Below are 576,716 nucleotides of genomic sequence, written 5' to 3' on the forward strand. Positions count from 1 at the left end.
GTCACTGTCCTACTCGATGATGTTGACTGCCGTAGCTGAGGTCTCGAACTGGGACCAAGCTCTTGCTACCTCGACACTATATTGACCTCAGTGTGAGGGTGCTGCAGTGCTGAGAGGGGGGTGTGGTCTTCAGGAGCACCTCACATACGTCGTTGCGGATTGCGGAGACACATCTTCAGCATCTGTGATATCGATTGTGATGTGTCGGCAGCTGGGCCGACACCTTGTAGTTCGAGATGGCTGAAAATGCACGCTAGACTAACGCAGACGGGCGTGAAGTACTGGAACAGGCTACGTAATTAATGCTATGAAGAAAAGTACGTAGCTGGATTAATACTTATCTTTAATCAATCATTGTGGTACATCGCTCGTGACGATACACAGGAGACTTTAATTACAATCACTGTAAGGCTAATGGCGCCTTGCTAGTTCGTAGCCATTAACTTAGCTGAAGGCTATTCGGTCTCTCGGCTAATGAGAGAGAAAGGCTTCGTACATCTAGTCGCTAGCTAGGTCGTCCGTCCAACTGGGGCGAGTGCTTGTTCGTATCACGAGACCTGCCTTGTGGTGGCGCTAGGTCTGCGATTACACAGTGGCGACACGTGGGTCCGGCATGTACTAAATGGACCGCGGCCGATTTAATCTACCACCTAGCAAGTGTGGTGTCTGGCAGTGACACCACATTCCTCCCCCGCAAATCGGCGAACGGTCGTGAGATAAGGCTTCCGCCCGCCGTGGGGAGGACCCCATGTTGACGTATGCGATGAGGTGGGGAGCCTAACAACAGGCGAGGCTGTGCCACCCGCACCCGGCCATTCGGTCCGAGGGGAGCTAGGAAACGCCTGAAAACCTAGTCCAGGGTGCACGTCAACATGCGGTGTATGCGCCCGTAAAGAAACAGGAGGGGCCGAAGGGTCGACCTCCATTGCGTCGGAGTAGCCGACGCGCGATGACGTCATGTGGTCCGGAGCGGGCGGGAGTTCCATGGCGGAGGATAGCTGGTCACGGGAAGCGATCGGCGGCGCGTGACCCAGGGAGGCGCTTGGCGGCTGCAGCGAAGCGTCGAATGCGGGCGGCGCCGGCGGGAGTACCGGCGGCTGCGGCGGCGGCGGCGGCTGCTGCGGCGGCGCGTCGCCATGGGGCAAAATGGAAGGCATCGTCGGTAACACCTGGGGATGAGGCGAGCCAGTAGATGGGTCCCCAGGGCGCTGACCGGACGGCACCGGCGCTGAAAGCAGACGGGGAGCGGCAGATCCCGTGCAACGACAGAGGCGCAGCTGATTGAGATGCCGACACACATCACCAGAGGCCCCCAAAACCAGATACATAGCGCCGCCGAGGCAGCGAAGAATGCGCCCTTCAAGCCAACGCCGTGAACCTCGATAGTGGCGACAACGTCGCCTGGAGCAAAAGCAGGTGTCTGCCGCTGCACAGGAACCTGATGCGGCGGATGTAGCAAAGGCATCAAGGTTCGATGATGACGACCGTGGAGCAACTCAGCCGGCGAGCGACCATCTCGGGGCTGAGAGCGATACGAAGACAAAAAGAGCAACAATGCGTCCTCCCGAGAATGCGACTCTTTCAATTTCAACATCTGTGACTTGAAAGTCCGGACCAATCGTTCAGCGGCACCGTTTGACTGAGGCGAAAACGGCGCGGATGTCAGATGTTGAATACCATTGGCCTGGCAGAATGACTGAAATTCTGCGGACATGAATTGTGGGCCATTGTCGGAAACAATAGTCTGCGGAAGACCTTCAATACAAAAGATAGCAGACAACGCTTGGATGGTGGCGGAGGACGTCGTGGAAGACATCCGGACAACAAAAGGAAAATTACTGAAGGCGTCGACCAGAACCAACCATCGAGCATTCCAGAAAGGACCAGCAAAATCAATGTGCAAGCGTTGCCAAGGGGAAGTGGCTTTTGGCCATGCAAAGACTTTCCGCGGCGGTGCGGATTGTTGTTCGGCACACGCCATGCAAGAAGAACACATATTCGTAATCGCAGCATCGATTCCGAACCAAGTACAGTGCTGACGAGCAAGTTGTTTCGTTCGCACTATACCCCAATGTCCTTGGTGAAGAAGCCGTAAGACAGAGGACTGTAACGAACGTGGGACCACGACTCTGGACTGATCATTATCAGAACGCAACAACAAAACACCACGTCGAACAAAAAGTCTCTCCTTGTGAGCAAAAAATCGGCGAACCAACGGATCCGCAATCCGAGACTTTGACAAAGGCCATTGCGTAGCAACAAAACGCAAAACAGTAGCAAGGACAGGGTCAGCAGCGGTGGCTGTAGCTACACGACGAAAATCAATCGGAAACGATTCGACCACTTCATCGGTTTCCGAATCAATGAACAGGCAAGCAAGTTCGGAAGAATCGAATGCTTTATCCTCAGCAACCGGCAAACGGGACAACGCATCGGCGTTTCCGTGCTTAGCAGTGGACCGATACAAGATATCGTAGCGGTACTGCGAGAGGAAAATAGACCAGCGAATGAATTTCTGCGCTGTACGCGGAGGTACAGGCTTGTTCGGATGAAAAAGCGATGTCAAAGGTTTGTGGTCTGTGATGATGGTGAAATGACGACCATACAAGAAATCATGGAACTTAGTAACACCAAACACGAGAGCCAAAGCTTCTTTCTCTATCTGCGAGTAATTTCTTTGCGCAGACGAGAGCAATTTGGACGCAAAGGCAATAGGGCGATCATGGGAGCCAACTTTGTGCGCAAGCACAACACCGATCCCGAAATCCGATGCATCTACCATCAACAAAAGGGGTTTCTGGGGATCGCAAGGCGTGAGGCAAGTATTTGAAAGCAACGCCGATTTCAACTGGCGAAAGGCGCGTACGCATTCCGTCGTCCAGAGAAACGGAACACCTGTACGGCGCAAGCGATTGAGCGGAGCTGAAAGGGAAGAGGCATTGCGCACATTCACTTACACCTTGTGATGCTATATCCTTTAACGGTCGTGCGACCGCATCACGCAATGCGTGGGGAACATTGCGCGCTGTGAAAAATTTCGGTTGCGCGTTTACTTTCAGTTCCAAATGTGCTTCATTGTTTGTAGCGCAACCTAAGCCCGGTGCAAAAATGTCTGCAAATTCGTCACATAAGCGAGAAACACTGTCCGAAGGCACAGTTTGATTCACAGATAGCACCTGATTTACAATAGACATGTTAAACAACTGAAATAAACCTAAGCCAAACAAGTTCACTGCAGAAGAAGAACGAAGAACGTAAAACGACACAAGTTTTGATTGTCCCCTATATGTTGCAAGAAGAGTGCACTGTCCTAACACAGGTATTGTCTGTCCGGAATAACTTTTTAACTGAACATTTGCGGCACGCAACGGAGGGGCGCCCAGTTGTTTGTACGTGTCGTGATTGAGCAATGAAACTGCAGCTCCGGTATCGAGCTGGAATGGTATCACTTTGCCCTCAAAGTCTAAGTCTACAAAAAGTTTATTGTCCTGCTGACGACAAGAGCGACTGATTTGTGCAATAGGAATAGACACTGGTACAGAATCACTTGCTAATTGACGTGATTTCCGGCGACGTCGACGCACAGTTTTTGTGGGACGAACACAGTCACTGTTAGAGAAAGTGGCACTGGACGAATCGGAATTAACTACATGAATGTCCATGGGCGAAGGTCCACGATCCTGAGTGTCCTTGGTTCGATTCCGGCGCGAAGCAAAGGGCCTGGAATGATTGTGATTGTCTGATCAGAGCTTTTTCTGGCAAACACTTTGAACATGTCCTTTCCTATTGCAGAAAAAGCAAATAGCTTGGCGTGACGGGCAATGTTCACGCGAATGTCTAGTAGCACACCGCGGGCACGATTTCACTGCAGTTGTGGGCTGGCGCGGCACACGTGGCTTAGAGCGCGGCGGCAGCTGCGTTTGTTTGCGCGAGGGCAGTTGACCGCCGCGCAGCTCGCCCGGCGGGCCGGTTAATGTGACACACTGCTGGCGAAGGTTCAAAAGATTCCTGAGCACAGTCAAGTGTGTCTTGTCTATCTAATATGTCGATCACTTGTTGAAGGGAGGGATTAACTAGTTTCAATATTTGCTCCCGTATGCGAACATCAGAAACGTTCTGTGCAATTGCATCACGTACCATTGTATCTGAATAAGAAAGACCACAGTCACAGTCAAAAGAACACTCCCTAGTAAGGCCTTGCAATGTTGCTACCCACTCCCTATTAGTTTGACCGGCCGTACGTTTCGTACGAAAGAACGTATACCGTTTTGCAACCACATTAACTGTTTCTTTGAAATAGGCATCTAAAGCAGACAAAATTTCCTCGTAAGACAGAGTTGCTACGTCGCGTCGGGGAAACAATTTCACTATCACACGGTAGGTGAACACACCGACACAAGAAAGCAAAAACGGCTGCCGCTCATTACCGTGAATTCTGTAGGCGGCGAGGTGGAAGGCGAATTGACGGGACCACTCTTGCCAGGACTCGTGGGTTGCATCAAAGGGTCGGAATTGAGGTGCAACAGCATGTTGTGGCTGCGGTAGCGAGGAAGCGGCGGCGGCCGCATCGGTTTGAATGGCACGTTGACCCTGGACGAGCTGTCCAAGGGCATCCAATAACGCCTGCGTCTGCTGATTCTGCAAGCGATAAAATTCGGACAGTACATCTGGAGAATGTGGAGAAGCCATGACACAAATAAATTAGGGCAAAGTAAAACACAAGATCCTTTGTAGACTCGTCGCCATGTGATGTGTCGGCAGCTGGGCCGACACCTTGTAGTTCGAGATGGCTGAAAATGCACGCTAGACTAACGCAGACGGGCGTGAAGTACTGGAACAGGCTACGTAATTAATGCTATGAAGAAAAGTACGTAGCTGGATTAATACTTATCTTTAATCAATCATTGTGGTACATCGCTCGTGACGATACACAGGAGACTTTAATTACAATCACTGTAAGGCTAATGGTGCCTTGCTAGTTCGTAGCCATTAACTTAGCTGAAGGCTATTCGGTCTCTCGGCTAATGAGAGAGAAAGGCTTCGTACATCTAGTCGCTAGCTAGGTCGTCCGTCCAACTGGGGCGAGTGCTTGTTCGTATCACGAGACCTGCCTTGTGGTGGCGCTCGGTCTGCGATCACACAGTGGCGACACGCGGGTCCGACATGTACTAAATGGACCGCGGCCGATTTAATCTACCACCTAGCAAGTGTGGTGTCTGGCGGTGACACCACAGATTCGGCTTGTGAATTTCGGCGTGGCAATTCAATCTATGCACGATAACGCAACCAGTATCTTTTGTCGGCATAAAGGAACTACTATTATCTCTTTGTGACACGGAAACGTTGTCAAGGAGCGCAGCACGCGTGGCGAGGTCATGATGGATGTCCAGGGCAGTCCCTGCCACAAAGAAAGAGAGACAAAAAAATTTATTTCGTAATTTAAATCATAGGCTGCAGTTGTTTGCAAAATTCTAAGTTCACTGATAGATATCTCAGAGTGGGCTGTTAATTAGTTAAAAAGTATTAAACTAAATCGGGGAGGCAGGAGATTAGAGTTTGCGTCCTGTCAACAACGAGGTAATTAGAGACGGAGCACCAGCTAGGATTAGGGAAAGATGTGGTAGGAAATCGGCCATGCCCTTTCAAAGGAATCACGTTGGCATTTGCCTGAAGGATTTAGGGAAATCACGGAAAACCTAAGTCAGGATGGCCAGATGCGGGTTTGAACCGTCGTCCTCTCGAATGCGAGTCCATTGTTAGATTAAATCAATCATTTTATTGTAGGAAGGTTAATTTTCTTCAATTTGCGGACACCACCGATGTCTTGCCTGCATGAAAGAATATCGTTTGGACGGAGCAATATAAATTTCACGTGCACCACTTAATTAATTTAGAAAGTACGCAAAATGGCGAAAATCTGCGAAGTTCCGGGGTCGTTACGTTTGGATTTAAGTGGACGTCGCGCCGTCGCAGAGGAACACTGGTTCCTTCGTCGTTCGGTGAAGTGCTGTCCAGACAGGCGTGCCAACGTGAGTGCTTGCCGACCCCATCGGCCCAAGGCAGCAGCAAAGGTTCCGTCCCCCCTACACGTTGACCGCAGTCACACGTTGCAGTTTGGCTCCCTAGTTTACGAGTAACAAAACAGCATGGGAGAGCCGCTGTCCACTTTCGTTCTGTTGCAGATGCTAATCATCTTCACACCAAGGATAGTAGGACTGCGGAAGATACCTCCTTTTTGCTATGCAAGCACTGTCTTCCACCATCTAGGGAGATGCTTTGTCGGAAGTCCGTCGCGTCCAGCGACAGAAAACTCTGCAACATCTAAAATGGTTGCTTTCATGCAGTCGCGCCGATCGCACGCGATTTTCCTTTATCGCGACTCCCCGAATCGTGATGCAGTATGGTTTGTCGTTCGGCAGCTGTCTCTGTGATCGTATTAATGGCGGACATCTCTCGTTATCTTGGTTCATCCCGGTTAAACAATTCTCGATTTCTCTAAGGATTGGACGTATTCTTGTTTAGTTTCCACTGCGACTCGATGAATTTCTACTTTCATTACTTGTCCCATTAGCAAGATGGCAGCTGCCAATGTGCTCAAAACTGTGAGTGGACATACAACACTGCAACGCAATTACTTCACATTTATATCTTCTTTTGCGTCATATTCAAAGTTAATCTATTTACTGGCCGTTACCGATCTATAGCGTTCCCACTAACCCTTTCTCATTAATTGCAATATCAATTTCGGCGACAGAATACTTGCAGCAAGTGAAGAATACCGACGCCCTCATGGCCCGGGCACAGATGTTTAACAGGTAAGTGCAACTTCCTGTCTGACAGAGAAGCAGTGGTAGACAGAACGTTCCACAGTCATGCAAGCACTGTGATGACAGGCAAGATGCAATACCTATCTGTTATCTCTCTCCCAGTCATCACATCTTGCCGACATCCAGCGGCCCAATGCCAGCGCGTGAATCGGTTAAGACCGGTAGGATGGCCATTCTATAGGAAAATGTTTGTCATACTGTGACATTTTGCTTGATGCACTGTACATTGCTACATCTTTGTTGAATTAATGGACAGAAGTGACTCATACAGGGTGACGAACGGGTGCTGGAACACCCGGCCACAGTCTTCCACGTATGGTCCTAATGGACTGTAACGTTTCCCCGCCAAGCACCACTGAAAGTATCATGATTTCTGCATCGGCGTTTCCACGCTGACTAGAACAGTAGTACAAATGGCGTTGTATGCAAAGAGAAGTACCACACGCAGCGACAGGCCTGAGGACACACCAAGTGGCAAAATACACACATACACTGGAACATACCATTGTATTTACAATTTATATTGAGTAGTTACCTAATTTTCAGCTACAAATTTACGTATGTTGTAAACTTCCACAGTCTCTCGCTGTATTTTGACTGTCGCCAGCAGCCGCAAATGAAATTAAAGACAATTATTTAGGAGGGTGAGGGGTGGAGAGCTAACATGCAGGTAAAGAAGTGACCGAGCGCCTAGTGTCAGTGACATGTCATTTATATCTTTCACCACAGTTCAACAAAGTGTTCACTGTACCGTACTTCCGCGAATCTAATGCTCCATCGAATGTAATGCGTACACCAATTTTAAAAATTAAATTAATAAAAAAAAGTAATTTTGCCACACCGCTATTAGGGTATTTTTGTTTTGTTGAAAATTATTTTGCAATGCAAACTTTATTTCAAACAATAGTGAATGTATACATGAACTATAAAAAACAACAATGATTTATATTTGGTGACACTTTCATTATTATAAACGAACGCCTAACTTGGTTACCTACCCGACATACAAAGAAACATACTGTCAGTTACAGGTGTTACTCATCATTATTCACTAACGTCATCATTACTTGTGGCCGAGCGGTTCTAGGCGCTACAGTCTGGAACCCCGCGACCGCTACGGTCGCAGGTTCGAATCCTGCCTCGGGCATGGATGTGTGTGATGTCCTTAGTTAGGTTTAAGTAGTTCTAAGTTCTAGGGGACTGATGACCTCAGAAGTTAAGTCCCATAGTGCTCAGAGCCATTTGAGCCATCATTACTGGAATCCTCGGAAGAGTACATCAGAAATAGATTCATCTCCTCCTTTCCCGCCACCCTCGGTGTCGTTCCAGAGCACACCGTCTTCACTGCCATTCAAAGTATTTGAAATACAGCATCTCTTGAATGATTTTACGATCACTAGTGCTTCTATGCGTTTCCAGGCAGCCGAAACCTAGTGCACAAAAATGTAGGATGCAACACGTTTAAGTTTTGGTTCGCAAAATCATTTCCTGAATGTAACCCTTGAAAGGTTTACTTGTACTAACGTTCAGGGGTTGTAACACAGAAGTCATTCCCCTAGGAATAATAACAAGGTCACTGGGTAGGCGTGGAACTTTTATTTTACGTCGCCACTGATATGACCATGAAATACATCAAGACAAATCATTGATGGTTGCTTGAAAAACCCACCAGGACGGAGTTCTCACACGTTTCGGAGCCAGTCAACCATCAAAGTTTTATTTAGTCAACCATCCGTTCTCTTGATTACGAACAGGGAATAGCTTTTCATTTTTGGAGTCTTGGAGCTTGTGTTTCGCTTGAAGATTAAAAAAGGAGGAAGTTTGTTCCCATCTGCTTTGATTGCCAGCATCATTGTTACACCCTGTTTTTCACACTCAGATGATTTGACTGTAACTTCTTTTGTGCCCTTCTCGTCAATCGTGTAATTAAGTGGCATATCAAACCAAATTGGAGTATCATCAGCTTTGCCTATTTTGCCCATCGAAAAATTCTTCTCTTTCCGAAGTGTGATAACATACCGCTAAAATTCTTGAAGTTTCTCCTCAAAATCCTGTGGAAGCTTTTGGCAAGTATTGTACTGCGTCGCAGAAATAAGCCCGCTCGTTTCATAAAGCGATCAACCCATCCTCGGCTAGCCTTTAACTCTTGCTTCAGTACAGTAAGAGCTGCAGCCACCTATTCTGGTCTTTTTATTATGGCGTCACTGTGAAACGTCCCCTTTGAACAATTTTACACGACTGTGCTTAAACTGACACACAATATTTTTAGCGCAACGCAATCTGACTTTCAAAATTCCCTACAAAAGAATGGCCCTGACTAACATTAAACTATACCTTTCACAAATCACTTACCTCACAAAAACCTTCGCTGCTCAAGCTACTGCAATACAGCAAGCGCCACTACTGCCAGCTAAATAAAAGATTCAAACTACTAAAGGCACTAACTACTGATAGGGATAGTTAGCAAATGAAAGATATTAATAGAGAACGAACAATGTATTTACCTTGACATCATCACAAGTCATAATATATATATCAGTTCATGACAAATTACAAATCTCCGCCATCTCTCTCCCCACATCCACCACTGCTGGCGGCTCACCTCCAACTGCGCAACGCTACGCGCTGTTCACAGCCAGCTGCCTAACACTACAATGGCGAGTATTACAACAATGCAAAGCAGCCACAGACTGCACACAGCACAGCCAGTGATTGTCATACAGAGGTGGCGTTACCAATAAAAAACCTAAACAGCCTACTTACATAGAGAAAACATAAACAGCCTACTTACATAGAGAAAACATAAACAGCCTACTTACATAGAGAAAACATAAACAGCCTACTTACATAGCCCCCATGCTCCCCACAAAAATTTTTACAAATGGTGTTGGGCACTGGCCAATACAGATTTGACAAAAATTTTTCACAATTACAGTAACAAAGATATAAAATGCACACACTTATTAATATTATGTTGGTCAAAAGATCAAAATTTCTAACAGTCCATAAAGACAGTCCACATTGTTCATCACAGTAAAAATGCAGAGCTTTTCTCAAAGTCCAAGCAGTAAAAGAAAATGCACATAGAAGTAGTGGATTTCCATGCAGTCTTGAAGAAGTAGTGTTGACCTTCCAACGGAAAGACAGTGCTGACTCTCGACATGCAGACAGGTAATGGGCCACAACAGAGCAAACCCACAGCAGAGTCATTCGAAGTTTGGAAGAATATTGGTAGGTAGGTCATCACAGAGCAGACCCACTGGAGTCCTGGTAGAGATTGTGGTATTGGTGAGCCACCAGAGGTGCAGACCCACTGTAGTCCTTGCAGAGATAATGGTATTGGTGGGCCACCAGAGGTGCAGACCCACTGTAGTCCTTGTAGAGGTAATGGTATTGGTGGGCCACCAGAGATGCAGACCCACTGTAGTCCTTGTAGAGATGGCCAGCAGCCATCTGTTGCGATTGTGCAGGTGCACATTCACCATCAAAGAGTCTTGCAGAGAATATAGCAAGTCCATAAACCACCACTTGTGCACTCACAACGTTTTTGGAATTGTCCTTAGAACCAGCAATGCTGTTATCCAGTCCCTTGCAGAATTATTAACACACGTGCAAACACTAACAGTCCCTACTTCTCACATATTGTCCATATACTATGACCAACAGAAACGTGTGCAGTGAAATGTAACTAACAAGTTAATAATGTCATGAACTGGTGACAATTACAATTTTATAACATAAGAATACAATTACAAAGGTACAAAATACATCATTAAAAACATAATAATACAGATAATCTTTGTAGTACAGGCTTTACAAAAGAATAGAAATAAACATATACATCAGTGTTACAAAAATAGTGACATAAGTACATACATAAAATAATGAGAATAGTTTTCGAAACATTAATTTCACACATGAACATTGAAACAGAACAGAATTGTAAACAACTTTACAAAGAAAATAACATATTATTAATGCAACTTATATTTGAGGATAACAGTATTCCTCCTCATAGTGAATGTAGCTTAATATTAAAAGAAAAAAAATTCTATGAAACTACACAGAGACAGGAAGAAAACAAATACACAAGGGTACACAAACACATAGTGGGATAACACCAATAGGAAAGGACAGGGTTCGTTTTCAGTGTAACATTTGGTACTGCAGTCCATCCCAAAACTTCATTCTATAGATCTTTCGTCTTATTTCAACCTTTGCTTCCACCAAAAAAAACTTATCCAAGCATGCTTTCTGTATTCTGTTCATATTTCTTTCAAAATAATTATTTCTGATTGTACAATACTCATTTGGGCCCAAATCCTTTTTATAAAACTTCGCAATGCATTCTTTACCTGTTCTCCATAGTCAGTTTCTCATATAGTCTACCCCCTCTTAAGCTAACTTAAATCTACTGAGCTCAGATGCTAAACTAAGGGACGAGGCAATGCAGCAGCACGTAAAACAATTATTATAAACAGCAATAAAAACAATGGAAAATTGCAAAGCAAGCTACAGTATAAATTAGCAAAAGTCAAATTCAATAACACTATGCCTGGCAAACAGCAGCAACTTATACCTAAACATGACATAGCACAAGCAGAAAAAATATTACACTAAAATGGCCATGTCTAATACCTATGTCACATCTTAACATTAGAGTGATGCATCACAATTTATTCTACAAAAGAAATTACCAAGTACTTGAAAAGAAAATTATGAATGCAGTTACTGGTATTAGTCCCTTCTTATTGTTCTCTCCAGTCCAAGAGCTCCTTTTTCGAAGAATGTGGATCAGAAAATAATTATTTAATAAATCTGTTGACAGAAAGTGTTCACATTAGCAAATGCATTTAATTTTATTTTATGAAACCAATGCTGCAACACAGCTGGAAAACAGATGTCAAATGAAATAAGCAATTACGCAAACCAAAGCATAAAAATATCATTCAATAGCTATGTGGCATTTCGTAAGTTAGTAGAAATTCTCTCAACTCTCTTAGAAAGACGCTTGTCATAATCAGGTGTGCAGATGTACGAATATTTCCCATCAATTCATAAGCATTTCAGCAATTAGCACAAAGTGCGAGTAATCATATATTTTCAAGTAACGAGGGTGTCGCATTAGCGATGAAAGGCACACCCTAATGGCTTGTTCTCCAGGTGTTTTCCTGTGCTCTGAAAGGCACGCGCTAATGGCTTTTTCTCCAGGCGTCTGACACAGCTGGGTGCCCACGACGCATTATGTGTAGGTGGTCCGTTAACTTTCTTACGGAAATATTTACGACAGCAGTTTCCGCTACAGAGACAGTCGCATATAAAAATATTTCACAGGTCAAGAATTTGCGTTACAAATCTGTAGAAACAAAATCCTATAAATATAAGTGTCCAAAAAAAATTTTCGTCTGCATTGTAATACATTCACGAATATACACACACATTTCATAACTCTTAAAGTACGTTTCTTGGTTTCCAACATCCTTTTCATAAATCAGAGTCCCTAAACACTACTCATTATTCCTTACCTCATTATACATATACATATTCGTCGACACTTCTTCAATATTTCATCATGAGAAATACGTAGCATAATAAACATTCCTCAACAACATAATACACATTGTCGTCGTAATAATAACATCATAACACCTCAGTCAAATCTCAAAATCGTCGTAACTTCCTCCAATAATTTCTAAGCCTAAAAAAATTCTCTGCTCATGTCAAAAGTATCATCTGCCTCAAACGTACTTTAAAAATCATGAATCCATACCAAATACATCATTCAAAGCTCTCATAGTATCACAATGGTTCCGAAAAATATGAACAGTTTACAAAGTACAGACAAAATACAGTTTCATAAGTGTGAAGTTATCCAACTGTATAATTGCGTAAACATGTGTCACTGATGTAGTAAAATAAATGTTTGTCTCTCTCAGTTAAATAATCAGATAGCTGTGTAATTCTGTGTTTTAGAGAAATATGGTACCGATGTGTAAAGTTGTATAAGCAAAATACCATATTAGCTAGGGTTCCTTGTGGTTGCCACACACATGGTACACAAAGTAGACGTGTACCCCCCTGAGGATTAATGTAATTATACCCTCAGGTGTTACAGATTACAGCAATGAAATGAAATATATCACGGAAAACTTTCTTTGTAATTCAAAAATCTTTAAAAATAAATGTTTTAAGTATAAAATTGATCACTGAAATGCGTGTCCTGTAGCGCTAAATGTGCATCTTGTTGTAAGATAATCTCTGTGGAAGTGTCGTGGTTATTTTCCTCCGAAAGCTAAGTTCTGCAGAAGCCAATGTACTTACCTCATGATAAATAAAAGTGAAATGCTTTGCGTATAGATATCGTAGTTATTATACTTATTGGCGTGATGAAGAAAGTACTGTACAGTAAAGTATTGTTATGCCACGAAAAAGGCTGTCTCATTGTTGCTATACCACAAAAGTTACTACTAAAACATGTTTTTCTTCCTAGAAGAATTCAGAAAACTGTGCAGATATAAAAGAGATACACTGCAAAAGCAACATTGTGAATTGTCACTCATTAGTAGCGTCGTGATAACATCGTGTAGCTGTCACATAAACTAACCACTGTGTCCTCTGGTATCTCACAGAAAGTACTTTAAACCCAGAATGTATTTTCAAGTAAACGAAAAGTTGCATTAAAATCTCATTAGCAGTACTGGTAACTGTTCTAAGTATGTAATCCTTATAGTCGTTCCATAATCGTGCAACTAACAAGCAAGAATGTACAACTAACAACACTGTGTCGTCTGTTCATTATAACAATGCATTCGTAATTTCTGTTTAAATAAGTTCTCTTGGTTCTTGACTGGATATTTCACTTCAAACATTGTTACATGTTAACAGATTCTAAATCTGACAAAGCATACTAGAAATGTGAAGTGAAAAGTTTTATGGCAAAGACAAAGTTAAAAAGCATATTATCTTTCAATAAACGGTTTTACATGTGAAATGTGGTGTAAACCTTTACTCTTCCTAGTACTCAGAGTTTGAACTTGAATGCAATTGTCATGCGGTATACGTCGGCAAAGAATACTGGAATTTTTCTCAAGGTTAGCGTCTATGTTATTTTTCTCTGAGCCAGCCGGCGCACGTGGGTGCCTGCGGCGCGAGTCATTGTCTGTCTCTTTGTTGGCGCGCGTTGTTATTGGGATTAGGAGACCTAACTCTTACAAATTCGCCTTGCCGAGAGGGCCCAGCTCTGTTAGAATCCCGCCAGTTCTGATGAAATTCACGTCTGTCGTTTTGTCGGTAGTTTACATAGTTTCTTGTTTGTCGGTCATGTGGTGGAGAATTTCTCCCTGAATCGTAACTCTGCGCCGAACTGTTGCGTCTGAAGTTATTCTGCCTCCCTTGATAATGCTTGTTTTGGTTCCCATATTGTCTGTTTCTCTGATTGTCTCTGTGATAGTCATTACTACGGAAATGCGATCTTTCTCTGTAATTATTACTACTCTGCCAATGGTTGTCATACGGGTGGTGTCTGTTTTGGTCACGATTTGTGTTGTGAGAATAGCCTTGTCGCGTCCAGTTATTATCGAGGAATTGTGACGGATGTGACCTGTAATTGTTGTGTTCCTGTTTCCGCATTCCGCGATTGTCAGTGTCAATTTCCAATTCTTGTAACAGTCCCTGAAAAGCTTCAATGTCGTCTTTGCAACGTCCTGCCAAAATAATGTATCGTAAATGTTCAGGCAATTTGATTAAGCAAATGCGGATAAGTTCTGAGGGGCTGTATGGGTTTGACAGGTACTGATTCTTGTGCAACATGTCTTCAAAATATTTCATAAGACTGGAAAATTCAGATTGTTCGAAACGTTTCATCATTATGATGCTTTGTTTTACTCGGTCTTGTGTGGCCTGAGACCAATATGCTGAGAGGAAGGCATGGTAAAACTCTCCTTCACTGTGGCAATCGTGAATGACCGACCGCATTCTTACAGCTGGTTCATTCTCCAAGTAGCCACACATAAATTCTAATCTGTGTTCTAACGACCAGTTGGGAGGAAAACAATGAGAGAATTGATGGAGCCATGCTTGTGGATGAATGTCGTTGCCAGAATTCTTAAATGTTTTGAATTTACGTGTAGTAATGAACAGCTTATAGTCAAAATCGTCATGTCGGCGAGTCGCATATCGGTCATTGTTAGGTCGTGTCGGCCGTTCCATCTCAAAATTCGGTGCACATTGCCAATTTCTTTCATAATTTTCGAAATGCCCTGTGTTATTATTTTGCGGCTTTTCCGTGTTTCTAAGTCCCTCTTCCCGTGTTGGAGCGCGAGTGTCCTCTGAAATACGTAATTCTTGTATTACCTGTGTCAGCTGATCTTGTACTTCCCGGTTTTCTCTTTGGTGTTGTGTATTAATTTGATTCTGATTTTGTTTGAATTTTCTTATTTGTTCATACTCTTCTGTGTCAGTGAAGGCTACGGGTCTTGTGTCATTCAGATCATCATCTACCTTTGTAGATAAGTTAGTGACCTGATCCGAAAGTTCGGCTACTTTCTCCGATAGTGTACTTATTTCTTCAGTGTGTTTTTCTGAACCAAGTTTCAGAGTATCTACTGTGTTCTTAAAGTTTTCCTGAGTTTTTGCAAGTTGCGTAACCGAATCGGTAGATGCAACTGAGTCAAATTTAGCTTGCAAGGTCTCATGATTTTCATGAACAATAATTTGCAGTTCTTTTATGGCTGCTTCGTGATTCTGTAATGCATTTTCATGCCGCGAAAAAATAGGTTGAAAATGCTCACAAATTTGTGTTTTTACGTCATTACAGACTTTTTGACATTTCGATTCAATGTTATGTAACTCAGTAGTTAAATCTTCACGTGTTTGTTCAAGAGTTTGCTCCAATGAGTCTAACTTTTTAAGATTTTGTTCCACTGTGTCTAACTTTTGAAGCTTTTGCTGTGTTTGTCTCTGATTTTGTTCCACTGTGTCTAACTGTTGCTGTGTTTGTCTCTGATTTTGTTCCATTTGTTGCATTAATTGCAATAATAATGTATTAGTGTCTGGAATCTGTTTCTCTACGCTGTTCGGCAGTGCATTTGCACCGGCAACATTCACATTTTGACAAGCAGAAAATGTGTCTTGACTTATTTGAGAAAACGGTGAGGATCCAAAACCTGAATCTACAGTATTTGCGAGATTGTTTCCTGTCATTTCGGATTCCTGAGGCGAGCTGTTGCCGACCGATCGATCGATAATGCTTCCCTGTTCTCTACATGTTTCAATGTCTACACCATTATTTGACGCCCGCTCCATTTCCCTATGCACAGTTACCAAATTACTACTTTGAATATTTGTTAATTCATTACATGGTGGCGTTAACACACTGCTTTCGTCTTCACTGTCATTTCTCAGTTTACTTTGGAGCCTAGTATTACGTTTTTCACACGCCATTATTGTCAGAGTATTTCACACGATAACAAAGAAAAGCACAATTTGAAGATCAAAAATAAGAGAACACATTAACATAGCACTGAAAATAATATCTAGTTAATTACCAGCGCAGCTGCGAAATACTTGGTGCAAATCTACATGCATGCCACAACTGTTTTAAAGTACAACAATGAAAGACTGCAACTACAAAGGAGATTCTCTCTACAATTACGCGCTAGCAATAAACAAAAGCTACACTAAATACACAAACTACAAGAAAAAAATCAGAAGATTCCAGTGAGGTATCCTAGGCTAAGGGTCGACATATGAAACGTCCCCTTTGAACAATTTTACACGACTGTGCTTAAACTGACACACAATATTTTTAGCGCAACGCAATCTGACTTTCAAAATTCCCTACAAAAGAATGGCCCTGACTAACATTAAACTATACCTTTCACAAATCACTTACCTCACAAAAACCTTCGCTGCTCAAGCTACTGCAATACAGCAAGCGCCACTACTGCCAGCTAAATAAAAGATTCAAACTACTAAAGGCACTAACTACTGATAGGGATAGTTAGCAAATGAAAGATATTAATAGAGAACGAACAATGTATTTACCTTGACATCATCACAAGTCATAATATATATATCAGTTCATGACAAATTACAAATCTCCGCCATCTCTCTCCCCACATCCACCACTGCTGGCGGCTCACCTCCAACTGCGCAACGCTACGCGCTGTTCACAGCCAGCTGCCTAACACTACAATGGCGAGTATTACAACAATGCAAAGCAGCCACAGACTGCACACAGCACAGCCAGTGATTGTCATACAGAGGTGGCGTTACCAATAAAAAACCTAAACAGCCTACTTACATAGAGAAAACATAAACAGCCTACTTACATAGAGAAAACATAAACAGCCTACTTACATAGAGAAAACATAAACAGCCTACTTACAACTGGTCACAGGTTGCCCATTCTTCCTCCCCTCTCGAACGAATTCCAGAACACTTACTTCAACGTCAGGATATCTTCCTTTGCGAGGTCCAGTGAATGTCTTTCTAGTAGCGGTAGCTGCAAATAATCCCAACTTCTGTTTCTTCCATTAGCGAACGTTACTCTCAGCTACATTGAACTCTCTTCCTGCCCTTCTGTTACAATATTTTTCGGCATAAAGAATTGCTTAACACTTGCAACTAGTTTCACACGATATTCTTCTCTGCTTGCCTTCCATTTCGTGGCTACCTAATGCAAACACAATACGAAGTACTGCAGTAGGCCATCAACAATGAAAGGAGGTTGAGAAGTACACCAATGCGTTGTATTGTGCGAGATGGTACCTAAATTTCAATGATAAAAAACAAAAACAAACCGACACGTTGTATTTGAACCGACGACTAAAGAAAATTTCCTCTCGTGGCAGTAATGGATTTTGTTCTGATGCTTGCGAACAGCATTCAGAAATGGAAATACACTCCTGCAAATTGAAATAAGAACACCGTGAATTCATTGTCCCAGGAAGGGGAAACTTTATTGACACATTCCTGGGGTCAGATACATCACATGATCACACTGACAGAACCACAGGCACATAGACACAGGCAACAGAGCATGCACAATGTCGGCACTAGTACAGTGTATATCCACCTTTCGCAGCAATGCAGGCTGCTATTCTCCCATGGAGACGATCGTAGAGATGCTAGATGTAGTCCTGTGGAACGGCTTGCCATGCCATTTCCACCTGGCGCCTCAGTTGGACCAGCGTTCGTGCTGGACGTGCAGACCGCGTGAGACGACGCTTCATCCAGTCCCAAACATGCTCAATGGGGGACAGATCCGGAGATCTTGCTGGCCAGGGTAGTTGGCTTACACCTTCTAGAGCACGTTGGGTGGCACGGGATACATGCGGACGTGCATTGTCCTGTTGGAACAGCAAGTTCCCTTGCCGGTCTAGGAATGGTAGAACGATGGGTTCGATGACGGTTTGGATGTACCGTGCACTATTCAGTGTCCCCTCGACGATCACCAGTGGTGTACGGCCAGTGTAGGAGATCGCTCCCCACACCATGATGCCGGGTGTTGGCCCTGTGTGCCTCGGTCGTATGCAGTCCTGATTGTGGCGCTCACCTACACGGCGCCAAACACGCATACGACCATCATTGGCACCAAGGCAGAAGCGACTCTCATCGCTGAAGACGACACGTCTCCATTCGTCCCTCCATCCACGCCTGTCGCGACACCACTGGAGGCGGGCTGCACGATGTTGGGGCGTGAGCGGAAGACGGCCTAACGGTGTGCGGGACCGTAGCCCAGCTTCATGGAGACGGTTGCGAATGGTCCTCGCCGATACCCCAGGAGCAACAGTGTCCCTAATTTGCTGGGAAGTGGCGGTGCGGTCCCCTACGGCACTGCGTAGGATCCTACGGTCTTGGCGTGCATCCGTGCGTCGCTGCGGTCCGGTCCCAGGTCGACGGGCACGTGCACCTTCCGCCGACCACTGGCGACAACATCGATGTACTGTGGAGACCTCACGCCCCACGTGTTGAGCAATTCGGCGGTACGTCCACCCGGCCTCCCGAATGCCCACTATACGCCCTCGCTCAAAGTCCGTCAACTGCACATACGGTTCACGTCCACGCTGTCGCGGCATGCTACCAGTGTTAAAGACTGCGATGGAGCTCCGTATGCCACGGCAAACTGGCTGACACTGACGGCGGCGGTGCACAAATGCTGCGCAGCTAGCGCCATTCGACGGCCAACACCGCGGTTCCTGGTGTGTCCGCTGTGCCGTGCGTGTGATCATTGCTTGTACAGCCCTCTCGCAGTGTCCGGAGCAAGTATGGTGGGTCTGACACACCGGTGTCAATGTGTTCTTTTTTCCATTTCCAGGAGTGTATATACCAGTCCTTTTACCTAAATTTCAACGAGCAAATAAAAAACAAAGAAAGACATGTTCTATTTGAACCGACGTCTAAAGAAAATTTCCTCTCGTGGCAGCAATGGATTTTGTTCTGCCGCTTCTGAACAGAATTCAGAACTGGAAATATATACCAGTTCTTTTAACTCGGTAACATCTTACCCGATTTACGTTTTACTTTCTTTAATTCACAGATATCGTACCTATATTTTCTTGCTAGAGTTCAATAAATGTTTTGCTACTTCAGATCTCATAGGGTAAAAAATACCGGTGAACGATTCAAGTTTGTACTCGAATGTAATGCGCCATCGAATCTTATGTAACCCCAATTTTGAGTACTTCGTATGGCAAAGAAATGTATACACTAGATTCGCGTAAATAATGTGTATTCAGTAATCAAGAAGGAACACTTGTAATTACAGAGGGCGTCAATTAGATAAAATGTTCGATCCTAGCAAGTTTATGTTTTTGTAAGTGTTTTTCTTTACAATACTATCTTTACTCTGGATAGTGCATTTCTGAAAATTTCCCCATGAAAATGACTAAAGTTTAGACTGAAACCTCCTATAATACAATTATGCACACCTGATTGTTAACCTTCAACATTTAACCCACTAAAACAAGGGAGCACCTTCTTCAGGACGTCTCTTAAAGGGCAGTAAAGGAAGTTGGACAGACAAATGTCGGTACAAGGAAGCCAACTGTGAAGAAATCTTAGGTAGCAAAAGAAATACTGCAGTTGATCGACGAAATAAGAAAGTGTAGAAAAACTCAGTGGGAATGTAGCAATACAAGCCACTTAGGAATGAAATAAACAGTGAATGCGGGGAAGGCAAGGCGAATCGGCTGCAAGAAAAACGCGAAGTAATAAAACAAAATGATAGTCGGAAGGACTGATTCAGCATATAGAAAAATGAAAACGCCCTTCGATGAAACCAAAGTAAGGGCGCCAACATTAAGAATGGAAGAGTAATTTCACTGTTAAACGCAAGGGGGAGAGCAGATGGTTGGACAAAGCACACTGAAGGCACGTAGGAGAGAGAAGAGCAGTCTGAAGACACGCTAGAAGACGAAAAGAGATCGTTATAGTAGACATAAGGAGTCCCGTATTAGAGTCAGGATTCAAAAGAGCTCTGGAAGACATGAGATAAAATAAGGCAGGAGGGATGGATAAAATTTCTACCGGAATTTCTAAACTCGTTGGGTGATGTAGCAACCAAATGACTATTCAAGATGGCTTGTAGAATGAATGATTCTGGGGACAATCCATCAGACTTTCAGAAAAACATCATCCATAAAATCCCGAAGATAGCAAGGGCAGATTTACGCGAGAATTATCGCACAATCGTCTTAACAAAAAATTGCTCTGAGCACTATGGGACTCAACGTCTGTGGTCATCACTCCCCTAGAACTTAGAACTACTTAAACCTAACTAAGGACATCACACACATCCAAGCCCGAGGCAGGATTCGAACCTGCGACCGTAGCGGTCTCGTCTTAACAGCTCAGTAACATACAGATGAAGAAAAAAGGCAACTGAAGATCTGTTAGGTCGCGATCACTTTGGTTTTGACGTCGCACTTGATAATGCAGGCAAGACCTAAGAGAAACCAAGACACTATATAGAATTCATCGATCTAGAAAAACCCTTCGACGATGTAAAATCTATATTCTTAGAAAACTATTTGTAAGCTATAGGGAAAGACGGTTAATATGGAGTATGTACAAGAACCAAGTGGGAATAATAAGACGGGAAGATTACGAATGAAGTGTTCGGATTAGAAACATTTTAACACAGAGATCCAGTCTCTCTGCCCTACGGCCAAACAATGACGGAAATAAAAGAAAGGTCCAGTAGTGGCATTAAAATTCGGGCAGAAAGGATCTCAGTGATAAGATTCGCTGATGACATTTCTGCCCTCAGTGAAAGTGAGGAAGAATTACAGGATTCATTGAATGGAGAGAGCATTCTAATGAGTACAGAATATGAACTAGGAGAGTAAACCGAAGAAAGAGGGAAGAAAAGAAGAGAAGCAGCGATAAACCTACGTCAGAAATCGGGACCACGAAGCAGACGATGTGAAGCGATTTTCAGGGATTTTAAAGGTGAATTCGGATTTGTAAACTAATTTTTTTAGTCTGGTTTTGCACTCTAATAATAAAACTTGTGAAAATATTAGTTTTTAAAAAATTGCTTATAAAATAAGCTGTGTCTTATAGTCCATAAACTACGGTACTTGTGAATGATGGCAGATTTTTTTTCCCCGTACCTTCTGCATATGCATGTACTATGCCATTTCCACCTGTTGTTATTGGTGAAACTAGGCGCGACTACTTATCTGGCCTAAGTTCTCGATGTCACGGTGTAGCCTTCCACAGCATGTGCCCGTTCCAGAGAGTACGGCCGGGCGTAACGCCCGCGGCCAGCCCAGCCTGTGCCGTGTCGTTACGGGCAGTCTTCACGGGTGAAATACGCGCCCGCTTTCTGTTATTACGGGCGCACGCGGCGCGCACGGCCCGCCTGATCGATGCAGTCCGGGACACATATTATCCCAGTGTCTCGTATTGTTTCCCCGGCTGCTCCATTGCATGCTTCAATACAGGCGCAGCGCCGAGCGGCGCTGTGGCCCAGCGAACCGATGAATTGGGATCTGCCCGAGCCGCGCCGGCTGCAGCAGAATGGGGTCCTGAGCCGGCTAGCTGTGTACCCGCTCGGTTCCCGGTGCTCCTAATACTGCTAATGGGCTCTGTCAGTTGCTGCTACCGATCCCATCAGGCAGACCTCGTCTCGGCAAAGCTTGTTTACCAGGCCAACTGCGACGCTAACACCTTTTTACACACACACACACACACACACATTCACTCACTCACCACAGGTAATCAACTGCGACGTGTCGCTTTATTTCAGTAACTTTGTCCACTCGGATACAGCCGGCGTGCTGTTTCGAGAACTGTCCATCAGATAACTACTTGGGTTGAACGTGAAATAGTGCCTTCAAGCGCTGCAAGGGGGTTAGTTGTGGAGTTTTGAATATCAGCGCACCTCTGGACCGTGATCTAGAGTTTTGGTTCACATAACGTGGCTGAGACCGTGTAGTTCTCCACGATGACGTCACGACCCACGTCCCTTATCAATGACGTCACCAAGTCACACCCCCTTTCCCTCTTCCCCCCCCCCCCCCCCCCCCCCCCGATAACTGGGTGTTGTGTGTTGTCCTTAGGTTAGTTAGGTTTAAGTAGTTCTGAGTTCTAGGGGACTGATGACCATAGATGTTAAGTCCCATAGTGCTCAGAGCCATTTGAACCTCTTCCCCCTCCTCTCCACTTCCAATCACAATGTGGTAATAAAATAAAGCAAACAATCTAAACATAAGGCCGGAAGGTGGCATCGCATATTTTTAGGGTTCCGTACTTCACTAGATAAGAACGGAAACAGCACAGGGTCACATTGTTGTCCGTCTGTCTGTTGTCTGTCTGTGTGATTGTTAAGATCATTCTCTCACGATCGGGATTTATGGCACATACTAAAGCTATGATCCGTTGACGGTGTAAAATATTTGTTGTGGACTGGCAAGACAGCCAATCCACAATGACGGGTAGCCGAAAGGCACGCGTTTAAGCTCACGCAGGATGGCGTGAGGTCTGGAACAGGTCAGGGATATGAGACTAGCAAAAATAGTACGTATCTGTTGGAATACTTAACTTTAATCCATAATTGGTGAACATCGGTCTGACGGTACATGCATCACAAGATAAATAGCAATTGATAATGGCGCCTTGCTAGGTCGTAGCAAATGACGTAGCTGAAGGCTATGCTAACTGTCGTCTCGGCAAATGAGAGCGTAATTTGTCAGTGAACCATCTCTAGCAAAGTCGGCTGTACAACTGGGGGCAGTGCTAGGACGTCTCTCTAGACCTGCCGTGTGGCGGCGCTCGGTCTGCAATCACTGACAGTGGCGACACGCGGGTCCGACGTATACTAACGGACCGCGGCCGATTTAAAGGCTACCACCTAGCAAGTGTGGTGTCTGGCGGTGACACCACAATATTTAAGTTTTTAAGTCAATGCAAATGAAGCCATGGCCATTTTTGATACTCGTAAACTCACTCATTAAAACCTTTATGGACTTCCTGTTGACCTACAATCATTAAATTTGGGAAGAAGCAAGCCTTCACGCTGAAAGTAAAGAAAAAAATCCGAAAATTGTTCATCTGTAATTATATCATGTAAACAATATTTTTGCCACTAGAAACTTACACTGCATTCGTTATCCGTCAAAAATCTGAAGAAACACTGTAGGGATTTTGATCTGCTTATCAGTAAGAGACAGAGTGATTCAGAAGTAAGATTTTTGTATACAGTTTACAAATATTTCGTGGTAACAGACTGATCTACGATGAAGTGAAGTACCTTGCTGCTGTGGAAACGGCGCCTTTGCCATCTAGCAGTGTCAGGCGTAAGGTCGTCCCACTACGAGATACGCCGGTCCTTCACGAACTGTTCATTCTACATACAAACGTTCCCTAACAGTCTATGCATACCACACTTATAGCATCTGTAATGTTTTAAAGTAATACTGCTAATTGATACAGGATTGTACTTCCATTGTTTGCGATGAGGTTTCGATATCCCAAAAAATATCGTTGAAGCATTCCACAGAAGGAGTCAGCATTTGCGTAAGAACAGTAGTCCTATGGCCGGCCGTACCGTTTTCTTAGCTACAGTTTTCTGCCAAAACGTCTCATTAATCTCAAAAACGACGATAGCTCACGAAGTCAATGCATCTGCAATTTCCACTTAGCATAGCATGTTAATATAAATACAAAATGAAAAAAAATAAAGGAAGAATTTCAGTAGCGAATACAGAAGTACACATACTTAAAATTAAAACATTCTCGAACGTCTTGGAATTCCTGGGGCCGACATCTTGAAAGGGAATCCATTGAGCATCACTCTCCAGACTAAATCGGAACTCAGGATTACGGCTCACAGGACCTCGCAACAACGGCAAATGAGGTCCCACAATCTCGTCACGATACCTGACGGCAGTTAAACCTTGCCGATTCACCCATACAGTTCCATGACGAGTGGTTCGAGTGGTAAATGTAATCACTGCCCATCCCATTAGGGATCCTCCTCGATAACAGTCTCTTTCCACAATGTTTTGGCGCCGAAATCGTGTTCCACTTTCCCTCCAGATGCGAATCCATTGAAATCGCTCTCCAGATTAAATTGGGAGTCATATGTGAAAACAACTTTGTTCCACTGTTCGACCGTCCAGACGGCATGTTGATGATTGCAATGTAGACGTTCCCTTCTGTGAAGACGCATGTCTCCGACAGTGAATGCCAGTCTGCCGATACCTTCTGCAGACACTTCTCCTCGATACAACACGTCCAGTGGCTGCTGCGAGCCCTCATGCCAGTTGCTGTACAGTACTAAGGCGGTACTGTCGTGCCCTTACGCTAAAGAACACGTGGTCGGGCCTTTCTTGGTCTTCGGCATACAGTTTCTGTCTCTAAAGACTGTTTCCACATCCGACGAACAACAGAACGATTCAACAACAGAACGATTCACATTAAGCCATCGAGACAAATCAATTTTGCAACTGTCCTGCTTCCTTTCTTTCTGTGGATTTCCACTACAGAGAGTCTGGTAGGCATCTTCTGTTTGGCCATACAGCACAACGCTCCGGCGTCATAGTTGGAATGGTTGTCCATTGACCGAAATGCCATCTTCCGTGCAGAACACAATCGTACGGACATATGATACACAGTTTGTTTGATTATATCGTAAATTAGACACAGGATGCAGAAATATTGGTTTGTTGCTTTAATTTTGGAAACCAGTGTTACGTAATTAAGTTTCTACGGAGCTCTTGAAGGACGAATCCTACTCGCATCTGTCCTTTATTAATTTTTTTCTAAATTTTCGTAATAGCATAGGCAAAGGCCTTGCCGCAGTGGATACACCGGTTCCCGTGCCATCACCGAAGTTAAGCTCTGTCGGGTGTGGTCGGCACTTGGATGGGTGACCATCCAGGCCGCCTTGCGCTGTTGCCATTTTTCGGGGTGCACTCAGCCTCGTGATGCCAACTGAGGAGCTACTCGACCGAATAGTAGCGGCTTCGGTCAAGAATACCATCATAACGGCCGGGAGAGCGGTGTGCTGACCCTACGTCCCTGCTATCCGCATCCTCCACTGAGGATGACACAGCGGTCGGATGGTCCCGGTAGGCCCCTCGTAGCCTGACGACGGAGTGCATAATAGCAGAAATGGATAATTTCCACTATCTTGGATTTTGATTGGTTGTTTCATTTTATTTGCTAAACTGTAATCGGGAGAGGCGGGGTAGGGGGTGGGTGGGGGGTGTGGGGGGTTTAGGGAAGGTAAGGTTAGGGAAAGGGGAAAGTTGGGCTTGACCTCATCATAGACAAGGGGGCGTGGCTCGTTGTGAAATAATGGATAGATCAGTGAGATGAGTCACGTGATGGAAGCAAAACGCGTCAGAATTAGACACAGCATGCAAAGGAGTCATTGTTATTGACCTAGGTCACAAATAGGTAGGTGACATGGAAAGACGAACATGTCCAGCAAAAGTAGTTTTTCGCAAGAAACGTAAAACTTATTTCAGCCATAAATATGAATGAAAGCAACGTATTTCAATGCAAAAGGCAGTTCATATCTGTAAATCAAAGCTACAACGAAAACATTTCTTTAAAACGTACATTTAAATATGGATATACCCTCATTTGCATGAGTCATTTGGACTTGTTCGGCTTCGAATGATTTTCAAAAATAAGTGACCTTTTTCCCTAAGTACCTTACATCTTATTGTCAATGCTTGCAAACATGTTTGTTACAAAAAATGTTCAAATGTGTGTGAAATCTTATGGGACTTGGTTTGCATGATGCCTCAGTTCCGATACTCAATGGAACCTCCACGCCACAGTACCGTAACACGCTGCTAGAGGAGCCAAAATCAAATGGCTCAGCCCATTGATGACGTGGAGTATCGTCTGATGGTTCGTTTTGTACTTTTGAAGGGTAAGAACGCTGCAACAATCGAATCTGGATTGGTGTAAGTGTACGGTAACAATGCAACATCATATGACACTGTCTCTAGGTGACGGACACGTGTCCAGTCTGGTCAAAAAAGCCTGAATGACGAAGAACGAAGTGGCAGACCTACTCCCTGCGAAGAACCAGGAATCCCAAGACGAGTACAGTCCCAGTTATTGGATGCCGGTGTATCAGAATCAAGGCGATACCGGGAAGTGTGAAACTCAGTCATGGGTCAGTCTTCAGCATCCTGCACGTTTTGATCATGACAAACAAACATGGCCGCCCGCTGGTTTCCGCGACTGCTTACACCCATTCAAAAAGCCCGGTGAACAGTGGCAGCGGCGTAATTTGCAGCTGTGTCACGGTAATCCAGATGACTCCTTCAGGTACCTAATCCCAATGGACGAGTGCTGAGTGTGTCACCATATCTACGAGAGATAGCAGCCAAACGAGCAGTGGAAACATGAGAATTCACCACCGCCGCTCATTGTAGCTCTCAAGTCCACCCAAAGGACTCTCACCTCCTCTTAATATAGCTATTGTCAACCAAGAATTACCACTCACAACCTCTGTAGTGGTACAAGAAAAATTAACTTTACATCCAACAAAAGTAATTGGCCCTCCGAGTAGTTGTTGCTGGGCTGTTGGCTTTGGTGTCATATCAAAAGTGTCTCCATTCTTGTAAACTGGTAGTCGATTCCTCCTTGAATATCTTCTGCGACGGTAAGGCATGGCTGTGTGTACGGTGCGGCTGCCTCGAGTCGAATGAACATGCTGTTGCCTCACGAGCGAGACTGGGCCCCTTCCAGCGGATGTGGCTGCTGATAAGAGCGCCCCAACCAATCAGCGGCGACCGGAAGGGCGTCGCCGCACCGGAAACATGTTTTTAGCAGTGGATCGCGCTCTGTTAGAACTAGAGCGCGATCTGGCCAGGCTCTAGCGGCACCGAGTGGAACTCGTTTCAAGGTCACGCAACTTGCGTAGCGTTGCGCAATACCAACACACAGCCATGAGAAGATCATCGGGCAAAATGTTCAAATGTGCATGAAATCTTATGGGACTTAACTGCTAAGGTCGTCAGTCCCTAAGCTTACACACTTCTTAACCTAAATTATTCTAAGGACAAACACACACACTCATGCCCGAGGGAGGACTCCGCCGTGATCAGCCACACTCATCGGGCAAGGTGATGATGAGTGTTTATGGAATTGGTAGCGTGTGGTGCTGGTACATTATATTCGTAAAAGACAAACCATCACAGGTTCATACTATGCGCTATGACCAGACAAAACTGCAACTGTCTGGCCATAACTATGGGGTCTTTGATAGCTCTGGGAGATGGCTCATCTTAGCTACAACAAATGAAATTTTAGTTCGCTTTACTACATGAATGCCAACGGCCCTGTGGCAGCGGTAACACCGCTGTACTCATTAGATCACCAAAGTCAAATGCTGTCTAGCTTGGCTAGCATTATTACGGATGACATCCAGTGATGTTGGCAAGTGATGTGCACTCAGCCATTGTGAGGCCAATTGAGGAGCTACTTGACTGAGGAGTACTGGCTCAGTTCGTGACAACTGACAACGGACGGGAGAGCGGTGTGTTGACCACACGCCCCTGCTGTCAGCTGAGGATGACACAGCGGACGGTCGGAACCGTTGGGCGTTCCTATCCTGTTCCGACGTAGTTTTTTGTTCCAAGAATTGCGAAAAATATTTACTTAACTTGATACAATCCTTTGCCACAAAAGTGATGATATATTACAATTGTCATCACTTAATGCACTAATTAACAATGTCTTCTCCTGAAGTATAATTTAATCGTTTAGAAAAGTACATTCCCATCTGAGACTTCAATAACTCTTTAGTCCTACTCGATGATGTTGATTGCTTCAGATGAGGTCACGAACTCGGCTGAGTGGTTCCAAGCTCGAGTCTACATTGATATCTGTATGATGGCGCTGCAGAGCTGTCCCATTCGTCCTTGCGGTTTGCAGTGATACATCGCTAATATCTGTAGTATCTCTGTGAGTTGGCGCTCCGAGCTTTGGATGAATCTCCTTATAATGTTACGGTGGGCAGACAGGGCAAAGCACTGTGGCGAATTGTTAGGGATGTTTCACTCTATGAGAACGCTCCAGCTCATTCTTCTACACAAGATGGAGTCTCAAATAGTGCTTCTTCTGACTATCATATTTCACCTCCACCTTCCAACCTCCTCTCTCTTCATATTCTCCTGGCATGTCACACAGTGACTTCTCTCTATTACCTCAGACGGAGAAACCACCACGTGGCAGGCATTCCAAGACTACGAGCTGACTTTCAAGGGGGAACGTTTCCTGAACAGCCAAAATGAAGACTTCTAAAGGTCACAGCCCGTAATCCATCCCTCCCAAAAAGTGTGTCATACTTGAGGATGAATTACTGACACCATAGCAAGTTTCATGGGTGCCACTTGATTTATTTGGGGTAATAATTAAAGCCTTTTGACTATCCCTCGGACTCCCTAACGCACTGCAGCAATGGAGCGTAATTTGGCAGTTGCTATGAGTGTCTGCTAAGGGCTTAACCGAAAACTGTTATTGCGGTTAATTGCTTATTTTGGCCGAAATGGAAGCGTGTAAGGGGGTCTCATTACTGCAACAGAATCAGTGTGCCAGTGTAGGGTTTTTAACAGCTGAAGCTGGTGCCCCACATTCAATCTATAGAACGAGGAAAGCAGTGTTTATTAGACTGTGTTGACGGTAGCACTGTGTGGCACTGGGTAAACGGATCTGCAGCTGCCGCACACAGAAATATAAATCGTGTGACAAACAAAGAAATGCACATTATATTATTTTACATGTTAATTTCCTGCAACCGAACACTTGTATTACCTCGAAGTAGTAGGTAGATTCTTTGAGCTTTAAAAAAGTGCGTCAGTGCAATTCGACTGGAGGAAGAGAATGTTTTCTTGCGATAACATTCCTCGTGCTACCATGGAGGAGCTAGGGACATGAAATTGATTAAATCCGCTATTTGATCAAAAATATCCGAATATTCCTACGTATTCCGGAATTCACCAGTGGATGTTACGAGAGGTGGGCCAACCAGCATGAAAGAAAACAGGAAGTAGTCCTCAGGGAAGTAGTGGCAACATAGTGGGTTGGTCGGGAGAGCTCGGTGACTTCGAACAAGATGTCACCCGAGAAACAGTCCGCCCCGATAGCTGAATGGTCAGCGAGACGGACTGCCGCCTAAGCGGCCCGGGTTCGATTCCCGGCTGAGTCGGGGATTTTCTCCGCTCAGGGACTGGGTGTTGTGTTGCCCTCATCATCATTTCATCCCCATCCGGCGCGCAGGTCGCCCAGTGTGCCGTCGAATGTAGTGCACCAAGGTGGCTGGACCTGTCCCGTAAGGGGTCTCCCGGCCAATTACTCCAAACGCTCCTTTCCATTACCTGAGTAACAAATCCATTAGGGACATTTCGACCCACCTAAAACTGCCCAAGTTGAGTGCTGATGATGTGACTGTGAAGAGGAATAGTGAAGGTACAGCTAAACCATGCTCAGGCAGACCACAACGGAGTGTCGATGTCAAGCATCGCATGAAATCATTGGAAGAAATCGCTCGTGTGAGTTCCAGATTTTACTATTAGTCGAGTTAGCCCAATGACTGTGCTTAGGGAGGTAAACAGAACGGGTGCAACGGTCGAGCAACTCCGCATAAGCCACACATTTCTGTTGATAGTGCTAAGCGACGCTTCAGATGGTGTAAAGAATGACGTCGGTGGTCAATTAGTGACTGTAAACGACTTTTTTTTTTTTTAGTGATGAATCACTTTATACCCTGTGCCATCACGTGTACTGCCAACGGTGAAGTATACAGTCGATTTTCATGCCTAGAGTATGCTTGAGAAAACGCTAAATCAGGAAGGATACGTACACAACGCTGTTTACTGCGCACAGCAGAGGAACAGTTTGGAGATGATGGCCGTCAGAAGGCAGCATCTGTGAGGCAATAATTTGTCTGCATAAGATTCTTGAAATGGAGTGGTTTGCCCAGAATTTCGAACTCAATCTAATGGAACACCTTTGGTATGACTTAGAACGTCAAATTCGCTCCAGACCCCCAGCAGTAGAGCAATTTGTAGTGCGGCTCCGGGCTGTCCCGGATGCTCTTGGTCGCCACACTGGGCATCGTTCGTAACTTGGAACGTAAAAACGATACGCAATTAACAAATGTTACCCTCCCATGTGGAAATTAATTGCGTTTCTTTCATTGGCTTACCTGTTATTTGTCTTCCGCATGTTCTTACAAATGTTTCCACAATCTTTCAATGTCCTACAATCATTCGCTTTTCATGGGGTTCCTCTCAAGTAGCGCATGTTTAACTATAACCTCCATGTACAACATAACACTGAAAAAGTCCTTGTGCCCACACTCTGACAAAATGAACGTGAATGAAATCGGTATTTTGTAAGACCCATCGGTACTTTGTAAGACCCATACCTCTGTTACATTCAGTACTGATGAAATATAACATATTATTTAAAGAGTGCGGAGGTGCACGACATCCGCACTCTGAAAAGAAATTTGAAGGGAAGGCCGCAACGACACAGCCGCTGGTTCGAATGCATTGGTGTATGAGTTATAGATTCCCAGAGCAGGTAACTGTGCTTTATACTTCCACAGCAACGCCTTGGTTAGGCAGCTGCTAAGGTGAGACACAGGCGTACTGATATCACTGCGCGGCTGGTTCGTGCGGAGGTTCGAGTCTTCCCTCGGGCTTGGGTGTGTGTGTTTGTCTTTAGGATAATTTAGGTTAAGTAGTGTGTAAGCTTAGGGACTGATGACCTTAGCAGTTAAGTCCCATAAGATTTCACACATATTTGAACATTTTTTGATATCACTGCGGACGTGTGCAGTGCCTTGAGAAATTCTTAGAAAGCGGAATCTTACACCTCTTGAATACATCGCTACTTAATGCGTAGCAGAGAGGCAGAACAAAAAACATCCTCTCTTTATCTCACAACAATGTATTGCGATGTTTTCTCAGAGCGTTACTTCCACGTCTGGCGAAATATCTTCTTGCTACAACATCACGAAAGCTTTTGCACGCGTTATCAAAAATCGACATCATAGATTACCTAATTAGCAACGGCAGTTCATTGGGCCATCGGGCGCTGATGGTGCACTGCACTGATTTTAAGCAGATGCACGCATTGTTTTATTCTTTTTGCATCCGTTTTTTTCCAAGATTTTTTGTGCTATTTTTCTTCCATGTTTGTCGATATTTTGTGTAAAAATTTAGTGCTCTGTATAAACTGGTCAAAAAGGTTTTGCTCCATGATCGTGAGCCACATACACTATGTGATCAAAAGTATCTGGACACCTGGCTCAAGATGACTTACAAGTTCGTGGCGCCCTCCATCCGTAATTCTGGAATTCAGTACGGTGTTGGCCCATCCTTAGCCTTGATGACCACTTTCGCAGGCATAGGTTCAGTCAGGTGCTGGTAGGTATTTTTGGGAATCGCAGCCCATTCTCCACGGAGTGCTCCACTCAGGAGAGGTATCAATGTCGGCCGGTGCGGCCTGTCACGATGTCGACGTTCCAAAACATCCAAAAGGTGTTCTATAGGATTCAACTCAGGACTCTGTGTAGGCCAGTCCATTACAGCCATGTTATTGTCGTGTAACCACTCCGCCACAGGCTGTGCATTATGAACAGGTGCTCGATCGTGCTGAAAGATGCAATCGCTATCCCCGAATTCCTCTTCAACAATGGGAAGCAAGAAGGTGCTTGAAACATCAATGTAGGCCTATGCTGTGATAGTGCAACGCAAAACAACAAGGGTTGTAAGCCCCCTCCATGAAAAACACGACCACGCCATAACACCACCGCCTGTTGGCAATACACACGCTATCATATGACGTTCACCGGACATTCACCATACCCACATCCTGCCATCGGATCGCCATATTGTGTACCGTGATTCATCATTCCACACAACGTTTTTCCACTGTTCAATCCTCCATTGTTTACGCTTCTTACAGCAAGCGAGGCGTCGCTTGGCATTTACCGGCGTGATGTATGGCTTATGAGCAGCTGCTCGACAGTGAAATTCAAGCTTTTTCACCTCCCGCCTAACTGTCCTAGTACTTGCAGTGGATCCTGATACAATTTGGAATCCTGTGTGATGGTCTGGATAGATGTCTGGCTATTACACATCACGACCCTCTTCAACTGTCGGCGGTCTCTGTTAGTCAACAGACGTGGTCGGCCTGTACGCTTTTGTGCTGCACGCGTTTCTGTTTCCACTTCACTATCACATCGTAAACAGGGGACCTAGGTATGTTTAGGAGTGTGGAAATCTCGTGTACAGACATATGACGCAAGTGACAGCCAATCACCTGACAACGTTCGAAGTCCGGGATTTCCGCGGAGAGCCCCATTCTGCTTTCCCACGATGTCTAATGACTACTGAGGTCGCTGATATTGAGAACTTGGCAGTAGGTGGCAGCACAATGCGTCTAATATGGAAAACGTATGGTTTTGGTGGTATCCGGATACTTTTGATCACATAGTGTATTTTAGGCTATATCCTTTTTTTATCATTGATCTGGTTGTGAGTATTCTTTTGGCTATAGGAAATCACTATATACAGTTATCAACCTCGGCAGCCGTCTGTGCAGTGGCGCTCGACTCGGAGGTGCGCCAGTTAAAATCCTGGTTCTGGATAAAATTTTCACTTCCAGTATTTGGGCGGCAAGTGGAGGAGAGATGGTGGCGTAAAGTTCCCGATCACCAGTCTTTGAGCCAATGTCCTAGTTTAAATACCAAACCTTTCCACAGTGTCTGATCAAGTGAGGGCATCCGTCGGATGGGGACGTTTTAACCTCGGCCGCCCGCTTAGCGCTATTCGAGAGGAGTAGGCTGCGTGGCAGCACCGGGTTTCACCCTTTCCATACACTAATAATCATCACACATTGCAAATATAACACTGTACTGTAAACGCATCCATTATACTCGCCAACGCTCAACAAATACGCATACAACATTACTCTTACATACCCGCAAAGAAAGGGGACTATGGTAGTGGAGGGAGAACATCCTTTCCGACAGGCGGCTGAACCCACCTTGTGCGGTTTCCTAGCCAAAAAAATGTGTGTCAAATCTTATGGGACTTAACTGCTAAGGTCATCAATCCCGCCGGCCGCGGTGGCCAAGCGGTTCTAGGCGTTTCTGTCGGGAACCGCGCGACTGCTACGGTCGCAGGTTCGAATCCTGCCTCGGGCATGGATGTGTGTGATGTCCTTAGGTTAGTTAGGTTTAAGTAGTTCTACGTTCTAGGGGACTGATGACCTCAGAAGTTAAGTCCCATAGTGCACAGAGCCATTTTTTTCATCAGTCCCTAAGCTTACACACTACTTAACCTAAATTATCCTAAGGACAAACACACACACCCATGCCCAAGGGAGGACTCGAACCTCCGCCGGGATCAGCCGCACAGTCCATGACTGCAGCCCCCAAGACCGCTCGGCTAGTCCCGCGCGGCTTTCCTAGCCAACAACACGTACCACATTTACGTTTACTATATGCAACCGCTTCCATTCTCAGTCTGTCGACATGCCGCGATAGGTTATTTTAACCTTAGACCATGTGCACACTGTCACTTTACGACAGTAAAGGACGGCAAATCACGTGCTTGCTGAATTGGACATTATTCGAACACTCAATCACTACCGTGAGAAACAAGAATTGAAGACCTGTGTAGTGGTAGTCGCCCGTGATAAAGTACTGCCCCAAATACCACCCAGCACATCTTATGTGGAGTAAATGTACGAGGGGTCTCCTGGAATGGAAACTTCTTCAACGGCGTCGGGTTATGCAGGATTGGTCTGCCACCTTATGAGCAATGTATTATAGTGTGCAGTAGAAGTCTCGCGATCGCAGTGTCACAGGAGATGGGTCACCCATGTTTGGGGCTGATATGAGGTATGGACGTCGGATGCCTGCTAGCGCTATCGAAGGTGATTTGACAGCTCCACAGTATAGGGACAGAACCCTCGGACCTATCGTCCAGCCCTCGTCAACAAATCAGCCATGGGTTCATATTTCAATAGGATAATGCACGGGACACCAGCCCACATCAAGTACACTTCCCTCCAAGGGGGAATAGAACGTGGTATAACTTGTTGCATGTTCTCACTGAACCTGACTGGCAAGGAGACCACAAGGCAGTAGTATCTTTTATATTCATATTGCGTTGTAAATATCAGTCAACCCAAGCAGTTCGACACGTCTCTCAAAAACTCTAAAGAAAATCTACTTTGTAGTTTTCCGTGTATCTTTAATGCTCTAAAGTTAGGTCGATTTTTCGACTGGTAGTGTCCCTTTGTGGTAGAATGCTCACCAGCCACATGACTGGGGCCCGACTTCTAGGGTTCGATTTCTGGCCGATGCAAATTTTTCAAACAAAGGTGCGTCTTCTATGAACACTTCCGCGAAATACGAGTACATGATGATAACAAAAAGAATCGGCAGTGCTCGAGACTGGAAGTCTCTGGTGAGAGTTCCTTTTCATTTTTTTTATTCAGCTCGAATACTTACATCATTAAAAATAAAATTCATCGAATACATCCTAATTAACATATATCTAATCCTCGCTTTTGTGAAAAACGCATGTCTTCTTTATTCTTGTCGCATATTGCACACAAAACTATACTTTTCCTTGTAAATATGAATTCTTAGTTACTGATATTTTATAAAAGATTCTTACTGACGATTGTTTAAATTTAAAAAAACATTGTAAATTTAAGTTTTTGTTCTTTACATTTCGCTTCACAAATATGCTCGTAGAAGACGCACCTTTTTAAAAAAATTTGCATCGACCAGGGATAGAATCCAAGCCGCCCACGTAGCAGGTGAGAATTATACCGCAGACCCACACTGCCTGCCGAAAAATCGAGAGTCATGAACTTCACGCACCATAAATATAAAGAAAAGATACAAAACTGAGATGTCGTGTGGTCTTCTCGTGAACGTGTTTGAGACTGTTGTGAGAAACTAAAACGCCTAATAGTCGTCCTTATGATTTTATTTATTTTGTTGCAACCAGTTTCGGCGCTTTAATGTGGCATCTTTAGGCTATAGTTGATGTGGAAGGGGTTGACACGGTCCCTATATATATCGCATCAGTGGCCAGCATAATTGGTTACGCTGAATATCTGAAAACTTATGTGTCAGCACTCTATAACCTTCAACTGCCCAACAGACTGGTTGAAACTTAAAGTGCGACATTGCAGGAACTTTGCTTACACTGTTGATACCGTGAGGCCTCTATCGAAGAGCTGTACACGCTTGAGCAATAACGTCTCGGTTAAATGACAAGGATGAGGTGACAAAGCACCAGATGGAGCAACATGATATCGAGTATTCCCGAAGAGCTGGTTTTGATATCAAGGATTTCGAAAAGACGTCTTTCATTTTGGTGATTGTTTTGGCTTTGTGTCATAGTAACGCTTTCGCTCACATGTAGGTGGTGCATCCCTCTTTTGGCAGTTTATACAGTGCCGGAAAAAGAATTAGCACACCTGGAAAGACGACGTCGATTTTGTTCCGACGACGGCATATGCCACATGGGGAATAGTTGATGTACTGATAATGATTTGGACGTCGTCCGCCAACAGATAGCGTAGCGGCATAGCTTCCATCTGTGTCTATCCTTTAATAAGAAATGCTTACAGCCAGAAGGGTGATGAACAAGGTGGAAACCGCGCCACAGGAAAGCACTCGTGCTTCCTACAGCCAACTGAACGAGTTCGAAAGGGGCAAATTGTGGATCATTCTGCCTCTCGAATGATCCTTCCCAAGAACTGCCACAAAAGTTGGATGTACTGAGTCAGTTGTGCAACGTTGCTGGAATCAGTCGTCACGTGAACATTCTCACACCTGTAGACGAGGTTCTGGACTTCCACACAGCACAGACGCATCCTAGGATCGTCGCATTCTGAGGGCAGCGGTGCTAGATGGAGAGCTACTGCAGCAGAGATAAGAGAGCTTTTGAGGCAAGACAGTAAGAACTGTTTCTAACTGGTTATTAGCAGTGGGACTACAGCCACGCACACCTACAGCCCGTCTTCCACTCACGTTACACCATGGACATGCACGGTTCAACTGCTGCTGTCAGAGGATCACTTGGAATGGTGCGGCGTGGTCTTCAACGATGAAAGAAGATTCTGCCCCCATCAAGTAATGGCCACTCATGCATACGACGTAGACGTGGGAAGCACTGTCTTGTAGAGAGCATTTGTCCAAGACAAATTAACCCCATCCCACGCCTAATGGTCTGGGGTGCGATAAGCTACAACTCTTGTTCATCTTTGGTGTTTCAGGGAGGGATGCTAACCACTGCTCAGTATGTGGAGACTGTTGTTAGACCTGTCCTTTCGCCTTTCTTACAACAGGAAGGCCATGTGTTTTCCAGGAGGATAATGTACATCCACACACAGCACGTGAAACTCAGTGTTTTCTGCAAGACATGCAACAACTTCTGTGGCCAGCACGATCTCCAGACTTGTCCCCAATCTACGAGGGTCACTCCAAAAGAAGAGCACACTATTTTTTTTTAAATCCATCTTTTATTCTACATGTTTGAAAGTTTTACAGTGTGTAGATACTTCCTTTAGGAACAATATTTTCATTTCTCCACATAATTTCCATGCCTTGCAACTGCCTTACGCCATCTTGGAACCAGCGCCTGTATACCCGCACGGTAAAATTATGGAGCAACCTGTTGGAGCCACTGTTTGGCAGCATACACAAGGGAGTCAGCATCTTCAAACCTTGTTCCACGAAGAGAGTCTTTCTGTGGTGTCACCGCCAGACACCACACTTGCTAGGTGGTAGCCTTTAAATCGGCCGCAGTCCGTTAGTATACGTCGGACCCGCGTGTCGCCACTATCAGTGATTGCAGACCGAGCGCCGCCACACGGCAGGTCTAGTCTGGAGAGACTCCCTAGCACTCGCCCCAGTTGTACAGCCGACTTTTCTAGCGATGGTTCACTGTCTACATGCTCTCTCATTTGCAGAGACGACAGTTTAGTATAGCCTTCAGCTACGTCATTTGCTACGACCTAGCAAGGCGCCGTATTCAGTTACTATAATTACTTCAAGGATGTATTCTGAACAGATAATACTGTGAATCATGTACCGTCAAGAGCGACGTTCATCATTAATGGATTAGAGTTAAGTATCAAACTAATTACGTCCGCTTTCTGAATTCTCATTCCTTGTCATGTTCCAGACCTCACGTCAGTATATTTCTTCCCTCCACACGCCAGCCTGCGTGAGCTAAAACGCGTGCATTTCGGCCTCCACTCGTAACACGGTGTTGGCTCTTCTGCTAACACAAAGAGATGATAGTCATATGGAGCCAGGTCAGGACTGTAAGACGGGTTTTTCAGTGTTGTCCATCCGAGTTTTGTGATCGCTTCCATGGTTTTTTGAATGACATGTGGCCGTTCTTTGTCGTGCAGCAGCAAAACATCCTGCTTTTGCCGATGTGGTCGAACACGGCTCAGTCGAGCTTGATGTTTCTTCAGTGTCGTCACATATGCATCAGAATTTATGGTGGTTCCACTTGGCATGAAGTCCACAAGCAAGAGTCCTTCGGAATCGAAAAACACCGTAGCCATAACTTTTCCAGCAGAAGGTGTGGTTTTGAATTTTTTTTTCTTGGGTGAATTTGCATGATGCCACTCCATTGATTGCCTCTTCGTTTCTGGTGAAAAATGATGGAGCCCCTTTTCATCACCTGTCACAATTCTTCCAAGAAATTCATCTCCACCATTCTCGTACTGTTCGAAAAGTTCGTTGCATACCGTTTTTCTTGTTTCTTTGCGAGCCACTGTCAACATTCTGGGAACCCACCTGGAACAAACCTTTTTTAACGCCAACACTTTCAGTATTCTGCAAACACTTCCTTCCCCTATCCCAATTAGCATGACAATTCATTCACTCTGATGCGTCTGTGAGCAGTCACCAATTCGTTAACTCTCTGCACATTGTCTGGAGTGTGTGCAGTACGAGCCTGCTGCTGCGAGGACAATCCTCAATATTGCCGTGCCCGCTTTCATCATGTAACCTGCTTGCCCACCGACTAACTGTACTGCGATCGACAGGAGCATATCTATACACCTTTTTCAACCTCTTGTGGATGTTTCCCACTGTCTCGTTTTCACAGCACAGGAATTTTATGACAGCACGTTGCTTCTGACGAACGTCAAGTGTAGCAGCCATCTTGAAGACATGCTGTGACGGCGCCACTCACTGGAACAGGTTAACCTAAGTTTGCAAACAAGCGGGAGGAGGATGTATCTACACACTGTAAAACTTTCACACGTGCAGAATGAAAACTGTATTTTTACAAAAACAGTGTGCATTTCTTTTGGAGTGACCCTCGTAGTACATGTGGTATGTGATGGGATGAGAAGTGACTCACAGAAAAAAGTAACTATCAGAACTACAGAACTACAACATCTATAAATGACCTAGTAGATAGTGTCGGAAGTTCCATGCGGCTTTTCGCGAATGACGTAGTATACAGAGAAGTTGCAGCATTAGAAAATCGCAGCGAAATGCAGGAAGATCTGCAGCGGATAGGCACTTGGTGCAGGGAGTGGCAACTGACCCTTAACATAGACAAATGTAATGTACTGCGAATACATAGAAAGAAGGACCCTTTATTGTATGATTATATGATAGCGGAACAAACACTGGTAGCAGTTACTTTGTAAAATATCTGGGAGTATGCGTACGGAACGATATGAAGTAGAATGATCATATAAAATTAATCGTTGGTAAGGCGGGTGCCAGGTTGAGATACATTGGGAGAGTCCTTAGAAAATGTAGTCCATCAACAAAGGAGGTGGCTTACAAAACGCTCGTTCGGCCTATACTAGAGCATTGCTCATCAGTGTGGGATCCGTACCAGGTCGGGTTAACAGAGGAGATAGAGAAGATCCAAAGAAGTGCAGCGCGTTTCGTCACAGGGTTATTTGGTAAGCGTGATAGCGTTACGGAGATGTTTAGCAAACTCAAGTGGCACACTCTTGAAGAGAGGCGCTCTGCATCGCGGTGTAGCTTGCTGTCCAGGTTTCGAGAGGGTGTGTTTCTGGTTGAGGTATCGAATATATTGCTTCCCCCTACTTATACCTCTCGATGAGGTCACGAATGTAAAATTAGAGAGATTCGAGCGCGCACGGAGGCTTTCCGGCAGTCGTTCTTCCCGCGAACCATGCTCGAGTGGAAAAGGAAAGGGAGGCAATGACAGTGGCACGTAAAGTGCCCTACGCCACACACCGTTGGCTGGCTTGCGGAGTATAATTGTTGATGTAGATGTAGATGAACTAGTCGAGTAGGCATTGCGACGTATCGCTCCCAACGTATCCAGCCTGTGGAGCCTACCCCACGTCGCAGTACCGGTGCTGCAACATGGGTCGATACGTGGCATCTCAGAACCGCTTTTGCTACTCATCTGTAAATGTAATCAAGTCATGCACTCCATTAGCACAGTTGCAACAATAAATCTTGAGTCAACTGGAAACCTCTAAAAAGGTGTACTTTTTTACTTGCAGTGTGTTTATAAAAGAAGTTCTATGTGATCTATCGGTGACGGAAGATGTAGCGGCACGACTGGTGCAATGTCGGCTGCTGGGAAAGAAGCCCGGAACGGAGGGCGGAGCGGCACCTGGGAAACAAAGAGCGCAGCACGCCGCTGGAAGGGGTGGTCGGTGGGTTGGGGCTGGCGCTCGCTCATCAGGCGACTGGAGGGCCTCGGATGGCAGATGGCTGAGCGGGGTCGTCTGACTAACCTTTGTTCCCGGCACTCTGTGCCACAAAGAAGTGCGAAACAATGGCGGCCGCGAGCAGTTTGCAGGCGCCACGAGAGGTCGCGCCTATCGATTCCCGGGGCAGCTCCTCTCCTCGAGATAGCCCGCTAAAGCGTGCCGCGGATGTCGGCTGACAAGGGCCGCCCAAGTGCGTCATCACCACCTCCACGAGTCACGGGGTCGATATTCTCCGGTACGGCTCGCACGTATGTCATTAACGGGCGAAGTAGTACTTACAACTCATCTTTTTTCCGTACTTATACTTCCGGATCCTCTGCTTTCCACACCATTGACTCTGAAAGTCACAATTTAATTTTTAAACAAATACAATGAAGATGGCATTCCAGTCAACAGACAACCATTACAATGATGATTTCAGGGCACCTATAAGACGAGGCAGTGTTTGCTGGGTAGCCCAAATCCACAATCGCTATTTAGATGACCACAGATGGTGCAGTATAGCACAGAAAAGAAGCCTGCCAGATCCTCTGCAGTGGAAGGCCATAGAAAGACAGGATGCAGGACAGTTGCCAACTGATGCGGCCCAGTGGCTTAGGGTGAATTGTTCTGTCGTTTGACGGATATGGAGACAGTGAACACAGACTGGAAAGGTGTCCCGAAGACCAGGCCAGAGCTGACCACGTGTGACTGAGAGGACCGTTCTTTGACTGTAACGGCACGACAGTACTGCTTTTGTACAGCACGACAAATGGCATATGAGCTTGCAGCATCTGCTGGACATGTTGTATCGAAGCAAACAGTGGCAGAAGGCATCAGCAAAGTAGCCTTTGTTGTCAGAGACCTGCTGTGTCTACCTCTGACGCGTCTTCACAGAAAGGAACGTCTAGACTGGAGTCATCAACGTGTCACTTAGACAGTGGGCTATTATTTTTTTCACAGATGAGTACCAATTTAGTCTGGAGAGTGATTCTCAATTGATTCACATTTGGAGGGAACGTGGAAGACGATTTCAGGATCCAAACATTATGGAAAAAGACCGATACCGAGGAGAGACCCTAATGGTGTGGTCAGGGATTACGTTGAACACTAGAATCCCACTTCATGACATTGTACAGCCCAATTGGAAGGGTTTAACTGCTGTCAGGTATCGTGACGAGATTTTGGACCTCTTTTGCTGTGGGCCCAGACTTCGTGTCGATGGACTTATGGTACAGCTCGACCTCATAGAGCGCAGGTAGCTGGTGGTTTCTTGGAAACGGAAGACACCGCACAAGTGGCGCGGCCTGCTCGCTGTCCTGATTTGAATCCCATAGAGTACATCAGTAGCATGGCAACAAGGACATGGCCCCACACTGCATTGTTGCAAATTTTATTCAAAATGGCGTATCCCAGATAGCAACCACAGATTTGGCAATGTCACAATGACATCATGGCGAGAAGTTCAAATTTTGGTGGGAAAACAGGTCAATTGCTCTACCTCCACTAATGTAACCCCTTCCCCTCCCAACTCCCATCCCCTGTCCCCTCCCCACCTTTCCTCAAGAAAATGGCGGGAAAATTTTGGCGGGAAAAATTGGCGGGAGAAAAGGTAACTTGGGCTACCTCCACTAACCTAACAAAATGGTGGAAAAAGTTTGGCGGGAAATTCAAGTTTTAACAGAAAAATGGGTTAGTTGCGCAACCTCCACTAACCAAAGTCATCCAACCACCACCTCTTCCTTGGAACTGGGGGAATTGGTCTCTGTCCAGCGGCTGGAGAGGAAGGTGTGTACTGTATTTATTTTCAGTGGGCAGCTGGAACGATTTATTTCGGGAGTGGATTTCATATAGTTCATGTATTACACTGATACAAAATATTCGCCCTGACGTGTTTGGGGTCACAGCAAATAGCCTACAGACCTGCAGACTACTCTTAATTATCGAAATAATGCGGTACACTGATGTACAGACACGCAAACAACTCGTAAACGGTCAAAATAAGGACTATAAAACGCTCTGCAAACATGCTCACAACACTTAAACAGCCGAAATAATGCAGTGCAAGAACACTTATTGCATGTAAAAACGCTTTCGAACTAATGTTAAGAAATACAACCGTAACGCATCAGCGACCTGATCCATATTGACGTCCGAGGCCTGGACGCCTGGGTGTCGCGCGCACTCCTGGAGAGGGTAGTAAGGTGTTTACCTGGCCACCCTGGCAGTTGCTCTGACACATCGCCTTTGTACCTGCGGGTCCAGCCCCGGCCTAGCAGCTAGCGAGATGTTTTCCTAGCGACCCACCCTCGCAGGTGCGGCTAAGAAGTTTCAGTGTTATACTGACGTCTCATGTCTATGTAAATGACAGCCAAGTCTTACTTTGGACACGCTATAGAAATCTTTTGCACTGCTTCCATAAACTGTTTATGAATATATCCCAGAATAACACCAAATGCACTCTTCCTGATGGTCCTAACGAGGCACTCGAAACATCATGTGTTACCCTTCCCAGAAATCGTGACGTCTTGCTTTCAACAAATGTCCCAGAAACAGTAAATGTTCACTCTTATTCTCACCGCAAAATCCTTCATCATTACTATGCTTCCTTGCGAAAACACCATTAATCATAAAGCATTTTTTTTTTTTTTTTTTTTTTTTTTTTTTTTTTTTTTTTTTTGGAGGGACAGCATCCCACCAGAAACGGATGGCCTGCTTGTACAGATACTCGTACATATACCGCGAAAACAGACAGCATAAGCACATGCACCATATATAGTCCTCGCAGCACTACTACTTCCTGCGAGCTTGGTAGGTCATCCACCACAGTCAGAGGTCACAAGTCATCTGCTCACAGGAGCCATTCCAATGGGAAAGCTGGCTGGGGTACAGGAATGCACCCCAAACATCATGTGTTACCCTCCCCAGAAATCATGATGTCCTGCTTTCAACAAACGTTCCAGAAACAGTAAATGTTCACTCTTATTCTCACCGCTAAATCCTTCATCGTGACTATGCTTCCTTGCGAAAACACCGTTAATCATAAAGCATTTTTTTTGGAGGAACAGCATCCCACCACAGCAGATGGATGGCCTGGTTGTACAGATCGAAAAAACATACAGCAACCACACTGCACTGAAAGTTAAACGGTGCAAAAGTGGTCTATAGATGGTGAAATATGGAAAGACACTTCCTCAGTTACAGTGCTCCGGTATTGTCGAACAAAGTTTGAATTTTTTTTCTTTTTTTTTGTCTGCAGCCCGCCAAACTACTGATGCTGCCAGTGTGGGAGCACACTCTGCCATTTTCTGCAGTTGAGACTTCGAGGGCAAAACTATTTAGTATAGATTGCCATATTGCACTGATTAGATTAGATTAGATTTACTTTCATTCCAATTGATCTACAGTGAGGAGGTCCTCCAGGATGTAGAACATGTCAGAAATACACCAATACATGACAAATATTTGCAACTAATAGAAATAAGCTAATGTACCATTCCACAGGTTCCAAGTGGAATGATCGTCATTTTTTAGTGAACACTATATGAAAGAGTCATTTTACAAATACTAATGCACTGAATTTAAAATAAAAAAGTTTATTTATAAGGTAATAAACATGTAATACAACTACTACAATACTTATTTACAATGAACACATTACTGTGCTGAAATGGTTCAAAAGTTAGATTGTACTTATATATATATGTATATACAAATCAGTTGGTTTTACTGAGAAATTCATCAGTGGATTAGAAGGAGTTGGCCACCAATAAATCCTGACAGTTAAACCCTGCCAAAATGATATACAGATCATGAAATATGGAAAGAAACTTCCTCAGTTACACTGCTCTGCCACTGACGAAGAAAGCTTGAATATTTCAGTGTGAGACTGATCTCCGACTCGGTTACATGTCACCACATACAATATCGACATAGTAAACACACAGTTCATATCCTGCACCATTCAAAATCACCACTTCTGCATCCTGCATACAGATATCGACCATCAGTCACTCGTACATATACCGCAAAGACAGACAGCATAAGTACATGCACCATATGTAGTCCTCACAGCAATAGATGTTTCCCGTGAGCTCAGTAGGTCATCCATTGCAGCTGATGGCCACAAGTCATCTGCCCTCACACACACACACTGACCTGACGTGTGAGCAGAGCGCCCTCAGCAGACTAGGCTCACTCTCTGGACTGTTATGTAAAGGCATCAGCACAAAGTCGTTACTGTTTCTGGCCCCGACCTGCTTGCTTGCTTTCTACACCCATCTCCAGACACTGGGATTACAAGAACATAAGTATTTTCACATTGTTTACCAGAATATCATACCATTTACGCGATACTTCTAGATCTCAAGCACATAACAACGTCGCTTGCATACCAATATCGTTTGCACAGTATAATTCTGAAGATACAGTTCGCTGTTGAGCTATTTAGAGGGTGGCACGATTAGGTCAACTACATTCCTGTACCCCAGCCAGCTTTCCTATTCGAACGGCTCCTGTGGACAGATGACTTGTGACCGCTGACTGTGGTGGATGACCTACCAAGCTCGCAGGAAACAGGTAGTGCTGCGAGGACTATATATGGTGCATGTGCTTATGCTGTCTGTTTTCGCGGTATATGTACGAGTATCTGATGGGCGATAGCTATATGCAGGATGCAGGAGTGATGATTTTGTATGGTGCAGGATACGAATTGTGTGTTTACTTTGTCGATATGGTCTGTCGTGACATGTAGCCGGGTTGGAGACCAGTTGCGCAACTTCCACTAACCAAAGTCATCCAACCACCACCTCTTTCTTGGAACTGGGGGAACTGGAGAGGAAGGAGTGTACTGTATTTATTTTCAGTGGGAAGCTGGAACGATTTATTTCGGGAGTGGATTTCACGTAGTTCATATATTACGCTGATACAAAATATTCGCCCTGACGTGCTTGGGGTCACAACAAATAGCCTACAGACAGTTTCACGCTAAAATATTCAAGCTTTCGTCGTCGGTGGTAGAGCAATGTAATTGAGGAAATGTCTTTTTTTGCGTATATCATGATCTGTAGAACACTTTTGCGGGGTTTAACTGTCAGTGAAATATGGCTGCTGCATGGTTTTTTTTCGACCTGTACAAAATAGTTTTGCTGCTGTAAGTCTCGTAATTTGTCTGTCTGCATAAAAGAATGGCGGACATTGCTCCCAAACCGACATCAGCAATATTTTGGCGGCTAAATTCAGTAAGAGCCAATCAGAATGCTCCATTAATTCACAAGACATCCTTTGTGTGGGGCATGGGGGCCCCTACAGCCTGATTCAAACAAGGTGGGTGGATCGAGTTTTCAGAGACATGTTCAGGCAGGCCCTCCATCTCTGGTGGGATGCTGTCCCTCCAAACAACAAGAACGCTTTTAGGATTAACAGTGTTATCGCAAGTATGCACAGACATGATGATGGCTTTTAGCGGTGAGAATAAGAACGAATGTTTACCATTTTTGAGACCTTTGTTGAAAGCAGGACATCACAATTTCCAGGAATGGTAACACATGATGGGTGGGATCCCTCGTTAGGAGCATCATGAAGAATGCATTTGGTGTTATTCTGGGATATTTTTGTAAACAGTTTCTGAAAGCAGTGCAAAAGATTTCTACAGTATGCATCTGTGCAGAGGGAGATTTGATTGTCAGTAACATCGACATGAGACGTCTGTATAACATTGACAACCTGTTAGTTCTGCCTTGGCTTTGTTCTTCGAAGGCAGGTTTCCACAGACATTAATGAAGTGTGCTGACCCATATTTTGAACAGGCTGTCCTGTTAGGACAATAATTTCCATGCAGACACATGACGAAAGCTCCTACAAAAACAGCGATCATTAACTATTTGTGTGGCACTTTACGATTTCTGGAAAGGGGCTGATATCTAATAGATGAGCTGTCTAGTTAGGATCGCTAGGAAGAATGCATTCTGTGTTATTCTGGGATATTTTCGTAAACAGTTACTGAAAGCAGTGCAAAAAATTGCTACAGTGTGTCCAAAGTAAGACTTGGCTGTCATTTACATTGACATGAGACGTCAGTATAACACTGAAACTTCTTAGCTGCGCCTACGAGGGTGGGCCGCTAGGAAAACATCTCGCTAGCAATGAGGTCGGCATTGGACCCGCAGGTACAAAGGCGATGCGTCGGCGCAAAAGCCAAGGTGTCCAGGTAAACACCTTACTATCCCCTCTAGATGTGCGCGCGCCACCCAGATGTGCAGACCTTGGACCTCCATAAGGAACACATCGCTGATGCGTTACGGTTGTATTTCTTAACAATAGTTCGAAAGCGATTTTACATGCAATGAGTGCTTGTGCACTGCATTATGTCGGCTGTTGAAGCATTGTGAGCGTGTTTGCAGAGCATTTTATATGCCGTTTGCGAGTTGTTTGCGTGTCTGTACATCAGTGTACTGCATTATTTCGGTAATTTAAGAGTAGTCTGCAGGTCTGTACGGTATGTGCTGTGATCCCAAGCACGTCAGGGCGAATGTTTTGTATCAACGTAATATGAAGGGCTTATTTCAATAATGGTACAAGTCCATTTTTGTTCATTGTGAGATACAAAGTCCTAAAGTTACATGAGCACTGAAAAATCTGCAGTTGAGATACCAGAAATATTCAAACGTATGGCTTCTTACTAGAGATAGACCTTTCTTTCTGTTTGTTTCAACCATTAATTTCAGAAGCATTACAGACAGAAAAGTGGAGGTAATGGACTTGTACCACTATTGAAATAAGCCCTTCATATATGAGCTACATGAAATCCACTACCTAAATAAATCGTTCCAGCTTCCCACTGAAAATAAATACAGTACACTCCTTCCTCTCCAGCTGCTGGATGGAGACAATTTCCTGCCAACTGCAAGGAAGAGGTGGTGGTTGGATGACTTAGATAGTGGAGGTTGCCCAGTTGACCTATTTTCCCGTCAAAATTTGAACTTCCAGCCAAAATTTGTATTTAGCTCTTGCCAGGAATACAACAATTTGTGTTTCAGAATTTTTGCAAATTCAGCCCCTAAGTGGGTGAACTGTCTGAGGAAAATTATCATGGAAATCATTCTGAAAGCATTTTCAGAGCTAAAACTATGAAAATTTGTGTTTCGCTTCTTGGTTAGAAATTAAAAAATATGTATTTTACGTTTCTTTTTTTAATTCAACCGATAAGGGGATGTAATAGGGGACAAAATATTTTATGTAAATATTTAGTTATATTAAATCATTTTTGAAGTTAAATCTATGAAAACAGGTGTTTGACTTCTCGGTTAGAAACAAAGAAAGATGTGTTAGGGAATGAAAGTTTGTGTAGAACTATCGCCGGCCGCGGTGGTCTTGCGGTTCTAGGCGCTGTAGTCCGGAACCGCAGGACTGCTACGGTCGCAGGTTCGAATCCTGCCTCGGGCATGGATGTCTGTGATGTCCTTAGGTTAGTTAGGTTTAAATAGTTCTAAGTTCTAGGGGACTGATGACCTAAGATGTTAAGTCCCATAGTGCTCAGAGCCATTTTTTTGGAGAACTATCATCACAAGAACTCAAAGGGAGGATGAATGAAAACCTCCGTCTCTAGCTTCCAGAATCGCGTTTAAGTCAAAAGTAAAATCGGGAAAGACCATGTTTATGTCGCCTTAACTATCATGAAATGTTTAGAAGGTGTCACAATTTGTGAACTAATTGAAATAAAGTTATTTATCGGTCATCACGACAAATCGGCTTTGTCAGAATTGCACAGAAAAAGAAACGACTCTTTAATACAGCAGTTTTTCAGCTGGCCTCATATATTATGTTTGTTGTAATTGCTACACAAACGCGAGCAAAGCAGCAGTTAGTAAAGAATAAACAAACGAAAAATGTTGTCCAGAAATCTTATCATCGCACAGGGGAAACCTCTTTCCCAACACTCTTTTTTTCCACAGGTAAGGCTGGGTAGGGCCACTTGTGTGATGGAGTGCAATTCTCTAGAGAGCTGTCTCTCTTGTTGTGAATGGGCAATGGAGCTTGTATGCAGTATCTGATCGAAAGTATCCGGACACCTCAGTGTAATGGGAATCGACAAGTAGAACTCACGAGAGTCGGATCCGGCAGTATGAAAGGCGGCGGGGAGTATTGTGTCGTTAGCCATGAAGGTGTAGTAGCAGAATGCGTGATTCAGCAGAGCTCATCGCCTGGGAGCTTGGACTACTCACTGGATTTCACCTGTGTAACAAATAAATCATCGACTTTTGAACTCTTATAAAGCTGCCCGAATCGACTGTTGGTGATGTTAAATCGAAACGAGAAGGAGCTACAACAGCTAAACAAAGACCAGGCAGACAGCATACACTGATGGGAGGGGGGGGGGGGGGGGGACCTTGAAGCATTGCAGAGAGTGGTTGCAAAATGCATGAAATCAGCTGAAGTAGTCACTTGTGAGTTCGAAGGTGCTTAAGCAGCTAAAAATAGTGAGGTACTTCAGTCGAACAGATCCTCATAAGCCAAACATTTCTGTACTCAATATTAGGCGACGCTTTGGGTGGTATAAAGAGCAATGCTACTGGACAATGGATCACTGGAAACGAGGAATTTGGAGTGTTGAGTCACTGTATACCTCATGGCAAGCCGATGGAATTGTTTGGGTTTGATGAACGCATGGAGAAGGTTAGCGGCCAGCATGTGTAGACCAACAGTGAAATGTGGAGGAGGTGGAGTTACTGTATGAGGATGTTCCCGTTTTTAGTCTGTGGTCTTATTGTGATAACGGAATGCTAATTAAGGGAGGATTGAACACTTTTACGGCATAGCATACTACGTTCACTCGAGGAAGAGATCGGAGATGATGATTGTATCGGCATGACAATACACTCTGTCATGAAGCAGCAGCTGTGACGCTATTGTCTGTGGACAATAACATTTCTGATGTGGACTGTCCTGTCCAGAGCCCTGACGTGTACCCAATGGAACATCTTTGGGATGAGCTAGCATGTCGATTCGCTCCCAACTGCAGCATCCGACACCACTACCTGGTCGCTCTTGAGGAAGAATGGGCTGACATTCCTCCACTGACATTCAGACACCTTCTTGAAAGTGTCGCCAGCGGATATCAAGCCATCATATAAGGGAAGGATGCACACATACCATATTAATGCCCATTAAGAGGTGCCTGGATGCATTTGATCAGACGTGGTACATAATTTAATCCGTCAGAATCCTTCAAATGGTCACTCAAAACTTAAACAGTGCATACATAATCACTTTATGGCAATAAACGATGTCAGAACTGAAAATTCTCTCCGGATTCGGGTACACCACAGTGACATCACTCGAACATTTACCCACTGTTGACAGACACAAAGCAATGAAGGTTTTCCTTTCAGTCAACATGACCGCTAAGTACAAAACGTGGCTCGTTGGTTCCCCAGAAAGAATAGAGGCTGCATTTCTGAAAGGAAAAAGAAGGATTATGTTGACTCAGGTAGAAAGCAAACGTGTCCACACGATCTATGTAGCTTCTAGGTGTCCAGTAAGAACGGTAGTACAAACCTCCTAGCATCATGATGGGCAAAGAAAGAAAGGGAACATCTGAAACGGAACCTGGATGGTTGGCATCCGGTTCTCTGCATTGAAAAGTGCAGGCTTCATCTGACAACTGCAGGCTGTCGTAGGAAAGTGTACGGTTACACATCTCAGGCATGCAGTACATGTGTTCATCTGGGCGGTGGGTCAGCCATATTTTGGGCTGGTCTGACGTCTGTTGTCGATGTCGAGAGTAACTTAAGCTCTGTACAGAAATGAGTCAAGATTTTCCAGCCATACTATGGGCATTCCGACAGTGGGTTCGTATTTTTACGTGATAATGCATTCGAATACCATGCCCGCCTTGTGGACGCCTTCCTCCATCAAGCAGGAATGAATCGAAAGGAATTTGCGGTATCTGTTGTATGAATTCGACTGGGCATACTTGAGACCACTTGAAACTTGTAGTGTGTCAACACGGGAAACCTCGCCACATGCTCATTGGCTTCATGGCCTCAGAAGGGGCACCACAAAAGAGTGGAATGTACTTGAGCGACATTGTCTCAATACATTATGGACAACATGCCGCCCAGCATTCAAACATGTTACTATGCATGATCGCGAACGACATGCTATTGAATGTTGCCAAGTGCCAGATTCTGATTTCGTAAATATTCAAATACATTTGCCTTAATTTTCGTTACTGTTTTGTTTTTATTTCATACTAATGTTATTTTCTAATTTCATATGGTCTAATCTTTCATTCCTTGCTTCCCTTGTACCTACATCCATACCCATTAGTGGATCCGCAGGTAGTGCAAAGTGTGTACAGAGCAGTTTATACTGGGTGATTATAACTAAAGGGCAGCTATGCAAGCAGGTCTAGTGTAGGCTGTAGTTATCGTATGGCAGCGAAATTGGGTAGATATGCTAATGGGTTGATATGGAACCAATTTACACTGGAATAAAATTAACATTATGTCTTTCTCAATTGTTTGACTATTTCTGCTCACATTACGTTCCTAAAGCATTACATACGGAAATATTTCTATACATATTTCTTGCATAAACAGCCCCAGATTTGTATCTGTATTGCTGCTACTCGCTTGTTCACCGTTATCAACGATGAACCACCAACTAGACACCCAATAGGACGAAAAAAATGTAAGTACAGAAACGCACATAACCTCTACCCACGAAACAGTTCTTGGTAAATACTCATCAATTTTCTTCATGGCTAGTTTGCGGATGACATGCTGTCAAAAAAACGACAAAAGAGGGCACAAAAGCTGGTGTATAATAATGCAATTCATTTAGCGATGCAATTTTAAGGTGAGCGTCTAATCAAATCAAAGCAAATAACACATATTGCAATTCTTAGGCCTACAACAGTTAAGCTGTCATAAATTTCATATTGTACTTTATAGAAATAAAAATTTTACCCACATAAGATTACACGTAAGTGTCGAAACATGTCTGGATAAATAAAAAAGTAAACAAATTGTGTTTGCTTAAGGCTGCTTTCAAAACAACCCAATTTTAAATTGCAAACACGGAAGAATATTAAGAGGAGCTTCAAACCTTAGCAAAATGTGCACCTTAAATTATTTTTTCTTGTCCTTAGTCCCTGAGGGCGAAGTATTAACTATATCATCATTACAGGACGCATGTTTGTTCTAAGTGGCTTGTAAAGAACTAATTCCCGGGAAAATATGCCAATTTTATTCTCTCATTTCCAGAATCAAGTTTTTAAGTTGTTTCTATATTTAAGGGTTCTTATGAAACGACGATTATCCGCTAGACAATGACTATTCACATCTGCAACCATTGGAACTCTGATACGTGCTGGAGTGAAACTGCCCACAAGAACTTTCTACACCTAATCCGAAAGATATTTGTGTGAGTGAAGGAGCCATCTGGAAAAGAAAGGGCAATGAAATACGACAGATTCACTTGGCCATGTAACGTAAGTGGAAAGAGACGACTATGAATTTTAATTCATTTATAGAGGCTCGTCTGCGTGAATCGGAGAACTCAACGCAGCTTTAACTAGCTGTTGGATGCACACAAGCTAAGAGCCAGCTTAGCGCCTTTGTATGCCTGAGAAGCGAGCACTCAGCAACAACTCAGCCACGCGACACACCACAGTATCATTGTGGATCACAAAGGGTGACATTAGGAGTCTGATAAACTTTAGCAGCAACCCTCAAGCACGAATCAGAGGCGAGCACTGAGTTCTAGCTGCTATTTTAATATCAGAGGCTGTTGGGAATGTGCAAAACAGGTCTGAGTTGAGACCAACATTCTGACTGATACACCAGAGACACATAAAAACAATTGCAATTGCCAGGAAATAGTAAAGCGTCGCGAGGTTCAACGCCATTTTGTGAACAGATGTGACGTTTGTTCTGACTGTGCGTTAGTGTATTTGAATGGTGAGATCTACTGAATAGAGATGTCTGAGGACATGAGCTCTATTTACATTTTGTTGAACGTTTTGTTATTCACCCCTTTGGAAAAACGGAGGTGGTACAATAGAGTCCTGTTGGTGTTTGTTCTGCGTATTTCAGGTATGTAAAGCATTTTTTTTAGTTTATGTTGGAAGGTGGGAAGCCTTTCGCGTGCTGGTTCGAATAATAGTTTGAATGTACACTACTGGCCATTAAAATTGCTACACCACGAAGATGACATGCTACAGACGCGAAATTTAACCGACAGGAAGAAGATGCTGTGATATACAAATGATTAGCTTTTCAGAGCATTCACACAAGGTTGGCGCCGGTGGCGACATTTACAACGTGCTAACACGAGGAAAGTTTCCAACCGATTTCTCATACACAAACAGCAGTTAACCGGCGTTGCCTGATGAAACTTTGTTGTGATGCCTCGTGTAAGGAGGAGAAGTGCGTAGCATCACGTTTCCGACTTTGATAAAGATCAGATTGTAGGGCTATCGCGATTGCGGTTTATCGTATCGCGACATTGCTGCTCGCGTTGGTCGAGATCCAATGACTGTTAGCACAATATGGAATCGGTGGGTTCAGAAGGGTAATACGGAACGCCGTGCTGGATCCCAACGGCCTCGTATCACTAGCAGTCGAGATGACAGGCATCTTATCCGCATGGCTGTAACGGATCGTGCAGCGACGTCTCGATCCCTGAGTCAACAAATGGGGACGTTTGCAAGACAACAACCATCTGCACGAACAGTTCGACGACGTTTGCAGCAGCATGGACCATCAGCTCGGAGACCATGGCCTGGGTTGCCGCTGCATCACAGACGCCATACTGGCGTATCACCCGGCATGATGGTATGGGGTGCCATTGGTTACATGTCTCGGTCGTCTCTTGTTTACATTGACGGCACTTTGAACAGTGGAAGTTACATTTCAGATATGTTACGACCCGTGGCTCTACCCTTCATTCGATCCCTGCGAAACCCTACATATCAGAAGGATAATTCACGATCGCATGTGGCAGTTCCTGTACGGGGCATTCTAAATACAGAAAACGTTCGACTGCTGCCCTGGCCAGCACGTTCTCCAGATCTCTCACCAATTGAAAACGTCTGGTCAATGGTGGCCGAGCAACTAGCTCGTCACTATACGCCAGTCACTACTCTTGATGAACTGTGGTATCGTGTTGAAGCTGCATGGGCAGCTGTACCTGTACACGCCATCCAAGCTCAATGCCCAGGCGTATCAAGGCCGTTATTACGGCCAGAGGTGGTTGTTTTGGGTAGTGATTTCTCAGGATCTATGCACCCAAATTGCGTGAAAATGTAATCACATGTCAGTTCAAGTGTAATATATTTGTCCCGTTTATCATCTGCATTTCTTCTTGGTGTAGCAATTTTAATGGCCAGTAGTGTATTACAGCAATGAGATAGCAGTAGTGAGGGTGCAATATTTGTTTTGGAAATTCCTCACTTTAAGAACTATGTCTAGGGCCATAATTTGCAAGTTATCCATTTACCTTTGTTCACAAGAATTTAGAGGTTAATTTTGGAGAATTAAGGAAATTCGTCACTGAAGAGTTTTGCAGTGTGATGTATTCACCTAATAATGAGAATTTCAATAAGGTGGATTTCAACCACAACACAGATGAAGAACCGTGGTCAAATCGTTGGTTTTATCCAGTAGTGTTTTAGCCTGACTAGATTTTTATTGCCTTGTTTGGGCTCTATCTAAATTTTTTTGGTGTCACCACAATCACTTTACACATCCACTTACTTGAATTTTTCTGGATCTCGTCGGTGTGCACAGTCCAGGCAATCAGTCTTCTCCATCTACACTGAGTATGCCAGAAGTCCATTACAACTTATTTAAACGAATGTCTTTTCATAGTTAACTATCTGTAACGCGCTGGGTGTTTCAAAGTCTTTGCATCATATGTGTAGAAGTGATAGATCACATAATGGGGATCACCTTTCGTTAGAAGTAAAATTTTCGCTATCACTTCACCGGCTCTGGCTCGACGAGATGTCTACTAACCAGTTGTGTTGGTTCCGCACACTACCAACTCCTGTAAATTAGCAGAGTGATTTTCAACAAGAAAATCTAAAAAAACTGAATGTCTCGAAGCACAGAAAGATATTTTAGCAGCGAATCAGGAACTTTACTTTTCCATTCACCCAGAGCAGATGACTGGCTTGTAGGCAACACTCATTGCATACTCCTTCTGCAGAATGCCTACGCCATGTCGCTTATCAGGGGCATAACCAGTAATAACAGATGCCTAGTGTCACAGGGAAGCGTCAATGAAAATTTTAGTTCTGACAGAAGTCTTTCCCCATGACAGGATCTGTCATTTCTAGACGTTTGATACAAATAGTTTGAAACGTCCTGAACTTTCTTCTCCTTCTTTGTACAAATAGCACACAGAGGTTGATACTATGTAATACAATCTGAACCTTAGCACAACTCATACTCAACTATCCTAACTTCAGAAAAAGTTCTTACACTGTTATTGGAATATTTCTTACGGGAAGATCAGTGCTCCTGGAGATGTTTTACCCCCATTTACATTAAGCGTAAAAAATATGACACACATTACACTAATCTCCCTCCCTCTCTCTCTCTCTCTCTCTCAGAATGAAAAAAGTTCCTATCATAAGACAAGAAAGGCGAAGATATCCTGGGCGGAGTAAGAGATGTAGACGAAGGGATCTTCCTTTTCGACCTATCTGGCAGCTTCAAAGACTTTTAAATCAAAACATCTTGATATATTATCGCTTTTTTACTTGTTAATGTCCTGTAATAGAACTCGTCGTGTCAAGTAAAGTAACATGATGTCATTCCGCCAGGAACAAATCCACGCCTAGAAATTTTATAACCTCAGAAAATTTTTTTTATCTATTAAATGTACGATCTTCAGTTACATATTATAGTAGGCGAATCTCCTGGATTTTGGGCACGGGATCAGAGACTCTAGCTTGTAGATTGTAAGGCGAATGCGTGCCAACACTTTATAGATAAGAGAGTTCACTGGGATGGGGAAGTAGGGTTTAATGTCAGCATCTGAAGCTTCCAAATAAGCCAAAAAGCTAGTTCCCATCTTATTCACCCCCAACTCTGCCCAGGATCTATTCACTTTCTTGTGCTATGATAGAAGAATACTTCAGTCTGGTCCCCAACTTTTAGTCTACCGTAATTTGGACATTAAAATGCCACACCCTGGCAACAGATGTACATTTTTGTTGACTCGGGCGCCGATTGATCCAGTATAGGTTTTTTTTATTGTCTTTCGAAGCATGTTGCTTATGTCGTGGCAACGGACAAAGGTTTCACAAAACAACAGTACGACCATTAATTATATCTTTTTGTCTACCTTCTTTCAAATTTGAACCGATTCGCACTAGTTCGAAACATTTAAGAGGCACTAGAACAAAAAAAATTCATTTACACGAAAATCCGAATCAAGCTAGATTTTTGAAACCAAATTTTTAATTTTATGATAAGAATGCAGTTTTTACAGATAAGTGGATGACATTATTTGTCTGGCAAGTGAAAAAAAAAGATGAACTCCATCTGAAAATAAACAAAGCTCATCAGAACATAAAATTCACACTTGAAAAAGAAAATCAAATAAATTTTCTTGACATTACAATAAAAAAGAAAATGGCAAACATACATTTAACATCTTTAGAAAACCAACAGCCACAGACACAATAATACATTCCACATCCAACCACCCCCACAGCCAGAAACTTACAGCACTAAGACACATGTTACATACATTAAACAGAAATCCACTCAGCAAGAGAAACTATGAACAAGAAATGAGTACAATCATACAAATAGCTAGGAACAACGGATATGACACACATGTGGTACACAGGCTCAATCAAAAAATAAAAACACAAATACAAAACAAACACAATATTTCTAGAATACAAGAGAACTCACAAGCTGAAAACTTACAAACACACTCAACAAACACACACAATGACAACACCACACAGAAAAGAACCAGATGGTACACCATGATCCACACACACAAACTAACACACAGAGTTGCAAACATCCTAAAGAGACAGGGCTTCAAAATAGCATATTAGCCTGGGCAAACCCTCCAATCACACCTAAGCCAGCCAGCTGCCAAGAGGGACAAATTCCAACAATCAGGAAAATATAAACTTGATTGTCAAAGTTGTGATGCAGTATACATATGCATGACATGCAGGAATTTTGAAACACGATGCAAACATATTAGATGTTGGAAGTATGAAACAAATCATTCCACTTTTGCAGAGCAGTTAAACACCATAACCATCATCCTACAAACATGGAACAAGAAATGAAAATAACGAGAATGAGCAACCATGACAAACATCTTATACAGACACAAGAAAACTTCCACATCCAGAAAGCCATAGCAAAAAACAAACATGTGATAAATGAACAAACACACATCAGCACAGGCTCCCTACTACACTTAATAAAGGAAAAAACTCTTCCCCACACCATCTGGACTCACACACACACACACACACACACACACACACACACACACGCACACACAGCCCCCTCCCCAACCACACCAAAATACACACACACACACACACACACACACACACACACACACACACACACACAGTGCTGTGGAATGTGGAAAAATAACCGCAAATTGACATTCCTAAGAAGAAGAACAACACCGAAAATGCAACAGGAGCGTAATATGTAAGAAACTATCCACGCAACCTGTAAGTACAGTTCAAAACATTACTACTTAATAGGAAATACCAACCACCAGAACTGTTTATAACCATAAGGACAGTGACAAAAATGTAAATTAAATAGCTAACATATGTACATATTCCAGGCCACTGATGATGCCTTGCAGAAAATAAAGGCGAAACGCGTATGGCACTAAAATTGTGTTTTATTCAGTTGCTGTCAGACGGTCCATAAGTAAAAATTATCAATATACCGTAATATTACACGCAGCTGAGGAAGACAGGACTACAGAAGTTGAAAATGCATTTTTGGTTTATCTGAATCACTTTAAACCGTTTCTACGCATTCGGCTTACTTAAGAATGATTTTTATGTGCCACAGGTACCTCGACTTTAGGCCATCGTATTTCGGCAACGGCTAAAGTTTATTGTACAACAAAATTTCGTTTTGACGTTATTCATTTATCTACCCTATTGTAAAGTTTGAACTGATTCGTAGAAGTTTGAAGTAAAGAAGTGGCGCACTTCAAAAACCTCCCAGAGAAACGTGTTTATTTGCACACAATTTGAAGCATAGAAGTGGCGCGCGTAATAATTACTGAAAAAAAAACATATTTTTTGCACGGATGAAGCGAGACCTTTGAAAGAGAGTTTTCAGAACTATTATGAGAGTGCACTTTTTATTTATTTGAATCACTTTAAACCGTTTCGGCGCATTCGATTCACGTGAGAATGAATTTTACGTGCTAAGTCTAGCCCGACTTTAAACAATCTTATCTCACCAACTGATAAAGATTAGAAAATTTAATTTTCATTTTATTCATTTATTTACCTTAGAGCAAAATTTGAACCGATTCGTACAAGTTTAAAGTGTTGAATAGCGCTTCAAAAAGCTCCCAGAAGAACGTGTCTTTTGCACCTATTTGCATATAAAATCCGAACGGTGCACATAAGGTGGTGCCATTGGCTGAGCATTCATTTCAGCTCTATTAACATCTTTCGCAAAAGGAATTAAACGATTCACACAATTTATCTTGGAGCCAGCTCCAGTCCGTCGTTGAGACCTTACTTAATTTACTGTGACACAACTACAGTAAGACAGATGTTCGAATGGCACCGCTGGTCCGAGGTGAACTAAAAACTTTTTGCCCCATTTACTAGCCCAAACAGGAATCGAGTACCAAGACATACCCAAACAACGACTCTGCGCGCGGTCTTCTATAAACATTAATAAAGGAGACAAACAGCAGGGACGGATTCCTGAAGGGAAATGGACGAAAAAAACGCTACGGTAGATGGCGCTGTCGAATGAAAGTTCCTTCGACCACGTGCCGCGTCTGTAGCCCACAGATGACTATTACGCAGATTGATGATGCCAGTTCTGGTAAAGCTTGCTTCGCCAGTAAAGGGGACTGATGATAGAACTCCCATAATTGTAATAGGCTGGTGCTAAAACCATCGACAAAATCGTTCCCGTAGAAGGAAATCCGCTGCTGGTAATCCTTGCTCTCGTTGCAGGTGATATGCATAATAGTAGTTGTCACGCAGGAAACACATCCCATCACTACACAGGACATCAGCTTCACACTCCATACTAAATGCAACACTGCTCCCAGCCACGACCGCGTTACCTACCGCCACCTCAAACACTGTCCTCCCTCCTTCCTTTCAGTCCTTGCCACCCTCTACAATGTCATCCTTGCCACAGGCTTCTACCCCGACCTGTGGAAAACCTACTGTATCCTGATGTTCTCCAAACCCAACAAGTCTCCATCTGATGCCCCTTCCTATCATTCTATCTCTCTCACATTGGTGTTCAGCAAGTTCTTGGAATCCATCCGTATCCAGTGCATCCATCACCACCTCCAGCAAAATCACCTCCTCCCTGACACCCAATGTGGCTTTCGACCTTCCTTCTCTGCCGGTGACCAACTCCTATGCCTCACTCATCTCCTCTCCCTCCAGCTTAACTCCCGTCACTCCGCCATTTTTGTCTCCCTCGACCTCGAAAAGGCCTACGACCGTGTCTGGCATCGCGGTCTCCTGTCTAAACTCCAAACCTATGCCATCCCTGTCAACTACATCCGTCTGATGGCCTCCTTCCTCTCCCACCGCCCCTCCTATGTTACCATTCATAATGCCCACATCTTCTACCCCTCTGCAGGTGTGCCCCAGGGCTCTGTCCTCTCCCCTCTCCTCTACCTCCTGTACACGGCAGATATGCCCCAACCCCCCCCCCCTCCAGTACACCTCTTGCAGTATGCCAATGATACCGCATTCCTCACCCTCGCTCCTACCCTCCAACTGTCCCAACGCCTTCTCCAGAATCACCTTGACCTCTTTGCCACATGGTGTAACCACTGGCTCCTGAAAATCAATCCTTCCGAGACCCAGGCAATCATCGTCAGTCATACCACTCCCTCCTTGCAGCTGCTGGATTTTTCCTTTGCCGTCTGCACCCGGCCTGTCCGCCTCTCCCCCACCCGCACCTGCCTTGGCCTCACCATTGATTGTCACCTCACTTGGATCCCTCATCTCTGCTCCGTCCAATCCAAAGCCCACAACTCCTCAAACTCCTCTCTGGGGGTTGCACCCCTCTACCATCCTCCACACCTAAAAATCCTTAATCTGTCCCATCCTCTGTTATGCCAGTCCTGCCTGGATCTCAGCCCCCCCCCCCCCAATTCTATATGTCCCTCCAGATCCTTGAGCGTCATGCACTCCGCCTTACCTTCCGTATACACCTCCCGTCCCCCACTCGGATCCTCTATGTCCTCATTCCTTTCCCCCATCTACTCCTATTCCTCGAACATCTCCGCATACTCTACACCTCCCACTACCTTGATCCCCCTCACCCCCTGGTTGCTCCTCTCCTCTCCCGTCCCTGTCCCCTGCCACGCCTTCACCGTTGTGTCCCCCCTACCCTCCATCTCTACACCCTTCATCTCCTTTCCCAAGGTGGCTTCCATCAACTCCCCCTCCCAGATGATGCCCTCTCTCCCTCCATCTACCCCTCCTATCAACCCTGATCCCCACCCCTCCTCCTTTCCTCTGTCCTTTCCCTGGACTCCTTCTTCCCCCCCTTCCATCCTGATTTCTCCCCACCAAACCTCTCCCAAACTCCCTTCTCCCCCCCCCCCCCCGAGTCCTTTTGTATTCCCCTCCTCTGCTTTCCCCACTCCCTGTTGTGTCTGCCCAGCACCCCTCACCCCTCTTATGGGTCCTCATCCTCCATTGGATCATTCCCCCCCTCCCCCCTTCCCTTTTTCCTCTCCCTCCACCCTTTTTTTATTTTCCCATCATCTGTCCAGTTTCCCCCCACCTACTCTCGGCTGTGGTATGTCATATTTGCCAACCTTTTAGTGCAGTGTTCCAGTGAATGTTCATTGTTGTTTCGTCTTTCCAAATGTTGCAAACAGAAACCATGCTGTCGCTGGGTGTGAATTTTATGTCTTTTTCCAACAGAAACCAGACTGTCGCCATGTTTTTTAATTGTCTGTCTATTATTTTACCTGTCTGCTTCATATGTACTTTATTAGCATCATCATCCCTTTGTTTTATGCTTTAAGTTCCACGATTTTTTCGCCATGTTACCATTTAAGTCTCCGATTTTATCGCCTGTTTTTATTATACATTATCTTCACATTTTTAAAACGAAGTCTATAGGCTGAAGAGCGGCATACTAAGCTGCTGCCAGCCCTCCCCCTTCGGAGGGAATCGAAATTCAATAAAGAAAAAAAAAAGCAGGAAACACATAACTGTACTTGGTTTACACCATTTGGAGGGCCACTTGTATGAAGCTTGTACTAGCTTTTTTCCGACATGAATACTGGACCCTTCTGCTGCTTACAGTACGATGGGTGAATCACACAACCCGCAACACACAAGCAACACACAGCACGTGGTCAGGGGAAATCTCACTCGTCAGTGCCATCTACCGTGGCAACGCTGCATTTCCGGACGTATGTTGCACCACAAATATTGTGGTAAGTGCTATTGATGCGTGGTTTTTACAGAATGGATTGGTAGTTAGAGGCTCGTATCGTTAGCCAAACAACAGATTGTAATATTTCTTAGAAATGGTGTTTCCCTTGCAAACTACGCTTTTTATACGGAACAATGCCTATTGACGGTAATAAATTAAAAGTAGGGTTAATTAGAATGTCAGTGGTATTTGTTGCAGGATTCTAGTGCGAGTTGTTTGCGAGATGTCGTGTTTTAAAAAGTTCCCACACCAACACTTTTAAAATACATGCTGTAGCACTAAAGAGCAACACAAGTGCATAGTCTAATTTTGAGGATTCAGAACAGTAACGAGACAACTGACCATCAGAAACTGTGTTCAAACTGACCACAGGCGGCGACAATACACGCTTCCAGTCTGGTATGCAACGACTGCTCCAAACTAGCTAGCATTCCAGTGGAGATGTCCGAGCAGGTTACAGTAAAACGCCGTTGCATATCATCGAGGTAACTGGTACGTCCTTGTAGACAGGGTCTTTAAGCTTTCTCCACAAAAAAATAGTCTACAGGCGCCACATCCGACGAACAGGCCGGTCGAAGTTCAGGTCCTCTGTGTCCATCCGACGATTTGGATACAATTCGTAAAGACATGCCGCAGCACTTGGTGCTCTATGGGCTGGACAGCCGTCATGTTGGTACTACAGGTTCTTCCTAGCCTGCAGATGGAAGTCTTCTAGCATCCGTGGAAGATCGTCTGTTAGAATGCAGCGATAATTGTGTGCGTTCAGTGTTCCGTTTGTGAAGAACGGGCTTATGAGCTGATGGCTCACTATCCCAAAAATACACTTCTACACTTCATGGGTGCTGGCGTTTCACCTGACGATGTCAAAGGCGATTGTCAAAAGCCCAGCAGTGCATGTTTCGGCGGTTTACCTCGGCATGCTTCGTGAATGTAGTTTCATCACTAAACAAGATATATGGAGTATCCTGACGTAATGCCCATGTCTAAAAGCTACTATATTTCTCTTCATAGTTTCAATGCAGCTCTTGATGGAGAGAGTTGTGATAGGGATCGAGCCTATGTCGACGGAGAATGCGTAGGACACTTGGCTGACTCATGCTTCCTCGTGCGATCGCTGGGGAGCTAACATATGGATCGTCTGCAACAGCATCAACAACTTCAATTTCCTCCACTTCTGTCATCATTTGTTTCCTTCTGTTATGTTGTCTAGATACTACACTACCACTTTAACGTGAGTAGTTTTAGATGTTGGTAAATAGTTGCCGGGATGGTTGATGTTACGGCCTAAAGTTAAGCGCCGACACGCCAGTCGGGAACGATAGAGAGGAGATGGCGATGAGAAGACGGCAGCCATTTGCACTCTGACCGACCTCTCTCCAGGACGACAACGCGACAGCAGCGGCCCCTATGTGAAGAGGGCATAAGAGCGGTGCCCGACTGGTCGCGGGCCAGCTCCATAGTATCTTCGAGATTGGGCAATTGTATAGCAGCGACTTAGGATTGTTTATAGTGAAGAACAGCTTATTTTGCATGTCGCCCTTTGCTTGTGACACATCTGTGTAACCTTTTCGTTTTGTAATAAAACTCATTAATGCAGTTTGAATGTTGTCTAGTCATCCGAGAAAGCAGGTTTCTTAAACACCCCATATTTGACGACTAGGCTGGATTTAACATTTGGCGACGAGGCGTAAGAAGAACCCAGTGCCTGACTGCCACAAATTTTTCTTTTTCTTTTCTACCTCTCTTTTCTACCTTGTCTTTCCTTTGCAGGGGTGTGTTTACATGTTTTCATAGTATCTCTTATAGCGTTTTTGGTAATTAGTGTTTTCAGGAGGGCGTTGCAGAAATTTTCTTTGCTTGTGTGCTTCTTTTTGTTGCTTGCATTGTCTGTTTGTTGCATTTGCCTCTTCCTACATCAGCCACCCATCTCTCCCACCTCCTTCTCAGGCGCCTCAGCTGCAAGCGATAGATACAACACATCTAACACAGATGTTTCAGTTTCAGGCCCAGCAGATTTCCATGCTGCTAAACATGGAACAGCAACTCCTCACCAGTGAGGTCACCAATACAGTGCAACAGACAACAGCCATAGCTCCGAGTGCCATACCGCTTTTTCGCCAGTTTAAAAGACGAGGACTGGCTCGAGTGGTTGCAACAGTATGAACCCACGTAATTGCTCTCAGCGTACCAGGTAGTGTCAAACCACATTCTTTTTTGTCAACGAAAGGAAGTGCTGGTTTTCGCCACTCTCAGTGAACTTTCCTATGTTCAGGATGGAGATTCGCTAACTATTGCGACTAACAAGTGAATCTGGTGGCAGCAAGATACCAATTCGTTCGTTGCAAGAAAAGCTAAGAACAAAATTATCGCGAGTGGGTAACAGATTTACACGGTATGACGAGGAAATGCCAATTCATATGTGCTTGTGGTGCTTTATATTCCGATGTTATGTTGCGTGATGTGACCGCGTACAATGTAACTGATGTCAAACTTAGATAACAGTTTTTGACAGTCAGATTCATCATTTCATAATGTCATACAAATTCTAGATCAGTACGATTCAGGTGCCATGTCGGCCGATAAATTTGAGCATCCAACAATTTGCTGAGTTGAGTCATCTGGTATTTGCGACTGGCCCACTAGGCAGCAGCAACGCGTGTGCACCGCACCGCGTAAAGAGTTCTCTAACCAGGCAAACAGAATTAAGTCATGCTCTTGGTGCTATTCACAGCACAGACGCCGTGATTACCCCTCCAGACAAGCACAGTGTCACCCTTGTCTCAAGAAAGGTCACATGCAATCCGTATGTTTGCAAAGGAACAAACAAGAATTCTGCCCACTCACATAAATCTAGTCGCAAGGCCCATGTAATACGAGATACAGTGTATTCCAAGCACGATGCAGGAATTTGCAAAACTAGCAGGAAAACAGTTTCTTCAGTGCTACACCAGTCCAGAAAACTTTTTGTTCATTTCCTTCTTAGTGGAAAACATGTGAAATTTCAGTTGGACACAGGTGTCTCTGTTACATTGCTGAATTGTAACACGTGTAAACTTTTAGGTTCCCCACACCTGCTTAAAACTAGCACGCACGTGACGACTTATACTGGACAAGACATTCCTGCTCTCGGAAAATGCACTTTGCCTGCCATGTATAACTCGCATACGCGAACTATGACTTTCACTGTGCTAGAATCACGCGCTTATGAGAACATATTTGGCCTTGATTCGTTTGATTTTTTTGGCTTTCAAATTCAGGACAATATGTTGTCAATGACCGCATTCAACGTTGAAGACAGTGTAGCTAGCTTGCTGAAAGACTTCCCTGAACTCTTTTTCTGAAGGTTTAGGCAAGACTAACAATTTTGTTGCATATCTTACTATGAAAGATACCGCTCAGGCGAAATTTTGCCGGGCGAGAACTGTTCCTATTGCATTACGGAACAACGTCGCTGCTGAACTCAAAGAACTGCTAAATAGCGTGGCCATACCAGCAAGTCAATGGGCAAGTCCACAGGTTTTGTTCCCCAAACCTTCAGTCGCATTCGCCTCTGTGTTGACTTTAAGTCTACACTCAATCCACAAACTGTCATTGATACTTATCCATTGCCACATCAAGGCCGCGCTGGGTAGCCGCGTTGTCCTGAACGGCTTGCCACGGTTCGTGCGGCTCCCCCCATCGGAGATTCGAGTCCTTCCTAGGGCATGGGTGTATGTGTTGTCCTTAGCGTAAGTTAGTTAGATTAAATAGTGTGTAAGCCCAGGGATCGATGACCTTCGCAGTTTGGTCCCACAGGAACTTACCACCATTACCACTACTACCACAGCCACAACCAGAAGATCTCATGGACAGAATAGGCGGTGGTTGCTACTTCTCAAAAATTGATTTGCGCGACGCGTATCTTCAAATACTACTAGATAATGAACTCTGGCGTGCACCGATACTTTGCACGTCGGCATAGCCACGCTATACGGCAAGGTGCCATTCTTGTTCAAAATGACAGTGGACAGTCACATGTGTTGATCTTTAAAGCTCTACACTAAGGACACTTCACTAAGGACACTGGGGTATTGTTCGTACAAACAGTTAGCGCGTCGACCCTGTACTTGGCAGGGTATGGACGCCCAAATAGAACAGATGACGTCACAGTATCACGCCTGTGCGGTAAATCAATCCGCTGGGCCGCAAATATTGTCTGCTTGGCCTAAGTCGCAATCACCATGGAAAAGTATGCACACACACTTTGCGGGTCCTTTTTGGAACATTCGTTGGTTGATTGTGGTAGACTCTTGAAGCAAGTTTCCTTTTTGTGTTCCAATGAACTCAACAACGTCACGTAGCACAGTTCAGGCGTTATCCTCCATTTTTTACCTCGAAGGCTTGCCTGAAGTCATACTGTTAGACAACGGTCCTCCACGTCAAATGAATTTATGAACGAAATAGCAGGCAGCATCTAAGTAGTGCACCGTTTCATCCACAGTCCAACTGCGAAGCCGAACGTTTTCTCAGAACCTTCAAGCAGCAGACGGCCGAACGCCACACAGCTCACACCCGGGATTAAGCAGTGCAACTGTTTCTCGCCTCCTAACCTTCGCACCCGCGAGATGGATCATCGCCGGCGGAACTGCTTCACGGCCGCCGCCATCGGATACTGCTCCACCTGCTCCACCCTACTTAGCATCCGTCGCCGAAGGAAGGCCGCAAGTATCGCTTCGCGCCGTATGATATCATGTCTTTCAGTTTTTTTTAGCCCAGACGGATTGCAGCGCCGACTTCACAATCGAATTCGCCACTGTCATGTGCGTGGTATTTCTTCTGTGTCAGTTCCCCCAGATTCACGGATCCCGAGGACAGCACGGTCACAGCCACCACCAGAGGGCGTCATCACAACACCGCGGACGACCCCATGGAGACGGAGCCTCCGCCTCCTCTCGTCCTAACGATGGAGCTGGACCCGCCCACGCTGCAGCAGCCGACGCCTTCGAAACCATGATATGGGCCCCAGGAGGTGGACGCGTATCCTTCTGGTCGTCTTTCTGGGGACGTTTCCAACAGAGCGAAGGCCAGGTGGCGGGGTACGTCCACGCTCCTGCCTCCCCCGCTGTTATGCTCCCTATACGACGACGATCCGTCGCTTTGGGATGAGGGAGGAATGTTACGGCGTAAAGTCAAGCGCCGGCTCGCCAGTCGGGTACGATAGAGAAGAGATGGCTGTGGGAAGACGTCAGCCAATCGCACGCTGACCGACCCCTCCTAAGGACGACAACGAGACAGCAGCGGCCCCTAGGTGATGAGGACATAAGCGCCGCGCTCGACTGGTCTCTGCCCAGTTCAATAGCAGCTTCAAAATTAAGCACTTGTGTAGCAGCGACAGGATTGTTCATATTGAAGAGCGTTGCTTGTTTTGTATGTCGTCCTTTGCTTGCGACACGTCTGTGTAATTGACAAAGTTAAGTATTATAATCTTTTCCTTTTGTAATAAAACTCGTTAATAAGATTTGTTTGAATGTTGTCTTGCGATCCGAGAAAGCAGGTTTCCTAGACATCCCATATTTCACGACTAGGCTGGATTTAACAGTTGACGTCTATTGGGATATCTTGCCGCATACATCGTACGTGAAAGAAATACACCAAGTGATCAAAAGTATCCAGACACCCCCAAAATATACGTTTTTCATATTAGGTGCATTGTTTTGCCACCTGTTGTCAGATACTCCATATCGGCGACCTCAGTAGTCATTGGACAGCGTGAGAGAGCAGAAGGGGGCGCTCCACATAACTCACGGACTTCGAACATTGTCAGGTGACTGGGTGTCACTTGTGTCATACGTCTGTACGGGAGATTTCCACACTCCTAAACATCTCTAGGTGCACTGTTTCCGATGTGACAGTGAAATGGAAACGTGAAGGGGCACGTACAGCACAAAAGCGTACATGCCGGCTTCGTCTGTTGACTGACAGAGACCGCCGACAATTGATGAGCATCGTAATGTGTAATAGGCCGACATCTATTCACACCATCACACAGGAATTTCAAGCTGCATCAGGGTCCACTGCAAGCACTATGACAGTTAGGTGGGAGCCGGCCGCGGTGGTCTCGCGGTTCTAGGCGCTCAGTCCGGAACCGCGGGACTGCTACGCTCGCAGGTTCGAATCCTGCCTCGGGCATGGATGTGTGTGATGTCCTTAGGTTAGTTAGGTTTAAGTAATTCTAAGTTCTAGGGGACTGATGACCACAGATGTTAAGTCCCTTAGTACTCAGAGCCATTTGAGCCAGTTAGGTGGGATGTGAAAAAACTTGGATTTCATGGTCGAGCAGCTGCTCATAAGCCAAACATCACGCCGGTAAATGCCAAACGACACCTCGCTTGGTGTAAGGAGCGTAAACTTCGGACGATTGAACAGTGGAAAAACGTTGTGTGGAGCGACGAATCACTGTAAACAATGTGGCGCTCCGATGGCAGGGTGCGGGTATGGCGAATGCCCGGTGAACGTCATGTTCTAACGTGTGTAGTGCCAACCTCAGTGCAGCGCTCCGTGAAGAATGGGCTGCCATTCCCCAAGAAACGTTCCAGCACCTTCCTATAAGGCCGACCTGATTTACATTTTTCAGTGTTTCACTAAATCCGCCAAAATGGTTCCTCTGAAAATTATTTCTGCGATTTCTTTCCCTCTCCTTCTGACAGTCTGAGATTGTGCTCCTCATCTGGTGCTCTTGTCGTCGACATAACGTCACCCAATTAACTTTCTTCTTTCCGAACTACCAGAAGTGTCCTTTTCATTTTGCGTTCTTCGTTTTTTTTTCTTCTGAATCATCAGACTTCTTACTGACACGACCTGCCACGAGTTTCTCTTCCGTGGCAATCTTTTCATCTCAGAATAGCAATTGCCACATTTGTTGTCAGTTATTTGCCGAATGTATTCCAGTTTCTATCTTTCTATACAGGTTTTAACGTCTACAGCTGCCTCTAGTACCACCTGATGTCTTAACTGATGTCCTATCATCCTGTCCCTTCTTCCATATAATCCTTTCCTTGTCGATTCCATGGAGAACCTCCTCATTATTTACCTTATCAGTCAACCTAATTTTCAACATTCCTCTGTAGCACCATATCTCAGATACCTCTATTCTCTTCTGTTCCGGTTTTCCCACAGTCCATGTCTCACTACCGTACAATGCTGTGCTTCAAACGTACATTCTCAGAAATTTATTCCTCAAATTAAGGCCTATGTTTGATACTAGTATACCTCTTGCCATTGCTTTTGTGTTTTTTGTGTCCTCCTTTTTCCATCGATCGTGGGTAATTTTACTGCCCATGTAGCAGAATTCCTTAGCTTCATCTACTTCGCGATCACCAATTCTGATGTTAAGTTTGTCGCTGGTTTCATTTCTACTGCTTCTCGTTTCTGTCGTCTTCTTTTGATTTACTCTCATTCCATATTCTATACTCATTAGACTGTTCATTCGTTTTAGCAGGTCACGTAATCCTTCTTCACTCTCCCTGGGGACGCCAATGTCATCAGCAAATCTTATCATTGATATCCTTTGACCTTGATTTTTAATTTCACTCTTGAACCTTTCTTTTATATCCGTCATTTATTGTTCGATGTATACGTTGAACAATAGGGCCTAAGAACACGGCCCTGTCTTGCACCCTTTTTGATGCGACAATTTCGTTCTTGCTCTTCCAGTCTTATTTTTCCCTCTCGGTTCTTGTACATACTGTATGTTACCCGTCTATCTCTTCAACTTACCCATATTTTCTCAGAATATCGAACATTTTGCACTAGTTTACATTTTCGAAGATTTTTCCAGATTGACAAATCCAATATCTTTCCTTCTATACACATGCTCCGCATGACTGAAGTAACATAGTTTAGAAATAAATTTCTCCAATGCTGAGCCCCCGTCAATACATTGGCGCCCGATTACTTTCATTGCCATCCTTGCCAGCTATAAAAGGAGAGAAGTTACTACAAGGCTATGTCGGGGACCATCCACCCAACTGATTCCGCTTACCACGTTATTATTATTATTATTATTATTATTATTATTCATTCTTTCTTTACTTTCTCAGACGTTAAGTCTGGTTAAAAATGGAAAGTGACGCGGACCTTGATCAAGCGTCACTTCCTTTTAACTGTATGGTATGTGTTATAATGCATTTAGGAACTTTCGGGTAATTGAACATGTATCAATAATTACAGATTTCTGTAGTTGTATATATAAGTTTGGATGTAGCGGTATTGCACTGATGTACTGGTGGATATTGTGTGGTATGACTCCTGTAGTTGATAGTATAATTGGTATAATGTCAACTTTATCCTGATGCCACATGTCCTTGACTTCCTCAGCCAGTTGGATGTATTTTTCAATTTTTTCTCCTGTTTTCTTTTGTATATTTGTTGTATTGGGTATGGATATTTCGATTAGTTGTGTCAATTTCTTCTTTTTATTGGTGAGTATGATGTCAGGTTTGTTATGTGGTGTTGTTTTATCTGTTATAATGGTTCTGTTCCAGTATAATTTGTATTCATCGTTCTCCAGTACATTTTGTGGTGCATACTTGTATATGGGAACATGTTGTTTTATAAGTTTATGTTGTAAGGCAAGCTGTTGATGTATTATTTTTGCTACATTGTCATGTCTTCTGGGGTATTCTGTATTTGCTAGTATTGTGCATCCACTTGTGATGTGATCTACTGTTTCTATTTGTTGTTTGCAAAGTCTGCATTTATCTGTTGTGGTATTGGGATCTTTAATAATATGCTTGCTGTAATATCTGGTGTTTATTGTTTGATCCTGTATTGCAATCATGAATCCTTCCGTCTCACTGTATATATTGCCTTTTCTTAGCCATTGTTGGATGCGTCTTGATCGATGTGTGGCTGTGTTAGATGGTACGGGTGCTTGCCATGTAGTGTTTTCTTTTTCCAATTTACTTTCTTCGTATCTGTTGATGTTATGTGATCTAAAGGGTTGTAGAAGTGGTTATGAAATTGCAGTGGTGTAGCCGATGTATTTATATGAGTGATTGCTTTGTGTATTTTGCTAGTTTCTGCTTGTTCTATAAAGAATTTTCTTAAATTGTCTACCTGTCCATAATGTAGGTTTTTTATGTCGATAAATCCCCTTCCTCCTTCCTTTCTGCTTAATGTGAATCTTTCAGTTGTTGAATGTATGTGATGTATTCTATATTTGTGGCATTGTGATCGTGTAAGTGTATTGAGTGCTTCTAGGTCTGTGTTACTCCATTTCACTACTCCAAATGAGTAGGTCAATATTGGTATAGCATAAGTATTTATAGCTTTTGTCTTGTTTCTTGCTGTCAATTCTGTTTTCAGTATTTTTGTTAGTCTTTGTCTATATTTTTCTTTTAGTTCTTCTTTAATATTTGTATTATCTATTCCTATTTTTTGTCTGTATCCTAGATATTTATAGGCATCTGTTTTTTCCATCGCTTCTATGCAGTTGCTGTGGTTATCCAATATGTAATCTTCTTGTTTAGTGTGTTTTCCCTTGACTATGCTATTTTTCTTACATTTGTCTGTTCCAAAAGCCATATTTATATCATTGCTGAATACTTCTGTTATCTTTAGTAATTGGTTGAGTTGTTGGTTTGTTGCTGCCAGTAGTTTTAGATCATCCATGTGTAGCAGATGTGTGATTTTGTGTGGGTATGTTCCAGTAATATTGTATCCATAATTTTTATTATTTAGCATGTTGGATAGTGGGTTCAGAGCAAGGCAGAACCAGAAAGGACTTAATGAGTCTCCTTGATATATTCCACACTTAATCTGTATTGGCTGTGATGTGATATTATTTGAATTTGTTTGGATATTAAGTGTGGTTTTCCAATTTTTCATTACTATGTTTAGGAACTGTATCAATTTAGGATCTACTTTGTATATTTCCAATATTTGTAGTAACCATGAGTGGGGTACACTATCAAAAGCTTTTTGGTAATCAATGTATGCATAGTGTAGCGACCTTTGTTTAGTTTTAGCTTCATATGTCACCTCTGCATCTATTATCAGTTGCTCTTTACATCCTCGTGCTCCTTTGCAACAGCCTTTTTGTTCTTCATTTATAATTTTGTTCTGTGTTGTATGTGTCATTAATTTCTGTGTAATGACTGAAGTTAATATTTTGTATATTGTTGGTAGGCATGTTATGGGGCGATATTTAGCTGGGTTTTCTGTGTCTCCTTGATCTTTAGGTTTCAGATAAGTTATTCCATGTGTAAGTGTATCAGGGAATGTGTATGGGTCTGCAATGTAACTGTTAAATAATTTAGTTAGATGTGAATGTGTTGAGGTGAATTTATTTAGCCAGAAATTTGCTATTTTATCTTTTCCAGGGGCTTTCCAATTGTAAGTAGAATTAATTGCTTGGGTGACTTCATGTTGCAAAATTATCACTTCAGGCATTTGTGGTATCATCTTGTATGTGTCTGTTTCTGCTTGTATCCACTGTGCATGCCTGTTATGTTGTACCAGGTTTGACCATATGTTGCTCCAGAAGTGTTCCATGTCTTCTATGTTTGGTGGATTGTCTATTTCAATGTGTGTGTTATCTATTGTCTGGTAAAATTTCTTTTGGTTTGTGTTGAATGTTTGGTTTTGTTTCCTTCTATTTTCACTTTTTTTGTACCTTCTAAGTCGTTTGGCCAATGCTTGTAATTTCTGCTTCTTTTCATCTAATTGCTCTATCACTTCTTGTTGTGAGATTTTACCTAACCTTTTTGGTTTTTTTTCTTCTCATGAGGATTAGCATCCCCAAAACGAAAGTAATGTCAGTGGGAAAGAGATATAAACGGATTGAGTGCCAGATAGGAGGAACAAAGTTAGAACAGGTGGACGGTTTCAAGTACTTAGGATGCATATTCTCACAGGATGGCAACATAGTAAAAGAACTGGAAGAGAAGTGTAGTAAAGCTAATGCAGTGAGCTCTCAGCTACGATGTACTCTCTTCTGCAACAAGGAAGTCAGTACTAAGACTAAGTTACCTGTGCACCGTTCAATCTTTCGACCAACTTTGTTGTATGGGAGCGAAATCTGGGTGGATACAGGTTACCTTATCAATAAGGTTGAGGTTACGGATATGAAAGTAGCTAGGATGATTGCAGGTACTAGTAGATGGGAACAATGGCAGGAGGGTGTCTGCAATGAGGAAGTCAAAGAAAAACTGGGAATGAACTCTATAGATGTAGCAGTCAGGGCGAACAGGCTTAGATGGTGGGGTCATGTTACACGCATGGGAGAAGCAAGGTTACCCAAGAGACTCATGGGTTCAGCAGTAGAGGGTAGGTGGAGTCGGGGTGGACCAAGGAGAAGGTACCTGGATTCGGTTAAGAGTGATTTTGAAGTAATAGGTTTAACATCAGAAGAGGCACCAATGTTAGCACTAAATAGGGGATCATGGAGGAATTTTATAAGGTGGACTATGCTCCAGACTGAACGCTGAAAGGCATAATCAGTCTTAAATGATGATGATGATGATGATGATGATGATGAGTCTTCTCATTCCTTTGATGTGGCCTGCCACGGATTGCTCTTCTGCGCCAACGTCTTCGTTTCGGAGTACCACTTGCAACCTACGTCCTCAATTATCTGCTGAATGTATTCCAATCTCTGTCTTCCTCTCCTGTTTTCGTCCTCTGCAGCTCCCTCTAGCATGGAAGTCGTTTCGTGATATCTAACATACGTCCTACCATCCTGACAATTCACCTTGCCAGTGTTTTCCACATATTCCTTTCCTCTCCGATTCTACGCAGAAACACCTCATTCCTTACCTTTTCAGTTCATCTAATTTTCAACATTCGGCTGTAGCAGCACATCTAAAATGCTTTGATTCTCTTCTGTTCCATGTCTCACTACAGTACAATGCTGATCTGCAAACGTACATTCTCAGAAATTTCTTACTCAAATTAAGGACGATGTTTTGTACTAGTGGACTTCTCTTGGCCAGGAATGCCCTTTTTGCCAGTGCCAGTCTGCTTTTGATGGCCTCCTTACTCCGTCCGTCATTCGTCATTTTGCTGCCTAGGTAGCAGAATTTCTTAACTTCGTAACCATCTCTCATGACGTTAAGTTTCTCGCAGTTCTCATTTCGGCTACTTCTCATTACTTTCGTCTTTGTTCGATTTACTCTCAGTCCATATTCTGTACTCATTACACTGTTCATTCCATTTAGCAGATCATTTAATTCTTCTTCACTTTCACTCAGGATATCAATGGTATCACCGAATCATATCATTGATACCATTTCACCTTGAATTTTAATTCCAATCCTTAAATTTTCTTTTATTTCTACCATTGATTCTTCGATGTATAGATTGAACAACATGGGCGAAAGATTACATACCTGTCTTCCACTCTTATTAATCCCAGCACTTCGTTTATGGTCGACCACTCTTATTATTCCCTCTGGCTCTTATTCACATTGTGTATTATCCGTGTCTCCCTATAACTTAGCCTTGTTCTTCTCTGAATTTCGAACATCTTGAACCAATTTATGTTACCTAACGCTTTTTCCAGGTCGAGTAATCCTACGAACGAGTCTAGAGTTTTCTTTATCTTTGGTTTCCTTATCAACCGCCACGTCAGAACTGCCTCTCTGGTATCTTCACCTTCCCTGATCATATAACACATCCTCAATTTTCTTTTCCATGCTTCTGTATATTATTTTTGTCAGCAATTTGGATGCAAGAGGTGTTAAGATGATTGTGCGATAATTCTCGCACTTGTCAGCTCTTGAAATCTTCGAAAGTGAGTGGATGATATTTTTCCGAAAGTCAGACGGTATATCGCCGTACTTATACATTCTACACACCAACGTGAGTATCCTTTCGTTGACACTTCCCCCATTGATTTTTAGAAATTCTAATTGAATCTTATTTATCTCTTCTGCCTTATTTGATCTCAAGTCCTCCAAACTCTCTTAAATTCTGATTGTAATAGTGGATCCCCATCTCTTCTAAATCGACTCTTGTTTCTTATTCTATCACATCAGACAAATCTCCCCCCTCATGGAGGCCTTCAGTGTGCTCTTCCCACCTATCGGCTCACTCGTCTGCATTTAACTGTGGAATGTCTGTTGCATTCTTAATTTTAGAATCCTTCCTTTCAGTTTCACCAAAGCTAGTTTTGACTTTCCTGTATTCTGAGTCGTTCCGACAATCATTTCTTTTTCGATTCTTAACATTTTTCATGCAGCCATTTCCTCTTAACTTTTCTGCACTTCCTATTTGTTTCATTCCATAGCGACTTATTTTTATCTGTTCCTGAATTTAGCTGAACATTTTTTGTACTTTCTTCTTTCATGGATCTTTCTTCTGTTACCCATGGTTTCTTCACAGTTACCTCCTTTGTATTTGCTATACCTGGTATCAAGGGTATCTCGTCATTCCTTAGTACTTCCGTATCCCACTTCTTTGCATATTGATTCTTCCTGCCTGATCCCTTAAACTTCAGCGTACTCTTCAACACTATTATATTGTGATCCGGGTCTATATCTGCTCTTGTGTATGCCTTAAAATCCAGTAACTGATTTCGGAATCTCTGTCGGACCATAGTATAATCTTGTAACACCCCACCTGTCATTTAGCTGGTTTTGGTGTGTTCACCCCAACTAATTGACAAACAGATCAACAGAGAGTGCAAAAACTGCCGCAATATCGGATAATGCAAAAAAGTAATATGGCCCTGTGACTCCTGATTGAACTGCGGTGGCAGTGTTGACATTAATCGTTTCAGAATTGATCCCTTTTAATTAAAAAGGGGTGCACATTGATGTTATATTCAGCTATTGAACACCAGATGCAAATGTTGAACCTAAAATTAATTAAGAAGGTGACTTGGGATTTCAACTACTTGATTGAGAACAGATGCAGTCGCTTAGCACAAATTTATTTTAACTCCCGACCTTCAATCATCACATTACAAGACTCCTATAAGGCAGTGGTAATAAATTGCGTTTGCGTGTAGTAAAGTGTGATAACTCAAAAGTAATTCCTATCGACTGACCCAGGCGTAATTCGAATTGCGAGAAGAATTCTACAATACACAGCCCTTGAAACCCTCATGGAAACTTTACCGACAGGATCCAACAAATTAATCAGTGGCCGGAGATGGCGTGATATCACCGAATACAGCGTGGCGGAGTGGCGTCGTCGTGCAGACATCGGCCGACCTCGTGGTGCTGCAAGGCTGCGTATGTCTATTCATCCTAGCTATCTTTCTCAGTATATAGATGAACCAAAACTTCGTATCTCAAAGCTCAATCGTTCCATTTGATAGGTCCTAAACTGCAGAAATGCTCACTCTTTCCCAGGCAAGCTGAGTAAAGAATGCCACGTCCGCACTCTAGGCAAGCTGGGAACGGAAAACCTCTACGGAGACTTCTCACAGTCCGCTCTTCGCCTCGGTTTCCCTCCAGCAAAATCACTTACGCCAATTGCAGCGCAAGTCACGTTAATTATGCGTCGCTTCCCAGCGCCGACCAACGCCTGCTCTGGGAAGTGAACAAATTCCCACAAAATTTCCCTTCCTCTCAACTTCTGCTATTTTGCTCCTCCCAGGCCACCCATCAAGGTTAGCGTCTGCACAAACACCAATTTTTCCGGAATTCTGACTCCCAGGAGAGTACTCCAAATTCCTTGGTCCTACGTTCCCATCGGAGGCCGGCGTATTTCATGCTGTCGCTCTTCACTTGATTTACTTCAGGCTCTGTGGACCGTGAATTCAGCGTGAAGTTGCTATAGTCACGAACATGCATATTTTGACCTCTGTTGACTGCTCCACCGTAGCTTTGCGTGGCTTTCTCGCATGTTTCACAGAAAACAGGACGACGGACATTTATCAACAGGCGTACAAGTTCTCTGTCTGTTTCCTGGTACACCAGCGTGGAGTCGAGGTAAACCACCCAATCACTGTCACTCATCTTAAGGCAGCTGGAGGCCGCGCCGCATTACCGCTTTCTCAGAGCTTGAGCCGCCCTAAGCTGCCTATTGTCGCTTCCCTTCGCCATTCCCCAGCTGGCCACGGTCGACTCTAAATGCTTCCCTGGGGTAAACTAGAGTCCAGTAAATCGACTCGTTTCCACAAAGTTTTCATGTCGTGTGAATTACTTTGAAACCATCACCTGACATTAATTATTCCAATACATCCATACTATACCCTCTACAAGATGCATTGTGCCTTGTCAGTCATTTTTTGTTCAGCCCTCCTGTTCGCTCAATGTGAGTTAGATGATCTTTTATGACTTCATGTAAGGGGCATAGTTCTTGCCATCTTACAATCTAAGTGAAATCTTCCCGTATCACCCAGCCTTTTCCCAGTATACGTCCTCCTCTTGTGATTCTTGAACAGAGTGTTCACTATTACTAGCTGAAATGTATTACAGAAGTCAATAAGTCTTTCTCTCGTTGCTTGTGCCAAGCCCACATTCTCCTGTAACGTTTTCTTCTACTCCTTCCTCTACAACAACATTCCAGCCCCCATGAATATTATATTTTCAGCTCCCTTTATGCACTGTATTACCCTTTCAATATCCTCATACACTTTCTCCATCTCTTCATCCTCAACTAGCTGCATTGGCATGTATGCCTGACCTATCGTTATCGGTGGTGGTTTTCTGTCGATTCTGATAAGAATAATCATATTACTGAACTGTACAGAGTAACACACTCTCTGCCGTATCTTCCTATTCATAACGAATCCTACTCCTGTTCTACCATTGTCTTCTCCTGTTACCCTACACTCATCTGACCAGGAATCCTTGTCTTCTTTCCATTTCACTTCTTTGACCAGTACCGTATCTAGATTCAGCCTTTGCATTTTATTTTTCAGATTTTATAGCATCCCTGCCACATTTAAGCTTTTGACATTCCAATTCCCGACTCGTAGAACGTTATCCTTCCGTTGATTATTCAATATTTTTCTCATGGTCACCTCCCCTTTAACAGTCGCCTCCCAGAGATCCGAATGGGGACTATTCTGGAATGACTACGAAGTCTTTCGCGATGGAGTCCTTGCATAAAAAAAATTCTGGAATGTTTTACCAATGGAGATATCATTATGACAGTTTTTCAATTATTGGCCACATATCCTATTGATAAGAGTTATGTCTCTTTAATGCAGTGGTTTCCAATGCGTTCTGCATCCTCATGCCGTTGATCATCGCTGATTCTTCTGCCTCTAGGGGCAATTTCCCACCGCAAGGACAAGAGAGTGCCCTGAACATCTGTCCGCCCTTCCGTCCTCTTTGACAAGGCCGTTGGCAGAATGTGACTTCGTATGCCAGAAGTCTTCGGCAGCCAATGCCGATTATTGATGAGGCCACCTTCTGCAGCACGGGCCGCAGCGAGAGGTGGAGGAAGAGAGTCAGTGAGGTTCTGGAAGATACTGACAGGGATGTGGGGCCTTACCGACTCCAGTGCCGTGGCCATCTGCTCTAGGTTTCTCTATTGAGGACTGAAGGTCCAAACAGCCCGGTCGAGGTGATCCCATAGATTCTCGAGGATCTTAAAATCCGGGAAATCTGGTGGCCAGGAGAGCACTGTAAACTCACCCTGGTGCTCTCAGAACCACGGACATGCACTGTGAGCTGAAAGGTCGTCAAGGAGACACTGTTGGTAGCCCTTGGTTCATCGGGGCGGTCAGCTGCTCAATAGCTGCACGTATATTCGCCTGTGCACATCTCCGCATGTGTCGCTCACCCAGTTATCCATAGCCCGTGATGCAGCACAGCTGCTTCGACGATGGTTTTGGATGGCGCTCTTTGCCATGCATAGTATTCTTTAAACGCGGTGGCACGCGAACATTTTAAGAACTTATTCATTTCGGAAATAATTCCACCTTTGGCCGAAAGCCAATGACCACTCTCTTTTTGACCTCAGATGAGTCCCTCCGTTCCCGCATTACGACACGACTGCACCCTGTTCCGCGTCCCCCGACACATTTTATGTACCTCCACCGCTAATTGCTGCCACTGCCGCCTATGAGTGGGTACTGGACGTTCACTGAATATAGGCTGTGGTCACATTACTGTGACTGGGCCGTATACATGTCGATAGAAATGCATCGAAAGTTTTCACAGTGAGCTTCAAAACCACAAACCTTTGAGTATTCATTATGACCTTTGTCAGTCACACAATTAATTTCGGCTTGTATGGTCATTTTTCATATGTTTCTATATTCTGCTGTTGCCCGCATCTCGTGGTCGTGCGGTAGCGTTCTCGCTTCCCACGCCCGGGTTCCCGGGTTCGATTCCCGGCGGGGTCAGGGATTTTCTCTGCCTCGTGATGGCTGGGTGTTGTGTGATGTCCTTAGGTTAGTTAGGTTTAAGTAGTTCTAAGTTCTAGGGGACTGATGACCATAGATGTTAAGTCCCATAGTGCTCAGAGCCATTTGAACCATTTGAACCATTCTGCTGTTAATATCGACGTCAAAAATAGAAAGCCCAATTACGCTTGCCTACTACAGTATTAATGAGATCATAGTCATGAAAAAAATTAGCGAACTCACACGATTTGGTATCGTTTGTGGTAGTTTACAAACGACCATCATAATGGATGAGGCTTTTTGCGGATGATGCTGTGGTATGTCGAGAGGTTGTAACAATAGAAAATTGTACCGAAATGCAGGAGGATCTGCAACGTACTGACGCATGGTGCAGGGAATGGCAAATGAATCTCAATGTAGACAAGTGTAATGTGCTGCGAATACATAGAAAGAAAGGTCCTTTATCATTTAGCTACAATATAGCAGGTCAGCAAAGGAGTGATTTGAAATGGAATGGCCATATAAAATTAATCGTCAGTAAAGCAGATGCCAGACTGAGATTCACTGGAAGAATCCTAAGGAAATGCAGTCCAAAAACAAAGGTAGTAGGTTACAGTACACTTGTTCGCCCACTGCTTGATAGAAGTGATAGAGAAGATCCAACGGAGAGCAGCGCGCTTCGTTACAGGATCATTTAGTAATCGCGAAAGCGTTACGGAGATGATAGATAAATTCCAGTGGAAGACTCTGCAAGAGAGACGCTCATTAGCTCGATACAGGCTTTTGTCGAAATTTCGAGAACATACCTTGACCCAGGAGTCAAGCAGTATATTGCTCCCTCCTACGTATATCTCGCGAAGAGACCATGAGGATAAAATCAGAGAGACTAGAGCTCACACAGAGGCATACTGACAATCTTTCTTTCCACGAACAATACGAGAGTGGACTAGAAATGAGAACCGATAGAGGTACTCAAGGTACCCTACGCCACACACCGTCAGGTGGCTTGCGGAGTATGGATGTAGATGTAGATATAGATAAATGTTTTCGAGAAGTTCCAACAAGTCATAAATAAAATACTGCTTTAAACTATTACGTTTTTATCCTTTCACGTGACTTTTCTTGCGTTATTGTAGGTGGCAGTGTATTTTGCGGCAGACGCGGCTTCACCGATGATACATCTTTTGTAACGCGAACTGTTCGCTTCCCTGGAAGCACGAACAGGCCGCAACTCCTCGAGCCACGAAAGATTCGTAATCTCTAAGGGGTATGCTAGCTCGTTACAATCTATTATTATCGTGCTCAGGAAATAGCTTTTCGCTGTGTGTAAGCGGAAGGACAACTCTGCCGCGAGCAAATATTGGTCCACGGCGCCGAGGAAAGCTCTTTAAGCTCCGGCAGACTTTGCAGGTGGGAGCGCCGAGCCCGAGCGACCGATGATGGCGGCGGGGACGCGCCGAGTGACGGTCCCCACTGCCAACTTTCCCCACTGCACCCCGCCGACATATTCCTCGGACCGTTTATTCGTACTAACTTTCTGAAAAGTTACTGGAACAGCTTTCCTATACGACAACAAAAACTTTCGAGGAGAGATAGCTTTTGTAACGTAGCGATGATGGTATCACCAGCTGCCAGCAACGTATAGAAAAAGGCATTGCTAGGCAATGACTGCCAAAGTAAATGAGATTTACGTGTACGAACCATTACCAACGTGTTTCACTGCTGATACTAATAATGCGTGTTAGCTTAACGACGATGCAATTTGCCCAGTGTAGCATACTGCGGGCTTTCAAACAATAAATGAAATGAAATGATGTGTAGCCCTCAACCATACACCCTCAGACTCAGCGTTAAAATATCAAAAGTTCTTGCTGGTTTCGTTGTCTAGGGGCTGGGATATGTAGTTGCCGCATTACAGGCCAAATACTGCTGAGTCTACATTACACAATATGAGTATACACATGAATCGAATGATCGAAGGTTCCTATCACTCAGAAATTGTGAATTTTTAATGCAACATAGTAGTTTATAAAAGAAAGATTGCAATTAAATAAAATCTGCAGGTACTATCTTAACGAGTTTAATGATGAGTACGATAGTAGAGGTACTTTTGAGAATTCGGTATAGTTCTGCAAAACACTTATTGGTGTCGATGGTCAAGCAATTAAATAAAATATAAGTTGAATAACCGGGAAACAATAGATTCCTACAGCACGTAATTAGTTATGAACAACAACGCAGCTCGCGAGATATTCACTTCTAAACACACACTACGTCTTGACTATAAAAGCCACGGAAATCTCACAAGTGCGCAAGTCGGCGCTCCAAAGTACACTACTGGTCATTAAAATTGCTACACCACAAAGATAACGTGCTACAGACGCGAAATTTAACCGACAGGAAGAAGATGTAGTGATATGCAAATGATTAGCTTTTCAGAGCATTCACAGATGGTTGGCGCCGGTGGTGACACCAACAACGTGCTGAAATGGGGAAAGTTTGCAACCGATTTCTCATACACAAACAGCAGTTGACCGGCGTTGCCTGGTGAAACGTTGTTGTGACGTTTCCGAATTTGATAAAGGTCGGATTGAAGCCTATCGCGATTGCGGTTTATCGTATTGCGACATTGCTGCTCGCGTTGGTCGAGATCCAATGACTGTTAGCAGAATATGGAATCGGTGGGTTCAGGAGGGTAATACGGAACGCCGTGCTGGATCCCAACGGCCTCGTATCACTAGCAGTCGAGATGACAGGCATTCTATGCGCATGGCTGTAACGCATCGTGCAGCCACGTCTCGATCCCTGAGTCAACAGATGGGGACGTTTGCAAGACACCTCCCATCTGCACGAGCAGTTCGACCGCAGCAGCATGGACTATCAGCTCGGAGATCATGGCTGCGGTTACCCTTGACAATGCGTCACAGACAGGAGCGCCTGCGATGGTGTACTCAACGACGAACCTGGGTGCACGAATGGCAAAACGTCGTTTTTTTCGGATGAATCCAGGTTCTGTTTACAGCATCATGATGGTCGCAGCCGTGTTTGGCGACATCGCGGTGAACGCACGTCGGAAGCGTGTATTCGTCATCGCCATACTGGCATATCACCCGGCGTGATGGTATGGGGTGCCATTGGTTACACGTCTCGGTCACCTATTGTTCGCATTGACAGCACGTTGAACAGTGGACGTTATATTCCAGATGTGTTACGACCTGTGGCTCTACCCTTTATTCGATCCCTGCGAAACCCTACATTTCAGCAGGATGATGCACGATCGCATGTTGCACGTACTGTACGGGCCTTTCTGGATACAGAAAATGTTGGACTGCACCTCATTCTCCAGATCTCTCATCTATTGAAAACGTCTGGTCAATCGTGGCCGAGCAACTGACTCGTCACAACACGCTAGTCACTTGATGAACTGTGGTGTCGTGTCGAAGCTACATGGGCAGCTGTACCTGTACACGCCATCCAAGCTCTGTTTGACTCAATGCCCAAGTGTATCAAGGCCATTATTACGGCCAGGGGTGGTTGTTCTGGGTACTGATTTCTCAGGATCTATGCACCCAAATTGCGTGAAAAAGTAATCACATGTCAGTTCTAGTAATATATGTTTGTCCAATGAATACCTGTTTATCATCTGCATTTCTTCTTGGTGTAGCAATTTTAATGGCTGGGAGTGTATTTCGTTCTGCCGCGACCACGCGCAAAACCGCTTCACACTCTCCTAGTCTCTCTCCCGCGACTGGGCGACCTTCGCGCTATACTGTCCGCGTGCAGCACTCACTCCCGCCCTGTCCTGTGCCGTCCTGTCCAGAACTGCCCTTCCATCCAGTCTCCCCATTCACGAGCGCTGTGACTGGCTAGAGCGCTCCCGCCATGTCTCCAAGCGAACGTACACTCACAAACATATTTAAGCACACACTAAATACTGGATTTACGTTTAAATACTTGAAATTAAATAAATATTCCTACGGCTGGACCATAAACACACTCTAACACACATTATTAAATACATAAACTATTAAATAAACAGATATCAAAAGAAAAGAAGGTAGGTTCTAAGACACAGCAAATAATTGACCAGTTTCTTCAGGAATAGCACACATCGCATATAAACAAAGACATAGGTGAAAAAATATATTTATAAGCATGATGCTACTGTTTTTTTTTTTTTTTTCGTGTAACTGTGGAGTACTTATGGCCTGACGCGATCGATAGTAATCGGCCAATTTTGACCTCCAATAACTCTTGTACTATTCAAGTTACATGCCTGTAATTCATACCAATTTAGGTTTACACTAATAGCTTTCTAAAGACTCGGCGATCGACAAAATCGGATGAAGCGTTTATATTCTGAAAATTCGTTGCTTGTGTAATTTACTCCCAGATATTAAACTTTAAACTAATAAATATATTGAAAATCTGATTACACCATCGCAATCGTCGTGCAAATAATGGTAATGTACATGTTTCTTTTTGAAGTGTCATGATTCATCTGGCTACTATTAATTTCTATAGGAACTGTGAAATGTCCGCCATTAAGGTTTCACAGAGTCCGCCATCTTTGGCACTCCCGGCATAGACATCTCCTTCATCGACCCAAAGCACCGTCCTCGTCACAGCGGAATTCCGAGCCACGCGGCTGGACCATGCACTGTGGCCACCCCTCTCGTCAGGCTAACGTTCGCCACCACATGTCTGCTAACGAGCTAGGCCCAGCCGCGCGGCCCGACCGGTGGCCGCAAACTCTGAACTTAGAATATTTCCAGGGCGCCGCAACTCACCCGTTACCTCACAATACTTACCTCACAATACCTACCTCCATAAGACCATTTTTATAAAAGATGGTTGCGGAACCTCGGTTGTTCAATATAAAATGTCAAATTAAAACAAATTCAGCAGTCTAAATTTCCTGTTTTATTTTGTTTGTCCTACCAGTTACATGAAAATTCGGAGTAGGAATTAAAATCCATGGAGAAGAAATAAAAACTTTGAGGTTCGCCGATGACATTGTAATTCTATCAGAGACCTCAAAGGACCTGGAAGAACAGCTGAACGGAATGGACAGTGTCTTGAAAGGAGTATATAAGATGAACACCAACAAAAGTAAAACGAGGATAATGGAGTGTAGTCGAATTAAATCGGGTGGTGCTGAGGGAATTAGATTAGGAAATGAGAAACTTAAAGTAGTAGATGAGTTTTGCTATTTGGGGAGCAAAATAACTCATATGGTCGAAGTAGAGAGGATATAAAATGTAGACTGGCAATGGAGAGGAATGGCCGAAAGACGCTGTCGACAAGGACATACCAACTATACCCGGTGATACGCAACGACAAACTGCTGTAGCCTGCTCGGACACCTCCCCTGAAATGCTAGCACGTGTTCAGCAGTCGGACGATACCCGACTGGAAATGTTTAGTGCCTCGGTCGGTGATAATTTTGAACACAACATGTGACGATCTCGTTGCCGGTTAGAATCCACGTAACTAGTCTGTGCACTTGTGCTGTTCTTTAGTGTGCTACAACAGGTATTGCACAAGTGTCGCTGTGGGAACTTCTCAAAATACGATATCCCGCAAACGACTTGCACTAGAAGCCTGCAGCAAACACCACTAGCATTCTAATTTAACCTACTTTTACTGTGTCAATGGGCATTGTTCCATTTAAAAAGGTGTATGTTTCCACAAGAAATACGTTTTCTAAGTATTATTACAATCTTATTACAATCTGTTGATTGGCTAACAACAAGAGCGCCTGACTACCGAACCATTTTGTGAAAGCCGCAGAGCAACAGGATTTTCCATTCTCGCAATATTTGAGGTGCGAGTTTTAGGTGATTCACCCTGTATACTACCGAAAAATGCTGATTGATTTTAAGTGGTGTAAAACCTGAAAAAATGTAAACAGCCGTGCTATTGACATATAATATCTTGAATATAGAAATGATTGGAGTCTCATTACAACCCAGTAAAGTAAATAGCAGTAACGCTGTCGCCGTTCTGTTTATAAGGAAAGGTTACCTAGCAGGTTTACATGTCTAGAAATCGAATTTCAGTTATGATTGACAGTGAGGTGATCGTGTTATGCCCCCTGCAAGGAGAACACAAGTCTATTAGTATGTGTGAAAATTCGACTGTGGCAGGATCGTGGGTTAATGATACTGAAGTTTATTGTACCGCGATATTGCTGCTCGTCTTGGGAGGAATGCTGTGACTATCATGCGAATATCGAATCGATGGGTTCAGGCTGGCCATTCTAAACGCCTTGCAGGATCTCAACGGCACCATGCGTCTAGCGCCCGAGAGGAAAGACATATTGTTCACTGGGCGATGCAGGATCGTAGAGCAACATCATGTGCCTTGAAACAGGACTTGGTCCTATTTACGGCAAGTCGAGTATATAGACGGACAGTGCGACGTCTGGAGCTCAACAGCGGCCATTATTGCGACTTTCCTTACGACGGCAGCATAGAAAGACAGCTACGACCAGTGGCAACATTGGACACAGGTCAGGCACCACGTCGTCTTTTTAGACGGGCTGTGGTTCCGCATGCAGCGTCCCGACGGGTAAATCCGTGTGTGGATTCTACCAGGAGAATGAATGTGCCCAGTTTGCATTCGTCGTAGTTGTAAGGGTTTAGGACCTGGCGTGATGGTATTAGAGGCCACTGGGTATACAAAACAACCCCCTCTGGTTCGCATAGACTTGCTACAATCCAGCTATTAGTGTGACTGCATCAAATCATTTATAAGTTATTTTAAATTTTCTGCTTTGACGTTCCCCAGAAAACTATTCGAAACTTCATTAAAGTATTGCCAGGTCTTTTTTTCCTTGTATTTAAGCACTAATTTTTACTGGAGGTAAACAGATCTGTGATCTGCGGACTGATAAACAAACATGCTTTCACTTTTTTACAAACTGACATTGGGTAATTTTAACGTAATCAACTGTATGTAAAGCTATTAAATTTAAAGCTTTAATAACCAGCCATATTGGGTTCAACTTTATATGTAGCGCTGGAAGCAGAAATTCGCCCGGCTCTATCAGTGGTTCATGTGTAACAGTTTTTATTCCACAAGTTAATGACTGTATTTTGTTCAAAACTTCTGGGAATTATATCTGTTCGTAGCGCTGCTATCCAATTCATTCAAGAAGTAACAGTGAGCCACAAAGCCAAATTGAGTCCAAAAAACTTCAAAAGTCTCTCAAACTTTTTACTCACATCTCGCCTAGTCTACTGTTATCAACATGGTTTTCTTGTTTGAATATATAGAGTGATTTTTTTTGCACCATGTAGAAACTCTAGGGACTGATCGATGAGAGGATACGGAAAAAAGAGATCTAATGAACTGATGTCCGGAAATGTACGGTTTCCGTGCTGGAAACCGTTTATTTAATCATACTTTGTACGAAGCCTACGGTGTAATACGCGCAGCCGCAGTTACAATACGCATGGTTAACTCCTGGAGGGCGTTACTGTTTCTCACACGTCATGCGCTAGCTCCTTCTCCTGCCATAGTAACTGGCAATTTTGTGTCCGATTCACTTCACTTTCTGACTCACCTTGTAGGCAAATGACAACGAGCGTCGGGCAGCAAGCATCAGGAGACCTCTTCCCGCCGACAATAACCGCAGCATTCAATGTTTACAACAGTGTTTCGCCGTTTCTGTTTGTCTGAGACGGTGTTGTTTCAGGTAGCAGGAAATCATGCAGGACACCAGACTTGGAGGAAGATGTGATTAACACTGTGGAAGGAGACTGCCGTGTCCGTACCAGGCAGTTGACCCACCAGTACAGGTTAAGCCAGGCGACCGTATGGAACATTCTCCTTGAGAATTGTTACTACCTTTATCACTTACAGCGTGTGCAGGGCGTACTTACTACAGACTTTCCATATCGGGAGCAGTTTTGTCACTGATTTCTTCACCAGGAAACAACGATTCCGGGTTATGTGTCACCCATCCTATGCACTGATGAGACCGTCTTTGTGCGCAGCGGCATCTTCAACTTCCATATCAATCATCTGTGGGATAGTATGCAGAACCCCAATCGTACGGTGACATCGAATCATCAGCATCGGTTCAGCCGGAATGTGTGGGTCGGGATAACTGGCGACCGTATTTTGAGATCAGTCTTCCTTCCACGTCACCTAGCACGCCGAAACTATCGGCGTCTCTTGCGGATAACTTTGCCTCCCCTGCCAGATGAAGTTCCATTGATGATTCGAAGGGTTATGTGACTGCTACATGATGATGCTCCAGTCCACGTCGCCGTTAATGTCCGGACGCATCTCAGTTGTGTCTTCCCTGGTCGATGGATGGGACGAGGGGGTCCAGTTGCATGGCCTGCTCGTTCACCGGATCTCAACCCGTGCAATTTCTGGCTGTGGGGCCATCTCAAAAGTATCGCTTATGCAGAGCCCTTTCCAGATGTGGAGACACTGGAGCAGCGTATTCATGCCGCCTTTGACACCGTTCGGATGAACATCTGAGACAGAAGACGCTACGGCGCGTACATGCATGCGTTGAGGCACATGGAAACCATTTGCAACACACACTATAACTACGCCTGTATGGTACAGCACATATTAGAGCTCAGTCTCCTTAACAATGTGTGACTGAATAAATGGCTCAAATCGCTCTCAGCACTATGGGACTTAACATCTGAGGTCATCAGTTCTCTAGAACTTACAAGGGAACCTCCCCATCGCACCCCCCTCAGATTTACTTATAAGTTGGCACAGTGGATAGGCCTTGATAACCCTGAACACAGATCAATCGAGAAAACAAGAAGAAGTTGTGTGGAACTGTGAAAAAATAAGCAAAATATACAAACTGAGTAGTCCACGGGTCGCATAGGTAACATCATGGACAAAGTGAGCTGAGGAGCGTCGTGGTCTCGTGGTAGCGTGAGCAGCTGCCGACCGACAGGACCTTGGTTCAAGTCTTCCTTCGAGTGAAAATTTTACTTTCTTTATTTTTGCATAGTTATTATCTGTCCGTTCGTTCATTGACGTCTTTGTTCACTGTAATAAGTTTAGTGTCTGTGTTTTGCGACCGCATCGCAAAACCGTGCGATTAGTAGACGAAAGGTCATAGGTCAACCGATTCCTCCACAGGAAAACACATCTGATATATTCTATACGACACAGGTGACGGCATGAACGTCACATGACAGGAATATGTTGTCGACCCACCTAACTTGTATACTTGGCGAAGGCGTAAAAAGTTTCTTCTACCTTGCCCGATTTAGGTTTTCTTGTGGATGTGTTAACCACTCCCAAAAAAGTGATGAAAACATAAGAGTTTGTCACATAAACTGAAAATAAAAGAGTAAACTTTTCACTCGATGGAAGATTTGAACCAAGGACCTTTCGTGCCGCAGCTGCTCACGTTACCACGAGACCACGGCTCTCCTGCGTTCCCGTTGCCCTTGACGTTGCGTATCTTCGCATGAACTACTCAGTTTGTATATTTTGCTTATTTTTTTCACAGTTCCACACAACTTCTTCCTGTTTTTTCAATTGATCTGTTTTCAGTTTTTCAAGGCCTATCCACTGTGCCAACTTATAACTAAATCTGAGGGGGGGTGCGATGGGAAGGTTCCCTTGTTAGAACTACTTCGAACCTGCGACCGTAGCAGCACCGCGGTTCCGGACTGAAGCGCCTAGAATCGGTCGGCCACAGCGGCCGAATGTAATCGTTTCATGTACTCAATATGCACTATTGCAACAATAAATTCTGAGTGATTTGGAGGTCTCTAAAATATACTTTTTTTTCCCGGCGGTGTATATTAACGGCGTGCGCGTCGCCCGCAGCGGTAGTTGGGCGGCTGCCACGCCACGCCGAGCCGGCCCCTCCCACCCGTGCTGCGACCTTCGGCCCCGCCCGTGTCCCACAAGTCACGGCCTCAGCAGGAGAACCTTGCCGTCGCGACATCCGACAAGCAACCTGAATTCAAATGCGCCTCTTCATCACCCCAGACCGGCCCACGCGCTCCAGTTAACGCCTAAAAGGGAAGCAACCGAACTAACACCGACGTGGACAGTCGCTGACAGGCCTGTTAATATTAGTCAGACACACAGAATGCTGAGAACATAAATTTATACCGCAATGAGTATCAGAGGACGACTAGACGCAGGAAACAACTGCTTTGTTTGAAAGCGACCTCCGTCACGAAAATGTTACGAGACAGAAAGTTGTGTCTGAGAAATTATTTCCTCCGTGAGGAACCTGTTGAGCTACCTCGAATTTATTTTGGCAGCTCTAATCCTTTTTAACTACCGTTATGTGTCTCAGTTTTTTTTCCAATAAACAATTTTCAAGCAGACCACAGAGAAGGAAAGAATGGCAAGTCTTATTGTGGTGTGTGTACTGTAAGACCTTCGGTACACACACCATCAGATTATTTGACTTGTCGCTTTAACGAAGTAGGCGAGTGTCAGCAATATGTCTCGTGGTCTTATCGTGGCGTGTTTATCTGCTGCCGTTAGGTCAGACGGTAGAAATGCCACTTGCACGCTTAGAGTAGCAGATTGACGGTGACCAACTTTAAATAGGACTTGATTAATTTTCACACACATTTATTAAAATAATAACAACATAAAATTACTTAACTTGATTCTGAATGCTATTTACAATTGACAATCTGAAGTTCTTTTGGTCTTGGTATGTTAATCTTATTGTCACATATCTCTGATACTTGACAAAGTGTCTATACATTTATCTTCATGGCTATGTACAGGAATATGGTAATCTTATTAGGTGCAGACAAACTCGACGGCAGACTGATGCAGACTAATGCCGACCAATGCAGACTGAGGCAGACTGACTAATCGGAAGTCTGTACACTCGTTATAATACCTCGAGCGTTCAGGTATCACTGCGCGAGTGTGATCTGCGAGGAGAAAAGGTTCTACGTTAGCAGCAATCTCATTGGCTGCGTGACATATTAATACGCGGATCGGCGGAAGCAGAATTTGGTCCGTCTCTAAGACAGCGCCATGTCGTAGTGCGGAGACGGACGAGCGCTGCGCCTGCGCTATTGTGTTTAGCGGTGCGCTCTATTGGGAGAGTTGTGTACACGCTGACTACGCGTAACTATGTGCACAACACTTATCTTCTTAAGGTGTCATCAAGTGGAGTTTAGGCCACGCTGGATTAGCCGAGCGATCTAGGGCGCTGCAGTCATGGACTGTGCGGCTGGTTCCGGCGGAGGTTCGAGTCCTCCCTCGGGCATGTGTGTTTGTCCTTACGATAATTTAGGTTAAGTAGTGTGTAAGCTTAGGGACTGATGATCTGAGCAGTTAAGTCGCATAAGATTTCGCACACATTTGAACTTTTTTTTTGAGTTTTAATTGAGTTTAAGAGTACGCGTCCTGTGCGTTACTGCTCTATTTAGATCTGATGATGGCTGTGAAGTCGAAACCACTTATCTGCTCAAGCACATCAAAATGTGAACAAGTGTATTAATTTTCAGTTTATTTATTTTTTGTATAACATTTATAAAACGTGACAAAGTGAAATCAACTTCTCAGTTTCAAGTTGTCGGTTGGTATTTAGTTATAGTAATGTTCGCGAAAACTGTAGCACTAAGAAGAATACACCTGAGTGAAATAAACCTTGTAAGCCGGATTAGATACGTGAAATACGTGTGTTGGAAAAAACTTCCTGTGCTGTAAATATAATGTTGCAAATATAACTTCAAAAGGTCGTGGAACCAATATGGGCTTTAGGCGTCTACAGACCTTTAACAGTGGTTGCTTGTGACGAACAAGCTACCGACGTGTTCGATGGCTGACGTATCAGGTGAATATGCAGACCGAGCAAACAGCTGTACTGGGTTCATGAAAGTATGCTTGCCGCTGGAGACGGCTTCGGGTCATTCGTAGTGCATTGCTTTCAGTAATAGTGTTCTTCATCAGTCTCATGATTAACATTTAAGTTTGTTACTGTTTCTTTCATGTTTGTCCCGCACTTGCCGTAATGTCCACGTCTGAGTCCTCTGGAGTCTTCCATATGTCCCATATCTCACTGAACTGTAAAGCCAATTATTTTATTTCTGTAGTCCATATCTGAAATGTTACACATTCATACCGTTTCCTATCACTTTATGTGCTGCTTCTAATGCAGCACTGGAAACTGTATCCTACTGGTTAGTGTTAACTATAATTGCTGTTTATGGGTCTTTCTGACTGGCCTACAGTTCTCCATAACGGTTTATCTATTCTTCAGTTGTAATAGGCTGGAGCCCTTCTTTATCTCTCAGCTCGAAGCTTAGGTTTTGGAGCCCCGTAAAACTACATCTTAGTGAAACCTTTGGTCTCACTTCATTCTTTGGACGAAGGCCTCCGAGCAGTTTCTGTAGTTTTTTATTGGTATATTATCACTATTGCACGTTTCCTTTTGCCACAGTGTGATTTTCACAGCCTTTTCTATTTAGTCATCTTAGGTAAGCATCTTCATTATTAGTTTTATTAGATCCTCATTTCCCAATTTCATTTTATGCCACGTTCTCCTTCTTGCGTCTCCAAAGCCTCTCTTGATTTATTGTTTAAACCAGTATCTTTAATACTTGGGTGTTGTAATAGTTGTATTTTCCACCTCAGTTTTTCAGGTTCGTTATTTTTTTCCAGATTTTTTTGTGATCTTATTTTGCAGCGTGATAAGTGTATCCTAGTATCCACTGTGCAAGACCAGAGTGTATCACTGACTATGAAACATTCTATTATAAATTTCTCTCTACTTTCTCGCCGAGAAGCTATTAATTCTTCGACAACTTCTCATTGCCACATGACACTAATAATTTCAGGATTGTTGTACTACCAATGCCAGATTTAGGTCACCTGTTATCGCTAAACCAGTTACACCCAACTCTGATCCTTTAAAGAATCTAACTGCCCTCGAATAAAACAGCTTTGTTATCAAACACTGGATGCTTATAACTGTGGCAGTTTGTGCGTCGTGAGTTGTACTTCCTCAAGTTTCTAATTTGATACTTGAAATCTTGTGTTAATTTTTTAACGTAAGAGCATACCTCTTAATGAGTAGACTATGACAGCATTTTACATTTTTAAATACGGTCCATGATTACATGAACTGCTGAAAATGGAATGTTGGTTGCCGCTGGAAGCCTATAGACAGGCAACCTGCAACTGGCAGCAGGTGGCTGGGTAACCATTTTAGCCGTTTAGTAATAAAGATAATCTTTTTATGCTACTCTGTTAACAAATTCTTGACAGGGTGAGTAGAAGCCGTTTCACGAGTTGGTCTTTCGACAGGCGCACAGATGCAAATTATACAGTAGTGAGATCTACCAGACTTCAACCTTAGAGCAATGGGACATTCATTATACCACACGTAACTAGTTACTCTCATTTCCTTTGTTGTTGATACACCAAGTCCTGTTGAGGCTCTCACACTTGTTTTTAATCTGGAGTGCAAAAATATATTGTAAGGTGGCAACATTTTGCACCTCACAATGCTTTAGAACCACACTATGACATCGTAATAGATTGGATTTTTGGTATCATTTGACAGGAGCAGAGCCGTTTTTTATGAATATACGGTGGGAAGACAAAAAGCAAAGCGACTTTTGCAATTTCTTGCCATCGGGTTTGGTAACACTTTTAGTAGCCAGGGCTGAAGTATTGTCGTCCGCAACAATTCTACACAACGGGTCACTCTTATGTCGCCCTAGTCATTGTACTGTAGCAGACCGTGAAACATGGCATCTTCATTGTCGATCTGCACCAGTGAGGAAATCAGGATAGTGATTTGCTTTTCGTTTGTGGAGGGTGTTAAACCTGTGGAAATTATTCGCCAAACGCAAGCGCAGTGTGGTGACAACTGTTTATCGTGAAGCAAGATCTACAAATAGACAGAGCGCTTCAGACAGCGTAGAACTTCTCTGTTTGACGAAGCCATCGACGTCAACAACTAAGAACAATTTGAAAGTCCTTAAAGGTATGGTGATGGAAAACAGACGAATCACACTGAATGAACTCGTTAGTACTTTACGTATCAGTTACGATTCAGCGTACACCATCTTACACGACGGGCTAAATTTTCGGAAAGTGCGTACAAGGTGGGAACCGAAAGAATTGTCATAGTAGCATAAAGCGCAAAGGATAGACATCTCTTGCCCGTTATCATAGCAAGGGAGATGGATTTTTACAGCAAATCGTTACTGTAGACGAAACGTGGGTGCATCATCACTAACCGGAAAATAAGGCTGCGAGCATAGTTTTGGAAACATCCATAATCACCAACCATCAGCTGCTAACGCTATTCTAGGACATGGAAGGTGGAGCAGCCGTTAATTTCACCTCAAGATGCGAAACTGTGAACATTAAGAACTACAGGGTTATTACAAATGATTGAAGCGATTTCACAGCTCTACAATAACTTTATTTGAGATATTTTCACAATGCTTTGCACACACATACAAAAACTCAAAAAGTTTTTTTAGGCATTCACAAATGTTCGATATGTGCCCCTTTAGTGATTCGGCAGACATGAAGCCGATAATCAAGTTCCTCCCACACTCGGCGCAGCATGTCCTCATCAATGAGTTCGAAAGCATCGTTGATGCGAGCTCGCAGTTCTGGCACGTTTCTTGGTAGAGGAGGTTTAAACACTGAACCTTTCACATAACCCCACAGAAAGAAATCGCATGGGGTTAAGTCGGGAGAGCGTGGAGGCCATGACATGAACTGCTGATCATGATCTCCACCACGACCGATCCATCGGTTTTCCAATCTCCTGTTTAAGAAATGCCGAACATCATGATGGAAGTGCGGTGGAGCACCATCCTGTTGAAAGATGGCGGAAGTCGGCGCTGTCGGTCTCCAGTTGTGGCATGAGCCAATTTTCCAGCATGTCCAGATAGACGTGTCCTGTAACGTTTTTTTCGCAGAAGAAAAGGGGCCGTAAACTTTAAACCGTGAGATTGCACAAAATACGTTAACTTTTGGTGAATTGCGAATTTGCTGCACAAATGCGTGAGGATTCTCTACCGCCCAGACTCGCACATTATGCCTGTTCACTTCACCATTAAGAGAAAATGTTGCTTCATCACTGAAAACAAGTTTTGCACTGAACGCATCGTCTTCCATGAGCTGTTGCAACCGCGCCGAAAATTCAAAGCGTTTGACTTTGTCATCGGGTGTCAGGGCTTGTAGCAATTGTAAACGGTAAGGCTTCTGCTTTAGCCTTTTCCGTAAGATTTTCCAAACCGTCGGCTGTGGTACGTTTAGCTCCCTGCTTGCTTTATTCGTCGACTTCCGCGGGCTACGCTTGAAACTTCCCGCACGCGTTCAACCGTTTCTTCGCTCACTGCAGGCCGACCCGTTGATTTCCTCTTACAGAGGCATCCAGAAGCTTTAAACTGCGCATACCATCGCCGAATGGAGTTAGCAGTTGGTGGATCTTTGTTGAACTTCGTTCTGAAGTGTTGTTGCACTGTTATGACCGACTGATGTGAGTGCATTTCAAGCACGACATACGCTTTCTCGGCTCCTGTCGCCATTTTGTCTCACTGCGCTCTCGAGCGCTCTGGCGGCAGAAACCTGAAGTGCGGCTTCAGCCGAACAAATCTTTATGAGTTTTTCTACGTATCTGTAGTGTGTCGTGACCATATGTCAATGAATGGAGCTACAGTGAATTTATGAAGTCGCTTCAATCATTTGTAATAGCCCTGTATTGTGATGTGTTGAGAACTAAACTGGAACCTTGAATCGGATCGAAACGTCGCGGAAAACTGCGAAAATGCGTCATCCTTCAGCAAGATAAAGCTCGGCCACATTCTGCCAAACGGACGGCTGAAACAATAAAAGAGTTGGGATTCGAATTGCTGGAACACCCGCCAGACAATCCACACCTGGCTCCAAACGACTTCCATATGTTTGTACCATTGAAGCAAGCACTCAGGGGAAGAAGATTTGCTGTCGATACAGAACTCATTGATGTCGTGCAAAGTTGGTTACAGGTTCACAGAGGTTACTTGGAAAAATAACGTATGTTTCCGTTTTCTATCATTGTAATAAATAATTCCTTTTGTCAAAAGTCTCTTTACTTTTTGGCTTCCCTTCGTATAATACGACTGACATCGACAAGTACAGTTTGGCACTAATAACTGAATCTCACTAGCGTGTTGGGTGATCGGTCTTAAATGTAGTGTTGCTGTGAAATGCTTGGTGGAGTAACGGTACAATAGCACCACGGCCAGAGTGCAGTCAGATGCGGGCGAACAGGAAACACAGCGGGGAGACAGCCGACGGCTGGGATCACAAAGATCCCTTCTACAGCGGCACGCCACGCTAGGGCTCTCTAGGGATGCAACACCGGCACGACTATTGTAAGCGAGTGGTCGTTGATCCCAGAGATGCCGATGGCGGCAGCTCCCACGAGGATGTGGCCGGAACGGAATGCGAGGGCAGGCGGCGTACAATGATGGGCGGCAAATTTTTTAGGCAGTGCAGAAGCCGCCTGGAATGTGTCGGCAGCGGTCCTGCGCCACCAGCCGTCGTTAGTGGAGAGTCACGTCCGCCAGCCTGCTTTCCGCGATTTTTAACGAGGAGGTTTCCAACTGGTAAACTTATACGAAGCGACGGGAGAGAAAATTTCCTTCTAGAAGATTCGACAACAGAAACCAAGCCTGAATTTGTGGTTGGTTGGAGCGTCCTTAGAGTGAGGTGGCTGGAGGTATTAACAAAGCGTGCTTTGATTCTCCCGCTCCCACTTATGGGAGAGGTAACCAGAGGTGAGCTGAAGAGCCAGTAGTTTTTGGAATAAGAGACCTGTCTGAGCCACCGAGCAGAACAGGTTTCTGTCAGAGTCCTTGGACTGGATAGGACTGTTACAGGCGGTAGTTTGCATAGAGAACTTTGGTATTCATTTAAGACGATTCTGAACTTCACGTCTTGTCTGGAGTCCTCATCTAGCGTCTCGCATTCGGTTTTCTGGAGAGCTCTATCTCTGTTATACACTTCCAATTAAGACTTTTCTGAATTTCACCTCTTTGGCTGGGAGTTCACGACTTACGTTGGTTGTTGGCAATGAAACTATGTTAATAGATCTTGGGCTTGGCATTTTCTCGCTAGTACTCTGCTGTCTGAGGATTCAGGTTTCAGCACTGAAAGCACTGCAGGGCCGCAGCCTTGCTCGTAGCTCACAATACTTCAAGAGTCGTCACTGCATGCCACGCTTTCTGAGACGGTGAAATAGATACTCGCTCCGGCAATCAGGGAAGATAGTTTAAAATTTTAGAAAACATTCTGTAATTAGAGCTGAGCAGCTATCGGTATGAAATGCTAAAAATCAAATAAAAATAGTCTCGATCACGTTTACAGATTTTTTTTCGTTAGCAAGCGATTCCACCCTGGAAGGGACGAAACCGTTTGACACTGAAAAAAAAATCCAAAAAGCGATTGAGACTTTTTCTTTTGATTTTTAGCAGATAGTTTCGATTTCTGGCACCACTTGTAAAGGTTTCTCCACTGACGTTTCACTTCCACTTTTTCAGCACGGAAGCGAAGTCACTCATTCCATGTAGAAAGTCTCGCATCGCCTTATTCACAACTGGGCAGACTTAAGCAGAAGATAGCTATATTAGTTTATTGTAGACACTTCAAGTTTTATGTGTCTTCTGCATGTTCTTTAACTTACTGAGTGTTTATGTACAATATATGCGTTTCACTCCAAACAAAACGTTATGACAAGACTAGAATTTATCCTTTAGTAGAAGTGTTGCTTGCCCTCCATCATTTAATTTGTTCGTATGTGGGTTATTTACTAAATATCAATCAGAGGAATATTTTAGCTGTGTCAGCAGAGTAGGAGATTGAATATTTGTTTAATGTCACTTTTCTTGGGGCAATCCGTTGCATAAGTTTACGATGCAGGATACTCTTATTGGGTAGTAGTTAATATTTCGTATAATTCATGCTTTAAGGATCTCCTCCAGGGATGGATTTATGAGTGACAGGGCCATCTTTTCAGACACCGATTTAAAAAAATTTCCAGTGCGTAATAAATGGAATGATAGACACCATTAGTACATATATCTCAAAATTTTACAGGGGAGATGTATAAAATCAAAATACACAAATAAATAAGATGACGAACGACTGGGGGAGTGTTAGAATATATTCCTCCCTGTTATCCGATCCTTAGCATTTCAGTTTCAGTGGTGTTTATATGAGGACATCACTCTTCCTGTTCTTTACTTCTTGTATAATTTCGTATACCCTTAGATTTATTCCCCTCAAGTTTCAAGTCGTCCATTTTTCGTTTGGAGGTTCAGAGCCTGCTGTGTCCTACAGAAGATACGGGAGCGCCGAGATGCCTACGACTCAGGCATAATTTCGTTAAAGTGAGGCTCTGACGTAAGTCCAAGTGGCTACTCATCGGACGGACATGAACGTAAGTAGACACACGGCTCAACTCAGCCGATAGTACCTCAAGAAAACCGTTGGAAAATAGTCAGACATATTGAGGTCAGTCCTCAGAGTGTGGCTCATGACTCGTATACAGCCGACGCCAAGAAAAGCCAACGGACATTATACAAGTAATTTGGTGATCATTCACTGGGTTCAGGACTACAACAGTGTTTAAAGACAGATCAGTGCAAAAGAACATTTAACTGTGCTGCCACGCACAACCTTTCATAATCCAGGTAAGTATTGTGCAGGATGTCCATAATTAAAGTTCCAGTTTGAAAACGCTGTAGAAAGAGAACCGCTTCTCAGAATGACGTCAAATTTGAACAGTATATTACTGACGCAGGTGAAACCCCGTGAAACAAAAAGGTTTTACCAAAATTTGACCAATAGATGGCGATGTAAGCGTCAGAATATGCACAACATCAGACGCGTGGTGAGAGGCTGTTCCTCAGTTTGCTTCCGACACGCCCAGCAGGACTGCTGAAGTGAAGCTCTGAAGAAGACACACACGGGAAGGACTATGTTGCGCAACTGACGTAAGTTCAAGTGCCTATTCATCGGACGTACTACCTGTATGAAAGCAGACACGCTGCGGATAAAACTCTTTCACAAGAACGATGACTATGAGCCTGTGGCCCTGCAGAAGTTCCGGACACTCAAGGGTATGGTCCGATGTGTACTAAGCGTCTGGAGAAAACGATTACAAAATTCGATAAGACAGATTCTTCTGAAGTGGAGTACAGCAAACGGAGGAAAGCAGTTGATCCAATATCTGTCGAATATATGGCCAGAGCACTGCAGAAGGGGTCGAGTGGTTGTGACAGACATGCAGTGCACGTGGAACAGCCCGAGCGCTGGACATGCCTGTGAGCACGCTGCATAAAATCTTGTGAAACGTCTTGCTTGCTGAAACTTCCCGGCAGACTAAATCTGTGTGTCGGACCGAGACTCGAACTCGGGACCTTTGCCTTTCGCGGGCAAGTGCTCTACCATCTTTGCTACCCAAGCACGACTCACGAGCCGCCCTCACAGCTTAACTTCTGCCATTACCTCCTCTCCTACCTTCCAAACTTCACAGTGCCTCCCCTGTGAACCTTGCAGAACTAGCACACCTGGAAGAAAGGATATTGCGGAGACATGGCTTAGCCACAGCCTGGGTGATATTTCCAGAATGAGAATTTCACTCTGCAGCGGAGTGTGCGCTCATTCTGGAAATATCCTGCTTGCTATCCATACAACATCACTCCTATTTAGCAATTGGTTCTTGCTGACCTCACAGAAAGACAGAAGATCGCTCTGGAATTGCTTGCTTGCCTGGAAATGGATAATGAATGGCCGTGAAACATTCTTTGCACAGATGAAGCCCATTTCCATCTTCAACGGGACATGTCAGTGCGCAGTACTGCAGAATATGCGCACCGAAAAATTCGCACACACATCAACCGGTATCACTTCTTTCTGCAGAGGTGACTTGTGCAGCTTGATTGCATCGTGCCGGCCGCTGTGGCGGAGCGGTTCTAGGCGCTTCAGTCCGGAACCGCTTGACTCCTACGGTCGCAGGTTCGAATCCTCCCTCGGGCATGGATGTTTGTGATGTCCTTATGTTAGTTAGGTTTAAGTAGTTCTAAGTTCTAGGGGACTGATGACCTCAGATGTTGAGTCCCTTAGTGCTCAGAGCCATTTGAACAATTTTTGACGGCATCGTTTATCGTAGGGCCGTATTTTCTCGAAGGGATGAGTCCTGAGGGTCCTGTTGCGTGTGCTGCCACTGGTAAACGCTATGAGAGTCTTTGGTGCGCCAACGTTATTCTAACCCATCAACAGCGCGGATGTATGGGTAGGAGCATTTTTATCCCAGATGGCGCTGTTCTGCACGTTGCACAGCCAGTTATACGACTGCTGCAGAGGCATTTCGGAAATGTTGGAATTATCAGCCGTCATTTCCCTACAGCTTGGCCGTCCAGATCAACTGATCTCAACCCGTGTGACTTCTGGCTGCGGGACTATCTGAAAACTGTTACGTCCAGTGCTCCGACCACGAATGCAGCTCAGTTGGAGTCACACATTCCACAACGCATTCTGTGACAATCGAGACAACAAAAATACGGAATGAGGGATAGTGTCCGGCAGACATGTTGTAGAAATATGCCCTATCAGTCATTATTTTTGAACACTTTATTTAGGCTACTGGTTTCAACTACTAAGTGGCGTCTTCTTCAGGCCCCGATACATCTAACGTCCGCAGTATTCCCATCCCATGTATGAGTAATACAAGAACCATTGTAGTAACTGGATTCCGTAGAAATCTTTCGAACAGTGTGTGCTCTCCACACCTGCGACATCAGCTGTTGCCTGTTTAGACAACACACAGTGTTCGTCAGAGTTCTACAGACTACGGTTACTATAGTGGTTCCTGTGGTATTCACATTGCGACTGGAATACTTCGGACATTAGATGTGTTGGAGCCTGAAGAAGACGCTACTGAGGCGTTGAAAGTAGTAGCCTAATTAAAGCAAAAATGATGGATAATGGTGTGTATTTCCACAACACTCTGATCTGTAGTGGTAAACGGTGGCAAAAAACAGTGGACAGGATATTGAATATGTCCGCACCAGTCTCATGACAGTTAGATACCGATGTAATTTTACTTTTTATGCGGTCTTTGGCCCCAGGAGAATTAAAAACCGATTTTTCCTTTCCGATATGGTACGACCCTGGCGTGATGGATGGGGTTACATAACTAAAAGTGTCACAACTGTTGACTGTCGAACTTGTACAGTCATGCGCATTGAACGGTGCGGATGGTATAATGTGCCTATAGGTGTCGTATTACAATTCATCTGTCATTTGTAGCCCCAGTTAAGTTAAGATGCTGTCAGCGCCATGTGTTATTAAAATGTTCGTTACATCTCTTTTTGTTCCATGACGTTTCCCCCTGTGTCAATAACATACTGTTCAAATCTGACGTCATTACAACAGCGTTTTGAAACTGGAACTTTAATTATCTGCACCCTTTAAATCTTCTATCGATAAATCACTGTAAATTGTTGATAATGTTTGTTGCAATCTATTTTTGCCGCTGCTGCTGCCTAACTCTGTTTGGCTCTGTGACGAATCTGTATAGTTGCTCAATGCAAGCAAGTCACTTCACAATAGTAACTCTTCCTTTCACATTTAAATGTTTTCCTCCAAGTGCATTTGCTGTATACAGCATGGCGTATGGTGTTAGTACAGATATTTCCGTAAGTGTTCTAAATTTGTTTCGGAATATCCAGGCTCTTGTGAGTAATCTTACCACAGTGTGCCTTCTGATTTGCCCGATATTCTGTCAGGGTTATCTCACTTAAGCCCTGTCCCTCTACCTCACAAGGGCGTGGTTAGGAAAGCTGCTGCGTCATATCCACTGCACCGAAGCCAATTTTCTACTCTGCCGCCGCCGACGAAGTCTGTACAGGATCCCGTTCGGCCCACATTTCAGGGTCTTTGTATAAACATATAGCGATTCTGCAGAACTGATACGTAAGTTTTTATCTTTGACAGGCGACAATCGATGGGCTGATAATATGTCTAAGTACTTGTTTATGTTGATTTGGAAACACTTCACTGCCTTCTAAATCTCACTTGCTAGTCAATGAGTATGTGTGTATTATTTGGTGACAGCTGAAAATTTGCTTTGGAGAGGCCGTACTTGTTTTGTTTACTGTCGTACGACCGTTAGCAATTTTTATGTATACTAGCATAGATATGATTAAAGCAGGTCCTATTTTCATCTTGTGCACCTCTTTTGTTAAGCCTGTAGTTTTTATATACGAAATAAACCGAAAACTGTGTGTACTTCAGAATATCGTTTGGCCGTATTTTGATTTTCCGTGTATCAATACACAAGCTTGGTTTGTAGGTTTCGTTGAAATTTTTCACTATATGTGTCGATCTGCAGAAGCGTCATGTTTCTGTTAGTGTTAACACTGCTTTCGTTAGTGTAAACATTGTTTTACAGATAAGTGTCATATTTTGGGCTTTGCCAGTGCTGACAGATGACGGAATTTTTTCAGCTCTTCTAAAAGATTTGACAGATGCTAACGATGTTATGTAGGGGATGATGAAGGCAATGAAACTGGTGGAAATGATGCTAATGATCATTCAGGTTTCGGTTTTGATCAGAATTTCGGAAAAGTTTTAGGTTTTGATGCAATTTTTCAAAGAGTTTTGATAGAACGTTCACCAGTGTACTTTGAACTCGGTTTATCTGAAATTGTAGAGAAATGTGTAAAACAAGTGATAGATGATGGCTTACATAAAATACCTCGGAAAGGTAAAGAGATGTCTTAAACTGAAGTTGACTGGAGGAGATAGGAACGTAGGTAAGTCAGATACTTTCTTCAAAGAAAGGGACTCGGTCAACAACTCATCGCAATGAATCCTTTACAACGTATTTAGAAACTGTAGCGTACTGTACATCTGAAAGACTACGCTGTTGCCTTTGGTTTTCGTCAAGGGAGAAATAAAACTTTGGAGAGGGAATTTAAAAATTGTGCATTATGGTAGTTTTAGGTTTCTCAAAGACGTTTGCGGGGAAAAACAGGATACCTGAATTTGATAACTTTTTTACTTCTTTTTCCAGCTTGACACGTAAAAGTAGAGAAAATTCTGTTTTAAGCATAATAAGGACAAATAGGAAAGTTTCCCATCAGCTCTCAGTCAACTGTAAAGCGTTCACAATAAATTTCTGTGATGCTTACCATCAACATCAATGGACTATTGTACGTTCACGTGAACATGTCTTGCTACGATCATTTATGAGTGTGGTAGGATGTGACCTAGCAGCTTATCAGGTGTGTCTATCTCTCTTATGCACTCTTCTGTCTTCCCACAGTCCCCTAAACGAAAATCTAATGGAGTGTCTGGAGAATGTGTCGGCCAAATAATGATATTACCGCGAGCAAACCACTGATTCGGGGAAAGTGTAAGTGAGATTTTGTCTCATACCAATGTTAGAATATATGTCTGTATTGCGAAGGAGGCAATACTGACCCTACGACTAATCTTAGAAAATAGATTAAGGAAAGGCTAACCTACGTTTCTAGCATTTGTAGACTTAGAGAAAGCTTTTGACAATGTTGACCGGAATATTCTCTTTCAAATTCTGAATTTGGCAGGGGTAAAATACAGGGAGCGAAAGGCTATTTACAATTTGTACAGAAACCAGAAGGCAATAAGAATCGAGGAACATGAAAGGGAAGCAGTCATTGGGAAGAGAGTGAGACTGGGTTGTAGCCTATCCCCGATGTTATTCAATCTGTATATTGAGCAAGCAGTAAAGGAAACAAAAGACAAATTCGGAGTAGGAATTAAAATACATGGAGAAGAAATAAAAACTTTGAGGTTCGCCGATGACATTGCAATTCTGTCAGAGACAGCAAAGGACTTAGATGAGCAGTTGAACGGAATGGACAGTGTCTTGAAAGGAGGATATAAGATGAACATCAACAAAAGCAAAACGAGGGTAATGGAATGTAGTCGAATTAAATCGGTTGATGCTGCAGGAATTAGATTAGGAAATGAGACGCTTAAAGTAGTAAATGAGTTTTGCTATTTGGGGAGCAAAATAACTGATGGTGGTCGAAGTAGAGAGGATATAAAATGTAGACTGGCAATGGCAAGGAATGTGTTTTTGAATAAGATAAATTTGTTAACACCGTGTATAGATTTAAGTGTCAGGAAGTCGTTTCTGATAGTATTTGTATGGAGTGTAGCCATGTATGGAAGTGAAACGTGGACGATAAACAGTTTAGACAATAAGAGAATAGAAGCTTTCGAAATATGGTACTACAGAAGAATGCTGAAGATTAGATGGGTAGATTACATAAGTAATGACGAGGTATTGAACGGAATTGGAGAGAAGAGAAATTTGTGGCGCAACTTGACTAGAAGAAGGGATCGGTTGGTAGGGCATATTCTGAGGCATCAAGGGATCGCCATTTTGGTATGGAAGGGCAGCGTGGAGAGTAAAAATCGTAGAGGGAGACAAAGAGATGAATACAATAAACAGATTCAGAAGGATGTAGGTTGCAGTAGGTACTGGGAGATGAAGAAGCTTGCACAGGACACAGTAGCACGGAGAGCTGCATCAAACCGGTCTCTGGACTGAAGACCACAACAACAACATTGCAAAGGAGAGTGGAGGGGGGGGGGGGGGGGGAGGGATTTATTACTGTGGCGTACATTGAAGCATGTTTGTCAAACAATACCCTCCTCTAAGTTATGTAATCGACTTCGTCGCAATGTAAACTGATGAAAAAAACTTGGAAATTTGTTTCCGCAGTACTCGTTCCCTTGTCCCGAAATCATCAATACATAATACGAGTGCAAATGTTTTATTCGCATATGAATGTGACTTCAGCAGTATATATATCTGTTTGACGTGGCAAAGACAATAATACATGACAAAGTAAAAATACATGACAATAATACGTTACAATGGCAAAAACACGAATCATAATATACTAGATATCATATGAGAAAAGAAACATATTAAATGGATAGGACAATACACTATACATGCTGCAAATAGATACCCGTCTAAACTGAAAAGCACAAAAAACATCATGAATCTGAAAGAATTATTTTAAAATAAGATTCATTAATGAAGTAAGGTGTGCACTGCATCGTGTTGCATAACAGAAATGCAAAAACAACTGCAACTAGGAAAGCGAACTTCATCCACAAGCGACTGCCTGACATACCTGCTACATAGAGCCCTGGCGAAGCAAAGACTTCGTCTGTAAATAGTGTTAATAAAGGTACACTGCTATCGATGTGATATCTCAAGTTTACTCGACGTGGTTAATTAGGGGTGTGTTCAGTCAAGTTTCCGTTTAATGCATTAAAGGAAAAGAACACTCCATTGAACGCCTGAAAGCACACAGTTAATTTTGTAGGCATTTCACCCGTGGCAGAACAAAGAAGATACTATCGGTGGAGTGAAGATTTTGGATGGAATTGTTAAAAGCGTCCCTCACATAATGTTCATTGTTCACATGTTCGTGAGTGATCGAGGTGTATCGAAAGTTGTAACCTGTTAGTTGTAGACTTCTTACAGTGAACGGTATCAGTAATACCTCACAAAACGTGCCCATTCTTTTGCTATTTTTCAGATCGCGCACTTTCTTTTGAACTCGTCGCTCAGATGGAACGTGATCATCACTGCGCTGCTTACCATCTTCGCAAAATGTGTTCAAAACATCTGAAAAAGAAGAGCAGCAGTCCTGAATTTGGTGTTCGAAACTGTCGGTTGTGAACTTCAACAGCTGCAAGGTCACTGTCATTTCACAAGCCACAAACACACGCCACACTTGAACACTCTGCCTCACTGACAACACATGTTATTTTAGGGCCACACACGTTATGGAACACTTACTTGATGCAGTTGCTCCCACATACGTAGTTGAGAGGAAAACAAATGTGCGCAGCCCCTCCCGCCGGACGTTCGAGACCTCCCTCGGGCAGGGGTGTGTGTGTTGTTCTTATCATAAGTTAGTTTAAGTAGTGTGTAAGTCTAGGGGCCGATGACCTCAGCAGTTTGGTCCCTTAGGAATTCACACACATTTGAACATTTTTGAACATTTGAAAACAAATGGAGAACTTAGAATTCAACTATACGGTTTTATGGCAGCAAAATCATTCAGAGCCACTGGAACGAACGCAGTAGATGACTAGGGTAGACAGCATTCGACTGTACTCCGTCTTCAGGCCACGAGTGGCCTATCGGGACCATCCGACTGTAGAGAAAAAATTAATGATCATGAAAGTAAATCAATTTTGTAAATATTTCATAAAAAAATTTAAATAATCCATAAAAACTTAAGCATCTGATGAGCGTTTTTGTTACTTCCCTGAATATAAGTTTTTTACTTCGTGGATCATCCTGTATGCTGTGGAGTGACAATGTGCAACAACATTGCTTATTGAAAAATTGTATAGTAAATATCTTCGGAGCTAATCTCTCGCTGATCTCCAGATTGCACCTTGTTCTGAAATAGACTTTTCAACATATTGTCGAAATTCTTTTGTTGGTCTTTTTTCTTGTGTATTTTGTAGTACTCTAATTTCACATATTCTCTACATTCTTGTACGTGATCATTTCTCTTTTTGTTTATAACATAACTGATGTATTTCCAAATATCCATAATATAACATTATTTTTTTGTTGAGAAAGAAACTTCTTCTGGAAAGAATAAGTTATACAGTATTATTTCTCTTCCATCACTCCGTTTGTTGCAGCCGACCTGCATTGCAACTTCCTTCCATATATCTTTGTATCCATCACAAATGGAAGGATGATTTAATGAGAAAATAGTAGTGCATTTAAGACATACAGTTGTCGCACTGAGTCATATTGAGAATAATTTTTCAGTGGAAATAACAATATTATTTGTTACTCTGTACCGTGCCATTTGCACATGTGTTAGTACAGGGTGGCCATAATTAAAGTTCCAGTTTCAAAACGCTGTAGAAAGAGAACCACCGCTTACGATGACGTCAAATGTGAACAGTAGATTATTCACGCAGGGGGAAACGCCATGAAAAAATAAATAAATAAAATAAAACTAAAAATTTTATCGTTAGATGGTGCTGTAAACGTCTGAACTTAAATGAGGTCGGCTACAAACAACAGATGAATCGTAATACTACAGCTATGGTTTGAGATGCATATTACACCATCCATACTGTTCAATGTTCACGACTGTATAAGTTCGACACTGTTAGTTAGTTAAGCCCATGCACCACATCAAGATCGTACCACATAGGAAGGGAAAAATCCGTTTTTAAGTGTCCTGAGGCTAAAAACAGCATAAAAAGCAAAATGGCGTCGGTTTCTAATTGTAGTGAGACTGACGGAAGATATTATCAATATACTGTCCTCGATTTTCTCCCACAAGCTGAACTCGAGAAACAGTGTGTTCCACAACAGATCGGAGTGCTTCGCTGGTCACGTTTAGAATGCGCTGTGAAATGCGTGCATTCAACTCAGCTGTGTCCGTAACTGGATCACTGAACACATCTTTCAGACAACCCCACAGCCAGAAGTCACATGTATGAAGATCAGGTGATCAGAACGGGCAGGTTATAGATAAATGTCGGCTGATGATTCTGGAATTTCCGAAATGCCTCTACTGCAGCCGCATCACTGACTCTGCAATGTGCGAAGGAGCGTCATCTTGCATAAGAATGACTGCACACACACACACACACACACACACACACACACACTTCACACACACACACACACACACACACACACACACGCTGTTGAAGGGTTGGAATGATGTTGGTCTTTAAAACATTCTCACAGCGTTTACCTACCGAGCGAGGTGGCGCAGTGGTTAGACACTGGACTCGCATTCGGAAGGACGACGGTTCAATCCCGCGTCCGGGCATCCTGATTTAGGTTTTCCGTGATTTCCCTAAATCACTCCAGGCAAATGTCGGGATGGTTCCTCTGAAAGGGCACGGCCGACTTCCTTCCCCATCCTTCCCTAATCCGATGAGACCGATGACCACGCTGTCTGGTCTCCTTCCCCAAACCAACCAACCAACCAATCACAGCGTTTACCAGTGACGGTACAGGTAACAGGTCCCGCAAGACTCATCTCCTCGAAAAAATACGGCCCTATTATAAACGATGTCGTCACCTTTGCAGAATGGAGTGGTACCGGTTTTCGTGCTTGTGGATTTTCCTTTGGCCGTATTCTGCAATTCTACATGTTGACATGTCCTTGGAAATGGGCTTCGTCTGACCGCAGAATTTTCCGTGTCCATTTATTGCAAGCAAGAAATTCCAGAGCGGACGTTTGTCTTGCTGGCAGGTCATCAGGAAGCAACTCCTGAACACAAGAAATGTTTCATAGGATTTTATGCAGCGCGCTCTCAGGCGTGTACAATGTTCCCCTGCTCCGTACGTTTGCACACCAACGCTCGACCCATCCTGCAATGCTGTGGCCACATCTTCGACAGACGCCTGATCAACTGGTTTCCTTCCTCTGCCACACTGCACTTCAAAAGAACGTGTCTTTTCTAATTCTGTAATTATTTGCTTCAGATCCTTAGCAGACATCAGCTCAATGCCTTTTTTCATAGCCCTGAGCGTCCGGAACTTCTGCAGGGATACTGGCGCACAGTAACCGTTCTTTTACAAGAATTTTATCGGCAGCTTGCGATCCTTTGTGGAGACAGTCATGTTGAGTGTCTCGGGCACAATGTGACGAACAGCCATGTGCTGCGTGTCTGTTGGTGTGCGTATTCTGTTGACGCTTATAGTGCGATCTATTGGTCTAATAATGGTGGTTCTTTGCGTCACGCTTCCCCATGTCTCAATAATACGCTGTTCAAATTTGAAGTCATTGTGAGCAGTGGTTCTCTTTCTACAACGTTTAGAAATTGAAATTTTAGTTATGGACGCCCAGTATTTTTTACTTATAATTTTCCATATTGTTTTCCAATCTTTGTTGGGGTATTTTACTTCCGTCTTATTTCGCTTTTCGTTTGATTTTAACCTTTCCACTACATGTTGACATTTCTTCTTGGTTTTGTCCTGTATAATACGTATAAAGTGGTTTCTAAGTAATAATGCCGTATGTATTTCAGCTTGTAATTTATTCTGCTGGTATTCACCGGTGGCTCTTCTGGTCAAGAGGGCAGCAATATTTCTCTTTTTTTTTTCTTTTAGAGTGTCTGTCTGTCCTAGGTCTCCCTTCTCAGGTTTCAAGGTTGTTGTGCCCACTGCTACTCTAAAAATAATACCATGGCACGTTGTGTTCATGACAGTCTCCGCTTTGCTTTGGGTAAAGGTAATACCTGACGTACATATGTTGCTTTTTAAAGAATGATACAGTTTTATTCTTTGTTTGACATTCAGATCTCTTGTTTGGTTTAATATTAGGACGCATCTGATTTTGTCTAGTACCTGTCTGCAATTGGAGGCTATTGTTCTATGTAGGCGCCAGTATGAGCTTTTACCTAAGGCAGCATGATGTTCCACATGGTTCTTCCACAGTAGCTGCGCATTACTGAGACCCTTCAGATATAAAAATGAACTTTTTGTGTCATTTATTTTCCCTCCCGTTGCGTTACAATACTGCAGTAATTTTTCCACCAACTGGATAGTGTTTTTATTGCTCCTTACTATGACTTCAACATCGACAGCGTATGCGTTTCTTACTTTTTTCTTTCCAGATATTGTTATGTCCTCTAATACGGCACTCTGGAGAATTGCTGTGCGGTTTGGGATCCGTATCAGGGGGGACTGACGGATGATATTGAAAAAGTTCAAAGGAGTGCGGCTGGTTTTGTATTATCGCGAAGTAGGGAAGATAGTGTCACAGACATGATATGTGAATTGGAGTGTCAATCATTAAAACAAAGGCGTTTTTCGTTGCGACGGGATCTTCTCATAAAATTTCAATCACCAGTTTTGTCCTCCTATTGCGAAAACATTCTGTTGGCAACCACCTACATAGGGAGAAATGATCATCACGATAACATAGGAGAAATCAGGGCACGCACCGAAAAATTTAAGGGCTCATTTTTCCCGCGCGCCGTTCGAGAGTGGAACGGTAGAGAGACAGCTTGAAGGTGGTTCATTGAACCTCTACCAGGCACTTAATTGTGAATAGCAGAGTAATCACGTAGATGTAGATAGATGTAGATGTAGATTCAAATTTCGCAAGATTAGTCCTGTGGGACTATGTTTTTTGTATATTGCCCATTAAACGAAAAGCTTGTTTATTGCCCTTAAGACGTTCACTTTGACGGTCAAGTTGTTCTCATAAAAACCACGTTTCAAAGTTTAGAAGATACATGCGTGGTTAAACCTATCTAATGCCTTTGCAAACTCTATTAAGCCAAGGCCTCCATTTCTCGACGATGTGGACAAAACAGCTGTGATGTCCATGTATTCAGATACTGTCTTAAATATGTTGCGTCAAAGGAGACGTCAGGCGGCACCCAATTATATTTTCTAGAGTGGATCTCAGTCTTTCTTTAATTACCTGTGCAATTACTAGTATTTTTTAATCTGTGTTCATTAAACTAATTGGCCTAATTTCGCTAAGCTATTTTGTTTCTCCGATCCTTCACTCTGGATTTAGCACTCGTTTTGAAAGCAGCGGGAACAAACTCCCCTCTCAGTATCTCATTAACAATTTTTGTGAATGTGTTGCCTACTATGTGCCAAAAGATACTATAAAATTCAGTGGCAGGTTGTCGGGGCCTGCGAAGATTTAATAATATCCAAAACCTCTTCATGTGCAATTTTCGATGTCAGATTTCTAATTTCCTTTTCTGCCTGTAAGAAATCTGTTGCTGAATTTTCATCAATATAATTTTCAGAAAATTGTTGATGATAAAATCTGTGTGTTTCGTTTAAAATAGCTTTTTGTTCTTTCAGAACTCTTTTTATCTTCCATTCTGAAGTTATAAATAAAATTCCTTCTCCTGCTTAAGTGGAGGATGGAAGTATTTTCTTCTTCCACCGTTGTTCTGGTGTGGGATTTTGTTTCTAAACCTTCCAGCTGCTTCCTCTTAATACTTGTCATTTTAGCTTTAGTTTTATTTAGATTTCCAAAAACCTCTTAAGACACTGGTTGCTCATAAAGGTCTCTCAGACGAGAGTAATGGAATTCCATCGTGTTTCTTGACCACCTAGCTCTCTGTCCACCTCAGGCGATAAATATTACTCTTAATTTTTTCTTTGACGCCAAAGTCCAACTTTCTAAATTGGATCTGTACTTCTTCCGTAATTTGGATTAGGGACTAAACTCCAGGGAGGAGAAACAAAATCCTACAGATTTGCCGATGATATTGTAATTCTGTCAGAAACAGCAAAGGACTTGGAAGAGTAGCTGAACGGAATGGACAGTGTCTTGAAAGGAGGATAGAAGATGAACATCAACAAAAGCAAAACGAGGTTTATGGAATGTAGTCGAATTAAATCAGGTGATGCTGAGGGAATTAGATTAGGAAATTTCGCTATTTGGGAAGCAAAATAATTGATGACTGTCAAAGTGGGGAGGCTATAAAATGTAGACTGGTGATGGCAAGGAAAGCGTTCCTGAAGAAGAGAAATTTGTTAACATCGTGTATGGAATTAAGTGTCAGTAGGTCTTTTCTGACAGTATTTGTATGGAGTGTAGCCATGTATGGGTGTGAAACTTGGACGAGAAACAGTTTAGGCAAGATGAGAACAGAAGCTTTTGAAATGTGGTGCTGCAGAAGAATGCTGAAGATTAGATGGATAGATCGCGTAACTATGAGACGAATACACTAAGCAGATTAGAGGGACGTAGGCTGCAGTAGTCACTCGGAGATGAAGATCTTGCACAGGATAGAGTAGCATGGAGAGCTGCATCAAAGCAGTCTTTGGGCTGAAGACCACAACAACAACACTATCCACATTCAGGGAATAATGCAAGAGAAGACAGAGCAAGGTTTTACAAAAGTGACACTTTGTATCTTCCCAAAGAAAATCCTGCATAAGTTTTAACAATGGGAAATTGGAATTATGTTTTAAATAACAAGGATCAGCGGCCAAATTTTAATGACTTCCATGAAGTAGTGGCATTGGTTAAAAACATAAAATAGAAAGACACGTGGGAAGTAAAGGATACGAAAGAATTGCGTAGGTTTCGGCGGCCACAGTCATTCGACATAAAAGTTTTCTGGGTACGGTACCGCGTCATAATGTAAAAACTACTACTGCTGGAGAAAAACCAACGTTTCGGCCAAGGTTGCAGCGGCCTTCTTCTGGGTCTAATTATATTCTTCTTGACGTCTGAGGGCATTTCGCCTGTCTCATACACCTTGCCCAGTAGATGGAAGAGTTTTACCGTGGCTGTCTCTCCCAAGGCTGTCAGTAGTTCTAACGGATATTGTCTACTCCTGGGGCCTTGTTTCTACTTAGGTCTTCCAGTGCTCTCTCAAATTCTTCACGCAGTATCATATTCCCCACCCCCCTCTTCATTTACGTCATCTTTAGAAGATATTGCCCTCAAGTGCATCGCTATTATATAGACCCTCTATATACTTCTCCCACCTTTCGGCTTTTCCTTCTTTGCTTAGGACTGATTTAACATCTCAGCGTACAGGTGGTTTTCTTTTCTCCAGACGTCTCTTTAATTCCCGGAATTGAAATTTTCATTCTGCAGCGGAGTGTGCGCTGAGAAGAAACTTCCTGGCAGATCAAAACTGTGTGCCGGACCGAGACTCGAACTCGGGACATTTGCCTTTCGCGGGAAAGGTTTGCAGAAGAGCTTCTGTGAAGTTTGGAAGGTAGGAGTCGAGCGAGGTACTTGCAGAATTGAATCTGTGAGGAGCTTGCGGTGAGTCGTGCTTGGGTTGCTCAGATGGTAGAGCAATTGCCCACAAAAGGCAAAGGTCCTGAAATGGTTCAAATGGCTCTGAGCACTATGGGACTTAACTGCTGAGGTCATCAGTCCCCTAGAACTTAGAACTACTTAAACCTAACTAACCTAAGGACACCACACACATCCATGCCCGAGGCAGGATTAAAACCTGCGACCGTAGCGATCGCGCGGTTCCAGACTGAAGCGCCTAGAACCGCTCGGCCACTCTGGCCGGCCGCAAAGGTCCCGAGTTCGAGTCTCTGTCCGACACACAGTTTTGTTCTGCCAGAAAGTTTCTTTAATTTTCTGTAGGCGGCATCTATCTTACCCCTAGTCACATATGCTTCTACATCCTTACATTTGTTCTTTAGCCATTACCGCTTAGCCATGTTGCACTTCCTGTCGGTATCATTTATGAGACGTTTGTGTTTCTTTTCGCCTCCTTCATTTACTGCATATTTATATTTTTTCCTTTCATCAGTTAAATTCAATATCTCTTGTGTTGCCCAGGATTTCTACTAGCCCTCGTCTTTTTACCTACTTGATCCTCTGCTGCCTTCACTATTTCATCTCTCTAAGCTATCCATATTTGTCCTACTGTATTCCTTTCCCCTGTTCTTGTCAATCGTTCCATAACGCTCACTCTAAAACTCTCTACAACCTCTAGCTCTTTCAGTTTATCCAGGTTCCATCTCCTTGAATTCCTACCTTTCTCCTGTTCCTTCAGTTTTAATCTACAGTTCATGACCAATAAATTGTGGTCAGAGTCCACATTTGCCCTGGAAATGTCTTACAATTTTGAAACCTGGTTCCTAAATGTCTATCTTACCATTGTATAATCACTCTGAAACCTTCTGGTGTCTCCAGGTCTCTTCCACGTATACAACCTTCTTTCATGATTCTTAAACCAAGTGTTAGCGATGATTAAGTTATGCTCCGTGCAAAATTCTACCAGGTGGCTTCCTCCTTCATTTCTTACAGTCCATATTCACCTTCTATTTTCCCTTCTCGTCCTTTTCCTACTGTAGAATTCCGGACCTCCATGATTATTAAATTTCGTCTCCCTTAACTATTTCAATAATTTCTTTATCTCATCAAACTTTTCTTCAATCTCTTCATCTGCGGAGCTAGTTGGCATATAAATTTGTACTACCGTGGTGGCGCGAGCTTCTTGTCTATCTTGGCTACAATAATGCATTCACTATGCTGTTCGTAGTAGCTTATCCGCGTTCCTGTTTTTGTATTCATTATTAAACCTAGGACTGCATTACCCCCAATTTGATTTTGTGTTGATAACACTGTTTTCACCTGACCAGAAGTCTTGTTACCTCTGCCATCGAACTTCACTGAGTCCCTCTATATATGAATTTAACCTATCCGTTTCCCTTTTTAAACCTACCTGCCCGATTATGAGATCTGACATTCCACGCTCCGATCTGTAGAACGTCAGTTTTGTTCCCCCTGATAACGACGTCATCCTGAGTAGTCCCCGGCCGGAGATCCGAATGGTGGACTATTTTACCTCAGGAATATTTTACGCAAGACGATGTCATCATCATTTAACCATACAGTAAGGAAAGCTGCATGCCCTCGCGAAAGGTTATGGCTGTAGTTTCCCCTTGCTTTCAGCCGTTCGCAGTACCAGCACAGCAAGGCTGTTTTGGTTAGTGTTACAAGGCCAGATCAGTCAATCATCCAGACTGTTGCCCCTGCAACTACTGAAAAGGCTGTTGCCCCTCTTTAGGAACCACACGTTTGTCTGGCCTCTCAACAGATACCCCTCCGCTGTGGCTGCACCTACGGCACGGCTATCTGCATCGCCAGCCCCTCCACCAACGGCAAGGTCCATGGTTCATGGCGGGGATAAGATAAATATTTGTAAATATGGCATTAAGAATTTTGCAGGTATTTTCCCTCCCTGATTCTAAAAGACGTAATTTTTCACCCCGGTCCCATCATTGGCGAAGTTTATAATCCCACATGATTTTTCAGGAGCTATATTTAAAAACTACTTCTATTCCGAAAAATACAAGTTTTTGATGTTAATTTCCTGTAAAAAGCTGTGACTAGATCAGGCTGACATACGAGTAGGAAGTATTCTAGCACAGTTATCTTCGGTGCACTGTGAATTTGATTTATATTCACAGAGGCTACATTATATGTGTATTGCACTGTACAACGCTACTCGATATTAAACAGAGCCGTGCGGGATTAACCGAGCGGTCTATGGCGCTGTAGTCATGGACTGTGCGTCTGGTTCCGGCGGGGGTTCGAGTCCTCCCTCGGGCATGGGTGTGTGTGTTCGTCCTTAGGATAATTTAGATTAAGTAGTGTGTAAGCTTAGGGACTGATGACCTTAACAGTTAAGTCCCATAAGATTTCACACACATTTTTGAACAAAACAGAGAACAGCTTAGAGGAAATTTGCTAGCTTCTAATTCCATCCCTCTATTTTTTGATCTTGTAATTTTTTAGACTTCATTTTACAGCTCTTCAATGAAAAGTCTTCCTAAGACACCAGCTCTGTTTCCATAGTATCTGTTTGATCATCACTATCTTCCTCCCAATCAATTCTTTTTTCTGAATTATGTCGTTGGCGTTGCAGTTTCTGCAGCTGGTGTTCTCTCGAAAAACGTAGGAGAGGAAGCTACACATAAAACTGCTCATTTTTCGCTGCTGTCGCTCATAAGGAATATAATTATAATAAAATGGTCATCACCTATCCTTCGGTCCTGGGTGTAGCTCACCTCCCAGTCTCGTAAGTTAATGCGCTGTCCGTTAAGCTATACGAATAGGGTGTAGTTGTCTCTGCTATGGCGCAGAAAATATACGGATGTATTACTTTGTTGATAACAGCAGATATGAATTATCGTCATAATTGTGAGTTAGGAAGTGTAAAGGGAACTGCTAATAGACGGCAATGTATGCAGGGCTGCGGTCGGGCGTAGTCGTGATAGCAACGCCCAGTTGCTGTTGTGACGCGATAACCGCCTATTCCGCATGCAAAGTGTGGCAACTCAGTGCACGAGCTTCATTGCAGCGCGGAAACTTTCGTGTGTAGACAGCAAGAAACCTAGCTATCGAGCAGCAGTTAAATGGGTGTAGAACGTGAATTCTATATATACAAACAACACTCAGAAAATGAACGATGAGGTGTACTGTGCATTTAAAACAGTGAATGAAAACACAATCTGTAGCATGCAGAGACAAAATAAATTTTCCGAGGCCGAGTGACGAATGGGAAGAAAAAGCTACCTGTAACGCTATTGTTACTGTGTCGTTCATCACTGTCGAAGTTTTCAACTTGATTAGGCAATGATTAAGTTGTCGCTTGGCGACTATGATCTCTTAATGCATTAAGATTTTTGAGTTTGTGGAATATTCACATGTTTTGTTCGTTCCTACTGATTTCATCTACGCGTAACTCAGCATTGTAATCTCCATTCTCCGTTTTTATAGACTGGACTAACAGAGCGGTAAAGTGTCACTTACAACGAAAGTCTCATTTGCTTTTTATATCTTTCTTTATATAAACAGTCAAATTACTTCAATCACGTTTAATTCAAAGTGCCCCCCAGGCAACCACTGATTTTCCATTTCTTTATCGCTGAGCCCAAAGGAAATGAGGCTCGGATGTTCCACTACATCTTCTTTCGTGGATATGTCATAAAATTTTATCTTAGTTAAAAACTCTGATTTATTGTCCTGCAGTCATTCAGTAATCCATATTATAGAGGGTTTGGTAACAATGAAGTTATAAGTCAGAGAAAGCTATATCCATTACAAGTGCAGGTCTATTGCCTAATTTTTCAAGTACGTGAACCATTTGTTGTATGCTGTGTCCATGTCCGCACGGTACACTTTGCTGTGTTTTGCTTCATTTAACACAGAACAGTTTTTGCACAACCCATGTTGTGGAACAATACAGCCATCTTTCCACATACAGTTCACCATTCTATTATCACACAGGTCCTTTCTGGTAGTTCTATGCATTTCTGTTTGGTGACTAAGACGCGTTTGGTATTACAATCCAAAGAGGGGTAATTCACAACGTGACCTGGGTGGGCTTATGAGCTATCAATGGCGAGTAAGGGAACTGTGTCTGGTAATTCAGTACTAAGCTTGGGTTGATGGATATGTGTTTATTAATTTCCTTATTTCAAGATAGTTGATCTTCCTTCCGTTATAGATGTGATGTATACTTCATGCTTCATCTTGTACTGTAGCCTTCTTTAAGCAGATCGTCTGCAAAAGTAGAGTCTCTTCTCGAAATTTTCAGCTTCTGTGGTGTTCCTTCAAGCGGGTACATATTGCCCTCCCAGACTAAACTGTGTAGAATTTTCCACAATTATAAGTGATTCTATGTTTCCACTCTTTTCCTAGCTGGAGTGCTGTCTGTACTATTGGACAAAGTGTTCAACAGAGTTGTGCACATAAAGTGATGTTTTTACGTGTCTGGATTTGAGTTTTCTGGCTGCATCCAATGAGACCTTTCCTAAGTACGGAATTGTGCACCATTTATTGTGTTCTTGAAGTGGTACATCGTGGACAGCGTAAAGAAGAGAGTTCAGCTGTTGTTTCTGCTTTTTGTGCATTATGGAGTCTGCTAAGGTAGGAGGATAGCCTTTGTTTGCGCTATAGGCTCTGAGCACTATGGGACTTAACATCTGAGGTCATCAGTCCCCTAGAACTTATAACTACTTAAACCTAACTAACCTAAGGACATCACACACATCCATGCCCAAGGCAGGATTCGAACCTGCGACCGTAGCGGTCGCGCGGTTCCAGACTGTAGCGTCTAGAGCCGCTCGGCCACCCCGGCCGGCGTTTGCGCTATTCATTTGATTGTATTTAATTCTACTTGGAAGTTGTCTTCACTCATGGGGATGGTTACTAGACGGTGTATCATAGAATGAAAGCAGCATGTTTATGGGTCATTGGGTGCTGAGAATTTGCAGGTATTATTATATCTGTGGTGGTAGGTATTTCGTGTAACAAGTAGTAAATATTGTAGAATGTTACACCAGTGTCGTGTGTGTTGTCATTTATAATGTATGAAATATACCAAGAACCGACGGAACACTCAATCAATGCAAGCCCGCTATTTTTGGAAATCGCTTTTCTATATAGAAATTGTGAATTAATTATTGTAAAACCCAATCGTCGTTTCCCAGAACCCTGTTTTGATGCCTCAACACTTTGTGTTTCATAATATTCTCTCGAAATTACTCTTACCACACTTCCGCTAATACGGAAACATTGAACAGTTCTGTTAACTGACTGTATGCTCACTTTCTGAGCGTTTTCTGTCTCTGAATGCGTACACCCGCTGTACTTCTTGGTCTTGTCACAACTGCACAACTGCTGCATTGTCATAAACCAACAAACGGTATGACAATGAGTCTCTCACAACGAATGATAGGAGCTTCTTGCGTGAGGGAGACGGAACGAAGACTGAAGTATGTAGAATGATTTACACGGGAGAACTATCTGACAACATGTATCGCGAGAGAAATAAGTTTTCGCGAAACTTGTGTCCTTGATAACGAATCAAGTAAAATTGGAAGTGACTGCGTCATTCACACGAGGCAATTATCATCCGAAATATTTTTAAGCGCCGGCCGGGGTGGCCGAGCGGTTCTAGGCGCTACAGTCTGGAACTGCGCGACTGCTACGGTCGCAGGTTCGAATCCTGCCTCGGGCATGGATGTGTGTAATGTCTTAGGTTGGCTAGGTTTAAGTAGTTCTATGTTCTAGGGGACTGATGACCTCAGAAGTTAAGTCCCATAGCGCTCAGAGCCAGCCCATTTTTATATGGAGTAAGCAGTTTTAATCCATATCCGAAGGTAATATTTTAGATAAGTATTTCAAACCTGTATAAAAAGTTCAGAAAAACAGATATCCATTCCACGCCAGTGGATTTTTGTGGAACAACGGTAGTGCTTTTCACTCAGACTTGTTTGATGCAGCTCTCTATACTACTCTATCCTGTGCATTCCTTTTCATCTCTCAATAAATACCTCCAACCTATATACCCACTTAAACCTGCTTACTGTAGTCAAACGTTGGTCCTCCCACACAATTTTAACCCCTCTCCCCTCCCCACACTTCCCTCCATTCCATAATTAACGATTCCTTGGTGCCTGAGGATGTGTCCTATTAACCGATCCCTTCTCTTCTCGTTATAATTGAGACATAATTTCTTTTCTCCCCAGTTATATTAGGTACAGTCTGTTCCATAAGAAAGTGTACGTCAAAATTTTAAATGTGGCGTCCCCGGCGAATCTCTGATAGTGAGCTCGAATCTTTACTCAATGCACTTTTGCTCAGTGTATCGATAAACAATGTCAGAGTTGATAGTTTTTTATTGTCGGTTGCACTTTAAAATGAGTGCAAAACATCGTGTGATGAAGAATGTGCAATATTTATCAAAAATGCCTTCTGAAATCCTTTAGGAGGCTATTTGGTTCGAACGAGGCAAACTGGGTTCTTGACGAGGATAATGATAAGAAACATCGTATTTTATTTACTTATTTCGTATGGATTTAAATACAGCATCAGATTACATCAGTAATGCAGTATCAGATTACATCTGGTATATTTTGAGATAAAAGATATAGGTACAGTACGTACTAATTATAAGATAAAATGCTGATAACGACATATGAAATTAATATCAAGTCACATAGAATAAATTAATAAGTGATGTGTAATTCCATAAGGTGATCATGTAGTTGGCATTACTGTACTGCTCAAGGATGGATGTCCAGTCCTTTCAGCCTGGCGGTAGCTTCTCCCTTAAGCAAATGAAGGTCCTGGAAGGCGCCTTGGAATTTTTTTAAAGGGCATTCAGTGGCGACATGATGTAGTGTCTGTTTGTTGTGTCCACAGTCGCAGTCAGATCTATGAACCACGTCCCATTTATGTCCCCAGTAGTGACAGTTTCCATGTCCTGTTCGGAACCGGATGAGTGATGTCCAGCATCTCCTTGGTAGCTCAAATCCGACAGGGCGTTGGTTCGGATCTTTGATTTGAGTATTTGAGTCTGGGTTGGAGAAAGACCATTCTCGGCGCCAAGCATCATCAATGTTAAAATTGTCTCTTACTGAATTCCATCCCACATTTCATGATGGTTTACGAGACCTTAGTCGAGACTGGGAGATGAGGTCTTGATGGATAGGAAGTTGACGGTTGTCTAGGCATTTTTGCCACTCGTTTTTTCAGTGCTAGATGTCTTCTTAAGTGTGGATGTTGGACAGGAAAGGGAGCCACTGGGTTGGTGTTGATTTGATGGTTCCTAGAATCAGTATAATAGTATTATTGAGTTGAGTATCTACTGTTCTTGTATAGACGCTATTTAACCACGTAGAGCTGCAGTAATCTGCTGCTGATTAGACAAGAGCAAGGGCCGATGTCTTGAGGCTTATCGCTTTCGTTCCCCAGCCATTTCCTATCCGTTTTAGGATTATATTATTTCTAGTTTTTATTTTGCAGGCTGTCTTCTCTAGGTGGGCTCTGAAGGTCAGAGTGCGGTCAAGCGTTACTCCCAGGTAGCTTGGTTGGGGGTCGTATCTCAAAATTTGGTTTCTGAAAGCGATTCTGGTTGCATGGTTCGCCTGCTTGTGGTTTAGGTGAAACATCGTAGTCGTCTCTATAAAGCATGGAAACAAGACAATGTGGTGTCCACGATGAATTGGCCTGCAATGTCTCTGGATGCAAATCCGATCGAAATGTTTGGTCGTATGTTAAGATTAAGCTTAAAGGAAAGCCAATAAACTTTGAAGCAGCTGTCATATAAAATCAGGACAACATCGAGATAGTTACCGAGAGAATATGCAGAAAGCATGCCAAAAAGGTACCGAGCTATAATCGAAAATGGCGGCGACTGGATTAACTATTAGGTAATTGTGCAATTAGTAATAACAAGTATTTTCATATAAACACATATTTATAATAGTGTCGTTTATTTCGTACACATAACGGAGTAAACTTTCCCGTGGAACTGACTGCATGTCCTCTTTAGTTATGTGAAGTACCCACATAATCTTCAGCATTCTTCTATTGGACCACATTTCAAAAGCTTCCCTTCTTATATGAACTGCTTATTCTCAACTTCTAAGTTCCATTTGAGGCTGCATACATTACAGGAAAGAATTTCTAACACCTAAATTTGAATTAGATGTTTTCATACTTCTTTTTTCAGAAAGCAAACTTCTCTTACTGTTGCCAGTCTGACTTTTATATCCGCCGTACCTCTAACATCGTCAGTTATTTTGCTACCCAGATAAGAAAACTTAACTACTACCTTTGGTGTCTCATCTCCTAAATTACTTCCCCTTGATTTAATTGGACTACATTCCATTAAACTGTTTTAATTTTATTGAGATTCATCTGATAACCTCTTGTCTACACGCTATCAATTCCCTTCAATTGATTTTCGAAGTCGTTTCCCAACCCTGACAGAATTACAGTTTTATCGGCAGACTTCGTAGTTTTTATTTCTTCTCCCTGAACCTTAATTCCCTTTCCAAATTTTTAATTGGTTTTCTTTAATGCTTGCTCAGAATGTAGAATGAGTACCATTGGGGTTAGACTACAATCATGTCTCACTATCTCCTCAACCACTACTTCCATTTCATGCCATTTGTTCCTTATAACTACTATCTGATATCTGTAAAAGTTGTAAGTAACGTTTTGCTTCCCGCACTTTATCTCTGAGACTGTCAGAATTTCTCGCAGTACATTGCAGTCAACATTGTCGATTGAGGGGATCTAAATCTACAAATGTAAAAACGTTTGCCGTTTTTAGTCCATGTTGTAAGACAAGTCAGTATCGCCACTCATGTTATTGCATTACTGTGAAACCCACAGTGATCTCTCGCGCGATGGGTTTCTACCAGTTTTTCCATTCTTCGTAGTTTTTATTTCTTCTCCCTGAACCTTAATTCCCTTTCCAAATTTTTAATTGGTTTTCTTTAATGCTTGCTCAGAATGTAGAATGAGTACCATTGGGGTTAGACTACAATCATGTCTCACTATCTCCTCAACCACTACTTCCATTTCATGCCATTTGTTCCTTATAACTACTATCTGATATCTGTAAAAGTTGTAAGTACCTGAATATTTTGCAACCATGTCTGTTCACAGCTGTCAACACCAGCCTCCTTTGAATTGGGATTTTTACACTCTTCTTGACACCTGAAGATATCTCTCCTGTCTTACGTTTCTTGCATACGAGGTGGGTTATTCATGGCTGGTTCTCCCAAGGATCTCGATAGTTACAGGAGGCCTGTTTACGATTTAGTTCTCTTACTCCTCTGTGGAACTCCTGTCGGAATATCAAATGTTCCAAGTAGACGTCTATTTCCTCTACCCTTTCCCTAGCATTCCTTCTTCTATTCAGCTCGTCCTTGTATTTCCTTTACCTTTCAGCTATCTCATTCTCTCATAATGTCCGAGCTCTTCATATTCATACTGCTGCCACCCTTTTCTGGAGAAGTTTGTTGTATTTTTCTATACTCTGCATTAATCTTTCGCATGATCATGTTTGGATTAAAAAACTTGAACTTAGACGTTTCACAGAACAGTTCCAAAATGAACTGACTGTTGTTCTTGTAAGAACCCACCAGACGTGGCCTCCTACATAAGTGTAGGGTAGTCGAGCAGAGGTTCGGAAGTTGGCATGTGATGTGCTGAGATTCTAACTAACAGTCCTTTATTTCCAAAAGGTTTACAATCACTCTGTCTTCTTCCTAGTGCAGGCTAGCAGAGGCCATGCTGAGTCTGCATTGCAAGGAGGTGCAGTGCAGCACTTTAGTGCCTGTGGCTGCTGGCTTTCAGAGCCTCGGCCCTTCGGAGGAGGGTATGGCGACCGGCGCGTCTCTTCAGCCTGGCGTAGCTCTGGACACCTGTCAGTGGCTCATCGCTCTCACTGAGTGTAGCTGCGCTTAGAAATCTGCATTACCCTCCTGTTCCTGTTGTTGTGGTGTATGTGGAAGACCCAACAGCGACAAAGAGGGCAGCCCCAAAGCTGGTCCCAACATATAGCAGTAGGGCAGTGCTTGTATTGCCTAAGAATGGCGTCAGGCGCCCTTCTCTCAAGTCAAACAGCTGACGGACAGGCAGATCAGTTCTTCATTCTTGGCAGATCGACCTGACCCTCATCTTTAGGTAGTCACAGGTGTGAGCATCAGGAATACAGCTCGGAGAGTAGAAGTTGTTCACAAAAGACAGCTGTGAACTTCTAGCAGTGGACTCCCAGCTCGTGGTGCTCGGCAAGAGTTTGTCGTATTCACCAAATCATCCTGCAACTCGCTCCTCGCCCTCGCCCTCGCCATCAGTGCTGCAGATGGAGTGGTGGGATTCTGTGAATGAATAGAAGGAAGGTGAAGGTTTTACAGCTGTCGATGACATGATGCCACCATACTGGTGACAGAATGTGCTCCCATTTTCCGAGCCTGTCAGCGCTCTAGGGTAGTCTAATATTTAGTTTCAGATCTTCAGAGCGTTGTTTTGTGTAAATTTTGCAGCGTGAAAGGCGTCCTTGCGCGTCCCTAGGGTTACTTACCACATGTAGCCCTATTACAGAATAGCCTTCGTCTGTTCTGCCCTCCTGTCTAAGCGCTGATCCCGACATTCTTTTTCATTCAGTCTGAGGGAATGAGCTTCCTGCTTGTTTGTACTTTTTCTCTTGCGAGGGTAGACACTGGTTATGCCATCATTGCGCAATCGACGGGCATGCTCCACTAAGAGTCGTACCAGTTGGTTGTAACAAAATGTTATCCATTTGCTTAGTGACTATTTCGCTGTGCAACATTTCATTGATAAAATTATTATTTTTTAAACGTGCTCCAAGCAGACTTTACGCTTAATGTATTTCATATGATGCATTGCTTATGAATAAAATGCAGATAGTACTTCGACATACTTTTTAAATTTGGAACAGAAGCTATGCCACCGTCTGTACAAGAGTAGATGGGTTCACTAACAGGTGGCAAGCGATGCTCGACAAAATAATTGTACACTGTTGAATACACAGAATGCACATAATTAAGTTCAGACATCACTTGCTATAGTATTGAAAATTTTCATCAAATAATTTCTCTTTGATGTTCTTTAGAGTCAATTTGACAACATTCTGCTGTTTTCTGTGCGAGTTTCAATTACGAGAAAGGACACCCTAGAAAAATTAGATGCATGCTAAATGGACTGCAGTATTCTGGAGATACTTTTAGTCAACTGTTTCCCCTTTAAGGCGTTATTACAGAAGCTGATTCTCCACCAAAAAGTAAACTTAGAAAAAAATACTTGATAGTAAATAGGTACGCTATAAATTAGCAGTACAGCGCAGTAAACACTGTTTTCCAAGAGAAATGCACCGAAAACTAATCACTAGTGGAGTAGCAATAAAGCAAATATTAATTCCAGATCATCACATGTGAGACGTATTGAAAGAGATCAGCTGCCCTGAGTCATACCGAAAGAAAAATAGTGCGACTGCACTGCAGTAGTTTTTATATGGCAAAGGTTATGTGCTCACTGGTGGCTCACAAAGGTTGCTGTACATAGAATACACTATCCCTAGGTATCCGAACACGGAAAAAAAAACGAAAAACAAGTACTTAGTGTATGAGGACAAAAACAATTACAGCTCTGAAAGAAAACATGGTTTTTTTCTTCTTCGTACGCTATGTTACAGGGCGATTGCTACGTTTGGCATCTGCTCGTTTTGGGATCAAATGAGTAACCAGAAGACAAAGCGGATACGTCCGTAAGTAGAAAAAGGTTATAAATTTAAACTATGGACAGGAGATTGTAAACGAAAGTGCGGTAGTGTTTGGCTGGCTCTTTCAAGTTATCACACCCCAAAAGTTGCCCGACGAAGCACACTCTTCTTTAAAAATTTGTGCTTATCTCGACACATTTTTCACTCATAATGTATTGCATGTGAAGTGTTGGCAGAAGTGCCAACACCGTGTTGCTAATGGAGGCCGAAATGCACGCTTTTAAGCTCACGTAGATTGGCGTGAGGTCTGGAACAGTTAAGGGAATTAATAGCAGCAAATAAAGTACGTAGTTGATATAATATTTAACTTTAATTCACAATTGGTGTACATCGCTCTTGACGGTACATGTTATAACCTCAATATCTATTGATAATGGCGCCTTGCTAGGTCGTAGCAAATGACGTAGCTGAAGGCTATGCTAACTATCGTCTCGGCAAATGAGAGCGTATTCGTCAGTGAACCATTGCTAGTAACGTCGGCTGTACAACTGGGGGGAGTGCTAGTAAGTCTCTCTAGACCTGCCGTGTGGTGGCGCTCGGTCTGCAACCACTGACAGTGGCGACACGCGGGTCCGACGTATACTAACGGACCGCGGCCGATTTAAAGGCTACCACCTAGCAAGTGTGGTGTCTGGCGGTGACACCACAGCATGAACAGTTAATAACATGGTGTCAATCATTATGAAAAAAGTAATAGTTCGGGCAATATTGTGCCGTATCTGAAAGTTATGAATAGTTAAGAGGCAGAGGACGACCATGTGAATCCTACATGTGGGGTGGTCGTGTGGATGGGAACTGGGAAGTTGAAAAACTGTCTTGCTTGGTACTTTGGTAATTGAGGCAGAAGCATTCCAACGTCGTGAGTAACCTTGACCGCGGGCTATGACCCTCTCAGGGACAAGAGAACATACTTACGTGAACATGAGGCAAGGAGTTTAATGGGCGAAGTTATTCAACAATCTTTACTGAGTTATTTATTTCATGAAACTTCTCAACGTCTGCAAATTATAGAGGGCGAGGAAAATTTTGTTATACCCGTCAGGCACTTTCGATTCAATATGGTCTCCTTGAAAAGAGCGACTGATGTCTAATAAGCTTTGTACTATGTGTTTATGTTGTTCGTTATGCTGCTCAGTCTTGCTCACAAACGGACTACTTCCGAGTTGTTTACTCTACAAGATGGCTTCTCCTAGGTCTAAAATATACACGCCTGGAAATGGAAAAAAGAACACGTTGACACCGGTGTGTCAGACCCAGCATACTTGCTCCGGACACTGCGAGAGGGCTGTACAAGCAATGATCACACGCACGGCACAGCGGACACACCAGGAACCGCGGTGTTGGCCGTCGAATGGCGCTAGCTGCGCAGCATTTGTGCACCGCCGCCGTCAGTGTCAGCCAGTTTGCCGTGGCATACGGAGCTCCATCGCAGTCTTTAACACTGGTAGCATGCCGCGACAGCGTGGACGTGAACCGTATGTGCAGTTGACGGACTTTGAGCGAGGGCGTATAGTGGGCATGCGGGAGGCCGGGTGGACGTACCGCCGAATTGCTCAACACGTGGGGCGTGAGGTCTCCACAGTACATCGATGTTGTCGCCAGTGGTCGGCGGAAGGTGCACGTGCCCGTCGACCTGGGACCGGACCGCAGCGACGCACGGATGCACGCCAAGACCGTAGGATCCTACGCAGTGCCGTAGGGGACCGCACCGCCACTTCCCAGCAAATTAGGGACACTGTTGCTCCTGGGGTATCGGCGAGGACCATTCGCAACCGTCTCCATGAAGCTGGGCTACGGTCCCGCACACCGTTAGGCCGTCTTCCGCTCACGCCCCAACATCGTGCAGCCCGCCTCCAGTGGTGTCGCGACAGGCGTAAATGGAGGGACGAATGGAGACGTGTCGTCTTCAGCGATGAGAGTCGCTTCTGCCTTGGTGCCAATGATGGTCGTATGCGTGTTTGGCGCCGTGCAGGTGAGCGCCACAATCAGGACTGCATACGACTGAGGCACACAGGGCCAACACCCGGCATCATGGTGTGGGGAGCGATCTCCTACACTGGCCGTACACCACTGGTGATCGTCGAGGGGACACTGAATAGTGCACGGTACATCCAAACCGTCATCGAACCCATTGTTCTACCATTCCTAGACCGGCAAGGGAACTTGCTGTTCCAACAGGACAATGCACGTCCGCATGTATCCCGTGCCACCCAACGTGCTCTAGAAGGTGTAAGTCAACTACCCTGGCCAGCAAGATCTCCGGATCTGTCCCCCATTGAGCATGTTTGGGACTGGATGAAGCGTCGTCTCACGCGGTCTGCACGTCCAGCACGAACGCTGGTCCAACTGAGGCGCCAGGTGGAAATGGCATGGCAAGCCGTTCCACAGGACTACATCCAGCATCTCTACGATCGTCTCCATGGGAGAATAGCAGCCTGCATTGCTGCGAAAGGTGGATATACACTGTACTAGTGCCGACATTGTGCATGCCCTGTTGCCTGTGTCTATGTGCCTGTGGTTCTGTCAGTGTGATCATGTGATGTATCTGACCCCAGGAATGTGTCAATAAAGTTTCCCCTTCCTGGGACAATGAATTCACGGTGTTCTTATTTCAATTTCCAGGAGTGTACTATCAGACGATCCTCTCAAGACGGTGGAAGGCTAGCCATTAATGGAGCAAGCAAGATTGTGAGGTTGTAGTGTGCTGAGATACCACACTATAAGAGTTTGCGACGATTAGTACTAAAAGCACCGTGGACGTCCGTACGCAGCACAAACATCGCTGCGCGCAAACCAATCAAGCTCCCCACGAGAATCACGCAACCCGCACGAGAGTGGTGCGCTTAAGCACCGTGCACGAGCGGAAGTTGTCAGTTGCAAGTTTTAAGTCAGTCCGAGTCTTGTTAGGGAGTTGCTGCAGTCATGTATTCATGTCTTCAAGTCGTCAAATGACGTAGAAACATTGGCCAATAGACAGAAAGTGTTTAGTCTTCACTAGAAACAGAATAGCGAATAAAATTATCATGTATGGGCAGAGACCGCCTGCCTAGAGATTTAATTGTGTACTATTAGTTTGGAACTATTCTTCGAAAAGTGAATCAAGATAAAAGATTAGTTTTCTTCTGACTTTAGTTTAGATAACATTATTTAGTTTGTGTTCATGGAACTGTAGTCAACGCAGGACAGTAGGGCTAACCGTGCATTCTACAATTGCTGTAACCAGCGTTACCAAACTAGACTAATATATTTTACTATTCACTATTGGTATTACTTTCACTGTTCGTGTGCTGCCCTAGAATCCATGCATTCGTTCTATCAGGACACCTTATTAGTATTTTTTCCAGTGGAAGCGAGATTTTCATCGAAGTCCACAATAAAGATGACTCGTGAATGTTGGTAAACAAAACGCCTGTCAGATCCTTTGATCCTTACGTAACCGAACTGGTCACTTCGCAGGACTCCTTATGCAAACAAATCAGCACCATATGCTCCTCCTTGTTATTTATTTAAGTCACAGAAGGTTAACCCCTTTTGAAGTTGCTGATTCCCATCCCCCCCCCCCGCCCTCCCCCCGGTCGTCTCTAACTGACCCCTCTTTTCCTACTGACTGACTGAAAAACATGGCGAGAAATTCAGGTGTGTGTCATTCTACAGGCTGAGGCCTAGTAACGCGAATCACTTATAATGTATTGCCAAATATGCTTATCACTTAATTTATGTCACTACTGCCTTAATTACTGCAGACCATATTATTCTATACATCTTACTTATTGTAACTTAAGCCCACTATCAGAATGTGGCTGCCTCTATATTTATGTCAGTCTTATATCAATTACTAGGAACGACGTCAGTAATGTAGCACATTATCTTGTCGGCTGTATTATTGTAATTTAATGATGTCATGGGTGACCAATGGCATTGTTTACAATGTGTGATCACTTTCCATCTCCATATTTACAGTTTTGTGGGTGACTGTTATAATTCTTTCATTTTCTCTCAATGTTCCTATTACAACTTTTCCATAGAACGAAAAACATAAATACGAGACATTAAATGTTTAACAATCATCACAATGCATTGTTTAAACAAATTGCACTGATTTCCCATGTTTATAACTTTTAACACTGTTAAACTGTAAAATGCATCCACTCAGATCACACGAAAGACATTGTTAACATCCTTCGTTTAAGCTATTTCCATTACTACTAGGATGTGAATAGGGCAGTCACAGGCTTTACTTAAAACAAGTGCAAATGTGAGGAGAAGAGCCGTGGTCATAAGCGCCCTTAGCAGGGCTGCTGCTGCCTCCACAGTGCGGATGTTGACGGTGGACACTGGGCAATGGACCGTCGCTGTACTGCTTATCTTGTCACTAGAAATGCGTGTGGGTGTGCGCCCTGATTTCCCGGAAAACGCCCTTAATTCATGACATTAGCTGATGTCGCTGCAGGAACCAGCCATCAGTCGAATAATTTTTTATAACGCTTCTGTTAGTCGTTGCGAGTCTCTCCAGAAATCAGACTTCCATCACCCTTTTACTCCACAACAAGACCTGTACAGTAACCATTTTTGCTTCAGATGCACTATATTGTAAAAAAATTGGTCATTTAGTCTATTCTGGATATCAAAACATTCAACTTTGGAAGAAAAATTTAAAAATCCTATTTCTAGGATTAGGTTTACACACCAGAAACAGATCGCTCTCTGCTCACAAAGACAGTGTCTTCAGAACGAATCGTAAGTGATCAGCTTGCTTATAAAATAACTTTTATGTGACTTCCTCCCACATATGTCTCGCAAAATGACCACAATGGGAAAACAGAGTTGATACAGTGGTTTACCAACGATATTTCTTCCCATTATCTCAAATAGCAAAGAGGTGGGTTAAATGATTTCAGAACAAATGATTCGGTGGATAGCGCTGGAAGCTTCAGCTGCCACCATCGTATCTTTCACATAGCGATCATAAGAATGAGATAAAAGAGATTATTTAATATACAGAAACGTGTAGAAAAAATTTGATATTATTGGGGCTTTCTTTGTGATTCAGAAGTAGATTTAAATTATAATTTAAAAAATTAAGCAGGAAGTTACTAAAAATACGCCAAGCTTACATAAAGAATGAGTTGTTTTCTGTGTGTAAATGTATATATAAAAACTGATACAGTTTTTGTACCCAGATATTTGTTTTTTTAAACTAATTTGCGACTGCTCTGTCGAATGACAAGGTAAAATTCCGCTTTACAGTCATTTTGTCCGTAACTGGAAACAAACTGATGCTTGTGATATGCTGATGAGTTTTTTAGTATATAGCACATAAAACATAATAATTATTACTGTAAACGTCTTCCCATGGAGAAAACAGGGTGATGGGAATGTTTATAAAGTCTCATTTCTGAAAATATCCGCAACGACTAAGAGACGGGTTACGAAAATAGTTACACTGGTGGCTGTGGGTGGTGTCTCCAGCGTGCGTCATGACTCACGAGAGGGGCCCTTTGTTCCGGGCGGGCGTGGCAAGCGTTTATGTAGGTGCCCACCCACAAACATTCATAGCAGCAGTGTCAGTAGCAGAGCGAGGGTTCAGTGGCCTGCAGCATCTCAGATATGAAGCGACAGTCATTATGAACACTTGAGAATGGCGGAGGCAGCAGCGGCACAGACAGAGGTGCACATGATTGTGAAACTATTCCTCACGTTTTACTTGTTTTAAATAAACTGCATTCCTATCGCATTCCTATCCTAATGGCGGCGGAATCTGTCTAAACGTGGGGTTTAGCGATGTCTTCTGTTTGATCTGCGGTGGACGCATTTTTGTGATTAACAATGCAAAAGTTAAAAATGCGAGTGTAATTTGTTTAAATAATACATTGTGATTTAAATGTTAAACATTTACAGATATCTTTAGATAGGAAAGTGGGTATTTGGAATACTGGGAGAAAATCGACAACATTTGTAACAAACAGCCCCAAAATTGTACATGTAGGAATGGATGGCGATTATACATTGAAGAAATGGTCATTGCTCAACCATGAAATCTTTAAATTATAGTAACTCAGTTGATATTTTAATGTCTCACATCCACTGTACTGTCAATGTTCGTAACATCGTTTTTTGGTGTTATAAATCACAGTATTTTATAGAAGACTTCTGTAAATACACAGGCAGTTATATTTAGATGGTGGTCATAAATTACATTAATTAAGGTAATTAGAATAATATAATTTAAAGTAATTAAGATTACAGTGATATAAATTATAGTGATAAGATAATTGGGTAATAAATTATAAATTATGTACCTAATTTATCATTTAGCCTATATGGTAACATTACCTTTAAATTTCCCACCAGTAAAAGAGGAATGTGATGGAGGAGGGAGAAGAGAGGGGCAAGTAGCAACTTGAAAAGGGATAAACATCCTTAAAATAATCGATAAGAGCATCTGGTAATCATTTCGTGTACATAATGGACTCAGCCAAGTGATCAGTTTGTATATATAAGCATCAGAGGCGCTGCCAGCTATTTTGTTTACTTAAGGGCACCACCCCAAGTGGCTAGTCCGTTTTTATTAAGATCATACATTACAACTCTATAAACACAGCAGTGAAGTCATCATTTATATTAGGAGCTCAGCCAAGTGAGCTGCTTGGGTCCAGGTCAAGCGATGTCTCTGATTTTATAGGGAGAGCTATGGACAATTTGAACCCACACTTGCCCATATCCCAGCTCCCATGTTTGCACAGTTATCTGGAAAACGAACTTTGGCGGTTGGCTTTCTAGAAATGAATGGCTTGCTCTGACTTAGAGCTCACCTAAGGATAGGCTCGGACCATTTTCCGGAACAATTTGAAGGGAATGTATCAGAATAGTGTTCATGGCTGCCACAGCCCATGCTATATTTCCATTAGCAACTGTATGTCTTCCCAAAACTCAGTGCTGTGCCTACGAAACTCTGATAACGCTACTGTGTGAATTTACTAGTATCTGAAGTCCTTTTTGACTAAGGCGATGTTCCTTGTTAGATAGCAGGATGTATCAGAAAGTACACCATCCCAAACCCCAGGGAATTGGCGTTTCCAGTAAAAAAGAGAGGGACAATGCAGAAGCATTCGGGAAAATCTTGTTTTCTTTTTTGAGTCATCAGTCTTCTGACTGATTTGATGCAGCCCACCACGAATTCCTCTCCTGTACCAAACTCTGCATCCCAAAGTAGTACTTGCAACCTACGCCCTGAATTATCTACTGGATATATTCCAACCTCTGTCTTCCTCTACAGTTTTTCTGCTGTACAGCTCCCTCTAGTACCTTGATGTCTCAACAGATGTCCTATCATCCTGTCCTTTCTCCTTATCAGTGTTGTCCACATGTTCCTTTCCTCTCCGATTCTGCGTAGGGCCTCCTCATTCCTTTCCTTATCAGTTCACACAATTTTCAAAATTCGTCTGTAGCACCTCATCTCAAATGCTTCAGTTCTCTTCCGTTCTAATTTTCCCACGGTCTATGATTCACCAACATACAATGCTGTGCTGCAAACATACATTCTCAGATACTTCTTCCTCACACTAAGGCCTATGTTTGATACTAACAGATTTCGCTTCGAAAGGAATGCCCTTTTTGCCCATGCTAGTCTGCTTTTGATGTCCTCTTTGCTCCGTCCGTCATCGGTTTTTTGGTGCCTAGGTAGCAGAATTCCTTAATTTCATCTACTTCGTGACCATCAATCCTGGTGTTAAGTTTCTCGATGTTCTCATTTATGCTAATTCTCATTACTTTCGTCTTTACTCGATTTACTCACAATCCATATTCTGTACTCATTAGACAGTCCATTCCATTCAGCACATCGTGTAATTCTTCTTTACTTTCACTCAGCACAGCAATATCATCACCGAATCGTATCATTGATATCCTTTCACCTTGAAATTCAATTCCATTCTTGAATCTTTCTTTTATCTCTATCATTGTTTCTTCAATGTACAGATTGAACAGTAGATGGGAAAGACTACATCTCTAACTCACACCCTTTTTAATCCGAGCACTTCGTTCTTGGTCTTGCACTCTTATTATTCCCTCTTGGCTATTTTACATATTGTATATTACTCATCTCTCCCTATAGCTTATACCTATTTCTCCCCGAATTTACAAAATCTTGCACCATTTTACAGTGTGGAAACCTTTTTCCAGGTCGATTGTCTTGATTTTTCTTTACTCTTGCTTCCATTATCAGAACTGCCTCTCTGGTGCCTTTTCATTTTCATCTAACACATTCACAATACACTTTTCAATTCTTTTGTATATTATTCTTGTCAGCAACTTGGATGCGTGTGCTGTTATGCTAATTGGGCTATAATTCTTTCACTTGTCAGCTCTTTAAGTCTTTGGAATTGTGTAGATGATATTTTTCCGAAAGTCAGATGGTATGTCGTCAGACTCAAACATTCTACACATCAACGTGAACAGTCGTTTTGTTGTCACATTCCCCAATGATTTTAGAACTTCTGATGGAATGTTATGTATCACTTCTTCGTTATTTGATCTTAAGTCCTTCAAAGCTCTCTTAATTTCTGATTCTAGTACTGGATCTCCTATGTCTTCTAAACCGAGTCCTGTTTCTTCTTGTATCACATCAGACAAATCTTGCCCCTCATAGAGGCCTTCGATGCACTCTTTCCACCCATCCAACTCTTCGCATTTAACGGTGCAATTCCTGTTGCACCCTTAATGTTGCCAATCTTGCCTTTAATGTCAACGAAGGTTGTTTTAACTTTCCTATATGCTGATCAGTCCTTCCGACAATCATTACTTTTTCGATTTCTTCACATTTTTCTTGCAGCCATTTTGTCTTAGCTTCCCTCCACTTCCTGTTTATTTCATACCCCAGTGACTTGTATTTCCGTATTCCTGAATATACCCGAACATTTTTATACTTCCTTCTTTTGTACAGCAGCAGAATTATTTCTTTTGTTACCTATGGTTTCTTTGCTGTTGCCTTCTATATACCTATGTTTTTCCTTCCAACTTCTGTGATGGCCCTCTATAGAGATGTCCATTCCTCTTCAACTGTACTGCTTACTAAGCTGTTCCTTATAGTTGTATCTAGAGAATTTGAGAACTTCAACAGTATCTCGACATTCCTTAGTACTTTCGTGGCCCACTTCTTTATGGATTGATTCTTCATGATTAATCTCTTGAACTTCAGCCTACTATTCATCAATATTACATTGTAATTGGAGACTATATCTACTCCTGGGTAAGCGTCACAATCCAATATCTGATTTCGGAATCTCTGTCTGACCATGATTTAATCTAAATGAAATCTTCCCGTATCATTCGGCCTTTTCCAAGTATACCTCCTTCTCTTGTGATTCTTGGTCAGAGTATTCGCTATTACTAACAGAAATTTATTACAGAAGTCAATTAGTCTTTCATCTCTTTCATTCTTTGTCCCAAGCCCATATTCCCCCGGAATCCTTTATTCTACTCCTTCACCTAGAAATCCATCCAGTCGCCCATGACTATTAGATTTTTATTTCCCTATACGTACTGTATTACTCTTTCAAATCGTCATATACTTTCTCTATCTATTCATCTTCAGCTTGCGATTTCGGCATGTATACCTGAAGTATCGTTGTCGGTGTTGGTTTGCTGTCGATTCTAATAAGAATAACCCTTTCATTGAACTGTTCACAGTACCACACTCTCTGCCCTACCTTCCTATTCATTACAAATCCTACTACAGTTATACCATTTTCTCCTGCTGTTGATATTACCCTGTACTCATCTGACCAGAAATCCTTGTTTTCTTTCCATTTAACTTCACTGACCAGCACTATATCCAGGCTGAGCCTTTGCATTTCCCTATTCAGATTTTCTAACCTCCCTACTACGTTCAGGCTTCTGACATTCCACGCCCCAACTCGTTGAAAGATATCCTTTCGTTGGTTGTTCAATTTTTTTCTCATGGTCACCTCCCCCTTGGCAGTCCCCTCCCGGAGATCCGAATGGAGGACTGTTCCGAAAAATTTTGCCAGTGGAGAGGGCAGACACTTTTTCAATTACAGGTCACATGTCCTATGGATACACATTATGTGTCTTTAATGCAGTGGTTTACATTGCCTTCTGCATCCCCATGCTGTCGATCATTGCTGATTTTTCCGCCTTTAGGAGCAGTTTCCCACCCCAAGGACAAGAGAGTGCCCTGAACCTCTGTGCGCTCCTTCGCCCTCTTATACAAGGCTGTTGGCAGAATGAGAGTGCTGATTATTAATCAAAATTTAAGCAATGGTGTGTCTCGAACCCGGGATCAAAGACGTTTTGATTACTAATTAAAGATGTTATCCCTAGGCAATTTTTTTTTAAATCTCATTTTGTTCGTTATTGTTCCTTGCATCAGTTCGGGGCGGACGTCCCATAACGCCCGTTGAAGTTCATTGTTGATCCATTCACTCAGTTTTTTCTTTATTACAGAGACAGCTAACCCTCTGACCGAACACACTGAGCTACCGTGCCGGCAAGCATGGGTGCTACGCGTTGAAGTTGATGTACGGAATCGTACCAACAAGTGTAACTCTTTGAGAATGGAAATACGGCAGTAGCTCGCTGGGTGCAATTGTTTGAGATGTAGGGCCACACATGTGAATCGCTAGTGTCTTCCTCCAGAGACACGATGAAGCCTTAATGCAGACCACTACCTGTGTTCCCAGCGCAATGGGCAAGTTCAGATATTAGAGGCATGTGCAGGTGTTGTTCACTATGACCTGTCAAACATAGTTTGAGAAATCACATCAGAAGAAGTAGTGGACATAAACCACATCAAATACTGAGCACCTTGGGAACACAGATAGAACATCGAGGGAACTTGGGCATAGCCTGGCTTAATTATGGTGATTGTGAGGAGACATTGGCTCGACAGTGTGTGGATCTGGCCAACCATGTTCTGCAAATTTATACAGCCTAAGTTCGTCACGCTGCTCTGTGTATTTTTCCCAACACGGAGTTACACCGATACATGATGGAGTGCTGCTAGGTGAAGGTGTCACTACCTTCTTTGAGTCTGCCATAGGCACTGACCACAGATGCAACTTGGCACTGCAAGATGACGCATGGTCCTCCGATTCGAAGATTCACCCCCTGTTAAAGGGTACCTTCGCTTTGCATTAGTACATTTTGCAGTGGCTATTGCAAGTTAGTAAGTTAAGTACATGCTCCATACGTCATTTGAATACGAAAATGATGTGAAAATAGTCTCTTTTTAGGATATGTGTACATGATTAGTGTTAGCATTAATGAAGATATCATATTTTGATGGTAGTCATACAGCTACACTTAAAACTTATTTGTTTATATGATGTCGGTTTTTAAATGAAAACTTTCTCATTGAGTAGAAAGATTTTAGGCTACATTAATTTTAAAATTTTCACTTTTGGTCATTGGACAATTCTTCAGAAATAATTTTTCCTGTATACTGAACTTCTTTCTGAGCCACTGACAACTTTAATAATGGGTAATGAATGTATTTTTTACCTCTACTGTTGTTGATATGGACATCACTATTCTTCTCAAATTTGTGGTGGGTTATTTATGATGATTGTAACTAGCAAATATTTGTAAAGCGACGCAATTAAACAAAACTGCTTGAAGAGGTGTTTTGTGAGACTGTGGGTGAACATCAGATATTATTATTGCTCACTTTTGTGCACTCAATACTTTCTTTTTGAGTTATCTCAAAAAATATTCCATAATAATTTAGAGTGGGAATATGCAGAACGTGGCAGAAGACTGACTCACTTGTTTCTATCAATTTTTTTAAATTCTTTATTTCCAAAAACTTATTAATTATACAATTTAACCCACTACCTTATGTGATTAGTGGGCCGAAAAAGTGATACAACAGTTTTAGTTGCAGATATTCTAAGTTATATTTTAGTAACTAGTTAGTATGTGAGCTATGGGATAAATGCAATGGGCAAATTAGTTAATTAACTACGAAGCAGGTAACCTAACTATAGACTAGTTACTAAGGCCTACAGCGTTACATATGTGTCAGTTGAATATAAACCTACTATAGAGCCTTGCTCATTGAGCTAACCCCAATGAGCGTGCCCCTGACACTGGGCAGGCCAAGATGTTGCTCGCTGCAGGTTTTTAGAAATAGTGTCTAAAACTAAGTCCTACAACTAACTTATTCTAAGGTCAAATCAGGTGCGTTGTCATGATCGGTGAAGTTGCACCCCACTCCCCCTGAGTCCCGAGGCGCGGCGGATTCCAGACTGCGGAAGTCGGCCTTTCCGCGCCCAGGCGGTTTGGGAATAGGGTACCAGACTCTATCGGTGTTTAGGTAAGTCTCTCATTAATGCTAGTTTAATTCTCTCAGGTAATCCTTTAAGACTTTCTGTGTATCACGTTAGCCAGTTTATTAATGGTCTGAAAGGTGTCGTGTTGTCTGAGCAGTCTATATGTGTCACAGTGTGGTAGTTGGTCGCGTAACACTGAAGCCACATCATTGAAATGGGGGCACTCGTAGAGTACATGGTCAGGAGTACCCTCCGGAGCACCACAGTCACACGCTGATGTCGCCTTTTTCCCGAATCGACATAAGTATGTCGAGTAGGGTCGATGTCCAGTGAGAAAGTGAATTAGTCCCCGGGTTGGTTCGAGATGTGTCATTCCCATCCGTTCCCTAACATCTGGTAGAAAACCAAAAGTTCTGCGCCCTGTTTCTTCGCCTTCCCACGATTATTGCCATAGCTGGTCCCCTCTTAACCTAATCTCAACCTTGTTCCCAGTCCTGCTGCCTAAAATTTTCTCTGTTTGCTCCATATTCCCCTTCTTTGCCCAATGCCAAGCGGCCCGTTCTCGAATTTTGATGTCCAAGGGGCAGAGCCTCATTATGACTAACAGGGCTCCTTCCGGCGTAGTCCTGTATGCCCCCACTGATCTCATAATCATATTTCTTTGTACTCTTCTCACTGTCATGGCAGACACCACCCTCATGAGCCTGTGCGCCCAGACTCCCGAGCCGTAACCCGCTATTGAGTTGAGTATACTATAGTGGTAAAGTTTGATGAGATGTGGCGGGAGATGAAATCGTTTGTGTCCAATGGAAATGAGGTTGTTGAGGACCTGCAGGGCTCTTTGAGTTACGGTTTCAATGTGCCTTCTGAAGGACCACCTTTCAAAAATTATGATTCCAAGGTAGCGAGTCTCTCGTCGCCGGAGAACTGGTGAGCCCTCAATCCTGACAGTTGGATTGCGAACTAGCTGTCCCTTTAGAAGAAGGTATGTATACTTGGCTGGTGAGATCTTCATCTTTGTGTTTCGGCACCAAAGCTGTAGTGTTTCTATTGCTCTTTCTATCTTGGGCTCTATATCTTCTAGGCTACGGCCGCCGGCCAGTAGGAGGAGGTCATCTGCGTAGGCTATCACCTCTAGCACTTCATCACTTTGCTGTAGTTTGCCTAGTAAAGGTTCCATGTGGATGTCCCAGAACAGGGGACCTAGTACGGAGGTCTGGGGACATCCTTTTGTGATGGTTTTTCTTACTCTTGTGCTAGCGGATGATAGCCAAACCTCCCGTTCCTCACAATAGCTCCTCAGACATCCATATAGCGGCCCTGGACACTCCTTCTCCCGTAAACAGGAGAAGAGCGAAGGCCACCACAGGTTGTCGAAGGCGCCACTTATGTCCACCATGATGCCGACGACGTACTTGTACGGGATATAGCCACGGACCTCGGCCGCCAGGGCAATTGCATCAGATGCCGATCGCCCAGGCCTGATGCCGAACTGCCTGCTGCTCATCCCGCACCGCACTCGGTGTGCAGCCAGTCTGTCAGCCAGTAGTCTTTCCAGAACCTTCCCAAGCAGATCGAGCGGGCAGATTGGTCTGTAAGATTTTATTTCTGCTGGGTCTTTGTCAGCTCCTTTCTTGATGATGACCACATTTGCCCTCTTCCAGATTCGAGGGAACTTTTTCTTCCTGAGACATTCATTGTAGAGGCGAGTTAGAGGGGCGACTATCTGGGGGGCCAGGAATTGCCACCACCTCTGCCACAATGCCGTCCCGCCCGGGAGCTTTCCCTCTCTTCAGGGATTTTACATGGGCAGCTACCTCCTCTTCAGAGAATGGGTAAACTGCCGTTTCATTTCCATATTCATTGTTGTTATCATCACGCAGCTGCCGTTGTTCATCTGTCTCTCCATCCGCGGTGTCGTCAGGCAACAGGGACTGGAGAAGGACCTCAGCAGTTTCCTGCCAAGACTCCGTCATCCTGCCCCCATACCTGACGGTTGAGAGCTCCATCGGAGAACGGATTTTCTCACGGACAAGCTTGTTGGGAAATCCCCATGGGTCTAAAGCTAGTTGATTCAAAACAAAGTGTTCCCAGCTCTTTGATCTGACTTCGCGTAGTTGTTTTTGGAAGTTGTCTTTGGCTTCCCAGTATAGCTGCAACCATCTTTGTCTTTCCAACCAGACGACACTGCGCTGGTAGTGCCTCCTGAGCCGTCTGACAGACCGGCGCATCTCCTCCAGTTCAGCTGACCATGGTGACGAAGAGGCCGCCATGGCCTTCCTCCTAGTAGGTACAACAGCTTTCACAGCTCGAGTTATTACTTTCACCAGCTCCTCGGCTCTGTTGTCTACGTCAATGTCCAGGTGTCCGTCACCTTCTGGTAGTGCAGGGTTGTCGCATTCCCAACCAAGTCTTTCCCAATCGGCTGTTTTTGTAGTTGTATTGCGCCTCCCACCTCATGGCCCAGCGGCTCTCCTTGTCTCCTATAGTAAAGGTGATGAGGTTGTGATCGCTAGTGGTGGCGTTCTCTTCTACTCTCCACTGCTGAATGAGATACGCAGCATTAGGCGTAGCCAGGGTCACGTCAGTGTTTGTACCTTGGCCACCTCCCGCCACTTAGGTCGAAGGGTTGCCGGCTTGTTAGCCACCACCAGCTGCAAGGCCATGATGGCCTCTTCTGCCTTTTCTCCATTAGGGTCCCTGGTGCCGCTGTATCATAGGGGGAATTTAGCGTTTATGTCAGCTGTTACAATCGCTTTCCGCCCCCGGAACGCCGTGATAACTGTGGTAAGGTGTGCCAGATCTCTCTCAATATCGTCTCCATACTGGAAGTACATGTTAATGATGATTTCTCCCGATGGAGACTGCAGCTCCACGACGTTGCAGTGGCTGGTTGTGAATTGTCATAATACTGTGGCCCTTAGAAGTTTATTAGTTATTATAGTTGCCGATCTTGGGTCTTCCCCTCTGCTTACGACTTTCCAGGTCGCAGCCGCGAAAGCTATTTTCCCATTTAGGGAGTACGGCTCTTGCAGACAGAGCACATCTAGTCTCCTCTCCTCCTCTTCCTTGCGTAGCTCCTGCATCACTAGTCTGCTGTTATGGGTGTTAAGTTGGCCAATGGTGATTTTCGTCATGTAGTCATTTATGGAAAGTATGTGTGGATTCTGTTATTTGGCCATGTCTTGCTCCAGTCGAATGAGATGCGTCCATTTGCCAAAACTGCTTGTTCATAGATATCAGCCAGGTCGAATTTTTCACCTCGTCTTTCGAAGACTTTCTTAAGTAAGTCCCGCAGGGCTCCAAAGTCGGTGGGGAGATTCACTGACTTGAGCTGTATTCTGTCCACAGCCTCCATTACAGAGAAGGTGACTCTCCTACCATATTCATGTCCCACCCGAACCACGTGTCTCAAGGCAGTGGTCAGGGTAGTCGGCTGCTCTAGTCTTGCTAGTTGCATAGTGAATTCGAGGTTGGGATAGACTCTGACTGGGTCGACTGGTGGCAATCTGACGACAGGATCTGTTGTGGTAGATGTTTCGCTGGAGCTAGTTATTATGTTTTCCTGAACTGGTTTCTTTGTAGCTCTATTCTCCTCTGTTGTTGAGATTGCCACAGTCTCTGTTACAGGATGCCGTTGCCGTTGGTCTTTAGTCGGCCTCGTCTCCCGGCTTGGGGAGGAGGGAAACGTGGCTGTAAAAGGCTCCGTTTGAGTCCCTCTGTCCATTGTAGAAAAGTCGGTTTGAGTGCTTGTGTTGGTGGTTTCAATAGTGGCGCTCGTGAGCGACCTCATGAGTAACTTGAAAGCTCTTGCCCTCATGGCATCCCTCCTCCTTTTGCTTGGGCATCCTCTTGGCTTTAGCTTGATCAGCCATAATCTATCCTTGAAATTAATCTTTGTTCTAGGAGTCTGTAAGTGGGGCAGTTGGGTCCAGTGGCTCCGGAAGGTTTTTTGGCCCGTCTTTTACATGGGATGCAGACTGCTGCAGCCCTACAGTCTTTCCTCACATGACCATCCTCACCACATTTTGAGCAGGCCGACCCCCTGGTACAGTGCCTCAGAACGTAGTCGAGATCTCCGCAATTGTGGCAACGTGGTACCACAAGATAGTCCCTAGTATTTACGGCGTGAAAGCCAATGTATAGTTTGCCCATTGCCGTTACTCTTTTCCACATTTGAGCGGAGACCTCGGCAACGTGATGAACCACATCACGGTCTCGAGGCCCCGTTTTGAATCTCAGTCTAAAACTTTCTTTAAATTCATCGTCTGTCATGTCCTCAAAATTCTGGGCCATAATAGTGTTTTGTAGTTCCTCGTTAGTCATAACCGTTGGTACGTCATATAAGATGACTAAAGGGTTTCTTTTCCTCGGTGGCTCGCAATTGACCACCGAGTTTAATTGGGCATTGTTCAACAGTTTTTCTTTGTCCTCTTCTGAGGCAACTTCAACGATTACCGAGTTTTTTTCTCGGTTTTACTTTGTTGATTTTGATTATGTCTTTGACAGGATTGATGGTGGTAGTGAGTAGCTCCTGCATCTTTTTTACGCTGGTATCTTGGCCAGGCAAGGTCCTTAAAAAGCCCGTTGTGTGTGATCGTTTGGTGACTCGAGGAATGGTGTCTAGTTGTTTGCGGTTTCAGTGGCGCTTGTGCGACCACTCCCACCCAGGTTTTCGGGGACTCCGGCGCGTGTCGTAATCACTAAAATCCTCTTCCTGTAATTTTCCTCTTCACTTACTTCAATAAATAAAATGCTTAAAACGGTTCTTTATTCACTCACACATATAATACATCGAGATAGCAGGACTTAATCTGTAAAATCGTACATCCTCATCGTCCTACATACGAGAGAGTTTGACTGTTTTTAAATAAATCTTAATTTTACGGCATCCTGGGGGCCTTTCATCATGTACTTAAACAACGACCAGTCGTTCTGGGCTCTAAACTGTGATGATGCTGGTAACAGACATCAGCAAGGACTCAAGACATACACGTGGTGTGGCAATAAGAAGTGTGTCGATATTTAAATGACTTTGAATACGACAGCTCTGCATGTAAACAAAGCTATCCTAGGAGCCCAGTACGCTGATCTTTTCTAGCTGCACAGCCACTCAAGGAAGTTACGTAAGGCACATGTATGAAGGGACACCTGATTCCTTTTGAAATTCATGTCGTACTGGACAAGTGTCCCTTTCTAATAAAGTCCAACTCAATGGAACGACCGCTTCAGACGCGACATTCTGTGGGTGACATGGTATTAGTTCTACACTCCTGGAAATGGAAAAAAGAACACATTGACACTGGTGTGTCAGACCCACCATACTTGCTCCGGACACTGCGAGAGGGCTGTACAAGCAATGATCACACGCACGGCACAGCGGACACACCAGGAACCGCGGTGTTGGCCGTCGAATGGCGCTAGCTGCGCAGCATTTGTGCACCGCCGCCGTCAGTGTCAGCCAGTTTGCCGTGGCATACGGAGCTCCATCGCAGTCTTTAACACTGGTAGCATGCCGCGACAGCGTGGACGTGAACCGTATGTGCAGTTGACGGATTTTGAGCGAGGGCGTATAGTGGGCATGCGGGAGGCCGGGTGGACGTACCGCCGAATTGCTCAACACGTGGGGCGTGAGGTCTCCACAGTACATCGATGTTGTCGCCAGTGGTCGGCGGAAGGTGCACGTGCCCGTCGACCTGGGACCGGACCGCAGCGACGCACGGATGCACGCCAAGACCGTAGGATCCTACGCAGTGCCGTAGGGGACCGCACCGCCACTTCCCAGCAAATTAGGGACACTGTTGCTCCTGGGGTATCGGCGAGGACCATTCGCAACCGTCTCCATGAAGCTGGGCTACGGTCCCGCACACCGCTAGGCCGTCTTCCGCTCACGCCCCAACATCGTGCAGCCCGCCTCCAGTGGTGTCGCGACAAGCGTGAATGGAGGGACGAATGGAGACGTGTCGTCTTCAGCGATGAGAGTCGCTTCTGCCTTGGTGCCAATGATGGTCGTATGCGTGTTTGGCGCCGTGCAGGTGAGCGCCACAATCAGGACTGCATACGACCGAGGCACACAGGGCCAACACCCGGCATCATGGTGTGGGGAGCGATCTCCTACACTGGCCGTACACCACTGGTGATCGTCGAGGGGACACTGAATAGTGCACGGTACATCCAAACCGTCATCGAACCCATCGTTCTACCATCCCTAGACCGGCAAGGGAACTTGCTGTTCCAACAGGACAATGCACGTCCGCATGTATCCCGTGCCACCCAACGTGCTCTAGAAGGTGTAAGTCAACTACCCTGGCCAGCAAGATCTCCGGATCTGTCCCCCATTGAGCATGTTTGGGACTGGATGAAGCGTCGTCTCACGCGGTCTGCACGTCCAGCACGAACGCTGGTCCAACTGAGGCGCCAGGTGGAAATGGCATGGCAAGCCGTTCCACAGGACTACATCCAGCATCTCTACGATCGTCTCCATGGGAGAATAGCAGCCTGCATTGCTGCGAAAGGTGGATATACACTGTACTAGTGCCGACATTGTGCATGCTCTGTTGCCTGTGTCTATGTGCCTGTGGTTCTGTCAGTGTGATCATGTGATGTATCTGACCCCAGGAATGTGTCAATAAAGTTTCCCCTTCCTGGGACAATGAATTCACGGTGTTCTTATTTCAATTTCCAGGAGTGTATAATGAGGCTACTCCACTTGTGTTCAGGCACTTTTGACATGATACTATACGGTTGTGGTGATAATACTGATGGCTGGGTTCAACTAGCGTGGCCTAGAGCTGCGCTGTAGTGGTGTGCACAGAAGAAGGGAGCTGTGCTGTGCTTTCTGAGCATAAAGAGTGGAGAACGCAGTGCAGCGTCACCAGCATGCTCTCTCTCTCTCTCTCTCTCTCTCTCTCTGTGTGTGTGTGTGTGTGTGTGTGAGTGAGTGTGTTTATAGCTCACCTCACATTCCACCCATCCCCTCCATCGCCTAACCTGGTAACTGACAGCGTTGGAGTGAGTGCCACACTGAATTTATACACTAGGAAGACTACCCTGTTGCTTCTTAACGTAATACTTGTATTATCTTCATACTACCCGTAATGAACACCACAGTGGTGAAGTACCCACACCATACTACCATTAATATGAAATGTATAAATCTCTGTCCCACAGGCTCCATTCATGATTATGCGGCTGGTGGACATATTCATATGAAATAGAGGATGAGGAAAGCAAGGGAAGGGATGGGTGGGAAACTCCTAACTTCCAGCTGCACGGGGCACTGTGGAAATGCAATGGTGTAAGTTTAAAACTTGTGCTGGACAGAGACTCAAACACGGATTTACCACTTCTCTCGAGCGGTTGCCTTAAGCGCTTTGGCCATCCGGAAACAGTTCCTGACCAACTCAAATGTCCTAGATACCGCAGGCGGAAGTGCAGCATCCCTCCCTCGTACATTAATCCCCTACTCGCGAATTATTAATTCCGTTCGGACATTATTGGTTCATCGCCACTGAAGCAAGTATCAAGGAGACATGTCCGACAGAACAGCATCCATCGTCCATTGAACCCTTACTCGCGAATTATTAATTCCGTTCGGACATCATTAGTTCGTCGCCACTGTAAGGAACATCAAAGAGACATGTCTGACAGAACAGACACCACTCAAACATATACAGGGTGTTACAAAAAGGTATGGCCAAACTTTCAGGAAACATTGCTCACACACAATGAAAGAAAATATGTTATGTGGACATGTGTACGGAAACGCTTACTTTCCGTGTTAGAGCTCATTTTATTACTTCAAATCACATTAATCATAGAATGGAAACACACAGCAACAGAACGCACCAGCGTGACTTCAAACACTTTGTTACAGGAAATGTTCAAAATGTCCTCCGTTAGCGAGGTTACATGCATCCACCCTCCGTCGCATGGAATCGCTGATACGCTGATGCAGCCCTGGAGAATGGCGTATTGTATCACAGCCGTTCACAATACGAGCACGAAGAGTCTCTACATTTGGTACCGGGGTTGCGTAGACAAGAGCTTTCAAATGCTCCCATAAATGAAAGTAAAGAGGGTTGAGGTCAGGAGAGCGTGGAAGCCATGGAATTGGTCCGCCTCTGCCAATCCATCTGTCCCCGAATCTGTTGTTGAGAAGCGTACGAACACTTCGACTGAAATGTGCAGGAGCTCCATCGTGCATGAACCACATGTTGTGTCGTACTTGTAAAGGCACATGTTCTAGCAGCACAGGTAGAGTACCCCGTATGAAATCATGATAACATGCTCCATTGAGCGCAGGTGGAAGAACATGGGGTCCAATCAAGACATCACCAACAATGCCTGCCCAAACGTTCACAGAAAATCTGTGTTAATGACGTGATTGCACAACTGCGTGCGGATTCTCGTCAGCCCACACATGCTGATTGTGAAAATTTACAATTTGATCACGTTGGAATGAAGCCTCATCCGTAAAGAGAACATTTGCACTGAAATGAGGATTGACACATTGTTGGATGAACCATTCGCAGAAGTGTACCCGTGGAGGCCAATCAGCTGCTGATAGTGCCTGCACACGCTGTACATGGTACGGAAACAACTGGTTCTCTCGTAGCACTCTCCATACAGTGACGTGGTCAACGTTACCTTGTACAGCAGCAACTTCTCTGACGCTGACATTAGGGTTATCGTCAACTGCACGAAGAATTGCCTCCTCCATTGCAGGTGTCCTCGTCGTTCTAGGTCTTCCCTAGTCGCGAGTCATAGGCTGGAATGTTCCGTGCTCCCTAAGATGCCGATCAATTGCTTCGAACGTCTTCCTGTCGGGACACCGTCGTTCTGGAAATCTGTCTCGATACAAACGTACCGCGCTACGGCTATTGCCCCGTGCTAATCCATACATGAAATGGGCATCTGCCAACTGTGCATTCGTAAACATTGCACTGACTTCAAAACCACGTTCGTGATGAACATTAACCTGTTGATGCTACGTACTGATGTGCTTGATGCTAGTACTGTAGAGCAATGAGTCGCATGTCAACACAAGCACCGAAGGCAACATTACCTTCCTTCAATTGGGCCAACTGGCGGTGAATCGAGGAAGTACAGTACATACTGACGAAACTAAAATGAGCTCTAACATGGAAATTAAGCGTTTGCGGACACATGTCCACATAACATCTTTTCCTTTTTGTAATACCCTGTATTGTATATTTTACGACGGCTCCCCGAAGTTTGTTACAGTGTGGATGCCCTAATGTAGTCTGAATGGGAATCAATAATCTGCGAGTAGGGGTTGATGGACGTTGAGCGCTACATTGTAGCATATGGTAAGTTGTAAATTTTAGTTGGTCAGGGACTGTGTCCGAAGGGCCTAAGCAGTAATGGCAACCACTCATGAGAACAGCTCGTGAGAGGTGGTAAATCCGAGTTTGGGTTCCAGTAAAGCACAAACTTTCATCTCTCGCCATTGCATTACCACAACGCGGTGTGCAGCTGGAAGTCACGTTTCCCACTCATCTTTCCCCTCTCTTTCACCATTTCATATCAACTAGATGGAAGCAGGTATAATATGAAAGTTCTACACCATTTTTAAAATACTGAATTTTTTATTAAGTACTCCCTTTTCACTCTGTTTTTACTGGAAAAATCTCATATTTTCATAAACAATTCGGGATTCTCATATTAAAGTTCTACACCATTTTTAAAATACTCAATTTTTCATTAAGTACTCCCTTTTCACTCTGTTTTTACTGGAAAAATCTCATATTTTCATAAACAATTCGGGATTCTCATATTGTACCTACTTTACGAGACTCCCACATGCTTACTAGGAAAAGCTACATATTTTATGCGCACCGCGAAGTACACGTTCCAGGCAGACGCGGCAGAGTGACGCTGTTGGTTGAAACGTCGCGTCATACACTGCGCTCCGCACCCACCACCCACAGCGTCACGTGCACACCGCTAAGCGTGGTGAGTCGTTGCTGCCATTATAGCGACAAGCGCTGTCAAAGGGGCTCGTTTTGTGGCGCGGAAAGACTTTTAGGAAAACGGAACGATTCCACCCTAATGAGCTCCCGGCGACGCAGTATATAAATACCGCGGACGAGCAAAAATAAGCCGGTGTGTATATAGAGGCCAGCGCGTCTCCGAGGTGTGCTGGGCGGCGCTCCAGCGTACGCGGCGCTGAGGTGGACGCGTCGCCGGCTTCCAGCTGACGGCCTATTTATAAGGCACTCGTTATACGCGGCCCGCTGTATTTGCGGCAGGGCGTCGTTAAAAGCTTCACGCTCGGCCTGGCGGCCCGGCACCTCGCAGGCGACGTACGACGTCTGTAGATTGTACCCGCTCGTTAGTTCAAACCACGGTGCTGTGCATCAGACATGGTAGGTGTTCACGAAACATGCTGTGATACCATGTCCTAACTTTCTTGTAACTTTTTAATAGTTATGACAAATACTCGCACGGTTTTACTGTCAAAGGGAAAACACACAAATTTATAGGAGACGTACTCACCGAAGTCATGGAAGTCACGGGATAGTGGTATGCACATATACAAATGGTGGTAGTATCGCTTATACAAGGTATAAAAGGGCAGCATACTGGTGGAGCTGTCATTTGTACTCGGGTGATTCATGTGAAAGGGTGTCCGACGTGACTATGGCCCCACGAAGGGAATTAACAGACTCTGAACGTGAAACAGTAGATGGAGCTTGTAATGGTACTTGAATTACGTAACCATTACGGCAGCTCACCTCAACCTCTCGATACCAGCAACATTCTACTGTGTTTCTGTAAAGTAGTTAACATATTTCTGAGACAACATTCAGATTTGATTTCGTTAATTTAGAGGTACTTTGATACATCGATATGTTTGTATTGCAATGATATTATTCTTATGTGTATTCTTTTTTTTGTCGTTACGATCTTTGACGTACTTGTAACTCCTGATTTTTGAGCGCGTAAGTGGTGATTAGAGAGTCGGACCTTGAGAAGGTCAAGCGTTGGACGTCATGTTGGAAAGACGCATATTGTAGTCAGCTTATAAAATGTGAACTTTAACAGTGAGGTAGATATTTTTCAAGCATGTTTTGTATTGTGAAGTGATGTTTTCTGAGTTGCGTGGTATTGCAACAAAAGCAATAAAAAGGAAGTGTAACTTAAATTCAGAGTGCTGATTATTTTTTTACATCACCATTGTGCTAACTTTCAAAGGTTTAAATCTCAAGAATGGTTTGTGAAACACATCTATAAATCTTCTGAATATAGCAGAATAAAACCTAGGCCTCTTTGCATCCGAGCTTGGAATCATCACCACCTAGGTTTTCGACGGTTGAGCCATGATTTTACAACGAGACCAGCGTGGGAAACACGAAAAGGTGAGTGCCTAGTTTATTCATTATTACATGAAATGACTTTATTAACTGTGCTCCAATGACACCTGCCACATAATAACTTTGTTGCTGCCCGAAAATGCAGTATTTAGCAGCGTGAGTAACACCGCAATCACAGTTAGTTTTTTACCTTTGTTGTGGTAGGGTTGTTAGAAGCTGGACGCATGGGATATTCCTTTTCGGAAATCGTTATAGAATTTAGTATTCCGAAATCAACAGTGTCAACAGTGTGACAAGAAAATCAAATTTCAGGCATTACTTCTCACCACAGGCAAGGGAGTGGCTAAGGCCATCACTTAACGACCGAGAACAGCGTTGTTTGCGTAGAGTTGTCAGCGCTGAAAGACAAGCAACACTGCGTGAAATAAGCGCAGAAACCAACGTGGAATGTGCGACGTATCCGTTAGGGTAGTGCGGCGACATTTGGCATTAATGGGCTATGCCAGCAGACGAGCGACGCGCGTGCCTTTGCTAACAGCACACCACCTGCAGCGGCTCTCCTGGGCTCGTGACCGTATCGGTTGGACCCTAGGAAACTGGAAAAATTTCAGTTGGTAAGAGCTGATGGCAGGTTTCGAGTGCAGCACGGATCCCTCGAAACCATGGTCCTAAGTTGTCAACAAGGCACTGTGCAACCTGGTGGTGGCTCCATAATGGTGTGGACTGGGTTTACATGGAATGGACTGGGTCCTCTGGGACAACTGGACCGATCATTGACCAGAAATGACTATATTCAGATACTTGGAGACCATTTGCAACGATTCGTAGACTTCACGTTCCCAGACAACGATTCGCCACGTTACCCGGCCACAACTGTTCGCGACTGGTTTGAAGAACTTTCTGGAAAATTCATCAAATGATTTGGCCACCCAGATCGCCCGACATGAATCCAATTGAACGTTTGTGGGACGTAATCGAGAGGTCATTTCGTGCACAAAATCCCGCACAGGCGACACTCTCGCAATTGTGGACGGCTACAGAGGCAGCGTGGTTCATTATTTCTGCAGGGGATTTACGACTTGCTGAATCCATGCCGCGTAGTGTTGCTGCACTGGTCACTGTGTGTCTAGGTGAGAACAGTTTACTGTACCCTTAATGGATCAAAAGAAATTCGAGATGCAAAAGTTAGGCACCTGACCCAGTATAGAGGGTGAGTCACCTACCATTACCGCTGGATATATTTCGTAAGCCACATCAAATACTGACGAATCGATTCCACAGACCGAACGCGAGGAGAGGGGCTAATGTAATTGGTTAACACAAACCATAAAAAAATGCACGGAAGTATGTTTTTTAACACAAACCTACGTTTTTTTAAATGGAACCCCGTTAGTTTTGTTAGCATATCTGAACATATAAACAAATACGTAATCAGTGCCGTTTGTTGCATTGTAAAATGTTAATTAGATCCGGAGATATTGTAACCTAAAGTTGACGCATGAGTACCACTCCTCCGCTGTTCGATCGTGTGTATCGGAGAGCACCGAATTACGTAGGGATCCAAAGGGAACGGTGATGGACCTTAGGTACAGAAGAGACTGGAACAGCACATTACGTCCACATGCTAACACCTTTTTATTGGTCTTTTTCACTGACGCACATGTACATTACCATGAGGGGTGAGGTACACGTACACACGTGGTTTCCGTTTTCAATTACGGAGTGGAACAGAGTGTGTCCCGAAATGTCAGGCCAATAGATGTTCAATGTGGTGGCCATCATTTGCTGCACACAATTGCAGTCTCTGGCGTAATGAATGTCGTGCACGCCGCAGTACATCTGGTGTAATGTCGCCGCAGGCTGCCACAATACGTTGTTTCATATCCTCTGGGGTTGTAGGCACATCACGTACACATTCTCTTTTAACGTACACCACAGAGGTGTAAGATCAGGAGAACGGGCTGGACAGTTTATGCGTCCTCCACGTCCTATGAAACGCCCATCGAACATCCTGTCAAGAGTTAGCCTAGTGTTAATTGCGGAATGTGGAGGTGCACCATCATGCTGATACCACATACGTCGACGCGTTTCCAGTGGGACATTTTCGAGCAACGTTGGCAGATCATTCTGTAGAAACGCGATGTATGTTGCAGCTGTTTCGGCCCCTGCAATGAAGTGAGGACCAATGAGGTGGTCGCCAATGATTCCGCACCATACATTTACAGTCCACGGTCGCTGTCGCTCTACCTGTCTGAGCCAGCGAGGATTGTCCACGGACCAGTAATCCATGTTCCGTAGATTCGCTGCCCCGTAGTTTGTGAAACCCGCTTCATCGGTAAACAGGTAGAACTGCAACGCATTCTCTGTTAATGCCCATTGACAGAATTGCAATCGATGATTAAAGTCGTCACCTGGTAATTGCTGATGTAGCGACACACGAAACGGGTGAAAGCGGTGACGATGCAGTATGCGCATGACACTACTTTGACTCAGTCCACCGGCTCTCACAATGTCCCGTGTACTCATGTGTGGGTTCATGGCAACAGCAGCTAACACACCAACTGCACCCGCTTCTCCTGTGACGGGCCTGTTACTGACCCGTTTGCGTGCTACGACCATACCTGTTGCATACAGTTGGCGGTAGATGTTTTGCAATGTGCGGCACGTTGGATGCTCTCTGTCCGGGTACCGTTCTGCATACACCCTGCAGGCTCCAGCTCCATTTCATCGACACTCGCCATAGATGAGCATCATCTCCGCCTTTTCAGAGTTCGAATACACCATGGTCACAGTTCCTACAACACTACACTATCACAGACGTCTGGTAACACGGTGTACTACAGTTGGTCGCGTGCGGAGACGAATGCAGAATAACAATAGCAGCAAGCGCTACGTGCGGACACTGCGACAGCCAGACCAAACCACAACAGTGCACTACAGCCACACTCGTAAACACGGTCGTCATCGTAAACATGTCCCTGCAGATGCTGCTCGCCGTCCGTGGCCCGTGTTTGTTACAACACGCAACTGAACGTCGGAGGTTTCAAGCGTCAACTTTAGGTTACAATATCTCCGGATGTAATTAACATTTTACAATGCAACAAACGGCACTGATTACGTATTTGTTTATATGTTCAGATGTGCTAACAAAACTAACGTGGTTCCATTTAAAAAAACGTAGGTTTGTGTTAAAAAACATACTTCCGTGCATTTTTGTATGGTTTGTATTAACCATTTACACTAGCCCCTAGGAGGATATAAGATGAACATCAACAAAAGCAAAACGAGGATAATGGAATGTAGTCAAATTAAATTGGGTGATGCTGAGGGGATTAGATTAGGAAATGAGACACTTAATGTAGCAAAGGAGTTTTGCTATTTAGGGAGTAAAATAACTGATGATGGTTGAAGTAGAGAGGATATAAAATGTAGACTGGCAATGGCAAGGAAATCGTTTCTGAAGAAGAGAAATTTGTCAACATCGAGTATAGATTTAAGTGTCAGGAAGTCGTTTCTGAAAGTATTTGTATGGAGTGTAGCCATATATGGAAGTGAAACATGGACGATAACCAGTTTGGACAAGAAGAGAATAGAAGCTTTCGAAATGTGGTGCTACAGAAGAATGCTGAAGATAAGGTGGGTAGATCACGTAACTAATGAGGAGGTATTGAATAGGATTGGGGAGAAGAGAAGTTTGTGGCACAACTTGACTAGAAGAAGGGATCGGTTGGTAGGGCATGTTTTGAGGCATCAAGGGATCACAAATTTAGCATTGGAGGGCAGCGTGGAGGGTAAAAATCGTAGAGGGAGACCAAGAGATCAATACACTAAGCAGATTCAGAAGGATGTAGGTTGCAGTAGGTACTGGGAGGTGAAGAAGCTTGCACAGGATAGAGTAGCATGGAGAGCTGCATCAAACCAGTCTCAGGACTGAAGACCACAACAACAACTAGCCCCTCTCCTCACGTTCGGTCTGTGGAATCGATTCGTCGGTATTTGATGTGGTTTACGAAATATATCCAGCGGTAACGTTAGGTGACTCACCCTGTATATTTCCAAGCTGGAGAGCACTGCATGTACAAGACATTTACATATGACTTATTTTTACTACATTGTCCCACTATTAATTTTTGACCCCCTCGCCCAAAAACAGATCAGGGATAAGCCATCATCAGTACCTGCTCACTAGTAAATTTATTTTAAAATGTATGAAAGTGATTTCACAACTTTAAACTATGTTAGAATAACGTTTTTCACAGATTGTTTCGAATTTTTAGATAGTAAAGTCCTGCTTTTGTTGCTTATTTTTAATATAAAATGACACTCAAATGGTGAGGAAGATGTTTTTCAAGTATGGCTGGCTGGCTCTGAGCACTATGGGACTTAAAGTCTATGGTCATCAGTCCCCTAGAACTTAGAACTACTTAAACCTAACTAACCTAAGGACATCACACAACACCCAGTCATCACAAGGCCGAGAAAATCCCTGACCCCGCCGGGAATCGAACCCGGGAACCCGGGCGCGGGAAGCGAGAACGCTACCGCACGACCACGAGCTGCGGACGAGGCGTTTCAAAGGTTTAAACCTCTATCATCAGGTGGAATTACATTTGTTTGCCAAAGAACTAAACGTATATCTAACGGTAAAAATAAAATAAGTAAAATAGAGTACCTCCAGTGGTCACAGGTTCATTACACATCAAGGTATACTGTCCTATTTTGTAAACAAATATGACGACTGGGAACTAATAGGTGCAGCGATCGTATAGCAGAAGAGAAAAAATTGTCACAAAGTACAAAGAATGTAAATCGAATCATTTTTAATGAATAAATTTTAAAGGATTTTGGAGATATTTGTTTTGAGGTGTCGAATACATGCGTTGGAATAAATATTTAAGATGGTATATAAATCTGATTTTGACAAGTTAATATAGAGTATGAAGTTTAAGCTACATTAACGGATTTGTATAACACATAAAAAATTTATTCCAACGCATGAATTCGACACCTCAAAACAAGTATCTAGAAAATCCTTTAAAATTTATTCTGTAAAAATGTTGTTACGATTTACATTCTTTGTACTTTTTGATAATGTTTTCTCTTCTGCTATACGATCGCTGCGCCTAATAGTTTCCAGACTCAATATTTGTTTACAAAATAGAACAGTATACCTGTGATGTGTTACGACAGGGAAATGAACCTGTGACCACGGGAGGTACTCTATTTTACTTATTTTATTTTTACCGTTCGATATACGTTTAGTTTTTTGCAAATGTGTTTCCCCACTAGTGCCACTAGTTCCTCAAAAAAATCGTAACACAACACACACAAATGTCATACTAACAAATGTAAATTTCCTGATGATGGAGGTTTAAACCTTTGAAATGCGTCGTGGAAATAAATAAACAGTGACTGCTAACAGTAAACTTGTTGTTTCATAGAATGTAATGTATCTAAAGTGTGTGCGTTGAGTGCAGATGACTGTAGTAGATGTGTGTTTAGTATTGTGTCATGTTTTGTGTGCTATGATGATAAGACAAGGGACAAGGTGAAACCCAATGGCGGCACCAAAGGGGCACCAAGACGGATCGCCGTCAACAGTGTCAACTACTCTCGCTCTAAAAGGCACTACGTAAAGGTATGGAACTTTATGTTATACAATGGCGCATTCGAGCCACCATTTTCCCTCCTGTTGCTCCCCGAATATTAGTGGGGAAAATTTCTTCCGTTACCGGAACTCGTATGAAACACGTACTTTCCATCAGAGAATGAGGGCAGTCGACACTGGCGCCCAGGTTAAAGTCGAGTTGCTTGACTTCCGGAAGGATTTCGACACAGTTCCATATTGTCACCTAATGACCAAAACACACGCTTACGAAGCAGCAGGCCTTCTTTCTGACTCGACTGAACAGTTCCGGGCAAAAGAACATACTAGGTGATTGAGGATCCATGGCGCGAACAACCCGATCGAGGTGGTCCCACACATTATCGATTGGGTTTCAATTCAGACAGTTTTGTGCCAGGGGAGTACTCTAAATTCATCTTGGTGCTCTTAGAACAACGCACGTGACCTACGAGCTGTGTGACACGTTGCATTGTCTGCTGGTAGATGCCATCATGCCGAGAAAAAACAATAGAGGTGTGCTTGTGTTGATCCACTGTGTATTCCAGAACGACAAGGTCACCTAGGGAATGTCACGGAAACGTTCTGCAGACCATAATGGCCTCTCCTCCGGCCTGTACCCTTGCAAGGGGTTTGCTTTCAGACGTTTCACGCTGTACACGTCAACGGCCATCTATTCGATGCAGCATTAAACGTGGTCACCTGAAGATGCCCACATGTCGCCACTCATAGAACGTCGAACTGCGGTACTGGCTTTCAAATTCCAACCTCCGTCACCTACGAACAGCAATCAGTATGGCTGCATGAAAGAGGCGCTTGCTGTGGAGGCCCATATGCAGTAACGTTCGCTGAACGGTCGTTTAGGGGTCACTACTGGTAGACCCTTGGTTCATCTGAACAGCTGCCCGTCCATTCACACGAACATATTTCCGCACTCATGGTTCACCGTTGATGCATCACAGTTGCCTCGCCGCCGGTTTTGGATAGAGCCAGTTTTCCATGCACGCTATACTTTAAGCATGGCGTCACGCGAACAATTTGCAATGTTAGCCATATAGGAAATGGTTTCACCTGTGGCCCGAAAGCCAATGATCATGCCATTTGGACGCCAGATAAATCGTTCCGTTTCCGCATTACGACAACGACCCCACTATTTCCGTGCCCCCCTCCTTCGCCCCCCACCCCACGCCGTTTCAAATACCCTCCACTGCTAGTGCTACCATCTGCCGCATGATGGTGGTTACTGGATTATTGTACGTTGATGTCGATCATAAGCGGTGGTCACATTAATGTGACTGGGTCGTGTGTATTCATTACTGTTTATAACAAATATAAATGGTCTATTACATAACGTCAGAAGCTTCATGAGGCAGTTTGTCGATCCTGATGCTGTATGTAGAGAAGTCGAAACGTTAACAATGATAGCGAAATGCAGAGATTCGGTGCTAGGTCCAGGACTCGTTGACCCTGGACAGAAACAAATATAATGTATTGCGCATATATAGGTGAACTGTATGATTACAAGATTGTCGAAAAGTCGATGGAAGCAGTCACGCCCATCAAATAGTTAGCGCCATTCATCCGGAACGGTTTAACGTGCAACGATCCCAGAAAGTAATAGCAGGAAATGCATATGAAAGACCGATTCGTTCTAAGGATCCTCAGGAATTCTATTTTATGCAGGAAAGAGGTAGCTTGCAAAACCCTCATTCGACCGACACTCCACTGTTACGCGACTATCTGGGACCTACAGGATTGATAGAAGAAATATAGAAGATCCAAAGAAGAGCAGCGCATTTCGTTCCAGGTGTAAACGCGAACTCTTCAGGGAAATGCTCACCCAGCTCCAATGACAGATGCAACAAGAAATGCACTGTGCATCACGATGTGGTTTATTGTTGAAATTCCGTTTCCAGGAAGTCAATATATTGCTTACTCCTACGTATATCTCACTTAAACACCGTGAACGTAAGCTGATGTACATTCGAGCTCGCACAGGAAGTTACCGACGGTCGTTCTTATTGAGTGCCATTCCTGAATGGAACAGAAATGGGGGGGAAGTAACAATGGTACGCAGACTATTATCCGCCACACACCATAAGGTGCCTTGCGGAATATAGGTACAATTGTTGTGCATTAACGACCTCGGCCACGGAGGCAAGTTATATGAAGATACAAACCTTCAACGAATAACATAGTATGATTGTAGGTTGCTTGAAGACTGCTGCTACAGCTAACTTTGTGTCCTACAAGTGAACCATCATGTTAATAACGAATTTTGATGAGTCTTAGATATGTTATAGAGGGAGAGACTTGTTCTGAGCACCTGTGCAGCGGATTTTCATGCGACGGTCCCCAAATTCCGAGAAAAACGATGTTGAAGCCGTTGGTGGCGAGGCTTGCCTTCCTCAGCGGTAGCCATACAGTATGGTATCTGTTGAGAAGCCATACAAACGTGTGGTTCCTGAAAAGGGGCAGCAGCCTCTCCAGTAGTTGCAGAGGCAACGGTCTTGATGATTGACTGATCTGGTCTTGTAACATCAGCCAAAATGGTCTTGCTGTGCTTTTACCACGAACAGCTGAAAGCAAGGGAAAACTACAACCGTAATTTTTCCCGAATGCACGCAGCTCTACTGTATGGTTAAATAATGATACCATCCTCTTGAGTAAAGTATTCCGGAGGTAAAATCTCTGGGCTGGGACTACTCAGGAGGACGTCGTCATCAGGAGAAACAAACCTGTCGTCCGACGAATCGGAGCTTGGAATGACAGATCCCTTATCCGGCAGGTAGGTTAGAAAATTTAAAAAGGGAAATGGATATGTTAAGTTATATACAGTTGGAATCGGTGAACTTCGGTGGCAAGAACGGTAGGACTTCTGGTCAGGTGAATACAAGGTTATAAATACAAAATCAATTAGGCGTAATGCAACTGTTGGTTAATAATGAATAAAAGATATAGGAACCCGGATAAGTTAGTATGAACAGCTCAGTGAATGCGTTATTGTAACCAAGATAGACACGAGGCCCACACCCACAATAGTAGTACAAGTTTATATGCAAACTAGCTCCGCAAATGAGAAGGAGATTGAGCAAATGTATGATGAGATAAAAGAAATTGTTCAGATAGTTAACAGAGACGAAAATTTAATAGTCTTGGGGGACTGGAATTCGATAGTAAAAATAATGCCTCCACCTTCGTAACTCTTCAACAGTTGGCAGCATTGGTATACGGCAGGTACTGGCTTGTTCCGTAACCTCTCCTCTACATCTCCAGTTGGCGAGAAGCTTTAGCATTGTTGTGTAGTTACAGTCTAAAGTATGGAGCTCTGCGCAGACGGTCTGTCAATGCGATTTAAGCAACGTGCAGTCATTGAATTCTTGACAGGAGAAGATGTCACACCAAAGGAGATTCATCAGAGAATGAAAGCAGTTTATGGTGTTTGTGTTGATATGAGTACTGTGCGTCGTTGGGCGAGTGAGTTTAAAGATGTTGAGGCGGGAACATCTGACCTGCGTGACAAAAAAAAGAGTGGGCCGTCCTGTGACAGCAAGCACTGAGTTTCACAAGAAAAATGTTGACAAATTGATTCAGGACGATCGTCGTATCACTCATAGAGAAACTACAAGCACAACTGGCATTTCACAAGAGCGTCTGGGTCACACTATTGCTTTGCTTGGTTATCAGAAGAGCTGTGCACGATGGGTACCCCGGTTGCTGACTCCTGAAATGAAAGCGCACAGACTTGAAATTTGCCAGGAACTCCTCTCGCGTTACGAGAATGATGACACACAGTACTCACATCAGTACAATCACCATAAACTGCTTTCATTCTCTGATGAATCTCCTTTGGGGTGACACCTTCTGCTGTCAAGAATTCAATGACTGTACGTTGGTTAAATCGCAATGACCGACCGTCTGCGCAGGGCTCCATACTTTACAAAGTGACAACCGTTCAATGCTAATGCTAACCCGCCAATTGGAGCTGTAGAGAAGAGGCTACGGAACAAGCCCGTACCTGCCGCATACCAATGCTGCCAACTGTTGAAGAGTTACGAAGGTGGAGGCATTACTTTTCAGTCAACGCTCGTAATGATATTCTGTGTGACAGAGAGAGGTGGCGCAGTGGTTAGCACACTGGACTTTTATTCCGGAGGACGACTTCTCAAACCCGCTTCCAGCCATCGAGATTTAGGTTTACCGTGATTGCTCTAAATCGCTTAAGGAAAATGCTGGGATGGTTCCTGTGAAAGAGCACGGCCAATTTCCTTCTCGTCCTTCCCTAATTCGAGTTTTTGCTCCGTCTCTAATAACCTCGTTGTCGACGGGACGTTAAACACTAAGCTCCTCCTATTCTATGTGATGTAAGTAAAAATAGGACATGGGCGGTATGTGTAGTCGTACCGCCAGCGTGGCAGCCCAGAGCCTTTACCACTGCGCTACTCTCGCTTCGTCAAAACATGCTTAACGTTATGTGTATTGAAGGTCTGCATAAAACTTCAACGCCGATTTTCTCGGGAATTAGAGGCTTTCGCATGAAAAATTGCTAGGCAGGTGTTCAGGATATGTTCCTTTACAACATACGTTAGGCTCATCAAAATCCGTGATTAACAGGTCTAATGGCATCTTATTAGTCGTTCTTGCACCTACCACTGTTCACAGAGTAGTGGCTGCCAGAGTGAAAAGGCTCAAAGTGGAACTGCGCAAAAAGATCTCACCTGAGAAGCCTAGCACAAAGGCAGCCCACTACTTCGTATAGAAAACAGATGTCGGAAGCTATTCTCTGGACACAGTGGGAACTCGCCGATTTGTAGGACGCCGAACGGGCCACTGTCCAAAGTGCGAAGAAACAACGAGCGCTTTAGATAACGGGTCTTCAGTCTAAGAATTGTAGCTGTCGACAACTTCAGACGTCTTTAAGTCCCTTACTTCAGAGGTCTCTGTGACTTCATCTAACGCAGAGGGCAATGTCTTTCAAACCGCCCCAAGTACCTGATGGAGCAAGCTGTTGCACTAACTGAAGCGGTGAACCAGCGTTTGAGAGGAGAGGAGTTGAATTTTAAGTCGGAAGATTGACAGACAGACTTTCGTAAATTTGCTGAAGGGATTAAGAATAGTGCGTAGATTTACATTCGCCTTCTGCAAACCCCTGTGAAATGCATGGCACAGAGTACGTGCGTGACACGTATTACGGATTTCTGGATTCCATTCGCGTGTGAAGCGCGGGAAGTTCAACCGCTTAAATGCCTCCGTGCACTCTGCCATTAGCCTAATCTTGACTTAGCGATACGTCGGGGACTCTACAGGATGCCCATAAAGTGTCGGTGCTTATGGAGTTCTACTAAATAATAACAAAGCACATTTTAGTTACTGTAATATTAACACACAACATTTTCAACACGATCTCCGTGCTTTTCAATGCATAATTTGATGCACTTTGCAAGAAAGGTTAGTGGGCGGAGGACCACTCCATATGACCTATTCTCCCAATCCAGCGAGGAAGATTGTCATTCAACCAGTCTTCAATAGCTGCAGTAAAATGAGCAGCAGCCCCATGCTGCTGAAACTAGTCTGGAAGTCCCTCACTCAAATGCTCAATTTGTGGGATCAATTTGTCCCTCACCATGTTCATCCGTTACATGTTCATCAATGAAGAAATGTCCTAGCACATGAGCTTTCCACATACGTCGCTACACCATCATCTTTTGGCAGCCCTGCTGTTTGGATGGACTCATCCATTGTGGATTGCCTTGACACCAGTAGCGAAGATTTTGTTTGTTTTCACCATTGATATGAAACACAGCTTCATCAGTGGACAACACACAGTCTTTAGCAAAACTGTAATTTTCATCCTATTTGTCTGCAGACTATTCACACATCTGCATGCGTCAATCGGAGTCATTTCATGTGAGTGGTGCAATATGTGTAACTTGTATGGATGACACCTCCGTTCTGCTAGGATTTTATGGAAGGTTGACCTTGGAATACCCAACTCCGTCGTTTCCGAAGAAGCAATTTCTTTGGGCTAGCATAAACCTTGACCAAGACAGCCTCTTTCGTTTCGTCTGAACTGTTTGCTTGTCCGAAAGGAGGTTTGCCCAAAGTTCTGCCTGTTCCTTTAAACTCGGTGATTTATTTCTCGACGGCAGTAAAACGAACAGGTTGACGATGAGGGTGTCTAAGGTTAAATTCTTCCGCAATTTTGCGATACGACCATTCTTCTCGTCCACTTAAGAGTACCAATTCCACTCGTTCTTCTTTGTACAGAGCCCTCATTCAATCAGAAAAAAAACCAAAATATATTAGAATAATTATTACTAATTTTATTATTACTTATTTATTAGTATTTATGGAATAAAGAGTATTTATTAGAATTTTTAGAATTCCCTATGTACCCAGACTTTTTGGACACAGTATAGTATATACGTAGATTATTCTCTAAGTACAGGTTCTTCAAGATTTTTATGTAGGCTTTCGCGGCATATTAGATAATTCAACAGTCGCCGCTTTTGAAAGTTATTTGATGGAATCTACGGAACACTGCATATGGATGGATGAATGATTGGAAAATATCATCAGTGGCGGTCTGGTATGAACTCTTCTTCATATTTGCTCTGCGATGTACAATTCAGTATTTCCTATTGTGAATGTTCCAAAATTTCCATCTTACAGTTTACTAGTAGGCCACGTAGTAGGAACTTTGTAATGTTGTCGAGTAAACATAATGGACTGCAGAGAACGGCAAAATACAGTTCCATCTCGGCTCAGATATAAAAGCAACAACCACACAAAATCACCTCCGATTATGCTTCATAAATAAATGAGGAGAAAGCGTATAGTAAATAAGCAAAAAGTCTTTAATTTATGGCAGAGATAGACCTCACGAAGTTAGAAAATAATCGTAGCTGAATTGGCGACTAAGTAAGAACAGCAGAGACACAAAACAAAGTGATATTCGTACGTCCAGCTGTCGATATGGATCGCGACAGTGGAACTGTAAATCCATAAGGAGTCAGACAGGAATGCCACGGTGCTGAGGCTACTCCCTAACATTGAGACGTGTCCGAGGGCAGGGGCAGAAGGAGGGCTGGATTCCAGGACCGCGGTGCGCCGTCGGAATACTCAGCCCGGCATTCCAGAGCGCTGCGGGCACAACTCTGACCTGGAGCTGGGGAACTTCGCCCGGCTCAGCCCATCGATACCTCATTATGTCTCATCGGCTGCAGTGGCCGCTCAGAATACCGGCAGTCGAAGCATTCCTTCAGCAGTTCTAGAGAAAGAAAGAAATTATCTTAGATCATCTTCCAAATCATTTCTTTATTTATTACATATTTATCCTGATCAGATTAGGGCCTCAAGGCCCTCTCTTAGGTCAGACCAGGTACAACACATAGGGTAGGTTGGCTAAAATACCGAAATTTTCAGTTTTTTTAAATATGGTGGTCAGTGAGGGGTAGATTTTCCCGCTATTTCAAACTGAAGTCATAGGCTGGGTTGTTACCTTTACGCCACCCAAATTCCAGCACTGATTTTCAAAGTGAGAGAAATTTATAATTTAGCCAAACCAGAATGGGGTAAAGCCCTGCAGAGCTTGTATTTAAATATCCCTCTGTAGCACTGTTGTATTGCAGCCAAGATAATCAACACAATATTGAGTTAAAATGTCTCGTAAATTTTTACATAATGTTTAACAATACTTGTAAAAAATAATATTTTCTTCTCCACGAAAGGAGGATTAGTAGGGTAGCCTGAAAGAGTTCAACTACTCAGGCTCAGCTCTCTTGGTTCCTAGTAACTAGTGTAGTTTCTTAGGTCCTCTGACCCTTCCTTGAAGTCCCGGGCTATTGTTCTTGCTCTTGTTCTTCTAGGGATAATTCCTCGCCAAACAGTAAGTCCATATCAGTATCTATGCTACTGCCATGACATGAGAAGTCTGAATCTGATTCAGAAGAATAATTAACTGGCTGTGTGAACTGTTTGCTTGTGGTGTAATGAAATCTAGCTTACGTTGTTTTATTTCTACAATACGCTCTTTTCTTTCTTTGGCACTTCTTTCCTTCGCAATAACCAGCTTTTCTTTTCCCACTCATTCTTCTTCGATTCATCTCGACATTAGAAGAACAGACATCCTGTCAGAAAGTTTCCCGTAAATCTTTATTTTAGACAGCAAAATGATATCTTCAGTTGAGATAATCTTACGCAATATTTACTGTATGTCATATTTTGCGAGGGCTATCATTGAAAAATTGTCGTCACATTGCTGAAGCTGAGGAGATTTGCACCCAAACACCTACGAGGATTTACCCCATTTCATCATTTCCTGATAAATGCGCCTCTTTTGATTTTGGGGGCAAACTGGAACGATTATTTCCACGCGAAAGTGAAGCTTAAATGCAGTAGTGTCAACGAATAACTCGTTGATTCTTCTTTTCAGACCCCACATTACACAATGATCGAGCAAAACATCAGAGAAGTTCTATACAAGTAGTAAGAAACAAACTTACATTTTCTCACCTCTGGAGTGACCTGCTGAGACGACTTCTCATGGAACTATAAGTTACAATAAAACAAATCTGCCACCTGGTGACCAACTCTTGAATATATGACAGTCAGTTCAAAAACTCGGTAACAGCTTTCACCAAAGCAGGGCTTAGCCCCTACCTATTCTACCAAATATTTTACAAAATATTCATAATAATAATCATAATAACAATAATAACAATAGGCACTAATAACAATAGCAATAATAAATGACGTTAAGAATGATACTGATTAGTTTAGCACATCTGAAACAGTGTTTAGTATTATCACAAGCAGAAGGAACAATGAAAGAGAAGAAAGTCGAAACGGCAGTGAGAATGGCTGCTAAGAAAGAACAGAAGTAAATAAAGAACACTGTAGACAGGGGGGAAGAAATATTGTGGGGGAGACTACAGGGGTTGACGAGAGTGAGCTACAGACTGGTACATTGAAGAGATAGCTGTTGTGATATAGAATATAAGCTGTCTTTTGAAGTTTGAAAGGAATTTAATTTCGCCGAGACTTTGAGCAAGATTGATCAAAAGTCTATTTCCTCATGTAGAAAATGGTTTATAGAACATGGCATTTCTCCTACACGTTTCAGACAGTAGTTTAGGCGTTGAAAATAAACAAGAGAGATTGCAACGACTCAACAGACGCTAGAGCACACAGTGTACTGTAGTCTCTACAGTTGTGGGCACGTAGCGACGGTAATTGTTTGTAGGCAGGAATGAGACTATCGAAATGGCGTACGTCACAACTGCATCGCACACTTGCATTTACCTCCAGTTCCACAATGCGTGAGCTCTCATACGAAAGAATGGAGAATACGGTACAGGGAGCATCGCTGACTCTTCGAGTTCCTCATATTTATGTCGTGACTGAAATGACTCTGACACCTTCTTGCAGGAAGAGGCTCTCTGAACTGATTGGTAATATTACGAGTGACTAAGGTCGCTGGCGTTTTAGATGGACCGAGTTTCAAACATCTGTTCTGCTCCCAATCTGATAACGCCACTAAGTCAGCCTTTACATGTTGGATTGATCTGCACAGGTTTGTTGACATGCACTTAGGTATAACTGAAGGTTGTAAGCATATGATGTTCGCGGTGGGACAGAACAGTCGATACGTCATTGACATACAATGAGAAAAGTTACGAGCCCACTACTGATCCATGAGGGACCCCTTATTCTACCTCCCACCACTTTAACCTTCCTTTTCGTTTATTACACACTGTTTGTGGGATGTGAGGTATGAGTGCAACCATTGTACAGCAACTGTAGAAAATTTTTACTTGTAAATTTCGCAATGAAGATGACCTCGAAAATTTAGTATACCAGCTGAACATAATATGCAATGAATAAAATTTAGAAACTTCTAGTAACCAAACTAATTTAATGGCATTCCGAGTATAATACCAGTCATATCAAAAAGGGTTCTAGATAATTAATTTATCGAACAAGTCTGTCGAATCTCTTACCTAGGCTGTGATATAAGTTTTAATTTTGACTCCGATAATGAACATAAACTCTAAGTTCTCTGTGGTGCCGTAAGAATAACACTGGGCTATAAAGTACAAAAAGGGACAACTATGAAAGTTTTGAATGTTGGGCTCCATAAGGTTCCCTTTCTGTGCAGCGACCGTGGAATATAAAATTATAAAGAATGTAGCAACCAGCAGCGGAAACATAATTTATTTATCTTGTTGCAAATCGGTTTCGACTGATATCAGTCATCATCGACTTGCAACAAGATAAATAATGTTTCCGCGACTGGTTGCCACATTCTTTATAATTTTAACTGTGAAAGTATCAAAATGTTTTATATAAACGACCATATCTTTTAATTATATTTAATTAGCACCTTAAATTTTTTACACTACCAAGGGATTGCAGACTTCAATATCTGACATAAATTTTAACTTAATACCTCTAAATGTTCCTAAGAAAAAGGGGTCCTAACAGACCGTCGCATCTTTCGATTGCACTCATTCAGAAGCTTAAATTTTTTATGCCGCCAAAGGACTGTAGACTTTAGCATTTGACACAAATTTCAAATTGATATCTATACCTGTTAGCTAGAAAATTGGGTCGTAACAGAGGGACCAACGGACAGACGGATACCAAACTGCTCCTGTAAGAGCTCCGTTTCTGCCGATTAATGTAAGGAATCCTAAAAACAAGAAAATAAAATTCAGACAGCGGAAATGAGATACCTGAAGAGGAAGAAGGCATGTAAAAGGAAAGATGTGATTAAAAATGAAGATATTAAAACAGGATTAAATATTATCGACATTAATGAAAAAGTCTCGTGAAAACTGGAGACAACATCTCATACGAATGCCAGGTCATAAAAGATCCTGAAGTACAAAACCAAAGGGGAAAGAGATATTGGAAGACTTCGGAAAAGATGGGAATGATTGTACATACATCAAAAAAAGTTTTGCATCAGCCCGGTTCCCAGAGCTCCTGAAGATAGACGTTGACCGTAGATGTTGTATTACAGACACAGCCCTTTTGACTGTTCAGAGTTGTCACTAAAACAACCCAAAGATGTAAACAACCATGTATGAGCAGTGCCTATGTACACGGCTCGTGTTGTCTGTAGTTCAGCCACGCCAAGACGGTCAATACCGTGGTTCGATCGCATCCGCACTGTTACTTTGTGCCAGGAAGGGCTCTCAACAAGGGAAGTGTCCAGGCGTCTCGCGGTGAACCAAAGCGATGTTGTTCGGACATGGAGGAGGTACAGAGAGACAGGGAATGTCGATGACATGCGTCTCTCAGGCCGCCCAAGGCCTACTACTGCAGTGGATGACCGCTACCTACGGATTATGGCTCGGAAGAACCCTGACAGCAACGCCACGATGTTGAATAATACTTTTCGTGCAGCCACGGGACGTCGTGTTACGACTCAAACTGTGCCTAATAGGCTGCACGATGCGCTACTTCACTCCAGACGTCCATGGCGAGGTCCATCTTTGCAACCACGACACCATGCAGCGCGGTACAGATTGGCACAACAACATGCCGAATGGACCGCTTGGGATTGGCATCACGTTCTCTTCACCTATGAGTGTCGCATATGCCTTCAACCAGATAATCGTCGAGGACGTGTTTAGAGGCAACCCGGTCAAGCTGAACGCCTTTGACACAATGTCCAGCGAGTGCAGCAAGATGGAGGTTCCCTGCTGTTTTGGGGTGGCGTTATGTGGGGCCGACGTACGCCGTTGGTGGTCATGGAAGGCCCCTAACGGCTGTACGATATGTGAATGCCATCCTCCGACCGATAGTGCTAACATATCGGCAGCATATTGGCGAGGCATTCGTCTTCGTGGACGACAATTCGCGCCCCTATTGTGTACATCTTGTGAATGACTTGCTTCAGGATAACATCGCTCGACTAGAGTGGATAGCATGTTCTCTAGGTATGAACCCTATCGAACATGCCTGGGATAGATTGAAAAGGGCTGTTTATGGACAACGTGACCCACCAACCACTCTGAGGGAACTACGCCGAATCGAGGAGTTGGACAATCTGGACCAACAGTGCCTTGATGAGCTTGTCGATAGTATGCCACGACGAATACAGGCATGCATCAGTGCAAGAGGACGTGCTACTGCGTGTTAGAGGTACCGGTGGGTACAGCAATCTGGACAACTACCTCTGAAAGTCTCTCTGTATCGTGGTACAAGATGAGATGTGTGGTTTTCATGAGCAATAAAAAGGGCGTCAACTTTAGGTTACACTGTCTCCGGATGTAATTAACATTTTACAATGCAACAAACGGCACTGATTACGTATTTGTTTATATGTTCAGATGTGCTAACAAAACTAACGGGATTCCATTTAAAAAAACGTAGGTTTGTGTTAAAAAAATACTTCCGTGCATTTTTTTATGATTTGTATTAACCAGTTACACTAGCCCCTCCCCTCACGTTCGGTCTGTGGAATCGATTCGTCAGTATTTGATGTGGTTTACGAAATATATCCAGCGGTAATGTTAGGTGACTTACCCTGTATGTTCTGTATGTTGCACCTCTGACACTCATAAAATGATGTCATGTGAAAGCTATGGGTCAGCTTTTTCTCTTCATACAGTTTTTAGACGAGCTTGTTTATCGTGTAAATCTTTGAGTCTCGCAATGAAATGAGATCCTTCATAATTTATGTCGAAGTTATTTCCTGCTGTTGCCTGCCATGAAATATCATAGGCGTCAGCTTTAAACTCAGACATATTCACAGGCAGAAAAACTCTAAAATTCGCCACTTGCGGTTTGCTCTTTGGACATTGCAACGAATAAATCATGAGTATTACATTATGAGCGGACTAATCAGTTGGAGAGATCTGAACGGTTCGAGTTTTTGTGTTTAGAGACGTAGCTGCGAACATATCGGCAGGCGTTTGAGCGTCCTCTGTATTGTGTGTTGGTCCAAGATTTGAGTGGGAAAGTATACGCGTGAATTTCGGTATGAAGAAACTGTTGTCTAAGTGTAATTTTCACGTGACGTAGTTTAGTTCTATGTACAGAATTTTCTAGTTTGAGTGGATGGACTTCAGCTGTCTTATTAACCTTTCAACACTGAAGTTCCTGTGAAATGTAGATAAGCTACACAGTTCACGTCATTCAAAGGCGTTTCGCTCTTGGGTTAAACGAAAGGCTATTCCAGCGGCTTTTAAATGTACAGGTAACTGCTAGAGTCTCCCTGTTCTTTCTTACATTTGCTGTGCGATTCATGTTTATTGAATGGTTCTTTAGGAATGGTGTTGGGTAATAATACTCGACATTTCCCTTTTCAAACCAGAGAAAGTTAACGGCATATTATTTCAATACGAAAAGGACCAGCCGGGAAAAATTAGAAAGATTTCCAGAAAGTTAACACCTTCAAGTTTAATAAAGGAAGTCAGGAGACACCAACAAAGAAATCTTAGCTAGCTTCTTCAGCAGGCTACCGAATCGCTAAAGATGACAACAAAAGCTACCAGTGGGAGGTACAAGGCAACAATATCCGACTCAAAGGCATTACTGAAGAACTAGAAAACAACGAAGTTGGTGGTGAAGGTGGCAGAATTACTGAAAACTGGAAGAGCAGAAATTCTGATTTATTTGACATCATTTGGGAAACAGAAGGAATAGCTGAACACTGGATAAAGCTAAGCATCAAAGATGAGTGAAACATGGTAACTGGCTGCTTCTATAGGCCCAGCTATCGTGACAGAGCAATTCGGAGACAACTTGAAAAACATTGCGAAGAAGTTTCCTGTTCTTGCTGTTGTAAATGGTAGAAACATCAGTACGCCAGCTGTAGAATGGGAGATTCATTTGATTAAAACTGATCCCAAACACATTCATTCGTCTGAGATTATTCTGAATATCTTGTCTGATAATAACTTCCAGCAAATAGAGAACTAAATTTTCAGGGAAACGTATTAGATTTCGTAGTTTCTAAGATACCCGAGCGTTTGGAAACAATGCAGAGGATGGAACCAGAGGCCGACTGCAAGACCTTTGTTAACATCAGTGAGTAGAGGTGTTCCAAGGAGTATTATGAAAGCATGGAAAAATTTTTGCTTAGTGGCAGTAACTGGAAACAAACTGCAGAGTATCTGGACGGTTGATGCAGAGAAAACAAGTATTTCAGGTTAAACATAAAAGCATCGTACAATAGGCATTACACTTTCATGTGCCGAGCAAGGTTGTGGGGGATGTAAAAGATTATCCGTGGTTTAATAGCACCGTTAGAAAGTGGCGATGAAAGCAGAGAGAGCTAAATCACAGATTTAAGAGTAATGATAACCATTTTGATAGAGAAAAATTGAACGAAGGCAGTTTGAGCGTAAGGAGAGCAATACAAAAAGCGTTGTATGAATTTTTGACAACTGATATGAGTACAAAACATAAGAAGCTTTGATATTACGTATGATAAATAATAGAATCGGAAACGTTTATTCAATGACCGTACTGGCATGGAAAGCGAAGATGGCAGAACGGCGAAATAATGAATTCGGTCTTGCGAAATTCTTTCACAGTCGAAAATATGGGTCCTCCTTCCAGTCATCATATGATCGTCGAAAATGTCGACATTAAAATAAGTAACTACGGATTGGAAACCAAGTAAGAGTGTTCATCAGGAACAGCTGAGATCTACGATGTTCGACGGAGTTTATGGGAGACGACTTGCACCAGTTATAGCAACAGTTTAGCGTTGGTTACTGGAGCAACGAATGACACCAAGCTATTAGAAGGTCATTCCCGTTTTCGAGATGGATCATTGGACTCGTGCACATAGTCATATCGCTTACTTCAGTCTGTTGCAGAATTATGTTACATGTTCTGTCCTCTCGCATTATGACATTTTTGGAGAACGAAAACACAGGAATCTTACAGAACTCATTTCGTCCGTGAGATGCAGAGTGCCGTAAACAACGGTTCTTAAATTGATGCTGTGTTTCTTGATATCCGTTAGGTATATCATAGAATGAACAGGATACGAGCTTGCTGGGTACTGGAAAAAGATTTGTGACTGGATTCAAGTTTTCCATGCAGGCAGAACCTATAGATAATTTTGGGAAGATACACCAAGGGAGTGCCGAACGTAGTGGCCGTGCGGTTCTAGGCGCTGCAGTCTGGAGCCGAGCGACCGCTACGGTCGCAGGTTCGAATCCTGCCTCGGGCATGAATGTGTCTGATGTCCTTAGGTTAATTATGTTTAATTAGTTCTAACTTCTAGGCGACTGATGACCTCAGAAGTTAAGTCGCATGGTGCTCAGAGCCATTTGAACCACCAAGGGAGTCCTATAGGGCAGTTATTGTTGGTAATATGTATTGTGACGACAGGGATTTGTCACATGTTGCTAAGTGACAACATACATAATCATTTTGTGCTGTGTTCTTGTAAACTTTACGAGTGGAAGAGAAGGGCTTGTGAATTCCGGCGTTTTATCTCGCGTTTTTCCCACTTGTAGGTGTAGTGTTGGCAGAAGAGCCAACACTTTTTCTAGAGGAGGCCGAAATGCACGCGTTTAATTACACGCTGACTGGCGTTAGGTCTGGAACAGGTCAGAGAAATAAGACTAGCAAAACAAGAGGTAACTGGTAGAATACTTAACTTTAATCCACAATTGTAGAACATCTCTCGTTACGGTACATGCTTCATAATATTAATTATCAATTGAATACGGCGCCTTGCTGGGTCGTAGCAAATGTAGCTGAAGGCTATGCTAACTATCGTCTCGCCCGCATCTCGTGGTCGTGTGGTAGCGTTCTCGCTTCCCACGCACGGGTTCCCGGGTTCGATTCCCGGCGGGGTCAGAGATTTTCTCTGCCTCGTGATGGCTGGGTGTTGTGTGCTGTCCTTAGGTTAGTAAGGTTAAAGTAGTTCTAAGTTCTAGGGGACTTATGACCACAGCAGTTGAGTCCCATAGTGCTCAGAGCCATTTTTTTAACTATCGTCTCGGCAAATGAGAGCGTATTTGTCAGTGAACCATTGCTATGAACGTCGGATGTACAACTGGGGCGAGTGCCAGGACGTCTCTCTAGACCTGCCGTGTGGTGGCGCTCGGTCTGCTATCACTGACAGTGGCGACACGCGGGTCCGACGTATACTAGCGGACCGCGGCCGATTTAAAAGCTACCACCTAACAAGTGTGGTGTCTGGCGGTGACACCACAGTAGGAATGTGACGAGAAGGGTCAGCTGCAAGCCTTAGGCGTTGTCTAGACAATACCAGAAATCTGGAAGGTTTCACACCCAGAACTCTCAGTGGCAGAGGGCATGCGAGTAAGCCACTTTGGACATCTCCTAAGCCAGAGTACTTCAAAAGTGCCTTTCGAAGCAGAGCGAGCGACGTGAGTTCGCGCGATAATTGTGCAAAAGACCACAGGTTTTCATCGAAGTGGATGGAGGGAAAAAGCCAATACTATGTTTCCGTGAACAGCATGGGATGCGAGTTGTATTTTCACGCCCAGACATTTTTCCATTAATCATAACGCGAGGGCCAGTGTTCTTCCAACATTTCAGAGAACACAACAAGCGCTAGAGGAGTACATTCCGCAGGATCTCCCTGTATGCAGGAAGATACAGGGAAAGTTTCAGTTGTCACTGTGTCAAACTTCACCGTTTTTCCCAATCCTATGGCAATTTTGAGGGTTGTGAGGGTCGGCAGTCTTTGAGTACATGGTGGCTGTTCGCCTCTCGCCGTTGGGGAGTCGCTGTTCGGTGCCTGGCTTCAACTTGGTACTTCTTTAGCTAATTGGAGTAAGTGTCGCAGGTCTCTGCACTGTATAGCTCACGGTTTGAGAGTTTGTCTCACAACTTGTAATTTCTTTTTATTGATAGCTCTCTCTGATATTGCGATCAAGAGTCGACGCTATCCAGTATATACGCCTTTTATGAGTTGTCCAGACTTTGGAAAATGACTTGCATCTCTGTTTACAGTCTTACAGAGAGAGCATTCATGTGCCTTCTGAACAGATTTGAAGATTATCACGCTGGGGATGCATAATAAAGCCTTGACATCGTTTGCATACTGATATGTATACGTTTTGGGTGAAAGACATTGTAAATTAACCCCTAGTCAACTTGATCAACATTGATTAAGGGCAAATAAATTAGTATTTTAAAGATAACTTTCTCTCGCGTCATCATTTTCGCCCACGATGTTCTGAGGAGGTCACCCTTTTCATTACAACAGCGCCAGACGACTCTAGTTCACTGAATTGCAGTCTCACTGCAACGATGTTTCCAGTGAAATACAGGTGTCATTACGAGAAACATATTTTTTTCTTTTAGTCTGAAAAGTTGGCTGGGTTCTTTTCTATTGTGAGAATGTAACTGAATTTTATTTAGCTCACAATGAAAATTCAGCTACATTAGCACTAAGCGTCCTGAATAATTATCATCGTCACAGTCGTACGATTCTGTTGCATTCTATCAAAGCATAGAATAGGTTGTTTGGTCATTCGCTGTTGAATTCGCGAGTGTGGCAAGCAGCTCCAACGAACGACAACTGAACTCCAGTCACCTCGCACACCGCACAATACAAAGCTCACAGATTAGACCACAACATTTTAAAACTTCCTAGCAGATTAAAACTGCGTGCCGTAGCAAGACTCGAACCCTGGACCTTTGCCTTTAGCGCGCAAGTGCTCTACCACCTGAGCTTCCTTCACACCTTCGATTCTGCCACTACATCGTCTGCTACCTTCCAAACTTCATGCAAGCTCTCCTGCAGAACTTGCAGAACTAGCACTCCTGGAAGAAAGGATTTTGCGGAGACTTGGCTTAGCCACAGTCTGGTGGATGTTTCCAGAATGAGATTTTTACAGTTCAGCGGAGTCTGCGCTGATATGAAACTTCCTGTCAGATTACAACTGTGTGACGGAGTGCTTCTGTGAAGTTTGGAAGGTAGGAGTCGAGGTACTGACAGAACTGAAGCTGTGAGGAGGGCTCGTGAGTCGTCCTTATGTAGCTCAGGTGGTAGAGCACTTGCCCGCGAAGGGCAAAGGTCCCGAGTTTGAGTCTCGGTCAGTCACATAGTTTTAATCTGCCAGGAAGTTTCATGTTAGCACACACTCCGCTGCAGAATGAAAATCTCATTCTGAATACAGCATTTCAGTATGCTCGCAGTTGATGTAGTTTAAAACTTCGAAAGCTCCTTGAGGGTTTTTATGGAAAATGCTTTTGTCCATATGAAAGTTGTAACACCAGAAAACTGTAGCGAAATGCAGGACAACCTGCAGACGATCGACTACTGGCATGGAGTCTGACAGTTGATATTGAAAGTGAATATGTGTAGTTTACTGCTTATAAAAAGTCAAAGAGACCACTAAAGTTCGAATATGCTATTAGCGATTTAAGCACTGGAAGCAGTCACACATGTAGAATACACGAAAGTAACCGTCCGGAACAACATGAAGTAGAACGACTACGAAAAATTGGCCAGTTGTGAGGAGGACACGCGCTCGGGGGGGTCCGTTCAATCTTAGTTGTGTACATACACAGTTCATCCATCTCGGGAACAGAGAATATCGAAGAATTTTGCCTGTAGTTGGCACTGATCTCGGAAAGATTTTCGAGAATGTTTTCATTTTGAAGTCGGATAACAATTGGTAATTTAGTTTTACATGGTTACCAATAAACACTTTTCAGACTCTTTCCGGTAATTGGATTTTTAGACCTTGCCTCTTGGCAATTTCATGAGTCTACGTCAACGATAAATACCCTATAGGCTTGTAACAACAACAACTGTACGTATAATAATTTTTCTTCTGATTTTCGATGAATTAATGTAAGCAATGTTTTGATTTCATTTCTTTTTCTTTTCGTGTCATTATGTTAAAGAAAATGTAAACAACTTCCGATGTGAATATTAATATTTATGTCAAATTTCAAGAAATGCTATAACAGAATTGAAGTGTAACACATGTTGAATCTATTGTAACATGTTTAAAATTGTAATTGTGCGCCTGGTCCATACGTAGGCAATGTATTAGGATATGCGGAATGTAAAACGTTTGGTGAATACCCTATCTGTAGGGGAGCGGTAAAGGGTGGATGGCAGGCGAGCGCGGGAAAATGCACACGGGCGCGGCACGGCATAACGGGCTCAGCAGTAGTAGTCGGAGTTGGGCATCGGTCTGAGGAACACGTCCGGATCGAGGAGGCTATCCTGGAAAAAGTGGTTTCATTGAGCCTCGGATGTGTCGTTTCCGACGACTACACAGCATGGCTATCTTCTATAGGCACTGAATTGAAAAGGGTTGCGACGCCAAGAAGAAGCAAAGTGCCGATACACCAAGAGCCATAGCTGTGATTGTACGTGTGCTGTGCGCCTCGCCATCTCGCCGCCCGCCAACCGCCGCATCGACACGAACAGGTTGTATCTTTAGAATTGTATTCGTCTGGACCAGTGTTAATTTTGTTCCTGACTGTTCAATAACAACTTAACTTTTACCAGAATTGTCCTATCAATTAATTATCCTTATCACTAACCTAGACAGGGTCCTTTCCACATGTTGTGCAATCCGAGTGCCCCGAAATGAAGATTTAAAGTTTATGTTAATAAGAATTTCCTGCAGACCCTTTTATGCTAGAATGAATTTTAAGGAGCTTTATTATTAACGAAAATATAAGCAAAGAACAAAGGTCTGACAAAGTTGGAAGTTAATTTTGGAACTGGTTTAGTAATGAAGCTTAATTACTTTGAGACAAAAATAATGGTAGTTAAATGAGGAAGTAATAAGACAAAAAGAGTAGTAACTCATATTTTGTAAATCTTGAGTGATTAATGTTTCCAATAGTTAATAGTTGCAACACAGTGATGATAACAGTTTCAGGGTCCCCCCCCCCCCCTCCACTCTTTTCTTTTCTATTCATTTAAATTCTGGAGTGTACTGAACTGATTTGACCTGCAAAGTTAAAGTCAATATAAAACTTAAATTTATCAGTGTTTTACCCTTATTAAAATTGACATTGTTGGTGTGTTTCAAAAGTGCTATTTCTAGGGTAACCTATGCCCGATTTCAGTCAAATCAATAGACAAAACGCAGTTTGTAGTAATCATTATAGTGTAATATTGTGTATTTATAGCTTGTCCAAATTAGTACAGAAAGGGAAAATATTAGTTCAGTAGATTTTTCTGGTTCTAAAATTTACCATATAATGCAGTATTACTACGTGTTGTTATGCTTGTACGTACATCCACTTGTACAAGAAAAAAACTCACTTAATGCCTAATTAGGCTGGCGACCGTACTATTAACAATTGGTAGCATCTGCTGTGTATGTTTCTTGCCCGTCCTAACGTGTAGTTGCACTTTAGACTTGCTTGACGTATCATTGTTGTTACTGAGTGGCCGTAAGTCTGATTTTGCCTCCATTCAGGTACCCGCGGTCAACATATTTACTAAAATCCTTTCTTATAAGGTGAAGCCCGTCAACTTACCATAGTACAGGCTTTAAAGAGTTAACGTACGCCCGAGCGTAGACGTTACAGGCTATGGTGAGTGAACTTGCGGGTATCTACATACGATGGCTGCACCCAGAAAGTGATGCATCGCATTTTTTTTCTCGGCCGAAAACAATGCTACGATTGCGAAACGTAACGTTCGTATTACTAGGAGTCTCCTGAGTGTCCACGCCAAGTGTCCGTCACCTCTGACAAATAGCGTAGCTACAGGACAGTTTCAAAATGGCGTCTGTAGGTGATGAACACTATGTGATCAAAATTATCCGTACATATGGCTCAAAATGACTTACAAGTTCGTGGGGCCCTCCCTCGGTAAAGCTGAAATTCAGTGTGGTGTTGGCCCACCCTTAGCCTTGATGATAGCTTCCACTCTCGCAGGCATACTTTCAATCAGGTGCTGGAAGGTTTTTTGGGGAATGGCAGCCCATTCTTCACGGAGTGCTGCACTGAGGAAAGGTATCGAGGTCGGTCGGTGAGACCTGACACAAAGTCGGCGTTCCAAAACATCCCAAAGGTATTCTATAGGATTCAGGTTAGGACTCTGTGCAGGCCAGTCCATTATATGCGTTTTATTGTCGTGCAACCACTCCGCCACAGGGCGTGCGTTATGAACAGGTGCTCGATCGTGTTGAAATATGCAATCGCCATCCCCGAATTGCCCTTCAACAATGGGAAGCAAGAAGGTGCTTAAAAATCAAAGTAGGCCTGTTCTGTGATAGTGCCTCACAACAACAAGGAGTGCAAGCCCCTCCATGAACTACAGGACCACACCATAACACCGCCGCCTCCGAATTTTACTGTTGGCACAACACACGTTGGCAGATGACATTCACTGCGCATTCGCCATACTCGCACCCAGCCATCGGATCGCCATATTGTGCACCGTGATTCGTCACTCCACACAACGTTTTTCCACTGTTCAACCGTCCAATTTTTAAGCTCCTTACACCAAGCGAGGCGTCGTTTGGCATTTACCGGCGCGATATATGACTTACGAGCAGCCGCTCGACCATGAAATACGTCTTCTCACCTCCCACCTAACTGTCATAGTACTTGCAGCGGATCCTGACGCAGTTTGGAATTCTTGTACGATGGTCTGGATAGATGTCTGCCTATTACACATTACGATCCTCTTCAACTGTCGGCAGTCTCTGTCAGTCAACAGACGAGGTCGGCCTGTACGCTTTTGTGCTGTAAGTGTCCCTTCACGTTTCCACTATCACATCGGAAACAGTGAACCTAGGAATGTTTAGGAGCATGGAAATCTCGCGCACAGCCGTGTGACACAAGTGACACCCAGTCACCTGACCACATTCAAAGTCTGTGAGTGCCCCAGTTTTTGAAGATCCTGTTGTGTCACGCGAAACATACTTGGGGCAGCGGCCAGAAGTCATGGATAGATTCTTGCCTACGGACAGCACGCTAGGTAAATTATACGGCGTGTTGCTCCTATGCTCTAGTCGGAAGTGTTTATGGTGGACCAGGCTTTATTCTCTGCACTAATACCTCTATAAAATCAAGCTATGTATGTGTCATCAGTCACGCTTTGACCCACGAGACAGGTACAAGCTTCTCACTGCTCCAAAGTCAGAAATTAAAAGCCCGATAGCTGTTGGAGTGCTCTGAGCAAGATTCCGTTATCGGATTACTAGAGAGCAATGTGTACACCGCTGACACTTCATTCACCGCCTCCAAGTGGTTACTAGCAATTCCCTCCGATGATCACCACTGCAACAAAACAGGAATCCAGTTCAAAGTCAGTACAATGAACGTCACAAATAAATCACACTTAAATTTCCATAAAAACAATTGTAATTTATTAGCCTCTATTGAGCCTCTGAGTAGCAATGCTTACTGCCTGAAGCCACCGTTTTATTAATTTTTTTAAGTACCAGTGCCTTCAGCATGAAACCACCGGTGCTGTTCCAAGATAGAGTCATCAAGTGGTACACTGAGGTACTTCTACGAATGAAATGCAGTGCAACAGTCACTTATACACAGCAACAGTTGGTGCGGAAACTGTGCCGCGTGATTGCAGGAGATGGTGACGCGCGGTTTTTCTTGTGATAGCCATACTGAAGAGATTGTTGGCTGTGGGAGGAACGTAAATTTGAGTTTGTACTAATGTTTTTGTGAGTGGTTTCGAAATGAAAAATGTAGTTTTGATACAAAATTTATTAAGTTTTAGGGCTATTTGTGTTTGTTATTTGCAACTATAATTTGTATTAGGTATTATGAGTTTATTGAAGTTTAGAGATGTAGGTTTGTGTCTAGGGAGAACATGAATTGCTTTGAGATGTATCAAATGGAAAGAAGGGTCCTTGAAAACTGTATTTCGCGCTTGTTCCTAAGTGAACCCACCTCCTTAAAACACTTATTGTTTACTTTTTGTGAATTTGTCTTGTATTCGTTGTTTGCTATGATAATAAAGATTAATTGAGTAAAAAAAAATTAAAATTATATTCCAAAGTGAGACCACTGAAACAACTGAGGGTGTAGTTATTACCAATTTTTTCTTGTATTCGTTGCTTACTACGATAATGAACGTTTATTTTGTGAAAAAGTTTAAAATTACGCTTGTTTTCATGCTGTCGGTACTCAAAGGGTTAAACATCGCCAAGTCCGTCTCGTTTACACAGCACCGTTGTCCCACTGGGTACTTTGCCCCTCAACCTAATTTGATGACTATGCTTGCTGAGGGTGAATACTTTCGCTACCCGCATCACTCGCCTACAAAAACCACAAAACCGTTCACCACTCCACATGCACGAGAGGAATGTGCCTTTGCCAGTTCTCCCAGCTTTCCACACTGGAAGAAGTACTTCTTGGACCACTGTTAATCTCCAAGTCTCCGGATACAAAAGTCAGCATTTCTATAGAATCAGCACCCGTAGTCCAGAGACCCCCAAACTTCAGCGCTCAGGAGTGCTGCCGATCGACTTTTCGATTTCGCGAGCTTCTAACCGCTCCAAGAAGTCATTTAGGCCTTTCGTCCAGTCAGACTCATTAGCTGTATGCAGGCAATTTCGTTCGCCATATCCCCTTCGCGCTTAAAACTCCACTGCAAAATTCTGCTTCCTTGCTGACTTTACGGTAGTTTTTTCCAACAGATGCTTGTAAACATCTGCCATTCTGGGAAAACCACCCACACTGGCATCGTAGGGCTCCGACAAAACACAGTTATTAGAATTAAGGAAAGACGTAGAAGTTGATAATGGAAGCAAATGGAAGCAAAAATCGGCTTTATCGACCAGGAAAGAGCGTTCGACAATCTAAAATGGTGCAAGATGTTCGAAATTATGGGAAAAAATAGGGGTAAGCTACAGGGAAAGACGGGTAATATACAATATGTACAAGAACTAAGAGGGAATGATAAGACTGTAAGACCAAGAACGAAAGGTGTAAGTCAGAGATGTAGTCTTTCGCTCCAACTGTTCAAACTGTACATCGAAGAACCAATGACAGAAATAAAAGAAAGGTTCAGGAGTGGAATTAAAATTCTAGATGAAAGGGTATCAATGATAAGATTTCCTGATTACATTGCTATCCTAAGAGAAACTAGAGAAGAATGGAAGTGTCTGTTGACTAGAATGAGTAGTCAAATGAATACAGAATATGTATTAAGAGCAAATCGAAGAAAGAAGAAATATATGAGAAGTACTAGATATGGCAACAGCGAGAAACTTAACGTCAGTATTGGTGAACACGAAGTCCCGCTATGTAGGAAGCAAAATAACCCATGACGGGCAGAACAAAGAGGACATAAAATGCAGTGGCAGTAGCACATTCCTGGACAAGAGAAATGTGATAGTATCAAACATGGGTTTAATTCGAGGAAGAAAATTCTGAGAATGTACGTTTTGAGCAGAACATTGTATGGTAGTGAAACATAACCTGTGGCAAATCAGGAACGGGAAAGAATCAAAGTATTTGAGATGTGGTGCTACAGAAAACTGTGGTAAGGAATGCGGGGTTCTGCGCAGAATCGACGAGGAAAGAAACATATGGAAAACACCGACAAGAAAAAGGGACGGGATGTTAGGAGATCTGTTAACACATCAGGGAATAACCTCCATTGTACTAGATGAAACTGTAGAGGCTAAAAACTGTAGAGGAAGGCAGAGATTGGAACACATCCGACAAATAATTGAGGACGTAAGTTGCAAGTGCTACTGTGAGATAAAGAGGTTGTCACAGAACAGGAATTTGTTGCGGGCCGCATCTTTCCAGTCAGAATACATATTAAAAAAGAAATAAAAATTAAAAAATGACCAAGTACGAGTAGGATATATATCTATAATTAAGTTTGCACGGAACTTTATACTTGTATTTAACTTTGCCCGGAACTTTCAGTGCGCAAATATATAATTTATTCGTTCTGGAAATCGACCGTCTCAACGAATTTTGCGTGTTTTCGACATAGATGCTGACAACATATCTGTTCCAGGAATTAAAATCTGTACAGTAGTTCCTCAGACTAGCCCTGACATATAAAAGGAAGCTTGGGGGAGGGGGGGGGGGCGGGGGAGACTCCAGTTTGTGTAAGCAGATATAGAAGATTTAATAAAATATTTTTATTCACTTACTAAAACACGAATACAACTAATATTTAATGAAACTTCCGGGCAGATTAAAACTGTGTGTCCGACCGAGACTCGAACTCGGGACTCGGTGGTAGAGCACTTGCCCGCGAAAGGCAAAGGTCCCGAGTTCGAGTCTCGGTCGGGCACACAGTTTTAATCTGCCAGGAAGTTTCATATCAGTGCACACTCCGCTGCAGAGTGAAAATCTCATTCCGGAAACAACTAGTATTTAATGTTTTCATGAAGTTAGGTTCGTTTATTATGCTTTTGACGGCTAGTAAATGCTATGTAAGCTCTAAAGACAAAAAGATGTTTTTATGTGGTTTAATTACAATTCAATACCTTTCAGATCTTTTTCACTTTATTTGAACTGTGAAATCTTGGTTCTAGCCAAATTTCATCGTTCTGGGTCAACGGGAAGTACCCTATAGCTTTTGATGAGTGAGTTGGCTAGTATGAAAATACGTGACATAAATGACCGAATCTTTTGATTGCATTGACTTAGAAGCTTAATTTTTTTACACTGCCTAGGAACCATACACCTCAGTAAGTGACAAAAATTTGAATTAGATACTCCAGCTTGTTCACGAGAAAAAGGGGTCTTACAGATGGACAGACAGCCAGACAGATAAAAAATTACAAAAAAAATATTTGTTCGTATTACATAATTATAAATTAACAGTTTTCAGATTATTGCCTTTACCTTTACTGTTTTACAATTATAGGTCAACGGGAAGTACCTTATAGGTTTTTTGAGTGAGTTATCGAATGTCAAAAAATGTGATGTAAATGGTCGTACCTTTCGATTGAACAGATTTAGAATTTTAAAATTTTTACACTGCCAAGTGATCAAATAATATTTGCAATTGATACGTCTACCAGTTCCTGTGGAAAAGGGTTCATAACAGTTGGACAGACAGACAGACGGACGGACGGACAACAAAGCGATCAAGAAGAGTTGCGTTTTCATAGAATGAGCCACGGAACCGTAAAAAGGAAAGACAGCCCATCCTCTCCGAAAGAACGCTCCAAAAATAACTGGACGACGTGTTAATTTTTGTCACGTCAGTCTTTCGACACCATCTCGACGAGGAAATCGTGAAAATACGGCTCGTGTCGGGGCTTAGTGACAATAACTTTCCTATACACTATCCGCAAATAGAACGTGGAACAGGGCATTGACAATGTTCCTAAAGTACCCTCCGCCACACACTTTAACGTAGTGGTTGGATGCCGATGTATATGTGTATAGATGTCTACGTATGGAGTTAAATGTTACAAGTTTTAAAGGAACTTATTCGGTTTCGATCCTCTACATTGCTCATCAAACCTGCATAGAAGAAAAACTGATTCAAGTACTAAGCAGTGTCCCAGAATCTTCGATCACGAGATGAATAGAACTTGAGCCGTAAGAACATATTAAATTAAAAGACCAAGGAAGGAAGGAAGTATGTAGCTGTTTTTCGTCTCTAGGAAAACTATGGCAATTAATCAAGAAGACCCTTTACCAACACCAAATCAAATTGTAGGTTCACGATAGAGATCAAGCCTCACATCAATACTTTTAATTGTGTATTGAGGGTTATGAGAGGAAGGTATAATTAAGCTCGAGCTGGATAGTGATGAAGCAGATAACTCGCTGCCGATTTCTATGCAGGAATCATTCCGGAAGTCCTTCGGACACTGTCAAGACGAAAATATCTTCGAGTATGTTCTTCCGACACATCGCTTGTTGTGAACAAGAGAACTGAAGTACACTGGATCCAAGGTGTATAGAGTGGTTACAGGCAACAGCATTTACAAGAGAGTGACTTTCCAATCAAAAAATCAGGCTAATTAGGTTTGCAGGGCAGAATTAGAGGCAGGACTAGTTCAGCTTCGGTAGAAGAGCGGAGAAGGTTCCGAAATATGAGAATGATGGACGATAAACACCAAAAGAAAAAAAATTGATGCGAATTGTTTTCCTGAGATATCCAAAACGAAAAGAAGAGAGTAACACCAAAGAAAAATTAGACGAGTGTAGTTATTATATTCTAACGGTGAAAGATCTTTTTATGTCTTGTTAGCAATTTTTGATTTGAACTCAAAGAAGGCGTTTGCATTTTTTTAAGGGTCCAGTCCTGATGACTTGTGAATACGTATAACACGTAAACGAGTTTCCAGATGATTGTTCAAATGATTCAAATGGCTCTAAGCACTATGGGACTTAACATCCGAGGTCATCAGTCACCTAGACTTGGAACTATTTAAACCTTAATAAGCTAAGGACATCACACACTCCCATGGCCGAAGCAGGATTCGAACCTGCGACCGTAGCAGCAGCGCAGTTCCGGACTGAAGCGCCTAGAAGCGCTCGGCCACAGCGGCCATCCAGATGATTGTTTAAAAGTTTATTACACGCATTTTATTTTAATTTTGTTTTGATAGTTATGAAGTCTAGTCATCGTTTCCAGAGCTACTGTCGATATTCCCTTCGTGCTTTTTACTTATGAACTCATTTTTCCCTTCTCTCTTGTTCCCTTTCTTTATTATGATTTGGGTGTGTTCAATCAGACTGATCTCATAACTTCTGACTTTGGCTGCTCTTCACTGTTACATAGTTTCATATTTTTCATTACTATGCGGGATTAAGCGGGCTCTATCGGCTGCACGCTTTAGCGCTGCAAGCGTTTGGCTTTACGGGTAAATGGATATTGCAGTGCTGGCGTGGTCTGTGGAAAATGAGAAGAATGTTGAAGAAAATTATATTAGGCAAGCCATTTTAGCAATACGCGAAAAAACGCTATAAAGACCGAAACAACGCAAGGCTTCCAAAGCTGTCAGCATCCGTCCATACATGCTATAAAAATCTGTACTCATCTGGGCCCGCTTCCTCCTATATGTCACATACGTTTATTGTATTATGAAACCAAGACTCTGCTGTGTTCGCTAATATTGTTTATTACTCTGGGCTTATTTCGACGTGATTGCGATCTTCTGGTTATCAGTGAAAAACACATACAGTGGTACAGTATTTCAAATTTTAAAGCAGAAAATATAATGTATTACATAATTTTGGTTTGCTACATACCTAAGTTTGTGCCTTTGATATTTTGGCGCTGTAGTGACGTTAAACTTTTGCTGGGACAGTTATTTGTGTAGTTGTCGAATTATGAAAGTTTATTTCATAATGACGTTTCGTGACAGCTGTACTGACAGCTTATGGTTACGGACTGTTTGCTTCTGTGGTATTCTGCAGGTCATATCTTTGTTCTTACCAGCTATACTATATTGAGTTATGATTTATGTTTAATGTGGTTCTATCCTCATATATAATGTAATCCTACCGTTCTATATGGGATTAGTTATGTTACATAGAGTTGTGATTTTCGAGGTTGGTTACAATTTCCCGATGTTGTTTTCTTAAATGTGTACTTTCTACCGATTATTTTTAATTTCGCGGTAACATTTTGTTTTTCTGTTCATCTCGTGTTCTGAAGAATAATTTCAATAAAATTTTATATGTAATGATTGTGTTTCAAATCGATCTATTAATTTAGAATTCCTTGAGGGTAATTTTATGTACGTGAATATATTTCGAAATCTTTAACAATACTTATTAGTTGTCCTTTGTGTGCAATGTACAAGACTTCGACAGTCCATTCAGTATGTACGTCGTTCTGTTATTAATTACTGGATAATAGTGATGAGTTACTGTCGCTCTTTCTGATTTGTTGTCCTTATCGAATACTGAAATTCCGTCCACTTTCATTTATATAAAATTTATCACGTATTTAACATTGAATTTTATATGTGCCTGTATTTGAGTACATGGTTGCCTTTGTTTCTCCGAAGTGTAGTAGTGTTCGATGAATGTGTCGCGTTTGATATGCAAATCTTGTTATTCTGTTTTAGTAACGCGTAAATTGTGTGAGATATCGTTCGTAGATATGTAGAGGGTATATATAAAATTTTTTATATTGTTGGTAACTCTCTTGTCAGCGTCATTTTCTTAAGTATTGTGCATAGTGTAGGCTCAGCACGTTGTTCATAGGGGTTTGTGAAAATTTGTAGGATCAAAATTTTAGGAATTGTATTTCTTTTTGTTCAGCGTTGGTTCGAAAATTTGGTATGTTAATCGAGTAATCACAACATGAAAACATGCGTATCTTTGCGATTTTGGATGACACGAATGTGCGTTAATAATGGTGTCTATTACGGTCGGTTTCCGATAATTCTCGAATTTGGGTGCATAATCCAGCTAATTTATTATTTTCCAATTCTATTGATAATTTTTATTTCGGGATGCAGATTCCTGTGACCACCATGTATTAGTTGGATGTCTTCATTATTTGTTATTAACATATCTATAGTAATATATGATTTTTGGAATTACTGTGTTTGTGGTGTGAAAGAATTTTCCAAATTGTTTAGGAAAATGTCTGCTATTAAGCCTGTAATGCTGCACCCCATAGGTACATCATCTGCTTGAGTATAAAATTACCATCGAACTGAAAGCAGTTTTATTTCAGTGTCAAGTTTAATAACTGAACGATCTCATTGACGCCTGTTATGCTGCTTTTTCTGTAATGTAGTAAATTTTGTTCTATTATGACAATTGTCTCCTCAATTGGGGTGTTTCTATAGAGATTTATGATACCATATTGGACAAATCTGCTGTTTTTGGGATTTATAAGTCCATTATTTTTATGCTAGTTAACTATAATTTTGCCCGCATCTCATGGTCGTGCGGTAGCGTTCTCGCTTCCCACGCCCGGGTTCCCGGGTTCGATTCCCGGCGGGGTCAGGGATTTTCTCTGCCTCGTGATGGCTGGGTGTTGTGTGCTGTCCTTAGGTTAGTTAGGTTTAAGTAGTTCTAAGTTCTAGGGGACTGATGACCATAGATGTTAAGTCCCATAGTGCTCAGAGCCACTTGAACCATTTTTGAAACTATAATTTTTGTTCTGTATTGTTTCCTTACAATGTTGTGTAGTTTTTTGTTAAGGAAATATGTGGTTCTACTTATACTAACGATAACTGAATTGAGAAGGAGAGGTACGTTATGAATTTTCGGATGTAATGTAGACGTTCTAGGATTCACTCACAAACGTTCTCTTTTCTTCATAGCTGGATACAATAGTATTACTTTGTTTAATAATTTTGTTTCTTTGTGCTACATGTTTGTTTGTGGGATCTATAATGATTTGTGTTATATTTACTGTGAAAAAGTCATTAGCTTTTTGTATATAATCATTTTGTTTTGGTATGGCCTTGTTTCTAACTTACTAAATTGACGATGTTTATGTAGCAAAACAGCGACATTAGGCATGACGTTTTAATTTATTACTTCTTTAATATTAACACTGTTTGCAGCAGATTTTTCAGACACTATTCATATATACCTCTGAATGTACCTATAATTTATATTATTCTACGACACATGCTTCAGGAGATATGACGCCATAAAAATTGAAATGGCTAAAAGACTGCCACATCAAACATGACGTTTTAATTTATTACTTCTTTACTAAGAAATCTATTCGTCACATATTTTGTAGACTATATTCACACATACCACTGAATGTATGTGCAAAATTACATTATTGTAAGGCACATAGTTCAGGAATTATAATATCATGGCGAAATTCGCTAAACACACAGCTGTAATATGTGTACAAATTTATGTGAAATATAATAACTATATGTGACATGTGTGCACTCGGGCGAAGTCATAGACAAAACGCTCCTTCTAAGCCCATGGCTAGATTAAAATAAAATTTGATATCTGCAAAGAAATGCTGTAGGAAAAGATCAACCAGCCTCTTATTGGGAGGGGGAAATGGAGATGGACAAAGAAGGAGTGTAGGAGAAGATGTACAGACTGAGAGGGGGGCTGTTGTGTACATAGTTCCGCATAGTCAGCGTGTACACAACTTTCTCACTAGAGCACGCCCCGCTAAGCACAACAGCGCAGGCGCAGCACTCATCCGTCTCCGCACTACGAGATGGCGCTGTCTTAGAGACGGACCAAATTCTGCTACCGCCGATCCCTGTATTAATATGTAACACAGCCAATGAGATTGCTGCTAACATAGAATCTTTTCTCCTCGAGGATCACGCTCGCGCAGTGATACCTGTACATAGCCATGAAGAGAAACATATAGACACTTTGTCAGGTATCAGAGATATGTGAGAATAAGATTAACGTACCAAGACCAAAGAAACTTCAGATTGTCAATTGTAAATAGCACCAGAATCAAGTTACATAAGGTTTATGCTTGTTACTATTTTAATAAATGTGTGTGAAAATTATTCAAGTTCTGTTTAAAGTTGGTCACCACCAATTTGCTACTCTAAGCGTGCAAGTAGCATTTCTATCGTCTGACCTAACGGCAGAAGATAAACACGCCACGATAAGACCACGAGACATATTGCTGACACTCGCCTACTTCGTTAGAGCGACAAGTCAAATAATCTGATGGTGTGTGTACCGAAGGTCTTACAGTACGCACACCACAAGGGCAGAAGGAGATTGACAGTGGGAGGATGAGGAGGTAATGGACAGAGAGGGGAAGGAGGACATGAAGAGAGAGGGGGAGTGTGAGATGGAGAGAGAGAGGGGGGGGGGGGGGGTAGGAGGAGATGGAATCACACAGAGGAGGAAGGACGAGATGGACACAGATAAGGGGAGGATGAGATGGAGAAAGAGGGGGTATAACATGGACAGATTGCTGTAACTTTGTTGTTTGTTAGTTGGTTACTTTGAAACTTCGTCATTATACACTCAGGACCTTGATGGTTTTTTACATGTGATGATTTACCAAATATGTAACTCTATAACCAACATGTGTTTTAACTGATACGTTATGTCTGTAACTGACGATGTCACATGTCTCGGATCAGTCGTCAGCACATAGGTGAGAGCTACTTGCAATTCATCCAAAGAATTTTGCCTCTCTCGGTACCGTTCATTCATCGTCTATCCCCAAAGGAAACGTCACACTGGGGCACGTCTGCCAGTCTGTCAACCTGGGAAACGATTTTGCTACCACTCGAGAATGTCTTTTGTGGAAGCGTACCAACCGACGAAAGTAGAGGTGTTTCGTGTTACCCGATGAGAAAGTTTTGTACACTCAGGATATAGGAGCAGTTGCAGATAACTATCGCTGACCATATTAAGTGGGAAATGAAAGGCGTATAAATGGTAAAAGCTATAATGCCACACAATACTATTTTATTCGGATGTTCATAAGTATTTATGGCTAATTCTGTCTCCCAACAACTGCAGTCACGTCTGTTGACAAAATCGTCAACGTGAAATACGTGCTCATCTAACCATGTCAAACAATCCCTCCAACTCATTGCGCCAGTCCAAAATGAGTCCACTAGCATCGTCCTGCAATTTTTGGTTGTAAAACGAGTATCATTTCTTAAAGAAGCATTGTCCTAGTCGTATAAGCTGTTGGACCACTAAGTGAGGTTCTTGATGCAGTGACTTGCGCAAAGTGCTGGTAACATTAATGGTAACAACGCAGCGTCCATTCGCGATGAATACACGTCTCTCGTTTCATCGGTGATTCTCCACTCTATTAATACATTCTGATAAAACTCTTAACTACTTCTGACATCTGTCGTCACATAAATTCCATCTCCTGGTGACCTTACATCCATAACACAGATCTCCAAACATTATATCCCGTCAGTTTCATGACTCTCTTCTTAACACCTAAGATGTTCATTTGCAGAAAAGTCAAAACAATCTTTGATGAAATTAAAAGGAAATGCGACAACTCTGAGGACGCAAAAGGAATTCCACTGTTAAAAGCCTAGGTGAGAGAAAGTACATGGGCATAGTACACTGAAGGTCTCTATGAGGGGTCAGAATTGTGTCCTGTCATGAGAGGAGAGGAAATGGGCTTCAGTTAAGGGGACATATGGTATACAGTGTTACAGTCAGAGTTTGAAAGAGATCTGGCAGAAGTCAGAAGAGACTGCTAACACTCTATAAAATTTAGGTAACTGACGACTAAACGATTATAAAGGTTAGTGTTATTATTGTTGAGACATACCATAGGACTTTCTGAAAATTATCGTCCATGCAAATCTAAGATAGCATAGACAGATAAACATGATAGCTTCACACTATCAGATTAACAGCTCACGAATCCAAGTATATAGAAATAGAAGAGAAAATTTAGGATCGCACAGACCATTGTGATTGACCACATGATGTCACAATACAATATGGTGAAATCCATGACGTCATATTGGCATAAGAACCAAACAGCCAGTTACAGCACAGTGTTTTGCCTGGAATTAAAGTGGTCGTCGCCATAACATCATTGATTTTACCATCTTGGATTGTGATGTCATGAGGTCAGTCCCAATTACCTGCATTTGGCATCCTGATAATATAGTATAGGGGGGCACGGCTTGTGACATCATGGACAGGGTACTGACCTGCCAAAATGGCATCATGGTTAAGCATTTTGCTTGTAGGAACAAGTGTTGACTTCCTGGCATTGATAAGACACTTTTATTTATTGGAACAAGCCACAACTTGCCAGAATATGTCTCAGCTTGCTTAGTCAACGATGTATGGGACAATTTCGCTACAACACAGCAATGTGTGGGAGGGGGAGGAGGATAATTTGTTACAAAATATATTGGCTTTTTGCGAATCCAGATTAACGACAGCTGTTTGTGACAGAAAAAAATTTGTGCCACACAAGGAGATGAAACCAGATTTCCCGCTTATTACGAGCAGCCATCTTAACCTCTTCGGCTATGTGAGCACACCTTCAGGACCGACCCAAACTCACATATGTCATGGAATCCACTTTGTTACTTTTGCGATAACAGGGGAGATTTGTTACATTTTTGAGTAACAGTGGTAATGCATGGGGCAATTTGGTACAATCGTGCTGTAACATGTATAGGGAATCTTTTTACAATTTTGCTGTACTTTGTAAATTAATATGGTAACTCCTAGCACTCCTGAAAGAAAGGATATTGCGGAGACATGGCTTAGCCACAGCCGAAGGGATGTTTCCAGAATGTTTCTTTCATGAGTGCTAGTTCTGCAAGGTTCGCAGGAGAGCTTCTGTAAAGTTTGGAAGGTAGGAGACGAGGTACTGGCAGAAGTAAAGCTGTGAGGACGGGGCGTGAGTAGTGCTTGGGTAGTTCAGTTGGTAGAGCACTTGTCCGCGAAAGGCAAAGGTCCCGAGTTCGAGTCTCGGTCCGGCACACAGTTTTAATCTGCCAGGACGTTTCACTTCTAGGTTTATTTTGAATGCTTATTTGTGCACGAGTACTCACCATTTTTCATTCATTCATCTCATACACTGGTGCAGAGAAATTCCATTGACAAATACGAAAACATGTTCTCCGCTGCCTTGTTTCCTGTGGCAGTCAATCATTACAATATAAACAGAAATGGCAATATAAACTGACACACAGGTTCTTCTACCGTTGAATGACAGAATTCATTGTAACAGCAATATAATTTCATTCTAAAGTTCGAATCACAGTTCCTGTGTTAATGGTGGTACTTCAGTGAATAACACATTTCCTTGAGGAGATATAAAATAGAAGTAAGCTGTCAAACTTAGATTCTGGTTTTGAAATTTACTCTTTGCTTTCTTCACTTTATTGTGTTGTTGTTTTTAAAAATTTTGAAACTCGGAGGAATCGATTTGTGTAATCCTCAAATTACATTCAATTTACAACCTTTTTAAACAGTGAAGTTAAACTGTTGTGTTTATACCACTGATTCACTGAGAAGAGTAAACAAATTTGGGATCCTCTTTCGACATATAATTATCATTGGTGAAACGAATTAACAACAACTTAAACAGTATTTCCTACTCTACTTCGGCTTGAATGTGGTGTGCTGAAAACGCGTTTAATAAGACTAACGTTATTTCATTAAATTAGATTTGCTCACTGTCCATTTGGCTGATTCGTATAAGACTGAAGTTCCACCAATAGATTGTGGTACATTTGAGAATAGTGCGGCGAAAGGAGGCGAAGGAATTTGAATCAGAAACTGCTACAAACTGCTACAGATGAACTTAGTGGTACAAGCATTTCACAGAGCCCTGTGATACTTACTTGCTCACTGAAAGTGACATTCATTGCCCCAGCGGAAGCCCTGCCCAACGTCAGTAGAAAACTCTTACAAAGCTTCCATACAACACACTGTACCACAGCCAGCGTCGGTGGTACTCTAGCAACAACAGCTGCCACAGCAGGAGATTCACTGTCGATAGCAACGGTTAGAGCTGCTACATCAACTGTAACAATATCAGATGCTTCAGTCTAGAGACATCTAGAGCGCAATATTAATTAATAGAACGTCATCCAGTTTGGAAATTCGGATGCATGTCATCAATTGAAAGCGTAAGTACCACAGGGCCAGAAGGCGTTGAATATAAAATTAACGACTTTGTGCCGAATCTGACAAAGCAAAAGGTGTCCTGTTGACGTTGACTTGGTAAAAACAATAACAACACATCTTGTTGAAGGTAGCTCTGTACCAGTATCACATCAAGAAGTAATTAATCGATTGGAGGACTACCAACTCCCTCCAACAGAAAATATATATGCATCCATAACTGATATCAAAAAGTACAGCCGGCCGAAGTGGCCGATCGGTTCTAGGCGCTGCAGTCTGGAACCGTGTGACCGCTACGGTCGCAGATTCGAATCCTGCCTCGGGCATGGTTCTGCGTGATGTCCTTAGGTTAGTTAGATTTAAGTAGTTCTAAGTTCTAGGGCCCTTATGACCTCAGCAGTTGAGTCCCATAGTGCTCAGAACCATTTTTGAACCAAAAGGTACACTGGAACATGTCCGGGGCCGTTTGTCGATAAATTACGAAAAATACCGATAATTTATATTATGTATCCACTGATAAAATGTTGTGTCCTTCTAGTGTCTATTTTGAGAAAGGATATCACAAATACCAGCTCTTCCAATAGGAAGAGAGCCAACTTCGAAGTGAAGTCGGCTGCAGCATCAAACAGCTCAATACAGTTTCTTATAACTAAAGTAATAAATCCTGTACCAGTTTCTTGTTAGACAAAAATCATACATGTTGATAAAATTGTAGTGGATACAGAACTACATTGGAACTACTGGGAAATAAATAAAGTCGAACCATTAATGCAGAAATTTTGCTCGAAGACACGACGAGGTTGGCTACTGGTCATCGTAAGGGTGCATTTAGATCACAGATTATGCGGCACCGTGTTCCTGTTTTGTGTGCAATGTACCTAGTAGAGCCGTGTACTGTTCCAGACAAGAAGTTCAGGAACTTCATATGCTATATCCACGACATTACGCTGTGCAGAAGTCACGGTAGCAGTAAATGCGACGGACGCACTCCGTAGAGAACAGGCGTTTGCACGCAAACACGCCTGGGTTGTTTTTACACCGCCCGCAGCCCGCATCCCGCCACGCGCACGTCATGTCAAGCATGCTTACACCAACAAGAATTAAAACGCGTAGTAACCTGCGGTACGACCGCACAGGCATTGTAGAATTCCTAACGACAGCAGATACACTCACAGTTGCAGTAACTCTCCTGCACCTAATAATTACATAAAAGTTCCATTCTTACGAACACGGTACCGAAACCACTTTTAAACCTTTCAGGACGACCACAGTAGACATTTCTTTCACGACTTTGCAGGAACACAGGAGAAGAAACATTAGAGTATAAATTAAATAACATAGATCAGTTGTAATTTAGAATCTACAGACTGACTAAATGGAGGCAAGCACACAAAACATTCAAGCCTAGTTCCCAGGACAGCAAGAATTTTTTAATGGATCAGCAAAGCCAACAAGCTTACAAGAAAACCCAATGAACGGCACAGACTGCTTAGCTGCAATGGTGCACGGCATTGCTGACGCAAGAGATACATTTAAGAAGATACTTTCCCATGTCATCTTCCTTAAACAATACTTTCCCGAGGGCATGCAGCTTTACTGTACGATTAAATAATGATGGCGTCCTCTTGGGTAAAATATTCCGGAGGTAAAATAGTCCCCCAATCGGATCTCCGGCCGGGGACTACTCAAGAGGACGTCGTTATTAGGAGAAAGAAAACTGGTGTTCTACGGATCGGAGCGTGGAATGTCAGATCCCTTACTCGGGCAGGTAGGTTAGAAAATTTAAAAAGGGAAATGGATAGGTTAAAGTTAGATATAGTGGGAATTAGTGAAGTTCGGTGGCAGGAGGAACAAGGCTTCTGGTCGGGTGAATACAGGGTTATAAATACAAAATCAAATAGGGGTAATGCAGGAGTCGGTTTAATAATGAATAAAAAAATAGGAGTGCTGGTAAGCTACTACAAACAGCATAGTGAACGCATTATTGTGGCCGAGATAGACACGAAGCCCACGCCTACTACAGTAGTACAAGTTTATATGCCAACTAGCTCTGCAGATGACGAAGAAATTGAAGAAATGTATGATGAAATAAAATAAATTATTCAGATAGTGAAGGGAGACGAAAATTTAATAGTCATGGGTGACTGGAATTCGGTAGTAGGAAAAGGGAGAGAAGGAAACGTAGTAGGTGAATATGGATTGGGGCTAAGAAATGAAAGAGGAAGCCGCCTGATAGAATTTTGCACAGAGCACAACTTAATCATAGCTAACACTTGGTTCAAGAATCATAGAAGATGGTTATATACATGGAAGAAGCCTGGAGATACTGACAGGTTTCAGATAGATTACATAATGCTAAGACAGAGATTTAGGAACCAGGTTTTAAATTGTAAGACATTCCCAGGGGCAGATGTGGACTCTGATCGCAATCTATTGGTTATGAACTGTAGATTAAAACTGAAGAAACTGCAAAAAGGTGGGAATTTAAGGAGATGGGACCTCGCTAAACCGAAAGAACCAGAGGTTGTCGAGAGTTTCAGGGAGAGCATAAGGGAACAATTGACAGGAATGGGGGAAAGAAATACAGTAGAATAAGAATGGGTAGCTATGACAGATGAAGTAGAGAAAGCAGCAGAGGACCTACACTCCTGGAAATTGAAATAAGAACACCGTGAATTCATTGTCCCAGGAAGGGGAAACTTTATTGACACATTCCTGGGGTCAGATACATCACATGATCACACTGACAGAACCACAGGCACATAGACACAGGCAACAGAGCATGCACAATGTCGGCACTAGTACAGTGTAAATCCACCTAACGCAGCAATGCAGGCTGCTATTCTCCCATGGAGACGATCGTAGAGATGCTGGATGTAGTCCTGTGGAACGGCTTGCCATGCCATTTCCACCTGGCGCCTCAGTTGGACCAGCGTTCGTGCTGGACGTGCAGACCGCGTGAGACGACGCTTCATCCAGTCCCAAACATGCTCAATGGGGGACAGATCCGGAGATCTTGCTGGCCAGGGTAGTTGACTTACACATTCTAGAGCACGTTGGGTGGCACGGGATACATGCGGACGTGCATTGTCCTGTTGGAACAGCAAGTTCCCTTGCCGGTCTAGGAATGGTAGAACGATGGGTTCGATGACGGTTTGGATGTACCGTGCACTATTCAGTGTCCCCTCGACGATCACCAGTGGTGTACGGCCAGTGTAGGAGATCGCTCCCCACACCATGATGCCGGGTGTTGGCCCTGTGTGCCTCTGTCGTATGCAGTCCTGATTGTGGCGCTCACCTGCACGGCGCCAAACACGCATACGACCATCATTGGCACCAAGGCAGAAGCGACTCTCATCGCTGAAGACGACACGTCTCCATTCGTCCCTCCATTCACGCCTGTCGCGACACCACTGGAGGCGGGCTGCACGATGTTGGGGCGTGACCGGAAGACAGCCTAACGGTGTGCGGGACCGTAGCCCAGCTTCATGGAGACGGTTGCGAATGGTCCTCGCCGATACCCCAGGAGCAACAGTGTCCCTAATTTGCTGGGAAGTGGCGGTGCGGTCCCCTACGGCACTGCGTAGGATCCTACGGTCTTAGCGTGCATCCGTGCGTCGCTGCGGTCCGGTCCCAGGTCGACGGGCACGTGCACCTTCCGCCGACCACTGGCGACAACATCGATGTACTGTGGAGACCTCACGCCCCACGTGTTGAGCAATTCGGCGGTACGTCCACCCGGCCTCCCGCATGCCCACTATACGCCCTCGCTCAAAGTCCGTCAACTGCACATACGGTTCACGTCCACGCTGTCGCGGCATGCTACCAGTGTTAAAGACTGCGATGGAGCTCCGTATGCCACGGCAAACTGGCTGACACTGACGGCAGCGGTGCACAAATGCTGCGCAGCTAGCGCCATTCGACGGCCAACACCGCGGTTCCTGGTGTGTCCGCTGTGCCGTGCGTGTGATCATTGCTTGTACAGCCCTCTCGCAGTGTCCGGAGCAAGTATGGTGGGTCTGACACACCGGTGTCAATGTGTTCTTTTTTCCATTTCCAGGAGTGTAGTTGGCAAAAAGACGAGGGCTTATAGAAATCCTTGGGTAAAAGAAGAAATACTGAATTTAATTGATGAAAGGAGAAAATATAAAAATGCAGTAAATGAAGCACGCAAAAAGGAATACAAACGTCTCAAAAATGAGATTGACAGGAAGTGCAAAATGGCTAAGCAGGTATGGCTAGAGGACAAATGTAAGGATGTATAGGGTTATCTCACTAGGGGTAAGATAGATACTGCCTACAGGAAAATTAAAGAGACCTTTGGAGAAAAGAGAAATACTTGTATGAATATCAAGAGCACAGATGGAAACCCAGTTCTAAGCAAAGAAGGGAAAGCAGAAAGGTGGAGGGAGTATGTAGAGGACCTGAGGACAATATTATGGAAATGGAAGAGGAGGTAGATGAAGATGAAATGGGAGATACGATACTGCGTGAAGAGTTTGACAGAGCACTGAAAGACCTGAGTCGAAACAAGGCACCGGGAGTAGACAACATTCCATTAGAACTACTGAGGGCCTTGGGAGAGCCAGTCCTGACAAAACTCTACCATCTGGTGAGCAAGATGTATGAGACAGGCGAAATACCCTCAGACTTCAAGAAGAATATAATAATTCCAATCGCAAAGAAAGCAGGTGTTGACAGATGTGAAAATTACCGAACTATCAGTTTAATAAGTCACAGCTGCAAAATACTAACGCGAATTCTTTACAGATGAACGGAAAAACTGGTAGAAGCCGACCTCGGGGAAGATCAGTTTGGATTCTGTAGAAATATTGAAACACGTGAGGCAATACTGACCCTACGACTTATCTTAGAAGCTAGATTAAGGAGAGGCAAACCTACGTTTCTAGCATTTGTAGACTTAGAGAAAGCTTTTGACAATGCTGTACAATTTGTACAGAAACCAGATGGCAGTTATAAGAGTCGAAGGACATGAAAGGGAAGCAGTGGTTGGGAAGGGAGTGAGACAGGGTTGTAGCCTATCCCCGATGTTATTCAATCTGTATATTGAGCAAGCAGTGAAGGAAACAAAAGGAAAATTCGGAGTAGGTATTAAAATCCATGGAGAAGAAACAAAAACTTTGAGGTTCGCCGATGACATTGTAATTCTGTCAGAGGCAGCAAAGGACTTGGAAGAGCAGTTGAACGGAATGGATCGTGTCATGAAGGGAGGGTATAAGATGAACATCAACAAAAGCAAAACGAGGATAATGGAATGTAGTCGAATGAAGTCGGGTGATGCTGAGGGAATTAGATTAGGAAATGAGACACTTAAAGTAGTAAAGGAATTTTGCTATTTGGGGAGCAAAATAACTGATGATGGTCGAAGTAGAGATGGTTCAAATGGCTCTGAGCACTATGGGACTCAACTGCCGAGGTCATTAGTCCCCTAGAACTTAGAACTAGTTAAACCTAACTAACCTAAGGACATCACAAACATCCATGCCCGAGGCAGGATTCGAACCTGCGACCGTAGCGGTCTTGCGGTTCCAGACTGCAGCGCCTTTAACCGCACGGCCACTTCGGCCGGCTCGAAGTAGAGAGGATATCACATGTATACTGGCAATGGCAAGGAAAGCGTTTCTGAAGAAGAGAAATCTGTTAACATCGGGTATAGATTTAAGTGTCAGGAAGTCATTTCTGAAAGTATTTGTATGGAGCGTAGCCATGTATGGAAGTGAAACATGGACGATAACTAGTTTGGACAAGGAGAGAATAGAAGCTTTTGAATTATGGTGCTACAGAAGAATGCTGAAGATTTGATGGGTAGATCACATAACTAATGAGGAAGTATTGAATAGGATTGGGGAGAAGCGAAATTTGTGGCACAACTTAACTAGAAGAAGGGATCGGTTGGTAGGACATGTTCTGAGGCATCAAGGGATCACCAATTTAGTATTGGAGGGCAGCCTGGAGGGTAAAAATCGTAGAGGGAGACCAAGAGATGAATACACTAAACATATTCAGAAGGATGTAGGTTGCAGTAGGTACTGGGAGATGAAGAAGCTTGCACAGGATAGAGTAGCATAGAGAGCTGCATCAAACCAGTCTCAGGACTGAAGACCACAACAACAACAACAACAACAACTTGTACTCGATCCGACGAACTTGGAGTTAACAAGAAGTTCACTAAGAAATACAAAATATTGCGATGGGCTACTCGCTTAATTCGACCAACAAAGAAGTCTTTCATCTGGAATCAATCAGAAATGGAAAACGTATTTTGTGGAAGAAAACATCAGCTCCTTCGAAGGCTTTCACATAGTTAGGGCCGAGCTGTGATGGGTAAGGTAGGAGAGAAAGAGCAGTTATGTTACTACGTCCAAATCAGCCACACTAAAATGTTCCAATAACTCTAACGTTAATAGTCTGCAATTTTTTGTCTTCTCGTTGAACACTAAGAATAGCCATGTCGAGAAGAGAACGGCACCATTTAATGAAACAGACCAAACAGCCCTTCCTGGTGATAAGACTACCAAAGCAGTCATGGGGCTCTTTCATTTTGAAATTATGGTGGCCCATTTTGAATCCGAAACCAGAAAAATACCTGACACCTATAACAGGCAATCATGACTACGGGTCTGTGGTGAAATATTCTTGGCTGTGACATAAAGATACAAAAAATTCAGCATTGTCCTCCGATGGTCATATGTGCATCATTAAAGGGGAATTTTAGCAATCGGGAATAAGTGTGATATGATAGTAGAGGAACTCATCAAAAAGCTAATCAATCAACGTCTTTCACAGACAAAATGCAATTTGCATGAAAAAGCTGTGAGAGGAAGCAGTCATTTGGATGCACTTTAATAACTTTCAGGTGTCTTGACAACACTTTTTATTATTTCCAAAATCGTCTTTGTATGCGTGAAACGTCCTCTTAGAAAATTATGTATTACTGTGCTGGTAAACCTCTTACGTTATTTATGTTTCAAACAGCTGAGCAAAACCGAACGTACTCAGACATTTCTCTCTTTACTTATTCTGATCATCACTAAAATGACACACAATATTTTTAGCGCAACGCAATCTGACTTTCAATAATCCCTACAAAAGAATGGGCCTGACTAACAATAACCTATACCTTTCATGAATCACTTACCTCACAAAAATCTTCGTTACTCGAACTACTGCAATACAGCGAGCGCCAATACTGCCAGCTAAATAAAAGATTCTAACTACTGAAGGCACTAACTACTGATAGGCATAGTTAGCAAATGAAAGATTTTGATAGAGAACAAACAATGTATTCACCTTAGTAGTGTTCAAAAGTCATCACACACACACACGCACACACACACACACACACACACAGATATATATATATATATATATATATATATATATATATATATATATATATATATATATATATATCAATTCATGACATCCATCTTTCCAATTTTCTTTTTCTGGTGGCACACGCCCAGATCGTCCGTTCTCAAAACTCTGGCATCTCTCTCTCCACATCCACCTCTGCTGGCGGCTCACCAACTGCCCAACGCTACGCGCTCTTCACGTCCAGCTGCCCAACACTACACAATCGAATGTTCCAACAATGCCAACCAGCCCCAGATTGCACACATCACAGTCAGTGATTTTCATACAGAGCGCTACGTGGCGTTACCAACATAAAAACTTAAACAGCCTACTTTCACGCGTTTCGGTATTCCGTCATTTTCAAAGGCTGTAGTATACAGTACAAAACTGGTACCAAAGACGTGAAAAAATGTTACATTTCACCTTTGACTATAGACAGCTTAGTGAGTGGAATATGGTTTTTTAGCTAACCAATCTTATATCAGTCATGAAAAATTTTTCTATAGCTACACTGTATCTCGTAAAGATTTTTAACCGAGAAGCAAGTGCAAACTGCTGCCAAGGAAAAAAATTAGAAATTAGGAGGAGTAAACCGCTAGGAATTATAATGTTACTTAAAATCCGTCTTTATTGCAAATTTTTTTATTCATATGACCGGTTTCGGTTCATTCAGAACCATCTTCAGATTTGATATTTCAGTTACAGGAGTAACCCGTCCAAATCCAGCATCTTTCACATGCTACGTCACGTAACTGAAATATCAGATCTGAAGATGGTTCTGAATGAACCGAAACCGGTCATATGAATAAAAAAATTTGCAATCAAGACGGATTTTAAGTAACATTATAAAATCACTGATTGCTGTTATCCCATAAGACATTATGTCTGTTTTTGCAACGCTAGGAATTACTTGGCTTCTTCGCGAGATGTACGCAAGAGGAAGCAATATAACTACTGATTCCTGTAGAAACGTATGCTCTCCTTATTTTAACAGTAACCCACAGCGTGACGTATACTGCCTCTCTCGCAGCTTCTGTCGCTGGAGTTGCATGAGCGCCTCCGTGACGGTTTAGAACGTCCTAAATGAAAAGAAAAATTCGGAGTAGGTATTAAAATTCATGGAGAAGAAGTGAAAACTTTGAGGTTCGCCGATGACATCGCAATTCTGTCAGAGACAGCAAAGGACTTGGAAGAGCAGTTGAACGGAATGGACTGTGTCTTGAAAGGAGGATATAAGATGAACATCAACAAAAGCAAAACAAGGATAATGGAATGTAGTCAAATTAAATCGGGTGATGCTGGGGGAATTAGATTAGGAAATGAGACACTTAAAGTAGTAAAGGAGTTTTGCTATTTAGGGAGTAAAATAATTGATGATGGTCGAAGTAGAGAGGATATAAAATGTAGACTGGCAATGGCAAGGAAATCGTTTCTGAAGAAGAGAAATTTGTTAACATCGAGTATAGATTTAAGTGTCAGGAAGTCGTTTCTGAAAGTATTTGTATGGAGTGTAGCCATGTATGGAAGTGAAACATTGACGATAACTAGATTGGACAAGAAGAGAATAGAAGCTTTCGAAATATGGTGCTACAGAAAAATGCTGAAGATAAGGTGGGTAGATCACGTAACTAATGAGGAGGTATTGAATAGGATTGGGAAGAGGAGAAGTTTGTGGCACAATTTGACTAGAAGAAGGGATCGGTTGGTAGGACATGTTTTGAGGCATCAAGGGATCACAAATTTAGCATTGGAGGGCAGCGTGGAGGGTAAAAATCGTAGAGGGAGACCAAGAGATGAATACACTAAGCAGATTCAGAAGGATGTAGGTTGCAGTAGGTACTGGGAGATGAAGAAGCTTGCACAGGATAGAGTAGCATGGAGAGCTGCATCAAACCAGTCTCAGGACTGAAGACCACAACAACAACAACAAAATGAACCTGTAACGAAACGTTTTGCTCTACTTTAGATCTTCTATATTTCTTCTGTCGTTCTGATGGTGGGATCCCAGTCTGGCGAACAATATTGAAGTATTGGTCAGACGAGTGTTTAGCAAGTTACCTTCTTCGTCGATGCAGTAAATTTAAAATTGTTGCTCAGGTAATCTTATACATTTAGTGGATGTGACTGCTTCCAGAGATTGTTCTGCAATCGTGTAATCAAACAATAATTGATTTTCCTGCCTATTTATGCACGATACGTTGCATTTATCTATGTCAAGGGTCTATCATCAATTCCTGCTCGAAACGTCGATCCCCTGCCGGACTTCCTGCATTTCGCCACAGTTTTCTAGTGCTGTGACTTCTCTGTATGTATGAAGTTCAGTCAGGAAGCAGTGTCTCCTATATTTCAAATTCTTATTTCACTTGAAAATTAAATGCCATATACATAGGGGAGAACTACAATATTCAAGATTAGTTTATCACTAGAATCACTATCTTTGTCCACAGTTCTTTACCACCTTCATACAAGAACACGTTAGCTGTGCCGTAAAAATCATGGTCCTGCTTCCTCAGCCACTAGAGTACAGAATTTTTCAAGGTCTCCCCATCTTGATAGTGATGATCCCGATGGTTTCCTTTGAGTGGGCGAACATACGGAAGTCTGATGGTGCAAGGTCGGCGCTGTACGGTGGATGGGGCAAGACTTCCCTGCCTCTGTTTGCTCTTTCACCAGTGGAGAAGCGACTGGTGCCGATCTTGCATTGTCGCGTAAAACACAACGGCAATTTTTGATGAAGGGATGCTCTCTTTAGCCTGAAGATTTTCACGTGTTGGATGGAGTCTAAGGTGCACCCTGCCGCACTGCAGCTGACAGCTGGCCGCTGTGTGTGGCACGTGTTTGTCTTTCAACTTCTGTACAGCAACGAAACCATCGTCTAAAGCGAGCTGAAGTCCAACGTAACATCTCCACACACCTTCTGTAGCCTTTCATGAATACGATTAGGTGTTTCATCTTCTGCAGTGAGTAATCAAACACAGAAAGCTATCTCATACGAACGTCACTGTTGACCGGTTTACAAACTTTAAAGAGCTGGCATCCGTTGCAGGAAGCCGTTACTGGAATAGTTTGTAGAACAAGATTTGCGGCAGTGCACTAAATTCGTGTTACCACGTTACTGCCAAAATGAAGGAGAAAAAACAAGAGGCATTGCTATCTGAGTGGGCCGCACAGCATGCCATCCGTCAAAAGCCTCCATAACTCCAGCGTTATGCACCAGGGTGTTTGCATATACTGTGAAAAGTAATGGTTCTTTGATACTCCGCTGATGTTCGCTCGAAGATAATTTTACTTTAAAAGCATCCTCTCCAAGTAAGAATTCGCTTCTAGTGACGTATCACCGAACCAACCTGGTCGCTAGAGACAAGGGTTGATGAGTACGCTGACTGGCTTTTGCAGGAATCAAAGCCGACACTCTAGCAACAGTGGCAGTACAGTTCATTTACTTGAATAGACAGGCAGTCGAAGCAGGAGTCCAGGAGCCATTCGAGAAATTCAGTACTGCACAAACTTCGAGCACGGTATTAAAGTGATGCTACTGAAATAGTGCTGCTTTTTAAAAAAAAGAATAAAAAGAGGAATTTAAAAGCGTCCGTGCAGGCGACGAACTGAAGTTATCAGGTCTCCAGTGCTAGTTAATGAGTGGTAACTAGCCTACCAACTGACGAGGCACATCTACAATAATAAATGCTTATTATGCAATTTGAAGGCAAGAAATGGTTAAAAGCTCTGAGCACTATGGGACTTAACATCTGAGGTCATCAGTCCCCTAGAACTTAGAAACTTTTAAACCTAACTAACCTAAGGACATAACACACATCCATGCCCGAGGCAGGATTCGAACCTGCGACCGTAGTGATCGTGCGGTTCCAGACTGAAGTACCTAGAACCGCTCGGCCACACCGGCCGGCCAATATGAAGGCAAAATATTACAAGTCAGTCATCCACTGAATGTTTATCACTATTCGGAAATGATCTGACTGAAAAAATGGAGGAAAGAAAGAGAAGAATTCTTAGGACTACTGCGCGCTTTACGTCAGAAACCACGAGAGTATACGAAACAAGGAGATCATATGGGTCAGAGAGATAAAATATTCTAATCTATCAGGTGTATCCGGATAGCTCTTTGAGGTCACACAGGAAGATTACCTCTTAACAGGTTTACCAACCCTGTGTTCACCTACTGGCGAAACAAAAATGTCTGTACCACCAAGGCAATCACTGAAAGGCAACACCGCGATCAGAATAAAGCAAATGGAACCACCCTCAGCCCACTCTCCGGAAGTCGAAAGAAAGGGGCGGGTTACGTGACAGCGCGTAAAGGAATTGCGAAATTACACGTGTTAGCGTTTAGCAGTTATAGCCAGAAAGAGTATTACCTCGGAGTATAGCGCACTACCACTTTATATACACTCCTGGAAATGGAAAAAAGAACACATTGACACCGGTGTGTCAGACCCACCATACTTGCTCCGGACACTGCGAGAGGGCTGTACAAGCAATGATCACACGCACGGCACAGCGGACACACCAGGAACCGCGGTGTTGGCCGTCGAATGGCGCTAGCTGCGCAGCATTTGTGCACCGCCGCCGTCAGTGTCAGCCAGTTTGCCGTGGCATACGGAGCTCCATCGCAGTCTTTAACACTGGTAGCATGCCGCGACAGCGTGGACTTGAACCGTATGGGCAGTTGACGGACTTTGAGCGAGGGCGTATAGTGGGCATGCGGGAGGCCGGGTGGACGTACCGCCGAATTGCTCAACACGTGGGGCGTGAGGTCTCCACAGTACATTGATGTTGTCGCCAGTGGTCGGCGGAAGGTGCACGTGCCCGTCGACCTGGGACCGGACCGCAGCGACGCACGGATGCACGCCAAGACCGTAGGATCCTACGCAGTGTCGTAGGGGACCGCACCGCCACTTCCCAGCAAATTAGGGACACTGTTGCTCCTGGGGTATCGGCGAGGACCATTCGCAACCGTCTCCATGAAGCTGGGCTACGGTCCCGCACACCTTTAGGCCGTCTTCCGCTCACGCCCCAACATCGTGCAGCCCGCCTCCAGTGGTGTCGCGACAGGCGTGAATGGAGGGACGAATGGAGACGTGTCGTCTTCAGCGATGAGAGTCGCTTCTGCCTTGATGCCAATGATGGTCGTATGCGTGTTTGGCGCCGTGCAGGTGAGCGCCACAATCAGGACTGCATACGACCGAGGCACACAGGGCCAGCACTCGGCATCATGGTGTTGGGAGCGATCTCCTACACTGGCCGTACACCACTGGTGATCGTCGAGGGGACACTGAATAGTGCACGGTACATCCAAACCGTCATCGAACCCATCGTTCTACCATTCCTAGACCGGCAAGGGACCTTGCTGTTCCAACAGGACAATGCACGTCCGCATGCATCCCGTGCCACCCAACGTGCTCTAGAAGTTGTAAGTCAACTACCCTGGCCAGCAAGATCTCCGGATCTGTCCCCCATTGAGCATGTTTGGGACTGGATGAAGCGTCGCCTCACGCGGTGTGCACGTCCAGCACGAACGCTGGTCCAACTGAGGCGCCAGGTGGAAATGGCATGGCAAGCCGTTCCACAGGACTACATCCAGCATCTCTACGATCGTCTCCATGGGAGAATAGCAGCCTGCATTGCTGCGAAAGGTGGATTTACACTGTACTAGTGCCGACATTGTGCATGCTCTGTTGCCTGTGTCTATGTGCCTGTGGTTCTGTCAGTGTGATCATGTGATGTATCTGACCCCAGGAATGTGTCAATAAAGTTTCCCCTTCCTGGGACAATGAATTCACGGTGTTCTTATTTCAATTTCCAGGAGTGTACATCGTCTCATGATAGTGTTAGCAGCTTTGAGTTAAATACTGTAGCCTCAGAGAGCCAGTAGCAGTGCATTTACAGGCAAAATATACGGTCTATAAAATTCACTTTACGATCCATTTCGTGTTTTTTAGTAACGTTTTGCTTTCTACAGAAAATTTTAAAAGATCGTCAAAGGTTTCAGAGGCGAACGTTCTACAGCAGAAAAATTACGTTCATTTCACTTATACGTATCCTTCATTTCACACTCAAAACTATAACTGTGTTGCACTGAGCAAGACAGCATCACCGCACGCAATGGATATATTACGATCTAAACCACCCACACAGCTGAATATGGAATGACTTGTGTTCGGCTGATCGTAGGTGTATCAAATTAATAGCCAACATACTAATTTGTCTTCCTTATGAATCAAATTACTTTGTTTACATATAGATCCAAAATTTGCAAAGTTACGTAATGGACCCCACTTGCATTTTTCGTCGTTTATTTAATGTAAGTAATATGCATCGAAACTCTTGGAGACTTACCATTATCTAATATACGTTTTTGCAAGTTTTGGTTTTTGTGACGAAATGCAGTTAAATAAGGGGCTACAAGTCAACTAAGATTTTAAGCGGGAGTCCAGTATTACTGTATTTACGTCATTATCTGAACATATAATACAAAAAATGTTGTAGATCCAAACTTTGGAAAACTATATTCACATATGAAAGCTTACGAATATTGCTTCACAGAGCAGAGTAAGCTTCTACCTTTGATATAAACGGTTCCTATTATAATTTGAAATTATAATTTAAAACAAGTAACTATTTGGTCACAGGAAATTACGGACGTTTTTGTCTGTAAACCGCCCTAAGGGCCCAGCATTCGTTTAGTGAGTACAGGCTTGGCGACGCTGGGCAGGGTACTGGTAAGTGCCGCCAGTCCCCCGCCACCGCAAGCTCTGGGCACGCTTCAGCGACCACCGTGGAACGTGGTGGAACGCTGCCACGGGAAAGGGGGATCTTGTCCTGATCATTCGGATCGCAAGGATGATAAAAACATCTATAAAAAAAACCGTTCAATCTCAAGGTGTGCTGGTCGCCGATGAGTTGCAAGGCTGGTGAGGTGGAACAGTCGTTAGCAGGCAACATCTAGGGACCCTGCCGCACCTCCGTTGTATAAGGCTTACCGAGGCATTCGGGGACTTTTATTTCACTAGCTGCTATGGGACGGAAATGGAATCCTTGAAATTATCTCCTCCTCCTAGCGAAAATCGCGGGCCGCTGGTAGGTACGAAAACCCAATCAAATAACAGGACTCGTGTAGCCAGTCCTCCAGACTCAGGGGCTACAAGGAATTTCTATTGACTAGTTACAGAACGCATGCTGCTGGTCAGAAGGTGTTTTTGAATGTGAAACGGAAAAGGGGGCAGCTTAGAGAAAATTTCGTTTTATATACTCGTACAAAAATGTTTAGAGAGCATCGCAGATGCACTGAAACCCGTCAAGCGACTGACTAATGGAACGCTTTTGGTTAAAAATGCTAGTTCCCGACAAGTGACAAACCTACGGAAAACTAAATACCTTAGGGAATGTGCTATAGAAACGAAGCCCTACAACACTTTGAACTACAGCAAAGGTGTTGTATCATGTAGAGATCTGGTAGACATTTCCAAGGAAGAACTGAAAGATGAGTGGGCTCAAGAAGGGATCGTCGATGTGCAAAATACGCTGAAAAGGGTTGATGAGGATCTAGTAAAATGTGACTCCTTCACCCTTACCTTCCATAGCACGAAACTTCCACAGAATATCAAGGGAGGTTTCCATCAACTAGGTGTGTGGTCCTATCTGACCAATCCAATGCGCTATTTTAAATGCCAGCGCGTTGGGCACACCACTTTAGGATGTAAAGGTGAAGCCACTTGTGGCAAATCTGGAAAGGCCACCTATGACAGAGTAGGTCGCTTCTCTTCTCCGAAGTGTGTAAATTGTGCTGGGGTCACCCTGTCTGGAGGAGTGACTGGAGTGTCTTCCTTGAAGAAAGGAAGATACAGGAGATTAAAAATCGAAACACATCCCGCACGGTGAGCCCAAGAATATCTATAACCCTCCCACATTCGATACATTTTTTGCTTCGGCCCTTAGAAAGCTTAATCCGACAGCCGATGCTTCTACACAAACAGAGGTTGGTAGTATCCTCCATTTACGCCTCACTCTTTCCCTACCTACTCCAGTCCGTTGCCGCGCAACAATCAAGACTGCCATGGATGCAGTGGAATCTCTCTTAATTTCAGTTTGTTGTCCACTGATTTCCTTATTAGAATAACATATAAGAGGGTATGATACGTTTCACTTCCGTTTTCTCAGCAAAGTAAACAATTTTCTTTTCATCAATTTAGTTTTTTAATTACGTGAAGGATACAGCAATTCATTCATGTGGTTTCAGTTTTACTTAACACTGTAATTAAACGAAAAGTTAAATAAAAAAGCTAAATTTTGAAATGGAATAGATTTTGTCTTTTTGAATATCGGTTCAAAAGTCATAATGTTTAACTTACGAAATTGTGCAATACTTCACATCACAATGAGGTACTTTTATATTTTTACTGTGAATGAACTGCTGAAGATTTATTCGAACTGGATAAAAAGTCATAACATTTGGAACAAAATGCCAGATTGCTATTTCATTGTTTTTATAAATAATATGTAGACCTCCAAATAAGTTCCTAAATGTTTGGAAATACCTTTCTATATTTTAGAAACAAAAGAATAAAATAGTTGTTTTAACTCATTTACTCCCATTATTTTATATTTAGCGGATGACTGCCAGCGGCCACAGCAGAGCCTAATGCTGTCTACCCACCAGCGTGGTGGTGAAACACCAATCAGTGTCCATGTGACATTCAGCGTGTTATGAAGAAAGCATTATTGCACTAAGCAGATTCATTTCAGTGGGATCATTATTTTCATCACATGAGGTGAGGAGTGCACTCTGAAGTAGTGAACAAATCACTATCAATGCAGCAGTGGCTTACACTGTTACCAGTCGAGTTTCATACGCTATCGTATCTGATTATTATCTGCCAACATGATAAGTTAATCAGAAAAAACACCTCCTGAAAAAGTTATAATCTTAAAGTTGTGGAAATATTCTCTGGTGGCACCAAGGCATCATGTATGGCAGTGTGTGAAAGCTAGACAGATTCTAATTACTGACTGCACATCTTTGGTACAAAATCCATAACTGAAAGTTATTATAACAGAAGTTCCAGTAGAGTACATGAAAAGTCACGTTGACCAGGTACAGATGTACTGGAGCTATTACAGATCTCTTCCAAACACTCGAGTGCATAATTCCTGCACCAATGAGACATATACAGTTCAAATAATATCATTATCTGGAAGTGGCACACACTTTCAATTAACACCTAATCCAAATCTGAATGTGCAAGAAGAAGCACTCAGGAATTCTTTCCTTATCTGTTCCAGTAGAGAAAAGTTTTCGTTGTTTAATGAGCAGTGGATTATGAAACTAGATTCTGAATGAGGGCATTTGCACTATTTTGTTGGACAAGTTATCAGGGAACAAAGTGAAAAAAATTAGTTAAATCGCTTGACAGAAGGAATAAATTTGTATGGCCAGAAAAGGATGACACAAGTAAGATTGACAAGAGCCTATTGCAGAAGCTCGGGAAAGCCTAACTTTTTCTGTACTACAATTAAATCTTTCACACTAAATCTGGCATCTCACTGCTCTTCATTTACTTATAAATATGACATAGCACTATTATTTTAACATTTTTATCTATAAGTTAAGTGGAAGGGTTATGTTTGTGGCACTAAAATGTTACATCCATATCATGTAACACATTGACACTGACAAGGCCACAGTAGAGCCAGCACTATGAATAAATTGTCCCATATTATATTAACATTAACTTTTAATTTTTTTGATGGAAAATTAACAACGTTTGCTGCATCAAATGTTTGTTGTTTGTTTTTCATACTATGTTCTACCTATATGAAAGTTAGTAGCTTTTGATTTTATTTTCACGTTAACTCTTTACTTTCGGTTGTACAAATGTTATGTCTGTAAGAATAGAACTAAACATAGATATCTCAAAAATTTAAAATTATATCACTTAACTACGCCTCACACTATATCATCAGCACTTTTCTGTGAAATTAATGTAATATTGAGTTTGTGGAATATACAATGACAGAATATACAGTAGCAGTGGGTAACATAACAAACAATAAAGAAAGGAGAGTGCTTCTTTACTGATATGGCAGTGAAATATACATGTACAATTCGGCAGTCTTTCCAGTTTGTAAAAATTGTTTTCCAGTCATAAATGGGAAATTACAATACATTTAAAGTGTATGCAGGTGTACTGAAGAATTTTAAGACTTTTTGGAGTGAATGTTACATTAGTACCTTTCTAGGTAGTGAACTCATCCACAAAATTACAAAACAGATTACTAAACACCTGCTGGATTGGCCTCAGCTGTTCCAGATATTTCCACAGCGAATGAAGGTGAAGACAACTTAGCACTGAATTCTTTAAACAAAAGTAATCGGTATTTAGATGAATATCCTATGAAGAAACAGACTTCAGTGTAAGAAAAAACATCGAAAGCTAAAACTAAAAAACATACCCTCAAAGAATAATGTGAACTCGGAGAAAGTGGGATCACAGTATAGTTGAAATGTAAGTTTCAGAATTCAGACAATATGTGTGAAACAAACACAAGTTTTGGCTGTACTTCAAAAGGGCAGCCAAATCATTTTGTTCTTTCAGGATCGATCCAAGCTGTATATGTATCTTATTCACTGATAGTTCTGCTGAAACGTTTGAAGGGTAGTAAAAGAAATAACACAGCTTGAAGAATATGCGTTACAGCCATGAAACACTGTAGCATTTATTTCGTGCAAACCCGCAATGCGACAAACATACAAGTCACACACACACACACACACACACACACCAACACACACCAACACACACACACACTCACACACACACCAATATGACAACAGACACGAGATAGGATAGCACCAGACTAATTTCCTGAGACGTTTGCAACACAGCGTAGGATGCCAACTTATCACACAGCAACAGTCCCTGTCCCAGGGGTAGGCAGATATTTACACTTGCAAGATACCTGGTAGGCAACAGGCAGTGACCCCTAAAAAGCCATTACAAAGCGAACAGCTGTGCTAGAAGAAAATCTACCGAGACCTACACGAGAGCAGATATAAAACTTTGGTTTCCCAAAATAAGAAATCGCTTCGAACCGAAAGGATGCCGGTTCCCTGAAGGATATTAAGTAGAGTGTTTCCCGTAATTGTGCAGCTATATCAAATCTTCAGTAAAATCCATGTACAGTCTTTTCTTTAAGATAAACATTTTAGACATCGTTGGCTGATTGACTGCTAATAACCCAGAGAAAAATGGCCGACAATAGTTAATAGCAAAGAAATACCGATTCAGCTCCTTCTTCTCCTGATGAACCTAGGAGGATAGTCGCGAAACTAAAGAATAATAAAGAAACTGAGGAAGACTCTATCAGAGCGGAAATGTTGGAAAGTGTAGGAGAAATCGCCATTAATGCCCTGGTAGAAGGAAAAGACCTGGGAATGTGAAATAATACTTGGTGAATGGAAAACTGCACTGATTCGCTCACATAAAAAGGATGATAGAACTGACGTTAACAATTTAACCTTGGCGTTTCCGTCATACCTGAGACTTTCAGGGTACTCTCTATAATATTGTGCCCTGCCCGCGACGTAATAACATACTGTTTTCTTTTTCTATCGGAATATTAAGGTTTAAAGATGTTATGTAACCACGAGTCAATGAACTTCCCTGCAAGTCAGCGAATATGTACGCCCAGAATAATGAGAGCGGCGTATTATTATCATATGTATTTTGTTCTATATAAGAATGCGCGCTCGTCATTTCTTTCTCTTCTTTAATCGGAGCCTTTTCGACAGAATCTTACGCTATCAGTCACCTATTTTCTTCCATTTTGTTCGAATGAACTAAACTTGTATTCCTGCTGGGAATTTATTTAATCATTCTATTATTATCGCCAATTGCGAGTACTAATATGACCTTATTATGAATGCTTTATTCTTCCGCTACAGAGGTGAGCTAAGATTATTGTAATGTCCAAGTATTTTGCCGAAATACGGCACAATTCTTTGTTATGTCCAAAACTGTGAGAATTATCCACAAAATGTTAAGTTTCTGTACATATTATTTACTTCGTTAAATAATAATTGTTTAATTCAACATTTCTGCTTTCATTTCGTAACAGCAGTCCCAAATTTCCAATTTATAAATGTTATAGACATTTCTTTAGTACATTTTTTTATCACGGTGCCAACGCGACACTTACGAGATTAAATCAAATTATTCTGAATTTCTCGCGAGGTGAGAAGACAGTTAGAAATTTCCCTGAGAATACAAAAAACACCAATTAACCGTTTTTCAGCGCGCTGCTTGCCTACTGATCTTCACTTCAAGCAAAAATGGTAAAAAGAGTAAAATAAGAAGTGAAGTGATAATATTGTGCGTTCAATAGTACTGTGTACATTTTCTGATAAAAATAATTTTTATTATAAAGTAAAAAAAAGTGGCGTGTGTGTGAAATATCTAATTCATTTACTTTTAATTAAGAATAAGAAGTGATACCTCTAATTATTCCACGTACTAATAGTTGTGTGTGAATATTTAAGTATTAAAAGTAACTAGTCTCATGCGTATATTTAAATAATAGTAGAACAGAAAATTTAATTGGGATACATTAAATTTGAAGAAATTTTGCTTAATAGTCATTCGATTACAGGTATATATCAGCTACAGTGTAACACTTGTGAAGGCACATAGGACAAACAGGGAGAACATTTTATGTCGGATACAAAGAGCACATGAGGGCCTTGAAATATGGGACAAACCACTCCACATTTGCAAAACACCTAAGAGAAAATGACCACAAACCAACCACTAGAGAAGATGACATGAAAATAATTAGAATCAACAATAAGAAACACCTCCTAATCACGTAAGAAAATTTCCACATACAAAAAACAAAAACAGAGGGGAAAATCCTGTTGACTGACCAAGAACACATGCCAAGCAATTCATTATTTACACTAATAGATAAAATAATAGAATAACGTTCGCAAAAAGTGTTAATATAGTAATACTATCCAATATAATAATAACAGAACCCAACATCTCTAGCATACTGGACTCGCATTCGGGAGGACGACGGTTCAATCCCGCGCCCGGCCATCCTGATTTAGGTTTTCCGTGATTTCCCTAGATCATTCCAGGCAAATGCCGGGATGGTTCCTTTGAAAGGGCACGGCCGACTTCCTTCCCCATCCTTCCCTACTCTGAGCTTGTGCTCTGTCTCTAATGACCTCGTTGTCGACGGGACGTTAAACACCAATGTCCTCCTCCTCCTCCCAACATCTCTACACTCACTCATCCATGACCCCCTCCACACAATATTGAAACGAAAAGTCAAATTAGCTGTCACCAAAGTTTTCAACCACTCGCTAACAGCTAGTACACTCCCCCCACCCACCCAAAAAAAAATCTCGATGACTCTATCCCCCTCTCTCTCTCAGTCACACACACACGGTATAAACAACATAAATAGAAGTTAGTCTCAAACATATACTTTGTTAGGTTGGCAACAAATAGGTAAACATACCAAAGTAGATGAAACACGTAATGGAGTCGCAATATTTACGTTGTGAAAAACAGTGTACGACGAAATAGTTGTAACAAGTGACAAAAGAACAATAGTCCACCACAAAAAATAGTGAGAGACATGGTGAACAGTGTGTGGAAGGCGATAACACCAAGACGTGATAATATGGCAGTGATAAAAATGGTAGTGCGACCTCCAGTCCCGATGTGAGGAAACGCAGATCAGCAAATCGTAAGTAATTACTTTTTTTACAAAAAAATTGCGAAGTGAACTGTTTAATAATCTAAAACTAACAAAACTGTATCGTTATAGATCCCACTGATGATGACTTACAACAGGAGAAGGCGAAACGTGATGGGATAAATAAAGCAACTAGCAGCAGGAAAAGGCAATTTTATTTGCAAAACAAGTATTTATATGCTTGCTGCGGAGGATGGCCGCACAAACAAACTTGTTACATCCATCGTAATTTGCGCTAGCCGAAGCACGAATTTCCACAATTTCATAATAATATTCATCCATATTCATAAAATATACCATAGTCAAAAAGATTCAGTGTATCTCCGAACCATTGCAGGATAGGCTGGTGTGGTAAGTAGATCATCAAACTGGCGAATGTCGAAGTTGATTCAGAGAAGGGAGGTCCTGCATCGGGGAGACCTAGACTGTGAAAATATTGGGAAACTAGAATTCTGTTTTTTTTTCTTTTTCTTTTGAAGATTTCTACGACTCTGATCATGTCTGTATTTAGCTTCTCGTGAACGACTTTGGAACCCTCAGCATTTCCAGATTCTCGGAGCTCCATTTGACTGTCACACTTTAATTATGTAGGCCCAAAATTGTTTCTCAGTAGCTGTCTCTTACGTGTTTTACTGCGTTCGCATAAATCTACGAACAACCTTGATGATCTGCCAACTCGAGTTTTGCAACATGAAATGTTACTTTTTAAGAAGGTACTTTCAACGTTGTGTCATGCAAACAATCGTTTCTTTAATTGTGACTTTATATAAGACATTTTATGTTTAAAACCTTTCTTTCCTTCAACATGTTGGGTAGCTCCTGATAACACATAATTTTTCGCGAAGTCCAACCTTTTCACAAACTTTTTTCACAATTTCTCTTCATGGGGTCATAAGCAATATTCTTGTCAAACTTTGACTTTCGGAGGGCTTAACATAAGAGCAATATGCTTTCTGAATTCATTGTGGAGATGACATTTTTTATAGCTGACCATTCATTAATGTAAAACCATCATACAAAATCAACCTACGGTATACAGCGGCTGTTTTTTTAAGTTTTCAGTAGAGGAATGATATTTCTATTGCAGTGTATTAACAAATATGCAGGGAAACACCCTGAACTGTAACAAAAACAATCATTACTAATAAAATTAGTAAGTAAAATGAAGAATAATAGTATAAATGACGGAACATACTCTGATCTTCTGAGCCCATGTTGGTGGTCACCACACTTCAAGCAAAAACACACTTTAACATATTCAGTGTGATTTCAAGCTAGAAGAGAAGGTTCAGATGCACTGCAAGCGAGATGCAACTACAGACTAGCTCTATCGCGTTTCAGTGGAAAATAAGCAAATAACACGTTTCCTCAGCAGTGCGCCTTCTATCAGACTTCAGCAGGAAGCCACGCGTTCTAGTCACACGGCAACGTAATACTTGATCTTTTGTCTCTGATAATCCAAACTACAATGGACAAAAGCCTCGTCTTACATACATAACAAGATAAGCAATGCTAAATGATTTACATTTACATATACATCTCCACATTTAAGTGCCCGGCGGATGGTTCATCGAACCACCTTCACAATAATTCTGCATTATTCCAGTCTCGAACAAAGAGCGGAAAAAACGAACACGTATATCTTTCCGTGCGAGCTCTGATTTCCCTTATTTTATTATGATGATAGTTTCTCCCTATGCAGGTCGGCCTCGGTGAAATATCTTCTTATTCGGAGAAGAAAGTTAGCGACTGAAATTTAGTGAGAAGATTCCGTCACAACGAAAAACGCCTTTGTTTTAATGATGTCCACCTGAAATTCTTTATCATGTCCATGACACTCTCTCCCATATTTCGCGATAATACAAAATTTGCTGCTCTTCTGTGAAGTTTCTCGATGTACTCCGTTAATCGTACCTGGTAAGGATCCCGCACTGCGCAGCAGTACTCCAAGAAGAGAACGGACAAGCGTAGTGTAGGTAGTCTCTTTAGTAGATCTGATAAATTTTCTGCCAATAAAACTCAGTCTTTGGTTCACCTTCTCCGCAATATTTTCCAGGCGGTCATTCTAATTTAAGTTCTTCGTAATTGTAATTTCTAGGTATTTTGTTGAATTTATGGCCTTTAGATTTGACAGATTTATCGTGTAATCGAACTTTAACGTATTCCTTTTAGCACTCATTTGGATGAACTCACACTTTTCATTATTTAGGGCCAACTGCCAATTTTCACCATGCATCTATCTCTTCTAAATCGTTTTGATCTTCCGATGACTCTACTAGGCGATAAACGACAGCATCATCTGCAAACAGAAGCGTGTGCTTCAGACAGGTACGCTAGAATTAAGCCCACTCACACTGAACACCAAGGGATCGGATGCGGCGTCATCGTCAAACGGCGGTGAGTTCACACTATACGGAACGTTAACATAGCGTCACACCGCTTAGCCTATAATTCCATGGTGAAAGTGATTATGAGACCGTCTGATATACAGAAAGTGAGAATATAGTACAAGCGTTGAGAAAGTATCTTTGGTAGAAACATCCGCTGACGACCTCTGTACTGGTGTGGAGTGATGGGTGTAATCAGGGCGGTAGTGAGTGAACCTCAGTGATGAATGAATTTGCTCTGCCACTATGGAAAGCTTTGGAAGAGTTAGTAAAAACATCCCTATGCACAGAGAGAAGTTCTACGCAGTTTTGAGGTCTTTTTGGAGAGTTTTTGGGTTTAATGAGCCTGTGCTCTATCCATAGAAAAGTGTCATACACAGTAGTTTGTGGTGCCATTAGTTACTCGGGTAATGGTGTTTAAAGATCGAAATGAGCTTGGCGAAGTCTGCAGCTGCAAAACGTCATCTGTACTCTTTATGTGCATCTTTCCATCATTTAACTGAAGTGTGCTATTTTGCTTATGGGAATACTATCGACTGAAGCTGGTACAACTCGAGCGGTCTGCATGTAAGAGGGCGGGCAGTGGGGCGATGCGCAAGAGGAAGTGGCACTACGTCAGAGCCGGCCACTGCGTGCCAAACATCACACGCACAGGGTGTGTGGGACAAGGCCCGGTGTGTCTCGGCTCCGCTCGGTCGTTTTCGGAAATATCAGGTGCAGGGTGGAATTTCATGAGTATTAGGGTGGGGCATTTTTCGGTCGGCACAGTTCTCTTCGTTTCGGCAGATTCGTGGTATCAGCGCCCTTTGCCCTTCGCTACTTGTTCGTGATATGAAGGACGTTCCCAGGTCCAGTGCCTCTTTGCCCAAAAAGAGGCAGTCTAGCACTCCATCGTCACAAGCCTTTAAAAATTAATGGAAATGACAGAAGACAGGGATGAGAATTCTCTGTATGAATTACGCTGTCGCATAAGCGACAGGTACTGTAAATTTGCTATGCTGCAATATTACATTATCACGCAGAAAGAATTTAAAGATTTAATCGACACTGAAAGAGCAAAAAATTGCAACGATCGACAGACGTGATTCATTGTCCGGTACTTTGTGCTACATTTGCAGGAATGCAGCACGGTCGAGAAACTGGTGGTGCGAATAGAAAAACTTCTGAAGTCGCACATATTATTCCAGTGTCAGTTGCAACAGTTTTCGATGGAACTGAACCAAAAGTATGGAGACTTCAGGTATTACTGAAAACCACATTGGTTGAGTCAAGGGTCATGCCTGGGACGACTTTTCAATTTAAAACTCACTGTTGTTGAATTTATGGAGGAAAAAGGAATGCACGAGCAAAAATTAGAACATACAGAATGGTTTGCGAACTTCACATTTTAAATGGACTTGATTGCGCGCAGCTCGCTGTAAGACACTGAAACGTGAGAAACAAAGTCTTTCTGATTTGATGAGGATGCATTTAAAAACATAATCTCGTTGTAGAAGGGATGTATCCTGTCATACACAGTCCAATTACCTAAGAGCACTGGCGTTAAAGAAAACGTGAGGTTTGAAAAATTCATTGTGGCCTTGTAAGAATTAACAGGATAGTTTCATAAACGTCTTGAGGACTCTACCAGTCATCCATCGGTTTTCGTGCTGTTTTCGAGACCTTTCAGTTGGAAACATCACTGTGCATGTGCAGATGTAACTGACTTATCTGCAATGTTATTGCCATTTTAAAGCCAAATCCCTTTAAAACTGTCCAGGGCGCCTACATTGCTTCCGTCGGGTAGAGTTTCCTCCTCTGCGCGATGACGTTAAAAATATGCTACCCTATTTCGACCAAGTTGAAACACTTTTTTATTATGAAACTAAATAAGTCACGATTACGTGGCTGTGTGAGTGTGAAAATCTGTTCAAATGGTTGAAATGGCTCTGAGCACTATGGGACTTAACGTCTGAGGTCATCAGTCTCCTAGAACTTAGATCTACTTAAGCCTGACTAACCTAAGGACACCACAAACATCCATGCCCAAGGCTGGATTCGAACCTGCGACCGTAGCCGTCGCGCGGTTCCAGACTGAAGCGCCCAGAACCACTCGGGCACAACGTCCGGCCGAAAATCTGTGAACTTTCTTCTTCCGTCCGTATGCTGATATTTTGTACCAGTAAAAAAAATTCTGCCTTTATTACCCAAAAAAATAAATAATACTGAAAATTTCTTTTGTTTTCATTTTATGTTTTAAGAAATGTGAAACATAAAACCAAGTCTTTTTCAGCGCGACTACACTGCCGTTTAAATTCCGCGCTTCGAAGTTTTCCGAAATTTTCCCCCCTCGTACTCAGCCAGCTAGCTTCGGCGCTATGGCACTCGTGGCCGGAATGGCTCACGAGCCGAATTCTTGGCCTCCCCTGCACTACGTGAACCGTCAACCAATGGCTGTCTACAGCGTGCTCTTAGAACTGGGTGAAGAACACTCAGCGTTGATTCTGATGTTTATTTAGGTGTAATGAAGATATTTCCCCACGTAGCGTTCGTTATCGGTGGCAGACAGCAACTACCGTAACTATTACAAGCAGCAGCAGTGATAGTTTTCCGAGTGTAGAATTTTTTCTGGTGAGAATCAGAAGCAGAAAGAATGGCCCGATGTGACGCTTACCCTAGCATTCCAGTTATTAGGCTAAGCAGCGGCAGAAGAGTGTGACATATTCTTTACCTATCTCTGCACAGCACATTTCACACGCCCACCTTTTCATTTGTGCGCTAGTATAGCTGGAGCCGTGTATTAACTGTTAGCAGTATAGTTTCTCCAGTGCAGTCCAGCAGTCAGTTTTCGTAATATTTATGAATGTATTCAGGTAGCTACAAGGCATTAATCGTTGGGTCTGAAACAATGAAAAGTTTAGACTCATTGAATAGTAAGTGTGGACAATTAATGTTGGGCAAATGGCTCTGAGCACTTTGGGACTTAACATCTTGTGTCATCAGTCCCCTAGAACTTAGAACTACTTAAACCTAACCAACCTAAGGACATCACACACATCCATGCCCGAGGCAGGATTCGAACCGGCGACCGTAGCAGTCCCGCGGTTCCGGACTGCAGCGCCTAGAACAGCACGCTCACCACGGCCGGCAATGTTGGGCAACAAGAGTTTTAAATCTTGGGAGCATTACATTGCGTAATTTGTCTTGCGTGCTGCATTTTGCTAAAAAGGAGCAGAGTGTTTGGATTCTGCCCACAGCCATGCATGGAACTTCACACAATGTCGTGGTAGCTTCGAGAACGGATAAAAGGAACGTTTCAATATTTTGCCTCTTCTGTGGGAGAACATTCATACAATAAACATCCAGGTCCGCACGTCATCTTCGCACTGCGTCACGAAAACAGAGCAAACAATTAAATAAATACAGTGTTAAGAAAAGTTTCTCTGGATTCCAGCCGCGTCAAGTGGTTTAAAATTCTTTTTAAATCCGAGCCGCCGACTTCGAACATGATAACAGCTGAACGTAATGGCCTTCGTGAACTCGAAACGACCCACACCTGGTAGTCCTGCCAGCTGACAAGGACAATGCAGCCGTCATTATGGAACGAGCCGACTATAACGCTTAGATTTGGTTGTTGGTGGAGGAAAGACATATAAAAAACTGTCAAAGGACCCAACCTTAAGGATAATGGGGAAGACGTCAGAATTTCTCAAGAGGTCTTCGCTGGATGAGAATGTCATCAAAAATCTCCTCCCACCCACATTGTATGGCCTTCCAAAGATTCATAAGAAGAACACTCCTCTACGCCGCATCGTGAGTACCATTGCATCGCCGACTTACAGACTCGCGAAACATCTGGCCAACCTCCTTATCCCTCAGTTTAGTCACTGTGTGCACCACGTCAAGATACAGCCGACTTCATCAGTCGAATTAAATGCCTGCGTCTTGGAGAAGGGGGTATTATGGTCAGCTTTGATGTAGTGTCATTGTCCACACGCGTTCCCATTAAAGACTCCATATATCTGCTCTCCCAGTTATTTGACGATAATGTAGTGGATTTATTCAAGCATACTCTGACGTCATCGTATTTCGTGTAACGCCGGAAATGCATATTCTCCTATTTCCATCTATTGCACTGTATATTTTTTTCCTTATTTTGTTACCTGAAGATATAACATTTCTGTGTCTTTGTATATTGTAATTGTTTTACTATATATATATATATATATATATATATATATATATATATATATATATATATGTCGATGTATAATTGGTTTGTTTTGTGAATATTATTTGTATTTATACGCTGGGTCTGGCCTGGGGAAAACTATGCTATCGAACGAATACATCGATAGGTCGTGTGGAGAACAAAAGCGTTTAGGATCTTTGGTAGTGAACTCTGTCGCGTGGAGCGCGGGCAGAGCAGAGTCTGGCTGGAGTAGTGCAGTGGAGCAGGTGTGTTGTGTGACGCTCCCGCGAGTTGCCGCGCTTTCGGGGTTTGGCAGCATGTAATTGCGCTCGAATTGCTATGATAGTTTCTGACACGGTGTCGCGGACGGGAAGCATTAGCTGGCGCACATCAAGAGCCCGTATCGCCTGGTGACCGTGTCGAGAAGAAGGCGCGCCAACATCCAGCTTCTGCAACAGCGACGGCCGACAATGAGTGACTGTCGTCACCTGCTCGACCGACGGCTTCAAACCTTCAATCAACCAACAAGGAAGACTGGAAGCACGTAAAGTTTTAGAACTGTATGGCAGACCTCAGCTTTTCAAACTGTTCCATTTTCGTAACTATAATTACAGCAACTTAGCATGAACATTTGTTGCTCATTGTCCCAATTGCATTACCAAGCAGGGTCCCTTCCTTTTCCGAAATGAACCCGAGTGTCGTTGAAATTCAGACGCCAGCGTTGAAGTAATATCATTCCATTTCACTGCTTTAATTTCAAAGTCCAGTTGATGTATTCATAGCTGGCTACAGTATTTAGATTACGCAAGCACAAATTAAGAGTGCGAGTTTTGTTACCGTATTTTAGCTTACCTGTGACTGCAGCTCGGCTTGGTACGTACTAAATGTTACTATTGTTAATTGTTCAGAATCATTTAATTCAAGTTCAAAGTTAATTTTCTTATTTCTAAATTGCGTAGATTCAAGTATCTTTTGAAATGATTGTTGAGGTAACCCAAGACTAACCTTATTTTACTGAATTTCGTAGTGCTTCAGAAACAAATCTCATTATTAATTTCAGTCACTAAATTAACTTTCAATTTTCCGGTTTTATTGATTCTTTTGCTAAATCAAGTCAGAATGTAGCGAAATTTATTACTTCTGACAAACTTTCAGTTTTCGCACTACACGTGTCAACCTTCAGTTGCCACGCTTCTAGTGCTAATTATATGTGTAATAACCTTTCTTTTTTCAGTTACTATAGTAATTGTCCATTGGACTGGCGACCGTAATTGCCCCCAAATCTCAAATATCTAATTACCGCTAGTTAATTGTTAACGTAACGGCCGCACATTTACTTTCTTTATTAACTTTACCCCTTTTCAAAATTAATTTCCACCAGTTTCATTTGCATTTTTCCTTTCATTTAGATGTAACCCTTTCCTCCCTCTTTACCGACAGATTGACTTCGGTGACGATTGCTTTTTCCCAAATTTCCATTAGGTACACGCGGTTTCATTTTTCACTGTCATTAAGGTCGGTAAGTGAGGGGGAGGTTACATGCTCTCCCAGTTATTTGACGATAATGTTGTGGATTTATTCAAGCATGCTCTGACGTCATCGTGTTTCTTGTATGATGGAGAATATTTCAACCAGACGGACGGCGTTGTGATGGGAAGCCCATTAACTCCAGTTGTAGCCAATCCGTTTATGGAATACTCGAAAAACATCGCCTTGGACACGGCTCCTAAAAAGCCTGGTTGCTCTTAACGTTACGTCGACGACACGTTCGTTATCTGGTCTCTTGGACATGAAAAGCTGGGAGAATTCTTGGACCACGTCAACAACATCCATGACAACATAAAGTTCACGATGGAGATAGAGACAGGACGTGCCTTGCCGTTCCATAATGTCCGCCACAAAGCACGAAGCAAATGGCTGTCTCAGCCACCGATATCTACACTCTTAACAGCTATCACCATCCGTCGCAGAAACGTTCTATTCTGAGGGCCTTACTGCAACGAGCCAAAACCGTCTCAGATTATGAAAACTTGTCGAAGGAACTGAGTCACTTACGGAAAGTATTCAAGGGAAACGGCTACAACAACCGCCAGATTTCGCAAGCTGTCTTTCCGAAAATACGTAAGCAGAAAGACTCCGAGGAGGACTCGAAGAAATTTGCGTTGCGTTCTTGCCGTTTTGTGGCTCAATAACAAGAAAGATAAGCCGGCTCCTAAAGAGGCATAAAATCGATTCGGCCTTCAGGGCTCCAGCAAAAATGCGATAACTCTTGACACCTGTGGAAGACGATGTAGGCCTCAGAACGCCAGTATATAAAATACCACGTGGGTGTGAACAGTTCTATATCGGACAGACTGTGCGTACCATTGACCAGCGCTGTGTAGAACACGAGAGATGTTTTCGTCTACGGCACCCAGAGGACGCAGTAATAAACGGTCATCGTATTGTATTCGACGAGACATTGGGATAGCATAGTAAAAGAAGCGATCGAATTAAAAATTTGTGACAACACGCTCAATAAAGGGGACGGCCTGCAGCTAAGCACAGCGGGGGACCCGGCCATCGGAATGTTGAAGCGGGCTCGGCGGCCGCACAATGCAAACATTACCATATATGGTGCCGGAGCGGGTACCAGTGACGTCACGGCAGGCAGCTCGGCTATATAAGGACGGCAGCGGCTACCAGAAGACAGTCACCGCTTGACAATGGCCAAGGAGCACTCGGCTGAACGCTCGTGGATTTTAAACCACTTGACGCGCCTGGAAACCCGAGAAACTTGTATTAGCACATATCGCCATGAAACTATACACTCCTATATAGTGTGTTTGAAAATAAAGTAGAACTTACTGGTGGAAGAGGTAGTATAGTTCAAAACTAGAAAAAAGGTTATTATAACAATATGTCTGGAAATCAATATTTCTCGGTATATGGGCCAGTCTGTCTAGAATGTACTTTAATAGATGGTTCAAATGGCTCTGAGCACTATGGGACTCAACTTCTGAGGTCATCAGTCCCCTAGAACTTAGAACTACTTAAACCTAATTAACCTAGGGACATCACACACATCCATGCCCGAGGCAGGATTCGAACCTGCGAATTCAACATGGTGGCGTTGCTGTCAGGGTTCCTAAGAGCCGTAATCCGTAGGTAGCGGCCATCCACTGCAGTTATTAGTCACTATATCAGCAAGCTAGTACACTGAGACAAATGCCCTTACCTTGTAAATATTTCTGCCACTGGTCAACTTATGGTCCAAGCTCAGTTTCTCTTTGTCCAAATCAAACGTCTCTGTTCTCATTCACTCATACAATAGAGTTCTCGTTCAGTTCATGGAAAAGAATCATGTACAGTATTAAATATACTTTATACATATACACATACATATACAAGTTGTACAGTTTAATCACTATGTATTCTTAAGTTTACTTAAGTTTTCTATATTGATTAAATAATTCATTAAATATTCTTGGCACTCTATAACAAGAATTTGGCCCGACGTTATGGGTGCCAGTTGTACTAATATCCGAATTGTATGGTGTTATTGTCAATGTTCGTGCAGCACAAGAAATAATTAAGATAACTTATTCTCAGCATCAATTGCAAGTGCAGTTGTAAATGCAGAATACTCAATTTTACTAACACGTAAGGATGTTCTCTTAGCCGGACAACAGTGAAATTCCGATGGCCGGCAGCTATGACCGAGCGGTTCTAGGCGCTTCAGTCTGGAACCGCGCTGCTGCTACAGTTGCAGGCACGAATCCTGCCTCGGGCATGGATGTGTGTGATGTCCTTATGTTAGTTAGGTTTAAGTAGTTGTAAGTCTAGGGGACTGATGACCTCAGATGTTAAGTCCCATAGTGCTCAGAGCCATTTGAACCATTTGATGTTCTCTGATATGAAATGTTGCAAATTAGAAAGTGCAACACCATTAAAGCCACCTTAATGGAGCTTTCCTACTTTCACTAAAAAGAAATGTACTTTTCCTTGGGCGCCTTGGCCCCAGACACTTTGGGTCAGTGTCGGTGATCTAGTATTAGTACGGCATCGCCCGAAGTCGTCAATTTTGAGAAAAGTGAACAAAAAGTGGCAACTGTTGTACACAGGCCCTTTAAGATTGTTGACATACCAAACCATGAAAGTTATCTATTGGGAACAAAAGACAACAAAAAATAAAAGGAGCGTATCCTCACGAGGATTTAAAACGATTTATAAGAAATATAGAGAACCAGCTGATATGCTGGAGGGGGGGGCTACTTGGCCAGAGTAATTAAAGATGAAAATTTCATTAGTGTTTATAGAATTATAATGTATTTCGTTTGTGTTTTTTACAATTACTGTGTATCCCATTTGTGTTTTTACAATACTATTTATATGTGAAAATGTTTGCAAGTGATAGCTTAAGATGTACATACTAGTATATATTATTGATTACAAAGTCAAAGCATTGTTTATGGAAGAAATAATATCATGGAGTTAGAGTTAACTGATAATAAAAAGAAGAAAGTCATCAGGACTTAGAAGATTTTTCTGGTAAATATAGTTAAAATAGGCAATAAAAAACCTAAGATCGTTTGAAGGTCAAAGTTACTTCTTTAAATTTTGCAGTTTCAGTTAAAGAGTTTTTTTGCGATTATTATTTTATGTTTTTTTAAATATGTCTTGAATGTAAGCGAGAATAAGTGCACCTTGGGTGAATAAATATGGCACCACGGGGGAGGAACTTGGTACCAATCTGGATTACGTGATACTATTCCAAGGTTACATAGAGTCCCATCTTGGCAACTTGTAAGAATTTGAAATAATGTTTCGCGACCGGGACCGTTCGGTTAGGGACTAGTAGCTGGTTGTATTTGGACTAATGTCCTACAAACCATGAATAAATGACGAAAAAAAATGAACAAGGGCTAAATCAGTAAATCATCTGGGCAACAACATTGTGAACCTGAAGAAGGATGTTTATTATGTGTAACGTTGGGTTGCCAAAAAACGAACTTCTCTTGATTATTGTCATTATTAAATGATTACAATTTCATTTTGTGAAAGACTCTTGCCTGCGTATTAGTGTATTTTGTTAGAGGACTGTTGCTGTTTCAAACGACGCAGTAGCGATCTGTAAAACGAAAAGTGTTATATAACTGTATTAAATGTTGTGGTCACCGTATGTGACAGTTTTCGGAAAAAGATGTGCATCATCTGATGTGGTGGATGTGTATCATTGATACAAATCAGTGCACGTTAACATCCGTTGTGTGTCAACACAGACTGGTGAAATATGTACAGGAAACATACATGAACACCCACCACAGTGCGTGTGTGCGGAATGGACCCACTTTCTTAAATTGTGCTCTGTGCAATATGGAGAAAGATTGCTACACTTTTAAATAATTGAGTTACGTGTAGACAAAAAGAACTGGACGAACTATAATAGTTCACAAATACACACGAACGTTAACTGCACGGAAGGGGATACAACATAAAATGTGCTAATGAAACTTCTTTCCAGATGCAGGGTGTATAAGCGTGAATTTTAATGCGTGTGTGACTTATTGCATGTACACGACTGTACTGCTGCTGACGAGACGCGCGATCGGGCTAGCGGACGAACAACAATGCAGAGTGCGTGGGCGACTGCAGCCTCAACGCCACAACAACACGCCGCCTTTATCTCGCAGCGGACCGACGCAACAAATCATCACAAACGTCATGAAAAATTAATAATGATTTTATTGTTTCTACAATTTCCATTTCTATGATAGCAACCTAACAAATTTCTACCTATATTGTAAAGGCAAAAAGTCTCTATAATATAATTTTTTCATATAATTTGTTACTTGTTATAACAACAAAGTTCATGGTAAATTACAATATTTGTCTTTGTATTAGACGCTTGTTTTGTGCGTAGACTGAGGCGCTGGGGTGTTTTTTTCCCGGGTTTTCCCACTCCCGGCTAAACCTGAATAAGGGCCCCTTTATTCTTTTATAGCCCGTGGACTTTGTTATCTTAGTAACAGACTACACGCAAATCAAGCAGGGGAGTAGGAAAGATAATCGAAGTAACTATAGGCATAATACTTGTTACTTTGTACAACTTATCCCTCGGAGATACTAATGCCTAATTAAGAGAGAAATGTAATAATACAAATTTTAAAATGGACTCTAGATCTAAAAATGTGGGTAGTGTTTGTAGTTTGCTAAGGGACAAATAACTACCACATTTTCTTTTTTTTGGGGGGGGGGGGATGTATTCCTATGACGTTTTTGTGAAAATTTACGAAACTAGTGGGACGATGTAAAAACAATCGTAATAACGAAAATATTGAAAAAAGTCATAAAGACGATGTGTTGTGATTATTGAAGTGACAAATATTGTAAAATGATATAGAAAAAGAAGAATGAAAATTACTATTAATACGAAAACTGTGTACTTCAAGGATACTCTGTGAACATAGTTAAAAATGAGTAGACAGTCTTCTAACGAGGAAGAAAGAGAAAAAACTGACTACACTTCGTTTTGTTCTTGATTGTAAAGGACGTTATTGACGATTCGTGATGAGAATGGCATATGTTTGTTACTAATACTGTAAGAAATAGCATTCACATGTTAACGATAATTAATTCTATAAGTATGTAAACTTGTGTTTTCCTTTCAATAGTGTAGGAAAGGCATCCCATAATTATTACTGAATAATTTGCAGTTTTCATATACTGAGCTGATTTTTTTTCAAAAACGCCATTGCGGGCGAGAACATAATTTTAACTTTTTCATAACGCCACACTGCTTAAAAATAGGAACTCACTCGCTGAGAATTATCTGCTTAAGTGGTCCACGTGAAAGTGAATTAATGTTTCATTGCAGAAACAGCTTTTGTGTTAGCCTGGACCAGTCAGCATGGGTCAGTTTTCACAAGATCTAGTACATAAAAAATATTTGTAATTCAGATGTAAACAGAAAATATTTTTCAAAGAATTTTAACCAGTTCTATAACAAGATTTCAATGCGAACCTCACAGAAAGCCCAGAGTCTCTTCTCATTAACAGAACAACGAACCTGGTCGGATTTCAATGTGCGCGACATCTAGCTTCGCTACATTTCATGTCTGATACGTTAAACATAAACATGCTAGACTGCTTAAACTCGCAGTTGAAAAGAAATGAAATTACTCACACAACAATCAAAGACTCTCACGTAACCGTCAAGATTTTGGTGCACCTTAACATGGCATTTCAGCTTCGTGTTGCAGAGCGTCACTTCTCGTCTGCAAATGACGAAAGTTGCGTGAGACATAATATTCTAGTAATGAATGGTCCTCAGAAATCCAAAGTGTCTGGGGCCAAGGCCCCCAAGGAAAAGTATAGTTCTTTTTCGTGAAAATAGGAAAGCTCCATTAAGGTGGCTTTAATGGTGTTGCACTTTCTAATTTGCAACTTTTCACATCAGAGAACATCATTAGTAGAATCAGTATCCTGCATTTACAACTGCATTTACCATTGATACTGAGACTATGTCATCTGAATCATTTCTCGCGCTAAACGAATATTGGCAATAACGTCATACAATTCGGATAATAGTACAGAGTACACGTAAGCCATTACTTCTATGCACTTTGTTTTCTGTCACCGCAACTATAATTGTAACACGCGCAAATTGCAATCATATGCAACATATAGAACACCTGTTATGCCTGGAACATGTACTTACTATAGCAGACGAAACACAGCTTAGTAACCGTAAGATTCTAGTCGCTATTGATGAATGTAAACTTCTCTACAACCGACTGTGGCTATACCAGTAAAGAGTGATCACCTTTTTAGTCTCCTCTATATCGGAAAAATCTATTTACAGCATTAACGCCAATTACAATTTCAACATGAATGAGTACACTAGCATAGGTTTTGTAGACTGAATACTTTATACTACGATATCATAACAGGTAACTCTGTACAAATATGAATCATTTACATCTTTATGATATGTGGTTCTCGTAATGAGTCACATAACTACACTCCTGGAAATTGAAATAAGAACACCGTGAATTCATTGTCCCAGGAAGGAGAAACTTTATTGACACATTCCTGGGGTCAGATACATCACATGATCACACTGACAGAACCACAGGTACATAGACACAGGCAACAGAGCATGCACAATGTCGGCACTAGTACAGTGTATATCCACCTTTCGCAGCAATGCAGGCTGCTATTCTCCCATGGAGACGATCGTAGAGATGCTGGATGTAGTCCTGTGGAACGGCTTGCCATGCCATTTCCACCTGGCGCCTCAGTTGGACCAGCTTTCGTGCTGGACGTGCAGACCGCGTGAGACGACGCTTCATCCAGTCCCAAACATGCTCAATGGGGGACAGATCCGGAGATCTTGCTGGCCAGGGTAGTTGACTTACACCTTCTAGAGCACGTTGGGTGGCACGGCATACATGCGGACGTGCATTGTCCTGTTGGAACAGCAAGTTCCCTTGCCGGTTTAGGAATGGTAAAACGATGGGTTCGATGACGGTTTGGATGTACCGTGCACTATTCAGTGTCCCCTCGACGATCACCAGTGGTGTACGGCCAGTGTAGGAGATCGCTCCCCACACCATGATGCCGGGTGTTGGCCCTGTGTGCCTCGGTCGTATGCAGTCCTGATTGTGGCGCTCACCTGCACGGCGCCAAACACGCATACGACCATCATTGGCACCAAGGCAGAAGCGACTCTCATCGCTGAAGACGGCACGTCTCCATTCGTCCCTCCATTCACGCCTGTCGCGACACCACTGGAGGCGGGCTGCACGATGTTGGGGCGTGAGCGGAAGACGGCCTAACGGTGTGTGGGACCGTAGCCCAGCTTGATGGAGACGGTTGCGAATGGTCCTCGCCGATACCCCAGGAGCAACAGTGTCCCTTATTTGCTGGGAAGTGGCGGTGCGGTCCCCTACGGCACTGCGTAGGATCCTACGGTCTTGGCGTGCATCCGTGCGTCGCTGCGGTCCGGTCCCAGGTCGACGGGCACGTGCACCTTCCGCCGACCACTGGCGACAACATCGATGTACTGTGGAGACCTCACGCCCCACGTGTTGAGCAATTCGGCGGTACGTCCACCCGGCCTCCCGCATGCCCACTATACGCCCTCGCTCAAAGTCTGTCAGCTGCACATACGGTTCACGTCCACGCTGTCGCGGCATGCTACCAGTGTTAAACACTGCGATGGAGCTCCGTATGCCACGGCAAACTGGCTGACACTGACGGCGGCGGTGCACAAATGGTGCGCAGCTAGCGCCATTCGACGGCCAACACCGCGGTTCCTGGTGTGTCCGCTGTGCCGTGCGTGTGATCATTGCTTGTACAGCCCTCTCGCAGTGTCCGGAGCAAGTATGGTGGGTCTGACACACCGGTGTCAATGTGTTCTTTTTTCCATTTCCAGGAGTGTATATTATGGTACACTTTATTTTCAGAGTACTATTCATAGTTTTATAACCTGCCGATATCGATTTTATACTTTTGTCTAACACGACGCTGTGAATACTTTTATGTGAGTACATGACATTCCATTTTGTGTGTATTGTTGTTAACATTTACATTAGTTAACAGATCTGTGATAGTTTAAGCCTGTAATGTTACTTATGTATTATTTTAGTTGGTACAGGGTGACAATTGTTGAACTATACGAAAAAAAAGTAAATTAGTTAAATCTACGATGTGCACACACTGTATTCAACATGTAGACGTCAGTACAGATATTCGGATTTAGGTTATGACATGTTCGATATGCCTGCCATCGTTGGTGATGACGTGGCACACACGAATAGCGAAATTCTGCATGACCAGCTGAAGTGTCGGAGCATCGATGCTGTCGATGACCTCCTGAATGGCTGTTTTCAGCTCAGCAATGGTTTTAAGGTTGTTGCTGTGCACCTTGTCTTTAACATAGTCCCACAAGAAGGAGTTGCATGTGTTCAGATCCAGAGAACATGGCGGCCAATCGAGGCCCATGCCAGTGGCCTGAGGTACCCCAGAGCACATAATGTGGTCCCCAGAGAGCTGCTTCGATGGTGTCGAGCTCCTTCTTGCATTAACCACAGTTTGTCGAAATCAGGTTCACTTTGGATAATGGGGATGAAATCATCTTCAAAACCTTCACATACTTTTACATAGTTACTGTGCCATCAAGGAATATCTCGTTGATTATTACGTGACTGGTCGTTGCACACCACACATTCACCCGTTGAAGGTGAAGAGACCTCTCGATCGCGAAATGCGGATTATTATTCCTCCAAATGCGCCAATTTTGCTTATTGATGAACCCACCCAAACGGAAGTGGGCTTCGTCGCTACACCTAGTCATACAATTCCCGTCATCACACGCGGCCAACCGTGCCGTTTGAACGTCGTAACGCAAACTGTTCAGAAGTTATGACTAGACGGGTAGCCTCGTTCGTCCTTGGGAACTAGTTCACTGGTGATCGCACTTTTTTGGGAACCGTTCATTTTTACTCGTTCACCGTTCATCTGTGCTTAGTATACGTTTATTATGAAAAAGTGAAAATTAGTAGCATAGGTGACTGAAGATGGAAGGCGCCAGGAGGGGGCACTTGCCTCCGCCCTGGAGTACAGAATTTTTGTTCATAACAGAATTCTCACACACTTGTAATTTTCGTGATTTCGCAAAACCTCTCGGTTAGGCAACTGTAGTGTTATGTGGTTGATCGCAGTGAAATAGTATAAGGTGGCGCTCGAAAAACCAGCCCCGAGAACAGACTGCTCGCCAATTACGCAGTATTTGTTGACCGCTACGAGCAGAATAGATAAAGACGTAATAATTAGGCAGTGAACAAATAACAAGTAAGCTAATGCAAACAACAACTTCGAAACAACAGATGACGATTGGTAGGCGACAATGAGCGGTCCGGTACTCGGGGGCCGGTTGGTGTGGCCGAGCGGTTCTAGGCGCTTCAGTCTGGAACCGCGCGACCGCTACGGTCACAGGTTCGAGTCCTTCCTCGGGCATGGATGTGTGTGATGTCCTTAGGTTAGGTTGAAGTAGTTCTAAGTTCTAGGGGACTGATGAACTGAGATGTTAAGTCCCATAGTGCTCAGAGCGATATGAATCATTTTTGAGTACTCGGGGCCGATTTTTCGTGCGCCACCCTGTACCACTGAAATAATATTGTAGAAGTTACCATATTCTCTTTATAAAATGTATCACCAGACACTCGATTATGGAACACAGACTTCATTCGGTTGTAAGTCAGTCTGCCTCCCATAACAATGAACATGTTCTTTTACCTAGGATAAAAAAAAAAAAAAAAAAAAAACGAAAATGGCCACTTGTGTGTGCCGTGCCGATTTTTCTTTTCATGCTTAATAAAAAAATCTTGCCTTGTTACAAGTCTTTCTTCTGCTGTTTGTCGAAATAGTAAAGTGAGCTCATATGTCGTTTTGTTACCTTAAAAATGTATGTATTGCATACCAAGTAATTTTTTATATAATTTACGTAGTTATAAAATACATTTTAATTACCAGTCATGGGCGCTGAATAGAATACGAAATGAACCAGAATTTTAGAGTTCAAAAAAAGTTTGAAACTGATCTAGAATGGGTGTGCGCAGCGAACGAAACGAACAACAACTCTATACTGAACTATCTATGAGCGGTCGGCGGTGGAACTGCGACGAGTGGCCACACGAAGAAGGACGAGTCCGGCCGAGCGAGACCGAGACAGACGGGAACGGGACCGAGGCTGGAACGAGGACGCTGTTGCGGAAACGAGACCGACCGTTTCCCGTTCCCGGGAACTATAAGCAGAAAGTTGCGACCGAAGTGAACCGTGAAAGACCGTTCCTTAGAATTCGTTCATCTTGATGAACCGTTCCTTTGGCCCCGTTAGTTCGCGAACGACGCAACGATATTAGTTCATATAGTTGAATATAGGAATCTGGTGGTAATCAAACTAGTTGTATAAATCATGTGTTTTGCCAGGAGCTCCAGGCGGTAATATGACATTTTCGGAACGTTTTGACATTCCGTTCCGGTCTGTTAAGTTAGTTCGTCGGCGTCCATTGTGACTCGAAGTAAACGCTATTTGGTGGTGCGTCACGTGGTACTCTGCCCCTCGCTGCTGATAGTAGCCCCGCCACCTCGCATCGCGCGCACCGCCGCAGCTGAGCAGTGCGCGAGCGCAGACGCGCGCGGCTCCAGCGGTACCCAGAAGCGGTCTGCGACGGCAGCTGCAGCTGCAGCGGCAGCGACGGCCGGGATGGCCGGCGACAAGAGCGCCAGCAGCAGCGGCCGACGGTCGGCGCTTCTTTTGTGGCGACACAACGGCGCCCGCCGCCAAGATAAACAACAGTCGCCGCTGCCGGCTGGCGCTGGCTGCCCGCCCCTCATACGCTGCCGCGTGACGTCGTCTCAAAGAGGCCGGCGGGCCGCCGCCTGCGGAATTAAGCCGCCGCTGCGGAAATTCAGAGGGGCGGTGTCACGCTCAGCCGTTCCGCGAAATAACAGCGGCGAGTCTTCCAGCAGTGAAGCGGAGTTGAATACATCACCTACGCTCGTTCCAGCTACGCGAGTCATAATAGAGATGGGGCTCAGCGAACCGTATATCTCGCTCCTGTTCGTGCACTACTGTTCCTTACTTCTGGACGAGAAGCGAGAAATGTGAATCTTTTAGGGCGGATAATAACCACGGGTGTTGTTTCAGTAGTCTGGACAGTCGCCGCTAGGGCAACAAAGTTAAAACATAATTGCGACGTCTCACTTTAAAGTATGGTAGAAGAGGTTAGTCGAACATCTAGAATGGAATACCAACAATAAAGTGCTTCGAATAAAAATGGACTAAGGCAGGTATGTCGTCTTTCAGTTCTACACTCAGCCTGTACCCTAGAGATGGGTCGTTCGCGAACTAACTGGTTCAAAGATCATAATTCACTTCGGTCGCGGCTCTCTACTTGTAGTTCCCAGGAACGGGAAACCGTCGGTTTCGTTCCCGCAACGGCACGTCGGCCGGTCTCGTTGCAGCCTCGGTCCCGTTCCCGTCGGTCTCGGTCGCGGCTTTCTACTTATGGTACCCGAGAACGGGAAACGGTGGGTCTCGATCCCGCCATGGCACGTCGGCCGGTCTCGTTCCAGCCTCGGTCCCGTTCCTATCTGTCTCGGTCTCACTCGGGCGGACTCGTCCTTCTTCGCGTAGCCACTCGTCGCAGTTCCACTGCCGACTGCTCATAGTTACTTCAGTATAGAGTTGTTCGTTCCGTTCGCTGCGCCCGCCCATTCTAGATCTGTTTCATACCTTTTTTGAACTCTGAACTTTGGTTCCTTTCGTATTCTATTCAGCGTCCATGACTGGTAATTAAAATGTATTTTATAATTACGTAAATTACATAAAATTACGTGGTATGTAATACATACATCTTTTGAGGTAAGAAAACGACATACCAGCTTGCTTCACTATTTCGATAAACAGCAGAAGAAATACTTGTAAAAACGCAAGATTTTTTTTATTACAAACGCAAAGGAAGTCGGCACGGCACACACGAGTGGCCTTTTTCCATCTTTCTTTGATCCAAGGTAAAACAGCATGTTCATTGTTATGGAAGGCAGACCGACTTACAACCGTATGAAGCCCGCGTTCCATAATCGAGTGCCTGGTGTCACATTTTGTGAAGAGAATATGATAACTTCTACGATATTATTTCAGTGGTACAGGGTGGTGCACGAAAAATCGGCTCCGAGTACTAGACTGCTCGTTGTCGCCCACCAATCATTATCTATTGTTTCGAAGTTGTTGTTTGCATTAGCTTATTTGTTATTTCTTCACTGCTTAATTATTACATGTTTACCTATTCTGCTCGTAGCGGTCATCAAATCGTGCGTAATTGGCAAGTACTCGGGGCCGGTTTTTCGTGAGCCACCTTATATTATTTCTCTGCTATCAGCCAAATAACGCTAGAGTTGGCTAAACGAGAGGTTTTGTAGAATCACGAAAATTACAAGTGTGTGAGAATTCTGTTATGAATAGCAGCTCTTTGCTCCTGGGCAGAGGCAAGTACCCCCTCTTGGCGCCTTCCATCTTCAGTCACCTATGCTACTAATTTTCAATTTTTCATAAGAACCGTATACCAAGCACAAATGAACGGTGAACGAGTAAAAATGAACGGTTCCCAAAAAAGAGCGATCACCAGTGAACTAGTTCCCAAGGGTAAACGATTTTGCCCATCTCTACTGTACACTGAAGAAGTAAAGGTGAAAAAAAAGAAAAGTTCAGGATCAAAATCCATGGTGGAAGATACATAAGCTTTCTTAATGGCATTGCTATACTCTGTGAATGTAAGGATGATTACAGTACCTCTTAAATGTAATTAGCGGTCTAAGAGAGCATAGAATCAACAAAAGTAAAGACGAAAGTAATAAGGTGAAAGGGAAAAGAGATTGGTGGTTAAATTAACAGCAAATTTGAGAACCACATAGCAGATGAAGTTAAGGAACTCTGTTACTGTGATAGCAAAATAACGTGTGACAAGCGAAGGAAGGAGGATATTGGGAGCAGATTAGCAGAGGCATATCAAACATAAAGGTCAATTTGAAAAAAATTTCTGACAATGTCCACAAGCGAACCATGCATTTCGGAAACTGGAAAGGAATCGAAGCATTTGACATGTGTTGTTGTAGAAGGATGCTGAAAATCGGCGTAACTGATAACAAGAGACCCTCTGCTACTAAAGTAATACATGGAAAACACTAACAACAATATGGGGCAGGTTGACGTGGCTTGTGTTTACAAACCTGGGTACAAGTTCCATGGTTCTAGAGTGACCCACAGATGACAGGATAATTGAACGTGGTCTTACACACCAGGCAATAACGCCCATGGTACTAGAGAAAGCCTTGAGTGCAGGATCATAATATGTTTGAGTGTAGGAGCTTCCGCACCAACGAATAACATACGTGGTACCAGATGAAGCTATACACAATGCTGGAACATTTGTTTGGACACCAGCTAATAACTTCCATCGTACTAGAGTAGTGCTCGTTAAACATTTTTCCTCAAGAGCCATTACTGACGTTGTTGGTTGGCCCTTTGGGCCTCATATGTACTCATTATTGATTGGTAACCTACATAAATTCGTGTATCATGAGCTTCCCAAGAGACGAACTACAGTAAGGGCGCATAAATGGGCCACTGGCCCCAAAGTACAGATCGTTGAAAGTCGACACCATTCGGAACACTTCGCGACTACTGCTCTCTCTTTCAGGCCGTTGACAGCCTTAGCGATCTAAGGGGAATGACACTATAGTTGCATGATAAAATGTTCGTTTTACTACATGTACAAAAGGATTACTTTGTTTAATAGTAGTATTTGTAGTTATATTTAAATACACTACTGAATATGCGACACAACCCTAAAAGATTCATAAATGATTTAAAAGGCAATTTTCCTCTACTCTCTGTGTTATCTTACGAAAGCCTTAATTAATTTAATTTTCCTTGCTACAAAGAAGTGCTAATTTCCGAGGTAACTTTCTCTGCAATGCGCATTCACGAATCCATCTTACTTCTTTGTCAAGACTTGTACCATAGTGACTAATCGGTACTACTTGCGGACTCCCGTGAGCTGTTAGTACTGATAACAAACAAGAAAACATTCCACATCTCACATCCACTAACCCTACACTGGCCATACTACTTAAACCTCTGCCCTTGAGGTAAGTGGCCAACTTTACTTTGCTCATGACCGACTTCACCAACGTCAGTTAAAATAGCGTCTTAAAATATTACTACCTGTGTTAAAAGTTTTGTTTGTTACTGAGCAGGAAAACTAACCTTTTAAGAAGCTCTTAACTTTCGTTGACTTTTTCGATTCTGCTGTCTGTTGCTAGATGCATCTTATTACAGACGACCGCTGTACTAGAGGAAGTCTTGAGGGCAGAACAATACATCATGTGTTTTGACACCAACGAAAAAGTCCATCAAACCAGAGAAAGCCTTGAGGGCAGGATGACAGGTCAAGTGCTTTGGCTCCAAGGAAAACCTTCCATGGTACTAGAAGGTACTAGACGGTAGGATGATAGAACATGTGCTTATACACCAACAAAAAACTTCTGTGGCACTAGAGGAAATCTTAGAGAGCACAATGATAGAATATGTGCTGAGAAACCAGCGAATAACTTCCATGGTACTGTAACTAGCCTGTTTGTATGTTGGCAGCGCTGTAGACTGTGTTAATATCGCTGGCAGCGCTCTGCTCCCTCGGCAAGAGATTCTGTGGTTGGACTGACTAGCAGTTAGCGAGTGGATAGGGAAGAGTATGGATCTGATATTCTTAGTGGAGACTGTGTTGGTGCGACATGCGTTGTAAAGTAATATGAAATGATGTGTTTATAAGAAAATACGCAAGGAAATGAATGATGGTGGATGTTTGGTTGGTAATGCTTGGGCAGTGAAATTTTTGACAACTATACGAGTATAATTTTTTGAACTGGATATCACATGAATAAGGTAAAATTTTCTAAATACGTTGTTTGCTCTTCAACAAACTCTTTCTTTCACGAACCAAATACCTCCTAGTAGTTAGAGTCTGTAGTAGATAGAATCTTTTCATTTAGCTGGCTATAACTGCTACTTGCTGTAATTGCTGTAGTTCGTGTTATGAAGATTTTCTGTGAGGTAAATGACTTATGAAAAAGAATGGGGTTTGCACTGTTGGAATTTGTGACTGAAATGAGTTTAGGCAATTAACAGAGTTGAAGGTCGTTTCATATTTCTTTAAGTTCATATTTTTTGGATTTGTATTTTTGTCAGAATTTCTTGCAATTCAGGGCCATTGTTTTGGGTTAATTATTGGAAGTCATGTTGTCAATGTGTAGCAGTCAGACTGCGTTGGGCTTGTATATGGTGGGTAATAAATGAATAGGTTAAGTTTGAGTTGTCTTCATTAGGGAAAATTCTGTAGATCAGTGTTTAATGAAAATAATTAAAGAGATATTTTCAGTACTAGGGAAAGCCTTTAGGGCAGGATCACAGACCATGTGCTTTGATGCAAACGAATACTAGAGGGAGCCATGGATTTCAGGATAACAGAATATCTGCTTAGACACCAATGAATAACTTCCATTGTACTAGAGGACAGAACATGTGCTCAGACACCAGCGAATAACTTCCGTGGTACTGGAGTTAGCCGTGAGGAAAGGACGATAGAAATATGTTTTGACACCAGGGAATACATACTATAGTTGGAGTTACAAAGGTGGCGGCCGAAGTACTACGTCACGCATCCTCCGACAGCCAATGAGCGTTCAGTAGTGTTCTGAGCGCTTTGCCCAATGCGAGCATTAAACGTGATCACAGCGAGTCATCTAGTGAAATTTTATTTCATTTGTTACTAGCTGTCATGACTGATGATGACTTTAAGCAACAAATTCTGCACACCAATGTGAGAGACGTAGTTTGCAGGATACACGGTTACATAAAGTGCAAAGCATGTTCATGCGCATACGACAATTGTCGCTTCGAATCGGCAACAATGGAATGCCCGTCCGTTTGTCGACCTGCATAAACTTCCATCGTTCCTGGATCGCACTATAGCGGGAACTGTAGGTAGCACGATTGTTGAACAAGTGCTTTGACACCAGGGAATAACTTCCATGGTACTAGAGGAAGCAGTAGATGGCAGGATAACAGAACATCTACTTAGACAACAATGAGTAACTTCCATGGTACTGGAGCAAACCTTATGGGGTACGATGATAGGACATGTGCTTGGACACCAGAAACGGTAGTGAACCTTGGATGATAGGATGACTGAACATGCTCTTAGACACCAGGTAATAACTTCCATGGTGTTGCAGGAAAGCTTAAACGGCAGGATGATAGAACATGTGCTTAGTCACCAGGGAATAACTTCCATTGTATTAGAGGGAGCCTTGAGGGCAGGATGATAGAATATGAGCTTTGATACCAGAGAATAGCTTCCATGGTACTAGAGGAAGCCTTATGGGGCAGCATGAACGAACATGTGCTTAGAAACTAACAAATAATTTCCTTGGTACTCAAGGAACCCCTACTGGGCAGCACTATAAAATATTTGTTTAGAGACCAGCGTGGTAGTAGAGGGAGCGATGGGTGGCAGTATGGCAGAATATATTCTTAGACACCAATGAATAAAATCTGTGGTATTAGAGAAAACCTTGGAGAGCAGGATGATGGAACATGTGCATAGAAGCCAGCAAATAATTTCCAGGGCACTAGAGGAAACCTTAGGATGTAGAACTACAGACTATGTGTTTAAATATTAAGGATTAGTTTAGATGATACTAGAGGGAATCATAAAGAAAAAACCAATATCTCCAGCAAATAGTGGTAGAAGTTGGTGTAGCAGCCATCTAAACGTTGCTTCTCACAAAGGAGGGTTCGGAAGTTGAAATTTCATCTAACGGCGTACATAAACAACCTGTTTGTAATGTATGAACTGCAACTGTCTAAACTACATAGAAAGCGGAATTACTTCTGGCGGCGAAGCTGTTGTGATTAAAGTACGCATCTTGAAATTCCGAGATGTATTTGCTCGTTAAAAGCGACATTCCTTAGCGGTTAAGTTTGCACGACCTCCCTTACACCTACTCAGATTACATAGGGTTCGATCAAAGCCTACGATAATCTTCACCATTCTGGAACCAACGTCCACATATCAAGAAATGAAAATCTAGGAAAATAGTTAATGTTCTACACTCACTCCATAGCACACGCTACAGACAGTCGTGGCATGATGGTCCCATGGGCTGATGCGTCACGTGGTACTTTGCTCTGTGCTATTGCACGTCACTAAACCTTCCGCAGTCTTACTTGCACCGCAATATAGAGGCAGACTGAAGTCGAGTTCTGCAGCGGTATCTCACTTGCTACCTGCGACCACTGTCCTGTGTCTGTGAAGAATCCCGGCATCAAATTAGTTTGAGGCAATCCTCTTTCTGCTTGAAGTGTTTGCACATCCTGAATGGGTTTTTGAACAAACACGTATGATAAATTCTTCCTCCAGGTATAACTTGAGTTTTAACGACTTTTGGTCGCAGGTTCGAATCCTGCCTCGGGTATGGATGTGTGTGATGTCCTTAGGTTAGTCAGGTTTAAGTAATTCTAAGTTCTAGGGGACTGATGACCTCAGAAGTTAAGTCCCATAGTGCTCAGAGCCATTTGAACCATTTTTTAACGACCTTTATACAATGTTCTGCTTCACTCATTGCGTGTTAGCCACAGCCAGTTTCTCCACATTCCCCAGTCTGCACTTTCGTTTATGTTCACTTGAGGTGCGACTTTACATATAAATAAATGTAATTATCTATGAATTAAAATGTGACGGACTCCTGAGATCTTCGAGGATGTGGTCACCTTACACATTGATAAGAACTATGTCAGTGTCAGAAAATGGTGTAAGAAGTGTAGGATTAGTCATGAATAGGAAGGTAGGGCAACGAGTGTGTTACTACAAACAATTTTTCTCATCAGAATCGACAGCAAACCGACGGCAGCAAATGTAATTCTGGTACTACACCTATTTCAAGTGGAAGATGAGGAGATGAGAATGTATTTGAAGGTATCGAATGTATAATTCTGGATGTGAGGGTGATGTAATAAAAGAAAGATTTACGGGAGAATATCGGATTAGCAATAGGAATCAGAGAGGAGAAGGACTAAGTAAATATTATAATAAATTTTAGCTAATAATAACGAGTCTATTGTTAAAAAATCTGAGGAAGAGGAGGTGTACTTGGAAATGACCTGGAGGTACAGAAAGATTCCAGCTGGGTTTTATCATGAAGAGACAGAGATTCTGAAATTAGGAAGTGACTGTAAAGTTTACGTAGGATCAGATATAACCGCAGATCACAATTTAGTAATGATGAAAAGTAGACTGAAGTTTAACAGAACCGCCCGGAAGAGAATAATTCCTCAAAGAGGAATGGACATGTCATTTATAGATAGGGCAGTCACAGGAGTTGGAAACAGAAAAATAGGTATTAGGAAGGTAACTGTGAAGAAACCTTGGGTAACGGGAGAAATGCGTAAAAGACTGACAAAAGAAGGAAGTACAAAAATGATCAGGGAAAGACAGGTACACAGCCATATCAATCGTTTACAAATGAAATAAATAGAACCTGCAGGGAAACCAAGGCGAAATAGTAGCAGAGAAAATGGTCATTTGAAAGAAAAGTCAAAACAAATTTCGATGAAATTAAAAAGCAAAGGCTACGACATCAAGAACGCGAGAGGAATTCTAGTGCTAAATGAAGAGGAGAAAGCGGATAGGTGAAAATAGAATATTAGAGGCGTTTACAAAGGGAGGGAGTGAATGATGATGTGGGAAGGAATGGGAGTTGATATGAAAGACATCCAAAATTATAGGCAGAGTTTAAAAGAGCTTTGGAAGACTTGCGGTCAAATAAGGCGGAAGGCATAGAGAACACTCCATTGGGATTGTTAAAATCTTCGAGATTTATTTATCATATGGCAATAAGTATACAAATATTACAAAACCACTATACGTCAACATTTAAACACAGCTCTCCAACATTAAATTACTCAAAACAACAGCTATATATGGATATCAAGGTCTTTTATGTATTTTATAACATCATTCGGCGCTGTGAGGAAATCTTCTAAAGGACCCTCGTAGGCACGTGCCGGACATGTCGATATAACATCAGCAACTGTTTGTCGTTCCGCACCACAGTCACACGACGGTGATGAAGGTTTGTCCCACTTGTAGAGAGTGTCTGAACATCGTCCCTAACCTGTTCAAGGTAGTCCAAATTGCCGAGGCTGGTCGAATGCAGGGGATTTCTTCTGGATGCAAGGCAGCTTCAGGCATTGTGTGGGAATAGTTTTGTTGCCAGTAGCGTTCCATTCATCGATGGTATTGAATTCAATCCCCATGAGAGTCCTAGCTGTGATGACAGTGAGGTATCTTGATCTTAGTCTTTTTCGCTCCTCAAGAAATACGAGGTACATTATTGGTAGCTCGGTGGTATTAGCAATCTTCTGATATTCACTCAGTAGCGCGCTCTTCTGTGTGATATCAGGAGATGGAATGCGGCTCAAGATAGTGTAATGGGACACCCTCCTCTAACATTGCCTTTTTTTTAAAAATAGAAATCGTCGATACCAAGTAACTAGTATAGGTGAACATTATCTCAGATGTTTAACTAAATGAATTTCATATGATTTTGTATACGATGTATTATATTTCAGCCTAAAGCGTATAAAAAATTAATGAGTTACAATCGATATGTACTAATAGTTAAAATTATTTTTCTTTTAGAAATATATGAAATAGCTGATACACACAAAATTCATATTATTTATTGGACAATATAACGCGAATTATTAAATTTCTTTCTGGACTCATTTATAAAATAATGATATAACTTAATAAAAATTCTTCTTTTGTCAAGGAAGTTTGTAATCTCTTTTGCTTTGTTTGAAATATTGTGAGTACCGCAGAAAGTAGAAAGTAGTGGGTATGCCTATGATGGAGACAGACGTATTTGTATGATTGACACTAACAATGAAATTTGGAATATTAAGCAGAAATTGTAAAGATGGCGTGATATTGAAATATGTGGCAAAGAATAAAATTCAAGAGTAAAACAAGCAAATCTTCAAACGTTATTCAGATCAACAGGGACCTAAAAAATCAAAATTTCAGCCTCAAGAATGTACCCCTAGACGCGAGAACTGCAGCCAAGATGAGAAAATGATGATAAGTAAAAAGTTTTTCTTTTGTATATCTGGGTCAGGGATTTTCACCTGCCTCGAGATGACTGGGTGTTGTTGTGGCTTCATCATCATTATTCATCCCCATTACGGTCGAAGGAAGGCAATGGCAAACTACCTCCACTAGGACCTTAGTAGTACGGCGGTGCGGGTCTCCCGCATCGTTCCCCTACGCTCTGTCAAGGAGTATGGCACTTTATCATCATCATATCTTACACCTCTCGAAGCTTTCGAAACTTTTGCAAATAACAGAGAAATATAATGGTGATGTGTGGGAGGGTAAGATTACAACAGGTAGCCAGTATGTGGGAGTAGATCGTTTTGACCCACTAACAATGCGGTGGCCTTGTTAAATTGTACGTTTACCTTTTTTATGTGTGGGTTAAGCCAGACAGGAGCATGGTACTCTGCTGCTGAGTATACCAAACCGAGTGCTCATACCCGGAGAGTATCTGCTGACGATCCCCAACGACAGCCGCAGAGTTTATGGAGAATGATGTTTCTGATTTTGAGCTTAGCAGAAGTTCGTGTCAAGTGCTCCTTAAAAGAAAGTATCCTATCTATCGTGATCCCAAGATTTTTTGATGCATATTATGACGAAGTTGGTCTGTTTCAAAGTAGTCTTGAGGGCTCTGTATGCCAATCTATTGGACAGATCAAAACATGAAGCTCCTCTTTTACTTGAGTTTGGTAGTAACCTCCATTTACGGAAATAATAACTTACGACGTCTAGATCAGAAGTTAGGATTTCTTCAGTTGTTTCAAAAGTTTTGTGTTAGCTCTTTTATCGCCCAGTCATTGGCATACCCTAACTCTCTGGACTGTGCTGGATATATCACAAATTAAACAAGAAAGGAGCAAGGACAGATCCCTTTGGTAAGCCCTTATTCAGTACTTCTGGGCAGCTAGTGCCTTTCTCTGTATCTCTGTAGTTAAAATGTTTGTCTTGGCCAAAATCCAGCTTGCTCAATATGGAGGTTCTGAAAGATTAATAGACTATTCCAATTGTATAGAATTCTTTTAAGGAACTTCTAAATGGTGCTCAATAGTGCAATTGGGCGTTAGTTCTTTGCCTGGTCTGGTGACCTGTTGGGCTTGAGTATTGCTATGATTTTTGATTGCTTCATTGTTTGTGGGACTGAACCAGATATCATAATATCAGAGAAGAAATCCGCCAGTCATTTTTTTGGGTAGTTCCCACTATGCAGAATAAATTCTGGGTGGATTCAGTCGCTTCCCAATGTCTGTCCAGGTTTTAGAGTTTTAAGAACAGCAGAAATTTCAGGTACGGACAAAGCTCTTGAGAAGTCAGATTGTTCACTAGTGTTCTTTTTGAGCAATGTAGGTTTGCGTCTGATGCATCTTGTATGAGTTTTATCCCTTGATGCTCTTGATGTGTACAGCAAAAAGCAATCCTATTGGCTCATGGATGAGTGTTGTTCCTTACTTTAATTTCGTTTCCATCCATCTTCCTCACTAATAACTAAGCTTTTTTACTTCATTTTTGAAAGCTGAGTGACTCAACAATCTCTGTCCACCTAATACATCTGGATGTATTGAGGCTATAAGTAGGTTATCCGGTATTTCCAAGTCCTCGCTTTTTAGAAATTCATCGTATTGTTTCTTAGTAGTTTCATTCCAATGTTGAATATATTGCTTCCGGTAGCCCCTAGGGATTGCCTTCTTTGCTGCTCCAACAAGCCTCTCATAGTGTTTTGCTTTTGGGAGAATCCAACCAAGACATTTGTCCAGGATTTTAACGAATATATCCTAGTTTGCTTCTCTGAAGTTCCGTATAGGTACTGGAAAAGATGAAACGAGTGGGATATCCCTATTTCAATTAAGATTGGACGGTGCTGGGAGTCTTGTACTACGAATCGCAAACTTCGGAGAGGTAATTTATTGTCATTAGTTGTTACAAAGCATATGTTGGGATTATACTCCTGTCTCCAAGCTGCTGATACGAATTTTTCTTTATTCTTTGCATCAGACGCCAAATATAAGCTATTGCCTTCTGCCCAATTTACAACGACTCCACCATTTCCATCACTTATCTTATACTTCGATTGAAAATGGTGGCTGTTAAAATCTCTGAGGTATATGGAGGGGTGTTGTGATATCGGAATGACCTGTGGAGGCCAGGAGTTAGCTGGAGGTTTGTGTATGTTAGGAGTAATTACTGTTAGTTCTCCTAACTAACAGTTTTACTGTAAGTTCGTGGGTGTCCTTGAGATCAGATACAGAGGATAGATGTGCCTTTTTGATTGACGATCGTACACTTGTTGTCACTCCAAAAGCAAGGTTTTTCGTTACTCCTATTAATTCAAAGCTAGGAACTTTTCGTCTCTGATTCATTTGCTCTTCATTTTCAGTATATTCGAGAACGTCGCAACCAAACGACTATTCAAGATGATTTGCAGAATTTATAAGTCTGTAAGTTTGAAGACATACCATAAGACTTTCTGAAAAGTATCATCCACACTGTCCTGAAGATAGCAAGGGCATATGCGTAGCGCACAATCAGCTTACCAGCTTATGCATCCAAGTTGCTGACAAGAATAACGTACAGTAGAATGAAAAAGAAAACTGAAAATGTGTTAGTTTGGCTTTAGGAAAGATGAAATCATCGGGAGGCAGATATGACACAACTGGTAATGGAAAAAAAAGATTTAAGGAAAATCGTGACGCATTCATAGTTATAGGGAAATACGAGTAATATACAGTATTTATGAGAATCAAGAAGGAGGAATAAGAATGAAAGAAGCTTACTAGTACCTAACATCGCCCTTTATTTGAGGAAGAAACGTGGTTTACGTTAGGAGCTCAACGTTGAATGGAAATTGATCATGGATTGTGGGGAAACTGGAAAAAGGAGAATTTTAGCGTGTGAAATGTGGTGCTATAAAACAAAAATTTGATAAGTGAGGAGGTTCACCGCAGAATCGGCGAGGAAAGAAATATGAGGAAAATATTAAGAAGGAGCAACGACAGGCTGGCAGGACATGTGTTAAGACGGTGGTGGGCCGTGTCAGCCTGTCAGAACACAAATGACTCCAAGAAAAGAGCACCTGTAAAATATTATCGTTTAATTGGAAGGGTGGAGCCCCTTCCAAGGCCTACGCAGTCGCCGGATCCCTAAAATGAAATCGCTAGTGTGTGAAACGCCACCAAAAACCGATTAAGAGGTGGTCTTTGGTAGGGTCCTGTCGTCACCTTGAACTATTGCTATGAGCTTAAACTGTTGTCAGTAAATACAAACTTTTTATATCATTATTCATTTTCGACCACTATACTTTAGTTGAAATATGTGATTGCAGTTTCATGATCGAGTGGTCGGGGACAGCCACTAGAAAATCGCAGTCCTTGGCAAGCAAGCACAGCCTGGTCAAGTGCAGCTAACTACACTCACGTCATACCGGCTCCCACCGCTGCAATCAGTCAGTCACAAAGTTCTTATATTCGACTTATAATTCCTTACCCTAAAGTACTCAGTTTAGGATCTAAATCGGTCCTAACTTACTCTTGTGTCTGTCTCTTCTGACTAATCCTCGCGATCACTGTTACTGCGGCTGCTGGATTAGTTAAGACCCTTTTACATAGGTTTAGTTTAGTATGAATTCGCCGATATAAGCTGCAGTGTTTCCTGCTGAATCTGATGAAATGAGTGAACCAGTTATTTTCATCCTACAGCGTCTACACTGTTCCGATAACAAGAGTTTACTATACTGTCACAAATAGTTAACAGCTTAGTGTACAATGTGGTCGCAGAAATACCTTCCTGATCAAATTTAACTCGAAGTACCACACTCCTCTGACATACTCGGCTTAATACAGAAGGCTTCATATGTGACTGATTAGATCCATAAACTCGTCTTGTGGCTAGCTTTCCTCTTATACCTAACTGAGATAAGCAAGGCAACACTCTTAAGCACTCGTTCTCACTCTTACAAAACAATAGGTGCAAAATACACTGCTCAGCGAAAGTTTGGAATACTGAAACATACCGCTGCCGCAGCGGCGCACCGCGAACAGTCCAGTATCAACAACAGCTTCACTCAGTTTGTGTTCAGCGCTGCAGTCACATGCCACGTAGAGCCACACGACACTTTGATAGAGTCAGCAAGATGTTGCCGATTGGTTACATGTCGCTCAAAGTGATGTGTCTATGATGTGGAGAAGGTACAGAAAGAGGGGAAATGTGAACAAGGCACCCGCAGTGGTCGTCCTCGTATGACAACGGCAATGCAGGATCGTTCCTTCCAACTGTCGGCTGGCAGCCGCCCAACATCAACGGTCAGAAATTTGGAAACGACTGCTCCAGGACAACAAGGATTCGCATCTCAGACCAAACAGTGCATAGAAGACCAGTGAGAAGTTTTGCCCTGAATCAACGGAACGGACGCAATCGAAGGAGCTGGGCTTTTGCACATCAACATTGGGCCATTGCAACGTGGAGTAACGTCATGTCTGCTGATGAGACGAGGATTGGTTTGCGACTGTACAGCAAACGTGTTAGGATTTGGAGAAGCGCTGGACGACACCAGGAACGCCGATAAGTTTAGGAAGTCCATCCATTTGCAGGTGGAAGTGTAACGTTCTGGGCGGTAATAATGATGGGACGGCAGACCCCCTCTAGTCCCCATCTACGGCCATTTGACTAGTCATCGATACCTCCAAGAGGTTCTACGAACGATTGCAAGGTCCTACAGACTTGAAGTCGGTGACGACTTCAACCAAATCTATGACAATGTAAGGCCGTAATGTACTCCAGCAGTGTCTCAATACCTTCAAAGATGCAACATCAAATGGATATATTGGCCATCACAGCCCCCAGACATGAACGCAGTTCAGCATGCATGGAACCTGTTGAAGGTTCGAATCTATCTGACAGTCTACAGAGCCTCACTGAAGCTGCCATTGAGGAGTAGGCCTACACACCTCAAGATAAACTTGGTAGTCTTATCCAGAGCATGCTTGCAGAGTGGGAGAACTACTAAAGACATAATCATCATCATGAGATTAAGATTTTTCACTTTTTTTTGTTTCTAAGATGTACATTTAAGAGAGAGCCAATTATGTTTTATAATGATTTCTCGTAACTAACCCAAATCTACCTTGTTTTCAGAATGAATTATGTTTATTTTGTTAATAAGGAAATGTGCAGACCTCAGTGGGTGTACTGTAAGAAGTCACTGCAGTAAACTGTTCGATATTCCAAACTTTTGTTGAGTCTACCTTGTTTTCAGAAGAAACTATGTTTATTTTGTTAATAAGGAAATGTGCAGATCTCAACGGATGTACTACAAGAACTCGTTGCAGTAAAGTCTTCGATTTTCCAAACTTTTGTTGTGGTGTGTAGCTATAACGTACGACCGCAAAGTCTAAATGTGAGGCATAATTGTGTCACTATTAATGTAACTGAAATGCTGTGGAAAACTGTTAATTATTTTCTTAAGAAAATGCTGTCTTTTCTCATTTTAATTTAACAGTTTATCTAAAATCTGATTTCACGCGATATAACAATGAAGATGAGGGCTAAATAATAATCACTGATTCGCAGAAATGGCTCATCTTGACAAGCAATAAAAGTTTACTTTTTGCTGCCGTCGCGATGCTAATGTTCTCTGAAGATCATTGGGCCACAGCAAAATCGCGACGTTTAGCTCATAGATCAGAAAAATTAATTACAGAATTCCAAAAAAATTTCCACAGCAGTAGCATAACACACACTGTGAAACTTTAAACTTTTTCGGAACAGGATGTGGACTGGATTACGACGAGTTATAACTCGTAGAGACAGGTTTGCATTTTCAACAATGACGACTGCATAACTGTGTATTCAAATGGCAGATGGGCCGCTTATTAATTTCACTTTAAAGTGACTTGAAACTAAAGCCCTTACACAGTGTAATGACTGTTCACAGTTTAATGTAATACCGGTTAGTCTCCATTATAACACAGTAAAATTCGTAGTCTCTTTATGATCTCACGTAATACGAAAAATTTGGTTTGCTGCCCATAGAAATCAAAGTGCAGTTGCGTTAAAGATTCTGGTTCAGGAATTTTCTCTGTGTCTTTAGTATCTTCTTACGGCGTTTTCTGTAATGATTTCGCTTTTAATTCTTCTTTTCTTCTTTGGTATTCTCCCACTTGCACTTTCCTATACTCCATCGATCTTCGGAATAAATACACTCCTGGAAATGGAAAAAAGGACACATTGACACCGGTGTGTCAGACCCACCATACTTGCTCCGGACACTGCGAGAGGGCTGTACAAGCAATGATCACACGCACGGCACAGCGGACACACCAGGAACCCCGGTGTTGGCCGTCGAATGGCGCTAGCTGCGCAGCATTTGTGCACCGCCGCCGTCAGTGTCAGCCAGTTTGCCGTGGCATACGGAGCTCCATCGCAGTCTTTAACACTGGTAGCATGCCGCGACAGCGTGGACGTGAACCGTATGTGCAGTTGACGGACTTTGAGCGAGGGCGTATAGTGGGCATGCGGGAGGCCGGGTGGACGTACCGCCGAATTGCTCAACACGTGGGGCGTGAGGTCTCCACAGTACATCGATGTTGTCGCCAGTGGTCGGCGGAAGGTGCACGTGCCCGTCGACCTGGGACCGGACCGCAGCGACGCACGGATGCACGCCAAGACCGTAGGATCCTACGCAGTGCCGTAGGGAACCGCACCGCCACTTCCCAGCAAATTAGGGACACTGTTGCTCCTGGGGTATCGGCGAGGACCATTCGCAACCGTCTCCATGAAGCTGGGCTACGGTCCCGCACACCGTTAGGCCGTCTTCCGCTCACGCCCCAACATCGTGCAGCCCGCCTCCAGTGGTGTCGCGACAGGCGTGAATGGAGGGACGAATGGAGACGTGTCGTCTTCAGCGATGAGAGTCGCTTCTGCCTTGGTGCCAATGATGGTCGTATGCGTGTTTGGCGCCGTGCAGGTGAGCGCCACAATCAGGACTGCATACGACCGAGGCACACAGGGCCAACACCCGGCATCATGGTGTGGGGAGCGATCTCCTACACTGCCCGTACACCACTGGTGATCGTCGAGGGGACACTGACTAGTGCACGGTACATCCAAACCGTCATCGAACCCATCGTTCTACCATTCCTAGACCGGCAAGGGAACTTGCTGTTCCAACAGAACAATGCACGTCCCCATGTATCCCGTGCCACCCAACGTGCTCTAGAAGGTGTAAGTCAACTACCCTGGCCAGCAAGATCTCCGGATCTGTCCCCCATTGAGCATGTTTGGGACTGGATGAAGCGTCGTCTCACGCGGTCTGCACGTCCAGCACGAACGCTGGTCCAACTGAGGCGCCAGGTGGAAATGGCATGGCAAGCCGTTCCACAGGACTACATCCAGCATCTCTACGATCGTCTCCATGGGAGAATAGCAGCCTGCATTACTGCGAAAGGTGGATATACACTGTACTAGTGCCGACATTGTGCATGCTCTGTTGCCTGTGTCTATGTGCCTGTGGTTCTGTCAGTGTGATCATGTGATGTATCTGACCTCAGGAATGTGTCAATAAAGTTTCCCCTTCCTGGGACAATGAATTCACGGTGTTCTTATTTCAATTTCCAGGAGTGTATATTCAGAGTGTGAGAATACTTAAAATATTATTAAATTATCGCAACAATAGAGCAACCATCGTTTTACAGGATGTTCCGAGTTCTACTCGTATCTTTAATGTAATAAACAGACTTCTCCAACCAAATACACTGTACCTGGAATTTCTTAATCTTCTCCTCCTTCCACCACTCTAAAACTGTTCTTCTTTCCGCGAAATAATTAATTTTCCACTATTTTGTCCCGCACTTGGACCCGATAAGCTACGCATCTTCAGATCCCACCTTGAACTACTCGATCATAAACTATCACTTCCAAACTCACAATTTTCTGCATAGATAACATGTTTTCTACTGGGACATAGCTTCCAAAAAAACATAGGAGTCACGATTAATATTAATTTCATACAATGTTGTTATATAGATATCCATTTACGTATTCTATGAAGGAAATAAAAGAAATGGCTGAAAATATGCCCGCTACACGTCGCGTAGCATCTCCATAATTTCGTGTTTAGAAGTTTCAGTAGCAAAACTTCTATCATTTAGATCATACCGCTTGTAGTCGATCTCCAGTGTGATCGACCGCTTCAGTCAAGTGGAAGGTCCTATATAGCCTACAGACCAATTTTTGATTAACAAGTTGGGTATATTTTCGAAGCCGCTCGGAACGGATTATCAGAGGATTTATAATTCCACCACGATTTCAGTCTAGACAATAACTGTATACACTTCAATTGTGATGCAGTCGACCACAGTGGTCGTGCAGGTGGGTGTGAGCCTCAGAGGGATTTTCGGAAGACGGATGATTTCCCGGAAACCCAACTTTAATATTGAATTTCCCAATGCCTTCACTGCACGACTCGAAGAGATGTCTGGTCATTCCTCTACCAAATAGTTTACGAATTGCTTATACTGGTGGAAGTGCCAAACTGGGGGTTGGTATTAACTGAACCAGTGAAAGTGTCACAGGATGAGCAACAAGTCACTCACTCTGCAGCTACATTGTTGATGAGCTTAAAGGCTTGGACACAGAAGGTTATCAGCAGTTCCGAGACAGGTCTCATCATTTCAGTGCAGGCACGTGCGATTTTGCGTAAACAGCTCTGAATTGTTAACAGCTGATTGGCAGTTGTGGCTTCCAAAGATGAGAGTACTGTGACTGAGTCCAAGCAGGTACTGGTAACTGGCGACCGTTTTATATTTATCAGGGACCTAAAAGTTTGTTGCATGCACTGGTCCAAGAAAAACTTTGTGCCGTATATCAATGTGGGAGTGAATCGTCTTGTTTCCATGGTTTTTGTCGTAGTGGCCCCTTATCAGCTAGAGGTTCCGCACAACAGACAAGCAAGGTGAGCTGCCGACCTCCCTTCAAGACCTCATATCAAAACATCGCCAGTGAATGTAAACATCAACAGACTTTCCGCTTAAACACGGCACCACTTCGTGAAAAGCCATGTGACACTGGCAGTGTGTACCTCTAGTTACAACATCTCTGGCCAATACCTCGCTAGCTCTAGCCCAATAGACACTCGCCATACTCTTTTGTAGAAATTTCTATCTTGTTGGGTGTAACGCCACTTGGGAATTGTGTATCGTAGTATTTTGGTTGTTATTATTTTTTTCATTGTCTTGTAACTATTATCCAGCTTTGTTCTTGAGTTTGGAAACTAGTGCGCGACAAGAAGGCGTTTTAGTTAAATAAAGTGTGTTCAAACTTGATCGTTAATTCTTCCTACCAACTGCAGGACACTATAGTTTTGACTCTGTAAGACTCATATTACTGAACTGCTATCTCGAGAGTTTACAAGGGGCATTCAACAAGTAACGCAACGCATTTTTTTTTAATCAGCTAATATTCCCACTTCATCCCTTATGCGTTGTGAAATTCCGTTAGGTGGCGGCGTTACACATGGCCTCTAAAAAGTGTCTGTAATGGATGTGCATTTCAAGCAGAGAGCTGTTATTGAGCTTGTTTTGGTGGAAAATTCACAGGATGTCGCTGAATGTTTACAGATACCTGGCAGTGAACAAAAGCACGGTGGGTCGTTGGGCGAGGCGTCTGTGATCATCGCAACAAGGTCGCGCAAACCTGTCCGATCTCTCCCATGCTGGCCGGCTACACACAGCTGTGACTCCCGCTATGTTGGAACGTGCGGACACTCACTCGATGTGATCGATGGACTACAATCAGGCACCTCGCTGCCCAAGTGGAAGTCTCTGTTGGTAGTGCTGACACATCTGTCCACCTGAGGGGGCCCCAACGGAGGATATTAGTGTTTAACGTCCCGTCGACAACGAGGTCATTAGAGACAGAACACAAGCTCGGATTAGAGAAGGATGGGGAAAGAAATCGGAAGTGCCCTTTCACAGGAACCATTCCGGCATTTGCCTGAAGTTATTTAGGGAAATCACGGAAAACCTAAACCAGGATGGCCGGACGAGGGTTTGAACCGTCGTCCTACCAAATGCGAGTCCACTGTGCTAACCACTGCGCCACCTCGCTCGGTGGTGCTCAACGGTATGTGCCCACTTGGTTCCACGCCACCTAAAAGAAGAGCACAAAGAATAGCGGAGGACCATAAGTGCGGAATTATTTGTGTGTTACGGAACATATCTGACAATTTTTTTGAATATCATCACAGGCGATCAAACATGTGTCCATCTAATCGATTGTTGTTGTTGTTGTGGTCTTCAGTCCTGAGACTGGTTTGATGCAGCTCTCCATGCTACTCTATCCTGTGCAAGCCTCTTCATCTCCCAGTACATACTGCAACCTACATCCTTCTGAATCTGCTTAGTGTATTCATCTCTTGGTCTCCTTCTACGATTTTTACCCTCCACGCTGCCCTCCAATGCTAAATTTGTGATCCCTTGATGCCTCAAAACAGTCCTACCAACCGATCCCTTCTTCTAGTCAAGTTGTGCCACAAACTTCTCTTCTCCCCAATCGTATTCAATACCTCCTCATTAGTTACGTGATCTACCCACCTTATCTTCAGCATTCTTCTGTAGCACCACATTTCGAAAGCTTCTATTCTCTTCTTGTCCAAACTAGTTATCGTCCATGTTTCACTTCCATACATGGCTACACTCCATACAAATACTTTCAGAAACGACTTCCTGACACTTAAATCTATACTCGATGTTAACACATTTCTCTTCTTGAGAAACGCTTTCCTTGCCATTGCCAGTCAACATTTTATATCCTCTCTACTTTGACCATCATCGGTTATTTTACTCCCTAAATAGCAAAACTCCTTTACTACTTTAAGTGTCTCATTTCCTAATCTAATTCCCTCAGCATCACCCGAATTAATTTGACTACATTCCATTATCCTTGTTTTGCTTTTGTTGATGTTCATCTTATATCCTCCTTTCAAGACACAGTCCATTCCGTTCAACTGCTCTTCCAGGTCCTTTGCTGTCTCTGACAGAATTACAATGTCATCGGCGAACCTCAAAGTTTTTACTCGTTCTCCATGAATTTTAATACCTACTCCGAATTTTTCTTTTGTTTCCTTTACTGCTTGTTCAGTATACAGATTGAATAACATCGGGGAGAGGCTACAACCCTGTCTCACTCCTTTCCCAACCACTGCTTCCCTTTCATGCCCCTCGACTCTTATAACTGCCATCTGGTTTCTGTACAAATTGTAAATAGCCTTTCGCTCCCTGTATTTTACCCCTTCCACCTTCAGAATTTGAAAGAGAGTATTCCAGTTAACATTGTCAAAAGCTTTCTCTAAGTCTACAAATGCTAGAAACGTAGGTTTGCCTTTTCTTAATCTTTCTTCTAAGATAAGTCGTAAGGTCAGTATTGCCTCACGTGTTCCAACAATTCTACGGAATCCAAACTGATCTTCCCCGAGGTCGGCTTCTACCAATTTTTCCATTCGTCTGTAAAGAATTCGCTTTAGTATTTTGCAGCTGTGACTTATTAAACTGATAGTTCGGTAATTTTCACATCTGTCAACACCTGCTTTCTTTGGGATTGGAATTATTATATTCTTCTTGAAGTCTGAGGGTATCTCGCCTGTCTCATACATCGTGCTCACCAGATGGTAGAGTTTTGTCATGACTTGCTCTCCCGAGGCCATCAGTAGTTCTAATGGAATGTTGTCTACTCCCGGGGCCTTGTTTCGACTCAGGTCTTTCAGTGCTCTGTCAAAATCTTCACGCAGTATCTTATCTCCCATTTCGTCTTCATCTACATCCTCTTCCATTTCCATAATATTGTCCTGAAGTACATCGCCCTTGTATAAACCCTGTATATACTCCTTCCACCTTTCTGCCTTCCCTTCTTTGCTTAGAACTGGGTTGCCATCTGAGCTCTTGATATTCATACAAGTGGTTCTCTTCTCTCAAAAGGTCTCTTTAATTTTCCTGTAGGCAGTATCTATCTTACCCCTAGTGAGACAAGCCTCTACATCCTTACATTTGTCCTCTAGCCATCCCTGCTTAGCCATTTTGCACTTCCTGTCGATATCATTTTTGAGACGTTTGTATTCCTTTTTGCCTGCTTCATTTACTGCATTTTTATGTTTTCTCCTTTCATCAATTAAATTCAATATTTCTTCTGTTACCCAAGGATTTCTGTTAGCCCTCGTCTTTTTACCTACTTGATCGTCTGCTGCCTTCACTACTTCATCCCTCAGAGCTACCCATTCTTCTTCTACTGTATTTCTTTCCCCCATTTCTGTCAATTGTTCCCTTATGCTCTCCCTGAAACTCTCTACAACCTCTGGTTCTTTCAGTTTATCCAGGTCCCATCTCATCGATCTGGTAACAAAATTGCAATGCATGGAGTGGCGCTACATCACCTCTCGTAACAAGAAAAGGTTCAAACACGCACACACACAGCGCTATAGACATGGCAACGATCTTCTGGGACTCTGAAGGGGTTATTCCGTTTTATGACCTCCTACATGGTGCGCCGATCAGCTCTGAAACGTATTGTGCTATTCTCAGGAAATCGAAGAAACGACTTCAGTGTTTTCGTCGCCATAAGAGTGCAAACCAAATTTTCCTTCTCCATGACAACATGACAACGCAAGGCCTCACACAAGTCAGCACATGGGATGAGCTCACTGGCCTGTATTTCCCGGTCGACTCTACAGTCCGGATCTCGCACCTTCCGACTTCCATCTGTTTTGCCCAGTGAAGGATACACTTCGCAAGAAGCAGTATATGGATGATGGGCAGGTTGCAGCAAGACAGTGGCTCCGAAATCGACTAGTAGAGTGGTGGCGTATGGGCATACAGGCTGTCCCAATAACACGTCGTAGGGCCGTCGCACTGAACGGAGGCAATGCTAAAAAATAGGGTTTTGCAGTCAAAAGCATGGAGAATAATATGGTGAATTGGAATACTGAACAAAACCAACCTGCTCTGAGAAAAAATGTGTTGCGTTACTTATTGAACGTCCCTCGTAGGTATTTGTTGAGAGAGCCGAGGATTGTTCAAAGATCCACTTGTGAGCTGAAGAGATCTGTGACCTTTTCAACCCTGTCACGTGGATAAATGCAACGCTTGTAATAAGCTACTTCACCAACATCAGGGAGCAGAGCAGAGAGTTATTCCGGATCGGACGATTGAGGCTCATTCATCGAAAATGGGGCAGTTACGTTGTGGGAACATGTACATCGCATAGCCATGGAGAGCATATACCAGAGTAAGCACGGACTTTCGCTGACGCGTGTAGCTGAAAACACTGAGCCAGTTTTTGCCCTGCTTCCTATCTTCCGGTTGCCCTCCATCATAGTTGATTAAGAAATTGGTCTGCTATCCATTAGAACTACTGACAGTCTTGGGAGAGCCAACCCTGATAATACCATCTGGTTAGCAAGATGTATGAAACAGGCAAAATACCCTCAGATAATATAATAATTCCAATCCCAAAGAAAGTAGGTGTTCACAGATGTTAAAAATTGCCGAACTATCACTTTAATAAGTCACGGCCGCAATATACTGACACGAATTCTTTACGAACGAATGGAAAAACTGGTAGAAGCCGACCTCGGGGAAGATCAGTTTGGATTCTGTAGAAATATTGGAACACGTGAGGCAATACTGACCCTACGACTTATCTTAGAAAATAGATTAAGGAAAGGCAAACCTACTTTTCTAGCATTTTTAGACTTAGAGAAAGCTTTTTACAATGTTGATTGGAATACTCTCTTTCAAATTCTCAAGGTGGCAGGGGTAAAATACAGGGAGCAAAAGGCTATTTACAATTTGTATAGAAACCAGATGGGAGTTATAAGAGTCGAGGGGCATGAAAGGGAAGCAGTGGTTGGGAAGGGAGGGAGACAGGGTTGTAACATATCCCCGATGTTATTCAATCTGTATATTGAGCAAGCAGTGAAGGAAACAAAAGAAAAATTCGGAGTAAGAATTAAAATCCAAGAAGAAGAAATAAAAACTTTGAGGTTCGCTGATGACATTGTAACCCTGTCAGAGACAGCAAAGGACCTGGAAGGGCAGTTGAACGGAGAGGACAGTGTCTTGAAAGGAGGATATAAGATGAACATTAACAAAATTAAAACGAGGATAATGGAATGTAGTCGAATTAAATCAGGTGGTGTTGAGGGAATTAAATTAGGAAATGAGACAATTAAAGTAGTAAATGAGTTTTGCTATTTGAGGAGCAAAATACATGATGATGGTCGAAGTAGAGAGGATTTTGTTTATTTAATCGTATCACTAGGGCCCTCCGTCGGGCAGGCCGTTCGCCGGATGAGGGTTTCCAATTTGACGCCACTTCGGCGACCTCCAGTCGATGAGGATAGGATGATGATGAAGACAGCACAACACCCAGTCCCTGGGCGGAGAAAACTCTCCGACCCAGCCGGAAAGTAAAGAGGATATGTAGACTGGGAATGGCAAGAAAAGCGTTTCTGGAGAAGAGAAATTTGTTAACATCGAGTATAGATTTATGTTTCAGGAAGTCTTTTCTCAAAGTATTTGTATGGAGTGTAGCCCTGTATGGAAGTGAAACATGGACGATGAATAGTTTGGACGAGAAGAGAATAGAAGCTTTCGAAATGTGGTGCTACAGAAGAATGGGAAGATTAGATGGGTAGATCACATAACTAATGACGAGATATTGAATAGAATTGGGGAGAAGAAAAATTTGTGGCACAACTTGACTAGAAGAAGGGATCGGTTGGTAGGACATGTTCTGAGCTATCAAGGGATCGTCAATTTAGCAACGGACGGCAGTGTGGAGGGTAAAAATCGTAGAGGAAGACCAAAAGATGAATACTCTATGCAGATTCAGAAGGATGTAGGTTGCAGTAGGTACTGGGAGATGAAGAAGCTTGTACAAGATAGAGTAGCATGGAGAGCTGCATCAAACCAATCTCTGGACGGAAGACCACAACAACAACAACATCCATTTTCACTCATCAAAACGACAAATGCAAATGTGGAGTTATTCTGAACCACGTACGAAAACTCCAACCTGGTGTGTCTACTATATTAAGACTATTGCGTACGCTGCCTATATGGCCTTCGGACTGGACTCGAAAGACCGAGCGAGGTGGCGCAGTTGTTGGCACACTGAATTCGCATTCGGGAGGACGACGGTTCAAACCCGTGACTGGCCACCCTGATTTAGGTTTCCCAGGATTTCCCTAAATCGCTTCAGGCAAATGCAGGGATTGTTGCTTTGAAAGGACATGGAAATATGTTACCGCGAGAAGACTTTGACAGCTCTCTGAAAGATCTAATTCGAAACAAAGCTCCGGGAATAGACGACATTCCGTCAATTACTGATGGCCTTCCTTCCCCATCCTTCCCCAATCCGATGGGACGGATGATCTCGCTGTTTGATCCCCTCCCCCCGAATCAACCAACCAACCAACCAACCAACTGGAGTCGAAATGCCTTAGACTTTATGACTGCACTCCTCACGGATCTCAACATATAATAAACTTTTTTTCTTGTTTATTTTGTGTGCGGAATATATGACAGGTCTCAGAAAACAATGGTCATCTGACTAAACGAAAAATAAAATAGCACATGTGGATCAAATTCCTTATGGTCTTCCGTTATTTCCATTTTGCTTCACAGTGAAAGGAGTCTAGTCAATTTTTCACTCGCGTCATCATCTCTCACAGCTTTACAGTACGCTTGTATTGATGTTTCATAATTCACCTCCTCGCTAAGCCCCGTGGCAGATATATCGTTGGTATCTCGTCTAAAATAGGAATATCAATAAAGTGAGCATTCAGAAGCACAGAACAGAATTTTAGTACTTAACATAGTTTCATTCCAAAATGTACGTGACAATGGGATTGCGTAAAATATGTCCGTAAGAGCTTTGCGCAGTTTGGCTGTCTCTGTATCGCAAGTGCAGACAGATAGCGTTCAAAAGGAGCGTGGATTTTAAACAGGCTTAATAACTGACATTTGATACCTGGACTAAACTCGACTTCAAGCTCTGAGGAGGTAAATGAAAGTCCAATATCACAGCCAGTACGTCGTTTTCTTGTTGTAAGAAAAGAAGTGATGGACCCTTTTATTTTTTAGGTTTTGTATTGCACTTCATCACATTGATGTAAGATGCAACTATGGCACTGCGAATGGCTTGTAGTACGCCAGAGTGAAAGTGATCCGAAAATGATAGAATATTGAGTTAAGATATGCAGCAAATTAGTGATTTATCACACTATGAAATATTTTTAAGTACTAAATTCTACCGTTTTTACTTTCAGGTGGCATATATTTAATCATAATTTACCCTTAGCGAAACTAAAATACACTGACAAGCCAGAATATTTCGACCATCTACCTGAGAGCCAGTGTGGCCAACTTTGGCACGGATACAAGCGGCGACGCGTCGTGGCATGGAAGCAATGAGACGTTGGTAGGTCGCTGGAGGGAGTTGACACCACCTCTGCAGACACAAGTCACCTAATTCCTAAAAATCCAAGGGAGGCGGACGATGAGCTCTGACGCCACATTCAATCACATCCCATACGTGTTCGATGAGATTTACATCTGTCGAGTTGGGGGACTAGCACATAAACTGGAACTCATGACCATGTCCGTCGAACCGCTCCATCACAGTCCTGGCCTTGTAACACGGTTCACTATCTTAATGAAAAATGCCACTTCCATCAGGAAACAATACCATCATGAGGGGGTGTACGTGGTCTGTAACCTTGGCCATTATCGTGTCTTGCACGACCTCCACTGGACCCATGGATGCTCGCATGAATATTCCCCAGAACACAATGGAGTCGCCGCCAGCTGGTCTGCGTTTCGCAGTACAGGCGTCAAGGAGCTGTTCCCCTGGAAGACGACAAGTTAGCACCCTCCCATTGGGTTGATGAAGAAGGTATCGGTATTCATCGGACCATACGACAACGTCCAGGCCGATGACCGCTTGCCATTTCAGTCGTAATTGCCGATGTCGTGGCGTTAGCATTGCATTGGTCGTCGGCTGCGGAGGTCCACCGTTGGGAGTGTCCGGTGCACTATGTGTCCAGACGCAATTGTAATCCACCCAATATTAAAGTTTGATGTTAGTTACGCCACAGTTCGCGACGTGTCATGTTTTACCAGTCTGCCCAACCTGTGACGTCCGACATGTGTAACGAGGGGTGGCTGTCCAACCCTTTGACATCTTGACGTGGTTTCGCCTTGGTTTGGCCACCTGTTGAAGATACTCACCACAGCACTCCTCGGACACTCGACAAGTCGTGTAGTTTCAGAAACGCACGTGCTGCGCCTCAGGATCATCACAATCATCCCTCCGTCAAACGCAGACAAACCGCGTGCCTTCCCCTTTCTACACTCTCTGAACCTGAAAATAATGAATACAACAGTCATTGAGGAAAGTGACCTGTACTACGGAGATCTCAATTTTTTCGTTAAATATAACTGAAAAATTTAAAACATATATGGAATCTGGCACAAGAATTCATTAAAACCAATAAACACTTTTTCAGAGTTTTAAAGTTTAATGTAAGTGACTAGACTGTAATATTTTCAAAAGATTGGCACGAAGTGGGTGCCCCTACCAACCCTCGGTATTGCGACAGCATCATACCAACATCACACGACTATTTTGGTTTGATGATGCTGACGTGCACAGCACGCTATGTTCATTCTACAGATACTCCTATTCCATGGACGGACGTACTAAAGTTTCTGAGGAGTCAAAATGGTGGTCTCTTTGACTTCTGTCTTTCAGCGCACCTGACGATGGAAGGGTAATCAACTTACTTACGAATTCCGTACAGCTGAGAGCTGGTCGAGCTCACGAACGCCGACATTTAGACCTTTAAATTTATCAGGGAGGGAAGTAAAATTTCAGTGATGAAAATGTTGATACCAACTTCCATGTACATTTTATGATACGCACGTAAATATTAATAACGCGATACAGTTGGCCTCAAAAAGTAAACATTTTATTTATAATATGTTGTAAATAACAGAAGCATCGCTTTTGGGTTTTTCACACACACAGCAAGTATATATGACATATTAAAGTACAGATTCCTCATGCAATTCATCATTTTGAAGTAGAGGAAGATAAATTGGGATATAAATTTGGAGATAATTGTTTAGTACTGCACTGTTGTATTATACATTTGAGTTCGTAGTGAGCAACAGGCTGGTGTGCAAAATATTTATTTTTGATAGTTTAAATTTAGCTGTTGTCGTGGTCTTCAGTCCAGAGACTGGTCTTATGCAGTTCTCCATGATGTTCTATCCTGTGCAAGCTTCCTCATCTCCGAGTACCTACTGCAACCTTCATCCTTCTGAAGCTGCTAAGTGTACCCATCTCTTGGTCTCCCTCTACGATTTTTACCCTCAACGCATCCCTCCAATAATGAATTGGTGATCTCTTGATGCCTCAGAACATGTCTTATCAACCAATCTCTTCTTCTAGTCAAGTTGTGCCACAAATTCCTTTTCTCCCCAACTCTAATTCTCAGTGTTCTTCTGTAACACCACATTTCGAAAGCTTCTATTCTCTTCTTGTCTAAACTATTTATCGTCCATGTTTCACCTCCATACATGGCTACACTCTATACAAATACTTTCAGAAAAGACTTCTGACAGTTAAATCTATATTAGATGTTAACAAACGTCTCTTCTTCAGAAACGGTTTCCTTGCCATAGCCAGCCTACATTTTATATCCTCTGTACCTCGACAGTGATCAGTTATTTTGCTTCTCAAGTTGCAAAAGTCATTTCCTAATCTAATTCCCTCAGCATCATCTGATCTAATTCGACAGTATTCTATTATCCTCGTTTTCCTTTTGTTGATGTTCATCTTATATCCTCCTTTCAGGACACCATCCATTCCGTTCAACTAAATATAAGCTATATTACTCAGAATGTAGGAAAACACATAATTAGTTTCAAGAAAAGAAAACTAGCAAAAAGTTATAAGCAAACATCATATTTCATTGTACTTCTACGCAGATAAAAATTTGTGTCCCTTGTCCTACTGAAATAATTTTGTCATCAATTTACAAATAATAGTAAGCTTTATTCAAAATCATTTTATTTCATAAATTAATAAAAGTGGGAAGTTTGTTAAATCTACAATTTTTGGCAGTGAATTTGAAATCAAATTTAAATTACAATACCTTTCATTTTGAAACTTTGAAATAGTTATTACCAGAATGCATCATTGTGTTACACCTGATAATTTTAATTTAAAAATTAGTGTAATTAAAAAACTGTAATACTGAAGAACTTTCTCTCATGCACAACAAAATTCTAAATAGACGAGAAGTGTACCAACTGTAGTTCAGTTCTACACTTGCACTTCAGTTATTTCGTCATGTGAAGATGCATTCAGATGAAATGAATTTTGTAAAATTGTTCTTTACAAAGTACATTTTCAATATGATGTTATTAAGAAGAATTTTGGAAGAAGATAAATAACAAACATTCAAATAAATACAAACTGTTTCAGTTGCCATGAAATCAAATAAGTCTTAAATATAAAACAAAGCCAAAATCTATGAACAAATTATCTACAAATAAAGAAGAAAAGTTAAATGCAATTATCTAGTATTTGTAAACTTTACTTTCCAGTTGTACTTATCAAATTATTATACTTACATTGCAAAAACGCATATACGTCACTTGTGCTTTATGCTATTTATGATAAAGCAAACTGCAAAACTGTGATAGTCATCCAAGCTCTTAAACTGTATTCCATATTTGAGATTAAATATTACATTCATATAGCTTATCTGGGAAGAAAGAATACAAGCTGCAGAGTGGAATGCAGTTCGAATTATCTTGAAAAACGGTGATCTACATTATTCATATTGTTTCTCATTGTTTATAACAGCCATTAATAACTACTTGTTTCCAAAACTCATCACATCAAACAACGAAGTGCCACATACATGTTGAATGATCTGAGGGCAAAGACGGGAGAAATCCATCTGTATCAATGTTTGTAGACTTAAGATCACTTTTTTTTCAAGTGGAAACATTTATGTCAAAACAATTTAAGGGTCTCATTCTAGATTCGCGTTGAATGTAGACCAACATACACACATTACTGTTACAATTCCCACCGTTTATCTAATGTTTCAGTACGATTCCCAGCTACTTGCTATTTCTACGCTTTTTACTTACTTTTATCTGTTGTGAACACACGCAAGGTAGAGTTAACTTTTAGACAATATATGTATTTTAGAACAATGAGTGTTATGCTTCTCGCACTCAGCCCTCACATTCTCTGACTGTTCACTGTTTGCACGTTTATACCCTCATTCAATCTGACAGCTCGGCCATATAGTATAAGCTAAGAAGCATATTGATAAGTACATGGTATAGGAAACCGAAGTCGAGGACCCTGCAATAGTGTTAGAGATAACGTCTAAAGTAACTTCAAACAGAAACGAACGTATTTGCTTCCAACAGATTATTCCTCTAACATTTTGGGTACTATGATACAAGCATTTTTAATTTCCATAGCATGGAAGAAACTTAAGAACTAAATTTATCAGCACTCATGTATTTATTAGAGAAGTTTCGGTTCGTCTGGATAATTCAAGCGGCATATTTTTTCGTGTCAGATGACGGTTCTTATTACAATGAAAATATGCCGTCTGGTGACTCATTGTTCTTTATATAGTTCACCAGTTTCGACCAAATATAGGCCTACAACTCATCTCACATCTGAAGTTATCACTGCACTGCGAGATTTATCATCAAGGGGTAAATGTAAGGTTAAACTGAGTTGACCCTTTACTATAGAATCCTCGCCCTGTTGAGAAACTTCTCTTTCCAGGTTGAAACAGGTTACCTAAATAAAAAATCATTAGTGGCAAAGGATATAAGCTTTTCTCCAAATAAAGTAACAGCTGTCACTGTTTCCCAAGACGTCATATCTCCAGTTTAGAAAGTTTCTATTCTGTTCTCTGCAGAATGTATTTATTTAAAATTTCTCGGCTTTGGTCATTCTGAATGGTGCCAATGGATGAAGTGCCGACTAACTACACTGTCGCAAAAAGGACATGCTACTCGCCATGAAACGAGAAAAAATACCTCCTTCTATTTCCGATAGTGATTTCCAGAACGTAGGTACTTGATTTTTGCAGCGTTTTTAACAGTATCTGTCACTTGAGGAACGTAATAAATTTGTTTTTACGAAAAGATCAAAAAGCTCATCACTGTATGGAGAGATGAAAGAAGAAAGACCATACCGTAGTGAAAGAGTGAAGAAATTGTGAAAAGACTGAAAATAAGAAAAGAAGACAAATTCTTGATGAAGTTAGTTCGAGGTGCGTATATGGCCGAAATCGAAGAAGGAAGTAGAATGGTAACTTCGCGTACTCGCTCTTGGAGGATCTCAGTATTGCACTGCAAACACGCATGTTGCCTTGCCAATCGGCTCTTCCTTTTGGGACACGCGCTACGTGTTACATCACGTTACTGTGCGAGAGCTGTGCGTATACAACACTGTTTTTGTTGGTGGAATGGCTACAAAGAAGCGTACTCAAGTGCATATTAAACTTGCTTCAATTTTATTACCTCAGATATATAAGTTGAACGACGTACTTTAGAATTCTCTTCTGTCTGTCGCCGTTCATTAACTGACCAGACGGCTCGCCAGACCGTTCATTGTCATGAAAAGAAAGGAAGATGGTTTCCTCTTTTAGTAGGAGAACCATTCGTTTTGGCGGACAATGTCGACCGTTTGAGCACTCTTGTTCCGGTAAGTGCGCCATTACGTACCTTTTTTCAGTGCTCTTAAACATGCTAACTTTCAGTACTCTTCAGAAGTTAAAAGGACTTAGCAAATCCCAAAATTACTAAGTGCTGTTGCTCTGTAACACCTAGCGATTATCGAAAACTGGCAAGTTGAGAGGACAATTAGAGTTTAAAGTCACACCGACGTCGTGATCATTATGTGTTCTCATTCGCATGTTTTATATCCGTTGAGGCAGTCCTCTAAGGTGCCGCCTTTAATGTTCTTGACTTCCAAGTAATATTAAAAAAAAGATATTTATGTATCATGTACAGCCTACTCATTTATTTTTCGGTAATATCTGTGTTTAATTCTTGAACACCTTTTTATGCCACTTTAATACTTTTGAATTCGAAGACACATTTAAAAATGGTTGTATACTATGCTAAAAAGACAGCACCTTCATTTTTCAGTAATTCTGGTATTTTCAAATCACACATTAACGCAAATTTTCATTCACTCTGATATGTTTTAATATTTCACAGCAAAAACTGCTCCAGTTTGTATAAAATCTTGTATGTACTGATTTCACCACTAATATAGACTTTCATGCATTTGAGAGGTATCTGTTCTGTTGGACGTATCCGACAGACGAGGGTGATTCGGAAAGTAAGATCCGATCGGTTCCCGAAACGAAACCACTGTGAAAAATCCGATGAATTGTGATACGAATGTGGTGGGTAGTTCCTCGAGTATGCCCTTCGATAGTGGCACTTCGCTCTTTTCAGTTCTGAGCACATGGTGAGCACGTAAAGGTGCCTATAGTGTCTCCCGCCAAGTATGAAGGCCTGGTGGGAGATTTTGCCTGATGTCATGCAACCCACATAACATAACTGTTATGCGTTGTATTCTTCACGACAATTTGCGGTAGCCCTGTGCAGGGGCAATGAAGATGCTTGTGCAGCATTTTCTATAGGAGGTGTTTCACCTCTCCTCACAGGAACCGCTGGCTATGAAGACAACATTTTGACATAGACAATGAGTAGTACATGAGCATAGATAATTGGCAGAAAGAACAGGAGGCTGCCTTCTATGACTAGATTCTAACTCGGAGCTGAGAGAAGTATCTGTACGGTCTAGCTACTATTGAAAATAAAACATTTTTGATTTTCACAGTGATTTCTATTTCGGGACCAACCGGAACTTACTGTCCGAATAGCCCTTGTGCGTGCGTGCATATATAAGTATGTGATGGCTCCTGAACGTTTGTTTCAGTGAGAATGAAATAGTATCACCAGGACTCCCACCTCCTCATATGCGAGTAGGGGTTTAATGCATGGGGGCCGCTGCATTGCAGTGTGTGATAAGTTGAGAATTTGGGTCAGGACGGAAAGCATGTCTGGATGGCGTCTGCTACACAGTAACTGTTCTACAGAATTAGAGCAACTTGGTTCGAGTCCCAGGCTAGCATAAGATGTAAACTTCCGCCATTGCATTAAAACGCGCACTGTGCAACTAGAAGTCACGATTTCCCACTCATCCTTTATCTCCCCTCTAAAGCATCTGCTCTACTCACGAGTCAGTCATAATCAAAGTTAATAATATTCTTCTCTTTTCTGGAAAAGCAGCCAGTCCTTGACTCGTAAATCACCACACAGAGTGGATAAGATGTTACACTCTCCCCATGGCCATTTTAGGTAGCTCATTTTGAGTTTCCATTTAGGCTTAAAGTGAACAACACATTTATGACAGAGATCATTATCCGGGTGGATGCATGTTATAGCTTGTCTGACCAGGCACCTCGGCTAAACTAAGAGAAGTGCTTTCGTGTCCTAACATAGACCATTTCAGAGCTACCATAAATGATGCATTCCATTCTAAACTCGTTTGAAGGCCTGAGGCTTCCTAAAATCTCGGCAGGCAGAGGGACAACATCACCTGTCTCACTCGACAGCACCTAGTCAATGGTTAACATCGAAATCCACGAGCTTTTATGGCCACCATCCCTGTTCAAAAAATGGCTCAAATGGCTCTGAGCACTAGACATCGGAGGTCATCAGTCCCCTAGAACTTAGAACTACTTAACCCTAACTAACCTACGGACATCACACACATCCATGCCTGAGGCAGGATTCGAACCTGCGACTGTAGCGGTCGCGCGGTTCCAGACTGAAGCGCCTAAAACCGCTTGGCCACTCCGCCGGCATCCCTGTTCACAATAGGCGTTTGTGACACTGTCGAACTGCCTTGGTTGGGCGTCCCTGTGACCCTGCTCCTGCCGTGGCTAGAGGCGCCTAACAGGTAGATCCAGGTACACAGTTTTTTCGTCTCTTTGGTCGAATGAATTGTCTACACACCAGTGCGGGAAATTCTTGGGTCCAGCGTTCTGATCCCAGTAAGTGCTTCGAGATGTCCATTTCCCTAATAGCTGCATGTGGCTTCCAATCCCCAAAGTCTACAGGAATATTTACTGTTCAATGACTAAACTGTCCACTTGTTCTCAACTCCAGAAAATATTATTTGAAGGAGAGGCACTATAAAGATTCCACATGCACTAACATACATGCTCCAGTCAGTGCCTCATCTTTTTGATAAGTTCCTGTCGTCTTACAAAAACGATGTCTAGGATATAAAATCAACACTGAAGAGTAGCCTTGAGTATGAAAAATAGTGACAGAGTGACTCGTCTTCTCTCACCCTTTATTTACCTACACTATTTTCATGTAAATAAAACTATCGACATTGTCGCACTTTATGAACAGTGAAAATAGTACAAGGCACATTGAAATACCAAGGTCAGCATGGCTTATGTGACAAGAGTGTCTTCTGACAATGGACGACTAGTGAAATACCAGTAGCAGTATAAGGAAATAAAATATTTTACACCAATGATGAAGGTTGTTTAGCTGTGAGGAGTTTATTGAATCATAATTATGTTAAATAAAATTGTATGGAATGCGTTTCATAAACTAAATTAGGTTTTATTCTCAGTCATTGTGTCTGGGAAGGAAAGCTTACAATTTCTTTGTTGCCGTATTTTACGGATGACAAACGGAGAAATAAGTGTTGGAAGTTTCTAGGAGACGTCAGGAAACAGATATGTGCATTATGGAACAGACTGGAGGGTAAGTACTAAGTATAGCTGTAAGACTTAAAGTGAGTGGCAGAAGTGACTGGCAGTGCACGGTTCCTTCAGGCAACAAGCACTAGTAGTGTCCTTCGTGAGCAATATTGGTGGCGCTGCCTGTCTTCTGATGGAGAAGGTGACATATCAATTCAGAGTTGTTTTAGTCTTGCAGCAGTAGTACGTGGAACAGGCATTACCAAGAAAGTTTTCTGCAACTGTGGTATTGATATTTTGGAGTTTATGTCGAAGTAAACTGTAGAACTTTTGATATCGGAAGTGTCCAAGAGGCGTTTGTTGAGGCAGAGCATTATATTTCATCGAGAAAAGAGTGATGGGAATGTAGTTGACTGCATTTTCTCCTTGTATTAGCAACGAATTTTGTTTTTAAGTGATGCTCTAACCATGAATTGTCTTTCTTGCTCCTTATGGTTCATCTTCCCACTGGATGGAAGTCAGATTGAGCAACTAAAGTGATCTGCTGTAGGATACATGGTCGTTCGAAAGGAATGAGTGCTGTGGAGAAGAGTGATATAAAATGGATGATGTTGTCGTCACAGGAGTGAAAGTGGGGCTGGGGGCACACAAGAAATTGATTGTTGAGATGAGGGGTTTGTCAGTGGGAAACATGAGTACTTAAGTTCAGTTTTTATTGGTAGCAGTTTTGTTTTTTGTTTAGGGAGTAGGTGAGTTGACAATGCTTACAATCGCTACAGCTGTTGCAGATGGGTGGAGATTGCAAACAGGAGTACTGTTTATGCGGGTAGTCTCTTCTGCAGTTGGTGTAGGTGGTTTTATTGTACAGGATGCATTTGCGATATTTTTATGCTGTGAGAGCAAAGACGAGGAGGTGAATGGCAATGTGGATGATGAGGCGGCATACACCACAATGGTAGCCAACTTTAACCAATACTATCATTTCTCCAGCACGAACCCCAGAAAACTCCCCCTTTATAAGTGGACGCGACACTCGTCTCTGACAGTGTTCTAGCAGTAGTGTACACCAGAAGATCCTGAGGAAGATCATAGCAGAGGGGTCGAAACGTCGGACATTTTGGAAGAAACATGACATGGCCTAATAACCCAGAAGATTTTAACTTCAGTTTCATACACCACAGATGTTGGCTAGCAATGCCCAGTGGTGAGGGAGCCAATTGCAGAACGTGAAGGAATACTGGAAGGTGACAAGTCAAAAACGTTGGTGGGGAAAGCAAACAGTTTAGTGCACAGAACTACGAGCCCTGAGCATAACTTTAGCAGACTGCAGTTGCTATGGCTGACTGGTTCGAAGCCTCGAATGGAAGTTACTGTCAGCTTATAAAGTATATATCAGCCGGGCTGTAGCACGTATGTATATCACAAAATGAGGGTTCGGAACAAATGTAAGTAAACTTTATACGGAAAAAGATTCACAACATGAAATAAATGCTCCTCAATTAAATCTACAAATATGGACACCTTTTCCATAAGTCAGTCATGGTTTGCAGTATTATGACGTTAGCACTCTGATGTAGTTGAGAGCGAAAGGTCTTTCTTAAATATACTCAAAGGAAATAGACGTCTATGACTATATTATACACATATCATATTCATAAGAAATAGTAATTGAACATCCTGAATGTAACAGATTAACAGCGTTCGTATGACCTCGTTTAAATTCATTTTCGCAGTTTGAAATGCTGATGCTACGGCCCGATGAAGAATCAGTGCCACAATTGTCAGAATCTGATCTGTTGTCCAGTTTTTAAAGAAAAATATTACATCAGCACGTGACATAATTGCCCATTTATGTAAAATTATCACTGCTCTTTACAGACAAGTCTCAATAAAGAAATGGCTGTGGCACATTTTGTAAATTTCAACATAACCATTAAAAGGATAGACATTTGCTTAACTAATATTTCCTGTTAATTTTCCATGTGTATCAGTTCCCCAAATTTGACATTTACAAATTTCTATTCTCCTTTCTATTTTGGTTATGACATCGTTGTTAGGTATGTTTGTCCATATTCTATGGTTGGCAAAGTGCCTGTACTATGTTACACTTCTTACAAATATTCATTTATATAAAAGTATCCCTTGTTTTTGGTCCTTTAACAACGTATTGATGATAGTGAACTGTTCATAAATAAGCATGAATATTGTAAGACCACATCTTTTGGCAGGTTATAATTTTTGTAATAATATTTTACATCGATCAACTTGAGTAATATGGATAGACACATAAAAATAGTAATAAGTAGTTGTGTGACATTCCAAAAGCCATACCTGTTGCAGTCAGGCACCAAGCACCTAAGTTTCAAATTGTACTGAGAGGAATACGAGACATCACTGTCACGGAACTTTTGGACCCAAGTCCAAGATCACGTAGAGGCTACTAGTACATACTTGGAACCATTAAGTTCAGTTATAAGTTTGTGATCTCCATACCGCTTTGGAGCACTACTGGCAGATTGGTAATGAAAGCTATTGATGGAAGAATTATATGAAACCGTTTTTAAGCATTGTTACATTCTTAGCAAGCTGATTGACTGTATCAAGTTCTTCAGGAAGTTTGAACTTACACTAATGGTTCTAGAGTTTGGTCAATCTGATGGCAGAATCCACACAGGAGCAAAATGATGAAAAGAAAACAATAATCGTGTATCCAGAATGAAATTTTCACTTTGCAGCGGAGTGTGCGTTGATATGAAACTTCCTGACAGAGTAAAACTGTGTGCTAGGCCGAGACGTGAACTCGGGACCTTTGCCTTTCGAGTCTCGGTCCAGCACACAGTTTTAATCTATTTTTCTTAATATATCGATAGAAGAGTGTGCATAATTCGGTTAAGGATAAATTTTTACTTGTGGAAGAACCACAACTGTTGTGCAACATGTTTATGGTTAACAAATCCACTTCAGTTGTACAAAATTTTTATTGACCGGAGTCTTACCGAGTGCAGTCTTGCACGACAGAAGTCGTGGTAGCGCATAGCGACTTCTGTCGTGCAAGACTTCGGCCAATAAAAATATTTTAAAACTGTGGCAGATTTGAAACTTCCTGGCGGATTAAAACTGTGTGCCAGACCGAAACTCGAACTCGGAACCTTTGCCTTTCGTGAGCAAGTGTTCTACCAACTGAGCTACCCAAGCACGACTCACGACCCGTCGTCACAATTTCACTTCCACCAGTACCTCGTCTCCTACCTTCCGAACTTCACAGAAGTTCTCCTGCGAGTACCTGCCCGCGAAAGGCAAAGGTCCCGAGTTCGAGTCTCGGTCCGAGACACAGTTTTAACCTGCCAGGAAGTTTCAAAATCAGCACACACTCCACTGCAGAGTGAAAATTTCATTCTGTGGCAGATTTGTTTACCACGAACTTCGGCCAAGTATGTTGGCTCGGCATTATTGCTGAGAAATTCTACAAAATTGACGAGAAATCTTAAAAACTGTTGCGAAGTCACAATTTGTTTAGGTAGCCTTCCTCTCCCTGTGGATGGTCAGGTGTTTCGAACATCTGGAATATTATGACGGTCGCGAAAACTTCAAGGATGACACTGTTAATAGCAGGATCTCAGCAAGATGGCTGAGTTTAAATCCCTAAATCCCCAAACATAGGTCCGCAACTGGATCCCTGTGGGAGTTTTGCTTTGGTATTTCTTAACACTCTAGGGAGCAGGTACTACTAAGATGTTGTACCTTGCGGTTTTTACAGTGCATTGGGAAGCACGGAAGAACGAAGAAGGGAAGAAACTTTCTCGCCGAGCCCAGCTTCCCATGGGCAGTAGCACTGTAGCGCACCTGGCCGCGGCGCAGATTTCAGAAAGTGTCGGCAGTGGAGCGTGCTGGGAGATGTAACACGGCAGCGAGCAGCTGTCGCGGGTGGGGGGCCGCCGTGGTGGGGGTAGGGAAGGGGGAGGAGGAACAGCTCGCGAGCATTGTCCGCCGCCGCTAATTACTGTAATTGCTGGTATTACGCCGCTGCCTTAATGGCCAGCATTCAAGTTACTCCCAGCTCCTCGGAAAAAAGAACCAGAGCATCGTAATGTGCCAGCCCTGGATGCTATCTGGCGCCGAGACGTGCAAAAACCGCCGCTGCCAGTCAACGCGAGCGGCCGGTCGCCACCGACATCTCCTCTCATGTTAATTAGAGAGCACCGCGCTTCCTGCTGTTATCGCGGTTAACGACTTTAAAATATTACAGCCCGTCTATTTTTGTCCCGATTGGGATGTCCTTCAATCGCACCATGCTCGCGAAGGACAGATTGGAATCAAACTTTGTGATTCAGTAGTTTCGCCAATTGATACGTAACTGAGAGATTAAGAGATTAAAATTCCGCCTGTTTTACGTTTTCCATGGTTTTCCTACAACAGTTAGCTATATTACTGAATTTCAGTCCTTTCCCTATTCTTTGTTCATCATAAGATGAAAACAAACACAAAGGCGGGGATTGGTCAGCAGTCGTAACACACGTACACTGGTGTTGTCACGCTCTAGGAATCAGGTCTTACTTATATATTAGATATCTTATTACTATATTATGGTAAATTGAACTTTAAGATATTCGACTGTATTATCTTTTTCTTATCATGTTTCAGCTGTGTAGTTTCTCTTTCAAAAATTGTGTTTTGTCGCAGTCCCTGCACTGTTCTACTGTGACTGTCGCGCTGTTAGTACGTAGTGTGAAAATATCTGACGCTGCTTCCAGCTCCGTTGTGGAACACGGGCGTGGAACACTACTAAAAAGTTGCGAGAAACCGGTTGGTCTCAATTTTTTTCTCATGAAACTGTATTGTCACAGGAAGTGTATTTACTAAAGTGATGGACTTTTGAATACAGGTAGCACTGTAGAACATTACTTCTGTAGGAATCTCTTGATCGAGGGTACAAATCTCGCGTTGGTTGTTGTTTTTGTTCGTTCAATTCGGAATACGAACCTTTTTAAATATAAGATTAGTCAAAGACAGGGTGAACATTAATAAAACCGACAAACTGCACGACCGGATTCCTGGCTGGAAATGGAAGAAAAAAGACCTGATGAATATAAGTCCGGAAATGCAACGTTGCCTCGGTAGATGGCGCTGACGAATGGCAGTTCCTCTGACCCCGTGCCGTGTGTTCCTTGGGTGTTGCGGGCTGTGTGACTGACGCAGCGTACTGTAAGCAGCAGAATGATCCGGTGTTCTTATTGGGAACAAACCGAGATGGCGTTTATGGAATGCCAAGCAGATGGAAACGGTCAAGAGGCAGCACGGCCATACCGAAACAAGTAGCCCCACAGACACCAACCACATAACGCAACATTTCAAGCCATTTTTGTGCGTTTGTTTGATCACCGATCCTTCAGACATACCAACGTCGAGGGAGTTGCCGGACTGTACGTACACCGTATTTGGTGGACCTGGTTCTAAAGGATGCTGAGACAAACCCTGGTACAAGCTCCAGGCACGCGACCCTCCAATATCGTGTAAGCCAAAGTACGATTATGTGCATCCTGCATGACAACCGCTGCTATCCCTATCACCTGCAACACACGAGGAACACAAAGCAGGTGGCCAGAGGAACAGTAATTTGTCAGCGTCATAGACTGCGGCAACGGTGCATTTCCGGACACAAATTAAAAGAGAACAAACCATCAACAAATCACCAGCCACAACAGAGAACCAAGAACGCAAGCTCCAGACAAACACAGGATACCAGGAACAATCTACAAAGAGTACAGTATGGCACACACTAACATACAGTAACAACAACGTACACAGGGGGGAAACCTACTTAAGAAGGAAGGGCTACAAATATCATTCCGCACAAATAACACAGTACAGAAGAATCTAAGATCTAAGACACCTCTGCAGACAAATTCTCCAAAGCTGGAATATATCAGTTAACCTGCAGTTCATGCATGTCTACATAGGCCAAACATGCAGAAATATCTAAACGAGGTACTCCGAACACCTCAGAGCCCTAAGAAGTGATAGTACACACTCCACTTTTGCAGACCATACAAGAAAACCACCACCCAAAAAACATGGAGACTGATCTTAACATCCTTAGAGAAAGCAACAGTGTCTATCAAAAACTCACAATGAACTACCACATACAAAAAGCAATAATACAGGGAAAGAGAGTCCTGAATGAAAATACAACAGTGTGCAACAAAACACTGTTTGGATCACTCAAGGAAATATACAAAGGTGACTCTCTACGAAAATATCAAAAAAAGAAAGAAGAAAAAAAAAACATCTGTTTTCTTGTTTCTCTTCCCACCCATTTTTCCATCTCTCTCTCTCCCTCCCTCTCTCTCTCTCTCTCTCTCTCTCTCTCTCTGTCACGCACACACGCACACACTCACACACACACACACACACACACACACACACACATCCAAAATCAGCGCCATAACAAACACAGAGCCAACGATGAAACGATGAACAAGTGAGCAACGACAATAACATAACACATTTCACTGAGTGTATTGTCAGAAGCGTCTGCTCAGATCTCATTTCACCACATTTTGTGCAAGTGCATGTGAGGTGAGGTAGTGAGCGCAAATTTATGAAAAACTGAGCGGAAGCCATGCACTAGGTAGTAGCTGATTGAGACACCAACCAGTGACACGAAACAGGACGGAAAATTTAAGTACAGAAACGTACATAACCTCTACCCTCGAAACAGCTCTCCACAATATGCCAATAATTACCATCATGGCTAGTTTGCAGATGACATGCTGTCAATAAAACGACGGACACGAACACTAAAATCGATGGACAATAATAAAGTTCAATTAGTGATGTAATTTTAAGGTGATTATCCAAAGCAAAACTAAGTAAATTGCAAATTATCTGTTTCTTAGGCCTATAGTAGTTGAATTATTACAAATGTGATATTTTACAGAAATAAAGAACTTAACCCACAGAAGATGAAACATTGGTGTCGGAACGTGTCTGGAGAAATATAAAAATAAACTGTCTTTCCATAAGGCTGATTTCCGAAGTAGCCCAGTTTTTTTCCGGACACATGGTCGTAGGACCTTTTTTTCCTCCATTTCCAGTCATGAATCCGTTCCTTCCGTTCCTGCAGTTTTTCGGTTTTGTTAACGTTCACCCTTCATAATTACGCTACTTAACACGTAACTAATCACGATTTTATTTAAAAATGCATGTCTTCTTATTTGTAATTACACGATGCACGCCAAATTCCAGTTTTATTGTAAATATAAATGACTGATTTTCGATATTCTATAAAAGATTATGAGTAGAGGTTGTTTACATTAAGAGAAGTGTAATTTTTAGAACAAAAATGAAAAATCAAATACTCTGTTTTGACTATGTCCAGTGTTTTATGCCACAGATGTGGTATCACACGAGCCAGAGTGATAAGCGTCGTGGGAACACGGACAACAATAACTTTCACAGCTTTGAAACACCCTATTCAAATGCTGCGATTTCACAATTCCAACCGTACCACTGCAAAATAAACCCAATAGAATTGATCGGGATCCAGGTTAATGGATTTGTCGCGAGAAATGAGTGAGACATGTAAGTTGCCAGACGAATTGGAACTAAGACACGGAGCTTTGTCACACGGCCCTGTCGAACGCTGGCGGGATACAGAACGGCTCGTCATAAGAGAAGAGGAGAAAATGAGTCGCTTGATTGCATTCGTGGATTCTGTTGTTGATCGACTCGTTATCAGTGTAGCAGATAACAGTTCCAGTACTGAAATGTATCTATCGGATTCGGATATGGAAGGAATTCAGAGGTTACAGGATGGCTCTGAGCACTATGGGACTTAACTTCTGAGGTCATCAGTCCCCTAGAACTTAGAACTACTTAAACATAACTAACCTAAGGACACTACACACATACATGCCCGAGGCAGGATTCGAACCTGCGACCGTAGCGGTCGCGCGGCTCCAGACTGTAGCGCCTAGAACCGCACGGCCACCCCGGCCGGCCAGGTTACAGGATGATTCACTGTAAGTACTACTTCCTGTGGCTTCAGTATCTAACTATATGTCGAAAAAATCTCTGTAATACACCTTTGCATCACACATACCTCGCGCAGAAAAATTACCCTGTGTTTACCTTAGGAATTTTCATCACTCTTGTTTTTAATTACGGTATTGTGCTAGCTAAGAATGTGAGCATTTTATGTCCCGGTAGTGAACTCATTTCTGCGGAGAATGGCATAGCAAATACAGAAAAAAGCAGTAATCTTCAAAACGGGTATTCGAATTCACATTTAAAGTCAGATATCCAAGAACCGCATTTAATCGCTGCAGCCTGTGTGACGTCCGATTGCTTTGACAGTGTAGGAAAATGAGTGAAGTTTTTCTTCGTAACTTGTTCCCAAAGCCCAAGTTTTATTTGGAATACGGAAATAACTTCATGCATGACATTAATTAGCTGATCTTTTCCTTGGAGTCGAGTATTAACATCATTTAGGTGGCTACTATATGGACCAAGAATGCAAAGTAGGAGAGCCATTCTTTATTTTCGAACTCCGGGAACCTCTTTGACTTGCTTTCAAAGAATGATTGTATTTCTTGCTTCAAATCAAACACTCTTTTCAACATTTTCGTACGGGTTAGCCACGTTACTTCTGTATAATACGAATTGTTATCATGCTCTGAATCCGAAGACTTCAGAAATTCTTTCGACTTAATAAAGTTCACTGTTTTGTCAACTTCCATCATGACATGGTTCATTTTGATGGACTTGTCACATAAATTCTCTTGATGGATAGTGCAATGAAAGTTTTTAGCATCGACCTATTGCCAACTGGCCGGCCGGAGTGGCCGTGCGGTTCTAGGCGCTACAGTCTGTAACCGAGCGACCGCTACGGTCGCAGGTTCGAATCCTGCCTTGGGCATGGATGTGTGTGATGTTCTTAGGTTAGTTAGGTTTAATTAGTTCTAAGTTCTAGGCGACTGATGACCTCAGAAGTTAAGTCACATAGTCTTCAGAGCCATTTGAAACATTTTATTGCCAACTTTGCGAGCCTCGTATTCAATCAACTGAACTAAACCTTTGTTTTTCCCAGCCCTTGCTGGAGCACCATCCGTTGCTAGACACGATAGGTTGTTAAGTTTTAATTTCTTCCCAGAAATGTTGAGATTTCGTGGTATTCTGAAATGGATACAATGCCGTTCATTCTTTTGCTCTTTTAAAGTGGGCAATACCTCTCACATTAATCGGCACTTGGGCGGGGTGTTATCCGCGATATCTGTGCATTCATCAAAAGCCAGTTGCTCGGTTTTTTAAATTATTTTCAGTTTCTCTTCCAATGTCGTCTACACGTCTAGTAATACACTCCTGGAAATTGAAATAAGAACACCGTGAATTCATTGTCCCAGGAAGGGGAAACTTTATTGACACATTCCTGGGGTCAGATACATCACATGATCACACTGACAGAGCCACAGGCACATAGACACAGGCAACAGAGCATGCACAATGTCGGCACTAGTACAGTGCATATCCACCTTTCGCAGCAATGCAGGCTGCTATTCTCCCATGGAGACGATCGTAGAGATGCTGGATGTAGTCCTGTGGAACAGCTTGTCATGCCATTTCCACCTGGCGCCTCAGTTGGACCAGCGTTCGTGCTGCACGTGCAGACCGCGTGAGACGACGCTTCATCCAGTCCCAAACATGCTCAATGGGGGACAGATCCGGAGATCTTGCTGGCCAGGGTAGTTGACTTACACCTTCTAGAGCACGTTGGGTGGCACGGGATACATGAGGACGTGCATTGTCCTGTTGGAGCAGCAAGTTCCCTTGCCGGTCTAGGAATGGTAGAACGATGGGTTCGATGACGGTTTGGATGTACCGTGCACTATTCAGTGTCCCCTCGACGATCACCAGTGGTGTACGGCCAGTGTAGGAGATCGCTCCCCACACCATGATGCCGGGTGTTGGCCCTGTGTGCCTCGGTCGTATGCAGTCCTGATTGTGGCGCTCACCTGCACGGCGCCAAACACGCATACGACCATCATTGGCACCAAGGCAGAAGCGACTCTCATCGCTGAAGACGACACGTCTCCATTCGTCCCTCCATTCACGCCTGTCGCGACACCACTGGAGGCGGGCTGCACGATGTTGGGGCGTGAGCGGAAGACGGCCTAACGGTGTGCGGGACCGTAGCCCAGCTTCATGGAGACGGTTGCGAATGGTCCTCGCCGATACCCCAGGAGCAACAGTGTCCCTAATTTGCTGGGAAGTGGCGGTGCGGTCCCCTACGGCACTGCGTAGGATCCTACGGTCTTGGCGTGCATCCGTGCGTCGCTGTGGTCCGGTCCCAGGTCGACGGGCACATGCACCTTCCGCCGACCACTGGCGACAACATCGATGTACTGTGGAGACCTCACGCCCCACGTGTTGAGCAATTCGGCGGTATGTCCACCCGGCCTCCCGCATGCCCACTATACGCCCTCGCTCAAAGTCCGTCAACTGCACATACGGTTCACGTCCACGCTGTCGCGGCATGCTACCAGTGTTAAAGACTGCGATGGAGCTCCGTATGCCACGGCAAACTGGCTGACACTGACGGCGGCGGTGCACAAATGCTGCGCAGCTAGCGCCATTCGACGGCCAACACCGCGGTTCCTGGTGTGTCCGCTGTGCCGTGCGTGTGATCATTGCTTGTACAGCCCTCTCGCAGTGTCCGGAGCAAGTATGGTGGGTCTGACACACCGGTGTCAATGTGTTCTTTTTTCCATTTCCAGGAGTGTAGTTTGATGAGGCAGGCCTAATTTTGAGAAATCGTTTTTCTTTTCTGGACACACAATTTCAACGGCGGTCTCTAAGCATTCTTTAACCATTTATCCGGCTGAGTGTGGCTTTGATTTTTTTGCCAGTATCCAAGCTATTGTATTACTCGCTTTCATTCTGAATTCGCTCTTGCAAATATCTGCTGTTGAACAGAAAATTTCATTTTAAGTTGTTTATCTAGCTTTGTCGAAATTATCTCTTGTACTTATAGCTGCGCCGGCCGGGGTGGCCGAGCGGTTCTAGGCGCTACAGTCTGGAACCGCGTGACCGCTACAGTCGCCGGTTCGAATCCTGCCTCGGGCATGGATGTGTGTGATGTCTCTAGGTTAGTTAGGTTTAACTAGTTCTAAGTTCTAGGGGACTGATGACCTCAGAAGTTAAGTCCCATAGTGTTCAGAGCCATTTGAACCACTTATAATTGCATGTTTACTTCGTAATGACGTTCGATGTTATGTTCTTTTGGAACCGAGACAGGTTCATTATGAGACATATGGGTTATGTTTTCTGTAACACAAAAAATATTTTATTGTCCAGTTGTCTTGAAAGGTTCTCAATTCCTCTGTAATTTTCCTCTTCATAGGTCCTATTGTTTACTAGTTGACAGGAGTAGCGAATTGGAGGCACGAGCACATTTTTGATATCAAATTCATATGAAAATTAATAAAATTGATCAATTAAACACCTCCACCCTCCCCGCCATCCTCGCCCCCCACCATCACACCCCCTGCATGTGGGTCCCAGCCCCCTCCCCTTCTCTCCGCCCTCCGCCTCCCCCAACCTACCTTGTTGGCGGGAATTTCGAATCTTGGGAGGAATTTCGAATTTTTGTGGGAATTGATTTTTCCCAGGGCTCTGCTGACATCCCATCCCATCCTCCACCCGGAAACTGACGGGAAATTAAAAATAGCTGTGCTGTTTCTGGGACTCGAATCATGATTCTACTGGATGGAAAGCCCATGTGCACCCACTAACACATGGAAACTGTCCAGATAGAGGAGAGGAAGGTTAGGTTAGTGTATTTATTTTGATCGGGAAACTGAAGCAAAGATCCATCCTAATCATGTAATTAATCATAAAGATCGGGCCTAATTAACGATCATATGCATAGCGTCGTTCACAACCCCATACCACAAGGAACGAGCCTACGTGGGCAAGTATGGTGTCTGGACAGTTCGCCACATCCTGGTCCAGCGGATGGTTGGGTGTTGTTGTTCGACGTTGTTACGGGGTTATCGTGCCTGATAGATGCGCTGGTAATCTCTCGTGCTCGGCGCCCTCTCCGCCGTTAGATCCTTTGTCATGTACCTCAGTTCGACCATGAAATGGCGGATGTGGGCAAGAGACGGAGCCATGTAGCCCACGGCGACCGGTGGACGAAGATCTCGTGGCGCGACGATCTGTAGCAGCGTCCCCGTCGAGCTGTTGTTGGCCACGGTCCACGCCAGCCGCATCGTCCGTAGGAACAATGCCCGCACACGGTTGTGGACGTGAATCAACCCCAGACCACTGGCAGTGGAGGCCTCGTTAAAGTAGTGTAGCGAACTTTGAATAGGAATGACCTGCACTCACAAATTGTCCGTACGCCACCTGGAAACTGTGGGACATGGTGACTGTTAGAGGACAAATGTGCACAAAATAATTAAGTTTGGACGCTAGGTAGGTGCTGACGTAACGCGTTCGGAGAATCATATCCATATAGCGGAATCTGCTGTCACAGAGCAGCGCCCGTGTCCTTCATAGTAGCTGGCCATACGTGGCTGTTACAATTCGGCATACTTTACTGGAGAATTGCATCCCCATTGCGTTCAGTGTGGGAACCTTTTGGAAGGGGATCGCTGTCGAGTAAAGAAGACGTCTCCCGACATCCATGTACGTCGTCTTGCGCATGTTGACTACGATGCCTGATACCGCGTCTTAGCGGCACAACCACTGAAACGTCGCTTGGATTTCGTCGCCCGATTCGTCAGTGAAGGCAGCACATCGGAAGGTCACGTCTCTAATGTAGATGCCTTCCAGTCGTCGGCAAAGGCCGTGCAGTGCAGGTTGAGGGCCGCCGTGAGTAAGACTCCTGATAAAGGACATCCCTGTCGCACCGACCGTCCCAGAGTGATGTGTTCAGTTTGGTGGCCGTTGACCATACTCAGGGAGCGCGCCCCGTGGATTAAGCGTAGATCACCCTTGCTGACGTCTGCGAGAGGCCCATGCGTTCGAGCACGGTGCGAAGGAAACTGTGGTCGATAAGATCGAAGGCCTGATCAAAATCGACAGCGACAAGGGCGCCTCGGAGGTGGCAGGCAGCTGCCTGCGTCGTGACGTCGCGGTAGGCGCCAAGTGGATGTTGTTGACACCGCCTAAACACGTCTGTTCAGGAAGAATCATGTGTCCGATGGTGGTCTGAAGACGTGTGCGGAGGATACGGGTGAGAAGTTTATAATCCACGTCGGGGAAGACATCAAGCATGAAGGGAGGCAAGTGGTTCTCATCTGTCAAGCGTGTGTTCGATTACTACCACACGTCACACGCAAGTGCAGGACAATGTCTCTCAGAACATTACTGCTCCCACCAGCCTCCGTTCGAGGCGCGTTGCACGTTTCGAGCCGCAGTTCACCTCGATGTCGGCGTTTGTAGAGACGACCATCGATCTAGCGTAGCGTGGTCGACAGTCGGATCCCGATGGTCCCGCCGTACCCACTGCAGTCGTAGTTGACTACGTCGTTTGGTCAACATGTGAACATAGGGCTGGTCTGCTGCGGAGCTCCATATTCAACAATGTGCAGCGAATGGTGTGTTCTGGAACACTTGTCGATGCACCAGGTTTGGGCACTTTCAGCGGAGATGCCACACAGAACCATCTATCCTACTTTAGATACAGATCACCATCCATTTTGCCTTACAGAGCAGGCAAGGCTCTGAACCCCACGTTCTGTGGAGAATCGTGGACGTTCAGCCCCTTACCGCCTATTGGTAGTGTCACCGTCCTTCTACCTCTTTCCATAGATACGACAGGAACACGTGAACATTAGATCATCTTTCACCGTTTTCGGAACGCTCATTCAGATGCTCTGCGTAATAATAGTCTGCCGTTTGTCAAAATCGCTTATTTCAATGGATTTCACCATTTGCAGTCCATAGCTTTGCTAGGGTGATATTCTATCTGTGTCTGCTCTGGTTAGGTACTTTTCTTGCGGTGTCACGTGTCCGCAACGCCATCAGGTGGCATCCAAGGTCGGAGTGAGTAGTGGTCATAATGGTTTGGCTGATCAGTGTATTAAATTAAAACTAAGCATAACGCATCACAAGTCCCAAAAGACATGACTTGATTCCTTTGGCCCCTATGGGGGCTTAGGGCATCCAGGAGAGCTCGCCATCTGTCTCTGTCTTTGGCCATTTGCCTCAATTCTGTCCAGGTCTTGCCATCTCTTTTTGCTTCCCCTTCCACTGTCCTCTTCCATGTGGCCCTAGGTCTTCCTCTCTTCCTTGTTTCCTGGGGATTCCATTCCAATGCATTTTTCTCAATGGCTCCATCTGGTTTTCTCAAGGTGTGCACCAACCAATCCCACTTTCTTTTTCGTATTTGGTCTTCTATAGGTATATGGTTTGTTATTCGCCAGAGCTCCTCATTACATATTTTTTCTGGCCACCAGATATTCATGATGCGTCGAAGACATCTATTTATGAAGCTTTGTAACTGGGATGTTATCTTTCTATCCATTTTTTCCAGCTTTCACTGGCGTACAGAAGGACAGCCTTCACATTTGTATTAAAAATACGGATTTTTGTTTTGTACCTGATATTTCTATTTTTCCATATTGGATACAATTGTATGAAGGCAGCACTTGCCTTTTTAATGCGGTTTTTAACGTTATCTCCAGCTCCACTATCTTCCGTCTACAGGAATGAGTTGTCAGTCTCCACCAGCTGCTCCCCTATTAACAGTGGCACCTCCATGTTCCCTGAATTTACTCTCATTTCCTTTGTTTTGTTTGTATTTATCTTGAGGCCAGCATTCTCTGCTTCTTATTTCAGCAAGTTTAATTTAGCTTGTATATTAGTCGGTCTTTGAGCTAATAAAACTATGTCGTCTGCAAAATCCAAATCCTCCAGACGTCCATGGATCCCCCACTGGATTCCTCGTCTCCTACGTGCTGTGACACTTCTCATAACTGAGGCTAGAACAAGTAGAAAATGCAACCCTGCCGGACTCCAGTTGTTACTTTTATGGGCTCTGTCATATTTCCCTTGTGGAGTACGCAACATTTGTAACAATCATATAGATCTTTTATGATGTTTAAGATCTTCTGTGGTGTGAGATACTTCGATACTTCCGCAACACCTGCCAGAGCACTTCATGTTTCACGGAATCGAAGGCCTATTGAAAATCAATGAATGCCAAGTACATGGTTGCTTGGAATTCTTTGCTTTGCTCTAAAATGATCCTAAGAGTGTTAATAAGATCAACACAAGTGCGTTGTGCCCTAAAACTGGCCTGTTCTTTACGCAGTCGCTTTTCAAGAGACCCTTTAATTCTGTTTAAAATAATTCTGGTGAGGACTTTACTGGACACTGACAACAATGTAATACCACGCCAGTTATTACAGTCTGACAAATTTCCCTTTCCTTTGAGAAAATAAAAAGTTTACAACTGTAGAAGGTCTTATAACAGATGACAATATTTGGTCCAAGGTTGTCTATACTCGTGTTGCGCTCTGGTAAACGACACAGAGTACATGTACTCAAACCATAGGTACACAGAACTACAGTCAAGCAGCAGACAGACTATTTAACCTAGGGAGCAGATAAAGGTAGAAAGGGGGAGACTATGGTAAATCTTACCACATCGCTGGCGCCTGTGGTTTGGTCGTCGCGCCAGAGTTACTTCCGCTCTCCGAGCGAACAAACCGGAAAGCGTACGCCGGCAGCCAGCTACACTACTGGCCATTAAAATTGCTACACCACGAAGATGACATGCTACAGACGCGAAATTTAACCGACAGGAAGAAGATACTGTGATATGCAAATTATTAGCTTTTCAAAGCATTCACACAAGGTTGGCGCCTGTGGCTGTGCTGACTTGACGAAAGTTTCCAATCGATTTCTCATACAGAAACAGCAGTTGACCAATGTTGCCTGGTGAAACGTTGTTGTGATGCCTCGTGTAAGGAGGAGAAATGCGTACCATCACGTTTCCGACTTTGATAAAGGTCGGATTGTAGCCTATCGCGATTGCGGTTTATCTTATCGCGACATTGCTGCTCGCGTTGGTCGAGATCCAATGACTGTTAGCAGAATGTGGAATCAGTGGGTTCAGGAGGGTAATACGGAACGCCGTGTTGGATCCCAACGGCCTCGTATCACAAGTAGTCGAGATGGCGGGCATGTTATCCGCATAGCTATAACGAATCATGCAGCCACGTCTCGATCCCTGAGTCAACAGATGGGGACGTTTGCAAGACAACAACCATCTGCACGAACAATTCGACGACGTTTGCAGCAGCATGGACTATTGGCTCGGAGACGAAGGCTGCGGTTACCCTTGACGCTGCATCACAGACAGGAGCACCTGCGGTGGTGTACTCAACGACGAACCTGGGTGCACGAATGGAAAAACGTCATTTTTTCGGATGAATCCAGGTTCTGTTTACAGCATCATGATGGCCGCATCCGTGTTTGGCGACATCGCGGCGGACGCACGTTGGAAGCGCGTATTCGTCATCGCCATACTGGCGTATCACCCGGCGTGATGGTATGGGGTGTCATTGGTTACACGTGTCGGTCACCTCTTGTTCGCACTGACGGCACTTTGAACAGTGGACGTTACATTTCAGATGTGTTTCGACCCGTGGATCTATCCTTCATTCGATCCCTGCGAAATCCTGCATTTCAGCAGGATAATGCACGACCTCATGTTGCAGGTCCTGTACGGGCCTTTCTGGTTACTGAAACTGTTCGACTGCTGCCCTGGCCAGCACATTCTCCAGATCTCTCACCAATTGAAAACGTCTGGTCAATGGTGGCCGAGCAACTGGCTCGTCACAATACGCCAGTCACTACTCGTGATGAACTGTGGTATCGTGTTGAAGCTGCATGGGCAGCTGTACCTGTACACGCCATCCAAGCTGTGTTTGACTCAATGCCCAGGCGTATCAAGGCCGTTATTACGGCCAGAGGTGGTTTTTCTGGGTACTGATTTCTCAGGATCTATGCCCCAAAATTGCGTGAAAATGTAATAACATGTCAGTTCTAGTATAATATATTTGTCCAATTCATATGTGCTTATCATCTGCATTTCTTCTTGGTGTAGCAATTTTAATGACCAGTACTGTACATTGCTGCGTCCATTTCGTAATTATAACCAGCTACTATAGGCACAGCGGAAAAAGCTTGTAACAAGATGTGGCAGCGACAGTTGCGAAGCTTAAACTTCATGTCGCGACACGTGGCGTGGTTCGACCTTTTATGTTGGCGCCACAGTCCTGCAACAGTTGCCAAGTACGTAGGAAGAGAGGGGCCAAAGTCTCACTACTGAGACACAGGAGATGATGACGTCTTTTTGCCGACAGAGGTCTCCTGTTTTGGCTCAGTCCCAACTGTCGGAAAGGCGGTTCTAACTGTATCGCCACGCCTCCACAAGGAAGAAGAGCGACCATTTACAATTTGTGTGGTTTTTAACGGTTGCTGCCATTCTGAGTATTTATCAGCGCCTCTCTAAGTGACGGCAACCGAAACCTATTTGCTGATTTTGGTTTGTCAGCATGTTAGGGATTACTGTCAAGAATTTTTTTCTCGGAAATTAGTTAATGGCTTAAATCACGACCCAATTTTCGAGACACTCGAAATGGAATTGATTGGAAAATTATGTATTCACCTGTCGGTTGTTCATTATTAAAGTCTCCTGAATCTGTCAGTTGACTGATTCCGAATTAATTCGCACTCGACTGTTTCTTTGTTTGTTGTCTTGTACAGCTGCCCACACGTGCGTCATGTGGCAGTTGTGGGAAGATTCTACATGCTAAATCTTCTCGACAAGAACCAAGCAGGAGCATTTGAGGATGTTTGCGAAAATACAAGTGATTAAATTTAAGTTTTGGCTATTGAAGAGAGGAAGTCACTGGAGACGGCAAAAGGTAGGGTAGTTCCTGACCTTGTGACTTGTAGTCATTTGATCTCTGGATGCCCTGAGGTATATGCGAATGATAATCAAAAAATATCTAATATTTTTAATTTTTTTCTTGCTAGTGTTTATCCACTCTAGTATGACGACCCTCTGTTTCTGCATTCCGTAAATGTTATTTTATTATTTAAAATTATTGCTGGATGCCCTTTAAGTTAACCTAAGGGAGGGAAGCCGTGTGCGCCATCTCTCTGTGAATCGCGTAGACCTTGTTCTGTGTGTTATTTTATAAATTGTTAATTCTATTTTCTGAGACGAAATTTGGGGAACAGCCCAGTACTTGCCTAAACGAGGATGGAAAACGGCCAGCAAGCCACACTCAGGCTGGTCGGTGGTATCATACCAACAGTTTAATCTGCTGCGGGGATTCGATCCGAGCCTAGCTCACCCTCGTACCTTAGCGCACTGCGAGTTGCGCTGCACTAGCGAGTTATTTTGCATTTCGAAATATTGATACGTAGTAAGTTGCAGTTATTTATTTTGAGGGCAGTGTTTGCAGAAAGCACCGATCATCTGCAAGTATTCCTGCGTCTCTTTACATGTGCTTCAACGTTTCATGCCTACACACACAACAGTGTCAGGGAAATCTAAACGTTATCCCGAGCGTTGGTTATTCATAAAGATTCACACAAAGTACAATAAACTGTAGAGGGCGTTTTGAGGTACAAAGTGGCGACAGAAAACGTAATCGCAGAACGGCAGAGGTGCAGGGGCCGAGCTGCCCATTGGCGAGTAAACGTGAGTTTGTACGCTGACAGACAACAAGCGCAACTTTTCGCGATGGGCCGGACAGCATTTAGGAAGTTAGGCGACGTCTGAAGCGCCCACGCCCGTCACAACAACACTAGAGCGGCCAGTAGGCCCCTTCTCGTCGAAGGGGCTGCTAACGGCAGACGTAGGGCCCTATATGTAGCGTTGATGCTCTGTAGCGTAGCTAGATTAATGTTCCATATACCTTACGTTCCATTTCTATCCTTAATCTGCTCATCAAGGCACACTGTCCCCAACATCCTTAGTATCTGTTACAATCCCGTGTATCTTAAATGGTAACAGCCCTGATGAAAACATCTTAGGGCTCTAGCTGTGTGTCAATGTTGAGATGCCTCCAGCCTTGATAGCCGAGGACTTCTCATGGGCGGTATATTCTGTATTCCCCCAGTAACAGTCCTGCTGATGAAACTTCCTGGCAGATTAAAACTGTGTACCGGGACGAGACTCGAAATCGGGACCCTTGCCTTTCGCGGGCAAGTGCTCTACCAACTGAGCTACCCAAGCACGACTCACGCCCCGTCCTCACAGCTTTAGTTCTGCCAGTATCTCGTCTCCTACCTTCCAAACTTTACAGAAGCTCTCCTGCGAATCTTGCAGAAGTGGCTATGAGGACGGGGCGTCTGTCGTGCTTGGGTAGCTCAGTTGGTAGAGCACTTGCCCCCGAAAGGCAAAGGTCCTGAGTTCGAGTTTCCGCCTGGTACACAGTTTTAATCTGCCAAGAAGTTTCATATCAGCGCAAACTCCGCTATAGAGTGAGAATGTCATTCTAGTCCTGCTGATACTCGGTGACTCCGAGCTAAACTACCCCACTACGCACGAGAGCTCTCAGTTGTAGAACTTTTATATCCCACGAAGCCCTTTTTTCAGCTCTGGCCACTTTTCTGTACGTGAATAATGTCGAGTTCCAAAGAGGTTCGGAGATCCTATAACTGGCTGGGTAAATCATTTCATAGGACAGACGCAGTTAATGGCAGGCAACGTTCAGCAATAGGACCATGCCAGTAAATCACTGTTACGTTCAAACCTCCAGGCTGATAACAGCTTTATTTCTGAACAGTCCCGTTGCACCCCTTTAAGGCTCACTAGATGCTACTTTCGTTGCTGGATTGTATTCCCATTGCAGTACTGTGCCACTGAGAAAGCGGCTGCGCGATGACTTCTGCGCAGTGAGAGACGGAAAATACTTTGTGATATCGGCACTGCGGTCTCTGTCCCACACCTCACGCTCCAGCTGTCAGCACTGGGATGAGCGCCACACCGGGTCACTTTTTCTGATTCACACTCTTCCTACAGACATTTATATCATCTGAAAACACAGTCGCCCGTTACCGCAAATTGTTGTGTTGGCTCCGAGCACTATGCGACTTTACTTCTGAGGTCATCAGCCGCCTAGAACCCAGAACTAATTAAACCTAATTAACGTAAGGACATCACACACATCCGTGCCCGAGGCAGGATTCGAGCCTGCGACCGTAGCGGTCGCGCGTCTCCAGACTGTAGCGCCTAGAACCGCACGGCCACTCCGGCCGGCTGTTGTGTTGGGTTTTTACCACTCACCCCCTCCGTAATGAACACTAAAGTGGCTAAGTACCCGCACCACAGCTGAAGTAACATGGAAATGAGCCATAAAAGTTCCACGCGCTTTTTTTTTTTTTTTTTTTAAAAAAAAAAGCCGTATTTTTACGCATCACCACAAAGACGGTGTTACGCGAGCGAGTTCTGGTCAAAATCGAATACTCGAAGTGCCTGCGCTTTGTGTGCCTGCGTGTGTAAACGAGCAGCCAACCACGACGCGAGTGTGTCTATGACGTCAATGTCCCATGGATTCTACAAGCTGTGGAATTCTCAATTTTCGAGTAGCTGCACGCTGCGCGTACTCAGGAACAGTGGAGTGTGGCGGTGTTTGTTAAAATCAGAAGTGTTTCTCACTATAGACGGCAATTGTATTGATGTTTAACAGAATTCTCATTTCTTGTTATGTCTCAGTTGCACATTTTTTAATTAGTGTGTAATCTAATTGAAATGTGCAACCGAGACGAAATAAGAAATGAAAATTGTCTTAAATTAACCTATTCTGGCCAAGCTCACTCCTATTATAGACATGTTTTTTGTGCTTTCTTGTCTTCATAATCTTTATTGTGCTGTCTGTTTTCGTCACACATCGACAAGGTTCACGAGCTCTTGGTATTTTTTTTACTAATGTTGTCCTACAAGAAAGACTGAATATCTGAAAGCAAAGAGCCGTTAACGTTTCACAGAGAAAAAGCCTATATTGTGAATAAATAAGAACGTAAATAAAAAATGTGTTGTAATGAAAATTATTTCAACAGTGTCATCGCGGGATTTGTTTGTTGATAAAAATAATTTTCCATGTTATTTAGCACCTACCAAGAAAACAAAATTCAGTAGATTCAGTGGATACAGTAGAAATGTGCCGCTTACTAAATTCTGGATATTGTTTGACGTGTTTGCATGTATATAGTTTGTCGAGGAAATAAATGTATATGTTTGGAAGTGTTCGGACGACACTTTTGCTGTTTTTTTTAACTCCCAAGAGTCTTTGGAGGACGAAGTATTCCTGATGGCTGGAAAAAAGCACAAATCATCCCAGTTTTCAAGATGGGTCACCGGACGCATCCAAAACTGTAGACGAATATCTCTGGCATGGGTCAGTAATAGAATTTTGGAACATGTTTTATGCTCGTGTATTATGAGATTTCTGGACGCCGAAAATCTTCATTGCAAGAACCGACTTTTGTGTTAGCAGAAGAGCCAACACCGTGTTACGAGTGGAGGCCGAAGTGCACGCGTTTTAGCTCAAGCAGGCTAGCGTGAGGAGGGAAGAACTATAGTGACGTGAGGTCTGGAACATGACAACGAATGAGATTTCAGATAGCGGACATAATTAGTTTGATACTTAACTTTAATCCATCAATGATGAACGTCGCTCTTGACGGTGCATGAGTCACAATATTATCCGTTCAGAAGACATTCTTGAAGATAGTACTTACGGTAACTGAATATGGCGCCTTGCTAGGTCGTAGCAAATGACGTAGCTGAAGGCTATGCTAAACTGTCGTCTCTGCAAATGAGAGCGTATGTAGACAGTGAACCATCGCTAGCAAAGTCGGCTGTACAACTGGGGCGAGTGCGAGGGAGTCTCTCTAGACTAGACCTGCCGTGTGGCGGCGCTCGGTCTGCAATCACTGATAGTGGCGACACGCGGGTCCGACTATACTAACGGACCGCGGCCGATTTAAAGGCTACCACCTAGCAAGTGCGGTGACACCACGCCGACTTATGTCCGAAAACAAAGATCGTATGAAAACCAGCTCGCTCTATTCGTCCCTGAGACCCATAAAGCAGTAAGTATAGGTAGATCTGTTCCTTGAGAGTTCCGCGCTGCCGACTAATGTACAAAACACGAGCGTACAGAATATCAAGGCGATTGTGTATGTGCATTAAAGATTTTTCTAGTAAGCAGAAACGAGCATGTGATTGTAAACGGAGAGAGGTCTTCAGACGTAAATCTTCTGGCGTACCCGAGGGGAGTGCTACAGGACCATTAATTTTCACAAAACGTATGTAAATAACCTAGTAGATACCGCCGGAAGTTTCACGAAGCTTTTTGCGGATGATGCTGTTACGTACAGCGAATTCGCTTAGTGCAGGAAGTGATTATTTACCCTCAACGGAAACAAATATACCGTATTGCGAATGCATACACAGAAAGATCCTTTATTGTATGTTTGAACAATTGCAGAACAATCGCTGGAAGTAGTTACTTCAATAAAATAACTAGCCGGATAGGTATGGAGCGATTTGAAATAGAGCAACCACGTAAAATTAATCGCGACTAAGGCAGATGCCAGATTGGGGTCCACTGGAAGAATCGTCAGGAAATGGAGTAAAGAAAGTAGCTTACAAAACACTCGTTCGACCAATGCTTGAATACTGCTCATCAGTATGCAATCGCCGGCCGATGTGGCCGTGCGGTTCTAGGTGCTTCAGTCCGGAACAGAGCTGCTGCTACGGTCGCAGGTTCGAACCCTGCCTCGGGCATGGATGTGTGTGATGTCATTAGGTTAGTTGCGTTTAAGTAGTTCTAAGTCTAGGGGACTGGTGACCTCAGAACCATAGTGCTTGGAGCCATTTTTCAAGTATGCGATACGTACCAGAGGGAAGTGATAGAGGAAACAGAGAAGATCCATGAAACAGCAACGCTTTTCGTTAGTGGTTCACTTTGTAAGTCCGAAAGTATCCCTGAGATACTGAGCCATCTACAGTGGCAAACACTGCAAGAAATGTATTCTGCACCACACTGTGGTTCACTGTTAAGGTTTCGAAACTGTGTGTTCCTAGAAGAGCCAACACATACGAGGGGTGGAACTAGCAGAGCCTGTTCTGTTGATGGTGCGAATGGAGCGGTCTACTGCCTGTCGAATCTCTGGAGCAGTTCTGAAGCGAATGTCACGAAGTGGTTCCAAACACGGATGCGACCATCACGATGCTGTAAACAGAACCTGGATTCATCCGAAAAAATGAGGTTTTGCCATTCGTGCACCCAGGTTCATCATTGAGTACACCATCGCAGGCGCTCCTGTCTGTGATGAAGCGTCAAGGGTAACCGCAGCCTTCGTCTCCGAGCTAATAGCCCATGCTGCTGCAAACGTCGTCGAACTGTTCGGGCAGTTGGTTGTTGTCTTGCAAACGTCCCCATATGTTGACTCTGGGATCGAGACGTGGTTGCACGATCCGCTACAGCCGTGCGGATAAAATGCCTGTCATCTCGACTGCTAGTGATACGTGGCCGTCGGGATCCAGCACGGCGTTCCGTATTACCCTCCTGAACCCACCCATTTCATATTCTGCTAACAGTCATTGGATCTCGACCAACGCGAGCAGCAATGTCGCGATACGATGAGCCGATAGGCTACAATCCGACCTTTATCAAAGTCGGAAACGTGATGGTACGCATTTTTCTTCCTTACACGAGGCGTCACTACAACGTTTCACGAGGCAACGCCGGTCAACTGCTGTTTGTGTATGAGAAATCGGTTGGAAACTTTCCTCATCTCAGGACGTTGTAGGTGTCGCCAACGGCGCCAACCTTGTGTGAATGCTCTGAAAGGCTAATTATTTGCATATCACAGCATCTTCTACCTGTGGGTTAACTTTCGCGTCTGTAGCACGTCGCCTTCGTGGTGTAACAATTTTAATGGCCAGTAGTGTAGTTCTAAGTCTAGGGGACTGATGACCTCAGATGTTAAGTCCTATAGTGCTTAGAGCTATGTGAACCATTTTTTGAGGGATGTGAACGTGGTACACAAAGGACACTCCGCCTCACGCCACGAGGTGCCCTGCGGAGAATAAACGTAGGCCTAGATGTAGATGTAGACTGAGACAAGAGAGTCGATGACGTAAAAGAGGTTAAAGAACGAGATACTGGGACCGGTTTGCTGTGAACTCTTCAATGGCGCACCTGCTCCGGTGACAACACAGCTGCTGCTGGTAACTATTTATTCACCGTGCGGCCCACGCGCGGCCACACAGAAGCCCAAACACGCGGTGCCCGTGACGCCACTGTGTGGAGAGGAATGGCAGCTCTGTGACGCTAACTGGCATCCCCGCGCACGGGATCGGCGCTGAGTCATCCCTCACCTCGGGGGGCGCTGGCGGGAATAACTGTCATACGCGGCGGGCTCTGAAATACTGCGCCACGGCCGCGCCTACCGCCGCCCATAACTCAGCCGCTTCGCCTGCAGACGCGCGGGCTGGGCGCGGCCCACACCAGCTGACGTCATTACCGCGCCGGCTGCGACTGGCGTCTTCCCTACCGTCTAGTCGCACGTCCACCTTGTTGCTGTTAGCAGGACTTAACATATCGAGAACTTATTATCATCGTCTCGTAACGTAACTTCTTCATTTGTGTGCCCTTATCCGTAGCTGTTTTCCAATTCCTGAGGGTATTTTAGTTCAGTTGTTGCAACTAGAAGAAAATGCGCGTTTTTTTCACCAGACGAGTTTCGCTTTATTTAGGTAAAGTGTCATCAGTGGTCTGCAATTAAAGATATTTATAATTTCATTTATTTTTTACATCGAAAAACAGTTCGTTAATAATATCTTGCTTTTTGCTTACGATGATTTCCGCTTGTTAGACACTGATACTCGTAGTTTAATTTTAGTTGCTATGCAGCACTATGCATTTCTCACATTTTACGCAGCACTTTTCCACACACTACTGTTTTCTGTTTATTTTTATACTTCTAAGAACGCATTGTGGTTAGTGTTTTGTAGTGTTGCCAACATAACATTACCAATAGTATGTCTTTAACCTACACTCTTTCTTTTTTATTTTTCGTTTTTCTTTGTATTTTAGTTAATTGTTTGTGTGTAATTGCATTTAATTATATTGCTGTGTATTTGTGTATTTATATACTGTGTAAGAGTAGTGAAGGAGTATTTATTTTTTGTGGGGGAGGGAGGGGCCATGAGCCGGCCGGTGTGGCCGAACGGCTATAGGCGCTTCAGTCTGGAACCGTGCTGCTGCTGCAGTTGCAGGTTCGAATCCTGCCTCAGCATGGATGTGTGTAATGTGCTTAGGTTAGTTAGGTTTAAGTAGTTCTAAGTCTAGGGGACTGATGACCTCAGATGTTAAGTCCCATAGTGCTTAGAGCCATTTGAACCATTTTGGACCAAGGGGCCATGATGAGTGGACATAGGTGTGTAGTAGTGTGATGGAGTGCGAGTTGGAGGAGAAGGTGAGGAGCAAGAAATGAAATCAAATTGAGAGAGCAGGAGCAGTTCGGTGGAAGAGGGTGAAGGTTGGAAAAGGCTCTTTTCTTTTCCATGTAATTTCTTCAAAAAAAAAAAAAAAAAAAAAAAAAAAAGGTTCAAATGGCTCTGAGCACTATGGGACTTAACATCTGTGGTCATCAGTCCCCTAGAACTTACAACTAGTTAAACGTAACCAACCTAAGGACATCACATACATTCATGCACGAGGCAGGATTCGAACCTGCGACCGTAGCGGTCACGCGGTTCCAGACTGAAGCGCCTAGAACCCGCACGGCCACACTGGCCGGCGTAATTTCTTCAGTTATTTTGTATAGTCTCTGTATTCCGATATTTATTTGGTCATTAAACAACTGTTTATTTTGTGTATGCGGAAATTATCTTGGAAAGTGAGGAGGTGTCTGTCTTTATTGATTCTTATTACGTTCGTATCTTTCTCAATAGTGCTTGGTCTATGGTGTTCTTGTTTTAAATGATCTGCAAATGATGAATAGTTTGTACTGTATTTAAATGTTCTGGCGTGTTCTTTGTATCTTGTGTCGAATGTTCTCCTAGTAATTCCAATGTATGTTTTTTCACAGTTTCTGCTGCCAAACCGCACCAAGACATGCAATATACACTACTACAAAAAATGGCATACAATGAAGTACCACAACAAATTCACGCATAAAGTAGGTAACATATTCAGAAAAACAAAAACTGAAATCAGAACCGGACAGATACCAACAATCCGGCATCTATCAGCTCAGTTGCACAGATTGTGAAAGAAGTACACATTGAAATAAGTAGAAGAATGTGATTAATGCATGATTCTGCAGACCAACTAAAAACTAGTCTACGAGTATCAGTGTCTAACGAAGAAAAACTCCGTAGATGTGCTAACAGACAGGATGTCCCCATGGAGGCGAGAAACAGAGCGGAAATCACCGTAAGTAAAAGAGCATGACATTGTTTGAACTTAAAAACGAATCAAATTATAAATATCTTTAATTACAGACCACGGATGGTGTTTTACTTCAATAAAGAGAAAGGCGTCTGGTGGAAAGAAAACATGCATTTTCTTATTGTTGCAAGGACAACGAAAATACCATCAGGAGCTGTAACGTAACGTATCGATACATGTTTTTCAGCAGCATAACTGTCGAAGGAATACACTGCTGGCTTAAAAAACTGAACTCCAAGGAGGAGGGGGAGAGGGGTAGCAAATAATGAAATTTTACTTAATGCATGTATACAGGGTGTAAAAAATTACGTATACGAGTTACTAGAGTAGAGAAAAGTAAACATCTTCGTTATTGACTGTACCCCAGCTACAGGTTCCTGGAGGGTTTCACGCTGGATTAATCATAGGACAAAGTTGACAGTTGTCTTGATTGCTTCCTGTCCGCCACGCTCTCCAGTTTGTGACAGAGATGGGCAAACTCGCAATAACAAAAGACTCGCAATAACAAAAAAAAAAAAAAAAATGCCTGCGGGACCACTACAGTCGCAGGTTCGAATCCTGCCTCGGGCATGGATGTGTGTGATGTCCTTAGGTTTAAGTAGTTCTAAGTTCTAGGGGACTGATGACCTCAGATGTTAAGTCCCATAGTACTCAGAGCCATTTGAACCATTTTTTTGATTTTTTGGAAACCAAAGTGTTCCTGCTATCAAGTCAAATGGCACTCCAGACCTTCACCTCGATTGTCAGGCCATAGTCAGGTTGGTATCCCATATTAGTAGGACAAAACTCATACCACCCCACGTTGCATTGTTGTCAAATTTATTCAAGATGGCGGATCCAAGATCGCGATGATAGATATGGCAATGTGGCAAAGACGTCATAGTGAGAAGTTGAAATTTTGGCAGGAAAATATGTCAGTTGGGCTACCTCCACTAAACTACCCCCCCAATCCCCCCCTCCATCGCCCCCACCACCACCATAAAATGGCTTGAAGTTCAAATTTTAGTGGAAGAAAAGGTCACTTGGGCTTCCTCCACTAACCTGAGAAAATGGCGGGGATAGACCAGCGTGAGTGCCTTGGGGCCTCTGTAGTGAACAGTTTGCTGACACATTACGAATGACGATAGTTCGAAAGTATTTTTACGTGCAATGAGTGTTTGTGCACTGCATTATTTTCGGCTGTGTAAGTGGTGTGAGCATGTTTGCATAGCGCTACACGTGCATTATTTTTTGACAATTTTATGTGAGTGAATGTGTCTATTGCATTATTTTGTGAATAGGTTTGTAGGCTGAGCAATGCATTATTTCGGTGATTTACAAGTAGTTCGCAGGTCTGTAGGCGATGTAGTGAGACACCAAGCTCGTCAGAGTGAGCGTTTTGTATCAGCGTAATAAATGAACTATGTGAAATGCATCCCCATATAAACAGATTCAACTTCCTACCGAAAATAAATACACTCCTTCCTCTCTTCTACAGCTGGACACAGACTGAGTCCTTTTCCCACCATTTTTCCCCCAGACCGCCATGGGACGACAGTGCCCTCTGGCAGCAGTACTGTGTAGTAGGTCAGTTGGTCTCCGAACCTCATGGTGAACACACTGGATGGAGCTGCTGTGTATGACAACTAAAATTATTTAAATAAACACTGCATGCAAAATAAAGACTTGCGCCCATCCTATCCAGCAGCCCAGCACAGGCTGAGTCGTTTTCCCACCATTTCAAAAGAAGAGGTGGTGGTCGGATGACAGGTTAGTGGAGGTAGCCCAAGTGACATTTTCTTCCCGCCATTTCCTTAACCTAGTGGAGGAAGCCAAAGTGACCTTGAACTTCCCGCCTTTTTCTGGGGGGGGGGGGGTGAGGACTGGGGTTGGGGGTTAGGTTAGTGTAGGTCGGCCAATTTTCCTGCCAATAGTAGTACTTCCCACTCTGACATCATTGCAACATTGCCATATCTATCACCACCATCTTGGATCCGCCATCTTGAATAAATTTGTCAACAATGCAACGTGGGGTGGTATGAACTTTGCCCTTCTACGCCCCACCACTGTCTCGGACGTCCTCGGACACATCTTTGTTGGCCATTGGGGCTTGCATCGAAACGGGACTCATCACTAAAAGACATTTCCACACCAGTCAAACAGATTCCAGGCTGAAATCTGGAGAGGACCTGGATAGTCGTCAGATCAGAACATAACTGCCGCCCCCCAAACTACCCAACATGAGTGATGGCCTGGGGCGCCATTTCTTTTCATGGTAGGCCTTCTTTGTTTGTCATCCATGGCGTCCTTACAGCATAGCGGTATGTCGACGTCATTCTACACCCGTCTTCTTGCACTTCATGCAAGCCGTCCTGGGCCTACATTTCAGCGAGACAAATCGCGCCCACACAGAGTGACAACTTCTACTGCTTATCTTAGTGCTTGCCAAACCTCATCTTGGACAGTAATGTCGCCGGATCTCATCCCAATTGAGAACTTTTGGGGTATTGTGGGCAGGACTCTCCAATCATCTCGGAAATTTGACGATCTAATTGGACAGAATCTGGCACGATATCCCTCAGGAGGACATCCAAGAACTCTATGAACCTATACCAAGCCGAATAACTGCATCTATAAGTGCCAGAGGTGAACCAATGAGTTATCGACTAGTTCAATTCGTGAAGCTCTTTCTCTTGAATAAATCATCCCATTTTTCTGAAATTTTATTTATTTGTTTGTGTGTACATGTAAATCACTTCTACCGTTTTCGGCCCAGTAGTATAATTTCTTCGTGGTGTGCTTTTTTTTGTCGTAAAGTGTATATGCAAGCTGAGAATGAGTATGCTTTTGTGAGTGTTGAGGCAACGAATTTAGTTTTGTTTTCTGACTGTAGCTATACTGATCTAATCAATGTGTTAATACAGTCTAGCAATGCAGTGTTGTACTATAATGTTCGATCCTGTATCGTTTCTTCAGCGTTACAGTTCATTTCGAAAGAGCTTATTAAGTTCTCTGCAGACCTGAAGGGAATAATTTGTGCTTACGTATAGGGCAAGTAGGTGATACCCCCCAAAAAGTACCACAGCAGTCTTAGTCGGACCCATTCCGATAAAACAAGCATATGTTTTTAGGCATAATAAGTGGTGAAGTTTTGGAAATGTGTGTCCCTGTTAAGCAAATTACAGGGCTATTGCAAATGATTGAAGCGATTTCATAAATTCACTGTAGCTCCATTCATTGACATATGGTCACGACACACTACAGATACGTAGAAAAACTCATAAAGTTTTGTTCGGCTGAAGCCGCACTTCAGGTTTCTGCCGCCAGAGCGCTCGAGAGCGCAGTGAGACAAAATGGAGACAGGAGCCGAGAAAGCGTATGTCGTGCTTGAAATGCACTCACATCAGTCAGTCATAACAGTGCAACGACACTTCAGGACGAAGTTCAACAAAGATCCACCAACTGCTAACTCCATTCGGCGATGGTACGCGCAGTTTAAGGCTTCTGGATGCTTCTGTAAGGGGAAATCAACGGGTCGGCCTGCAGTGAGCGAAGAAACGGTTGAACGCGTGCGGGCAAGTTCTACGCGTAGCCCGCGGAAGTCGACGAATAAAGCGAGCAGGGAGCTAAACATACCACAGCCGACGGTTTGGAAAATCTTACGGAAAAGGCTAAAGCAGAAGCCTTACCTTTTACAATTGCTACAAGCCCTGACACCCGATGACAAAGTCAAACGCTTTGAATTTTCGGCGCGGTTGCAGCAGCTCATGGAAGAGGATGCGTTCAGTGCGAAACTTGTTTTCAGTGATGAAGCAACATTTTTCCTTAATGGTGAAGTGAACAGACACAATGTGCGAATCTGGGCGGTAGAGAATCCTCACGCATTTGTGCAGCAAATTCGCAATTCACCAAAAGTTAACGTGTTTTGTGCAATCTCACGGTTTAAAGTTTACGGCCCCTTTTTCTTCTGCGAAAAAAACGTTACAGGACACGTGTATCTGGACATGCTGGAAAATTGGCTCATGCCACAACTGGAGACCGACAGCGCCGACTTCATCTTTCAACAGGATGGTGCTCCACCGCACTTCCATCATGATGTTCGGCTTTTCTTAAACAGGAGATTGGAAAACCGATGGATCGGTCGTGGTGGAGATCATGATCAGCAATTCATGTCATGGCCTCCACGCTCTCCCGACTTAACCCCATGCGATTTCTTTCTGTGGGGTTATGTGAAAGATTCAGTGTTTAAACCTCCTCTACCAAGAAACGTGCCAGAACTGCGAGCTCGCATCAACGATGCTTTCGAACTCATTGATGGGGACATGCTGCGCCGAGTGTGAGAGGAACTTGATTATCGGCTTGATTTCTGCCGAATCACTAAAGGGGCACATATCGAACATTTGTGAATGCCTAAAAAAACTTTTTGAGTTTTTGTATGTGTGTGCAAAGCATTGTGAAAATATCTCAAATAATAAAGTTATTGTAGAGCTGTGAAATCACTTCAATCATTTGTAATAACCCTGTAATTATGAGACACACTGATTGTCACGTTGGTTTTCATATTCCTACCAATTCCCAACAGGTTGTAGTGACTACAGATAGGATATTGAGTGCCATAAGCTACATTTTGGCAAACATTCATTTCACATTTTTCCGCTGTTATTCGCGGAAGAAAACAGCAGATAACCCGCCGACGCCACGGTGACACCAGCCTCATATCGACAGGCCACCAGTTTCGCCCCACGGAGTGCCAAGTAGTTTACTATGTTGTCTTTTGCGTCCATCAGGTTATTAGACAACATTTTCTTAATGCGCACCATACGGGTGCAAAATGAAGGAGTCGAGATATATAATGAAAGGCACTCTAAAACTTGTGGTTAAGGGGATGATACGTACATGCAAACTTCTGTTGAAATACTGTACTTACAGGTGCGTGATGATATGCGTCTAGACGCTTTATATACGAACGAAACATTGTGCATCTAGTTAAATGTAACTTAGAGCGTGTATACACACATTAGCAACACAGCGTTGAGATATGTCATAAGGGCGCATTCAGTGTGCATGAACAAATGTGAAGAACGGGTCGCAAATATTTTCACTCTGTCGATACTAGTGTTACACTTCGCGAAGTGAACGCGGATGATGCTGGCACAGATACCGTACTAGTGATGATTGCAGTGGGTGGGCAACGCTCGTAATGTTCAATGACGCTGTCTCATGAACTATTTGTGGTAGAAATCTGCGCCAGACATCATTGTTATTCGGCTAACATTTATTTTCGTAACAATAGAGTATGTTGTTCCATCTAAGAAAAACAAAGTTACTACAAAATATTTATTCCTTCACTGTTAGAATCGACGCATATAGTTTTGCGAGCGTCACTGTGTACTCCTTTTCTACTTGCTTTTTTGATTTTATCACCTGCTGTTGCCGAGTGTGAGTTTTATTCCTACCTACCATGGGCGCTTGGCTGTCTCATTTCTTAATAGTTTTAAAGGTTACAGGTTGAAGCCACCTCTCATTGCTTGCTATGAGTAGTGTCAACAGAGTGCCTTTCCAATTGCTCCCAGACTAGTTAAATGAATAATATTAATTAGCTTTCATCATTCGGATTAACTGAAATAATGCACAATGGGTAACGCACCCTGACTCTGTCATCAGCCAGCACAATCAGCATAGAGGGGGGTTAGAGGCTTCTTTTTGGCCATAAACTGTTTGCCTTCAACTTATGATTTTTTGTCATTCTCAATTTCATTTCCTTCTGTTATTTAATTAGCCTCCTGAATCATATACCTTCAGTTATTGCTAATTTACTTTGCATGGGAATGAATGAAGGTTTCCTTTTTGTCTTGTACAACACATGGATCTTGCTGTACAGAATTTATTCCTTAGTTTAACAGTCATATTATAGTTTCGTCTCCCCTTCAGGTTAGGAGTTTCTCATCTGCGAGGCTACATGTAATAATGCCCAGTTGGGATTAATCTTGGTCTCCTAGGGCTAGTATAAGATTGTGACACTGTTAGGTAACAGGAAGTTTCGTATAACGGAAATAATTTCGTCTTACAACACACAATTTTCACTGGCATGCAAGGTACTGTCTGTATTAACAACAGCGATCTGAATGTCGCTGGCAGTGGGAAGATTAAGCATCAAAGATCAGCAGAGTACGGTTCTGACTATGAGACCTCATAACAACGTGACTGCACTCAGAAGCTATCGTGATTAAGTCAGTGGAAAACTACTCTTGATTGCATTAGCAAGGAACTGAATGAAATTCAATGGCTCTAAGCACTATGGGACTTGACCTCAGTTGTTAAGTCCCATAGTGCTCAGTCCCCTAGACTTAGGACTAATTAAACCTAACTAGCCTAAGAACATCACACACACCAAGCCCGAGGCAGGATTCGAACCTGCAACCGTAGCAGCCGCGTGGTTCCGGACTGAGGCGCTTAGAACCGCTCGACAACAGCGGCCGTCCAATGAAATTCAAGTTCACTGAACACTTCAAAGCAAATATTCGACCATAAATTGGGTATACGATCACTTGTGATTTGTGCTAAATGTAGCTAGTTGCAATTGTTAATCTCTGCCTCGTGATGACTGGGTGTTGTGTGATGTCCTTAGGTTAGTTAGGTTTAAGTAGTTCGAAGTTCTAGGGGACTGAGGACCATAGATGTTAAGTCCCATAGTGCTCAGAGCCATTTGAACCATTTTTTTTTTTGCAATTGTTAAAATTACGTTAAATGTGTCTGACATTCTTAGAGAATTTACAGTGCCTAACTGCCGAATTTAACAAAATTATGTCTTACGTGAGCTACAGCCACCATTCTGAAATCAAACTAAAATTCAGGCACTCAAAATTCTAGCACAATTCCCCCCATCAATAATGCTTGCATAGACAAGCTATAATGATTCTGATATTCGCTGAACTAATTCTCTGTAAAGTGCACGAAACATATCTAGCCATACATGAAAGATCGTACCGCCAGCCATTACAAAGGAAATGACAAATAATCATCAATAATAATAGAAATAGACTCACTGCTCTGCTGTTTTCCCTAGCAATGACTGAAGATTGATAAAGAACACACATCAATGTTTACTGACTACAGAGAACTGCCAGCCATTACAAAGGAAATGACAAATAGTCATCAATAATAATAGAAATAGACTCACTGCTCTGCTGTTTTCCCTAGCAATGAATGAAGATTGATAAAGAACACACATCAATGTTTACTGATTACAGAGAACTGTCTCCCTAACTTGGCGCGAAACACGTGGTTGCAAAGCAAGTACAAATAAAACGATCCGAAATTCGAAAAATGATACTAGAAAATTATTGCAAGTCAGTCTTTATCCCATCTAGTAACTGTTCCAGCAAATACTCTTATGTAGTTACATTTATTTCTTATAGTTAGTCCCCGTCAGCAGCAAGGGAGCAAACCGTTATTCATCTCGGAGTCACAAAGAAAACTCGCGAAATGATAACACCGATCCCGTTAAATTATTTTCATTAACCTTCTAACATACATAAGTGTTGTTAGCGGTTGGTAACAGCGTACATTTTGTAACTTAAGGCTCCTTTACGTGTTCAGTGCGTAGTGTGCTTAACACACTATCACACAAAGAAATATCAAAAAACCCAAATAAAATTTATAATCCCGAACATAGAAATGAATAATTTTACCCGCTTTCTTAACTGAAGAAGTTTTAATTAATGATGTCCAAGCACAAAGGTGCCCGCTGAAAACGAGCACCACATTCTGTCGCAGTTACCCAATTACAATCATCTAGATTCTCAAAAACACGAAAATTACCTCGTTTTAGAACGTATCCTCTCTATATTGACTGTAACTAATACATAAATATAGTTCATTTTTCACCAATACTTCCAACTTGGAGACATCCGCACTCTGGGCATACAGTGCCTAAAAATGGCGCACTCCAGTGCCTCCTACGTCTTCGTGTTCGAACCGCTGGGGGTGGGGAGAAAGGTGTCCGTTTGTCGGAGCTAGCTGACCCCTCCAAAACATCGATACATTGTGGAAACCTAAGCAAACCTCTTTGCTCAAGCTTGGCTCTTCGCAAAACCACCACCTTCTATTCATCTCTGATTACCAGAATGAGATTTTTACTACGCAGCGGAGTGTGCGCTGATATGAAACTTCCTGGCAGATTAAAACTGTGTGCCCGACCAAGACTCGAACTCGGGAGTTCGAGTCTCGGTCGGGCACACAGTTTTAATCTGCCAGGTAGTTTCATATCAGCGCACACTCCGCTGCAGAGTGAAAATCTCATTCTGGAAACATCCCCCACGCTGTGGCTAAGCCATGTCTCCGCTATATCCTTTCTTTCAGGAGTGCTAGTTCTGCAAGGTTCGCAGGAGAGCTTCTGTAAAGTTTGGAAGGTAGGAGACGAGATACTGGCAGAACTAAAGCTGTGAGTACCGGGCGTGAGTCGTGCTTCGGTAGCTCAGATGGTAGAGCACTTGCCCGCGAAAGGCAAAGGTCCCGACTTCGAGTCTCGGTCGGGCACACAGTTTTAATCTGTGAGGAAGTTTCATCTCTGACTAGTCATATCTTTTCTACAACTCTAACAATCACCCGTTCATTCACTCATTTTCATGGGTATGTAAAATGACGGCTAAAGAAGCGTGACTAGTAAAATAAAACATAGTTTACATGCATTTTAAGATTCAAATTGCTATTGTGTGAGCGAATTATATCGCGTATATTCTCCTTGTGCTACCACATACTCTGACCATCAATACAACGATCTCGTATTACCAACATGAAGGGCTTAAATGGAGCACACGAACAGTACCGCCGCACCATCTGCAGCTCTGTGGCGGAGGGGTGCAGGAGGAGCTCCTTCTCCATCTTCCCGTCCAGCTCGGCACTACTTACGTTGTAGATTCTCCACGTCCATACTAACTTCCCCTTGCTTACCCCAATCACTCCACACCCTACCATCACAGCTCCCCCAAAAAGTTGACATACAGACACCACCAATTTTAATGTGCCACGGACGACTAGATTTAAAATACAACCACATCAACAATAAAATACGTAAAATGCTGTATTACATTAATAGTTGGTTTAAATCTCTGCTTGGCATATAACTTCAACATCATTGCGGAGAAATGTTGTTCAAAAATTCATCCCATTTTACAATATATCTTCCTACAAGAATGAAGAAAGACGAAAGTAATGAGAAGTAGAAGAAATAACAACAGCGAGAAATTTAACAACATAATTGTGGATCATGAAGTAGACAAAGTTAAGGAATTCTGTTACCTAGGCAGCAAAATAACTCTGACGGAGCATTAAGGTAATTAAAAGCAAACTAGCACCGGCAAAAAGCGCATTCCTGGCCAAGAGAAGTGTTAGAGTATCAAATTTGAGGAATAAATTTCTGAGAATGTACGTTTGGAACACAGCATTGTATGGTAGTGAGACATGGGCTGTGTGGAAACCGGAATAGGAGCGTTTGAGACGTGGTGCTTCACAAGAATGTCGAAAATTAGGAGGACTGATAAGGTAAGGCATGAGGGCGTTCCCCGAAGAATCGGTGGGGAGAGCACCGCCTAGGAGACACTGACAAGAAGAAGGAACAGGGTGATAAAGTATTTATTAAGACATCAGGGAATAACTTATATGGTACTAGCTGGAGCTGTAGTGGGTGAAGCGTGTAGAGGAACACAGAGATTGTGTGGTGTCACCGCCAGACACCACACTTGCTAGGTGGTAGCTTTTAAACCGGCCGCGGTCCATTAGTATACGACGGACCCGCGTGTCGCCACTGTCAGTAATTGCAGACCGAGCGCCGCCACACGGCAGGTCTAGAGAGACGTCCTGGCACTCGCCCCAGTTGTACAGCCGACTTTGCTAGGAAAGGTTCACTGAGAATTACGCTCTCATTTGCCGAGACGATAGTTAGCATAACCTTCAGCTACGTCAATTGCTACGACCTAGCAAGGCGCCATTTATCCTTTGCTATGTATCTAATGAAGCATGTACAGTAACAAGACCAATGTTCACCAGTTGTGTGCCGCCCGCGGTGGTCTCGCGGTTCTAGGCGCGCAGTCCGGAACCGTGCGACTGCTCCGGTCGCTGGTTCGAATCCTGCCTCGTGCATGGATGTGTGTGATGTCCTTAGGTTAGTTAGGTCTAAGTAGTTCTAAGTTCTAGGGGACTGATGACCACAGCAGTTGAGTCCCATAGTGCTCAGAGCCATTTGAACCATTTTCACCAATTGTGGATTAAAGTTAAGTATTCCAGCAGCTACGTACTTTTCTTTAAAGCATTCATTACGTATTCTGTTTCAGACCTCACGCCAGCCTGCGTGAGTTAAACGCGTGCATTTCGGTTACCCGTCACTGTGGATTGGCTGTCTTGCCAGTCCACAACAGATTGGAATACATCCAGCAAATAATAGGAGACGCAACTTGCAAGTGCTACTCTAAGATGGAAAGGTGGCGCAGGAGAGAAATTCGTGGTGAGCCGTATCAAACCAGTCAGAAAACTGATGACTTTAAAAAAAATTGGGGAATTCATGCCCCCCCCCCCCCCCATGACCTGCTCCCCTCTTGCATCCGAGCCTGCTAAAAACAATATGCCATGTCCGTGCCATTGCTGTCCTTGCGGAAAGATGCAACACAGTGTAGGCACATGGCGTTAGGTGGCATCACCCATCACCGGTATTCCCGGTACAAAAACAAGCAAAGTAAAAGGTAGAGAGGAACAAGATGTTGTAAAGAATATACTTAGTCACAGCTTATTCATTAAAGTGCTTCATGGGCATTGAGACGTGTGCCCTGGATTCGCAGTGAGAGTAGTGCTCTCTGGTTATCGATAGTCGTCCGTGGTTTTATCTTCCGATTAGACAGACTGGAAGACAGCTTAAGCTCGTGGTGTGTCGATTGCTGTCGAGTCCTTCGAGTTTGATTCTGCGGTGGTACGAGGATACTCCGTGAGGTGGCGGGTCACGCGACAGCTGGCGGAGTGTGAGAGCGAGCGGGTGGTGCAGTGAGGGGCGGGTTGTCCGCTGTGACTGTGCGGAGCCGGCGTGGTCGCTGAGTACGAGTCCGACGAGAGTACTGCACTCGAGTTTGAGGGGCCAGTTTGCCCTGGTGTCCACAAAGGGCAGTGACCGTTTGTCGGCTTCGGTGGTTTAGTGGCTAAAAGGCTGTTCAAAGCATGTGTGTCCCACAGCCTGGTTATAGTAAAAGTAAGAATATCGTTACGCTACTATAAACTACTCTGTGATCTGATTGGACTACTGCCCGTATTTGTTATGAAACAGCTCGCAAATTGGAAGTTTGTGGCAAGGTCTTATGGGCCCAAACTACTGAGGTTGCTTCAAATGGCTCTGAGCACTATGGGACTCAACTGCTGAGGTCGTTAGTCCCCTAGAACTTAGAACTAGGTAAACCTAACTAACCTAAGGACATCACACACATCCATGCCCGAGGCAGGATTCGAACCTGCGACCGTAGCGGTCTCGCGGTTCCAGACTGCAGCGCCAGAACCGCGCGGCCACTTCGGCCGGCTACTACTGAGGTCATCGGGCCCTAAGCTTACTCACTACTTAACCTAACTTACGCGCTAAGGACGACACACACACCCATGCCCGAGGGAGGAGTCGAACCTCCGACGGGTGGTGGAGCGGGGGGAGGGGGGGGGGGGGGGACCACGCTGACCGTGACAGGGCGCGCCGGCGTCTTACACCGCGCAGCTTCCCCGCGTGGCACAGCTCACAGCTGGTTGGTCTAAGTCATTTGACATTAGTAATTTGACCACGTTTCACTGTTCAGGTGCCGGCCGGAGTGGCCGTGCGGTTCTAGGCGCTACAGCCTGGAACCGAGCGACCGCTACGGTCGCAGGTTCGAATCCTGCCTCGCGCATGAATGTGTGTGATGTCCTTAGGTTAGTTAGGTTTCATTAGTTCTAAGTTCTAGGCGACTGATGACCTCAGAAGTTAAGTCGCATAGTCCTCAGAGCCATTCGAACCATTAAAACTGTTCAGGTTTATTTCGCCAGTTAAGAAATGTGTTAACTTCAGTTGTCAGTAATTTAGTACGGTGTTCATATTATTCATATTTAAAGAACCATCATGAGCTGTTTTTGTTCTTTTACTGCATTTTTGATATTTTTTGCTTTAAAGGGAGTTCCTTTTACTCAACCATTGTGTAAAGATTAGCTGGGTGGATGATCCCTAAATTCTTTATAATTCTAGTACGATGAAGTGGGTTAACACTGTGCTTCTCGTAAACCGAGGAGGTCTTTGTGAACTAGCTGTTGACTTACTCAGTGTGTGTGGAATACGAGTAACAGGCTTAGACTGTTCGCAATGTTGCTGATCCAGAATTGTTTCATACAGTCAAATGCTTTATTTTGCTTTGGTCAAATACTTACTTTTTACCTGAAGTGTCTGGAAGTCATTCAAACTGTTGGTTTGTTATGTTAGTTCGAGAGGGAGCAATCGTCTATTGGCTTAATTCACAGACGGTTAAAATAAATGGTTAAAATTAGATAGGTTTGTGGCGTTTAATGCGAAGGGATAATTATGATACTTGTCATGGCTTTTCATTGCAAATTCTCTCTCTCTCTGTCTCTGTCTCTCTCTCTCTCTCTCTCTCTCTCTCTCTCTCTCTGTGTGTGTGTGTGTGTGTGTGTGTGTGTGTGTGTGTGTGTGTGTGAGTGTGCGCGCGTGGGTGTGTGCGCGTGGTTACGTATGTTTGTTACCATTATTAAACTTCTTAATTAAGCGCTGTGACTTCTTGTGTGTGCCTGTGCTAACAGGTTTATGTTACAGGTATCATAAGTTACAATAACCATTAGAGCCAATCGTGGAGTTTTGTAAAGAGAAAGGCCAGAAAGTGCACTAAAGGACTTACCATTTTTAAAATTAATGCCAATATTGTGGCGCATAATCCCCCTCCCCCCCCCCCCCCCACCCCCCCTCCACCCCACAAGTTAAGTACTGTTGTTTATCGCTTGGTTGTCAACGGATTCGCAAGGATTTTATCTGTTGTTTAACTGATTGTCATGAGTGATTTGTCTAGTTACCTGTTTAAGAAATTATGAGCTATGGTGATTTGTTTCAAGGAGAAAGGTCGTTCTTGAAGAGTCTTAGAATTTTTTGTACATATTACTTTACTGTCAGCAATGAGAGTTGTAAAGTTAATTGTTCTTTACTGCTGGTTATCAGAGTTAAAGTTTTCTGATCTGATCATCTGTGTTCAGGCGTTCAAAGTTGAGAAGAGACTAAAACTGGTTTGGCACCTTACCACTCCCGTGTCTACCGTTTCAGGCGTCATTTCCTGTCATTGCCTGCTTTTGTTCATACTAGTGTAATTAATTCAACTGACTATGTATCGTAAGTCTAGGGCAGACGTTAGCTGCTTAACTGACGGTTTCGCATTAAAGTCGACATTTCGATGCAAGAGCTGTGAGCAATGAATGACCATCCCTCTACAGTCAGCAGAAAAGGCGTCATCTAGACTGCACATAACACCAGCGCCTCAGCAGCCTTTGTTTCCAAGAGGTCTCTTTTGGCTTGAGTCCACTGGCGCTCCTCGGTGACACACCCTTATGCAAGCCACTGGCTGGACTCCAGGGATGAAGTGCCGCGCCGCGAGGACTACTGCCAGCTGGGGAATACGCACTGCCCGCCTGCACTGCGACATTCCCCGCCGCGTAATTTCTCATCTGGCGACGAAATTCGGAAGTTTGTTCGGTCTAGAGGATGAAACAGTGGACGTTAAAGGTATCTATGGTTTATGCAAATATTTGTGTTATAAGAGTCGCACCCGCAGTAAGATTGTTTCAAATAAAATCTTCCGCTGAAATTATAACATTTACATCTACACTCTTTAAACTAAAATTATATACTAGCTCTTTCGTGCTTGTTTTCTGAATCAGAACTCGAAATCGATTACTCAGGATTCTAGTTTTCAAAATTCCAATGAAAAACCATCTAGGGGAAGGTTGCTATCGGTGAGTTGGCTCGATCTCTTTGTGGATTTGACAATGGGCGCATATTACCGGTCATTAAGTGTACTACGTATTTCCGCTAATTCGCCAACTTAGTTGTGAGTTGTTCCACGAAGGCACAAAGCAAGAGAGAAAAAATTTAGGATTTTTACTACGTTCTTGCAACTGACTAATGTTAATGACTGAAACGTACTGATGTAGTATTAGTGATTAAATTGCCATAGGCCTTATTGGAAAGTACGATAAATTCACACCATTTTGTCATATACACTATATAAAGTTACAGCTGTGGACCGAGACAGGATTTCGTTAAGCGGTGCAGTGCGATTTGACTGAGCCACCTCGAATTTTAGCTAATCTTATGCTTAAGAAAGCCACTGTCAACAATATTTAAGCAATAATTTTCATTATATGTTTTCTAATAGTTTGTAAGTGTTTTGATAATCATTCAAATGTGTTTTTTAACCTTCTACTCTTAACCACACTTTAGAAAGATATTTCGGCCGGAAAGCTTTACTTTCTTTGTCCACCATGACACCCCTCCTTCGTGAAAAGTGTGTGCCTGTCCAGAGCAAGTCACTGTGATGAGCACATGAACAACTTACTGTCATGTTTCTGTCGTTGTTTTTGGAGACGATGCAGTGGGTGAAACCCCGTGCTTACACACAGAATGCTTCTCTCGAACAGCACCAAAAGCTCACCAAGCTTAACAAATGGACTTAACACCATCGAATGGCAGATGATCTTATTCCACGATACACTGCAGAGAGGTTCGAAATTTAACCTAGAAATCTGGTGCAGAATCTGGTAACCACAACCTGTAAATAAAGGTTGTGAAATTTCTTCTTGCTACCAAAACTCGAAGTGACTGCCTTCGAATGAAGCACTACCACAGTAGTAGAACAAGGGCGGTGTCGCCCCACTGACATCATCAAATATGGCGGCCGTCATGACAGCTGATGTCGCGAGTACCGTTATCCAAGATGGCAGCCGTGACGTCAGCTGATGACGCGAGTACCCTTATCCAAGAAGGCGACTTTTGGTGGGAAAGAGACACGCCCCACAGGCGTGAAGTATGAATTTTGGTGGGAAAGTGCCACGCCCCCTACCACGCCCCCTGGTGGGAAGTTTGAATTTTGGTTGGAAATTGAATTATGTGATTCTGTGGGGCCCCTGCCCCCCCTTTATGACTTTTTTGCATGATGGTGCCTCATCCTGATGGAAAATGGGCGGGAATTTCGAATTTTGGAGGGAATTTTGCTCTAAGAGCTTACTTCTGCAGTTGAGGGGAGTTAGTATGGGGTTGCCTCCACTAAAGACTGCTCATGATGTCATTCAATTCAAATATAATTTGTTTAAATTTATATAAATTTGTTGAATTTTGTAGAAATTTGATTACATGTTTTACCTATCTACAGCATTATTGGTGTACTTTGGTGTTACAACCACAAAAGGCTGAGATTTTAATTGGCGGTGTGGAAGGAGCATGAGAAAATGTTGGTGCCAAACACTGGGAGTTTTAATAGCTGTATTCATTCAGCCAAGGAGTGCATCCAAAGCTCACTCCATGAAGAATGTAAGCAAGCATTAATGCTAGAACATATGAAGAGGAAGAATACAGTCCAGCAAATAAATGTTTTGCATAACACAATGCATGGAAACATCTGTCTCAGCTCCCACCACGCAACTGCCTCTGGACCACCAGACCAAAGAACTGACCTAGCTCTCGAGTTCACCATTAGAGGGCGCCACGATAGGTCACTTGATCAGGCAGTTCACTCTATAGGAGCTCAGGATCATGATGACGTCACATGTTTTTCTCAGCTGCATGTCTGCTCCAGCCTCCTCACCTCCTCAGCGGTCTGGAGGGTGAAATTGGCAGGAAAATGAATAAGCTTGGTTTGGGCTGCTGGAGAAAGGGAGGAGTGTAATTTTTTTTGATCAATTTATTTAGGGACAGATTTCACGTGGTTTATTATGCTGATACGAAACGCTCACCCTAATGTGCTTGGGGTCACTATATACAGTTTACAGAACTGGAAACTACTCGTAAATAATGCAGTACACTGATGTGCAGAGACACAAATATCTCGTAAAATACCGAACAAATCCAGTACACAGCATACAGACGTGCAAACTACTCGTATATCACCGAAATAATGCAAACAAACAAGCTCACAATGCTTAAACACCCGAAAATAATGCAGCAGACAAACACTCAGTGCACATAAAAAACGCAACTTATCAACAGCTCAGAACCCTGATTCTACAATATGGGAAGCCTAACTGCACCCCCTAACACATGGAAACTGTCCAGATGCGGGAGAGGAAGGTTAGTGTACTTTTCTATTTTGTCTGGAAGCTGATGCATATATCCATCCTAATTATGTAATTAATAACAAAGGTCGGTCCTAATTACACAACTATATGTATAGCTTTTTACATGAACGGATTAAAATCGCAAAAACTAATTATACCATACAACTGGTGTTATCCTGCTGGGAAAAAAATCTCGCAATACCACTCGATAAATATTAGTTATGTAACTGATCATTAAGATCAGGCCTAATTACACAAATATGTGCATAGTGCACTATAGACGGATATACTCCGCAAAAACTGACGATACCATACAGCTGGTGTTATCCTGCTGGAAATAAAATCTCGCAATACCACTCGAACCAGCGACAGCAAACACTCAAACTCCACCCTATAACTACAAGCTACAGTGAAAAATGCCTGGGTGTAAGGTACAATCTTAATTCTTTTTGGTGGGAAATACTTTCAACTGACTAGATGCTGGTGTTGGACAGAGAGGAGTTTAAAAAAAGTATATTCCCTGCTAGCATACAGCATCTATCGCTGTTTGACCTCAGAGTTCACTACAGATGCCTACCAAAAATCACCCTAAAGGCCAGCTAACCGAAGCCAATACATGCTATCACAGCTGATGGAAAAAATGCGTCACAGATCTAAATTGTCGTTGACATATCAGCACTTGTAACGAATGGGTCATAATGTAGCACATGTACTGGAGAAAATCGTCGTCCTGAAAGACTGTAGCTGAACTTGCGTTCTCCTCAATGCATAGTCACAAACTGCCAAAAATCCACCTACAGGATGGAAGGACTGAGGGAACTACTACACCAGCAGCATTGCGACTCATGCTCGCCACTGCCAGCCTTGATACGATCGCCATTCGCCAACACAAAAGTTGGTATAGTTAACTAGGAGATGAAAGGGCGGCTTTCACAAATGCATCTTGGTCGTCTAAAGTATAGTGGCGCAGCCGACCCTAATAGCCAGGAGGCGCCGCTGTCACAGTCTAGACAGGTCCCCAGTGAGTCTGGTTCTGGGTTGGAAAACACTTTTGTTTAATGTCACATAGGATGCTCCAGCAGGGGCCGGGGCAGAACCGCACTCTCTTAGGAAACTCGTCCGCTGTTCTGTGCTGGATTATTTAACATCAACTCAACTCCTATAATGAACCAACTATTAAAAAACCATTTGTGATGATAATAATTCTCCTCTTTCCACAAAGTAGACAAGCCTATTCTCATTTTGTTTTATGACCAACATCGGTATATACTTTTATGTTCGACTGCACTCACAAAAAAAGGTTCAAATGGCTCTGAGCACTATGGGACTTAACATCTGAGCTCATCAGTCCCCTAGAACTTAGAACTCCTTAAACCTAACTAACCTAAGGACATCACACACATCCATGCCCGAAGCAGGATTCGAACCTGCGACCGTAGTAGTCTCACTGTTCCAGACTGAAGCGCCTACAACCGCTCGGCCACTGTGGCCGGCGACTGCACTCACATCTAATTATTTTTTGATGTCCAGAGAAGTGTACCACCACCAATCACAAATGATCAGTGGAGAGAAACTTATTCCATCTGTGAAGATCTTTGCTTGGTAACTCGAAAAAAGAAAATAAAGGAAACTGATATTTCCATTCACGAATACCGATGTCGGTGACGTTCTCAAATTTCCACTTGATCACGAGAGCTGCCCCACATACTAAGTATCAATACGCTATTCGGCCGCCTAGAGGACTAGACAGTTAAGTCAACTACATTCCTGCATTGCTGCAGGCCTCTTGGTTCGGACGGCTCCTGCTGTTAGCGGGAAACGTGAATTATTCCCACCACATGCCACCACTGCGCCAAGCACGCAAAGACAGAATCATCCTACTAAATCGTTCACATATGTATTTGAACGCTATACATACAATTAAATGTTAGGATTGTGGTTTCAGTTGAACAACATTCGACAATGAGCGAAGTATTGGAAATACACCCTGCTGACTGCTGTGATTCTGGAAATAGAAATATCTGTACCATTCTTATGACTTGACATTCTCCTCCCTTTGATATTATAGTAATGTATGTCAAATCAATCCGCGGCATATCCATATACGCAGACATACAGAAAACAGAGCAAACACTCTCCAAATGTGGAATATGTGGGGTGGAGGCAACTGAATACAATCGAGTACAGTGCCATACTGCGCCTCCCGATCCGTGAATTTTGGCCAGGTGTTGGCAGCTGTATTACATTTATAAGCAATTTTAGAATAGAGAACGACAGGCTATGTCCTGATCGCATGGATAGAATTGACATAAAATCGATAGAATTGCGGAAAATTGACGGGAGAATACGTATAAATTGAGCGAATATACACCAGAATGCGGGGAAATTGAGGAAGTACTTGTGTATCCCAGATGTTATTCAATCTGTATATTGAGCAAGCAGTAAAGGAAACAAAAGAAAGGTTCGGAGTAGGTATTAAAATCCACGGCGAAGAAACAAAAACTTTGAGGTTCGCCGATGACATTGTAATTCTGTCGGAGACAGCAAAGGACTTGGAAGAGCAGTTGAACGGAATGGACAGTGTCTTGAAAGGAGAGTATAAGATGAACATCAACAAAAGCAAAACGAGGATAATGGAATGTAGTCGAATTAAGTCGGGTGATGCTGAGGGAATTAGATTAGGTAATGAGACACTTAAAGTAGAAAAGGAGTTTTGCTATTTAGGGAGCAAAATAACTGACGATGGTCGAAGTAGAGAGGATGTAAAATGTAGACTGGCAATGGCAAGGAAAGCGTTTCTGAAGAAGAAAAATTTGTTAACTTTGAGTATAGATTTAAATGTCAGGAAGTCGTTTCTGAAAGTATTTGTATGGAGTTTAGCCTTGTATGGAAGTGAAACGTGGACGATAAATAGTTTAGACAAGAAGAGAATAGAAGCTTTCGAAATGTGGTGCTACAGAAGAATGCTGAAGATTAGATGGGTAGATTACATAACTAATGAGGAGGAATTGAATAGAATTGGGGAGAAGAGGAGCTTGTTGCACAACTTGACTAGAAGAAGGGATCGGTTGGTAGGACATGTTCTGAGACATCGAGTGATCACCAATTTAGTAGTGGAGAGCAGCGTGGAGGGTAAAAATCGAAGAGGGAGACCAAGAGATGAATACACTAAGCAGATTCAGAAGGATGTAAGCTGCAGTAGGTACTGGGAGATGAAGAAGCTTGCACAAGATAGAGTAGCATGGAGAGCTGCATCAAACCAGTCTCAGGACTGAAGACCACAACAACAACAACTTGTGTATCATCTGGTTGGCGCAGAACAATTTGTACGTGGGAACAAGTATGCAACAGCAAGATGAATCCGAGAAAACGTCGACATGGAAGCGAAGGAAACTAGGGAAGCAGTCACTTTTTTTTTCCATCGAGGCAGCGTTGTGCTGCATGTCTGTTGAGGTAACAGTGATACACGCGAGTTGACTACTGTATTTGACGCTTTTCAGGAGTGCAGAGCACCATCCACTTCTAAACTTGGATGTATCTGCGTTAAAGGATAACAGAGAGTGGACGGGGTGATCGACTGAGATTAGCTGTAACGAGGTACGATTTAATAGTGGACTGTTGATGCGTTCTAGAGAGGTAGAAGTTACTACAAGGTAAATTTTTCCGCTATTCCGTCAGGATGCATCAGTCGCGTGACATGGCCTGCGTTCGACTCATGTACAACCACGTGTTATGTGTGTGATTTAGAGCACTGTCTACTTGCGATCGTTAAGGCAAACATGTCGGTCATCCCATCTCACGTGTGATGAAACGTGACACATTCCTCTAAACGAGCTATGATTTATGCAATGTACTCCCTCCCCCTGTCGCATCTTGGGAGTAAAATCGAGACTTCAGCTTCATAACTAAGATGATTCTAAGTTAGCGATAGGTGTTTGTGAGGCACTGCAATCCCCATGTATAATTTGCCTGACAGATGTTCTGTTTACAGAGTTAGTGGCGGAATGACTTGTACTTTTACATGTCAGATTCTACTGCTATGCGTTTATCTGTTTCCTTTTAAGAGGTATTCCCCGTTACTAACCTTCATTTTATATAGGACTGATGCAGGCATAGTATAATTTCTGAACCGTGATCGGATGTGAACAGTGCAGGCTATACATCTCCGAAGAGCTATATTGTGCTCATATCACACAAAAATGCTTTAAGGAAGTAGTTTTTTCCTTTTACGGTTCGATACCATAGTTTATCGTAGAGAAACAGGCAAGAAGGATGTATGTCATGCACTTGAAATATATTTCTTACATTGGAATATTAACAGCGCTGCCTTCCATATGACTGATAGGTCGGAAACTCAAGAGACCTAACATTACAGCCTGTTTTAAGTGCCGAACGTTGTAGCCCTAGGAGTGTATGTTCTCTCTTACCAATACCTTCCAGGTACTGATCCTAGACTCTAGAACAAAATCATTAATAGTGTGGTTGATTTACTGACAACACTTGTTTGAGTTGGAAAAACAGTTTTGTGGAGGGGCGGCACCTCCTGGGGATGACCAGCACCGAAACAGCGACCGCATACTTCACGGCAGTATGGGGAATCAGTCGAAATTGAACTCAGAGCCATCACTGTGACAGGTGAGTATAAATGTAGAGGTCGTCAATCAACTCTTCCACATGAGGCGTAGCGCCGTATACCGACCCTCCATTGAAGGCGGTTAAGTGGGAGCTGTGTCTCAGAGCTGGATAGTGACACATGGTGACGCGAGATTGGACGCGCACGTAGTTTATGTATCCGCCGATAGAGGACAATATTGGACAGGGGGACTGTGATTTTAGTTTCGATTGTGCCCATTAGAGTGCACTAAAGTAATAGAACGTTTTTCATAAACTGTTCTAGTATTTTCATAAAGTCTTATTATGTCCTTTTGTGTATGTAAAATGTTATAAATGTGTTTTAGCAGTATGAATGATGCGTGAGTGTGGTTTAAGGTTTATATGAAGATAATTGTTTAACGAGTTATGTAGTAGGATTTAGTGTGGGGACATTTCGAAGAAGTATGGATATGGACAAAGGGGATATTTGTAGAATAAATTTGTAAAGTAAGTTTTTGGTAAATTACAATAGTAAATAACTTTATGCATAAGCAAAAGTTCAGCATATTAGATGATTACGTCGGTAAAAAGTGCAGTCGTTAGGTTTACTATTTTGCGATTGCTTATGGATGAAAAGCGCGGACTGACGCGGGAGAATGTTGTTTTGCTGTTGAGTAAACTGACCAATGGTAAAGCAATATTCTTCCCGCGCCTTTTTCTGCTCGTAGAGAAGACTTAGAGTATTCTAGAGAAGAGTGGAAGCCTAGCCATGCAACATATCGGACGTGTGTAGTAGTAGTTCCGATGGAAATGATAAGTCGCCGGATCTAGCAGTGTTTCATACATCAAAAGTGTTGTAAAGTGACGGCATAATTATTCCGATGGGTGTGTAGAAATTTCGAAATTTTTAAGTGAATTTTGTGACGAGAAAAGACGTATATTTCGCGTGGCGTATTGAGCAGGTCGATGGCTAAAAACTGTGACTGCATTTGGTACCGACAGACTTAATATTTGGCGAGCATTATCAATCAAAAACAATCCGTATTTTTGTAGCTATTACGTTTTCGTGAAATGCAACACCATAAACTTGCTAACGTGAGCGAAAGGGATTGTGAGTGATTGTGTTAAGACTAGCACGGGCTTGGCAGTGATACTTATTCACCTAAGTTTCAGAATATATTAATTGAGGACAAAATTTCCAACCTTTCACTTGTGTGAAAACTTTCTCCCGAAACGTAGGTTAGTGACTTCAATTGCAGTCTGGTTCACGTCGAAGTACAGTAGGTTTCACTAGGCTTTCCTACTGATGATCTGCTGAGATAATGTTCACAGGTAGGTGCAGTTTCGTAGTAAAGGGACGGAAAGAACCGCGCCGCCGCACACATTCCTTATGTTGTAACTGACTTTTATTTAAATTCATCCAGTTGTGTGTGGTGTGTTGCGGTAGCAGCAGTAACAACATGATTTGCAGTGTGCGACGTCTATTTTCCTGCCAGAGGCCATGGATCAGAAAGTGATAATGTCAGTTTAGAACCTGACACAGACCTCGAAGTCGTGGCGGAAAAGCAAAATGTATGGCAATGTACAAAACGTGTTAGAGCAGAAAAAAACAATGTTTCAAACAATGAAACAGGGTCACTGGGATTTCCTCTTGCGACTTACAGTATAGTCCACGGGATATGATCATCCTTCTACAGTACAGGTGATGAAACTTTATACAGTTGATCAATACATGTGTATTTAATAGGATCATCAAATGTGCTCGATGCCAGCATACATGTGGTATTTGTTTTCGATATATTGGAGGAGAGAGATGTGGTAAAAATCTTTTTGAGTCCTCTATCGGATGAAGTTAGTGGATATTTCAAAGTTCGTAATTTCTCTCTATTGGATGGTACAGCATAACGAAGATAGCATGTTGGGGTGATAGATGTGAATGGGCCCTGAGGGATGCTGATCTGTAGTACTTGTATGTAGTTTGGGGACGCACCACAGTGCGGTAGCAAAACTCCTCGCTATTCTCCCAGTTCCCATTTACGTCGAATGATCAAAACACAATCCTGTCGCAGTAACGCAGCTTAGCCTGTTTCTACATGGGTTACATCCAACTTACATTGGAATGATCACATCTGCAAAGCTGCAGGGATGGTATTGCAGAGTCTGAGGGACAGTTGCAGGATGCATAGGAATACCTAAAACGAGGTAGGAATTTTACTCTAGCAGCTAGGTTCGAGAAAGGTGACTCGTTTCGAGATATGAGAGTGCCAGAAATATGATTCAGTAGTGGCTGTAGTCATTAGAGGACTTCTCCATAGAATTCAACACATGTATGTTGAATGGAAAGACTTGATTCCAAATCATAGACATCATTTCTAGCAGATAGCATAACACTAGAGATTTGAAAAGGTAGAGTACATTTCTTACGACCTCATTCAGCACATCATCTACTACTGTTTGTGATCCTTCTCAATCAACCATCACCTATAGCCCAGTCGATATATAACCGAACCTCTGACATGGCATCAAGACAGAATGTGTTACAAATATTGGAGAAATATCTAGCGGCGGCAGTGAGGGAGTTGCAAATATCGTTTTCATACCACACTCTTAGCCAAATCACTTTCAAAATTCGGTAATTTTATTACGAGGTTGCACCGTTAGTGGCGTGCAACAGCACTGTTGGTCTGATACTAATATACATTCACGCGATCAATTTCTATATTCAGTGTCACCGTATTTGTCTGGAAAAAACCACTTCATTCAGAGGTAATGCCATACCTCGATTTATAAAGCGGATATAGCATTTAACATGGATACATTTATGCATCTGTGGAACCAAGACCGCTTGTGCTGTTAATATTGTTGTGTTTTTTAACATCTCGCTGCCTGTAAGACGATTACACCTCTCTTCCTAGGACACAGTGGTACCATTCGCAAGGAAACTTATGAGACATGTCCACCCATCATTGATTTTCGATCAGTGTTATTTCGTATCGTCAGCAATCAGTTATTGAAGAAGTATTATACTTAGCAGTAGGGGATGTGTGATGGGTTCGCCTTGAGCATCAGGTTTATAGCGTATATGTTTGTGTTCCGATATGTGCAAAGGAAATGACTATGCCTACTCGTAAGGAAGGTATGGATTTGACGTGGAATACTGTGATAGCAAAGGGAGGAGTATGTCAAGTCATAAGAATGGTACAGATACTTCTTTTCATGAGCCACAGCCATGAACAGGGTGTATTTCCGATACTTCGCTCATTGTGGAATGTTGTTCAACTGAAACATAAATCCTAACATTTAATCATATGTACAGCTATCAAATATGTATGTGAACGATTTAGTAGGATGATCCTGTCTATGCGTGCTTGGCGCAGCAGTGGCCTGTGGCGGGAATGATTCACGTTTCCTGCTAATGGCAGGAGCCATCCAAATGGAGAGGCTTGTTTCAATGAACGAATGTAGTTGACTTAACTGTGTTGTCCTTGAGATGGCCAAATAGCAAACTAATACTTATTATGTGTTGGACAGCTTTCTTGATCAAGTGTAAATTTGAGAAGATCCATATGGATACGTATTTGCACTGGGCCATTATTCCCTCCCATCTAAATTGCCCGGTAAAATGTAAATGCCGTGTGGCTAAGGCCTCCCATCGAGTAGACCGTTCGCCTGGTGCAGTTCTTTCGAGTTGACGCCACTTTGGCAACTTGCGTGTCAATGGGGGGGGAAGAAATGAAGAGGATAAATACAACACAACCCCCAGTTCCTGAGCGGAGAAAATCTCTGACCCAGCCAGGAATCGAACCCATGCCGTTAGGTATGACATTCTGTTGCGCTGACCATTCAGCCACCAGGTGTGGACAATTGCTTGGTTGACTGCTTCTTCAATTTTCACGGCTTTATTTAGCTGAGAAAACATCAAGTGTGGTGTGTGCGTCTAGCAGGTGGAAGACATATTTCTGGTTCTTTGACTTTGTTATTTATAGGGGCGATTAAGAATCAGTTACATCACCAACATTGGTATTCGTGAGTGGAAATATCACTTTTCTCCTTTTTTCGAATTTCCACGTAACGGTCTTCACAGACGGGATACGTTTCTCTCTGCTGATCGTTTATGATCGGTGGCAGTACACTTCTCTAAATGTCACAAAATAATGAGATGTGAGTGCAGTCGAACGCAAAAAAAAAAAAAAAAAAATACTGAGTTTGCTCATAGAACTAATGAAAACAGACTTTGTCTATTTTCGCGGAAAGAGGAGATTTATTATCGTTGCGAATGATTTTTTATGAGTTGCTTTATTGTAGAAGCCGAGTTGAAGTTAAATATTCGAGCGCAGAACGGCGGGCGAGTTCCCCACAAGGCCACGGTTCTGTCCTGGCCCATGCTGGGGCGTCTAAGTGACGTCAAACACAAGTGTTTTTGAACCCAGAACAAGAGACGTTAGGGATGTGTCTAGTCTGTGACAGCGGCGCCTCCTGGCCATTAGGGGTGGGTGTGCCACTATACTTTAGATGACCACGATGCAATTGGGAAAGCAGCCCTTTTATCTCCTGGTTAACTACACCTGCTTTTGTGTTGGCTAAGTGCGATTGTATCAAGGCAGGCTGCTGCCAGCATGTGTCACGAGGCTGTTTGTGTAGTGGCTCCATTATCCTTCCATCCCGTAGGCGGATTTTCTGATTTTTGTGACTGTGCATTGAGGAGAATCCAAGTTCAACTGCAGTCTTTCAGGACGACGATTTTCTCCAGTACATGTGCTACATTATGACATTTTCGTTACTAGTGCTAGTTTTTTAACGAGAATTTAGAAGTCTAATTAGAACAGTGACGCATTGTTTTTCATCAGCTATGATAGCGTGTATTGGCTTCGGTTAGGTGGGCTGTAGGATGGTTTTTAGTGAGCATCTGTAATGAACTCTGTTGTCAAACAGCAATGGATGCTGTATGCTTGCAAATAATACACTTTTTTTTTAAACTGCTCTCTGTCCAACACCAGCATCTATTCAGTTGAACGTATTCCGCACCAAAAAGAGTAAAGTTTGTACTTTACACCGACGCATTTCCCCCCCTAGCTTGTGGGTGTAGGATAGAGTTTGAGTGTTTGCTGTCGGTGGTTCTGAGTGATATTGTGAGATTTTTTTCCCCAGCAGGATAACACCAGCTGTATGGTATTGTCAGTTTTTGCAGAGTATATCAGTCGTTGTTTAGCGCTGTGCACATAGTTGTGTCATTAGTTCCAATCTTTGTGATTAATTACATAATTAGGATCGATATTTGCGTCAGTTTCGAGTGATATTGTGAATTTTTTCCCAGCAGGATAAGACCAGTTGTATAGTATCTTTAGTTTTTGCGATTTTAAGCCATTGTTATACTGCACTATGCATATAGTTGTATAATTAGGACTGATATAGTGATTAATTATGTAAGTAGGATGGATATTTGTTGCAGTTTCCTGACCAAAATAAATAAAGTATACTAACCTTTCTCTCCCACATTTGGACAGTTTTCATGTGTTAGGGGGTGCACTTCGGCTTTCCATCCAGTAAGAGTCAGGGTTCCGAGCTGCTGATAAGTTGAGTTTTTTATGTGCACTGAGTGTTTGTGCACTGTATTATTTTCGCGTGTTTAAGCATTGTAAGCGTGTTTGTATGCATTATTTCGGTGATCTATGAGTAGTTTGCGCGTCTGGATGCTGTGTACTGGATTATTTCGGTAATTTATGATTTATTTGCGTCACTGCACATCAATGTACTCCATTATTTACGAGTAGTCCAGGTCTGTATACTGTATATTATGATCCATAGCACATCAGGGTGAGTGTTTTGTATCAGCATAACAAATAAACTATGTGAAATCTGTCCCTAAAGAAATTGTTCAAAGAATAAATAACGTACACTCCTTCCTCTCTCCAGCAGCCCAGAACAGGCTGGTTACTTTTCCCACCAATACGGGGGTTGGGGCACATGTACAGCTGAGAAAAACATGTGACGTCGTCATGAAGCTGTGCTCCTATGGAGTGAACTGCACAATCACGGTGCCCTCTAGTGGTGAACTCGAGAACTAGGTCAGTTCTTTGGTCTGGTGGATCAGAGCTGAGATTGATGTTTCCATGCATTGTGTAATGCAAATCATTTATTTGAAGGACTGTATTCTTCCTCTTCATGTTTAAGCATTAATGATTACTTCTCTTCTTCACGCAGTGAGCTGTGGATGCACTCCTTGGCTGAATGAGTGCATGTAGTACAGCTATTAAAACTCCCCCTGTCTGGCACCAACATTTCCTCATGCTCCATCCACACCACCACTGATATCTCACCTCTTGTGATGGTAACACCAAACAACAAATTTCAACAAATTTAGTCAGATTTATATAAATTTAAACAAATTTAAACAAATTATATTCGAACTGAATGACATCATGAGTAGCCACTAGTGGAGGCAACACCATACTAACTCGGCCAAGCAGTTCTTGGCGCAACAGTCTGGAACCACGCGACCGCTACGGTCGCAGGTTCGAATCCTGCCTCAGGCATGGATGTGTGTGATGTCCCTAGGTTAGTTAGGTTTAAGTAGTTCTAAGTTCTAGGGGACTGATGACCTCAGAAGTTAAGTCCCATAGTGCTCAGAGCCATTTTGAACCATACTAACTCCCCTCAACTGCAGGAATAAGCTCTTAGAGCAAAGTTCCCTCCAAAATTCGATATTCCCGCCCTTTTTCCAAGAGGATGATGCATCATCAAGCAAAAAAGTCGTAAAGGGGGAGCAGGACCCATTGAAGCACATAGCCAAAAGTCGCCATCTTGGATAACGGTACTTGCGTCATCAGCTGACGTCACGGCCACCATCTTGGATAACGGTTCTCGCGTCGTCAGCTGACTCACATCTGCCATCTTGGATGACGTCAGTGGGGTGACATCGCCCATGTCCCACTATTCACCACACAATGTGGCTTTAGCAACGTTGGTTAAGTAATATTAGTAGCTCGACCTGCGACTGAGTGGTCAACCTGCACAGCAATGTTAATTACACAAAAATGACAGCGTATTATTTCATTTTACTAAGACTTTTGTCAGCCACTGTAGTCCATTGGTCAGACTTTTTTTTCCTAGGTAGAAGGACTCGGACAAGGCGCACTCGGCATTGTGATGCCAACTGAAGTACTACATGAGTGAGAAGCAGCGACTTCCGGTCATGAAAACTGACAGTGGCAAGGAGAGCGGTGGGTTGACCCTGTGCTCCTCCATGATTCAGCTACAGGATGCCACGTGGTAGAGGATGACATGGCGGTCGGTCGCCATCGCGTGATCTACACAGCTTGATTGCGATGTTTAACTTCCTGTATTGAGACCTGGAATACACACACGCGCCAGGGGGACCTGGGGGAAGCTGGAGGTACTATAACACCAAGGAGTGTCACTTCTCGGGCTTTTGACAAGATCAATGTATACTTTCTTTTTAAAATAATATTCATTATTAAAAAGTGTTGCACTCGGTAAAATGGAAATGAGCGTTTGGCATCATTGGCCGGGAGGCCCCTTACGGGGCAGGTCCGGCCGCCTTGGTGCAGGTCTTATTACATTCGACCCCATATTGGGCGTCCTGCGCGCAGGATGGGGATGAAATGTTGATGAAGACGAAATCTATATATATTTTTAAAAGACTGTAGAAAATGCATTTTAACCACCAGCTGTTTTATTTAACCTATATATCGTCTACCGGTTTCGGTCATAGATGATCATCATTACATGTAAGGTAAAAGAAATCAGTTAGGTCTATTTGACTTAAATCATTGTGAGCTATGTTCGTTAGTATTCCAAGAACGGGTAACTATAATTGTTTGGGTGGTTTCACTGCAATGACCTTGATGTTGTATCAGCTTAAAAGGAAATTGGGGTGTGTTTAGAACTGATCTGTTTTACCTTACATCTAGTGATGATGGTCTGTAACCAAAATCGGTAGATGATATAAAATAAAACAAGTGGTGTTTAATATGCGTTTTCTAAATTACTTAACGGCTCTTGGTTCTCACTTGATGTAAACATTAAATACTCAAAGATTTTACATCTTCAAATCCTTTCACTACACAATTAAAAGATCATACTCATATAATTGGTACATACATGTGTAACCTTTTGATTAACAGTAGTCGATGAGTTTGGGCAGCAAAAGAAGTGACGATAACGGAAGTAGATGGGATACAAAATGCAGACTGTCAATAGTTAGAAACGCGTTTCCCAAAAAAGGAAATGTGTTAACTCTGAATATGAATTGAAGTATTTTCTGGAGGTATTTAAGCGGCATGGTCCCTTATATGGAAGTTAAAAGTGGACTATGAGCAGTTCAGAGAAAAAGAGAATAGAAGTTTTTGAAATGTGGTGTCACGTAAGAACGCTGAAAATTATATGAGTAAATTGAATAACTATTGAGGAAGTACTGAATCAGTTTGCACTTCTTGGCTGAATGAGTGCATGTAGTACAGCTATTAACGTGGTAATGGAAGGAAATGTGGAAGAGTAAAAACTGCGGAGGCAAATCGTGGCTTGAATACAGTAAGCATTTTCAAGTAGATGCACAGAGCAGTAATTATGCAGAAATGAAGACGCTTGCACAGAGTACAGTAACTTGGAGAGTTGCGTCTAACCAGTCTCGCGACTAAAGACCACAACACTACTGCTTTTAGTAACGTGAAGTGACTGGTGTGTTTGCTACCATTGCTTGAGTTTAAAAAGAAAATATAGCTAGTCTTTATACTTTATAACGGCTACAATCTCGTGATTAAGGCCGCATGGGGTATCAACAGACTTTGAACGGGGAACGGTACTTTGAGCTAGACACATGAGACACAGTTTCGGAAAATGTTAGGGAATTCAGTATTCCGAGACCCATAGTATCAAAAGAGTACCGAGAATACCAAATTTCATGCATTACCTCTCATCGCGGACAACGCAGTGAACGACAGCTTTCATCGAGAGCAGCGGCGTTTGTGTAGCAGAGCTAATAGACAACCAATACTACGTGAAATAACCGCAGCAGTCGGTGTGGGACGTACGACTAACGTATCCGCTAGGACAGTGCGGCGAAATGTGGCGTTAATGGGCTGTGGCAGCAGGCGGCCGACGCCGATGCCTTTGCTTAACAGCACGACGTCGGCTCCAGTGCGTCCTCTGGGCTCATGACCGGATCGGTTGGAGCCTAGGCGGCTGCAAAATTGTGGCCTGGTCCGATGAAACCCGATTTCAGTTGGGAAGAGCTTGGTTAGAATTCGAGTGTGACGCGTCCCCACGAAGCCATGGACCCATGTTGTCAATAATACAGGGTGATTCAAAAAGAATACCACAACTTTAGGAATTTAAAACTCTGCAACGACAAAAGGCAGAGCTAAGCACTATCTGTCGGCGAATTAAGGGAGCTATAAAGTTTCATTTAGTTGTACATTTGTTCGCTTGAGGCGCTGTTGACTAGGCGTCAGCGTCAGTTGATGCTAAGATGGCGACCGCTCAACAGAAAGCTTTTTGTGTTATTGTGTACGGCAGAAGTGAATCGACGACAGTTGTTCAGCGTGCATTTCGAACGAAGTATGGTGTTAAACCTCCTGATAGGTGGTGTATTAAACGTTGGCATAAACAGTTTACAGAGAACGGGTGTTTGTTCAAAGGGAGAAGTTCTGGACAGCCGAGAACGAGTGATGAAAATGTAGCACGCATCCAGCAAGCATTTGTTCGCAGCCCAGGAAAATCGACTCGCAGAGCTAGCAGAGAGCTGCAAATTCCACAATCAACTGTATGGAGAGTCCTACGAAAAAGGTTAGTTATGAAACCTTATCGTCTGAAATTGGTTCAAGCACTGTCTGCAGCTGATAAGATTAAAAGAATCGATTTCTGTGATTTTATCCTTGCTCAAATGGAAACAGATGAATCTTTCGTTTCAAAGATTGTGTTTAGTGACGAAGCAACTTTCCACACTAACGGGAAAGTCAACCGTCACAATGTCTGTATATGGGGCACTGAGAATCCGCGGGAAACAACTCAGTATGAACGTGACTTGCCTAAGGTGAACGTTTTCTGTGCCATTTCAGCCAATAAAGTTTTTGGTCCCTTTTTCTTCGAAGGTGCTACTGTAACTGGACTACAGTATCTGGAGATGTTAGAGAATTGGCTGTTCCCTCAGCTCGAACAAGAAGCACAACAATTCATATTTCAGCAGGATGGAGCGCCACCACATTGGCACTTATCTGTCCGTAACTACCTGAACGTCAACTACCCGAGGCGATGGATCGGCCGCCAGGCAGCCCGTGACAAAGCACTTCATCACTGGCCTCCAAGAAGCCCTGATCTTACTCCCTGCGATTTTTTCTTATGGGGGTATGTTAAGGATATGGTGTTTCGGCCACCTCTCCCAGCCACCATTGGTGATTTGAAACGAGAAATAACAGCAGATATCCAAACTGTTACGCCTGATATGCTACAGAGAGTGTGGAGCGAGTTGGAGTATCGGGTTGATATTGCTCGAGTGTCTGGAGGGGGCCATATTGAACATCTCTGAACTTGTTTTTGAGTGAAAAAAAAAAACCTTTTTAAATACTCTTTGTAATGATGTATAACAGAAGGTTATATTATGTTTCTTTCATTAAATACACGTTTTTAAAGTTGTGGTATTTTTTTTGAATCACCCTGTATACTGTGCAAGTTGTTGATGGCTCCAAAATGGTGTGGGCTCTGTTTAGATAGAATGGACTGGGCTCTATGCTCCATCTGAACCGTTCATTAACTAGAAATGGTTATGTTCGGCTACTTGGAGAACATGGGACTTACTGTTCCCAAATAATAATGTCGTGTCTCCAGGGCACATTTGTTCGCAATTGGTTTGAAGAACATTCTGGACGGTTTGAGCGAATGATTTGGCCACCCAGATATGAATCCCATTGAACATTTATGGGACATAATCTAGAGGTCAGTTCGCGCAGCCGGCCGGTGTGGCCGTGCGGTTCTAAGCGCTTCAGTTTGGAACCGCGTGACCGCTAAGGTCGCAGGTTCGAATCCTGCCTCGGGCATGGATGTGTGTGATGTCCTTAGGTTAGTTAGGTTTAAGTAGTTCTAAGTTCTAGGGGACTGATGACCTCAGTAGTTAAGTCCCATAGTGCTCAGAGCCATTTGAACCATTTAGTTCGTGCACAAAATCCTGCTTTGGTAACACTTTCGCAATTATGGACGCCTATAGAGGCAGCATGACTCAATGTTTCTGCAGGGGACTTCATACGGCTTGTTGAATCCATGCCACGTTGAGTTGCTGCACTACGCCGGGCAAAAGGAAGTCCGACGCGGTATTAGTGGATGACTTTTGTCCTGGTGGTACAGTACGTGTACAGCATAAAGAACGTAGTGAAATTCATAAATTATAGTTCATATACACAAATTTTCTTAATAAATGATTGTACAGAATTCAAAAATTCGTAATATTTTGCGTCTTTGTAATGACCTTCACCACTTTACTCCCAGTCACTGATCACGTAAGTTAGCGGTGTTGGACGCCGCTATACCGTTCTGTAACTGGAAAGACGGCTGCCTGGTATTTTTTGGTTTGAGAGGGAACGACAACTATGTGCGGCATCACCAGTGGGGTCCTCTTTCTGCCTCTGTCCCATGTTACACCTTCCAGCCGTTTCCTACCCTGCTAACTGCCAACGCATGGGTGAGCACAACATCGTTCTACTTTCTGCTTCTCAGTCTGCCTGAAAACATTAATACGGGTGGCACTCAACAACTAATAGAACGATTTTTTTTTCAGCCAATTTAAGTTGAAAAAGCTGCGATATTTGTTGTGGTACGTCGCGGAAAAAAAGGTGGAAGGAGTATGTAGAGGGTTTATACAAGGGCAATGTACTTGAGGACAATATTATGGAAATGGAAGAGGATGTAGATGAAGACGAAATGGGAGATAAGATACTGCGTGAAGAATTCGACAGAGCACTGAAAGACCTGAGTCGAAACAAGGCCCCGGGAGTAGACAACATTCCACTAGAACTACTGATGGCCTTGGGAGAGCCAGTCATGACAAAACTCTACCATCTGGTGAGCAAGATGTATGAGACAGGCGAAATACCCTCAGACTTCAAGAAGAATATAATAATTGCAATCCCAAAGAAAGCAGGTGTTGACAGATGTGAAAATTACCGAACTATCAGTTTAATAAGTCACAGCTGCAAAATACTAACGAGAATTCTTTACAGACGAATGGAAAAACTGGTAGAAGCGGACCTCGGGGAAGATCAGTTTGGATTCCGTAGAAATGTTGGAACACGTGAGGCAATACTAACCTTACGACTTATCTTAGAAGAAAGATTAAGAAAAGGCAAACCTACGTTTCTAGCATTTGTAGACTTAGAGAAAGCTTTTGACAACGTTAACTGGAATACTCTCTTTCAAATTCTGAAGGTGGCAGGGGTAAAATACAGGGAGCGAAAGGCTATTTACAATTTGTACAGAAACCAGATGGCAGTTATAAGAGTCGAGGGGCATGAAAGGGAAGCAGTGGTTGGGAAAGGAGTGAGACAGGGTTGTAGCCTCTCCCCGATGTTATTCAATCTGTATATTGAGCAAGCAGTAAAGGAAACAAAAGAAAAATTCGGAGTAGGTATTAAAATTCATGGAGAAGAAGTAAAAACTTTGAGGTTCGCCGATGACATTGTAATTCTGTCAGAGACAGCATAGGACTTGGAAGAGCAGTTGAACGAAATGGACAGTGTCTTCAAAGGTGGATATAAGATGAACATCAACAAAAGCAAAACGAGGATAATGGAATGTAGTCAAATTAAATCGGGTGATGCTGAGGGAATTAGATTAGGAAATGAGACACTTAAAGTAGTAAAGGAGTTTTGCTGTTTAGGGAGTAAAATAACTGATGATGGTCGAAGTAGAGAGGATATCAAATGTATACTGGCAATGGCAAGGAAATCGTTTCTGAAGAAGAGAAATTTGTTAACACCGAGTATAGATTTAAGTGTCAGGAAGTCGTTTCTGAAAGTATTTGTATGGAGTGTAGCCATGTATGGAAGTGAAACATGGACGATAACTAGTTTGGACAAGAAGAGAATAGAAGCTTTCGAAATGTGGTGCTACAGAAGAATGCTGAAGATAAGGTGGGTAGATCACGTAACTAATGAGGAGGTATTGAATAGGATTGGGGAGAAGAGAAGTTTGTGGCACAACTTGACTAGAAGAAGGGATCGGTTGGTAGGACATGTTTTGAGGCATCAAGGAATCAATTTAGCATTGGAGGGCAGCATGGAGGGTAAAAATCGTAGAGGGAGACCAAGAGATGAATACACTAAGCAGATTCAGAAGGATGTAGGTTGCAGTAAGTACTGGGAGATGAAGAAGCTTGCACAGGATAGAGTAGCATGGAGAGCTGCATCAAACCAGTCTCAGGACTGAAGACCACAACATTAACGTCGCGGAATATTTCCGCTGTTCTAGAAGGTGCGGTATTTGTTGTGGTACGTCGCGGAATATTCCGCTTCATCCCCTATATGTTCATGAAGGTGCAATAGGTGGCAGCGCTGCACGTAACCTTCTAAATGTCTGTAACGGAGAGCTGTCATTATGTCTATTTTGGCGAAAAACCACAGCGTTGCTGATGTTCATAGGCGCTGGCGTCACGTCTGTGGAGACCTTGCAGTGAACAAAAGCACGAGAGTCGTTGGGCGAGGCATCTGTCATCATTGCAGCAAGATCGCACAAGCCTATCCGATGTCCCAGATGCCAGCTGGCTGTACACAGCTGTGACTCTTGCAATGTTGGAACACTCTCATCCGAGGTGATCGACGGATCACAATGGAAAACACCTCGATGCTCAAGTGGACGTCTCTGTTGGTAGTACTGCCACACTCGTCCACCAGTTTGGGCACTCAAAGGTGTCTGCCCACTGGGATCCTAGCCGCGTAACACAAGAGTATAAAGAGCAACAAGGGACTATCTGTGCGGAATTGCTTGCTTGTTAGGAGGCTGATTGTGACACAGGCGATGAAACATTGGTTCATCACTTAGAACCGGAAAAAATGAACTGGTGCCACCCTACCTCTTCTCCGAAGGAAGAAGTTCAGTGCTGCACCCTCAGACAGTAAAATCATGGCGACGGTCTGGGATTCTGAGGTTATGCTGTCTGATGTCCACTCTCATGGTGCAACGATAAACTCCGGACTGCATTGCGCTACCTTCCAGAAATTTAAGAAACGACTTCAGTGTGTTCGGCGCTACAAAAATGCAAACGGTCATCTCAATGTCAACGCAAGGCCTGACGGAAGCCTGCACTTCCAAGACAAGTTCACAAGACTACATTGGGCTGTTTGTCCTCATCCACCTTCCGGCCTTGATCTCGCATATTTCGACTTCCAATGAAGGATGCACTCCGCGGGAAGCAGTACGAGAGGTTTGGGGGCTTCGCCCTCACGTCGATAAGTATTGTGGTTAAAAAAAATGTCACTATGGGACTTAACAGCTGAGGTCATCAGTCCCCTAGATCTTAGAACTACTTAAAGCTAACTAACCTAAGGACATCACACACATCCATGCCCGAGGCAGGATTCAAACCTGCGACCGTAGCGGTCGCGTGGTTCCAGACTGAAGCGCCTAGAACCGCTCGGCCACAGTGGCCGGCTAAGTATAGTGGTATCATGCCAATAAGGTGGTACCATACCAGCAAGGTGGCGTGATATTCTGTCGGGTCTTGTAGTCAAAAGAGTGGGGAATAATATGATGTATTGGAATCCTGACTAAAACCAATGTGCTTCCAGAAAAAAAAAAAAAAACTGTGTTGTATTCCTCACTGAACGTCCCTCGTATACAGGGAAAACTATCGCTCTCGCTTATTATCGTAATACTTATCGTGTATGCATTAATAAGCCCATCGTGAAGACTATAGTTGCTAAATACTTTCGCCGTATCTAAGCCAACAGGAAATCAAGGCTATGTTCTACGCGCATCCCGAAACACCTGCTACAGGTAGACGGGGCAGAATGACTGTTGGTTGTAGCGTTGGGAAGTACTTCGCTGGTTGACATTGCGCATTGCCGCACCAGAGAACTTCTTACGTCACTCCACCAACGTACGACAGTGGCTGCTATAGCTGTGCGGATGCAATTCGTCGTCCTACCGGAACCTTAAATCCAAAACCTGTGTTAGGAGCGAGAATGTGTCAATTTACGATAAGGCTGTAGGCCGAGAGATTTTCGGCAGCCATTAGATTTTTATTCACAGCGTGTTAGCTGAGATCCAACCTGGGACATTTTCTCCCTAATGTTAGCTACGCTGGTGACCTTAAACACGAAAGTAATTATGGACTGCGTAATGGCGGATCAGGGCTGCCTTTCAAGTGCACTTCCAACCGGTCTCGAGTTATCGTGTTTGAATGGAGTTAGCTTGAGAAACAACGCGAACAACACGGAACTGGCGCTAAGGAGAGAATGTCATTTTCCAATTTTTTCCCCTAGAAACTTAATAAAGCAGTATGGCAGAAAGGATGCTCACATTTGATAGCAGTATAGGTATCCCTCCACATACAAATTGAAACCTGAATTAAAAAGTATGACAGGACACCCGCAAATTCTGTTCATATTGGATTCTGACGTGGTTTCTGTTTCCAGCAATTTGTTTGTCAGGGTACCATCGCACATGCAGCTCACCCAAAAATCTACAGTGGTGTTCAGAAAAAAAATAGAACATCTTGAAAGATAGAGATGGGACGTTCATATTCACAGGACATGTACATTAATATGTACTGTAACAATGATTAGCATTTCAGTCACCTCGGTTCAGCATGTGTCCTGTTGCCTAGTAGCAACGGGTTCCGCCACGGGCGCTGGTAACTTGTACCATGTGTAATGGCATCGACACATATAAGGCTCAAATAGCGTCATGTGGTATTTCCATCCATACTGCATTCACCTCCTTCCAAAGTTCATCTATGGTGGTTGGCGTAGGGTTACAATGCTGCCCAATAAATTCTCCATATCCCACACATTTTCGACTGGCGACAAGTTTGGTGATCTAACGGACCAGGGCCGTGACACCAACAAGGCACTTTTTCATGCAGTAAAATGTTGTCATGCATTGTACTGCTGAAAAATGGCAGCTGGGCTGTTGTGTAGAAAGGGCATGGCTAGGGGTCGCAGGATGTCATTCACACACTGATCACAGTGCCTTGGACACGCACTAACTGTGATTTGGTATTGTACCCAATAACATACCACATTATAAAGCGTCGAGTTGGCGCTGTCTGTCTTGTGCGAACGCGGTCACTGTGATTCCGCTCCCCCTGTCTGCTGCGAACCAAAATGCGGCTATCATTTTCAAACAAGCAGAACCTGAATTTGTCAAAAAACACTGTCTAATGCCATTCCTGTCCCCAGTGATGTCGTTCCATACACCGTTGCCGTCTAGCATGTTTCCGCCGCACATTCGTCAAAGGTAAGTAGAGAAGTGGACAATGCGCACTTAAGCCACTCCGTAATAGAAGGCAATGGACTGTCAACCTTTAAACCTGATTGTGTACATAGTTTTACACTGTGACACTGTTGAGCCAGAGCCGAGCAGGACGCAGATCTGTCATGCAATGCCATTCGGATGAGGTGTCGCTCTTTCTTTAGGGGGGGGGGAGGGGGGGCGGGTTCTGGGTGGTGGGTCCTGACCATCCCATCTCATCGTGTTCTATGGCCTTCCTTGATGCGCTCTGCACACACCCGTTGCGCCGTCTAAACACTTCGTACCACACGAGCAGTATTTTTCCGGATGGATGCACCACATTCTCTCTTGCGAATAATGCGACCTCTTTCAAACTCACTGATTTGACGGTACGGTTCGCACAGGCATCCTGCACTTCTGCTCAAGTCACACTGATCCATTACTTTCGGTTTATAGCGACAGCTGGAGTCCCTGGGGCACTGCAGCGTAGGTGGTGTTGACCAGTGGTGTCAATGTTGGTCTTGAACCCGCGGGCAGACATGGTTCAAATGCTAATCATGTCTGCAGAACATTGTAGTGTACACGTCCTGTGAATATGACCGTCCTTTCCCTATTCGGTCAGGATGTTGTTTTTTCGGAACATGAGGGTACAAGCATGCCATGCACATTACAGCTACATTACATTCACTTTTAACAGCGTTTTTCTATCCATTCTGTAAACAACTGTCGGTTAGAGCTAATGATTGGAGCATACTAGCGGAAAGCGAACCGCAAAATGGCTAGTGGCTGGTTATATATGGGCTTGCGCAGGAGTAAGCAACCAGTCAAACGACGCGGAAATTTATGGACATTACTTAAACAGGTCATGATGGCCTAGCCATTATTTAGTATTGCCGTAGCAACACATATTTTCATCGTGTCAGTTGGAACCTTCTGTGGTGATGAATAATTACATACTGAAAATGAGAAATAGGTGACATTCATTTGTGCAGTTATATATGCGAAGTTAATTCACCTGTTTTTTAACGCAGAAGCCGATGAAAGTACCAGCGCGTATTAAATGGTAAAGGTTTAAAGCCCAAATTACGTTAATAATTTGTTTTAACGTCGTACGGCAACGGGCGTAATGTGGAAACCGGTAGTAACTTCATCCACAGACTTCAAAAGCGTGCGGACCTGGTTGCCAGCACATTAAAATCTTGTGCAGGCTTCTTCTTTCACTCCCTGCCGCTTGTAAGGATTCGATCTGCATCAATATTGCAGTACTGTTGGATTTGTTATATCTACCATGATTATATGTGCCGTGAAGTTACACTTACAAAGAGCATATGTATACTAAAGTGCTACTGTACAAGTCGCTCGTAAAGTTATTCTATTTGAAGCGGTGCTGTAGTACGCTCCATCTGAGCCTTCGAGGATAATTTCTTTTACAAATTAATGTGCATTACGTGCAGTTACCTTTCTAGCCAGCTAGACATGGAAAGTTGTCACTGTAGTTTTATTTTTCTTCCACGCTTCGTTTATTCCTTCTTCACCCTTCCTGTATGGATGTGAGTGACAGAAAGCAATTATTTTGTGGGTAAAAGTATGGATCATTCACCAGTGGTAGTGGTACTGAATTAGCAAATCTTTGACGTTAGGTGGTGTAAGAGCAGAGTTGGCAGTGGCTTGCTCGAGTTTTACCTGTTTCTGGAGGAGGAGGCAGCCAATGAGCGGCGTCTTCCTCGTTTCGTTTGAATAGGTGGTCGTTGGGGTAGCTTTCCTCCATGTTTGGAACTCAGCAGCGGGGAGACCCAGTGTGAGGACGTTTCCCAGAAGCACCGGCAGAAATGATGAGATAACCTGGTTAAAAATGACTTATATTGTATTAGACGTTACGCGGAATGTTGCCTTTCAAGTTGAGCTTGGACGGCACACATCGAGAGACCCGACAATTTTAATTATTTTGTGATATTGAAATAGGTGCGGTCGTGAGGTCTCACTTATAACAGATGGAAATGCCTTCGGCATAGGACTGTAATTTTTGGTATTTCATTTATTTGTTTTTGTTAAATTAATAGTTTCCATCAAGTACTTCAGTTTGACATGTGTTTTGAGAATATCTTTTGAATTTAAAGAAATTTTTCCTTGTGGATGACCGTTTGCAAATTTTCGCGCCTACCACCATGGGTATAGATTGGAGTAGATGCGTGGCTAAAGGCACCCTCAGTGCTTAATTACGTCAGTACGAACCAGTAACTAAAAATGCTTCTAGTCATTGAATGAAAATGTCATTGACTAGGGCCTCCCGTCTGGTAGACCGTTCGCTGGATGCAAGTCTTTCGATTTGACGCCGCTTCGGCGCCTTGCACGTCGATGGGGATGAAATAATGATGATTAGGACAACACAACACCAAGTTCCTGAGCGGAGAAAATCTCCGACCCAGCCGGGAATCGAACCCGGGCTCTTAGGATTGACATTCTGTCGCGTTGACCGCTCAGCTACTGGGGGCGGACGTTTCTAGGCAGTGTGCGTGATGGCAATTTCAGTGTTCTGCTAAATTACGTATTTTCGTGTGTGTCCTCGGGTGATTGGTGGAGCCATGTGCTTCGCTCCAAATCATTTTAAGGGGTGGGTTTTCACTCAGTGCTGAGGGGTTGATTCATTGGGACATGTCTTCTGATTATTATCATCGTAATGCTCAGGTAAAATTTTGCATCAAAATATGATAAAATTGTGTATGACTTGTGAAATATACCGTAGTAGAATTTTGAGTGCCAAGTGTGTTTAGAGTTTAGTGATCATTACCTTCTGTATGATGCAGAAATGCAACTGTAGTTGTGTGGGTAATGTTGAAATTTGGCAAAGGTAGGGAAGACTTTATTGTAACACAATAATTATTGATGGGAGGTTAATTTCGGTTTCATTAAGGGAATTCGATTAAAATGTAATGATGGTTTACACATTACAGACAAGTCAGAATATTCTTTGCAGATTAGTAGCGTGATAATATTTGCTAATATTACGTGCCAAGAGGGCACAGCACGCGTATCAGAGTTATTCAGATATTTGTTACACCAGATCCAATATTTTCGGGCTTATAAAAAAAGGGAGGAAGGTTTATCTGTTTAGCAAGAGTAATAGAAGGCAGATTTCAGACTACCTAACAGATCAAAACGAAAATTTCTGTTCCGACACTGACAATGTTGAGTGTTTATGGAAAAAGTTCAAGGCAATCGTAAAATGCGTTTTAGACAGGTACGTGACGAGTAAAACTGTGAGGGACGGGAAAAACCCACCGTGGTACAACAACAAAGCTAGGAAACTACTGCGAAAGCAAAGAGAGCTTCACTCCAAGTTTAAACGCAGCCAAAACCTCTCAGACAAACAGAAGCTAAACGATGTCAAAGTTAGCGTAAGGAGGGCTATGCGTGAAGCGTTCAGAGAATTCGAAAGTAAAATTCTATGTACCGACTTGACAGAAAATCCTAGGAAGTTCTGGTCTTACGTTAAATCAGTAAGTGGCTCGAAACAACATATCCAGAAACTCCGGGATGATGATGGCATTGAAACAGAGGATGACACGCGTAAAGCTGAAATACTAAACACCTTTTTCCAAAGCTGTTACACAGAGGAAGACCGCACTCAATTCCTTCTCTAAATCCTCGCACAAACGAAAAAATGGCTGACATCGAAATAAGTGTCCAAGGAATAGAAAAGCAACTGGACTCACTCAATAGAGGAAAGTCCACTGGACCTGACGGGATACCAATTCGATTCTACACAGAGTACGCGAAAGAACTTGCCCCCCTTCTAACAGCCGTGTACCGCAAGTCTATAGAGGAACGGAGGGTTCCAAATGATTGGAAAAGAGCACAGGTAGTCCCAGTCTTCAAGAAGGGTCGTCGAGCAGTTGCGCAAAACTATAGACCTATATCTCTGATGTCGATCTGTTGTAGAATTTTAGAACATGTTTTTTGCTCGAGTATCATGTCGTTTTTGGAAACCCAGAATCTACTATGTAGGAATCAACATGGATTCCGGAAACAGCGATCGTGTGAGACCCAACTCGCTTTATTTGTTCATGAGACCCAGAAAATATTAGATACAGGCTCCCAGGTAGATGCTATTTTTCTTGACTTCCGGAAGGCGTTCGATACAGTTCCGCACTGTCGCCTGATAAACAAAGTAAGAGCCTACGGAATATAAGACCAGCTGTGTGGCTGGATTGAAGAGTTTTTAGCAAACAGAACACAGCATGTTGTTATCAATGGAGAGACGTCTACAGACGTTAAAGTAACCTCTGGCGTGCCACAGGGGAGTGTTATGGGACCATTGCTTTTCACAATATATATAAATGACCTAGTAGATAGTGTCGGAAGTTCCATGCGGCTTTTCGCGGATGATGCTGTAGTATACAGAGAAGTTGCAGCATTAGAAAATTGTAGCGAAATGCAGGAAGATCTGCAGCGGATAGGCACTTGGTGCAGGGAGTGGCAACTGTCCCTTAACATAGACAAATGTAATGTATTGCGAATACATAGAAAGAAGGATCCTTTATTGTATGATTATATGATAGCGGAACAAACACTGGTAGCAGTTACTTCTGTAAAATATCTGGGAGTATGCATATGGAACGTGGAATGATCATATAAAATTAATTGTTGGCAAGGCGGGTGCCAGGTTGAGACTCAATGAGAGAGTCCTTAGAAAATGTAGTCCATCAACAAAGGAGGTGGCTTACAAAACTCTCGTTCGACCTATACTTGAGTATTGCTCATCAGTGTGGGATCCGTACCAGATCGGTTTGACGGAGGAGATAGAGAAGATCCAAAGAAGAGCGGCGCGTTTCGTCACAGGGTTATTTGGTAACCGTGATAGCGTTACGGAGATGTTTAATAAACTCAAGTGGCAGACTCTGCAAGAGAGGCGCTCTGCATCGCGGTGTAGATTGCTCGCCAGGTTTCGAGAGGGTACGTTTCTGGATGAGGTATCGAATATATTGCTTCCCCCTACTTATACCTCCCGAGGAGATCACGAATGTAAAATTAGAGAGATTAGAGCGCGCACGGAGGCTTTCAGACAGTCGTTCTTCCCGCGAACCATACGCGACTGGAACAGGAAAGGGAGGTAATGACAGTGGCACGTAAAATGCCCTCTGCCACACACCTTTGGGTGGCTTGCGGAGTATAAATGTAGATGTAGATGTAGATGTAGATTTAGAACAGAACCTTCATTAATGTTACTTTGCTGTGCCTTTTGTGGCGGCAGGAATAGTTCTGGAACACGCTGACGACACGACCTGCAAATCCACTCCGACTCTCTTGTTGCACAGCCTGTTCGATTTCTTTATTGCCCAGTAAAGCTTGGCATTTGCATGCAGAGTCGTAAATGTGCTCGGTATGCGCGGCACCCATACTTCCTAATAGTGTGGCAACCATTTCATTAACGTAGAAGACCGAAGTACGGTTGCTGATATATTTTATGCTCTCATTACCACTTTTTATTATTATGGTTGTTGTTCAATTTGATGTGGGAAACATCCTTTTTAATAGGTTGCTTACCGAACGTAATATTCGATTGATCATGTGACATTGAACTGTGATATAATAAAAACCTAATTTTGTTACTGAGTCAGATCTCGTGTTGATTAGATAACATTTCCCTATGTGCCCTCTTAAAATGATTCTGAGATCTGGTAAAAGGACAGAAAGAGCTAAAAATTTTTTGAACTTTAATTTCGCATAGTATCTGAATTACTGAATAAAGCATATCATGGACAAATTATATGTGAACCTCCCTCTGTGTCGGCTCAAGTGGATCTTGTTGATAGTAGGCTAGCGTTATCTGTTGCGTTGAAACAATAAAATGGTTCAAATGGCTCTGAGCACTATGGGACTCAACTGCTGAGGTCATTAGTCCCCTAGAACTTAGAACTAGTTAAACCTACCTAACCTAAGGACATCACACACATCCATGCCCGAGGCAGGATTCGAACCTGCGACCGTAGCGGTCTCGCGGTTCCAGACTGCCTCGCGGTTTGAAACAATATGAGCAGAGTAAGAGACTGTAACAAAGCTGATAGAATACTCAGATAAGGTCTAAATAACTTGTAGAACAATGCGTAATGCCAAATCACGAGATTCCTTAATAACATATATGAGCCAATAAAAGATAGGAGGAAGTAGGGGGAAGTTTACAGGTATACTTCAGTTTTTTTACACATTATGCTAGTGAAAATTTGGACAGACGTAAGGTATAGATTCTTTTCATATTAGATATATAAAGGGTGAACGTTGCTACAGAAATTTCGAAAAGTTATTGAGATACTTACTTCAAATTTTTACACGCACTCTAATCAACGTTTTGGGTGGACTTAGGCTACCTCATTTTTAAATATTCAGCGTGGTTCAGCTACTCTTATCAATGTCGTTTTATGCAATCCGCTTTACGTCTGTGCCAGGAACGATATCCAGAGAGGCGACAGCCATATAATCAAGGTAAGTTCCTCTTAGAGCTTTGTGGTACTGTTACCAAAGGGAATCATACTGTAAAAGAGACAAATGAGGATTGAACGAGATATTCATTACTCCTTACATTCTTACCCAAACGCCTCTAATCTTTCTTAGTGTATCAGCGGTGTAGTTATAAGGGTTTTGGATATCTCTATAAGTTTACCCCGTTTATAGTACTTAAACATTCATAAATGGTTCAGAAACACTGCCTTATAAAGGGAGTTTCACCATCGGAAACAATGGCGTTAACGGGATATCTCCAAATGGGAGGTGTAGAAGTAAAAATTTTATGGTGTACAGCATTTTGTTTATGAAACTTCTTCAGCACATAAATGCGGTGAGTCACATATTGATATTATTCACCGCATTTTAGAAGTTTCATAAACATATTAATGTGACTCACCGCATTTATGTACTGAAGAAGATTCATAAACAAATTTTTTATGATAGCTCTAAGATGTGTTTATATACTTGACGTGTTCCATGCATTTTATTGCATGTCAGCTCTCATTTTCATCAATTTTATTAATGTTTCAAATCATTTTTCCAGCGGGAAGTGGCCGTATGAGGTTATTCTGATGAGAGTATTTGTACTGAGAGCTCAAATTACGTTTTACTTGATTGCTATGCATGTTGGGAACTGTATGTGGTCTTGCTTCTAGGTTTCTCTGTTACTTCCCTGGGTGGCTTGTTGCGAGGCGAGCACCGGAGGACACGACACACTGTGTTTTCGTGGGGGGGTCTGCACTTCCACAAATACGGAGAGGGTCGTACAGCAGTGGGATTGAGCGCCTGGCGGAATGACTGACCTCGGCAGAGTTTCGCCTACTGTATGGAGGGCGAAACAACTTGCGATACGTCTGAGTGTCGCCACAGTTTTTGTGTTTACCATTCCAGTAAAGACTGCTGGCACCGAATGGGTGTATTGTCCTCATGATTCTGAGAATACTTGTGGACCATGCTCTGCTGGGTGCGACTGCCTGGCGCCGGATGGCCGGTGCTCTCGGCATGCTGTTTTCGTAGCCGGTCAAACAGCAAGTTCAGTGCCTGCTGCTAAATAGCAGAGGCATGACTGGTCAACTAAAACTGAGACCAGTTGACGTCACAAAGCCCTGCACCACGTTGGAGGTAATGGTCGCTATTGACACGAGTGATGTTTTGAGATAGTGCGAGGGAATTTTGGACTCAGCACTGAATGCTGATTCGTAGATTTTCGAGGGTATGGGGAGTTGAATAATGCTGGCTCTTGCGTTGCGAGATCACAAGGCTCTCAGGATCTGATCTTCGTCGGAATCAGACGGTCTAGCGACTCAGTCGTTATAAAAATAACTTTTTCTTTTTAATAATATGAATATGTATATATGTGTTTGGAGAGAGAGAGAGAGAGAGAGAGAGAGATTGATTTTTCATTGAGATTTTTACTTTTAAGTCACAACTGGTACCTGAATTTTGGTTGCTGCCTCCGTGATTGATCAGCTAGCTTCTGCACCAGTTGGTGACGTATTACAATTTGGAGGAAGTTATTGTTTTTTAAGGTTTAAAATACAACTCTGTTAGTTACTTGGCCGTATTGTGGATAGCTTTGAGCCCAAGTTTTCGTAGTTTTTCATATCTAAGGGACCACTGTTGCAAGTAAATACGACCAAACAGCGATCTGCTTTTCGTGAGAAAAGGTGATTGCTTGGCACACAAACTTCCTTCAAACGACACGTCCAGCTACATCAAAATTGGTCAGTGGAGTTCAGCACCGTACTATTGTACATGAACATAATCCAATTACTGTAATTAAGAAATTATGAGAGGTTGTTACTTATTGAAGGAAAACTATAGAGAATGCATTTCTTCTCCTGTATTTTAGTGAACTTTGTACACTTACAATTCTGTCGATTGATAGACGGCGACGACAATGAAATTCACCTCCTTTTCAAAAAAAAAAAAAAAAAAAAAAAAAAAAAAAAAAAAAAAAAAAAAAAAAAAAAAAAATCTATTCTTCACTTCCAGAAAATCTGTATAAATAATTGTTTGGCAACCCTTACACACACTTTACTCGGTTTTATCACTAAAATATCAATTTTCATTAAATGTAACAATACGTTCTGGGAGAGGCCTAGCAACACGTCCTCTTTCCACAAGATTCAGATTAACAGTCCTCTTTCATTTAATAAATCAATTGCCTTTCTTTTAGAGTCCACACTCAAAGATTCTCTAATACCATCGGTTCGGGGATTGCGCGCTAAAGAGTTTCTTGCTGTCCAGCTGCGTTTCACTTCACTTCAAGTACTTTTTGAATCACATTTACATTTACGGCATTTACATAAATTACTGAGCTTCTCAGAATAAAATCAGGCACAAATTAGTTAAAAAAAGCAGTGAGGCACACATAACATTACATAGTACTTTTTTGGAACCGTTACGGAGCATGACTTCTGTCATACTCCAGTTTGATTCCGCTACTTAAGACCCAGATTCTTACTCTGGATTTTCGCACCTGTACCAACAGGGTGAGTTTAGGCGGTTTTGCTGTCTCCTCCTGGAGATACATCCTCGTGCATCCAGGAGTTTCTCTGCTTCGGCCACGCGAGCAGAACTTTGAATTCTCGGACAGCATTCGAGGCCACGGGTTGAAACAGAGTTGCTGCACAGCAGGAGTCGGCACCTACATCATCAAAACACTGCCTACTGGCAACGTGCTGCAGGTTTCAGGACTGGTAAAGTATTTTGCGGCTCCGGCATTGTAGAACGCATCATTTTTATACTGAAATCCTCAGCAGCACACACGCTCGCTTTGCTGCAAGTCCACCTTGCTTGTTTCTGCATGTGTTCCCATTTGAGCTCTCACTACTAATTGCAATACTGCATTATAGATGGGGAGTAATATTTGATTCATTTGGACCTCCATTCATTATCGTCAGTCTACTGCACCACAGAGAGTAGGAGCCAACTCTTATTCTCACAATAGTTCAGTATATCCTATCCTTTAGCCTACTGTTTGTATCGACAATCAAGTATCTTTATGTTCTGATTTATAGTAAATCTCATTGCAATATTTAATCCGCATATCATTTCGTAGATTGATGCAGAATGCCATTACCTGTCGTTTATTATGATAAATTTCCCTTTTTTTAGTGAGTAGATTGCGATTTTTATTAAATCATTGTGAGTGTGCACTCTTTATTTTACGAAATAGCAGGGTCCATGATCCTTTCGTTACCGCTGTGCGCATGAATAATTAGGTGGTAGGTGAGGAGGGGGTCGAGCGCATGTCTCGTTCTCATGCGAAATTCTCCAGGATTAAACAGGTACAAACTCCACCCCAGCACTTTGCGTACTTAATCAGTTATTCTGCAACGTTTTGAAAATGTGCTACACATCTCTAGAGTGAACTGGACAACAATTTTGTTGTTGTAGGTAGGATTGTATAAAACGACACGGGTGAGGGAAGCTGAATTACCCTGTATACTAATCTTTTCGTTGGGTTACATAGCGGAAAGTTGTTTCCGCCACACATCCCATTTTGATATCTCCTGTTAATTTAGTTGTTTCCGATAGTGAAACATATTTTATAAGGCAATGTCTCTGAGCAATATACGAAAGATTAAGTACTGGGAACGGAATAAACATACAGAGACATCCAAAACCGGTATGACTAGAATGGTATTTAGGAAAAGGCATTCGCTTCAGAACTGTTACAAAGATTCGTCGAGCAATAGACAACTACACTCGAGCTATCAACACGCTGCTAAATGTATTCTACGACTTCCGCAAAAGTGACAATGCGTAAAAACAAAGCTGGAGACTACTTCGAAGGACAGTATCTGTTTAGTATTAGTATATAATACGAGTGGACGGCCAAGAACGAAGTGCTCGGATTAAAAAGGATGTAAGACAGGTATTCAGTCTTCGACCCTACTGTTGAATCTGTTTATCGAAGAAGCAATGATGGAAATAAAAGGAAGGTTAAGGGTGGAATTAAAATTCAAGGTGAAAGAATATCAGTGATACAATTCGCTGATGATATTGCTATCCTGAGAGAAAACGAAAAAAAATATATTATCTGCTGAATGGAATGAACAGTGTAATGAGTACTGAATATGGATTGAGAGCAAATCGAAGAAAGGTGAAATTAATTAGGGGTAGCACAAATGAGAACAGTGAAAAACTTAATACAGGACTGATGGCCACGAAGTAGGTGAAGTTAAGGGATTCTACTACCTAGGCGGCAAAATAACCAATGACGGACGGAACAGGGAGGACATCAAAAGCAGACTAGCACTGGCAGAAAGAGCGTTCCTGGTCAAGAGAAGTCTACTAGTGTTAAACATAGGCCTTAATTTGTGGAAGAAATGTCTGAGAATGTACATTTGGAGCACAGAATTGTATGGTAGTGAAACATGGACGTGGAAAAACTTGAACAAAAGAGAACTGAAGCATTTGAGATGTGGTGCTACAGACGAATGTTGAAAATTAGGTGGACTGATAAGGTAAGGAAGGAGGAGTTTCTGCGCAGAATCGGAGAGGAAAGGGATATGTGGAAATCACTGACAAAGAGAAGGGACAGGATGATAAGATTTAAGGCTTTGGGGAATGACTACCATGGCACTTGAGGTTGCTGTAGAGGGGAAAAACAGTAGAGGAAGACAGAGACTGGAATACATGCACCAGATAATTGAGTATGTAGGTTGCAAGTGCTACTCTGAGGTGAAGAGGTTGGCACTGGAGTGAATTTGGTGTATAATGTATCATGCAGCGTAACTTGCTGTGACAGTGCGAGAGAGAGACACACAGACAGAGATATTAATTACTCTGTGGCGGTCAGCGCTCACATAATTATTCTGAGGATATAGAGCTTTTGTTCTTGTTAAGAGTAATTTTACAAGAAGAGAGCCATTCTTGTGATGTAAAGTTTGAGGCCACTGTGAAATTTTGATTCACATTGTAAAATATATGTGTATATGGAAGGAAATCAGTTAATAGAACAATAAAATATTGTTTATTTCAAGAAAGTACGTGTTATTCTACAACTAGCGTATACTTCTATTGTGATTTAACAATAAATACCAGCTGGAGAACAGTTCCGACGGGAGCGTTCAGTTCTAGTGAAATAGTTCGATGCTTTCTTCGGAAAAGAAGTCACTTCATGGATCATTCAAATCCACAATTGTACCTGGACATTTCTCAGAACTGAAAGCAATCTGATTGCTATGCAACAGAGCCCCCAAGAAAATTTCTCCGTACTTTGGTTACCACTTTCAGCTCAACACGGTATCTGTAGCAGCTGGAGCAGATTTCTAGAACAGAAGAAGCGTGTTATCGCTACCAGTTTCACACATGGCCCTGTGTACGCTGTAGGTATTTACCCACAACAGTGAACATATAGTTACTCACACACATAGAAAGACAATACAAGGTGGTGCGGAAAACATTTCAGAATAAAGGTCCTGTAGAGTTATTTTTTTTCATAGGAGCCTTTATAGGTGGCGGGCAGCATCGAACCCGTCAGAAGACTGAGGAACCCCCCCCCCCCCACCCCTCCAAAAAAAATAGTAAAGAAACAGTTGCGACTATTAAAAATCCAACCCACATAAATCGCTCCATCAGACGATGCAGTCCTTTCTTTATTTATTCGTTCTTACGCTTTGACAGTTATAGATGGAGCAGGAAATAGAAATCAGGACTGCAGTATGTGGATCCCAGGCTGCGTGGGCGGCAAGTCGGATGTGCAGCGCGACGGTGTGTGGCACGCTGCGTCTGGAGGCGCCGACTGTGCCAAACAGCGGTCTGGGCAGCGAGCGGGATTTGGGCGCTGGATCCGGGATCAGGCGGGCCTGAGCCGGCCGTCGCACCCACTGACACGCCCACGACCGCCCCAGGCCCACCCCCGCGCCCACCGCCGGTTTTTACCGGCGCGGCTCCCGCCAAAGCCGATCGCCAAATCCCGCGGCGTGGCAGCCGCGCCACCCGAGCGGGAATTAACTGACCCCGGACTGGCCTTACTGGGTCGGGATCTTCTCAGTTGTCACGGTAACAACTTGCGGAATATCTAAGGCCACAGTACTGCGTAGATCAGGACGACTATTGATATATTAATCTCACAAGTGAGATACTTACTGGTAAACTTCAGATCAAAAAATGATGTTCCAAACATTTGCGAGAGAGTGTGACATATCAAAAATATTTCCAGAGACATGGAGACATGGAAGAGTAATTGAACCAACACCACACCACAAAGAAAAAAATTACGAACTTGTAAACTAACATCCTACATTTACTTCATTTCTAAACTACTGGCCATTAAACATGCTAAACCACGAAGGTGACGTGCTACAGACGCGAAATTTAACCGACAGGAATAAGATGCTGTGATATACAAATGATTAGCTTTTCAGAGCATTCACACGACGTTGGCGCCAGTGGCAACACCTACAACGTGCTGACATGAGGAAAGTTTCCAACCGATTTCTCATACACAAACAGCAGTTGACCAGCGTTGCCTGGTGACACGTTGTTGTGATGCCCCGTGTAAGGAGGAGAAATGCATACCATGACGTTTCCGACTTTGATAAAGGTCGGATTGTAGCCTATCGCGATTGTGTTTTATCGTATCGCGACATTGCTGCTCCCTTTGGTCGAGATCCAACGACTGTTAGCAGAATAAGGAACTGGTGGGTTCAGGAGGGAAATACGGAACGCCGTGCTGCATCCCAACGGCCTCGTATCACTAGCAGTCGAGATGACAGGCATCTTATTCACATGGCTATAACGGATCGTGCAGCCACGTCTCGATCCCTGAGTCAACAGATGAAGACGTTTGCAAGACAACAACCATCTGCACGAACAGTTGGACGACGTTTGCAGCAGCATGGACCATCAGCTCGGAGACCATGGCTGCGGCTACCCTTGACGCTGTATCACAGACAGCAGCGCCTGTGATGGTGTACTCAACGACGAACCTGGATGCACGAATGGCAAAACGTCATTTTTTCGGATGAATCCAGGTTCAGTTTAGAGCATCATGATGACCGCATCCGTGTTTGGCGACATCGCAGTGAATGCACGTTCGAAGCGTGTATTCGTCATCGCCATACTGGCGTATCACCCGGCATGATGGTATGGGGTGCCATTGGTTACACGTGTCGGTCACCTCTTGTTCGCATTGACGGCACTTTGAACAGTGGACGTTACATTTCAGGTGTGTTACGACCTGTGGCTCTATCCTTCATTCGATCCCTGCGAGACCCTACATGTCAGCAGGATAATGCACGACCGCATGTTGCAGGTCCTGTATGGGCCTTTCTGGATACAGAGAATGTTCGACTGCCGCCCTGGCCAGCACATTCTCCAGATCTCCCACCAATTGCAAACGTCTGGTCAATCGTGGCCGAGAAACTGGCTCGTCACAATACAGCAGTCACTACTCTTGATGAACTGTGGTATCCTGTTGAAGCTGCATGGGCAACTGTACCTGTACACGCCATCCAAGCTCTGTTTGACTCAATGCCCAGGCGTATCAAGTCCGTTATTACGGCCAGAGGTAGTTGTTCTGGCTTCTGATTTTTCAGGATCTATGCACCCAAATTGCGTGAAAATGTAATCACATGTCAGTTCTAGTATAATATATTTGTCCAATGAATACCCGTTTATCACCTGCATTTCTTCTTGGCGTAGCAATTTTAATGGCCAGTAGTGTAAAAAGAATTATTGTTACAGGTTAAAGTCTTGCGTGGCTTATATTAACTTTCGGCTCAAAAGAACGCTGCCCAACAGAATTAAAAGACCACTTTTTCGAAACTTCGTATTCTCCTACAGTTCCAACGCAGATTTAAAATTCAGCTCAAAGGTTCCTACAACCATCCCCTATAGTGGTGCAAAAGCGTGGCGCCCTATGTTGTCTTCCTCGCACTCGAAGACGCTTCAAACAGCAAGGTGTCGCAACATGCGGAAAGAAGGCAAGAGCGCCGCAGTTCATATGACATCTAAAATGAGTTTAAGGTGTCACATTAGCACCAAATTTCAAAAAAATTCTGTTCAGCGCCTCCGTGGAACGTCATACCCCTCTCATACACATTTTACCTCTTCTTTTGACACCTCTGGGATGGAGGTCAGAACGGTGACGCCCAGCCTTGAAATCAAGCGGTTTTCTTATGAGAGACTGAGAAAAACATTTCGGCACAACACCGCACAGTATCGTAACGAAAAGGACTTAGGGGTGGCATAAAGGATGTCAATAAAACCGATCCTCTCCTTTAGACGTTAATTCCCCTACATTTCCCAATCGGAAACGATAGTTCGACGTTATTGACAACCTTTGGCACTTTTGACGCCTCCTAAACTATTCACCCCCTTCTCGTCGGACATCACGGAGCTGCAACCCCACAGAACATGATCTCGCCCCTGTGGGGTGCAGTGCGACCGAAATTTTTGCTCCTGTGTACAGTGTTGACACAATCCTGAATATGACCAAAAGGAATCCCTCAAAGGCCCCAGTTCGGCAAAACCCTCGGAGGCACTCGCCCACATTTACTAGACTTTTGAAAATGTGCATTTACGGAGAAAAACTGCAAATTAGCCTGAGGTACTTGCATGTAGACGATCACTTGACCCTCCTCTGAGGCCATTTGCCTGCCTGCAGGCACCTTGGGGCATTTCACAGGTATTCTCTGCAAAGGTACATTTTTAAAATACTCAAGAACTATCCACGGTTGCCACAACGATTTTGGGTCGAGTTATACGGCCCCTTTTTCGCTTTATCCAGGCCTATGTCAGTGTCGCACTCCTCCGTGATTACGCCCCCGAAGAGCGTGAGACAGGAGTACTGGAAAAGAAAAAAGACCCTTTGCTAGTTCTGCTCACCTTCAAATTTCGTTCAAAGGTTTTGAAGACTCCCCAGTGGCTCCAGCCTGTACGCAAGAGCAAAAATTCAGATGTACTGCACTCTAAATGGGTACAACAGCCTTCACGGGGGATTGAAAAGTGCGTGGTTGTCAGCATTATCGAAGGTTGTCAAGGTCGTCTTTCTGTTGCTCATCACTCTGCAGGTTGTCGTTTTCGACTGCGCAGTGTGTGAGAATCTACGCCACAAGAGAAGGGTTGGTTTCACTGACGCCATTTATGCCACTCCCTGAGGCCTTCTAGTTTCGATTGTGAGTGGCAGTGTGTCTGAAATATTTTCCTCGGCCACGCACACAAAAAAACAGCATGTTTACAATGTTGGGCGACGTGGTTCTGGGTGAGCGGGACTGAGATGACCTTCTCATGGTGTGACACGTCCACGGTGGTGCTAGGCAGAATTTTTGTGGGTTTTGTTGTCAATGTGACGTCATTAACACACCTTCCACGTCATGAAATTCGGAGTTGTGACCTGCTTTTCTCGTGCATCGACACGCTGCTGTTTGAAGCATCGACGAGCCGACATAATTACAGTGTTTCGAAAAAGTGAACCTTTGATTCTGTTGTGCAGTATATTTATATCTGCAAAAGGATCGATAATTATGTGTCAAATATTTTGCATTAATTTGTTTACAGTACAAAGTTGTGACGTATGTCACTGATTTGAGGCATTATTTGTTGTTCATTTACTATTTAAGTCAAGATTTTCGTTTTAAGCTAAATTAGGAAATAATGTGGATATATAAATTTGATTAGATACCTGGTATGACCTATTACTTGGGTAATACTCATAGCTTTAAGTCTATCACGCATTCTGGCACTTGTCACCCGCGAAGGAGAAACGGGTTTAATTTTTTTCCTTTATTGCTCATTTGCTGCTAGGTATAAATATATATCGAGTGATTAAGCGTATTACTGTTTCTGATGTTGTGAAAAACCCTTGCACGTGTCTTCCTAACACTATAATTTCTTTTGCTGTTTTCATTACAGACACAGACAAGCACAGAGTTTCTGCTGCCATTCCACATGTTTTAATAACTATGTAGTGTTAATTTGTTTCGTTTTGCGTTTGTTTGGGGTGGGACACGTGAATTTAAAATGTTGATGATATTTGAGATGCATAGCTTATGTATGTATGTATGTGTCTGTGTCCAATGTTTGTGTGTTGTGTGTGTGTGTGTGTGTGTGTGTGTGTGAGATAGAGAGAGAGAGAGAGAGAGAGAGAGAGAGAGAGAGGGAGAGGTTTATGGAGAGTCTGGTAGAATCAGTGGTGCGAAGCATATGGGTTGTGGCGAAGAGGGTGCATTGCATAGTGATGTGTATTCGTTTAGTACTTTTTTCCTTGGGCAATTTTTGGGATAGGCTGTTACTAGATTTAAGACTTTTAAATCAGATTTTGTGTTCATTGGGTGGTAATTCTGAGCTACTAGATAATCAGCAAATGTTGAGTGGTATTCATTACTTTTCAGTGCTGCTAAATGTTCTTTACATCTGGTTCCAAAATTCTTATGTGGTTGGCCCACGTATACAGACCGACAGCAATTGCAAGTTAATCGGTATATACCAGACAGGATATGTTTGTCACTGATGGCAGCATGTCTTCCACCTCTGGTCTGCATTGTGTTATGCTAAGATGAGACCTTGTCTATTTAGTATATTGCCAATCATGTATGTTAACTAGATGTGCTGTATCAGTATGTGCATGTGCATGTTCTTTGGACATGTGTTTCCTTTTTCTACGCCGGCCGCGGTGGTCTAGCGGTTCTAGGCGCGCAGTCCGGAACCGCGCGACTGCTACGGTCGCAGGTTCGAATCTTGCCTCGGGCATGGATGTGTGTGATGTCCTTAGGTTAGTTAGGTTTAAGTAGTTCTAAGTTCTAGGGGACTGATGACCACAGTAGTTAAGTCCCATAGTGCTCAGAGCCATTTGAACCAACCTGTTTCTACATTTTGTTGTTTATTTAATCTATTGTCTTTACGTAGCACGTATTCTGCTGTGCAATTTGTATTATTCTGTTCAGTTCTTCTGTGTCATAAATGTCTGTAACGGGCTTGTTTGTGAGCTACAATTTCCTTATCAGCGGGGGGAAGGACGAAACCCAGAATCCTATCTGGCAGGTGAATGGATGCGGACCTGTGCTTTAGAACCGACTGGAGCACGTTCACTTCTCGTATCAACAGAGGAGGTAGGAGACCAGCGGTAGTCAGCCGCCCCCATCTGAAAGAAAAACTGCTCTGAATAAGCCGTTTCCGGGCCGAATTTCTAACCTAAGGTGAACCAGGCAAAATATTAGCTACTCCCTTAAACAACCACTCTAGTGGCCATGGAGAGCTGTAGATAATACAGAAGTGATACCATGCGGCCGTATGACTCTTCACCAGACGTAAGTCTTTGCAGTGAAGTGGTATGCATGGGTCGGATTCTTTTTATTTTTTAAAAAATTTCCTTTTCTAATGGTATCAGCGTAGTAAGATGGATTGAAGAGGGGATATCATAAAATGCTAGAGAAAGGAGATATCATGTTTCGGCTTACTCATGACCACGCCGCCCGATTTGTTGATATACACTTCTGGAAATGGAAAAAAGAACACATTGACACCGGTGTGTCAGACCCACCATACTTGCTCCGGACACTGCGAGAGGGCTGTACAAGCAATGATCACACGCACGGCACAGCGGACACACCAGTAACCGCGGTGTTGGCCGTCGAATGGCGCTAGCTGCGCAGCATTTGTGCACCGCCGCCGTCAGTGTCAGCCAGTTTGCCGTGGCATACGGAGCTCCATCGCAGTCTTTAACACTGGTAGCATGCCGCGACAGCGTGGACGTGAACCGTATGTGCAGTTGACGGACTTTGAGCGAGGGCGTATAGTGGGCATGCGGGAGGCCGGGTGGACGTACCGCCGAATTGCTCAACACGTGGGGCGTGAGGTCTCCACAGTACATCGATGTTGTCGCCAGTGGTCAGCGGAAGGTGCACGTGCCCGTCGACCTGGGACCGGACCGCAGCGACGCACGGATGCACGCCAAGACCGTAGGATCCTACGCAGTGCCGTAGGGGACCGCACCGCCACTTCCCAGCAAATTAGGGACACTGTAGCTCCTGGGGTATCGGCGAGGACCATTCGCAACCGTCTCCATGAAGCTGGGCTACGGTCCCGCACACCGTTAGGCCGTCTTCCGCTCACGCCCCAACATCGTGCAGCCCGCCTCCAGTGGTGTCGCGACAGGCGTGAATGGAGGGACGAATGGAGACGTGTCGTCTTCAGCGATGAGAGTCGCTTCTGCCTTGGTGCCAATGATGGTCGTATGCGTGTTTGGCGCCGTGCAGGTGAGCGCCACAATCAGGACTGCATACGACCGAGGCACACAGGGCCAACACCCGGCATCATGGTGTGGGGAGCGATCTCCTACACTGGCCGTACACCACTGGTGATCGTCGAGGGGACACTGAATAGTGCACGGTACATCCAAACCGTCATCGAACCCATCGTTCTACCATTCCTAGACCGGCAAGGGAACTTGCTGTTCCAACAGGACAATGCACGTCCGCATGTATCCCGTGCCACCCAACGTGCTCTAGAAGGTGTAAGTCAACTACCCTGGCCAGCAAGATCTCCGGATCTGTCCCCCATTGAGCATGTTTGGGACTGGATGAAGCGTCGTCTCACGCGGTCTGCACGTCCAGCACGAACGCTGGTCCAACTGAGGCGCCAGGTGGAAATGGCATGGCAAGCCGTTCCACAGGACTACATCCAGCATCTCTACGATCGTCTCCATGGGAGAATAGCAGCCTGCATTGCTGCGAAATGTGGATATACACTGTACTAGTGCCGACATTGTGCATGCTCTGTCGCCTGTGTCTATGTGCCTGTGGTTCTGTTAGTGTGATCATGTGATGTATCTGACCCCAGGAATGTGTCAATAAAGTTTCCCCTTCCTGGGTCCATGAATTCACGGTGTTCTTATTTCAATTTCCAGGAGTGTATGAGTGCGGACTGTCCAAGGTGTATACATGGAATGGCGTATCATTATCAGCCATGTAACACTGCGCAAGGACATAGACTGATTGGTTGCAAAAAATATCTTAATCTATGGGAACTGCAGACGAATGTTACGTCTTGCCAACAACAATTTGTTTCAAAGCCGACAGGAATTGCTGTTGTCATTGAGTACAGGTCTATTTAAACTAGCTTCCGAGCAGATATTGCAGAGGAAGGTGTCTGCAATGGACATTTGGTTTCATGTACCTCGCAAAAGTTCTCCATCTATATATAACATCAATAGTCCGCAACCCAATTGACGGTGAATGGCGGAGGGTACTTTTGGTGCCACTAACTGATCCCCCCCTTCGCTGGTTCACTCGAGAAAGGCGTATAGGGAGAATGATTGCCGGTAAGTCTCTGCACTAGTTCTCATTTTGCGAATTTTTTCATCGTGGTCATTTCGCGAGTTGTATGTGGGCGGAGGTAATGTGCTGTCCGACGCTTCCCGGAAAGTGCTCTTTCGAAATTTCACTAGTAAAACACTCTGTGATGCACAGCGCCTCTGTTGTAGCGTCTGCCACTGGAATTTTCGAGCATCTCTGTAACGCTCTCTCGCCGATCAAACGATCCCCTGACGAAACGAGTCGTTATTCGTTGGATCTTCCTTATGATTCCTACCTCGTACGGGGCCCAGATTGATGAATCATATTTAAGAATCGGTCAAACAGCGCATTGTACGTCTTTCGTGGATGAATTACATTTACTTAAAATTCTATGACTGTCAGTTTGGCCTCCGCTTTTCCTGTTATGTTTTATGTGGTCGTTCCACCTGAGGTCGCTTTGGATGACTACTCCAGGATATTTTACAGTAGGGACAGCTTCCATCAATCTGAGTAGTTACTCTTAGATATTCTACGATAGATACTGCTTCTAGCAATTTGTCATCAACAGTGTAGTTGTGTAGTATTGGATTTCTTTTCCCATGTATGTGCAGAATGGTACATTTGCTTACGTTCTAGGCCAACTGCCAGAGACTGCACCTGTCACCAATCTTCTGTAGGTCGTTCTGCAAATCCATACTGTCTTCTGACTTTGCTACTTTTTTTTATAGACAACCACTTCATCTGTGAACAGTCTTGAACAACTACCGACGCTTTCTATTACATCATTTATATACTTTGTAAAAGGTAATGGTACATGGATTTATCCCGAAATTACTTTTGCATCTGAAGAGCAATATGTTTTGTTCTGTCTGCGAGGTAGTCGTGAATCCAGTCGCAAATCTGGTCCGGTAGTAATCTCGTATTGTTTCCACTATAGGGTACTGCAGGACAGTGACAAATGAGTTCTGAAGTCAAGGAACATGACAGCAACTTCTGCGCCTATGTCTACAACGCTGTGATCATGGAGGAACAGAGTGATCTGAATTTCGCAAGATGTCTGTTTGCGGAATCCAGTTGATTTTTGTAGAAGAGAGTATTCGCAGTGGAACACTATGCTGCATGTCATCACTAGGTCAAATACATAAACTGGACAGTAATTGATTGGTCCAACGAGTTGTGGTTTTGTCTCTTTTCTAAAGATTCAAGGCGCCACGAGCTCCAACTGCCCAATGATGCATTCAACCTGCGCTATGTTGAGGGTGTAGTTCAGGTCAGAGATGGTTCTTGTACGTTTTGAGGTATTTTGAGTGTCTTGGGCAGGCTAACGTGACCTTTCGCAAATGCACAGCTGCCAGTGATCCATCAATAAAAGTTGGCACCATTCTCACTAGCTTCCTAGGGAATCTGAGTCACGCAGCATCCGCAGGAATAGCCTACACAACGCACTGCGTGAATGGTGAAAACTTGTATGGATGGATCAAAGGCAGCTGTTCGTTCCCGGGGTCACGTGACACAGGGGGATGCTCACTCATGTGTTCTGTTCTATGTCAGAAAACTAATAAGGGAAACTACGCAACAGGAATGGGATGGAATAGAGATGGATAGTGATTTCAGTTGTCTCTCATATGCTACGTGAATCAGTTCATGAGTTGAAAGATATGGACAGCTAAGTGCAGAAGGTTGTGCTAAAGGCGAATCAAGACAAAACTGAGTTCATGCTTGTAGGAAGAAGATAAGAACAGCAAGAAATGGTTGAGATAGATGTCATGAGCTTCAAGAGAGGAAAGAATAGCAGTGGGAATGAAATGCATATATTCCCTCAGAGAGATTCTCGGCTCAAAATCTGTACCAGCAAATACTGACAATAATCTACAACACAGCAGTCTTGTACGGTTCAGGGACCCAGAGCATGACAAAAAGCGAAAAGGGAAACTATTAATAATTGAAAGGGAAGTAATGAGAAAGATATGGGGACTAATTTCTGATAAAGGGGAATGGAGCAGGAGGGAGGGGGAATGAAGAAATCTCTCTCTTGATGCAACAACCAACAACACTACAGAAGATAAAGAGCAAAAGAATCCGTTGAGGAAGCCACGTAGCCCGAGTGCCAGAAGGAAGAGAGGCGCTGAAAGCATCTGAGACGAAACAAAATCCCAGACGACCCCTAGGACGCCCAAGGTAGCACTGGATGGACGACCTGTCGAGGGACCTGGCAGCCCTGGCGACTGAAGACACCTGGACGAACCGAGCACAAAACAGAAAGGAATGGAGGCAGTTTGTGGAAGGCGCGTGTGGTCGGCAGGGCCTATGACTGCTGGATATAAAATATGGGCAGGATGTCTTTTTTTCAACCTTCTTAGTACCCAAATGTTGCCCTTTATTTAAGATGTCACTCTATGCTGTGGACTTTGTCATCTTCTAAGGAGAAAACATCCAGCACCAAAACGTTCAGTCACGTATCCATGGCATTTCGACCAGCTTAATAAATACCCGATCTCAAACCCAAAGAAAATATCTTCAGCTATTGGGAACAATGGGTGAAAAATCCCGGCAATTTGGTAGATGTATGGGATCTAACCAGCAATAAATCGTTTCACTTGGATATGGCACAGCTGAAGAAACTTGTGGATTCTCTTCGTTGCCGAACTGAAGTCATTATCAATGATACTGTAGAGGTGTTGAACTGAGACAGGATGGTATAACCTAATAAAACATGATAAGCAAATTAATATTTATTCATTAATTTTTACTGTCCTGTGTCACCTGCCGCGCGGAGTGGCCGCGCAGTTAGAGGCGCCATGTCACGGACTGCGTTGCCCCTCCCGCCGGAGGTTCGAGTCCTCCCTCGGGCATGGGTGTGTGTGTGTGTGTGTGTGTGTTGTTATTAGCGTAAGTTATATTAAGTTAGTTTAAGTAGTGTGTAAGTCTAGGGATCGATGACCTCAGCAGTTTGTCCCTTAGGAGTTCACGCACATCTGAACATTCCTGTGTATCCTCATCAGCTTCGGCTGACACCTCGTGCCTCTGACAGCGGAATTCCGCTGACTCCTGCTGACGGCTCGGCGCTTTGGTCAGCAAGGCCGCTGCTCCAGCAATTCAGCTGAGGCTTGGCGGGTTGCCGTCTGCCAAGCGAAGCCGTGGTAAGTTAGAGCGTTTTCGATACCATTCGAGAATATGATGGTGACCAGCGATGTCCCATCTTGATGTACTGCGCTGTCGGACGTCGTGTAGTAGTATGATCCAGATCCCGCTGGACAGGTAGGCCTACGACACCTGGAAGTGCCTGCAATGTCGATCAGCAACAGAGGCATCGAACGGCTCTTCCATCCAGCAGTGACGCTGGCGTCACTGCGGCAAGAGCTTCGAGATGACCGGTCACAGAACACGGAAGGCCTTCGGTCTCCCAGTCAGCGATGTGATAGGTGATCGATGCGGATTCCCACAACTGGCAGGTCGTGTTTACTTGGGAGCTGTAATCCCCTGAACGGCAAGCAGTGAGTTCACGAGAAGTACTGCAACGTCTAATACATGGGTGACACTACACCGTAATAATAATTGAACGAGGGCTTTGGTAGGAACGCCACCGATGCTAATGACCAAGTCAATTCGGAGCTGGAGAACTGGGTTATTTGTGGGGGCTGGCGAAGGGCTATGATGTGAGGCGCTGTTTGTTATGGCCGAATGTGGCCCTCGTCTTTAGTTGCTGTAGCGGTCTTTCTTAACAATTTGTTATAGGCTCTTAACTCCACTGTCAGTATCTGATAGGTGTCGTTGTGTCCTGCATATTGATTGTTGCTGAACGTAGCAAGAGAACGATGTAACACCATGTGCTCGTTTACGCAACCGACTTACAGCGTTCACTGTTTCTCTCTGCTGTGTGACTGAGTCACCTCCTCTGCTTCGTGTCGCTTTTGGCTGTGCTAGCGTGAATTTAAGAAAATTTTTAATTTATTCCCCCTTTTCTATTCCTTGGGATCACAGTGTTATAATGTTTCCCAGGAGCGACTAAGCGTATGTGCAGTGTGACTGTTAATATGCAGTTCCACGTGCATAAATCTCAAGTTACAGCAAGTGCATTCAGTTTTATTCTAGTTAAAAGTGGCTGTGAAATGAATGTAACACGTCCTCAGTTTTTTTCCGTTCTGTTGTATATTGGTCTTTTCAGCAACTTGCCTGCATGAGCTGTTAAGCTGACTGTACGATAATTCTCCCAATAGTCGGCTCTTGCAATCTTCGGAATTGTTTGAATGACGTTTTTCCAAAAGTCAGATTGTCTGTCGCCAAACTCATAATTCTACACACAACGATGACTAGACGTTTTGTTGCCACTCCCTCCCCCCTCCCCCCTCCCCCCTCCCACTCCCCCTCCCCCTCCCCCTCCCCCTCCCCCCAACGATTTTAGAAATTCTGATGGAATGTTAGCCATCCCTTCTGCCTTATTTGATCTTAAGTCCTCCAAAACTCCATTAAATTTTGGTTCTACTACTGGCTCACCTACCTCTTCTAAATCGACTCCTGTTTCTTCTCTTCTTCTTCTTCTTCTTCCTCTTCTTCTCACCGCATTACAACCCTGTCTGGGTTTTAGCCTCATCAACAAGTTTCCTCCATTCTGACCTCTCCAGTGCGGTTCTCCGCCATCCTCGGACTCAGAGATTTTGTATCTTCTTCCACCGTTTTCGTGGCCTTCCTCTCCGTCTCCATTCAAAAATAGTTTTGGTTGTTCTTACATTCTCAGGACGTGCTCAAGCCAGGCTATTCTTGTACTTTTTATAATTCTTACGATGTCGTCGGCTCTTTGTATGAGGCGGTCCAGCTCAGCATTCTTCGTAGATTTCTAGAAACCATTATTATCCTGAACTGCCCCACAGATCTTACGCATCACTCTACGTTCAAATATCCTGAGCTGCTGCTCATCAACACTCGTTAGCGTTCATGTTTCGCATCCGCAGGTTACAACTGGCGTGATCATGACCTTATGTAGTTGTAGCTTTAGCTGCCGATTTAATAACCTAGAGGCCAACAATATCTTAAACGTGTGGAAGCACCTGTTACCACTTAGGATGCGCTGTTTTATTTTAGTTGACATGGAATTTGTGGTGTTAATATTAGAGCCCAAATAGTCAAAGTTCTGCACATGTTCAAAATTGAAACCGTCTGCTGATAATCTATCCAAGCTATTATTTAACTTCCTGGTGAAATTCATGTACTTAGTCTTTGTTTCATTTATAGGAAGGCCTCTAGGTCCCGTAGCTTCTTTCAGCTCACATACTATCCTCTCTAGAAACACCCTTTTTCTACTAATAATTGGTACAGCATCAGCATATGCGCACATCTGAATCGACTTTGTGCCTATGTAACCAGATATCTGAGACTTCCATACGGCTGCTTCAAGTGTCAGATTGAAAAGCAGTGTAGAGAGCGCGTCCCCTTGTCTGACTCCTTTACTAATGCTAAACCAGTTGCTCAGTTCCCCACCAACTCGCACTACAGCCTTGGAATCAGCCAAATTTGCTTGAATAAGTGAGACATACTTCGATACCAAGCAGTAGTAAATCATTTAGGGTTTGTGCTCTATCGAGACCATCAAAGGCTTGCTTGAAGTCTATATAGAGGTTATTAAGTTTAATGTTTTACTCATATGCCTTTTGATGTATTTGCCTCAACACAAATATCTGGTCTGTTGTTGATCTTGTCCAGAAAGTAAATCCGATCGATCGCTAAATGGAAAACACAGCGAAAATCAGAAACATTTTATTTGCAAGAGTTAGCTAAACTTTCCAGATACTTCTCTACATAGTCGCCGCTCCGACTTAGACATCTGTCGGAGGGTTACACCAAATTTCGAACACCATCGTCATACAAGGCAGCCACCTGGGCTTTCCGATACTTCTTACTCTGGTCTATAGCGTGTAGCCTACGCCCAAGTGTTGTCTTCGTATCCAGCGTTTCATGTGAACAGAGGTGATACTCAGGACAAGCCAATTAGGGTTGTGTTGTGGGTGATCGAACACTTTCCAACGTAAAGGCCGCAGAAGCGTCTTCACTGCCCCTACAGAGTGCGGCTGAGAATTGCCACGAAGAAGGAAGTGCGTGGCAGTTGTGTCAGGTGGGCTGCATTCATTAAGGCGAAGCCTCTCAGCTGGCCCTCCTACTTGGCGGGAGACATCGTTGTTCTAGGCACCTTTACTCGCTCACAGTGCGCTCATAACTGAAAAGAGCGTCTTGATGCGATCGACAGTCCTACTAGAGACACTACCCAACACATCTGTGCAAAGCTTCATCGGGTTTTCACTGTGGTGTCCATTTCGTGACCGATCTGAACTTACTTTCTGGGCAACCCTCGTATTAAGCCGAATTCCGCACTCATACTCCTCCAGAATCTCTTCTGCATATGGGGCTAACCTGTCGTAAATAATAGAGAAGATCCTATATGTTACATTCAGCAAGGTGATTCCTTGGTAATTTTAACAGCAGGTATTGTCTCCTTTCTTGTGTATTGGTTGAATTGCACCTAGTATATATTCTTTTGGGATTCTTTCCTGATTCCATATCAACTTAATAGGATTGTGGATCCGCTTATAAAGTTCAGTTCCCCCATTTTTTAGCAGTTCTGCAGTTATTTCATCAGTTCCTGGTGCTTTACAATTTTTTATACAATACACTATGTTCCGTACTTCCTCTAATGTTGGTTCCTCTATTTCTGGATCTGCGGTATAATAGAGTGGCTACTCATTCCTGGTAGGATTGTGCTCCAAAATTCTCTTGAAGCATTCTCGCCATCTATCCAGAACATCTTGTTTACCTGTCAGCAAATTTCCCTCTTTGTCCTTACAATCAGTTATTTTCGGTCTATATTCTTGAGTTCCTTCTTTAATCTTCTCGCAGAATTTTCTGCTTTCATTCATTTGGTAGTGCTCTTCCATCTTCTCCGTTTTTCTCTTCATGGCTTCCCTTTTCTCCCTACTGCATACCCTTGCTGCCTCTATTCACTTTTCATTATGTAATGCCGCTGCAAGCATTCCAGCCTTGCATCATTTTTCTGTTCCACTGCCTGTCTACATTCATCGTCATGTCAGTCTTCATTCCTAAGACTCCTTGCCTCCCCCAATATTTCATGTGCTGTTGTTTTAATAGCATCTTTAATAGAGTTTCATTCTTTGTCTATATCATCTCCATCATGTTTTGTTTGTAACTCCTGCGTCAATCTGTTCTGGTACTCCTGAACAGTAGACCTATGTTTCAGGTGTTCTTTATTCCATTTCTTTACTCTGGTTCTACTTCCTTTGGCAGCCATGGCATGTTTCCATCTCGTTTTGGCTCCTGATAGATAATGGACAGAATTAGAATGAGCTCATCGGAAAGTGCGTACATTTTCCATTTCGGATGCCTACCTCTTTGATATCAATATATGGTCTGTTTGGTTTGCTTAATTTGTTCCTGGTATTTTCTATGTCCCTTTGTAAATATTTTCCTTGGAAAACAGTTACTTATTGCCTTCAAGCAAACTGGGCAGCGGTCATATCATTATTATTATTCATGTAGACTTTCCTTACTAAACACTCTTTTGAAAGCCCCTTTCACACAACTATTTTGGAATCGTGTCTGGGTATTCTGTCACAAACCTCCTGTAGCTGATCATAGATGTCCACAGTACCTTCATCGGATTCTTCCATTGGTGCATATAAATTCACAAAGGTCATATTGTCAAATTTGCCTTTCACACGCAGAGTACATATTCTTTCATTACACTAGGTGAAAGCAATAACTGATCTACACATATCCTTGGAGACTATAAACCCAACTCCATACTCGTCTTTCATCTTTTCCTGAAAAGTACATCGAGAATTTCTGCTTATAAATCTCTCCTCTCCCCTCCACCTGATTTCCTACAGTGCAAAAACTCCCATTCCATACCTTAGCACCTCTTCTGCAACACTGTTCATCGCTCCTGTCTGCAACAGCGCACGCACGTTCCATGTTCCAAATTTAAGCACTGAAAAATCCACATTCCTGTTTCCTAGCGCAGTTTGTCTACGTAGAGGCATCATCTTCTATCACATAAGACAAATCTTCCACGCATATACAGGCCTTCAATGTACCCTTTCCACCTATCCGCTCGCTTCTCTGCCTTCAACAGCGGAGTTCCCATTACCACCCTTGCTTTTAACTTCACCGAAGGTTGTTTTGAGGTTCCTATAACCTGAGTCAGTCCTTCTGACAACCATTTCGTTTTCGGTTTCTTCACATTTTTCCTGCAAGCTTCCCTGCACGTCTTATTTATTTAATTGCTCAGCGACTTGTATTTTTGTATTTCTGAATTTCACTGAACATTTTTGTACTTCCTTCTTTCATCAATCTGCTGAAGTATTTTTTCTCTTACCCTTGGTTTCTTCTAAGTTACCTTCTCTGTACCGACAGTTTTCTTTGCAACGTCTGTTGTAGCCTTTATAGACATGTCCATCCCTCCTCAACTGAACTGTCTACTGAGCTATTCCTTATCGAAGTATCTTCAACATTAGAAGACGAAAACGTTAAGCAGACAAATACTCCTTGGTCCACAGCATAATGCCCATACAACAAAAATCATCAAGGATCACCTTGTTTTCGACGACAGTGAACAAGTCTATGAAGATGTCGAGTCTCTTGTCTTCTTCCTGTACAGAAGGTCTTTATTGTATAATTTCGTCATTGTAACCATGCCATTGGTCAGATTGCTAAATATTTGTTGGTATGCAGGGCAACGTCCATCGCTACAGTGGTAGCGTCTAGCAACACTTCGCAGTCTCTACCTTGTGCATAATTATGTGAATTGACGATGTTTATTCTTATGCTTTTTCCTACGTCTAGGACGTACAAATTTTTCGTGTTAGTTTGGCCAGTAACATACGTGGTTCCTAGTTTTTCGTGCCGTTGCTGTCATGGCTACTTCGCGGTGAAAAACCTCTACGACGAGCAGGGGAATTAAATCGTCCTCTGCCCATTCCCCTTAGTACCACATTCACTCCACATCTCCTGGTCGATGTCATTGTGATGACCTCAATTGTTGCTATTAGTCGGTGGTAACCATAGTTCCCTTTGTAGTGGTCTTCATCCTTAACTTTTTCCAAAAAAAGTTGTAAAGCATTTTTGATTAATGCATACCTATTTCTTCTAACCTTCTAGGAGATTTTCCCATAACTCCTGAATAATCTAAGATTCGGATCGTCTGCTTCTCAAGTGAGAGGTTTGCAGAAATATTTCATAGAATTATTGTCCCTATTGTTATACATTCCCGCTATTATGGATTTACGTTATAAACAGTCTTGCTTCCGTTCTGACAGTATTCTTCAGTAACGTTTTTCTTGAACTCACTAAAAGTTATAGGTCTCTGTTCAAATTCAGACCCCATCTCTTGACATCCCCTGCTGATGCTGTAATTACTACATTTATCTTTCCTGGTCTGTCAAGTCCTCATGAAATATTTTTTACATTTTTTTGGAAAACCTAACAGACATTACCGAAAGCCTCTATCTTTCTTTCTTTCTTTTGCTTGTGCCTTTTTCGCTCAGTGACGCAGTGTTGGTATAATTAATCGGATTTGGCAAGGTTAATTTATGGGGTGGCCGGATGCCCTTCCTGTCACCACCCCGTACCCCCCGGGACGGAAATGGTGTACCCCAACTGTCTGCTTCTAGTGTAGGCTATGGAATAGCGTGAATGTGTTCAGATGTGTGCGAACTGTGGAATTGGGGGTGGGACGTGGGGACCAGCCCCGTATTAACCTAGTGAGATGTGGAAAACCGCAAAAAAACCACATCCAGGCGGGCCGACACTTCGGCCTCCGTCGTTAATCTGCTGGGCGGATTCGATCAGGGGCCGGTTCGCCTACCTGAGTCCAGGAAGCAGCGCATTAGCGCTCTCGGCTAACCTGGCGGGTCTATTGAAAGCCTCTACATTAGGTAAAAATACTTTCAACTGTAAAAATGTTAGCTTTGTGGAAAAATTGTCAATGATAAAGGCTATTTTTGCAATGAACAACTCCAAAATAATCTCTGGCTGAGCTGTAGTATTTGTATGGTATCTGCGTGAATCGTAAATATCAAATCATTTTCGATCCTCCTCAGATATCATCAATCAACACTGCTAAAATGGTATTCAGTTAGCTATTGTAAAATAATCAAACACTATAGGTATCTTGAATGATAACTCAAAGAATTCACTTCTTAGGGAATTTATTACTACGTTTGTAATTACAGCACAGATCTTGACCATAAGCCATCAATAAGCATACGAAGTATGGCAGTGATTGGCTTATCTCTGATGGCACTGACGAATATGCTGCCATGGTTGTATTGCTGCAATCTTCTTCATGACATGAAACAGACAGGAATATTCATTTATGTAAAAAATAATTGTTTTGACCTTACTCCGTCCTTCCAATGACCATTTCTTTTCGATTTATTCACATTTTTCCTGCAGCTATTTCACCTTGGCTTCGCTGCACTTTCCATTTATTTCATTCCTGAGTGACTTTTATTCCTGTATTTCCGAATTTCCCTGAACATTTTTGTACTTCCTTCATTCGTCAATCAATTCAAGTATTTAGCCAAGGCTTTTTCGCAGATACCATCCTCGTACCTATGCTTATCTGTCCACTACAGTGATTACCCTTTCTGCAGATGTCCTTTCTTCCTCGCTGAACTGCTTAGGCGCGGTATTCATTATCACAGTATATACAGACTCAGAACATCAGGTGCATCTCATCATTCCCCAGAACGTCTATGTCGTACTTCTTTGCACAATGATTTTTTTGGGCAAGTATCTTAATCTTACTCTTCGTCATTATTAAATTCTGATCCAGGTCTGTCTCTGTTCCTGGGTGTGCCTTACAACCCAATACCCGATTCGGGAGTCTCTGTCTGACCATGATGTAATCCAGCTGTAATCTTCCGTATCCCCAGGCTTTTTGCATGAATACCAACTCCTCGTGTGATTTTTGTGCAGTGTATTCGCTTTACTAGACGGAATTTATTGCAGAACTCTATTAATGGTTCTCCTCTTTGATTACTACTACCAACCTCATATTCTTCCCTAACTATCTGCTATTCTTTACCCTATTATCGTGTTGTGATCCCTCATGATATTAGATTATGATCTCTATTTACATACTGAATTACCCGGTGACTTCGGGATGTTCTTGGCTTTGTTTTGCCGTCGATTCCTTATCAGACCTAGACATTAGGTAGGCGATAACTTCTCTTCAAGAACGACTATTTTGCCTAACAGACAGCGTATTACATTAGAAAAATCCTTCCGTTTTTATCTTAGCTGATAATAAATTTAGGGAGTCGCATTGATTTCTATTCTGAGTTCATTATGTTTCTTTACGTTAAGACAAATAATATCTTAAATGTTGCAAATGATACCTGAGGTGTTGAAGGCATGTGCTCACTTTCGCAAAGACAATGGAATCATGTTTCTGCTTCCAGGGTAGTAGGATAGTAGGAGTGAGAAAAACAAAACGAATGCAAAAAATGGCTCTGAGCACTATGGGACTCAACTTCTGAGGTCATTAGTCCCCTAGAACTCAGAACGAGTTAAACCTAACTAACATAATGACATCACACACGTCCATTCCCGAGGCAGAATTCGAACCTGCGACCGTAGCGGTCTCGCGGTTCCAGACTGCAGCGCCTAGAACCGCACAGCCACTAAAACGAATGCAGCCACCTTCAGAGTCGTGCTACAGTATCACCTGTACTAACCTGGTTTCTCTATTTTTATGATATGTTGATGATGTAAGATCAATGTAAGGTGAAATTTCTTTTAGTTTGGTGTTCATCTACCCACTGATCGTCGATAGTTACGTACTACTTACTGTAGTCTACGTAGCTCCTATGCTTGTATTGATTATTAAGTATCCGTTGAGTGTTTCCTTCGGTACACAATATTTAAATGTATTTATTCAATTTTCGATATATTATTTGCTTGAATCCTCTTTCAGTGGGTCATCATTAACACGAACTGTCTGAAACGACTATGTGGCACTGAGTTCAGGAAATTTAACCTTCTGAATGACACTAATACAAGTTAGCACGAACGGTCTGAAACAATTAAGTGACACTTATTTCAGAAAATTTTTCAGTCTCAATGACAATAATACAAGACGTACTAAGTAGATGGCAAAATAGGACAAACCATACCATGTTTGTCACTTGAAACTTTCAATGTTAGAGCTGTTCCCAAGATTGACAAATCGAGCAAGAAGACACCAGTATTTAGAGCATCTGATATTAATCAAGCAATTCCAGCATTTTACTTATTTGTTTATTTTTTTAAATCCGCGATCCGCTTTCAATATACTTTGTAAGTGACCGGAATTTTAAGGTTAGTGAACGTTCACGCTTTTGTAATAATTTGGAAAATAGTAGGGAACGAATAAAATTGAGTAAAACAGATGAGAAGAACAATGTAGAACTAATGAAAGTGTGTGAATACACTGAGGTAACAAACGTCATGGGATAGAGATATGCACATATACACATGGCGGTGGCATTGCTTGCTTGTAAAACGGCTTCCACTGGCAACGCCATAATGGGCGCTCGACTGTAATTAGCAGACTTTGAATGCGTAGTGGTATTTGGAGTTAGATGCATGGGACATTCTGTTTCGGAAGTCGTTAGGGAATTCAATATTTCGAGACTCACAGTGTCAAGAGTGTGCCGAAAATACGGAATTCAGCCATTACTTCACACCACGGACAACGCAGTGGCCGATGACCTGTACTTAAAGAGCAGCGGTGTTTGAATAGAGTTGTCAGTGCCAACAGCCAAGTACCACTGAGTGAAATAGCCACAGAAAACAATGTGCGAAGTTAGGATAATGGGGCGAAATCTGTTGCTAATGGACTATGGATGGAGTAGTGCAGCAGACAACTGACGCTTAGTGCCTTGGCCTGTAGCGTCTCTCCTGGGCTGCTGACCATATCAGTTGGACCCTAGACTAGTGGAAAACCGATTGCAGGATGCCTTGGATCCAAATTGTCAACAAGGCGATGTACAAGCTGGTGGTGGCTCTGGAACAGTGTGGGCTTTGTTTACAAGAAATGAACTTGGACCTCTGGTCCAACTGAGCTGTCCATTGCCTGGAAATGGTCATGTTCGACTACTTGGAGATCATTTGCTGCCATTCGTGGACCCCATGTTCCCAAACGACGATGGAATTTTTATGAATGATGATGCACCTTTTCTCCGGGCCACAGTCGTTCGCGATTGTTTTGAGTAACATTCTAGACACTCCGAACGAATGATTTGACCATCCAGATGGCTCGACATGAATCTAATCGAGCATTTGTGCAACATAATCGGGAGGTCGGTTGATGTACAATATCCTGCACCGGTGGCACTTTCACAATTGCGGACGGCTGTAGAGGCAGTATGGCTCAATATTTCTACAGAGGACTTTCAACGACTTGTCGAGCCTATGCCACATCGAGCTGCTGTTCTACGCTGGGCAAATTAGGACGTATCCCATGACATTCGTCACCGCAGTTTAGCCTGTGTCTGACAAACAGTGTAGCAGTGTTTGGTCATGTGCTTTCGTACAGCGCTTGTGTCAAGTGTGAACACTTCTACAAACAGTGCAAGGGCGCAAAAGTTTCTGGCTCTCGGGAGTGCAAATTAATTAAAAGCGGGCGAACTTGTAACACTGAAGAGGTTATTCCCTTACTCCCCCTGTTTTGCATGGGAACAACGCAGAAAATCTTTTAACTTAACACGAAATTCGCGTCACCACTCATCTTTACATCGAAGTGCATGTGTACCATTTTTATTAACATGGATAGGAACTCCTACAAAATACCACTAATCCAGCGAAAAAAGTCTCCATGATAGACTCCTTTCTAAGACCTACACTGTTGCACAGTTACTAAACTTCTGAGAACATTGTTTTCTCCCTTTTTTCTGTTCGTTAAATTCACCTTTAGTGTGTATTTATTGTATCGTTGATTCAGTATTACGATTATTCTAGTAAATTTCTTGAAAACATTTACATTTCAGTTTGTAAAAGTTTCAAGTTGCTCAAAGCTACCGTCGCTGTCAAATCTTTATGAGGTAAAAAATAATTTGACGATTTCAGTTATATCGAACTCATTAAAAATACATGTAAATGTCGTGTGACTAGGGCCGCCCGCCGGGTAGACCGTTCGCCGGTTGCAAGTCTTCCGATTTGACACCACTTCGGTGACTTGCGCGTCGATGGCGATGAAATGATGATGATAAGGACAACACAACACCCAGTCCCTGAGCGGAGAAAATCTCCCACCCAGCCGGGAATCGCAACCGGGCCTTTAGGATTGAGATTCTGTGGTGCTGACCAGTCAGCTACCGGGGGCTGACATCGAATTCATTAAGATGAAATGTGTTTTTCATCAGTCTGAAACAACAAACCAGATTTATAGAAACTCGGGTCGAATCTTAGTAGTGTAAATAATTTTTACCACCTATTTGGCTTTATGAGGGAGCAGTTCCTGATCACAGCGCATCATTATTGTAGCATTAATTCCAAACTTCTCCCCTTTGACCCATCGAGTTTGCGCACGTTACACTATTGATGATTCGTCTACTGCTATGGCCGAGCGGTTCTAGGCGCTTCAGTCTGGAACCACGCTGCTGCTGCCGTTGCAGGTTCGAATCCTGCCTCGGGCATGGATGTCCTTAGGTTAGTTAGGTTTAAGTACTTCTAAGTACAGAGGACTGATGACCTTAGATGCTAAGTCCCATAGTGCTTAGAGCCATTTGAATCATTTGAATTTGGTTCGTCTGCTGGATGATGATGTCCGGCATGTTGGACCCACGATGCCATTCGACAGCGTGGGCTACATATCGGACTCCAAACTGAGAGTGTCTTTCACTTCAAAACTATACAGAAATGATACAGATTAATCGCCGTTATATTGAAGTAGTGAGGTACTAAAATTTAAGAAAAAATGCTTTCAAATCACATCCTGTTTCACTAGGTCCACAGAGACCCAATTACCCGTAATGAGTAACGTGACAGAGTTGCTTTGGTAACTAGCACGTTGCAGTTATAATCAGAGGAATGCTTTTGTAGTTCTCTAAGCCTTCACAAACAACTGTTCTCGCAAGGAGTGTGCTTCTGGGAGCGGTGTAGTCGAAAGAGGTCACTGTCTCCTTATTTTGGAATACTGCTGCGTGTTAAACACGTTTACGTAACGCTGATGCGTTTCCAGGGAGCGATGGCGCGACTAGATTGCGAGTCTGGGGCAGCAAAAACGAACGAAGTGGCAGTTTAGTTGCTCGGCTAGTTCCCCACATCGCGTGCAATGTGGTCGCAAAACAGAGCATTGTTCCCGGTAATATACCAGTCCAATCTCACGTTGGCAACTGTTGCAGCTAACCCAGTATGGGTGGCACAGAGTAAGGTCTCTTACAAGGAGGCGCGCTTTGGTCTGCATAGCGGAAACGGTTCTGTCTACTGGATACTATTCAGTGGAAAGCACATTCTATTGGAGCTCATTCAGTGTCACATAATCAGATGCATTTCATCGTGTGTTGTACTCTTGTTTCCTGCGAGCAGCAGTTTCTAGCTCGCGGTCTGTGAACGTTATGAGTTCTTACGTTTGCTAATATCTAGGTAGGACTCTGCTGTCACACAACTTCAGAAATTATTAAGAGCCGGCCGGGGTGGCCGAGCGCTTATAGGCGCTACAGTCTGGAACCGCGCGACCGCTACGGTGGCAGGTTCGAATCTTGCCTCGGGCATGGATGTGTGTGATGTCCTTAGGTTAGTTAGGTTTAAGTAGTTCTAAGTTCTAGGGGAGCTCAGCAGTTATGTCCCATAGTGCTCAGAGCCATTTGAACCATTTGTCTTCTACATTCGCTTGCCGTTCATCATGCTGATTCTTCCGCCTTTAGGGGTAGTTTCCCACCTCAAGGACAAGAGTGTCCTGAACATCTTGCCGCTCCTCCGCCCTCTTTTACAAGACCGTTGACAGAATGGGGTCCACTTCTTATGCCGGAAGTCTTCGGCCGCCATTGTTGATGACCTGTATTCAAAATTCAAGCTGTGGCTGGGTTTTTACCCGGGACTGAGATCGTTTTGATTAATAGCCAAAGCTAGTCAAAGGCGCCACCACTAAACCACAGGTGCCGCAAATTCTTACTGTAGTAGGTTAAATGAGAAAAATGTTTTGAAAAATAAATGCACGTTTATAAGTGGCCTTTCCGTACAAAGTATCTTCACGCGCTCTTTTCCATGGCCTACTCACACTTTATATCTGCCATATCAGTTTTGAGCCGCACATGATTATATTTCAGCCGCTTTAATTAATCGAACAAATATGACTAGACACTTCCTACAACCAACTATCTGGGGTGTAGGACCCAGGGGCATTGTGAAATTACATTGTTGTGTCATCATTATGTCTGTACGTCTACAAGTTTTGAGTTCCGATTTAAATACTGTGTCAAGTGCTAGAAAAACACGTCATCATAAGGAGACCCAAATGGTGTTCTTCGGTTGTTGCTGTAATGTATAACTTCCCCTTGGCGAATCGCTTGTCAGCATAACTGTATGTCATCGGATATAGTAACTTTTCAGTTAAGATAATGAAAACACGAATCAGAAATACAGCCACAATTTTCGAATTTTTCGTTACAAAAACAGCTACGAAGTGTCAATTTGTCTCTTGGATGTTGACAATTTGGTTAATACCTAAGCTCTTCTCTGGGCGACACATGAAAGGCCCATCAAGTGACAGTTACATTGGTTATAATATTACGTCCAAAGCCCAGCGAACTGAATGCCACTTGATAGTGTAGCAGCCGCGTATCGCGATAAGGAAACTATATAAGGGGAACAGAGACGAATGGGGAATCTTTCTAGCGAGGATATGGGTTGCAAATGGGGACATCCACTGACATAAGCTACACTGAGAGAGAACAGATTGTTACGGCCCGAGCCGGACGAAGTGGCCGAGCGGTTCTAGGCGCTACAGTCTGGAGCCGCGCGACCGCTACGGTCGCAGGTTCGAATCCTGCCTCGGGCATGGAAGTGTGTGATGTCCTTAGGTTAGTTAGGTTTAAGTAGTTCTAAGTTCTAGGGGACTGATGACCTAAGATGTTAAGTCCCATAGTGCTCAGAGCCATTTGAACCATTTTTTTGTTACGGCCCGGCACCTGGATACAAGCAATTTGGAAACGGCGAAGCTAGTCGGATGATCGCATGCTACGGACAGTGGTTGAAGAACGGAAGAATCACGAATAGGCAACCCTATCACGAGACGTGGAGGTCGGAGGCTTGCTCGGTCTATAAAGCAGCAATGGCGGCGATCTGTGGTGAATCTGAGGACAGAGGACAGTGCTGGTGCAGGCACAGGCGTTTCGGACCACACCGTTCAGCACACAGCGTTGAACAGAAGATGACCGGTACGTGTTCCCATGTTGACACAACGACATCGTCAGCAGAAACTGCAATGGGCTGTTTTTCGAGGAGTTCCTTGCGGGGTGAGGGAGTGGCTATGTACGTAAAAAACAGTATTCCATTTGAGTCCATAGACATATCACGGCACTGGACCGAACAGATATTTTAATGTTGTGCAGGGGCAGTTGAATTTAGTGAAACTAAACTTCTAATTGGTGTTGTTTATAGGTCCTCTAACTCTGACTTCAGAGCATTTGTGCTGAAGAGGGTTCTTGATTCACTTTGTAGGAAGTACCTAAAATTAGCTGTATGTGGTGACTTCAATATGAATTTTGTATATGATGAAGCAAGAAAAAGGATGCTGGTAGATCTCCTAAGTTCATATGATACGATGCAAACAGTATTTTCCAACTAGGGTGCACGGGAACAGTAGCACACCCATAGACAAAATTTTTAGTCATTCTTAATTACTAGATGGGCATTCTGTTACTAAAAGGGTGAATGGCCTTTCAGACCATAATGCACAAATTATCACACTAAAAGGCTTTTGTACTCAAACAAATGTCACATATAATTACAAACTGTAGAGGAACGTTAATCCAACAGCAATAGAGTCTTCTTAAACCATGTCAAGGAACAAGAGTGTCAGGATATTTATAGTGCCGATAACATCGATGATAAATATAATGAAATGATAATTAAATGGACACCCTAGCTGCAAACAGGCGTTGATATACTTTATTGGCGACATGTTGAAAATCTGTGCCCCGACCGGGACTCGAACCCAGTATCTCCTGCTTACATGGCAGACGCTCTATCCATCTGAGCCACCGAGGGCACAGAGGATAGTGCGCCAGCAGGGACTTATCCCTTGCACGCTCCCTGTGAGACCCACATTCCCAACACGTCCACACCACTATATTCGTAGTGCGCCTAGTAGATGTTCGCCCATCATACTCATTACTCGTGGCAGATTAACCTACCAAGTCCCGTAAGAGTTCGTGCATAGCGTGTGCGTTTCCGCAAGAAGGTCAGTGGCCGGGAAGCCATATTTTAACTATATATGACGGTAGTATCTGTTCCCGAAAGAACAGTTACCGTTGATGACCATGCAGCTTTGCTAGAAATGAAATGCTAATTACGTGGACACCCTAGCTGCAAACAGGCGTTGATATACTTCATTGGGGACATGTTGAAAATGCGTGCCCCGACTGGGACTCGAGCCTGGGATCTCATGCTTATATGGCAGGCGCTCTATCTATCTGAGCCACCGAGGGCACAAAGGATAGTGCGCCTGCAGGGACTTTCCCCTTGCACGCTCCCCGTGAGACCCACATTCCCAAGTCCACACCACTACATTCGTAGTGCGCTTAATAGATCTTTGCCCATCATACTCATTACTCGTGGCAGATTAATCTACCAATTACTGTACTAGTTCGGGCATAGCGTGTGCGCTCGTACAAGAAGGTCAATGGCCGGAAAGCCATATTTTAACTGTATATGACGATAGTATCTGTTCCCGAACTAAAGCTAAATCACAGTAAGACTCAGTTTTTACAGTTTGTAACACACAATTCAACAAAACCTGACGTTCTAATTCCACAGAATGGGCATATGAAAAGTAAAACTGAACAGTTCAAATTTCTAAGTGTTCAGATACTTAGTAATCTGTCCTGGAAAGCCCACGTTCGGGATCTTGTTCAAAAACTTCATGCTGCCATTTTTACTATTCGAACGGTGAGTGATCTTTCGACACGAAAATTAGTCTAGTTTGCTTTTTTCATTCGCTTATGTCGTATGGTATAATATTTTGGGTAGCTCTTCCCATTATAAAAGGATATTTTCGTCTCAGAAACAGGCGGTTCGGGCAATAAGTGGTGTAAGTTCACGAACCTCTTATCGGCCCCTGTTACGAGGCTGGGTATTTTGACATTGGTCTCTCAATATATATATTCCTTACTGTCGTTTCTTGTTAACGATATTAGCTTATTCCAAAGAATAAGCAGCTTTTCACTCAGTTAATACTCGGCAGAAATCAAACCTGCCTTTGGATCGGACTTCCTCAACTCTTGTGCAGGAAGGTGTGCAGCATACTGCTGCATCCATTTTCAATAAGCTACCACTCGAACTCAAAAATATTAGCAGTAATGCACGCGCTTTCAAATCTAAACTGAAGAGTTTCCTCATGGGTCAGTCCTTCTATTCTTTTGAGGAGTTCCTTGAACAATTAAGCCGATTCTTGTCGTATTGTTGACTGCGTTTACTGGAACTTTTGTTTTGACTTTTTTCGGTATCGTCAACATATTATTTTTATCTGTTATTACTTTTGTGTTGTAACTTCATGTACTGACACGTTCAATGACCTTGGAGATTTGCTCCTCAATTTAGTCCTACGGAACTTGAAGTGTAAACAAATACAAAATAAATAAAAACATCAAGATTTGACTGTGGGTTAATAGAGACTTATCACCAGGTCGGACCAATTACGTTCCGTGGTCGATAGTCGTGTCGGCCGGCCGAAGTGGCCGTGCGGTTAAAGGCGCTGCAGTCTGGAACCGCAAGACCGCTACGGTCGCAGGTTCGAATCCTGCCTCGGGCATGGATGTTTGTGATGTCCTTAGGTTAGTTAGGTTTAACTAGTTCTAAGTTCTAGGGGACTAATGACCTCAGCAGTTGAGTCCCATTGTGCTCAGAGCCATTTGAACCATTTTGATAGTCGTGTCCTTATACGCTGTTTTTGAGGTGAACAGCTGCTCGAAACATGGTGGCAGTATTGAGATATGGTAAAAATCGAATTCACAGAGCTGTCTACTACCTGACATTATTGCGGACCACCTACATCCGCTCGTGATTGATGTCTTTCCAGACCACATTGTCGGTGGCCAAAAACTTGATGTAATTGATTGAGGAGCGTGATAGGGACCTCACGATGATGTCTTCGTCACCAGTTTCGTCGGATTTGAACGCATACCTAACGGTACCGGTCGTAAACTCCACGCCCGCAACCCAACCCCAAAGTCTAAACCAATCATCCGTGTGTGTGGTCATATACCACCGAGGACGCCGAACCCATGCGATACAGAGCCGCTGCTATATTGTGTTCCAACGTGGAGCGGGTAGTCATGATGTTTTGGATCATCAGAGTATCTCAGCCAGAGCCCGCCACTCCTGGTGACACGATCCTGGCACTGGACTGACAAACTGGTTACATGAGCCTCTAGAGGCGTTATATAAGGGGAACTCAAATGAAAACCGAATACCTGCCGCAATGGGACCATGGAATGGTTCCATTCAAAAGGAATCACCAAACACCTTAAGACATTTATTTCACTGGGGGACGAGACGATCAATTCCTGTTTCGTAGAATGCGCACCAGCTGTTGCACTTCCTCATCCGACTGAAACCGACCTCTGCGCAAATCTTTTTTCAGGTCGCCGAAGATGTGAAAGTAACACTGTGAAAGATCTGGGCTGTGCGGAGGATGTTGCAGTGTGTCCCAAGCAAATCGTTGAAGCGACTGGCGGTGTATGGGAGAGCGTTATCGAGCAACAGGGTGATTCCGTCCGACAGCATTATTGAGCGTTTTGATGTTATGGCACGTCGCAGTTTCTTCAAAGTGACTCACACCGCTGCACATTGATAATGGTTCCACACTTGAGGAAGTTGACGAGCAGAGGGCCCCTGCAGTCGTACAAGAAGGTCATCATCATGTTACCGGAACCTGTGTGAACAGCTTTGGATTTACTTTGCGGAGGAGATGTGGAACGTTTCCTCTGCTGGCCTTGCCGTTTACCCTCGGGCTGTAGAAATGTTATCGGACGGAATCATACTGCATTGACCTCCCCTGTACAGCCAGTATCTCTCACCGTGTGACTTTCACACCTTTCACGACCTGAAGAAAGACATGCATGGACGTCGGGTACACTCGAACGAGGAAGTGCAAGACTGCGCGCGGTTGTATCTGCAAAGAAACAATGGGTAATAGAAGAAATACTTCACCTCAACGACGAAAGAAGGAAGTACAAATATTTTGAGGGGAATTCAGGAATACCCGAGATACAAGCCACGTAGAAGTGTAATAAATAGGAAGTACAGGAAAACTAAGACGAAATGGTTCCATGAAAAATATAAAGACATCGAAAAAGAAACGGTTGTCTGAAGGATTGACTTAGCATGTAGGAAAGTCAAAAGGGAGATAGGGGATCCAATATCAGAATTAGCTCTGGTGGACTTAAGGTCAAATATGGCAGAAGGGATAGGTAGCATTCCATCAGAATTTCTAATATCATTGAAGTGACAACAAAACGAGTATTCACGTTGGTGTGTAGAATGTACGAGACTGGCGATATACCACCAGGATTTTGGAAGAAAAACATCATCCACACAATTCCGAAGATTCCGAGGGGCGACAAGTGCGAGAATTATCTTACAATCAGCTATGATGATAAGGTACCCTTAGGAAAGGTAAAGGCACATGAGAGACAGTTCTGACATCGCAGTTGATAATGGAAGCAAGACTGAAGAAAAATCGAGACACTTTCATAGGATTTGTCAACATCACACATAACCAACGCCTGTAAGATATGGAAACGACAACCCAGCAACATCACAGCCCATCTAATAAACGAAACAGCTTCCACCTGCCAGTATCCAACAACAGACGTAAGAAACGTCTCAAACGAATTTATACACCTCAAACATTTTTTTATCGAATGAACCTACAGTTACGTTCATGTACAAGCCCAAGAAAAGAACATACTTAAGGTGAGAGACGTTTATGGCAAATTAATGGAAAGGAAACAGCTAAACAATGTCGAAAATAAATATAAAAACTGCGACTGGCTGACAATATGAGAGAATCCAAACAACTGAGATCTGCCATCCCAAGTGAGAGGTTTGTGGTGTCGCGCTGTGAACACCAAAATCACATCTATTTAGATGAGTAGAATACACCATGCAGACCGAGCGAGGTGTAGCTGGACTCGCGTCTGGGAGGACGACGGTTCAAACTCGCGTCCGGCCATCCTGATTTACGTTTTCCGTGATTTCCCTAAATTACTTCAGGCAAATGCCGGGATGGTTCCTTTGAAAGGACACGACCGATTTCCTCCACGCTGTTTGGTTGCCTCCCCCAAATCAATCAGCCCACTAACGCACACCTTGTGGACACCCCCAAATGCACTAGATTCGATCTTAGAGCAATAAGAACGTCAAAGGAATATGGGACAACGTTCGGGAAATATTAGGAACAATAAACAGAACTACGCCCACTACCACCACGCCAGCACACTTCTTAGCTCCAGACACTAAAAAAAGAAATGGAACACTGTGAACTGGATAAAAGCTCACGGAACCGCTAGAACCGGTTATATCTTAACACTGGAAAACGAAAGCAAAGACTTCTGGTATTATATATCATCGCAACGCCGTAAGTCAAGACGAACAAAAAGCTACAAGGTGAGATAAGGCAACGTCCTAAATAAGACAATTACGTGAATTACATCTGGATATACGTTGTGCAGTTTCTGAACGGAACTATTGTGTTGTTACGCTATCTGTAAGTTCAATGTAAAGAAAAAGAATAAATCTGTAGTTGAATAAATTTTTTTCCGCTTAATCACACACTTGCTGATTCGAGTATTGCTAGAAGCATAACTTTTTTAACTTTTTAATCCCATATTGATGGAAACGTTAGTTAATAAATGCTGATAATAATTTATTACTGAGAATAATATATTTTTGGTTTTAATTACTCGTCATATGACAACAAACTGAAATTTGATATAGACGAGAGAATGCACGCAATACAGTTCGATCCCCAGAAACAAAGAAGTATATCATTTTTCTATTTGTTGTTTCGAATTTTTGTGCTTCACTTCAATTAGTTGGAAACAATCGCATTTTCATTATAAATGTAATATTTTTTAATAAATACATTGTGATTCGATAAGTGATAGTTAAAATATTTATTTGTTAATAAATATATAATTTAGGAAACAGTAAAGAGAAATACCCTATTAGGGAGTTTGATACCAGCGACTGCGATATTACAACGGGAGTACGTTACGCTCTCTTTTTCAGAAAATCAGAATTTATTAAACCGATTACCCTGCTCTCTGAGCTGACAATGAATTTTTCACTAACCCACAAATATTTTATAATTAAAAGCACAAAGCACTAATCTTCGAAGACGAAGTGGGCCCACGTAGCGAGTGACTTTTACTTGATAATGACACTTCGGAGCTGACGGTCATTACGTATGTAGTGTGCGAAGTGCATCATTCAGAAACATAGGGAAAAAGGTTACAGGATTACGCTGGACTCCACAGAGGCTGAGGTCTTCGTTCAGTGAACTGACGTAATCACAACACGATCTCATTACGAATAGTATAAAAAGGTGAAAGTCAAAAATGAGTCTTTAGAAGAATAGGCCTACGCTGGTCATGCCTCAGTTGTCCATTTCACAGCTGTTCCGTTGTACGGACTGATACAAGCAGTGAAAAACTGCAGTCAGTTCTTTTGTAGGAAGAGAAAGTTGGTAAGGAATTGCGGCAACTTGATACGTCTCAATAGGACATGAAAAACGCCATTCACTGGAAGAGTTGGAACCGCTGTATTACTTGCTGCAAGTCACTTCTGGCATCGGGCGAAGTCTTCCTCGTAGATGAATAATATATTCATTACCTTAAGCGGAACTTAATGACTCCAGACGCGGCAATATAAATCCACCAGAGGTACTTTGACGACAAACTAAAGGGGACGTTGCGTATTCCCGAGTAAAAGAAAAATGACAGTTATTACAACTGAAATGGAGCAAAGTTCGTTTCACAGAATGGTTCCAACGCGACTACGAAGGAAGAAGGGAAGGCTGATAATCGTTTAGTCTTCAATCAACGTGAGCTTGATTAGAGGTAAGCAGCCGACGGCCTTGCCTCGTTGAATACGCCGGTTCCTGTCAGATCAACGAAACTAAAGAACGCCAATACTTGGATGGGTAATCAACCGCGTATGTCCTGCGCTGTCGGCAGTCTTCCCTTTGCCTTTCTGGAAAATGAGGCGGGGAGGGAGGAGGGAGGGAGGGGGAGAGGTGGTGTCGTAAAGTTCCTAATCATCACACTTGGTGCTAATGTCCTCGATTAAACTGCAAATCTCTGTACAGTGTCTGATGGAATTTTATTATTATTCTCGTGTCGTAACCATACATAAAACATACATTAATTTATCTAGTCTTTGACCAGAATTTGCCCACTTCCAGAGCATTTTCCGTCGCCTGGTGAAGGTCATTTTCTGTGCATGTGGCTGGAACAGTCGACACTGAAGCATATGTTGAACAGTCTGTTCATCCCCAAAGTCACATCCGCTTTTCTTTTCTTCAGGGTATCCCCATTTTGCCAGGTTAGCCCGTGATCTGCCCAATCCTGACCTGAGCCTATTCAAGGGCTTCAAAGTGGCCAATTCTCGTCATGACCAAGGGGTTCAGATTCTAAAATCTTTTCCAACCCAGGAGGGTGGTATGTCTCAGTCCTCCATAGTTGCAGCCTGGCTTCTTCATCAGTGGCTATTATTTTCTCCGATGCTCTGAGGAAACTTTTCTTTCAGCTTAGTCGTTGCGGGTTGGGTTGCTGCCCACGCATGGGATACGTTTTTTTCCAGCTTGTCTTTGCCTGTTTGTTGCTATTTATCTTCGAACAGGAGGTGGTGCAATTCCTACAAGGTGATGCAGCCATTCGACTGGAGTTGACTTCAAGTAGCCTACGTAATTCTGCATGTGTCGTTTAGGGCAATATCCACTTGTCTGGCATGTGTTGACTTGTACCAAACAGGACAGGCGTACTCTTCAGAGGAATAACATACTGCCATTGTAGAAGTTCGGATGGTTTCAGCTGGGCGGCCCCACTGTGATCCGGCCAGTTTTCTCTGTAGGTTGTTCCTGGTAGAGATTTCTGATCTGAAATTCATGCAGTGTTTTTTGGACGGTAGAGATTTGTCGAGTGTTATTCATAAATATTTTGGACTGTCCCAGTATTCCAGCTTAGCCCCTGACAATTCTGTCTTTAACTTGCCGCTAGTTTCACTATTTCTCAGGTGGAAAGCACACACTTGTCTTTGATGGGTTTGGTTTTAGCTGGTTTATCCCGTAGTATTTTGACAGATCTTCAATCTTTAGCGTGATTTCTATTCAATCGAAGTTTGTGCTTTGGGTTGTCAGATGGAGATCATCAACATGAGAAAAGCAATCGGGCGTACGCTGGGCGTCGAGAAATGACGGCTAATCCTTTGATACCAGAAACATCCATATAAAAGCCCTTTTTAGGTCCAGAAAAGCATTATCTGATGGACTGGGGGCATGCGACACTGTTTACAGCGATCCGTCCGTCGGATGTGGCGGCCTCTTTGATGCTGTCTGAGACGAGTAGGCTATGTGCCGTCACCACGTTTCACCCTCTTCCTCCTTTCATCAGCATACAGCGGAAACAATAGGCCACACTACACATACAACCATTAGAGCCGTCCACGTATGAGGTACACTTCACACGCCGGCCGTGGTGGCCGAGAGGTTCTAGGCGCTTCAGTCCGGAACCACGCGACTGATAAGGTCGCAGGTTCGAATCCTGCCTCGGGTATGGATGTGTGTGATGTCCTTCGGTTAGTTAGGTTTAAGTAGATCTAAGTTCTAGGGGACTGATGACCTCAGATGTTAAGTCCCATAGTGCTCAGAGCCATTTTTGAACACTTGACAGACGCGCCTCATACTTCACGAAGGAAGGTTGCCAGTCTGGGCGAAGGACAGGGAAAGCCTTTCCCATTAAGCGGCTGAACCTGCCGTTCGGGGTCTCCCACCAGATCATGCGATACGAATTTACTTTATTAGAGACGTAACGCAATCGGACAAGAATGCTCGAAGGGAATCATTCCGGCATTTGCTTCGCTCTTGTTGATAATTGATCTGGTTCGTATGGTACTGGAAGAACTGGTTATACTATTAAAAAATAGCTAGTTTCTAGGAAGATGTAAACAACAAAGACAGCTAAAGGTACAGTCTTCACTGCAAAATATTTCACTTTATTCTTGACAGATTACGTATCAACTCTAGTGGTCGTATCTATTCCAGGTTATCATTGTATCCAGTCTTCTTTGCGAAAAGGATAATAGTATCACCACAAGTGTAGGAAAACAAAAACTCTTAAGTCGACCAAGAATTTTTCTGTGAAAGACGTTATTTTGAATTGTGGAATACTTTTAACACTATTCATCGTAGAGAGATTAATGTTGTGAGTGACGTATCCATAAATACAAATATAGACATCCTTGCGCACGCAGGATAACGAGGTACTATTTCAGGGGGACGCAGATTTGATAATAAGACCCCAAAAAAACTTAGTAGAACCCCACAGTAATTTAACCGTGCAAAACTAGCACTTAAAAACTTATTTCTTTTTAAATTAAGAGAATAAAGAAAAAACTTTAATACAGTAATACACATCTGTAGCAAAGGGTTCGAGTTATTTGTGTATATTAAAGGGTGCCTCCCATTATCCAGACACTCAAAGGGCTTCTCGACAGGGGCTTTTCGACAGCGCCGCAATCCTACCGATGCTCGGGGAAGAAATAGTGTGGACAGTATAACACTGTACCAGCACAAGGGAGGACTGCCACCGAGTTGCGCTTCCGACTACCCAAATTAAGTTTTTCTGTTGTTTCTCTCGATTAAGGCATACATTTGGATGGTTCCTTTGAAAAGGACACGACCAATTTTCTATCCCGTCCTTCTCCACTAAGAGCTTCAACTCCGTCTCTTATGATCTCACCGCCAACGAAACGTTAAACTCTAATCTTCTTTCATAAGAAGTTAGTTAATAGCAGCTAATGTATAAATCTGGCCTGCATAAACCATAAATGACAACTGTTGCAAGGATCGAAAATTCGTGAGACCTCCTACCTGTTTGAAAAGCAACGGACACAGAGACTAGCAAAGGAGCTAGGAGCGGAAGAGAACCCGGAGAAACACTCCAAACCTTGTATGCAGAAAACATTAAGGACAACAGACAAGTTTCGAAAGCGAAAAAAAAAGTTCTTAATAGGCATAGCTCCCAAGCAGATAAACACTGCTACCACATTATCTTTAGTTGGTAAATTGTTGTAGCATTATATTCAACACTAGGTTGGCCAGTTTGGGGACATGGTGTAGTGTGGAATATGTCGATACTCGATACCTGATATTTCTTTTAAAAAAAGTACTTTCGTTAATATATTGGTGAATATATACGTTAATACTAAAGTTTCCATTATACTTCACCAGGACACTAAGAAAGGCAAAACTGAATGAGAGTCAGTCAAGGAAATTCATATCTCTAAGCCCGTCCACAATTACCATAGACGACTTTGAACTGGAAAAACGGGAAAGGAATCATAAGACTTCCCAGAAACTGAGGGCTGCTCAGCGAGGTAAATGATGTACATGACTGTACTTTTCTTCCAACATACAGAGAGACATTTAGAGCGACTATCCTCCTACACTGAACTGGTCAACTTCGAACTGTAGGCTAACATACACTTCACAACAGAACGCAGAGAAAAGCCGTAGCTGAGTTGCTTACACCGAGAGAGACTGAGAATTACAGACCAAGTGCTCTCTCTTGATGTACGTGTTTACTAAGACAGCAAAAAGAGGTTTGGCGTATTCATTCCATGTGATACTGTTTTACGGTGCATTTGAATTACATATCACGTAAGATAGTGGTAAAAAGACAACGTTTATTTTTTTTGGTGGCGGTCAAGTGTTAACGAATTTGAGAGTGTTCTGCGGCCTCTTAAACACTTATGACAAATTGTATGTTACATGAGCGGAGTGTCACAACAGTGCAATGCCTTATGTTCAAACGACACAAGTCAGAGCGCGTACACGACACAGGTTTGTGTTATTACGTCTGTTCTGTCGACACGGGGTAAGCCCATTGGAAGCACGTAGGCACCTACATGAAAATGGTTGTATTTAAATAAACGCATTTTTTCAAAATATACTGCCTCCGACATCAAAACAATTTTGACCTTTCTTTGCATGTCTGGTACATCGGCTTAGTACGATCCCTGTAGTGCGTCTCTGATTTCGTTTAAAGACTGTCATCAAACCCAGTTGAAGCCGCGCGGAGCGGCCGCGTTGTTTAGGGCGCCATGTCACGGCTGGAGGTTTCAGTCCTCCCTCGGGCGTGTGTGTGTTTCCTAGGATAAGTAGTATGTAAGTCTAGGGACCGATGACCTCACCAGTTTGGTCCCTTAGGAATTCACACACACACAAACCCAGTTGATAATTGGGCCAAACATGTAGCAGTACGCTAGAATAGGTTGTAGCATCATCTTCCTCATCAGATGAACTATACTTTTCCAGAACCAAGCGAAACGAGTTACTGTCTTCCATTCGTTCACTGTATTGTTGCTTACGTGTGTTCTTCACATCTAACATCACTTCATGGTATTACTTTTTGGTATTTTAACGATATGATAGTGTCCATAAGTTACTATCGTCTTATTTTGTTATTTATCGGAGTTATAGTAAATATTTACACATTTAAATAGAGATACAAGTCAGGAAAGCAAATGGGAAGGCTGTCGAAGCGATTGGTCAACTCCTTAAAGGAATGTAGTGACATCACGAAAGCAAACTAAGCGAAGAAGAAAAGTGCAGGGTTTATAATAACGAAGAACAGTACCATTATCGTCATTTGTCCCGACTAAATTTTTTCCAGAATATGTGAATGGTCCATCAGTACACATCAAATAATTACATAATAATGTATTGTAGTCTTCTTTTTAAAACTACTTTATTCGTCAAGATCGATTCGTTAACACAAGTACTGGATTATTGGTTTCGGCGATATAGAGTGCCGATTTATCTGGTAATAAATATGCAAGCAGTCGATTTCTTAGTTTTTTGATACGATTTGTCCAACATAAACATGTTTTCGAGCCACTGCAGGCTGATCATCAGATGGCGGTGTTACAAGAACATTATGCTGTGGACCAAGCGTAGGTAGATGGAGTACTGATGCGTGCACCGCCTTGTGGTCTCCATATCAAATCTCTTCCTATTATGTACATTATTAAGATATGTACACAAACATACACAGTACTTATCTGCACTCGGTTTTACACTGATTCACAGAACGTAAAATATGTATTGCCATCCTCAGATCCATTAAACTGGACAGAGATACTTACATCGTATACTTACACCGCTCTGTCGCATGAGGACTATACATTACGCTTAAAAAAGTCGAGGCATTACAATGAAATACCAGGAGGTCCATCATAAAGTATGTACAGCTTTGAGCATGCATGGGAGGCACAAGCGAGGTACGTATCACATTTTGCTCCTTCTTGGTGTTAAATCATGTTGGCTGTGATTAGCGATCTTGTTTTCTTAAAAAAAACCTACTAAAACATTACATATCGCCTGGTGCACTGAATGATCATATCAGGTAACCACTACACAATAGTTAAAATCTTCTGGGTTATTAGCCCGCGTCATGTTTCTTCTAAAATGATCGACGTTTCGACCCCTCTGCTGGGATCTTCCTCAGAATCTTCTACTGTGCACTACTGCTAGAACACCAGAAGATCCTGAGGAAGATCCCAGTACAGGGGTCGAAACGTCGATTATTTTAGTAGAAACACGACACGGCCTAATAACCGAGAAAATTTTAACTTCAGTGACAACGGCCACGAAAGCCTGCTGACTTACACTACACAATATTTTTCAATATCAAGTCATTGATGCGGTCTCCGAAGTATAAAATTCCCAGTTTTAGGCGATATGCAGAGCTGTGTGTGAGCTGGAACGCGAGTGCTGTGGTCACGTGACGGAGGCAGCGCCGCAGCAGCGAAGGCGGCGGCGCCTGAATGGTGCCGACTCTCTCTCTAGGTGGCGGCGGCCTGACACCTTTGTGTCTCCCTGCTTACTGGCGGCGCAGCCTTCGCGCTGTTTACAAACAAATGCCAGCTTCGACGCGGAAGCATAAATCACGCCGCGAGCGGCCCGCGCCGACGCTGCACCTCCGCATCGCCTGGCGTCGTCGTCATTGATACGGCGCACGAGGCCGCGTGGAAATGCTTTATGCTGGCGGTGAAGCACCATACGATAAGATTCAGAATGCTATAGTTGTATCTTGCCTGACAATGGGACGAAAACAACCACATCGTATTGCAGGAGGAGGTGGTGGTGGAGCACATTCACCACGAATATCTGAGAGCATCTGGAATAGCAGTAAAAGTTGTCTCACGGGTGTGTGATGGTTGGCCTTCCTTGTCATGAAGATAAAGGATTTGAAGGGATGGTGTCATATGCGGGGTGTTCAAAAAGTCTCTCCGCAGTGCCGTATGATTGTTAGCCGCGCGTGCCGTATCAAAATGTTCAAATGTGTGTGAAATCTTATGGGACTTAACTGCTAAGGTCATCAGTCCCTAAGTTTACACACTACTTACCCTAAATTATCCTAAGGACAAACACACACATCCATGCCCGAGGGAGGGCTCGAACCTCCGCCGGGACCAGCCGCACAGTCCATGATTGCAGCGCCATAGACCGCTCGGATAATCACGCGCGGCGCTCGTGCCGTATGCCGCAGTGAATATCCCGAAATGGAAGTCAGTGAAATACAAGTTATTAATTTATGGAATATTCATTTTTACTTACAAATTTTCACATTTAATGTTGAAAGTGTCCCCCCTGTTGTTGAATACACAATTCAATTCGTCTAATCATGTTTCCAAATGGACTGTGAGGCTAGTCCCGGCGGAGATTCGAGTCCTCCCTCGGGCATGGATGTCCGTGTTTGCTCTTAGGGCCATTTAGGTTAATTAGTGTGTTAGCTTAGGGACTGATGACCTTAGCAGTTAAGTCCCATAAGATTTCACACACATTTGAACATTTGAACATGTTTCCAAACACAAACTGTAACATTTCTTCTATAACTGAAGCATTGAAAGTGGATATTGCAGTTTTCAATTCATCGATGGATTTTGGACGGTTTTTATAGACAGTTGCTTTCGCTGCACCGCAGAAGAAAAACTCAGATGGTGTTAAGTCAGGCGAACGTGGAGGCCAAAGTCGTTGAGACATTATGAGTTCACCAAAAACATCAGCAAGCAGTGACATTGAAACGCGAGCTGTATACGCTGTTGCACCATCTTGTTGAAAATAACCTTTCAGTATTTCACTTGACACAAGTTCTCCTATGAATGGGTACAGAATATCACTGCAGTATCGTTGTGCGTATATTGTTTCGTTGAAAAATATGGGACCCACAATCCGATGTCTAGAAATTGCAATCCAAACTCCTATTTTCACAGAATGAAGTGGTTCCTCATGAGTACGCAATGGATTTGCAGTACTCCAGATACGAGAACTTTGTGAGTTCATGTACCCCCGGATAAATGAAACCATGTCTCATCAGTGAAAAACGTTTCATTAATAATATCCCTTCCATTTTGTTGAACGAAATTTTTGAACCATTGACAATATATCAGTCTCTTGCCATGATCAGTATTTTTCAGTTCTCGCACAAGGGTCACTTTATATGGGAAAAGTTCGAATTTTTTTCCTTACAGCTGTGTGGGCCGTCCCGACATTAACATCGATTTCCTGGGCGAGTTTTCTTACTGCCTTGTTCGGACTCGTGGACATTTTGTCGGAAATATCGAGTAGTTTATCCTCAGACAAAAAGCTAGGACGACCACTTATCGGTGCATCTGTCACTGAACCCGTACTTCGAAATTTGTTAATCAAATCTCGTACGTTATCGCGATGTGGGAGTGTTGTCTCCGGGAAAACTGAATTAAATGTTTGACGAACTGAGTGTATTTACCCCCGCTTTGAACACTTGTTCGACTAAAAACACACGTTCTATAATGGTTAGCATTTTAACAGTAACAAAAACGAAACAAACGAACAAATGAACTAAACTTAAACATTCACGTCAACACGTAACGACACACACCAACGATGCTACTGACGCTGGCTGAGATAAACGAAACAGTGGAATGTTGGGAGAGTCCACTTGAAGGGAAGTAATCCAGGCAGGCGAACAATCACACGGCACGCGTGCCTAATAATCATACGGCACTGCGGAGAGACTTTTTGAACACCCCATACTTTATGAAGGTCTGGAGTAATTTAATAAACTCAGTGACTGATATTCATGGGAAATCGAAGGGAGATTAGTCGATCGTCAGCTGTTAAAGCCTATGAAGAGCAGTTAGTGTGGTTTATCTGTAAACGAGAGCAACACCCAGAAACGAGGGGGCCCATTCTTGGGTACTTCTCGAGTACCAGGTCGGATTAAACGAAGACGTCAAAGCGATTCAGTTGCGAGTTGATAGATTTGTTACCGGAAAGTGCGAACAACATGCAAGTATTTAGGAGACACTTCGGGAAATCGAATGGGCATCGCTGGAGAGAAGGCGAAGGAATACTGTTGAGAAAATTTAGAGAACCGGCGTTTGAAGCTCACTGCGGAACAATTCTACTGCCGCCAACGTACATTTCGCGTAGAGACCACAAGATAAGAGACACTGGGGCTCTTACGGAGGCATAGGCAGCCGCTTTATTATCTCGGCCTGTTTGTGAGGAGAACAGAAAAGGAAATGAGTGGTAGTGACTTATGTAGTATGTCTGTAGATGTAGATGTAGGTGCTAGATGCAGGTGTAGATGCCCGTGTTGCAAGAAGGCGAACGAAACGGCTGCATTAGCGACGCTCTCTGCCAGAGCCGTCTGCACGGCGCACTAACATTCCATTATCTGCCCCACCCTTACCTAAGCCGACACTGCCTGGATCTCGCCTTCCCTAAATTCCCTCGAAATCCCACCCACTCTCTCCTTCAGTATCCGCTTACCTTCTCAGTCTCGTATCCAACACCATATCAACTTCCCGCATCTCCCTCTGTTCGTAGGACACCTCCGGATCCAATACATTAATCGCAAAACCCCATCTTGGTACCAAATATACCACCCATTAATTACAAATCCAGGTATCCTATGCGCCACTACACATGTAATTCAGCTTGTATTGCACCTTATTGCCTCATTCACCCTCTCATGCCAGAATTTCAAACATCTCCCGTTCCCCGCCCTGAGATTCAGCTCTCCTCCCAACCCTTGTCACAACGCTCCACCTCACATATCCCTCCATTTTTTCTCTCCACTCTCCTCCAGCTTGCTGACTTTTACGCACTACTTGCGGTTCAACAGGGCTTCATAGTCATATTTATCATTCCATCATCGCATGATCATTTTCATGTATCACATTTACACCACAGCAGCATTAGCATTATCATCAATGATCATACTTTAACTGTAACATAAATCGACTATACAATTTTAAAAATCATAAGCGTTGTTCATGAGTATGATTTTTAAACAACCTTCATTCATTGTCATCCATTGTTGGGAAATATCTTAAATACTGCCCAAAAATGTGTTCCCTTGTGAGATCACTTGCCTTCTTGCCGCCTCAGTGCAGGGTAATGCCTCGAGCTTTCACGATTACCTCCATCGATTTCGTGAGGAGCAACTGACTGTCTAAACAGCTGCTGTGGTGGCCTTATTTAACTCATAAACTGCTTATGATTGGCGGTAATTACCTAATGCGCAGATGATGCCCCACCTCAGCGCTGGTGGCGCCACAGCTCCTGTAGTAGCGTATACAAATGAGCCACATCGGCTTGTTACCTTTGGCGCGTCCCCGGGAATGAGCATCTTTGCGTTTTCGGCTGGGGCGCGCGGGACGGCGAGAGGCAGTCGGTTTGGGGCGGCCGGTGAGACTTGCGGAGTGGTGGCTCGGGCGTAAGCACATGTGTGATGTCTGTTACTCCGGGGCTGTTGCTAATCGTGAAACTCCTGCGGCGGTTACTGGTTGCCTGGAAGGCACTTCATATAAACTGCGCCAAGCCTCGCAGTGAGAGGGGAGTCCGGAGTTGGTGTTGGCCTAGATGTTTGTACAAATTGAGGTGCCTGTGTGAGAAGCACGGCGTGGGCCTGTTGGTTGCTTCGTCTTTCTGGCAGGCACCGCAAGCGGATGTTCGGCCGGAATGTCTACAGTTTGTGGTGAGCCTAGTGTGAACAAGTTCTCGTAGGATGTGCTCCCAGCCTGACTCTTAGCCTGTGTCATTTGTGGGTGCCGACCCCTTGCCTGTTAGTGCTTCCGGGTGTCCTGTAAGATTTCACAGCAAAACTGTGTTTCTTGTGGCATTCCGTGTTTCTGGCTCAGCCTCTGCCTAGAAAGGGGAAAGATTTGTGCCTCAACTGAAAGGGGGGGGGGGGGGAGGTTCGGTTGGACATCTTTTGGAATTCATTAATGCTGTAATTTAAACATACAAAAAAATTGTTCTTTCAGAATAAGCGCCTGTTTCTTTGGGACACCGCAGTTCAAACAGGAGTGGCGTAATGTTAATGAGTATTTGTTATTCGTCAAATGAAGCGTATTTAATGTCTTGCAGTTTTCTGGGGCACGCAGCCATTGAACTCATTTTGAAGTGTTATGTCGGGTGAATGAGTGCTCCCCACTTCAGTGAATTCTTTTGAGTAGTACTGTAAGGTTTTTTGGATATTTGTCAGTGGGGTGTATTGATTCAATTTTGTTTTTCTCTTTCTTTTGAATTACGGAGAATTATTTAGTTTGTCTGGTTGTTGGCTTAATTCGCGTTTCACGCACTAAATCAGCTGATATTGATATTGTTTTTTTATTCCTGTTTAATGTCAGACTTAATTTATGTTATTTGAAATAAATGTGTTGGATTGACCTTAATGAATTATGTGCAATCGAAGTAAGGGACCCAGTCCTTCATTAGTGCTTAACAGTGGCTTATAGTTCGGGTTGTGAGCACCGTGCTCGGACCAACGAATATCACTTCCTTGATATGAACGGCATGCACCCAAATATCGAGTTTACTGTCGCGCCAGAGAAAGGAGGAAGGCTGCCATTTTCAAATGTTTTGGTGCAACGAAAGCCAGACGGACGTCTCGACCACTGAGTGTGCCACAAGCCGACGCACACTGATTTATATCTTAGTGGCCAGAATTTTCATTCTCCAGTCCAGATGAGAGCACTTTTAAATACATTGGTACACAAAGCAAGACCGGTTTCAGACGGGGCCACTTGGATTCCGAAACTGGTATTTTGAAGTATGTGTTCCGAAAGATCGGCTATGGTTCACGTGGTATGAAGCCACGATTTTTCAAGAAAAGGAAACGCGAAAACATTGAACGTCAACGTGATGTTCCTTCCTCTCTGCGGTGGCAACATACTAGGATTCCGTAATTAAAGAGCCTGTTGAAATGGAAATGTTCGAGAAGAGCTTCAACCGTGACAGCAGATATAATTAGTGGTGCCTGGAAGCGAATTCTCGATGCAGAAAAGAGACATTCGTGGCAATGTTTACGCTACTACGGAAGCGGTGGCGTCATCAGCACAGATGTGACACCACATTTGGCAGCATTACGTAATTACCGACCAATCACAAGCCGTCCGTGGAGTATATAAGGCCAACACAGCAGCACTTTAGACAATCAGTTGCAGTTTTCATCGAAAGCTCGAGCTTTTGTCCTGAACTGACGCGCCAAGACGTCCGAGATTGTTTTATAAAACAGCGCCTTCGTTAAAGGCTTCGTTGTCAAATTATCATTTATTGTGTTCTGTTTTTTTTAATCATCTTTTCAGCTTGTGTATTCTTTGGCTGAAGAACGATTTTATTCGCTAGCAGTCTGCCCCTTCGTGGGGAATCGAAATAATAATAAAGCAAAAAAACACTAACAGGCGCTCTGTATGAGGCTCTGTTTACTATTGGATATCTGTGTTTGGCATACAACGGCTTTGGTTTCTCTTACTGGTTCTCCACACGTTGTTTTAGACACTGCCAGATACAGTCCGCCTGCAAGGCCGGTGTTTAAGCTAACAGTGATCGCAAATCTCTTGCTTACCAGGTTTTCCTTGTGTGTTCTAGTGCGCTGCTACATTGGCAACGAGGACCTCACTCACTGTGTAATAGAAACATCGAAAGGTTGGATCAACAGTTTGTGGACTTGTGAAAGCAGCAGGTAATCTTACAAGAACAACAAAAGCGGCAGCAAAGTGAACTGCTAGAACTATTTATCAAACAAAAGGCAACGCAGCCTGCATTGCCTCCACTCGCGGCGTTTGTCTGTTTTCAGGATGCAAATTAAACCTGGGACATCCGTCTGCGTCTCTTCCTTCTCCATTGCAAGTAACATTTTGGATCCCGAATGTCAAAATGCCTTGCTGCAACCGGCGTTCAAAAAGTTTCGCTTCGAGGGCACTGCAACGTAGCACGTCTCCGATGCGGGTATATGAGCATCGAGATTTAGGCAAGGAACTAGTGTGGCATTCGTGTCTTTGCGGTGCACGGAAACGTCCAAATGGGGCCAATGTGCTGTTATTGTTTTCTTGGCTGCCGAAGGACAGACACCATCGGTGAACGAAGAATTTGTATGGAGCTGCACATCTTTAGAAAATCACAGTGTGGAATCGTGCGCGAAGTGATGCAGCTGCTTGATGATAACCCACGTCCACATATCGCAAATGTCGTAACGCAGAAGTTGCGCCTACTCATGTAGGAAACACTCGAGCATCCACCCTAAACTCCATATATTTCCCTCACGCGATTATCATGTCTTGGTCCCTTGATAAAGACCTTGTAGCTTTTCGTGCAAGTCTAGAAAAGTATCATTTGCCTTAGTGGGTAAAAAGTGTCCTCCACCGTCGGTAGACACTCGGGAAAGAGAGTGTAACGTACGACATCGATCTCGTCCAACCTATGAGCCAGTGGATGGATGCCGCCGCTTCACATCACTGCTGTTAACCAACACAGTAGCCTAGATTGCCACCACAGGCACGCTGTGCGTCGATGGCCGCATTGTGATGCAACATACAGCGACTACCAGAGCAAAGAGTAAGTATGTAGTGCTTGTATCGGCGGTCAAGCGGCTCGATCGTGGTTTGGTGACCATGTCAGTGCTGTTACACCAGTATCAGGGACAGCTAATGGAACTCCGGTCATGGTCATCATCATCATAGCCTTGAACAAAACGAAGGAGAACTTCTAGGTCGACTTGGAGTCTGCCACCTCCGATAATCAGCGCCACTGCACAAGACACAGCGGCGAGTAATGAACTACAGCCATCAAAATATTTCGTTAAAAAGTCAGCTGTCATTAACAGCTAAGTATAAAAATGTAGATCTCCAGATAATATTTGTGGTAGTTACTTCGCCGTTGGCTAATAACATAACTGAAATGGATACATTTTTTTCGTACGCATAGACGAATACGTGAATCTAAAGTCAACTTGTACATCATTCAGTGATTCAGATAAGTTATATGAAGATTTTAACAATGTTTTGCCCCTCGCTGGGCTGTCCTAAGGATTTTGTTGTGCACCTATCTTTAAAAGGACTGCAATCCCGTTTTTGTCGAATTCACCCGATACCATTCGCCATGGGTAACGTAGTTAATAAGGAGCTTTAATATTTCTGAGGGCTAGGGGTCTTACCGCTCAATTCCGCTAGTCGTACGGAAATGGTTGGTTCAAATGGCTCTGAGCACAATGCAACTTAACTTCTGAGGTCATCAGTCTCCTAGAACTTAGAACTAATTAAACCTAACTAACCTAAGGACATCACACACATCCATACCCGAGGCAGGATTCGAACCTGCGACCGTAGCGGTCGCTCGGTTCCAGACTGTAGCGCCTAGAACCGGACGGCCACTCCGGCCGGCAGTCGGACAGAGGACCTCAATTACCGTCATTAAGAAAACAACTGATTAACTGTGTTTTTGTGGTGATATTAAGACAGCTTTTAACGCCCAATCTTAGATATCTATCCCATTCCATGTCCACAAGAACTGTTGGCTAAATTAATAGGGAATCAATTCTTCTCTAAAACTGACTTTGTGGACGTTTATATATATCGGCATTTACTTCTATACACCACAGTATCACTTCCCCCTTTCCCTGCTTCGGTCGCGCGGAAAAACAATTGCTACTAAGACTCCGCATCGGATCTCTCTAAATTTATTTTGATGATCTTTTAGCGACGCATACGTAAAAGGAAGTAGTATGCTGGTTTAGTCTTCTAGGAACGTACATGCCCGGAACTTTAACAGCAGACCATACCGTGATGTAGAACACCTCAACTTGCAGTTTCTGTCACTGGAACAGACTGAGCATCTCCGTGATGCTTTCGCAGTTACTAAACAAACCTGTAACAAGAGGTTCTGCTCTTATTTATATTGTTGCTGCGTTTTCCCGCAAACGTAACGTCATGGGTGCTGTAGTTCTGACTTTAGCAGCGCTACTGTCAAGTCATATGACGAGACAGCCTGTGGAGTTAGTCAGGCCCATAGGTCTCTAAAGGCAGCCTATGCCTGGTGTAAACATGTAAGTTCACTCTTGAATGTTAGACATAAAGGCACCATTAGCTTTGGTGTAGTGCATATTGATAATGGATGTCGTGTTGCTAAATATGATGATGTGTGGAGGAGTATGAGACTTACGATACTCTATCATCAGACGCTCAATGCACTACAGCTTGTTACATACATGGTTCCACCCCATCTAGATTTCCATAAAGGTGTCAGTCACTATTTGGTTCTATACCTACATTTACACGTTTCAGCCCATATGCTATTAACATGAACATATAGGTTCTGATGAAAAGAAACATCATAAAATGAACTACCAATTTGATCTAGACGATGGGCTTCATATACACATGCACAACACCCTCCAAAGCGGTGGCAGTTGTAATGATAGGTGAACAGCAACTGTGGCAAGGGCTGTCGAGGGTGGTGGGGCATTGCTTAAATTGTTTAATCATTAAGAGTGTCGAAAGTCGTTGAAAAAATAATGAAACATTCTGGCTCCAAAGCTGTGGGCCACTGGGTAATCTTCTAACGTCATACGATCTTTGACGTACTAGGGCAGCTGGGCAGAATACGACCTTGGACTGTGCTCGCACAATTGCTTAAAAGCAAAACTTTGAGTGGGAATCTGGTGCCATTACTGCATTGCGCTCATTCGCCCATAAACATACTATTATTCCTTACTGATAGTTCGATAGTAGCAATTCACTAGCCTCTCCTGCACTGCATAACCAAGAAGCAGCCCCTCTCCTCTGCTTCACAAGTAATACTAGTGTCTAGTGTATTGTCGTCAAGAATTTCTCGGGTTACGCGCTGATCATCTGTCGAGAACACCCCTGTGTTTAGTTATTGTCTGCCACCTGCAGCCTTGCCTCGCTTTACGGATCATCATCGTTTGACTTCGCGGTCGTCTCACTGCCTCGTGACTGTCATCTCAGCATCTCCTCCACAATCTCTGAATCTGGTGCCATTACTGCATTGTTGTTGGTAACAATTCATCACCCTTGAGTCGGTGCTGTAATCCAGTCACAACGAGGACACTTTGTCACTGGCAGTCATCGACTGCTGGCTGTTCACTGTCCCGTTATCCCACTATGGACAGTCCTACCATCTGTGTCATCTGTAAAAGCCGTCCACTCAATCACCACTACATGGAGATTTTTCCGCAATCCACCACACTATGTTGACCCTCTTCATCCGAAAGTCTCACCCGCATCTACAATAACTTCTGTCACCAACTCTATCCTTCCCACGACATCTTCACTGCCTTCTGCCTATCCTCACTTTCCCATTTTTTCCCAAACCAACCAGATACCATGCTCTGACACCATCAGTGACAACGCCAGAAGTCCTAATACAAGTCATCCAAACGACATGTTGTTGCAATGGTTCAAGCCAAATGGAAGCACCTGTGATACGTGAGACTTACTGGAATTAAGGAAAACGTGGAAGGGAGGATCCGACAATATAACTTTATTTTTACAAAACCTGTTTATTTAACAATATATAAACTGTGTTTTACAGATAATCGAAGCATTTAACCATATAATTTTCTTTAAAAAAATGAACAAATTTGCAAAATTCTTTTGACCTTAAGCCTTAAGTTGAATAAGCTTTTAGTCTTTGCAGAAGAAATCTGAATTGCTGTGTTGCAAAACAGCCAACAACAGGACAATTATTACAAGACGGTCTGCAGTCATGGACTGTGCGGCTTGTCCCGGTGGAGGTTCGAGTCCTCCCTCGGGCATGGCTGTGTGTGTTTGCCCTTAGGATAATTTAGGTTAAGTAGTGTGTACGCTTAGCGACTGATGACCTTAGCAGTTAAGTCCCATAAGATTTCACACACATTTTGAAGAACACGGCCGGACCTGCAGCCTGCCCGTTATCGGGTGAAACCCCGGTGTTTACTACCTTGCTGGACACAGTCTGTCTTATTAAATGCCCTTCTGCAACATGAAAACTATATAAGCACCACTGATGACAAGAATGATTCAATACTCAAAACAAATGACTTTATTTTGAAAGCTGGATGTCGAAAGGTTCGGAGTTAAGATGCGCAACTGTGCTTAAAGGTTAAACAGATTAGCAAACAATAAGACAATGATAAGGCTTACTTCAAAGCAACCAACCTTCTGACAATTGACTATAGCCCTGGTGACAGTGGCTGTTAATATTTTCAAGATTTAACTGATTGTCAGTTACTAAGACCGCTCTGAAGGAACGTCTTAAAACATCACTTGTGAACACTTATTACAATGGAACTCACTTGACGGAACCACAAGATACAGCTGAAATACACCAATAATGACACAGTCTTTCAACCACGGAAATGAACAACTTAGTACAACAGTTCAGATTATAACTGAGTGAGAAATGCAATTGCAATCAAAGAACTGAACCGGTAAACAGCTAAATCTAACCACAAGGTCCCTCATTGGTTTAACGGCAACCTGTGCCTTAGTGTAATTTTTCTGGCTGCATTTACGACCAAGAACTGATTAATTAGAACGTTAATAATCAGGTACAAACCAGAAAGGAAAGGCAATATAATAATTGTGGGACAAATTTTTAAACGTGAACTAGTGTCTTGGTACAACACTACTGCCTATATTTACGCCGGCCGGAGTGGCCGTGCTGTTCTAGGCGCTACAGTCTGGAGCCGAGCGACCGCTACGGTCGCAGGTTCGAATCCTGCCCCAGGCATAGATGTGTGTGATGTCCTTAGGTTAGTTAGGTTTAATTAGTTCTAAGTTCTAGGCGACTGATGACCTTAGAAGTTAAGTCGCATAGTGCTCAGAGCCATTTGAACCAACCATTTGAACCTATATTTACGACCAAAGACCCCACCAAGTAAAACTCAGAGGGCCGGGTACAAACCAAAATACAATAAGGAGGACAGGTAAACAAAGAAACAAATCACCACGAGGATTACAGAATGTTACTCTCCTTCATCAGCAAGCAGTTGCATGCGTTGCAGCGGTTACTGAATGGTGCCTATGAAACCCAGGTAGAAGAGGGCAGCGAGGCAACGAGCGGTCGTCTGAAACGAATATTGCCAACCAACCGACGGAATGTCCACCTCCTGCTTGCTGTCGACGCGGACCCAGGTAAAGTACTCCGGTATCTTCGCTCTGCGCAGGCCCTCCTTGCGCAACTCGTAGCTTCGGCCGCTCGGCCCTCGTGACCACCTCTGTCGCAACGCTACCGCCGATCCCCAAACTTCGTGCCTCCCTCTTGGCCTAGCGAACCCCGTATATAGACAGTGACACAAGACAGAACAGCCTACTAACTCAATGACGCCAGGGCTCAATTCCCCCTCTCAAATCTGAACAAGCCTACCCCGGGACTAAGAACCCCTCACTCCGCTGGAATGTTTAATCTGACTGAGATGAACCCTTATAAGCTTTCCCTTTCCTGGGTCCTTGACCAAAAGATTGACCGAGCTTAAAATTTAGACAATGGAATATGGACCAGGGGAACGCAGGACAAGCTTCCCCAAGCAATTATCCCGAGAAGTCTGTTTCTATTATAGCGACAGACCTGACGATCCTGAGCCTTCCTAGTATTTGCCCGAGCTCGCCCCCATTTCTCCCTAAGAACTTCCAGAGTGATAGATGGAGGTAAAAGATCACTTATTCCCAATAAATTGGAGAGCGGGGAATTCATGGGATATGCGAGCATTAGGCTAGCTGGGGTGGCCTGGGATGCTTCATGCCGCACAGAGTTAAACGCTAACCAGGTCAAGGTGGATTTATGGTGTAAAATAATCAACGCTGACTTCTAGTTCCTGTTAATTCTTTGGGCGAAGGAAGCCAGAGGGTAATAAGATGTGGTGGCAACATGTTTTATCCCATTGGCAAAACAGAATAGCCTAAACGACCTTGCCAGAATGCCTGGATCGTTATCCGTATCAAATGCCCGTAGTTGCCCGAACCACCTAAAAATATTGCTAAGATAAGAGATGGTGGTGAGAGCGGTCACACCCCAGCTAGGTACCAACCGAACGAACCTGGAGGAGGCGTTCACCCCTACGAGAATATACAAATTGCCACTTTTCGTCCGAGGAAGCGGGCCCACATAAACAACAAACAATTTGTCGAACGGATGCTCTTCCCGTTCCTACTGCAGCAATACCCTCGCCAGTTGTTACTTGGTTAAGGAGTTACTTGGTTTTCCCTTCTTACAATCTCGGCATTCTTTGATCAAATATCTAATGTCTTTATAAAGTGTCAGCCAAGACAGCTGCTCTTTGACCTTCTCTAAGGTATTATTAATACCTAAATGTCCTCCTACTGGAGAGTCATGTTTGTACCGGAAGACTGGAATAACTAATCTTCGTACATCCATAGTTGAAATGGAGGACAGTGGGACGTCAGCTGCTATAAATTTATATTAAAAATAAAGAAATTCCTCCAGCTGTATTTAAGGTGTCGATTTTATTTTGGCAACTAGTTTCAGCTTTCTAACAGCGTCATCTTCAGGCCCAACGTCCATATCTCACCACTGACTTCTAGTATCGGCCGCAAGAAGTTGACGTCAACAAGTGTATGGGCCTGAAGATGACGTTGTTACAACGTTGGAACTAGTTGCCAAAATAAAATCGACACCTTAATTACAGCTGGAGGAATTTTTTCTTTTTTAATATAAATGCAGTAACTACGGTTCGTGGGAGACAAATTCTAACTTCCCTATACCTACCCCTGCGGTTACAAGTAACGAAAAGTAACGACACTCATGGCTGTGGGCCTAATGGCAATAAATTAAGGTTTCATGGTTGAAAGCCTTACTGGCAATAAATTAAGAACTGTTTCATGGGTGAAGACCTTAAACGCCAAGAATGGCAATTATTAAAACAATTTAACAAACATACTGTCAAACAGCAATGTAGTAGCAAAAGACAGGCAACTGATCACCAAACAGATGAGATAAAATGATAATAAACTTGGTACCACAACCGTTTAACTTGCTGTAACGCCAAGAGTGGCAATTATATTTTAAAAAGTTACAACATACAATAAAACAGCAAATATAATAACAAGGTTAATTCAAAAGAACAAGCAACTGTTCCCAAAACAGGTGGGACAAATGATGCTAACTTGGTAATACAATAATAAAATAATAACACAATAATAAAACACAAGAGCCAGTCACAGACGGTGCTCCAGGAATCGACCTCTGAGTAGATCACGCTAAAAACACTTTCACGAGCAATGAGAAAGAGAGCAAAGAGTGTCATTCACATCACAAGATGGTAACACAGACTAATGGCAGTCTAACGAATGACTAATCATAATCTGCTGAAGCTACCTAAAGTCCGATAACCATTGCAATGATGGAACAACATGCCAAAGCCGGAACCGGCGGTCAGCGGTACGTCCTCAGAATGCTGTGTTTAGAGCGTCCGAAAGAAGAAAGGCACCACTATTGCCAGAGCAGAAGAAACACCAACCGACCTACTGGGCAGATGACTGGGGTGTTTGCGGCTACCAGGCAGGAAAAATACCGCTGGTTGAACTTGACAAACAGTAACACATAGAATGCAGCAATTAGTAACAAGAAGTCGTGGAAAGATAATTAGATCCACATTCCCCAAGCGCTCCACTCGCTGCTCTTCGTCTCAGCGACACCGCGAGCAGCAACACGAACGCGTCACTGGACAATCGCGATATCTAACAAGGGTGGAGCTTTCACTACTCGGATTAAAATCCACACAACTTAGGGCTTGTTAGATCCTGTTGACGACTAGGTTGTGTACCCTCGCGAACACAGCCCTTCCATCCGGCAGTCCATACGTGCCACCAGAAGTCCCGGTGGGTTTCGCACTGCACTCATGGCTGCTCCGGATCCCCAACCGAACTGCTCATTCACACGACCCGGAAGAACAACCACGTCACCGTAAATATGAGGCCACAGTTACTAGATATCGATAAAGCAGCTGATGCCACTAGCAAACAGGCAACGGTTGCGATACAAAGTGGCGCCAGTCAACACAAGAAGAAGACAAACAACCGCAACCGTGTCAACTAAACGATACAGTCTGGCCTCCTACAGAGGACGGAAACCTACAACACCACCAACGCGAGCCGCAGTACGGCTCAGTGGCGCAGAATAAAAGAAATATTCTTCATGACTCGCTGAAGTGTCGGAACACTGATGCTGCCGATGACCTCCCGAATGTCTGTTTCCAGCTCAGCAATGGTTTTGGGGCCATTGATGTTCATTTTGTCTTTAATATAGCCCCACGAAAAGGAGTCGCATGTGTTCAGATCCGGAGAATATGGCGGCCAATCGAGGCCCATGCCAGTGGTCTCTGGGTAGCCCACAGCCACGATGCGTTCCCCAAAGTGCTATTCCAGGACATCAAATACTCTGCTGCTTCGATGAGGTCGAGCTCCGTCTTGCGTGAACCACCTCTTGTCGAAATCGGGGTCACTTTGGATAATGGGGATGAAATCATCTTCCTAAACCTTCACATAACGTTCGGTAGTCACCGTGCCATCAAGAAATGTCGCCCCGATTATTCCGTGACTGGACATTACACAACACACAGTCATCCGATGAGGCTGAAGAGATTTCTCGATCGCGAAACGCGTATTCTCCGTCCCCCAAGTGCACCAATGTTGCTTATTGACGAACCGATCCAAATAAAAGTGGGCTTCGTCGCTAAACCAAACAACGCATGCGCACACTAATTCCCATTATGCCCCGCGGCCAACCGGCAGTTTGAACGCCCTAACGCAAACCTTTCAGAAAGTATGACGATTTTAATTCTCACGCTGTACGTTTATGTTCCACTTTTGAGTTTACATTCTGCCCTTCTGTACGCACTCTAACAACTGGGCCAATACCCTTAGCTCGTTAACTGAATCCTAGTAGATCCTTCACTGCAGCGGTCAGGAGTCACAAGTAAAAATTTTATGTTGGAATGGAACTCGAATTAGGGACAATGCACTTTCTTCACTGTAACAACATACGGGGGTTCTTTTATAAGTAATGCAGAAAATGGGGTTGGTTTTATTCGGGATTCCAAAACATCATATTAATCCCCACTCTATTGGCTACAACTTACTGGTAGGGCCAGAACATCAGCCTGGTACCGCTCTACTGGTCGATGTCGGAGCTAACGTCTTGCTTTATCAATAACTTCCGAATCACCCACGTACTGCTCCTCGCAGAGTGCATTCTTCATTGGGCGAAACAGATGGAAGCCGGAAGGTGCGAGGTCTGCAATGTAGGGTGGATGAGGAAGAACAGTCCACTGAAGTCTTGTGAGCTCCTCTCGAGAGAGCAGAATTCTGTGTGGCCTTGCGTGATCATGGAGTAGGATTGTGGAGTGGCATTGTTGTGGCCACGAATATGCTGAAGGGAGGAGTCACAGATGTGTGTGGCCGACTGGCACGAGGGAGATCTGACACATTTTCGCGATGTTGTTTCAATTATGACAGACGCCTTGCCAAACGACACACCGTGCTTTTGTTCACAGCCAGGTCTCAGAGACACTGAGCAATCAACTAGGAATATTCCTCCTAAATGAACTCATTGACAACCCTCTGCTTGGAGCGCACCTCCGACACAGACGCCATTTTGAAGGTCGTCACTTACCGCAGCTTCATGGAACTACAGGGGCTAAAGCGAGAATATTGTACGATGTCCAACAACAAATTCCGCATTTTTTTCGAAATTTACCGAGAAAAAAATGTGTTGCATTTCTTATTGAATCTCGTATACTGCCTATAGACAATTCCGATGTGTGTTCCAGTTTCAAATCGCTCGTACACTGAAACTGTCGTCCTCTCATGAAATGGGTGGAACATCATGCCACTTAGGGTAAGGCCACACAAATTTATGCAGTTCTGAACTAAATAATAAACTATTTACTATAAAGCACAGCAAAAACTTTCTTTGTCTACGTTATAGATAGTAAGTTTAAAATATGTTGCAATGACATTGTTTGTATACGTACAAATGTAGCACTGAAATGAATTGTAAGTCGTCGTGGTCTCCTGACCTTCTTTGCTTACATATTCCGCCCACACAATCATATTCCGCACATCAAGACGCTTCATTCGAACCCAAACTCGATAAGATAAAGTCAATGTTGTATGAATTCATGTAAACGATACGCAAATAACAAGTGCGCACCAGGGTTGAGATACTCGAGCCTGGCGTACACACACACATTCAAGACACAACGGCCACAAGAGCTTTTAGTTCGGGAGAGGTGACCCGCATGACGAGAGGCAAGTCCCTCCAGAGGACGATTCAGCCTATCTACATCGGACGGCGACTGCCCGTGGAACTGACAGCATTTGCCCGAGTGAAAGGGGAGAACGACCCCGTGTTTGGCTTAAAAGCAAATTCCGCTCCACTGTATGGGAGCGCCTAGCTTACGCATTCTTTATAAACATAGCACGCTGTTTCAGAGGTTTTCACAGGGAGACAGCAAACGCCAAACGCCGATATTACAGATTTCCGGATTTGTCGCCTTAAACGAAACGTCATTCTCCCGTTGTAGAAGAGCAATGCTTGATTGGCAGACGATATTCCTGACCCCTTGAGCTGAAGGAGTAATGGAAGAGACCGAAAGATATACCCCTTCACGTCTGGCGTGGAGAGGGCCCATTCTGTTGTCGCTCATGCAGCGAGAACACGTAATGAGAGCGTGTACGCTCGTACGTGCACTCAAAGAGCGAGGAACAAGTCTCTACTCAGTTCTTCACTGGGAGAGCACCTCTATCGAGAGCGAATCGGAGTGCGATTCTACATTGAGTCCTTGTGATTAAGCGTTGTTCACTGTGGTGGCCGCCACAGCTACTGTGCGGCATGAATGGCCAGAGTTATAGTCAAACGGCTGCGAGCGAATTTTTGAGTGGCATCGCAGTGGACTGGTTATCCCACCGGTGTACCACGCCAATAGTCTAGGGGCGAATAGGAGTCCTTGACTTCATCAAGGCGTAGCGAGAGTTTGATTGGCAAAGGCCAATCCTGATAGAACGAGAGTTATCTTATTTGTCAGCAGCGAGCGGCGCAGACAGCAGTCATCGCAGCTTACGGTATTGTGCGCTACAGCTCTTGTGAGCCCCATATTTCCTCCACAACAATACACTTCACTGCATTTCATATGCGACAGCCTCGACCGTACCTAGCAACATTCTAATGGATAATTATTCAAGTTGAGTAGGCGTGGCTCTCAGCCATTCTGCCAAGTCAATAACAATCTTAAACTTTGTACAGAAATTTCATTAGCGAATCGTATCCCTAAGAGGTAACTTCACATTCCGAAAATAACCCGCAAATAACTTGTTCAGTTCATAACTAAAAGTGCCATTGTGATTTCTTAGAATTTTTGCAAAATAAATAATAATTTTCGTTAGTTTCGTGTTTTTCTTACACTAACTAGCACTACTCCAGTACCTAAGTATCCCACTAGTTATGTAAGACATTTTGTGATTTTTTGTGTCATTTCCTTACAGCGGACGACTCCAGAAGATATTTATTCCTGAAAGTTTTTCAGGCATTTCTCTTTAGAATGTTAGGAGCGTCTGTCTGACTTCTGTAGTAGTGTGGGGGTGGAAATTGCATCTTGCAGGAGCCACAGGGTAAAGGGTACATCTCAGATTAATCCATTGCGCAGAATGACAGAACAGCACCCACACGCTCACAATATCTACCAAAATTCCATCGTCGTCTGTATCAGCTCTTAAAATAAAATGCTTGAAAAGTATGTCGGTGTATAGAGCCATCCCCTTATATCTCACAATGTAGCATCCTGCAGATTTTATGGTTCAAATGGCTCTTGGCACTATGGGACTTAACTTCTAAGGTCATCAGTCCCCTAGAACTTAGAACTACTTAAACCTAACTAACCTAAGGACGGCACAAACATGCATGCCCGAGGCAGGATTCGAACCTGCGACCATAGTGGTCGCGCGGTTCCAGACTGTAGCGCCTAGAACCGCTCGGCCACTCCAGTCGACCTGCAGATTTTAGTATACCGTCAAAATTAGTTCAGTTTTAATCAATAACAGGCAAGAAACTATACATCCTTTGCATGTCAGAGACTATTCTAGAAGTTTTTTTAAGTTATAAAATTTCCATTACAGAAGCGGATAGTAAAATAATTGAGAAATACAATTATTCCGAATAATCTATAATCGTAAATAGATCTAGAATGTTCGGTAATCCTCCTGAGTGTACGAACACCGAAATTAAAATAAAACATCCAATCAGTTATAAGTTACTATGAAAGTCGTCTTCGTACGCATCTACCTCGAAGGCAAAAATTCAGCGTGGAATAACGAACCAAATGGAAGACATTTAATGTGGAATAAGGTTAAGTTCGTGATGATTTAGAAAATTTTGGCTCTCCTTGAATAACAAGGATGTTGCAGAGCAACTTCATTCAGGGGTGATGTCAGGAAGGGCATCCGGCCACCCCTTCAACTAACCACGCCACATCCGCTAATGACCATGCCGACCCTGTGGCTAAGCAGGACAAAGGCACAAGCAAAAGAAGAAGATGATTTGTGTTCTAGAAGTAATAGCGCACGATGTAGGTACACCGGGTCCGACAGAAAGGACCGCTCGTAAGATGCAAATAGCGGAAAGGATTACGAATAGATGCACTCACTAGTCTCACGCATGACTCAACATACACACGCGTAATTGAGGATTTACGGGTATCTTGATGTTGTGGACGCTTAGCGGGCTGCCGAGGAAACCGTGTTCCTTTGATGTGCGCTTAAGTCCACCAGAATGCGCCCCTGTTACAAATAGATCTTTCAGCGACGTTTTGTTCCCCCGTCTCCGTTGGCAACTCGAGTGCCGCAGTCGTATTTCTTCTGTGAATCTCAGGACTTCGGACACACCTCCTGTCAACGTTAGCGTTATTTCACGCGTAACACGTTTTGGCGCGCAAAGTGTCTCTCGACAGATCGAGTTTTTGCTTCATTTTTATTCCACCAGACGCAGTCGGATGCGACCTGTAAACTTAAAGTAGCTACAAGTGCCGTATATCTTTCAGGGGCGTGAAGTCTTTGTTGACCTCCTTTTCTTCCAGTTTGACTCCTACCCGTCGCTTAGTTGCAGGCACGCATCTGCGTCCGCATTCCTTGCTACCTACCGACAGGGAGCCGTCGGCCTCAAGACTTTTGGCTCGTAGTCAACCAGGACGAGGTTGAAATTCCTTTCTGCCAACCATGATTAAAAATCTCTGTCGCTTGCCGGACTACTTTTAAGGTGGGTACGTCATTTTGGTTTTTGTAAGTTATCGATGAGCTCGTAAGAGAGACAGAGAGCGAGTTATGTTACTGTCGAACAATCTTTGGTCTTGTTGTGGAACAGATTTTGCCTCTGCGACGTCTGATACACTCGTAGTTGCAGTGTGGCAGGTGATGGACGTATCGAGTAGTGCTGTGTTGACCTGTTATTGTACTTGTTAGATGAAGAAATATTTATTGTAAAGGACAGCAAGTATGGCTGTGATGAATACATTGAAATGAGAAAAGTATAAAAAATTTCAAGAATGTCGTTTTCTTTTTTATTAAAAGAAGTTAGAGGTTGTAGTGTTGGCAGAAGAACCAACACTGTTTTTCTAGAGGAGGCCGAAATGCACGCGTTTAATTACACGCTGACTGGCGTGAGGTCTGGAACAGGACAATATCTTGAGAATTGCAAATAAAGTACGTAGTTGGTATAATACTTAACTTTAATCCACAATTGTAGAACATCTCTCGTTTTCGGTACATGCTTCATAATATTAATTATCAATTGAATACGGCGCCTTGCTAGGTCGTAGCAAAAGTAGCTGAAGGCTATGCTAACTATCGTCTCGGCAAATGAGAGCGTATTTGTCAGTGTAGCTTCGCTAGCAAAGTCGGCTGTACAACTGGGGCGAGTGCCAGGACGTCTCTCTAGACCTGCCGTGTGGTGGCGCTCGGTCTGCTATCACTGACAGTGGCGACACGCGGGTCCGGCGTATACTAATGGACCGCGGCCGATTTAAAGGCTACCACCTAGCAAGTGTGGTGTCTGGCGGTGACACCACAGAGGTAACACCGCAGCACTGCGGAGCTAGTTTGTAGGAGTGATTATTGTCAACTAGTTAACTTTGTTAACGTGATCAGAGCTGAAAGGAAGACGACACCACTTCCCTGAGTCATGCATTAACATATCAACTGATTAAGCGGTTTGTTTTCTTAAAGAACTCTCTGTTAAAATTATACCCTTTTTAAACCATTGTTTGCTCTGTTAAGCACAGTATTGTTCTGACCAATGTTATGTGTGAAGATAACGCGAAGTTTTACTCTGTGCTTTTATATACATACCTAATTCTAAAATCCTTCTATTGGAATATCATTTCTAGACATTCCACTGTTTAAAGAAGGTTTATCATTAGGCATTACCACATTGCTCTATATGGCATGCAACGAAGTTTTAAAAACAGAAATCTGGCTTAACTGCCGGCTGTTTGTTGTTGTGCTTTCGAGAAATCTGTAACAGTGTTGTAAAGACGCGAGGTAAGTGGAAATTTTGATTAGGATCAGATAACTGTTTTACTTCAGTTGCTCATTTAATATAAAGAGAAGTAGCATTCAGACCAGTTACAGCTGAGTTCAAATTAGGTTTTGTTTAGTCAAAGGTTAACACACGAGTTTAAGTTGGTTAACAGTTTGTGGGTACGTAGTTTTGGCAATATGCAGACTTTTTATAGTGCGAGAGGTAAATTTGGGCTAAATTTCATACAGAAACACTATTGTGTACTTCATATACTTCAAGCGATTTCTGGCATGTTTCATTGACGTCATCTACTACTGTATATTGGCCGTTGGGATCCAGCACGGCGTTCCGTATTCCCCTCCTGAAACCACCGATTCCATATTCTGCTAACAGTCATTGGATCTCGACCAACGCGACCAGCAATGTCGCGATACGATAAACCGCAATCGTGATAGGCTACAATCCGACCTTTATCAAAGTCGGAAACGTGATGGTACGCATTTCTCCTCCTTACACGAGGCATCACAACAACGTTTCACGAAGCAACACCGGTCAACTGCTGTTTGTGTATGAGAAATCGGTTGGAAAGTTTCCTCCTGTCAGCACGTTGTAGGTGTCGCCACCTTATGTAAATGCTCTGAAAAGCTAATCATTTGCATATCACAGCATCTTCTTCCTGTCGGTTAAATGTCGCGTCTGTAGCATGTCATCTTCGTGGTGTAACAATTTTAATGGCCAGTAGTGTAGATGACCTGGAATCTCATTGACTGGAGTAGAATTGTCTGCAGCGATGAGTACTGCTGAGAAATGAGCCCCGATGACCAACGAAGACGTGTCTCGAGACATCCCTTACAGTGGTGGGATACGACTCGACGACCTGGAATGATGGTCTGGGGTGTCATTTCATTTCACAGCAAGACCACCTTGGCTATCATCCGCAACTCGCTTAGAGCACAGCGGTTCGTCGTTCGTATTCTACCCTTTCCGTCGCCCTTTATGGCAAGCCATCCTGGTCTTACATTTCAGCAAGGTAATGCCCGCCCGCATACTGCGAGACTTTCTATTGCTTATCTCCGTACTTGCCAGACCCTATCTTGACCAGCAAATGTCTTCACAAAAGAAGACGAAGTAAATATTCCAGAATTCGAATCGAGAACAGTTGCCAACATGAGTAACGTAGAAGTAAATCCTCGGAGCTGTGAGGCAACTTAGATCACTTAATAAAAGCAAGTCTTCCGGTCCAGACTGTACACCAATTAGGTTCCTTTCGGATTATGCTGATGCATTAACTCTATACTTAACGATCATGTACAACCGTTCTATCGATGAAATATCCGTACTCAAAGACTGGAAAGTTGCACAAGTCACACCAATATTCAACGGTAGTAGGAGTAATCCACTAAATTACAGGCCCATGTCGTTAAAGTCGATATGCAGCAGGATTTTGGAACATATATTGAGTTCAAACATTATGAATTACCTCGAAGAAAATTGTATATTGACACTGAGTCAACATGGGTTTAGAAAACATCGTTCCTGTGAAACATAACTAGCTCGTTATTCACATGATGTGTTGAGTGCTATATACAAGGGATCGATTACGTATTTCTGGATTTCCGGAAGGCTTTTGACACTGTACCACACAAGCGGATTGTAGAGAAATTGCGTGCTTATGGAATATTGTCTCAGTTAAGTGACTGGATTTTGATTTTGTCAGAGAGGTCACAGTTCGTAGTAATTGACGGAAAGTCATCGAGTAAAACAGAAGTGATTTCAGGCGTACCCCAAGGTAGTGTTATAGGGCCTTTCCTGTTCCTTATATATAACGATTTGGGAGACAAGCTGAGCAGCCGGGATTTTGAAGATCTAACGAGCGAGTTAGATAACATTCTGTACTATTTCCCTCAGGAGAATGTTTAGGGAAAGCCGAAAAACTTACTTGCACAATGACCAGAGATGGACCAACTCGTCAATGGCTTGCTCAATTTGTGAAGCTCTTTCTCTTGAATAAGTAATCCAATTTTTCCGAAACTATAGTTATTTGATTGTCTGTATTTGTACATCACATATACTGATATCCGTCCCTTTCCGATAATTCCTTTGCGGTTTCGTCGTTTTTTTCTCTTAGTGTATCTGTGAAAAAATGGGGTTTCTGTGGAAATCGCACGAGTGCAACTGACTGTCGACTTCAGGAAAGAGTGGATATGTCGGTCAGAACCTGATGTCAGAGAATTCGCCTGGTTAATGCACCAAATTGTTTTCTTTGGAGGTGTGGGGGGGAAGGGGGGATGTCTACGACAACAACGTAGCACGCATTTTAAAAAATACCTCAAGTACTGTTCTTTTATCAGGTGGTCAGCCACCAATACATAACATGAATTTTAGTTGTTTTATTCAGCTGATTCTCGTTCCATGAGGTAGAATGTAGAGCCACGATCAATACAGTTTTCTTCAAGTATGAAGATAGCAAGGTTTTTTAAAAATTTTTTTTTTTAATGTGTGTGAAATCTCCTGGGACTTAACTGCTAAGGTCATCAGTCCCTAAGCTTACACACTACTTAACCTAAATTATTCTAAGAACAAACACACACACCCATGCCCGAGGGAGGATTCGAACCTCCGCCGGGACCAGCCGCACAAGTTCATGACTGCATCGCCTAGACCGCTCGGCTAATCCCGCTCGGATAGTAAGTGTTCCTGGGGAACAGGTGCAGCTGCTTCACTTGTGCTGACAGACATGGTTCCAACCACGAAGTCTTTGCTTTAATCCCCAGTACATGCGCTGATGAGAGTGCTGTTGCGTGTACTAAATCCATCATCGTTGTGACCAACGATGTGGTGTTCCTTACTTGAAGTACCACCTGTGTTTGGTTAACTGATGAAATCTATTTTGCAGCTTCAGGACATTGAACAAAATCCAGCCACGCTCAAACCATTTCGAGCACCATTTCTGCAAAGGTATCAAACGTTAAATCAGGCTAATGGCAGAGTGAGTATCCAATGTAAATTTATTCGAGAATGTTTTTAAGAAGAGGTATATGTGATACAGTTTTTGTTATTGATTTTCATAATGTTGTATTGTATTGTATGACAACCGAGGACCTAGAAACGACGGAGAGGCTCCGTCCCCGCCGCAGCTTCAGTGGTCCACAACCCCACGACGACTACCGCAGTCCACTTCACCCCTCCGCCGCCCCACTCCGAACCCAGGGTTATTGTGCGGTTCGGCCCCCGGTGGACCCCCCAGGGAACGTTTCACAACAGACGAGTGTAAGCATGATAGAGTAATGGTGGTGTACGCGTACGTGGAGAACTCTGGGCAGCAATCGTCGACGTAGTGTAACTGAAGCGGAATAAGGGGAACCAGCCCGCATTCGTCGAGGCAGATGGAAAAACGCCTAAAAACCTTCCACAGACTGGCCTTTTCGCCGGACCTCAACACAAATCCGCCGGGCGGATTCGTGCCGGGGACCAGGCGCTCCTTTCCGCCCGGAAGGCCGTGCGTTAGACCGCACGGCCACCCGGGCGGGCTTCATAACGTTACTGACATTCATGGATACAACTGATAAAGGACGGTGTTTCTTAAATGATGTGATGCGGCACGCCAGTCTTCGAGGTTTATCGTCGAGGACCTGAAACAGTGTATCACAAGCCGTTTGCAATGCATGTGGGGATGAGCACCATGAACTTATGTTTATAAATGAATTACGTAAATTGCTTGTCTACTGACTCGTCTCATATCACTACAGCATACCTTACTGACTTATTCAGGAAAAAGACCTGAGAAAATTCAGTGTTTCTTCATTTCTGAGACTCTGTATAAACCAAAATTAAATATGAATTCCATATCGATTAATCCGTTGTTTATTGATAATATTAATGGGAACCGAGAGTAAACCAGCAAATGTTAAGTGTTGCGCTAAACTACCGATATCGGGACTGCCACATGTACGTTATGATTTAGTCCCGCCGGCCGCTCAGTCCGGAACTGCGCGACTGCTACGGTCGCAGGTTCGAATCCTGCCTCGGGCATGGATGTGTGTGATATCCTTATGTTAGTTAGGTTTAATTAGTTCTAAGTTCTAGGGGACTGATGACCTAAGATGTTAAGTCCCATAGTGCTCAGAACCATTTGAACCATCTAGTCCCTTTCGAAGGTCATATCCGAATACAGATCGAATGTTGTACGGAGAAGTCTTTTGTGAAAGCTTGATCCGAATGTGGACACGAAGTATTATTGGTATCGTGTTCAATCTGAGATGTACAGTGTTGAAAGCGAGAATCATCTTTGGAAATGCGAGAAGACAGGTAAGACCACGTTTACTGCACCAAAACTGTTAACAACAACAAAGAATTGGAGGGCTCTTCGACAAGAATAGTTCAACTAAAGACGAATGCAAGGATGGTTTATATTTGCATACGGTTACAACTCTTGAAAAATTGTTCAGTCAATAAATGTTGTAAAATTGTGCAAGTCTGTCACGGTTACATTACAAGTTGAAGTAATTTTTCGCCTTGCTCATTTTTTATATTATAAGCTACAAGCTTATAGTCGTTTCGGCTTAAGTCGTCATCAGAATCATTTTAAAACAATGTCGACACGTAGTATTTCGTTAGATACTCGTGCACAGCTCTACCATGTTCTCGTGATAACTGTTAATGATAGTCCATGGTGCGAATGTGGTGGTAGCCTAAGATGAAACGCTGGAAGATGTGTTGTTTATAAAACGAGTGAAAATAGGCGATCAGGACTGAAAATTACATTCATGATAACAGTTCAGCTTAGAGTTACTGTACGCCCTTAATTCATGCATTAGCTGCCGGACTGCAGTCACGGAAATGGAAGGCGTAATAAGTCAGCGCTGGTCTTGCGTCCAGTTCGCGGAATGTCACTTTGGCGAGCTGACAGCGGGCGTCCCACCAAACGTTTCCTCACGCAGCCTGTTTACAGCGGCGGCCTGACCAAACTCTTTCGGATGTGGTCACTGGTGGGTCGTCCTACTACTGACGTCATCCTCACGACCAGCGTTGCGGCCTGAGGCAGGAACTCTGCGACCGAGTCATGAAAGTGGCAGATCCTCGCTGCAGGGGGGGACTGCGCAGTATGCGACGGATATAAGAAGAAATTGGGAAAAAGTAAACAATTGTTTTTAAAGTAGGTGATTTCACTTTGGACACTCATGAATCATCATTTCATGTGATATATTTTAAAGCAAATCCGCATTTTTCATAGACACAGTCCCTCATCTCGAAATATCCATGAACTCGTAATATCAAGGACAAATTTTAACAAGCAAAGATGGGCCAAAAATTTATTACATATTGTATCAAAACTACACACTGGCCTAGTGGTTGTGTTTAAACCACTTATAAAAGCTGTGTTATAAATGCAAATTTACGCTACAGTAATTTTAGATATACTTACTTTCAATATCAATGAACTCTTCATTATTCCCGCCGAAAAAAAAAAAAAAAATTAACCGCATGACACAATCTCCTGCAATCGTGTACAACGATGCCCCACCGACTGTTGCTTTGAACGCTATAAATGACTGCTAGAATGAACTACATTCGTAGAAGTACTTGAGTACCTCAGCGTATACCTTATGGCTCTGTCTTGCACCAGCATCGGTTGTTTCAGGCTAGTGGTACTGGTATTTGAAAAATGGTGGTTTCAGTGAGAAACGGCTGGTACTGGGCTAGCATTTCCGAGGAGAAGGCTCCATCCACTTCGCAGGTTTAGCTCTTTCTGGATTTCTGTAACTCACAAAAGCTGTATGCTCTGATGTCTCTTATTTTAGCATCATGGTTCGTACGCGAGATATATGTTGGTGGTAATACGATCGTTCTGCAGTTTGAAGCAAATGCCTGTTCTCTAAACTTTCTAAGTAGTTCCTTCTACGATTCCTACTTAACTGCACGGAGCATTTCCGTAGCACTCGCGTGTTGATCAAACCTACCGGACAGTTCTAGCAGCTCACCTTTGAGTTGCTTCGTTGTCTGACATCGATTCGAGCTGTTGGAGATCCCAAACCCTTGAGCAGTACTCAAGAATGGGTCCGCAAGTGTTCTGTACGCGGTCCCCTTTACAGATCAGCCACACTTTCCGGTAATTCTCCCAGTACACTGAAGTTAACCATTCGCCTATCCCACAACCGAATGTAATGGTCATTTCTTTTCCGGTCGCTTCGAATGTCACGCCTAAATGTTTAATATAGATGCCACGCAGCACAACACTGACATTGTGTTCGAAGATTACGGAATGGCGTGCCTATTCAATCTCATTACATTTACCACATTTAGAGCAAGCTGCCATGTATCAGGTAACATATAAAGTCTATTGAAATCGTCCTCTACCCTAATACAGTCACTCAAAGGCCATACTTTCACCGGCCGGTGTGGCTGTGCGGTTCTAGGCGCTTCAGTCTGGAACCGCGTGACCGCTCCGGTCGCAGGTTCGAATCCTGCCTCGGGCATGGATGTGTGTGATGTCCTTAGGTTAGTTAGGTTTAAGTAGTTCTAAGTTCTAGGGGACTAATGACCACAGATGTTAAGTCCCATAGTGCTCAGAGCCACATCAATGCAAGAGGACGTGCTACTGGGTATTAAAGGTACCGGTGTGTACAGCAATCTGGAACACAATCTCTGAAGGTCTCGCTGTATGGTGGTACAAAATGCAATGTGTCGTTTTCATGAGCAATAAAAAGGGCGGAAATGATGTTTTTGTTGATCTCTATTCCAATTTTCTATACAGATTCCGTAACTCTCGGAACCGAGGTGATGCAAAACTTTTTTGCTGTGGGTACTATGAAATGTATTAGAATAAACTGTCATGACGAGTTAAATAAAATTTTACTGAAATACAGCCTCATCTATTAAAATACGTTACGACTGTGCAATACATAATGCCGAGAGACCAGGCAAACAAGGAACAGGCGTGGCCATTGCTTTGTTGTGCCCTCATAGCATCCACTACGTGGTGTCACACACGGCTTCTCACAGGTGTGGGAAACTGCCCCTAAAGGCGGAAGAACCAGCAATGATCCACGGATTGATGATGCAAAAGGGAATGAAAACCACTCCATTAAAGACATATAGTATTATCCACAGGACATGTGGCCTGTTATTGCGAAAGTTTCATGACGATCTCTCGACTTGCAATAGATTCCGGACTAGTTCTCCACTCGAATATCTAGGAGAGGATTGCCAAGGGGGAGGTGAGAATGAGAAAAAGATTTAATAAGCAACGATAGGTTAACGTTCTACGAACTGAGGAAATGGAATGTCAGAAGTGAGAACGTAGTAGGGTAGCTAAAAAATCTGGAAAGGGAAGTGCCAAGGCTTAATGTAGATATGGTGGGGGTCAGTGAAGTGAAATGGAAAGAAGACAAGGATTTCTGGGCAGTCGAGAATAGCGCAATATCAACAGCAGCTGAAAATGGTATAAAGGGAGTTGGACTCGTTACGAACAGGAAGGTACCACAGAGAGTATATTACTGTGAACAGTTCAGTGAGAGAGTTATTCTCATCAGAATGGACAACAAACCGGTACAGACAAGAACAGTTCAGGTATACAAGCCGACGTCAAAAGCGGGAGATGAAGAGAGAAATAGAGGACGAGTAGAAGAAAGGACTATGGGAGACTATAGAATTGGTTGTAGGAATCGGAGAAGGGAAAGATTGAGTTCTTCTACAAATTTCAGCTAGTAATAGCGAATACTCTGTTCAAGGATCACAAGACGAGCACGTATATGTGGAAAAAGCCAGGAATTGTGGGAAGATTCCAGTTAGGTCATACCTTGGTCAGGCCTAGATACCGAAATCAGATATTGGATTGTAAGGCGCACTCAGGAGGAGATATAGACTCTGTTCACAATTCAGTAGCGATGAAGAGTTGGCGGAAGTTTAAGACGATAGTCAGGATGAATCAATGGCGGAAAGAAGTGGGATACGAGGTTCTCTGAGGCTGTAGATACTGCAGGTATTAGGAATATCTTATGCTTACAGTAGCACTACTGATTATCTATGAGGTTACGGCTTGGATGTCTTTATGTGCTTCAGTGTTTCAGGTGAGCTGGTCTGCTACATGATCGTTTATAGATAAAACTGTGTTATTTCGAAATCGATCGTGTGAAGTAAATACTATCAGTGAAACGGATGGGTGGATTAACCAGCAACAGCACGTTTAGAAGACAAAATTTTTTGGACAGTTCTTGAGACGCAATGAGTATAAAGCACACATATTGGAAGGAAAAGTTTTGTGAAAGGAAACCAATGCGAGACCAAAAAGAAATATAGTCGAAGATGATTCTAAACAACAAAATGCCAAAATTATGAAGAATTTAGGAGAACAGCAGAAAATGTGGGAGAATGGTTGCAGCAACAAGGCATTGTCCTTAGAAGTACTTCTTTCAGTTGCTGTCCTTTCGAATTTATAGCAGGTGTTTGTCACAATTTTAAAGTTAATAACTGGTAAATTTTATGTAATGTATCAAACTAAACTGTCATGATAAGTTGAAAAAAGGTTTTACTGAAATACAGCATCATCAATTAAAAATACGTTACCTCAATGCAGTACATGTTGCCGACATGGGCTTACCCTAGGAAAAGAGAATAGGGTTGCTCCTGGATCTGCTGAGTTTTCAACGCATCCATTATATGGGGTCACACCCGCCTTCCATAAATTTATTTTATTGATAGTTGAACAGTGAACGTTATCACTCCACATCGTTAGCGTTTACTGCGTACCGCCAGCCTTATTACGTGTCACACAGTGCCGTTAATGGCTCTGCTATGACTCGGAGCATTGCGTTGTCGAGCCGAACTCAGCGCTGTTTGCAATGACGCATAAAAACCAAGGAACACATCCGCCGACAAGTAAATGTCCGCTTAGCTGAGAGGGCAGGAAAATAACATACGGTACTCTTACAGAGCGAATGTATAGTCCACAAACGAATATGTTAGGATACCTCGAAACTGATGAACTAACTGAACCCTTGTACTAATTACTGAGAATGCCATCAATATGGAATATCCCAGATTGTTCTCACAGCAAGCCCCAGGGACAATTGTTTTACCATCGTCTTCCTCCAATCTGTGGTTAATGCGTCACATGTGTACCTGTATCGTTCAGATCAATGATATCAGTGCTTCTACATTATAACGTAATGTTTACGTTGTAGTGACGGTTACGCCAGTGAAAAGAAGAGGGAGGATGTCGAACGTTGTTGTCACATTAACGCACTCGTCTCGATTAGCATCAGGGGATACGCTCTGCCAAGCATAACGTCCCAGACTGACGGACAGCTAACAACCATCAGTGTCACATCCTCTCACGCCGAAAATCACTGCTGAAATGTATTGTTTGTTCACAGGCAATGGAGTTCATGCTAGCACACTGCCTCTTCTCCTCTTCTGCAACACCAACTTTGCAAGGTGCCGGGGAGAAGAGTTTGTACCTCTTTAATTCTGACGAATTTGCATGAGAACGAGACATGCACTTAACCCTCTCCTTATCTACCAGCTAATTAATTACGCGCACAACGGTAACCGAAGGAAATGATGATGGACCCTGCTAGTTGGTAAAATAAGGAGTGCACACTCACAATAATTTAATAAAAATCGTTATCTACTCAAAAAAAAGAGAACTTTATCGTAGTAAACAACAGGAAATGGGATTCTGCATATATCTACGAAATGATATGCGGATTAAATATTGCAATGAGCTTTATTATACATCAGAACATAAATGCACATGATTGTCGACACAAACAGTAGGCTAAAAGGATAGGGTATACTGAAGTGTCATGAGAATAAGAGTTGGCTCGGGAACAAGGGGCTCCTACTCTCTGTGACGCAATAGACTGACGATAATGACTGGAGGTCCTAATGAATCAAATATTAATCTCCCGACTACATGGAGAAACAAGCAAGGTGGACTTGTAGCAAAGCGAGCGCGCGTGCTGCTGGGGGATTCAGTATAAAACTGACAAGGTCCTACAATGCCGGAGCAGCAAAATACTGTCCCAGCACTGAAATCCGCAGTGTCCTGATGACGTAGGCGCCGACTTCTGCCGTGCAGCAACTCTGTGTCAAACCCTGACTGCGAAGGCTGTCCGAGAATTCTAAGTTCTTCCAAAAACGAGCGACCAAGTCGCAAGACGGTCCGACTCCGAAGAAGATCAGATCAAAAATTCCACTCTGTGATGCGATGCAAGAGCGAAGCCAACATTGCTCAACCCCCCCCCCCGCCCCCCCTGTCCAGTCTCCTTGAACACCGCAAATCAGCATTCAGTGGTGATTCCAAAATTCCCCCACACTGTCTCGGAACATCATTCGCGCCAATAGCGACCGTTCCCTCCAATTTCGAGCAGGGCTTTATGACGTCAGCTAGCCTCAGTTTAAGCTGACCAATCATGCCTCTGCTATTCAGCAGAGGGCACTGAACCTGTCGTTTGACCGGCTACAAAAACAACCCGCCTAGACCACCGGCCATCCGGCGCCAAACAGTCGCACCCGGCAGGGCACGGTCCACAAGTACTCTCAGAATCAAGAGTACAATGCAGTCAGTAGGTGGTAAGAATCTTTGTTCCAGATGCGCCGGAACGGTAAACACATAAACTGCGGTGACACTCAGACGTCTCGCAGGTCGTTTCGCCCCGCATACAATAGGCGAAACTCGACCGACGTTAGTCGTTCCGCCAGGCGCTTAATCCTACTGTACGAACCCTCTCAGAATTCAGGGAAGTGTAGCCCCCAATCGGAAATGCCGTGTGCCGCGTCTTCCGATGCTTGTCTCGGACAGGCCATCTAGGGAAGTAACCCAACGTGTTTAGGAATCAAGTGAAAAGTGCTTTTTTGAGCTCTCAGTACAAATACTCTAATTACAATAACCTCATTCGGTCTGTTACTACCGCGCAATGACATAGAACATTACTAAAATTGACGAAAATGAGAGGAGACATGCAAAGGAGGGCATAGAACCTCTCAACTTTACCCGCATTCTTCGCTTTTGACTAAATGCATCAGTATTTTACTCGACTATCGTCAGATACAACGCCGCTGGATTATCGTGCAGTACCGACTCTGAGTCTGAATCACTGCTCTGTCATGCTTCACTGAACCACTTGGACATGTTAAGTAAGACTCGGCGCTTTTCCGAAAATAAAACTTACTCCTGAAGTTCCCCAACACTAGACACACATATGTACAAACACGCACACTCTCTCACACACACGTGGCCGAGCGGTTCTAGGCGCTTCAGTCTGGAACCTCGCGACCGCTACGGTCGCAGGTTCGAATCCTGCCTCGGGCATGGCTCTGTGTGATGTCCTTAGGTTAGTTAGGTTTACGTAGTTCTAAGTTCTAGGGGACTTATGACCTCTGATGTTATGTCCCATAGTGCTCAGAGCCATTTTGAACCACACACAAATACTGCTTTCGGGAAAGTTTAAATAAAAGGGCTGTTGGCAACAATGATAAAAAGCGATAACCACAACGTTATGATTCGACATGTAAGCGGTGTACTGCAGTAATGTTGCAAAAGTTCAATGAACTAAAAAGTGTTAGCTAACGTCAAATATGCATTATGACACAGGAGGCCAGAGGATGAAAGAGCTTTCTGATTTCTATACGCTATTCGGAAAAGTGCTTCATTCATTTTTTAACCGTATAACTGTCGACATCGGACAGGTGTGTCCCCAATTTTTTTTCAATGTTCCGGACAGTGGCGTAACCATAATGACTGGAAAACAACCTCACGAGCTTGCAAGCGGATGGTGTCATTCTATATGCATTGAATCCTGAAACCAAGAATAATAATGAAAACGGATCTTCTATTTTTAATGGTTCTGTGTCTGTGGTCTCGCTTAACAATGACCATGCATATGCGATTAGCAATAATATGACACACGCTCTACGGACTGAATATTGAGTTCGCTCGTTTCAAATTAGTCGCGGCGAGGTTGACACGTTCATTAGCTGATGTTTTACTCTTTTCCGTGCTGCGGCTCGCGTCATGATATTTGCAACTCTACCTCACGCAGAACAAAATTCCACAGAACGAAATCTGGACTGTGTAAAAGCTTAGCGATTCGTCCCACAAACAGCCAATCGGCGAAGAGCTCACACAACTTTGTAAATGACCTCGTTTGGGTGTGTATAACAGTACAATTTCGCTCGACTAATTTTCGAGAGGTTGTGTCAATCGTTTTTCCGGAATGGTAACTCAATAGCTGTTATGGAGGCAGCAACGTCGGGAATCTGCTGTAAAAAATGTGTTTTGAGAAAAAAATAACTTTTAAAATACTCATATAATTTGTTTTATTTTCCCTCATTGTCTTAGTTCACTCTTACAGCCTAATGTGCCTGTCAGGAAACAGTTTATTCCTGCTCTTTATATATTAGCAAAAATTAAAACAAGAGGCCTTAACACTTTTTTATTAATAACGTTCTAATTTAGGTACCACATGCCGACTTTCTTATTGTAGCGGTGTTTCTGCAGCACAGTTTATTATCTTAATAAATTAGTGGCATTACGGTTTTTCTAGAGTAGCTGGTTTATTGGCCAAGCTTTACGCCATAAACAAAGAGAAAACTCTCATCTAAAAGAACAAGCCACAGATACAGGAACTTCAAGTTTTGCAGGCTTTCACTGTTCAGCAGATACCGTTACCTTCAGCTAATTTCCGTAGTAGCTCTGCTCTTAACATTGCGGGTAGTAACTGGGGCAAGGTAGTTTGAATGCACAAACTTTCGCGCTTTCTTCGCTGTTTGGCTGTCGCTTTATGACAGTAGATCCACAATGGAATTTCTTCTGGTGTATTGTTTGGAACATTTTGTTCGATTCGACGTCCCCATTTAGTGAGGTTGTTCTTCGCTCTGTAGTGTACTGTCGCATTTTTGTTATATGTTGAAGATAGCTCATAGAGAGTGGAAAAAAGCGCTGCACACAGCTTACTCCTTCCAAATAGTATCAAGTGTGCCTTGGGCTTGATGTACTCATCCGACAAACGAGACATTACAACAGTGGCACCTGTTATCGCCACATGAGACATTGTGGAGAGGTTGAGAATGTAATCCAAGACATTGTAAGTAAGGTTTCAGTATTACTGCTTAAAAATTTGTTAATTATTATGGGAGTTGTTTCGGAAGATTTCCATTTTCAAGTACCTGCATATACAAAGTCTGAGAATTACAGTGTGCTATCGTTTCATAGGAATTTAAGACAATTTTTTTAATAAGTGAAGAATTTAGTGAACTATTGAGGTATAACTGAAATTGGACTCATAATTTTCATTCTCACGAATTACACAAACAACTATGTTGTTATTAACTTTTATATTTCTAAATTATGTAAGTAACAGGCAGACTTATGTCTACGTTTCCTGACTTACATATAACTTATGTTGTGACTCTATCTGATGACTTTTCTCTTTATATTTCACATGAAATTCTAAAATATTGATTTCACATAGATTTTGTGCTGTTTTATACAGTGTGGTGTAAATGTTTCCTGTAATCTTTTTGACAGTTCACACCACATATGTTTTACATTTAAATAGTAACAGAATATGGTCAGAAGTGATTATATCTTTAGGTAGTTGATTATGTCTTTATCTGTAGGTATCACTCTGTAAGAAATTACACTAACTATAGGGAGCGTAATGATTGTTTTTCATAAACTTGGATGTGACTTGAGCTTGCACTCACCGGAATTTATTTGTGTTGCAGAGAGTTTTGTTAAGACTGCTTGTGCTCTGGCGTCTGTGCTGTTTACCGATCCTTGTCAGGCTCACTCATTCTAGGCCCAGTTGGCTTACACAACCATCTGTTTATGTCATTTTGTGCCCAGCCTTGAGCAGTGAAAGTTCGCGCTATCCATATTCTACAGTGTTATTTCTTCCAAGCATAGCCGTGGCCTTTAATGCTGCTGTTTAAAGTTAATTTGAAATTATAGAGAAATTCTGGGTCACTTTATTCGTTAATTAAAAGAGGTTCCCTTTTTATAAACTGGTTGTATCTTTGAGTTATTTAAACATCTTACTTATTTAACGTAAATTTTAATTATCTGAACGTTACTGTCAAATCCTGTACCATGTGTGTTTTACGAAGTTTTCAATCTTTTGTTCTCCTTGTTTGCTGACTTTGTACTTTAGTATAGTATAGGAATTTTTGGCAGTGGCCTATTATTAAATTTTTTATTGGTGTCTTCTGCTCAGGAAGTTGTGGTCATTTTTATAGTTGTTTATATCTGGCGTGAAGTTTGCATCATTAGGTTTTTATCTTATGATCTGGCAAACACTGATTGCATGTGAATTATTACTGTTCAATATTCAGATTAACTGTTGTTTAGTTAAATTAATTATTGAGTTTAATGAATTCAGCCTGTGCAAAATAAATGTGTATGTTGTACCAGTGGGTGAACTGTGTTAAATCCCCATTGCTCTAGCCTTCCTGGCCAAATTAAGAGGCCATAGTTTCACATTATACAGTTAAAGGTCGTGTGACTAGAGCCTCCTTTCATGTAGACGGGTCACCTGGGGCAAGTCTTTTTAGGTGACGTCACTTCGGGAGTTTGCATGTCGATGGGGGCAATACAACACCCAGTACCCCAGTGGAGAAAAATCACCGACCCAGGAGGGAATCAAATGCGGATGCCTTGAATGACATTCCACTGCGATGACCATATCTTTTTTTTTTTTTTTTTTTTTTTTTTTTTTGCATTTTGTTCTACACTGTTCATCACGTTTGGTATGGGTGGAAGTCACAAGATATCTGTTCAAGTTGATCATTGATTCCCTTACTCAGTTTTTCTTATTACAGAGGGCGAGGATCCCTCTGACTGAATATGATGATATACCGTGCCAGCAAACACTCAGCTATGTAGGCAGACGCATTTTACACTGAAGAAGTAAGTAGAATGATTTTGTATGTTCTGGCTCACTAGCTCGACTTTATAAACAATAAAAAATTGCTCGTTAACACTCACAATTTTTTATTTTTCACAAAATTGACCAAGTTATCCAGAACATACAAAATTGTTCTACTATTCCTTTTACCTAGTAATCATATAATATAATATAATAATATAATAATAACTAGAATAAAAATCATTTATTTTATATACATGTCCCATAGGTGAATGTAATGTAATTAAATATATTAGTGAATTAACTATTATTTTGAAAAACGGTTTTTAAAAAACCATTTTTAGATCATTTTCTTTACCCTACAAAATGTCCTATTTTCGACTTTTGTGCAAAACGTGTTTTTTAAAATTATTTTTCAAAACGCATTTTTAAAAAAAGCGTTTTTTGTAACTTTTTCTTAGCCCCAAAAATCGTCCCATTTTTGACAGCTGTGCAAAATGTGTTTTTCAAAATTACATTAAGAATAAGTACATGAAGGCAGAATAAAATTGTTTACATTGTGAACTCTATACCATGAAAATCATTATTTCTATTTTTAAGTTTCTTCATTCCTTTAAATTTTAATTTCATTTGCCCTCTTTTAGTTATATAAAATCCAAATCGTCAATTAATTTAGAAAATCTATTTGGTAAAATAACTTTAAAATCATTATTAAGTTCTAGACAAAGTTGTTCTAGAAATCTAGTATTTAAATATTCACAGTCAATAATATTATATAATAGATTTATCTCTAGCTCATTTACTTTTCTAATTTCTTTAGAAATAATTAAATTATTTAGCTTCTTGATTAAAGTCTCCATATATATAGAAAATTTTTTATTAGATTTATATATAATAATTATTTATTAGATTTTCAATAATGAGTAATGTCCATATAGAAATATGTCTATTCTATTTTCTAATACATATCTTTTATTATCATGAGGACTTAGTGCTTTTTTGTTCACTTTAATTGTATATATTTCATGTTTTTCACTTTTAATTAAATTAAATTTTCTATATTGTTCTGTATTGTTAAATAAACAATCTTTTAATCTTCTATACTTATTTGGTTTTTAATGACATATTTCTTAATTCCTTTAGATTTCTTTTCTATTTAGTCACCAATTTTATAAGCATACATTTTGTTCTTAAACCACAAAATTCTTCCATTATTTTACGATTACATTCATCTTTCATTTTTCCAACAACTTTCTTATTTACCTGTGGAATACCAAATATATTATTTGTTGGATATTCACTTGTATCAAAGTAATCAATCATCGATTTCATATCTTCATAGAAATCTTCAGTTTCAATATTGTAAATATATCTGGTTCTTGATAACATGATTCATTCATTTCTCCATATTTAGGTTTCATAACTCTATAATGAAAATCATACATTAATTCTTTAGGTAAATCAGGTATACTTGATCCAACATAAATAGGTTTGTTAAATATTATTTTCGTTTTATTCAAGTGAATAGCAACTAGATTTTCATTAAATATAGTTCTATGTTCAGAGTTAGGTTTAGCTACAAGTTTATCACACATTTTACTATTTGAAACTAATTTTATATCTGGTCTATTTCTTATATTCTCCATTGTGTTACCAAATACTGAATTATTCATTTATTTATAGAATACTTTTTCAAAATGGTTTGTAGCTTCAGTGTGCATTTAGATCTATGTACTTCTTTAACCATTCAGACCGTTTAAATTTTAAAACTTCATGTATTTTTGTAAGTTTCATTCCTAAAGATAAATATTATTTAAGATTTCCATAATGTACTACATAATTACACTGTATATCTAAAGTAGTTATTAATTTACTTTCATTTGTACCTGGAACAATTTTTGATTCGGGAGCTAACAGTAAATCTTTATGTAAATCATGTAATTCTTTTGGATATTCTAGATCTACTTCAAATATATATCCATGTTGACTATTGTTTGCCATTTTACTTATTTTTGTACAATTAAAATTATTTGGTTCATCCCATTTAAATCCGCCATATGGTATATATTGCTTCATAGGATAACCATATAAATTATTTGCATCTAGATACATTATGTAATTTGATATTTCTTTATTATTATAATCTTTTAAATATTTATTATTTGCTTTTTACATATCTTTTACAACATTGTGAAATCCCACCTCTTATTCCTTTTTCAACCATTAGAAGCATATCATAATCATGTAATAATTCAAGTTTTGGATCAGTAATTTTTAACATTGCATATCAAGATAAACTTGGTGCAGTGAAATACCAAGAAGGATCTAAATTGTATGTATTTATGCATGTCTTACTAAAATTTTCAAAAACATCACCTAGCAATATTACATCACTTTTAAGATATAAATCATGATATTCACCAACATTTATAATATTGAATTTTTCCCAAACTAATTTTGCAAGTTCATAATCTTCATCACTTTTGTCACAATCATTTAATTCACTATAAAATTTAACTTTTTTTGGTAATTGTGTTTCTTCAAATTTCTTCCAACAATCCATGTAATCATATGAATAAGCTCCTTTTCTAATTACTAAGTTAAATAATTCTGGAGAACATACTTTTTATTATTTTTTAATTGATTTTTCTTTAAATTTGATGAAAGTTTATCAAGTGAAGAGGCCATAAATCTAAATGTAACAACGAGTCTCATTTTTAATTTTTTTGTATGTATACGGAAACTAATATATTTATTTTCATTATTTGGTATTAGTTCTATTTCTTTATTATCATAACCAAGTTCTTTTACAAAACGATGAGAATCATAACCAGATAAATTATGTAAAGAAATAGGTACAAAGTCAGGATGTTTTAGTTTTAAATTACAATTATTACATAATGGAGCAATTTCCAGTTAATGTTCATGATGATGTACTTTTTTTATTCTTTTTTGTATAAGGACATTTACATAGTGTACAAACTGTAGTTTTATATTCATCAAGTGTAAGTGATTTCATTTCTTCAATTTCAGAATAAATTCTTCCAGTTTCTTCAGCTTCTTGCTTTATACATTCTATATATTTTTTATGATGATTTGGTCCTCTATAAACAACAGGATCTTTATAATTTCCATATATATATTTAATAAAATAACAAAATCCACTTGGTTCATGTTTTTGATGTTTGATTGTATATTGTGTTTCTGAATTTGGTTCACAATTATCCATTTCTAAAAGTAAACTTTCAAAATCACCATAAAAACAAATGGAACTTTTTGTGTAAATTGATAACTTTTAAAATATAAACATTCCCCTTCACCTGGCATTTCAACTATTAACGGTTTATTAGTTAAATAGTTTGTTGTATGATTATCTAATTCTTCCTTACTATTAAAAAGTAGTAAACTAAAATCACAAATAAATTTTACTTCGGTATGTTTAGTCATTTGACTTGATACAAGTCTAGCTAAATATTGTATATGACAATAATGTGAATGATTATCTTTCTTGAAGTAATTTACGTTTTTCCTTTTTACATTTAGTAATTTTTAATGGATACACTTGATAATTTTCATGTTCATCATCAAATGAATAAACATTAATAGATACATAATTATATTTTCTATTTTAGGAATATGATCAACTAGTACTAGGAATTCAATATTTTTTATCAGGGTAAAACCGACATCATTATATTTTGTTATTGTTTCAGCATTTTTATCTACAGGAAACAAAGCCGATCTCATAGACCACAGAAAACAATTTTGATCATTATTTTTCATGTTAATACATGCTTTTTTATTTTTAAAGATATCTGGTAAATCAATGTAAGATGATCCTCTTAGTGGAACATATTTGTTAATTGCTAATTGTAAACCAATTATTCTATTTAATGACCATCCAGATCCCTGTGCTTGAAAATTGGATATTTTTTCTAAAACATGTCTTTTAGCATTTTTGAATTTTTTATTAAAATATTTTTCTGTTGAAATAGTCTAGTTTGGTGTCTGTTGTCGAAATTCTTGAACTTTTCTTTTGTTTCATCTGTTTGTGGTTTATATTCACAATATAAATTAAAATTTATCTTTATACCATGATGTACTTTAAAATAGTCTTTAACAATCTTAAAAATTTTTGTTTTTACTGCATTTAAGAAATGATTAGGATCAAGTATATCCATATTATTTTCTAAATTTATAGCTTCTAATCTGTCTGCAATATGCTTTTTCAACTAAGTAATCTTTCATTGTTTTTCTGTCTCTTGCTTTCTGAAAAAGTATTTGGAGAAAATGCAAATATTCCTTTTAATGTTTTATCTTCTTTAGTTAGAAAAACATCATAAATATCATAAAACAGTAACTTTTTCCAAAGATTTTTTCTAGGTTCAGCTTTATAATTTTTAACAATATTTGTCTGATTATCAGTTACTTCTTCAGCGACAGGTATTGCAGTCTTAGAACTGTGTTCTGGTATATAAATGTTAACCATATTTTTATATTTTTTACTTACTTCAGCTAAATAACTTTTATGATTTTACTTGTTTTATACGTATTATTTTTAACAATATCTGAATTATTTTCACTTACTACAGATGTATTACTTCTAATAATATTAGGATGATTACTAATAATAATTGGATGATTACTAATAATAATTGGATGATTACTAATAATAAATCTAATTAAATCAGATTTACCTAATCTTGAATATCCTCGTAAATAATTTATTCTACAAAATTCACGAAGTCTTACAACAGTAAACTATTGTAGTTGTTTAGCAACTTGTTCTTGTTGAACAGCGGTGTATCTTTCCATTTTGCTCTTATATTTATTACAAAAAAAATGTAATTGATTAATAAAAATTATTTTTATTAAGAAAATGATAATTATTTAGCAGATAGATAAGGACTATTATTTAATAAATAATTAATCAAAAAGAGAATTAGTTTAACAATCAATTACTTTTCAAACAATTATTTAAAGAATCAATTAGATTGGCCTTCTATTTAATACAAAAAATTCATAAGAATTGTAAAAATTATTTTCAATAGAAAAATGATAATTATTTAATAGATGGATAAGGACTACTAAGGACTATTATTTAATAAATAATTGATCAAAAAGAAAATTATTTTAACAATCAATCATTTTTTAAACAATTAGTTTATGAATCAATTAGGTTGGTCTTCTATTTACTAGAAAAAAATCAATAGAATAGTAAAAATTATTTTTATTAAGAAAATGATAATTATTTAATAGAAGGATAGATAATTAATCATAAAGGGTTATTATTTAAAGTTAAAGCTTTCTTATTCTTAATATATTCTAAAGTATGTTTCTTACATTTATTATTATGTTTATCTTTATGCGATGGATTTATGTAAAAGCAATTTAAATCTTTAATTCCTTGACAAATTTTACATTTCTATTTTTCTTCACTTATAACTTCTTCATTATTGATCGTAGTTATAGATTTTTCTTCATTTTCCATTTTTGTATGTTCTTCACTTTGATTTGGTTTCAAATGTTCTTTAAACTCATATTTAGCAACACGTTTTCCATATACACAAGGAATTCGATTTTTATTGTAATTTTCTACATGATATTTATTTAATCTTGTTCTACATATAGTTCTATAATCATCTTTTGTGTATTTTTGTAAAGTAAAATTATCAATTGATTTCTCTATATTACAGTATTTACAAAATTTAGGTTTTGGGGAACAATCTTGCTGAACTTGAACATGCTCCACTTATATAGAAAAAAATTTATTATAATCGTAAAAAAGTAAATTTTTTTCTTTTTAAATTACTCATATAAATTATTATAAAAATAATCATCACCAATAATCATTATCATCATACTCACCATAATAAGCTGCTTCATCTTGAGCATCAAACATAGCACTAATACCAATTATTTCAGATTTTTATGGTTCTTTATTTTTAATAATAGTTCTACAAAGTGGACAAATTTCTTTTTTCTTTAACAATTCATCAATGCATTCTTTATGAAAAATGTGATTTCAGCTTGGTTTAACAAATTGATTATTATTTTCATCACCTAAACAAATAGGACAATCAATATCTTTACCCATATGTGTTTCTAGTGGATCATTATTCCTATTTGGAAAAAAAGCATGACCTAATACATTTCCTTTTCCATCTAACTCATTTGGACAATGTTGACCATAAAATACATATAAATGTGTTCGTCTTTTACCTGTAATTAAAGTATCAGGATAATTGATATCATGAATAAACTGAATATCACTTTGTTTCTGCCATAAACTAAAAGCTGCATTTGTTAATTCCAATACTCTTTTATTTCCTCCTTTATAATCCCATTTTGTATACTTTTATTCAATTTATACATACTAGTTCTATAACTATGAAATGAATATTTTACACCACATATTGGTTTGTTCATAAAACGTAACATTTCTTCATTTAATTCACCAGTAACCTCAAGATTGTGTGTTAGTTGAAATAACATTAATGATTCTCTTAATAATTCATCACTAACTTGGGTTATTTCAGTTTTTGGTGAAATATCTAAATAACCAAAATCTTTTAAAAATTTAACTACCTTGTTCTTTTGCAGTTCTAAGCCTGGTGCAGCTACTGTCATATTCACAAACAGTAATAAAAGAAGTATCTTCATTTAAATAGAATTACAAAATAATATGATACATGAAGTTGCTTTCATTTTACAATTTAATTTAATCATAAATACAAACTACAAATTTCACATAATAATAATCAAGTTTTAATGATTACTGATGAAGAGAATAATCCATAGTTTAAAGCCAAAGATGTTGCACAGATATTAGAGTATAAAGATACTGAGATTGATGATAAAGTAAAATATGAACATTTATCTAAACCTGGTAAATTACCAGGGTTTAAAGGTAATGTAAAATCTTCAATATTTATCAATGAATCCGATTTACATTCACAAATTTTATCTTCTAAAAAAGAAGAAGCAAAACAATTTAAAAGATGGGTTTTACCATCAATTAGAAAACATGGTGAATTCGAAAAGATATGATTGATGCTTATAAATGTCAAATAGAATCTTTACATGAAATACGTAAATTGGATAAAAAACAAATGAAAAATTTAAGAGAAACGTTATATGACCATTGATGTCATAAACACAACAAACAGAGAAATAGATACACTATTTCCAAATGTTGTTCCACAAACAAACAATAAAAATGTAATACCAGCTTTTGTAATTTTGAGGTTAGTTGATGATGAATGTAAATATAACTATTATGTCATTAGAACACAACGAAAAAATTTGCAGAAACACCTATATAAAATCGAAAATAGACATCCAAATTGTGAAGAAATGTTAAGATTGAGTTATAATCCTACCTCAATAAATCTATATCAAAGAATGAATGAAAATTTAGGGATTGTCTCTCATCTGAACTATTTCAATATTTTGAATAACTATACACAAGAACAATTAGTTAATGATATAATTAGTCTGCATCATCATCATCCAACTGAACTAGTATAAAATAACTTTATCTTTATTTACCCAACTATTATGTGAACTATCAAAACCTAACCATATAACATTAACTTTATCTCCCTTCTTTCTTAAAACTTTTTCAACTAAGAATACATCTTAATATTTCGTTTCTCTGTAGTTCTTGGTCATAAAAATTTCCTTCTGTATCTTTTAATTTACATGTAACTGGATTAGAATGAATAACATTTTCAATTTCAAATACTTCTGTTGACCAATTAGCTGTGTATCCATTTTCAAAAAGACCTTTAAGTTTACTAATTCTAACTTTATCACCTTTTTCAAATTTAGCGTCAGTTTCACTAGATATAATGTTACTTATTTTTAAATTATTTTCATTTACTTCTATTGGTTTCATTTTTTTGTAGAATGTATTGTATTATTATATTTAGCAATTAGATCTTTTACTAGATCGATCCATTTATAATTTCCTTGTAAAGTAAATTTCTTCGACATCTTTTCTTTAAGTGTTCTGTTAAATCGTTCACCAAGAGATGCTTTTAATTTGCAAATAGTAATAATTAATAGTAATAATAGTGGAAATAGTATGGAAATGGAAATAGTAATAATTAATGTTATATTTCTTTAATAATTCCTTAAATTCTTTGTTATAGAATTCTTTACGATTATCTGTTTTTAAATTATTTGGCTTTCCATCTAGAAATTTTTTTTGAAAAGCTTCAACCATATTTTTAGCTGTTTTATCTTTAATAGGAACAGCAAATGCATATTTAGAAGAAACATCTATAATTGTTAATAATTATTGATATTCTTTGTTTACTTCAGAAACTTCTTGTAAATTACCTGAATCCATTTCAACTAAATCCGCTTGCCATAAATTATCTATACTAAAAGAAACAACATTTCCTCTTTTAAAATTCTTTCTCATTGCTTCATGTAATTCATTAATTATATTTTCACGAATATTATTAATTAAACCTTCACCAGCACTTACAAAATTTTTTTAACAAATTTACTCTTTTTAGATTTACAAAGTGTACAAAGACCTTCAAATTGTTTGTCTTTCATTTTTAGTTGTTACTCTATGTTGATTATGTGTATCAGTAAACTTTTTACACTTTAGACAATAAATATGGTAATCATGTGAAGTATAAATTTCGTTTATATATATGAAAAATTTTTCGAAGTTTAAATTTTAAATTATGTCACGAAATACAATTATATTTAAATCTACAGGAACAGTTTTAACAGAATCTTTCAATATTAGTTATAAAGTTTGATTTATGTACCATTGTTCATTGAATATTATTATTTATTGTATGTAGCTTGTCAACTACAATGACTGTTATATCAAAGTTATCAATTTTTAAATCTCTATATTTTTACCAACAATAAGTGTATGACTGTCGTGTGGTTGTCATGCCGTGCTTATATAGCCGCGCCGTCGCTCATGACGAATCCCACGCTGTACTCAGCTGAAATCCACCGTCTGTATTGAAGATGTTGTCAGATACTCTAATTTCTATGGCCTCGTTTATCATGCTATCCCAGAAGCTATTCGTCCGTTTAATAATAGACATCTCATCGTCCATGTCGCCAAATGATGAAGGTATCGTCTACGTAGCGTCATTTGGCCACATGGACAAGAAAAGTTAGAAGAGTTCCTGGAGCACCTCAAGAGCATCCACGACCACATAAGCTTCACAATGGAAGTAGAGAATGAGGGTTCCCTGCCGTTCTTGCACGTGCTCGTCCGCCAGAACCCCAATGGGTCTCTAGGTCACAGCGTTTACCGCGAGCCCACCCACACGGATCGGTATCTGCACGCTGCCAGCTTCCATCACCCAGAACAGAAACAGTCCGTTCTGAGGACCTCAGGACATCGAGCTGAAACCGTCTCAGACGCTGAAAACTTGCCGAGAGAATTGAGCCACTAACGCAAGTTTTTTTAGCAAAACGGGAACAACAACAAACAGATCTCACAAGCAGTGTCATCCAAGCCTCAAAGGAAGAAGACCTCTGAAGAAGATACCAAGCAGGTTGCATTCTTACCGTTTTGTGGTTCGACAACAGGGAAGATTATTCGGCTCCCGAAGAGGCATAAAATAGACACAATCTTCAGTCCTCCGGCAAAGATCAGGCAGCTAATGAAATCTGTGTAAGACAATGTAGGCCTCAGAAGGCCAGGAATTTACAAGATAACGTGTGGATGTGGGAAGTTCTATGTCGGCCAGACTGTTCGCATTATTGAACAGCGCCGCATAGAACATGAAAGGTGTTACCGTCTGCACTATCCCGACAAGTCAGCTGTAGCAGAACATGCTCTGGAAAACGGACACCGAATTGCGTTCGATGAGACGTCTATTACTAAACCGACTCATGGGTTCTGGGATAGCGTGATAAACGAGGCAGTAGAGATTAGCATTTCTGACACCACCTTCAATAGAGACGGTGGACTGCAGCTGAGTACAGCGTGGGATCCAGTGTTGAGGGAGTTGAAGCGGGCCAGGCGGTCGCACGGCCAAAACATTACCATATATGGTGCGGGGTGGTTATATAAGCACGGCAATGAGAACCACACGACAGTCATCCACTTGACAAGGGCAGGGGAGATCTCTGCCGAAAGCTCGTGGGCAATAAACCACTTGACGCGGCTTGAAACCCGAGAATGTTTTATTATCTGATTCTAGTACCACCAGTTCCTTGAACAGGTCTCTGCAGGAAGTTCTTGAGGTGCCTTCACAAAAAATTCTGTTATATATTTTTAAACGTGGGAAACATTTAGCTTCACTTGTTAAGTTACCTCAAATAATGATCGCTTATAATAAAACGGCATGGAAGTATGAGAAGGATACTAGGTTCTCCATTTTTTCATCATCCATGTCTGACGGAATCTGCATTACAAATTAAGATTTGTTTAAGCGCTTGAGCAGTTCTGTGGTATGCTTCATCCAACTGAATTTATTATTAAGTTGTACTCCCAAGGATTTAACACACTCGTTCTCTTCTATCTACTTTTCGCCATAATTTAGATGTGTACTGTGGGGAATCACTCACTTGGTGACAAAGAATTAGTTAGGAACCAGTTCCTGATGTCTATGAAAAGTCATTAACCAATTTTTCTAAAACTATAGATGATTTACTGTTTATTGCAATTTTTAGCCGCATGGGATTAGCCGAGCAGCTTAAGGCACTGCAGTGATGGACTGTGCGGCTGATCCCGGCGGAGGTTCGAGTCCTCCCTCGGGCATGGGTTTTTGTGTTTGTCCTTAGGATAATTTACGTTAAGCAGTGTGTAAGTTTAGGGACTGATGACCTTAGCAGTTAAGTCCCATAAGATTTCACACACATTTGAACATTTTTGCAATTTTTGTCTCATCTGCAAATAAAAGAAGCTTGGCAAATGGTAACATTACTGGAGAATAATCATTAATATACACAACGCCATTAATATACAGAAGAAAAAGTAAGGGGACCAAGGTGGAACCTTGTGGAATATTGCATGTGGTTAGTTTTTAGTTGGATGATGACTGATAGCTGATTTGGTAAGGAATACAAATGAATGTGTTTGATAAAATGAAAGTCTTACAGTGAAGCAAGTTAATAGTATCAGCAATAGAAAATTGTCAAGCAAGTTATGTGCAGGGAGTAATAAGTCCATATACGAGGGTTGGAACTTAAATAGTGGCAACTATTTATTCACAACCGATACAAAAGAGTTACATGTTCGCACCTGTTACTGTCCTTCAAGGTAGTCACCAGCGTTGTGTAGAACCCGTTGCCAGCGACGTGGAAGGCATAGTATACCGTTAGCAGAGCCTGTTCTGTTGATGGTGCCAATGCAGCGGTCTACTGCCTGGGCAGTACAGTCAACTATTCGACCCGAAAATACTGGCCTTAAAAGTGTGCAGAACACAAGTAACGAGAATGGTTCAAGGAAGACGAGTCCGTCAGCAGCTTCCCAGTCGTCAGTCACAACGTCGTTCTCTGGAGACACTTTCCAGTACATCTTTGTGCCATCTGAAGGCGAGCTAATGTCTAAGATAGGAATGGCCTGGAAAATGAAAAAGTCTGCTTAAAACAACAGCAATGAACATAGTCCACATTTGCCAAGAACCGGCTGTTTCCACTGGATATACGTGTGACATTCTAAAATGTTTTGAGTTATTTTTCTCATTTGACATTCTTATTCTGTTGTTTATGGAACTGTTGTTTGTATTAAATACTCTTGGCACGTAATTATTGAAAGTGTTGTGTAAGAGTTGACGCAATTTTCTTTTCGGTAGTTCATAGTGTTTCCGGCGGGAGAAAAGTATGTATCAGTGCCCTTTTGTTTGTGAACCTAGTAGACGATGTGAGTTTTTGTGATTTATTGCAATGGGAGGAGCGTGTAACCAGTGAAATGCATTTTTCTATAACTTTCCTACAAAAATGGTTTCTAATTCTACCGTTGCGTCGCTTTTAGTCCTTTTTCCTGGCCAAACCTAGGTGTGGTAGTCGAATCGACGAAGATGTAGGTATGCAAGGGTTCAAAATTGGTATACTATTCTAGGGTTAATGTTACACTATGCTATCAAAAGTGTCCCGACACCCATAAAACATACGTTTCTCATGTTAGGGGCATTTTGTTGCCACCTACTGCCAGGTACTCCATACATGTGACATCAGTAGTCATTAGACATCGTGAGAGAGCAGAATGGGGCGCTCCGCGAAACTCACGGACTTCGAACGTGATCAGGAGACTGGGTGACACTTGTGTCATGTCCGCCCCTGGTAGCTGAGTGGTCAGCGCGACGGAATGTGGTACCTAACGGCCTGGGTCGGAGATTTTCTCCGCTCAGGGACTGGGTGTCGTGTTGTCATTATCATCATCATTTCATCCCCGTCGACACGCAAGTCACCGAAGTGGTGTCAAATCGAAAGACTTGCACCAGTCGACGGGCTACCCGACAGGATGCCCTAGCCACACGGCATTTCCATTTTACTTGTGTCATACGTCTGTACGCGAGATTTCCACACTCCTAAACATCCCTAGGTCCACTGTTGACGATGTGCTAGTGACGTGGAAACGTGAAGGGAAATGTGCAGCACAAAAGCGTACAGGCCGACCTCGTCTGTTGACTGATAGCGACCACCGACAGTTGAAGAGGGTCGTAATGTGTAAGACCCAGACATCTATCTAGACCACCACACACGAATACCAAACTTCATCAGGACCCACTGCAGGTACCATGGCAGTTAGACGGGAGGTGAGAAAATTTGGATTTCATGGTCGAGCGGCTGCTCATAAGCTACACATTAAGCCGGTAACTACCAAATGACGCCTTGCTTGGTGTAAGGAGCGTAAACATTGAACGATTGAACAGTGGAAAAACGTTGTGTGGAGTGGCGAATCGCGGTACACAATGTGGCGATCCGATCGTAGGGTGTGGGTATGGCGAATGCCCGGTGGACGTCATCTGCCAACAGTAAAATTCGGAGGCAGGGTGTTCAGGTGTGGACGCGTTTTTCATCGATAGGGCTTGCACAAATTGTTGGTTTGCGTGGCACTACCACAGCACAAGCTTACATTGAAGTTTTAAGCACCTTCTTGCATCCCACAGCTAAAGAGGAATTCCTGACCCGCACAGAGTCCTAACCCGAATCCTGTAGAACACCTTTGGGGTGTTTTGGAACGCCGACTTCGTGCCAGACCTCACCTACCGTCATCGATATCACTCCTCAGTGCAGCACTCAGTGAAGAATGGGCTTCCAGCACCTGATTGAACGTGTGCCTGCGAGAGTAGAAGTTGTCATGAAGGCTAAGGGTGGGCCAGCATTACCGATAGAGGGTGCCACGAACTTGTAACTCATTTTCAGCCATGTGTCTGCACACTTTTGATCACATGGTGTATGTTGTACATCTCATTAAAATAATGACATTCCTTACTTTTCCGAATAATACACACAGTCGCAGTTACTTTCTTTCGCCTTCAGCACGTCTAAACGCTAGGAGTTAGCAGGACCTCATTGTCTCGTCGCTCGCGCCCATCGCCGCTGGGGTGGGTGTGGCTGACAGCGGCCGTCTTCCCGCCGTCACCGCCGCAGCCTTTGGCCGCCGTGCCAGCAATTTGGCGCGCGGACAAGTGTAAACAGTGCGCGGCCAGCTGCCCGCTCAACCCGCGCCCGCTGCAGCTGTGCAGCTGCACGTATCGCCACAGTGGCGACAGCGTCCGTGGGCGCGCAGCCAGCGCCCGTCCTGCAAACGTATCACCTCTCTGTAGCTCACGGTGCGCTGCCCCCGGAACCGTGACCGTGTTACACAATACAGTGGGCATGTCGTTCGCGCTAGTAACTGAGGTAATGAAGGAGATTGCTTTCAGGGAATGTTGTCACACTGTTAAGGACCCATACCCGATTCTTTAAAGAAACGAACTCCAGTGTATGAAATAGTTTCAAACGTCTGATTAGTTTACTAATCTTTTTGGTGCTATGTTTGGCACATACACTACTGGCCATAAAAATTGCTAACACCACGAAGATGACGTGCTACAGACGCGAAATTTAACCGACAGAGAGAAGATGCTGTGATATGCAAATGATTAGCTTTTCAGAGCATTCACACAAAGTTGTTGGCGACACCTACAACGTGCTGACATGTGGAAAGGTTCCAACCGATTTCTCATACAGAAACATCAGTTGACCGGCGTTGCCTGGTGAAACGTAGTTGTGATGCCTCGTGTAAGGAGGAGAAATGCGTACCATCAAGTTTCCGACTTTGATAAAGGAATGCCGTGCTGTATCCCAACGGCCTCGTATCACTAGGTGTCGAGAAGACAGCCATCTTATCCGCATGGCTGTAACGAATCGTGCAGCCACATCTCGATCCTTGAGTCAACAGATGGGAACGTTTGCAAGACAACCACCATCTGCACGAACAGTTCGACGACGTTTGCAGCAGCATGGACTATCAGCTCTGAGACCATGGCTGCAGTTACCCTTGACGCTGCATCACAGACAGGAGCGCCTGCGATGGTGTAATCAACGACGAACCTGGGTGCACGATTGGCAAAACGACATTTTTTCGTATTCCAGGTTCTATTTACAGCCTCATGATGGTCCCATCCGTGTTTGGCGACATCGCGGTAAACGCACTTTGGAAGCGTGTATTCGTCATCGCCATACTGGCGTATCACCCGGCGTGATGGTATGGGGTGCCATTGGTTACACGTCTCGGTCACCTCTTGTTCGCATTGACGGCACTTTGAACAGTGGACGTTACATTTCAGATGTGTTACGACCCGTGGCTCTACCCTTCATTCGATCCCTGCGAAACCCTATATTTCAGCAGAATAATGTACGACCGCATATTGCAGGTCCTGTACGGGCCTTTCTGGATACAGAAAATGTTCGACTACTGCCCTGGCGAGCACATTCTTCAGATCTCTCACCAATTGAAATGTCTGGTCAATGGTGGCCGAGCAACTGGCTCGTCACAATACGCCTGTCACTACTCTTGGTGAACTATGGTATCGTGTTGAAGCTACTTGTGCAGCTGTACCAAGCTCTGACTCAATGCCTAGGCGTATCAAGGCCGTTATTACGGCCAGAGATGGTTGTCCTGGCTACTGATTTCTCAGGATCTATGCAGCCAAATTGCGTAAAAATGTAATCACATGTCAATTCTAGTATAATATATTTGTCCAATGAGTACCCGTTTATCATCTGCATTTATTCTTGGTGTAGCAATTTTAATGGCTAGTAGTGTATATTCTGTCATAGCTTGTTCGTTTTCATCCCAGAGATGTGGTCAATCCGATGGAGAGCAAAGCTCGCAAATGTTTGAGACCTCATACTTTGTCCAATCTCATTAATGGGACGACCCGTCAGAAGGCTGAATAACCACTTTTTACAGCGTGGACCGCTGCGAGACGTGCAGGAAGAGTGTCACTGTGGTTCTGGAAGATACCGACAAGTGTATGGAGCCATGCCGACTCCAGTGCTGTGGCCAGCTGCGCGAGGTTTCACGTGTGAGCAACCAGAGCGTGTACAGCCAGAGCGAGGTGGTCCCACAGATATTCTATTCGGATTACATACAGTACAGTACAGTACACTCATCCTGGTTCTCTTCAAATCACACATGTACTCTGTGAGCTCTGTCACAGATTTCATTGTCCTGCTGGTATATGCCATCGTGCCATGGAAAAACGAAGTGGACATTGTTCCCAGCGATAGATGCAAACTGGTACTGATCCATTGCGCCTTCCAGAATGACGAGATCGCTCAGACAATGCCACGAAACTATTCATCAGAACGTAGTACTACCTCCTAAGGTCTGGATCCTTCTGAAGATTGTTGCAGTGTGTTTGCCTTCAGACGCTTCACGCTGTACATGGTAGTGGCCATCTGGCCAATGGAGCTTGAAACGTGATTCATCTGGAAAGGTCACCTGTTGCCATCCACCTGTTGTGACCCAGTGGACATCCAGTTTCGTTGGCGATGAACATCAGTCAACATGGATGCATGAAGCAGTCACCTGCTGTGGAGGCCCATATGCAGAAACGTTTGCTTAATTCTCATTGAGGGGACAATTATGATACCCCTTGGTTCATCTGGGTGGTCAGTTGCACAACAGTTGAGCGCCTGTGCAGCTGTCGTTCATCCCTGTCATGTATGCATCACAGTTGCTTCGGCGCCGTTTTTGAAAAGCACAGTTTTGCCATATACAGTATACTTTAACCACGACGGCATGTGAACGGTTTAGAAACTTAGCTGTTTCGGAAATACTTCCACCGTTAGCCCGAAACCCAATGATCATGCCCTTTTGGACCTAACATAAATCGCTCCTCTTATACATTACAACAACAACTACTTTACTGCTTTCCGCGTTTCCCTGACACGCTTTATATAGGATAGTCTCCCCTGATGGTACAGCGACCTGCTGTCTGTGGATGGTTACTGCACATTGACGTCGAATATAGCCAGTGGTCACATTAATGTGACTGGATCGCATATCTCCTGAACTGAGTATCGCACAGGGATATAATTTTCGAGGCACGTTCTGTAGTATATGCCAATAGTTCCTGAGTGCGAAGGCGTGCCGATCCACGGCACGAATCTTTCCGGCGGATTAGTGTCGAGGTCCGGTGTGCCTGCATGCCTGTGCATGGTTTTTAAGGCGGTTTTCCATCTACCTCGGCGAAAACGGGCTGGTTCCCCTTATTCCGCCTCAGTTACACTGTGTTGGCGATTGCTGTGCAAATACCGTTTCCACGTACATGTACACCATAATTATTCTACCATGCAATCATTTGGGGTTACACTCGTCTGGTATGAGACGTTTCCAGAGGGGTCCACTGGGGGCTGTACCGCACAATGAGCCTGGGACAGGTATGGGTGGCGGTGGTGTAGGTGGACTGCTGTGGCCTGTTGTGGAGTTGTGTACCACTGAGGGCTACGGCGGGAGGAAACCTCTCCGTCGTTTCTAGGTCCCCGGTTTAATACATACATACGTAAGTACGTCAGTGGTGGCTTCATATGTTAAGAGAGTTACTGGTAAAGAAGTAATAAATCACAAGGTCAAATCTGATCCACATGTTTTACTGCATGAGCAACGAAATCGTAGTAAGCAAAAGGCATTTTTCGTCCGTCTCCGTAGCTGAGGGGTCAGCGGTGATAGCCGCCATGCAGAGTATGGAGGACCCGATATCGATTCGTGGCCCTACCATGGACTTTTCGTCGATGGGAGGAGCAGTGTGGGATGCATTCGGCCTCGCGATACCTCTGGGAAGTATGCAAAATGACGCTGAGAGCAGTCTGCTGAATGAGTCTCTCCATACTGCATCCGCATGACGCTGCAAGGCAGAGGATGACACAGCGGGTGGCAAACACCCTTTGGCCGTTCATAGTCTGGCGAGGAGCCCGTTAAAAACCATTTTTCGTTTCTTTACTTTGTAGGGGGATCAGCGAGGAAAAGTTTCGAAAATTTTTGACATTACATGTAAACTCTAATGAAAGTCACTAAGTGGTCACAGTCTCACATAATGGATGAGTATAGTCTGGGTAAGCTGCACGCCACGAGTTACACTGACTCAAGACACACGCAGTTACTAATTTTTGTTCTTTATTTGTTGTACTAAACTTTTAACTTAAGATTATAACTCTTAATAAGTGGATAATCAGATCAATTTAATCTTTTAAATTGGGCAAATGTTTACGTCAAATACGAAAATCAAATTTTAGTTGCCCTGGAAACCGTTACACAAACAGCTTGCAACTGGAACTGGGTGACAGGTAACTGGTGAGCATTTTAGCTGTTTACTCATACACCTACCTAACAGTACCCAGGACGGCTTTCTTAACGAAGTGACAACACTAGAAGCGAAAGTAGTGTGCCGTGTGTCCAGGCAACAGCATCAGGATAACTACTGGTCGCCAATGTACAAGCACACCGAAAAAATTGGACATCACTCTACATCCGGGACTGCCAAGGGGGAGGTTACCATGAGAAAAAGATTGAGCAATCAACGGAAGGATAACGTTCTACGAGTCGGGGCGTGGAATGCCTGAAACTTGAACGTGGTAGGGAAAATAAAATATCGGGAAAGGGAAATGCAAAGGCTCAATCTAGATATAGTAGGGGTCAATGAAGATTTCTGGTCAGATGAGTACAGGGTAGAAAATGGTATAACAGGAGTAGGATTCGTTATGAATAGGAAGATAGGGCAGAGAGTGTGTTTCTGTGGGCGGTTCAGTGACAGGGTCGTTTTTATCAGAATCGACAGCAAACCAACACCTGCAAAGCTAGTTAAGGTATACATGACGACGTCGCAAGCTGAAGATGAAGAGATAGAGAAAGTGTAAGAGGATATTGAAAGGGTAATACAGTATGAAACGGGGATGAAAATCCAATAGTCATGGGGAACTGGAATGCAGTTTTAGGAGAAGGAGTAGAAGAAAAGGCTACAGGAGAATATGGGCTTGGGACAAGGAATGAAAGAGGAGAAAGACTAATTGAGTTCTGTAACAAGTTTCAGCTAGTAGCGAATACCATGTTCAAGAATCACAAGACGAGGAGGTATACTTGGAAAAGGCCTGGTGATACGAGAAGATTTCAGTTGGATTGCATCATGATCAGACAGAGACTCCGAAATCAGATACTGGATTGTAAGGCGTACCCAGGAGCAGATACAGACTCAGATAACAATATGATAGTGATAAAGAGTAGGTTGAAGTTTAAGACATTAGTCAGGAAGAATCAATACGCAAAGAAGTGGAATACTGAAGTACTAAGGAATGACGAGATACCCTTGAAGTTCTCTAAGTCTACAGATACAGCAATAAGGAATAGCTCAGTAGGCAGTACAGTTGAAGAGGAATGGACATCTCTAAAAAGAGCCATCACAAAAATTGGAAGGAAAACATAGGTACAAAGAAGGTAACTGCGAAGAAACCGTGGGTAAGAGAAGAAATACTTCAGTTAATTGATGACAGGAGGAAGTACTAAAATGTTCTGAGAAAGTCAGGAATACAGAAATACAAGTCGCTGAGGAATGAAATAAATAGGAAGTGCAGGGAAGCGAAGACGAAATGAAGACATCGAATAAGAAATGATTGTCGGAAGGACAGACTTAGCATACAGTAAAGTCAAAACAACCTTCGGTGACGTTAAAAACAGGGGTGGTAACGTTAACAGTGCAACGGGAATTCCACTGTTAAATACAGAGGATAGAGCGGATAGGTGGAAAGAACACATTGAAACCCTCTATGAGACTGAAGATTTGTCTGATGTGATAGAAGAAGAAACAGGGGTCGATTTAGATCAGATAGGAGATCGTGTATTATAATGAGAATTTAAAAGAGCTTTGGCGGACTGAAGGTCAAATAAGGCAGAAGGGATAGATAACCTTCCATCAGACTTACTAATATCATTGGGGGAAATGGCAACGAAAGGACTATTCACGTTGGTGTGTAGAATGTATAAGTCTGGCGACATACCATCTCATTTTCGGAAAAGCATCATCCACACAATTCCGAAGACGCCAAGAGCTGACAAGTGTGAGAATTATCGCACAATCAGCTTAACAGCTCATGCATGAGCCGTGGTAAAATTTGCTGTTTTGAAGAGCGCGCCGCAGTCACCTTCCGTTTCTGTGTGACAATCGCAGCTTTAGGTGTCTCCCTCTGGTGGGAAAGGGGAAAGGTAGCCTGTTCACGTGCATTTAAGGGGCGCTAAGAGCTCTCTAGGCGGCGAGTCTGGTCAGTTGGTCAGCCGGGTCAGTGTGGGGCAGTCAGTGTCTGTCTGTCGTCCGCAATGCTAGTATGTGTTAGGCCGCCAGTCTGCATGAGTTTGTTGAGGCAATGGTCACTGGCGGTTGGATCGATCGGTTGGTCGGTCGCGCACTGGGACACAAGATGACTTGTCCGCCTTGAGCGTCGGCGCATGTGAGGTCGCCACGTGAGTCCAGTGGGCTGCGCCGTATAGCGAGGGGTAGTGGCTTCGCTGCCGACACGAGAGCAACAGGAGTCAACCCAGGACATCGGTCTGGCCGGTGCGAGCTGGGACGCAGTGAGACGGGAGATCGGCGCCCCTTCATGCGTACAATGAAGCGGCTGGCAGCGGACGGCTCGGGAAAGCGTTTTGGGGGTGCTGCGCCAGGTCTTCGCCAGACATCGGAGTTATTAGAAGTTAAGTGATTCGTGATATGTTGCTTCATGTACTTGTTAAATTCCACTTGTTTTCTTGGTCAGTCTCTCGTCCCCAGCTTGCTCGTCTGTCCCTCGTCCGGATTTGTTAGGCGGTTAGTGTCTGTCTGTCTGTCTGTCGGTCTGCCGTACGTTAATAGCTGCCTCTGCCATGTCTTTCGGATTCGGTGTTAACGAATTTATTCCTTTGAAGTGTAACGGCCGAATTCCTGAAATATGTTTTTATCTTGCCTATCATCTTGAGAGGCGGTATATATGTAATGTAGAGCATGTTTGTACATTTTATGGAAGACTGCATTTCATGGGTTTTTATTTAAATGGTCATTTGAGTATATAAAGTTGCCATCCTTCCACTGTAAGAGTTTTCTTTTAAAAACAAGTTGCACTTTCAGTGGCAAGTAATATTTTTTAATGTGAGTGTTTTGTACCATTTCCCATCCCTCCTACGGGGTGCATAGTTTATGTGTTTGTGTGAGTTGTTAAAATTTTTAGTTTAAAGTAATCTGGTGTGTTGCAGATTTGCACCAGTGTAGTCTTTCAGAGGTTGTTGTGAGCGGCCATGACTACGGCCGTGTTAAAAGGGAGCGGCAAGGTTCTCAGCTTATACTGTCAAAAAAAATTGTTATTTCTGCCTCTGAATAGATTGTAGCTTGATATTTAGAGGGTGCTGTCTGATTGTAATTTAAATCTATTTTTTTTAAAGAAAGGGTTTTTAGGAATAAAATTTCCATTTGTTGAAAGAAATTTGTTTTCATCAGTTACCCTCTGGCAACTACATCCACGCTCACGTAGTGTGATTAAATGTGTTAATGTTCTTGATGAATTGCTAGTAAATAACGTAAATTCTTTAAGAAAAGATTTTGAAAGTAAATTCACGGTTCAGTTGCTGGTCTGTCTCTCATTCGCATTTTCTTGCAAGAATAATATACAGAAGAATGGAAAAGAAAATTGAGGATGCTCTAGATGACGATCAGTTTGGCTTTAGGAAAAGTAAAGGCACGAGAGAGGAAAATCTGACACTGCAGTTAATGATGGAAGCAAGACTAAAGAAAAATCAAGACACGTTCATGGGGTTTGTCGACCTGGAAAAAGCGTTCGACAATGTAAAATGGTGCAACACGTTCGAAATTCTTAAAAAGTCGGAGTAAGCTATGGGGAGAGACGTGTCATACAATATGTTCAACAGCCAAGAGGGAATAATAAGAGTGGACGACCAAGAATGAAGCGCTCGTATTAAAATGGGTGTAAGTCAAGGATGTAGCCTTTCTCCACTACTGTTCAACTGTACATCGAGGAAGCAATGATGGAAATAAAAGAAAAGGTCATGACTGGAATTAAAATTCAAGGTGAAAGGATATCAAATGTTCAAATGTGTGTGATATCTTATGGGACTGAACTGCTAAGGTCATCAGTCCCTAAGCTTACACACTACTTAACCTAAATTATCCTAAGGACAAATCCACACACCCATGCCCGAGGGAGGACTCCAACCTCCGCCGGGTCCATGACTGCAGCGCCTGAGACCGCTTGGCTAATCCCGCGCGGGCTGTAAGGATATCAATGATACGATTCGCTGATGACATTCCTATCCAGAGTGAAAGTGAAGAAGAATTACATGATATGCTGAACGGAATGAACAGTCTAATGTGTACACAGTATGGATTGAGAGTAAATGAAGGTAAAGAGATGTAGTAGAAATGCGAACAGCGAGAAACATACTATCAGGATTTATGGTCACGAAGTCAATGAAGTTAAGGAATTCTGCTACCTGGGCAGTAAAATAACCAATGACGGACGGAGCAAGGAGGACATCAAAAGCAGACTAGCTATGGAAAAAAGGACATTTATGTCCAAGAGAAGTCTACTAATATCAAGTATCGGCCTTAATCTGAGGAAGAAATTTCTGAGAATGTACGTCTGGAGGAAAGCATTGTATGGTAGTGAAACATAGACTGTGGGAAAACCGGAACAGAAAAGAATCAAAGCATTTGAGATGTGGTGCTACAGACGAACGTTGAAAATTAGGTGGACTGATAAGGTAAGGAATCAGGAGGTTCTACGCAGAATCGGAGAGGAAAGGAATATGTGGAAAACACTGATAAGGAGAAGGGACAGGATGATAGGACATCTGCTAAGACATGAGGGAATGACTTCCATGGTACTAGAGGGAGCTGTAGAGGGCAAAAACTGTAGAGGAAGACAGAGACGGGAATACATCCAGCAAATAATTGAGGACGTAGGTTGCAAGCGCTTCTCTGAGAGGAAGAGGTTAGCACAGGATAGGAATTCGTGGCGGGCCGCATCAAACTGACGATTCGATCCCGTAGAGCAGGGCCGGCCATGGCCTACCGAACCGCGTGCGAGGTGGATATGGTACCGAGTGTGAACTGAGATTCTTTCTGTCTCAGATTTGTTCTCTCCTCCATGGAAGTACTCGGTACATCACGACATTTCATTTAGTATTGGGGTGTGGCATTTTCCAGTCCGCACATTTCTCTTCAGCTCGGTAGAATCGTGGTATTAGCGCTATATACCCTTTGCTATTTGTTTATGGTATGAAGTTCAAAGGTCCAGTGGATGTTTGCACAACAATAGACCGTATAACGATCTATAGTCAAGAAGTTTCAAAACTAAATGACTATAATGACAGGAGAGAGGAACGAAAATTCTCTGTATATATGTGTATATTGTGAGTCGCATAAGTGATAAGTACTGCAAATTTGCTATGAAACGATATTACAGTACCAAACAGAGAGTTTAATAATTTAATTGTCAATTAAGGAGCAAAAATTTATAGAAATAGACAGACGTAATCCATTGTTCTCTACATCAAGAAGAATTTTGTGCTAAAATTGTGCTCATGGAGCATATAATAAAAATGCAGGTACGAACAGTAAAATTTCTGAAGTTGCATGCATTATTCCACTATCAGTTGCAATCGTTTTCTACGGAGTTGCCGGCCGGAGTGGCCGTGCGGTTCTAGGCGCAACAGTCTGGAGCCGAGCAACCGCTACGGTCGCAGGTTCGAATCCTGCCTCGGGCATGGATGTGTGTAATGTCCTTAGGTTAGTTAGGTTTAATTAGTTCTAAGTTCTAGGCGACTGATGACCTCAGAAGTTAAGTCGCATAGTGCTCAGAGCCATTTGAACCATTCTACGGAGTTGACGAAGAGGATGTAGACTTTGCAGATCACTACAACGTAAGTTGGTTAAGTCTAGGAGCATTCCTGGTTTTAATACCAGCTATTGTTGAATTTATGAAGGAAAAGTAGTGCAAGAATGAAAATTAGAACGTTCAGAATGGGTTGTAGACGTCACATTTTAAGTGGACTTCACTGCACACTGCCCACAGTAAGACACTGCTGAGAGACGAACAACTTCTTTCTGATTTGATGGATATGCATTTAAAAAGGAAATCGCATTGTAAAAGGGCTAAATTCTCACAAACACACTCCAGTTCCCTAAGCGCACTGACGTTAAGGAAAACGGGAGGACTAAAGAATTCATTATAGCCTTGGACTTACTACAAGGATAGTTTTCTGAACGTTTTGAGGACGCACCTGTTTTTGAGCACATGTAAGTGCCCTCGTGCATGTTCAGTTGTAAGAGATTGAGTTGCAGCGTAATTTCCACTTTAAGGACAAACGCTTTTACGTTAAAAGTGTCCAGGATATCTACATTTTTTCCTCAGGTAGAGTTTTTGTATCTCCCTAACGAAGTTGCCTTTCTTCGATTATGAAATTAAGTAAGTCACGGTTACGTGGCAACCTGAGTGTGAAAATCTGTGAAATTATTTGCGTCTGTCCATATGGTGATAGTCTGTGTCAGATAAAAATCATATTTTGTCTTCAGCGTGCCAAAAGTGATTAAACTGAGCCGTGGCGACTTGCGCTAGTTATGTTCCACTTGCGTCGCTGATATCGATACTCGTCTGGTCTTGTATCTCTGACTGTTCCGACTTCGATTTTCCGGCTTGGCGTGTGGCCGGGGTCTCTCTCCCGCCGGCGTTCGACGAGGCAACATAGTTTTGAATTGAAGCCTTCGTCTCCATTCGCGGTGTCTGGGCCTCACCGTACTTGTCGTTTGGTCGCGCGCCGTGTGTACGGTGCTGATGAGTCAGGGCCCTTGCGTGCGAAACGGTGGGCGGTTCGTCGTCTCATGCGTTACTGGAAGCATTAAGTTACGTATGATTCATACTCTGATGTTAACTGGTGAACATGTGTGAGACTTATGGTGGCATGTTGTATCTGCTGGAGATTAGTTAAGGATAGTTCTGAACTTGGTTCCACAGTGTCTTATTCATTGAGGCTAATGTACTGCTTATTCTGCTTCATGTACAACGTGTATTATTTTAAGTGGTTTATATGGAAATTTTAGTCTGTTTTAGGACACCCTGTCCGGTCTGAGCTTGGCCGGGACTGTGTACGTGTCCAGCAGCCGTAGAATTCAACACAACTGGCTCGTAGTTGGTTTAAGCACTTGTTGCAGCAGGATTCGGTATAACTATTTAATGCAGGGATTTCCTTAAGCCTACTGTAAGTGGCGTCTTAAATTTTTGCTAACTTCTTAGGAGACTGTAAATTTCTAGGATCGCTCCGTAAGAATTTGCATTAACTCTTGTGCGTGGTTGGAATGAACTCAGCGACAAATCTAAAGTGTACAGTGACAACTATTACGTGTGCAACAACGAGGATGCAGTGGGAATGCATTTACATCGATTGGATGAACGTTATAGAAACAATCACTCGAAACCGACGTTTCACGACAATTAATCTGTAAAAAACACACCAAATGTAGAAAGAAAGCGTGTAAACCGTCTGATGATGAATCGCAACGATTCGAAACCGGTAACGGTTTCCTTTGAATAACGGAACTCAAAGTAAACTTGTGGCTGGTTGCTGTCCTAACACGATCAACATTTGTAATTATTATTAATTATAGTCTTACTTGTGACTGGAGCTTGCACTTATTGGAATTTATTTGTGCTGCAGGACTTTTGTTAAGACTATTGTGCCTTGGGGTCGGTGGTGTTTACAAATCCTTGTCAGGGCTACTTATTTTGGGCCCAGTCGAATTACATATCCGCCAGTTTATGAGATCCTGAACACAAGTTTTGGGCAGCGAAAACTGGCGATGTCTGTCTTCCGCAGTGTTACTTTTTCCAAGCGCTGCTATGACCTTTAAAGCTGTTGCTTAAAGTTAAGTTGCAATTTTAGAACAATTTTGAGTCTTACCATTTGTTAATTAAGAGAGGCTGCCCTTTTATTACCTTATTGCTTCTGGAAGTTATTTAAATATTATACTAGTGGCTGAGCTAACAACCGTCATTCTTACTTAATGTACACTTTACTTATTTGCATATTGTTGGGGAACGCTGTAACCCTTGCTATCGTTCCTGTTTGGTGAGGTTTTCAACTCCGGGTTCTCCTTCTTTGACCACCTTGTGTTTTAGTATAAGAATTTTGGGACTGTGGACTATTATGTGGCCGGTTCAGATTAATTACATTTTTATTGTCTCTTGTGCCCGTGAAGCTTTGGTAATTTTATGGCTGTTTAAATTTGGTTTGAAGATTGTATCTTTATTATCTTATCTTGTGGTCAGACAAAGAATGATTGCTTGCGAGCTATAATTGACATTTTCTGCCATCGCTGATTATGGTTCAGTATTCAAATTAATTGTTTAATTAGCCGGCCGGTGTGGCCGTGCGGTTCTAAGCGCGTCGGTTTGGAACCGCGTGTCCGCTACGGTCGCAGGTTCGAATCCTGCCTCGGGCATGGATGTGTGTGATGTCCTTAGGTTAGTTAGGTTTAAGTAGTTCTAAGTTCTAGGGGACTGATGACCTCAGTAGTTAAGTCCCATAGTGCTCAGAGCCATTTTAATTGTTTAATTAAAATATTAATTGTGTTCAGTGCAATTCAGTCTGTGAAAAATAAATTTGTATGTTGTACCAGTAAAAAAAAAAGGGACAAAGGTCCGAATTAAATTTTTATATTACCATTTTTTTGATTCTATAATTTTGTAATAATTAAAGTTATTCTCTAGTCGAAATTAAAATTATGTACCAATCACAAGTTTGTCCATCAGCAAAGATCCCTAGCTTCCTATGTCCTTGAGCAGCTGTGTAATTTGAGCACTAGACAGCTGAAAATAATACTGGAAATTCGTTCGTTTGTCATCTGTGTTGTCGAGAAATATGAAATATGAAACCAAGTCGTATGCAGTGCAGCTGCACTGCCATCTCAATATGGCGCATTCGCAGTTTCCCCCTCATCCCCCTCTTATCACTCAGCGTGGCACGGTGGTGGGGGAAGTGTGTAGCCAGACGGAGCGCCATGGCACACGAGTTAGGGTATGGCTGCGAGCTGAATTCTGGGCTGCCCCTGCCTTGAAGCTAAGAAACTGAGAGCACATTGATTACATCGTTTCACCCACTGTACCATATAGTGTCAGGCGTTTTCTATGGAACAGACATCATCTCACGTGTGGTATGATACCTGAGCGTCCATCAAACAAATATTCATGCTGCCGTATTCACTTGGCTATTGGTGTTTTGGAAGATGAGAAGTTCACAGCAAACTCGCCATAAAGATGTAGAAGAAAGGGAAACGCTTGGTCACCGAGGATGAACATATAATCATCTTCTTTCATGTTCACACTAACCCGAATTAGTGGGTCCAGCTTATGATGTGAAAAGACCTCCGAAGCATCACAGAACCGTCTCTGGTCCGAACTGCATCCTCTGACACTGCGAGTTAAACGCCTAATTGAACCGTTGGTGCTTTACTTCTTTTGCAAAGAAGCAAAATCGTGAATTGATGGACTATACTACACGCCCCCAGTCAGCTACTATGTGGTTTCTGTGTTGTTCGCCCTTTGCAGCTTAATTTGCCACTAACAGCAATGACGTTTTTTGAGATACATGACTCCAAGCGTCCATTTCATGCAGTTCTCTTCGCAATGTTCACTCGAAATATGGTTGTGATGCACCTCCATTCACTGGCAGTAACAATTACTGCCGGTGTTGAGGCCGATTGTCCTTGGCAAGGAGAGAGGCATCTCCAATTCATGTCGCTTAGGTTCTCTTAAGGACCACTGAATTTACGCCGCGTTACTTGGCTGCACGCGGTACGCCATTCGTTGTAGATAAGTTACATGGTCCACACCGACAGACCAACACACTGGACAACTTAATTCATGTTGTGGTCAGGTGCAGGTCCACACACGACACCTTCTCCTTGGGTTCTGTACGTTTCCACCTCGACCCCGTTTCCATAAACCGACTTGCACATACACACCATTTCACTGACACGGCTTTCTTCAGCGCTGGAAGGTCACGTGTTTACCTGGTACCACGCACATCGATCCAAATCGACCACAGTGCTGTCTTAAGGGCAGAATAAAATTTAATCTTGTGAGCCTGCAAACGACCAGACAAACAACGTTTTCACACAGTTAACATTGTAGAGAATTACGACGTATACTGATGGTTCAAGACACAGAAAACTGGTTCGAAATACATTTAGAATCGAAAATGGTCAGTGTCCTTGCGATACCTGCCGGATCTCTCGTATGATGTTAATTCTTGGAGGAACCCAATACCGTCTGACTATACAATTAGGGCTACCTCACTGAAATTAATCACAAACGTCAATTATCTAGTAGCACCTACCTGAGGAGATTCGAGGGGAAATAGTACTTGAATTTACCAGTGAAAATCTCGACAGCCAGGCAAAGGTATACGAAGAAGCTAATTTTACCCACGACGGAAATTACATACAAAATCCTCATCCGAACAATTAATGAGAATTGTTCATTGACATGAGACACTCACCAGATAAGAAAAATGTAAGATACGAAGAAGATCCAGAGAAATGTGTTTCGTCATGGATTTGTTTAGTTAGTACAAGAGTGTGTCACAACTTTGACGTATTACAAACACAATCACGTACACTCAACCATGCTGTGGGGCCATTCTCTTAGGTGTTCAAATAACCGCATCGCTTGCGATTGAGATAGTTTTTGCTCAATCTAGAGAAGATGGGTTGGATTTCCACAATCTGTATCAGTGGTCTGTGGTCAGATCCTATTAAGCTAGCTTAAGAGGCAGTTGGTTTGCTTCAACGGAGGTGTCTTCCGGCGCTTCTTGCGACAAGTGTTAGCAGTTAGCTGTACTTTGCTCAGGATTGCTGTAACAGGGAGGCGGAAATGGGCTACGACTGTACCTGCAACCTTCTACTGAAGCTGATCGGCTGACGGGAAACCTACTAGAACAAATCTGTTGAGCTGCTTGGAACTCGCAGTGTCCAGGCATCGGCTGGCAACCATCGCAAGTATTGGAGGCGTATGTCTACTGAGCAGTGTGAGGCAGTGATCCTCATCAGCTTAGTTATTTTTCCAATATAGGAACCTTTTAAGAATTGGGAACTGCTTTACTTTGTGCAGACATGGATTTTTCATCAGCCATTTTCCCGTTTTATAATTGCGTTTAGAAAGGAGGTTGTTTCATTATGAGTACCTTCTTGTGTTTCGTAGATCTGCAACATGCACAGTGTTAATCACATGTTGGTGGCAGAATGCCAATCCGTGCATCGAGTTGTCCACTCACGCTCTCCTACAGTGACACTTAAAACTCTGATTACTTTCGGTGCTGTTCTATCCACAAAGAGTTCAACACTTCTCGTCTCGCATTCCGCCTGGGCAGCTAGATGGAAGCTTGACGAGGACACTTCGATGTAAATGGTGAGAATCTTATAGTCGTGTGCATTGTAGTGCTTTCATATTAATGAGCATCATAATATGGCCAATTCGTTACTTTTACGCGTTACTATTCACGTGGAAATCTAGCACGCTAAATTTGGACCTTTTTCAACCCGTGTAATTGTTTTAAAGCACCTTGTGATCTACTTCACTGATATGCGTATGTAGCCTCAAGCGACATATATGCAGGTCTTTTGACTTTAACCGCTACAGTCGCAGGTTCGAATCCTGCCTCGGGCATGGATGTGTGTGATGTCCTTAGGTTAGTTAGGTTTAAGTAGTTCTACATTCGAGGAGACTGATGACCTCAGTTGTAAAGTCCCATAGTGCTCAGGGCCATTTGAACCATTTTGAACCATTTTGACTTTAAATGATGTTTTATGTACTATGGAGTGAGAGTATTCTCGTGTCTAAGGTACTGCACTCAAGAGATTTGAAGATAGTCCATTTCGAATGTGAATTTACAGCCAATTTTAACTACTTTCTAGATAATATGAGATTTTAATTATTTTTGTCTATGGACGTTCATTACCTTACCTCACATTTCATGATTTACCGATTTTAGATAGTTAAGGGAGACGAAAACATAATTTTGGCGGGGGACTGGAATTAGATTACAGGATAGAGGAAGTGACCTGGTACAATTTTGCACAGAGTATAATATAATCATCACCAACATTAATTTAAGAATCATGAAATATGGTTGTATACGTGGAAGGGACCTGGAGACGCCGGAAGGTTTCAGACTGATTCTGTAATGGTAAGGCCGATTTCGGAACCATCTTTCAAAAAGCAACATATTTCCAGGAGCAGACGTGGAGGAGATGGGACCTGGATACTTTGAAAGGACCGAAAATCGTTGAGAGTATCAGGGGGAGCATTAGGCAATGATTGAGTACAACAGGGGAAAAGAATATAGTAGAAGACGAATGGGTAGCTTTTACAGATGAAATAGTGACTCAGCAGAGAATCAAATATGTAAACGACAAAGCCTAGTAGAAATACTTGGATGACAAAGGAATATTGAATTTAATTGATGAAAGGAGAAAATATAAAAATGCAGCAACTGAAGCTGGCGAAAGGAAATACAAACTTCTGAAAAATGAGATTGACATGAAGTGCAAAATGGCTAAACGGGAATGGACAGAGGACAAATGTAAGGATTTAGAAGCATTTTTCGCTAGGAGAAAGATAGGTAACGCCTACAGTAAAATGAAAGAGGCGTTTGGAGAAAAAAGAAACAGAAGTTGGACTATCGACAGATCAGTCCTAAGGAAAGAAGGGAAAGCTGAAAGGTGGAACGACTATGTAGTGGGTCTAAATAAGGACGATTAACTTGAAGGCAATATTATAGAAATAGTGGAGGACACAAATAAAGATGAGATGGGAGATATGGTACTGCGAAAATAATTAGACAGAGCACTGAAATACCTATGTCGAAACAAGACCCTGTTAACCTTACGACAGCCAGCTATGACAAAACTCTGCCACCCATACGTTTATAGCATTTTTAGGCTTCTAGAAAGCTTTTGACAATGTTGACTGGAATACTGTCTTTGGAATTCTGAAAGTAATAGGCGTAAAATAAAAGAAAATATTTTTCAGTCTGTACATTGAACAAACAGTAAAGGAAACCAAAGAGGAATCTGGAGTATGAATTAAATTTCAGGGAGAAGACATAAAAATTTTGAGGTTTGCCAATGACACTGTAGTCCTGTCACAGTGAGAGCAAAGGATTTTGCAATCAGAGCAACTGAACGGAATGGGCAGTGTCTTGAAAGGGGGATGTAAGATGAACATCAACAAAAGCAAAACAAGGATAACGCAATCTAGTCACATTAAATAAGGTAATGTGGAGGTAATCAGATTAGGAAACGAGACATTTGAAGCAGTAAATGAGGTTTGTTATTTGGGCAGAAAAATACCTGGTGATCGCCAAAATAGAGACGACATAAGATATAGACTGATAGTGGCAAGAAAATCGCTCCTGAAGAAGAGAAATTTATTAACGTCGAATATAGATTTAAGTGTTTTCTGAAATTATTTGGAATGTCGACATATATGGAAGTGAAAGATGGACGATAAACAATTGAGACAAGAAGAGAATATAAGCTTTTGAGATGTCGTGCTACAGAAGTAAGTTCAAGATAAGGTACGTAAATCACGTAACCAATGAGGAGGTAATGAATAGAATTGGGGAGAAAGGAAATTTGTGGCACAACTAGACTAGAAGAAGGGATCGGTTGATAGGAAACGTTCTGATACATCATGGGATCGCCAATTTAGTATTGAAGGAAAGTGAGTATGTGGGAGAGGGGGTTGAGGACGGGGTTGAAATTGGAGAGGGAGATGAAGAGATGAATATACTAAGCAGATTCAGAATAATGTAGGTTGCTGTAGTTATTCTGAGATGAAGAGGCTTGCACAGGACACAACAGCGTGGAGAGCAGCATCAAACATGTGTTCCTACAAAATTTATTTTTTGTAAGTGATTTCCAGAAGTTAAGGCAAGTTTGATCTTAATGTAGCAGTCATCATCCGATGATGGAGCCGACTAATTTTCAATATCAATTATGCTTTCGGCTTAATAGGCGGTGAGAGATGACAGCTAGTAAGGAACATTGCTGGAGGTGCACCATAGTCACTTTGAATTCGTGTAGCGTGGACTTCACAGTTTCCACTAGCTAGTCGGTGTTCAAATGGTATTACGGACGAGAAATTTTTCCCAGTTATTGTATACTGAGGAAGCTTCGCCATCTGCTTGTTACTAGTAAAAATCCAGAACTCGTTACTCATGAATCGTATTTTCTATTTGTGGGTGTATATCAGGGCTCATACTACTGTAAAAAATGTCGTGGTTAATTCCAGAGGGAGTGGTGGTTTTCTGTGTTACAGCATGTGTTCGGTAGGCTGGAGGATCATATCCGCATGTGGAGGTATTAGGCAGTAAATTGCGTTTATTTCGTGCAAACTTGTATTGTGGTGCTACTGTGTGACTTTTGTCCTACTGACTTTGAATTGTCCATTTTGTCTTTGATGTGGCTTGTTACTAGGAACTAGCTGATGGCGGAGCACTGAGAATTTCCAGGCCAATTGTTGGATCTCGCATTCTTGCTGGATGCTGCAGGGAAGGGATCACTGGTTTTGACGCGGTGACGGGTTTAACCAAGGTACACCTTCATCCAGCGAGGCACAACTTTAGGAGGCTCGCGCAAATAGAAACAAATGAAATGACTCTGAGCACTATGGGACTTAACTTCTGAGGTCATCAGTCCCCAAGAATTTAGAACTACTTAAACCTAACTAACCTAAGGACATCACACACATCCGTGCCCGAGGCACCGTAGCGACCGTAGCGGTCGTGCTATTCCAGACTGTAGCGCCTAGAACCGCTCGGCCACTCTCGCCGGCAGAAACAAATGAAGCTGAAGTTTTCGCCAAAGTCATTTCGGCAGTACTTGATCAAGAAAGGGTTGATTTAAATTCGATTTGCAGAGGATTATTGCCTCTCTTTGTCACCGAGGCGCATTAATATGGCGTTAAGCTGTTCATTACACTGCGCGGTGACGTGGATGAATTCTAAACATTTCCATAACTTCTTATGGAATTTGGCGTACGAAGCTGTAGATGACCATTACGTCGGATGTTATACCAGTATGGGGCTTCACTCTCTTCCTTCCATTTATTTATACAACGATCCACAATAGATTCTTGTGCTATGCATACAGTCATAACGATTATCCTCACATAGCTGCATACTTACACACTTCACTGAAAAAAGCAAATTTTTTTGGTCATATTTCACGACTGCTCTTAAATCTGTGTCCCCGCGTCCGAGTTTGAATAAATAATTAAGAAACAAAACTTAGAATTTACTTAGTCATTCTCCAAAAATGCACCTTGTGGAAGCCAGCATGATCTATTTTTGTATTTAGTACTGTACGGGGGCATTCAATAAGTAAAACACACATCAAAAAGAGTTTTGCATCACCCCGGTCCCCAGAACTCCTGGAGATAGATGTTGACTGTGGACATTGTATCATAGACGCAGTCCCTTTGACTGTTCAGAGATGTCACTAAACCCGCTCAAAAAAAAAAAAAAAAGTAAACAACGATACATAAGCAACGCCTATTACACGGAGCGGTCCGACAGCCGATCAGTTTCAATAATTCCACCAGGAAAGAGGTGCACGGCTCGTGTTATCTGTAGTTCAACCATGCCTAGATGGTCAATATCGCGGTTGGATCGCGTGCCAGGAAGGGCTCTCAACGCCACCATGTTGAATAACGCTTTTCGTGCAGCCACAGGACGTCGTATGACGACTCAAACTGTGCGCAATAGGCTGCATGATGCGCAACTGCACTCCCGACGGCCATGGCGAGATCGATCTTTGCAACCACGACACCACGCAGCGCGGTGCAGATGGGCCCAGCAACATGCCGAATAGACCGCTCTGGATTGACATCACGTTCTCTTCACCGATGAGTGTCGCATCTGCCTTCTACCAGACAATCGTCGGAGACGTGTTTGGAGGCAACCCGGTCGGGCTGAACGCCTTAGGCACACTCCAGCGAGTGCAGCAAAATTAAGGTTCCCTGCTGTTTTGGGGATGCCGACGAACGCCGCTAGTGGTCGTGGAAGGCGCCGTAACGGCTGTACGATACATGAATGTCATTCTCGACCTATAGTGCAACCATATCGGCAGCATATTGGCGATTAATCTCGCCCTTATAGTGCTCACCTTGCGAATGACTTCCTTCAGGGTAACGAAATCGCTCGACTACAGTGGCCAGCATGTTCTTCAGACATGAATCCTATCGAACATGCCTGGGATAGACTGAAAATGGCTGTCTATGGACGACGTGACCCAGCAACCACTCTGAGGGATCTACGCCGAATCGTCGTTGAGGAGTGGGACAATCTAGACCAACAATGCTTTGTTGAACTTGTGGATAGTGTGCCACGACGAATACAGGCACGCATCAACACAAGAGGACGTGCTACTGGATGTTAGAGGTACTGGTATGTACAGCGGTCTGGACCAACACTTCTGAAGCTGGGGGTACAACATGCAATGTGTGGTTTTCATGAGCAATAAAAAAGGTGAAATGAAGTTTATATTGGTGTCTATTCCAGATTTCTGTACAGGTTCCGGAACTGTCGGAACCGATGTGATGCAAAACTTTTTTTGATGTGTGTACAATACTTTTTTCTGCAAGAAGGTTTGTTTAATATAGGATTCCAATACTCCACGATATTCTCCACTCATTGCCTACTAAACCCTCTTTCTCAATATAATCTCCGCTCAATGAGACGGGGTTGGAGGGCCTTATTGGGCCAAACATACACAAGGCGAGAGGTGTGAACTCCGATCTGTAAGGTGCATGACGAAGAACCGCTGCACATAGTTATGTGAGGCCTTGTCTTGTCATGGAGAAAGAGAAGTTCGTTTGTATTTCTGTGGTAACAAACAGTCTGAAGTCGTGGTAGCACAATGCACTTCAAAGTTGATCGTTGCACAACGAGGAAGCACATCAAACAGAATAACCCCTCCAGAGTCTTAGAAGACCCTCGCCATGACTTTACCGGCTTAGGGTCTAGCTTTGAATGTTTTCTTCAGAGGAGAGTTGATGTGGCGCCACTCCATGAATTGACATTTTGTTTATGGATCGAAGTGACGAACCTATGTTTCAGTCGCAAGCAATTCAGCACTGATGGTCTTTTGTTGCTCTTTATGGTCTTCTGTGAGGCGGCGAGGACCCCAGCAGGCACACACCTTTGAGTACCCCAACTGGTGGACGAATGCGTCTGCACTAGAAGAGAGACGTCCAGTTGAGCAGCGAGGTGTTTGACTGTGATCCATCGAACATATGGCATGAGAGTGTCCGCACGTTCCAACATTGCGACCTTGTTGCAATGATGACGGATGCCTCACTCAGTGACTCATCGTGGGTTTGCTCACTCCTAGATCTCCATAGACATTCTGCAAATGCTTTGAATATTTGCGGTACTCTGGTTTTCCGCCAAAAGAAACTCGATGACGCCTCTCTGTTTGGAACGAACGTTCGTTATATACGCCATTTTAAAGGCTATGTATAGTGCCCCCTATGTAACGGAATTTCATAAAACTACAGCGGCTATTGCTCCACAACCAAATTCGCATTTTTTCAACCGAAATTTGCCGTAAAAAGCGTTGAACGCCTGTAGAGAATTAATTTACGATTTGATGATAAGAATATTTTGAAGTTACTATTGTACGTATCTGATACAAATGTTAGAATACCACCACTACACAAGAATTGCTAGGGTGGGTGGTTCAAACAGCTTGGTCATATTCGAGAGGGCTGCATCTGACTGTGAGATGTATCAGGTATACATCGCAGGATTATCGTTGCGCACCTGCCGTCTTCTAAAGTTGAATGTCCCTCTCGTAGGAGATAATGCACAGCAGAGTCTGTATTTATGAAATGGTTTCTGAAATTAATCTGGGAAGATATGCCGTTTCTAGGTAATTTTATTTTATGAGGTGCCAACATTTATTCAGTGTTTTAATTCTTGCTGAAACATTGTTAATACATCACGAAACAGTACACAACATTTCACATGACTGACGCTTCGTAAGTCACGAACTTCGGTCGGCAATTATATTGTTGATCACAGTTTAACATCATCGTATGTATATATACACTCCTGGAAATTGAAATAAGAACACCGTGAATTCATTGTCCCAGGAAGGGGAAACTTTATTGACACATTCCTGGGGTCAGATACATCACATGATCACACTGACAGAACCACAGGCACATAGACACAGGCAACAGAGCATGCACAATGTCGGCACTAGTGCAGTGTATATCCACCTTTCGCAGCAATGCAGGCTGCTATTCTCCCATGGAGACGATCGTAGAGATGCTGGATGTAGTCCTGTGGAACGGCTTGCCATGCCATTTCCACCTGGCGCCTCAGTTGGACCAGTATTCGTGCTGGACGTGCAGACCGCGTGAGACGACGCTTCATCCAGTCCCAAACATGCTCAATGGGGGACAGATCCGGAGATCTTGCTGGCCAGGGTAGTTGACTTACACCTTCTAGAGCACGTTGGGTGGCACAGGTTACATGCGGACGTGCATTGTCCTGTTGGAACAGCAAGTTCCCTTGCCGGTCTAGGAATGGTAGAACGATGGGTTCGATGACGGTTTGGATGTACCGTGCACTATTCAGTGTCCCCTCGACGATCACCAGTGGTGTACGGCCAGTGTAGGAGATCGCTCCCCACACCATGATGCCGGGTGTTGGCCCTGTGTGCCTCGGTCGTATGCAGTCCTGATTGTGGCGCTCACCTGCACGGCGCCAAACACGCATACGACCATCATTGGCACCAAGGCAGAAGCGACTCTCATCGCTGAAGACGACACGTCTCCATTCGTCCCTCCATTCACGCCTGTCGCGACACCACTGGAGGCGGGCTGCACGATGTTGGGGCGTGAGCGGAAGACGGCCTAACGGTGTGCGGGACCGTAGCCCAGCTTCATGGAGACGGTTGCGAATGGTCCTCGCCGATACCCCAGGAGCAACAGTGTCCCTAATTTGCTGGGAAGTGGCGGTGCGGTCCCCTACGGCACTGCGTAGGATCCTACGGTCTTGGCGTGCATCCGTGCGTCGCTGCGGTCCGGTGCCAGGTCGACGGGCACGTGCACCTTCCGCCGACCACTGGCGACAACATCGATGTACTGTGGAGACCTCACGCCCCACGTGTTGAGCAATTCGGCGGTACGTCCACCCGGCCTCCCGCATGCCCACTATACGCCCTCGCTCAAAGTCCGTCAACTGCACATACGGTTCACGTCCACGTTGTCGCGGCATGCTACCAGTGTTAAAGACTGCGATGGAGCTCCGTATGCCACGGCAAACTGGCTGACACTGACGGCGGCGGTGAACAAATGCTGCGCAGCTAGCGCCATTCGACGGCCAACACCGCGGTTCCTGGTGTGTCCGCTGTGCCGTGCGTGTGATCATTGCTTGTACAGCCCTCTCGCAGTGTCCGGAGCAAGTATGGTGGGTCTGACACACCGGTGTCAATGTGTTCTTTTTTCCATTTCCAGGAGTGTACTATCAATAATAACTATACTGAGTGATTAACACACTTCTACTCAAATCCATAGTAATCGGAGTTGTAACCTCAGATACACGATAGCTCCCATCAACCGCTGCCAACCAACCATCTATAGTGGAGTTTCTGTCTCAAACGTTTTGACCAATCAACGTCCAGGAGAATCCACGCTGCCTTATATGATGCTTCTGTCAGCCAACGAGAAGTGGAGAATCTGTTTCCAAGTGCACTATTACGCCTTAATTCGAATTAGTTATGATAAATAACACAGTGCCTTACATTATGGACACCCCCTAAGGAAAGCAGAATAATTAATGACTCCAATTAACTCTTAAAAAAAGTTGGCAAGAGATGACCTGAGATGAAATTTATAATGAACCAAATGCTAACATAAAATTTAATCTATTGCATGATAAATTCATATCATTATTTGAAAATAGCTACTCAAAACAGCTAATCTGAAAGAAAATTAAACGGCCATGTTAAAAACTGTGAGGTCTTAATGTTGTGAAAGGAAAATGAAAATATATCTTTTGCCAAAAACACAGATTTTTTGCGGTAGTTGCACCACTACAAAAGCGTTCAAAATTACTAGGAAAGATTAGCAAGAAATCAAGGAAAGCGAACATAATATCAGAAATCAATAATTCCGACCAGACTTGAGGCTATATGGAATGTAGTGAAGTGACAGACAGGACAACGAGCCACAAAACAGGATAAAATCACTACTGAGCCGAATGGAAGGTCTATAAATGATGAGTCACAGATAGCAAGTGTATTTGATAATCATTTCTTAAAAATAGTAGAATGTATATGGACAAATATTTCAAGAGAAAAATCAGAACAACACGCTGAAAAAGTAGCTGTTATAAAATTCTGTCAGATGAATGTATCACCACATTTTCCTTCTGAAATTAAGAGAACTCTACATTCTTTCAAAAATGAAACCTCATCTGGTTTTCGTGGGGTTTTCACTAGAGTACTAAAGATTTGTTTCCATATAATAAGGCCAATCTTATCTGAAATATGTAATGCATAACTAACACAAACCAATTTATCCAGATACACTGACATATGCCGTTGTTAAAACCCACTTCAATAAAGGTGATGGCAATAACTACCGATCGGTTTCACTACTAACTTCATTTTCCAAAATTTTTGAGCAGGCGATGTATTCTAGAATAGTATCTCATGTTAGAAACAATAATATTCTCAGTGAATCACAGATTCGGTATCAGAAGTGTTTCTTTACTGAGAATGCCATTTAGATGTTCATGCACCAGATTTTTCGAGCAGTAAATAACAAAATAGCGCCGGTTGGTATTTTCTGCGATTTAGCTGAGGCGTGTGAATCACAGTATTCTCCTAAATAAATTAAAATCTTATGGGGATGATGGTATAGCCAAACAGTGGATGATGTCATGTTTAACCAAAAGAATACAGAAATTTTTACTTAGTAATTCAATCAATATTGTTCACGGACGTAACGCTGACAGGGAAGAAATCACAAGTCTCAGACTTATGCCCACTATTGTTTCTCATACATTTAAACGATCTTCTGTCTAACATGTAACAAGCCAAATTAGTTCACTTTGCAGATGATTCTAGTAATCAGTCCAAGCAGACATACAGAAAAAGAAGAAATAGTAAACAAAGTTCTTAAAAGTGTCATTGACTGGTTATCTGCCAACGGTCTCACCTCAGTTTTAAAGAAGGCACAGCATACTTAGTTCTGCACACCTAAGGGTACTACACCAATATAAGTGTGACACATGATGATTAAATAGTCAATACGATGCAAGCATAAAAATTCTTTGGCGTCAGTAACGATAAAAGTTTAAACTGGAAAAAGTGGATTCTGGAAATGTAAACAACGTATAAGTAGTTTAGACACATTTGCACGTAGACTGATTGTAAATCTTGGGGAGAGATAAATCAATAAGCTGACGTATTTTCGTACAATAATGTCATATAGAATAATGTTCTGGGGTAACTCACCTTTAAGGAAGAAAGTCTTCATTGCTCGAAAGTTCGAACGTGCTGTAAGACTAATATGTGACGCTCACCCACTATCATCTTGTACACACCTATTTAAGGGACTGGGCAATCCGACTTCCATGCTACTATGCTAACGACTCTTTTGTCTCACATAATTTTGTTTTCAAAATGTACAACTCCAAGAATTACATTTGCAGTTTCTTTTTCATCGTCACACTAATGCTGTCAAATATGTTTTTCGATCTCACTAACCTCCCTTCCTCTTATTTTGTTTCTTTCGTTTACCAGATTCCCGTATCAGTAATATGCAATATTGCACCTGTTCTATTTCTATTGATCTTTTTTCTACTGTACTATTGCGTCAACGAGTTTACTCTCTTCTTCTCTTCACTAAGAATAACAGTGTCATGTTCGGAATTTACTTCTCGAACATACTAAAGTATTTCCGGACCTCTCCTTCATTTCAGTCGTCGCATTGTGGAAGCAACTCAGGAAGAGGATTAGTTTGTGTCTAGTAGAGAGACATTAACCAATAAGTGTATAACTCGTTCAGTACAATGTTGCGTCAATGGGATCACGGATTTATACTCGTATATTTAGAGTATAAGACATTTAGTACTGCATAACAAGTATTTCTTGTTTTATACTCATAAAAATTGAATGATGGTTTTTTTTCTTAGATACATATTCTTCTTTCATGTAGGTACATAGTCGTCACAGCTCTTTGGAAATAACAATCTTTGTACTGATAGAAGCAGTCTTTCATTTTGTGCCGACTGTCTATTCAGTATTGTCTGATGATGGCGAGGAAAAACAAAAGTATTGTCAACTTCTCTAGAATTGTGAGGCTAGTATTGTCACACGGCAGTGCATTCAAGAGCGGGGAAAAGGCTATAGGATCTCAGCATGAAAGAAATGTGCTCCCATAGTCTTGGCCAAAGGGAATTAACGATATGAACACTGAATAAATTTTCAGGTAACAAGATCGCTAAAATCATTTATTCATATACACTGAAGTGTCAAAGAAACGTATAGGGATGCGTATTCAAATACACAGACAAGTAAACGGGCAGAATATGGCGCTGCGAACGGCAACGCTTATATATGACAAGTGTCTGGCGCAGTTGTTGGATCGTTTACCGCTGCTACAATGGCAGGTTATCAAGATTTAACTGAGTTTGAACGTGGTGTTATAGTCGGCGTACGAGCGATCGGACACAGAATGTCCGAGATAGCGATGATGTGGGGATTTCCCATTACCACCATTTCACGGGTATACCGTGAATATCAGGAAACCTATGAAACATCAAATCTGCGGTCGGAAAAACATCCTGTAAGAACGGTACCATCGACAACTGAAGAGAATCGTTCAACGTGACAGAAGTGTTACCCTTCCGCAAACTGTTGCAGATTCGAATGCTGGGCCATCGACAAGCGTCAGCGTGCGAACCACTCAACGAAACATCATCGATATTGGCTTTCGAAGTCGAAGTCCCACTCATGTACGCTTGATGACTGCATGACACAAAGCTTTACTCCTCGTCTGGGCCCGCCCACACCGACATTGGACTGTTGATCACTAAAACATGTTACCTCGTTTCAAATTGTATCGAGCAGATGGACGTTTATGGATATGGAGACACCTCCTGAATTCATGGACACTGTATGTCAAAAATGATTCAAATGCCTCCAAGCACTATGGGACTTAACATCTGGGGTCATCAGTCCCTTAGAACTACTTAAACCCAACTAACCTAAGGACATCAAACACATCCATGCCCGAGGCAGGATTAGAACCTGCGATCGTAGCAGCAGCGCGGTTCTAGACTGAAGCGCCTAGAACCGCTCGGTCACAGGGGCCGGCACACTGTATGTCAGCAGGGGACTGTTCAAGCTGGTGGAGGCTCTGTAAGGGGTGGGGTGTGTGCAGTTGGAGCGATATGGAATCCCTGATAGATCTAGATACGACTCTGACAGGTGACACCTACGTAAGCCTCCTGTCTGATGACCTGCATTCATTTATGTTCTTTGTGCATCCGACAGACTTGTGCAATTCCAGCAGGATAATGCGACACCCCACACGTCCTGAAATGCTACAGAGTGGTTCCAGGAATACTCTTTTGTGTTTTAACACTTCCGCTGGCTACCAAACTCCCCAGACATGGCCGCACGGAATGGCCGCTTAGTTTGAGGCGCAATGTCACGGATTGCGCGGGCCCTCCCGCTGGAGGTTCGAGTCCTCCCTGGGGCATTGGTGTGTGTGTTGTTCGTAGCATAAGTTAGTATATACATGGATCTTTGTTTCTAGATCACATTGTCGTTCGAGGTGTTTATAAATGAAATGTCGCATTTGTGAATGTAAACTAAATATTCCGAAATAATGGTCAGATGGCATCGTTAAACAAGATACAGATACTAATCTTATGAAAGAGGAACAACTCTGTTGTGCACCAAAACGTCGTTCTACCGTAGTGACAAAATGTGGACGAACATCAAATGCGCCGGCTGTATCCATTCTCCCTACAGGTACTCCGAATGAGAGTTTTAACTTAAAAAATAAAGGTCGGTTGACTGACGGTTTAAAACGTTTCAATTCATAGGTGTGGTCGTTGGAAGATAAGGACATGAACATGCAAAAGAAGTCAAAGACGACCAACTGTGAATCCTGGCGAATCTAACCCTAAGGAAACTGCGGGAGGAGTGGTAATGTCAAGCGCTATATGTTATTCGTAAGCTTCTGGATAACTGCAAAAGTGGGGATACTTCCGAGCAGCTGCATAAGAGATTTCGAAATGAGCTCAATAAACAATGCTTTACAGGCTGCCTCTGTGCTCTAGTGGGAAACATTCAGTTTTCGCAAAGAACAGCGACAAATAGAAATATTGTATGATAACCAATCTTAAGTGTTCTTGCTGTACAACGCGATGTTAGTAAGACACCTACATATAAGTCAGAAAGTGACAATTCCTTTGATGACGTTTCTATCATTGTTCGATAATGCTGGAAAGAATTCCGTTCAAATACAGTAATTTGATGATCAGTTACAATGAAGCTTTTCGAGTTTTGATAATGTTAAGCTAACTCAATAGAACAGTAAAAAAAGAAAAAAAAAGAAATCAGTACTTAACTTCCATTTTCTTATATTAATGCTTTTGATTCTTTACTCAACACACTGCTGTGATACTGGCTACCAATTGTCGTCTCTCATTCGCTAGTAGAATTCTAATGTTTGTAGATATGACTTACGTTGTGAATATAAGAAGAAAATTTGTGAATAACAGGACCCCAAGTGAAAAAAAAGCTGTTCAAAGTAGTTATTTCTTCCTGAGTATAGGAGAAGTGCAAAAATGTTGGAGGCAGCTCGAATTATTTTGCCTCGGTAGACTGCACTTCCATGTGAGAGACTGGACACATTCCAGAAAGTCATTAAGTTTTGAATAACGGTGATATCATGAGCTGCGAACTACAGCCTATGTATGTTGACCGTAATTACTGATGTTTATTGCGAACAATGCAGTCTTGTACCCGCAAATGAGAGAAGCGACCAGGAAGAGTGCACGAAGCCGTACAACATAATATAAATGCACAGATTACGTAAAGAGTTTGTCCAAAAGCTTCATACGGATGTGATGTGGCCTCTTTCTTACTCTCTCCACCTAGCATTCGGAGTCTTCTAGCGTCTCCAAATGAATCCAAAGATTTCAAGAGATCTTCATCGTAATGAACGCGCTTTTCAATTTTGGATTTACAATTGTTTTCAAAATTAAGAGATTTCATCACGCTTGAAATGAGAAACTATTCCATGACAGCGATGGATAATAAAGGAGAATGTAGGAGGGTGTTCAATAAGTATCGCAACATATATTTTTCTGAAAGGAGGTCGGTTTCATTCAGGATTCCAGTGCACCACATTATACCACGCTCTTTTGGCTTTAACCTTACTTTCCAACACAAGCTCCTTTCAGTGCGATGACCTTATGCCACCTTACTGGCAGGGCCTGTATACCCGGACAATACGACTCTACCAGTCGATATAGGAGCCCATCATCCAAGTACTGCTTCCCGCAGAGCGCATCCTTCAGTGAGCCAAACAGATGAAAGTCGGAAGGTGCGATATCCTGGTTGTAGGGAGGATGAGGAAGAACAGTCCACTCAAGTTTTGTGAGCTCCCCTCAGGTGCACAGACTCGTACGAGGCATTATGGTTGTTTGGGTTGGGTTGTTTGGGGGAAGAGACCAAACAGCGAGGTCATCGGTCTCATCGGATTAGGGAACGATAGGGAAGGAAGTCGGCCGTGCCCTTTCCAAGGAACCATCCCGCCATTTGCCTGGTGTGATTTAGGGAAATCACAGAAAACCTAAATCAGGATGGCCGGACGTGGGATTGAACCGTCGTCCTCCCGAATGCGAGTCCACTGCGCGATCTCCCTCGGTCAGCATTATGCTGCCATGGTGAAGGAGGAGTTCGTTTGCATTTTTGTGGTGACGAACAGGCTGAAGTAGTTTCTTCAATTATCTGTGAGTAGCACAGTACAATTCAGAGTTGTTCGTCGCTCAGTGAGGGAGGATATCAAACAGAATAAACCATTTTCAGAGTCCCAGAAGGTCGTCGTCATGACTTTAGTGGCTCAGGGTTGCGGTTTTGTTCTTCCGACGACAGGTTGTTTAGCACTACTCCATGGATTGCCCTTTTGTTTTCGGTTAAAAGTGATAAACGCATGTTTCATCGCCTGTGACGATTGTCGACATAAATTGTCACAAGTGATCCTTCGTTGCTGTTTATGGTCTTCTGCTAGGCGGCGAAGAACCAGACGTCACACACCTTTGAGTACCCCAACTGGTGGACAAGTGCTACAATACTACCAACATGTCCAATTGTACAGCGAGTTGTTTGATTGTGACCCGTCTACCTCTTCGTAGCAGAATGTCCCACGTTGCAACATTGCAGGACTCACACTGTGTGCCTGCCGCTGTGGCCGAGCGGTTCTAGGCGCTTCAGTGCGGAACCACGCTGCTGCTACGGTCGCAGGTTCGAATCCTGCCTCGGGCATCGATGTGTGTGATGTCCTTAGGTTAGTTAAGTTTAAGTCTAGGGGACTGATGACCTCAGATGTTAAGTCACATAGTACTTAGAGCCATTTTTGAACTCACAGCTCACAGGCACCCGGGAGGTGGGACAGGTACGCGAGACTTTGTTGCAATGATGAGAGTCGCTTAGCCCAACAACTCACGTGGCTTTTCTTCACTGCAAGGTCCCCGGAGAGATTCTGCAAGTGCCTATGAGAGTACCTGCGATGCTCTGGTTTTCCGCCAAAAGAAACTCAATAACAACACTGTGCTTGGAACGCATCTCCGTTGCAGTCTACATTTTGAAGGCTACGTATAACACCACCACCTAGCTGAATTTCAAGGTACTATAGCGGCTGAATCGAGAATATTCCGCGACGTCCCACACCAAATTCTGCAATTTTTCGACTGAAACCGGCCGAGAGAAACAAAGGTGTTGTCTTGCTTATGGAATGCACCTTGTATTATTGACCGAGTTCAGTTACGTGCCTTGTTGAATAAAAACTAAAATTATTGGTAACAAATGCTACGAACTTTAGTAGCAACCTACTGTTTCTTTCATGTGTCCCCCGAGGATCACTTCCACAAGCTTTCCTACTGTCTTACCTTAATCACGGGTCCTGCAAATACAGATGAAACAACGAAAAAAAAAAATGGTTCAAATGGCTCTGAGCACTATGGGACTTAACACCTGAGGTCATTAGTCCCCTAGAACTTAGAACTACTTAAACCTAACTAACCTAAGGACATCACACACATCTATGCCCGAGCAGGATTCGAACCTTCGACCGTAGCGGTCGCGCGGTTCCAGACTGTAGCGCCTAGAACCGCTCGGCCACTTCGGCCGGCTGAAACAACGAAACAGTTACATCTTACTGATTTATTTCTTACTACTATACAGGGTGAGCAAGCTGTTGCCATCTAGAATAACTCCGAAAGTATGACATGAGCTGAAACGTGTCTGGCACGAACGTTGGATGGGACAACGGGGGCCATTATCTCACGTTGGCTTTTTGTTACTAGGTGGGGTCGATTCAGAGATATGAAGATCAACTCTTTTTTTTTTTTTTTTTTTTTTTTTTAGTTGCGATGCTATAGTTTGGTACTTATTTTCTGATAGCGACTATCGAGACGCATCCAATGATGTGGTCTTTGAAGGTTAACGAAGGTCACAAAGGTGGCATGAACGCCCATTTACAGAAGGTGTTCGAAGTGATATCAATGCAGTGCTGCAGTCTTATTATCATGGATTGAGTGGTACTCCATGTCACATCGGCACTTACCGAAGCACATGCTCTGACTTCTCTCTCTCGCATAAACAATGTCTTTTACGAATCCCCATTAGAAAAGATCCAGAAGCGTCAAGTCTGGCGAACGAGCCGGCCACGACATATCTCCTCCGCGTCCAATTCAACGATTTGGGAATTGTCTCTGCAACTCATTTCTAGCCATCAGCGAAAAATGTGCAGGTCACCCATCGTGTTGATACCACATTTTGTTCCTTGTTCCGAATGTTATTTCTTCCAATAACAGACCTAATGTTTCTCACAGGAGTATGGTGTACTTCCTACCATGAAGATTTCCTTCAATGAAATAGGGGCCTATAATTCCGTCCTCCAGAATCCCATACCATACATCACGGTTTTTGGTGTGCAACTTGCCGCAGCCAACATGGATTTTCAGTTGCCCAATAATGCATGTTATGCCAATTGACATTTCCATGGTTCATGAATGTAGCCTTGTCAGTAAATAAAATCAAATCAATAAATGTGTCATTCCTCTGAATCTGAATTTGAGCCCATCGACAGAATTCAGTGTGACGCATACAATCCGTACGGTTAATTCTTGGTGGAGACTGATGTGGTAAAGATTATATTGATGGCGATGCAGAACACGAACAACACTACTCTGCCTCATGCCAGATTCCCTTGCTATTTGACGCGAACTAACACAAGGCTCTTGAACCACAATTGCAAGAGTACCAATTTACGTTTCCTCGTTAGTAAATTTCCTTTGTCGTATATGTTTCCGATGCGTTAAAGATCCAGATGTTCTCAATTGATCATACACATATTTAAATGTACGACGTGTAGGGTGAGTACGTCGAGGATAACTTTCAGCGTAAAAGTCTCTAGCTCTCTCTGAATTTCATTTGCATTCTCCGTAAATGAGAAGCATATCGACTTGTTTTTCGAAGGAATACATCATTTACATTCGCTTGATTCGACTATACTAGTCTTACAGTTCCTATTAGTGTTGTATTGCGAAACCGTCGAATGGTGTTTACATGTCAACAGCACGTTAGATGGATACGCCATATTCGGAGAATATTTACTATTTGCACGATATACAAGAGAGAATTGTCAGAGCATGCGCTTCGATAAGTGCTGAAGTGATAAGAAATACCAATCAATCCACGATAAGAAGTTTGGAGCACTGCATTGATACCAATAGTCATCACTTCGAACAGCTTCTGTAAATGGACGTTCATGCCAACTTTGTAACCTTCGCTGACCTTCAAAGACCTTACTGTTACACATCATTGGATTCGTCTCCATAGTCGCTATCAGAAAATAAGTACCGAACTACAGCATGCCATTTAAGAAAAACAAAGCTGTCTTTCATATCTCTGAAGCGACCCCACCTAGCAAGAAAAAACCAACGTCATATTATGGTCCCCGTTGTCCCATGCAACTTTTGTCCCACAAACTTTGCAGCTCCTATCGTACTTTCGGTGTCATTCTAGGTGGCAATAGTTAGTGACTCACCCTATATATCTAGACGTCAGCCAAATTTCGAGTTTCTATGTTACTGGAAACGCCTCAGTAACATGATTGTAGACCCAATGACGAGTGCAGCGCATACTTCATTGAAATTACGAGTATAAACTAATAAGCAAACAGAAAATGCATGGTGATATGTGTTTCATTTTGCTTGCTACAGACATAGAACATGCAGACGTCAGCACACATAGACACACGCACACACACACACACACACACACACACACACACACACACACACACACACACACACACACACACACGAACGTGCAGAGAGAGACAGAGAGCAGATATCAATCTTAGGTTTCTGCTTACTCGCCTATGCTCACGAACTGTCAGAAAACCTGCCTACAAACCTCTGCAACATTGTCAGAATGTTGACACTCCAAACATCTAACACGCTAGAGCTCTTCCTGTGAAGATTCCAGCTCAAAGGAGAGTAACATGTGGCTGTGAAGCTCTGGTTTCTTTGCGGGCCACCTGCGGAGACTGTGACCTTGTTGATACAGACGGGCAGTATAACCAATCTAACCTTCGGTACCTCGACCAGCTATTTCCGCGTCTTTTCACAGTAGTAATTATCTGAATCGTTGCTAAAGCGACGAGATGAAGCGACACTTTACGATCTAGGAAATATAACAAGTTCAATACCTCCAAACTATTTGCAGTGTTATCATTTCATATCAACTCATCTTCATTAACTTCATCTCCAACGCCATAATCACTTCATTTCAGTGAATTTAATTCATTTCATGGTTCTGAAGAGGCTGATACATGTGAACTAACAAAATAGTTTTTAGCTGATGATAGATCTCAATAGGGTTGTTAATGTTGAAGATCCTGCAGGCTTTTACCGAAGGAAGAAGAGTAAGACATGGCAACAACAGACCATAACACTAATAACGAAAGAAGATGGTACAGAAGAAGTAGAAGGTCAAGAATGAAGAGCTACTTCGGAACAGATTTCAACAAGTGACAAAATTCAAAAGTAACTTGTAACTGAGATACATTAAAAAAGTAGAGTACATTCGATAGCCGCAGATACCTCGAACGTAAAAGATTATTGTATACGTGCAGACTGAAGCGACGAATGGAAAAGCCGCACGGAGTGGCAGCGCGATTTAGGGCGCCATGTCACGGCTTGCGCGGCCTCTCCCGCCACAGTTTCCAGTCCTCCTCGTGCATGTGTGTGTGTGTGTGTATGTATGTATGTGTGTGTGTGTGTGTGTGTGTGTGTGTGTGTGTGTGTGTTGTTCTTAGCATAAGTTAGTTAAAGTAGTGTGTAAGTTCAGGGACCGATGACCTCAGCAGTTTGGTCCCTTAGGAATTTACAGACGTTTGAACAATTGACGAACGAAAATTTGTACCACAGATGGGATTCGAATCTGCTTCTCCTGTTCACCAGGCAGATGCGCTAAACGTTACGCCAGCCTTGCACAGTAACTTTGGACAACTGTCCGTTCAGTTGTGCATAGTCACAGTGCCAGGCTGGTGTAGTGTCTAGCGCATTTGCCTAGTGAGCGGAATACCTGGGTCCAAATCCTGCCTTGATACAAATTGTCATTCGTCGCTTCAGTCTGTATGCATACATCTTAGATGTTTGACATTTGAAAAGGTCTCTGGAACCCTATACTTTCATTTGCTGAAAGTTGTTTCGTTATTCGAGTGACAGGTTGTTCACTGGTATTTGCAGACTGTTTGTCGCATAGCTCCTGTGCTAAGCATTTACCGGGAAAATTAATATTCTGTTCCTTCTTTTTGTGTGTTTCATCATAATGTAGAAGGTTCGCTGAAACGTCTTCCTGAACAGCATTTACAGACACAAAGTAGCGTTAATAATGATAACGAAAACTGAAGAAACATGACCTCACACTAGTTGCTGTTCATTCGAAGATGAAAAGTGCAATAATACAAGGCAAAAACAGCACATCAGGTGAATATTGGCACAGATATTACGTGGACAAAATTACTGGTGAAAATAACGAAAAAAAATTGTAACAAAGGGAGGAAGTAGTCAATGCATTGTGCGGATTTTATCTTACCTCTACTATCTTACTTTTACATCCACATACACACTGCACAAGCCACAGTACGGTGCATGGCCGAGGGTATCTTGTTCCACTGCAAGTCTTTTGCTTTCCTAATCATCTCGCAAATGAGCCATATATTCTCTTATCTCTGTTGTCCTTTCGCGAAATGTATATTGGGGATAGTAGAATCGTGCTGCAGTCAGCTTCAAATGCCTGTTCTCTGTGTTACCTCATTGATGTTCGCGAAAAGAAGGTCGTCTCCCCTCCAGGGACTCCTATTTGACTTCACGAAGCATCTCTGTACTACTTGCGTGTTGATCGAACATGCCGGTATCAAATCTATAAGGGTCAGGCTGAGTAAAACCGAACACCCGCCACAGCGGGACAATGAAAAGCAATGAAAGGGTTCCCTTAAAAAGTAATAATCACACGTGCTAGGACGTTTATCACACTGAAAGACGAAACGATCAAATCCTCTTTTGTAGAACGCGGTCGGCGCTGACGGTTGCACAACCGCACCCACTCTTTCACTTCCTCGTCTAACTCAAACCGACGTTCACCTATATATTTCTTCAGATCGCCAAAGATGTGAAAATCTCACCGTAAACCAAATCGTTGAAGCGTAGCGTAGTGTGTGTGTGTGTGGGGGGGGGGGGGGGGGGGGGACAGGATGATTCTATCCGATAGTATTCTTGGGCGTTTTGACTTTATGAGACGTAACTGTTTCTCCAAAGTGTCTTCATAAAGCTGGGCATTGATTGGAGTTTCACGCTCAACGATCTCGACAAGCAGAGGGCCCCTGAAATTGAAGAAAGCTTCAGTAAATTTTGTTAAAATTGAAATTTAAAACAATCTTGATCGCAATCTTGTTAAAATAAAAATAGTTTTTATTGAGCAGTTACACGAGCGTCGATTGTCCACCCACCGCTCTGGAGTCTGAAGATGACTCTTTCATAGAGTCGAAACCGGTTACTCACTCCAATGAAAGCTTTTTTAGCAAGATTGCGATCAAGACTGTTTTAAATTTTAATTTTAATAAATTTTAAGATCGCTGACTATGTTTTCAAAAATTTCAAACATTTCAGTGAATTTTAATTTTTTTGGCAGGGAAGATGTGGCTGTTTCCACTGTTGGATTTCGCATTTGGATTCGGGCTGCCTTAATACTATTGGATGGAATCGTCCTTTCACACGATAACGCCTGCTCCCACACCGCCAATTGGACGAAGGCTACGCTTCAGCGATTTGGTTGGGAAACTATGTAACATCCTCCGTACAGCCGGGATCTTTCTCCGAGTGATTTTCGCGTCCTTGGCGTGCTGAAGAAAAACATGAGTGGATGTCGGTTTCAGTGGGATGAGGTGAAGTGTGGATCCGTTAGCGATCGACCGCGGTCTACGAAACAGGAATTGATCTTGTCTACCAGTTGGATAAATGTCTTAACGCATGTGGTTATTACCATTAAATGGAATCATTCCCTGGTTCCGTTGTGACCGGTGTTCGGTTTCCATTTGACTGTCCCTCTTTCCACCACGCATCTGGATTGCCTCAACGCCTTCTTTTAATCCGACCTGGTGGGGATTCCATACAATCAAGCAACACTCAGGATTGGGTTACTCTAGAGTTCTGTACGCGGTCTCCTTTATAGATGAGCTTAACTGTCTTAGAATGCTCCCTATAAACCCAGTCGACTATTCATCTTCACTGCTGCCGTCCTTACGTGCCAGTTCCATCTGATATAGCCTCGCAACGGTACGCCTCGATATTTAATCGACGTGACTGCGTCAGGCAGCACACTGCCAATGTTATATTCGAAGATTATGGGATAGTTTTCCTACTCATCTGCTTTAACATATTTTTCTATATTCAGAGTAAGCTACCATTCATCAGTCTAACTAGATATTTTGTCTAAGTTATCTGTATTTTCTTACAGTCACTAGCGACCTCACCTTCCCATGTAATACAGTGCCATCAGAAAACTACCTCGAAATACTGTTCAATCCGTCCGCCAGATAATTTATGTATACAGAGAGCAACAGCGGTCCTATCACACTTCCCTGGGACACTCTACACGAAAGCCTTGTCTCTGATAAACACTCACCGTCGAGGACAACATACTGGGTTCTAATATGTAAGAAGTCTTCCAGCCACTCACATGTCTGGGAACCAATTCCGCATGATTGGAATTTCGTTAACAGTAATCAATAATGCACTGAGTTAAACGCTTTCCGGAAATCTTGGAATATGGAATCTGCCTGTTGGTCTTCGTGCATAGTTCACAGATATGTGAGATAACATAAGCTGAGTTTCGCTCGAGTGATGTTTTCAAAGTTCTCGCTGCTTTGTGGACAAAAGGTATTCTGTCTCAAGAAATTTTATTATATTCGAACTCAGAATACGCTGAATTATTCTGCAGCAAACATGGCAAGAGATTCGTGACAAATACAAACTAAGTAAGGGGCCAATGTTGTAGAGTACTATATGTAAAGCCGTACTGGGATTCCATCCGGGTTGTGTCTATTTAACTTTTGCACCAGAAACCCTGTTACTATGGCCTTTATACGAGAGGCTGTTGTTATATGAGTATGATCCCCCTTCATGAATGATTTCTCAAGCGCAGGAATGTAAAACACTATATTTCATTTTGCTATCTTCTGTTGTCACACCAGAGCGGTCAACGACTCGCTGCATGGAAACGAACCCGCGTAGTAGTTTTACGTCAGACAATAATTTTTTTGGGTTCTCGGAAAAATCTTTTGCTAAGGTGTCACGGTGAAAGATTTTCTTCGCGCTTCGATACTTCCATAGACGCACGAATTTGTCTGTCGACGTTTCCACGTTCGGCTATGAACCGCGAGTGTAATAATCTCTGCTTTAGTTTTGAATTTTGTCATTAAACGACGATGGGTCTTTTCTTTCATTAATCCACCTTAAGATGAAAAAGGTTGCTTGGGTGCTACTACTTTAACAATGGTGAGTAGTGGACTTGTATTTAATTATTAAGGATTATGTCAGGGTTGTGATTGTGGTTACTGAGTTTCAAGTGAAGTTAGTTTCCTGCCTTTATCTGGAGTATGAAGAACATCACATTTAATATCATTACACTGGCATTAATTCAGAGCATGCTCGGCGATGGTTAAATCTCTCTTCTGTAGGCTCCTACTCTTTTCATGTTCAGCTGGTCTGATAGTTGTAGCTCTACTTCATTGCCCTAAAGTAGCAGTATCAAGGTATCCATTGAAGGAAACAAAACAAATTTATGCAACAATTGCAGCTCAAAGTAAAGTTAATAGTATAACACAAACTGGAAATAGGAGAAAAAGAACTGGTTTGTGAAACGACGTTTGTTTCTTAATGGGTCTCACAAAGACTGTGGTGATCACGATGATAACTGTCGCGAACTCTAGTCGCTGGCCCCAGCCGGTAAAACCGGGGTCCATGTAGGATTTGTTGGCAGTCCGTTTGTCCGTCTGTTAATAACCCTTTTTTATCACGAACGGGTACGGGTATCACTTTGAAATCTGTGGCAAATACTAAGGTCTACCGTGCTTTGGCGGCGTAAACATGTAAGCTTCTAAGTCAACGAAATTAAAAGACGCGACCATTTGTGTCACATATTTTGGTACTCGTAAACTCACTCATCAAAATCTGTAGATGACCTATTTATACAAAATAATTAAATTGGTAAGATCCCTCAAAGGGCGACTCCCACTCTTGCCTGTCCGCTCTTTCGTAAATGGACGATGCCTCGATATTCCTCCACTGGTCTGCTATAGGAGCGCATTTTAAGAACTTATTTAGACGCCAGTTCAAGGCTTCGAATTGTTTACCTGTACAACGCTTGATGAGTTCTAGCGGTATTCCTTGTAGACGTGCAGCTCGGCCATTTTTTAAATGATGTGCAGCTCACTCAGGGATGGAAAGGTCAGTGTTTATCTCTTCGCTTTCGATTAAAATAAATGGTTCAAATGGCTCTGAGCACTATGGGACTTAACTTCTGAGGTCATCAGTCCCCTAGAACTTAGAACTACTTAAACCTAACTAACCTAAGGACATCACACACATCCATGCCCGAGGCAGGATTCGAACCTGCGATCGTAGCAGTCGCGCGGTTCCAGACTGTAGTGACTAGAACCGCTCGGCCACAGCTGCCGGCCTTCCGATTAATATTCTTTGTAAAGTAGTTACATATTCACCCGTGTTGCCGTCAGTAATTGCTCGTTGTGGACTAGCGATTGTTTTGTTGGTATTAATTTTATACTAGTGTGATTCATTTCGTTTGCCTTGACACCTCCTACATAGAAATTAATCTTAATGCACTCTCCATCTCACACTTGTGTGTGAGCGCGTGGAATTGCTTGCCTTGTCATTTGCTACAATTCCATACGGCCTCCTTTGTTTTACTCAGCTTCAATGGCTTACCATTTTTAATAATACATCTACTTTGGCCGACTAATATTTCTGTTTCATTATCCGCCACATTTTCTTACTCTATCTTGTCCTCTCTGCACCAAGAGCTTCCTCTGCCGCTTTTATGTTATCATACACTTCCCCTACAGATTATCTGTTTCAACAAGCTTCTGAATGAGTCTCTGATAAGAGTGTGTTTGTGTGCTAACATGTCTCAGACCGCCTACATCATAACGTTTATTTGTTCAGTTTCTTCCTGTGTTTTTACACTGCCCTGCTCCTGATTCTTGTAAGAAAATGCTGTTTTAGCTAACTAACTAACAAGGGGACCACGTCTACACGTCATCACGTTTTCGTCAAAATTTATAGTTTATACGGGGCATGGCCACTATTATTGCAGCAGTTTTTTTCATGTTATCAGTGTTAAACAATTATTTCAACTTGATGCATCTACAACTACAGTTAATAATAATAGTCTAGATATTATTATTATTGATGGAATAAATTCTCTTTCCTATCCCAGAAATAAAAGTGACAGACCGAGCGAGGTGGCGCAGTGGTTAGCACACTGGACTCCTATTCGGGAGGTTGACAGTTCAAACCCAAGTCCGCCCATACTGATCTTTTTCCCGTGGTTTCCCTAAATCGCTTCAGACAAATGCCGGGATGGTTCCTTTGAAAGGTACGGCCGATTTCCTTCTCTAATTCGATGGGACCGATGACCTCGCTGTTTGGTCCTCTCCCCCAAACCAACCAACCAACCAAAGTGACACAAGTGTGAGCTTCAGTTAAGGGAAACAATAACACTTTTGACGTGAATTGAGCGAGACGTGAGCCACTTATGTAAGCGTAATTTCGATTGAGTGGTTAGCGCGGAGGGAGTACAAAATGGTAATCCTACGGTCGATGGTTCGAGTCCCACTTTACGAACTATTCTTTAATTTTCAGCTTTTACGTTACATACACTGCTAATAAATTGCAATGATGCTCAACACAATGTATATTTTCATAAAAGCCATGAAAAAGAAAGGCTAAGGAAAATTTGGAATTGCAAACAAATTTTCATTGTAGGACTCCGCTCAAATCCAATTCCCTAGTGCAACCTTACGATGTATTTTACCATCAGGTAAAGAATTTGATCGAAAAGGTTCAAAACTGTTTTTATCTCTTCGAGAGGGAAAGAGGAATCGTGACCACTGTCTGCGTGCTAGGCTATCGTAAATGGTTCAAGCCTCAATCGAACAGCACCAAAAACGCAACTTTTTCCTAAACGCTTGGTCATCTGAAGCTTCCACATCTGTCACTTTCATTTTTGGCCAATCTCCGCGTATAGCATAAATTTGGACGAAATAGGTCAGGACCATTGGGCGCTGTCCCCTTGCAAGTAGTGGTCCAATCGCACATACTCTGAAGAGCCAAAGAGACTGGTACACCTGCCTAATATCGTGCAGGACCCCGCGAACACGCAGAAGTGCCGCAACACGATGTGACGTGGACTTATGCCTGAAGTAGTGCTGGAGGGAACTGACACCATGAATCTTGCATGGCTGTCCATAAATCCGTAAAAGTACGAGGGTTGTGGAGATCTCTTCTGAACAGCACGTAGTAAGGCATCACAGATGTGCTCAATAATGTTCATGTCTGGGGAGTTTGGTGGCCACCGGGAGTGTTTAAACTCAGAAGAGTGTTCCTGGAGCCACTCTGTAGCAATTCGAGACGTGTGTGGTGTGGCATTGTCTTGCTGGAATTATCTAAGTCCGTCCGAATGCACAATGGACATGAATGGATGCACGTGATCAGGCAGGATGCTTACGTACGTATCACCTGTCAGAGTTATATTAGACGTATCAGGGGTCCCATATCGCTCCAACTGAACACTCCCCACACCTTACAGAACCTCCACCAGCTTGAACAGCCCACTGCTGACATGCACGGTCCCTAGATTCATGTGGTTGTCTCCATACCCGCACACGTGCATCTGCTTGATACAATTTGAAATGGGACTTGTCCGGCCACGCAACATGCTTCCAGTCATCCACAGTCCGATGTCGGTCTCAGGCGAGGCGTAAAGCCTTGTGCCGTGCAGTCATCAACGATACACGAATTGGCCTTCGGCTCCGAAAGCCCAAATCGAAGATGTGTTCGCACGCTGATACTTGTTGATGGCACAACATTGAAATCTGCAACAATTTGCAGAAGGGTTGCACTTCTGTCCCGTTGAGCGATTCTCTACAGTCATCGTTGGTCTCGTTCTTGCAGGATCTTTTTCCGGCCGCAGCGATGTCGGAGATTTGATGTATTACCGGATTGCTGATATTCACGGCACATTCTTGAAATGGTCGCAGGGGAAAATCCCCACTTCATCGCTACCTCGGAAATACTGTGTCCCATCGCTCGTTCGCCGACTATAACGCCACATTCGAACTCACTTAAATCGTGATAACCTGCCATTGTAGCAGCAGTAACCGATCTAACAAACTGCGGAATGAACTTATTGTCTTGCCTTGCCGACCGCTGCTCCGTATTCTGCCTGTTTACATATCTCTGTATTTGAATACGCATGCGTATACCGGTTTCTTTGGCGTTTCAGTGTATAACACTTCAATACTCTCCGACATTAACATCATGCACCCACTTATATGTATGGATTTCTTTGTCTATTTAGAGTTCATTAAGCATTTTAAGTTTATGATTTTGATTTATTTCTGTTATCCTTTTTACGTAGTCATTCAAATTTTCTCCTCCTTTGCTGTTTAGTCTTCAACAGACTCTACTTTTTGAATCCCCAGGATGATGGTCTCTCTGTTTTTTGCTACTTTATTAATTTCACCATAAATCATTTCAAAGAATTGTTCTTTCTTAGAGGATAGTACATCATCGAAGATTGCATGGAATCACAAGGGTGTGACTAGAATTTGAAATGGATTCATGTTAATTTGTGTTATATTTTCTTTTACAGCTTCAGTCTGTTTTTTTTTATGTTTATGTTTTTATTGAGAATGAAACGCACACTTCTTTTTGATATTTAGCTGTTTTCCACCCCACTAAAATCGTAACTGTCCTACATTTCCAAGGCTGTTCCATTTTTCTCTGTTTCAGTCTGCACAACAATGTCTGTCTTTATTCTTTTTAGTTCTTGTGTAATTTATAAATCGTGAAAGCAATAATAAATCGAAAGACTGACAATAAAAATAAAGATAGAATTACAGAATGAAACTGTATAGCAAAATGTATATGATAAGTAACAGTGGCCTTGATCGTAAAACGCCGCGCAGGATTAGCCGAGCGGTCTGAAGCGCTGCAGTCATGGACTGTACGGCTGGTCCCGGTGGAGGTTCGAGTCCTCCCTCGGGCATGGGTGTGTGTGTGTGTGTGTGTGTGTTTGTCCTCAGGATAATTTAGGTTAACTAGTGTGTAAGCTTAGGGACTGATGACCTTAGTAGTTAAGTCACTCACATTTGAACATTTTTTGAATCGTAAAACACATCCGAGAGGAACCGGAAAACCATAAATTCTTTAAAAATTGGAAACGTGGAATCACAGAAGACATTTTTACTGGCCAACTGATCATTCTTATCCTTCTGAATATATGAATGTTTACCTGTTTCATTCTCTTGAAGAAGGTTTTCTTCCCTTTGAGAGCGTGGCGGAAAACCATTAGCTTCCCGAATGTAGGGTGTTGGTGGCCACTGGATTTGAGATGTTCTGCGAAGGCGGAATGACGTGTTAACCTTGTACGTATTTATTCCAGAAAACCTAGTTCTAAAAGCGCTTTGCGTCTGGACAATGTACGCTGCTTCAGATTCACAGTATTCAAGCTTATATACGGGCGAGGCAGCATATTTATCTTTTCTGGACCGCACATTATGATTATACTGATATTGGATTTTGTTGAAGCTAGTAAACAGTATCTTTACATCTTGAACCCGAAAAAATTTAGCTATCTCATAAGACCCCTAAAAATGGAATACTCTCAAATTTGCCCTATAGAGCTAACAATAGTTCGTTCGTCCTCTGCCAAGGTTTTCTGCATTGACAATTTGCCAGTTGATATGGTGTATCATAGGCCTAAAGTAACTCACTTTGTACTTCGGAAGATGACAAGACGTGGAATGCGTAACTGAGTCGCTTGAAGAAAGCGACAATTTGATGTCAATATTATCGAGTCAGAGCTGCAGATCGAGGAAGTTGAGAATACCTCGCTTTCATAAATTCACTAGTAAAGATCAGTTTAGTACGCAGGACGTTAAACTGTTCTATGGGAAACGTGATGTCCGATTCTTCACCTTCAAGGCGATTATGTCAGCCTCATAATGCCTATGAAAGTGAAATTATTTGAGAAAAGTAATTACATTCCAAGTAATTGACAAATGTATCAGAAGGAACCCATCGGCAAACCATCCGACTGCTGGTAAAATTTATTGTTAAAAGTGAAGTAATGATAACATGTTTTCCAATTTAAAAGAATTTATGACTTCTTAATTCCTCTTGTGTTTGTTTTAAGATCAATGCTACGAGGGATGTATATTGTTGTACTTTTCTATTTTTTCATTGTTTCATTTTAGCGTTTTATCTATTGCAAATATTTTCGTTTGTTATTGCTTCTGTGAATTTCACTTTCTTTGTACTGGGTTTGCGCCTATGAGCCTTTCGTTTTATGGCTACATACATAGTTTTCGGTCTCTTACATCCTGAAATATATGTACTTGCATTTTATTATAGTATGGTTTACATTTGTTTGCTATTCTGTTCATTATTATCTTTTATTGTTATCGCTCTTGCAGCGCCGCCTAATGTCTGTCATTACTACTAGCCAAGTACTTTGCTCTTGCTCCTATCACTCATACACTGTGTAATCAAAAGTATCCAGACACCTGGCTGAAAATGACGTACAAATTCGCAGCGTGCTTCATCGGTAATGCTGGAATTCAGTATGGTGTTGGCCCACCCTTAGCCTTGATGACAGCTTCCACTCTCGCAGGCATACGTTCAATCAGGTGCTGGAAGGTTTCTTGGGGGAATGGCAGTCCATTCTTCACGGAATGCTGCACTGAGGAGAGGTATTGATGTCGGCCGCTCAGGCCACGAAGTCGACTTTCCTAAACATCCCAAAGGTGTTCTATGGGATTCAGGGGAGGATTCTATGCAGGCCAGTCTATTACAGGAATGTTATTGTTGTGTAACCACTCCGTCACAGGGCGTACATTATGAACAGGTGCTCGATCGTGTTGAAAGACGCAGTCACCATACCCGAATCGCGCTTCAACTGTGTGAAGCAAGAAGGTGCTTAAAACATTAATGTAGGCCTGTGCTGTGATAGTGCCAAGCAAATTAACTAGGGGTGCAAGCTCCCTCGATGAAAAACACGACCACACCATAACACCACCGCCTCCGAATTTTACTGTTGGCACTACATACGCTGGCAGATGACGTTCACCGGGAATTCGCCATATCTGCACACTGCCATCGGATCGCCGCATTGTGTACCGTGATTCGTCACTCCTCACAACGTTTTTCCACAGTTCAATCGTCCAATGTTTACGCTCCTTACACCAAGCGAGGCGTCGTTTGGCATTTACCGGCGTGATGTGTGGCAGCCGTTCGACCATGAAATCCAAATTTTCTCACCTCCCGCCTAAGTGTCATAGTACTTGCAATGGACCCTGATGCAGTTTGGAATTCCTGTGTAATGGTCCGGATAGATGTCTGCCTATTATACGTTACGACCCTCTTCGGCTGTCGGCGGTCTCTGTCAGTCAACAGACGAAATCTGCCTCTACGCTTTAGTGCTGTATGTGTCCCCATCACATACCCACTTCACTATCACATCGGAAACAGTGGACCTAGGGATGTTTAGGAGTGTGGAAATCTCGAGTACAGATGTATGACACAAATGACACCCAGTCCGTGAGTTCCGTGGAGCGCCCCATTCTGCTCTCTCACGATGTTTAATGACCACTGAGGTCGCTGATATGGAGTACCTGGCATAGGTGGCCGCACAATGCACCTAATATGAAAAGCATATTTTTGGGGGTGTCCGGATACTTTTGATCGCATAGTGTATGTGTGCTCTGCATGTATGCGGCCCGGAATCTGGCGCAGTTTTGATCTGGGGCTAATTTAACGTGGTCCTGTTTTGCGGTGTTTCACTGTTGGCAACAACGCTCAATAGGTAACTCGGCTCTCTAGTTTTCTCCTTCTGTTCTCTATCGCTCTCTGTTCCCAGTGTTTTTCTCCAGACTGCTTTTATGGTCTGTTTTTCGGTTTATTCAGTCTGATATCGTACCTGTAATTGACTCATTCCTTTCCGCAGTAATTATAATTTTTATATGTTAGTTAGCATATATGTCTGGCGACATACCATCTGACTTTCGGAAAAGCATCATCCACACAATTCCGAAGACGGCAAGAGCTAACAAGCTTAACAGCTCATGCATCGAAGCTGCTTACAAGAATAATATACAGAATAATGGAAAAGAAAATGGAGAATGCGCTAGGTGACGATCAGTTTGGCTTTAGGAAAAGTAAAGGGACGAGAGAGGCAATTCTGACGTTACGGCTAATAATGGAAGCAAGGCTAAAGAAAAATCAAGACACTTTCATAGGATTTGTCGACCTGGAAAAAGCGTTCGACAATATAAAATGGCGCAAGCTGTTCGAGATTCTGAAAAAAGTAGGGGTAAGCTATAGGGAGAGACGGGTCATATACAATATGTACAACAACCAAGAGGGAATAATAAGAGTGGACAATCAAGAACGAAGTGCTCGTATTAAGAAGGGTGTAAGACAAGGCTGTAGCCTTTCGCCCCTACTCTTCAATCTGTACATCGAGAAAGCAATGATGGAAATAAAAGAGAGGTTCAGGAGTGGAATTAAAATACAAGGTGAAAGGATATCAATGATACGATTCGCTGATGACATTGCTATCCTGAGTGAAAGTGAAGAAGAATTAAATGATCTGCTGAACGGAATGAACAGTCTAATAAGTACACAGTATGGTTTGAGAGTAAATCGGAGAAAGACGAAGGTAGTGAGAAGTAGTAGAAATGAGAACAGCGAGAAACTTAACATCAGGATTGATGGTCACGAAGTCAATGAAGTTAAGGAATTCTGCTACCTGGGCAGTAAAATAGCCAATGACGGACGGAGCAAGGAGGACATCAAAAGCAGACTCGCTATGGCAAAAAAGGCATTTCTGGCCAAGAGAAGTCTACTAATATCAAATACCGGCCTTAATTTGAGGAAGAAATTTCTGAGGATGTACGTCTGGAGTACAGCATTGTATGGTGGTGAAACATGGACTGTGGGAAAACCGGAACAGAAGAGAATCGAAGCATTTGAGATGTGGTGCTAAGGACGAATGTTGAAAATTAGGTGGACTGATAAGGTAAGGAATGAGGAGGTTCTACGCAGAATCGGAGAGGAAAGGAATATGTGGAAAACACTGATAAGGAGAAGGGACAGGATGATAGGACATCTGCTAAGACATGAGGAAATGACTTCCATGATACTAGAGGGAGCCGTAGAGGGCAAAAACTGTAGAGGAAGACAGAGATTGGAATACGTCAAGCAAATAATTGAGGACGTAGGTTGTAAGTGCTACTCTGAGATGAAGAGGTTAGCACAGGAAAGGAATTCGTGGCGGGCCGCATCAAACCAGTCAGTAGACTGATGACAAAAAAAAAAAAAAGCATATATGTGTATGTACGCTATCTCATTATCTCATTTGGTCTTATTTTACTCTCTCACCTTTGCTGCTATGGAGTCCATGATAATACCGCGTCGGAGAAACTGATGATACCCTTCCCAAGAGAAACGTGTCGTTTTTGAGTTAATAATGAAAATTGTGCATCCTACGACTGTTCGTTTGCAACTCACGGACTCCGAAATGTATTGCAAAACCAGTACTCTCAGTACTGCCAGAGAAGATAAACCTAGTTATGATTTTCCACCTGTCTGAAACCAGAAACACCCATAATTTAAGCCGGCCGAAGTGGCCGTGCGGTTAAAGGCGCTACAGTCTGGAATCGCAAGACCGCTACGGTCGCAGGTTCGAATCCTGCCTCGGGCATGGATGTTTGTGATGTCCGTAGGTTAGTTAGGTTTAACTAGTTCTAAGTTCTAGGGGACTAATGACCTCAGCAGTTGAGTCCCATAGTGCTCAGAGCCATTTGAACCATTTGAACCCATAATTTAATCTTTAACAATGACCTGACCTCTTTTAATTTCCAAATTCTTGATTGTATTGTGTAACCAGAATTGCGTTCATTATTTACACAAAATTGAGCCACAGTAGTTATGAGCTCGTTTATCCTCCCCGAACTTTCATTTATTCCCTTCTTCTAATTCTCCTTGGACAAGCTTTGATCAGGGAAGAATGGGAAAGGAACTCGACCGTGCCTTTCCTAAGGACCCCTGGAGCGATTTGGGGAAATCACAGAAAAACTAAAGCTGAATGACAGGACGGGGATTCGAACCGTCGTCCCCTCTAATGCGAGGCCAGTGTGCTAACCACGTCACCACCTTGTTCGGTACTAGAGTTTTAACAGTCTCGTCTGTGGTGGGGTGGGAAGGGGGGGGGGGATCTTACACTAACAGTCGGCTAAATGGTTCAAATGCCTCTGAGCAATATGGAACTTAACTTCTGAGGTCATCAGTCCCCTAGAACTTAGAACTATTTAAACCTAACTAACCTAAGGACATTACACACATCCATGCCCGAGGCAGGATTCGAACCTGCGACCGTAGCGGTCGCGCGGTTTCAGACTGTAGCGCCTAGAACCGCTCGGCCACTTCGGTCGGCTAACAGTCGGCAGTCCGGGTAGTAGCTTCTAATGTAAAGCACACACCTGACCCATTTAGGAGGAGCCTACACTGCTCAATGCTACAAGTATTCGAAATCGACGCCTACCTCTTGTTCTGATCTTCCACCCGACCGAGAAAAGCGGGTCACGATCAGTTCTGGGAACAGCGCTACAGATTGTGAAGTTTGTTGGAATTTCGCGGTGAAGGCGGATTCTCTCAACCTTCTCTCCCAGTCGCTGAAATAATTCAAGTACGTTCTCGATGTCAGGCACAAACTGACAGTCTGAACAAGCACTCTGGTAAACTCGCCATTGTGTCTTCCTGACTGCCTAAAAAGAGTAAGGACAACATGAAATGACGTATACACCAACAGTAACCTTTCATTTCTGTTTGTGAGAAGCTACAGATGGCGAAGTCACGCCATTTTGCCATCTCACGCGTGAGTCTGTGTTCCAGCAAGACAACGTCGGACGACATGATATGAAAAAACCTTCTTCACAACGCGGCATCTGTCGCCCCTTCTCAGGTCTGTCTACAGGTCTTATATTTCCTTGCCCGAAGACCAAAGTGTACAGAAATCCGATTCAGCCATCAATATGCTCCAACAGACAGGAGATGGAGAAAACGGATAAAAAAAGCCTTCCGTTCGGTCACTCGTATCCAGTCTTGTGTCGCAATAGACAATGTTAAAACTAAAGGCGAAGTTATAAATTACACATTTTAGAAATCATTCACGCAATAGTCTCACAGAGATACACCATCGTTTGACGGTGCACGATCATCTGCATGGAGAAGATAGAAATAAGCATCCGAGTCAGAGGGAAGCAGCTGAAAGGCTTGAAAACAAATTAATCTCCAGGTTCAGACGAAGTTCCAATTGGGTTTTATATAGTTGTCCTTTACTTTCCTTTATTCTGTCACACATCTCTGGACCAGTGTAAAATGCGAAACAACTGGCAAAAAGCAGAAGTGGCTCCTGATTATAAGACGAGTAAAAGAACGGAATAGTAGAATTACAGTCAGATATCCTTGAAAGGCGGCAGTCGATGAACCTTACATATGACTTCGAGATTTTGTTAAATTCTGTAAAGTATTTTTTCTCTGCCTATGTTTTCTCAGATATTTCTTAACATGCCAGGGGCGAAGGTAACACTGGGAACGGTACTGATTGGTTTTCATTTTCATTTTTATTACGCTTTTCCTAAACATGGATGATAATCTGAGTGTATGAATGTGAATGTAATTCCCAACGAACGAACAGTGGAAAATTCGCCTTGTTGCAGGGCCTGGGATCGGCCGTTGTGTTTGTCTCCGAAAGTTTGGCGGGACATCTGCCTGCTCGTCCTCTCTTCAACGTGCAGCCCATGTGCAAAATTTTAGACGTTGACTCTGCGGGAAATTCTGAATGTAGGGACCAGGCGTTGTGTCTGCTATGTCCCGATGGCAAACACCCCTGGGGCCACTGCAAATTCGCTTTGTAGACTGGTTATTTCACCCCCCAGCTAAATATTTTCCTGTCTGTATACATGGAGTTGGAGCCGGTAGGAGTTTCTTCAGAAACAGCAGTCGCTTTTTGGGGGTGTGGTGAGTTATGACGTGCCACTACTGTGTGCGCTTGGAATATGATTTCGGATGAGAGTTAGTCAGTTTTTTCCGTTTTAGGAAGTTTCTACAATCGTTAATTCTTCAGTTGGAAGCATTTTTAAGGCAGTCTAATTTTCCTGGATTTAGTCTAGGCCGACTTAGTTCCTTGTCCACTCACGATTCACTTCTTGCATCGTGGTCCAGATTTCGTGATGTCTTTCCACTGCGGGTAGCAAACCAGTTTTCAGAACCAGAACTCCGCAGAACTCCGTTATCTTGGAGTGTTTTTGTAGCACTTGAATGTCTATGTTGCAGTCTTCCTTTAATCAAATCCTCGCTGAATACTCATGAGTATCATTCCATGTAGGCTTTCACGGCCGGCGTCTTTATCAGTAAACTCTTCCGGGCTAAGTTGCCGTGGTCGATCTGTAGAACTTCTTCTCCCTGACGTTTCGTTCTCAACTACGGAGAACATCTTCCGAGGTGAGTCGACGACTGGCTGCTAGGAGCTGGGGCCGCCGCTTATATAGAGATCGTAGGGGGCGCCACCACACGTCACGTGGCGTCGATGTGCAGCTATCTCTGGCTATCGTCTGTTCTCTCGATTGCAGGCAATCGATTGTCACGTGATTGATGCAACGTCGACCGCCATATCTTATCCAGTTTTAATCCTTCTTCTTTACGATTAAAATTGTATTGATGTTTGTGGATTTCAATTGCCTCTCTATACATACGTGTATAATAGTGCGACGTCCTCGCTTAAAACATGTTCCGCTACTGCCGATTTGTCGATATGTCCCAAGCGACAGTTTCTTTTGTGCTCCGTCAACCGTGTATTGATGCTTCTTTTTGTAGTTCCTATGTAAACCCTGCCACAACTACACGGAATTTTATATACCCCGGGGGTGGCTAGGGGGTGACGAGCATCTTTTGTTGATCTTAGGCATTCACTAATTTTCTTAGTAGCTCATGAGTAATTTATGGAAAAAAACGTACCCCTTTGTACGTATTAAACGTTTACTGCAGTTGAGGAGCCCGCCCTATTTTGTAAACAAATAGAAACATCTTAGTAAGCTAAACGTGTCCCTAATGTGAATTCTGGCACACCATCCAATATTACTGAGTTCATTAGCCCCAACTGTCCCGTAATAAAAAATGTATGAGAAGGGAAAAATATGAAATTTTATCTACTTAGCGGCCGCTCTGAAGTCTGATAGAATACCCATTGCGCAATTCACTATAGAGCTTAGGGCTAAGTTCATTCCATGTTTCTTGTGACTGCAGGATGCTTAACATTCAGTGGGAGCTAGTGAACTATATGTATTTTTTGTGTAAAAGGAAACACGTAACTATTCCAAACTCAACTTGCCCTCCCCTTGAACGATATCCCATGAACCATGGATAAAAAGCAAACAGGCAGATTTTCGGAGAGCGTTTGACACAGTGCATTACTGCACAGTGGAAGTCCGAGCGCGCGGAATAGATTCTCAGATATGTGAGTCGCTCGAATATTTCATATGGAAGAGAGTCCAGTACGTTGTCCTGGTCGCCGAGTGTTCTTCAGAGACAAGGGTATCGTTGGGAGTGACCCGTGATAGCATCACTATTGTTCTCTATGTACGTAAACGATATGGAGAACAGAATGAGCAACGATTTACAACTGTTTGCTGATGACGTTGTAGTGTACGAGAAAGCGTCGCCCTTGAGTGACTCTTGGAGGATACAGGACGACTTTGTAAAATCTGCCTTTTTGTGACTTGCATTTACTGTCGGAGATAGAAAAACTGTTCACTGCCTGGCGAGAGATAAATAGTTTAATAATTCTGAAAATCATATACATCCGCAATCTGAAGATGATTCTCGATGGAATCGTTAGTCGCAGCAAACGGATTTACATTAGCGAGAGAGGTACGAACGGGTTATTTCCTACTGCCATATTTCATGAGGCACAAGGCTACTCTGATGAGCTGGTCTGGAGAAAACTATTATCCCTTTTATGTATCGACCGTGAAATTGGAAAGTTAAAAACTGCAAGCTCTTGAGAAGAGTGAGAAGTACCCCCTCAATTATTACGTACCGCGCAAGAAGTCATTTTGACAGAGTCCAAGCCAGCCAGGAATTAATCCGTTTTCTTATACCTCCTTTTACAGCCTCGAAGAACCGATTAACTCCTTTGCCTTCTCTAAAGTAAAAGTTACCACAGGGCAATAATAATTTTGTGCACCGATTTCTTCACTTGAATGGTTATTTCTACGAGTGTAAGTTATTTCGTTATAAGTAATTTAGTTATATTTTCGTTTATTTTGGTAGTATTATCGTTTTACGTTGATGACGCATGCTTTTGTTTATTTCAAGCTGCTAGGTTAGTTTATCGCTGCCGTTCTGTTAATCATGCCTGCCCCGCTATGTATTTGCACCAAAGAAGAGCAACGTTCAGTGATCCGTTTTTTGTGGTCGGAAGGCGTATCAGGGGCTGAAATTCATCGAAGACTTTCGGCACTGTACGGGAACAGTGTTTTGCCACAACGGAGTGTCAGCGAATGGGTTGAAAAATTCCGAAACGGTCGCACAAGTGTTACGCACGATAAAGGAGCTGGACCACCGTTTATTGCCACAAATCAAGAAACCATTGAGCGTTCACGCGAAATGATTCTCTTAGACAGACGATTAACTATTGACGAAGTGGCACATCGTATGCAAATTAGTCACGGTTCTGCCAACGATATCATCCGCAACAGACTTGGGTTTCATAATGTTTGTGCAAGATGGGTCCCAAAACAACTCACACAGTTGCAAAAACAAACGCGCTTGGACATCTGCAAAAAACATTTGGATCGCTATGGTAACGAAGGGGACAACTTACACAGTATCATTACTGCTGACGAAACATGGATCCATCATTACGAGCCGGAGAGTAAACGGCAGAATATGGAATGGGAACATCCAAATTCGCCGCGCAAGACAAAGTTCAAGATACAACCGTCCGCAGGAAAACTGATGCTTATGGTTTTTTGGGACGCACAAGGTGCAGTACTGGAACATTATGGAGAAAGGGGCACGGCAATAAATAGTGTACGTTACAGTGAGATACTTACTGCCGGACTAAAGCGTGCAATTCGAAGCAAACGCCGAGGATTGCTGTCATAAGGTGTTGTGTTATTGCACGGCAATGCCCGTCCGCATACAGCTGCCCACACTGCTGAAACGCTCCAGAAACCAAAATTTGATTTACTGGATCATCCATATAGTCCCGATCTTGTCCCTCCTGACTATCACTATTTTGGTCCACTCAAACAGGCCTTAAGGGGCCGTCGATTTGCCTCGGACGAAGCAGTGAAACAAGCGGTGCATTCCTGGCTCGCAACTCAACCGAGGACCTTCTTTTATGAGGGCATCAGGAAGCTTGTACAACGATGCGTTGAAATGCAAGCAGACTATGTCGAAAAATGATGTTCTTGTATGTTTCCTATTTGACTGTTGTTGTTGTGGTTTTCAGTCCTGAGACTGATTTGATGCAGCTCTCCATGCTACTCTGTCTGTGCAGGCTTCTTCATCTCCCAGTACCTACTGCAGCCTACATCCTTCTGAATCTGCTTAGTGTATTCATCTCTTGGTCTCCCTCTATGATTTTTACCCTCCACACTGCCCTCCAGTACTAAATTGGTGATCCCTTGATGCCTCAGAACATGTACTACCAACCGATCCCTTCTTCGAGTCAAGTTGTGCCTCAAATTCCTCTTGTCCCCAATTCTATTCGATACCTCCTCATTAGTTATGTGATCTACCCATCTAATCTTCAGCAGTCTTCTGTAGCACCACATTTCGAAAGCTTCTATTCTCTTCTTGTCTGAACTATTTATCGCCCACGTTTCACTTCCATACATGGCTACACTCCATACAAATACTTTCAGAAACGACTTCCTGACACTTTAATCAAAACTCGATGTTAACAAATTTCTCTTCATCAGAAACGCTTTCCTCTCCATTGCCAGTCTACATTTTATATCCTCTGTACTTCGACCATCATCAGTTATTTTGCTCCCCAAATAGCAAAACTCCTTTACTACTTTAAGTGTCTCATTTCCTAATCTAATTCCCTCAGCATCACCCGACTTAATTCGACTACATTCCATTATCCTCAATTTGCTTTTGTTGATGTTCATCTTATACCCTCGTTTTAAGACACTGTCCATTCCGTTCGTCTGCTCTTCCAAGTCCTTTGCTGTCTCTGACAGAATTACAATATCATCGGCGAACCTCAAAGTTTTTATTTCTTCTCCGATCTTTTTTTTTGTTTCCTTTACTGCTTGCTCGATATACAGATTGAATAGCATCGGGGAGAGGCTACAACCCTGTCTCACTCCCTTCCCAACCACTGCTTCCCTTTCATGTTCCTCGACTCTTATAACTGCCATCTGCTTTTTGTACAAATTGTAGATCACCTTTCTCTCCCTATATTTTAACCCTGCCACCTTCAGAATTTGAAAGAGCGTATTCCAGCCAACATTGTCAAAAGCTTTCTCTAAGTCTACAAATGCTAGAGACGTAGGTTTGCCTTTCCTTTCGCCGAGCGTTTCTAGGCGCTACAGTCTGGAACTGCGCGACCGAATCTTGCCTCGGGCATGGATGTGTGTGATGTCCTTAGGTTAGTTAGGTTTAAGTAGTTCTAAGTTCTAGGGGATTGATGACCTTAGAAGTTAAGTCCCATAGTGCTCAGAGCCATTTTTGCCTTTCCTTAATCTTTCATCTAAGATAAGTCGTAAGGTTAGTATTGCCTCACGTGTTCCAACATTTCTACAGAATCTAAACTGATCTTCCCGGAGGTCGGCTTCTACCAGTTTTTCCATTCGTCTGTAAAGAATTCGCGTTAGTATTTTGCAGCTGTGACTTATTAAACTGATAGTTCGGTAATCATCACATCTGTCAACACCTGCTTTCTTTGGGATTGGAATTATTATGTTCTTCTTGAAGTCTGAGGGAATGTCGCCTGTCTCACACATCTTGCTCACCAGATGGTAGAGTTTGGTTAGGACTGGCTCTCCCAAGGCTGTCAGTAGTTCTAATGGAATGTTGTCTACTCCCGGGGCCTTGTTTCGACTTAGGTCTTTCAGTGCTCTGTCAAACTTTTCACGCATTTCATCTTCATCTACCTTCCATTTCCAAAATATTGTCCTCAAGAACATCGCCCCTGTATAGACCCTCTATATACTCCTTCCACCTGTCTGCTCTCCCTTCTTTGCTTAGAACTGGGTTTCCATATGAGCTCTTGATATTCATGCAAGTGGTTCTCTTTTCTCCAAAGGTCTCTTTAATTTTCCTGTAGGCAGTATCTATCTTATCCCTCGTGAGATGAGCCTCTACATTTGTCCTCTAGCCATCCCTCCTTAGCCATTTTGCACTTCCTGTCGATCTCATTTTTGAGACGTTTACATTCCTTTTTGCCTGCTCATTTACTGCATTTTTGTATTTTCTCCTTTCATCAATTAAATTCAGTATCTCTTCTGTTACCCAAGGATTTCTACTAGCCCTCGTCTTTTTACCTACTTGATCCTCTGCTGCCTTCAGTATTTCATTCCTCAAAGCTACCCACTCTTTTTCTACTGTATTTCTTTCCCCCACTCCTGTCAATTGTTCCCTTATGCTCTCCCTGAAACTCTGTACAACCTCTGATTCTTTCAGTTTATCCAGGTCCCGTCTCCTTAAATTCCCACCTTTTTGCACTTTCTTCAGTTTTAATCTACAGTTCATAACCAATATATTGTGGTCAGAGTCCACATCTGCCTCTGGAAATGTCTTACAATTTAAAATCTGGTTCCTAGATCTCTGTCATACCATGATATAATCTATCTGAAACCTTCTAGTATCTCCAGGGTTCTTCCATGGATACAACCTTCTTTCATGATTCTTGAACCAAGTGTTAGCTATGATTAAGTTACGCTCTGTGCAAAATTCTACCATGCGGCTTCCTCTTTCATTTCTTACCCCCAAACCATATTCACCTACTACGTTTCCTTCTCTTCCTTTTCCTACTATCGAATTCCAGTCACCCATGACTGTTACGTTCTCGTCTCCCTTCACTACCTGAATAATTTCTTTTGTCTCATCATACATTTCATCAATTTCTTTATCATCTGCAGAGCTAGTTGGCATATAAACTTGTACTACTGAAGTAGGCATGGGCTTCGTGTCTATCTTGGCCACAATAATGCGTTCACTATGCTGTTTGTAGTAGCTTACCCGCACTCCTATTTTTTATTCATTATTAAACCTACTCCTGCATTACCCCTATTTGATTTTGTATTTATAACCCTGTATTCACCTGACCAGAAGTCTTGTTCCTCCTGCCACCGAACTTCACTAATTCCCACTATATTTAACTTTAACCTATCCATTTCCCTTTTTAAATTTTCTAACCTACCTGCCCGATTAAGGGATCTGACATTCCACGCTCCGATCCGTAGAACGCGTTTTCTTTCTCCTAATAACGACGTCCTCCTGAGTAGTCCTCGCCCGGAGATCCGAATGGGGGATTGTTTTACCTCCGGAATATTTTACCCAAGGGGACGCCATCATCATTTAATCATACAGTAAAGCTGCATGCCCTCGGGAAAAAATTACGGCTGTAGTTTCCCCTTGCTTTCAGCCGTTCGCAGTGCCACAACAGCAAGGCCGTTTTGATTAGTGTTACAGAGCCAGATCAGTCAATCATCCAGACTGTTGCCCCTGTAACTACTGAAAAGGCTGCAGCCCCTTTTCAGGAACCACACGTTTGTCTGGCCTCTCAACAGATACCCCTCTGTTGTGGTTGCACCTACGGTACGGCTATTTGTATCGTTGAGGCAAGGTCCATGGTTCATGATGGGGACGAGGGTAAGTCAATTATTATCCGCAAGGTAGTTACAAAATTTTGTTGTAACCTATTTGATTACAACAAAATTTTATAACTACTTTGCGGATAGTAATTGACTTACCCTCCTAAATAATGAACGGACGATCCCACATCTGCCGAAGCTCCATTTAGCGCTAGAAAGTAAAAATACCACAATGTGACAAACAAGATCAACTCCAACATACCTACTGTTTTCTACGAATATTCTATCCGACATCCAAAATTATTTATTGTAACATTTCTGCTTGAAGGGGACTCCCTACTCGATATCACCGATTTACCAACTTAGTCCAAATTTATGGTATATGCAGGGTTTGGCCAGAAATGGAAGTTACAAAAGTGTGACTTCCAGACGTCCAAGCGTTTGAAAGAAAAATAAGTTTGGCCCGCGGCTGGTGTGTCATGAGCCATTTATATTTGCTCTGTTTCCAGACAGCTCCCGGTGCAGAGGGAAGAGTAGAAAACGGTAATCCGAGGATCATGGGGTCGAGAAACATTTTTCTTATTTTCAATTTTTAAGCTACTTACACTGAAAAAAACGAAACGATCGTATGGCGTTGTTGGCCGGGATGTCCCATTCGGGTTCGGCCGCCAAGTGCAAGTCTTGTTTCATTCGACGCCACATTCGGCGACTTGCGGCCGACGATGAGGATGAAATGATGACGAGGACAACACGACACCCAGTCCACCAGCCGAGAAAATCTCCGGCTCGGCCGGGAACCGAACCCAGGCACAGTGCATGGGAGGCAAGCACGTTACCACCCAGCTAAGCAGGCGGATGCTTGCAGTGCAAATAAACCGAGACAAAGCTCAACAAATTGTACTTGTTAATATTTTCGTAACAGGCATGAAAAGAAAAATCAAAGGAGTATTTTGATTTGCTAATAAATTTCCATGAAGGGACTGTGAGGCCCAACCGAGAATTTCGTATACAAAACTAAATAATTTTATTTTAGGGTAGTTGATTTACACGTGCTGGGGTGATACACATCGTAGAACCAGAGAAAGCAGTGATTTTCTCGAAATCTCCAAAGCGCTATAAAACCTGCATTTTTCAATCACATGGTTGTTTTAATGTTTCTATAGAGGACCAGACGTGCTTTTCATTCATAAAACGTTCTCTTTCATGGCGCAGTTCGACAGCAAATAATGTGCAACGTACCATTTTGCAAAAATTTGCCAGGATTGCAGTGGAATGTATTTTGATGCAGTATTTCGGAATGCCATTTCTTGATAAGAACGGTTTTGAAGATTCTTGGTCAAATTTTTTACCTGACGATAAAAACAGACAACGTAGGGTTGCACTAGAGGGATGCATGTGGGGGGAAATCATTTTAATACTACACGATGAAAATCCTCCTTCATGTTGAAAATACAGTATATTTCGGCCTACGACCCTCGGATTACCGTTGTGTACTTTTATCGCTGCTCAAGTTGCTGCGTGGAAACCGCGTAAACATAAATGGCTCATGCTTCGGCTGGCGCGCGCCAAAAATGTCTTTTCTAAACACTTCGCGATCTGAAGCTCCTACTTCTGTCACTTTCATTTATGGTCAAGTCTGCATGTACCATAAATTCGGACGAAATCCGTGATGACGAGTAGGCACAGTCCTACCGTTAGAATTTTTGTTTCCCGTGGTGAGTAGGAAATCTGGAGGTAGAAAAATGGAAGTTAATGCAGATTAGGACAAACAAGTCTATAATGTTCGGACACAGTACTAGTGGTGTGCTAATTGAAATAGTCACGCCTACTAAAGAAGTATCCGTAACATTGCAAAGAAGTACGGAATGGAACGATCATGTAAGGTTGGCTGTAGGGAAAGGGAATTGTCTAATTCAACATACTGGCAGAATTCTAAGGAAGGTTAGCTGATCTATAAAGGAGACCGAATACAGAAACTTAATGTGAGTATTACCCGAGTGTTTGGGATCCTCACATCGAAGAAATTCCAAAGGAAGGAATATTAGAGCTGTAACGTCCCGTCGGCACTGCAGTCATTAGCAACGGGGGTGAAGCACGGATTACGAAAGGATGGTGAAGGAAATCGGCTGTGTCGTTTTCAAAGGAACCATTTCGGCACTTGCCAGTTATGGAAATTGTGGAAAACCTAAATTTTGATGGTTGGATGATGATGTGAACCGTCTTGCTCCCGAATGCAAGTCTAAAGTGGTAAGCACTGCAGCATCTGGCTTCGTGAAGCAATTCAGAGGCATGCTGTTAGGTTTGTTACCTGTAGGTTTGATCAACTCCCGAGTATTCCGGCAATTCTCCGTCGACTCAAATGGGAACCCCTGGAAGGAAGACGAATTTCTTCTCGATCCGCACTACTGGGAGAATTTAGAGAAGCGCACCATACGGTGGTTCAAATGATTCAAACGGCTCTAAGCACTATGGGACTTAACATCTGAGGTCATCAGTCCCTTAGACTTAGAACTACTTAAACCTAACTAACCTAAGGACAACACACACATCCATGCCCGAGGCAGGATTTGAACCTGCGACCGTAGCAGCAGCGCAATTCCAGAATGAGGCGCCTAGAACCGCTCGGCCACAGCGGGCGTCACCATACGGTGGCTTGCGGGCTTTGTGTGTAGATGTAGGTGTAGACTTGTGGTTGACTGCAGAACGATTCTACTGCTGCCGACGCACATTTCGCGTTAGGTCCGCAAAGGCAAGAGTGAAATAAATTATGGCTCGCATAGAAGCATATAAACAGCTCAGTTTTCTAGTGGAACCGGGAAGAGTATGGCTACCAGTGTTATTACACAGTGTCCGTGACGCGTTCCAAACTCGTATGTTCTAAACAGGCAGTCAGTCACCACAAGAGATGTACGAGAGGCAATCCGAATGCCTGTTAACATCAAAAGTAGCCAATTTTGTGACATTTTACAAATTCGGAACCAGTGGCAGATTACCTAATCTCACCTGTATGCTTTGGTCGTTTAGTTTTTGAATCTCTGTGTGTTAATCTATTTCATTAGACACAGTTCTTGTGTTTTTGTCAGTGTCTACAGTAGACTTTTGTAACATGTGTCGATAGTCGTTTGTCCGTGTTTGTAGTGTAGTGTATTTTCCACTGTCTTTAGTATGGATAGGAACTGTGATTACTGTGTGCAGTTGCGATCTGAGTTGTTGGCTCTTTACTCTCAGCTCCAGGTTGCTTCCGTTAAACAACTTGAGGCTTCAGTTGATGGGCATCACTGTTGGGGACCAGCCAAGAGAATCCAGCGGACGTCCAGCAGGTCTGGTGGCCAGCCCAGTTTCTGCTCGCACTGAGGTTGACCACTCATGCATGGTCGATTGGGAGGTCGCCTCGGGGCGTGGCAGGCTGTGAAAGACTTCCCGGATGGCCGAACGTAAGGCCTCCCCAGTTAGTCTGAAAACAGGTTCCATGTGCTATCTGTTGCTGACAGTGTCCTCCAGCCAGATGCAGTCGCTTGTTCTGTTTCAGAGGAAACCTCTCTTCCGCAAGATCTGTACCGTCACAGTGGATGGGATTATTGATAGCTGGGAGCTCCAATGGTAGGCACCCTATTGGTCCCCTTAGGGACATAGCTGCCAAGGATGTAAAGATAGCCAATGTGCATTACACGTGAGTACGGGGTGGAGTCATTCTAGATAAGGAACAGGTCCTTTCAGAAGCCATGAATAACATAGGGTCCAGCCAATTGCAGGTAGTGGCCTTTGTCCATAACAATGATGTGTTTCGCTTTAGATCAGTCTTGCTGGCGACATGAAAGCAGAGCTCACCATTTGCAGCACAGTCGTTAGCACCGTATGCAGACCTCTGGTGCAGAGCAGAGAGGAGAGTCTGAATCAAAGGCTCAGACGCTTCTGCGACCTTGTGCGCTGCAGATTCCTCGACTTGCGCAATAGGGAGATGCGATTTCGGGTGCGACTAAATAGGTCAGGAGTCCGCTACTCGCAGTAGGTGGTTACTCGGGTAGTGGTAGGCCGTGTGGTGTGGACTGGCCAGCCTTTTGGGTCAGCGGGTCCCGGGGAAACACACAGAGGTCTTCAGTCTGAGAGGGTACAGTACGAACACGGGAAGAACGTAAATCTAGAAACTATTGGTACAACAGTTGTAAATTATCATAGCTTCGTTGGGAAAGTACAGTGCTCCAAGCACTATTAGAAAGCACTGATACTGAAATAGTTATAGGCACTAAAGCCGGGTATAAGCTCAGCCGAAATTTTTGCGAAAGATGTAACGGCGTTCAGAAAGGGTAGGCCACATTCAGTTGGCGGTGGCGTGTTTGTAGCTGTTACAAGTAGTTTAGCTTGTAGCGAAACTGAAGTAGATAATTCCTGTAAGTTAGTGTGGGCAGGCTTTATCCTTGGCAATCGGAATATAGTGGTAACTGGATCCCTTTATCGACCTCTCAACTTGGATGATGCAATTTCTGAAAGGTTAAAAGAAAACTTGAGTTTAATTTCAAGCACGAACCCGACCCAAGAAATTATAGTTGGTGCTGATCTCAATTTACTCTTGATATATTGGCGGAAATACGTGTTTTAATCCGGGGGTACGCATAAATCATCATCCGAAATTGTGCTAAACGCATTCTCTGAATATTATTTCGAGCAACTAGTTCATGAGTCCACTCGAATAGCAAACAATTGTAAAAACACACTTGACCTCTTAGCAACAAATAATCTTTAGCTAATAACGAGCATCAAAACAGATACAGATCCGTACCCAAGGATTGGAAAATTGTACAGGCCACCAAGAAAGTAATCCACTAAATTACAGGTCCCTATCAGTAACGTCGCGCGCGGGGAAGCTTTGCGGTCTAGGGCGCCTTGTCACGGTTCACGCGGCTGCAACCTTTGGAGGTTCGAGTCCTCCCTCGGGCATGGGTGTGTGTGTTGTATTTAGCGTAAGTTAGTTTAAGTTAGATTAATTAGTGTGTAAGCTTAGGGACCGATGACCTCAGCAGTTTGGTCCCATTGGACTTATCACAAATTTCAAAATTTTCATTAACGTCGATATGCAGCAAGATCTTGGAATGTATATTGTGATTAAACATTATGAATTACCTTTAGGAGAACGGTCAATTGACACTTGGTCAAAACTATTGAGAGAACATCGTCCTTGTGAAACACAATTCGCTCTTTAGTTATAAGAATACTTGAGTGCTACCGACAAAGAATTTCAAGTTGATTCGGTATTTCTAGATTTCCAGAAGGCTTTTGACACCGAATCTCACAAGCGTCTTGTAATCAAATTGAGTGCTTATGCGACTCCTATCAGTGAGGTTACAGTTCGTAGTAACTGACGCAAAGTCATCCAGTAAAACGGAAGTGATTTCTGACGTTACCCAGGTTAGTGCTATAGGCCCTCTGTTGTTTGCAGATGATGCTGTCGTTTATCGTCTAGTGAAGTCATCGGGAGATAAAAACCGATTGCAAAACGAAGAAGATATCTGTATGGTGCGAAAATTGGCAGTTAACACAAAGTAATGAAAAGTGTGAGGTCATCTACATGAGAGTGAGAAGGAATCCGTTAAACGTCGGTTACACGTTAAATCAGTCAAGTCTTAAGGCCATAAATTCTACTAGATACCTAGGAATTGAAAAAAAGGCCATAAATTCTACTAGATACCTAGGAATTGAAATTACGAACAACATAAATTGTTGTGAGAAAGGCGAATCAGGACTGCACTTTATTGGCAGAACACTTCGAAGATGTAACAGATTTACTAAAGAGACTGCTTACACTACGCTTGTCCGTTCTCTTTGCAGTACTGCTGCGCAGTGTGGGATCCTTTCCAGATAGAACTAACGGAGTACATCGAGAAAGTTCAAAGACGCACAACACGTTTTGAATTATCGAGAAATACGAGAGAGAGAGTCACCGACATGATACAGGATTTGGGGTGGACATAATTAAAACACAGTCGTTTCTCGTTGCGTTTGAATCATCTCATGAAATTTCAGTCACCAACTTTCTCCTTCGAATGCAAAAACATTTTATTGACGCCTATTGACAAAGAGAGAAACGATCATCACAATAAAGTAAGGGAAATACGAGCTCGCACGGAAAGGTACAGGTTTTCCTTTTTTCTCCGCTCGCTGTTCGAGATTGGAATAACAAAGAATTATTGAGAAGTTGGTTCGATGACCTCTCTGCCAGGCATTTAAGTGTCATTTTCAGAGTAGCCTTGCAGATGCAGATATAGATATAGATATAGGGCATGTCTTCCGGAGTGCCTTCCATTGGTTGTAGCGTATTGCAGCGAGGCCTCACTAATGTCTGTGGTATCGATATGCATTGCTGACTTTGGTGTGGCATTGCGATCTCTGGACGATACCACAGTTGTCTCAGAACCACTTTCCTGGGTGATAGTTTTCACTTGGGGGGAAAAGAAAACCGAATACTGGCACGTTTTTGCTGGAGTGCTTTAGCGCTTGCCATTACCTGACATGAATCAGTCTGTTGGTGGTGTCAAATGGAGTGTGACCTCCACGATTTGCCCCAGTCAAAGGTAGATTCTGCAAGCAGCAGCGTCTGAAGCTTCGTTGGCTGGGATAGGATGGGACAGCTGTCTTTCGCCTGTGTCTAAGTGATAGTCGTTACCCCCAGAAGCGAAGTCTTGCGCAACTTATGGAACAGCCCTTAAGTATCTCAAATTAAGCCGCATAAATGTCTCCCACATTCGGAGGATCCCTCCCCTGGCGTTCTGCTGCAAACTTTGCTCTGGATATATCTTTATTTCAAACTGGGCAGCTTGGAGTTTTCACCTTGAATTCAAATTGCTTCTTAGAAGCTTTTATTGCTGTTATGTAACGCCCTTCTTTTCCCACTATACTGTCTCCCTAAATGAAGAGACTTATTTCCGACAGTATACAGTATTGTCCTATCAAGGTCGCCACTTCATAATATGATAAAATAATGGAATAAATGATAATAAAATGTTGAAATGCGTGCCTTTTTAAAATGTATTGAATTAATGAGATTAATTCTTTGGCATGAATGACAAGCACAATAAAATGAGCTATGCCTGGAAATAAGTTCGTATTAGTTCATATAATTTTGCAGGGAGAAGTAGTTTCTTTCTCCGCTGTAGGTTTGTGCTTACCCCTCTTTATAATACTTCTTTTGGTCGCCGTGTTCACCTTCGAAGTCTTGACCGTGTTCCCATTGAGCTTATCGGATCTTCGTGATTTTCCAAAGTACACAGGTGGGCTTCAGTTCTAATTATCTTACTACTTGAAATAACAACTCATACGACCTTTCTGTTAATAAATCAATACTGTATTTTTCTAAACGGTGTACTTGTGAAATACATACTCCTCAGCTATTCACAGCGACCCCAAAATCGCGGTCTACAATTACTCGCTTAAAAATGGCGTGCTTCTCACTCGTTCAGTAGCTGAGCGCGAATCCTTCCTTCCTCCTACTGGTACAAGAAAAACTCCTATCTTTTTTAACAACCGAAAATAAAAAAAAAAACCTGACGGTAGACATAGGCTCTATGATGGGCTACCGCTTCATCTTTTCTCTCTGCCTTTAAAGAAGACGAAAACATAAAAGAAATGCAAAAGGTTTATCACACCATGCTACTGGAAAGGAAAGTAGGAAGACTATGGTTTAACGTCCCGTCGACATCGAGGTCATTAGAGACGGTGTAGAAGGAACTTGCCGCACCCTTTCACAGAACCCATAGTGGCATTTGCCTGGAGTGATTTAGAGGAACCATGGAAAACGGTACAGGAAACACACTTTTATAGAAATCTTCAATGAATTAGAAATAACAGCTGATTAGTAGCAAAATACAAATTTATTAAACCCTGACGATGGTTTCGACAGTTTTAAAACCGTCTTCGTCATAAGGTATTCTGCACAGAATCACATTATCTAGATCCAATGGGGGAGTCTTTTTTTTGTCTAGTACATATCATCCACTAAATCAACATTTAAATTACATTAATTACATTTCTCTTAATATGTTTTTTTTTAAAAAAAGATAACATATTTGATGCTGAATAAAACAACATTTAGTATGCTACTTGAAGTATATGTTGTAGTAGGCAGTCTCAAATATGAGATCTTTTAAAATTTTTTGAGACCCAGCCGTGCCGTGGACGGCTACGGTTTTTATATAATGCTTTTAAACCGTCGAAACCATGGTCAAGATTTTGCAACTGATTTCCTGTTGTTAATAATGGATTGAAGCTGTTGGATACACACCCGCAGAAGCGCAGTCATGTTCAGAATCTTGAGGGGGAAAGAAAAGCTAATCGAAATGTTTCTTTCGGTAAGCATTCCAGTCTTGGGTTACACACTGAGGTGACCATAGTAATGAGACAGCGATATGCACATATACAGACGGCGATAGTGTCACGTACTCAAGGTATAAGTGGGCAGTGCATTGGCAGAGCTATCATTTGAACTCTTGTGATTCATGCGATGAGGTTTCCGATATGATTATGGCCGCACGACAGCAATTAACGGACTTTGAACGCGGTATGGTTGTTGGAGCTAGACGTAAGGACCATTCCATTTCGGGAATCATTAAGGGGTTCAGCATGTAACGCCGGAAATGCATATCCTCGTATTTCCATCTATTGTACTACAATTTTTTTCCTTATTTTAATACCTGAATATATGACGTTTCTGTGTCTTTGTATATTGTAATTGTTTTACTATTTGTATATATATATATGTATGTATATATATATATATATATATATATATATATATATGCATTTATGTCGATGTATAATTGGTTTGTTTTGTAAATATTATTTGTATTTTACGCTGGGTCTTGCCTAGGGAAAACTATGCTATCGAACGAATACATCGATAGGTCGTGTGAAGAACGAAAGTGTTTAGGATCTTTGGTAGTGTTAACTCTGTCGCGTGGAGCTCGGGCAGAGAGGGTCTGGCTCGGGTGGTGCAGTGGAGCAGGTGTGTTGCGTGAAGCTCCCGCGAGTTGCCGCGCTTTCGGGGTTTGGCAGCATGTAATTCCGCTCGACTTGCGATGATAGTTTCTGACACGGTGTCGCGGACGGGAAGCATTAGCTAGCGCACATCAAGAGCCCGTTTCGTCTGGTGACCGTGTCGAGAAGAAGGCGCGCCAACATCCAGCTTCTGCAACAGCGACGGCCGACAATGAGTGACTGTCGCCACCTCCTCGATCGACGGCTTCATACCTTCAATCAGCCATCAAGGAAGACTGGAAGCACGTAAAGTTTTAGAACTGTATGGCAGACCTCAGCTTTTCAAACTTTTAAAATTGTTGCATCACAAAATTACAGCAACTTAGCATGAACGTTTGTTGCTCATTGTCCCAAATGCATTGCCAAGCAGGGTCCCTTTCTTTTCCGAAATGAGCCCGAGTGTCGTTGAAATTCAAACGCCAGCATCATTCGATTTCACTGCTTTAATTTCAAAGTTCAGTTAAGGTATTCATAGCTGCCTACAATATTTAGACTGCACAAGCACAAATTAAGAGTGCGAGTTTTGTTACCGTATTTTAGTTACCTGTGACTGCAGCTCAGCTTGGTACGTACTAAATTTTACTATTGTTAATTGTTCAGAATCGTTTAATTCAAGTTCAAAGTTAAATCTCTTATTTCTAAATTGCGTAGATTCAAGTAGCTTTTGAAATGATTGTTGAGGTAGTCCAAGACTAACCGTATTTTACTGAATTTCGATGTCCCTCAGAAAGAAAGCTCACTATTAACTTCAGTCACTAAATTAACTTTCGATTTTCCGGTTTTATTAATTCTTTTGCTAAATTAAGTCAGAGTGTAGCGAAATTTATTACTTCTGACAAACTTTCAGTTTTCGCACTACACGTGTCAACCTTCAGTTGCCACGCTTCTAGTGCTAATTATATGTGTAATAACCTTTCTTTTTTCAGTTACTATAGTAATTGTCCTTACGACTGGCGACCGTAATTTCCCCCAAATCTCAAATATCTAATTACCGCTAGTTAATTGTTAACGTAACGGCCGCACATTTACTTTCTTTATTAACTTTACCCCTTTTCAAAATTAATTTCCACCAGTTTCATTTGCATTTTTCCTTTCATTTAGATGTAACACTTTCCTCCCTCTTTACCGACAAATTGACTTCGGTGACGATTCTTCTCTTCACGCGATCAGGCCCAGAGGACAGCGCGCCACCACAGTTAGAGCTCTCCATCCGTCTCTGTCTTCTGCTATCTGTCTCCAGTTTTCCGTGACTCTGAGCTGCAACAGGTCTTCTCTCACTCCATCGATCCACCTCTTTCTAGGTCTTCCCACTGGTCTGCTGCCTGACGGGATCCAGTCCATTGTGATTTTGGGCCATCTTGTTGCCTCCATTCTAACAACATGTCCAGCCCATCGCAGTCTTTTGCTTCTCACCACTCCCAAGATGTTAGGCTCCTTGTACGGCTCTTCTAATTCAGTGTTATGGCGTCTTCTCCATTCTCCAGTAGTCTGATCTCTGACTGGTCCAAATATTTTCCTGAGGACTTTCCTTTCAAATGTTAGCAGTCGCTTCAGGTCTTGTTTTCGAGTGCTCCAGGTTTGAGAACCATAAAGTACTACTGGCATTATTAATGTCTTATACAACCGTAGCTTTAGTTGTTGCGAGACACTTCTACATTTTAATATAGGGTCTAGAGAGTGATAGTATCTGTTTCCTGCCTGCAGTCGTGCTTTTATCTCTGCTTCAGTTGATGTTACTTCTGTAAAAAATGATCCAAGGTATTTGAACTCTTTCACATGTTTTGTGTTGTTCACAATTAAATCTTGAGAGTTCTGGATCTTTCTTCCTATGGTCATTGTCTTTTCAGAGCTAATTTGTAGACCGATCCTAGCTGCCAATAACTCCAAGGTCTGGATACTTCTCTTCAGATGTTCTTGTGTGCATGCTAATAGTGCAATGTCGTCTGCATAGGCCAGATATGTAATGTGTTCATTACCAATTTGAATGCCCTTGATGTTTTCTTTGTTGAAATCCCGCATTACCTTCTCAAGTGCCAGGTTGAAGAGGACAGGTGATAGCCCATCTCCTTGGCGTAATCCTGTTACAAATTTGGAAGCTTTCTGTCATTTGATTGCCTACCTTAACCTTAAGTTTTGTGTCATTTAGGCGTACCTCTACCAGTTTGACCAACTTCTTTGGTATACCAAACTCTGTCATAGCTCTAATCAGGCTAGGTCTATGTATACTGTCGTAAGCCTTCTTGAAGTCTACAAACAGGAGATGTATATCTTGTCCGTATTCGTACATTTTTTCACAGACCTGTTTTAGGACAAAAATCTGGTCCGTGGTTGATCGCCCTGCCTGGAAACCTCCTTGGTATTCTCCAATTATGTCTGTTGCTATAGGTTTTATTCGTTCTAATAGGCAGTTGGAGAAGATCTTATAACAGGTGTTGAGTAGCGCTATGCCCCTGTAGTTGTCACATACGGATTTGTCTTTCTTTTTATATATGGGGCATATCACAGCTACTTTCCATTCCTCTGGTATTTCATGTTTTACCCAAATTTGCTCGATTAGCTTGTGGATTTTGAAACAGAGGATTTCGTCTCCAGCCTTGAGAAGTTCAGCAGGAATACCGTCCTCACCTGGACTTTTACGATTCTTAAGGTTTTTAATCTGGTTCCTTATCTCTTCAATGATGGATGGAGGATATTCTGGGTCTACTGTTACTGGTTCATCAAACTCAAGTAGTTCGGTTGATTCATCGGTGACGATTGCTTTTCCCAAATTTCCATTAGGTACACGCTGTTTATTTTTTCACTGTCATTAAGGTCGATAAGTGAGGGGGAGGTTACTAGCAGTCCAAGCTTTACAGTGTCAAGAAATAATACCAAATTTCAGGCGTTGCCTGTCACCACGGACAACACAGTGGCCGACGGCCTTCACTTACCAACCGGCAGTAGCGGCGTTTGCGTAGTGCTGTCAGTGCTAACATATAGGCAACACTGCGTGAAATAATTGCAAATATGAAAGTGGGGCGTACTACGGACGTATTCGTTAGAGCAGTGCGGCTAAATCTGGCGTTAGCGGGCTGTGACAGCAGACGAGTGCTTTTTCTAACAACACGACATGGCCTGTAGCGCCTCTCCTGAGCTCGTGACCACACCTGTTGTACCCTAGATGACCGACAAACCGTGGCCTGGTCAGATGAGTCACCGTTTCAGTTGGTAGGAGCTGATGGTATGGCGCAGACCGCACGAAGCTGTGGATGGAAGTTGGCAACAAGGCACTGTGTAAGCTGGTGGTAGCTCCCGATAGCCTGACATGAATCCCATCGAACATTTATGGGACATAGTTGAGAGGTCAGTTCGTGCACAAAATTCTGCATCGGCAACACTTTCACAATTGTGGACGACTATGGAGGCAGCATGGATCAACATTTCTACAGGGAACTTCCAAGACCTGTTGAGTCCACATCGAGTTGCTGCACTGCGCCGGGCAAAAAGAGGTCCTACACAATGTTAGTAGCCAACGTATGTCTTTTGTCCTTTCAGTTTACATACTTCAGCGATATCTGGAAGCTCTATGTCCTTTTGAATCGTTTATCCTGTCTCATTCGTTGTTCTACTACCATAATGACCTAGAAACTACCACAGCAATGCTTTTTGTCTGAAATGTCATTGTCTGCGGTAACACATTCTTCAGTTGCAGGAGTGCCTCATACAGACACACCATAGGCTGATATTATCCGCTGAGATAAGTTGCATCGCCGCGGCTTTTAAGTGCTTTTGATAATGGCTCCACAAGAACTGAACTTTTGAATGAGAGATCTTGAAACTTCTTGTGTCATGAAAACATCGGCCGGCCGGCGTGTCCGAGCGGTTCTAGGCGCTTTAGCCTGGGTTCGAATCCTGCCTCGGACATGGATGTGTGTAATGTCCTTAGGTTCGTTAGGTTTAAGTAGTTCTAAGTTCTGTGGGACTGATCACCTCAGATGTTAAGTCCCATAGTGCTCAGAGCCATTTGAACCATTTTGAAAACATCGACGAATGTATGCCTTTCGAAGTGAAAGCCGGCTGCCTCAGAATGTTATATTGAGAAATTTCTTTCTTAGCCTGATAAACAATCTGTGTCACTTTACGAAGGCTGCTGTCTGGAGGATGGTATGACAGTACACGAGTTTCCACCGCTCTCAAATATACTCTATGCGTAACAAGTAAGTAGTTAGGCAGACGAGGTCAGTCTAGGATACATACATTTCTCAAGGCGTCTGTGGTGAGGACTGCAGTGTGGAGTCTGTGTTATCCTTCTAGGAAATGCTATTTGGTACTCTGCTCATGACAATGGGTTCAAATGGCTCTGAGCACTATGGGACTCAACTGCTGAGGTCATTAGTCCCCTAGAACTTAGAACTAGTTAAACCTAACTAACCTAAGGACATCACAAACATCCATGCCCGAGGCAGGATTCGAACCTGCGACCGTAGCGGTCTTGCGGTTCCAGACTGCAGCGCCTTTAACCGCACGGCATGACAATGGGGCTCATCATTCTTGCCATATACTGGCGAGCATTGAGCCTCCTTTCGACAATTATTAAATCACTTCTGTTGTCATATTCAATAACTCCCACACCATGATGTTAGGAACTGGAGACTTGTGGGTCTCGAGAATCCCAGCTACCCATGACATTTCATCAGGCAATCTACGGACAAGTCTGTATCTGTGGCCACCATAGACTGAAAAGAGAAGCATTGCTGAGCGCCATATAATGCCACCGAATGCCTCAGATGACTCTGCATCTACACCAAGGATGCCTCTGTTGTCCTTGCTACGGTGTCATCGGTAAGTAGTACGGCGTCAGTGATGAATGATGCGTGACAACTCGAGACATTAATCCAACTTTCAGTAATCTGTTCCTTTGGTGATTCTCTGCAGGTAAGCTGTGCCCGGATTTCAGCTGTTGTCATACGTTTATTCGTTAGAGCTACTCTTTCAAGCGTATGAGTTCCTCGAAGCATAGTCATTCTGGGTGGACTCGGGCTATTTCCTGCTCCCGCACTACTGTCCATCTCCTCACGACTATATGCAACTGTATGTGTGATCTGTCAGCATGGTATTTGCCATGTTGCTTTTGCCATTTACTCGACGTTTCTCAGAATCGGAAAGCTGCACATGGAGAACGTCTCAGTATGCTGTGTTGCAATTTCCTCTACTGAAAACATTGTACGAGGTGTTTCAAAATTACACCGACAAATTTCGAGAGGACGTAGGTGTCTTGAGGAACAAAATGAGATAGAAACGTGTATGGTGACTTCATTGACCGACACTAGTGATTGTCGAAATTAGAGGCACAGGCACCTGCGGCTACGCTTCGCCTCCAGCGGTTCTACTCAGCCAGTCATCAGAAAAAACTGCTAGTAGAGCGAATGGGGAATCCCAGTTGAGAAGAAATGCGAGGGGTTTACCAGTTCCAGCATATGCCTCGCGGAAACCTTGGTCAGGACCAGTGGTTCAAAAAAAGGTTCAAATGGCTCTGAGCACTATGGGACTTAACACCTGAGGTCATCAGTCCCCTAGAACCTAGATTTACTTAAACCTAACTAACCTAAGGACATCACACACATCCACACCCGAGGCAGGATTCGAACCTGCGACAGTAGCGATAGCGCGGTTCCAGACTGTAGCCCCTAGAACCGCTCGGCCACTCCGGCCGGCTATTGTTTAGTTTGCACAATTTCTATAATTTCCCGTACCAACGGAATGATTCACGACTCCTCTCCTTTAAATTCGATAAAGACACCGACGTCTCGGAATGTCTGCTATTATTCGTGTAATGCGGCAGATTTCCGCACTCTCAAGAGCTGCGATACCTGCTGCGTAGGCCGATGTTCGGCCCCGTAATTTCGACGTTGTGGATCTCCTTCTGTTACAACCTGTATTCCATACCCCAAAACATCGGAGATTGTACAGAAGGTTCCGGGAGACAATACACTGCGGACGGAATTCTGTGTCCGACACATTCTGCCAGCACGGCAACAGAGCATCGCATTGATAGGAGACAAGACAGCAGCTAACCCGATCTGCTCCAATGACAATCTTGGCCACCGGTCACGATTACCGAATATAAAAAACCAGAGGTCTCCAACTGGACGGGTCTGGACACAAATAACATTACGCCTGCTGCGGGAAGGAAGGCCCAATTGCAGGCGCCGGAGCTTATACTTTCTACGCTCTGTAGCGTCGTTGGATGAGGTTTCCGGACATGGGTTCCTATCCTCATTTCGTTCTCCCAGACACCTTCTATATCCCCCTACATTTTGAAACATCCTGTATATCTGTAGGAACGTCCTCTTTCTTTAGTGAAAGTAAGCTCGCATAAGGATGAAAGTTTAATCAGAATATCGCACAGGCATGGAGTCCACAGAGATTGATCTACTGGGTAGCGTCGCTACCCCTAGATCGCGAGGTACCGGTTTTGATTCCCGGCCGGGTCGGAGATGTTGTTCCCTTGGAGTCTCCGTGGTTGCGTTGTTCTAATGATTTCACCTTATCTTCATCGAAGCGCTAGTCGCCGAAATCGCATCAAATTGGAGGACCTGCACCAGGTGGCAGAATAACTAGAGAAGGTGTTTTCTGGCCAATAATAGCAAATGATCAATTTTTGACAAGTGTACAAATTGGGAGTATCAGTTAGGTGGAGGTGTTCGTGGTGTATGTTTTTACTTTCGTCTGGGTAAATCGCAACAAGGTGCTTGTTTCTAGATAAAAGACTTTTACAATTAATAAATGGACGTTGGACGAACTGTAAGATCGCAGATCATTTGTATGCAGCAGAAGTAATGACTGTAAAAATTATCGTGGCATCAGTCTTCTAATAATGGCTAGAAACTATACTCAAAGATAATTAATAACTGTTTGAAGAATATCGGAAAGGCTCTGGATTTAGATCATGTCGTTCATGCACAGACAATGTGTTTGTAATTAAAAACACTACAGATAAACATTGAGAATTTAGTAGAGAAACCCATACGATCTTAATTGACCTGGAGAAGGCTTTTCACCGCGTAAGCCGTGACAGCTGGTGAAAGATTACGTCTAAATGTGGATATCCTGATCACCTAACGGAAATAGCGAAAATAGTACACGCATTGTAATAAACATTGGTAAGAATCGATTAGATGAAATAATTATTAACCATGGTGTTAGAGAAAGATGTGGAGTATCACCAGCCGTTTTCAATATTTACATTGACTTCATTCTTCGCAAATGGAAATGTAAACAAAGGAAATAAGATTACTTATGAGGAACACTGGAATGTACTTTTCTTTGCTGAGACATGGTTCAAATGGCTCTGGGCACTATGGGACTTAACATCTGAGTTCATCAGTCCCCTAGAACTTAGAACTACTTAAGCCTAGCTAACATAAGGACATCACACACATCCACACCCGAGGCAGGATTCGAACCCGCGACAGTAGCGGTAGCGCGGTTCCAGACTGTAGCCCCTAGAACCGCTCGGCCACCCCCGCCGGCCTTTGCTGATGACATCGTTATTATTCAAAAGTATATAGATGAGCTCCAAAGGTCAGTATACAAACTGATAGAAATACAGCTTTAAAATTTCTAGTAATAAAACGAAAACAATGGCCTTCTAGTCAGCTTAAAGTTTGTTTTTGAATAATTCAGTTTTAGAACAAGTGTCTCAAAACTCTCAGTCAGGCTGGTTATAAGTTCAGATTTTGACTCTGAAACTGTAAACGAAATTCACAAATTGGAAGCTGTCTGTGGTACCATTAGCAGAACATTGGGCCATAAACGAAAGGAGACCTCCATGACATTCTATATAGCAATGACAGTTCCTGTGTTATCCTGTGGAAGCGAAGGAAGTTTTTTTTTTTTATATCGGGTTCCTAAGAAAGATGGAGGACTCCTAAAGAAGAGATATGAATATAAATGATGATGTTAGAACAGAATTAAAAGTTTTCGGCATGAATGAGAAAAATTGAATATCTCGAAGATTGGAGACACCTTACGAGAATGCCAGGTCACAGAATTCCGCAGAAGATTCTGAACTGCAAACCGGATGGGAAAAAAGATACTGGAAGACATCGAACAAGATGGGAAGGATTTCGTGATTTCGTCTGTGAGTACTGAACAGGCAACAGGCTAATCCTAGAAAAGAAGAGGACGATGATGATGTTCCAGATTCAGTCACCAGCCTGACCTACCTACAATGAATGAGGCCCTGCTGTAGCGAGTCTTGATAGGGGAACCGTTAAGGATTCAAACGAGTGGTGACGACGTGGCTCGGAGCGCGCGCTGTCCTCAGACAGGGGCCCCGGATGCCGTCCCCAGACGGGAGCGCCGTGGGCGTGGTGCGCCCGGCCCGGCGGCCCACCGGCAGCTGCCGGCAGCCCCGCCGCCAATCAGCCGATGGACGCGCTCGGCGCTCGCTCGCCCGCCCGCCCGGCTGCGCCGCGACGCGACGCGAAGGCGGGTTGCGGGCGCCGCCGTCGCCGGGCCCATTGTGTGCCCCGCCGCCATCCATTATTCATTGCCTCCTCGAGCAGACGTCTCGGCCCTTCGCTGCTGCTGCTGCTGCTGCTGCTGCTGCCGTTGCCGGGAGCGTCCCTCGCCACAGAATTAATGCGCGCTTTGTTCCACGTTTCGCCGGAAGTAGGGAAGCACAGTTTCGCCCGCAAGTGAACGGCTCGCTGACAGTCGCCTCGTAAACCTCGTTCCCACCGGTGCTGTGCGCCGCCCACGTCACAAAGAGGGGGCGTGGCGCGGGACGCAGCCACACGTCCTCCGGTAGCTGTTCTGCTGAAAATTTGGGAAATACGCCAAGCACAATATGCAGGGCGGGGAGCAGGGTTGAGATCAGACTAAGAGGAGAATCCTGGGAAGCCGAAGAAACCGGACGTAGAACTTTTGATCTTCTTCCGAATATTAGGGAACGGGTGGGAATGAAGTACTTGTAACTATCCCGGGGACTATTCCACTTTCTCACTGGTCATGGACCCTACCCGACATATTTATGTCGATTCGGGAAGAAGGCTACACCCGCGTGTGACTGTGGCGTTCCGGAGGGTACTCCTGACCATGTTGTTCACAAGCACCCCCTTTTCAATGATGTAGTTTCAATGTTACGTGACCGACTGCCACACCATAACACATACAGCTTACTCAGACAACACGACACTTTTCGTACTATCAACAAACTGGCAAACGTGGTATCACAAAAAGTTTTAAGGGAATATCTGAGAGACGTAAACTAACAAGAACTTGAGAAATACTTTGTGGTGTCACCGCCAGACACCACACTTGCTTGGTGGTAGCCTTTAAATCGGCCGCGGTCCGTTAGTATACGTCGGAGCGGCGTGTCGCCACTATCAGTGATTGCAGACCGAGCGCCGCCACACGGCAGGTCTAGTCTAGACTCCCTAACACTCGTCCCAGTTGTACAGCCGACTTTGCTAGCGATGGTTCACTGTCTACATACGCTCTCATTTGCCGAGACAACAGTTTAGCATAATCTTCAGCTGCGACATTTGCTACGACCTAGCAAGGCGCCATATTCAGTTACTATTCTGAACAGATAATATTGTGAATCATGTACCGTCAAGAGCGACGTTCATCATTAATGGATTAAAGTTAAGTATCAAACTTATTACGTCCGCTTTCTGAATTCTAATTCTTTGTCATGTTCCAGACCTCACGTCAGTATAGTTCTTCCCTCCTCACGCCAGCCTGCGTGAGCTAAAACGCGTGCATTTCGGCCTCCTCTAGTAACACGGCGTTGGCTCTTCTGCCAACCCAACATACTTAACACCTTCTGAGTCCGGTACTCTATTCCCATACCGCCTGAGCGTGGACAGGCCGACTTCCGCAGTCTAGAATCCGCCGCGTTCGGGACTACGGGGAGTGGGGTGCAACACTACCGATCAAGGACAAGCACCGAACTTGACTTTAGGATGGAATTAGTTGTAGGACTTAGATTTTAGGTACTTAAATTTTAGAAACCTGGAGCGACTGGCATCTTGGCCTGCCCAGTGTCAGGGGCACGCTCATTGGGTTTAGCTCAATGAGCAAGGCTCTACAAGTAGGTTTATATTTCTTGACTGACACATCTGTAACGCTATAGGAAGTACTAACTAGTTAATAGGTTTATTAAGTAATCCCTATAAAATTAAAATCAACTAGTTTTGCCCATTGCAATTATCCTGCAGCTTACTTTACTATTTACTTACTTAAATAGGATTACCTGTAATTGTAATCATTGTATCATTATCTAGACCCACTAATCATATAAGGTAGTGGGTTAAAATTGTATAATTATTAAGATTTTGGAAATAAAGATTTTTTTTACAACTAAAAAAAAAGCACAATATGCAGAGTGACGGTGAGGTCCCAAATACTTCCTCTGTCCCTACTGTCGTTTCCTACTGTCCCCCTATATGAAGGCAATATGCACGTCAACTTCGATTTCATACACGCAGCTTTGGGCATTTCTGCTCCGTATGACACAACGGTTGGAGTTTCGAATGACGGCGGTCGAGTTTAGGCTTGCTCTGCGCACCTACGTCGCGAATACTCCGACAGTCAATGAGCGTTCAGAAGGGTTCTGAGCGCTCTGTTCTGAATGCCATAGCTAATGCGGGCATTAAATATGGTCGTAACGAGTTGTTTAGTGAATTTCTATATCATTTGTTGCGAGTTGTGATGATAGTGACAACACTTAATTCTACACAACTGGCCATTAAAATTTCTACACCACGAAGATGACGTGCTACAGACGCGAAATTTAACCGACAGGAAGAAGATACCATGATATGCAAATGATTAGCTTTTCAGAGGATTCACACAAGGTTGGAGTGGGTGGCGACACCTACAACGTGCTGACATGAGGAAAGTTTCCAACCGATTTCTCATACACAAACAGCACTTGACCGGCGTTGCCTGGTGAAACATTGTTGTGATGTCTCGTGTAAGGACGAGAAATGCGACCTTTGATAAAGGTCGGATTGTAGCCTATCGCGATTGCGGTTTATTATACCGCGACATTACTGCTCGCGTTGGTCGAGATCCAATGACTGTTAGCAGAATATGGAATCGGTGGGTTCAGGAGGGTAATACGGAACTCAGTGCTGGATCCCAACGGCCTCGTATCACTAGCAGTCGAGATGACAGGCATCTTATCCGCATGGCTATAACGGATCGTGCAGCCACGTCTCGATCCCTGAGTCAACAGATGGGACGTTAGCAAAACAACAACCATCTGCACGAACAATTCGACGACGTTTGCAGCAGCATGGACTATCAGCTCGGAGACCATGGCTGCGGTTACCCTTGACGCTGCATCACGGACAGGAGCGCCTGCGATGGTGTACTCAACGACGAACCTGGGTGCACGAATGGCAAAACGTCATTTTTTCGGATGAATCCTGGTACTGTTTACAGCATCATGATGGTCGCATCCGTGTTTGGCGACATCGCGGTGAACGCACATTGGAAGCGTGTATTCGTCGTCGCCATACTGGCATATTACCCGGCGTGATCGTATGCGGTGCCAGTGGTTACACGTCTCGGTCACCTCTTGATTGCATTGACGCCACTTTGAACAATGGACGATACATTTCAGATGTGTTACGACCCGTGGCTCTACCCTTCATTCGATCCCTGCGAAACGCTACATTTCAGCAGGATAATGCGCGACCACATGTTGCAGGTCATGTACGGGCCTTCCTGGATACAGAAACTGTTCGACTGCTGCCCTGGCCAGCACATTCTCCAGATCTCTCACCAACTGAAAACGTCTGGTCAATGGTGGCCGAGCAACTGGCTCGTCGCAATTCGCCAGTCACTATTCTTGATGAACTGTGGCATCTCGTTGAAGCTGCATGGGCAGCTGTACCTGTACACGCCATCCAAGCTCTGTTTGAATCAATGCCCAGGCTTATCAAGGCCGTTATTACGGCCAGAGGTGGTTGTTCTGCGTATTGATTTCTCAGGATCTATGCATCAAAATGGCGTGAAAATGCAATCACATGTCAGTTCTAGTATAATATATTTCTCCAATGAATACCTGTTTGTCATCTGCATTCCTTATTGGTGTAGCAATTTGTTGGCCAGTAGTGTACATAAACAAGCGAGGGACATAATTTGTATGATATACGCTTCCTTCAAGCGGAAAGGACGCATCATGCGCCTGCCACAGCTGTCGCTTGGAATCGCCAGCAATGCTATCCCCGTCCGTGCCTCGACATGCACGAAGCGCCATCGAGTGTTGAAATGGGCTATAGTTTAGAGCTGAATATGCAAGAGCTGTTAGGGAAGTAAGTCGTTAAATGGTAACGACAGTGAAAATCCGATGAAACTTTGCACAATTGTGTTGGGCAGTATCCCTAGTGTACCTGTCAATCACGCCATGTCGCTCTTTTCAGTTCTGAGCACACAATGAGCACGTAAAGACGCCTAGAACAGTAGTGTCTCCTGCCTGCTCTGAGGTTTCGCCTGATTTCCTGCAATCCTATGTAACATACGTACCTATCATGCGCTTCCTTCTCCGTGAAAATTCTCCGCCATGCACTGCAGGGGCAATGAGGAACCCCCTGCAGCGTTTTCGAGGGGAGGTCCTTGATTATCCACCATACAGCCCGGAGTTAGCTCATTCTGATATTCACCTCTGGTCATGTGAGTCGCTGGCTATGAAGACAACATTTTGGCGCAGACAACGAATCGCAGGGGCGGCTGCCTTCTATGACGAGGGTGTTGAAAAGTTGGTACAACGCTACGACAAATGTCTAAGTCGGATCGGCGACTATGTGGAGAAGTAGATGGAAGGTGCAGCAAACTGTTGCATATAAAATATTTTTAATTTTAAATGAGGCTTCCATTTCGAGACCGATCGGACCTTACTTTCTCAATAGTCGTCATATATTAGACACGGACAAGACAATGATGGTGTTGGAAGTTTACTAACCTCGTTCATCTAGGTTCATCAACCATATTCACCCTGCTTAATGATTTTTTCCATGAAGAAAAAAGTATGTGAACCTAATGCACTGTGACCCTTCTAGATCTCTTGCAGAGATTCTATATCAAGAAGGATGGCTCCAATGCGTAAAAAATGTTCCGATTGTACACTGCTCCGATAGAACCATGTTTAGTAATCTTCGAATCAGGGGCAGGTTTACATGATTTTTTCCACGTGACAATAGGAGATGGCATCATCAGATGAGGGAGACACATTGATCTGTATTATTTATCATAAATTTTAATAGTCCTGATCTCAAAATAATGGAATATCAACTACATGATAAACGATTTCATTTGATTAGCAACAATGCAACGGAAGCAAAAAGGAAAACCACCTTTCTAAACAATTTTTAAAAACATATAATTTGTTATAAAATTACTAAAACATTAAAAATAGTAAAAATCTACACCTAATTGGCATATAACTGGTGCACAATGTCACTACTACAACATCGTCATTAAGCGCCAACAGTCATGAGCTAACCAGTATTCACCTATTGAGAAGCTATGCATAGTAGCTATGTAGAGACGGTTAACACTATTTGCGTGTAAACTGTGGATGATAGGTTTATTATCAGTTTAATATATCTGTATTTTTTCTAACAGCTAAGGCTTTGCCAAATAATAAGAAAAAAAGGCAGACAGGTCTCCCAAATAAAATATACAAGTTGTATGTCGACCTGTTTGAAATGAAAATACAGGAACGCTGAAAGCAGAGAAAACCTTTCGAGCACCGTGCACATCTATTCGTGACAACATTAGAAAAGCAAGGAAAAAGAAAGTGGAGTAGCTGCAGTAGAAACAAGAACCTAGGGAAAAATAGTAATAACAGTCAATTCAGAAACAGACCTCCGTCATTACTGGGTAGAAATGGAAATCCTTTTGTATGGTGTTAAGCAGGTGGCCCTCCAACTAGCTATAGAATAAATACACTCCTGGAAATTGAAATAAGAACACCGTGAATTCATTGTCCCAGGAAGGGGAAACTTTATTGACACATTCCTGGGGTCAGATACATCACATGATCACACTGACAGAACCACAGGCACATAGACACAGGCAACAGAGCATGCACAATGTCGGCACTAGTACAGTGTATATCCACCTTTCGCAGCAATGCAGGCTGCTATTCTCCCATGGAGACGATCGTAGAGATGCTGGATGTAGTCCTGTGGAACGGCTTGCCATGCCATTTCCACCTGGCGCCTCAGTTGGACCAGCGTTCGTGCTGGACATGCAGACCGCGTGAGACGACGCTTCATCCAGTCCCAAACATGCTCAATGGGGGACAGATCCGGAGATCTTGCTGGCCAGGGTAGTTGACTTACACCTTCTAGAGCACGTTGGGTGGCACGGGATACATGCGGACGTGCATTGTCCTGTTGGAACAGCAAGTTCCCTTGCCGGTCTAGGAATGGTAGAACGATGGGTTCGATGACGGTTTGGATGTACCGTGCACTATTCAGTGTCCCCTCGACGATCACCAGTGGTGTACGGCCAGTGTAGGAGATCGCTCCCCACACCATGATGCCGGGTGTTGGCCCTGTGTGCCTCGGTCGTATGCAGTCCTGATTGTGGCGCTCACCTGCACGGCGCCAAACACGCATACGACCATCATTGGCACCAAGGCAGAAGCGACTCTCATCGCTGAAGACGACACGTCTCCATTCGTCCCTCCATTCACGCCTGTCGCGACACCACTGGAGGCGGGCTGCACGATGTTGGGGCGTGAGCGGAAGACAACCTAACGGTGTGCGGGACCGTAGCCCAGCTTCATGGAGACGGTTGAGAATGGTCCTCGCCGATACCCCAGGAGCAACAGTGTCCCTAATTTGCTGGGAAGTGGCGGTGCGGTCCCCTACGGCACTGCGTAGGATCCTACGGTCTTGGCGTGCATCCGTGCGTCGCTGCGGTCCGGTCCCAGGTCGACGGGCACGTGCACCTTCCGCCGACCACTGGCGACAACATCGATGTACTGTGGAGACCTCACGCCCCACGTGTTGAGCAATTCGGCGGTACGTCCACCCGGCCTCCCGCATGCCCACTATACGCCCTCGCTCAAAGTCCGTCAACTGCACATACGGTTCACGTCCACGCTGTCGCGGCATGCTACCAGTGTTAAAGACTGCGATGGAGCTCCGTATGCCACGGCAAACTGGCTGACACTGACGGCGGCGGTGCACAAATGCTGCGCAGCTAGCGCCATTCGACGGCCAACACCGCGGTTCCTGGTGTGTCCGCTGTGCCGTGCGTGTGATCATTGCTTGTACAGCCCTCTCGCAGTGTCCGGAGCAAGTATGGTGGGTCTGACACACCGGTGTCAATGTGTTCTTTTTTCCATTTCCAGGAGTGTATTTCCTATCTGTTGTCTAATGCAAACAACAGTTGCTTTATTTGTAAATAGAAATCAAAAGCTGCCAATCAAAAATCTTCCGAGGCGTTCGAACACTAGAACCTATCGTTAATAAAAGTGAATCTCTTCTCTAATTTCGTTGGGTGGCATATCCTTGCTTTGCAAGCTTTCATCGAGAGGGGGGGGGGGGGTGGGGGTGGGGGTGGGGAGGGAAATCAATTGATCGTCGCGTGCATTTACCTTATTTACGTTCTCTTACGCACTACGTTCTCTTACGCACTACTTAATCTAACTTAAACTAACTTTCGCTAAGGACAACACACACACCCATTACCGAGAGAGGGAACGAACCTCCGACGGGAGGAGCCGCACGAACCGTGCAAGACGCCTGAGACCGCACGGCTACCCCGCGTGCCGTCATTTATTCTGATTGAGAATAGACATATTTCTGTGAGTCGTATGATAATGGCTAAATATTGTGTTTCTTTTTTATTATTATCCGAGCAGACAAATCATTTTAATATGTGTATTGTTTATCCTTCTTAAACTCTATCGATTTTGAGAGTGCCAAAACAGAATACAGTTAACAGCACTCAACCTTAACTATACTTGGTCGCATTCTGCTGTAATTTTAAATGTTTTAAAGCTTTAGACAAGTGTGTTTGTGTACCTCCCGTGCTTTTACTGGACAAGTTTTACCTGTGTTTAAACTCATATTTTTAGGTGTCTAAATGAGTTTATTAATTCTGTTGCTTTCAGTCTGTTACAGTAATGAATTATTTGTTACCCTGTCCGCTTATTATTATCATTTCAAGCCGCAAGGTAACAAGCTATTTTGGTTGTTAATAAATTAAACTAGCAAAGAGCGGCCATACCACAGTTTTCAGAGTGGAGGTGGCAAGATCTGGGGATATTTTGGGAGACGAGTGGCGACTTGTAAGAAGCCATAAAAACGCTCCGCTTCTGACCCTGTTAAGAACGTGGGTAATACCGACTTCCAAATTATGTTCTTGAAGGAAAATCATTTGAGTACAATATATTTCTTCCTATGTTATGGATGCCCTTGCAGCTAGCTTAATTTTTATTAATTTCTTGGATATTTCTTTTTACTAGTAAGTTCAGTAAATGTTCTTTCATAATGCAACGTGGAAAAGTGTCTGCACAATTTTACATTTGTCATTTAGTAGAAGAATAAGTTAATAAAAACTGGATAATTATCCCCAGCGTTTTACCGTTTTCCAACCCCCCCCCCTTTTTCATTCCCGTATCATTAATATTCCCCATGGGTGCAACGTAGCCAGGCATTATCACTTCTCTTGAGTCATGATCGAACGTCAGTTCCCGGAATCGCCGGTCTCTGTGGCCGAGCGGTTCTAGGCCTTCACTCCGGGACCGCGTGACTGCTACGGTCGCAGGTTCGAATCCTGCCTCAGGCATGGATATGTGTGATGTCCTTAGGTTAGTTAGGTTTAAGTAGTTCTAAGTTCTAGGGGACTGATGACCTCAGCAGTTAAGTCCCATAATGCTCAGAGCCATTTGAACCAATTTTTTTGTTCCAATGTACCCCAAACTTCTTCGTCGGTTACGGTAGCAGTGAGCACAAAACCATCGATATTGCATCCCTGTTCAATGGAAACGTGTCACCTGATCAGATGAATCACGATTCCTGTTACACCAGGTCGGTGGCCATGTATGGATATGCCCTCATCCAGGCGTATGGCTACTCGAAACAGGCACAGCGCCACGGATGCAGGCAGCCTGGTGAAATAAATATTATTCTATGAGGTACATCCACCTGGCCTTCCATGCGACCTGTGTTATCAATCTAAGGCACTACAACAGCTGTGGAGTATGTGAACATTACCATCACATTTGATGTTTACATCGGCAGCGATGGCGTCTTCCAGCAGGATATCTGACCGTTCGTAAGGCAAGTGTCGTGCTATATTGGTTTGAGGGGCATGATACTTGTTGTGTACATAGTTCTGCGTAGTCAGCGCGTACACAACTTTCCCACTAGAGCGCGCCCCGCTAAGCACAACAGCGCAGGCGCAGCGCTCGTCCGTCTCCGTACTACGAGATGGCGCTGCCATAGAGACAGACCAAATTTTGCTTCTGCCGATCCGCATATTAATATGTAACGCAGCCAATGAGATTGCTGCTAACATAGAACCTTTTCTCCTCGCGGATCACACTCGCGCAGTGATACATGAACACGCGAGGTATTATAATGAGTGTACAGACCTTTGCATTTGTCTGCACCAGTCTGTACCAGTCTGCATTAGTCGGTACCAGTCTGTACGAGTTCTACATTTGTCTATACCAGTCTATAGTCAAGTTTCAGTCTGCTCCTAATAAGATTACCATATTCCTGTACATAGCCATGAAGATAAATGTATAGACAATTTTGTCAAGTATCAGAGATATACGTGAGAATAAGATTAACGTACCAATACCAAAGGAACTTCAGACTGTCAATTGTAAATAGCATCCAGAACCAAGTTAAGTAATTTTTATGCTTGTTATTATTTTAATAAATGTGTGTGACAATTAATCAAGTTCTGTTTAAAGTTGGTCACCGTCTTCTACTCTAAGCGTGCAAGTGGCATTTCTATCGTCTGACCTAATGGCAGAAGATAAACACGCCACAATAAGACCACGAGACATATTGCTGACACTCGCCTACTTCGTTAGAGCGTCAAGTCAAATAATCTGATGGCGTGTGTACTGAAGATCTTACAGTACACACATCACAATACTGATAGCAAATGTCTTGGCCACTAAATTCGTCTGATCTGAACCCGACTGAACTCATCTGGGACGCTATCTGGCGACAGTTGTGCACCCACCAACCGCGGTCTCTCAATTTACGGAAAATGTGTGGCCTGTGCCTAGACATCTAGCGCCACGTATATCCGGAAAACTACCAAGGTTGTGAAACCCATGCCAAGCAAAATCGCTGCTGAAGTGCTTTCCAAATGTGGAGCGAGACGCCATGAAGCAAATGGCTCATCACTGTATGTAGACGTCTTTTTCCAAGTGCTCTAGGTGGAAACATATAGATGATGATTATAAGCACTTCCGGTGACTTTTCGGTTGTGCTGCACATGAAAATACGACCTCTTTGTCAATTCGCACGCCTTACGTTGATTATTCTGAGACTCAGAAGCTAATATCTGGATCAAGTGTGACTTTCAGAGTTTTCGTGAATATCGCGGTGCATCTTCTCTACATACTACTGCGTCGTTAACAAGCACTACGGAGTAATCAGTGTAATCTGTGATGACGGTTACATATGTTGAGAATTTCAAAAAGTCTAGAATCAGTTCATTCGCCTGCATCCAACTTCACTTTCGCTTCTGATGATATCTGTCAACTGATGACTCGTACCAGTATTTGTACCAAGAAACAAAACATGATGTCCTATTATACAACGTGAACAGTCGTGACTTGCTGGTAGATTAAGTCAAAACTCAACTTTCATGTCCAGGGTCGGTGAGCCACGAACCTCGTAGCACTGGAAACAGCACCATACACTCTGACATCGCATAGAGGCTGCCAGCGTGTCCGGCCAAACTACGCGCTGCGGAGATTTCCTCGTTGCTCCACGCCAACCGACAACAGGTCTGCAAATTGGGGAAAAGACCAAATATACGTCGGCTATCAGACAACCAATCGAACGACCAAACAACGGTCGTCCCGCTCCAATCTCCCTCCGTCGGGCAGTTCATGTGTGTCGCCAGCAGTCGGCGAGCACTGGCAGTCGGCGCCTCAACGGCGCTCTGTCCCCGACTTCACTGCCACTGCGTCCCAACTGCAGTGCTGCTCGGTCTCCAACTGACTAGCCAGACACACGGATTTACGGGACACCCTAAATTTACGGGAATTAGGTCCATCACCGCGTGCAGAACTCCGACGACTCCTCTGTGACCATCTGGACGGCCTCAGCTATACCTGCTGTCAGCATTGTGTTGGCTTGCTACAAGTGTCTCCTGCACCCAACAGCCTTCTGCGAACATGAACCTACCTACGCGAACTGTTTTCCGTCAAGACGAATGCTTGGCCAATACGCTGCTGATATGGTTGCACTGTCGGTCGGAGGATGGCATTCATGTGTTGTGCAGCCGTTACGGCGCCTTCCACGAGCACCAGCGGCATACGTCGGCCCCACATAACGCCACCCCAAAACAGCTCGGAACCTCTACCTTGCTGTATTCGCTAGGCAGTGTGTCTAAGGCATTCAGCCTGACCGGGTTGTCTCCTAACACGTCTCCAACGATAGTCTGGTTGAAGGCATACGTGATACTCATCGGTGAAGAGAACGTGATGCCAATCCTGAGCGGTCCATTCGGCATGTTTTTCGGCCCATCTGTACCGCACTGCATGGTGTCGTGGTTGGAAAGATGGACCTCGTCATGGACGTCGGGAGTGAAGTTGCGCATCATGCAGCCTATTGCGCATAGTTTGAGTCTTAACACGAAGTCCTGTCGGTGCACACAAAGCATTTTTCAACATGGTGGCGTTGCTGTCAGGGTTCCTCCGAGCCATAATCCGTAGGTAGCGGTTTTATCCCCTGCAGTAGTAGCCGTTGGGCGGCCTGAGCGAGGCATGTTATCGACAGTTCCTGTCTCTCTGTATCTGCTCCATGTCAGAACAACATTGCTTTGGTTCACTTCGAGACACCTGGACACTTCGCTTGTTGAGAGCTCTTCCTGACACAAAGTAACAATACGGACGCGATCGAACCGCGATAGTGAACGGCTAGGCAAGGTTGAACTACAGACAACACGAGCCGTGTACCTCCTTCCTGGTGGAATGACTGGAACTGATTGGCTATCGGACCCCCTCCTTCCAATAGGCGCTGTTTCCATCTTTGGTCGGGTTTAGTGATATCTCTGAACAGTCAAAGCGACTGTGATACAATATCCACCGTTAACGTCTACCTTCAGGAGTTCTGGGGACCGTGGTGATGCAAAACTTATTTCAAAAAATGTTCAAATGTGTGTGAAATCTTATGGGACTTAACTGCTAAGGTCATCAGTCCCTAAGCTTACACAGTACTTAACCTAAATTATCCTAAGGACAAACACATACACCCATGCCCGAGGGAGGACTCGAACCTCCGCCGGGACCATCCGGGCTAATCCCGCGTGGCCAAAATATCTTTGTTGTGTGTAATTTGCATATCTGACATCGCCAACGTGAGTCTCCCCGCCAATTTCGCCGTCTTTCATGTGAACCTGCTGTATTTTGGATTCTGGAGGTGGTGCAGCCTTGTTATGGCATATTATAATGTGGCTAACCAAATGGGATGCACGGAGTGAACTCAGGTGATAATGCCAGCATGCTTCGTATAAAAACTGGTACTGTTATTTGGTGTGGCTATATCGACATTTTCCAGTGGCCTCTCACAGTTTGTCTACCGATAGAGTCTATTTAAACTGCGATTTTGCTACAAATTGTGTTTGTGCGGTTCTGTATAGGAACTGAATTTGTATATGTTTATGTGTCGTTAATATGTCTAATTATGTTACAATGCGTCTCTGCATCCGCCTACTGACTGCATTTTACTGTTGTGCTGTTGCCAGTGGCTTCGTTCGAGTAAACGTTGTTGATGCGCAACCAGTTGGTTAGTCTTGCAGCTAGTACTGCTATTCAAGGTGATTCTTATTAATGTTTAAAAATCCTTGAAGCGAAGTAGATGATGCTGAGACAAAAAATTTAATGTAAGACACATGGGCTATAAATTTCTGGAAGCACCCGGAAAGAGGATGAGAAATGTTGAACATAAGACGTCACAGATGACGTTGCGTGCTGCACGTGCAGCAGTGAAGCCTATTTGTCTGTCGTTCCTCATCACTCCAACCCAAATATTCATGTCATTGTCGCTCGAGGCATATATGCAAGAGTTTAGCGCATGGGGCTCAGGGTTTGAGTCTCGTGGCTGGCAGGCAGTCTTTCTTTCCTTTTCTTGCATTGTGTTAGACAATTATGTGTTTACACAGAAGTAATATGATGTCCATTATAATTATCCGGGCTGTTATGCCGTGGTCGGTTGATGAATTCTGTGGAGATTCCCAACGTTTCGTCTCCGACTGCGGGAGACATCTTCAAGGGGGTCCGTAGCTTGATGGAAGGTCCAACACACACACTGGCTCGCTGCTGACTGAATAATATTATTTTATTTATTGGTCTTGGGGTCTCCGCTGGTTAACTGAAAAGTTGCCAATGTAATATAGCTCCACTACATTGCATCGTAAATAAATAAGATGGGTTGGTTTACTTGGGGGGAAGGTACCAAACAGAAAGGCCATCGGTCCCATTGGTTTAGGGAAGGATGAGAAAAAGCGATTTAGGGAAATCACGGAGAACATAAATCCGGATAGCCGGACACGACTTTTGCACCATAATCCTCCCGAATGCGAGTCCAGTGTGCTAACCACTGCGCCACCTCGCTCGGTAAGAAAATAAGTGTAAGCTTCCATATTCTATTCGTACCAGTAAAGAACCTGCGTGTTCTTTGTTAAATAAAGTCTCCAAACAAAAAGAAGATACGAAAGAAAAGAAACATAAAGTAAGAACAGATTTTTCTTGATTACAGCGAGGACAATAATTTTGTAAATCCTACGTTTACAACAGATCACATTTACAAAACTGCTCGCAAACAGAGCAGCCTAGGGGAGCGATGTGTAGCACTGCCCCATAGCGGCGAGGGTACGATCGACAAGCCAAACCGCTACATCTGTGGCGAGCTATGTCACTTGGTGACGTCACATTTTTAATATTTGTCGTCCCGTTAGCCGACATTTGCAGCCCATGTGTCTTATATTAAATTACTTGGCACAACATCATCTACGTCAAATGGGGGGAGGGGTTTAAACGTTAATAAGAATGACCGCGCTGTGAAGACATGGTTTCTTGTTTTATGGTAGTCTGTGATATTTTTATGAGCTGAAACGGACTGCAATTCATATGCCGCAATGCATATTATAACAGAGTTGGCGATGGGGATTCAACAGCGAAGTTACCGTTCCCCTCGTGGTTCTATGTAAATTCAGATTCCGTACCGATCTGTTTGTAAATTGTTAATATGAACCATGTTTTTATTTTTTTTTTAAAGACACTTCAACTGAACTGCTATTGGCTTTAAAATAAGTTAGTAGGTTTCATTTTAAGGAATTCGATTAGTGTTTTTGCAAATATTTAATTTTTAAACCGACTAAAATGTTTGAAGCTCGTATTTGTTCCACTGGTCGTTATGCTGATGCTTAATGTCTTGCTATATTAAATACTGTAGAATTCTATTGACTCGCACTGTTTAAGACATTTCACTGTCTTAATTTGATGTCACTTATTTGGGCAGGTTTATTGTTCAAGTAAAATTGCTATTTCGTGTTGGTGTTTATTCAAGTTATTATTATATGAGTAAGTGTCAACCTGAAGTCAATAAATGGATTCCACTCTTTTATCCTGCCCACCCAAGACAGCACTCCACGTCTGGAAGAGAGGAGCTCGATTGATTGAGTGAGGGTGGACGCTTGATGCTGAATTAATGTATTTTATGTTTACACTGTTGTTACTGTTCTGAATGTCCGGCGATGTAAAGGATTCGGTCTATTTGAGACGACGGGAGTTATTTTGTGAATTACCGTCATGTAAGTCAGAGGCTAAGGCTACTGTCCCTGAACTGGCGGAACAAGTCTGTCAAAACAGTCACATGCTGGAGGTGCAACAAACTGCCGAACCCAATGATGTAAGTTTGGCTGCTGCTGCAATTACTGCTGCGTTCGCAAAAAAAAAAAAAAAAAAAAAAAAGCTGTAGTCGACCTACAGAGTACGGATAGTTGGACGCCTAATCAAACACAGAGGTTGTGTGTCCGTTTTAACTTCTTCCAGGCTAAAATGATCTAATGGGTGTAGACATGGAGCAGGCACAGAGTTCACTGACATATAGTAATACTATCTAAGAATGGTTTCAAACCAGTGATAGAAGAGTAAGGGTCTTTTACGATAAAGTTAATTTAAGAGATCGCAATAGTGATACTTCATACCGTGTATACCTAACGGCAGAATCCTTTACAGGAAAGTTTAAATACCTATTCCAATTTTCCATTAAATTCAGTTGACCACATGTTTGATTTTTTTTTTTTTTTTGTATTTTACCGTTGAGTTTCAAAATACACCACGGTACGTAGAAACGAGTAATCTAGGTGGCTTGAGGTTAACTGCTGTAAAAAGGATGACTTGCGGGATGAAGTTTTTCAAGTCATACAAGAAAATAGTCAGAGGAAACAGTTTAGGAGTACAACTTAAAGGTTAATTCGGCCCAGAGCCTTGCAAGAGTTAATTTATCGTCACTGTGAACTGTGGACTTACAGGTCGGTAATAAAGTGCATGGAATGAGTTAAAAGAAGCGTGGTAGGCTTTGAACTGACATATACGAAGAGCGGGTAATAAATCATGTTGTAGAGAGGTTGAACTCCGAGAGTAGGCAGCGCTCAATGTTAGATGAAAAAGTAAGACACATAGAGGCCAGAGAATTTGTGAATTCGCTTAGGAATAGACGCTGCGTCAAAGTAAGATCTTGGGCAGTAACGAGTTACATGAGAGACAGAAGGAGCAAGGATTCAATGGAAAGGCTCAATAAGGTAACATGATTCACATAGGCGGGTGGCTTATATCAGATAACTTGTTGGAAGTGTGGGAAGCAGAGACGTGTAAATGGATGGGAAAGAGCAGCTAAGAACAACAATTTCGACAATTACTGCATGTGGAAGGCAAATTAATTAGTGCAGTGAGGGATTCCACACGTGCAGTTGGCATGCACAGCATTGAACAATGAACCAGCCTCCACTCTGATTTAGATAGTACGATGTCTGCAGCTGCTTATAAAAGGGTTTTGGAAACGCAGGAAATCTGTAAGTTGGGAAGGTGGTAGCGTATCTGACAATATCTGACGGCTGGTAAGTCGATTTTGATTGTGAAAGGATGGTTACAAGTAAAAGTGAAGACCTGTGAGTTGAGTATATTAAGGAAACACGAGAAAAGGGTATAATCCAGCCGTTTGATCCTCATATGCTGCTGCCACGTTCTTGGTTCCTAAATCTGATGGCGAGCACTGTCCTGTAGCGGACCATCGTGAATTAAAAAAAGAAGGTATTACTGAGATCAGTAACGCTACCAGAGTCAGAGTGCTTAAGACGTTTTGTTGTCGGCAGTTTGATTTCAGTTATTAGGTCAGGTTTATTGTTCAAGTAAAACTGCACTCTTTTATTCATCTTGACTGAAGTTATTAATAAATGAATAACTGTTCAAATGTTAACCTGAACTCAGTCAATCGATTCCAGCATTTTATCCTGTACACCCAAGTTATCACTCTAGACTACCCAAATTTATTTACAAATTCGGCCCACCTTTATTTTATTTTGCACTATATGTCCTCTGCCTGCTGAAAGGTTCCAGACCATTGCACTTAAGAAAAATGAAGACATTTCATAAGAGTTCATGTCTTAGGAAAAGTGATCGACAGAGTAAAATGGTGCATATTTTAAATCCTCACAATCAAAGGCAGAAGATAAAAGGAAAAAGGTTAATACACAAAACGTACAAGAACCAAGAGGGAACAACAAGAATGAAAGACCGAGAGAGAAGTGCTTGGAAGAAAAAGCGAGAAAGGCAAAAATGGGGTCCTTTTCCCCTACTGTTCATATACATGGAAGAAAAAACGATGAAAATAAAAGATTTAGGAGTGAGATCAAAATTCAAGATGAAAAGTTTACAGTGTGATTCACCGATGATATTGATATAATCAGTAGAAAAGAGGAAGAATGACTCGATCTGTTGAATGGAATGAACGGTCAAAAGAGCGCAAAGTTTGGACTGAAGGTTGAGAAAAAAAAGTACTGAAATGAGAGTAGCGATAAACTTAACATCAAAATTGGAAATGACGTAGTAGATGACTCGAAGAACTTCTTCTGCCTTGGAAGCAAAATGACGCATGGCGAACGAAAGAAAGGAGATACACGAAGCAGACAAGCACACGCTAAGAGGTTATTCCTCGCTAGAATAGGTGTAATACAACCAAAAAGAGCTCTTAAATTGACGAAAACATTTCTGAGAGTGTATGGCGTACAGCGAATAATGTACTGTGGAAAAACCAGAACAGAGAATCGAAGCGCTTGATCGTGTGTGTAACAGAAGCATGCTGAAAATTACGAGGACGATAAAAAATGAGGTTCGCCACACATTCGGCGGGGAGAGGAATGAAAATATGTGGAAAACCACCGGTTGCCTATAGTTAAAGTGCAATTATTCATAGAAGTCCACTGTGCGTTGTAATTGTCATATGGCACCGAAACTTCTTAGATATGCTAATGCATTAATGCGGAATTTACTTACCCTGAAAAAAATTAGTTCCAGGTTGTGTCATCAGATGCAAATCTGGCGCTATACACTGTTTGTATGATGATATAATACCTACGCTCCCATCTGACAAGCCACAACGTGAATGAACTGTATGACTAAAGAGAAGAGAGGCCGTGCGCTGTTAGTGAAGCTGTTTTATGTGAACTGCAGCAATTGTAGTGCTAAACTGGGCGGATATCACCGACTAAAAGGTCTGAGGAGGGGCCCGATATCATTAAATTGCTTGAAAAGGATGATAATGAAATTCGAGAACGCTGGTGACCTTGGTGTGGCACCTGGAATAGGAAAGCGACCTACCACTGTGGAGGTTCTTGACGACGTTGCTGTTGCTGTAACAGCGCGTGTACCCGATAGTGCTAGCACTAGAGCAGTGTCACGAGGATTGTCTCTCCCATGGTCAACAGTACGGAGGGTGTGGCGGTCTATTTTACACTGGCGCCCGTACAAGATCCAGACGGCGCAGCAGGTAAAACTTCATCATCCGGAGCAATGTTTCTGGCACGGATAAAAGTTGATGACCTGTGACAGGGCAATGTTATATGGAATGAAGAGGCACGTTTTACACTACATGGTGCAATGAATACACAGAACTGCCAAGTTTGCACGAAGAACCACTGCACTCGCTATATGCGACTGTGTCGTCTAGATTCATAAGCACCGTTATCTTTGGTCCTTTTCCTTTTAGAGAGAGTACACCCAAAGGATCTGTCACGTGAACCGTAACGTCTGCACGTAATTGAGTTTCTTTGTACAGGATGTGATGCCTGCTTTGGATGAGCGCAACTGTATGGAAATTACTATTTTCACGCGACCTGGGGCGACAACACATGTCGCTCGCACAGTGAAAGATCTGCTTAATGCAACCTTCCACGAAAATGTTATCTGCAGAGGTTTTCCAGATGCATGACCTGCAACATCACCTAATCTGTATCCGTATAAGTTTTGGCTCTGGGGATGCCTAAGAGAATTTGTTTATCGGGAACACGTTCGGACCTTGCCTGATGTAAGGCCAATATACAGGTACACGTTGTTCAGAGGGCATAAGAACTGCTGGGAACAATTGTTGACCACGTCGTTTGGCGGATGCAGCATCTCATCGACGTCTCCGGTGCTCATACTGAACAAATTGTGCAAGCAGCAGTTAATAGTAAAACCAACATCATGCATTTATAACATGATTGAACTTTTCTACCCATGTTCTGTACATAATTCATTATATATGGAGATATTTCTGCACTTCTTGAATTCACAGCGTCAGATCTGCACCTGGTGGCCAAAATTTAAACTAATATTTTTCCAGTGTATATCGGTTCTGCATTAACGCATTCGTATATTTACCACGTTTTGCTGCCATAAGATAGTTATAGCCCACACTGGACCTCTGTGAGTTGCTGCCCTTTCATTATAACCACCGTGTACAAATGGGGACAGGATGATTGGACATATATTAAGATATAGTGAAATAGCTACCGTGGAACTAAGCGGAATCAAAATGGTTCAAATCACTCTGAGCACTATGGGACTTAACATCTGAGGTCATCAGTCCCTTGAACTTAGAACTACTAAAACTAACCTAAGGACGTCACACACATCTATGCCCGAGGCAGGATTCGAATCTGCGACCGTAGCAGTCGCGCGGTTCCGGACTGAAGCACCTAGAACCATTCGGGCACTATGGCTGGCTAAGAGGGATCTTTAGAGAGCAAAAATGGTAGTAGAAAACAGAGCTTAGAACATATCCAACAAGTACTGAGAATATATCAGTGCAGGGGTTATGACTATCCAGTTATCTACGTTAACGATTTCTCAAAGATGAAAAACACATATTTCGGGAAGACAAGGTCCCATTAACTAGCTCCCTAAGGAGACATGTTTTCCCTTTTTATAGAACGTCACAACGGGATCACGTCACAAAACATGTTGTGTTTCGAAAATTAAATAAATCTCATATCCGGACATTTGGACCACTGGTGTGTCATGATCTACGTACTGAAATACTGACGGCGTCGAGTGTGTTATTATGAGTTGACGAGCTTGGAACAGGAAGAAATCATGGCAGACCGCATCAAACCAGTCAGAAGACTGACAAAATCAACAGAAGATGGCCTAGAGTGGGTCAACCTGTACTAGTCAGTGTTTGTATGGACTTCAACTTCTGGAACAGTATCACAATAGAGAGGAAAGGTGGCCCATTCTGAGTGCTGGAAGTATTAACACTGTCCCGGTTTTCTTCTTGTACTGAGTCTAATTAACCGTGTGGCTATTGAGCTAATGACTATGATATTACTGATGATTAGCGGTTAGATAGTGAACAGTGTTACGTACACGACTGTTGTTAGAAGTAAATAACAAACAGTATACTTAGCTTTAAAAGGGATTTGTTAAAATATCAGGTTATCTAGCGAAATTAGGTACGCCTCCCAGGCCGTAATTTACAACCGACAAGCATAGTGTCGTTGTTCCAAATACACATACATTAGCATCTACAAAGGAATATACGATTTAGTAATATCGTAGAAACATACTGTCAGCTAAAACAACGAGAACTCAACAACCAATGAAATACATGCCTTGCCTTGCTTAAGTTTAATAGTTTTCAAATTATTCATGCATCGTGGAAAGTTCACAGCACCAGTAACATTAATGACAAAAATCCTTATCAGTTACTGTATCTAATAACGTATGGAAATGTTATGTGTAAAGGTTTACACTAATCAAGATTGTATCATCATCATCATCACGCATTTTACATGCATTGCATGATAAGTCTCCTCTAGAATTCTGCATACACTTTATTTCATTATCGTTACAACAAAATGGTTCAAATGGCTCTGAGCACTATGGGGGACTTAACATCTGTGGTCATCAGTCCCCTAGAACTTAGAACTACTTAAACCTAACTAATCTAAGGACATCACACACATCCATGCCCGAGGCAGGATTCGAACTTGCGGTTTCGTATATTTTAATTTTCTTTTAGAAAATCGCTTGAAAAAGAGAACAACGGAGTTTCAGTATTGGTTTTACTCTTTGTTGGTACAGTTACATTCAGCGTTCAAAACATATTAACAGCACTACTAATGTTTTTTTTCACATTGACGTCATTTTTCAGCTACAATAGCAAAGCGTTTAAAAATGCATGAGTGTCCCTTTGATGTAGAACTGTTAATGACTTTTAGCACTTTGATTGTTACTGTTGGAAATGTCGTTAGCTGAAACCTGTCCAGGTGAAAAACGACGTAAATGCAGTATAATTTCAGTATAATCACTGTTTGCCGCGAACTAGTTACAGCATTGAAGTAAATAGTGACTCTGACGATTAAAAACTTAAAAGTATTATTCCACTTGTCCAAGTTAGAGTAATTACAAATCAAAATACACGGCACAACATACACGTGGTACAATTAGAGCAATCTCATGCCAAAAGACGCAATCATCATACGGCAAGTAATAGGGCTAGAAAGGCGGAATGCATTGTTGCAAATTTTCTCCCCTTCCCCATATTTCGCCATTGACATGCAACATTGACAGATTCGCCCACTCTGACACACGCCAGTTTCTCTACGTATAAAATTATGGCCACTTCAAAATTTGGCGAGAAATTCAGTGTAGCCCAACTGTGCTACAGGGGTTTACCCCTCCCCTTTACTGTCACTGTGGAAGTAGATTACTTGTCCTAGAGTATAAAGACGAAAAATTCAAAAATTCAGTTCGCCTGCCCTTAGTTTAAAATGTTGCTAGTCCAGCTGTCCAAACTTTAAACCATTTCCCCACTTCCTTCTGACATCCCAATTTAAACAACTATCACCCCAACTGTGAAACCCAGGAGATAATATGCTCTAGGTTTAAAATTATGTTTGTTCAAACATTTACAGCAGGAACAACACACGTATGTTTATAGTTTTACCTGAAAAAATATACTAATGGTCATTAAAATCGCTACACCACGAAGATGACGTGCTACAGACGCGAAATTTAACTGACAGGATGAAGATGCTGTGACATGCAAATGAGTAGCTTTTCAGAGCATTCACACAAGGTTGGCGCCGGTGCCGACACCTACAACGCGCTGACATGAGGAAAGTTTCCAACCGATTTCTCATACACAAACAGCAGTTGACTGGCGTTGCCCGGTGAAACGTTGTTGTGATGCCTCGTCTAAGGAGGAGAAATGCATCACCAGGTCGGACTGTAGCCTATGGCGATTGCGGTTTATAGTATCGCGACATTGCTGCTCGCGTTGATAGAGATCCAGTGACTGTTAGCAGAATATGGAATCGGTGGGTTCAGCAGGGTAATACGGAACGCCGTGCTGGATCCCAACGGCCTCGTATTACTAGCAGTCGAGATGACAGGCATCTTATCCGCATGGCTGTAACGGATCGTGCAGCCACGTTTCGATCCCTGAGTCAACAGATGGGGACGTTTGCAAGACAACAACCATCTGCACGAACAGTTCGACGACGTTTGCAGCAGCATGGACTATCAGCTCAGAGACCATGGCTGCATCACAGACAGGAGCGCCTGCGATGGTTTACTCAACGACGAACCTGGGTGCACGAATGGCAAAACGTCGTATTTTCGGATGAATCCAGGTTCTGTTTACAGCATCATGATGGTCGCATCCGTGTTTAGCGACATCACGGTAAACGCACATTGGAAGCGTCTATTCGTCATCGCTATACTGGCGTATCACCCGGCGTGATTGTATGGGGTGCCATTGATTACACGTCTCGGTCACCTCCAATTCGCATTGACGGCACTTTCAACAGTGGACGTCACATTTCGGATGTGTTACAACCCGTCGCTCTATCCTTCATTAGATCACTGTGAAACTGTACATTTCAGCAGGATAAAGCACGATCGCATGTTGCAGGTCTTGTACAGGCCTTTTTGGATACAGAAAATGTTTGACTGCTCATTCTCCAGATCTCTAACCAACTGAAAACGTCTGGTCAATGGTGGCCGAGCAACTGGCTCGTCACAATACGCCAGTCACTACTCTTGACGAACTGTGGTACCGTGTTGAAGCTGCATGGGCAGCTATACCTGTGCACAGAATCCAAGCTCTGTTTGACTCAATGCCGAGGCGTATCAAGGCCGTTATTACGGCCATGGGTGGTTGTTCTGGGTACTGATTTCTCAGGACCTATGCACCCACATTGCGTGAAAATGTAAGCACATTTCAGTTCTAGTATAATATATTTGTCAAAGAATACCCGTTTATCATCTGCATTTCTTCTTGGTGTAGCAACTTTAATGGCCAACAATGTACCAAGCAGTGAGCGCCCTCAAATGTCACTTCACCACGCCGTATGTAATGTGACGGCTGAGGCCTATCGTGGGGAAGAGGGGAAACATGTGCGTCGCCTTCTGTCGCTTGGGCCAGCACTGGAGGGTCGCAGCAACAAACTTAAAGAGGCCCACTCGCCAGATGATGACAGTTCGTACAGGGATGCTGCACGCATACTGCCAGTTTGACTGCCTAATGCCAAGTGCAGGATAGGAATTCCGATTTCCGCCACTGAGATGATTTTGTTATGGCGCTGCAGTCATAGCTTGTGTGTCTCAAGTTAAGAAACTAGGAAAATTTGAAAATGCTAGAAGCATACTTTAACCAATATTAAAAAATAGGAATAAATTCCAGATAACCACTCTCCACACAAAGACTCTGCGTGATAATTCAGAAAGTTTAGCACAATGATCCATTTTCCGAACTTTCTGCAAAAAGACCAGGAGAAAAAAAAAAAAAAAAAATGGTTAATTCTAGTAATATGATTGTAAAAATTTGTCTGTGAAGTGTATGACGGGTGTTAAAACAGGCAGTAACGTGGATTAGTCTTAGCTAACACACAGCCTGCCAGAAACTTGTCAGTCTTATATGCACCTACCATGAGAACCAAGCACGCTTATTCAAAGTGAGAGAACGAATTTCAACCTTCAAAAACATCGCAAATACATACCATGGAAAAAGAACTACATTTCACGATAGTAGCAACCTGTGACCTAGCTGTACCGAGCATTAAAAAACAAGAAGAACAGTCTTCTAGAAGCGTCAAGTACAGGACTCGGCCTCACCATCTAATGAAGAGGTGTCGAGCGCAGTGATCCTGCGACATACAAAGTCTTTCAATTTTACACTGAAGTCAACGAAAATAGTACCTACGTCAATGAATTTCGCTTTGAACCTACTCCCAACCGTTCACTTTCGTCTGTGCTATGCGTATCCGTTACGATTTTAGCAGCGTGTCTTTGATTTCGTTCTTTATCCGTTGTCGTGCTTACTAAATAAGCACTCGAAACCTCTAGAATTGTACTGCTAGCAAGATGTGATTTTAGCAATCGTACACATTTCGACAAGATTTCTAAGTAATTCTGAAGAACCTCTGCAAAATGCAGCTCCATATGTGTTGAGGTCAGACAAATTTAACGACTGTGTCAATGTGGCTCCCTCTCTACAGGTTTATACCCTCGTCACTGGGCTCTAGCGTTTCATATCCAATAACATCGAAGATACGTTAAACTCCAGTCATTTTTCCTGGAAACAGAAAGAGACACTGGTAGGAACGCACCAAAGACCACAGTCATGCGTACAGTGCGACAGGGTGTTCATACAATGCATGGTTAACACAGCGAAAAGCGATGTGGAAAGATACACGATGAAGCTATGTAGTCAACAGAATGCAGATAAACTAAAACCAAGAAAGACCACTACCCGAAAAGATAGAGGAGGAAGTGGACATACGCGGTATACCACATACATACAGCAGACAATCGAATTTTACATCGAAATAAGCTAATTTCGCACATCGAAATCACTGAATTTTGTTATTCGTTCAATGAACTTCATACCAAAATTAGTGAATTTTGTGTTAAAATCCATCAAATCACTCAATGTTTGCATCAGAATCATAGAATTATCTCAAATCAATCCGTAAGATGCTACAGAAGAATGGTGTACTTCAAATCGCTTATTTACTTCTTCATTTGACGCACACTGACGTCTGTAGCCCGTTTTTTGAATTTTATGCTTAAATAATGCAGTTTACGTTGAAATAGTTTTTCCAGAGATTCACATCTGACCTAAAGCAGTCGCGATCCAGGTAGTCCCACTTCTAAGGTTTGCTGCTTTTCTCACCAATACTTCTTGCAAGTAGTTATAGATACCACAGAACAACCACTTTAATTGGTGAAAGTCCTGCCTCACCGTTATGACTCCCCCTCACCGACCGAGAAGAGGAGTTACTTAGCGATCTCCATTAGACGTTGAAAATGATAATTGTCCGTGGGCAAGACGTTATTTCAGAAAGCTTTACAACTACTTATAGAAACTGGAAGCTTTGGTTAGTTACCTGTGAAAATAGTAATTAGTACTTTTAAAATAAACGTACGTACACCATTTCCCATTAATACAATAATTTTTAACTAAGAATTACAAAATGCTTCAATAAGCAATTGCCAAGGCACTAGAGCGTAAGTGAAACAGAAGGAAAAAAGTCTCAAAACAAATAATAATCAACCTACAAAAATTCAGAGATAACATTTTGTTGATTTCCACCGCAATTGTAAACGTAGATTAAGTTTGCTTTTTGTAGCCTTGTGTATCCTTATATCATTTACAATAAAAAAACATGTATATATACTGCTTGATGTATCATGTCTCTGCCCCCTTTGATTGAGGCAAGATTACTTTAGCTTCATATTTCCAGAAATTTCTAGAAAGAGTAAAAATTGAGGAATAGTCTCTTTATCATTTATTTGGGGTAAAATGTAGTTCATTCACGTTGGACTGTGGTGATGTTTGTGGTAGAGCAGACACAATGAATCGCAGATACAATAGTGTTACGTCAAAGGACCTGTCGTCTGGATCAGGAACCTACAGGAAAACTTTTTTCAGAGCAGTCGGGTTAGGTACTTTAGGTCGCTTTGTATAGGACTTCAGGAAGTCGCATTGATGTGCAGAATTGGTGGTTTACTTAGAAAAGAAATAGAAAAGGGAGTTAGAGTGACTGCACGCGCGAGTTACTTGCGCGTACGACAAAACACATATCATATATGGTCTGAATTGGATGTGATTGTCGTGAGTGTTACCGAGGCCGTATTACCATTAGGCAATTGTAGTGTTCTCACACTGTGCACATATATTGTTTACAAAGGGTTGTACGTAGGTTTTGAACTAGTTCATTCACTTGATAGCAGCTAAACTGAAAATAGCAAGCAGATGCTATAAAGGTGGCATTGCCTTTATACGTTATCTCATAGACTACAAAGTTATCTCCATTCATCCGTTTAAACTGAAGAATACGAACTCCATGTCCAACAATTAGAATTAAACCGCCTCAGCGACCGGACGGGTTCGTTGCTCACGCCACCTTATTGTTGGTCAGTAGTAGCGCCCGGACTGCGTGAAACGCTCGTGGAGCTATGTGCATTCGCTTTTCAGTTGCAACTTTTACTACAACAGGATGGAATAGCGTTCTGAGTGAACGACGAGAAGTCATCTTTAGATCGCCACATCGTATTACGGGTACCCAAGTGTACATTAATGTTATTTACCGTAGTCTACGCCTGTACCGGTTACACTGCTAGGTTTTTCAAGTATATTTTAGAACTGGGTGCTTCAAAATGATTACTATCGTAATTATTCTCCTCCTTGCCTTATTTACATATTATGTTACATATGGGCCTCACTCTCGAGAAATCCGACCAGACTTCAATTACTGACGTTTTTAATGCTTCAGTAGTTCATTACTACAAACAATTTTCACATTTACAGATTGCATGCGTATCTCATTCTCGTTTTAAAGAAACACAAATTTTTTACATATAGTGTCCCCGTCAGTTGTTTCTAACAGAACAGAATCGCTAAGTTTGGCATCGCTGACCAATCGCTCACCTGTGCAAGAAATGAGTCTCAACATCGGAGACAGGTAGTAAAATTACTATACGTGTAAAGATAGCGGATTACTATGTGTGCGACAAAACTTACTGCTACTACATATACATATACACACATACAAATATACGTAGACAAGGTCATTTATAAGCCTACCGACTGCTTTGATGCGCCCGCCACGTGTTCCTCTCCTGTGCTAACCTCTTCATCTCAGAGTAGCACTTACAACCTACGTCCGCAATTATTTGCTGCATGTATTCCAATCTCTGTCTTCCTCTACAGTTTTTGCCCTCTACAGCTCTCTGGTACCCTGGAAGCCAGCCCCTGATGTCTTAACAGATGCCCTATCATCCTGTCCCATCTCCTTGTCAGTGTTTTCCACCTATTCCTTTCCTCTCCAATAGTGCACAGAACCTCCTCATTCCTTACCTTATCAGCCCACCTAATTGTCAACATTCTTCTTTAGCACCACAACTGAAATGCTTAGATTCTCTTCAGTTCCGGGTTTCCCACAATCCATGTTTCACTACCATTCAATGCCCTGCTCCAGACGTACATTCTCAAAAATTTCTTCCTCAAATTAAGGCCTGTGTTTGATACTAGCAGACTTATGTTGACCAGGAATGCCCTTTTTGCCAGTGCTAGCCTGCTTTTGATGTCCTCCTTGCTCTGTCGGTCACTGGTCATTTTACTGCCTAGGTAGCAGAATTCATTAACCTCGTCTCCTTAGTTACCATTCTGATGTTAATTTTCTCGCTGTTCTCATTTCTGCTACTTCTCATTACTTTCGTCTTTCTTCGATTTACTCTCTGTTCATATTCTGTACTCAGTAGACTGTTCATGCCATTCAGCAGATCATATAATTCTTCTTTAGTTTCACTCAGGATAGCAATGTCATCAGCAAATGGTAACATTGATATCCTTTCACTTTGAATTTTTATTCCACTCCTCAATCTTTCTTTTATTTCCTTCATTGCTTCTTCGATGTACAGATTAAATAGTAGGGGCTAAAGACTACATCCTTCTCTTTCACCCCTTTTAATCGGAGCAATTCATTCTTGGTCCTCCAGTCTTATTATTCCCTGTTGGCTCTTGTACATGTTGTATTTTACCCGCCCCTCCCTAGAGTTTATACTTATTTTTTCCACAGAATTTCGAACATCTTGCACCAATATACGACATTGTCGAACGCTTTTCCCAGGTCGACAGATCCTATGAACGTGTCTTGATTTTTCTTTAGTCTTGCTTCCATTATCAACCGCAACGTCAGAATTGCCTCTCTCGTGCCAGTAGCTTTGCTAAAGCCAAACTGAACATTATCTGACACCCCCTCCATTTCCTTTTCCATTCGTCTGTGTATTGTTCTTGTCAGCAACATGGATGCATGAGCTGTTAAGCTTATTGCGTGATAATTCTCGCACCTGTCAGCTCTTGCAGTCTACAGAATACTGTGGATGATATATTTCCAAAAGTCAGATGGTATGTCGCCAGACCCATACATTCTACAGACCAACGTGAATAGTCGTTTTGTTGCCACTTACCCGAATGACTTTAGAAATTCTGATAGAATGTTATCTATCATTTCTGCCTTATTTCTTGTTAAGTCCTCCAAAGGTCTCTTAAATTCTGATTCTTATAGTGGAGTATCTACCACCTCTAAATCGACTCCTGTTCCTTCTATTATCACAGAGAAATCGTCTCCCTCGAAGAGGCCTTCAGTGTACTCTTTCCATCTTCTCCCTCCTCTGCATTGAACCGTGGCATTCCGGTTGCACTCTTAATGTTATGACCCCTGCTTTTAATGTCACCGAAGGTTGTTTTGACTGTACTGTATGCAGTGTCAGTTCTTCCGAAAATAATTTTTTTTCGATTTCTTCACATTTTTCATGCAGCCATTTCGGTTTAGCTTCCCTGAATTTCCCTGAACATTTTTGTTTCATCGATCAATCGAAGTATTTCTTCTGTTACCCATCGTATCTTCGCAATTACCTTCTTTGTACTCCTGTTTATCTTTCCAGTATGTGTGTTTGCCGTTTCTAGAGACGTCCAATCCTTTTCAACAGTAATGCCTACTGAACTATTCCTTATTGCTGTATCTAAAGCCTTAGAGAACTTCAAGCGTGTCTCATCATTCCTTAGTACATTTGTGTCCCACTTTTTTGTATATTGATTCTTCCTGACCAATCTCTTAAACTTCTGCCACGTAGTCATAACTACATGTAACCAAGAAGCAAAATTATGTCCTCACCGTCCAATACAAAAATATTCCTTCGACATTTACTTTGATGACTGTCACTCTGACGTTAGGAATTTTCATAATCTAGTCTCGTTCGAACGCAATTATTGGTCACTTCGTATACTTAAGTTCCAGACACGATACATTGCTGATCACATTTTGCTCCTCTGACTTAAAATCACATGACAGAAAACTTATTCTGCGACGCTGCAGGACACACATTAACGCAGAATCAGGTACATAATGGGCAAATAAAATCCTTTAATAATAGGCTAACACATTTACATCGGATCCTAGCATTGTACAGCAAACAGGCTTTTAATATGATCTTTTGCCTCAACTTTCTAATTACTGACACTAGGCCTTCAGTAGATTATAGTGTAAAGATATAGCGTGTGGCTGACTATCTGTGTTGCGTATGAAGTTCTTACTACATTCGTTGACATATATTATACAATACACTTTCATACCTAGTGGAGGGCCGTTAATTTTTGATACCCTTTTAACCAACAGTCTTATGACCGACTTGCTTTTACTTACAAACGGATCGTATCCATTGGTTCCGATGCCCTTAACCAATACTTAGTCTAAGGACACAGTGGTCGTACTACGCAAACATTCTCCCCTGGCACATAAAATATTTGTTTTCACTTAAATGGGAGAGAGAGCAGTAGTCTGTCTCCTAGCTCCTGTTGCTACACCAATAACATTTGGTTATCGACTAGATATATACATGCTGATGTACTTGCAACCAAGGCATTTCCTTTACAAAAACTAAACTTTGGGGTGTCATGGTAATTTATCTTCCCAGTCGCTTAACATCACCAACTGAGTCGGAAAATATAGTCACTGTAATTAGTGCAGTCGCATTACTAAAGCCTATGTTCTTCTTAATTTATCCATTCTGTCAATATATACGTTCATTTACTAGAAATACTTCTTCAAATCATAATACAGGTATAGACCTATAATTTTCCAGTAGGTAGTCTGAGCCAACAATATTCTAAAGTCCACACTTCTTCCTATGGTCAGCACCGGGGAGGGAGGGGGTTAAATGTTTTCAACACTACTTTGTTGACCTAGCAACCAGGGGACGTCTCATTTGTGACGGCGACAACTTTCACTGTGGGATTTTGAGTAAGCCAACGCGTATCAACATCAGGATTTGCTTGAGAATCTGTTACGGGTAAGTCCATCAAAGGGTATCTACTGATTGGAATGCTACTGGCTGTTTGAATTATTTGTGTTGTACTGAACTGTGGTGTGTTTTTAGCATTGGAATACCACTGATTACGGTCATTATTATTCCAGGAAATGCTCGTGTGTTTTTTTGCATTGAAATACCACTGATTACGGTCATTATTATTCCAGGGACGTGTTCGTGTGCTTTGAGCATTGGAATACCAGTGATTACGGTCATTGTGATTATTCCAGAGACGTGCTCCATTACTTTGGTAGGCTGGATGGTACGTATCATCAGTCCTCCTCCTCTTATGATATGGAGGGTCAAAATTTACATACGCACCAGCACCTGACATCTGAGGCGCCGGTAGCGTGGCAACAAAAGCCGGCGCGAGCGTCAGCTGATCGTTCGTGATTGTTGTATAAATTATGTGCCCTTTCGAAGCTGGAGAGATCTGGAGAGATTGAATAAGTGTCTCTAACCGTTCTCTCCACCAACCTGTCGTCTCCTAAAGTTGTGTCCCCAGCGTAGAAGACAGCTCGTCGGGCGTGATATCTTCTTCGGTAGAGGCTGATATGCCGTCATTTCGAACCTGTGATTGTGTTTTTTATGGGATGCCACTTGTCCAGGTTAGTCTCTGCATCTACAGAGACTGTACTGACAATGATAGTAGACGACACTTCTCGTTCCTGTATCCTGTTTGGTTGTTACTTAAATATTCATACATTTTACACTGTCTTTTACAAAACTTGACATAGCTTTCTTAATTGTATCGAAACTTTTCTGTCCAACTTCCAATATGGAGTACGACATAGCTGGCCGCTGTGGCCGAGCTGTTCTAGGCCCTTCAGTCTGGAACCGCGCTGCTGCTACTGTCGCAGGTTCGAATCCAGCCTCGGGCATGGATCTGTGTTATGTCCTTAGTTAGGTTTATGTAGTTCTAAGTTCTAGGGGACCTCAGGTGTTAAGTCTCATAGTGCTTAGAACCATTTGAACCATTTTTGAAGTACGACATGTCTGGCTCTGAAGAACGCCCAAAGCAAAGTTACGTTTCCGCCCCCCCCCCCCCCAGAATGCCCGGAACAGAGTGACTAGCGCAGCTGAAGTACTTCGTCTCCCAGGCGCGCTAAAGCGACCCGCACGTGTCCGAAGCACTTCGGTTGCGATACTATTATTCTTATGTTTCTCAAAACTAGAGAAATTTAATAAACAAAACCGATAAACTCGTAGGGTATCCATGAGAGACTATCATATTAGAAACTGGGTTAAATACAATGAAAAGTATATAAATAATTAATAAAAGAAGATAGACATTTTGTCGCCAAGCACCCGAATGTGCCAACCAATCAGAAGCTACTTCAGTAAAATTGGCGGACTCTCCCACGGGACTGGTACATATTGTACCATCTGTCGCTTGTACCTCATTCCACTTTTGTACCATATGCTACTTCAAGCGTATCAAGCTGCGTCAAGGCGAGCATCTAGCAAAACAAAATATTGGCAGCCACAGCTAGGAATATCACAGTTGCCGTACTTCCGACGTGGCTGCTTTGATTCATCCCATTCCCATTGCTATGATTATTTCCATTATTATTAGCCCTTGCATCTTCATTTACCAAATCAGTGGAGTCTAGTATAGATAAAAAGAATTCCAAACTGGATCCAGGCACCTGCGCTAACTTTTCTCTGAGGTGAATCGGCAACTTGACTTTTAGAGTACGTAACACATCTTTACCTGACACAGGTTCATCGCAGAAGCGAGTCTTGTTCAAATATTTCTCAAAATATTTTCTTAAGGTTCCTTGTCTAGGATTTTATAATTCTGGATTAAAGAGGTCATTCCTCAATTTTTCTTGAGCGTATTTTGAGCAGTTTTTACCAAAAATGCATTTTCGAATTATTCATTCGAGTGACAAAATTGTGCAGTCAGGGTAACGTAACACTGCCCTGAACGAAACCTGTGATGAATTGAATCCTTAGTGGGTCAGACTACGTTTTACACAATACGTTTCTAAAAGATTTAGTGAAAATAACGGGCTGTACAGTTGTCTTTTCTGGTATGAACACTAGAAATTGTCTATGTTTGAGTAAACTATCCTTCAACAAGGCAGGTGAAAGAGAGAGTCCTTCCACTAAACTCCTTGTGATATAGTTTTATGGAAACTGTCTACCTCAGCATACGTCATCAATACAAGCACTATTTTGCGATATCGGACTATGATAGTACTCACTGGCTTTACCTACTTGAGCTGTGTGTGATGGGTTATCACCAGTTTATCCTTTTACAGTATTTAAGTCCTTTTCCACTCGATCAACTTGAAAAATCAATTTATCCTGAACTTCTTGTTGCCATCTCGAGTCAATGTTTTCCTCACGAAACTAAGATCGCTCTTGACAGCTAGCTCTGTGGTGCCCTGTTCAGCACGTATCCCAGTTTGATCTATCGATTTCCTTAGCTCTACTAATTTTTTAAGTAATTTTATAATTTTTTCTATTAGAAATTTCTATGATATGCTTTTGGATAGATTTTCTACGCACGACACTGAGAGCTTAAGACTATTTTGCTCTAAAACTTGCTGGCAGATAAAACCTGTGTGCTGGACCGTGACTCGAACTCGGGACCTTTGCCTTTCGCGGGCAAGTGTCCTACCGACTGAGCTACCCAAGCGCGACTCACGACACGTCCTCACACCTTCAATTCTGCCAGTACCTCGTCTCCTACCTTCCAAGCTTCACAGAAGCTCTTTTGCGAACCTTGCAGAACTGGCACTCCTGGAAGAAAGTACTAGTTTTAAATTCTGGTTGTAAAGTGTCAAAACTTTCCGACAAATCTTTCACCTTTTCAGGAAGGCCCTTAATAGTTTCCAGAAAGTCTGAAATTTCGGTGTTTATGTCGGTAAGATTCTTAACTTGTTCACTGTCTTGCTTCACTTGCTGTTTCAAAGTATAAAAATCATTACACATACTGTCTTACTTATGATTCATAGAGGATTGGTTATTGTTCATAGGTTCTTGTTTTTGAGTCATGATCTCTTTTTGTTTTATTGTCGAAAAGACAGTAAATATACTTTATAACTTTTGCAAAAACTGTGCGAGAGAGTCTTACGCCGTAGTAGCAGATTGGATCGTGTGGGCTGATGTTATGTTATCATATCCGATAATGAAGCTAGAAGTCATCGCATCTGGATCAACTACTGGATTAAAATTCATAGTTAACTTCAGCAAAAGAAGAAGAGGTCATAATATTGGATTCTGTATGAACGTCAGTTTCAGCTGGCAACACTCACTACTCGCTGCAGCTGAGCTGACAGTTGTGTTTACATCGGTGGAATCGCCGCTCATCGTTAGATTACTCTTATTTGCAGTATTAGTCTGAATATTTTCACCAATTGCTGTCGAGGAGGACATTAGTGTTTAACGTCCCGTCGACAACAAGGGCATTAGACATGGAGCACAAGCTCGGATTAGGGAAGGATGGGGAAGGAAATTGGCCGTGCCCTTTCAAAGGAACCATCCCGGCATTTGCGTTAAGTGTTCTAGGGAGATCATGGAAAACCTAAATCAGGATGGCCGGACGCGGGATTGAACCGTCGCCCTCACGAATGCGAGTCCAGTGTGGTAACCACTGCGCCACCTAGCTCGGTGGTTTCTGTCGAGCTAACATCATAACAAGGGATGGTAACTTTCTAAAGCGTTATCACTTTTACGTAATACAACTAAAAATATTACAGAGGTAATAATTGCCGCTCGTTAACGTACATGGAAAAATGTACCTTTGGCAACAGATGCAGATCACACTAATCAGTTACACAGACTTAATTATGCGTATACATTATCTTGTAGAATTTCTACAGATTATAATCTTAATTACAAAAAATACTTAAAATCTAACTAAATGCATAAAAGCAATTCTCAACGCCGAGAAAATTTATTTCTACCGAAGTGGATCTACTGAATTTAAAAGTGTTAAGTGATCCTCTTCTTTATAAATGGTTCAAATGGCTTTGAGCACTATGGGACTCAACTGCTGAGGTCATTAGTCCCCTAGAACTTAGAACTAGTTAAACCTAACTAACCTAATGACATCACAAACATCCATGCCCGAGGCAGGATTCGAACCTGCGACCGTAGCGGTCTTGCGGTTCCAGACTGTAGCGCCTTTAACCGCACGGCCACTTCGGCCGGCTCTCTTCTTTATACCTGGTGCTGAATACACCAACAATCGTTATGATAATAAACTTGTAACTTTTGTTCTTTTTCTTCCAGATTATTTTGCTTTTTACTGCGTCCATTGCCCTCTCAGTCGTTATACAACGCATGTAACAGAAAAAAAATCATTGCAATATATATGGCATAAAAATCAAGTCCTGCATATGACGTCTGCAGTATAACTCTTTCTCTCCGACGGAGAAGAAGAGGAGTTGCATTGTTAAAGGAAATTATTTGAGAATGTAGATATGTGGGCTCATTATCCACTGCCGGGATAACAGGCTCGCAATTTCTATTTCGCGAACGCTGCAAATTTTATTGGAAATCAGACTTCGTAATGAGATAATAGCTGCAGGCTCTGAAAAAGTTCATACCTTTAGTAGCGAACTCTATGAGATAGGTAGAAAATTTTGATAATTGATCCTCGGCGAGTTCTTCTTCCGGAAAGTGTTACAAGTACTTACAGAAACTGGAAGCTTTGGTTGGACAGCTATGAAAATGGTAATTATTAATTTTAAAATAAACTCATGTACACCATTCACATTTAATGCAAGTATTAGTAACTAAGAATTACAAGATGCTTCCATAAACAATGGCCAAGGCAGAAGAGAGTACACTAACTGAAGCAAGAGAAGAAAAAGAATGTATCAGAACAGGTGATGAACAACTTACAAAAATTCAGAGATAACATTTTGTTGATTTTTATCGCAATTACTGACATACACACATCAACAAATGTTTTGCATTAGATCGGTTCCGAGAGTTCCGGAAGCTGCACAGAAAATTGGAATAGAGATCAACATAAACACCGTTTCCGCCCCTTTTATTGCTGATGAAAACCACACATTGCATGTTGTACTACAATACAGTGAGACCTTCAGAGGTGGTGGACCAGATTGCTGTACACACCAGTACCTCTAATACCCAGTAGCACGTCCTCTTGCATTGATGCATGCCTGTATTCCTCGGGGCATACTATCCACAAGTTCATCAAGGCACTGTTGGTTCCAGATTGTCCCACTCCTCAACGGCGATTCGGCGAGGATCCCTCAGAGTGGTTGTTAGGCCACGTCGTCCATTAACAGCTCTTTTCAATGTAACCCAGGCATGTTCGAGTGGGTTCATATCTGTTGAAGGCATATGAGACGCTCATCGTTGAAGAGAACGTGATGCCAGGCCTGAGCGGTCCATTCGGCATGTCTTAGGCCCATCTGTACCGCGCTGCATGGTGTCGTGGTTTCAAAGATGGACCTCGCCATGGACGTCGGGAGTGAAGTTGCCCATCATGCAGCCTATTGCGCACAGTTTGAGTTATAACACAACGTCCTGTGGCTGCACATAAAGCATCATTCAACAAGGTGGCGTTGCTTTCAGCATTCCTCCGAGCCATAATCCGTAGGTAGCGGTCAACCACTGCAGTAGTAGCCCTTGGACGGCCTGAGCGAGGCATGTCATCGACAGTTCCTGTCTCTCTGTATCTCCTCCATGTCTGAACAACATCTCTTTGGTTCACTTCGAGACGCCTAGGCATTTCCCTTCTTGAGAGTCCTTCCTGGCACAGACTGCGGACGCGATCCAACCGCGGTACTGACCGTCTAGCCATGGTTTAACTACAGAAACACGAGCCGTGTACATCCTTCCTGGTGGAATGACTGAAACTGATCGGCTGTCGGACACCCTTCGTCTAATAGGCGCAGCTCATACGTGGTTGTTTACATCTATGGGCGGGTTTAGTGCCATCTCTGGTCAAAGGGACTGTGTCTGTGATACAATCTCCACAGTCAACGTCTATTTTCAGGAGTTCTGGCAACCAGAGTGATGCAAAACTTTTTTTGATGTGTGTAGATGAAGTTTGCCTTTTGTATCCTTATGTATAAATGGCTGTTCATTTAAGAATATTAGAATAAAAAATATATACAGTTTGATGTATCGTTTCACTAAGTACTGTATGAGTGGTGATACATGTCACAGGTTTACGTTCGAAGATTATCAGTGTTGCAGAAGACGTTCATTGAGTTAATGGTTAGACGCAGACATTACATTTTTCCACAGGATCAGGTGTGGTTCCTTGATCAAGATACTTGCGTGACAAGTCTTTCGCTACGCAAGCTTACAGATGATCAGATTGCAGATGACATACGACTTACGTAGCTCCTCACATGGTGACTGGGGACTAGCAGAAAGTCAAAAATGTTAGCAAAGCGGCACTACAGAGGATTCTTTTGAAAATATCTGGCATTACATGTTTACATACAATCCCTGTAAACTACCCGGCGCAGATGCAATGCCCAATAACTTCCCACGTGCGCTTGTACCCATCAGAACGACTGTTCCTTTCCCTGCCTCTGTAAGTGGAACAGGCATCGTGAATCAGCTGAAGATACTTCTCGTCTTGATACATGTGATCGAAAGTCTGAAGGGCTTTTAGGGAGTTGGTGGAGATGAGTAACTTGGTAGCAGGAAGGCACCACATCTTGTCTAGTGTCTTCAGGGTCGAATACAATTCAGCGTCATACACTCTGAATGAACCAGGTAAGAGAATTTTCTTGACGCCGTCTGGAAATAACACAGCACAGCCGATGGAATTATACGTCTTTGACCCATCAGTGTAAACGACCACAGAGTCACAATGCTAGGCTAAAATTCTGTTAAACATCTATTTAAGAACAGAGGCCGAAGTAAAAGTCTTCTTGGACACTGGTAGACCTAAAATAATCTTGGGTATCAGTATTAACTGGGGCAGCGAACGACCCCAACCTCGATGAAGCACGGAAATATCATCTGTACCAAGAGCCACTAAGTAATGCCGCATGCCAACCCAATGGCTTCGTTTCTGGTGATCTACTTCTATAGTCGGACCAGTGGACATCGAGCAACAGTACGTAATGCCGGTGATTGTGGCGTGGAGAGTAGGCTGCAGACATGATGCATCATGAGGACCCGCCGCCGGATGACAAGTGGTGGTTCACCAGCCTCAGCACAGAGGTCAGGAATTGGATTTGTCAACCGAATCCCCTCATGAAGAACAGGTAAGATGGTCGTGCTGAGTCATGAACTGTGCAACCATAGTGAAGGCGCGATTGCACACACGCCTTGTAAACTGAAGAAGACATGACCTATGGCTAAGACATTTTAAAATGTTCAATCCCTTCAAAACTTTGGTCTCAACAGCATTCGTATGTGGTAACCATGTCAGCCGTTCATCCAAATTGAATCCCTTAAACTTCACCGAATCCGGTCCAGTCCATCCACGCAGTTTACTCTGAGCGCATGGGCGCCATTTGACTTCCCACACTGCAAGTCACTCTAAAATTGTAGCTGAGAAATGGACGTCGCATCGTTGAAGGATGAGCTGAAGATGGCAAAGTCATCCACAAACAATGAACATGAACAAGAGACTTATATGCGTACATAACACCATTGATGGCAATATCCAACAGAGTTATGCTTAAAACAGACCCGTGAGGGTGCCCATTTTCGTGCTCGAAACGCTCGGAGAAAGCGTCACCGACCCAATATCGAAAAATCGTCTGGAGAGGAAGGGCCGTACGAAAACTGGTAATTGATCTCTGAAGTCTCATTTGTAAGGCTGTCTCAGGATGTGATGTCTCCAAGTAGGGCCATAGGCCCTCTCAGGGTTGTAGAAGACACCAATGAGGCGTTGTCTGCCTAGGAAGGATTGCTGGATTTCCGCCTCCAGCAGGTGAGGTTCTCAAGGGTTGAACAATAGCTTCGACTAATACGCTGTGAGCGACTAAGTACGTCCCACAATTCTAAGACCAAAATCAGACTGCAGTTGGCTATGCATTCTACTGCCTTTCGTATGGTGCTAATGAAGGCCGTGCTACGGTAACTACTCGGCAGCATGTCCTGGTTTCAGAAGGGGTACGAAAATTACCTCCCTTCATGAGTTAGGGAAGTCCCAGGTCAACAAATTCGCGTTAGAGGGGGACAACAGTATTTTTTTCGCACCCTGATGAATGTTCTGTAACATGGTGATTTCATAGGATAGTCTCTGTGAACCAAGATAGTGCACACTCAAGCTTCTGCATGGAAAAAGGGGCAGTTACAGTCTTTGGTGTTGGTAGAATTAAAATTCTAACCAACCCCCTCCATTTACCAATGCCCGAATGCCCGATGGCGGAGGAAAGCTGGATCTTAGTTTCCAGTGGCAGTGATCAAACTGAAGTAATCCGCCATGGCATTCGCTATGTTCCCAGGTGTAGATTGTAGACAGCCCAAACGTAGTACAGGAGTTACAGGTCAGCTGTACATTTGACAGATATGTGTGGTTTCTCATACCTTCAATGAGGTAGTGGAACGACTGATCGGGTCGAGAAACACTTGACAAGATGTTTTGTTGTTCTCTCTGATAGTCTGTCGTGCCTTAGCCCTCGTGATTCGAAAGGTCGAGATGTTTGGCTTTCGACAATCCGACGACAGCGGCACGTAGATGGAGATCCTCGTAGCACACCGTGTGCATTGAAGTTTCCTACCAGCAGGAAGGTTGGAAGAAGTTGGGAAATGAGGTCCGCAAGACCCATTCTATCCATGCTTCCATTGGGTGGCAGATACATACTGCCGATGGTAACAGCGATTGAAACATGCACTGTGACAGAAAATAGCTGAATAGCTGTTCTGAGGGAGACGTAAGTGAAGCGGTAAGTGTTATTCACAAAGGTAGCCACACCACCTTTAGCCCATCTTCCCAATGAGGGCTGTATCCCTTGAGCACAAGGGTATCACTACGTTTAAATGTGTTTCCAGTAGACTCAGAGAGACGGGTATCTCCTGTGCCAATAATTTCAGCTTCTCCAAATGTGTTCTGTACCTGTTAATGTTCCATTGAGGCCCAGGAACCATTTATCAGTGAGGTTTACGTTTTCCCCTTGCCCCTATGAGTGTAGGAGAACCCACTTCAGAAGGAGGAGAACTGAGTGGACTCGAGGATTCATTGAAGCAGAATTGTAAGTTCAACGCCGAGTCGTCTTCCTCTGTTTCTCGATCTGACGAGCCACCTGCTTCGAATCTGCCTTCTTGACAGGACTCCTATCTTTAATCTTCCCCTTCAGATTCGACGACACCGAAAAAGGCTGCGCCAACCCAGTGTGCAGCACTTGCCCTGCCAAAGTATCATCAACAGCAGTAGCGGAACCAGTGGTCACCGTCGGAGTCTGCATGGAGCCAGCAACAGCAGGAACTGAAGCAGTGGTCACAGTAGGAACTTTTGTGGAGACAGCAACAGTTCCATCTGAACTGTCGCTACCACAGGTGCACTTTCAAGAGCATTTCTTGGTATCAAGGTCCGTAGTTGACGTCTAGGTGGAAACACTCACAGTCGCAGGTTTCTTCGTGAGTACTGCAGAAAATGAAGTGGAAAAGGTTGGGAGATGAATGGATTTGTACACATTATTCGCTCCAGTGTAAGATACGAGCTTAGGCATCTTTAACTCCTGAATATTCTTTCCTTCCTTTAACACCACACACTCTCTGCTTCAAGCTTGATGTGGACCTGACCATCTGACGCAAGCGTCAGGGGAGGTACATGTAGTTCCATCAGGGTGGGTAGCTATAACACAGTCCGTTTGACCCAAACAGGATGGATTTCCCATCGCGTTGCTGGAGATGCCAAGTTCTCTCCACCTGCCTTCTGTAGATTGTGGACACGCTACAAGGAGACAGGTGAGTACACAAGACGAGATGGACAAGGTCGTCGACGCATTACAACCTACGTGAAGACCATTATCCGGCCATTTCTTCCTTGCGGTGTCGGACTGGAACTGCCAGAACACTGCAAGATGATCTCAGAAGGGCCACCGGAGCCGCTGTGTCCGATCAGACTATAGTGAACTGATTGTGACCCAGACGCCCTGCTCGAGTACCCCACTTGACACGAAAACACCTTGCAGCTTCGCTTCAGCTTTTCCACTGCGAAGTTAATTAGTAACTTCGTTACCGGCGAGTCCGTATATCCGCTGACGTAAGATGATGACCGAGTTTGAGTGTGTCGAGACATGTGGTGAGCGGTGCCTCCCAGATGTTTTTGAGGAAATCGGCGGATTTGCAAGGTTCTTGAATGTTACGGAAATGAAATGAGCGTTTGGCGTCATTTGCCGGGAGGCCCCTTACAGGGCAGGTCCGGCCGCCTTGGTGCAGGTCTTATTACATTCGACGCCACATTAGGCGACCTGCACGCTGGATGGGGATGAATTGATGATGAAGACAACACTCAGTCCCTGAGCGGAGAAAATCCCCAACCCAGCCGGGAATCGAACCCGGTCCCCTTAGGAAGGCAGTCCGTCACGCTGACCATTCACTATCGGGGCGGACTTGGATGTTATCGGGAGGCATCAATGCTGGCAGCAATATGGATCTTCCCGTTGTCTATGGTTGTCTTTCCGCAACGCACTAATTCGAATAGATCCTGTTGGACCATTTAGTGGATGCTGCATGCCAGTGATGGCCGTGAATTTCTTCTAAGCCAGGGCTCATGTAACGAACGTCACCAGGGATGTCTCGTGAAGCCTGGACATGGAAGTAGTGGAACATCCGGCGGTGGGTTCTGACATAAACCCCGTCGAGCACATGTGGGACATGCTTGACAAACGTGTTTGTTGTCGTCCTTTTCCACCACAGACTCTCCAAGAATTTTCACGGGCTCTCATTGAAAAATGAGAACGAATACCACAGGATGATCCTCTATAGACCTGTATGGAGCAAGCTACGTAGGTTTCAGGCAGTGATAAACACCTAATACAAGTTATTGAAGCTCTGAGTTCCAATGAAAAGTGCCCGGGATGAGGGGATGAATGTTCGTTTCCACTTCACCTTCGACACCTGTGAGACACTGAAAGGGTACAGTACCGCCCGACATTGAAAATAGGTACGAAATACTTGATTATTTTTGTCAGAACAACACATTTTTTTTGTAAAATAACTCAATTTCAATTAATACAGCGAAGCCGGATACCAGTGTGGGAAAGAATGACAATTTATTTATTTAATTGATCACATGTGCACTCCCACAAAGTAAATCCCTACATCCAGTTTGGTGAGATCTGTGAAATGAATGAAGGTATGGTCGTCTGCTAACCACAGATAGTGAATGTGAATATATGATCATCTTTGAGTCGATCCTTTGGCCACCTTTGGTGGGACCAAAGAGCTGAAATTTACCAGAGCTTTGAGCGCCTGAAATGTGGCTGACCAATACGATAGCAAGGTACTTCCCCCACCTCGACAGAGATGGGAGAGAACCTCAAGAACGGCCATGTTTCAGCACTCTGCCGCTGGATCTTGTGCTGTTAAGACCTGTTTTAGTTGTGCTCCGTAATGACGAAAGAGTGGAGACATGGTATGCCTGTGGAATATTTAAGAGTAGTTTGAAATATTAATTTGTCTATTTCAGGAACTTTTGTGGGGAGAATTAAATGTCAGGCAGGTAATATTAAAGGGATTGTAGGAATCTTCGGAAGTGACCAACGGTCACAATGAAACCACGTGTAGAATTAAGTTGAAATACTTCCGTGTGCTTAAGTTAAGCTGAATTATTAGCGTGTGTACAATAAGTTGAAATATTTAAGAAATAGCATGTGTACCATAAATTGAAATATTTAAGAAATGGCGTGTGCAGGACTTGAAATTAGAGACGAGTACTCCCACGTGGTGAGTACTGTGTGAGTCTCAACCTGTGTATGAGACAAAGGATAAAGAGAAGTACTCGTCCATGGTATCAGTTGAGGACTCGCGTGTGTGATGTTCTTAATGTTAAATTGTGTGATATGATTCCGTGTGACGCTAGATTTAAAGTCTGAGAGAGAATCAAGGTGAGTCGGCCGTCTATCCAGCAACACCACTTGGCTTGCATTGCACAGGAAGACGTGCATACATCTCCAGAGGGCATAGTAGGAAAGTAGAATTATGAAGTGGGGCAGTGTCGTGTGAAACTGGGATAAATATTAATTGAAGTGGGAAAGCTGAAAGTGATAATGTTGTGAATATTCTCTGTGTAGTATTTCATGTTGTAGTGTGGTGTATGTCATGTAATTTGGGTATGTGTGGTTTGCATGGGAGAGTAGCGAGGTAGTTTCAAAAGATTAGTGGGTTATGCTTGTTCCTTCGGTACCGCTCGGCCTGGAGGAAAGTTTCGTGATGATGATTGTGAGAGTCGAAGTGTGAGGTATAATAAAAGATCCACCATACTATCCAGAAAGTGCACTGTAGCGTTAAAAGTAATTACGAGACCATAATATAGAGATTCACCATTGTAAAGCCATGCCCACTGGGCGGAATTTCTTATGTGTCATTGTTGTAGGTTATAGAATTTGTGTGTTTAGGTTAGAGAACTTATTGCAATAAATAAGATAGAGAAAAGAAAAAGATTGGTGGCCTTTTTCTTCGAATTGTAAGTTGTTACGATATCCCGAATTTATAATGTGTGCGCCAGTCATATTCAGTGCGGTGGCCACGTGTTCATAAAAGTCGTTAAATAAAAGACATAAAGAAAATGTGGTATTGCCAGTGCGTAGTGTGCAGCCAGAGTTCTGTAAATTACTGAAAGTCAGATGCGTGTTTCCGTTGCGTATTAATCATATAGGAGGATAACTTGTAACTTAAGTGTGAGTACTAGAATTCATGTTACTCGACAAATAAGAAAGAATCCACTCGCTTGGCAGACCACTCATCTTGCAGGCCTGACTGCTTGATGCCACAGTATGAGCAAGGCATGTGGGTGCCTCTCATAATTTCGACCCTGCCAGGATTTTTTTTGCTTCCAGGATATTTTGCCAGGATATTTTGCTGTTAGGGTTTGCTGTTAAGATTTTTTTTATTTTTTGATGGAATATATGGTGATAGCGCTAAGAAGTAAAATTTTTTCTGTTTGCAATTTCTTTCTGGATTGGTGAGGATCTTTTATTTTTTTTATGTAATTAATTGCTATATCGTCCAACGCTGGAAGATCCTGGTATAATTTTTTTTGCGTAATGTCCGTAGTAACTAGGTCGCAGTCGAAAAGTGTAGCCACCATGGAGAATAGCGATTCTGGGGTGGACGTAGCAGTGCAGCAGGAAGTAGCTGTTGACCATGGGTTAATGAGCGGGGACGGCGAACACTCAGAAGGGGCTGAATTGTTCAGTGGACCGCGGCTAGGTGATCCTTTATGCGGCGGGCTTTGTTCACAAACGCGGGCTTTTCCCGACGACGCGGGCGAGCCGAGACTAGGTCAGGTATGCAGTGAAAGTGCAGCTACCCTTAGCGAGGCTACGGTTTCTCAGGCGAATGAGGTGAGCGCGTCGAAAGTAGCAAATGACAATGTGATACTACAGTTTTTACAGAAGATGGATAGGGAGGCTAAGGAGAGACACAGGGAGTTTATGGAAAGATGGGAAGCGATGGATAAAGATAGTGAGGAAAGTATGGAGACATTGGATAAGGGAAATAAAGAGGCAACGAGGAAGCTACACACAGTTATCGATGAGCGTTTGCCCGCAGTTAATAATCGGTTAGATGAGGGGGAGAAGAATGTGGGTGCGTCGAAGCAAGTACAGGATGCTGTGAAAGAAAAAGCCAATAATTTGGAGGTACGAATAAGTGCAATAGAGAGCGATATTACAGAACGTAGGGACGTGTTGCCGGATGAGCGAATCAAAGAAGTAGTGGTCAGAATGAATACGATTAGTGCAGAGGTAGAAAAGATTAGTATAAGAGGCGAGACAGGCTCTGACAGTACGCAGCGAGAAGTTTATACCAACCAGGGGGAGATACAATCGCTATTACAGCTTAAAGAGGCGCAATTAGTAATAAGTAGGAAACTTAGTGAAGAACTAGCACAGTTGCAATTAGCGTGCAGTAGCGAAGGTGACACACCACCAGGTAGATTGGAGAGGGAGATTGAGATAAACTCAAAAAGCGAAAATAGGCAGAAAGAGGAAGACGAATTCAGAGAGTCAGAAGAACGGCTGTGTCGGACAAAGCAGGTGGCAAACCCAACTGGGTATAGTCCAAGGCTGTCTCAATTTCAAGATTCATTACCTTCATCGTGGGGACTGCCCCTCAAAATGAAGTTTGGGTGTAACCATTTGAGGGACGAGGCTAGAGCGAAAATGCAGGAAGTTATAAAGACTGTAGTAGCTATTTAAATGAATTCTGGTCGCAAAGTAAGCAGGACCAGGTTACGCAAAGCATATTGATGATGCGAAATGGTAACGAAGGTGGTATAAGAGATCCAGTGTCGTGCTATCAGGAAATCCTGAGTCGAAATAGGTATTTGGATGTGACATACGAACCTGGGAAGCTCATTAGGATCTGTAGAGCGAAGTTGCCAGTGAAATTGCGCAGAGATATAGTAATAGCAGGCAGAGGCTTAGACGATTCTGCGTCATTTCAGCACTTGTTACAAGAATTGGGTAATGAGAGGAATATCGTGAACGGAGACACGACTCATAGGTCAGATAGTGTCGACGATAGGAACGGCAGAAACTATCAGAATGACAGGAGAGCATGGAATCCTGGCATTTCATTCTTGTCATAATGGATTGAAGGATAGGAGAAACTAATCCAATATATCAACCCTTAGCATCTTGCCTTAAAACACATGCAGCTGGCACTGAAAATTGTCTATGTAACAGACACACTCTACTGATATGTAGGAATGCAAATACCATACTTCTGATCAGAGAATAAACCACCAGTAATGGCATCTGTTAGGCTGGTCTCTCAGAGCAAAATTTGCAAATTTTTATTTCGAACTGTAAAGTAAAAGAACTGTTTCTTCAAAGAAACCAGTTGCTAAAATGTTATGTAATAATGCCAAGGAGTCCAGTATAATTAGTGCGATTTGACTATTGCAGGTACTTAACACGTAATGTAAAAAGTAAACATTGTGATCTGTATGGAATAGGGTACGTTTATACTTGCGTTACAGGTCACATCAGTAATGTGATCGAAGTTTTTAAATTAGATGCCATCTGATCTATAGTATGTCATAGTCGTGGTGACAGTTATAATGAGGTGCCGTGTATGGTTGTTCGGAATCTGGTGTTAGTGAAAGAGGCCACTAGCACCAAAGTTTCTAACACTTGGGCTGTCCCATTTCTCCCAGCTTGTATATTTTCTGCACACATTTAATTTTCATGTAAACTTAGATTTCTAACTAGCAAATTCTTTACTGTGTCTAGTGGACCATTCAGAGTGAGGCGGATTGTCCATGAAAATGCTGTACTGATTGAGACGATCAAGGAAAAACAATTGCGTGGGCTTCATCACATTTCTAACATCAAATTATGGAAAAGTTAAGGATAGATCTAAAGTAGGCAATTTATGGTAGATAGTCAGTGTATTTATTTGTGGTGTGTAACGTTGTGCAGGGTCAAAATCGAACATAAGAATTTTCAGGCGGGATGTCAGGAAGTATGACGGAATAGACTGGTCGAATGAGCCGTGAACAGGAGTCGACAGAGTGGTGTATGTACGTGTTTTTTGTCATATGAATAAGGATCAAGCAGAAACGACGTGATGATTAATGAGTGGATAAAGATGGTAGATAGAGAAGCGACGTGATAAATAGTAGTGGATAAATGTGTTATTTAAGGAGAGAAGCGACGTGAAGCAGTGTGATCAATAAAGAGAGATTCGACGTGATGAAACAGTGGTAAATAAAGGTGAGTAGAATTAATAATGTGGAGATGTCTTAGATGTATGTTACAGAGAGGCCTGTGTATGCTGCAATAGAGATTGATGCCAATGGCGAAGGAAGACCAGGAAATGATGGAGTAACGGACGGACGGAGAGCCGAAATACGAATGAAGAGATGAGGACAACTGCACAATGTGAAAGGACATAAAGGGAGTATGAGACCCAGGTGGTGAACGTTGTGGAATACTGACGTAAGATGTAATATAAGTGTAAATCTAATTCTTACCATGACATTTGCGATTTGGCATAAATAATATTTTTTGTTGTCATTGTTGTTGAAGCCTGGTACCAGTATAACTAATCAAAACGGTACCAAGAAAGTGTACAGTTATTTTTCAGGATGAATAATTTGTGTATTTTTTGTTCTTAGATGAAATTTCGCAATTCTAAGTTGATATTTGGCATAAAGTGAATGCAGAGGTAAGCCGATGGAGAGAGGTGCCAGACTGAAAGGACGAATTCGGAGACTGGAAAGCTATCTCCGAAACAGCTTCATGTGTTATGTGGTTGAGTATAAGGGAGCAAAGGTATGGTATGTTGTCGTGAATGTGGTGGTGTTAAGGTTAGCTGACTTCTAGACCTATTCTGTTAGTGTATTAATGGATTGAATGAGAAGGAAAATGTGATGTCTGGTGAGTGAGAGTCGTAGAGTAGTGTGATCAATGTGCACACTCCTGTAAAGGGGATGCTACCGATCTGTAACTAAAACATTATTGTGTATTGTTTGATTTGGATGAACCTCGATGGCAGGTCAGGATTTGACATCATGTGGATGGTTCATACATGTCCTAGAAATGTTGTTATGTATAATAAAATGTAGAATGTATAAAGAGATACTAATTTCAGTCTGTCACAAACACAAAGGTGCATTGTATGTTGTAGATTTAGAGTCATCAGTTTCTAAAATGTTTATTGTGTTAGGATGTTAAAGTAGTTTAATATTTAACACCCTGTGGTAGGTAATTGTGAGCTGTATAGATAATTTCTTATTTTTTTGTTAGAACACTTTCAAGGGGTATTAATTTCAGTCTGTCACAAGCACAAAGGTTCATTGCATATTGTAGTTTTAGAATCAACAGTTTCTAATATTTTCACTGTGATAGGATGTTAGAGTAGTCTACTATTATATATTGTAATTATGAGTTGTATAGATTGTTTATTATTCCTTTTTTTTTTTAAAAAAAAACATTCATGTTTTGTATGAGGGACGACAGGTACAATCAATAGCGCAAGTGTGGGCTGTATATAGAAAAGGGATAAATGTTGACGTATGTGTAGAAAACTAGGGTGTATAGTTTTATGTTTTTTTAGAACAAAGATTCTTTTATTACCAATGTATCTTATAGATCATACATGTAATCAATGAGTATTTAAATATATCCTTTTGTCTGTAATGTTGCGAGATGCACGGAACGGTCTGACTGATTGGGTGCCGTAACGCCCATACCGCTAGCGGGCCGAGCTGACGTAGCCATGGCGACGGGCGACAGAGCCGCGGCACTTCCCACTCCACTGCCGGACGGGGTACACTCCACGCGCCCGCTACAGCAGGTCAACGGCCTGGGGCGACACGCACGTACCACTGGCCATTCATAAGTTCCGCCACCCTTACGACTGGGGAAAGTATCCCGCGGAGGCAACAGCGGGTGGTTTCTTCTGCTCAACGGCGCGCGCAGCGGCGCCACGGCAGAATGGACGACGCGCGGCAGAGCCCGGCGGGCATTTGTTACCAGCAACTATTAACTAGTACTGGACTGTGGAGCCGTGAAGCAAGATGACTGCTCGTATGTCTCCATAAGGTGGAAAGTGAAAGACTGGTGTTTCCACGTTGTGAGTAGTGGAAAAGATTTTGTCTTTAGCAGACAGGACGATCGTTTTGTTTTGTCTTGACCACTGAATGGTGGGATCCATAAACTTTTGGCAGTGACTTGTTAAGTGTGCTTTGTGAATTGCATGTGGGATGCTTGGTATTCTTGAAGAGGACAGTTGTCGTTTGGTGACTAATTATTGTATGAACGCAAGAAACTAGAGTGGGACATTGACATTTGCGTCTGTAGTAGGAGACATTTCTTTAATTGGTGCAGGAATAAGTGCTGTTTGTTGGAACTTACGACTTTTAATTACACCATGAACTGAAAGGACAGAACCGTGGGTAATAGTAGTTGTAGGGCCATTTCTGGACGACCAGATTCGTGTGGATGGTACGCTGAGAGTGACTTATGACATTTGTGTTTACTGTTCAGTGGGTGTTCAAAAATGACGATTTGAGAGACTTAAAGACTTTCGTCCGGGAAACCATGGGAGAGCTTTGACACCGAGACAGTGTTTCTAGGAAAACTATCAGCAATTTTTTGACCCCAAGAAAATCACAGAATGAAATGTTTCCGTGTGACTCGCAAGATAGGGAATAATGTATTTGTAATTGTGTAATTTTTTTTTTATATGTTTCATTCCTGAAGGGACAGCAAGGGTAATTGTATTTCTTTAACATTTGTGTTTAGAATAGTTAGTGTTTGTTTTTTGTTTGTTCTGAGTTATCAAGTTCACGTAGCATGTTTATTAGAATATTTGGTACAATGATGCTTTAATTATTAGCCAGTGGCGTAATACTAACGTAGCGGCTCTTGTTGCATTGGTCAGTAAGGTTGTCACAGGGGACAAGAGTTTGCATTGCACATCAAATATCGGAATTAATTGATGCATTTTGATGTCGTGGACAGTAATGATCTTGTTGTTGTGTTGACTGAAGCCACTTATTTTTTTATCACAGTGGTGATATTTCACATTAAAGTGTAATGAAGGCTAGTCGAAATGCAAGTTCTTGTCGTCTAAATATGTAACAATAGAGAAATGAGCAGTAGAGTAAGATATGAGAACTACTGGTGGATTCAAGCACTTTTTGCTAACTATTTATTGCGTGTGTTGATATGGAGCCTGACTTCTACGTGTAACTAGTGTACGCAATTTTTTTTCCTTTTGTTGAGTTTGTTTGTATTTAGACATTGCCGTGTAAAGATTATTACAACGCAATTTATGAATGTCAGATTACTTGTTCTGTGTTTGGACGGTGACCTATTTAGAATTTCACGAGTACAATTAGTATTTTTTTTATTTGTTTTAGAATTATTGAAGTTTGGATTACTCATAAAAATAACGAAGATCCCAGTAACTAAGCAAATTTTTATCTCAACATTATTTTTTATTTGCATGATGTAATGTTTTATTTGTCATGTGGATTGTTGCAAACTTGTATGTGTACGTTACTCCGGATTGTGGAGAGTACAATAATGGAACAATTGTGTCAATAATTTGGTAAAGTAACAACATTTGGTCGTCAATTTGAGGTCACTAGGGGCTAAGGTCTCCTCCTGGTTACTTTGATGACTTGCTACGTTTGTTCGAATACAGTTTTTCTTAAAAAAATGTTCGGAACTACCCTCGCATTGCAAGGATAGTACCGTGCCATTTTTTTCTGCATGGGTAGCCGGTGGTGAAAGGGTACAGTACCGCCCGACATTGAAAATAGGTACGAAATACTTGATTATTTTTGTCAGAACAACACATTTTTTTTGTAAAATAACTCAATTTCAATTAATACAGCGAAGCCGGATACCAGTGTGGGAAAGAATGACAATTTATTTATTTAATTGATCACATGTGCACTCCCACAAAGTAAATCCCTACATCCAGTTTGGTGAGATCTGTGAAATGAATGAAGGTATGGTCGTCTGCTAACCGCAGATAGTGAATGTGAATATATGATCATCTTTGAGTCGATCCTTTGGCCACCTTTGGTGGGACCAAAGAGCTGAAATTTACCAGAGCTTTGAGCGCCTGAAATGTGGCTGACCAATACGATAGCAAGGTACTTCCCCCACCTCGACAGAGATGGGAGAGAACCTCAAGAACGGCCATGTTTCAGCACTCTGCCGCTGGATCTTGTGCTGTTAAGACCTGTTTTAGTTGTGCTCCGTAATGACAAAAGAGTGGAGACATGGTATGCATGTGGAATATTTAAGAGTAGTTTGAAATATTAATTTGTCTATTTCAGGAACTTTTGTGGGGAGAATTAAATGTCAGGCAGGTAATATTAAAGGGATTGTAGGAATCTTCGGAAGTGACCAACGGTCACAATGAAACCACGTGTAGCATTAAGTTGAAATATTTCTGTGTGCTTAAGTTAAGCTGAATTACTAGCGTGTGTACAATAAGTTGAAATATTTAAGAAATAGCGTGTGTACCATAAGTTGAAATATTTAAGAAATGGCGTGTGCAGGACTTGAAATTAGAGACGAGTACTTCCACGTGGTGAGTACTGTATGAGTCTCAAACTGTGTATGAGACAAAAGATAAATAGAACTACTCGTCCATGGTATCAGTTGAGGACTCGCGTGTGTGATGTTCTTAATGTTAAATTGTGTGATATGATTCCGTGTGACGCTAGATTTAAACTCTGAGAGAGAAACAAGGTGAGTCGGCCGTCTATCCAGCAACGCCACTTGGCTTGCATTGCACAGGAAGACGTGCATACATCTCCAGAGTGCATAGTAGGAAAGTAGAATTATCAAGTGGGGCAGTGTCGTGTGAAACTGGGATAAATATTAATTGAAGTGGGAAAGCTGAAAGTGATAATGTTGTGACTATTCTCTGTGTAGTATTTCATGTTGTAGTGTGGTGTATGTCATGTAATTTGGGTATGTGTGGTTTGCATGGGAGAGTAGCGATGTAGTTTCAAAAGATTAGTGGGTTATGCTTGTTCCTTCGGTACCGCTCGGCCTGGAGGAAAGTTTCGTGATGATGATTGTGAGAGTCGAAGTGTGAGGTATAATAAAAGATCCACCATACTATCCAGAAAGTGCACTGTAGCGTTAAAAGTAATTACGAGACCATAATATAGAGATTCACCATTGTAAAGCCATGCCCACTGGGCGGAATTTCTTATGTGTTATTGTTGTAGGTTGTAGAATTTGTGTGTTTAGGTTAGAGAATTTATCGGAATAAATAAGATAGTGAAAAGAAAAAGATTCGTGGACTTTTACTTCGAATTGTATGTTGTCATAATGTCCCGAATTTATAATGTGTGCGGTGGCCACGTGTTGACAAAAGCCGTTAAATAAAAGACAAAAAAAGAAAATGTGGTATTGCCAGTGCGTAGTGTGCAGTCAGAGTTCTGTAAATTATTGATAGTCAGATGCGTGTTTCCGTTGCGTATTAATCATATGGGAGGATAACTTGTAACTTAAATTGTTAGTACGAGAGTTCATGTTACTCGATAAATTAAGAATGAATCCACTCGCTTGGCAGACCACTCATCTTGCAGGCCTGACTGCTTTATGCCACAGTATGAGCAAGGCATGTGGGTGCCTCTCAACATTTCAGTTCTTTTTATGTAAACGATCGTATACTTAATTTGTGAAAGATAAAGGTATAATTTGACAATGTACCCAGTCCTCAATTATTGCCCAACTGAGTATGGCAGACGCCCAAGGTCATGTTCCCCTAATTCTTATGAGCAGTGTACAAACATTTTTGGCATATGATGGCCGAAATAGGACTTATTATGGCAAACGTTGACCGAAACGTCACCTATTTTTAAAAAGAGGTGTTCATATGACTTATATGCACTGTAGAAATATATTTTTCTCTACTACAGTACCTGGATTGTTGTAAAATTCACCATAATTCAGAGGAAAAAAATATGACTCGTCATTAAAATCCGAGCCCTAGTGATTACGCCCAGAGAGTCAAGTGGCTGGCTCTGCACTCAGTGCGACGACGCGACACCAAAGAAGCCAAAGAAGCCAATTAGCGCTGCCGCTGCCTCTGCTGCTGGCGTGGTCGCCTTTTCCGGTGGGTCCCTCTCGCGGCCGCCCGCTCGCTCTGCATTTTCCACAGAGCTCATTAGCACGTACACCGTCGGCTTCTATACAGAATCAATACTGCCAGCTTAGCATTTCAGCGCTGTTCCCCTTCTACTTTTTTTCCCTCGCGCCAGATGACGTAAAACAAAAATTTGCAGGTTGTTCTGTATGCGCGGAACCGTACCACCGCTCAAAATCCGACACCTGGCTTCTGAATTCCATGCGCAAATACCAATTCCGTTCAGCGCATTTCAGCAAACTGCTTTCATCGAGTTTAGCAGAGAAATAAAAACTGGAGGGAAATATGGGATTACTCTACAGTGGGTGATGCGGAAATGTGGCGACCTATCTATGTAAATACAGATGGAATCATGCACGGAAAGGGCAATGCTTTACGTGCCACATCTTTAGAGGCAAACTTACTTTCGAAAAGAGAAATTTTGCAATTTCTTAAGGAATTCTGCTGCAGCAACACGTCACGTAACGTTTCATGCCCACGTTCTGTGTGTCTACAGAAAAGCTGTAACGTACAAGTACGTCGTCATAATGGAGCCCTTTTATTTGTTTTACTTATAGGTTTTTGTGAGGTAATTAGGGAGATTCAAACACTAAAATATTTCCTCAAGCAGTAACTTACATACACTACTGGGCATTAAAATCGCTACACCAAGAAGAAATGCAGATGCTAAACGGGTATTCATTGGACAAATACATTATACAAGAACTGACATGTGATTACATTTTCATGCAATTTGAGTGCATAGATCCTGAGAAATCAGTACCCAGAATAACCAACTCTGGCCGTAATAACGGCCTTGATACGCCTGGGAATTGAGTCAAACAGAGCTTGGATGACGTGTACACGTACAGGTGCCCATGCAGCTTCAACACGATACCACAGTTCATCAAGAGTAGTGACTGGCGTATTGTGACGAGCTAGTTGCTCGGCCACCATTGACCAGACGTTTTCAATTGCTGAGAGATCTGGAGAATGTGCTGGCCAGGGCAGCAGTCGAACATTATCTGTATCCAGGAAGGCCCGCACAGGACGTGCAACATGCGGTCGTGCAATATCGTGCTGAAATGTAGGGTTTCGCAGGAAACGAATGAAGGGTAGAGCCACGGGTCGTAACACATCTGCAATGTAACGTCCACCGTTCAAAGTGCCGTCAATCCGAAGAAGAGGTGACCGAGACGTGTAACCAATGGCACCCCATACCATCACGCCGGGTGATACGCCAGTATGGCGATGACGAATAGACGCTTCCAATGTGCGTTCACCGCGATGTCGCCAAACACGGATGCGACCATCATGATGCTGTAAACAGAACCTGGATTCATCCGAAAAAACGACGTTTTGCCATTCGTGCACCCAGGTTCGTCATTGAGTACACCATCACAGGCGCTCCTGTCTGTGATGCAGCCATGGTCTCTGAGCTGATAGTCCATGCTGCTGCAAACGTCGTCGAATTGTTCGTGCAGATGGTTGTTGTCTTGCAAACGTCCCCATCTGTTGACTCAGGGATCGAAACGTGGCTGCACGATCCGTTACAGCCGTGCGGATAAGGTGCCTGTCATCTCGACTGCTAGTGATACGAGGCCGTTGGGATCCAGTACGGCGTTCCGTATTACCCTGCTGAACCCACCGATTCCATATTCTCCTAACAGTTACTGGATCTCGATCAACGCGAGCAGCAATGTCGCGATGTGATAAACCGCAATCGCGATAGGCTACAGTCCGACCTTTATCAAAGTCGGAAACGTGATGGTACGCATTTCTCCTCCTTACACGAGGCATCACAACAACGTTTCACCAGGCAACGCCGGTCAACTGCTGTTTGTGTATGAGAAATCGGTTGGAAGCTTTCCTCACGTCATTACGTTGTAGGTGTAGCCACCGGCGCCAACCTTGTGTGAATGCTCTGAAAAGCTAATCATTTGTATATCACAGCATCTTCTTCCTGTCGGTTAAATTTCGCGTCTGTAGCACGTCACCTTCGTGGTGGAGTAATTTTAATGGCCAGTAGTGTAGCTATTAACTGTAATGGATGTCTGTTCCCACGGTGGGAGAGCTTCAGCAACAGATAATTCGCAACATAGTACGGTGCTGACAGCTCCTTGATCGCTATAACGTATGTTTCCGCAGTGGCAGGTAAAAGGGGGAAAAATATTGAACTTAACAAAAACTGTCTTGTGCATGAATATGAGTTTGCCTCCGGAAAGACACATTACAAACGCGACGGCAGAATGTGGTTAGAAATTTAACAGACATCATAATATATGAGTGCAGGCTTTCTCTGTGAATTTCATAAGTCTTGACGGGTTGTCAGCCGAGTAGCGTCGTCGTCTGGTAGCAACGCCTGAAGATGATGCAGACGCATTCCATCGAAACGTTGCTATGAGACGACGACGCTACTCGGCTGACAACCCGTCAAGACTTCATATACACATCATAATAGGTTCAACTTTCTACAAAACTCAATCACGGTCGTTTTAGATTTCTGTACCATCGGCGATAGATGTACTCCTTCGAAGGGTAGGCCCTGATGGCTGCTGAGCGTCATTATTGTTTGAAGGCTCGTTGATAGTTAAATACCATTGCAACTTCCACGTAAAAATTGGTAACGATTATTCGACACGACTTCTGTCGCTGATGGAAGAAAAGAAAAAAGAATCGCAACACCGAGAAGTTGTGCGACATAAACGAAAGTTTGAGGCGTGTTTCTCAAAGATGATGTTTATTCAGATTTCAGACCAATCCAAAAAGAGTGGCGCTAGCAGAGCCCACTGTGAGAATGCAAATCAGCTTTCCTTTATCTATACGCTGTAACGGTTGTGAGGTTTAGATATCGTGGAGACTGAAAGTGGTGAGCTGATGTTACTTACGAATTCCTTTAAGGGGGGTAGGACATCAAATGAGCCGACTTGGAGCAGGAGAGGCACCACAGGACATTTTAATTTCCACTATACTTTTACAAATAAATTCATAAAACTTGTCAGCATGACCATTAAGGATTCAGGATTCACACCCACAGCAGTGAAAGTTCAAAATCATAACAAAATAATTTTTTTACATTTGAAATTTCATCATATTTTCACTTACTATTGGTTGCATTTGTTGCTATAGGTACCTTTTTCTTCATAAGTAAGAGAGATTGGCTCTGAGCACTATGGGACTTAACTTCTGAGGTCAGCAGTCCCCTAGAACTTAGAACTACTTAAACCTAACTAACATAAGGACATCACACACATCCATGCCCTAGGCAGGATTCGAACCTGCGAACGTAGCGGTCGCGCGGTTCCAAACTGTAGCGCCTAGAACTGCTCGGCCACCCCGGCCGGCTAAGAGAGATTGTTCGTTAAATTTTGCACAGCATACAAACCATACTTACAGGTGTATGAAACTCTAGAATTTATTTAATTTATGAAAAAATGAATAAGCTGTTATATTTTAAACTTTTTAAAAAAACTCAAATTTTGTAGTTAATTATCTCAATTTTACCACAGTTTATAATAGATTTGAAAAATTCTGGAGTTTCTTACACCTGCTGTGCAAAATTCACTGAAGAATCTCTCTTACTTACGAAGAAAAGTGTACCTATGCAAGCTTCCATCTTTCAATTGCAATCAAGACTTTAATAAAATGGCAATAGTAATGTTAATCAGAACACTGGGAGGGGTTGTGGGCTAAATAACAATTGATTTATTCATCCTTAACATCACATGACAAAAGATGGCTAAAGAAACGTCAGACAAACATTTTCTTATTTCACAAATGTGTTCAATAATACGGGGTCTATGGTGAGCAAAGTGATCAGCTGGGGATCAACACACGACACTAACCAGAACTAATTGCTTTACCTGACTGCGTGGTATGGCCCAAAAACTACGCTACTATCAAGCATCTATACTTTTCTATTCCATAAAGAAAAATATAATTCCAAAGATCAGGATGCTGAGAAGCATTTATTGGAGCCCTACGCCATAGCAGTGAATACTTTACCATTCTGCTGGTCAGGGTGGCACACCATGAAGCGCTCGGGGACTGCAGTCATGGATGACGTCAATCTGTTATTAAAAGCGCGCGCACGGAAGTGTGCGAATACGAGGTCTCACATTCGGCTAATTCGGAACACAAGTACTTCCCTATGAGCCTCTAAAACCCCGGTGGATTCCAGACCTGCCGTTCTTTAGTAGTGAAGCGTCAGTACAAGTGTATGTTCTCTTTCTCGCAGCTTTAGTCGCCAGCTCGGTAGCATAGCACATTTACATCTTAGACTTCTCCCACTTTAGAACAAGCCAATCACGAGCTGGAGCGCAGCATTTGAAGCTGGAAGACTGTCCCCTGCTATGGATACACAGACTTCACCAACCAACGACTTTAAAAATTAATTGGGAGAACAGGAAGAAAAAAAGATTCAGCTTCACGGCCTCTTTGCCACACATTCACACCGCATCTTTGCTAAAAGCCTGACCTGGATGGAACCACACCTCTCCATAAAAAGGTCGTTATCTCCTCTCGTGGGTCCATCTTGAAGTTTCCAAAGAATGGCCATAAACTCGCTAAAAGCCTCGTCCCTTCACAAATATGTTTTGTAGCAGTCTCTGGAGGCCTGGGCGCCACTGACCAGTCCCACAGAAATTCGCTGACACTCACAGCTGTGTCGTTGGCTTCCTACCTAACCAATTGAAATGGCTCTGAGCTCTATGGGACTTAAGTTCTAAGGTCATCAGTCCCCTAGAACTTAGAACTACTTAAACCTAACTAACCTAAGGACATCACACACATCCCTGCCCGAGGCAGGATTCGAACCTGCGACCGTTGCGGTCGCGCGGTTCCTGACTGTGGCGCCTAGGAACAGCTCGGCCACCCTGGCCGCCACCCGACCTAACAAGGGCCCATTGCCAGTTAACACTCTGCCCATAGCTCCAGCGACTCCTTAGCGCTAGTCAGCCTACCTGGTGCGACCGACGACCGAACGGCGCCATCCAATGTGCCTGCACAATGAGACCAAGGGACTGGGCAGTCCAAAAATGTTTCAAGCCAGGTTCTGCAGAAAAAACGCTCGCCTCGTCCCTCAGTCGCCGTACATTTTTACTACAGTCAATTAACGCGGCACCTTCTTCCTTTGAATGCAGGTAAGCTAACCGCTATTCCATCACTAAAGCGCACAAGCAAGAGCATTAACTACTGCCAACCATTTCATCATACGAATGAAGTCAGGTAGTATCCAGTATAGCAACCAAGTAATAAACATCATCTTCCCTAAGAGCACTCCGCAGTTCATGGTCTTGTGGTAGTGTTCTCGCTACCTGTGCACGGGTTCCTGGGTTTGATTCCCAGTGGGGTCAGGTATTTTTCCTGTTCGAGATGACTGGGTGTTGTTTTGTCCTCTTCATCATCATCATTTATCCCCATTACAGTCGGAGGAGGACCATGGCAAACTATCTCCACTAGGACCTTGCCTAGTACAGCGGTGCGGGTCTCGTGCATTGTCCCCTACATTCCTCAGAGTATGGGACCTCATCATCATCATCCCTAAGAACATTAAGCAGCATAATACCGCATCAGAAGTGAGAGTGCCCCGCAATCTCTCACCTGTAGCAACAGATGCAGCCAATAGTAAGTGAAAAAATGACGAAATATCACAAGTAAAGAAAATTTATTTTGTTATGTTTTTGAACTTCCACTGCTATGCGTGTGACTCCTCAATCCTCCCTTGTCATGTTGACAAAGTTTTATGAATTTATTTGTAAAAGTATACACAGTGGAAATTAAAATGTCCTGTGGTGCCTCTCCTCCTCCGAGTCGGCCCGTTTTTCGCCCTACTCCCTTTAAGGCGACAAAGTCACCGTTATTACACTTCACTGAATTTGAACGAGATCTTGTAATAAGGCTACGACAAGATGGATATTCCTTCTGCGATATTGTGGAAGGAGTTGGCAGGTATGTAGCCACTGTACATGATTTCTGGTAGCGGTGCTCTCGAGAATGTGCGGGTGGTGGATCGTACTGCATCCGCAACAGCAATGTGAGCAGCAATTGGCACCACAGTGACACAACGAACTGTTACAAATCTGTTACTTCAAGGACAGCTCCGACCCAGACACGGTGTAGCGTACATTCCACCGACCCCAAACCACCACCATTTGCAGATTCAGTGGTGTCATGCAAGAGCTCATTGGATGGCAGGGAGGAGGTCTTTTGCGTTTTGTGATGAAAGCTGGTTGTGCCTCGGTGCCAGTGATGGCCGTGTACCGGTTAGAAGGATGCCAACTGATGGCATGCAAACCACCTGTCTGTGGGCTAGACACACTGGACCTGCACCTGGAGCTATGGTCTGGGGTGCGATTTCGAACGACAGCAGGAGCATTCTCGTAGTTATCTCACGTACCCTGACTGCAATATTGTACGTCAGTCAGATGATTCGACCTGCCATGTTGCAATTGATGAGCAGCATTCGAGGGAGAAATTTCGGACTCGATAACACCCGCCATGATGTTGTAACCCAACATGCTCTACAAAGTGCAGACTTGTTTTCTTGGCCTGCTCCATCGCCAGATGTTTCTCCAGTCAAGCACGTAGGTGACATGATCGGACGACAACTGGAGCGTCATTCAGAAACGGTAGTTAAAAAAAAAGTGGTTCAAAGACTCTGAGCACTATGGGACTTAACATCTATGGTCATCAGTCCCCTAGAACTTAGAACTACTTAAACCTAACTAACCTAAGGACAGCACGCAACACCCAGCCATCACGAGGCAGAGAAAATCCCTGACACTGCCGGGAATCGAACCCGGGAACCCGGGCGTGGGAAGCGAGAACGCTACCGCACGACCACGAGATGCGGGCGAAACGTCAGTAACCGTCCCTGTACTGAACGAACAAGTGCAATGGGATTGGAACGCCATCTCACAAACTAACATCTGATAACTGTAACACACAATGCATGCACGTTTGCAACCTTGTCCTGAACACTCTGGTGGGTACACCGGTTATTAATGTACCAGTATTTCACATTTTCGCTTACATTAACTGTGATTTTGTAATGTTGATCACTTAAATATGTTAAACAGGCAAATGTATTTCCAAAATTTCATTATTATGCATTAATTATTTTTGACGCTATTTTTTCCATCAATGTAGATAAGGAAGTTCGGCTTGTGGATGATAAATTACTTAAATGAGAAGATGCGGTGAGCAATCGGTCGCTTTGTCTTCAAACAGTGTGAGCACAGTTGCCCAAAACATCCATGAGTAAAATTAAATTCGATAACAAACTCAATATTGCGACATGTAAAGTTTTGTCTACAGTGACTGACAGACACATGCCATTTGAGAACAGAAGAGTTATTATTTCACAAAGGTACAAAACATGCAGTTGAAGAACATTAGTGGTTACTGCACGAACGGGGGAAACAGAAGTACGTTACAAGTGACGAAGTCTCCGTTTCCTTTAAAAATCATTTGTTACTTTAAGAAAAATTAACGTGGTTTCTCCACGCAGACCTGTTTAACCTTTCGTGTACATAGTCTACGATTTTTTTAACACTTATTAATTAAACATTGACAGTATACATTATTCGTAATATAATAGTTTTTAATTAGATGAAAGTTCTTCCCATAGCAAAGATTTTTATGAGATGAATTACGGTGCACGGTGCGGCTCGCCGAGTAAGAAAATTTCTTGCGCACTGACATATACAGGATGACTTAGCTAAGCCATTCATCTCGGACACTTCCTGTATCTTTTCAGAAATCGTGATTCTATTTTCACCCACATGAATTCTGAAAACTTCGACACGAACTGACGCATAGTTTGTTTCATAGATATATTAATTGCAGGGATTTCAGTACCAACATCATTTTTTAGAATGCTAATATGTGCTAATATTGGATTTCTATGGGGAAGAATCCAATGTCATTTCACTCTCCAAAATTGGATTATTAGGTTCGGAGAAATTACATTATGTACTTGGAAATTAGAATTAATCTCATCTGAAGATGAAACCTATTGCTGTCTTATGCGGAAGTTGGTGTCGTTATACTGACTGCTACGGCAAGCTGACGGACTGATGTCGCTGAGTGCAAACTATAAAAGCGGAAAGCTGAATAGTGGACAAAGGCTTAGTTTAAAATTAATACTTATGACAATCGGCTACATGTGGTTGGACGGGGTGCTCAACTGCGTGGTTATCATCACCCGTACAAATTGGTAACTTTTTTCTTTGTTCACTCACATCACTTTTCCGGATAATTATGCAATAGTGAACATAACACAGACGCCCTCTCCCCGGGCGGAGAAAATCCCCGACCCGATCGGGAATCGAATCCGGGACCACGTGATCCAGAGGCAGCAACCCTGGCCACTAGCGACGCAAGCTTCTATACCTAGAGCTGCAGACTGGTTGGACCGAGACAGATACTAGAGGGCAAAGGACGTTGCATCTAACTACGGTAACAGCTCTGCTCTGGTTTCTGCCAGAGCCTAGAGAAAAAGGTCCACGTCCATAACCGAATGCATTTGTAACACGGGGAACTGAGCTATGCATATAATATCTTCACGTCTACTGTTTGTTGTCAAGATACACACTTAAAATTACAGTAGTAAAAGCATCAACAAGGAAATCACAAAATATTGTAGTCATAATTCCTTTAAATTGACTTTACATCATTAGGTGTTTGAAATGACCTCAGCTTCAGTAGCTGGGGCAAAGGCTTCTGGGCAAGCTGAAGAGATTCCTTCGATATTATGACACATGCTGCAAACATGCGGTATTTTAAATCTTCTTGGGTTATCGGAATCTATGCATAAACGTCATCTTTGAGCTTATCCTGAAGAATAAAATCCATTAGCTTCAGTGCCAACTGATAACGTCACCCAGCGGTTTCTTAGCTACAAGCGATTAGTGAGCCATGCATCCACCGTGTTTGTGCCACACATACATCTACGTACTTCAAGTGGCACTTCTTCCAGGAGAGCCGGTAGTACTTCTCTAAGGTACTGAGCATGTCGCTTACCCGTCAAGATCTATTTAGTGAAGTAAGCACCAATCACATACTCTTCAACATCTCGCACTAATTGTTCTCACTGCACTGCCCCTGAGGTTCAACGTACCTGAGCCAGTGCTGATTCTCAGAGACACGTTAATATGTTTTCTAAAGACATCATGTTTACGCCAGTGACTGTGAAACTTTTACTTCCACTATTGCAATTTCGGCCTTAGGCCATTATCAAGTGCAGATGTTTTGGCTTTAAGCCATGTCAACTTTATACACGCTGACACATTCATATATAAAAGCGTGTATAAAGTTGACATGGCTTAAAGCCAAAACATCTGCACCTGATAAGGGTCTAAGACCGAAATTGCAAGAGTGGAAATAAAGTTTAACAGTCACTGGCGTAAACATGATGTATTTAAAAAAAATTGCATGTCTGTGAATCCCAGTTATGAAAAGTACATTAATATATTTTTCTTGTCTTCAGCCTTCCATTATTTGTAGAGATAGCTTCATTAGGAAAGAGAATTCCTCGAGGAAAGAACCTACAATTCTCATGTCGCATATGAATCGAGCGACAGAATTCTATGCGTAAGTGACATATGATTCTGTTGGAAGCTGTTTACGCACTGAATGCGAACCGTTAGACTCGCTTATTCCAGAGGCACTATCAGTTTCTTTGGACTATGAACAACAGCTGCTCGTTGCAGGTTTGCTCCTTGCTGTTTGTGTGGTATTCCATTGCCTTCCACCAACAGCGTTTTGAACATTGGACACCTTCTGCTGGGGCACCTTTGTACGTACTCCTACATCACAGATGTTCTCTGTATTTCCGTTCTGCATTAAAGCAACTCTAGTTTCTTTCGGACTGTGAACACATTTATTTTCTGGAACCATCCAGCATTCGACCCAAATGAAAGACGTAGACCGAAATTACGTGCTGCTTCTATACCGGTATCACGGCAGTGCAACACTTGAACGGCGGTCTTCTTCGCTCCGACCTTCTTTTAACACTTCGTACACCCGCGCGCCGTATCTAAGGCACTTCGAAATCAGTTCGGTGACTGCGAATATCTTGGCATCAGCTGCGTAAGACCTAGATATACTACCTTTTAGTGACACATGAAAATTTGTGACGGAGCGGGACTCGAATTCTACTTACCGCGAGAGCTCTCCTTAACCACTTCGGCCATCCGTGCACACCTCCTGGACCGATCCAAACTTCCATATGCCACACTGCCCACATACCTATCTCATAGTCCCCTACATCGATCCGAGTAGTCCGGCACAAATTTTCACATGTCAAGTCAGGTAGTATATCTATGCCTCACATAGCTAATGCCAAGATATTCGCAGTCAGCGAATTTATTTCTAATCAGTTTCGGACAGTTGTCAATCGTCATTAATATCTTTTCATCCACACATGCAAGTAAATATAAGACACTTGTTGTCTAACAGACGATTAGACACCACTCATCTCTGTGTACAGGAGCGGCACATCCTTGCTAAACAGGAAGGGGAGGAATCTCTTGTAGTAAAGCTAGCGCTTTGACCAATGCCGGCCTGTCAGAGCGCTGGACGCTTATACTTCGGTTGGTCTGCTCAAGCAGGTTGAAACAAAAACTCACGTTTCTCTCAAATTTCTTCCTTTGCGCACATTGCAGCAGATGTGTTTCAGACTCTTGTCTAGTGTATTTGATATGGACGCTTTCTGCCAGCAACTTTCAGCATAATGATGTGATCGCAACAAGCAGTGAGTAATGATGTGATCACAACAAGCAGTGAGCATTTGGGTTACACTGATATGATTGGAAACTGTAAGGGTATTGAAGCTATATGAAAAGTCTTGTTCTTAGATTGCATTTCGCATTTCGACATCACTGTGGGGTAATGTTCTGCCTTTGTTCTTGTTTTCGATTGTATCTGAAGATGTGGTGATCAGTATCCACCTCTGAGTTAACCATCTCTAAATTCATGGGACTTAACAGCTCACAAGGCTATTTAGCAACAAGTAGTAAATTTAATTTTACGTAATTCTATACCTTGATGTTCGGAGGGGATGCTAAATGTTATAATTCTGTGTTTGTCGTACAAAAATACACTCCTGGAAACTGAAATAAGAACATCGTGAATTCATTGTCCCAGGAAGGGGAAACTTTATTGACACATTCCTGGGGTCAGATACATCACATGATCACACTGACAGAACCACAGGCACATAGACACAGGCAACAGAACATGCACAATGTCGGCACTAGTACAGTGTATATCCACGTTTCGCAGCAATGCAGGCTGCTATTCTCCCATGGAGACGATCGTAGAGATGCTGGATGTAGTCCTGTGGAACGGCTTGCCATGCCATTTCCACCTGGCGCCTCAGTTGGACCAGCGTTCGTGCTGGACGTGCAGACCGCGTGAGACGACGCTTCATCCAGTCCCAAACATGCTCAATGGGGGACAGATCCGGAGATCTTGCTGGCCAGGGTAGTTGACTTACACCTTCTAGATCACGTTGGGTGGCACGGGATACATGCGGACGTGCATTGTCCTGTTGGAACAGCAAGTTCCCTTGCCGGTCTAGGAATGGTAGAACGATGGGTTCGATGACGGTTTGGATGTACCGTGCACTATTCAGTGTCCCCTCGACGATCACCAGTGGTTTACGGCCAGTGTAGGAGATCGCTCCCCACACCATGATGCCGGGTGTTGGCCCTGTGTGCCTCGGTCGTATGCAGTCCTGATTGTGGCGCTCACCTGCACGGCGCCAAACACGCATACGACCATCATTGGCACCAAGGCAGAAGCGACTCTCATCGCTGAAGACGACACGTCTCCATTCGTCCCTCCATTCACGCCTGTCGCGACACCACTGGAGGCGGGCTGCACGATGTTGGGGCGTGAGCGGAAGACGGCCTAACGGTGTGCGGGACCGTAGCCCAGCTTCATGGAGACGGTTGCGAATGGTCCTCGCCGATACCCCAGGAGCAACAGTGTCCCTAATTTGCTGGGAAGTGGCGGTGCGGTCCCCTACGGCACTCCGTAGGATCCTACGGTCTTGGCGTGCATCCGTGCGTCGCTGCGGTCCGGTCCCAGGTCGACGGGCACGTGCACCTTCCGCCGACCACTGGCGACAACATCGATGTACTGTGGAGACCTCACGCCCCACGTGTTGAGCAATTCGGCGGTACGTCCACCCGGCCTCCCGCATGCCCACTATACGCCCTCGCTCAAAGTCCGTCAACTGCACATACGGTTCACGTCCACGCTGTCGCGGCATGCTACCAGTGTTAAAGACTGCGATGGAGCTCCGTATGCCACGGCAAACTGGCTGACACTGACGGCGGCGGTGCACAAATGCTGCGCAGCTAGCGCCATTCGACGGCCAACACCGCGGTTCCTGGTGTGTCCGCTGTGCCGTGCCTGTGATCATTGCTTGTACAGCCCTCTCGCAGTGTCCGGAGCAAGTATGGTGGGTCTGACACACCGGTGTCAATGTGTTCTTTTTTCCATTTCCAGGAGTGTAGTTCAGATGGCTCTGAGCACTATGGGACTTAGCTTCTTAGGTCATCAGTCCCCTAGAACTTAGAACTACTTAAGCCTAACTAACCTAAGGACATCATACACATCCATGCCCGAGGCAGGATTCGAACTTGCGACGTAGCGGTTCCAGACTGTAGCGCCTAGAACCGCTCGGTCACCCTCGCCGGCTGTTTGTCGTACACCAAATCGGTTGACTTTGTATGTCAGATTTGTTTAGTCATTAAACTGGATTTTCCGTTTATTTGGGCTATGCATATATATTATTTACACCTTCCATTCGTTCAAAAAATCTGCCACATGAACCTTACTTCCATGAAGTGAGTACTTAATATATGCTTCATACGAAATTTGTTCCTCTCATTTATACTGCAATTTGCTCAGGGTCTACACTACACAGGATCGCCATGTATGCGTTTATCTTCCCTAAGAACTGAACATAGAGGACGATCTTCCTCTCGATGCTGCAGAAGAAATTAGAAGGGAAGCTTGTCATGCTCTTTTGAAAGCTCCTTCTTAATCAGTAAACCTCCCAGGAAAGGGCTGCGCTACAATAACCCCGAGAGGGCACTGATATTGTCGTATTGAAGGCTGAAAGAATGTAAAGCCCAGTGCATTACCTCATAGTTTGTGTGTTGGTAAGAGTCATGTTGTCCTATGTGATTTTATCTATAAGAAGGTTATTTATGACGCTACAGGGCGTCTGTAACGGAAAGCTTTTGCACTGTTGGATTGTTCCTCGCTACCTCAAGAGACCATGAAGAGCATAAGAGACATCTTGTGCACCACCAAGACAGTATGGCCTTCCTAATTCATAAACGAGGACTACTTTTATGGTCCATAGTAAGCAACGTTGGTGCTCCTATATATGATTTAGCCAAACACCTTATATCCTTGCTGAGCCCATTAGCGGGCAAATACTCCCACCATATGCCTAGCTGGGCTGATTTTATCAGTAGGTTGGAGGCCCTCCATCCAAGCAGTTCAAACCATTTAGTTCGCTGTGATGTAGTATCGCTTTTTGTAGATTCTTGCAGATTCTTTGGCTTTATTTGGTAATGCATTTGAGATGGATAAAACGGCTCTGTTTTGGCACACCCTTTCCTCAAGCTATTTTATGTTTTACCAAGAATATTTTGAACAGAGAGACGATATCGCCATCGGTAGCCCTCTGTGTTTCCCCTGGAGAGCTTTAAGCAACTGTATTTTTGATGGTATGTGGACAATACTTTCATATTGTGGCTTGACAGAGAAGATAAGTTAGTGGATTGTTCAAGTCAGCTAAATTCGTTACATAATAGCTCTTGGTTCTCCATGAAAACACAGAATGATGGCGATCTGCCTTTCCTGCACGTTTTGCTTGGACGGAAGAACGTTTCTGACTATGTGCTTTAAACACTTGCAAGAAGAGCTTACACATTCTCAGTTAGGTTGTCTAAAGAACTCAGTCACCTAATGGCAGTGTTCAGAGAAAAAAAAAGGCAGGAAGGGGATAAAGGGTAAAAGGGTAAAGGACGAGAGCATTCCGGCAAAATCTCCTGCGTTTCTTCCATTTGTTTGCAGTATTTCGTTTAAGATACCAAGAATCCGTCGCAGATTGCAGGTGAAAATGCTCTTTCACTCACTATCTGATACTGCTGAATTCTGAGATCAGTGAAGGACAGTTTTGTTGTTTCGGAAGGCCGGAATTAATAAAATATTTTGCCAGCATGTCAGGGCTTAAATACGGCAGACCTCGCGCTCCAAACATCAACGTTACACTAACCTGTCTGCAGCCAAGAAAGTCTGCTACTGTCGAACATTGTATCTCTAGAGCACATTCAATGGAGTATGACGCTAAAAATAATTTTAGCCATGGCAAAACCTTTTTTGGATTTTATTATTAAAGAACAGTTAGAAATAGGTTTGGTGCAAAATCTGATGAACTGCGACAGCGGCTACGAACTGGATGAAGCTTGGAACTTATCATCTCCATGATTTGCTCTAATCGAAGACAACAGAGCCCACTAGTGGTCGCAACAATCGCCACGTTGGTAGCTTAGTTCCGCAGTTCCACCAGCGAGGGCGCTGACCGCTCACAGCGCGCTCATAAGAAAATCTCGGGAAAACACAAAAAGGGCCTCAACCTAAAAGGGCGCTGGGAAAACACGGGAAGAGGGTAGGCCTTAGCAACAGACGGCGTCGTAGTTGTGATTGTCATAGCTGAGTTATGAAAGAACTAGATCTCCAAGAGCTAATAGGAGGTACTGAAGCTCAAATCATTATAGGCACGGCATCTAAGGGGAAGCGGTGTTTCTCGAGAACTACAATTCCGAGGAGAATGGAATTTTCCAGACTGCATCGAGAGACGACAAAGTTATACAACATGCGTCTTAATAGTTCCTTGAATGGGTTGATTTATACATAACGACGTGTGTTAATAGAACATGCATATATACGCCCGTGGAAACGACACATCGAAAGAGACACATGGCTTCAAATACAATTTCGAATACAATTGCGCTTCAAGACCTGCAATGAATTCTACTGTTCTCAGAAAATCTAATCTGTATTTTAAAGATACGTTCTGAAAATTATTAAAAGATTGCAACAAGAGATCCGTCTCATTTCATGTAATACATGGTATCTCTTTTTTAATGAGCAAGGCAATTTCTTCGGAAAGCTAATATTACGAGCTATTAACTCCGTACATTATTTTCTAATTAGACTGTTACAATTTTAAAGCTTCTGTTTTAGATATTCTTGATGCCGATGGATGAAGCTAATATCTAATGTAATGTGTAGACTTGTGACAATGAGAGGTGGCATGAGCCCCCTCTCATATTTCTATCTTACGATTTTCCTCTCTAATTGCATGCAGTGAAAAGTCGCTATTCCTTCACACGCGGACTTCCCACGCAGCGTCTCTCGTCACCCAGGTGGTCCGGTGACAGGCGGTCTCTTCTGATCTGGAAAGGGTTAAGCCGACGGGTGTGAGGAAGTCGAGTGAATGCTTTGCAGACGCCGACATTGTCAAAAGACACGCCCGGAGGGGTCTGAAGTAGCGGCTGGGCTAGAGGTTCCATTACTTCGCAGAAACTTAGCGAAAACACTTTCTGGCGGGCTACCAGCGAGGCGTGGGAATGACTTGTGTACCCAGGCAGTTGTGGCGGGAAAATTCCCGCGCTTTCTGCAAAATAGTAACTGTGATTGGCTTGCTCAGGGCATAGCTCCGTGACGTAGCAAAATCAGCGCAGAAATTGGCGCCAAGAATCTCCATTGGTGGAATGGTAGTGTTTCGGCAATAGAGTGGAATTTTCCGCCGGTTTTCGAGATGCTGATTGGAACGTTTAACCACGGCCACTGTCGTGGGGGCGGGAATGTTGTGTGTTCGGCCTGTACGGTTGCTCTAGGTAGTCGGCTCTCGTTTTTCGGTCGAGGACGTCGAAGCAACCAGCCATCGCCTCCGGTACGCCAGATCGTGTTCTGGCAGTTAAGAAGACAGTTTGGTAATGTATGTCCGCAGCACCGGCAGATAGGGATTTTCCTAGGTGATAATCAGAGCTCAGCAGAGCGCGCCTGTTTGTCTTTTTCTAACTTTGTTCTGTCTTGAGTAGCAGCAATTAATGTTGGGTTAGCTGTGTGTCTCTCTTAAGATTTGAGTGGCAAGAAATTGGCTCCACATACCACTTCGTCATAAACCTCACAATCTAGTTTAGGGACAACTTCACCTTCACAGCGTTTGTTTGAGTATCCAATTTGAGCCAATTTGATGTATTATAAATGTTTCATGTGTTTTTGTTCATTATTTTGTGTTTAGTCTTAATAAATCATATTGTTATTTTGGACAGAACTTTCATTCTGTTAATCGGTAGAGCAACCCATCATTTCTCACTACGTTAATGAAACCTTCCTTTATTTAACTTATTTATCAAATTAAATTATTGCAGGTGCCAAACTCTTTTCTACTCCACTTGCAGGGTTGATTACAGTCAGTTCGCGTATATTTTTTAATCCTTGTGCAACAGCAAAAGTTGGAGTTAGAATAGGGGGGGGGGAGGGGGGCTTAGAGCATCATTTACGTATGTAGACTCTAGAATTTAGTGTTAAATACACTGCTAGCCCCGGCACCTCGCAACATGCGCGAGTATGGGTGTACACTTCCATCTGTCACATGACATGACATCTTACGCACGAGCTCTCCTGCTTCCTGTATATGTTTACCATCGTGATTAAGTATGCAGACCGTCTTGCAGGGCGATAATTTTGATTTTGGTAATGCAAGTGACACAGGAAGTTTTCATCGTCGTTATACAAGCAACAGTTCCGATCCGACAGGAAAGTGGGAGAGGGTAGCGCATCGCTATGATCATCGTGCCAGTGTTCCCTCTCCACCAGAAACCGTAAATCATTTCCGTACCGTCAGTGCTACCAATCCCCTGTAGATCTCATTACTGTTGGAGTGTTGTGGAATAGACGCAAAAATAATGTGTGTTTTCATCGACCGCTTTGAAGGGGTTCAGATATATTGTCCTCGTACACTGAGGCAACAAAAGTCATAGGATAGTGATGTAGGGTGGTACAGGGTGACAATTATTAAACTATCTGATATAAAATCGTCATAACTTCTGAGTGGTTTGCGTTAGGACGTTAAAACAGCACTCCTGGTCGCGGTTCCTGGTGGGAATTTGTATCCATATTAGGTTTTGGTTTAGCGACGAAGCCCCCTTTCATTTGGATGGGTTCGTCAATAAGCAAAACTGGCGCATTTGTGGGACTGAGAATCCGCATTTCGCGATCGACAAGTCTTTTCAACCTCAACGGGCGACTGTTTAGTGTCCAGCGTCCATCCACGAAATGTCCGCCCCCGGTATCTGAATGGTCAGTGTGACGGATTGTCAATCCTCTGGGCCCGGGTTCGATTCCCGGCTGGGTCGAGGAATATTCTCCGCCCAGGGACTGGGTGTTGTGCTGTCCTCATCATCATCCCATCATACTCATTGACTGCAGGTCGCAGCGCGGGATTAGCCGAGCGGTTTAAGGCGCTGCAGTCATGGACTATGCGGCTGGTCCTGGCGGAAGTTCGAGTCCTCCCTCGGGCATGGGTGTGTGTGTTTGTCCTTAGGATAAGATTTCACACACATTTGCACTTTCTTTTTTTTTTTTTTTTTTTTTTTTTTTTTTTACTGCAGGTCGCCGAAGTGGCGTCAACTTGAAAGACCGGCACCCACCGAACGGTCTGCCTGACGGGGGCCCTAGCCATACGGTTAAATAAAATCTACGGAACAATCAGTGTGATATTCCTTGATGGCACAGTGAGTACCAAACGGTACGCGAAGATTTTGGAAGATTATTTCAGCGCCATTATCCAAAGTGACCCAGATTTAGACAACATATGGTTCACTCAAGACGGAAGTCGATCCCATCGAAGCAGGAGAGTGTTTGATGTCCTGGAGGAGCACTTTGGGTACCGCATTCTGGTTCTGTGGTACCCAGAGGCGATTGGCATGGGCCTCGATTGACCGCCACATTCTCCGGATTTGAACACATGCGACTTCTTTTCGTGTGGCTATATTAATGAGAATGTGTACAGCAATAACCCCAAAACCATTTCTGAGCTGAAAACAGCCACTCACAAGATCATCGGTAGCATCTAAATTCCGAACCTCAGCGGGTCATGCAGAATTTCGCTATTCGTCAGCCCCACATCATCGACAATGATGGCAGGCATGTCGAACGTATCATAACCTAAATCCGAATACCTTTAGTGACGTTTACGTGTTGATAAAGGGTGTGCACGCTGTAGTTTGTAACTAATTTACGTTTTTTCCCGAATAGTTCAATAACTGTCAGCCTGTGTACAGACGGCGGTAGCCCTGTGTACACGAGGTACAAAATGGCAGTGCGCTGGCGGAGCAGTCATTTGTACTCAGGTGAGTCGCGTGAAAAGGTTCCCGACGTGGCTAAGGAATCACAGCGGGAATTAATCGACTTGAATGCGGAATAATAGTTGGCGCTACACGCTTGGGACATTCCATTTCGGAAGTCGTTAGGGAATTCAATATTCCGAGTTACACAGTGTCAAGTGTGTGTCGAAAATACCAAATTTCAGGCCTTCACTTAACGACCGAGAGCAGCGACGTTCGCATAGGTTTGTCAGTGCTAACAGATAAGGAACAGTGCCTCAAATAACCGTACAGGCCGGCCGAAGTGGCCGTGCGGTTAAAGGCGCTACAGTCTGGAACCGCAAGACCGCTACGGTCGCAGGTTCGAATCCTGCCTCGGGCATGGATGTTTGTGATGTCCTTAGGTTAGTTAGGTTTAACTAGTTCTAAGTTCTAGGGGACTAATGACCTCAGCAGTTGAGTCCCATAGTGCTCAGAACCATTTGACCCATTTAACCGTACAAATCAGCGCTGGACGTACGACGAACATTTCCGTTGGGAGAGTGCGGTGAAATTTGGCGCTAATGGACTACGGCAGCAGACTACAGACGCGAGTGCCGTAGCTAACAGCACGACATCGCCTCTTGCGCCTCTCCTGGGGTCGTAATCATATTGATTGGACCCCAGACCACTGTAAAACAGTGCCCTGGTCAGATGAGTCCCGATTTCAGTTGGCATGAGCTGGTGTCAGGGTTCAACTGTGGAGCAAATCCGATGGAACAAGTGGTCTACAAGGCACTGTGCAACTTGGTGGGGGCTCCATGATGGTGTGGGCTGTATTTACGTGGTACAGCCTGGCTCCTCTGATCGAACTGAATCGACCACTGACTAGATATGGTTATGTTCGTCTACATGGAGAATATTTTCAGCCTCTCATAGACTTCATGTAATGGGTGTCAATGCGATACATATGTTCGCCATTGGTTTTGAGAATATTGCGAACCGGCCTGAGGAGCGACATTTACATTCATGTGGGTAAATGTAAACACCACGTTTTTGATTCCATGGATTTTATGCAGCGTTTGAAGCCGCTTCATCCTGGTCCCTCTGATTTACTTGTCAGTTTCGACGTGGCGTCTCCAATTACTCGGATCCCTGTTGAAGAGTAACTGATTTTAATTTATGAAAAACTGGATATGGAAATGACGAAGCTGTGCCGCCGTGTACTGACGTCCACCTATTCTTTATTCAATGACAATTATTTTGAAAGATCGACTGTGTAGCTGTGGAGAGTCTTTTATCCCCCATAATCGCTAATCCTTTCGAGGAGCACTTTGGGGATATGGCCCTGAAAACATCTTTTTAGAAGCCTACTTGTTATTTAACGTATGTTGACGATATGTTACTTGTTTCGCCATAAGGAACAGATTCTATGCAATGGTTATTGGACCATTTTAATTGTCTTCATCCTGACATCAAATTCACGACTGAGACTGAAAAGGATTGGACATTACCCTTTTTGGATGTACTGGTTTATTTAAAAGATGACGGAACTCTAGGACACAGTGGTTATAGAAAACCGACACATACTGGTGGGTATTTACATAATACTGGCTGTCGTCCACCGTTTCAACGTACAGGAGTCCTACGGGACTTGGTCGAAAGACCGTATACTATCACGGATGCTGAGAATTTGCCGCAAGAGCGGCAACACCTTAAGGAAGTGTTTTACCATAACGGCTATACTGACAGATTAGAAGTGGTTCTGAGTTTGGGTTGTTACCTGAAGTCAATTCTAGTTCTGTGGCTTTCATTCCATATACTGGGAATGATTCTGCCAAGATAGGAGGGAGAAACATAAAATGAGATGTGTATTCCGTCAGCTAGCTAAGATTAGAGTACTTAATGGCTCTGTGAAGGGCGATTTACGTCTGAAGAAGCCACGCGGCCGGCCACTGTGGCCAAGCGGTTCTAGGCGCTACAGTCCGGAACCGCGCTGCTGCTACGGTCGCAGGTTCGAATCCTGCCTCGGGCATTGATGTGCGTGATGTCCTTAGGTTAGTTAGGTTTAAGTAGTTCTAAGGTCTAGGGGACTGATGACTTCAGATGTGGTCCCATAGTGCTTAGAGCCATTTGGACCATTTGAAGCCATGTGAATGCGGTCAAAGATACTCAGTAGTTTTACTCCTGACGACGATGGCGGAGCTAGCCATCGAAAGCTCGAGAATTTTATTGGCATTGACGCGGATTGAAAACCGAGATTTTATCCAAAATATACATTGGCCAAACTGCTCGTACCAGATTTATTGAACTTCACGCCATACTCAATTATTACAACCTGACAAATTTGCGGTGGCTGAGCACGTTCTTTCACAGGGACGTAGGATGCTATACAGTGAGACACAAGTGGTTGCAAACGCTCCGCGTTACTGGGATTTTGTTTTAAAAGAATCTGCCGAAATCAGACAGATAATAATATCTGCGCTAATGCATACCAGCTAAGTAAAAAATTTCTGTTTCATCAGATATGACGAAACAACGGCATATGAGTCGACCGGCTGTGAGTAATAACTTTTAACGATATATCGTTTATCGAAAGTATTCCCCATTGGAGGCGTAGCAACTCTTCTTGCGCCAGGGGACAGCAGTAACGACTGAGCGTTTGTACACTACCTTAGCGCATGCGCTTTCGTATTTTCGTCCCATGTAAGGGTTCCGTCGTTCCCGGTTTGAATAAGTTGTCGACGAGAGCGCCTTAGCTTTATTCATCTGATGATGGCGGCCAGGTGGACAGAGGAAATATTTTTTGCAGATGACAGTCTTAACCGGATGAACACCGACAAGGATTTGATGCAGTGACCCTGTTCACGGATAACGAGTACTGTCAGAATGTGAAAAAAAATAGTGAAATGAAAGAGTCTCGACCATTTTTGGAGGGTACGGCAGTTGATATCCAAAATAAGCGAACATACCGTACTGCATAGAAACAGGTGCATTATTCTTCTGTACCTGGTTTGCGATCAACAACCAAAACAGGCAGCGTTAAAATATCGTGGAATGTGCGTTCGGAGAGACTCATCGCGAAGTGGCTACCTATAATTTCTAAATGTCTGAAACGGTCAGCCAATCATCCGCCTTAGTTGAAGACTGCCTATTCGACAGCGTCCAAGGGTGATAATTTGTTTTTCAGCATTTCATATACTTATAGACCGAATTAAAGAAATTAAAATGCTGTTATAATCAACTACTTAATATGTATGACCTTACGGTAAAAGTTAAACATAATAAGTCAAGAATAAAAATTGTGTGTTTGTCTTGAGTTAGAGTAACACACAGCCCGCAAATTACCCGTACTGTTTTCATCCAGTGTTTGAGAACGAGAGCATTTAGCAACTTCCAAGAACTTCACGCACAATTCCTAATTATTTCGTATCTTATCCCCGGCTTTGTTGTGTCGAGGAATCCTGCATACTCGGTTCACTAGACAAACAAACAAACAACTCGTATTAATGAGTTTTATTACAACAAGACAACTACTTAATGTGTCGCAAGCAAAGGGCGACATACAGAATAATCAGACATCTTCATAACAGCCAAACACAAGTCTTTGCTACGTAGAGAGTACTAATGATAGAGGTTATGATGCGTCTGCTAACGAAATGGCTAACATTGAAGTTGCTATCGAAGTGGGCTGCCACCAGTCGGGCGCGGCGGTTATGTATTCTTCACTTAGGGGGCGCTGCTGACGCATTATCGTCCTGAGGGAGGTCGGTCAGCGTGCGATTGGCTGACATCTTCTCGCAGCCTCCTCTTCTCTGTCGTTTCCGACTGGCGTGCCGGTGCTTGCCTTTAGTCCGTAACAGGCTATATCGCCAGTAAAACAGCAAAAGGAAGAAAAGTTTATCGCTTCTCTACATTTTCGTTGTTCTTACAGTGACTCTCGAGCATCAAGCATGACGTCTTAATTTGTTAGTTCTTCACTGTTAACTTTATTCGCAACACAATTTGCAGACGGTATTCACATACACGACCAAATTTACCTGCAAAATTATATCACTGTGCGACACACTGTTCCGAAGATACGACGTTACAAATATTGGGATGGGTGAAACACTAGCTTTTCTTAAAGCGGTTTTGATTTTGACTTTTTCATTAATCTGTAGATGAATAACCTGAAACTCAAATCAAAAACAATTAGGATTTTTCGTCTTTTTTACCTGTTTAACGTCGTATATTCAACACACTTATACGTGGATTAGACTCTTTAAGTTATTTGGGGGCAGCGAGTTACTAGTTTAAAGCTAGTGCTAAACAACAATAAGGTTCACTGAAAATATTGTAAGCAAATTATTTCATGCCGAAGTAGCTAACTCATGAAACCCTAGTTTGGCCACTTCTGGAGTCATATTCCACGGGACAGTTTCCACTTAGGATTAACAGAGGTGACAGAGAAGATCCAAAGAAGAGGAGGGGGGGGGGGGGGGGGGGGGAGCGGGGCGCTACTTGACCTGCCCTGCTCGTTCCTCAGACGTCAGTCCCCTAGCTTATAGGGACACTTGAAGGAGTACGCTAAGCCAGTCACCGATGTGCGGACACTACAGGGTTGCGTCTTCAACGCGAGACAGCCGGTATAACAACAACCGGGTGCATTATTCCTTACGCCGGAGGGCACAGGGTGCATCATTACGAACAGACGCCACATTGAACGTCTCTTGTAAATATGTGTTTATGGCAGAAAGAACGCTTTTCCCGACCCATGTTTATTGGACCTATTTTTCTTGTTTCGGTGAGTATTAGATACTTTTTTCAACATCTTTTATAAAGTGTGTTCAAATAGTAAGGTAATATTACATTTTTTGAAAAAATATTTATTTATTCATCAATATTCATGTTGTCCCCCTCGACGTAATCCCCCTCAGACACAATACACTTGTGCCAATGATTCTTCCAATCCTCGAAGCACTTCCTATAAGCACTTTTTGGTACAGCCTTGAGGACTTCCAGCAATGCCGTTTTTATTTCCTCAATCCTTGAAAATCTTCGTCATTTCATAGGTGTCTTCAGTTTTGGAAACAGAGAAAAATAGCAGGGGGCCAAATCCGGTGAATATGGTGGCTGAGTTATGGTTGTCGTGTTGTTTCTGGCCAAAAAATCTCTCACAAGCAATGATGAATGAGCAGGTGCATTGTCGTGATGAAAAGCCGCGAATTCTTTTTCCAAAATTCCGGACGTTTTTTGCGTATTGTTCCCCGCAAACGGCGCATAATGTCAAGGTAATCCTCCTTATTGACCCTACGACCTTGGAGCATACATTCATGAAGCACTAAGCCACGGTAATTGAAAAAACAGTGAGCAATACTTTGACATTTGGTCAAACTTGGCGTACTTTTTTCGGTCTTGGCTCTCTGGGATGCTTCCATTGGAACGAATGGTCTTTGGTTTCGACGTCATAACCGTAAACCCATGTTTAGTCAGCAGTTACGACTCTTTTGAGCAAATTAGGGTCATCATCGACGTCATTCAAGAGCTCCTGAGCGGTGCTCTTGCGACGGTTCTTCTGATCAAAATTGAGAAGTTTTGGAACAAACTTAGTTGACACACGTCTCACACCCAAAACATGCGAAAAAATTGCATCACACGAGTCACCAGATATGCCAACATCCTCAGCAACTTCTCTTACATTAAGACGACTTCTCAGCTTGGATGTTATCATCTGCTGTTGATGTGCTGGGGCGTCCAGAGCGAGGTTCGTCATTGACGTCTTACCGGCCATCTTGCCAGAGTTTGTACCACTTGTAAACATTTTTGTTTTACTTAGAGCAGACTCGTCATATGCCACTGTCAACATTTCAGGTGTTTTAGAGCACTTGATTCCATATTTCACACAAAATTAGATGCAAATTCTTTGCTCCATTTTTATAGTAATCGAAAATCGCCGAGCACACTAAAACACGTCTATCCTTTCTGTCAGTCAAAAACAAACGAAGTATACTGTACACTTGAAACTGTTCAGGACACGTGTACCAACAGAACAAAAAAAAAAGGTTGATAACCGAATATACATTGCCCGCACAATTTGAAAAGTCACCTTACTTTCTGAACAGCCCTCGTATATCTGAAAAGCATCTGATTCCGTACTCAGCGACAGAAGACGAAATTTTGTTGGGCGGTTTGAACGACAGCGCTGCAGACGACGCAATTTGTTGGGTGGGGTGGTGGTGGGCGTTGCGTGAACTGGTGGAGGAGCCGGCTGTCGGGTGAGGGTTGGGTTGTTTGGGAAAGGAGACCAGACAGCGAGGTCATCGGTCTCATCGGATTAGGGAAGGATGGGGAAGGAAGTCGGCCGTGCCCTTTCAGAGGAACTATCCCGGCATTCGCCTGGAGTGATTTAGGGAAATCACGGAAAACCTAAATCAGGATGGCCGGGCGCGGGATTGAAACGTCGTCCTCCCGAATGCGAGTCCAGTGTCTAACCACTGCGCCACCTCGCTCGGTGCTGTCGGGTGAAATACTGCGCTTTCACACATCTACACTCCTGGAAATGGAAAAAAGAACACATTGACACCGGTGTGTCAGACCCACCATACTTGCTCCGGACACTGCGAGAGGGCTGTACAAGCAATGATCACACGCACGGCACAGCGGACACACCAGGAACCGCGGTGTTGGCCGTCGAATGGCGCTAGCTGCGCAGCATTTGTGCACCGCCGCCGTCAGTGTCAGCCAGTTTGCCGTGGCATACGGAGCTCCATCGCAGTCTTTAACACTGGTAGCATGCCGCGACAGCGTGGACGTGAACCGTATGTGCAGTTGACGGACTTTGAGCGAGGGCGTATAGTGGGCATGCGGGAGGCCGGGTGGGCGTACCGCCGAATTGCTCAACACGTGGGGCGTGAGGTCTCCACAGTACATCGATGTTGTCGCCAGTGGTCGGCGGAAGGTGCACGTGCCCGTCGACCTGGGACCGGACCGCAGCGACGCACGGATGCACGCCAAGACCGTAGGATCCTAAGCAGTGCCGTAGGGGACCGCACCGCCACTTCCCAGCAAATTAGGGACACTGTTGCTCCTGGGGTATCGGCGAGGTCCATTCGCAACCGTCTCCATGAAGCTGGCCTACGGTCCCGCACACCGTTAGGCCGTCTTCCGCTCACGCCCCAACATCGTGCAGCCCGCTTCCAGTGGTGTCGCGACAGGTGTGAATGGAGGGACGAATGGAGACGTGTCGTCTTCAGCGATGAGAGTCGCTGCTGCCTTGGTGCCAATGATGGTCGTATGCGTGTTTGGCGCCGTGCAGGTGAGCGCCACAATCAGGACTGCATACGACCGAGGCACACAGGGCCAACACCCGGCATCATGGTGTGGGGAGCGATCTCCTACACTGGC

The sequence above is a fragment of the Schistocerca americana genome, chromosome 1 (genome assembly GCF_021461395.2).
Source record: "Schistocerca americana isolate TAMUIC-IGC-003095 chromosome 1, iqSchAmer2.1, whole genome shotgun sequence".
NCBI classification, from domain to species: domain Eukaryota; kingdom Metazoa; phylum Arthropoda; class Insecta; order Orthoptera; family Acrididae; genus Schistocerca; species Schistocerca americana.